Source organism: Bubalus kerabau, chromosome 2 (assembly GCF_029407905.1).
Source record: "Bubalus kerabau isolate K-KA32 ecotype Philippines breed swamp buffalo chromosome 2, PCC_UOA_SB_1v2, whole genome shotgun sequence".
Classification (NCBI taxonomy): domain Eukaryota; kingdom Metazoa; phylum Chordata; class Mammalia; order Artiodactyla; family Bovidae; genus Bubalus; species Bubalus kerabau.
In genome coordinates, this window is record NC_073625.1 from 22,641,302 (window position 1) to 23,218,017 (window position 576,716).

General features: G+C 36.7%; 1 protein-coding gene and 1 long non-coding RNA gene across 3 annotated transcripts; one reads left to right on the plus strand and one right to left on the minus strand.

The window, feature by feature from the left end:
- Window positions 1-33,367: 33,367 nt before the first annotated feature.
- On the minus strand, window positions 33,368-443,922 carry SGCZ (sarcoglycan zeta). Of its 2 annotated transcripts, XM_055567241.1 has the most exons (7): window positions 443,728-443,922; window positions 217,347-217,448; window positions 148,855-148,942; window positions 94,259-94,381; window positions 61,581-61,653; window positions 42,783-42,906; window positions 33,368-34,581 (listed from the first exon to the last, which is right to left on the minus strand). In XM_055567241.1, exons 1-7 carry the CDS (start codon window positions 443,920-443,922, stop codon window positions 34,387-34,389), a joined length of 900 nt encoding a protein of 299 aa, XP_055423216.1. In that variant the 3' UTR covers window positions 33,368-34,386. The 2 variants fall into 2 exon arrangements, with proteins under 2 accessions (XP_055423216.1, XP_055423217.1); XM_055567242.1 differs by lacking the exon at window positions 94,259-94,381.
- On the plus strand, window positions 360,509-362,254 carry LOC129643111 (uncharacterized). Its single transcript, XR_008710092.1, has 3 exons — window positions 360,509-360,586; window positions 360,718-360,993; window positions 362,116-362,254. It is a non-coding gene; the product is annotated as an uncharacterized LOC129643111 (long non-coding RNA).
- Window positions 443,923-576,716: the final 132,794 nt, after the last annotated feature.

A 576,716-nucleotide genomic window follows, 5' to 3' on the forward strand; every position in this document is an offset into this window, starting at 1 on the left:
CCAGGCCTCCCTGTCCATCACCAACTCCCGGAGTTCACTCAGACTCACGTACTTCGAGTCAGTGATGCCATCCAGCCATCTCATCCTCTGTCGTCCCCTTCTCCTCTTGCCCCCAATCCCTCCCAGCATCAGAGTCTTTTCCAATGAGTCAACTCTTTGGATGAGGTGGCCAACATACTGGAGTTTCAGCTTTAGCATCATTCCTTCCAAAGAAATCCCAGGGCTGATCTCCTTCAGAATGGACTGGTTGGATCTCCTTGCAGTCCAAGGGACTCTCAAGAGTCTTCTCCAACACCACAGTTCAAAAGCATCAATTCTTTGGCACTCAGCCTTCTTCACAGTCCAACTCTCACATCCATACATGACCACTGGAAAAACCACAGCCTTGACTAGACAGACCTTTGTTGGCAAAGTAATGTCTCTGCTTTTGAATATGCTATCTAGGTTGGTCATAACTTTCCTTCCAAGGAGTAAGCGTCTTTTAATTTCATGGCTGCAGTCACCATCTGCAGTAATTTTGGAGCCCAGAAAAATAAAGTCTGACACTGTTTCCACTGTTTCCCCATCTATTTCCCATGAAGTGATGGGACCGGATGCCGTGATCTTCATTTTCTGAATGTTGAGCTTTAAGCCAACTTTTTCATTCTCCACTTTCACTTTCATCAAGAGGCTTTTGAGTTCTTCACTTTCTGCCATAAGGGTGGTGTCATCTGCATATCTGAGGTTATTGATATTTGTCCTGGCAATCTTGATTCCAGCTTGTGCTTCTTCCAGTCCAGCGTTTCTCATGATGTACTGGGCATATAAGTTAAATAAACAGGGTGACAATATACAGCCTTGACGAACTCCTTTTCCTATTTGGAACCAGTCTGTTGTTCCATGTCTAGTTCTAACTGTTGCTTCCTGACCTGCATATAGGTTTCTCAAGAGGCAGGTCAGGTGGTCTGGTATCCCCATCTCTTTCAGAAATTTCCACATATTCTTGTGATCCACACAGTCAAAGGCTTTGGCATAGTCAATAAAGCAGAAATAGATGCTTTTCTGGAACTCTCTTGCTTTTTCCGTGATCCAGCGGATGTTGGCAATTTTATCTCTGGTTCCTCTCTGCCTTTTCTAAAACCAGCTTGAACAACAGGAAGTTCACGGTTCACATATTGCTGAAGCCTGGCCTGGAGAATTTTGAGCATTACTTTACTAGCATGTGAGATGAGTGCAATTGTGTGGTAGTTTGAGCATTCTTTGGCATTGCCTTTCTTTGGGATTGGAATGAAAACTGACCTTATCCAGGCCTGTGGCTACTGCTGAGATTTCCAAATTTGCTGGCATATTGAGTGTAGCACTTTCACAGCATCATCTTTCAGGATTTAGAATAGCTCAACTGGAATTCCATCACCTCCACTAGCTTTGTTCATAGTGATGCTTTCTAAGGCCCACTTGACTTCACATTCCAGGATGTCTGGCTCTAGGTCAGTGATCCCACCATCGTGATTATCTGGGTCGTGAAGATCTTTTTTGTACAGTTCTTCTGTGTATTCTTGCCACCTCTTCTTAGTATCTTCTGCTTCTGTTAGGTCCATACCATTTCTGTCCTTTATCAAGCCCATCTTTGCATGAAATGTTCCCTTGGTATCTCTGATTTTCTTGAAGAGATCCCTAGTCTTTCCTATTCTGTTGTTTTCCTCTATTTCTTTGCACTGATCGCTGAGGAAGGCTTTCTTATCTCTTCTTGCTATTCTTTGGAACTCTGCATTCAGATGTTTTTATCTTTCCTTTTCTCCTTTGCTTTTTGCTTCTCTTCTTTTCACAGCTATTTGTAAGGCCTCTCCAGACAGCCATTTTGCTTTTTTGCATTTCTTTTCCATGGGGATGGTCTTGATCCCTGTCTCCTGTACAATGTCACAAACCTCATTCCATAGTTCATCAGGCACTCTATCTATCAGATCTAGGCCCTTAAATCTATTCCTCACTTCCACTGTATAATCATAAGGGATTTGATTTAGGTCATACCTGAATGGCCTAGTGGTTTTCCCTACTTTCTTCAATTTCAGTCTGAATTTGGCAATAAGGAGTTCATGGTCTGAGCCACAGTCAGCTCCTGGTCTTGTTTTTGCTGACTGTATACAGCTTCTCCATCTTTGGCTGCAAAGAATATCATCAATCTGATTTCAGTGTTGACCATCTGGAGATGTCCATGTGTAGCGTCTTCTCTTGTGTTGTTGGAAGAGGGTGTTTGTTATGACCAGTGCATTGTCTTGGCAAAACTCTATTAGTCTTTGCCCTGCTTCTTTCCACATTCCAAGGCCAAATTTGCCTGTTACTCCAGGTGTTTCTTGACTTCCTACTTTTGCATTCCAGTTCCCTTTAATGAAAAGGACATCTTTTTGGGGTGTTAGTTCTGAAAGGTCTTGTAGGTCTTCATAGAACTATTCAACTTCAGCTTCTTCAGTGTTACTGGTTGGGGCATAGACTTGGATTACTGTGATACTGAATGGTTTGCCTTGGAAACGAACAGAGATCATTCTGTCGTTTTTGAGATTGCATCCAAGTACTGCATTTCGGACTCTTTTGTTGACCATGATGGCCACTCCATTTCTTCTGAGGAATTCCTGACCGCAGTAGTATATATAATGGTCATCTGAGTTAAATTCACCCATTCCAGACCATTTATGTTAGCTGATTCCTAGAATGTCAACATTCACTCTTGCCATCTCGTTTGACCACTTCCAATTTGCCTTGATTCATGGACCTGTCATTCCAGGTTCCTATGCAATATTGCTCTTTACAGCATCGGACCTTACTTCTATCACCAGTCACATCCACAGCTGAGTATTCTTTTTGCTTTGGTTCCATCCCTTCATTCTTTCTGGAGTTATTTCTCCATTGATCTCCTGTAGCATATTGGGCACCTACTGACCTGGGGAGTTTCTCTTTCAGTATCCTATCATTTTGCCTTTTCATTCTGTTCATGGGGTTCTCAAGGCAAGAATACTGAAGTGGTTTGCCATTCCCTTCTCCAGTGGACCACATTCAGTCAGATCTCTCCACCATGACCCATCGATCTTGGGTTGTCCCATGGGCATGGCTTAGTTTCATTGAGTTAGACAATGCTGTGGTCCTAGTGTGATTAGATTGATTAGTTTTCTGTGTGTATGGTTTCAGTGTGTTTGCCCTCTGATGCCCTCTTGCAACATCTACCATCTTACTTGGGTTTCTCTTACCTTGGGCGTGGGGTATCTCTTCACGGCTGCTCCAGCAAAGCGCAGCCATTGCTCCTTACTTTGGACGAGGGGTATCTCCTCACTGCCGCCCTTCCTGACCTTCAACGTGGGATAGCTCCTCTAGGCCCTCCTGCGCCCGCACAGCCACGGCTCCTTGGATGTGGGGTTGGTCCTCCCGACCGCCGCCCCAGGCCTCGGGCCTGGGGCGTAGGGTATCTCCTCCTGGCCACCGCCCCTGACCTCGGACGCAGGGTATCTCCTCTCCGCCGTTCCTGCGCTGTCCCAGTCTGGTACTCTCGGCCGCTGCCCCTGACCTCGGACGTGGGGTAACTCCTCTTGGCTGCTGCCCTTCAGGCATGGGGTCCTCCCGGCTTCTGCCCCTGATCTCGGACGTGGGCTGGCTCCTCTTGGCCGCGCTTAGCGCACCCGTCACAGCCGCCTGTGCTTTAGCGCGCCCGTCGCAGCCGTTTGTATATAATTAGAGCCAAATAAATTTCCTATAATTTTTTGATATATTTTACAAGTTGATAAAAGATACGCTGCTTTGAGTGCAGTGTGAGTTTTGCTTACACGTTTAAGTTTTGTATTATCAATAATGTCGGATTTTTAAAACATAAGTTAGCAAATGCTGTATAATTATGATTTAATCTCATAGGAGAAGTTCTGTGTGTATTTAGAAGTTGACAAGGCTGAGTCAATTTCAGGCAAAGAGTCAAAGAGTAGGCATAAGAAATACTCTTACTGTATCAAGAAATAATAAGTCCTCTGTGTAAAAATGTTAGGAAAATATGCTTGATGAATATGTAATTCAAAAATGGAAACATCCCCAGCTCACTTGAATGCAAATGCTTTTAAAGCAAAGAGAGCCCTTGAGCCTAATGTAGCACTGCCTGTTTTCATATGGCTAAAGGATACTTTTTACAAATGCATTTTTATCATAGATTTGATGGCAAGGAATACTAACTGTGAACTTCAATTACGTGGAATTTATTCTCTCCCATTGCCAATGAATTATATTCTTCTAATCAGTACATGTATATTACAAAATAGTTCTCAATTATAATATTTTGAATGTAATCAATATAAATTTGTGAATATTGCTTTATCTTTGTTATATAAGTACCTACATAATAGCCTCAATTTTGCCTCTTCAACCCCCAAATTATTTACTTTCTAGTCCTTACAGAAACGGTATGCTTACTGCTAACTTAGAACATGATGAGATTCTATACAGAGACGGAAAAGTTTGCCAAGTGGTTAAGGACATCAACTTCATATTTAAATAGGGCTTAACTGAGCACAGGAACTGTCATTTATTAAATCTGTGGGTCTAGATAAGTCACTGCACTCACTAAACTTAATTCATCTATAAATTTGAGTTATTTTGATGTTTTAACTGGTTTAATAATAATGGTACCTATTCACTGGGTTGCTACAAAAATTAAACTACTAGGCTTGCAGAAAGATCTAAACGTGTATTATAGCAAAACAAATGTTCAGACTCTCAACCTAGTTTCATAGGAAAGTTCAGCTCCTGGCAACCCCCATGACTTCTATAAACACACAAGCAAAAACATAATTGGAGAAGATGAATTTGCTCCCAAATACTTCAAGGGAAAGTTTGAAGAGTGAGCCTTCTCTGTTTAGAATTTTTGGTCTGTTTCCTTGTTTGGTTTGGTTTTGTCGTTGCCAATTTAGGGCTTGGGTTTTTAGGCCATTGTGATCAATAATATTCTGTGATAAGTTTCAAGTTTGGGTAGCTGGGAACCTACCAAGCAGAGGTTTTTTGGAAGAGATCCTACAGAGCTTTGAGACCTGTTTTCTAGCCTCTGTTCACCCCCACACACCCAGAAAGTGCCAGATGGTTTGCTCAGTAGAAGAGGTCCAAATTTTCAGTTTGATGCTTTTGAATTGTGGTGTTGGAAAAGACTCTTGAGAGTCCCTTGGACTGCAAGGAGATCAAACCAGTCAATCCTAAAGGAAATCAGTCCTAAATATTCATTGGAAGGACTGATGCTAAAGCTCTAATACTTTAGTCACCTGATACAAACAGCTGACTCATTAGAAAAGACCCTGAGGCTGGGAAAAGATTGAAGGCAGGAGGAGAAGGGGACGACAGAGGATGAGATGGTTGGATGGCATCACCAACTCAATGGACATCTGGAGCAAACTCCAGGAGTTGGTGAAGGACAGGGAAGCCTGGCTGCTGCAGTCCATGGGGTTGCAAAGAGCAACTGAGCAACTGAACAACAACAAAAAGTTCCGGTTGTCCAGTTGTAGGAAATCCCAGCCCTTCCTAGGATGCACTAGCTTTCATGAGAAATGACTGAGAACTGCTCTTCCTTACATGAAAAAGAAAGTTACCCTACACCAGGGACCCAGAGCTGACTTCCCAGCAGGATGGGCACAAAGCCAAGTGCTAAGAAATAACACCAACACAGCCATCTTTTTTCCAAAGTGCTGACAGACACTTTGTGCCCAAGGAGGACTGCTGCCCACCTTGCAGATCAGGAGGAGGAGATCCAGTGCTGACACCCCGTGGGGAAAGCACCCCTCCAAGCAGCTGTGGCTCCTGGAAATGGGTATCTTTCCTCTTTAAAAAGGCAAAAGTAAAGTTTTGTTTGTTTGTTTGTTTTTGTTTTTTTTTTTTTTTTTGCTTTCTTTCATGTTGTTACACTGTGTGTTCTGCAACCCTGAGGAAGGATTTCAAAGCAATGTACTCTTGGTCACGGAATGAGACTATAAAATAAAAGACTAATACAGTGGAGTTTGTTGAATTTTAAATGCTTGAAATGTAGGCACTCTTAACCTCAGTAGAAACACCTCTTGGAGAGAGAGGCTTCCATTTGTAATTGAGCTACATTCTGTATGGAAAATAAAATGAACCAACAGCATAGATTGCCCAAAATATCTCACATCGGCATTCTCTAACATCACAAGCACTGTATCTTCTTAATTGTAAAGAAGATTGAAGATGTGACTGATAAGCTTTATGGAAGCTGTATTTTCCTTAGATGAATAACTTGCTTTTTATGAATATTCCAAAAGCAAATGAGAGATCTATTTGCATACCTCATTAATGATCTCTTTTTAGCAGGAGCATGTTCCTAATTTTATATATCCATAAACATGTCTTTCCGTCATCTGAATGAAAAGTAATATATTTTCTGCCAGAATTTATACTTGGGTACTGGTGTTTGAAAAACATAAATTATGCTAAAGATTTTGGTATTTGAGAAGAATAAATTACAATAGTGAAATTACCTGCAGGGTGGTCATAGCTTACTGGACTCATTTCTTGTCTCTGTCCTTACAGTTTCATCTGTTCGGTCACTGTTGCCTTTCTTGCTTTGTTGTTATTCATGCTTTCTCATGTGAATATGGGAGAAATGTGAGTAGGAAATAATGCTTAATTCTCAGACACTTGATAAAATCTTATTTTCTTTATAAATGTAACAATTTACATTCATGAATAAGGGTTTCACTTATAACTGTTTGTCTTATGTCTATTTTTCTTTATGACCTAGCATGTCACAATTGAGCAAAACCGACAAAAGCTAATTTGAGCAACTAATCTTCACCCACACACTCCTAATTAGAACAGTAATTAAGTATTAGTAAACTTGCACAAAATATAATTCTTTATTTTCAAAATAAGACTAATATGAATTGCATGAAGGGAACAGATTTGACTTCATTTTTCCCCCATACATTCATTCAAAGGTTACTTACTGAATGGCCACTACGTATTAGGAACTCTATAAAGCAATAAAGATTCAGAAACAAGGCAGCTCACTCCTTATTAATCAAAATAAGCTAAATTCAATAACAATAGGAATGATAATGTATTATTACAGAAGTATACATATTGGAGTATGGGAGGACAGAAGAGGACCATGGATGTCATGATCAAGGAAGGCTTCTTAGAAGAGGAGTTTTATGAATTGAGCTTCCAAAAATAAGTAACAGTCAGAAGAGAAGAGGGGTATCACTTCCTGAGGGACATGGGTGGAAATCCAGATGACAGGACTGTTTTTAGGACTTGATATATTGATGAGCAAGAGATAAGTTTGAAGTTGTAGGCTTGGAATTGGAGGGTTTGTATTTATCTTGGAATTCAGGAGAATTTTGAAAAAGTTAAACAAGGTACTGACTACAGTGAGATTTATTTTGATTTCACATCCTTGGTATTCTTTTATTCACTCTGAATGTTTCTAGAATTTAACATGTACAAGTTCCCCCATCTCTGTTCTTTAAAATAAAGACAATTAGACACAGGAACTTGGCCAATTGATCCCTATTTCAGGTGGTTAAACGGCACCAGAAGCCAGAATTGTTCATTTTCTTAAATAAGTATTAAGAGTAATTGAACATAAGGGCCTTTTCCCAGACTATCTTTTGCTTTCCAGGATAATAGTGAATAGTTCAATAATGTACTTAAATAACCTAACACAGTTACAAACCGCACAGGTGCAAACTGAAATGATTTTAGATACTGAGTTACACATGCAGTCTATGCTCAAAAAACCCACACAAAACACACACACACACACACACAACACTATATGCCAGCTGCTCAGAAAGAGTCTGTCAACTCATTGCAGGTGATCAGTCAGATGATATGTCTCTTCCAAGTGGCAGTTCCTCCTGTCTGGAGTGCAGAAAATCACCATGAAAATGCCCTGTTGACTAGCTATCTCATTTGACCATGCTATTAGGAGACAGTTCTGAATTTTTTTTTATGAATATGTAACTTCTAGATGTTGCCCAGTAGCTACACCATTTTAATCATTATAAATACAACAGACATTTTCTATTAGAGAAATATAGCATCACTGAAGGGGTGGATACTGTATCAATTCAATTCATTCTAATATGTAAGCATACTTAGGTCCCTATCTATTTATTAATTATCCATGAAGTAGAATATTAATCTGATTCCAAAACACTCTGCTCAAAACTTAGCCCAATTAGAATGTATTACATCACACTGAAGAGCAGTCAGGACAAAAAAAAAAAAAAAAAAAAATCACAATACTAGAGCACTGGGAGGTATTTAGGGGGATAAATACAAACAATATAAATTAGGCTCTGAGTCTTAACTGGAGAAATTTAGTGACATTGAAGTGAAGGGGAGGAAGACTCCTTTTCATTTGCTCATCCCTTCAAGGTCACCCACCTCCCATCCCTTCCTGACCCCTCCTTTATTATTTTCTTCTTTCAGTGTCAGACTTCTTTTGCAAACTGAAAAAAATACCAGTATTAGTTATTCAGTCATGTCCAACTCTTTGCGACCACACAAACTGTAGCCTGCCAAGTTCCTCTGTCTATGGGATTCTCCAGGCAAGAATACTGAAGTGGGTTGCCATTTCCTTCTCCAGGGGATCTTCCCAACCCAGAGATCGAACCTGGGTCTCTTGCATTGCAGGTAGATTCTTTACAGCCTGAGCCACCAGGGAAACCCCAAACTGAAGTATTGATATTATTGATAGCACTCAAGCCCCAGCCCTTCCTCTGTTTCTCTCTTTCCCCCACTGTCTACCTAACATCCCTTATAACCCTTTGTACAGTCAGATATTCTCTTTTTGGTCTATTTGATGAACATTAAATGGTATGTTATTATTGCCATACATCTTACCTTCAGTACACTTGTGAAAATAAGACTCTGCCATGTGTATGCCCAAACTTTGGCTTGTCTTTCTCTTTTTATTGGGAATTTTCACCCCAAACAGAAGTTTTACATTTTAACCTAGACAAACCTATCAGATATTTTATTTATGGCATATTCTAATCATTTAGATGATCTGTCATAATCACTCGTTTCCTGGAGAAAGTAACAATTCTGGGGATCTGACTAGGAGTGGTATCTACCTAGAAGGTGCCTTGCTATTATAGACCCCAATTTCAACACCAGCCTCTCATTTCAACTGTACTGAGCTCATCGAGCTCTGTAGTGAAGACTATACATACATAGTTTTGGTTCAAGACGATTCCAACAATAGTGATGACATCTATCTAGCTAGATGCTTGTGGAAAAGGAAAACATACAAGAACAAAGATAAATAACAGATACGTCAAATTTCCAACATAAAATTTCAACCATGGATTCAACACCTAAATGTAAGATCAGAAACTATAAAACTCTTAGAGGAAAACATAGGCAGAACACTCTATGACATAAATCACAGCAAGATCCTCTATGACCCATCTCCTAAAGTAATATAAATAAAAACAAAAATAAACAAGTGGGACCTAATTCAACTTAAAAGCTTTTGCATAGCAAAGAAACTATAAACAAAGTGAAAAGACACCTTCAGAATGGCAGAAAAAAATAGCAAATGAAACAAGTGAAAAATGATTAATCTCTAAGATATACAAACAGCTCATACAAGTCAACACCAGAAAAAAAACAACCCAATCAAAATGTGGGAAAAAGACCTAAACAGACATCTCTCCAAAGAAGACATACAGATGGCTAATAAACACAGAAAAGATGCTCAATATCGCTCATTATTAGAGAACTGCAAATCAAAACTGCAATGAGGTATCACCTTATACCTGTCAGAATGGCCATCATCAAAAAGTCTACAAACAATAAATGCTGGAGAGCGTGTGGAGAAAAGGGAACCCTCTTGCACTGTTGATGGAAATGTAAATTATTACAGCCACTATGGAAGACAGTATGGAGATTTGTTTAAAAAAAAAAACAAAAAACAAAAAAAACACAACCACCTATGAATAAAACCACCATATGACCCAGCAATCCCACTCCTAGACATATACCCAGAGGAAACCAAAACTGAAAAAGACACATGTACCCCAATGTTCATTACAGGACTATTTAGAATAGCTGGAACATGGAAGCAACCTAGATGTCCATCAACAAATGAATGGATAAAGAAACTGTGGTATATATATAGAATGGAATATTACTCAGCCATAAAAAGGAATGTATTTGAGTCATTTCTAATGAGGTGGATGAACCTAGAGACTATTATACTAGAGACTAGAGTGAAGTAAGTCAGGGGGAAAAAAAAAAAATCATTGTATAACTGGGTTGGATCTTCCCAACCCAAGTCTCCTGCATTGTGGGCAGATTCTTTACCATTGGAGCCACAAGGGAAGCTCAAGAAAACTGGAGTGGGTAGCCTATCCCTTCTCCAGGGGATCTTTCCAAACCAGGGATTGAATCGGGGTCTTCTGCATTGCAGGCGGATTCTTTACTAGCTGAGCTACTAGGGAAGCCTTCTGAACAATGGAGGCACAGACATAGAGAACAGACTTACTGACATGGTATGGGGGAGGAAGGCGAGGGTGAGATGTATGGAGAGAGCAACATGGAAACTTACATCCCCATATGTGAAATAGATAATCAATGGGACTTTGCTGTATGACTCAGGGAACTCAAACTAGGGCTCTGCAACAACCTAGAGGAGTGGGACAGGAAGGGAGGTAGGAGGGATTTTCAAGAGGGAGGGGACATAGGTATACCTATGGCTGATTCATGGTGACATCTGGCAGAAACCAACACAATTCTGTAAAGCAATTATCCTTCAATCAAAAAATAAATTTAAAATTAAAAAAAATTTTTTTCAACCATGAAGATGATGGAAAAAATAAAGGTGAATATTATCATAATATTTGGGTTTCAGAAATATTCAGATTTTTAGGCAACTTTCAGACCATAAATTAATGTTTAAATGTGAATTCATAAATGAAAACTTTCATATTACAGGATGATAAAAAGAAAGAATAAAACTAAGGAAAAAGATGACAAATTTTTCTGAGACAAACATGCCATAAAAGGCATTAGTATTTTCACTATATAAAATTACTTACAAACTGAAAGAAAATGATTATATAGCAACAGTAATATTAACAAGGAACACAAATAAGCTAGTAGTAAAGGAAAAATACGAGTGCTTGATATTTCATTAACTAGTAGTGAAACAGAGCAGGACCCTGCAGTTCTTCCCGACCATGTCTCCTGCCTGTCTTAAGTCTGTAGAAAAACTTTACTCAAAGAATAAGTTTAATCAGAGAAGTGAGAAAATGAAGCAGCAAAAGAAAGCATGCAAACAGGACAAGATAATAGTCTAGTTATCAAAAAAAAGTCAAGGGTCTTTAGTCCCTCATCAAGGTCTAGAGAGAATATTCTAAGCCATGTCCTTCGAGCTGTTTTGTAGGTACTGAAATCCCCACTGGGTGGTAGAAGTTAACTACAGGATGACCAGACTGTAGCCATGACACAAGCTGCCACAATTCCCAGACCTAGCCTCAAAGAAATGGGAATAAGCCAACCCTGGAACCAAAGACTAACTGTACCTAAAACAACTGGGATAACACTGACCAGACCATTGCATGACCAAGTTCAAGATGACTGCCAGAGCTGACTACGCTTTTTCTACATGCAGCCCCTCTCTCTGCTTACACACCCCTGAAACTCCTGTTTAAAAGCTCTTTGATTGTCAACGAGGGAATCGGCCTTTGGACATAAATCTGCCCGCCTGCCCAGTTGCCAGCACCTGAAATAAAGCACCCTTTCCTTTCCACCAAGCTTGTCGGTTTATTGGCTTTCGAGCTGCGAGTAACCCAACCCCACTTTTGATAACAGTAGTCTTACAGAAATTTCAAATAAAAACCGAGGCGTTAATGTTTGTCTTACCAGATTGTAAAAGAGGATTAACAAGATTAATTACATAAAGTATGACAATAAAGTGGTTTTATAAAGCTCTTAATACAATTTATATTTTTTAGTGAATATTCAATTAACAGTGATTGTCTATTGAGAATGCTGGTTGAGGATATGGAGAAAATAGTACTGTATTTATGTCCAATACTATTGCTTGTATGTATGGAGGTGTAAATTGGTATAACTTATGTTTTAAAAATATACTCAGGTGGCAATATAGAATGGATTGTTAGAATTATACACAAGGCTGAGTGAATTAAGGACTTTCCTCAACCTAGTGTGTATGCCAGTGCCAAACTGGAAAGGACTCAAATGATTAACTATTGTTGCTGCTGTTCAGTCGCTAAGCCGTGTGCGATTCTTTGCAATCCCATGGACTGTGGCCCATCAGGCTCCTCTTTTCTCCATTATCTCCCAAAGTCTGCTCAGTTATGATTAGAGAAGCAATTAATTATTGTATATCCCGGCAATGGGAGGCTACAATCTATTACAAATGACACTGTATATCAAAGATCTCCTTGATAGATTTTTTTTTTAGGTGGGGAATACTACTTACAAAAGAGGACAGGATGTAAAATGTCATTTATAATATAATTTATAACTAATATTTTAAACATTAAAATTAATATTTTCTGGTGTATAAAATTTATATAATATACTTAATATTAAATATATAACATATAAATGCAAGTAAAATTATACACATACATATAGAATCTTCTTCATTGAACCGTCCTGATATAGGAAGATGCAAAAAGAAAACTGTTTTGTTTTTCTGAGGTCACTGCTTCAATCACATTCCAACAGAGATTCAGTGACTTTGGATGGTATTTTTGACAGATCTCATATGTATCAGTCTGGGTCACATTAGGAAACAGATGACATACTCAACATTGAAATAAAAGTGTAATAAGGTGCTATTACAGAGATAATGTTAAGACTAAGGAAACCAGGAAGAGATAGTGCAGCTCTCATACCAAGAGACGCTCATAGCAGCTGTATGCCTTCAGAAGTGAGGTTAGGGAACAATTACTTGAAGCAGGAAACGGCAGACATGGTATTCTACAAGAGCTGTTCACATTGGTAAAACACAGACACTAATGAGCCCAGTAAAGAAGCTTCCCTGGTGGCTCAGTGGTAAAGAACCCACGTGCCAGTGCAGGAGATGGTTCAATCCCTGGGTTGGGAAGATCCCTTGGAGAAGGAAATGGCAACCCACTCCAGTGTCCTCGCCTGGGAAATCCCACAGACAGAGGAGACTGGCAGGCTACATACAGTTCAAATCAGATCAGATCAGTCGCTCAGTCGTGTCCGACTCTTTGAGACCCCATGAATCGCAGCACGCCAGGCCTCCCGGTCCATCACCAACTCCCGGAGTTCACTCAGACTCACGTCCATCGAGTCAGTGATGCCATCCAGCCATCTCATCCTCTGTCGTCCCCTTCTCCTCCTGCCCCCAATCCCTCCCAGCATCAGAGTCTTTTCCAATGAGTCAACTCTTCGCATGAAGTGGCCAAAGTACTGGAGTTTCAGCTTTAGCATCATTCCTTCCAAAGAAATCCCAGGGCTGATCTCCTTCAGAATGGACTGGTTGGATCTCCTTGCAGTCCAAGACACTCTCAAGAGTCTTCTCCAACACCACAGTTCAAAAGCATCAATTCTTCGGTGCTCAGCCTTCTTCACAGTCCAACTCTCACATCCATACATGACCACAGGAAAAACCATAGCCTTGACTAGACGGACCTTTGTTGGCAAAGTAATGTCTCTGCTTTTGAATATGCTATCTAGGTTGGTCATAACTTTCCTTCCAAGGAGTAAGCGTCTTTTAATGTCATGGCTGCAGTCACCATCTGTAGTGATTTTGGAGCCCAGAAAAATAAAGTCTGACACTGTTTCCACTGTTTCCCCATCTATTTCCCATGAAGTGGTGGGACCAGATGCCATGATCTTCGTTTTCTGAATGTTGAGCTTTAAGCCAACTTTTTCACTCTCCACTTTCACTTTCATCAAGAGGCTTTTTAGTTCCTCTTCACTTTCTGCCCTAAGGGTGGTATCATCTGCATATATGAGGTTATTGATATTTCTCTCGACAATCTTGATTCCAGCTTGTGTTTCTTCCATGGGGTCACAAAAGAGTAGGGCATGACTTAGCGACTAAACAGCAGCAACAAAGAAGGTGTAAGTGAAATGAATACTTTAGACCCTCTTTCCTCCCTCTCCCTGAGGTCTTTCTAGTGCCTTAACTGGATGCACACAATCAGAAGCCAAAGCACATGGGAGCCAGGGAAATGCAGGGCTCTCCTGGGCAAGAAGCTGGGCAGGAAAGAGCAAGGAACCGATGAGGGGGTGCAAACCAGCACAATATAGTTTGCAGGCAAAATATTTTAGGCAATAAAATAGTCTCACTATCAAGTCTAGACCAGTCTATACAAAAACTTAAGCTTCTATTTGATTTAAAGCTCATCCCTCTCTACCCACAGGGGCCAGCAGCGGCCTCTGTATCGTGCAGCCTCTTCCCAGATCGTTCCCTACCCACTGTGAAGCCTCTTGCTTTTCCAGTGATGGGCAGGTCCTAGGAGATAGCTATGAAGTAACGACAACACAGACCTTTTTTCTCATGTTGTTCTTGCCTCTCCCTTGACTAATACATGTTCACTGTCCAGCAAGAATCCAAAATAATCATTCATTTATGGCCAATTTGTGGGATGGTTGGGCACCTTCATATCATGAAGCTTTTACATGGACCATGCACTCTTCTGCTGCTGTTCTGAGATGCCCTTCAGCTTCTGTCCTTTGTTGATAACTGAATATTTGTGGCTGTCTATATAGGTCACTTGTCTGAGTATCTTTTCCTCTATTGTACAACTATATGTTACAGAAAATTGATAGTAATGCAAATAATTTATGTCCATAGAAATGCAAATTGTGTTTAGAGGAATGCAACTGACCATTGTCCTGTGGATTGTTGCTAGTTTTGTATCTATTAAGCAAGTTAATTTTAACATTCCCAATGGGCTTATAAATTTGTCCATACTTTAGATTTGTTTTTAAACTAGTTTAAACTAGTGAACTAGTTTAAACTAGTGTGAACACTAAATGATTTCCTCATTAGGAAATAAGCTCAAATCTTTGGTATGTATTTTATATGAGAGTCCTGGTTTTACTTTCTTTCAATATTCTTTAATGGTATGATGTATTCTTCTTCAAGCATCTACTTACTCTAGCAGGAAGCTCTTTGTGGTAAGGTCCTTTCCAGATGACTGACTGAGTCACATCTGACAACCTCCTTTTGGCCCACAGCAATTCATACACCCTTGACTTACCAAAGGCTGGCGGCAGCAGGCTACCGCTCTTTGTCTTTTCATTCTGCTGTTCAGAATACCTCCAGACAGGCATGGGCCAGGGAGGGGATTTACTCTCATGCTTTTCTCGAAGTCACACAAAATTTCCTAAACTTTATTTATCCGAGTTCTTTATCTTGTGCTCTACTGGCTTGACTTAAGTGTTTTAGAAAATGATGCTTCTCACTTCTCTCGTGGAGAGGAAAACAGAAAACACGGAAGTACTGTTTATATCTTAGGAATCCCTAATACTCACATACTCAGCCCACCTGGATCCCAGGCCCCAAGTGTTGAGTATTCTCTTTGATTGGTTCTCAGGAATGGTTTGCTATCATTGCAATAAAATTCTCTGGAAAGCAGGCTTTTATGGAAATGAAGAACATATAAGTTTAAAGGGATTGATTTCGACATGTGTAATGGGGTGAAAGAAACGGGATTTGGGGCTGAGAGAGGTTTACCTATGATGCAGCCATAGATCCTGTGGAGATGTCTGAAGCTGGGAAGGCTGTATAGAGTTGTCTCAATTTGAGGTAAGAGGGCTGGTCCTTTTCAACCCATCCCCAATTAGTAGTTGGACACGGGTCACCTCTGGGAAGGAGGAAGTGACAGCTTTGTTTAGCTGAGTATAAGTTGTGGAAAGTCACTAAGGCTACCCAAATTGTAATTGGAGGAATGAATGTTTTGGTCTGGTCTTTGAGGAGGGGCTTTATCTTCTAATTAATCCTTTGCCAATACGCTTAAAATCTATTAATGTGTTACAATTAATTAATGTTACTTGTTTGCCTATATTTTCAGCATCATTGGGACTTCACCCTAAATATATAATAGGAACTATCTCATTCAACATATAGTTATGAGTAGTATGCACGTGTAGGTGAGTATGCGCATACCATTTCAATGCATAGAGAGATATTTGAAAAGATTATGATTGATATATTAACTGTGTATTTCCAACTGGTAGGATTTTAGGAGTTTTTTTTTGTCTATGTGTTTTTAAAGCATATTATTGAATTTTCTAAATACAATTTTCAGGAAATAAAGGCTATGAATTAAAAAAAACAAGCAAGCAGATGGAAAACAAATAAACCCAATTTTTTTGGAGTGGCCAAGATGATGTAGTAGAGGAGCCCTGAGTTTGCCTCCCCTCAGGAGCACACCAAAATCACAACTATCCATAGAAAACCATAAAACAAAACAAGAAACTCTGGAACCTACCAGAAAAGATCTTCAACCACTAAAGACAAGAACAATAAGGAGATGCAGGGAGAGGAGGCAGACACGCAGTACACTCAAATCCTACACCAAGGCATGGGCGACCCACAAACTGGCGGGTAATTACACCCTCCAGAAGTTCTCCCACAGGAGTGAGAATTCTGAACCCCGGCATCAGGCTCCCCAGCCCAGGGGTCCGGCACTAGGAAGACAAGGCCCCAGAACATTTGGCTTTGAGGCCTAGCAGGCCTTTACTGCAGGAGCCCCCTAGGACTGAGTAAAACAGAGGCTTCACTCTTCGAGGACACACACAAAATCTCACGCAAAGGCATTAATTTGAAAAGCGCTTGGGCCAGACCTACCTGCTGGTCTCGGAGAGTCTCCTGGAGAGCTGGTTGTGGGTGGCGGTCGCCTGCAGCTCCCTCAGGAACACAGACTCTGGCATAGCCATACCCGGGAGTGCCTTCTCGCGAGAAAGCCGAGGACGCTGGCAGTGGCGCATGCGTCCGGAGCCTCCGTCCAGCTGAATCTGGGACTCCTCAAGCCAAACAACCCCATCAGCAGTCAGGCTAATAAAAGGCTAAAGGGCCCACAGCTGTGCCCAGACAGGCTCCTGAACTGCAGTTCAACCCACTGGAGGGCCAGAACCTAGCTCCACCCACCAGTGAGCAGGCCCCGGCCCTCCCACCAGGAAGCCTCACCCGCAAGAGGACAGACACCAGAAACAAGGAAGTTATCATCCCCGGTGCAGGCCAGGCTGCGGCCTGGGACCAGCTGACCCTAGCCCAGCCCACTAGCGGGCCAGCACTACCTTTCTGACACCCTGGACCCCGTACTCAATTACGTTATGACTTGGCCTTCCCTTCAACAATCTGAAGCAAGCTCTGGGATCCCTGGCCCTGCAGCCAGACTCCAGGAATCAGCTCTGCATGCCAGCAGTCCAGACCTAGCCCCAGGATCTGGCTTCATCTGCCAGTGGGTAGGCAACTGCCCCAGCCTTCAGGACCCTGGCTCCACCCACCACTGAGCCAGCACTAATCGCAGGGGCCCCTAGGATTCCACCACCAGCCACCTAGGGACCAGGCCTCACTCAACAGCAGCCAGCAGCATCCTCACAGGCAGGGCCTGGCAGTCAGCCAGAGTAGCGGCCAACCAAGCCTATCTGGCCACCCACACAGTCAGCCTGCCACAACAGAAGGACCCACGCAGCCCTCTTGGGGGAACCCCTTAGAGCATACAGCTTGGGTGACAAGAGGGCAATGCACTGCCAGGAGGCACAGGACACAGAGGATGCCTCCTACAGTAGGAAGCCACTACTCCAAGGTCAAGAAAACCTAACTAACCTACCACATCCATGTAAATACAGTCATTTAGACAAATAAACAGAGTCTACTTCAGGCCATAAGGGCATTACTAAAGGATACTCAGTACTCAATTTATTCACTCAGCTTCAGAGTGAAGACTTGACCACCACTGCTTCCAGAAAAGGCACAAGAAAATTGCATTGCTGACAGTGGGCACAAGATGTCATGGCTTCTCTAAGAGAATGGGTGCCTTTGGTAATGCATTGGCCTGAATATGGATGCCATATGGAAGCAAACTTGGAAAGCAACTTGCATGGGTGTGTTTTACCCATGATATCTATGTCACATGCTCACACTCTAGTTTTTACATCTCCACTGTCCATAAGCAGGATTTATAAGGTACACAAGTCCCTCAGATAGAGAGTATTTAAAAGGTGCTTAGTAGCCAGAAAATGTAATGAATGACCATTACCATATATATATTCTCATATAATTAGAAAAAAAATTAAGTAATAATCTTTAATTAGAAAAGATAAAAGTTATAATGCTCATTTATAGACCTCTAACCTCCTTCTCACAAACCCGTTGTTTGTGTTTCCAAAATGGTTTTCTATACAATTTTGAACTATGATGGGATTCCCTCATAGCTCAGTTGGTAAAGAATCTGCCTGCATAGCAGGAGACCCCAGGGATAGGCTACCCACTCCAGTATTCTTGGGCTTCCCTTGTGGCTCAGCTGGTAAAGAATCTGCCTGCAATGCGGGAGACCTGGGTGCCATCCCTGGGTTGGGAAGATCCCCCGGAGAAGGGAAAGGCTACCCACTCCAGTATTCTGGCCTAGAGAATTCCATGGACTCTATAGTCCATGGAGTCGCAAAGAGTTGGACACGACTGAACGACTTTCACTTTCTTTCTTTGAAATATGATTAACTAATAAAATCAGCTTGTGTTTACAGGTCTGCTTCTTGGTCCAAGTTTCATTTTTCCTTATTTGTTAAATGGGAGCAATAATATCCATTTTGAAGTGTTGTTTGTATTCTGAAAAACGGTTATGAATGGCTGACTCATAGTAATCATTCGATAAGAAGTAATTGAGTACATTAACATTACTTTGTCATTATTATCACTGCTCTATTCATAAGAGTAGAGCAGGCATGACAAATTTTCAGGTTATTTCTCTCTCCTAAGAGTGTTGGTAATTATGCCACCTGTTTAAGGCAGAGTGTTGACTTTTCTCCTATAGATAACTAAGTAGGTTTTCTTATCCTTCAGACCCTGTGCACATATAGTATATACTTCTGTTCTCATGAGGCACTTTGTTCTTCAGCTTCTTGAGAACTCTGTCAAATGTACCCATTTTCCCTTCACTGGATATTCTGCTTCCTGTTCATGTAGTTATCCTTGCAATAACTGCCTGCATTCTTTTCCCTGAACAATATCTGTAAATCAAACTAAGTTACAATTAAAGATTCTACAATTTATGGATAGTTTTTTTTTAAAAGATAGGCTACTTTTATGTATCTTTGACTCTAGCAAAAATGGTCAGAGAGAGTCTGGTTTTGTCCTATTAAAATATTTCCTGTAGTAATAGGAAAATAATCTGACTCTAGCCATGTTGAAGGACATTGATATCTCTAGCTTTAAATCAATCCATAATATATTTCTGTCTTAGTACTATTTGTACTTGGTACTATTTTTAACTCTTTCTCATATGTATTCGGAGAAGGCAATGGCACCCGACACCAGTACTCTTGCTTGGAAAATCCCATGGACGGAGGAGCCTGGTAGGCTACAGTCCATGGGGTCGCTAAGAGTCGGACACGACTGAGCGACTTCACTTTCACTTTTCCCTTTCCTGCATTGGAGAAGGAAATGGCAACCCACTCCAGTGTTCTTGCCCGGAGAATCCCAGGGATGGGGGAGCCTGGTAGGCTACCGTCTATGCGGTCACACAGAGTTGGACATGACTGAAGTGACTTAGCATAGCATAGCATAACATAGCATATGTATTGCTCTATTTTCCTGCCAAAATATATGCTAATACCTTCACATATATTGAATATGTTTCTTAGCTCTTTCCTATATTATTGGATTGACATTTCCTCTTTTTTAAATGTAATTTGAGGTAGTACATATTTATAACAATTTATGATTCCAAAAGGAAGGAATGAGAAAGTTATTTAATATGTGTGTATTTTATGAGAGTGCTGGGCTTTTCATAGTCTGGAAAGTGCTTTTTATTTCTGCATCTTTTGCTAGAAATAGTACTTCTTGGATGTCATCATAATAATGTAAATGAATTGTTTTTTAAACTATTGGGGAGTTAAAAAAAATAAAACTGTTATTGGTATCCTTTTGCAAGGACATCAGGTATTCCAATTTATTCACTTGCTCTCAGTTGCTCAGTCATGTCCAACTCTTTGCAACCCCTGAACTATAGCCCACCAAGGTCCTCTGTCCATGGGACATCACAGGCAGGAATACTGGATGGGTTGCATTTCCTGCTCCTGGGGATCTTCCTGACTTGGGTATCGAACCTGTGTCTCCTGTGTCTCCTGCATTGGCAGGCGGAATTTTTTTTTTTTTTTTAACCATTGAGCCACCTGGGAAGCCCAAATTAATAAGTATCAGATCAGATCAGATCAGTCGCTCAGTCGTGTCCGACTCTGAGACCCCATGAATCGCAGCATGCCAGGCCTCCCTGTCCATCACCAACTCCCGGAGTTCACTCAGACTCACGTCCATCGAGTCAGTGATGCCATCCAGCCATCTCATCCGCTGTCCTCCCCTTCTCCTCCTGCCCCCAATCCCTCCTAGCATCAGAGTCTTTTCCAATGAGTCAACTCTTCGCATCAGGTGGCCAAAGTACTGGAGTTTCAGCTTCAGCATCATTCCTTCCAAAAAAATCCCAGGGCTAATCTCCTTCAGAATGGACTGGTTGGATCTCCTTGCAGTCCAAGGCACTCTCAAGCGTCTTCTCCAACACCACAGTTCAAAAGCATCAATTCTTCAGTGCTCAGCCTTCTTCACAGTCCAACTCTCACATCTATACATGACCACAGGAAAAACCATAGCCTTGACTAGATGAACCTTTGTTGGCAAAGTAATGTCTCTGCTTTTGAACATGCTATCTAGGTTGGTCATAACTTTCCTTCCAAGGAGTAAGCATCTTTTAATTTCATGGCTGCAGTCTAGAGGTAATAACAGAGAAGGCAATGGCACCCCACTCCAGTACTCTTGCCTGGAAAATCCCATGGACAGAGGAGCCTGGAAAATCCCATGGACAGAGGAGTCTGGAAAGCTGCAGTTCATGGGGTCGCTGAGGGTCGGACACAACTAAGCGACTTCACTTTCACTTTTCACTTTCATGCATTGGAGAAGGAAATGGGAACGCACTCCAGTATTCTTGCCTGGAGAATCCCAGGGATGGGGGAGCCTGGTAGGCTGACGTCTATGGGGTCGCACAGAGTCGGACACAACTGAAGTGACTTAGCAGCAGCAGCAGAGGTAGTGACCCCATGGACTGCAGCCCACCAGGCCCCTCCGTCCAATGGAATTTTCCAGGCAAGAGTACCGGAGTGGGTTGCCATTGCCTTCTCTGATTAATGCTTATAAATAATGTAAAAAGAAGACAGAGATTTGAATCAGTGAATAGGAGATTATCTGACTACTGGACTACTTGGACTGCAAGGATATCGAACCAGTCAATCTTAAAAGAAATCAGTCCTGAATATTCATTGGAAGGACTGCTGCTGAAGCTGAAGCTCTAATGCTTTGGCCACCTGATGTGAAGAACTGACTCATTGGAAAAGACCCTGATGCTTGGAAAGATTTAAGGCAGGAGAAGGGGACAACAGAGGATGAGATGGTTGGATGGCATCACTGACTTGATGGACATGAGTTTGAGCAAGCTCCAGGAGTTGGTGATTGACAGGGAAGCCTGGTGTGCTGCAGTCCATGGGGTCACAAAGAGTCAGACATGATGGAGTGAGTGAACTGAACCTCTTCACAAGAGAATATTTTTATCGAACACTATATATTTTTATTCTCATAAATCTTTAACAAAAGCATTTTAAGATCTAAATTTAAAATATAAATAAAATAAAAGGTGCTCTGGGAACAAATAATTTTTAAATATACTGTATAAAGAGACTATTACAAAATAACTGGGGAATTATAGCATTGCAAGCTCTATATGTCATTACTAAATATAAACATGTCACATTTCTCCAAATTCACAAAATCTTGACTTTAGCCAAGATGCAGTCTAACTTCTGGTAAAAGAGGAAATGATGATCCAGGTCTAAGACAAGTTTTGTGAAATATGTAATTTTATATGCTTGCCATCAATAGTCAGGCATTGAAGATTTCGTGACTATCAAAAAAGTGAGAGACAAGAGAGGATCAGAATTCAAACTGGCAGAATAAATACAACACATGGAAAATTCTTACAGTAAATTAGGATTTTTTAATTTAAAAAGTATTAAATTACCTGCATGTGCTACAGACATGTGGCTGGAGAGCATTTCTTTGCATAATAATGTGGTGACTTACGTAAGTGAAATCTCAATTAACAGCAAGGTTCACTGCTGAAAAACCTAGAGCAGCTTTTCCCAAGATATGTTATAGTATGATGTTTTCTGTAAAAACAGATTTCTGTCGTTAAATAACTGAGAGGCACTGCAAAATGTATCTCCATCTTGAGGTTATGAAATATTAATATTTAAATATACATATTAAAGGCTTTAACAAGAGATATGTTTGAATTGTCCACTCTTTCCAGTGATTTTTGTTGTTGGCACTGTGAATTTGGTTTCCTTTGTTTTTTGTCCACATGACTTTTTTTTTCACATTCTTGTTTATATTATGTGGAACTAGAATTCAATGAAACATGTTTGGAAACACTGATTCAATATAATATGTGTAGGTCCACATAAAGAGGCTTATCCTGCATTGCAGGTGGATTCTTTACCAACTGAGCTATCAGGGAAGCCCATAGCCAGCTCCACTTAAAGGTAAATATTGCCTTATTTCATAGGCTGTGGTTTAAAAAAAAAATGACTGAGGAAAGTACTTATTTGCAGAACATTCTCACTTATGAAAAATAAAAGTCATATTATAAAAAATGAAATAAAGGCTCAGCCTCTATTTTGAGTGACTATTTCAATCTGGTGTTCACCTGCTGCTGCTGCTGCTGCTAAGTCTCTCTAGTTGTGTCCGACTCTGTGCGACCCCATAGACGGCAGCTCACCAGGCTCTGCCATCCCTGGAATTCTCCAGGCAAGAACACTGGAGTGCGTTGCCATTTCCTTCTCCAATGCAGGAAAGTGGAAAGTGAAGTCGCTCAGTTGCGTCAGACTTCGCGACCCCATGGACTGCAGCCTTCCAGGCTCCTCCGTCCATGGGATTTTCCAGGCAAGAGTACTGGAGTGGGGTGCCATCGCCTTCTCCGTGTTCACCTAGGTAGATGTTTTAATGCTTTATAATATTATTTGCTTACTGCTATTTTCCCAGGGAGTTTTTTCTTCTTAAAATAAATGATGTTATTACAATGGCAAAAGCCTTACATGTAATATGAGAGACAAAGTTATCACCTCTAACTATAGGTTTTACTAAATGTTTTTATTTATATTTACTTCTAAAAATCCAATGCAATATATAAAATTTTATAGTATATTAATATATATATTCTTCTAATAATCCCAATCAAAACATATTTCTAAAAGGATGTAGTATATTATTTATAGTTTTTATTGGAATTTAAATATTTAATTATAATAATTTGGCTATAATGACATTTGAAAATTAAACTCTATATTACTTTTGAAGGAAGTGCTTATACTCCTCCATATTATATAGAGACATTAGCTCTATAGCTATAAATTATATTGTCACAGAAAGTAGAGTTATGAGGCTAAAATTTTTTTTCTTTTTATAAAAATGCATGGTTTTGTTTTTATGTATTTATTATAGATATAAAATTGTCCATCTCTCAAAAAGTGTAAATTGCACTCTACATATGGAAAATTTTAAAATTAATCATGCTTTAAAAGTATGTAAGATTTTGAAACAAAAGGTTTAAGAAAAAAATACCAAGAGAAAAAAAGCAGTATGCTTGCAGCACACTCTTAAAATAGGCAATGTTTTACTGCAAACAGAATTTCTAATGGTGAATAAGCATAGACTACCAATGAAAGTCTTGGTGAAGAGTTAGCACTCTGCTTCTACGTTTCCCAAAGGAAATAAGGGTGTATGTGTTAGATAATAAAAATATTGGGTAACCATAATTATATTCTAGTTTCCCTATACTTTTTGAATAATCACAAAGTCATTTCTGTTGAAAAGTGTATAATTGAGTTCAAGCAGCCCATTTTTCAGATAAAAGCAGAGCATGTTTCTATTAGTATAGGATGAATATGAGATATAATGAATCGAATTTTCTTTACATAAGCAATTAAGGGAATTCTATTTAAATGTTATTCCAACAACTATTTTATGGTAGGGAAATTCAATCTTTTCCTTTGGAAAGCAGCTTTATTTTATTGCAGTCCTTGGTTTTTCTTTCCAATAGGAAATTTGGGTGTTTGCAGTTAAGACCATTTTGCTGGATTATCTGGGAAGAGAAAAGTGTCCCAATTATATTTAAATCTGTTGTGCTCAGTTCTTCAGTCATGTCCAACTCTTTGCAACCCTATGGACTAGAGACCACCAGGCTCCTCTGTCCATGGGATTTTCCAGGCAAGAATACTGGAGTGGGTTGCCATTTCCTTCTCCAGGGATTTTAATCTATTATATAAATATAACTGGGGAGAAGTACAGAGGATTAAATGAAAGCTTTTAGGTACCAGATGATTATTACTTAGATATATCTTCAGAACACAATAAGGATCAGAAAAATGCAACTCATTCAAACAATGAACAATTAATGCTTTCAGTCATGTACTTTCCCTTCTGTTTACTGATTTTTGAAATGATTCATCTTTTCTGAGGTCATTAAAAACCAGGCTAATCCAGACACCTTGGACTGAGAAGCTAAGCCTGTAGAAATTGCAATACTTGAAGGATATACTTTGTCTTTTATTTTTTCAATATATATTATTGAATTTGTTGAAGCCACAATATAGATGATCATATTTATAAATAATTGCTTTGAGCTCAAAGCAAATTGTGAATTTTAGTGAGAGTTAATTGCCTTTAATCTTTGACTACTTTTTGGTTACTCGTTTGCCTTCAATTTTCAAAATATAACATGGTTCCTATAATTCATTCTCATTCTTGAACACTGTGTTTTATTGGCAATGACTGATCACTGTTATTCAGCAAATTGGCATTTGAATTCCCTTCAGCTAACCATTCCCACAGAAAGCAGAGACATGTCGGTTTGTCAAAAGCTAAAGTCATTTCTTGACAATTCAGATCAAGTCTTGCTGTTACACAAAATGGATTAAAATATATTTCCTTACCAAAGCAGAACAATTTAGCACAATGTTGCAGATATGATGTGGGGTTTTCTGTGACATTTTTAGCATATCTTAAATTTGAAACTAAACTACTTTAAAAAAACTATACATTTTAGACAAAGTAGCCACCATGTTAAAAATATTCCTCTAATTTGTCTTGCATTTAGTCATTAAGAGTTTATGCTAGGAAAATTTTAGCAGTTTTCTTTTTTGCATTTATCACATTATCACATTGATCTTACTTCAGCTCTTGCAAGTATGTAGAGAACTATACAAGCATTTGTAAACTGCAGAATAAAACTGATTATAAATTACATAGAACAAAACAAATAGAGAAAGTTGAGGCAGAATGATTTCAATTAGTTTTATTCCCACTTCTATATCTTTAATAAGGTAAATGAGCTTTCGACCTTCATAATCATGATCTGAATATGGACAGAAGATTATTCTGGGGTACTCGTAACACTTACCACTTCTTAGAAGAAATAATTATATTTTGCAGATATCTAGAGGATATTTGCATTTATCTGGTTGTACACATTCAGGGGGTGGTGAAAATATGGTAGATCAATTTTCTTTAAAGCAATGTGGGAAACTGATGAATCAGTCAGAGCTTGGAAATATATTTTTACTGTCAAACTGAAAATAATTCATCCTTGAAGGCCAGAGTTATTGCAATGAAAATGGTGGTTAACTACTAAATTGGTAATATTAGATACTGGTCCTCTGATTCAATTGTTTTTCTGTTTTAATTGTTCTAATTAACAAGTATTTATCACCATGCATTTCCCCCTAGTAACCATGCTAAGATAACCATCCAAAATCATAACAAGCTGTATGCAAAGAAATGAACTGGTCTGTGCACTCTTTAAAAAAATTAAAAAATCTAAAGTTTCTGAATTGGGAAACTATCTGGTCTAAATAGCTTTATACAATTTGTTAAATATATTGCAAGTTAAATATCAGAACTTTCAAATATCATACCACTTTTAGATCAGTCAATATGGTTGGCCAGAAAGATTCATTAGACTATATTCTGGGTCACCTTAACAATACAAAACTTTAGGATGCCCAACTTTAAAATAATAATGTATCCCAAACCCTACCCCATTAATATGATTCCACTTTCCCTTAGGGACATTTGGCCATGGTGTGAGTTTATAATTTATTATGTTCCATGATGAATATTTTAAAAATGCCTTCAGAGCAAAATTCAAGAAACTAAGATTGATAATTTACTGTTCAGTCATTATAGAATTGCAGGGATAGAAAGAATCTTGTCAAACTATAAAGAGAATCTTGCAATCCCATGTTAGAATTACCCCTAAAATATTCCAGAATGATGTAGAAATACCTGACTCAACAGCATTGTCCCAGAGAGAGACAAAACTGCCTTGTTTGGGGTATATTTTGTGATAATACTCAGATCAGTTTTACTAAGTTATTCTAACAGATACATTAAAAGGAAAAGCAATTAATAAGTCACTCAACATAAGCAATATTGAAGGGTTTAAGCATAGAACTTCTCACATTATCACATTATCTGGTTTATTAATTTTTACATTATTTGTGGTCTGCATTCTCTTACCAGCCCCAAAACTCCACAAGAGTCATGGCCTTCTCCGTCGGTTTGGTTAACCACTGTTTGTTTATCAGTGTTGAGAACATGGCAATAGTAGCTACCATTTAGCAAATAAATGAGCAAATGCATGCATTAAATATAAAACACAAAAAGGTATAACAAGTGATTTACTTGACCACTCCTAAACAGAGCTTTTATGTTTATAAAACTTGGATTAATTAAACTTAATCCCAAAATATTTGAGATTATAATTAAACAAGTAACATAAATTGTCCTAAGTGTAGAATAAAGAATATATGCTTAACCAATGTTAGTTCATGTACTTCTCTCTTTGAACAGTTGATTATCAAGTAAAATAGTTATGCAGAGTTCAGATAACTCTTATAACCCAGATAATTCTATTGTATGCTCTGAATTATGTAATAGACTGTAATTTATCAAGGGCTTGACAACTCCTCACCTCTGTTCCTTGTTTATTTCATTTCAGTACATTGCTCTATTTGTTAAACTTCCACATTAGTGTAAAAGTAAAAGTCTATATAGCACAGACTTAAACATTAATACTTTAAAGGATGTTAAAGTAACATTGATGTATTTAAAAATTATTTTGAATTTAACATCCTTAGTTTACATTTTGGGAAAGTGAGGCCCTGAACTGAGTTGAAAGACCATGAGACCATCTCACTGCTAAAACAGAGCAGAAGTACTGCCATTAATCAGTCACACCGGAACCTTTGACATGACAGACCATAATGCCACTCCTCCCTAGAGAGCTTGAATTGAGTTCTGGAAACATTCTCAGTAACATGTAGCATGTTGATAACTCCTCTCTGAAGTCTGTCCTGTGATGCAGAAGTAAGTTTCTGCTTGGTAACTAACAAGAAGCAACAGCAACACTTTGAGTTTATATAAGTTCCATCCTCAGTAGCCTTTAGCATATTCTTTTAGTAAACACTAGTATAATATTGCTTTGGAATTATCTGGCTTAATGTCCAATCTCCACTTGGCACTATTACGGTTGGTAAATGGTGTGAGAATCTGCTGGAAAGAAGTTTGTGTCTGGTTGCTTACTGGAACCACGTAAAACTTTGTTATAGATTAAATAAAATTATGATATATATATGATTCCCCAAAGTAACAGAACTCATTTAGTTTCTATTTAGATTTAACATTTGAAAGCTTTTGTAAGGAGTGTAAATGATTCTGGTTTTGTTGTGTTTATTTCTAATATTCGGACTACTGTAGATATTTGAACGGCAAAGGAAAAAAAGTAATTGTGAATGAAAATACAATTTTTCAAGGGTTCCTGTTCCTTTTTTGGAACTTAAGAGGAATAATGTCACTCTCAAAGCCTATAAGGTACTGCATTGGGAATTGCATCTCTAAAAGGTAATAACGTCCATGTTATTGTCTTGAACATGCTTGTTTTTGATATTCTGAGTGTAACAAGGAAGTGAAGAAGTTCAGCATCAAGTAGATAAATGACAATTAGTATGCTGTATATATTCAATACTGCACATGTATGTGTATTTGCGGGTGATGATTTTTGTCTGTGTGGGGGTGTATGTTTGAGCAAATAGCAATTTATCTCGTCTTATCCTCAAAATCGAATCACAGCTGTTTCAGAATGGCTAAACTATTAGCTAACCATTTCATAAAATGTAGTGACCATGATCTTTAATTCTTTAGTTTCATTGGTCATTTGTTTAAGAGGAAAGATACATTCAGCTTTTCATAAGAGAAACATCTTTAGCAAATATAAATATAGGTAAAACTAAAATTTTAAAAACATATATCTTAATAGAGTTGATATTTAAAACACATAATCAAAAAAGGCCTCTATGCAATACTCATATTCTTTCTCTTTAACTTTTTTCTTAATAAAATAAATGAAATGATAGCATATGAGTTCTGATCCTCTTTGTTTGACTATCATATTTAATCATGGTTACACAGTAGCACCAAAATTAGGACAAAATACAAGAATTACAGGAGAGATCGTAAATTATGTGAGCTCATTGCATGCTTCAAAGGTCTCATTTTCTGAGAAAAAGAAGTTTCCAACTGCCAAACTTTGCTGCATTTTCTTCCAAAAGAAATATAACCCAATCCACCCCAAACTAAACAAAAGATACAATAGACTGAGTTTTGAATAGATATGTTATCTACAATTTATGGGACAGATAGTCCATTTAAATAGAAAAAGATTGATTTTACATAAAGCAAGGATAGAGTACAAAAGCACAGCTTTTGTAATTTTGGTAATATTGCAATTTTACAAACATATTGCATAGTATGTGTAAGAAAATAGTTCCATTTTTCATATTTCTCTATATACAAGAAAACATTTACATGAAAATTACAAAACAAAATAAATGAGTCGTGGACCTGGTTTAAAGAATTGTATAAATAACGAGACACTCAAACTTGAAATTACATATTTCCATTGTTAGTAAATGTCCTTGCACATCTTTAACCCTGTTTGGCTTTTATTTATATGTATTCAAACAAATGAGATATTAAGACTGCAAAAACCAAATGAATCACAGTTCATTATACCTCATTTCCTTTCATGTTTTTCCCATTGACTTTCTCAGAATGAAACCGCTTCAATCCCCACTTAAAAAAATAGCCCTCTGGTTCTAAAAGAATTTCAAATTGATTACATTTTCCAAGGAATTTTTAGCAAGCAATGAAAGTTTAAACTCAGCTGAGTAAATCCATCCTGGGCCCATTTTATGATACAGTCTTTATATGCTGATTTTATGAATATCAAGGTGTTTACTACGCATGTATAAAAGGTACATGGACTATACTAACACAGTTTTCCTTCTAAAACAAAAGCATTAATCAATGATCTATAGCTCAGAATCCTGCAAGGAGGATGTGCACTACTTTATGTTATAATTATAAGCCCTCCTATTAATTTGAATAAATTAGTAGAAGCAGCAGTGTTTAGAGTTAAATACAATAGAAATCCCAGTCTTTGGTCTTTGACATTTAAACAACTAATGACTATGGTATAAAACAATATGAATAACGGTGTTCAATGAGGTCATTCATTAGTTTATGATTGTTTTAAATGAATAAAAATGCAATATTAGTTTTCTTTGTGATCATAACATTTGGAAATATTCATTATTATAATATACACTAGTATGCAGAGGAAAATAATTTCTCCAAGTATTTTTAAATATGGTCACATGAGCAATTCTAATTAGACCAAAGCTACTGGAAGAATAAGGTGACAAGACCTCACTCATAAAAGACTCAAAGATGAGTTTAGTTTTTATGGCTATATGGAGAATTTGGCCATTAGATATCTTCAACTATTTTAATAATTTAGTATTATGATATTGATATTACCTGCCATAAAAAGCAGCATTTAAATGCCTTAAACCCTCTCCATATCTCTACCTATTGCTGCCTCATACAGAGATACCAAGCTTGCAAGGGTATAGTTCATGAGCAGTTTTACTGTATCAAATGCCAGTTTTATAAAATGAGGCACTGTCCAACGAAGTAATTCAGATGGCAGAATATATAGGAACGGCGTAACATGTTACAAGGAATCCAGCAACTGACCTTTGTGATCAAATTACCATTTCTTCAAAAGACCAATGCCTTTTAGTTTGATGGAGATAAGTAATTCTAGAATGATTAACAGAAAATAAATATTTGGTTACTACTTCTAATAGTTTCCTAAATGATCATATGTAATAAGACCTAAATACATTTGCTTTCTCTTTAATGTTAACCATATTACTGAAGCCTGTCAACAAAGTGTGGTTTTCTGAAGGGGACATTAATGTTCCAATAATTAGAGTAAGAAAGGGAGTGTTAAAAAAGGAATAGGGATTGGCTTCTGGGTTATAAACAAGATGTTTAGGTATAGAAGGAGATAAGCTCAGAAGAGGCTACTGAACTCAAGATTGCTGAGTCTTTTCTTAAGGGAATCACTAAAATTTAGAGATGAAGGTAACCAACCATAACTTTCAGTTTGGTGTAGCTGTTCCAAAGAAGTAAATGATGATCATGATAATTAAATATATTTCTTAAGATCATATGAATAAGTGAGGGGAGAAACACAGTTGTAACTCCTGGCTCCATTTTCAGAGATCTGAGATACTGAAATCCAGGATTTCCAGGTTAATGTAAAATACAAAGCATACAATTTTTCAATAATTGGTTAAGTAGCTGAAAAGTAGTTTTATACCAGATTATTCAGTTTATGGTTCACAGTAAAATAAGAGAAAGAAAAATGGACTAAGACATACAGAATAGAAATTTTGGAAGAAATTTGGAAGTGTGTTTTTTGGGTGGGAGAAGGGCAAGTGTCTTACTGAAATATTCTAAAAGAAAAAAATAGTTTGTCCTCTTGGCTTCTCTCATTTTGACCTCAGAACCTAAAGGCAGATACTTCTCTGGGTATCAGTTCTCAGCTAAGAATTTAAATGCTAGGAATGCTATCAGTTCTCTTTCTTCTCTTTCCTTCTTTCCTGTCTGCTTACCTGCCTTCCTCCTTTCGGCCCTTACTGACTTCTCCAGTTAAACCAGTACCAAGCTTAGGGCCCATATAGTACACTTTACAGAAATCACTTTTCTGAGTTTAATTTGGGAAAGACGAAATTTGCATCTAAGTAAAGTGCACTGTATTTATAGACCTTGTAACACAAAATGGTACTGGAAAAACAGATAACGGATTTGTTTGGGTAGTCTGCAATTAAGGAAACTCTGTATCAAAAAACAAGCCAGTCTTCTTTTATGAGGAAATTAAGGACTTTTCAGAGCAAGCTTCTATGCCTTTAATAAAAGCCCAAACTCTGAGGCTGAGTGTATACTTAGATTCTTAAATTCTAAGAATCTAAAACAGCCAGTCAATTAATTTAAACCAACCACTTCGAGTTAGTTGGATAGGAAATCCACCTGTATCACTATTTTTTTTTTCTAACTACATTGAGCAGATTAAAGCATCTGCCAGTGATGCAGGAGACCCGGGTTCAATCCCTGGGTCGGGAAAATCCCCTGGAGAAGGAAATGGCAACCCACTCCAGTATTCTTGCCTGGAGAATCCCATGGACGGAGGAGTCTGGTAGGCTACAGTCCACGGGTCGCAAAGAGTCGGACATGACTTCACTTTCACTTTCATACATAGTTTAAATCTCTTATACATTTATTTTGAATTGTGTTTATAGCATTTAAACTACATGTGAATTCAAAATTTGACCGCCCTTCACTGGAATTGGTTTTTTTACATTTTTTATCTTTTCTCCTCTCATCACATATAGTTTAAAATTTTGATGGCCCCTTTCGCCTTCTATAATATTTGCTATTGGAACTAGGACATGTTAGAGCTGGAAGGAATCTCAAGAGATCATTTGATTCAACACTGTGTAAGAGTTGTAAAGTTGAGTAAACTAAAGCCTGGATATATTCCCAGACTGCCTAAATCAGCTGATTGATTAGGAGACAGAGCTGAGATTAGAAACAGGGTTAATCACTAAACAAAATAATTGTTCCCATTTGACTAAAAAACTTCTGTTTTAATTTAGGGATGTTTATAATTTGAATATGCCTCAAATTAATAAATAGTATTTTCCTAAAAGGTCCATAATACAGTGATTAGCACCCATAATTTCTCAAAAATTTTCATGTTATAATTTGAGTATTATGCAAAAACCAATGTGAAAGTTTATCACAGTAAATTCTAATGTTTTACCTTAAATAAACTCATATGTTAGGATATGACTTTTTAAGCAATTTCACTTCTTATTTTTACTCCAATATTGACTTTAAGTTTTATATAATAACACCCGACACAAGTTCTATTTTAAAAGCAATAAAATTGTACTAGCTTTCTGACTTTGCCTAGTACAAAATACATTTAGTGAAATGGAGCTTTTTCAGATATTTGATACGTTACATTGTCCAAAGAATATAATTCTGGTCAAAGGGTTCACTTTGTTGCTTGCATTACTTGAATATCTTACTTCAACTAATCAAATTATTTCTACAAGTTCCAATCTCCAACTTCATGCTGTGCCACAGAGCCCTGAACTCCAAAGTTTCTACAGTCATGGACCCCCACAATGAAACTTCCACACACCTGTAATATAGTGTGTATTGGGGAGAAAGATGGATTGACATGTTAAAATCAAAGACTTACCTTATAGTAATCAAGTCACCTTCCCATAGTAGGAACTATTTAATACAATTTTCTATTATTGGATTCTGTAAATTGCAAGGATTTGAATTAAGGAGTGTTGTGGAAAGTGAACCTACAGTATTTTGGAGTTATTCATTAGGAGTGAATTTACAAAAATAAGCACTGGAGGATGGAAGAAACTATGTTCTGATGTCAGGGTAGCTTAACAGTCTAATATAAATTACTAAATATTAACAGCTGCAAGGGAATGTGACTAAATTCCTTAAAATAAGAATCTGATGGAGTAAACACATTTTCAACATGTTTTCTAACAGTTGTATGTTTTACTGTTTAAGCAGGGATTTTTAATTTAATTTCTACCATCCTTAAGTCTTAACCTCCAATAAAAAATACATAGATATAATTCTGTAGATGATATTCCAATGGAAAGTGAATTCATTCTCAGCATTAGGCATCACAGTAGTTTTTATTTAGGATGTTTGAATTTTAGCAGTCTGAGTTAAATATAAAGTGAATGAAGCAAACAAAAATTGTACTATTAGAACCTAGTGGATATTATGTCAATTAAAAAAAAAGATGGATTCTATACCATCAGTATGTCCCTCTTAATTCTATCTTATATTGCAATAAATTAGATGTTTTGTTAAAAGCAAATACGTCACATGCAATAGCCAAGTAAATACTACATCAGGCCATTCAGATCTGACAAATGATGGTATAATGGCATTTTGTTAATTCTGTAAAGATTCTATTGCTGAGAGCTTTCAAAATTACCTAATGTACAAAATTCTAGACTTAGTAGACAAAGAGTAACAACACATTGAATTTAAAGAAACGAATAAAACTCAGGGTGGGATTCTGTCTTGTATTGTTAAAAACCATGTATTGAATTGAATTTTTAGTAAAGCAAGCATTACATAATGCTTTAAAATTTTAAAATTCGGGGATAAAAGTTTACATCCAAAAAGATGAATGGAAAATTGTGCTTTCAGACTGTAGAATTAGTTTTCTTACAGGGTTAACCATGTCATCTTGCCATTGGATACTGGGAATTTCATCTATGTAAATGTATATATGTGCAGTCCATATCCAGGTCCTGCAAAAATCTAAAACTGTGTGCTTCACTTCATGTAGCAAAGGCACCTATGTTATTCTCCCTTCTGAGCAAAGATTATGATCCAGTTTTCCTGCTGAAGATGGTTCTTCCACTGTTCTGTCACTCACACTCGCCGGGTCGAGCAGCACAGAAAATCGAGGGGGAAGGTGGCCAGACTCCCTGCTTACCCCGGAAGGAGGTGCTCTGTGGACCATTTGGAGAAACTCTGGACTGATCACGAGGGAAACGGAGCAGAACTGTGAAGCAGACGGACGGGAACAAAAGGCTATTCTGGTGTGAGGAGAGATCAGTCCTTCAGCTCCACAAGCAGATGTTGCTACTGGACTGACACGTGGACCCGACCCCGGCTGGAGACAGGTACAGTTTGCCGTTGGGGCAGACACACAGTTCATACACTGTCTGCCGAGAGTGGGAGGAACTCGGTGAAGAAGGGGAAAAGGAGCCGGTCGGCAGTTTTCCCAGCCGGATCGTATCCGCGTTCAAAAATATCTAGGGGAAAAGAAACCGCATTTTACTTCCTTTTAGCATTCTATATTCTTAAGAACTCTACAACATGGTCTAATAAGACCACAGGACAAACAATTCTGCTGGTTTAGCTGTCAAGCTTTGTGAAACCAACAAATTGTATTCCTGCGGTACAACCCGCCACCCCAGCCTTTGACACGTGGTGCGTTCAGAGAGTCTTCAGTCGGAAAAGCAAGATGGTACAATCTGCTTAGGGGGCCAATCCAGTTATTCAGACGGCCCAGAAAATGAATGATTTTGACTGTCTCTTAATTTCACTTAATCTTGCCAGTCTAAAGAATATACAGAGAAATAAGGATGGTTAAGGACATGCCATTAGTGAAGTGATGGACAATTAATTAAAAAAATTTTGACTCTCTGGTTTAATTTTTTAAAAAGTACTCATAAAATCATGTTGACTCACAGTAGACATCAAGTAGATAAAGTGCACAATAAACAACAGGTAATTAAATATAATCAGGTTTGAAGTCTCCATGAAAAAATATATTACCTGTACTTAACACCTATGCTGCTAAATCTTCTAACTTGCAAAATTACTTCACTTATTTCAAATCATGGACTCAACACTTTCTGGGCCAGCGATCATATCGTTCTGACATGCATGAGGAACCATCCAAAGAAAGGAACATTAGATCATGAATTTGAATGAGCAAAGAAACTGGACTCTTTCTAGCTATGTCTTGATTCTATTGTTATGCAGCTAATTATTGCCTACAGGCATCTCTAAATTGACAGGAAAATAAAGGAATACTCCATTTTCTACACCTTTTGCCTTCATCCTGAGTCCTAATCATTTCTTACTAGGACTCTTGCAGTAGCCCCCTAATTGGCCTCCCAGGGGCCACTCTTGTCCTCCTAGAGTCTATTATACAAAAGGCTGGAGTGAACTTCTAATAAACACCAATCAAATCATGTCATATCATGCTCACAATTCTTTAATGGCCTCCACCACACTTAAAATGAATCTTGATTACTTTTCATGGTCCACAAGTCCTATAAGGTCTGGCCTATCTTTCTAATATCATTTCCTTTAATTCTTCTTACTGGAGCTCTCACATTTTCTCAAACATACCAGAACAGCTCTGGCCTCAGGGATTTTTAATTCCTTCTGTTCCTAGCCTGAAAAATTTTTCTCCAGATATTTATGAGTGAGGATAGATATTAATGGGGTGGTTAGAAAACAGGGGTGAGGAGTTCCCTGGTGGCTCAGTGGTAAAGAATCTGCCTGCTAACATAGGAGACGTGAGTTTGATCCCTGGGTTGGGAAGATCCCATGGAGGAGGAAATGGCAACTCACTTTAGTATTCTTGCCTGGAGAATCCCATGGACAGAGGAGCCTAGTGGGCTATAGTCCATGGGGTTTCAAAAGAGTTGGTCACGACTTAGTGACTAAACAGAGAACAGGGATAGGAGGGAGATTTCCCCTGTTTGCCTCATTTTTTATATATTAAAATTTTTTTTTGAAATATAGAAATCTATGGCACATTTAGAATAAGCCAGAAAAATAATTCCTATACCATAGATGTGTATATTTAAGATAAATTTTAGATGTGAGCATATTTGTTCATGTCTCTACTAAAAAAGGTCACCTGCTAGAAGAGGACTTTCCTAACCTCCCTATTAAAGTGACACAAATCCAGTAATCTCCCCTTACCAGCTTTACTTAGCTCTATAACAACAGTCCCTTTCTAACACTATACTAAGTGTGCATTCATTCATTGTTTCCTTCTCTTATCTGCAAGTAATATCTGTTAGGGCAGGACCTGTCATTGGTTCAAGATTATAGAACAGTGAATAGAATCATGCCGGTGCCAGTTGCAGGATAGAATGCTTTCCTGCACTTGTACATGTCTCTCTCCTCTAGGCTAAAATTCTCAGCCTCCACCAAACCCCAGTTCATGTTTCATCTTCCATGGACCTTTCCCTAGTGCCCCAAGATGGAAAGACTTCTTATTTGGTTCTCACATGGCATTTTATTAATATCTTTTTGGTTCATTGCTGGATATTTTATAGTCATATTGATATATTACTTTCCCTAATAAACCATGACCTTCATGAAGTCTGATTTTTTTTTATAACTTCACAGTGTTTGACCTTGCATGTATAGCTTCCATAAATACAAATAGATTTTTAATAAATGGATAAATTATGAAGTAAAAATGATTGCCTTTACCAACAGTATTCAAAGTTAAGAAAGCATAATTAAAGGTTTTGTTTGTAGGTATCAAATGCTGACATTTTATTACATCATAATTTTTTCCAGGTTAAGTGACCAGAAAGCAAACAGAAAGAAAGGACTTCTATTTTTTTAAGAAGATTTTCTTTTCCCCTGATGCAAAAGTTAAAAGTGTACAAAACTAAGCAAAAGAAAATGACAACACATTTTGGGGGATAAATGTTGGCCTCATTTCCTTAGTAAGCATAGAAACAGGTGCTACTGCCAATCCCAGTGGCTTTCAGAGGCTTGCTGACACCCGGCCACTTCACTGAGTTTTATAGTTTGAAACTGATTGTGTTTCTCTTGGTGCAGCCTGACTGAATAAATGTGGAGAGTAGCTATTTTTACACAAGCAGGGCATTCAGGCAGCAGCTCAGAAAGCAAGCCTAGCTGTTGTGGCCTCATCAATGGAGTTAGCCTGGAACCTCCTGTGTGGCCCACTTCAGTTTAGCTCCAGCGGTGCCCTCCAGTTTGTGGGCTTCCCAGGGCGTGCTAGTGGTAAAGAACCTGCCTGCCAGTGCAGGAGATGTAAGAGATGCAGGTTCGATCCCTGGCTTGGGAAGATACCCTGGAGGAGAACATGGCAACCTACTCCGGTGTTCTTGCCTGGAGAATCCCACGGGTAGAGAAGCCTAGAGTGCTATAGTCCATAGGGTTGCACAGAGTCAGACATGATGGAAACAGCTTAGCATGCGTGCACTAGACAATATTTAGCTACATGAGAATACTTAATTCCATAAACTTCTGAGATCCACACTGTAGCCTCACCCACTTATGGGAAGTAGCTTTTATTAATAGAAAAATTAAAATTAATAGGATATTTGAAAGAGAAAAAAGAGTGGTTTACTGGTTGGTTAAAAATTTGTTCGTGTTTGTTCCATAACATCTTACAGAAAAACCTGAATGAACTTTTTAGCCAACAGGAAAGACTGAAGGCAGGAGGAGGAGACAACAGAGGATGAGATGGTTGGATAGCATGACCGACTCGATGGACATGAGCAAGCTCCGGGAGTTGGTGATGGACAGGGAAGCCTGGCATGCTGCAGTCCATGGGGTCACAAAGGATTGGACATGACTAAGCAACTCAACCGAACTAATTATATGGGAATGGATGATAACTGGCCCTTTGGTGGTGATTATTTTGTAGTGTATGAAGTGAAGTGAAAGTTGCTCAGTCATGTCTGACACATTGTGACCCCATGGACTATAGTCCATGGAATTCTCCAGGCCTGAATACTGGAGTGGGTAGCCTTATAGTGTATACAGATGTCAAATTATGATGGTGTACACCTGAAATGTATACAATGTTATATACAACTTTTACCTCAATAATAATATAAAATTACATAAGAAAAGGAACAAAGAAAAAAAGAGAAAAAGAAGAAAATGCTTATAAACAGTCTAATTCTAGTGAATTTTTATAATAAAATCCTGAATTTTGAGTTAGCCTTACAGATATAACATCCTTCCACAAAAGGGTAGATGATTGAATAAACAATGGATTTCCACATAAAAAATAGAAAAAGAAAGAAAGGAGAGGAAAAATAATGTTTTCTGGATTTGAGACAGAAGAGCAAGTTATGAAGCAAAACGGAGTGTTGTATATTCTTTTCAAACCTTCCATCTTCTCCAGGCTCCAGCAACTAGGATGGACCCGCTCACACCTCTGTCTGTTCTGCGTAAGGCAGCTATGTGACACTGCTCACTTCCCAGCTTCTAAAACTGATATTTTTATTCCATATTGCCCTATAAACTATATATTCCATTCACTCTGAAACTCTTCCAGGCAGTCAGACTAACATTCCTGAGCTTTTCAGTCAAGGCTCACTGTCTTCTCTCAACAAGAATGAGAGAAGACATTTATTTATTCCTTTCTTACCTATTGAAATCAGACCTACTGCTGTAGCAGAATATTTAATTAGTTTGGAAAGTAAAAATTGATTTCTCCTTCCTCTGTCATCTTGTAACATATATGTTATTAAGTTACTGCATTGCATATGTTTTACTACACTCAGTATTTTACATACAATTGTCATTCATGATGTTTTCAGAGCTGAATTTGAAATTCCTTGCAAAACTATGTCTGAGATGGTCAAAACTTTTGCAGTGTACAACTGTGTGTGCAGTTTTCTTCTTACTTATTTGGGCTACCTCAATATAATTTTTGTTCTGATCTTAGTGAATTTAAGTACTATCTAAGGGTAGGGGAGAAATATCAATAACCTCAGATATGCAGATGACACCACCCTTATGGCAGAAAGTGAAGAGGAACTAAAAAGCCTCTTGATGAAAGTGAAAGAGGAGAGTGAAAAAGTTGGCTTAAAACTCAACATTCAGAAAACAAAGATCATGGCATCCGGTCCCATCACTTCATGGGAAATAGATGGGGAAACAGTGGAAACAGTGTCAGACTTTATTTTTGGGCTCCAAAATCACTGCAGATGGTGACTGCAGCCATGAAATTAAAAGACGCTTACTCCTTGAAAGGAAAGTTATGACCAACCTAGATAGCATATTCAAAAGCAGAGACATTACTTTGCCAACAAAGGTCTGTCTAGTCAAGGCTATGGTTTTTCCTGTGGTCATGTATGGATGTGAGAGTTGGACTATGAAGAAAGCTGAGCGCCAAAGAACTGATGCTTTTGAACTGTGGTGTTGGAGAAGACTCTTGAGAGTCCGTTGGACTGCAAGGAGATCCAACCAGTCCATTCTAAAGGAGATCAGCCCTGGGTGTTCTTTGGAAGAAATGATGCTAAGGCTGAAACTCCAGTACTTTGGCTACCTCCTGCAAAGAGTTGACTCATTGAAAAAGACTGATGCTGGGAGGGATTGGGGGTAGGAGGAAAAGGGAACAACAGAGGATGAGATGGTTGGATGGCGTCACTGACTCGATGGATGTGAGTTTGAGTGAACTCCGGGAGTTGGTGATGGACAGGGAGGCCTGGTGTGCTGTGATTCATGGGGTCGCAGAGAGTCGGACACAACTGAGCAACTGAATTGAACTGACTGAAGGGTAAGGACTTCATATTTTTTTATATTGTTAATTGGTTGATCTGCTTTTTTTGTGACATAGTCAATGAAGCAAAGAGAAAGATATTACATAATTTCTACCTCTTCTTAGAAAAATTACATGCTATTTTATTCTAATAGAAAGTGATGTACTTTTCTGTATCTTTATTTTATTAATATAAAAAATGGCCACAGCTGAAAACCTTTGGCTATAACTTATGTATAGCAGAATACTCAATTCACAGTTAAATCTTAAAATGTAATTAAATTCAAGGATCCTGCTGATACTTTGAATATGAGAACGTAAGTAAAGTGAGCATAAATAGGAGTGGAATGGAGATTAATAATCATCAATACTTATTATGGGATGATTCATTATAAATCAGATCAGATCAGTCACTCAGTCATGTCCGACTCTTTGCAACCTCATGAATCGCAGCATGCCAGGCCTCCCTGTCCATCACCAACTCCTGGAGTTCACTGAGACTCACATCCATCGAGTCAGTGATGCCATCCAGCCATCTCATCCTCTGTCGTCCCCTTCTCCTCCTGCCCCCAATCCCTCCCAGCATCAGAGTCTTTTCCAATGAGTCAACTCTTCACATGAAGTGGCCAAAGTACTGGAGTTTCAGCTTTAGCATCATTTCTTCCAAAGAACACCCAGGGCTGATCTCCTTCAGAATGGACTGGTTGGATCTCCTTGCAGTCCAAGGGACTCTCAAGAGTCTTCTCCAACACCACAGTTCAAAAGCATCAATTCTTCGGCGCTCAGCCTTCTTCACAGTCCAACTCTCACATCCATACATGACCACAGGAAAAACCATAGCCTTGACTAGACAGACCTTTGTTGGCAAAGTAATGTCTCTGCTTTTGAATATGCTATCTAGGTTGGTCATAGCTTTCCTTTCAAGGAGTAAGCGTCTTTTAATTTCATGGCTGCAGTCACCATCTGCAGTGATTTTGGAGCCCAGAAAAATAAAGTCTGACACTGTTTCCACTGTTTCCCCATCTATTTCCCATGAAGTGGTGAGACCGGATGCCATGATCTTCGTTTTCTGAATGTTGAGCTTTAAGCCAACTTTTTCACTCTCTACTTTCACTTTCATCAAGAGGCTTTTGAGTTCCTCTTCACTTTCTGCCATAAGGGTGGTGTCATCTGCATATCTGAGGTTATTGATATTTCTCCCGGCAATCTTGATTCCAGTTTGTGTTTTTTCCAGTCCAGCGTTTCTCCCAGTCCAGTGTTTCTCATGATGTACTCTGCATGTAAGTTAAATAAACAGGGTGACAATATACAGCCTTGACAAACTCCTTTTCCTATTTGGAACCAGTCTGTTGTTCCATGTCCAGTTCTAACTGTTGCTTCCTGACCTGCATACAAATTTCTCAAGAGGCAGATCAGGTGGTCTGGTATTCCCATCTCTTTCAGAATTGTCCACAGTTTATTGTGATCCACACAGTCAAAGGCTTTGGCATAGTCAATAAAGCAGATTTGAATGAAATGATTAACATGAAAAAAACAATGCTTTAAAAAAGATGTGAGATATTTAAGAAAGATTTCTCTCTTGCTGTGGTAGATTCTATTAATGTCTGCCCTCATCTTTACATGTCAGAAGGTCTGAAATGCTCTAGAGCATCTCTCTCAAATCACCCTTCCATGCTTTTCCTTTTCAGCTTGGCCTTTATAAACTCATTAAAAAAAAAAAAAGCATATGAAGAAATAAACTATTAAGGGAAGTAACTGGTAGAAACAGCATCACAACAAATTTAGGCCTTCAAGGACTTTGGGAATTATGACAAAAATATACAGAATCTATATGCATTATGTATCAGGTTTTGAAATAATTAAGGTAGAATTAAAAGCAAATGAGAGTAACTACCAAGATGTCCAAGCAGATTTGAACAACAACAAAAACAAGAGATGAGAATCTTAGAAATGAATGACAAAATTACTAAAATTAAAAGCTTGATGGAGGGATTGAAAGAGAGATTAGATACTAAGTAGGAACTGGGGCATGTAGATCTGAATAAACACAGAGTGAGGCACAGGGTAATAGAGAAATAGAAATGAAGAGGTGAGGCTAAGGGATGTGGAAGGTTAAAAGAATGAAAAGACGTATCTTCAGAGCTTCTGAAAAAGGCCTAAAGAACTAGAGAAAAAGGGGAGAGGGAATATCTGAAGACATAATGCTGAGGAATTTCCAAAATGGATAAAAATGTGATTCTGCAGACATTATGGTCACAATGTGTACAGAAAGTAAAGTAGACAAAATAAGTATGTGCCTATCACATTCCAGTGGAAAGCAGAAGACAAAGGGGTAAATCACGCAGTGAGAGAAAGCAAGGTTCTTTAAAGGAATGAGGACAATCGACTAAACAGACTCTTGGGTGAAATAAAGTGACACGAAAGAAAACCATCACGTATCTCTTTATCTGGAAAATAACTGCGCAAAATAGCAAAATAAATTTGTGACTTTTGTTTCTCTTTTAGAAAAACATAGGTACTCTTTCTACCAAAACAAACACATGAACTTTCAAATCACTTTGTGGAAAAACTTGTTGAAGACCAACACAGAACAAAGATAGCAAAGATTGCCTTCATTCTGGGTATTATCTTGGTGTTCGTTCTGTTCATCCGTTGATTTTGAAATTGCAGGAACTTAGTGCCCAACTTGCAACCAACTTATGAATGAGTATTTTTCAGTAGAAAAAAAAAAAACAAAAAACTTTGACTTATGAAAATAATATTTGGTTTACCCAGTCTCATATTCAAGAAGTATTCATATTTTCATGATTTGAGCCCTCTTATGATCTTATTAAGTAGTTCCTTATGCTTCCCTGGGAACCATAAGCTTGTAATATGATAAGAAGCACATGCACCCCCACCCCTGTCCCCGCCCCCAGATTAAAGGGCCAGTGTCTGCTCCTCAGAACTTACCTCCCCCTCCGTGGACTGCAAATGCAGCTCCTTCCTGCAGATGGCCTTGAAGTCTCCAGCTGCAGCACTCACCTGGACCCCCCGAGGAGCTTCCATTATCAAGGACCTGGTTGGTGATTCGAGCCTAAAAAAAATTAACAGAAAACAAAATCCCAAAAACCTTAATATTGAAAATATAATGCTAGTCAACTAAAACCAACAGGCAGGCATAAATACCAATGATTGCCATTAAAAAAAAAATCTAAAATGGGTTTTACAAAGATTTTTTATTGTATTCTCTAATTTTTGGCTCTTTATGAAATTCTTTAATTGTTCACATCAATTCTTTAGTCTCATTTGTATAACGATTTAGTAACAGTTTCCTGTGTTGTTTCCCTTCACAATGCCCATGAAAAGTAGGTCGTGATAAGTTTACCAGTTTAAATCTTTTATACATTTTTGATATTAATGATGGAGTTTTAAGAACTAAATTTGTAGCAAGTTAGCATGTAAGTATCCCCCAATTGCCTTGCTAAGATGAGTTTTAACGAAAATCTTTACTATTGTGAACTTTCAAGTGTGCCCAAAGTTCTGTAAACTAAAAAATTCTCAAAGGGCTCTTTACAGTTCTAGAAATTAATTAAAATGAAGATAAGATATTTCCTACATCAACTGACCTCTATTAGCCCAAGAAAATGTCCTCAGAATGAAAGACATTAGTCTGAGAAAGAAAAATTAAATGAGGAGTGAGACACAAGTGTTTTAGATAGGCTGCAAAAAGGATAGTTGGAAGGCATTTCAAAATTATCTTCAAATATAAACCTAGAGAAAGAGCAAATGGAGGTAAAATACAGAAGCAAGAAAACAGTCATAGAAAGCACTCGGTGTGATAAGAGATCTTATCCTGGAGTGGGTCATTTTGGATAATAGCTCTGCTCTGGGGCTGTGATTGCCTGTGTTCTATTGACCACAGGACTTCAGAACAAAAGTTCCTTCAGGTTCACCTTCACCATCATCCAGACTAACTGGTCTCCTTGGAGGTTACAGACTGAGAACAGATTTGCAGAGAGAACCTCATGGAATAGTTTGAGCACTGAAGATCAGCTTGCTATCTCTCTCGATAATAAAGTTGAACTTAAAGACTTGAAAGTGATATTGAAGGACTAGAGCCGGCACTTAGAAGTGATTTTGATGCTTTAAACATTTTTCCACTCACCAGAGAAACTTTGAAACTTTGATTTCTGGGTCTTTGGGATATCTTCACAAAATCCCTGGAGGGGGCAGGTTTTGATTATATAAAAGTATTAGTCACTCAGTCATGTCCGACCCTTGGCAACCCCATGGACTATAGCCCACCAGGCTCCTCTATCCATGGGATTTCCCAGGCAAGGACACTGGAGTAGGTTGCCATTTCCTTCTCCAGGGGATCTTCCTGACCCCAGATCAAACCTGGGTCTCCTGGACTGCAGGCAGATTCTTTACCATCTGAGCCACCAGGGAAGTCCTTGATTTTATATATATATATATAAAAGAAATGTCTGTTTGGTTTTTCTTTAAACACAAATCACATGTTTTCATAGAATATTTGCAAACTTCAAAAAGAATTACTCATAAGTTTTTTGATTCATAATCCTTATATTTTGTACATAGCATCTAAATTTCAAAATCTCAATGTTTAAATGTATATTTATGTGATGTCCTATGATACACCCCCAAATATACTCCATCTTAAATGGTGCATCTGAGACCATTACTATTTCTATTTGGTAATTACCTATAACATTAAGTGTAATTACGTATGTTTAGACATGACTGAACCACTCAAACAGAAGTCAGGTAAGAATTTAACTAACATGGATTAATGTTCTGAAACAGATTATAAATCTGACAACTAATGAAACACAACTCAATGAACTTGGGGTTATTTTATCAAATAATTGATATGGTTTAGTTTACAAGGATAAGGGAGTAGGATACTGATATTTGACAGTAAAATATCTCTATTAAGTGTGAACATTTTTTGTACCATATTTCTACTAGCACATTAAAATATATTAAGTCCTTCTGGGCTTTTGAGTTTTTCCATTCTCATCCTTACTAATTCAGTTCAGTTCAGTCGCTCAGTTGTGTTGGACTCTTTGTCATGTGGTGGGCTGCAGCACGCCAGGCTTCCCTGTCCATTACCAACTTTCGGAGCTTGCTCAGTCTCATGTCCATCGAGTCGGTGATGTCATTCAACCATCTCATCCTCTGTCATCCCCTTCTCCTCCTGCCTTCAATCTTTCCCAGCATCAGGGTCTTTTCCAATGAGTCAGTTCTTCGCATCAGGTGGCCAAAGTATTGGAGTTTCAGCTTCAGCATCAGTCCTTCCAATGAATATTCAGGACTGATCTCCTTTAGGATGGACTGGTTGGATCTCCTTGCAGTCCAAGGGACTCTCAAGAGTCTTCTCCAACACCACAGTTCAAAAGCATCAATTCTTTGGCACTCAGCTTTCTTTAATGTCTAATTATTTAATTAGAATTTCTAATTTTTAATTAATTTAATTAGAATTTCAAATTATTTAATTTAAAAAAATGTTTATTGTCTTCATCTTCATTTTAGACCTAGGAACTCATTTACAGTGTTGCCTTAGAGCGTTTTGCTAGCCTTGACTTAGGGGAACTCTATTCAAAGAAGCAAAGACTCAGACAGGACTTAGTGATTCAGCAACAACAGCAATTCAAAGAAGCAGTAAAGACGTAGAGCTGGCCAGACCTGGGTTCAGGAAAGTGAGCCAGCAGCAATAAACTTCAATTTTATCTTCTCTAAATATGCCTGCTTCCTTATAGGATTGTAAGAAATTCCTTAAATTGATTCAGGGAAATAAGAATGTAATGGGATAGTATTCTGAAATATAAGGGGATTTCCTCCCTTGTCCCATTTCCTTGCACCCTAAACCATCCCCCCATTCATTAAACATCATCCTTTGCAATACATTGTGGATAACAGAGCAGATAAACTGTTAAAAATCTTGAATTTCCTAATGTTATAAACATTTTGAATTGGAAAAAAAAACAGCTATTTATTGTGTTGAAAATGATTCAGCACATAAAAACAGAGGAGAAAGCCAATACCCATGAGACCTTGTTGTTTATTTCACTAGTTGGAGAACTGTTTTCTTGTTTCACAGGCTAGAGAAGATTTGAAGAGAAATGAACAGAATTGGTCTTGAATGGCTCTCTGTATTCTGCTACCTGAGGTCATTTTCTAGGTTGTGGGACCTTCTTTAGGTGTTAGAGATCTCAGGAGAGAGGGATATTTCGGGATAACTGAGAAGAGACCATGGATCCTCAAAAGAGAAAGGACTAGTGACCTGCAGTGACTGAGGACTTGGTGATGCTAAAGAGAACATCTTGGGAATTGGCAGTTGGATCATGAGGCTACCAACGACCAAATGTCAGCCCAGATAAGCGCTTTGGTGGTGCAGGCGTCTTGGCGCAATGATGCAACCGCCACAGAGCTGAATAGACTGGGACTTAGTGTCTGATATTGAGTGCAATGGAGACCAAACATGGAAATTAAAGTTTTGGGGGAATATTTTCATTTCTTATGAAGCTAATTTTGTACCCTAAGACAATATGTGTGTGTGTGTGCTCAGTCATACCCAAAACTTTGTGACTCATGGACTATAGCCCACCAGGCTCTTCTTCCATGGAATTTTCCAGGCAAGAATACTGGAGGGGGTTGACCTGCCATATATATTAAAAACTTATCAAGGGGTCAAGGGATACAGAAAACATGCTATATGAGATATATATATATATATATATATATATATAAATATAAAAATGCATTAAAAAAACTTATCAAGGACTACATATATACCTGCTCAAACCCAGGTCTCCTGCATTGCAGGCAGACTCTTTACTGACTGAGCCACCAGGGAAGCCAATATGCCTGCTATATGATATAAGTCATACATATTGGGTTGCCATTTCCTTCTCCAATAACTTACCAAGTGGTACATAAAACATAAAAAAAATGACAATTTTACAGTATGGATAAATCCTTCAGGTTCTGAAAGTGATTAAGATTTTGAATTAGATTTCCACTGTATGCTTTGCTAAGCTTGATAAAATTAAAACTAGTGATCACTAAGAAATGATATAAATTTTTATTAAAAATGCCCTGTTTTATATAGTATCCATCATTCAGATGAGTAATATACATTAGGAACTTTAATTATGGAGAATATGTAGGTAGAGTATATATTAAAATTTTATTAGACTATTTGGAGGATTTCATAATTTTATTTTCAAAGGAATACATTGTGGTAGTCAAATATTTCTTACGAACATGAAAATAAAAGTAAGCTGCAAACTATTTTTTATGAGCTTGCCTGACTGTTTAGCATAAGCAAATAAGTTAAATTTGGGGGAGAAAAAATTTCATAGCACAACCACAATGTATAGGTAGTGTTAGTCTCTCAGTTTTGTCTGACACTTTGTGACCCCAAGGACTATAGCCTGTCAGGCTCCTCTGTCCGTGGGATTTTCCAGGCAAGAATACTGGAGTGGGTTGCCATTTCCTTCTCCAGCCACAATGTATATGGAGACCTAAAATCTTCAAATTAACAGCATTGTGAGTGGCATAGATTCACTGTGAGCATTTACAGATGTATGTATTAATCTGAATCATCCAGTGTTAATAATTACATGTCTACTTATATTTACATTTAGACCCATTACCTAACTAAACCTGCACATCATCTCTAGGTCTTTCACTTGTTGAATGGGGAAAAAAACCACATTTTTCACGAGCGGTGTATAACTGCTACTGCTAAGTCGCTTCAGTCATGTCTGACCTTGTGCGGCCCCCCATAGATGGCAGCCCACCAGGCTCCCCCATTCCTGGGATTCTCAAGGCAAGAACACTGGAGTGGGTTGCCATTTCCTTCCCCAGTGCATGAAAGTGAAAAGTGAAAGTGAAGTCGCTCAGTCATGTCTGACTCTTATCGACCCCATGGACTGCAGCCTACCAGGCTCCTCCATCCATGGGATTTTCCAGGCAAGAGTACTGGAGTGGGGTGCCATTGCCTTCTCCATATTGCCATCTAGAATGCAAGTGTTAAACTTCATGAATTCTAACAACAGAAAATGATCTTTGCATTTAAGCATGAGGCATTTTTAAAATGTTCTGAATTCAAGCAAGCATATGATCATAATATTAACTATCCAAAGGACATTATAGAACAAGTAGATGTAGATACAAAATTTTAAGTAAATAAAATGTAGTTATGATATTACCAGTTATCCCACCTTATAAAAAAGGATTTAATGATTGTGTAACAACATATTTCATTGACTATTTTATAAATAATATTTTCACAGGTCTTTACTAGAAAGTTGGGTACTTCTAGCAGCTGTATTATAAAGTGCAGTATATAGAAAAGAATTTCTTTTATTGAAAGTGTGGCTACATACTATAGTATACAGTAATATAAGTTATTTAAAGGATGAAGTATTATAAGTTATTTAAAAGTAATATAAGTTATTTCCCAGAAGCAGTATAGGAAATTCAGGTATAAACTCACGGACACAATTATTACATGCAAGAGTTGCATCAATCTAATGAAAAAATTAAACATAGGACTTTGAATAAAAATCTCACAGATTGTACTAGAAATTTTAAATCCAGTTAACCTCACTGAGGCTCAGTTACCTAATAAATAAAATTACAGAGCACCTGAAATATAAAAGATTTTATTCATGGCAAAACATCATTGAATCTGTTCTTTATTAGTTTGTTAGCCATCTATTTATAGTAATATACTAAAAGCTAGTACTGGGAACTTATTCTATACTTAAAACTTTACATGGATTATCTTTTAATCATCCCACCAGCACTGTGAAATGTACTCTAGTAAGAAATGGAAATATTTCTGAAAAACTTTAATTTACATGTTTGGTCTCCATTGCACTCAATATCAGCACTCTAATAATCTATATTTTACCTAGAAAGTCTTTGAATTTTAGTGTGATTGAGTCATTTTATCAGGATTATTTAGCTACTGCAGATACTTTAGAATATTCACAGCAATCTTTAAAAAAGAACAACAATGTTGGAGAACTTAAAAACTATTGCAAAGCTACAGTAAACAAGATAGTGCTGACCTGACATAAGGATAACAAACAGAAAATCAGAATCAAATAGAGACCCAGAAATAGTTACATGTATGAGCTTCTGAGTTTTAACAAAGTCAGTAAAATGATTCAATGAGAAAAAGCATAGTCTTTTCAACAAATGGTGCTGGAATAATTGATCTCTATATAGACAAAATAAACCTCAATTTATGCCACACAGTTATCAAAATTAAAAGCTAAAAAAGAAGGCTTTTAAAGAAAAGCATCTTTGTGACTTGGGAGTAGGCAAAACATTTTTAGGCCACAAAAAGCAGTAACTAGTATATATTTAAAATGATACATTAGATATCTTCAAGATGAAAATCTGCCTTTCAAAATTACCATCAATAAAATGCATATATGATCCCTATATTGAAGGGTAACTTCAGAGGACTAGTTCTTAGATACATAAATAATCGTCCAGCTCAGAGATAAAAATACAAAAACAAAATTAAAATACGGAGAAAAATTTGAATAAATGCTTCATTAAAGGATATACATGGTTGTTCCATATTTATATGAAAAGTGATTAATATTAATTATCAAGTAATAGCAAATTAATAATGTGAAATTCCACAGAACAGCCACCAGAATGGCTTGAATTAATAAAATTGCTAATATTAAATGTTAGTGAACTTGTGAAACATGAAATTCTCTTTCATATTTGATGGAAGATGATGAAATAAAATTTGTATTTTAAAAAAGGACAAGAAAGTTTAAAAGTAAAATTCTCTCTCTTAGCTTGGGCCTCCTCCCTCTGTTCCTAAAGTGCAGTGTACATCTGTGCCTCATGTTAACCAGAGCAGCTCAAAGGTGGAAATGCCTGCTCCATACGAAGATCTTTGTCTTTCCTTCTTCTGACACTAGCTATGTAACCTCTTAAAAGAATAACATTTTTTCCCATATCTATAGGGGGTCATAATGACTTGCTGCTCCCCATGTACTGTGCTTGTGAAAAGTGAAAGTGTTAGTTACTCAGTTGTGTCCAACTCTTTGCAACCCCATGGACTATAGCTAGCCAGTCTTCTATGTCTATGGAATTCTCCAGACAAGAAATACTGGTGAGTGAGTGAATGAGTGAAAGTCACTCAATCACATCTGACTCTTTGCGACCCCATGGGCTACATAGTCCATGGAATTCTCCAGACCAGAATACTGGATTGGATAGCCTTTCCCTTTTCCAGTGGATCTTCCCAACCCAGGGATTAAACCCAGGTCTCCACATTGCAGGTGCATTCTTTACTATCTTAGCCACAAGGGAGGCCCAAGAGTCCTGGAGTGGGTAGCCTATCCCTTCTCCAGTGGAGCTTCCCAACCCAGGAAATTGAACCGGGGTCTCCTGCATTGTAGGCAGATTCTTTACCAACTGAGATACCAGGAGTGGGTTGCCATTCCCTTCTCCAGGGGATCTTCCCGATATAGGGATTGAACCTGGGTCTCCTGCACTGCAGGCAGGTTCTTTACCATTTGAGCCACCAAGGAAGGCCCTTGTACTATACTTACTTGGACTATTAGTCTTTGGTGAACTTCATGTAAAATATCAGTATATCCTGTGTCTTGAAAATGTACATGACTGTGCCATCCCCTTCTGACAGACAGAACAGCTCTCAGGGCTTCTGAGAGTTTGTCTCCTGGATTATAATCTTTAGTATGGCTTGAATAAGATTTCCTTTCATTAATTCTTCTTAGCTTGACTGTTAACTGAAATTTCATTGACGAAGAGTTAAATGATACAACCACTTTGGAAAGTTCTGGCATTTTTATATAAAACTGAACATGGCTAGATACAGCCCATGCATCTTTCAATTAGGAAAATGCATAAATAAAATATTGTATGTTCATACAGCCAATCAGCAATAAAGCAGAAGGGATACAGACAATATCATGGATAGATCTCAAAAACACTGTGTGGAATGAAATAAATTTTACAAAGAATAGTGCATCTTCTATGATCAATTTATGTTAGTACTAAAAAAAGTGAAGTCACTCAGTCATGTCCGACTCTTTGCGACCCCATGGACTGTAGCCTATCAGGCTCCTCCATCCATGGGATTTTCCAGGCAAGAGTGCTGGAGTGGATTTCCATTTCCTTCTCCAAACCTAATATAGGGTTAAAAATAAAAGGAGAGTAGAGTTTGTTTCTGGTGGGTCATGGTAGGAATTTACCAGGAGATAAATGAGGGAACTTGCTTGAGTGATGATGTTTTTATCTGACAAAATTTTGGGTTACACAAGTGTATGCATTTTTCAAAACCCAGAAAATATGCATTTAGGCTTTGTGAATATCATTGCATAATTATTTTACAATGAAAGGAAAGAAACTGTAAGTGATCTTGAAAGCTAGTTAATGATGTACATGCTGAAGTGATAAGGAAAAGTGTACAGATTTATACAACTTATGCTTGAATGAATAAAAATAAGATATATTGGTGGGTGGATAGTTGAAATGTATACATAATGAAAGACAGAGAAAACTGATACTAGAAGAATCTAGCTGGGGTTATAGGTACTTTCTGTAAAATACTCTTAACATGTAGTATGGGCTTCCCTGGTGGCTCAGTGGTAAAGAATCCACCTGCAATGCAGGAGACCTGGGTTCAATCCCTGGGTTGGGAAGATCCCCTGGAGAAGGGCATGGCAACCCCCTCCAATATTCTTACCCACAAAATCCCCATGGACAGAGGAGCCTGGGCGGGCTACAGTCCATGAGGTTGCAAAGAATCCGACACGACTGAGTAACTAAGCACAACATGTAGAATGCTTGAGAATGTCTGTAATAAGTTGTGGGGAAAGAAGGTGTGGTCACAGATCTTATAGGATTATCCAGTTTTGGGGGGTAAAGTTTGTCAAATTGTGTGCTATGAAAATCTAAATTAAAAAAAGTTAACTGATGCTAATGTTTGATGATTATTGACTATAATACAGATATTAATGACATACAGGAATACTTGAAAAAATGTGTAATTCCTGTTGCTAAATCACAATAGTAATATAAATGTTATATTATTCAAAATCTGTATTTTACAATATTTCCAGGAAAGGAGTATCTAGAAAATACATCTGATATTAATAGTTTACCTGGCAATTCAAGAGTTTTAGGTATTTCTGGATAAAAATAAACTCATATTTACTACCATATTACGAAAATTCAAGTATGTCGAAATAATAAACATATGTAATAAAATTCCAATAAGAATCTCAGTAGAGTCTCTTGAAACTTAAAACTTTATGTCAAAATATTTTTAGAGGAAAAATATGTATGACAGTTATCAGATTTGTTAAATGAAGGTAAAGTAGGAGACTCGCCTTTTAAAATTAGAACTTAATATAAAGGTATTTTAATTAAAATGATATAAAAATTATAAAAAGAAAATTTGGTCAATGAAACACAATACAATCTAAAACAAATGGCAAGTATATATGAGAAGTTAATATTTGACAAGCTATAGCAATCATTTTGGGGTGGAAAATATGAGGTTATTTAATAAATGATGCTTAATAAATTGAATTTCCATACAGAAGAAATAAAATTAGATACTTAAACTCTGTAAGAATAATTTCTAGATTTATCTATTAAAATATGAATAAATTAGGGACTATTTTCCAATAGAAAATTGGAAGAAAATTCAGAACATAATTTCCCATTTACTCAAAATATAAAACTAAGAAATAAGCTAGTCTACAAAATAAACAATAAAATTAGAAGAAATCCACATCTAGAAAAGGGAAACCTTAAAACAAAAATAAAGCCCAGAAATCATAAGGAAAAAGAATTTAGATCATTTACAATTTTAGTCTTTGGTTGGACTGATTTTCTCTAGTTGCCCTCCACTTCTCAAACTAGCCTAGAATCCCTTTAGAATGCCCTGGGCTCAGATTAGGAGATTCAAATCAGACTAACCCTAGATATACGTAGACTTTTGACAACAGAATATCAACAGTTAAATGATGCCCTGAGTTTCTTCTCTATTGAAATTTTCAAGCTTTCACTGAAGAAAGTTTAAAACATACACTTATTCATTTTACTACAAAATACTTTATAAAAGGCCTGTTGAAAAATGAAGCCCACATATATTGGAATAACTTGTGGATTTCTATGTCATTAGTCTCTGGAATTAGTGAAGAACAATTGTGTTCATTTTTATAGCATTATAGTAATCACAGTAATGGATTGCAGAGGAGTTTTCATAGTGGGTACTCAGGGATTATAGCAGAGAGAAGCATCAATGTTGAACTGAAGTCATTCCCACACCCAAGGTCAGGGGCAGCAACGGAAAGCTCCAGGCTGCGACGGCGCAGGAGCGGCCGAGAGGGGCTACCCCATGTCCGAGGTCAGGGGCAGAGGACAAGAGGAGCAACCGCACGTCCAAGGTCAGGGGCGGCGGCCGGGAGGAGCTACCCCACGTCTGAGGTCAGGGGCTGTGGCCGAGAGGAGCAACCCCGCGTCCAAGGAGCCACAGCTGTGCAGGCACAGGAGGGCCGAGAGTAGCTACTCCATGTTCAAGGTCAGGAGGGACGGCTGTGACAAGACACCCCTCCTCCAAGGTAAGGAGCAGTGGCTGCGCTTTCACGTTCAAGGTAAGAAAACCCAAGACGGTAGGTGTTGGGAGAGGGCATCAGAGGGCAGACACACTGAAACCATAATCACAGAAAACTAGCCAATCTGATCACATGGACCACAGCCTTTTCTAACTAAATGAAACTAAGCCATGCCTTGTGGGGCCACCCAAGTCGGATGGGTCATGGTGGAGAGATCTGACAGAATGTGGTCCACTGAAGAAGGGAATGGCAAACCACTTCAGTATTCTTGCCTTGAGAACTCCATGAACAGTATGAAAAGGCAAAAAGATAGGATACTGAAAGAGAAACTCCCCAGGTCGGTAGGTGTCCAATATGCTACTGGAGATCAGTGGAGAAATAACTCCAGAAACAATGAAGGGATGGAGCCAAAGCAAAAGCAATACCCAGCTGTGGATGTGACTGGTGATAGAAGCAAGGTCTGATGCTGTAAAGAGCAATATTGCATAGGAACCTGGAATGTCAGGTCCATGAATCAAGGCAAATTGGAAGTGGTCAAACAGGAGATGGCAAGAGTGAACGTCAACATTCTAGGAATCAGGGAACTAAAATGGACTGGAATGGGTGAATTTAACTCAGATGATCATTATATCTACTACTGTGGGCAGGAATCCCTTAGAAGAAATGGAGTAGCCATCATGGTCAACAAAAGAGTCTGAAATGCAGTACTTGGATGCAATCTCAAAAATGACAGAATGATCTCTGTTCGTCTCCAAGGCAAACCATTCAATATCATGGTAATCCAAGACTATACCCCAATCAGTAACGCTGAAGAAGCTGAAGTTGAACGGTTCTATGAAGACCTACAAGACCTTTTAGAACTAACACCCCAAAAAGATGTCCTTTTCATTATAGGGGACTGGAATACAAAAGTAGGAAGTCAAGAAACACGTGGAGTAACAGGCAAATTTGGCCTTGGAATATGGAATGAAACAGGGCAAAGGCTAATAGAGTTTTGCCAAGAGAACGCACTGGTCATAACAAACACCCTCTTCCAACAACACAAGAGAAGACGCTACACATGGACATCACCAGATGGTCAACACCAAAATAGATGGATTATATTCTCTGCAGCCAAAGATAGAGAAGCTCTATACAGTCAGCAAAAACAAGACCAGGATCTGACTGTAGCTCAGATCATGAACTCCTTATTGCCAAATTCAGACTTAAATTGAAGAAAGTAGGGAAAACCACTAGACTATTCAGGTATAACCTAAATCAAACCCTATATGATTATACAGTGGAAGTGACAAATAGATTTAAGGGACTAGATCTGATTGATAGAGTGCCTGATGAACTATGGACGGAGGCTCGTGACATTGTACGGGAGACAGGGATCAAGACCATCCCCATGGAAAAGAAATGCAAAAAAGCAAAATGGCTGTCTGAGGAGGCCTTACAAATAGCTGTGAAGAGAAGAGAAGTGAAAAGCAAAGGAGAAAAGGAAAGATATAAGCATCTGAATGCAGAGTTCCAAAGAATAGCAAGGAGAGATAAGAAAGCCTTCCTCAGCAATCAATGCAAAAAATAGAGGAAAACAACAGAATGGGAAAGACTAGAGATCTCTTCAACAAAGTTAGAGATACCAAGGGAACATTTCATGCAAAGATGGGCTTGATAAAGGACAGAAATGGTATGGACCTAACAGAAGCAGAAGATATTAAGAAGAGGTGGCAACAATACACAGAAGAACTGTACAAAAAAGATCTTCATGACCCAGATAATCACAATGGTGTGATCACTCACCTAGAGCCAGACATCCTGGAATGTGAAGTCAAGTGGGCCTTAGAAAGCATGACTACGAACAAAGCTAGTGGAAGTGATGGAATTCCAGTTGAGCTATTCCAAATCCTGAAAGATGATGCTGTGAAAGTGCTGTACTCAATGTGCCAGCAAATATGGAAAACTCAGCAGTGGACTGGAAAGGTCAGTTTTCATTCCAATCCCAAAGAAAGGTAATGCCAAAGAATGCTCAAACTACCGCACAATTGCACTCATCTCACAGGCTAGCAAAGTAATGCTCAAAATTCTCCAGGCCAGGCTTCAGCAATACAGGAACCGTGAACTTCCAGATGTTGAAGCTGGATTTAGAAAAGGCAGAGGAACCAGAGATCAAATTCCGCACATCTTCTGGATCATGGAAAAAGCAAGAGAGTTCCAGAAAAACATCTATTTCTGCTTCATTGACTATGCCAAAGCCTTTGACTGTGTGGATCACAATAAACTGTGGAAAATTCTGAAAGAGATGGGAATACCAGACCACCTGACCTGCCTCTTGAGAAACCTGTATGCAGGTCAGGAAGCAACAGTTAGAACTGGACATGGAACAACAGACTGGTTCCAAATAGGAAAAGGAGTACATCAAGGCTGTATATTGTCACCCTGCTTATTTAACTTATATGCAGAGTACATCATGAGAAACGCTGGGCTGGAAGAAGCACAAGCTGGTTCAAGATTTCTGGGAGAAATATCAATAAGCTCAGATATGCAGATGACACCACCCTTATGGCAGAAATTGAAGAGGAACTAAAAAGCCTCTTGATGAAAGTGAAAGAGGAGAGTGAAAAAGTTGGCTTAACGCTCAGCATTCAGAAAACGAAGATCATGGCATCTGGTCCCATCACTTCATGCCAAATAGATGTGGAAACAGTGGAAGCAGTGTCAGAAGTTTATTTTTTTGAGCTCTAAAATCACTGCAGATGGTGATTGCAGCCATGAAATCAAAAGACGCTTACTCCTTGGAAGGAAAGTTATGACCAACCTAGTAGCATATTAAAAAGAAGAGACATTACTTTGCCAACAAAGGTCCATCTAGTTAAGGCTACGGTTTTTCCAGTGGTCATGTATGGATGTGAGATTTGGACTGTGAAGAAAGCTAAGTACCGAAGAATTGATGGTTTTGAACTGTGGTGTTGGCAAAGACTCTTAAGCGTCCCTTGGACTGCAAGGAGATCCAACCAGTCCATCCTAAAGGAAATCAGTCCTGGGTGTTCTTTGAAGGACTGATGCTGAAGCTGAAACTCCAGTACTTTGGCCACCTCATGCAAAGAGCTGACTCAATGGAAAAGACCCTGATGCTGGGAGGGATTGGGGGCAGGAGGAGAAGGGGACGACAGAGGATGAGATGGGTTGATGGCATCACCAACTCGATGGACATGAGTTTGGGTAAACCGTGGGGGTTGGTGATGGACAGGGAGGCCTGGCATGCTGCGATCCATGGGGTCGCAAAGGGTCAGACACAATTGAACGACTGAATTGAATTGAACTGAAGTCATTCCTCTGCCTATGTTTTCCAAGCAATTCAATTTTGGTGTTTAGATACCAAAAATGTAACAAGATTTTCTTTTTAAGGTGTTTTGCAATTCTCAAATTTGAAAATGAGTGGTCAAGATCTCTAGAATTCTCAACATTCTAAGAAAATGATTCAGACTTCTCTTACTCTAAGTTGTAAGATGCAATTACTAAATGCAAACAAAAGCAGAACTTGAGTATGATGTATCTTGTTCTTGCTAAATATTAAGACAGTATTCAGAGATAGAGTTGGCACTCATTATTTGCCATTTCAAGGGTGAAATAAATGGAGAACTGAACAGAAAAATGTTTTAAGAAGAAATAATACAAAGCAAACTGTGACCTGAACATATGTTCTTATACTATCTCGTCACTGTTACTGTCTTACCACTTTAGGCTACCCCGAGCTTGCTTTAGCTGCAAAGGACATGGTTTCTGTTATCACGTTTGTATTATTGCCTGCCCATTTGCACACCCTTCATAGTCTCTTTCTGAAAATTAGATCAAACAGATCCCTCTGTCAATCATTACTCCCAGTTCTCAAGTAAAGGGAAGCATCTCATGCACATTTGCTACTAACTCTAAATAAATATATAAATACATACAGAGAATGAAGGAACAAAAGGAAGGAAGGAGGAAAGAGAGGGAGGGACGAGAAAAGGGAAGAGAGGAGCAGTATGGGGAAGGGAAGGGGAGAGGAGAAAAACACTACTTCATCATCACTTTTTTTTTTCCTCATAGGTAGAAAAAATACCAGCAAAGTATTTTACCTCTTTACTGACAAATTCTCTCAGGGAAAAAACCCATACCATTTAATAACTGATGGCTTTTCCTTGAACACAAGAATGATGCAAATTAAAGCTCCATGTTTCCAGAGATTAATTAGGAGCCTGTCAACCTCACATTTTTGTTTTAAATTATATACATATGAGAATGGAAATGATGAAAAGATCCCAATTCTATCATTAAATATTAACTCATTTTACTGATTCAAAGTCTAGATTCTTGCCTTATTCTTGAACTGGGAGAATTGATGACTGAGGGGTTTGTTTGATCTAATTTTCAGGAAGAGGCCATAAAGGGTGTGCAAATGGGCAGGAAATAATACAAATGTGAAAACAGAAACCATGTGCTTTGCAGCTAGAGAAAGCTCTGCTGCTGCTGCTAAGTCACTTCAGTCGTGTCCGACTCTGCGCGACCCCATAGAGGGCAGCCCACCAGGCTCCCCAGTCCCTGGGATTCTCCAGGCAAGAACACTGGAGTGGGTTGCCATTTCCTTCTCGAATGCATGGAAGTGAAAAGTGAAGTCGCTCAGTCATGTTTGACTCTTAGCAAACCCATGGACTGCAGCCTACCAGGCTCCTGCATCCATGAGATTTGCCAGGCAAGAGTACTGGAGTGGGTGCCATTGCCTTCTCCAGGGTAGCCTAAAGTGGTAAAACAGTAACAGCGATAAGTCAATAGAATGCAGATCCCAACAATCCTTGGACAACGGGCATTACATTATACATTTTATCACTTCTGACCAAAGACTGCAGAAATTCTATTGAACTGCAATAATTTAGCTACATATTAATTAAAGAAAAAAAAAAAAGAACATTTAAACTTGGACAATTTCAGGCAAATAGGCTATGATGTCTTTAATGACTATTTGTTGTTTAGTTAACAAATATGTCCCTGCCAAAAACCAGGATCACTTGATATAAAAAAAATAAAGAAACTCCATGTATGTATGTTTAAAAGTCACATGAAGACTAATGCAGACCTTGGCACAGATTAAGCATTCATCAAACAGCTGTTGAGTAAATAAATTATAGCAACCTACTACATATCCACACCAAAATATTACCTAAACTCTATAATAAACTTTTTGAAATGTTTCTTTCTAAAGTCTTTTCTTCTTGACAGAAACAAAATCAAGGACAGCGTAACTTCTTACCCCTAAATTACACATTTACTTGGTCAACCGGTATCACCTTGTTGATTAGACTCAGGTGTCAACTAAGGGTACTTCTTATTGCCCTGAAAGGAAAATTGTCAGCAGGGCTTGTAAGGACCTTCTCAGACACTGCTTTTAATCTTCAGTACACAAATGAATAATTGAATACTGCCATCATTACTGTGCTTTGCTTCTGCTTCAGTTTTGGAATTTAGATCAGCACCACTCATCTTGAGGGCTGCCAATCTGCTTTTAGCACTAGCAGATAAGTCTAGCTTAGCTCAGTGTTTTATGAATAATTAGAAAATAAAAGCCAGAAACATGATGTACTAATTATAATTTGATTCACATCCATATTTATGAAAGTTGAGACATGTCAGCAAGGTAATTAAAATAGCAATTGGTTCTTACTCCTTTTTTGGCAATAGGCTTTTCATAATGAAATTTTTGAAATGAGTACATAATTACTAAAATGTAGAGGCAAAAAAGAAATGTTCCTTTTAGAACTTAGTAATTAAAATTTTTATTGAATGAAACTCTGGTATCTGTGGTAAAACACAGCTCAAAAAAGTAGGAATTTCAAGTAGTCATGTATGGATGTGAGAGTTGGACTATAAAGCAGGCTGAGCACTAAAGAATTGATGCTTTTGAACTGTGGTGTTGGAAAAGACTCTTGAGAGTCCCTTGACTGCAAGGAGATCCAACCAGTCAATCCTAAAGGAAATCAATTCTGAAGGAAGGACTGATGCTGAAGCTGAAACTCCAGTATTTTGGCCACCTGATGGGAAGAACTGACTCACTGGAAAAGACCCTGATGCTGGGAAAGATTGAAGGCAGGAGGAGAAGGGGACGACTGAGGATGAGATGGTTGGATGGCATCACTGACTTGATGGACATAAGTTTGAGCACGCTCAGGGAGTTGGTGATGGACAGGGAGGCCTGGCGTGCTGCAGTCCATGCGGACACAAAGAGTTGGACTGGACTGAGTATCTGAACTGAACTGAACTGAACTGAACTGAATGTTAGTCACATGTATCTTAGTAATATAATAACAAATGATACTACATTCCTTATACATAGACATTTAGTATCCTCATTATTCAGTTTTAATAATTAACAAAGTATAACCACACTACTATGTGTGAGATAGAGTGTTGGCTGTTACTGAACTAAAGATAAATAAGGAAGATGTAGTTCCTGTTCTAGTGGGAACACAACCTTGTTAAGTAGAAAAGGGAAAAATAATTTATACAAAAATGTTGAGTTGCCAACTGAGAGTAGAATCATAAATCAAGACTATAACACACTATGAGACACTGTTTTCACATATTCTTCAAACTCCTAAATCCTTGGGGTTCAGTATAAAGTAGATAATTTTCATATTTGTCTTATTAAAAATACTTTGATCACATGAAGAGGGCCACTTTCTCTGTTATTAACTAGCTGTTTAAATCTGCGCTACTCACCTAGTGAGAAACCGCATTTTTAAAGGACTTTTATCACAGAAATATAAGGGCTGCAAAATTTACTGTTGTAAAAGTGTGACTTTTTTCATTAACATTTTTCAACTTGATTTTTTAAATTTTATTTGAGTATTTTTTCCACTCATCCACATAGGAAGGGCTGAGCCTGCTCTTCATGAAATAAAATGAGTATTTTGCTCAATATTTTATTGTGTTTTCAAGACAAATACTCTCTCTCAGGTTAATATTTTAATTTAGCTTTAAAAATGATTTTAAATATGTAATTTATTTTTTAATATCAGTAAAAGGTTGTCTTTTTTTCATATCATAGGAAATGCATTTTAGTATGCTATCTGTGTTAGTCACTTAGTCGTGTCTGACTCTTTGTGACCCCATGGGCTGTAGCCCATCAGGCCCCTCTGTCCATGTGATTCTCCAGGCAAGAATACTGGAGTGGGTTGCCATTTCCCTCTCCAGGGGATCTTCCTGACCCAGGGATCGAACCCAGGTCTCCTGCATCACAGGCAGATTCTTTACCATCTGGGCTATAGGGAAGTCCAGTATGCTATTTACTTATTTGAAATTAATGATGGAATATAATATTGTATTGGTTTAAGGTATGATAATTTTAATATATGTATATATTGCAAGTATATATAATATACAATATATACCACTGCAAGTTATATATAATTTTATATACAATTTATATAATATATATTGAATATAACATTTCTTGAATTAAGAATAATAGATAAGTTGTTATCTAAACAATAGACTAGATATTAGTATTTTAACTTTTATCAGTGATTGCCATGATTATCCTGGGGAGAATACACTATAAAATTGTCCTCTCAAACTGACAGACAGAGCTTATTTCACCAAATATATAAGATTAAAGAGTCCATCATAGGGCAGTTAAGTTCTGCCTTTTACTGATGATTGTTTCCTTTGGTTTCTATATTTCCCTCTACTTAACCTTCTCTGACTGTTTATAGCTTTCTCTCATTGTCTGCCTCCCCTTTTTTTATGCCTATGCATGCCATATATTTCATTATCTACATCAGATTTTCTGAAATCCCTATTTGTATCAGTCCTCCTGTCAACATCCTCCATAACTGCCTTTTCTTTTCTTTTTCCACACTTCTCCTGTCTGATATATTTATTTTATATCCATTGTACATTTGTAGAGGAAAAGTATACAGAAGGATAGAATAGTAACTCACATGTTCTTGCCCTCTATCAAATAGCTGATTATCTATTTACCGTGTAGACAGGGAGTGTCAACTCCTTATACAGTTTTGTAGCATATTTTCTACTTCGGTTCTTTATATATCAAGGGCCATCCTCAGTGATAGAAACTAGTGTAGAGGCCAGGACTTACCTGAGGTCTTGGGAAGGTTCTGCTCTGATGTGTGGTGTCTCAACAGAGTGCCCGAACACTGCTCCTTCAGTGCCTGAGGGCAACCAGAATGCAAGAGTCAGTATAAGCAAATACACAGACACAGTAGTTTTCTTCTATTTTTATGCATTAAATATTCTTCTAAGAATGGGCAAACTTAAAATAGGACTGCTGCTGCTGCTGCTAAGTTGCTTCAGTTGCGTCCGACTCTGTACAACAAATAAGAAGAGAAAACCTGGAAAAAGAGTTCAAGGTTGTGAAGGACCAAAAGGGGCAAATCTAAGTCCCACCATTAGTTGCTGTTCAGTTGCTAAGTCGTGTCTGACTCTTTGCAGTCCCACCGTGTTGACCCCTTTTAAGATGATCTCATTCGTAAAAGTTCAGACTGAGTGAAAATTGTAACCCTCTGATCACAGAACAAATATCTCTCTCTTTCCTGTTCCTTTATTCTCAGGTAAGTGAATTTGAAGTAGGGATATGTTACAATATTCAGTTCTTGTTACAAACAGCAAAGTTGAAATGAAAATGTGGGCAGTGAGCTCTGATGTAGTATAGTATTAACTGTTTAAAGGCATGGGTTTCATGGGGGCATTTAGCATTTCACCCACAAGCAGCTCCCACCTTTAGTTAAAGTGATCATCGAACTGCAGAGAACAGGGCACCTTACTTTTACTTTTGTGAAATTAAGGCTCACTCTAAAACCATAAATGGCTAGTACTCATTAGAGTGGACTTTATGTGGGATCATAGTTGTCTCAAGTGGTCATGTGCTCAGGCAGTTGAATGATATTCTATCTAAACTTTTGTTTATTATTGCCATTCGATTTTCCCAGATGAAAAGGGTTCTAATTTAACTGAGAAAAATAAAACGATTTTCTTTTCCAAAAATCAAATGCAAAGACGTTTGTTAAAGATGATGAAAAGACACAGCCTCCTTTTTTTCTTTTGTAATTTTACATAAATGAAATCATTCCCTTGGAAATAAACTCTATTATCTTTTGGTTTAATCTTATTCAAACATCTTGGTGTAAGAATGTCATACCTTCTCCATCAATGGCTCCAATATTAGCTCGATAATACAGTGCAAATACAAATACAGACTTCATACATTTAATGTGAAGCTGCTTCTACTTATCATGAATAACAGTGTAAAGTAAATTGATTCCATAAGGAATGAAGAAAGTGCCATTAAGAAATTACAGAAAGCATTTAAATTCCTTAAAAGTAAGTGTATATATGGGGAGATATACTACAATCACCAGAGGACTCTACATAAAACAGTAATGCAGATCTTCCACCTTGAATCACGGAGGAAGAAATTATTTTCAAAATCTGTTACTTGGTTCCATCTATATTATGGTTCGAAGTGTAAATGTATAAGGTTCTGCTGCTGCTACTGCTGCTAAGTAGCTTCAGTCATGTCTGACTCTGTGCAACCCCATAGACGGCAGCCCACCAGGCTCCCCTGTCCCTGGGATTCTCCAGGCAAGAACACTGAAGTGGGTTGCCATTTCCTTCTCCAATGCATGAAAGTGAAGAGTGAAAGTGAAGTCGCTCTTAGCAACCCCATGGGCTGCAGCCTACCAGGCTCCTCTGTCCATGGGATTTTCCAGGCAAGAGTACTGGAGTTGGGTGCCATTGCCTTCTGTTCCTGTAAATTCCTAAGATTACAGATTTTAGTTTGTAAACTAAAAACCATCCACCATTGTTAACCTCTTACTGGATTTTAGTAGTTGTTGTTGGGTTTTTTTGTTTTGTTCTATTTTTTCCTAGAGAGGCTATGTAGGGCATACTGTTTATTTATTTAACTGTTTTCACACATTTAGAGCAATTATTTCTCTAAGGAGTTTTCTCTTTTGATATTTTGTAAAATATTTTATTTATGTTAGTGAACAATTCTCAGAAATAAGTCTTTGGAAGTAAGATAACATTTTTAGATAAAACTCTGATTTTGTGATTGTGGAGGGTGGCATTTGAATAAATATTTTACATAGTTCCATTTCTCAAGGAGAGATTCATTTGGCATTTTAACATAATATGTATTTTACAGATGGGATAGATATCCATGTGCAGGGTTCAAAAATTAATTTCTATTATTTTATAATTTTGAAAACTTCCCAGATAAGATGCCAGAAACATAATTAATGAATAGTAGCAAAATTTATTTTGAGACAGAATGCCACATATAGTAACTTAGTACAGAATATATTAGTGAAAGTAGAATGTTATCAAACATTTAATTTTATAGTGAGGATGAAAACCTGATAAAGGTCTCAGTTCTAAGTATCAACAGAAAAATATTGGTGATTTTGTTAAGAAAATATTCTTGAATAAAAAATGTATAATCATACCATCTAAGGGGCTAAATTGAAAACTGCATAACATAAATAATTAACTAGCTTCAGACTTCCAGATAATGAGAAAACTAATCTCATCCTCTCACTTTGTGTCCCAAAATGAGTCAAAAGGGCATCAGTAAATAAGCAATAAGGATGATCTTAAAAGGAAATCAGTGAGGAAGAATAAAAACCATCTGAGCCAGAAACAAACTCTCATAGTATAAAAAACTTAAAAATGTATAAATATAGATTTTCCATGAACAGGAAAGTTCTACAAATACCAGATTATTGGTGGGGTTGCCAGACTTAGCAATTTAAAATACTCGACACTGAATTAATTTTGAAGTTTGGTTAAACATAAAATCATATTTTAGTATAAGTACACAAACTTGCAGGGGATATACTTATTCTAAAAATCATTTGTTGTGTGTTTGAAATTCAAAATGTACTTGGCACTATATATTTTACCTGGTAAATCTAACCATTGTGTGTGTGTTAGTCGCTCAGTCGTGTCTGCCATGGACTGTAGCCCCCCAGGCTCTTCTGTCCATGGATTACTCCAAGCAAGAATACTGGAGTGGGTTGCCATTCTCTTCACCAGGGGATTTTCCCAACACAGGGATCGAACCTGCATTTACTGCATTGCAAGCAGACTCTTTACCGTCTGAACCACCAATAATATAACCATTAGTCAACATTTATTTGGGACAAAAAGTACAGATCTGCTTTACCCTCACTTCAGGAAAAGAAAAATGTGTGATGAATTCTCACATCTTAAGTTACAGAAACCATGGAAATCAAAAAGGAAGAGAGACAAAATAACAGAGAAAAAGGAACATAACTTAGACATTTATTAATACATACATTTAAACTTATTGACTAAATAAATATTTTTTGTTTATTGCTTTTGAGAAGGATTGTTCAAAAGGGCAGAGTGTCAGTTATGCTTCATTGTATAGGTGCTAAAGGATATTTCAGATAATTTAATGTGAATATTATAAGATGTAGAGAAAATAAAGACTTAGTTTTTGTAATGGACAGGAAAAATGAGGCAGGCAAACCTCATGGTCAAAAAATACTGGCTCTCATTCATATGATAATTTCTAGCCTCAAAACAAAATAATAACAATATCATATTTTTGGTAAAAAGAAGACAGAGTATATGAATTATGGTCCTACTTTATATATAAAAACAGTTTTAGATATAAGCTACTAGGGTAGGATACTATTCTTTACAAATGCCTAACATAAAATAACTCCCCCACCATTAAAAAATCAACAAAAATAAAGTTATATATCCTTCCAAATATGGCTGTCCATAAATGCAATACTAAAGCTATTCAGTATCAACTATTGGCCTCCCTATATCCTTTGGGAAGGCCAACACAGGACAAGAAAAGGAAGCCCCAAACACCTGGCACTCCCAGCTCCTCAACTTGATAGTAAGTGAAAAAAAGTTCTGTGTGATGTAGTGACTCTCCAGCCACTGTCAGCTTCATGAATTCGATTGTGGTTAATTTCAGATAATATTTTACCGAGGGTTTTGGCTTTGTGTAGAAGAATCTGTGATCAGTTATATATTATGGCAGAAAGTGAAGAGGAACTCAAAAGCCTCTTGATGAAAGTGAAAGTGGAGAGTGAAAAAGTTGGCTTAAAGCTCAACATTCAGAAAACGAAGATCATGGCATCCGGTCCCATCACTTCATGGGAAATAGATGGGGAAACAGTGGAAACAGTGTCAGACTTTATTTTTCTGGGCTCCAAAATCACTGCAGATGGTGACTGCAGCCATGAAATTAAAAGACATTTGCTCCTTGGAAGGAAAGTTATGACCAACCTAGATAGCATATTCAAAAGCAGAGACATTACTTTGCCAACAAAGGTCCGTCTAGTCAAGCCTATGGTTTTTCCTGTGGTCATGTATGGATGTGAGAGTTGGACTGTGAAGAAGGCTGAGCACCGAAGAATTGATGCTTTTGAATTGTGGTGTTGGAGAAGACTCTTGAGAGTCCCTTGGACTGCAAGGAGATCCAACTAGTCCTTTCTAAAGGAGATCAGCCCTGGGATTTCTTTGGAAGGAATGATGCTAAAGCTGAAACTCCAGTACTTTGGCCACCTCATCCAAAGAGTTGACTCATTGGAAAAGACTCTGATGCTGGGAGGGATTGGGGGCAAGAGGAGAAGGGGACGACAGTGGATGAGATGGCTGGATGGCATCACCGACTCGATGGACGTGAGTCTGAGTGAACTCCAGGAGTTGGTGATGGACAGGGAGGCCTGGCATGCTGCGATTCATGGGGTCGCAAAGAGTTGGACACAACTGAGAGACTGATCTGATCTGATCTGATATAATACAAGGCAAAGATACCTCTATGCCTTGAAACGTTAGTTTTATTTAATTTTTCTCACTGACACTTGATAACATTATGTACATCTAAAAATGAAAAGCTCTAATCAGAGATTTTAAATACCTTATGATAAGGTTAGAATCTTGGAGTTCAGGTTTTCTTATGGGTACACTATATACTTTGAAATTAGTCAATTTGGGAAGCAATCCCAGCTCCTTTATTCCATCTAAATGACCTTGAGCAAGCTATTTAATCTCTCCAAACTCCAATTTCCATAGATACAAATACATATATGGCAATGCCAACCTTACAGGTCAGGTTAAGTTTTAAATAGGATAAAATGTACCAGTTTTTATGTAAGAATTCAATATTCCTTAATTCCCTCTATCAATTTTCTTTATGAAAGTCAGACACAGAAGACATACACATTATGTCTACAGAGTTAATGTCCCAACATAAGTCCACTCATTATTATGTGAAGTCTCTATTCCCAAATGTCAGAGCTTCAAGTAATATAGTCTCATGTTGAATTTTAAAATCTGAAATTTAGACACTGAAAAGATATTCTTGAATTTAAATAGTAGGTGCATTTTATTAATCAAAACTCTCACTAAGGCAAGGAATTCCTTAATGCGGCTGCTTGTACCAGTTAAGATCAATTGATGGATAAATAAGCTTTGAGAAAGAAGTTTCTTCTTAAAAAATGTCCAGCATGATCTTACTTTTAATTGGACTTCATCATAATGTTAAAATTAAGGGAAACAAAACAAAAATGCATAGTAGACACTTTCGTAACTAAAATGGATGGATTGCTATGATCTTTTTGTGTATTTTATACTTATTAGTTCTTTGTGCAGGATATAATAGAAATGCATCATTTGAATAACTGGAATAGGTAAAACAGTCATTAACTCTATCAGGATTTTAGTTTCCATTTAAAAATCAAAGGAAAAGTTAAAAAAAAAAAGAATAGTACAAGGCATCATTCCTTAGAATATTTCTCTTCTCAAAGTGATATCTTAGTCTTGTATTGGTAACAATTCCAACCTAAAATCTTAAGGTGAATGAATCTGAGTAATATCAACCACCTCTTGTATCTAATCCATGGGATTATTAGGAGACTTAAATAATCAAAATATTTATTAACATTCAGTTCAGTTAAGTCGCTCAGTCGTGTCTGACTCTTTGCGACCCCATGAATCCCAGCATGCCAGGCCTCCCTGTCTATCACCAACTCCTGGAGTTCACTCAGACTCACGTCCATCGAGTCAGTGATGCCATCCAGCCATCTCATCCTCTGTCTTCCCCTTCTCCTCCTGCCCCCAATCCCTCCCAGCATCAGAGTCTTTTCCAATGAGTCAACTCTTCCATGAGGTGGCCAAAGTACTGGAGTTTCAGCTTTAGCATCATTTCCTCCAAAGAAATCCCAGGGCTGATCTCCTTTAGAATGGACTGGTTGGATCTCCTTGCAGTCCAAGGGACTCTCAAGAGTCTTCTCCAATACCACAGTTCAAAAGCATCAATTCTTCGGCGCTCAGCCTTCTTCACAGTCCAACTCTCACATCCATACATGACCACAGGAAAAACCATAGCCTTGACTAGATGGACCTTTGTTGGCAAAGTAATGTCTCTGCTTTTGAATATGTTATCTAGGTTGGTCATAACTTTCCTTCCAACAAGTTAGCGTCTTTTAATTTCATGGCTGTAGTCACCATCTGCAGTGATTTTGGAGCCCAGAAAAATAAAGTCTGACACTGTTTCCACTGTTTCCCCATCTATTTCCCATGAAGTGATGGGAATGGAAGCCATGATCTTTATTTTCTAAATGTTGAGCTTTAAGCCAACTTTTTCACTCTCCACTTTCACTTTCATCAAGAGGCTTTTTAGTTCCTCTTCACTTTCTGCCATAAGGGTGGTCATCTGCATATCTGAGGTTCTTGATATTTCTCCCGGCAATCTTGATTCCAGCTTGTGTGTCTTCCAGTCCAGCATTTCTCATGATGTACTCTGCATATAAGTTAAATCAGCAGGGTGACAATATACAGCCTTGATGTACTCCTTTTCCAATTTGGAACCAGTCTGTTGTTCCATGTCCAATTCTAACTGTTGCTTCCTGACCTGCATACAGATTTCTCAAGAGGCAGGTCAGGTGGTCTGGTATTCCCATCTCTTTCAGAATTTTCCACAGTTTATTGTGATCCACACAGTCAAAGGCTTTGGCATAGTCAATAAAGCAGAAATAGATGTTTTTCTGGAACTCTCTTGCTTTTTCCATGATCCAGCAGATGTTGTCAATTTGATCTCTGGTTCCTCTGCCTTTTCTAAAACCAGCTTGAACATCAGAAAGTTCACAGTTCACGTATTGCTGAAGCCTGGCTTGGAGAATTTTGAGCATTACTTTACTAGCATGTGAGATGAATGCAATTGTGTGGTAGTTTGAGCATTCTTTGGCATTGCCTTTCTTTGGGATTGGAATGAAAACTGACCTTTTCCAGTCCTGTGGCCACTGCTGAATTTTCCAAATTTGCTGGCATATTGAGTGCAGCACTTTCACAGCATCATCTTTCAGGATTTGAAATAGCTCAACTGGAATTTCATCACCTCCACTAGCTTTGTTCGTAGTGATGCTTTCTAAGGCCCACTTGACTTCACATTCCAGGATGTCTGGCTCTAGATGAGTGATCATTAGGCAGCATTTTTAATTGCTGTTCCAAAATAGGGCTGAAGTTCAGGGCAAGTTCATTTAGATTTCAGGGCCAAAAATATTCCTATTTATTCATTATCTTCAAGTTTGATCCTGTGTGCTATTAAATGCATATACATTTTTTTGTTAATTAAATTGAAAGAGACTTTCTAAATCTTTATTATTATTATTCTATTTGAGATCAGGGGCCTTTTTCAATTCTGTGGTTCCATTTTCTAACACTTCATCTGTATAATACAGACATTCATTGGTATGTCTATCTGAAGTTGTAGAATAAATAAATGTTTTCTTTGGTTTGGAAGTAAGATGAAGAACACAGCAGCAGAAAGCTGCCTAGGAAGAGACCTGTTCATGAGGGTCTCTATATGCTGGGCTTCAAAGAAGGGGGCTAGGGTCTGGCACAGAGTGCTTGCTGCTCTGGAGAACCAGAAAGAAGAGAAAAGAGAAAACGCAGAAGGATCATGAACAAAGGAACCAAGAAAGACTGGAGCACTCTGTGAAAGGAAGCTAGGAAGGAGTTCAGTTCAGTTCAGTTCAGTCGCTCAGTCGTGTCCTACTCTGCGACCCCATGAATTGCAGCATGCCAGGCCTCCCTGTCCATCACCAACTCCCGGAGTTCACTCAAACTCAGGAGGAGAAACGTGTAAATGCTATTGTTATTTGTCTAGACAGTTGCCGACAAGCTCCCTTAACTGCCTTCAGTTTTTCAATAAAATCTACCATGACCATTATATATATATATATTTTTTTTTTTTTTTGAAAGGGACAAAGAAGAGTATGAATGTCACTACCAGATCAATATGGGACAGAAGAGATAATACGAGAAATGAGGTGAAAAAGTTTAAGAGATCGGAGTATCTGTCTCCCTACCCCCTTTCCATGACAATTAATGGGAACTTAGGCAGCATTTTAAATTCCTGCAGTAGAATGGGGGTGAGGTTCAGAGCAAGTTTATATAGATCTCAAGGGCCAGAAGGATTGCTCTTATTCATTATCTTCAAATTTAAACCTATGCTTACTGGGTTTCCCTGATTGCTCAGATAATAAAGAACTCGCCTGCAATGCAGGAGACTGGGGTTTGATCCCTGGGTTGGAAAGATCCCTTGAAGAAGGGAATGGCAATCTACTCCAGTATTCCTGCCTGAAGAATTCCATGGACAGAGGAGCCTGGCAGGCTACAGTCCTTCGCATCACAGAGTCAGACATGGCTGAGTGACTAACACACACACATACTGAATATTTTGAATTCTTTGGCAGTATTCACACCTTGGTTTCTTTTCCCTTTATTTGTATCTCTTGCCACCCCTCCTCGCCCACCTTGGATCTAAATTGGTAAAGTAAAAGACTGGATAGGGAACACAGTTTCATTTTATTCCCAAATCTGCTCCTAAGTCATTCTTTGATTTCTGACAAGTATTTAAACCCTGCTCCCCAGTTGCTATTTGTAAAATGAAGCTCCAAATAAAATGATCCTCAGGTACCTTCAATTTTTAACTGTCACAGTTACATAATTTTTTCTCAGACATGTTGAAACCTGTACACTATACCTCTTTTCATTTCTCCTTAATACAAGTGGAAATAAATTTGCCCCTACAAATTGACAGAAAAGTTATTTGGGGGAAGGGGCAGAGTAATCACATTGGCAAAAGTAAATTATTAACTACCATTTCTTTTACTCCATTAAAATGAGTTTCTTGGAATTCTGAAAGCATCATTACCCTTTAAAAAGAGAAATGTCAACTCATTTTAGCATACACCATGTCTCTTACTTGTGTTACTTTAATAGTCTAAATGTTATTCCTCCTTCCAACTAACTGCATAAAATACCACCTATAACACCTAACCTATAAGAAAATGCATAATAATTTTCTCGGATACCATTTTTGCCCACCATTCAAGACTTGTGCCTGATAAAAACACAAATATCATGTATTAATTAACATTAATAACTGATGAAACTATTTACAGGTCAACAATGGAGACGCAGACATAGAGAACAGATTTGTGAACACATTCGGGGAAGGACAGTGTGGAACGAATTGAGAGAATAGTATTGAAACATATACACTACCATATGTAAACTAGATCGCTAGTGGAATTTGCTGTATGATGCCAGGTGCTCATCCCAGTGCTGTGTGACAACCAAGAAGGGTGGGATGGGCTGGGAGGTGGGAGGGAGGCCACAAGGGAGGGGACATATGTACACCTACTGCTGATTCATGCTGATGCATGGCAGAAACTAACACGACATTGAAAAGCAATTATCCCCCAATTAAAAATTGATATATTTAAAAAAAAACCCTTCTGCTTGAATTTAAAATCCATTCATTCAGACTCATTTTCCTGTACTCATTTATAAAATCATTTACTTATTTTCCCACCTTTTAAGGTAAATAAAATCTGTTCATTCTCCGAATAAATTTGGGGTTTACCACCAATTTGGAAGCTATCATAGCTATTCTGGGGGCTTCCCAGGTGACGCTAGTGGCAAAGAACCTGCCTGCCAATGCAGAAGACATAAAAGACGAGGGTTGATCCCTGGGTCAGGAAGACCCCCTGGAGTAGGAAATGGCAACTCACTCTGGTATTCATGCCTGGAGATTCCCCATGGACAGAGGAGCCTGGTGGGCTACAGTCCCCAGGGTCACACAGAGTTGGACACGACTGTAGAACTTAAGAAACATGGGTATCTATTCTGAAATTTTACATGCTAAATTATATGCTACTCCCCTTCTAGACTGAAAAAAAAATCAGACATTCCTTATATCCCACTGTATTCTTGTGTACAACATGGTATCTTACACATAAAAGGTAATTGGCAAATACTGATCATTAATTCACCACTTTCTTCTTGAAAGCTTTTTTCCTCTTTTTAACCCTTCTAGTTTGATTAATGGTACCATCATGCCCTAATAACTCAAGTCAGAAACTGGGGAACTATCCTGAGATGCCCTTTTTTGTTCAACATCCAGATTAGTTTACTTCTTCCTACAAATTGAGTATCACCTAAATTTTTTCTCAATTATTCCTTGATGCCACCACCAACTAACATTTGGAAACGCTAAGCTGACTATAATGCTTACTTAAGATGCTTCTGGAATCCAATTGTCTATGGAAGTCAAACCCAAATTCCTGAGTAGGGCTCACCTCTCAGCAGTTCTCTGTACTTTATACTCCAGTGACAATAAAACCTTTGCAGATTTTGAAATGTCTATAACTGTCAAGAGTATCACTTCTTTCTGTTGTTATTGTTTTCAGTCACTTAGTCATGGCCAACTCTTTGTGACCCCATGGACTGCAGCACACCAGGCTTCCCTGTCCTTCACTATCTCCTGGAGCTTGCCTCCATTGAGTCAGTGAGGCCATCCAACCATCTCATCCTGTGTCAACCCCTTCTCCTCTTGCCCTCAATCTTTCCCAGCATCAGGGGCTTTTCCAAAGAGTTTCTCATCCCTTTGATGGTAATCTACACATTCTTCAGGATCTGATTCTAGATGATTTTCTCCATGAAACATTTTCTGTACCCTTCATGCACTTCCTCTTTCTCTTTCTACTCAGCTTCCCCAACTCCTTATGAAAATTACTGTACATACTGTACATAGCAGTTATCATATTGCATTGAATTCATTTTAAACTCCTCCCCAGGAACTTATGAATTCCTTGAGCTCAAGGACTTTGTCCTAATATATTTTGTATGCTTAGTACTGATCTTAGATTCTGATATATAATTAAGGATCAGTAAATGAAAGAAAGAATGGGAATGAAAAAATTGATAAAAGTATGAATAACAAAAGTTATTTGTGGTATTTTATGATTGATATGTAAAACTTGCTGTTCCTGCTTCTCATTATATTTCTTTGTTTCATATTTCAATACAAATCAGGTTATTAATATCCTTAGGTGGTGGTCTGAATTTATTAACACTGTTATTGTGAGCCTACTCAGTGTTAATTTTTCTAGTAAAACAGGGAAACAATATTGTTAAATTGTCTCTTTGAAACACAAACAAACCCCTATCATGTTGTTCATTTGAGAGTAGAGAATAAGCTGCCAATATTTCTGAATATATATTATTTCAAAATCTGTTTTTACTTTTCAGTCAGCATTTTTCATAATTAAAAAGTATCTTAAGGCATTTTCTCTCAGATGGCAAATTATGTCCTTTTTTCTACTTCTGAAGGTTTTCAGAAGATAAAAAGAGATCATGGAAAAGATACTTGATGATCAGATGGAAAATACATTAGAAAAAAACTATTTCCCTCAAGATGAAATGTATTAAAAAATAAAATGGTTTGTCATTAACAAAGAAAATTAAACTTAAATATATCAAGACGTGAAATAATACAGAGACTCTTCCATTCATATTTTATAACCTTCAACTAGCTTGTATTTTTCTAGCACTTATCTCTGATTTTTAGAGAGAAACAACTCTATGTTATTTCCTTCTATTCTTTTTAATGAGGCAAAAAATAACTGAAATTTAAAAGCGTGTGTGGAGAAAACAGAAAAGAAAAATCAGTATTTTCAAATTGAATGACACTTGACGGAAATTACATCTAGGAAGAAGATGTATAAATAATACCTCTTTCAAATTTTCACCTTCAGAAAAGAATGTTAGAAGGGCAGGCAGAGCTTTCATTATTCACTCTTAGGATATATATTTTCTGAAAATAATAAGTAATTCCAAGGTCTCTAATGACTAACATTGTCATTTTGCCCTTTTTCTTAATAATCACTAAAAGGAATAAGATGCAACATATGCCTGACATCTTTAAAAGTCTTAAATGAACAAGTGTCACCAGAAGCACATCTTGAGCAACACAATCATAAGATTCTTTTATTATGGATTTATCAAAAGGCAGCTGCATGTGACAAATCAATTCAATGTACACACTCAGAGGCTGAAACATCAAAATATGAAATTACTTGATTGGAAACTATCTTATATTTGTTGTCATTTTTTTGCAAAACAGTTCATGAAAATTAATTAATGATGAGATTTGGAAAATTAATAAGACGAGCCCTCTATGTGAATTATTTATTTTACTACATTTAAATAATCTTTGCAGGCTTTTAGACACTTAATCTAGTAGTACAGTTTGTTTTGAGGTTTGGACATTTTACGTAAATGTCCAAATCTCAGATAGCATAGCTAATGCTAGGTTTGCTTCTTGAAGGTCACATTCATTTTCATGCAGGTACATTTTTCTGTATAGCGTTTTCTTTATAAACTTTCATTAATTAATCCACATGCAATTAAAGCTGTCTGATCCATGGGAAAATCATTTATCTCAAAATGTACAGTTAATTATACCATAAACTCAGGTTCTTTGGGAAAAGAAAGTGAATACTTTAAGCCTGCCTTTTCATCTTATTCTTCAGGCTCTTTATCCCTATTTAAACTATTTCCTGGAGAAAAGTAAGATGGTCTGTCTACCGCTATTAGTCATGACCAGGAAGACTGTGCTTCCGACTGGCATACCATGCTGATCATTACAGTGAAATGCACAAGAATAGGGACTCATCTCAGCAGCACTTTTACTTCCTAATGGTGTTTCCCTGATAACTTTTGACATATTGCCATTAAAGCACATTCTATGGAAAATAGAAATCCATAGAAAAGTTATCCAGAAGAGACAGTACCCAACTCTCTTTAGTGGCTTCAGATATGACACGTGTTTATGTATTTACAGATATACCTTGGAGATATTGTGGGTTTAGTTCCAAACCAGGGTAAGAAATCAAATAAAAGGAATAAAACAAGTTACACAAACGTCTTGGTTTCCCAGAGTACATAAAAGTTGTGTTTATGCTATACTATAGTGTATTAAGTGACTTAAAAAAATGTACATACCTTAATTAGAAATATTTCCTTGCTAAAAATTGCTAACCATCATCTGAGCCTCCAGAGGGTCATATATATATATTTTTTTGCTGAGGGGATCAAAATATTGCAAGAATTATCAAAATGTGACACAGAGCTATGAAGTGAGCAAATGCTGTTGGAAAAATGGTGCTCATAGAATTGCTTAATACAGGGTAGTCCCACACCTTCAGTTTGTATAAAACACTGTATCTGCAAAGTACAATAAAGCAAAACACACACACACACAAATAAGGTATGTCTGTATTTGAAACGTCTTACAATCATTTATTTCAATTTTAAAAAAACAGTGTGTTCAAAAGATGCTAATTCTATAAACGGCTTTCTGGACCTGAGTTACACAGTTAACATATACACAAATCAGCATCTGAATGCAACTAGGACTTTTAAAATGGTATCTTATTAAACATAATTTACTTAGACTTTGCTTATCTCAAGATATCTAAATGATTCTAAAACATCAGAGCATCACCAGTCCTTTTCTGAGTGTCTGTGCAGTTGTGGACAAAATTATAATTTGGAATCTTTAAACAGGCAACCTGACTTAAAACATATGTTTTCACGCTTTTAGGAATAACCAAATTTTATAAAAATTGAGGTGAAAAATTCAAGTCTCAAAAGTCTATCCTTCAATAACAGGATAGTATGGCATTCATAGATAGAGGCCAGCTGGGGAACAGTCAGAAACAAAGCACTTGCTAATGCCAAAACAAATACCCTTCATCCTGCTCTTCCTGTGAGGTTGTTTTTGTTTTTCTTTTTACCTCTTGTTGTTCCAGATTGCTCCTGTGAATTTTATGTTATCACTGGCCATGTAATTCATTGTGTGCCAAAAGGGAAACAAAGAGAGCTTCATTTACTTGTGTTTGTTTTCTTCTCACAAGAGGTTTGGTAGCACTGCTTTTAATTAATATAAAGAAGTGGCAGGTTTTCACCAGAATTAACGTCGTTATCCTCTGTAATGACGGTTCTTCAGCCAAGAAAACCCGTCACAATCCCTGTCATGATTGCCATGAACACCTTTACAAGTATCTTTAGAACAATCCCAAGCAGAGCAAGCCATTAAAACTTTACTCAAATCATAACCAGCTTAAGTATACACAGGCAAATCCGGGGATCTTCAGAATGCTAATGCTATTCTGTAACCCTGTGTTTTATGTGGGTGGGCTGTTTATGCGCCATACCAAGTATCTTTAAAGATGGTGGCCCTCTGAGCTACAAAAATTATGCTTCAGATTTTAGCATTAGATCTTCTGATACGAAGAAGTCAGTCCTGGCAAATCAAGGTTAAAGTACAACAGAAAAATAAAATCCCTATCTGTGATTTTATATTTCTGAAATCAACTGATATACTCAGCAGATATCTCACCTTTGGCTAAGCAGAGGTGCAATATTTTCAATACAAAATGTTGGTTTATATTGTAGAAAGCGTAAGGTGAGATATAAATATACATATCTGTAAGAGTGCCTGAGCGTGTGTGTGTAAGTAGACTATAACATCTTGCTAGACAGTATCAGCGGAGAAAGCAATTGCACCCCACTCCAGTACTCTTGCCTGGAAAATCCCATGGACGGAGGAGCCTGGTAGGCTGCAGTCCATGGGGTCATGAAGAGTTGGACACAACTGAGGCGTCTTAGCAGTAGCAGAGAGTATCAGACTCAGACGTTGTTTGTAAGTCCTGACAATACCTCTAAATAAAGTTCTGATCTAATAGAAACTTCTCTAGAGAATTGGGAAAAAACTGATAGATGAAGTCCAAATATATTAAGAATTTTCAGGGAAAATATGGACAAGAGCAAAATAAGATAGGAAATTTAATGGTTCATATTTATTCAAAACTACAGATACCAACATCCTAAAGACAATATTATCATGCTGAAACCAAAAACTAAGAAATACCAGGATGATTTATTTTAAATTTATCATAGGATATAAACTTGGTTTAACAGCAGGAAATTAATAAAATTCTTCATAATAATTTTTTCTGAACAACATGTACCCATATGAAAAGATATAGATAAATCATTCTAAAACTTTAGCATTCTTTTATGATTAACAACAACAGTAGTAATTACTACTTTTAAGAACAATAGGAATGTAAGTGAATGTACTACCATCAATTAGAAACATTTTCCATAAAACCTATAGCATCCTCAAATTTATTGGTGACATGTTAAAACATTTTGCTCAAGGCAGCAACTTTACAAAGGTACAATATGGTTTAACCTTTTGGCTAGATTCACCACTTCAATTCAATTCTGGTATAGTTCTTCTCTCACCACATGGTAGTAAGAGGAGAAAAAACACAGGTATATGAAATAGGGGCTGTTCGAGGGGAAAAAGAAAAAAAATTATCATCTTCATATATATAATATGGTTGTCTACATAGAAAATCTAAAAGAACCTGCAGAAAATTTAATAAGATTAATAAGAGAATTGCTTTGACTTAAAATTTAATAAATGTCTGTGCTCACTTTAGAGAATGAATTATTAAATTTAATCAAAAGGCTTTAAAGCAATTTTAAGTATAAAGAGAGCATAATGTGAACATAAATAAGATCTTAACTTAAAGTTGTTAATTTTCCCCCAAATCTTGAATAGACTTAATGCAATCTCAGATCATCAACACTATTTTCTTGGGACTTGACAAGCTAAGTCTAAAACCAAAATATATAAGCATCTTGGGCCAAGAATAATAGGAAAATTCTGAACCTCTCCTTCCCAAATCCATGTGGGCGATTTTTCCCTAACAGATAGAAACATTTATTATAAAGTTCTAGTTCCTAAGTCATTTTTACTGTGGTAGAGACAGAGAAATAGACCAAAGGGGTAGAAGAGGCTTCAGAAATAGACCAACAAATTTGCATCTATATGGAAACTTGATTTATGATAGTTACTATTGGACATAAGTGTGGAAACGAGTAACTATTCTATAAATGATGCTAGAATAATTGTTTAACCATACGGGAAAATCAAACCATATTTATTGCCACATGCAAAGATCAATTTCAGCTGTATTAAAAATCTGGGTAAAATTATAAAATGTGTAGAAGACAATACTGGAGAATATCTTTTACTTCAGATTAGAGAATTCTAATTCAGATCAGAGAATTCACATTTGCCATATAGTAAAGGAAAAAATGATGTCAGATACATTCAAATCAAGAATTTCTCTCAACAAAGGACACCGCAAGCAACTGAAGGGCAGACTTTGACCCTAAAGGAGATAATTACAACATATATAATTTAAAAAAGAGTGATTTCCAAATACACAAAAATACTCTTAAAAGTAATAAGAAAAAGATAAACCAATAGAAAATAACTAAGAACTTGAAGAGAAACCTTACAAAAGAAGTATCATGAATAGCCTATAACCAATTAAAAAATATTCATTAGTGATCAAAATAAAGCAAATTAAAACTGCATTCTGGTACCAATGTAAACCCCCTGGTCTTACAGAAACTTTAAAGTCAAAGAATATACTTTTTATGGGAAGGTGAGGATAAATTCTTAAGACAAAAAATATATGAAGCTTTAAAGTAGTTAATAAATCTGACTATTTTAACATAAAGTTTTTCTTAATAAAAGACACTGCGTGTGTGTGTGTGCTAAGTTGCTTCAGTTGTGTCTGACTCTTTGCCAAGCAAACGGCTGTATAGCCCACCAGGCTCCTCTATCCATGGGATTCTCCAGGCAAGAATACTGGAGTGGGTTGCTATGCTCTCCTTCAGGGGATCTTCCTGACCCAGGGACTGAATATAAAATACAAAAATATGGGCAATTCACACAAAAGATATAACACACAAACACACACACACACACACAGAGTCTATAAAATGTGTTACTGATAAACAACTGACATCCAGAAAATATAAGGATCTTCTACAAATCAATAAGAAAAAAGAACTAGCTCATTAAAAAAGACTAAAATATGGGTAAGTCACACAAAAAAATTAACCTGAATGAATGAGTCAATACACTAGGAAAAAAAAAATCCAAAGCAGCTCCACATTGCTGTTAATCAGAACCTTACAAATGAAAACTAAAATGAGATGGAATTTTATTAGACTCTTTTCTAGCAACCAAGAGATTAGAAATATAAATTCATGATTTAGGTTTGTAGTGTTTTCACAGCTGAATAAAGTGCTCCTTTATCTCACTGCTTTCCACTTTAGACTCATAGCAAATGGATGCCAACATGTGGCTGTTTGGAAACTGACTATTTTAAAGTATTTGTGGAACCTGTAAAAAGAGCATTTTTACACTGAAAAAAAAAAACCCTTTTAAGAAAAAGCAGTCAACTGTTTTAGACAGCTATTTTAAAATAGCATGGTACAGATACACACTAGAATAGTGAAAGACAGGGAAGCCTGGCAGGCTGCAGTCCATGGTGTTACAAAGAATCAGACATGACAGCGTCTGAACAACAACTATATATAAAATAGATAACCAACAAGGACCTACTGTATAGCATTGGGACCTATATTCAATATCTTGTAATAACTTGTAATGGAAAATAATCTGGAAAATAATATACATATATAACTGAATAATTTATATATATAAACTATATATATATACACGCATCTGAATCATTTTGCTGTATGCCAGAAAACACACAACACTGTAAATCAACTATACTTCAATTAAAATAAAATAATGTTACATATTACCAAATTTCTATGCTTGTTTCATATTATAAAGGTTTTGTTTGTATTGTTATTATAGTGACTAAAGTCCTATATGGCATAAAAAATAGAAATCAGACTCAAAATTATACAATCCAAAGTTTTCTATCCAATTAAATTATTGTATGACAATATTCATTATGTCAGTTCACTAGAAAAAGTATCAGAAAGTATATAGTTTTGCTACTTAGAGTAACATTAGAGAGAACACATGATATAATAGCTTGCATGCTAGGTCAATTTGTTGTCTCATTAGAAATAGAATAAATCATTTAATTATTTGAAACCTTAATTTTCTCACTTGCAAAAATTAAAAAAAATTTTTTTCTCCTTCTCAAAGGAGGAGATTTATATATATATAAAATATATATTACATACATACACATTATGTATTATATGTATAATATATACATTATTATATACATATAAAAAACAAACACAAATGCACCTATAAAATATAAATATGATATATATATCTTATGTATAACATATATATACTATTATATATTATATATATATTATATATTACAGTATAATGTGCACTTCACAATTGCTTAGCATTATTCGTGTGTATAGTCAGTTTAAAAGACTTAGTAATCCATAGTGGTTCAGGCATATGAGAATTATCAGGCACTGCTTGTATGAGGGCAAAATGATTAAAATCTTTATTAGTCCTTAAACACTGAACAAACAATTCAGTTTCAAAGAATTTATCCTCAAGAGATATCATGTGCACAAAGCTGCAGGTACAAGAAAGTTGATAACGACTCTGTTTAGGTTCATTGTATACAACCTAAATGTCCAAAAGTAGGAAACTAATTGATAAACTATGTAGTTTAATAAATGGACTATTTTAGTCATTTAAAATATTTTAGGACATTACTGAATAGCATCAATTAAAAATGAATATTAGATACCCATTGGAGAAGGAAATGGCAACCCACTCCAGTGTTCTTGCCTGGAGAATCCCAGTGATGGGGGAGCCTGGTGGGCTGCCGTCTATGGGGTCGCACAGAGTCGGACATGATTGAAGTGATTTAGCAGTAGCAGTAGCAGCAGTATTAGATATCCATATGATATGCATAAATATCTGATTTCTTAAAATGGCCAATAAAATTTTTACTGGTCAAAATTCCATATGGCAGCTTTATTTTCAAGTTGTACTCGCCTTCACTTCCTCCTCTTACTCTTGGGTGCTTGAGTGCTAAGTTACTTCAGTCCTGTCCGACTCTTTGCGACTCTATGGACTGTTGCCCATCAGGCTCCTTTGTCCGCGGGATTCTCAAGGCAAGGATACTGGAATAGGCTGCCATTTCCTCCTCCAGGAGATCTTTCCCACCCAGGGATTGAACCCATGTTTCTTATGTCTCCTGAATTGGCAGGTGGATTCTTTACCACTAGCACCGCCTGGAAGCCTTTTTATTTCTCCTTTGCCCCAGTTAAAAACTCAAACTTACTGCTTAATACGCAAAGAAATTCAGGAAATGTCACTTGTCTTAAAGGTTTCTACTTTAACACATAAAGGGTTGTGCAAAAGCATTTTTCTAAAAACTGAGCTAGCTAACCTCACCAAGATGTATAGAATTCTTAAATGGCAGCTGTATCTCAATTAGATGTTATCTTAAGTAGAAGTATTTTGTTATCTAATTTAGAGATAAAATGACTTTTCATCTGAAGTGTAAAGATAAATCAGACTGTCTTTGAGATGTTTTGCTATTCCTTGCTGTCATTAAGTGTTGAAACAGAGTGACCACTTTACAGAGATATAAGAGAAAAGATTCAAACTTGGTTGGAAGTTTGAAATAATGAAAAATTCAGATAATTTTGAAGGTAAGATTCCATGATGCTTTTTTCACCCACCACGCAAAAGAAAAATGATGTGTAAATAGATTGGTTGCTGAAAGCTTATTCCAATACACTTGTCTTAAAGTCCAGAAGAACCAGGATAATTATCAACAATTAACAACAAATAATTCATTTGATTTATCAGTCATAAACTTAAAAGAAGCTAAGCAATGAAACAAGTTATTCACCAATATTGCATGCGTTTTGTGCTTGTATTTGAGGAAAGAAGGGATGTTTTAACATCTGTGCGTAAATAAGAAGCTGAGTCTATAAATGAGTATTTTACTTGATACAGAAAAACTAGTAGCATTTATGGTTGTGATTAAATTGTCCTTAAACATCACCCTTTTCAATTTTTATTCATATCACATGAGATTAACAGCTCCTAAAACCTATTATGTTTTAATTTCTGATGGAAATGGGCAACTCACCTTACATGTGACTTCACCCACAGATGTGAATGAAGAGCTCCAGGGCATCTCAGATTCACTAGCACTACCTCCTACTTCCTGCAGGTGCTTCCTGTCTCTGCTTCTCAGAGCCCCAGGAAGAAGGTTTAGCACAAACAGCACAGGAGAGTCATCCCCAAGTGCCTGCCAGGGACTTAATCCTCTTGAAGTTACCTTTCAACCCAGGGAGGAAAGAGCTATTGAATTATGCAACAGCCTTGATCTTTGAGTTAGCCAATTGCCAGAGGCGGTTTGGAACTTCTTTTTCAGTTTGGCCACGTTGCAAAGAGGAAATTACTTTGCCCTAATTTCTAGTCATTTGTGTAGTGTTCCCTCACACAAAATATTATTGATCCTTAGATTTACCCTGTAGGAAATCAGAAACTAATAAATGCATCAACTGGTAACAATATAATGAAGACTATTACTACTACTAAACCAATATTAAGTCAGATAACACCCCCATTTTATAGGTGAAGAACCGAAGGCACAGACAGGCTAAATAACTGACCCAAAGGCATACAGCATTTAGAGGACCCAAAGTGAGAAAAACTAATTATGGCCTAGGCACAAATACACTAGTCCTAGTTTGGTGTGTTTATTTTGTGTTGTTTTATTATTTAGTCACTCAGTCATATCTGACTCTGTGACCCCATGGAACTGTAGCCGGTCAGACTCCTCTGTACATGAAATTCTTCAAGCAAGAATACTGGAGTGGATTGCCATTTCCTTCTCCAGGGGACCTTCCCTACCCAGGGATCAAACTCACATCTCTCTTTCATCTCCTGCCTTGCAGGCAGGTTCTTTACCACTGAGCCACTAGGGCCTGAATTCAAGACAGTAGGAAACCTATAGTTATTCCTCCTTCCAAGAAATCTCAATTTGTTGAAAAAAATTTATTGTTTGATGAAACATGTCAACTATCAGTTAGTGTGGTGGCAGAATGGTCTTCCTCACCATCCCCCCAAGGATCCAAATCCTAATCTCTGAAACCTGTGAATATGCTTCCTTAAAAGCAAAGGGGATTTTATTTAATAGATGGTAAGTGGAACTAAAATTGCTGATCTGACTACTTCAAGATAGGAAAATTATCCTGGGTTATCTAGGAGGGTCTAAAATAATCACAAGGATCATTAGAAATGAATGAGGGAGTCAGAATATGGAGAATCAGAGAGGTGGCAATGTGAGAACAGCTTGGTTTGCTATTGCTGGCTTTAAAAATAAAAGGAGGGGCCAGGGGCAGAGGACTATCAAAGGCCTCTAGAAGCTGCAAAAGGCAAGAAAATGGCTTCTCCCAAAAGGAGCACGATTTTAGCCTAGTGAGAAATGGTGCAGACTTCCAGCCCCCAGAACTGTATATAATAAATATGTGCCTCCTAAGCCACTGTTTGTGGTAATTATTATAGCAGCAACAGAAAATTAATGCATCTGGTTAGTAACTGGAAAATGACAGGAACCCATTCAAGCTTATAATATTTTTTCCTTTCTCCTTTCCTCTTTCCCTTCTAATCTTTATAGTGAAATGAAACATTGCCCTTGTTATGATTTATAGGAACATGGAAACTTTATCTACTTATGCAAAGCATACTGACACAAAACTCCACAGGTGAAATTAGGAATAAAATTCATTGTGACACACTCTAGCACGTTCCTTTTGAAGACAAAGGTCAGCCTGATTAATGACTATACAGTTGAGTTAAAACTAAAATTAGTTCTTTCTCAAATTGCAATAGACCTTTTAAATCACAGACCAAGATTATGTTACTGTTTTTCCAAGGTAATTCTAACATCAATCATTTATCTCAATCTCTTCTCATGACACTGTTTGGCTTATTCTAAGCTTTCAATTTACATAGCTATATGAAGATAGAGAGTTTATCCCAGGAATGCTCTATGATTTAGTTGAGAAAGTCAGATATGTAGTATTTAAGTATGCTCATTCCTCTTTACCGCTAACTTTTTCTAGACTACTAAATAAATCTGCTTGAAATAATGACCTGGGTACTAAATAAATCAGATCCTAGAAGCTCTCCTTCTTGTTACAGAAATTCTAATTCCGGATCTGAATGTATTATATACACATGCATATATTGACAAAGATAAAATGAAGTGGAAATGAGACTGGACTTTAGTGAGGAAAAATAGATACACTTCCTTGTCTGCTATTGATAGCTGTATGTATTTTGTGAAAGTCACTTAACTTGAGACTCAGTTTGCAAAGTGAAGATAGTAATACATATTTTCCTAAGTACTAAGGAGCAAATGAATTCGATGTAAGTGATTATATCCTGTCAATGGTAAAGTTTATACCAACATGTTACTAATTACATTTTTTTGATTTGTTGTGCTGCTTTATTTTTTATGTTCCAAAATTTAATATAAAATTCATTTCCTACATTTATTTTTCATTTTACTCCTCCTTATTGGGATCATACATAATTTTCACTTAAATGCTTCTGAAAGACCTACTAAATTACTTTTATTACACTGGATTAAACATTATTCAGTATTACATAAAATGTTCAACACTATCTTGCATATAGCTACGTGTGTGTGAGAAAGATAAATGATAAATAATAAAATTTAGGTCTTTACAGTGGGTGCTACAGTAGGAAGAATGTCATTTAATTAACTAAAGTAGTGCCTTTATGTGTTATAATAATAATAATATCTAACATTTATTGACCACTTTCAATGTGTCAGACATATGCTTTACATGGATCAGCTCACATTAATTCAATGAAAACCCAATGAGGTATAAATTGATTATGATTACTCTTCCAGAAAGCAGTGGAGCTGCAATGCCAGAGGCAGCATTCTTCATCACTGTACATGAAATCTTTCCAGCAATTACAGCCCAGCCTGTTTCTCTGAGAGCCTTTTTCCCCATCCTCCCCACCTGACACTTTAAAACAGATACACTGACATGAAACTTAACATTTGTATTCAGTGACAAGTTATCATTGTCCAGATCTTATTTTGTTGAATACATTTCTGATGGCTCGCTTTTAGTGGGCTGAAGTTAGAATTTTTCTCTTAGTGTTTTCCATCAAAACAGTAACTCAAAAATAATATATAAATAGCCAATTTTTGTCAAACTGGGGATAAAGTCTATAGCAATGAAAGAGGATTGGATATGATATATTTATTGGGCTTAGAACTTCATTTGCACATTCCCCCTATTTCTCTATTTTTTTAAAAAAACAGATTTGGCTAATGATATTTTCTTTATTTAAAGAGTGCCACTTTTCATCATGACCTCTGGAATGCACACACATGCTACCACTTTGAAACAATAATTAGTGCTTTTCTTATCTGAAATTTTGATTCACGAGGAATATAAGTAACTATAGACTAGTTATGTTCTGTGGAATGCTTATGACTTTTGAGCATTTTCAACATGCCTATTCAATCAGAAAACGAATATGATCTAAGTAATGTTAAAATTAATTACAAGAAAACAATACACATAATCGCTGTTCTTGAAACAGACTGGCCAGAACCTCATAAATCCGAGCATCTTAATATTTTTTTCAACACACTTGTTTGGCAAACATCTTCCTCCCTTGTATAATTCTTATCCAAATAGAACTGAAATTTGTAGTAACTGTAATAAGAAAAAGAAATAAATGACATATAGATTAAAAAGGAAAAGATAAAATTGTCTTTATTTGCATAAGAGATGACTATCTACATAGAAAAGTCCCTGAAGTCTGCAAAAAATTGCTATAACTACTAAGTTCACTAAAGTCACAGGATAAAAAGATACAAGATAATACATGAAAAAATCAATTAAATTTTATATGTTAAAATAAATGCATAGAATCAAAAGTGATGAATTCTGTACCAATTATAATTGCTTCAAAGAAAATTAAAACATGAAAACATGGACAGGATATGTATGCTGGAAGTGACAAAATGTTCATGAAAAAATGTCAAAGAAAGGTTAAATAAATGAAGATACATTATTTCATGAGCCAGAATAATTGATATAGCAAAGATGTCAACTCTATAATTCATGTGTTGGTTTATTCCTATCAAAATCTAAGCAAGTTTTTCTTTTTTTAAGGCATAGAAATAAATATTCTAAAATGTTTGTTTCTAAATTCTCTATCTTCTAGGGCCTCTGCCTTTACATATATATATATTTCAGAATATTTATCCTAGATAAATGAAACTTATGTTTATAACACAACATGTACACAAATGTTCATAGTAGTTCTAAAACCTAAACAACTCAGATATATGGTTAAATACACTGTAGTATATTCATACCTGGGGCTTCCCTGTGACTCAGATGGTAAAGAATCTGCCTACAATATGGGAGACCCAGGTTCAATCCCTGGGTTGGGAAGATCGCCTGGAGAAGGGAATGGCAATCCACTCCAGTATTCTTGCCTGGAGAATCCCATAAACAGAGGAGCCTGGTGGGGTACAGTCCATGGAGTCACAAAGAGTTGGACTTGACTGAGTGATTGACACTTTTACTTTCACATTCATACCATGGGATACTGCTGCTGCTAAGTCACTTCAGTTGTGTCTGACTCTGTGCGACTCCATAGACGGCAGCCCACCACGCTCCCCCATCCCTGGGATTCTCCAAGCAAGAACACTGGAGTGGGTTGCCATTTCCTTCTCCAATGCATGAAAGTGAAAAGTGAAAGTGAAGTCGTGTCTGACTCTTAGCAACCTCATGGATTGCAGCCCACCAGGCTCCTCCGTCCATGGGATTTTCCAGGCAAAAGTACTGGAGTGGGGTGCCATTGCCTTCTCCGCCATGGGATACTGCTGCTGCTGCTGCTGCTGCTAAGTCGCTTTAGTCGTGTCCGACTCTGTGTGACCCCATAGATGGCAGCCCACCAGGCTCCCCGGTCCTTGGGATTCTCCAGGCAAGAACACTGGAGTGCGTTGCATTTCCTTCTCCAATAATAAAAAGAAGAAACTATTGATATATACAATAAAACAAAAGAATCTCCAGGGAATTATACTGATTGAAAATAAAAAATCCTCAAAGGCCACTAGAGCATGATTTTATATGTAAACCATTCTTAACCTGAGAAAATTATAGAAGTGAAGAACAGATATACAATTGACAGGGGTTAAGATGAGGGTAGTTGTGGTCCCCATAGGGCAACATGGGATCCCTGCGGTGGTGGAAATGCCTGTGTCTTGACTGTATCAATGTCAATATCCTTTTTGGGATGTTATACTATAGTTTGGAATATGTCACCATGGTGAGAAACTGGGTTAATGTTGCATGGAATCTCACTGTATCATTTCTTACAAACACATGTAAACTTTTTAATTTTTTTTTTCAAAACAAAAGTTTACAGTTAGTGTTCAGTTGGGAATTTTCCTTCTATAGTCAGAATTTTGGGGTTTCTACTTGAGCGCTACCTTGACACTTAAGCCTATTCAAAAGGTGTTTCTGAGCACATTTTGATTATGTCAAAAAAAGTGATTAACTCAGAGCATGAATGGAAGGGTTAAAATAACTGGAGTTATCTAATCAGGTCAGTGAAATCAGGGTTGAGACCCTATTTCAGTGATGAAATGATGTATCATACAGTAAGTATGTATCATACAGTAAAGTAACCAGAAGTTTGACACGTCAACTGATAAAGAGAACAAAAGGATAAATGGAACGGACTCAAACTGCAGGATCCTTTTCAATCAATAATACAGAAGGCCTGTGCTTCTCTCACTCAGCAGGGGCTACAGTCTTCCACTGTTACCAATCCAACTACTTTAAAACTTACTTTGTGTTTTATCAATTTGGCAATTGATATTTAACAGGAATAGTCTAAGGGGCCACATAGTCATTGATATGTCTAGACTCTCCAAGATCTACCATTATACTAAAGCCATATCCAACCAGTAAAGCTGAAGAAGCTGAAGTTGAACGATTCTATGAAGACCTAAAAGATCTTCTAGAATTAACACCCCAAAAAGACGTCCTTTTCATTATAGGGGACTGGAATGCAAAAGTAGGAAGTTAAGAGCTACCAGGAGTAACAGGCAAATTTGGGTTTGAAGTACAACTTGAAGCAGGTCAAAGGCTAACAGAGGTTTGCCAAGAGAACACATTGGTCTAGCAAACACCCTCTTCCAACAACATAAGAGAAGACTCTACACATGGACATCACCAGATGGTCAAAACTGAAATCAGATTGATTATATTCTTTGCAGCCCAAGATGGAGAAACTATGCAGTCAGCAAAAACAAGACCAGGAGCTGACTGTGGCTCAGATTATGAACTCAGTGCAAAATTCAGACTTAAATTGAAGAGAGTAGGGAAGATCACTAGATCATTCAGATATGACCTAAATCAAATCCCTTATGATTATACAGTGGAAATGACAAATAGATTCAAGGGATTAGATCTGATAGACAGAGTCCCTGAAGAACTTTGGATGGAGTTTAGTGACATTGTACAGGAGGCAGTGATCAAGACCATCCCCAAGAAAAAGAAATGCAAAAAGGCAAAATGGTTTTCTGAGGAGGCCTTGCAAATAGCTGAGAAAATAAGTGAAAGGCAAAGGAGAAAAGGAAAGATATACCCATCTGAATGCAGCTTTCCAAAGAATAGTAAGGAGAAATAAGCCTTCCTCAGGGATTAATGCAAAGAAATAGAGGACAACAATAGAATGGGAAAGACTAGAGATCTTTTCAAGAAAATTAGAGCTACTAAGGGAACATTTCATGTTCAGACAGGCACAATAAAGGACAGAAATGGTACAGACCTAACAGAAGCAGAAGATGTTAAGAAGAGGTGGCAAGAATATGCAGAAGAACTATACAAAAAAGATCTTCATGACCCAGGTAACCACGATGGTGTGATCACCCACCTAGAGCCAGACATCCTGGAATGTGAAGTCAAGTGACCTTAGGAAGCATCACTATGAACAAAGCTATTGGAGGTGATGGAATTTCAGTTGAGCTATTTCAAATCCTAAGATGATTCTGTGAAAGTGCTGCACTCAGTATGCTAGCAAGTTTGGAAACTTTCATGAATTTCCTCATATTTCTATTATGCCAAGTGTAGGAAGTTTTAGTTTAACAAAAATAGGAAACATTTGAGTCAGGGCTCAGAGAAATAAAATAAATCATGGAGAAGATTGTTAGTAAGGTGCTCAGAGGAAGCAGCTATTTTCTTGAAAATGGCATAATTCATTTGAATATTCAGTTCTTGGAAGGCTGAATATTCATTGGAAGGACTGATGCTGAAGCTCCAATACTTTCGCCATCTGATGGGAAAAGCCAACTCATGGGAAAAAACCCTGATTCTGGGAAAGATTGAAGGCAGAAGTAGAAAAGGGTGACAGGATGAGATGATTAGATGGCATCACTGACTCAATGGACATGAGTCAAGCTCCGGGAGGTAGTGAAGGACAGGGAAGCCTGGCATGCTGCAGACTTTGTGTGGGGTCGCAAAGAGTTGGACATGACTAAGTGACTGAATAACAACATAGTTCATTATTTATACCTTTCAAAACCAATCAGTTTTCACCTGGAAATCTGGGAGTCAGAGTGGTACTCCTTTTTATCATCTCCAAAAGCTTTATCCTCACTAAGTTTAAAAAACAACTAGAGGCCATAACCATGCAGACTTGCTGCTGAAGCATTTCCTCAGCTCACTGGGCGTGGTGGGGGGATGGAGTGGTTGGTTGGGGGCTGGGGGGAGAAGAGCAAGAAGAAGAGGGGGTGGTGAAGGAGGAGGCTAATAAAAAAAAAAAACAGCTAGAAAATTGAGTGATTTTCCTCCCTCATAGCTCAGTTGGTAAGGAATTTGCCTGCAATGCAGGAGACCTGGATTCACTTCCTGGGTCGGGAAAATCCCCTGGAGAAGGAAATGGCAATCCACTCCAGTATTCTTGCCTGGAAAATCCCATGGACAGAGGAGCCTGGTGGGCTACAGTCCATGGGGTTGCAAGAGTTGGACATGACTAAGCAACTAAACTAACTACAGACTTAAAATATTACACTAAAGAAAATGAAATGACTGCACCTTAGAATCCTCAGCAGCTGATTTGATCATATTTTTTTCAGGTGCTGTTCAGACCTAGCAGCTCTATCCTGCAGGCTGCATGCCACCAGGCTCTTGGCATTTAGACAGCCCAGAGGAACAATGGTCCTATGTAAGAGAAAGGTTGATTCCAAAGCTGACCTCATCACAACCTGTCCTGAGTTAACAGACAAGAGCAAGGATGTGAAGACCAACTAATAAAAACAAACCAGAGAATATTGATTCTAGCCCAGAAACATAGTGTTTAATTTATTAATAAAAGACAGCTCTTTGGAAAATCCTTTCTTCTGTTGTCAAACAAGCATTGGGACCTTTCTATCTTTCCAATCATTCAATTAGAGTAGAGACAAGAGAATGACACTCTTGGCTTTCAAGCAAGCCTGAGGGCACAGGGTGAGTACAGGATTTGGATGCACTATTCTTTCAGATTGCCAGTTTTAATTTCTGATTAAAAAAAGAGATTCTTTCTTCTCATACATTGAGCTATTTTTCACTTTTCTCTCAAAGGCAAAATGGAGAGATCTAACTCCACCTAATGGCTTTTAATTTAACATGAAAGTATCCTATAGGGCTACAGTCTTTCACTTTATAAAGTCAAATAAGTTGCACTTTGTTTTCTAAGTTAATATACTACTTGGAATACAAATGAAAGAACAAATTACAGTTGACTGATTCTGCCTGAAAGCCCTAAATTTAAGAGTCTTCTGAGTGTAAAGGTTTATATCTTTTATTTACTGACCTGGCCTCAAAAGATAATTGCATTAAGTAATATCTTTGATCAACATTAGGGAATACAAATACAAAGGAAAATAAAATTGTTCAAGTATGCATATATGAGCCAAATGTGTGAAACGCCCATATATTCAATGATATAGAGGTGGCATGTTAAGGTCATATAAGTATATTCAAATTAAAATTTAAGCAAAGTATTATTGAGCAAGCGAAGTTATATCAAGAGTAAAAAAATTACAAGTTGAAAGCATGTGATTGATTATTGATCAAGCTGATGGGGTAATGAGGGGTGGTGGTGTTCAGGGAGCTGTTTTGCCACTTCAGTTCTACTCTCCTGCACCCTAAAAGTATTTAAATGCATCGAGTACATCCCTGCTATGTTTCAATAGAGGAAATTTAAATATCCTGAACTACACTAGATTTGCAAATATATATAGTCACAAATGATTTTGTCTCAGGAGTATAGACACACTTATTGTCTAAATAAATTCATCTACTTCTGTTGCCCTAAAAGAGAAGTCCATGTATGAAACACCATTTTTCTTAAAATGTAAATTAGAAAGGATCCATTTTAATCCCCACGGATATCACTTAAATAGAAAAATTTCTTGTCTCAAATTTAAAATTCTCGAATCAAACTCACACAGATCTCTTGCCACACACAACTTTGAAGTCTTGTCAGCACCGCTACCTAATTTATATGAAATACCCTAGAGTCATTGATTCTTTGTAGTATTATTTGTTAAATATTCAAGCACTGCTTTAAAGTACATATGAGGCTACTAATCAATCCCGGTGCCCTTAAACTGCATGCTACGCTATGCACAGTTTTCTCCTCTAAGCACGGGAAATTCTCAATCATATTTGCCTTTGATAACTTTATTTTCCTTTATTTTAGAAGTATCACAGGAAGAAAGAAAGCCATTATAAAGTTCATATGCGGTATTCTGGTAATGGAGTAAAGGACTCTGCAGGAATTTGAGAATGCACCCAAGATGTGTATGTTTGTATCTGTGTCTGTGGATGTATTTGGGCTCTTCTGTAAGAAACAGGAGTGTGGCTAGGTTCTGGGAGAGATTCTAATCATGTTAAAGTACTCCCCAACTTAGCACTTATTTTTGAATGATGTGGAGTCCCTTGCATATCTGCAATGGTTGAAAAGCCAGGGTTACTTATTATAAATGCTTTCATTCTTCCCTCCTGTGTTAAACCGCCATCCTTTACAAAAGTCTGCCTGGATTCTATAATTACGACCTCAAAATCAAATTACTTTATTATTTAACATCTTCTGGAGTCATATGATACATGAATATATTATACAACTGATTAATCAATTTTTGTGATAATACAGATCAAAAGAGAGTTATCAAAGAAAAAACTCAAAGCTGTGTGTATACATTTGAGACAGGGAAAAATGGAAAAAGAGAGCTAGAGTGAGCTACATGTATCTAACCATGTAGACATGACAGAGTGTGCCACGCCTCCATCACACACACATTCACACACATGCACACGGAGAGGAAAGAGAGAAAGTGACTAGGTCAGCAGAGATGCCTGCCAAACACAGTTAAGTAAAAAGCAGAGAAACGGAGTTTGTTCAGAAAACACTCTCTTCTGACTTAAGAGCCCAATTCACAGTTCAAAGGTGGCTGCCAGGCTACCAAGAAAAAGAGGAAATATGGTGAGTACCTACTTACCTCAAAGAAAAATTGAAAGAAAACCAGGTAATGGGTCTAATTTTGTGAAGAAAGTATTTCGCTGCAACAGTTATGAGGAAAATCAAGGTAATATAAAGATCAGAAAAAGAATTCTGTGAGCTCATAAACACTGCTAAGTGCTCTAGAATTTCCCTTTACTTATGAATACAAAGTACTCAATGTGAATACTTGAACATGGATGAAATAATCTTTGGATAAGTGTAATATCCTAAGAGCTATGAGGATTACATTGATATCAAAGCTGATAACTGGCAGGTACTACCAACATGCAAAAATTGTTAAATATTTAAATCACAAATGCCTAATCCTCCTAAGTGCATTTCTACCCTGGTTCCTGACTTGCCCGTCAACTAGCAGCTCAAATATTATCAGCAAGGGCCCTATAGTCAATGACCTTTCTGATTTGTCTATGCCCTTTGTCAACCCAAATCCTCATGCTTTTTAACTTAATAAAAAAGGTTTTTGGTTCCCTGTCAACTCAGGACTTAGGAAAGCCAGTGTTTACCTCACGTGCATGATTTCTTCTCTGACCTTCCAAGGAGTTTTTAGAAAGAGAATGAGGCTGACAGGCAGTCATGAAGACCAGTCCAAACACCAGCCCAGTCGTGCACACTCCAGCTACTCAATAAACTCACAGAAGAAAGAAAGGAGGCTCTGGGGGACAGTGAGTCTGGTGGTAGTAGATTGTGAGCCAGACCAGAGATGCCCAGTGAGGATCCCCATTTTGCGATCCTTGCTGAATTTAATTGCCATCTACTTGTGTATCTTTCTTGAAATCCACACAAGCCCTCCTTTCTGGGATATTGGCAATATTATCATTATTAATAAAAATAGAAGGCTAACCTTCACAGTGTCTTCATTATGTGTCCAAGACATTCTAAACACACACATGTATACATAGGCACGTGCACACACATGCACACACACACACACATAATTTGAGCACTAATAATCATTATCATTTCAATCATTTAGATTTAAGAAAAATAGACAGCATAGAATTTTCTCAAAATACTGAGTGGTAGAAGCAGGATTAAACCCAAACAGCCTAAGAGCTGAGGTCATTTATTTACCATGTAAACTGCTCTCCATGGCCTACAGTCTCCATTTACCTAAATAGATAATACAGGTATCCCGTGAACTGTCCCCAAACTCAAATTTGGGAAATGCTAAGCCACACATATTTCATTTTTTAAATACAGGCCTCCTTGAGTATTTTAAAAATATTTTAGCAAAATAACATGTATTGTGGTTATAACTCAGATAACTCAAAAGATATTGTTCTTAAACTGCTTAAAATAGTCTTAATAAAATTCTCCCCTATTCCCAATCCTGCTTTTCAATTTCTGCTTTCTTGTTTTTGCTTTTACTTTTTCATTTCAGCTGGTGGTTGACACTAATGGCCCTAATATTAGAATAATGACTTTAATAATGTCTCCATAATAGGTGATTAGCCCTATTTCTTGATTTATATGCTTTGGAAGACAATTATGAGCTCTAAAGAACAAGAATTTAGTTTATTTATAACCTTTCCCTCTACTTCAGTTGATATTTACATTTTAGATCTTCTTTTGCATATCTTTTACTTTTAAATAATACCTCTAGATTATATTTATCAATCACCTTGAGTCTTTGCACCCCAACTTATCTTCCACCATCCATACTCAATTTCCTCCCTCTAACCCTGCCTGAGACATGCAGCTTTGCTTTTATATCACTAAGGCTAATGTATTTATAGTCTTTTCTGCAACCTCAACCTAGGGCTTTCTGTTTGATTACTATTGGAAAATCAAATGATGTTATCCCATGATATTATGTGAGACTCAATTTCTGGCATGTGAACCACAGATATTAAAAAGTCATTTCTTGTTCAGTTGCATATTTTTTCAGGAAGTAAACAATGTTCCAAGACCTCCATCTACAGTACCTGTAACTTTCAGCTTTTCAGCCCCAATGGTAATCTCATCTTCATCTGCAGAAAACAGCACCCTGCCATCTTCACTCGCTCTCACTTCAAATCTTTTACACTGAGCTTCCACAGCATCAGCTCCTATGGTCAGAGGAAAGGTTTAAAAATGAATCCTGTATCCAAGAAACCATGAACATGTATTTTTTTTTAGAAAAAGAAGAGAAATACATACATTATTTAATCTCTACAGTATGTTTTATACCTAAATTAGTATTTTAAAATTACCATCCTTTCAGGATTCTAATTTGGTAGAATATTGCTGGGCCAGGATGGTCGGGTACATATTTGACATCTACATCCCTGACATAGGCCTGACAAAGTCTGTGGGTTTAGCCAGCTGGGAAATCTTCGCATGTACACAAGGAGAGATGATGTTTGCTCTGTCCTTCGTGGCTGCCTGCAGACTTGGCATTTTACTTGGCATGTACTAGATGCTTCATAGGGACTTGTGGACAGAAGGACTCTCATTTTTCTCTCTGCAAGTAGACAATAGTGTCTATACTTGCTATAGTGCAGGAAAATTGTGAGCCTTTAGTTATTCAACATTTCATAGATGCTAATATTGATATTTGTTTACTCTTTATTACTACCTAATCTGAAGGAGATCAGCCCTGGGATTTCTTTGGAAGGAATGATGCTAAAGCTGAAACTCCAGTACTTTGGCCACCTCATGCGAAGAGTTGACTCATTGGAAAAGACTCTGATGCTGGGAGGGATTGGGGGGAGGAGGAGAAGGGGACGACAGAGGATGAGATGGCTGGATGGCATCACTGACTTGATGGACATGAGTCTGAGTGAACTCCGGGAGTTGGTGATGGACAGGGAGGCCTGGCGTGCTGCGATTCATGGGGTTGCAAAGAGTCAGACAGGACTGAGCGACTGAACTGAACTGAATATGAATCCATTTTAGATTCAATATTGTAAATGTATGTGTGTATCACATACACACACACATATATATAGCATATATATATATTTAATGTTCTCCAATGTATCTTCTAATCAATAATTTTCATTATTAAAATGTAATATTAAATAAATATAGTTGTATCATGTAATGGAAAATCTGTTTTCAATTTATTGGACCATTTTGCATATTAATCCACCCACAATCCACAAAGCCAGCTCCCATATTTAAAAAAAAAAACCACATAATTAATTTGAGAGCATGGCTTCAGCAAGACAATCAAATTGGTCAGGGGGTAGGCAATTGCTATTTCCATAACAGTAATTTATTTCTTTTGGCATATGCATTTGGCATATGCATCTATATCTTCATCTCTTATTAAGATTTGGACCATCCCTCCTCTGCTGTCTACAGCAGAAACTCTTGTCAGATACAGTGTAGTCCACTCAGGGCCCTGGGCATAGCACACTTTGTGCCTATTTTCATTTCTCTGTACCTATGCTATGGGCTGAATGTGGATTCTCCAAATTCATATCTGGATATCCTAACTCATAATGTGATGGTGTTAGGACATGGGATCTTTGGAAGGTAATTAGGTCATGTGAATGGAGCCCTCATGTGTGAGGCTGGTGCCCTAATCAAAAGACACAAGTGAGCTTGCTTTCTCTCTGCGTGTAATCGACCACGTGAAGACACAAGGAGAAGTGGGCTGTCTGCAAGTCAGGAAGCAGCCCCTCACCAGACCCTGGGCTTGCTGTCACTTTAATCTTGGGCTTCCCTGCAGAACTGTGAGGAATAAAGTTCTGCTGTTCCAGCCCCCAGTGTATGGTCTTTTGCCACAGCAGTCTGAATGGACTAAGACGATGAACTATCGTGTTTTGTTAGCTATATGACCCCCAGGAATTCAAAACATGAGGTTATATTTGTACTTCAAACTACCCTCCAAATTTAAAATTATCTCTAGCTTCTAGTAGGCATTTAGAACTTTCTTCCCCTTTCCTTGTCCTCAACCCCACCTCAGAACTACTCTCAATACCTGTCTGGGGGCTTTAGTAACTTACACCTCCCACCATCACAGCTTCTTAGGAGCCCTTAATTAAACGAAGGCATTAATTTACATACCCTGATAACATGTGGGATAATTTCTCTGAAAACAGGAAACTTTTCTCTATTCCGAAACTACTTACATGTTTTCAGGTCTACGAAGAAAGTGTGACAAACTCCAAGCAGAACAATGCTAAGTATTTAAAAACTGTGCTAACCATGCAAGCTATCACGTTCAAAACAGCATGAACAGTATTTTAAAGTCTGTTTTTTATTTTTTTTAAGCAAATAACTTTCCTTACAGGATTTAATGGTAATATTGGAGAAACCGTGGAATACCTTTTGTTCATGTTCAAAGTCTTTGCATTTGATCTTGTAAACATTATTTCAGCAGCCTGTATTCAGTTGATTGTTTTTTTTTTTTTTTCCTAATCATGGTCTAACTTCCCTGTATTGAGCTTTTAATCTTTGAACCATAATAACTCAAATGGATGATGTTCAAAAAGTCATGCTTGAGGCCAGAAGTGCTGATAAAAGTGATTTTTGGGTTTTGAGGCTTCTGTGTTTCAATCTATCTTCTGGGCACTGAAGCATACATTAAATATGAACTGCCTAAAGATATTACAGATACTGTACACATAAAAACTTGCTTCCTGCAAATATATTTAATTACTGGGTAAATTGGTCCACAAAATATATCACTGACCTTAATGACACCGAACTATAAAGTTCCCTGTGCTTATGTATACATATATCCACATACACTACACATACATACACATGCACACACACCAGGAAGACTTTTCTTGCCATAATACTTAATATTGTTATATTGGAGATACTTTATGAGTTGGGTGTCTGGATATGGTGAAATGAGTTGATATCTTAATTCATTACATTTAAATAAGCACAAGAAAATAAGGAGATGAGCAAACATTCGTGCACCTGGAATAGAAGAGAGACATCTAGGCCATAAATAAATGGAGGCAGACTCATCCAATTGACTAATAGATATACAAATTAATACATCAGACTACACTTTATTCAGCATATTAGTATAATTACATAAGGCAAAATTACAAGCAATTAGCAATGCGTTGACAGTAAGTAAATATTTTAAGTCAGAAAATAACTTTGAATATAGGGTGCTTCTATACATTGCTTTTATTCTCTGCAAATAGAAAGCAGTTAATATATGTAATTGGACACATACTGCATAGTTGTGAATGTTTATGTTTAAAGTTAATATATTAGGCTATATGAAACTGAATTTATTATATCCTTACATGCTTTGTGTTGTCTTATTCAGATAATTCAAAAGTCAGCATCTCATATTCTCTAAGCTATGTCACCTTAGGATCCAGTTGTTCAGAGGAGCAGTGAAACCCATTTTCATCTTATCTCAATCAAAGGTGCTTTTAGAGATGCAGGAGAGCAACATACTTGAATGTCTCTGGGTAAAGAGCTCTGGTTCCTTAGCAGGTAGATCACGGGAGATGAGTTATCCAGGCAATTCTACATTTTATTAGTCATCTCAAAACAACAACTTGCTCACTAAAACCCAGGCTTCTCTGAGAAGTTCATGTCAGCAACTTCAAAATCAAACAAGGAACAATGAGGCACAGAACAAGAAAGGATGGGGGTTGGTCAAGATGGCAGAGTGAGAGGAGGTGGAGCGCCTCTCCCCCCACCAACACATCAAAAACACGTCTCCATGTGGAAAACTGCTCACTGAAAACTAACTGGAAACTGGCAGGAGGGCTGCTGTACAACCAAGCTCCAAGACAATTTACAGGTAATCAGGAAGCAAGGGAAGAAGGGTCATGTGATTTGGACCTGTGCTCCCTGGGGGTGACTTGGAGGAAAGGAAGAATACAGGGGTGGACACACTGGGGAGCGAGAGGCAAGAGCCTCTGCTTGGGCGCCTGGGTCCTGGGACCTGCTGTGGGGAAGACCAGCTGGTTAGAGGACCACTGGGGGAGAGAAGAGGGCTTTGGCAGGCCTGGACGCTGAGGGCAAGGTGTGTGCTCACTGGTTTGCCCTCAAGGCAAGTCTGAAAGGGCGGAGAGGACTGCTCTAGAGCCTCCAGGTTTCTTGTGACAGCCTTGGTTTGTGACCCAGACTGAGCCAAGAAAATGCTCTGGCAATATTGAGCATCTTTTCATGTGCCTGTTGGTAATCTGTGTTGCTTCCCAGGTGGTGCTGGAGGTAAAGAACCTGCCTGCCATTGTAGGAGAAGTGAGAGACCAGAGTTCTATTCCTGGGTTGGGAGATCCCCTGGAGGAGGGCATGGCAACTCCCTCCAGTATTCTTGCCTGGAGAATCCCATGGGCAGAGGAGCCTGTTGGGCTACGTCCATAGGGTCACAAAGAGTCGAACACAACTGAAGCAAAGCAGCATGCACGTAATCTGTACACTGTTGGTGAAAATGTAAATTGGTGTAGCCACTGTGGAAAACAGTACAGAAGTTTCTCAAAAAACTAAGAAATCGAACTGCCACATGACTAAGCATTTCCATTTTCCACTGAAAGTCTTTTAGGTTGTTCCTGGGTACATATCCCCAAATCCCCAAAATACTAATTTGAAAAGATATGTTCACACCAATATTCACAGCAACATTGTTTACAATTGTCAAGATACGGAACAACCTAAGTGTACACCAATGGATGATTGGATGAAGAAGATATGGAATATTACTCAGCCATAAAATAATGAAATTCTGCCATTTGCAACAACATGAATGGACCTAGATGAGCTTCCCTGGTGGCTCAGATGGCAAAGAATCTGCCTACAGTGCAGGAGACCTGGGTTTGATCCCTAGGTGGGAAGAATCCCCTGGAGAAGGGACTGGGTACTCATGGACCTAGAAATTATTATGCATAGTGAAATAAGACAGAAAAAGACAAATACTGTATGATATCACTTACATGTGGAATCTAAAAAATAAAACAAAGGAATGCGTGTCAGGAAAATAGAAACAGACTCATAGATATAGAAAGCAAATTAGTGGTTACCAGAGGGAAGAGAGATATGAAGGCAAGATGGAGGTATGGGATTAAGAGATACAAACTATTATGCATGAAGTAGATAAGCAACAAGGATATATTGCACAGCACAGAGAATCATACCATTATCTAGTAATAACCTTTAATGAAATATAACTTGCAAAAATACTGAAACACTACGCTGTGCACCTGAAACTAACATGATATTGTAAATTAGCTACACTTCAATTTTAAAAAGAACAAGAAAAGAAAATTGGCAGGAAAAAAAGAGGAAATACATAAGAAAAACAATAGGTGTCTTTAAAGGATTTCAATATACATCCTAATATTTTCTCTAGTCCATTTAATATTCTGTATAGGTTCTTTAAAAGCAAACAAACAAAGCAACAACAGTGTTAGTACCTTATTTCCCTCAGAGATGGCTCCACTGCCCTTTTTGGAATATTCATATTTCTGACAGTCATATTCAGTAGTCAAACGCATGTTTTGCTGACAAGTAGAGAGGCTCCATTAATTTACCTACTGACTTGGCATTTGCTATGTTAACTCAGTCAAAGACATGAATTGGAAAATTTTCAATAGAAATCTCTAATGGGGCTCAAATAATATATTTCCATGGGGCCTCTTGGTACTATTTAGTACTGATTTAGAGAAAACAAGGCAAAAATCAAAATGGATATGTCTGATTATCTCTAGTGTGTTTTCCTCAAGCATAGCAGGATGAATTCTTTCTCCCTATATAACTCTAATTTTATATGTCTGTCAATATTTTCAAGGCCTTGATGAAGAACATTATTAAAAGATTCAACATTCCCACAAGAAAAACTAAAACAAGATTCAATATAGTCAACTACATTCATTGTTCTAAAATTGCTGATTTAGAACTATCAAGGGTCAGGAAAATAACAAAATCAAGTTTGAAACAAAACAAAATAAGCTGCTTTCATGGAATCTAAACAAAAATAAGCCTGTTGTTTATTTTATATGTTTGTCATTAAAATCTTGCACATGGAAAAATGCACTCTGAGTGTGTTGGGGGGAAAAGAGGGGAAGCAGCAGCAGAAAGGAAAAGTCCTCACGGCCCAGCTGGGAAGCTTGTCTCAGAAGGGCTACTGAGCCCAGGACACCGGCAATTCTCATGTCATCTTGTCAGAGATGAGTCATTGTCTCTTTCTGCTGGCCTCCAGGAAGTGCCTCTGCTTTGTAATTGGAGGAGCAGCCATTCTTCCACTGGCAATTAGGCAGGTGTATGATCAAAGGTTATATTCACCTTTGTGTCTCTCCCTGGAACTCCCTACCATCCAGTGACTAGACTGACGCCTTGTGACAACAATGCTTCAATTGAAGTGTGTTTTTAAGTTGAAATAAATCCCACGGCTCTTCACCCTTTGTACTTCTGAGCGTTTTTTTTTTTTTTTTTTTTTTTTTATCATTTCCTTGCTAATTGATACTACCCCTATGGTCATGTACTGTTGCTTGCCATCTTCCTTTTCTAAAAAGTTACGAAAAACATACACATGTAATAATTATATACATAATGTTACTCATCAGCCTGTTGAAGAGCTATCTACTATTTCCAAAACAGGGGAGGCTTTCGCTGTAACTTTTCTTTCATCACCTGCCCTTTCACCCTCAGTGAGCACCAGACGGCAACACTGTCTGGAAAAGGGTTTTTACCACTCCTGTTTTTCAACCTTTTGTGTCCTTCAAACATTTTTTCTTAGTTTTGCATGTTTTGCACAACACACACACACACACACACACACACCCTGCTATATTATTTTATATTTTCTCAGTGACTAGGTTATTTTTTGTCTATTTAGATTCGTGAAATTCATTATTTCCACACATGCAGTACTGGTTTATTTATCTTCACCGCTATAGCTTATCATATGGATATATCACAAATTGGTGACCCATTTTCCACTGACAGTCTTTTAGGTTGTTTCTAGAATATCAGAATCAGTAACAGTGATTCTATAAACATTTTGTACATATCTCCTTTTACATGTGGGCATGAGTTTTCCAGGTTTTATATTTGGGTGTGGGATGGCTGGACAGTAGAGTGTACTTCAAATTTTACTAGAGAGTAATTTTTTCCCAAACTGTTGTACTGATTTACATTCCCTACAGAGAAAGTATGAATGTTCCAGTAGTTCCACAACATTGCAAGCTCTCAATGTTAAAAGACTCTAATTTTTACCAATCTAAGTGTTAAAAGGTATACCAATATGGTTTCAATTTACAACTCTCTGATTACTGTTGAAGTAAACATCTTTTTTTGTGCCACTGCTCCTCAATCTTCTTTACTGACAATATATTCCCCAAAGTGAGTCAATGGGTGCATGTGGGAGCCAACTCTCTCTCTAGAAGTGGTTCAGTTCTCATAGGGTATTATCCTCTCTGACCAAAGCAATTAATTCATACACATGCATGTAACTTAAATGCTCTCCTGACTTTTGCTCTAGGTTTTGAAAAAGAGGCACATTCTTCTTTTGAGATCAGACACTTAGCATGATGTAAACTTGAAGCTTTTAAGGCTAGCAATATTCTCAACATGGAGAACATCTGCCTGAGAATTCAGCCAGTCAGTGGAAAGGAGAAACATGGCAGAAAGAGAATAAAAGGGCAGAATGATACTTCTGAAATTATTGCTTAACTAGCGGGATCCAGAGATATATGGATCAAGCTCTAAACTTTCCGTTTATATAATTCAATAAATTACTCACCCACCACATCCACGTTGAAAGGTTAACAAATTTTGTATTGGGTTTTCCCTTTTACTTTTTATTTTCTTCTTTAAGTTTCTATGCATTCTCTCTCTGTCGTGTTCATCTTTATTCAACAGAAATTTAAGAATTTTCCACCATTAAGCATTGCTGCATTTCTTCACAAAAATTCATCAGTGTATAATTAAAAGGAAAAACTATGCCCTGTATCTCTAAATTAAAAAGCAATAATAACATATCCAAAGTTATTTCAATTGATTCATCATGAATACTTGGCAATTGAAATTATTATAGATATAGAAACAGGATGTCAAAACAAAGCAACATTTGACAACTCTAGAAGAAAAAAAAAACCAAATGCAGATTATTGATGGGAGATTATAAGATATTTTTCTCAATAATGTAGAAAAAAAAGTAATAATAGTAATGAGAAAATTAATATTTTTTTACCAAATTTGATGTATTAGTCATGCATTGAATCTTTAAATATTTTGCCCCACTGCAATTGAATAATTTTTCCAGTTTTATTGAAATATAATTTCATACTATATTACATAGGTATAAAGCTTTTAGCATAACATCTTGACTTACATACATTGGGGAATAATTGAATATTTAATTGATGATTTTATTTCAATCTACTCTGTCAAATACTTTAAAAAGTATATCATTACTCTTACTTAATGCAAATCTTAACAGATTACAGCATGAAAATTATAGAGATTTTTATCTGCCCACAGTACAATCTGTTTTAAACAGCAAATGCTAATTGACAATTCCTATATGTTTAGAAATTAAGAAATTTACATTAAAATGAGCAAGATGCAAATCTAATTTAAAGTAGAAAGTGTTTCAAACTAAACTATGATTATAATATTATTATTAACACTTGTAAAATGTGGTAAGTCAATACTTATAGTAAAATGTCTAGCCTCAAATGGCTACATTGGAAGAGAAGTCTAAAAATTAATGATCAGACATCTATGTTGAGAAGTTAGAAAACAAAAGATAAATCCTTAAAATGTAAATGGAAAAAATAATGAGTAGATATTAATGAAATAGAATACAAACCTAAAATATACCAGGTCAATGAGGTCAAAAGCAGGTTTAACACAACTAATAACTAATACAATTAATAACTGACTAATTAATGGTGAAATTAATTAATAAAAGATGTAAATGTAACCATATATATCAGTAATAAAAGGGACATTAATACAGATATTATAGATGTTCAAATGGTACAAATATTTTATAGCAACATTATACCCATAAATTTGCAAATTTGTTTGACTTGAAAAAATGCCTGCAAAATATTACTTACCACATTGACTTAAGAATAAACAGAAAACCTGAGCACTTCTAGTATAATAAAGTATAGCATAAAATAATACAGAAGTTACAAAATAATTTTAAACCTTTATACATATACACATACACACATAAAGACACGCACAACACACACACACACACACACACACACAGATTCTGGTCTGTACTATTCAGGAAAGAATTAATTTGAATAATGCATCTTTTAATAAGAATAGTATAATAGGAAATCAGAGAAGGCAATGGCACCCCACTCCATTACGCTTGCCTGGGAAATCCCATGGACGGAGGAGCCTGGTAGGCTGCAGTCCATGGGGTCGCTAAGAGTTGGACACGACTGAGCGACTTCACTTTCACTTTTCACTTTCATGCATTGGAGAAGGAAATGGCAACCCACTCCAGTGTTCTTGCCTGGAGAATCCCAGGGACTGGGGAGCCTGATGGGCTGCCTTCTATGGGGTCGCACAGAGTCGGACACGACTGAAGCGACTTAGCAGCAGCAGCAGCATAATAGGAAATACTCCTCAACCAATTTCATTAAGCTAGTATGATTCTGACACAAAAACTTTATAGAGATATCACATGAAATACTAGAGTATAATTTTACTTATAATCAAAAAGCTTAAGTAAAACATTAGCAGACTATGTTTACTCCAGGCATGTAAGAGTGATGTATATTGTGCATTCAGTAAATGTATTTAACTATCTTTGAAGTTTTAAACAGAAAAGACAGGATTGGTTCATATAGGTTTAAAAATTGTTTGACAAAATTCAATACTCTTCATAAGAAAAGTGTAGTCACTCAGTCATGTCTGACTCTTTGTGACCCCATGGACTGTAGCCTGCTGGGCTCCTCTGAGCATGGAATTCTCCAGGCAAGAATACTGGATTCCTATTGCCTTCTCCAGGGTATCTTTCTGACCCAGGGATCAAACCTGGGTCTCCTGCATTGCAGGCAGATTCTTTAACCTTTGCGCCACCAGGGAAGCCCCTTCATAAGAAAACCATCAACTAAACTTCGTTTCCTTTATCTGATAAAGGGATCCACAAAAAACTATTAAACACCTGACAGTTAATGAAGTTTTGAAAGCTTTCCTTACAACATAAGGAAGCAGAAAATGATACTTACTATTAACAATTATATTCATCATGGTTCTAAAGATCATAATCAGTGAAATATAACTAGAAAATGATTTGGTAATTTTTGAGAATTTCAAAGATAGAAACAAAATGAGATTGTTCATTGGTGACATGTTTTTATCTATAGAAAATCCAAAGAATCCACAAAGAAATCCTTACAATCGGGAAATCAATGTATCAAGGTCTCTGAATTCAAGGTCAATATACAAATATCAATTCTACTTTAGAAAACAAAAGCTAAATGGTATTATGTATTAGCAGAATTAGAGAAAAACTGTCATCATTTTCATATAAGAATTTATTCAAAGACTAACAAAGAATCTACGGAAAAATAATTAAATGATTAAGAATTTAACAAACTGCTTAGATAGTCAAGAATGACTCTTGATTCCAGATTTTCAATCCAAGTGTAGTTTTGTATAGTCGAAGGTCTACAATTGTGACCTTGTGCACAATACAATACAATTGTATTGTTGTGTATGCATGCATGCTCAGTTGCTTCAGTGTCTGACTCTTTGCCACCGCATGGACTGTAGCCTGCCAGGCTCCTTTGTCCACGGGATTCTTCAGGCAAGAATACTGGAGTATATTGCCATGCCCTCCCTCAGGGGATCTTCAAGACCCTTGGATCAAACACATGTCTCTTGTGTCCCTGCATTGCAGGCAGATTCTTTACCCAGTGCCACCTAGATGATAATGATTTCTTCCAATAACACTTCTATAATCTTACATATTATACACCCTTGTCCTGGACACAAGTTACACACTAAGAAGTGGTATTTAAACCATGTTTCTTTAGTCTTATATGATTCACAGTATTAATTATCAACAACTTAAAAGTATCATTAAATATTCACTATATTTCAGATATTAGGTTAAATGCTGAGTATATGAAAATAAAGAACAGAAGTGTTTTGTATCCAAGGATATGATAGTATATTCGAATTACTAAACAATTATACAAGGCTGATAAACCAAAATCTATATTGATTGTCTGATTAGGCTTATCAGTGCTACTTCCTTACTAGAGGCAACACAATCAATCTATAGATACTCACAGGTACAGTTTTAAATAGTAGCTTTAAATAGCATAGTTTGTAAAGAAAAGACAAATATTTTAAAAAGAAAATATTTTTTCTTTAAAAACATAATGTAACATAGACTTCATAGTCCCTGTGTATGCTTACACTGTTAGATTTTAGTTCCATTTACTTGATGACTGAACCTGGTTCTCCTGCATTGCAGGCAGATTTTTTACCATACGACCCACAGGGAAGCCCTTGTTCCACCAGAGCAACATGGGCTTGATAAAAGTATTTTTATAACTTGAACCTACAGGAAAATTCATTAGAGCACAATGAGATTCAGTACTTTCTAAAAGGGAGTACCCCACCCTAATGGTTGCTATGACAACAAGAGTCTATCACTGCATGCATGAACTGATACTGACTAAGAGGAAGTAATTTTCTTTTTAATTAGGCTTTATAACATTTAAGTATCTTCTCAATCTATAATATCTAATCAATAGCTTAGTTATATATCTGGACTACAAAATTTTTCCACTTCAGACGATCAATCAATTCAGGTTCTCACTACTCTAATTGGTCTTATCAAGATTTGGAATAAACATTATTTTTCAAAATTTAATAGCCCTGAACCTCATCTTACAGGATCTCTCAGTAGCAGCTGATGCATTCAATATCTTTTTCCTTAAGAGCTTTTCTCACTAGACTTGATAAACCACACTCTTGGTATTGTTACTGGCTCACAGTCATACTTTTCCAGCCTGCATCCTTGCTTTCTTCTTTCCTTCCTATTCTCTAAACATTTACATGCTTCAGAGGTCAGACTGATGACTCTTAAACTGTATTCTGGGTGGAAAGTGTACAGAGAAAAAGAAAAAGAAAAAAGAATCAAAGAAAATCCTCTCTATTTACTCCTCTCGTTTCTGCATTCATCTTGGGTTTCTCATCCAGGATCATGGCTTTAAGTAACATGCATGTGTTGAATCCAAAATTTCTAACATATGCTCTAATATTTACCTGGAAATCTAAGTTTACATAAACAACTATTTATAGATGGGGGCATTTAAATACAGTGCATCTTAATAAGAACTGATTTTTACACACTTTGCCAAATGATTTTTTCCTCCATACTCTCCGTTTCAGTGACTAGGACCACAATTTATCCCAATAGTTTAGCCCTCTACCTTTAAAGTTTATCTCAGTCCCACTTAACTTTTTTCCACTGTGCCATTTTTCCTTCTAAGCCCCTAACTGATACAGAACCCCAAAGAAAGAGGTAGATACATCGAAATATTTATTTTCATTAAGGAATGACAAAAGCACAGTTAGTGAATAAAGACTGAATTGTTTCGTTAACACAAAAAGTTCAGTTAACTCAGAAATAGCATTTCCCTAACCCATTGCTTTCTTCCAGCTTAATAAAATGGCAGTCTAATGAATTGTTTGAAAAAGGTAACAGGATTTTCAGATTAAAAAAAAAAAAGAAATAATATCTCACTAGGATCTACTTTCCCCCTACATCCATCTTTCTCATAACATTCTTACTTTGTCTCTAGAAAGTTTTCTTGGTATCCTAGATGTTTTAAAATATTCAAGAACAATTGTTAATAACTAAAACTCCCCTATGCTCAAGCTAAGTTTTTGGATATACGAGTAATGTTTAGGGGTGAGGATATGACAAAATCATTTACTTAATTAAATATTTGTGTTATTTCTGATACTTTAGGTAGTTAACTGTGTTTCAGTAAAGATCACTTGAATTTGTTAAAAATAATTTGCAAAATGGATTTCTAAGTTTCTGATTTCCTGATCTATTACTCAGTATGTATTCTTTTTTCATGCCCAGTGTCTCCCTTTCAAAATAGGTATTTAAAACAGTATGTGTTTTAGAGTCACCTAAAGTATCTTCCTACATTGTTATCATCCAAAGGAAGCATCTAATTCTTTTCAACATATTGTCATTCATTTTAATATATTTTTTAAAAAACTCCAAGGAAATTTGCCAATTCAAAGCATTCTTTGTTATCAGATTATCCAGCTAAACATGAAAAAAAAAGTTTTATAGCCACATGTGCAGCATATTTTAAATACTAGTCTGAATTTCCCTCTCCAGTATATACCCCCAATGTGTCTTTCCCTGGAAATAGCTTTTTGGTTTTCAGAGAATGTAAATAATCTGATGATGAAATTAAACAATGTTATTAGGATATCTGAAAAACTGGTATGACAAATTCTTTTGGCATCATTTATTACAGGCATATTAAAGAGTTGAAAGTACATTTCCAAAATGTTCACTCTGGATATTCCCATGTATCAGAATGCTTGTTAGGGTGTTTATTTTTCTGATACATGTTTGATTATGTGGTCCACAGTTATAATGGAGATATGACGGTCTTGGGGATACAGGCTTCTTCTACTTTTCTCTCTGCCACTCTCAAACTACACTTTCATCTTGGAAATCAACATAGGTCCTGCTGGTCATTTTCTTCTTTCCTACAAGAATGTCAGCTACATTTTATTTAGGAAAGTTGTGTTTGTATGTCTCCTCCTTGACACAGTAAATTGTATAGAATTTAAGGACCATTTTCTATCAATTCCTTCACTGTGTGGTATAATTCTAGATCATGAATGATTGAATTAATGTTATAAATTCTGTAAAGAAGCAGCTTTCTGAATAGAACCTTGATGCAAGTGGTATTTTTTTAATTATTAAAATTACTTGATTTTTGAAATTCAAACTTCATTTCAACCAACATATAATGAGTCTCATTCTAGTGAGCAGCTAGAGAGAATAGAGGGTAGATCCAATTTTTAAAAAGACAGCATTTAAAATTGTACAAATCTCCTTATTTATATCTCATTAACTAGAAATAAGGCACATTTGGTTGTAAGGGAGACAAATAGTCTTGAACTGAATAGTCATATGCCCAGCTGAGACTTGAGATTGTATTACTAAAAGAGAAGGAAAGAATAGTTATGGGCAAGAAGCAACTAACATTATCTATAACATCATCCAAGTGCTTTTCTTCAGAAATTAATCTTGATAATTTCTCAAACTTCGGAAAACTCTACAGTCAACATTTATATATCTTTTTCTTACTATTCTTTTGCTATGAATGTCTGGATTCTGTATCTTGTAGGATTTCTCATCCTAATTATAGTTGTACTTATCTAAAAGAATACTGAACCACTTGCCTATAAACAAAAAAGAGGAAGGCTAATGGAAGCAAAACCACTTAGATTTGAGTCATATGTATTTTGCAAACACAGTATTTTGTTAATACAAAATATGTATGACCTGCTGAAGAAACGCCATCAATCAATTACCCCTAAAAGCAAACCACATATGTAGGAGGTACTTGCTATATTTCTTCTGAGAATTCTAACTGGGTGGAGCTTTATAGTCAAAACAGAACATGGATAATAGTATTTTTCTTTAGCAAATTAGTAATACTATGTTTTTCAGTAAATTTTTTCATTTAAAGGAAAATAAATGGTAAGTAAAAGAACACTGCTGTGTCTTGCTAATAGCATCCTCTTTGATAATAACTACCAAATACCCTCATCCAATCTGAATTTCTTTCTTAATAACACATAATTTACATATTGCTAAACACTCTTCACTTTTTATAACTAAATATCTAATATTTCTTTTCAAAATATACACATCTAAAAAAGTAATATCACATTCAGATGTGAAATGCTTTGCTACTTCCAAGCATTATTTAATGAAAATTATCAGCAAACTACTATGAATAAACTCAATATGATATTTGAATTTTATTCCAGAATTCTAAGCATAATTTAATATTTTATTTATTTTACTTGGTTCTTTATTTCTTTTTCATCTTTACTAATTAGATCAGAATGAACTGATGTTAGTAGTTTCTCAATATTACCTTAATATCATTCTAGCATTATGTTTAGCTATGTAAGTCATACGCCACTATAAAGGAGAAAGGTAGACAGACTTCATGGAGTACACATTTGAATTTGGAATACAACTTTCAGTTTCAAAATTAAATTAGCATGTCAAGCAACCTGAAAAAATGTAATACAACATGAAGGAATTAAGGTGCATTCTGTAAAAGACTATATTCCCTACCTAGATAAAAATTATAAATACATTTTTACATATGTGTATATGTTTGCATGTACTGAAAGAAATGATAATATTTTTAAATTACCACAGTTAAATATATGATGAGATAGCTTTTTAAATACCTAATCTCCTCATGAAAAACTGTATTTTATAGGCAATCAAAAACTCTTCTCCTACATTATTGCCATAAATCAAATTTTATTTTTTGACAAGGTAGTGTATTTACATGATACAATAGTTAGAAGCATAAGATACACAAAAGAAGTCTCATTTCTACTCCTCCCCTAGAAATCATTTTTTACTATTTCCCCTAAGTGGAAAATTTCTGTGACTCCTTTTGAAACTTGCTTCTAATTTTTAGCAAATAGAAACACAGATAATTATGTCCCTCTTTCTTAAATCCCTTTTTCTTAAACAAAACACACACTTTTCATAACATTTGTGTATTCCTTTTCCTATAACAATTGTAGTCCATTTAAAAATATTTTTTCAACTCATGACAATTAAAATGAATGAGGGGATATAATAATTCAAACACTCAAACTTCTCTAGTTTTGCCTTTTTTGACAAATGTTTATTTTACATTTGCATGGGGTTATACTGATAAGTTGTGTCTGCTTAACTCTTATTCATCAACAACATATTTATCATTTTGTTGAATACATTGATGCCATATTAATTAAATTTTCACATGACACAGAAACTAGAGAAATAACTACATAACAAATCAGAATAACAAAGGATTTTGACAAGTTGTCATGATGGGATTGGATAATAGTTTTTTAAATAAATTTTGAGATAATATATTTTCTTGGGTACAAAGAGACATCCTTTGAAAAGCAACACAAAAACAGAATATGAGGAAGGAGAATTATCAACACATATGGGATAAAAGTGTTTTATCTGTTAGACAACTATACCCGATGCGTTTAAGGAGTAGCTATCATCAAAGACTGTATAAATGGAAATGCAATGTTGATGAACAAGAAAATGATCAAGCTAAACTCTGGATTGACTGAATCATATCTGTCTGGATTATTGCATTTTACTATAGGCTTTCTATGATGGATGACTGTTGATGTGAATTAAAAATGTGACCAGAGTAAGAGCACCCCTGCTAGTGAAGAGATATGAAAGTCAGTCAATATAATGAAATTACTATCAGAGGTCTAGTGGAATCTTAGTCTAACTGAATAAGAGGGTCATATAAAGAGAGGATAAATGTGTCACACATTTTGGTTATACATTCCTAGAGTATTCATTCAAATTTTGAGCTCTAAGCTTTCAGAAGGATGTTAACATAGGTTGGCATGATAAGAAATAATCAAAATGCTATATATATATATTTTTTTTTTTTTTTCATGCTTCTGACCAAGATGGAATATCTGGGATTACATTTACCCTCTCATGTGAAATGACAACACAAGAACAAAGTTCATGAAATGATGATTTTCAAGACACTGGACCTCCGAAAACGATAAACAGTGATACCTAAGAGACAGAAAAAAAGGAGATGAATCACACACAACTGCATGTTACTGCTTCAGGCAGTTCCTGAGCTGTGGGCAGAGAAGGGGAACCCAGGCAGAATCCAGTAGACTTCCTGAGCTGTGGAGATGGAACAGAGACTATGACAGGTAGTTTTTAGGACAGAGTACCAAGGAGAAAAGAGATGCAAAGAGAAAGGAACTTCAGAGATCTGCAGAGGATCCCTCTCCAATAGTCAGCAGATTACATATTAGTGCAAGTATGTGAGACAATTACCCCAGCCAGGGAAAGATAGAGGGTACAGAGTCTGGCATTCACAGAGGGCTGGGAATAGTAGCTGCCAGATTTGAAAATAACAAAATCAAAAACACACAAAACAAAAATCATAATACATGGGGCATGGGTCTTGAGTTATGATGGGAAATGATTAGCCCTACAGCTAGCAAAGTCAGAGATCTTTTAAAGAAACATCAAATACAAGACCCTGAAGGGAGAATCTGTTTTCAATTAACTTTACTACATCCAGGTTAAGGGGTTTGAGACTATTTATATGAATCAGAAAATACCCATCACCAAAAGAAAAAAAAAAAATTCACTGTGCCTCACATCAAACACTGAAAGATTACTAGGCATGAAAAGAAGCAGAAAAACACAGCCCATAATGAGGATAATAGTTAATCAAATGTGACTGAGAACTGAAGAAAGATATTTAAATTAACAGAAAGGGACAATAAAACAACTATTATGATTGTATGCTCAATTGTTAGAGACACAGATAAAAAAAGACCCAAATCAAACTTCTGGTGATGAAAGCTAAAATGAATTGAAAAATACACTAAATGGGATTAGCAGCAGATTAGATATTCTAAAAGAAAAGTGAACCTGATCCATAATTAAATAGAGAAAATGGAATTCTTGAAAAAAATGAAAATACCATCAGTACTATTTGAAACAACTTCCTGTGAGTTTATATACTTATAACTGGAGCCCCTGAGGAAGAAGAGAAGGTGTGCAGAGGACAGAAAAGTATTTGAAGATATAATAGATAGAACACCTCTCAATTTGATGGAAACTATAAACACATATCTCAACAAACCCTAAGCACAAAAATACTGAGAAAATACTGCAAAGAAAACCATAGTCAAGTTGCTCAAAACAAGTGATGGGGTGAAAATTATAAAAGTCATCATGGAAGACACTTTTTATACCCAGAGTATCAAAGATCAGAAGGGCAGCAGATTCTTACTAGGAATAATTCAAGGGATAAGATGGAAATGGACATCTTTAAGGAGTCTTTGTTTAATGCCCCCGCCAAAAAAAGAACAACTTAAAATTCTTGCCTAGTGAAAGTATTTTTCAAATAAAGGGAAAAAAGAGGTAAAAATCTGAAGACTTTATTACCAGAAATATGTCTTGTGTTGTGGTTCAGTTGCTAAGTCATGTCCATTATGTCCAACCCTTTGCTACCACATGAACTGCAGCACTCCAGTCTCCTCTGTCCTCCACTATCTCCTGGAGTTTACTCAACTTCATGTGCATGGAGTCAGTGATGCTATCTAACTATCTCATCCTCTGTTACCCCCTTCTCCTCCTGCCCTCAATCTTTCCCAGCAACAGGGTCTTTTCCAATGAGTCAGTTCTTCACATCGGGTGGCCAAAACATTGGAGCTTCAACATCAGTCCTTCCAATGAATATTCAGTTGATTTCCTCTAGGATTAGCTGAGATTTCCCAGGCAAGAATATTGCAGTGGGTTGCTTTACTTCCTTTGCCAGGGGATCTTTCTGATCCAGGGATTCCTGACCCATGTCTCCTGCATTGCCCATGAACTCTTTACCAATGATCCACCAGGGAAATCCCATCAGTATTATAGGAAATGTTATAGGAAATTCTTAGAGGGAAGGAAAATAATATCAGATGGAAATAAGGATATATGCAGAAGGAAAGGGGGTAATGATAACTATACTGGCTCAGTAAGTACACTTCTCTAATTATTTAGACTGCTTAAAAGATAATTAAATAAAGAAAAATAATGACAGTACCTTGAGGAATTTATGTTAGATACCTAAAATCTATGACTACAGTATCCTAAAATTTGGGAGGGGAGAAATGAAGGTAAACTATTCTAAGGTCCTATTGAAGAGGTATGTTATCACTTGAAGGCAGCTGTTTTAAGTTAAAGATATGTATTATAAGCACTAAAGCAACCAGAAAAATAACAAAACATAACACAATAAGGAGACCAATAGGATCAGACAAAATACGTAACTAATCTGACAGAAGACAAAAAAGGAATAAAAAGAAAACAAATAAGGCAACAAGTGGAAAACAGTGCAGTGATAGACAATGTTAATTATGTCAACTGAATAGAAATAATTTAAGCACCAGTCAAAGGTTAAGACTGGCAGATTTGATAAAAAGTAAGACCTTAACCTGTAAGGCATCCACTTTAGATAAAAAGATATAAAAAGAATACATTTGAATCAGTTCTAATGAGGTGGATGAAACTGGAGCCTATTATACAGAGTGAAGTAAGCCAGAAAGAAAAACACCAATACAGTATACTAACGCATATATATGGAATTTAGAAAGATGGTAACAATAACCCTGTGTACGAGACAGCAAAAGAGACACTGATGTATAGAACAGTCTTATGGACTCTGTGGGAGAGGGAGAGGGTGGGAAGATTTGGGAGAATGGCATTGAAACATGTAAATATCATGTATGAAATGAGTTGCCAGTCCAGGTTCGATGCACGATACTGGATGCTTGGGGCTGGTGCACTGGGACGACCCAGAGGGATGGAATGGGGAGGGAGGAGGGAGGAGGGTTCAGGATGGGGAACACATGTATACCTGTGGCGGATTCATTTTGATATTTGGCAAATCTAATACAGTTATGTAAAGTTTAAAAATAAAATAAAATTAAAAAAAAAAAAAAAAAAATAATTATCAGACCTTAGAACAATAAATATGGCACAATGTAAAAAAAAAAAAAAAAAAAAAAATAAATAAATAAATAAAAAGATATAAAGAAGTTAAAACTAAAAAAACGGGAAAAGATATGCCATGCTAACTCTAGTCAAATGAAAACAGTAGTTTCAATATCCAGTAAAATAAATTTTAAGGTAAAGTATATTACCAAGGATGAAGAAGGTCATTTTACAATGATAAAGAGGTCAGTTCACCAAGGTGGCAAAAGAAAACTAAGGGTTTATACATTATGACAGAGCTATAAAATACATAAAGGAAAAATTTATAAAACTGAAGCAAAATCAAAATTATAGTCAGAGATTTCAAGCCCCATATCAAACAATAAATATGATACGCAGTCCAAAAAATCAGCAAGGATATAGCAGAATTAAGCAACAAAATCAAACTACTGAACCTAATTGTCATTAATAGAAAGCACAACTTAAAAAAAAAAAAAAAACAGAATAAACTATTGATAGTTTCCCAAGTGTTCATGCAGTATTTTTCAAGATAGAAAATATTTTAGGCCTTAACACAGTCTCAGTTCAGCTCAGTTCAGTCACTGAGTCATGTTGACTCTTTGAGAACCCATGGACTGCAGCACACCAGGCCTCCTTGTCCATCACCAACTCCCAGAGTTTATTCAAACTCATGTAACATCATTGAGTCAGTGATGCCATCCAACCATCTCATCCTCTATCCTCCCCTTCTCCTCCCACCTTCAATCTTTCCCAGCATCAGGGTCTATTCCAACGAGTAGGTTCTTAGCATCAGGTGGCCAAAGTACTAGAGTTTCAGCTTCAGCATCAGTCCTGACAAAGAATATTCAGGACTGATCTCCTTTAGGATGGACTGGTTGGATCTCCTTGCAGTCCAAGGGACTCTCCAGAGTCTTCTCCAGCATTACAGTTCAAAAGCATCAATTCTTTGGTGCTCAGCTTTCTTTATGGTCCAACTTTCACATCCATACATGACTACTGGAAAAACCATAGCTTTGACTAAATGGACATTTGTTGGCAAAGTAATGTCTCTGCTTTTTAATATGCTGTCTAGATTGGCCATAACTTTTCTTTCAAGGAGCAAGTATCTTAATTTCATGGCTGCAGTCACCATCTGCAGTGATTTGGAGTCCCCCAAAATAAAGTCTGTCACTGTTTCCATTGCTTCCCCATCTCTTTGCCATGAAGACAGTCTCAGTAACTGAAAAAGTTTGATGTCTTCCAAATTATGTTATGATAGAAATGTAATTAAATAAGAAATATGAATTATGAAAAGAAAAAAAACTGAAAACCCCCAAATATTTTAAAATAATACAATTCTATATGAACCATCAGTCAAAGAGGAAATCAAAGCAGAATACAGAAAGTATTTAGAAATGAATGAAAATTAAAACAAATTATACATGCTGGATTAAGCCTAAAGTTGAGTTTAAGTGTAAATTTATAATACTAAGAATATGTACAAGAAAAGTGGAAAAATCTAATATCCATGACCTCAGTTTTCATCTCAAAAACTAGAAAGAGAGCAAATTAAATCTAAAGTAGCAAAAAGTAAAGCAGAGATCAAAGTAGAAATCAGTGAAATGGAAAAAGAAACACAATAGAGAATATCCATAAAACTAAATATTACTGTTTGAGAAAAGATCAATAAAAGCGATAAGCCTTTGGTTAGGAAAAATGTGAGAAACAGTGGAGTGCTGAGGCTGGAACTCCAATACTTTGGCCACCTGAGGCAGAGAACTGAATCATTGGAAAAGACCCTCATGCTGGGAAGAACTGAAGGCAGGAGGACAAGTGGACAACAGAGGATGAGACGGTTGGATGGCATCACCGACTCAATGGACATGAGTTTGAGCAAGCTCCTGGAGTTGGTGACGAACAGGAAGCCTGGTGTGCTTCAGTCCATGGGGTTGCACAGAGTCAGACACGACTGAGCAAATGAACTGAACTGAACTGAAATATTACTGTTTGAGAAAAGATTAGTAAAAGCGACAAACCTTTAGTTAGGAAAAAATGAGAAGACAGAAATTACCAGTATCAATAATGAGCAAAGTGGCATCACAATAGACTCAAAAGATATTTAAAAAGTTAATTAATACATATATTATAAATGACTTATGCCTAGAAATTTGAAAATGTGGATGAAATGGGCATATTTCTTGAAGGACACAAAGTACAAAAGCTCACTCAAAGAGAAATATATAAATTGTATGGCTCTTTATTTAGAAAAGATATGAATTTATGTTTAAAATTTTTCTGTAGAATTCTAACAAGTCAATTAGAAGACAAGTGAGTCAGTTTAGAACTGGACAACGTTTTTGAATAGACATTTCACCAAACAAAGGGAATGTCTTATGAGCCTATGAAAAGATGCTCAACAATATTAGTCAGCAAGAAAATGCAAATTAGCCACAGGAGGTGCCACTTCACATCCACTAGAGGGACTATTCCTAAAGAGAGACAATAAATGTTGGCACATTCATGGAGAAACTTGAAAAATTTTCAACCTCTTTAGAAAACAATTTGGTAGGATTTTAAATTAATACAAATTTACCAAATAACTCAGTTATCTACCTAAGAGAAATGAAAACCTGAGCACACACAGAGATCTGTACATGGCTCTTCACAACAGTGTTATTCTTGATAGCCCCAAACTTAAAATAATCACTGGATTTGTTAACTGGTGAATGAAAAAAACATAATGTGGTAAAGTTATAGAGTGGAATGTATCCAGAAATAAAAGTAATGTGCTACACATAGATAACCAGCAAAAATCACATAGTACATGATTCCATCATATAAAATATCCAAGATTTGTGTTAGAGAAGATGTGGTACATATATGGAATGGAATATCACTCAGCCAGAAAAAGAATGAAATAATGCCATTTGTAGCAACATGGATGGACCTGGAGATTATCCTACTAGGTGAAATAAGTCAGACAGAGAAAGACAAATACCATATAATATCACTTACATGTGTAATCTTTAAAAATGATACAAATGAACTTTTCTACAAAATAGACACAGATTCATTGAACTAAAGAATGAACTCGTGGTTGCCAGGGGGAAAGAGTGGGGGAAAGAGATAGTAAGGGAGATTCGGATGGACATGGACATACTGATATATTTAAAACTGATAACCAATAAGGTCCTACTGTATAGCACAGGGAACTCTGCTTAATATTCTGTCATAACCTAAATGGGAAAGGAATTTGAAAAACGATAGAATATAAAGTAAAACAAAACAAAACAAAAATATCCATGAAAGGCAAACATATATCCTACAGAGGAAGTAAATTATTGGTTGACTGGGAAGGCATATAAAAAGTGGAGATGACTGTAAATGGGGAATAGGTACATTTTGGAGGCAATAAAAATGATTTAAAATTGGATTGTGACAATAGCTGCACTCTTCTGAAAATTTACTAAAAATCATTGCAAAATACATTTAAAATGAATGTATTTAAAATTATGTAAATTATCACCAACTAAACTTTTGAGTAAATCTTCCCTATAGAAACTATCAGGTCCAGATGACTTCACTTGTATAATTTTAGCAAGAAAAAAAATACGTTTAAACAAGAAATGAAATACTGAATACTGTTCCTAGACTTACTGTTTCTGAAAATAGAAATGGAAGGAACACCTCTTAACTTATTACAAGGAAAGTATTATTCTGATACTAAAATGTGACAGGTACTACAAGAAGAAAAATCTACAGGCCAATATCCCTCTTGAATAGAGAACATCTTAAATCTTCAATATAATCATATATATGAGCAAATCAAATCAATCTGTATTTATAAAAAGAATAATACATCACAATGTTTATCTCAGGATAAACATAAAAATCAATGTTCAGCTTTTAAAAATTAATCAGTACAATTCACTATATTATGCCAGACTAAATAAGAAAAATCATATGACATCTCATTAGCTAGGAAAAAAGGCATTTGCAAAATTCAAATTTCATTTATTATAAAAACTCTTAGTAAACCTGGCAATGGAAGGGAACTTCCTCCCACTGATGAAGGGAAACTATAAACATCCTAAAGCTAACAATACATTTAGAGACTGAACAAAGAGTGCCTCCTTTCACTACTCCTAAAGTTTCTTTATATTCTTTAACTTTTAAATTATAAAAGTATGATAGCACATTTACAGGAGACTTGGAAAATGCAAAAATAAGGTTTCATATAGTTCCACTATATATTACAATTATTTTTAAATAGATAAATATTTTTAGTTGGAGTTTCAATATCAACCTAATAGAAAAATTAATACAATGAATATACAGAGAAGTAGAAGGACATAGTAGACCTGAAAAGCACTGTGAACCAATTCAACACAATTACGATTTATACAATTTTCACACAACAGGAAGATATAAATTCTACTCAAGACATTTTCTGACAAAGGATGTCTCCTTTCACTACTCCTAATGAACCCTGTACGAGAGGGCCAGACAAAACTATGAAAACAAGAAAAATTAATAAATAGCATATAGTTGGGAAAGGAAGGAATGAAGCGATTTCTATTTGTAGATGGCATGATTCTAGAAATCTAGCAAAAAGTTACTAAAAGTAATGAGATTTTTGCTAGTTTGTAGGAAATAAAGGTCAACATACAAAAAATTAAATGTACATATTTACAATAGCAATGAATTAGTGGAAATTCAAGTTAAATGTAACACTATTATAATAGCCCCAAATATGCTACTTGCAGGTAACTGAATATACCTACAAGTTCTGTATGCTTCAAATTTTGAATCATTAGGAAAGACAATCAAGGACCTAAACAAATGGTGAGAACTTACATTCTTATGGAAAAGCAAGTAATCCTAAATAGTTAAAACAATTTTTATGAAGAACAATGTTGGACAACTCAACAGTAACTAATTTAATAGCCTACTATAAAGAATCATGTAGAAAACTGCAAGAATCATGACCCTGTGGTATCTATGAAAGGACAGATCCATAGACCAATGTAACAAAATAGAGAGCCCAGGAATACAGCTGCATATATAAAATCAGTGATTTTTTGGCACAAATTCCAAAGCAATTTTAAAGAGTCCTGGGAGATAGTCTTTTCAACAAATGGTGCTGAAACATTCGTACCTTCATTAAAAAAAGGAAAGAAAATCCGTCCCTATCTCAAACATATATGAAAACTAAGTCAGAAAGACAAAATGGATTGTAAACTATAAACTTTGTAAGTAGAATATAGAAGAAAATTTTTGTGACCTTGGATTAATCAATATATTTTTAGAGATGTCATTCAAAATATGATCCATTTTATAAAATTAATGTATTCAAGTTCATCAAAATTAAAAATACCTGCTCTTCAAAATACAGTTAAGAAATGAAAAGGGAAGCCAGCCACAGGCTAGAATAAATTATTTATGAAATACACATCTGAACTTCTGTTCAACATGTGTAAAGGACCCTCAAGATTCAATACCTGGAAGACAACTCATACAGACAATGTACAAAATATTTAAACAGATATTTCATCAGAGAAGAAATGCAAATAGAAGATAAGCACACAAAAAGAAACTCAGTATCATTAGTCATTATAGAAATACAAATCAAAACCATCACATACACATTAGAATGGCTAGAATTAAAACAAAACAGAACAGAACAAGTTCTGGCCTGGATACAGAGCAAGTGGAAACGGTCATGTTGTTGGTAGAAACACAAAATGGTACTGCCACTTTGGACAACAGCTTGAAATGTTCTTATAAATTAAACCTACTCTAACCACATGGCTTTGTAATCCCTTTCCTAGGTATTTACCACATCAAATGAAAATTAATGTTTACATAAAAACCTATATGTATATGCATATGGTGGCTTTATATTCACATTCACCAAAACTCAAAAAAGATCAAAATGTCCTTTCAATGCTCGGAAGATATACAGCCTGTGTTACATCTGTGCAATGGAATACTGTCAGAGATAAAAGGAGTTGTGTACGCTAGCCTCCCTCAGTTCATTACTTACAGTTCAGGTTTTCCTACTTATGGCCGAACTTTCCCCAGTTTCACACGGAAATTCCATCAAGTTGGGATTCTCTGTATTGACTGTTTATTTTATTTATTTATTTTTTTAAACCTCATTTTGTATTTGAGTATAGCCTGTTAACAACGTGATCAGTTCAGTTCAGTTCAGTCACTCAGTTGGGTCTGACTCTTTGAGACCCTATGGTCTGCAGCATGCCAGGCCTCCCTGTCCATCACGAACTCCTGGAGATTACCCAAATTCATGTCCATTGAGTCAGTGATGCCATCCAACCATCTCATCCTCTGTTGTCCCCTTCTCCTCCTGCCCTCTGTCTTTCCCAGCATCAGGGTCTTTTCAAATGAGTTAGTTCTTCTCATCTGATGGCCAGAGTATTGGTTTTAGCTTCAGCATCAGTCCTTCCAATGAACACCCAGGACTAATCTCCTTCAGGATGGACTGGTTGGATTTCCTTGCAGTCCAAGGGACTCTCAAGAGTCTTTTCCAATACCACAGTTCAAAAGCATCAATTCTTCAGCGCTCAGCTTTTTTTTATAATCCAACACTCACATCCATACATGACTATTGGAAAAATCATAGCCTTGGCTAGATGGACCTTTGTTGGCAAAGTATTGTCTCTGCTTTTTAATATGGTGTCTAGGTTGGTCATAGTTTCTTCCAAGGAGCAAGCGTCTTTTAATTTCATGGCTGCAATCACCATCTGCCGTGATTTTGGAGCCCCCCAAAATAAAGTCAGCCACTGTTTCCCCATCTATTTCCCATGAAGTGATGGGACTGGAGGCCATGATCTTAGTTTTCTGAATGTTGAGTTAAAGGCAACTTCACTCTCCTCTTTCACTTTCATCAAGAGGCTCTTTAGTTCTTCTTTGCTTTCTGCCATAAGGGTGGTGTCAACGGCATATGTAAGGTTATTGATATTTCTCTCGGCAATCTTGATTCCAGCTTGTGCTTCATCCAGCCCAGCATTTCTCATGAGGTACTCTGCATAGAAGTTAAATAAGCAGGGTGACAATATACAGCCTTGATGTACTCCTTTTCCTATTTGGTACCAGTCTGTTGTTCCATGTCCAGTTCTAACTGTTGCTTCCTGACCTGCATACAGGTTTCTCAAGAGGCAGGTCAGATAGTCTGGCATGCCCATCTCTTTCAGAATTTTCAACAGTTTGTTGTGATCTTCACAGTCAAAGGCTTTGGCACAGTCAATAAAGCAGGAATAGATGTTTTTCTGGAACTCTCTTGCTTTTTCGATGATCCAGCAGATGTTGGCAATTTGATCTCTGGTTCCTCTGCCTTTTCTAAAACCAGCTTGAACATCTGGAAGTTCACGGTTCATGTATTTCTGAAGCCTGGCTTGTAGAATTTTGAGCGTTACTTTACTAGTGTCTGAGATGAGTGCAATTGTGCAGTAGTTTGAGCATTCTTTGGCATTGCCTTTTGGATTGGAATGAAAATTGACCTTTTCCAATCCAGGTCAGTTTTCAGGACTGGAAAACACTGCTGAGTTTTCCAAATTTGCTGGCATATTGAGAGCAGCGCTTTCACAGCATCATCTTTTAGGATTTGAAATAGCTCAACTGGAATTCCAACACCTCCACTGCCTTTGTTCGTAGTGATGCTTTCTAAGGCCCATTTGACTTCACATTCCAGGATGTCTGAGGTGAGTGATCACACCATTGTGATTATCTGGGTCAGGTGAATAGCAAAGGGACTCAGCCATACATATACATATATCCATTCTCCCCCAAACTCCTTTCCCATCCAGGCTGGCACATCACATTGAATAGAGCTCTCTGTGCTTGAACACTGGAAGTTTAGGTTTGGTTTCTGGTTTTATTTTGTTTAAGAATTCGAAACTATATTTTCTAGCACACTTTCTATGCCTAGTAGATTCTCAGTATATGGTGGTTGCTATCAATACATTTTTCCCCCTACTGTTACTTTCTGAGACTTTCCCTCTCATTTATTTTTGTGCTTCTAAATTTGCAAAAATTAAGGAATGGTCAACTCTTTTAAATTCACCAGCTAGAAGATCTAACTAAGAAAATTTAAAAGCAATGTCACTTACTAAATTTTCAGAGTGGAAATTCGGGTTAAGGACCATCTATTTGTAAGTAAATTAGTAGATGTAAGATTGAACATAACTTTGACAACTGGGCCTACAACTTACCATAATTTTATCATCCCCATTTATTAGCTAAAGGTTTCCCTATTTAAAATCTTATCTAGAAGAAGGTGTTTATATAATGCTCTTTAATTTTTTTTCCAGTGAATAAAGCTAGTTTTATACCTAAAATTCTTTTTCAATATAATTATCATCTCTATTCACTTTCTTACTGAGTTTCACAAAGAAAAAAAGAAAAAGAAATCCATAGTAGGAAAATCTTTTAATACCCTACATTGATGAAAGGCAGATTGACATAATAAGTTTTATTTTAAAACCATGTTAATGTGAGAATATATGCAAATACTTGATTAAGGATTTTCTATTTTACTTCCTTCTAAGATGTTTCATGAAAGACTTTAAGATCCCTTTGTGATTTTGTAGAATTAATCTAGTATGGAAGTTATACTGAGTTCCTTCTCTGTGTATATAAAACTCATCTTCCTTTTCCCTAGAATATAAATTTGTTCAGTGCACTACTTGGTAATTTAATAATGTCCCTTGGAACATTTTAAAATAAAATAAACATGCATTTTGCTGAATTGTAATATTTCCAAAGATATATTTATGTCTATTTGGCTTTTAAATAAAGTTCAATCAGCAAAGGTGTATTACATAGATACTATTCTACACAAAACAAATTGGTAGATGCTGTAAGACCAAAAGATAATTGAGGAGCTTTTCTTATCTAGGTTCCTAAATTTTACTGGAGCAAAGGATGAACTAGTCACTTGCTTTGGTTAACTTCGAACTTTTACAATTTAAAATACTTATTATATCTATTCTTCTTGATTTTCATACAAATAATTTATAAGAGTTGCATCACTTTACAAAAATCTCTCCCATTCATATGCACAAATTTTTGTTTTTCAAGTATCAACTTTTAAAAAAATTTGGCCATACCTGAAGCTTGTGGGATATTAGGTCTCTGACCAGGGATCAAACTCATGCCCCCAGCAGTGGAAGTTCAGAATCTGAACCACTGGATCACCAGAAAAGTCCCCCTTCTATCAATCTGATTTCCTGAATTTTATCTTTTGCATATTTTTGGCAACTATTGTGGGATAATACATTTTGATCAGAAAATTATATACCTGACTTTATTTTCAGTGATGGCAAGGTCTGAGTTGTTACCATGAAAAGTTTGGATGAAGAGGAATAGAGGTCACTAGAGGTCACTGGAGGTAAGCACCAGGAAGACAAATGGAACATTTTTCTTGTCCTTAAAGACCTTATGGCCAAGTAAGAGTTATGATGAAGAACTGGGTAATTACAGCAGAAAGCAATTAACACTATGAAAGGGTGAATTAGAGGCTACTCTAGGTGCACTTGGCTGGGCAAATAAATTAGGCAGGTATTACATGGAAGCGAAGAGTACAGGTTGTTGTAAGAGTTACCTAGGAAAAGGGTTGGAAGAAGACTGTTCTAAGAAAGAAAAAGAGTTGAAATACATGGAGGGCAGAGAGAGTCTAGTACACTGTGGAACTACAGTCATTTTTATTTTGATGGAAAATAATCCCATCTCTGGATCTAGTATTGCTATCTTTACCCATTTGCTATCAGGGCTCTAAAATCTGATAAATCCATTTTTAAAATCCTGTGTATCAGCCTTTAATCAATTACATACCAAAGTAGCATCTTAGTAATTTTTTAAAAAAGAGAATGAGTCTATAAGTAGACTACAAAATGACACTTGTCAAAGATTCACTTAAGACATCAATTGAAATAAACTCCCCCTCAACATGCTAACTAGTCATTAGGCAATGTTCTCCAGGCTTTTTTTTTCTTTTGTATATTGTCAGATGTTCAGAAAGCAATGTACCTGGATCATATTTTCTTAGCAACCTGATAAAATGCTTTCTGGAGAGTTAAAATTTAATACTATTTCTTGAATTTTATGCAAAGGTTACATAAAAAATGTTCAATTGATGAATGCTTCAGATTTTTCCTCAACAAACCATGGTCCAAAACATTGTCCATTATGTCATCTGATGTTACGTATGTAAGAATAAACCTATAGCTCAGGGCCTGAGGAGAAGGTCCTTCTCCTAGAAGAGCTAATGGCTGTTAGTGTAATGTGACCAAGAGAATTATGTAATCAAATATAAGCATTGTTTGCTTGTGGCCTTGTTTTGTTTTTAATCTGAGTGGCAGGTAGCTCAGATCCAACTTTACGGGAGTCATCCAGTGAGTCACAGCTATGCCTCTTCCACAAGTTCTTGATCTCAGTTTAGGGGGGAGGGAGCCATAGCTCTTCTTTGGATTCTATCTTAATTGTAGTTTAGCTGCTGCTCATTATATCTGCTATCTCTGCATTGTTTAGAGCTCTCTTTATGTTTTTCTTAATTATATATTTAATTTATTTTATTTTTTAATATAAATTTATTTATTTTAAGAGACACAGATATATAGAACAGTCTTTTGGACTCTGTGGGAGAGGGAAAGGGTGGGATGATTTGGTAGAATGGCATTGAAACATGTATAATATCATATATGAAACGAACCACCAGTCCAGGTTTGATGTATGATACAAGATGCTTGGGGCTGGTGCACTGGATGACCCAGAGGGATGGTACGGGGAGGGAGGTGGGGAGGTGGTTCAGGATGGGGATCACGTGTATGCCCGTAGCAGATTCATGTTGATGTAGAGCTGTCTTTAAATCAACAGTCAAATCTCTTGTTCCACCTTGCAGCAAAGGGCACTCCTGGCCCAGCATCTCCCAGCTGTTCACTTAATGGCAAAAGCAACCCAGAACTGGTGTTTCTTGATCTTCCCTCTGGAAGTAGAAGATGGCTTACATTGGCCCTTCCTTTCCCTGGAAGTACCAGCAGGATTGCATGAAAAGTCTGAGAGAAACAGGCAGCTGGACAAGAGGCCAGGGAAATCACGAGGTGTCCTGAGTGCCTGACATCTTCAACCCCTTACCTATGAACACTGAGTGACCCAGAAAAATGCTTCTGCCCTCAGGGAGGCACCCTTATGCGTCAAGCAGGAGCTTAATCCTCTTGATCCTCTTAATACTCTTGGCCTTTGCTTAATCCTCAGTAAGAGCCAAAATCCTCTCCTTCCCCCCAACCCTCAACAACAACAAAAAATAGTTGGCCACAAAAACATTGCAAGAGCTTAGAAAACCAGACTGTCATTGGAACTCAGTCCCTCTAAGTAGTCCAGAACCTACACTAAACTTAAAGCGGGTGACTGCTTGTTAAAATAGAAACTTTAAATAGGACTGACTATGTCTTAAGATTGGAGAAGGCAATGGCACCCCACCCCAGTACTCTTGCCTGGAAAATCCCATGGATAGAGGAGCCTGGTGGGCCGCAGTCCATGGGGTCGCTAAGAGTCGGACAAGACTCAGGGACTTCACTTTCACTTTTCACTTTCCATTGGAGAAGGCAATGGCAACCCACTCCAGTGTTCTTGCCTGGAGAATCCCAGGGACGGGGGAGCCTGGTGGGCTGCCGTCTATGGGGTCACACAGAGTCGGACACGACTGAAGCGACTTAGCAGCAGCATGTCTTAAGATAATATCCATAATGATCAGGATTCAATCAGAAATTATGCATTCTACTAAGAAGCAGGGAAATCACAATTTTAATGGGACAAGACAGTCAACTGAAGCCAATTATGAGATAAATTGGATGTTGGAATCAACAAACAGGATTTTAAAACAGCAATAATAAAATCACTTCTACAAGTAAATACACATTCTCCTGAAACTAATTAAAAACAGAAAATAGAAGAAAAGAAATCAGTTATGAAAAACAGTCAAGTGGAAACTGTATAACTGAATACTAGTATAATGAAAATAAAATAAAAACCTGCTAGAGAGACTAAGAGTAAAGTGGAAATGACAGAAGGTAGAATCAGCGAACTTCAGGATGGATCAATAAAATTACTTAATTAGAACAACAGAAAAATAAAAGACCAGAAATGGTAAACAGATCATCAGGGACTGTGGGATAGTAACAACAGATCTAACATGTGTATCATTAGAGTGCCAGAAAGAAAGAAGGTAGAATGAGGGGCTGAAAAATTATTCAAAGAAACAATGGATGAATTCTCCCCAAATCTAGGGAAAGAAACTATAAAGTTAAGGAGGTAAAATGGGATAGAAACAAAGAAACACAAAATACACATAATTAACCTTCTGAAAACTAAAAACGAAGAAAAAAGTCTAGAAAGCAACCAGAGAGAAAAGATGCATTCATTACCTTTAGAAATGGCACTCTAATGACAGAAAGGGAAGAGGAACTAAAGAACCTCTTGATGAAGGTTAAAAAGGAGAGTGAAAAAGCTGGCTTAAAACTCAGCATTCAAAAAAATAAGATCATAGCATCCAGTTCCATCACTTCTTGGCAAATAGATGGGGAAAATGTGGAAACAGTGACAAATTTTACTTTCCTGGGCTCCAAAATCACTGTGGATGGCAATGGTACCCATGAAATTAAAAAAACGCTTGCTCCTGGGAAGAACATCTATGACCAACCTAGACAGCATATTACAAAGCAGAGACATCACTTGTGGTCAAAGGTCCATATAGTCAAAGCTATGGTGTTTTCAGTAGTCATGTATGGATGTCAGAGTTGGATGGAGTGCCGAACAACTGATGATTCTAAACTGTGGAGAAGACTCCTGAGAGTCCCTTGGACCACAAGGAGATCAAACCAGTCAATCCTAAAGGAAATCAACCCTGAATATTCACTGGAAGGACTGATGCTGAAGGTGTAGCTGCAATACTTTGGCCACCTGATGCGAAGAGCTGACTCATTGGAAAATACCCTCATGCTGGGGAAGATTGAGGACAGGAGAAGTGGTGACAGAAGATGAGATGGTTGGATGGCATCACTGACACAATGGACATGAGCTTCAGCAAACTCCAGGAGACTGTGAAGGACAAGGAAGGCTGGTGTGCTGCAGTCCATGGGGTTGCAAAGAGTCAGATGTGACTTAGTGACTGAACAATAACAACAACCTTTAGGAAAACATCGATTCTTTTGAATTATTTCTCCTTTAAAACCACGGAGACCAGAATAGGCGGCACAGTATTGTCCAAGAGGTGAAACGAAAGAACTGTTAACTTCAAATTCTTTAACTGAACTTTAGTTTATTATATAACTTTCACGTCACATCTTTCAGAATTACTATTATCAAAAAGACCACAAAAGAAAATGTTGAAGAGGATGTGGAGAAAAGGGAACCCTGGTACACTGTTGGTGGGCATGTAAATTGGTTAAACCACTATGGAAAACAGTATGGAGAGTCCTCAAAAATTACTAGTAATAGATATACCAAATCATCCAGAATTTCCACTTCTGGGTGTTTATCCAAAGAAACAAAAACACTAATTTGAAAAGATACGTGCACCCTTATGTTCACTGTAGCTTTATTTACAATAGTCAAGATATGGAAACAATCTAAGTGTTCATCTATAGATGAATGTTACCCAGACACTGAAAATTTTGAAATGAAATTTTACCATTTGGGTCAACATGGATGGTCTTGGAGGGTATTAAGATAATTGAAATATCCAGCAGTTGTACTTCAGTCTACTGCATTACAGGCAGATTCTTTACTGTCTGAGGCACCAAGGAAGCCCCAATTGAAATGTCAGACAAAGACAAATACTGTATGATTTCGCTTATATGTGTAATCTAAAAAAATGAATAAACAAAACAGAAACAGATTTATAGATACAGAGAACAAACAAGGGTTCACCAAAGAGGAGGCAGAGTAGGATGCTGGGAAAAATAGGTTAAAGGGATTTAAAGGTATAAATGTCCAGAAAAATAAAGTCACTGAGATGTAATGTACAGTGTAATGAATACATTCAATACTATTGCAGTAATTTTGTGTGGTGATAGATGGTTACTAGACTTACTGTCGGAGAAGGCAATGGCACCCCACTCCAGCTCTCTTGCCTGGAAAATCCCATGGATGGAGGAGCCTGGTGGACCGCAGTCCGTGGGGTCGCTAAGAGTCAGACACGACTTCACTTTCACTCTTCACTTTCATGCATTGGAGAAGGAAATGGCAACCCATTCCAGTGTTCTTGCCTGGAGAATCCCAGGGACAGGGGAGGCTGGTGGGCTGCCGTCTATGGGGTCGCATAGAGTCGGACACAACTGAAGCAACTTAGCAGCAGACTTACTGTAGTGATCAAATTCAACAATGTATATAAAATGTTGAATCACAATGTTGCACACCTGAAACTAATATAGTATAGTGTGTCAACTACAATTCAATTTAAAAATGAAAAGTTATAAAAAGACAAACCATGTAATAATATAAATTGATGCAGAAAAGTATCTGTCAAAGTCTAACATCTATACATGTAAAGAATTCTCAGCAAACTAGAAGTAGAGAACTTCTTCAATTTAGACCTATTTTGCATCCCAGTGTCTATTCTCTGAGTGTGAAATATTCTTTTCCTTTGTTAAGATTCCTGAGGAGTTATATTTTTTAATAACAAAAGGAGTTGTTTTATAATAAAAACAAATCATCTATGCCCCTAAAAATAAAATAAGATCAAATCTATATCTAACATTGGAAAGGCTGAATACAGTTGACCCTTGATCAGCTGGGAGTTAGGGGCGACAACTCTCCCTGCAATAAAAAATTCAGCTATAATTTACAGTCTGCCTCCACATTGCAAAGGTTCCTTCCTAACTGAGGTCCTTATATATCTGTTCTTCTTCATCCACTAATTCAACTAATCTTGGGTCATAGTAATTACTATTGATTATCTATAGTAATTCCTATTGAAAAAATATGCTTATGAGTGGACCCTCACAGTTCAAACCCATGTTGTTCAAGGGGCAGCTGTATTTTTTTCCCAAGATCAGTAAGCAGGCAAGGATGCTGGTTTTTTTCCACTCATTCATTGTAGTTCTAAATGTTCTAGTCAGCAAAATAAGACATTAAAAAATCTGGACCTGTAAGAGCACAAGAGAACTTTAGAGTGGAAGAGTTATGTATCTTGATGTGGAGGTAATTAAATGAAGGTATTTAATACATAAGTGGTACAACTGCATAGAAGTCTACACACACACACACACACACACACAAATTAAGAGTGCATGTAGAACTGGTGAAGTCTGAATAAACTATGTATTGTACTGAGGTCCATTTCCTGGCTTTGATATTATATATATCACAGTTACACAACATAAGGCATTTCAGGAGTAGGGAGGAAAGATGTTCAGAATCTCCTTGTACACGTTTATGCAACTTCCAGTTCTATGATTATTTCAAAATAAAAGTCTAAATGAATAATGTAACTCACTTAATTGGTTGAATAAAACAGAAAGAAAGTCATGATTATTTTAATAGATGAAGAAAAAGTATTTCAGAACATTTACAATATACTAATGATTTTTAAAGGTGCAAAACAGTAAAAAAAATAAAGGGAGCTACCTTAATATGATTAAAAAAAAAGATTATAGCTACTTCCGACATCTAAAATTGTGAGAAGCACAAAAGGAAAGAAAAATTTCAAAATCTGCACAAGTTATCTTATGTTAATTGTTGAGACAGCATATTCACAGGTATTTGGCCAGGAACACAGAGGTTAAAAAACAAATTGAAGTAAAGAATTCATTTGGTCTGCAAAAATTGGAAAAGAATTAAATTTCAAGCAGAAACTAAGGAAAGGGGCATAAAATAGAGAGGCCAGGAGCTTTCGGGGAAGAAGGCAAACAAATGAAAATGCAAATCACTTCTATAGGTTCAAAATGTAGACAGTGTAACTATCAACAGCCTCTTATGTACATGTGTCATTGTGTGTGTGCATGTGTGTGCAAAACTCGGAAAAGAAGATTTGATCAACTTCTAGAAAAATGGTAGTTCTGAACTGGGAAAATTTATGTCAGAAGACAATTGATAAACTTTTAAATACTTTCTTGGGTGCTAAGTTGCTTCAGTCATGTGCAGCTCTTTGCAACCTCATGGACTTTAGCCTGCCAGGCTCCTCTGTCCATGGGGATTCTCTAGGCAAGAATACTGGAGTGGGTTGCCATACCCTTCTCCAGGGAATCTTCCCAACCCAGGGAACAAACCCGGGTCTCTTAAGTCTCTCGTATTGGCAGGCAAGTTCTTTACCACTAGCTCCAAAGCACTTACCATATATGTACATTCAGATGTGATTTTATGATTGATAGATTAACAACTATGATTCCCACTAGAGTCAACCATTGTTGCTTTTGCTCATCACTGTATCTTCAGTCCTGGCATAGTGCCTGATACATGGTGGGACTCAATAAACATTTGTTAAAAATTAAGAATATTCAACAAATCCACAGAAATAAAAATAATAACAATATTATAATAGCTAGCACAGAGTGGTTTCTACTTGGGAGGCATTATGCTTTATACACATTAGATAAATTCTCATGACAACAACAGAGATGTAATCCCAACTAGTCTATCACAGAGTGGACTCCAATCAGAAGTGGGTGTGAGGACTCAAAACCAAAAGAGAGTGGGAAAAACACGGCAGGAGCAGGAATTCTCCAAAAGACCAAGAGACCATTCGGCACCACCTACCAGAAGCCTTCATAAAGCCTCACGTGAGATGTGCTTTTGCTGCGATTTAATTCAGTTTTGTTTATGGATTATTGACTTTCAGAAGAATTTTAGCTTTCAATCAACCGGTTTTCCTGTAGCTTCTGATGTGGAGTATACTCTAGAATATTTTCTTTACACAAAATCTGCTGTCTCTTCTAATATAGTTTTTCTATTATATTTTCCCGTTATTTGTTTAAAATTTAAATTAACACTTTTACTGTATGGTCAATTTATTTTATTGTTTAAAGACATAGAGATTTAACTTTTTCCTCTAAGCTGTTAACCAATTATATCAATCTAATTTTTTAAATAAGTAATTCCTCCTCTCACTTCTTTGCTGATTTGAAAGGCTATCTTTATCTCATATTGAACTATTATACGTATCATTCTCAGGTTTATATCATGTTCTACTGTTCTTGGTATTTCTAATCCCAGACTACACTAGTTATTGTGCTTATAATGCTTGATGTACGCTTATTAAAATTCTCTAGGCTTTTCACTTAAATAATATTATTTTGGAAACATTTCATCCAGTTGTAAAATATCCATTAGTATTTTTATTAGAATTGCTTTACATTTGTAAGTTAATTTTGGAGACAGTGGATCATTTTAATGAATAAAGATGTATATTGTAGAGTTCAGATTACTTATTAATGTATATATTCAATAAATATCAATGTAAAATGATGTAATTAATAGAAGACATTAAATTCACTATTTATTTTTATGTTCATCTAAAATATTCATATCTAGAATAGTACTTTTTTGACCAGAATTAATGAGCTGTTGGAATGTCAGAAAGCTAAGAGGGAACCAATATAAAACCTTAATGTCCTGTCAGTGACTGGTTAAAGGGCCAGATGCTGCGGGTAATTTAATTGTGCTTATCGCCCAGCAGCAGCCTCATGAATGTCATGACATGTGGAAGCACCTGCCTATACTGATAAATCAAGTGATAACGCTTATTAAAATTAAGATGCTAGAATGAAATGTTACCTTGAGTGATCACCACCCAATATAAATTAGGATAATCTCAGTAAAGAGTTTCTTCTACTTGATCTCCCCTTACAAAACTAATGCTACTCCTACTACTGTATGTGGCTCAGACGGTAAAGAATCTGCCTGCAATGCAGGAAACACAGGTTCCTTTCCTGGGTTCCCCTGGAGAAGGGAATGGCTACCCACTCCAGTATTCTTGCCAGGAGAATTCCATGGCTACAGTCCCTGAGGTCAAAAGGAGTCAGACACAACTGAGCAACTTGCACTTTATTTCTTTTCACTACGGCTAATGATAGCAGGCAGACTCCTATAGTGCTTAAAATTTTCTAAGATCTTCACTTACATCAACTCAATTATCAAAGTAAGTCCACAAGTATTATCATTAAACCCATTTCACAGAAAACTCAGGCACAGAGAGGTTAACTAACTTGATCAAATCACACAGCTTACTATTAATAGGATGCATGAGATTAAAACTCATATAGTCTGGTTCCAGAGTCCACTTTCTTCACTTCCAGAAAACTGAACTGATGCTGAACTCCCAGCAGCAGTTGGTCCCTGAGATCCTCCTTGCAGGATCAGCTGAAGCCCCAATTGTAGGGTGTTAAGGACTAGCTTCTTCTCTTGCCCAGTCCTGTGTTCCTGCTTTCCACATTATATTTGCTGCTGTTCACTCGCCAAGTCGTGTCTGACTCTTTGCGACCCCATGGACTACAGCACACTAGGCGTCCCTGTCCCTCACTATCTCTTGAAGCTTGCCCAAGTTCATGTCCATTGAATTAGTGATGCCATCCAACCATCTTGCCTCTAAAAACCACTCCCCAGTATAATGTCTGCACCCAGCTGACTATCTCTGTTTTCAGGAAACCAAACAAAGACACATTAAATATACCTGCATCTTCTGGGCACATGCTACTTGTACCCAAATAATTGTCTTATTTTTAATTTACATCACAAAACATATCCTTAATATTAATGTGCCACTCTGAGCTCAAACTTGTAAAATGATTCTTTGTAACAAATAATGCTCAGTTTTTGTTTTTTTTTTTTTTACCTTGAAAATGATACAATTCTAACCCAATTTTTCAAGTTTAAGCCTAGTTCTACCATATGCAAACTACTTCTCCGGACAAACTAGATAATTATTTGTTACATCAATACATTTAGAATACATTTACTAGGATATGGGAGTGCCAAGCATAGAACAGAACCAATGGTCATACTGCAATAAGTTTAGTATTCTCCTTGTTGGCAGATAAGATAGCACTGGGTATGGAGGGATGGTGTAAAAAATGGAGGGGGTATAAGCAGTGGCAAGTGCACAGAAGATATTTCTAGCTCTGAAGGCTAGAAGCATGCAGAATTGGTGGTCAGAGAAATATTCAAACTTTCTAATTGTGCTTTCCATGACTTTGAACCAAAAATCACCATCACAACTTAGTACATGTTATGCAACTTTGTGCTTCTTGAATTAAGTCCATAGGTAAAAGCTCAATTATGCTAAAATAATGTTTCTTTATTTTGATTACTTTGCTTATGTCTGCTACACAGAAAGAAAGAAAAGTATAATTTCAGATCTATTGATGTTCTGCCATAGAAAAGCTTTTATTATGGTATCATAAAAATGATAAAATGACTAGGGGGGAGGAGGCACAATAAAAGAAAAAGTGGAAGGAGGCCAGAAAGTCCATTAGAGATCATGATCTTTATTAAATTATTTCTAATGCAACATGATATTCTTTCCTTGAAACACTTACCAGATTCTCTTTCAAAACTATTTATTCTTGATACTTACACTGTGACCCAACCAATATTTTCCTCAATCTGTTAAACATTCCACACATAAAGAAAATTCTTTGGTGTATTTTGAGAAAGTATTTTTGGTGTTTATTATTTTTTATCCTCAGCCAGTGACCTCATGAACTACTTTCTGACACAAAAGCAGCTTTGCAGTATTTCTTTCTTTTATATTATAAGTGTATTCTCCTTTGAAAATACTTATTCCTAAGAACCATGAACTATTCAACATAGTACGTGTAATTTTCAGTAGTTAACATTGTTTGCATTGCTATTAATATCATTTCAACAATCTCTATAGTATTCATAGATACTTTCTATTTTCATTGAGCTTCAAGGTTATCAAGAAGTTGAGGTATCTTATTTAGTGTCCACTCAAAAAAGTTATGGCTATTCTAAATGGTCAGTTGATTATGGGTGAGAAATTTGACATTTGCAGGAAAGCTGATTAATTTCATTAATTAAAATTTTTTCTGAGGGGCTTCCCTGGTGGCTCAGATGGTAAAGCGTCTGCCCACAATGAGGGAGACCTGGGTTCGATCCCTGAGTTGGGAAGATCCCCTGGAGAAGGAAATGGCAACCCACTCCAGTATTAATTTCATTAAAATTTTTTCTATATATGGAATATTAGTGTTGAAAGGATAATTAGCCTCCACTGTCTTTTAAAACTAAATACATAGGCAGATATAGATTATTTGTTAGCTTCTTGAAAATACCCAGTAGTTAGTTTCCTGTTGAGTTTGAGATAAGCATGACCATCAGGTGGACACACCCAAGAATGGTTGGCTTTTTGGTGATTAAATCTTTAAATCTTGTGATTAAAGAAAAATAGAAGAAAATTTAGAGGTCTATTTGGTAGCTACCCACCTATGTGTGATAAAGCAGCATATCATGTAACAATTAGAAGCATAAACATAAAAACAGGTAGAACAAAAAACAGGTAGAAGAAGCTTTAGTAATGGTAATGCTTGCTGGAAATTATTTGCAAATAATTTTAGTAACCAAGCCTGAACATGAAATGATGCTAAGCTAACTTTCAATCAATAATGAGGACTCAATGATTTCAATAGTTAATAAGGATCCCGGCCAAACACAACAAGGATCTTGGCAGCAATTGACACTTTATTATACACTTTCGATGCCTGAGAAAGAACTATGGTTAGATTTGTACTACAGTTCAGTTTATTTGTTCAGTCATGTCCAACTTCTTGCGACCCCATGAACTATAGCATGCCAGGCTTCTCTGTCCATCACCAACTCCCAGAGCTTAGTCAAACTCATGTCTATCACGTCGGTGATGCCATCCAGCCATCTCATCCTCTATTGTCCCCTTCTCCTCCTGCCCTCAATCTTTCCCAGCATCAGGGTCTTTTCCAATGAGTTGGTTTTTCACATCAAGTGGCCAAAGTATTGGACTTTCAGCTTCAGCATTAATCTTTCTAATGAATATTCAGGACTGATTTCCTTTAGGATGGACTGGTTGGATCTCCTTGCAGTCTAAGGGACTCTCAAGATTTTCTCCAACACCACAGTTCAAAAGCACCAAGTTTTCAGTGCCCAGCTTTCTTTATGGTCCAACTCTCACATCCAAACATGGCTACTGGAAAAACCATAGCTTTGATTAGATGGACCTTTGTTGGTAAAGTAATGTCTCTGCTTTTTAATATGCTCTTTAGGTTGGTCATCGGAGAAGGCAATGGCAACCCACTCCAGTACTCTTGTCTGGAAAATCCCATGGGTGGAGGAGCCTGGTAGGTTGCAGTCCATGGGGTCACGAAGAGTCAGACGCGACTGAGCGACTTCACTTTCACTTTTCACTTTCATGCATTGGAGAAGGAAATGGCAACCCACTCCAGTGTTCTTGCTTGGAGAATCCCAGGGACGGGGGAGCCTGGTGGGCTGCTGTCTATGGGGTCGCACAGAGTCCGACACAACTGAAGTGACTTAGCAGCAGCAGCAGATTGGTCATAGTTTTAATTCCAAGGTGCAAGTGCCTTTTAATTTCATGGCTGCAGTCACCATCTGAGTGATTTTGGAGCCCACCAAAATAAAATCTTTCACTGTTTCCACTGTTTCCCCGTTTATCTGCCATGAAGTGATGGGACCAGATGCCATGACCTTAGTTTTTTGAATGCCGAGTTTTAAGCCGGCTTTTTCACTCTCCTTTTTCACTTTCATCTAGAGGCTCTTTAGTTCTTTGCTGTCTGCCATAACGGTGGTGTCCCTTGCATATCTGAGGTTATTGGTATCTCTCCCAGCAATCTTGATTCCAGCTTGTGCTTCATCCAGCCTGGCATTTTGCATGATGTACTCTGAATATAAGTTAAATAAGCAGGGTGACAATCCTTTCCCGATTTGGAACCAGTCTGTTGTTCCATGTCCAGTTCTAACTGTTGCTTCTTGACCTGCATACAGATTTCTCAGGAGGCAGATAAGGTGCTCTGGTATTCCCATTTCTTGAATTTTCCACAATTTGTTGTGATACACACAGCCAAAGGCTTTGGCATAGTCAATAAAGCAAAACAGATGTTTTTCTGGAATTGTCTTGCTTTTTCGATGATCCAGCAGATGTTGGTAATTTGATCTGTGGTTCCTCTGCCTTTTCCAAAACCAGCTTGAACATCTGGAACTTCATGTTCACATACTGTTGAAGCCTGGTGAGGAGAATTTTGAGCATTACTTTGCTAGCATGTGAGATGAGTGCAATTGTGTGGTAGTTTGAGCATTCTTTGGCATTGCCTTTCTTTGGGATAGGAATGAAAACCGACCTTTTCCATTCCTGTGGCCACTGCTACATTTTCCGGATTTGCTGGCCTATTGAGTACAGCACTTTCACAGCATCATCTTTCAGGATTTGGAATAGTTCAACTGGAATTTCATCAGCTCCACTAGCTTTGTAGTGATGATTCCTAAGGCCCACTTGACTTTGCATTCCAGGATGTCTGACTGTATGTGAATGATCACACCATTGTGGTTACGTGGGTCATGAAGATCTTTTTTGTATAGTTCTTTGTGTTCTGGCCACCTCTTCTTAATATCTTCTGCTTCTGTTAGGTCCATACCATTTCTGTCCTTTATTGAGCCCATCTTTGCATGAAATGCTCCCTTGGTATCTCTAATTTTCTTGAAGTGATCTCTAGCCTTTCCCAGTCTATTGTTTTCCTCTATTTATTTGCATCGATCACTGAGGAAGGCTTTCTTATCCCTCCTTGCTCTTCTTTGGAACTCTGCATTCAAATGGGTATTTCTTTCCTTTTCTCTTTACCTTTAGCTTCTCTACTTTTCTCAGCTATTTGTAAGGTCTTGCCAGACAGCCATTTTGCCCTTTTGAATTTATTTTTCTTGGGAATGGTCTTGACCACTGTCTCCTGTACAGTGTCACAAACCTCCGTTCACAGTTCTTCAGGCACTCCGTCTATCAGATCTAATCCCTTGAATCTATTTGTGATTTACACTGTATAATTGTAAGATATTTGATTTAGGTCATACCTGAATGGCCTAGTGGTTTTCCCTACTTTCTTCAATTTAAGTCTGAATTTGGCAATAAGGAATTCATGGTCTGAGCCACAGCCTGATCCTGGTCTTGGTTTTGCTGATTATATAGAGCTTCTCCATCTTTGGCTGCAAAGAATATAATCAATCTGATTTTGGTAATGACCATCTGGTGATGTCCATGTGTAGAATCTTCTCTTCTGTTGTTGTAAGAGGGTGTTTGTACCACAGATCTTATTAAAAGTGATTGAACAAGACCCATGTGACCTTGTTAATTTGATAGGACACAGGCAATCTTTGCCTGAGTGTCTGGATCATTTTGCACTTCCAGTAGCACAGTGTAGGTATTCCAGGAGCTCTGCATCCATTCTGGCGCTTGATACCATCCATATATTTTATTTCAGTAATTGTAATTTTTGTAAATTTATAATTTTTTAAACTGTAATTTTTGATTCCTCAGAGCTTTGAATGTGAAAATACCTATGATTAAATGGGAACTTTGTTTGACTAGTCTCCTTGTAAAGAGTTGTGGATAAATTTACTGATTCCATTAAAATAGTTCACAAACTGGGTGAGAAATGAGCCTGCAGGGGAGGAGAGGAAGGAGACAGTCACGAAGACTCAAGAAGACAGAGAGCTGGGGAAAGGAAGTTTATTCCTTTAGAATCACCTGCCCCACAAATCTCTACCCTCCCCAAAAAACTGCATGACTGGCCTGTTAAGTATTTTCAGTAATATTCATAGAATGATAAAGAATGGCAAAATAATGTAAGATGAAAATGAGAGATTTTGTTCTAAATATTGTGACATGAGAGAACGTGAGGTCCAAGCAGTCTGAGTTGTCAGCATGCTTTTTTTCCTTGGGGGCGGGGGTTAAAGGAAGATGGAGTATTAAACATACATTAGACTGTAGTGTTTGTGAGCATTTAGAAAGCAAAGCAGGAGGCATATGACCTCAGAAAGGAAGATTCAAAAAAGCCATGCCAAAATCATTACATAAAAGGAGTGTATAGGAGTGGATATTATTGATTTCAGGCAAATACAAGACAAAATATCCAAAGATAATATTGTGCGAAAATATTGCAAAGCTGATTAGATACGTTAACCAACAAATGCAGATTAAAGGATTGACATTAATCTTATGGTACTTTTAAGAGATTTTGGAAATATTGTCTCCTCATTACAAGTGTATTGTCAAAAATCCACTAAAAACTTGGAAACAAGAATTGCTATGGCCTATTTTTACCCTATGCTTATACTCAATTTTCTCTTCCCATGCTATATTTTTCTGATGATGCATTATCTTACTTGGAATATCTCCAAAATTATATATAAAAATAGATACATAATATGAAATGAATCTTAAGCAAAAAGAGCTAATGTAGTTTTCAGACCTGGACCATCATAAATAATGGCCTCTGATGGCTTATCTCCCTCTATTCCATGACCTGGCAATTAGTACTGTTCTTTGGTAGACTGGGTTTGGCTGAGATGTCATGTAAGGCCCCTGATACTGAAGTAAATAATCTGTGTACACATGGACCCCTACATTTTATTTAGCTCCCTACCACCAGATGTCTGCTGATAATTAGTCTCATAACCTTACATTTGTGAACTGTAGGCCCCATTAACCAAATTTCCAAAGACAAGTTTCTTTTTAATGCCAACACAAAACTGCATGTTCTGTAAGTCAATTATACATGAAACTCAAGTACACCTGCAGTTCTGAGGTCCCACAAATGGAGCCTCATTAAAAACAAAGTTGGGCTCAGCGTATAGGCTGTAGAGTCATTAATTCCAGGTAAGTCATATAGCCATAATGCTAATTAAATGCCTAAAATATGAAAATGGAAACTGCTATTTTACTGTTTTGTGTGCATTTTCAGCCACTTAGTCGTGTCCAACTCTTTGCAATCTCATGGACTATAGCCTCTGTCCATGGGATTCTCCAGGCAAAAATACTGGAGTGGGTTTCTATGCCCTCCTCCAGGGGATCTTCACGACCCAGGGATTGAAGCCATGAATCTTGTGTCTGCTGCATTGCCACGCAGGTTCTTTACCACTAGCACCACCTGGGAAGCCCAATATTTTGTTTATTCTACTTTTATCCTACAGTCCATAGAGTCAGACAGGATGTACCATGCACACAGATCCTTTGATGAGCTCTGTAATGTATCATTTTTAAAAAAAAGTATTACAACTGCTTAATATTAAAGTTGAAATACTGAGCTATAGTCATAGCACATTCTGAATAGTTTTACATAATTATAGAATGAATAAAATGTTTATCCATCTCTTCAGTGCTTTCCTCAGTATTACGAAGTTAGAAACTGTTCACAAATATGTGCATTATATTTGTTGAAAAATATCTGTATTATCTCTGTTTATCATTATATAAAGAGATGGATTGGCCTGAGAGCGCTATGATGCAGGTGTCTGCCACTTTTATACTATTAATATGATTATAATAACCATATTTCACCTCTCATTCTCATGTCTACATACTCAAGACTAGATTTATTTCTTTGACAATTAACAGCATTATTACCAAAGACTATATGTTGAAAAACATATGTTTTGCCAGAAGGAGAGCAAGTTCAAAGCCATTTTCCTGTCAAACAAAACCTTGCGATCCAGTGACAATCCTAGCCGATGGGCAACCTTTGGTTCTGAGAAGTCTAGGCCAACACCTTGGAGGGCTGGCCTTAGTACCATAGCACAGAGCACTGCTGAGTGGAGATGGCCTGGTGGAAATGCAGTGACTGATCTCAGACTAAGGCATCAAAACCCTGGAAGAGAAGGAGGACAGAGGCAGGCACATGCTGGACAAGACTAGCCAGACCATTCTTTCAGAACTTGGTCTAGGTCCTCCAGGAAGAAATATTCTTGGTATGACTTGATGCTGCACTCCTAAATATACAGATGCTTGAGAAATTATTAAATTAAATACAAACACTAACTTTAAAAGGTAGTATAATGCTTTAGAATGTTAACACATGATATAAAATACTGTAATAAAATGTTTCAAAACATGTACATTATTGTCTTTCCTTCAGGCATTATAACTCTTTATACCTGAATTATACTGATTTGGGGTCCTAATTTCCAGGAATGCCATCTTTTCCCTCATATCAGAGGCATTTATTTCCTAAACTGATAAATTAATGTTAGTTTAATTAATGTAAATGAATGAATGAATTTTAATAATGAACAAAAAATTCAACAATGTATTTAATCATTTAAAATGTACATGCAAAGTTAATCCTAAATGTTTTGTAGATCCACTCTTCAAGGTTTGCACAACTTATTTTACATAAAATACTCATCCTTATTAAGTTGTCCCAGACTATTACAGTATTCTCTAAGTTAAAAAAATGAGTCAATGACAGAAAACATAAATTTGGTACGTGAGAATAATCTGTAACCTTCTACTTTTTACATGTCCTACACCATCTGCAGTCAATTAAGCGATTCCCAGGTGTTCACAGTAATTGCTTTAACGCAAGATTACATGTCACTTTAAGGGTCTTTAAATATTTATTATAAAACCCTCATCTACATTTTTCTCTATTCATTTAGGGACAAAACATGCTGATGTTTAGTATAGACAAAAATAAGCTGATGGCACTTATTGAATTATTTTGTGGATTAACTTTCAATAAAAAACAAACTTTTATAAGCCAAAATCTGATGAAAGAATTACAACATGCTGATTTAGTTGTGCTTATTTACATTCTCCATTTCAATGAAAAATATGTGCATATAATTTGGGGCTAAGATGTCAATAATCAAATTAGATGTCATTTTTTTGTCAGGAGTGTGGGGAAGTTAATTGACCAGAGGATTTATCAACTAATTTCTCTAAACATAAAAAAATAATTTTTCACTTTAAGACTTGGAACAGGAAAGAACCATGGAGACAATCTCAATATTCCTTTTATAGATAAGGAAAATAAAATTGAGAGGCTTGGTCAATTACACAGAATTATTTACAGGTATATGAAATAAAATTTATAGTTACTAACATATACATAATGCATACCCTGCTCCAGGAAATGTTCCAAGCACTTCACATATATTCACTGATTTCATTCTCACATCTACTGTATTAGTACTTGTGTGATTCTCACAGATGCCTGGAGAGACTGCCCAGAGTAATTTGTATATGGTCACAGAGTTAGAAATGACACGTCTCGGATTAGGTTGGCCCCTGAATCTATGTTATTAGCTATCAAAGCATAATTTCTTTCTAAAACTAGTTTACGAGAAAATTATGATTTTTCTAGGTCAACATACTCTACAATAATGTGATATATAATTCATATGATTAGATTCACAATAGTATTAGTGAAAATCCATATATTCCTATAATTTAAAGATAATTTGATCTGAAAGATAATTTTAAATTTATGGGCTGATTTTTTTGGTTTTCTAAAACATCTTAATAATTAGTCACATTAGAACGCCTTTTTAGCAAGCATATTTTGTGTCTGATATTGTGAGACCTTCAGATGTATAGCATAAGTTTGTGGAACATTAGAAACATGCTCAGCGGTTTTGACAATCTAATATGCATTCAGTTCAGTTCAGTTCAGTCGCTCAGTCGTGTCCAACTCTTTGCGACCCTATGAATCGCAGCACGCCAGACCTCCCTGTCCATCATCAACTCCCGGATTTCACTCAGACTCACGTCCATCGAGTCAGTGATGCTATCCAGCCATCTCATCCTCTGTCGTCCCCTTCTCTTCCTGCCCCCAATCCCTCCCAGCATCAGAGTCTTTTCGAATGAGTCAACTCTTCGCATGAGGTGGCCAAAGTACTGGAGTTTCAGCTTTAGCATCAGTCCTTCCAAAGAAATCCCAGGGCTGATGTCCTTTAGGATGGACTTGTTGGATCTCCTTGCATTAGTGTATATTAAATTCTTAATAGTAGCATTTCCCTTAAAATTATGTTATTTAAAGCTCGTTATACACATATTTAAGCTATTGTTCTATATAATATATGCACAATAAATTTGTATTTGAATTGCTACTGCAAAAACAAATATGTTATTTTACTCACTGCCTGTGTTACTGCATTTTTATTTTGCCATGATTTTTGGAAAAGCTTCAAGACAAATTAACCTGCGGCATAATTAATTAATTGCATGAAATAAAATGCTGCTGTGTCAACCAAGCCTGCTGTATGCAATAGTAGACTCAGGAATGATTCCCAGTACTCTCCATGTACCAGTTCTGTGGGAGGCCTGTTGCTGTTGCTGTGGCTGTGGGTGTGGGTGTGTCTCTGTCTGTCTGTCTGTCTTGGATGTACTGAGGTGGGCAGAGACATCAACATAGTTGAAACTTAGTGTTTTCAGTTTTTACCGAAGGATGTCAGCTTTATCACTGATTCACTTTATTTCTTAAATGAAAAGATCCAGTAACAATCACTGAGGATTTGGGTTCTTACTTTCTCTGATCAATAACAAACCCAGGTGTAAGTGCATGTCATTTAAGGAATATTTAAAAGACACACACATGATCTCTTGCAGATAAAGCTATATTCTTAGAACTGAATTAAGTTGAACTGGTAAACATGTTATGTTTCTTGCTCCCTATAATGCTTTTATATAACAGCATTTTGCTATTGTGAGCTCAACCTTCTTTAAAGCATTTTGCCAGAGTATTAGCACACCCAATGCTTCTTTTGACATAGATGCTAAAAATAGTCTACACTATATCATCTTGTTTTCTTTCAACTAAACAATGTATACTTTGTAATTCAGTGTATGTAAAGAAGAATATCCGGTTTCCTATAAGAAGCTTATATGTTTCTCCTTAAATATAGTGGGATCATGCCATCAGTCACATTTCCCTTTACACCTTTATTACGGGGAAGGTCGATATAGTTTAAGTAATCAGTAGGCTATAAATGGCTTTCCTATGGACAAATAATGTACTAAATGTAATTTTGTACATTAGTACATTTTTACTTGTATTCTTACACATTTAATATATTTCAAAAATATTTGTTTTGTCCTATAGACTACATTCATTTGTGTATATTTACTCAAAATGTTAAGAAAACAAATCAAATAAAAATGTTTTCCTTACAGAACCATAATTAATTTGTAAGTTTGTTTATCAAAGTTATCTTCTCTGAGGTGTGCTGAGCCTAGTTGCTCAGTTGTGTCCGGCTCTTTGCAACCCATGGACTTTAGCCTGTCAAGCTCCCCTGTCCATGGGATTCTCCAGGCAAGAATAGTGGAGTGGGTTGCTATGCCTTCCTGCAGGGGATCTTCTCAACCCAGGTCTCCTGCATTGCAGACAGATTTTTTTACTGTCTGAGCTACCAGGGAATCCCATGAATACTGGAGTGGGTAGCCGGTCTCTTCTTCAGTGTATCTTCTCTAGACATGAGTAAAACATATTTGATTTCTAAGTGCATAGCTGATTGACAGCTCCTGGAAAAGGCAAAGGATAGGTACAGACACCTCTATTTGGGCATAGAGACTGCTTATATGTCCTACTCCCTGATGGGCCCCCTCATAAATCCCCTTAAGCAATGAAGGCAAGCCCTTTCAGAAGAAATCACAGAATCAACCCTGCTGCACAAGCTATTAATAACCATTTTCATTATTATATGGTGTTTAAGCCTCAAAATTTGAAATATTAAAAGAAAACTAGCACTAAATGTAAATATTTTGTTTAACTTCTTATAAATTATATTCTATCTTATTACCATAGAGTCAGACTTAAGACAACCATGACTCTGAGCATTGAAGAAGTATAGAATAAAGAAAAAAATGAGGTGTTATATTGGTAGATTATAATTAAGGTTTTATATAATTTGGTTATGTCACTGATTTTTGATAAATGGATTTAAGAATATCAAAGATGAGTAAATGATTCGATGATAATAGCTAGCAGTTCCTAGAAGTTAATTGATTCTCTAAATGTATTGAGTGCTAAACAAGTAAAATTATGATGACATATGAGATTCCATTTGAAGCATACAGTTGTGATTTTTAGCACATTTGAAAAGTAAATTTTAGAACAATGATATTATAATTATTTAATACACAATTAGTCTTAATGCTTTACTGGGATAATGGTAGACATGGCATCATGGAACTTGTTTATGACACAGGACCCCATTAACAGCCATTCTAGGTTTCTCAAACATCATTGTTTGTGACTGAGATTTAAATAAGGGGGCTATAGAAGAAAAATAATTAAGAACAAAAACTAGTTCTATCCACTAGTATCATTCCTTGTTCAACTTTTCAGTTTATCCGTTTATTTGTATCCTCCAACTATAGACTGATGACAAAAGGTGTAAGAGATGGAAAAAATATCTTATTACTTTTAGCTATTACTTTATCAAAGATAAGCAATACCTGTAAGGGAATGTAAGAAAAAGCAATATAGAATTCCATACCTTGATCAAAATTGGCTAAGAGCTACAAAAAAAACTGAATTATTTTGCTGGAATTTACATTTATATTGCTTAAACTACTTATGAGAGTAGTTTAAATATTTTCCATTATAGATCTTTATAATGTTATTGGTAAATAAAAGATAACAAATTATCCCCATTATACTGTGGTAAAGATTATTACATTTTTAGGAAATCTAATTACTATAGCATTAATTATCACTGTTATCAGTATTATGAACAATATTTATATAAAAACTGCATGACAATATTTCATCTGCTCTGCCCTATGGAAATGGTTTTTACTTTATAGATCACATTGTAGAATTTTCCTGAGTGACTATGATAAGTCTCACAATACTGCTGCTGCCGCCAAGTCGCTTCAGTCATGTCCGACTCTGTGCGACCCCATAGACGGCAGTCCACCAGGCTCCGCCGTCCCTGGGATTCTCCAGGCAAGAACACTGGAGTGGGTTGCCATTTCCTTCTCCAATGCATGAAAGTGAAAAGGGAAAGTGAAGTCGCTCAGTCGTGTCCGACTCTTCACGACCCCATGGACTGCAGCCTACCAGGCTTCTCCATCCATGGGATTTTCCAGGCAAGAGTACTGGAGTGGGTTGCCATGATTTACATATTTTATCTACATTGTTTGAAATGTTCTGAAAAATATAAAGTATCATACTATCAACATATATGAACATGTAACACCTAAAATCAGACAGTTTTCATCTCTTGTATAAAAAAGGAATGACCTGATAACATAGGAATTTCAGATTGAAAAAACAGGAAATTTGACTTGGAGAATGATTCTGAGAATTAAGTTCTTTTTTTCTTCAAGGAGTCTGAACTTCTGGGATCCTGTATTTTCTCTACCCACTTTCCACTAATAATCTTATACCTTTCTTTCAGCTTTATTCTATGAATAGAAATCTGTAGGAAGAAATCTTGAGTTCATTGATCTTCAACTATGTTATGAAGGTCATAAAATATTGGAGTCAAACTTTGTGGGGAGATTCTGATATCAGAAATTTACGTAAAGCCTGGAACTTCAAGCACACACAAATTTCGTCTTTTTAAAAATTTATCCAAGGGTAAAATACTTAGCTTTAGCTTTTATCATGCCTGAATTGGCATATATTGTTGTTCAGTGGATAGCCGTGTTTGACTTTTTTGTGACCACATGGACTGTAGCTTGCCAGGCTTCTATGTCCATGCGATTTCCCAAGCAAGACTATGGAGTGGGTTTCCATTTCCTTCTTCAGGGAATTTCCTGACCCAGGGATTGAACTCATGTCTCCTGCACTGACAGGCAGGTTCTCTCTCTCTCTCTCTCTAGATAAATAGATAGATAGTTATATGGGCTTCTTTAGTGGCTCAGAATCTGCCTGCAATGCCAGAGACCTGGGTTCTGTCTCTGGGTTAGGAAGATCCCCTGGAGAAGGCAATGGCAACCCACTCCAGTATCTTGGCCTGGAGAATTCCATGGACTGATGAGCCTGGCAGGCTACAGTTTATTGGTTCTCAAAGACTCGGACACGAGTGAGCGACTTAACACTTTTATTTCATATATATATACACACACACACACACACGATATATATATATATATATAACCATGCCCAGGACCATGTCCCTAAATAAAAACTGAAAAATTAAGAAAAAAAAAGGAAATAAGAAAAGAGGCTTAAAATGGTTACTTTATGTCAATATGATTAAAAATGAACAGTGACTGAATAGCTTACTTAAATTTGTCTGAATATCTCTTCAAATTATACCTAAAGATAATTTTATCCTGACATGATTAAAGCATTATCCACACATCAGGCACACTTTCTGTGATGTGTTTTGTGGTATATCTTTGCAACAGTATTACAATACAACATGTATTCCCCAACTAAAATGCCAGATGTAATGGACAGAAAAGCATCATGAGATCTTTCACACTCTAACAATGTATTTGTAACTCAAGTGACACCAAAAATTACAAACACCATCATCCAAATAATAACAGATTAGCAACATAATTCCCTAAGATTTGCAGACACTGAAATTTCCCCAATTCTTACATATTGGTCTAAATAAATGTCCTTATCTCTATTTTAGAGATGAGAAAACACAGTCTCCAAGAGATAATTTTTTTCTGGAGTGCTATATGGTTTGACTCCAGATGTGAATACATTATCCCTCTCCGACTCCCCTTTATCTACTCTTCCTTTGTTTTCTGTATGGTTAATGAGAAATACCAAGTGGTGGAAAGATGGAGGTCATCAACAGTACACCCAGAGGAGCAGGATATTAAAAATTTTCAGTTTAAGCCTCATTGGAATGAGTGTGCTTCTGTGCTTCCACAGAAATATGCTGGAGCATCATTAACTTATTGATTTGCTTCAGCTGAAACTAAGCTTAATCTTTCTCCCCAACCCACCACTCCTCCTCTCTCTCTTCATTCTTCTCTCTTTTCCCATACATAACTGGCAGGTATTGATTCTATATTAAAATTAACTTAGAACAGTGGTTGAAAACATAAGTCCAATGCTACAATTCTTTATGTTTCCTGCAGGAAAGCAGGCAGTGCAATGTAAATGATATTTGATTATCCTTCATATAATCAAACAGCCACTCTGCTCCACGGGCAGTACACTAGTTATGTAGTGATCGTATTTGACAGTCGACATTGGTATGTAGTCTTTTTGTGTTTAATTTACAGGTTGGCATTTCCACTAAGGACCTTTTTCTTTTTTTAAATCTAGAAAAGAATGCAAAATAAAGTTCTATTCTACATTAAGAGTTCTCTACATTAAAAAGAAAAAAATGAGATGGAAAATCTGCCCACTTTAGGCCTGTTTCTGTAGTTCCAACATAGCAATAGTTAATTGACATGAACATTTAAATTAAGTACCTGGTGCTTTTGAATCACTTTTGTGTCCATAGATATAGCTCTTCTCTCTAATTTTTAGTCCATTAGCCTATAGTTCCCCTTTGTAATAGATGTGTATGTGTGTGTGTGTGTGTATGTGTGTGTGCATTGGAGCGCTCAGTCTGTCTGACTCTGTGACCCCGTGGACTCCAGCCAGCTAGGCTCCTCTGTTCATGGGATTTCACAGGCAAGAATATTGGGGCTGCCATTTCCTCTTCCAGGGATCTGTCTGACTCAGAGATCAAACCCATGTCTCTTGCGTCTACTGCTTTGTCAGCTGGATTCTTTACCACTAGTGCCAGCTGGGAAGCCCCTTTTAATTGATATCATACCACAAAATACTATCAAATTATAGCAAATGATAGATATCTATTGACCATATTTTATAGTGTAAAGAAAAAGCAAAATAAATTAAACAATTATAAATAAAATTTAATTATATATTTTTGGAATACAAAAATTTCACAATGTAAGTTTTACTTTTGGCTTCATTGAAGTGAATACATCACAAAAATTATTTCATATACCTAGAAATAAGTGGACAGAATTAAGCTCACGTTTATAAATCTCATATTTCATTGTCATATTCTTGGGTAATTTAATCAGAAATACTGGAAATATACATTTGCATTAAATGATAATTAATTTCTCGTCAAGGTAAAGATAACTTAGCTCCCCAAATTGCAGTTTAGTCTTTATAGTATACTATCACATACACACAATATCAGTAAGTATTAGGTAATTTTCCCACAGTAAAATACAGTATTTCAAAAATATATTAGCAATTAAACCAAAATCAAGTCTTTGTATTGTTTTACATAATTATATCTGACTCTTAATTTCCCATTTCTCTTATAGAAATTAAGTTAAAAAACAATGCCATGTACTATGAATCTCGAAATTTTTGACAATGAGAAAACATCAGTAATACTTTATCATAAACATATTTACAACTTCTAAAGCCTATAAACCTTAACTATATATAATTTAAACATCAAATTTATAATTGGTCAATGTTAAGTTTATATTCAATTATTATGCCATTTCTAATTTATACAAGCAGATAATATTTAGTAAATTATTTATTTAGAAAAAAGATAAATGATGTTACATTTCATGTTTATTTAAGCCTATTTACTATAATTTAATATAGTAGAGAGATATTTGTTAGAAAATGGTGCATTTCATAATTCAAGAGTAATAAGAGCAAAATATATGTAATTCAGTCTCACATTAACACATTGACAAGAGTAGCAATGACCTTAACTAGCTTATGACAAATCAAATCCTGTGAAAGCTAATAGGGCTGTACAGGAATGTCTGTATACAGAGAGAAATAATATATTAGAGAAAGAATATGTTTTGCTTTCCCCTATTTAAACAACCACAGAGCTTTAAATGGAGTAAGATGGTGTGAGCAATCTTTACCCCGAAGCACTCACCTACTGTCAGCTGTCCAGTTAACTGCCCCATGTGATTTCTTGCATTCACTGTTACATTCCTGTCAGACTGTAAGACCAGTGGACTATCCTGGGAAACATGTATAAAATAAAGAAATCAAATAAAAAATAGAAATATAGTCAAGATTTTATATATAAAAGTATATTGCACTTGTTTGGGTATTATCAAAATTCTATTTCTTTGTTTTATATTAAGCAGATCTTTTAACACCCCAAACACTGTTTGAAAAATACAAAATAATAAGGGTGCTTCATAATAACTATTTGACATAATAGGAATGTTTCCATTTGGATAAACAGGAATTAACTACTGGGTGCAAACATTTCCAACACTACTGATTATCGTACATCACTGCTGTAGTATCTTCTCTTTTTCTCGCCCTTCCCTTGGCATAGAGGCCTGCCTTTGGAGTTTTGTAAAACTCTATAGAAATGGGGAAGTCTCTTTTTAAGCTGAACTTGCAACTTTCAGGTCTAAGCTTAAATGTTTCCTCCTTGAAAGTGCCTCCCCTGATCACTGGAACTACAGATTCATTCAATCCTCAAACTCCTGATCTCCATTTATTTTGTTCAGAGAACTTATCCCAAGACATATTTATTTTGCTAATGTATGTGTTTACTTGTTTTTAATTTGTTTCTGTCACAAGAGGAAATGTCCATGGGACAAGAACCATTGGAGTCATGTTGACAAATTTTATTCCCACTACCTGGCATACTGCTGAAGGAAAGCATTTACTAAATGTTTATTGAATGGCAAACAAATCATCATAATAAAATTGATATTACCTTATGTATCTAGCTCAAGTAGGAATGATTTCTAAATCATAAGATGATTTAAGAAAGGAGGTATATAGAATAAGAGAATGTAAAATAGCTTATCTTTTAGCATAAATAATCTTGCTTAGATGTTTACTTTGATCACAATTTAGCACTCAACAGTAAAATAATTTATTTTAAGGACAATATCACTGTTTTAGAAATCTATGTACTAGGCTATTGCTATCGCTTCATACAAGTAACTAACAACTGACTACTCTCATATTTTTATGGTCTAAAACAAGCACGGTGATCTTTTACAAATAGTTCATTCATTTATTCATTGAACAAAAATATTTTGATAATAATGAGAATATATTAAGTACAGGCTTGGGACATTTCAGGGATCAAAATATAAAATAATACCTGTCCTCATGGAGCCTGTACCCAAGATACTGAAACTATGAACATCTCTCCCAATGTCATCCTTAACATGTAAGTGGTTTGTCATCTCTATGTTAATGTAAATAAAATGCTTTCATACATGTATCATATAAAAACTCTTTGGAGAACAGAATTTGAAATTTGTGACTTGAATATACATAAGATTTTATATATTTTTTTCTAAAGCTATTTTTGCCCCTTCTGACTAGATGCAAAGCACTAAGCAAAGATATACAAACACACACTCACGCACACAAATTTTCCTTTAAAAGTGGACTTTGTTAGTATGTCTAAACTAAGGCTTAATTTTTAAAAGTAAATTTCTACATTTTCAAGAACAGACGTGTTCCCAAAAGTGAGACATAGTTGTACAAAACAATGCCAATTTCATCCTGTCTCATCACAACTCATTTATTTTTGGCACAAATCAAAAGTGTGTTATCTGTAGTTAAAAATAAATCTAGTCCTTTTTGCATAGGTGTTTCTATGCTGCAGACATTCATTTTTGAAAATATATGAAGTATATTTAATTAATTCCATCATTCCTTTCAAGTGATATGTTCAAATTCTGTTAACAATATGATTGTGGAGTAAGGACTGTTTGCAAATAATTATGCCCAGTAAGGAAACTGCACGAAGAGGATGGCTCACTAAAGCACAAAAATATTTTATTCTAAACTGGCAGAATTAAATATATGTTGCCTATATTTTTAAAAAATGAAATTAATTTGAATGTCAGAAAAAGCAGAAGCCTATAAAGCACCTTGCAGTTCAAAACATTGTAAAAATATGTTAGCTGCATTTTCATTCATATATTTTAATATTTTTATTATATAATATATATGACTATTAGGACTTTTTTTAAATTGATGACACTATGTGCTCTTTTTGAATTACTAAACATAAATTTCTGTGATCTATAGCATAAGAACATAATCATTAGAATATACAAGGATTATGTAAGTATATTAAAATAGATATATTTTATTAAATATTTTAAGATGAGAGAAAAGTTCATTTTAAAAAGGCAATAAGCATTTAAGTTGATCTAACAGAGAAAGAGATTTGGGTTAGGATTGAAAGTTTAATCATTGCATCTCTTTGTTTACAATATATCAATCTTCTCTTACTCTAACCACCGAGATCCAATTGAGGTTCTATCCCTGGCATGCTTTCCTTTTCGTTACACGATTCCGCCAAACTTCCCCTCTGAATTAAAATTTTATATCTAGATTAAAATTTTACTATAATAAAAACAGCAATCTTTTTACTGACTATACTATAAACGTATAGCTATCAGAGGTCATGAACAATTCTCCACAGGTATTCAGGTGGATATCAGTATAATATGTTATACAGATTTATTAAAATGTGATCAGGTGAAATTAATCAAAATTGAGTAACATTTTTCACAGACAAAATGCAATGCATGTAAGAGCATTGTTTTCATTGACAAGTCACACTATCATTTCTGTGCTATATATCACCCCAATGACAACTTTTGGGATTAGAACCATGGCTTATGCCTCTTAGGTCCACACTATGACCTTTTACACAATATACACTCTCTATATTAATTACAACACAATTAATTAAAATATACACATGTGATTAAAAACATATATGATAAAACTAATAGTAACTATTTCAAGAAATCTTAATTTATAAATCTGATTACAAACACATTCTTAAATGAAAATTAGTATCAAGAAATTACTTTTTACCAAATTTAACATTTATTGTGCTCATTTTCCCAAAGATCTCCATATAAGAAAATAACTTCCACTAATAAATCATTGTTTTTCACTCTTTTAAAATAGTCCCTCTTCATGATCCTTTATAATTCTGTGCTCCAAATCTTTGAAAGCTAGTGTCTAGTTTCAGATATTAAAATATATATAGCAATTTCCCTTGGAGTTTATTCTTGCTGAGAACATGAAGGGGGGAAAATCATATGGTGGTATTAACTCTCAAATAGGCATAAGACCAACAAGTCTATAAGGATAAAAAGTTCCATAGGTGCTATATTATTCTGCATGGTACATTAATATAAATATCTCTCAGAAAGAACAATTTCTTCATTGAAGTCAACTATTTTCTACCACCTGTATCTTTGCTTTGATGCTAAGAAATATACTTTCCTTCTTTTTTAAAAATTTATTTATTTTATTATTATTATTATTTTTTATACTTTCCTTCTTATGCTTCTCTTCAGACATAGCAGGTGGGAAATCCAGGGGAAAGGCAATGGTCCCATTAAGAGGGCCTGAGAAGCCTCACTTATGATTCTTTTACATCCACATTTTTTATGACAAGGGCCTGCTTGTCACCTTGTTAATGGTCATAGAGAAATAAAGCACTATGTTCTCATTTCAATGCTTTTGTTATAATCTATGCAAGTGACTAAGGGAAAAATGATTCTATTCTTATTTCTATTGTGTTCACCTTTGTTTATCATAAATATTTCCTAAGGGCCTATGATGTGTCCAGCTCTTTGCTGCGTATAAAACAGAAACAGAGGAGACAAACTTTCTTCTCTTACGGAGTTCATTATCTAGGAAGTCAGACAAACAATAAACCCAGTATATAAAAAACAGAAAGAATGTTACTAACAACAAGCTGTTGCGATAGAGACTTCTCTAATAAAAAGTACCAGTTCTACTAATGAGAAAATGTACATGTAAGAGGTCGTGTGTACACCAGGCACTTCAGCTTCTGATATTCATTCTCTCAAGGTTTGAACTATTAAATTGTAGTAGAAAAGAGTAGTACTAGGAAAAGTGATTAACATCTGCTGGCACTTAGTCAATGCTGGACATGCATGTAAACTTCTAAATACTTTACATGTATGAGCTTACCTACTTATGAAACTTAAAATAAAATTCACCCAGGAAAGAGTCAAGAAATAAAGTGCTTGTAAGACAGTGAACCCTGACTGTTTAAATTCAAATAGTAAGACTGCCAGACTCTGGCTTCTTGACTAGGCAAGCCATTCAGCATCTCTGTATCACGACTTCCTCATCAGTAAACAGGGTAATAATACTTAATCTGTGGGCTTCTCATAAAGAATTAATTGAGACAATATATAAAAATGACTAAATCAGGGCTACTACCCTTTGCTAAGGGCACTCGGGTGTTTACTTTTATTATTTATTCCATATGGTAATTACAGTACTCAACTAATAACGGTATTATTTGTTATCATTCTTGTTTTACGGATGAAGAAACTTCAGCAAGGAGAGTACAAGTCACTTGCTTTAAATCATGCAGCTAATAAATAACAAAGTATTTGAAGCCAGTTATCTGGGTATAGAATCTCACGTGTTAACTACCATGATACTGTGTCTCTGGTGGGTGATAACAGTCTAGGCTTTCTAAAACGCAAATCTGTATCTGAAAATAAATGTTAAAATTAATGGAACAAAATATATTTTAAAATTCCTTTAAACATTTCAGTCTCTCCCGTAAATATCTGGAACATATATAGTCATAAATTGTAAGATACAACTTTACATTGCCATAGTCTATGTTTCAGTGAGTCTGGTTCATTTTTAAAATTTTGTTTTCTGAGGTTCCAGAGGAAGAGCAATAATTCCTGAACTGCCCTCTGCACACACATTTTAAAATATATCACTTATGAGAATTTCCCTACTTTCAATCCTAAAAGAGAACATAACTAACTGTCCATATTGTTCAATGTAGATGGCACAAAATTGATATCTCATTTCTTGAGTTTATACAGTTTTACCAGGTAAGTTTTCTTATCTTCTCTGATAGAAATTTTTATAATAAACCTATCTTGCCCCCAATTCTCTATCTTCTTCTTCCTCAATATCAAATCAGTGACATCAGACATGTTTCTTAAATATACATTTTTCTGTGATCTTTCTTATAGTAGACTTGCAGCTCACATCACAATAACCATTTCCTCCTTGCATTAATTCTTCATATTCAGTGTTATTTTCATAAAATATTTTAAAATTAAAAATATTGATATGCTTGAATTAAAGCAAAATAAAACATTTATTGACTCCTCGATCTCTGCTGGGAACAAAATTCACATTTATTACATATAAGGTGCTTTTTTATATGATCCAGTTCTACTTTTTTAGCTCTATTTCATATCACTTCACCATGCAAGAATTGCCCAAATTTTCATGTTTCTGAAAATATGCCACTTCTGTGCATTCTCATCTTCTGTTCCCTACATGTGAAATTCCTATCCATTGCCCCATAACTGGCAAAACTATAGATATGTTTCAAGTCCCAATTCAGTTATGTCCTCTGTGATGCTTTCCTGCTCCTGCAGAGTCAAAATTTGCCTCCCACCCTCCAGTTTCTCTGTGTTCACGTCTACACGGTAGTTGTCACAGGATTTTTGGTTTGCCTTGTTTTGATCATTCTGTCCTAAAAGCATAGTGTGTTTTCACTTTCTTTTACACATACAGATTTTTGAAAGTATATTTTGTGCCATGTTTGGCACCTCGTTCCTCTACATTAAATGTCTGTTAAGTGAATGAACCGAACTGGGCATATTTACTTCTTAGTGTACTCAGGCTATACGTGTTTACTTGATTTGAGTTCAGGTCACACAAAACTTATCAATCTCTTCCACCATTTTTTTTTTTTTTTTGGACCCAGAGCAAGTTTTCTAAAAAGCCATTTAAGTGGAACGAGTTACATTACATTTCGATTTGATTTATATTCATCATCTCTCTCTGCCCAAGGCAGCCACTTCTTCTCTAAGAATCTGACCCACTTAAGAAGATGAAAACCAGGTAGTTTTTAATTCTTTGGCTAATAAAACACTTACTTGAAATTTCATTTAATTGCTGAATGCAAATCATTTAATTGCCGAAATTTGTATTTTAAGGTACAAGAATTAATCATGAAAATATCTAGAGGTGTTAAACTACTTTCCCCAGTCCTCTGAGTTCACATTTTAACTTGAATGTGAAGTGGTACAGCAGAGAAAGAGCATTTCCTCAATGCACTTTTCTGTATTTCTATTCTGAGTTGCCAGACCACAGGTGAAGTCATAAAGAATGATGACACAGTAGTGGATGATAATAGCATAGCAGTTACCTGTTCTCTTTGGTTCCTAGTTTCATCCTTAAAAATAGATTCAATTACATTTTCTAGAAGGGTTATGGGAGTTCATATATGAAAAAAATAATCTTTATATGTGTGTCAAAGCTGATCCATTATTTTCAAAATATTTTAAAAGCACAGAGAAAAAACAAGGTGCTTTACAAAACAAGTTACTGTTAAAATTAAAAACAAATGGAGACCACCCTTGAAAATCCCCTAAGCAGACAAAATCAGTTTAGTCATACAAGGAAAGCTTACTATAGCTTACTTTGCAAGACTAGCTTGAACTGGGTCATTTCTTGCTTATGCCTCTAGAAGTCATAAGCAAAATTTACATTGTTTTCCAGGGTTGATATGAGGTAAGCACTAACCAATTCCCTATCATTTAAGACGAAATCTCTGTAAAGAACAGTTACTGTCTATTTACCTTATAAGCTGCTTTATAACAATATTCCTCTGAGCCTCACTCCATATTTTGGCTTGAATGCTCACAGTTCTCAATCTATCATTTTGGTGTGTGAATAATAAAGTTTTACTAAATACTCCTGCAGTGATTCATTGGTTTTACTTCTGTTATTTCTGATCTTTGATACAATCTATATTAAAATAGAAGAAACTGTTAGGAATTTCTTAATGCAATAATTTCACCAGTTTAATATTAGTAAATGTTGTATTTAAAGGCATTTTTGTGTTAAAACCCAGAATTAGTGATATATTGAGAAATAAGTGAACTCTTTTTTTGGTTGAAAGATTACCACAGCCTTTGAAATACTTTTAAGTGTGAAAAGTATTATAGTTTCCTTTAATTATTCTTTCTTCATGAAAAACAGAAGACAGATGCCATATGAAGAGCAAACAGAAAGAGGAGAAAAATGTAAAATATTTACGCTTTTATTAAAACAGTACTTCTTCCCAAAAGATATTGTGTTACAAACTTAACACAATATTTAATTGGGCACTAAAATCTATAAACAGAACTAAAGCCCTTTCAAACCATGAGAAATAATTGTGTTCAAACACATAGCTTGTTGCTAGAGTTGAACCCCAAATTTTACTTTGACTTTCCAGGCAGTTAAGGCAAAATAAAAATGCTATGTTATAAAATTTTCATTGCCCGATAAAAAACAAGCCAAGGAATTTATAGGAAAAGTATTTTCCCCCAATACTAGCATTTAATCTTCTCGATAAGAAGTTTAAATACTCTCATTTAAAGCATTTGTTTTCAAATTCAGGCAAATCAAATGTTGTACTGCATTCTCTGCCCTGAGGCTTGCCTGACTTATTGCTATTGGCAACCATATGTTGAATACTAAGGAAGAAGTCAGAATTTCTACTTCTGTCAGAAAATCAGTGAAATGGTAAAAATGAATGAATGAATAAACAATGTTTAAAAACATATTTTAAAAGATTCCAGCTATTACATTGTGTTTCATCTCCCATTATGTGTATGCAAGAGTAATATATTAATTATGTACCCATTAATGACTTACATTAATAACATACAAGATAAAAACATTTTCCTATTTAATTCTTCTGCTGAACATATTTAGAAGTAGAATGAATGTGTGTATTTTACCATTTTAGAAAGTGAAAGATATAATTTACCTTGTTATCTGCAGGAGGAATTTGTAACGCCTGAGATTCATTATTCTAAATATGAGTGATCAATTTAATAAAGCTGTAGAGAGTGTAAGGGACTAATTTGTATTCATATATATTCACATTCTGCACTGTAAAATTCTTCACAATTAAGTAACTATGAATTTGCAAAACGTTAAAAATAACTTCCTCATCTATGATGTGAAGAGGGAACTAGATTCAAAACAATCATATGTTGATTTGCTACTCTCTCCAACTCTAGCTGCTTTTGCTTCTTTTTTTAAAGGGCAGAGAGAGGGGAGGTGCACCCTGTCTGCACTCAGAGCTTGTTCCAGAGAATTCTTCCTTTCTCTTTCCTCTTCCCTGACCTCCGAATCTCATATCATCCTACTACATATTCTACTGTCTCTGGTTGCCCTCATTCCTGGAGGATTTTCTCTCTTAACTCATTCATTGTCATTCCAGCATCATCACAGTCATAGCTCTTAGTTGTTTGACTACATGTTTTGATTTTTTTTTTAAGCAAATACTCTTATATATCCCAAATCTTCCTTTTCTTCTTTGGAATAGTTCCTTAGAGATATCTGAGAAGCTGCCTTCCCAGCCTAGTCCTCAGTAACAATTCTGAATAATCTGCAGCTTTGAGACTGTGCGCTTTTTTTTTTTATGGTCAACAATATAGCTATCCTTTCAACTTGTTCTTTGTAGAAACTGACACTAGATTTTTCAAAAATTCTTCTGGATTGAGGTAAAAGTAAAATTAATAGCTAATGAAAAAATAATTTGCTTATAATAATACAAAATAGATTTATCAGAAATGGTTACCACAGTTAAAATTTTTTTAAAAATTTAACCAACTGCGTCCCCCAAAGCTTATGAGAAATGCATCCAAATTGTTTTTTTTAAATGATTTAGGTAATTCCACCCCCCCCTCCAATAGTTGACATAACTGTGAATGAATGTAACTTGTTGGAATTAAAAATCATTCAGGGACTTCCCTAGTTGTCCAGTGGTTAAGACTCCATGCTTCCAATGCAGGGATCCAAGGATCGTGCAGCAGGCGGTGTGGGTTTGCTCCTTGGTCAGGGAACTAAGATCCCATATGAAGCGAGTGGCCAAAAACATAAACGATTCAGCATGAGATATATTCTACTTTTCCTGAGTACCTTTACTATATAGTGTATAGATTGAGAAACCTGTTCTCATAATTAAGTAGCTAGAAAAAAATAGATTCACTATATAAATGTTACTTAATTTTTGAAAACTTTTGAAGTACATTAAAAAAAATCATATCACACTGATTTATCATCAATATTGTAACTGACAATAACTCAAAGATTTACATCTTCAATTTTGCAATAAGGAGGTGATTGGAAAGCAAGTAACTTGCAAAGTATTCTGTTTCTCAGTCATTAGAGTTGTTATCTTTCTCACTTTTTAGGAAGCATGCCTAAAAGGCTTTACTAAATGAATTAAATGATTGCTTATTTTATCTCTTATTCTCTCTCCAAGAGGTACTTTGTTTAACCAGATATTCTTTGGAATATGTTGGGTAAGTTCCGAGTAATTGAAGCCTGTGATATATAAAATACTTTTTTTTAAAATCATATGCTTCACCCACATTTTACTCTAACTTTGGAGCTGAAGATCTGCTTTATTCTATTCATGAAAAATATGCCATATAACTTAAGTCTAAGAAAGATATAAGAGGATATACAGATGAGACATGAATTTTTCCATGTTATTGTTGGCTATATTAAATAAGGTACCATAAATGTCTCCATTTGTGGCATTCTTTAAACTTTTCTATTATAGGACACCCCTCAGAAAAGACGCCCTTTGTAACACTAGTCAGGGGTTGGAAAATGTGAGATCCCTAATGGAACTTGCTAGCATGCCCACTACATCATTATGTAAGATAAATGAACTCAGAATATCTCAGATCTCAAAATAACTGAGAATTTACCATGTGGCACATGGAACTCTGCTCAGTGTTATGTGGCAGCCTGGGTGGGAGGGCAGTTGGGGGAGAATGGATACGTGTATATGTATGGCTGAGTCCCTTCGCTGTTCACCTGAAACCATCACAATATTGTTAATCAGCTATACCCCAATATAAAAGAAAAAGTGTAAAAAAAGGAATTAAAAAAAACTTGCCTTAGTTTAAGATAACTTATTTTGATAAATCCTACCATGAGTTTTTGATATACCTAGTTTGCAAATTTCTTTCTTTCTCTATCTTTGTTCTTTTTGACCCTCTGAAGGTTATTACATCCAAAGACAATGAATCTTAGGTAAAGTCCATATTTTCATATGAGAAAGATCTGGGCTTTCATCAGAAGCTATGCTATCAAACTCTCTGATATTTATTCTTATTGCAATCTGAGCTGAGAAAAAGATTTGTGTGTTTTTGTGATTTTATTACAGTTTTTGGAATGAAAGTGAAAGTCGCTCAGTTGTGTCTGACTCTGTGACCCCATGGACTGTATAGTTCATGGAACTCTTCAGGCCAGAATACTGGAGTGGGTAGCCTTTCCCTTCTCTAGGGGATCTTCCCAACATAGGGATCAAACCCAGGTCTCCTGCATTGCAGGCAGATTCTTTACAAGCTGAGCCACAGGGGGAGCCCAAGAATACTGGAGTGGGTAGCCTATCACTTCTCCAGCAGATCTTCCCGACCCAGGAGTTGAACTGGAGTTTCCTGCACTGCAGGCAGATTCTTTACCACCTGAGTTATCAGGGAAGCCTGAAAGTTTTTGAAATGAGTAATTATAAATAGAAAAGTAATGTATAACTTTATGTTACTATGCATATAACCATATTTAGCATGAAGTAATAAATATTGTGACATTTAAATTGATACTAAGCAAAGCTGAAAGTCTAGATATAAATACAGATAAATAGCTATATTACCTAACCATTCAATATCAACAAATGGATAATTTGCTTCAATGTACCTTTAAATGATGAAATGGCAGGGGAATTTGGGAATTGGTTGAAGTAAGAACCTTGCAGGCATTTTGGGTGATGCTAGGTTTTTGATTACAAAACAATCAAAGCAGTGTGGTAGTATTATGTAAAAGAAGTACTATTAATTAACTAGATAGCTTTATATTTTAAGAAAGATTACCTTATATCCTAGCAGAGAACATGGATATTAGATGATCACTTGCACGTCTTAAGATATTGAGCAAAATATTAGTTTTCTCCACATATGATAATTAAAATGGAAATAACTAAAAGATAGATGTGTCCTTTTGAGGAATCAAAGGAAACTTTTTTCTTTCAATTCAGAATTTCTCTGGACACCAAATTTATACCATTAATCAGTAGTCTGGGATGTTTCATTGAAATTTATGGAGCAGTGCATTAATCCTCTGCATGCCGAAAATGACACATGACCTAAATATCCCTAATCTTCTGGGACTCTTCTAGTTATGCATTAGGATAGTCATCAGATCAGATCAGATCAGATCAGTCACTCAGTCATGTCTGACTCTTTGCAACCCCACGAATTGCAGCATGCCAGGCCTCCCTGTCCATTACCAACTCCCGGAGTTCACTAAGACTCACGTCCATCGAGTCAGTGATGCCATCCAGCCATCTCATCCTCTGTCATCCCCTTCTCCTCCTGCCCCCAATCCCTCCCAGCATCAGAGTCTTTTCCAATGAGTCAACTCTTCGCATGAGGTGGCCAAAGTACTGGAGTTTCAGCTTTAGTATCATTCCTTCCAAAGAAATCCCAGGGCTGATCTCCTTCAGAATGGACTGGTTGGATCTCCTTGCAGTCCAAGGGACTCTCAAGAGTCTTCTCCAACACCACAGTTTGAAAGCATCAATTTTTCAGCACTCAGCCTTCTTCACAGTCCAACTGTCACATCCATACATGACCACAGGAAAAACCATAGCCTTGACTAGATGAACCTTTGTTGGCAAAGTAATGTCTCTGCTTTTGAATATGCTATCTAGATTGGTCATAACTTTCCTTCCAAGGAGTAAGCGTCTTTTAATTTCATGGCTGCAGTCACCATCTGCAGTGATTTTGGAGCCCCCAAAATAAAGTCTGACACTGTTTCCACATCTATTTCCCATGAAGTGATGGGACCGGATGCCATGATCTTCGTTTTCTGAATGTTGAGCTTTAAGCCAACTTTTTCACTCTCCACTTTCACTTTCATCAAGAGGCTTTTGAGTTCCTCTTCACTTTCTGCCATAAGGGTGGTGTCATCTGCATATCTGAGCTTATTGATATTTCTCCCGGCAATCTTGATTCCAGCTTGTGTTTCTTCCAGTCCAGCGTTTCTCATGATGTACTCTGCATATAAGTTAAATAAGCAGGGTGACAATATACAGCCTTGACAAACTCCTTTTCCTATTTGGAACCAGTCTGTTGTTCCATGTCCAGTTCTAACTGTTGCTTCCTGACTTGCATACAGGTTTCTCAAGAGGCAGGTCAGGTGGTCTGGTATTCCCATCTCTTTCAGAATTTCCCGCAGTTTATTGTGATCCACACAGTCAAAGGCTTTGGCATAGTCAATAAAGCAGAAATAGATGTTTTTCTGGAACTCTCTTGCTTTTTCCATGATCCAGCAGATGTTGGCAATTTGATCTCTGGCTCCTCTGCCTTTTCTAAAACCAGCTTGAACATCAGGAAGTTCACGGTTCACATATTGCTGAAGCCTGGCTTGGAGAATTTTGAGCATTACTTTACTAGCGTGTGAGATGAGTGCAATTGTGCAGTAGTTCGAGCATTCTTTGGCATTGCCTTTCTTTGGGATTGGAATGAAAACTGACCTTTTCCAGTCCTGTGGCCACTGCTGAGTTTTCCAAATTTTCTGTCATACTCACACTGAAAAAGATAGTTTAGAATCTTAGCCTAGCCCAAGAAATCCAATTGACATTCTGAATGACCAAGGTTAACAAGTTACAAGTTAACATTAGGTTCGTAGGTTGTAGGTACAGTAAGTTAATGGACAGGATAGATAGAAATATAACAGAAGAATTACTAACTCTTCAGATAAAATGAGTGCTCAGATTTATGTCAGCTGATAAAAAATAACATTCATATAAAAATATTGTGATAGTGAGCTCTTATTGAATGCCTTCCATAAAACATAATATAAAAATTTCACTGAATCAATATAGCATGCTTGTGATTTCCTGCAAGCACGGAAAACAGACATTAAATTAATTTCTACATCTTAGAGCATTTTAAATGAACATTTATAATCTTCATGTGTGAGAATTATGTGCATCATGATAGAAATAAATGAAATATAGAAATTATTGCAATGACATGTCCCCACCATTTTCAAGCTGGCAACCTAATTTCTAAGAATCATTAGACATTTTAACTAGTGCAGCATAATGCAAACGCAGAGAGCAGGTTTTTAACCTTACAGAATGTTCAATAAGCAGCTTAACCATCATCATGACACATACTTGGCTGCATCTTTGTGTCTGATTCCAGAGAGTGCTAAAATCCTACCTTCTATATTTTAGTCACTTAGGTTATGAAGAAACATTTTTAGTTTTATGTAACCTTCCATTATGGGTGTGTTGGTTAAATAAGTTAAATACAGTTGTTTAGAGAGGATCCCTCTTCTTTAAATATTTTACTGACTCTCATTCTACTAGTTTCAGGTACCAGCTCAGTTTTTCTTGTGTTAAACAGAAGTAAAGGAATATGATTCTGCTTGGGCAAGATCTGATGGCTCAAGAATTTAGTCAAATTTCATACTGCAAAACAGTCATTTTGTTTTCTAAAGGAGTATAAATTGCTTTTTTCTTGAACATTTTTGTGGAACTGCTTCTATTCATTAATCCTTTTAATAAAGCAGAAATATAGACCATATATGGTATAATTGGAACACCCTGTGACAAACTGAAAATTGCATTTACATTGTCATTTGGAAAACTCAGCCGTGGCCACAGGACTGGAAAAGGTCAGTTTTCATTCCAGTCCCAAAGAAAGGCAATGCCAAAGAATGTTCAAACTACAGCACAACTGCACTCATTTCACACGCTAGCAAAGTAATGCTTAAAATTCTCCAAGCCAGGCTTCAACAGACTGTGAATGGAGAACTTCCAGATGTTCAAGCTCTATTTAGAAAAGGCAGAGGAACCAGAGATCAAATTTCCAACATCAACTGGATCATAGAAAAAGCAACAGAATTTCAGAAAAATGTTTACTTCTATTTCACTGACTACGCTAAAGCCTTTGACTAAGTGAATCACAACAAACTGCGGAAAATTATTAAAGAGATGGGAATACCAGACCATCTTGCCTGCCTCCTGAGAAATCTGTATGCAGGTCAAGAAGCAACAGTTAGAACTGGACATGGAACAACAAACTGGTTCCAATTTGGGAGAGGAGTATGTTAAGGCTTTATATTGTCACCCTGCTTATTTAACTTACATGCAGAGTATACCATGTGAAATACTGGGCTGGATGAAGCACAAATTGGAGTTCAGATTGCTGGGAGAAATATCAGTAACCTCAGATATGCAGATGACACCACCCTTACTGGACTTCTCCGTTGGCTCACACAGTAAAGTGTCTACCAACAATGTGGGAGACCTGGGTTCAATCTCTGGCTCGGGAAGATCTCCTGGAAAAGGAAATGGCAACCCACTCCAGTATTCTTTCCAGAAAATTCCATGGATGGAGGAGCGTGGTAGGCTACAGTCCATGGGGTCACAAAGAGTTTGACACGACTGAGCGACTTCACTTTCACTTTTCACTTATTGCAGAGAGAGAACAGGAACTAAAGAGCTTCTTGATGAAAGTGAAAGAGGAGAGTGAAAAAGCTGGCTTAAAACTCAACATTCAGAACAAGAATATCATGTTATGTGGTTCCATCACTTAATGGTAAATAGATGAGGAAACAGTGGAAACACTGACAGACTTTGTTTTCTTGGGCTTCAAAATCACTGCAGATGGTGACTGCAGCCATGAAATTAAAAGATATTTGCTCCTTGGAAGAAAAGCTATGATAAACTTAGACAGTGTTAAAAAGTAGAGACATTACTTTGCCAACAAAGGTCTGTATAGTCAAAGCTATGGCTTTTCCATTAGTCATGTACAGATATGAGAGTTGGACCATAAAGAAGGCTGAGCACCAAAGAACTGATACTTGTTAACTGTGGTGATGGAGAAGACTCTTGAGAGCTCCTTGGACAGCAAAAAGATGAAACCAGTCAATCCTAAAGGAAATCAATCCTGAATGTTCATTGGAAGGACTGATGGTGAATGTTCAATACTTTGCTGAAGCATTGAAGCTGAAGGTCCAATACTTTGGTCACTTGATACGAAGAGCTGACTCACTGGAAAAGACCCTGATGCTGGGAAAGATCGAGGATGAGATGTCAACAGAGGATGAGATGATTGGATGGCATCATCAACTCAATCCATCAAGCAAACATTTAGATTGTTCATGCTCTTTGTATTAAAGTATAATTGTACTATAAATATTTCTTTGGAAACTGAGGTCATATAGATGACCAATTTTTTCAAAAAAATTTTTTTAAACTGAAGTTCTATAATGAATTTACTTCCTTAAAAAGTTTGACTGAACATTATATTTACCAGCCTCTGTAGAACAATGCATGGTTAATCTGCTCATTTGAATAAAGGTCAAGTATAAGTTTACTGAGCTAACTAGATGGCTTATACTTATCCATAAATTTACTTGTCAAAATATTGACCAAATGAGGAACTAATTCAAAGTTTTAATACTAGTTAATTTATAATCGAATATTCCACTTGGCTAGTAGTATTGGAAAGTATAAGAATAATTAGAACTATCTAGTCCTATCAAAATATAGTCTAGAGAGAATTTGTTCCCTCTAACTGCTATATTCAATTTGAAAAAGACATCTATTATCTTTTTAAAATTTTTAAAAATAATTCAGATTAGTGTTTGCCTTTTTACTGTATTCAAATTTTAAAACATCAGGGCCTTGGATTAATAACCCATGGGGCTTCCCTGATAGCTCAGATAGTAAAGAATCCACTTGCAATGCCAGAAACCTGGGTTCAATCCCTGGGTTGGGAAGATCCCCTGGAGAAGGGAAAGGCTACCCACTCCAGTATTCTGACCTGGAGACTTGAGTTGGACATGACTGAGTGACTTTCACTTTCACTATATTTTATTATCATCAAATATGTATCATGACACATAACAATAAAATCTAGGCAAAAGGATGCAGGGCCCAATCAAAAGGTATTTTAAACAATGCTAAAAAAAAATGCATACACAGACATACACATAGCCATCTAAATTAAGAAAATATGTCTGATATAAGAAGCATAATCCTGTACCCTAAGTACCCACTGTGTCACAAGAACAAAATCAAACAAAATTGAGAAATCCTTTATAAACTTTTTTATGCTAACACTTATCTGCATTTGTGTTTTTTACACAATTTTTTTCTGAAATTTTAAATCAAGCATTTTCTGAAAACAAAAAAAAAATCTCTTTTGGAATTGCTTCACATTAAAACAAATATTTTTTGTTTTAGTTTTGTTTTCACTGTTATGTTTGTGTTTAATGAAAATCAGGCTTTCTTTAACACTACATTGTAAACAATAACATTTTAAATTTTGCTTAAGCCAACTGTAGATTGCAAATAAAACTATAGTAGTTTATGAGAGAAAAATACAGAAGGGCACAGTACAAGTCTATGAAAAAATTGAAAGATCATTAAGAATACTATTGTAAAGTTTTGTATTTTGAGGTCTCTGTGCTATTGCTGATAGTGTCCAGCAAGACAAGAAAATGATTCTGCAGGGGATCAGTTTTCAAGCTCTAGGAATTTACAGTAAGACCAAACATTTCATCCTAACCAAAATCATCAAAATTGTCATTCAAAAAAATGTAACCTGTACTAGTGTTGATTCCATGCGGCACCTTTAAGTCAGCCCTGGCCTACAAGAATCTGCTGGAATTATGCTCGGCCACTATTTGTCTGTCTATTTAAACCTTGTCCAGAGCTACTTAATCTGACTATTTTTGAGTACCAACTCAAGTCCTCCCACTCTCCCAGGACATTCCCAGAATCTAGTTCTCATCAAATCTCCTGGTGAACTTTCTCAATACTTATAATAGCATTTAAATGTATATTTCTAATACTATCAATTAAAATGTTTATACTACCAAACTACTCCAAATCCCTGTGTTTAAAGGTTTAGAATGTTTAAATATTCTATTCTGAATTTTCAACCAAGAAAAATCCAAAAATATGTGATAGCATACATTTTAACTTATATGTGTTGGGTAAGAAGGGACTTCCCTGATAACTCAGTTGGTAAAGAATCCATCTGCAATGCAGGAGACCCTGGTTCAATTCCTGGGTTGGGAAGATCCACTGGAGAAGGGATAGGCTAACCACTCCAGTATTCTTGGACTTCCCTTGTGGCTCAGCTGGTAAAGAATCCGCCTACTATGAGGGAGATCTGGGTTTGACCCCTGGGTTGGGAAGATTTCCTGGAGAAGGGAAAGGTTGCCCACTCCAGTATTCTGACCTAGAGAATTCCATGGACTGTATAGTCCATGGGGTCACAAAGAGTCGGACATGACTGGTTGGGTAAAGGCTTCCCTGGTGGCTCAAATGGTAGAGAATCTGCCTGCAATGTGGTATATATGGTATATCTGGTGTGTATATATATATATATATAAATATATATATATGGACAAGTATTTCAGTACTTGTCCTTTACAAAGAAAAGAAACATGGGCAGTATCAAATGCAAGCTGAATACTAAGTGTATACCTCAGAGATTTTAAAGTTGTTCAATTCTTTTCGTTGTTTTACAAGAAAGATGTGATTATTTTAGCAAACATACCTGCAAATTTCTAACAAGCAAACACTCAGACAGATGGCCTTCTCTCCTGATGCTGTTTATTAGAAACAGGCTTTAGGAAAGAAGTCTTCAGGTTATCTTCCTTTTATTAAATCTTTTTTAAAATATATTTTAGAAACATATTTGCTTATTTTATTGATAGTTTATTTGTATATATTGATATAGATATATTTGTATATATTGATATATAATCTTAAGAATCAGTTCAGTTCTGTTCAGTTGCTCAGTCATATCCAACTCTTTGTGACCCCATGGACTGCAGCACTCCAGGCCTTCCTGTCCATCACCAACACCTGTCGTATACGCAAACTCATGTCCATTTAGTCAGTTGATGCCATCCAACCATCTCATCCTTTGTCTCTTCTTCTCCTCCTGCCTTCAATCTTTCCCAGCATCAGGGTCTTTTCAAATGAATCAGTTCTTCACATCAGGTGGCCAAAGTATTGGAGTTTCAGCTTCAGCATCAGTCCTTCCAATGAATATTCAGGACTGATTTCCTTTAGGATGGACTGGTTGGATCTCCTTGCTGTTCAAGGGACTCTCCAGAGTCTTCTCCAACATCACAGTTCAAAAGCGCCAATTCTTTGGCCCTCAGTTTTCTTTATAGTCCGACTCTCACATCCATTCATGACTACTGGAAAAAACCATAACTTTGACTAGATGGACCTCTGTTGGCAAAATAATGCTCCAGCGGTGATAGATGTTTAGGTTGTTTCAAAAAGTAGTAGAATTATTTCAATTCCGAGATACAGAAAGAGCATCACCACATCCAGTACTAGATTGGCTGTTGGGTATGGGAGCAGGAGACCTTTATACAGAAATATGAAGAATTCCAGCAGGAAATAGGTAGCATAATACCACCCATTCAGAAAGAACAGAATTTCCATTGGAGTGGAGGACAACTGTTTACCTCTGTAATCTCACCTTGCAGTCCCATCTCCAGTCCCCATGGAAACTAATCTTAAGAATACAATTTCTTAAACTATTGTTGCTGTTTTAAATTATAGTGAAATAAATTTTATTCTAAACATTTAAGACCACATTACCTGCATCCCAAGAAACCTGTATGCAGGACAAGAAGCCACAGTTAGAACTGGACATGGGACAATGGACTGGTTTTAAATTGGGAAAGGAGTACGTCAAGTACTGTACTGTATATTGTGACCCTGCTTATGTGACTTATCTGCAGAGTACAACACACGAAATGCTGGGCTGGATGAAGCACAAGCTGGAATCAAGATTGCTGGGAGAAATATCAACAACCTTAAATATGCAGATGACACCACCCTAATGGCAGAAAGCAAAGAGAAACTGAAGAATCTCTTGATGAAGGTAAAAGAGGAGAGTGAAAAAGCTGGCTTAAAACACAACATTCAAAAAACAAAGATCATAGCACCCAGTCCTATTATGTGTGCGTGCTCTACTCTTTGCAATCCATAGACTGTAGCCTGCCAGGCCCCAGGCTCCTCTCTCCATGGAATTCTCCAGGCAAGAATACTAGAGTGGGTATTCTAGCATTCTAGTGGGTATTCTTCTAATAATGGAAGATACCCTTCTCCAGGGAATCTTCCCAACCCAGGGATCAAACCCAGGTTTCCAACATTGCAGGCAGATTGGTTACCACCTGAGCAACCAGGGAATTCCTATTACTTCATAGGAGGAACAGTGTCAGATTTCATTTTCACTTTCTTGGGCTCCAAAATCAATGCAGACAGTGACTGCACCTGCAAAATTACAAGACAGTTGCTCCTTGGAAGAAAAGCTGTGACAAACCTAGTCAGCGTATTAAAAAGCAGAGACAGCACTTTGCCAACAAAGGTCCCTCTAGTCAAAGCTATGGTTTTTCCAGTAGTCATGTATGGATGTGAGAGTTGGACTGTAAGGAAAGCTGAGCACTGAAGAATTAATGCTTTTGAACTGTGGTGTTGGAGAAGACTCTTGAGAGTCCCTTGGACTGCAAGGAGATCCAACCAGTCAATCCAAAAGGAGATCAATTCTGAACATACATTGGAAGGACTGATGCTGAAGCTGAAGGTCCAATACTTTAGTCACCTGATGCAAAGCACCAACTCATTAGAAAAGACCCTGATGCTGGTTAAGATCGAAGGCAAGAGGAGAAGGGGACAACAGAGGATGAGATGGTTGGATTGCATCACTGATTCAATGGACATGAGTTTGAGCAGGCTCTGGGTGATAGTGAAGGATATGAAAGGCTGGCATGCTGCAGTTCATGGGGTCACAAAGAGTCAGAGAAAATTTAGTGACTGAACAACAACAAAAAAACATTTCATAGCAAAAATAGAGTATTAAAAACCATAGGAGAAGTTCAATAGAATTTTCAAGTGAATTCAATACTTGACTTCCAGCATTTTTAAAGATTATGACTGTGTGTGCATTTGTGTTAAGTGACTCAGTTGTGTTTGACTCTTTGAAACTCATGGATTGTAGCCTGTTGGGCACCAGGTTCCTCTGTCCATGGAATTCTCCAGGTAAGAATGCTGGAGTGGGTTGCCATTCTCTTCTTCAGGGGATCTTCCCAACTCAGGGATTGAACCTGGGTCTCCCACGTTGCAGGCAGATTCTTTACCATTGAGCCATCAGAGAAGTTAAAGATTATAACTAGTTCTTCCCAATAAAGGAAACAGTTGATTTTCATAAATATTCAACTTACTAAATTATGATGGACTTTAACTAGAAACGTTGGAGGAAATCAAATTGAGCTTGCTTTTAGACCACAGGTTTAAGTTATAAGCAATTTAAAATCTGTACATTGTACTTTTTTTAGTGTTGCTGCTGCCGCTGCTGCTAACTCACTTTAGTCGTGTCCAACTCTGTGCAACCCCATAGATGGCAGCCCACCGGGCTCCCCCATCCCTGGGATTGGGAGAATGGCATTGAAACATGTATAGTATCATGTATGAAACGAGTTGCCAGTCCAGGTTCGATGCACGATACTGGATGCTTGGGGCTGGTGCACTGGGACGACCCAGAAGGATGGTATGGGGAGGGAGGAGGGAGGAGGGTTTAGGATGGGGAACACATGTATACCTGTGGCGGATTCATTTCGATATTTAGCAAAACTAATACAATTTTGTAAAGTTTAAAAAAAAAAAAAAAAAAAGAATAGATCCCCTGGAGAAAGAAATGTCAATGCACTCTGGCATTCTTGCCTGGGAAATCCCATGGACAGAGGAGCCTGGTGGGCTATAGTCCATGGGGTCACAAAGAGTCAGACACAACTGAACACCACCATGCCAATGTTATATTGTCTGGATGGTCCACAATTTATTTATCTATTTACTTACTTAAAAACATCTTGATTGCTTCCAAGTTTTTTTTTTTTTCCTCCAATGTTTTAATAGTTATGAATAAAGCTGCTATAAACATCTGTGAAAAAAAAAAAAAAAAGAACACTGGAGTGGGTTGCCATTGCCTTCTCCAATGCATGAAAGTGAAAAGTGGAAGTGAAGTCACTCAGTCGTGTCCAACTCTTCGTGACCCCATGGACTGCAGCCTACCAGGCTCCTCCATCCATGGGATTTCCCAAGCAAGAGTACTGGAGTGGGTTGCCATTGCCTTCTCCCTTTTTAGTGTTACCAAAATTTAATATAGCCTTCTCTTACTTTCCTTCCATGCTATATTATATGACAATCTCCTTCAAAATGCATTCCAAATTTAGCTTTCTCTTACATGATATTCATTTGGAGACTTCATAAACATTTATTTAAACAACCTCAAATATGTCTTTTCTCTATACTTCTTTTTAAATTTTATTTTATTTTTAAACTTTACATAATTGTATTAGTTTTGCTTATACTTTTGTATTCATGATTCCCAGACATTCAAATGAGACAGACATTCAGATTTTCCCAGTCATTAATGTCTCTTATACAAGTTAAATATATCAGAGCAATATTCTTCAACTGAACTCAGAATTTTAGATTTGGATATGAGACTTCACAGAGATCACCTACTTTAACTCTGTCATGGACATAGGAGAACGCAGAGAATGTGGGGTGGACTGACCACGTGCCGACAGTTATATAGGCAAATTTCAATTAACTAACCATGGCCAAATATTCAAGCATTTGAAAACTGCAAGCTTTCTAATCATTATGGAAACCAAATGTCAACCCATAGAGGGAATTATGGTTTTCCTTTGTGGCTTATTCTAACCTGCTTAGTAGAACCACTTCTTCCCTATCCCTTTGGATGAAATTTATAGCCAAAGACCAGTGAATTTTCTGAATATTCTGAGAAAATGGGAAGTCCTTTTTTTAATAATCAATGTGCCCAATCCGGTGTACTACTCGAGAGCGTCAGACTTCGGCCCCTCTCCCTCATCTCGGGCCTCCTGACTCTAGCTTTCTTCATACTTAAAAAGAAGATGCATATATTTCCTTCCTCTCTTTGACGTCTCAGCACTTCACACGCCCTTTTTCTTCTACTGTGTATCAGACCATGTTGGGGCTGGGGGGAAAGTAAAGGAACTGAAAATGTTATTTCACTAACACTGCTCTGGGCTGGAGTTAGCACTTTACGTCCACTGAAGGTGCTTAGGGGCTTTCATCTTTTTGGAAAACTTGTTTCTTTGATTCATTGGGGACAACTCCCAACTGTAGGAGATTCATCACCTGCAGGATTCTTTATACAATGGATTGCTGCTCCCCAAGCTGGTAGTTTGAGACTGGTTTCTTACTCCTGGGAATCCTGAACTGCACCCATATACAAGCCACTTTCTCCCTGCTGACAGCCCATTTAGCTCTAAGACAGCCCAGGGCGGCTCACATCCATGTAGGACTAACAGTGTGTTCAGGGGAAACACTCAGGATTCTTAGTTTGCCAAATTTGAGCAGTGACAGTCACCCCGGTGTGCCAGCCTCTCACCTTTTAAATCTGTCAGGCTTGAGCCAAATATTGGTCCACTTTGTCTACTGAGTTCTCGGGGACATACCTGACACCTTCCACTTGGAGCCACTCCCTGTGCTAGAGGGAAACATACTTCTTTGGGGAACAGCAGAACACTGATACATGAAGAGCTCTTTAAAAATTCTCTTCTACCCAGACATAATACTGTAAAGCAGTTATCCTTCAGTTAAATATAAATAAACTAAAAGTCTCTTCTATTATACAAAACACTGTAGTGGAATATCCTCAGGTTGGTGGATATTATGAATAGCACAAATTATCTTCTGAGCTGCAAGTCCTGTATGGTGGTCTTGGACTTTGAAACGTATTGTGTGTTTTCTTGGATCTCAACTGAAACTGTGATTAAACCATTCCATTTAATCGTCTTGTCATAGATTCTTAGATAACATGTAGAATTCATTTTTGTATTCCCATTGCTTATCACAGTGATTGAAATGTAGCAGGTATTTGACAAGTCTGCTTTTTTTTAAATGATTGAAGTGATTTTGAATTTAGATACTTTACCATGTGCTCTCATAAAGAAACATATAAGTGCTTCTTGACTTATCTCTCATGAGATCATTGACAAATTTTCATCATGTCTGAATAATTTTATATATTTTCTATCACTAGAATCTTTCTAGAATCTTTGCCCCCTCTACACATATTCTGTATCTACTAACTTAATTTAGGGGCTTATCCTTTAGTTGGAAGGTTCTAAAACATTCCTATTTCCCTACAATGCTTTCTTCTTCTTCTAATTAGTATCCTATGCTGTCTTCAAGGGAATGAGTCTAAAATTTTTCTGATTATTTTATTCTATCTTCCCATCCTGCTCATGGTTTAAATCATTCCAGGTTTTGTTTCACATATTAAATAGAGTCCAATTTCCCCAGAATGATACAGCCAACATTTTCAGTGGGGCATCTGCCTAAGTCCTCATTACTGACTCCCAACATTCCCCACTTCTTATTTCTCAAAGTTCAAAAACATTTGACTGCAAAGAGATTGTGGAATGGGCTATGTTTTTTCATAATTTTCAACTTCATTGGAAGGACTGATGTTGAAGCTGAAATTCCAATACTTTGGCCACCTGACGCGAAGAGCTGACTCATTTGAAAAGACCCTGATGCTGGGAAAGATTGAAGGAGGGAGGAGAAGGGGACGACAGAGGGTGAGATGGTTGGATGGCATCACCGACTCGATGGACATGAGTTTGAGTAAACTCTGGGAGTTGGTGATGAACAGTGAGGCCTGGCGTGCTGTAGTCCATGGGGTTGCAAAGAGTTGGACATGACTGAGACTGAGCGACTGAGCTGAACTGAACTGATAAACCTGCTTCCTTTGCATGAAGTACCTTTCTCTCTTCGTTATCTACTGAGATTCAAATGCTATCACAAATGATATTTCATTACTCCAATCATAAATAGTCATTTCCTCTTCTTCTAACTCCAGCTTTTAACGAATATGTGGTTCTATATGATTTGTTCACATATCTATCTGCCTTTTCAACTTGACTGAAGGCAGTCTCATTAAAATCAATCAATAAATAAATGATTGATGAATTAAGAATTTCTAAATTGCTATTAATAGTATGTTGACTGTAGGAAAAAAGTGTCACAAGCACAGCATCTGGAACATATGTGGGAGGAACAAAGTTAAAAGACTGATTGCATAAAATGTACAATATTCATTAATTCTACTTATTTTCAAACAGTTTAATAGTCACTAGAATATAACAGGAGGCTTCCCTTGTGGCTCAGATGGTAAAGAGTCTGCTTGCAAGGCTGGAGACTTGGGTTTGATCCCTGGGTCAGGAAGGTCCCCTGGGGGTGGGGCATGGCAATCCACTCCAATATTCTTGCTTGGAGTATTCCACAGACAGAGAAGTCCATGGGGTCACATAGAGTCAGACATGACTGAGCGACTAACACACACACAGAGTATAACAACATCTAAATGATCTACTTCTCCCTGCTCAGACCTCCAAATAGTTAAATTAAGACTACAGGGAACAAAATGACCTCAATGGTAAAACTATGCCTAGAAGCAATATTGTGAGATTAGTGATTGCATTAAGATTCAGGCAAGTCATGTCAAGTTGAAAAGGTCTTAAAGGGGGATGAAAGATTGTGAGATAGGGATAGCAGGGTCTCAGAGGTTTCCATATTCTCTAGATGCTGCTTTCCAAGCAGCATATATTCTCTAGATGCTGCTTTCCAAGCAGCATATATTCTTCCAGGTATAATATTCAAGCTAAAAGCTAAATCTCCTTGCAATCATCAGGCCAAATATTTGGCTCACTAACAGCAGTAGTATCTCATTAAATTATCATAATGAAGAAGCTGATGTTCTGCTATGGTTGACCTCTATGTTGGACTTCACATTTTTGATGGGCTCAAGATATACACAAATGCCCATGAGAATTAACTCTAAGAATCTTCAAGGTGCTTTTAAATTCTCAGCACACAAAAATATGTCAGTTGCTGTCACAGATTCCTAGAAGACCACATCTCCCCCCTGATAAATGGATGTTTTAAAGAAATGGCCCTAGTTCTCAGTCTAGGCATTTAATGAGATGTCTCTTAAAAATGAAATAAAAAGACATTGCTCCACTTTTGTTTTGCTACCTAATTTAATCTTAATTACCTATCCTAAGTTTAATTCCCTAAAAATCAGTCTGAGATAAAAGTTTATGTGCTAACATTTTATTAAGGAGTGCCAGTTGTTTCTGAGGAGCAGTGATGAGGGGTGGAGGCAGTTAGACTGGGAAGAAGGAAGAACACATACAATGAGAAGGGTTACCCAGATAGCCGCTGATTGACGTTCATCATCAGAGAAGCCTTAGGAACAGAGACATCTGAGAAAACTCATCTGTCAGAGTCAATAATGATCTGGTTCCCTAACCCCTACTGATCAAAGGCTGTGCCACAGGGTCTTAACTCCCACATGCTCCTGGCTTGCATTTAAGGAATTCAGAGCTTCCGTGGAACTGGTCAGTCAACCTCACAGGCATCTTTCGTTTGTCAGTGTCAAGCATGGGGTTTCACGAACTCTTATAGGAACAGTTGCAACAGTAGAGTAACTTCATAACTGGAGTCCAAAATAAGCAGTCTCCAGGACTTCAGCCAGCAAGCCAAGTGAGTGGATGGAGCCCAAGTGAAGCAAAAACAGAACCCATTACCCTACTTCTATCTCATGGCTTTTCAAGACAACAGTATGTAAAAGCTGGTGGTACCCAAGATCTGTCTATGTTAGATGGTGGGGTTATTTACTTTTTTCTTGGTTTGCTTGCATCAGAGGAGGTCACTGTACACAATTCCTGAGTTGACCGACCCAGAATGAATAGGTGATCCACTTCCAATATTGCAACAAATAAAGAAACAAGCAAAATAAGTCAGTGGGTCTTGAGATTATACGCACACACGTCTTCTCACCATCAGAACACTGGCCTGCAGTTTTTTCCTTCCTGACTCCAGGCAGGGCTAATTACAGACTGCCAACAGCGGGTTGGTAGTAACGGCAAAAGGAGTGGTGACAATCTGATGAACCATTTCAAAAGGAGATCATATTTTCTACTGTTTATGTTATTCATCAGTCACAAGTGTCTTTTTAGTCAAAATGATAAATTTTTCTTCTTTAGTGTCAATCAGTCACTATGATTAGTTGCTTCTGGAAAAAGAATCAGTGCCAGTACTTGTAATGAATCACACACAGTGATGTTTTATAGAAAAGGGTGGTGATGTTGAAGAGATCACTTCATGGGTCACTAATAGAACTGAATCTCCTGTAGAAAAATGTACAGTACTTTGAGCTTTTAATCTAAAGAAATATTATTAGTCTAGTCTATGAACTAAATAATACCTCAAGGTGTTATTTTAGCTCCTGATCCTCAAACTGCAGCTATCTAGTTTATTTTTGAAAATGAAAAATCAAAGACCTAATTGAGTGTTTGCAGAGGTACCTTTAGAGGTTAAAACAAAGAATACAGATGTAAGCATGTCTTATCTTTGCAAAATCCATCACAGATGAACATTCTATTGCGAAACAATTTCTGACTATGGTTAATTTTGAGATATATTGATCTGAAACTTTATTGGAACACAGTAACACTCATTTTATAACTGTATATTATTGAAGTTTGTGTACTGGTTTACAAGATTCATAAAACTCTTGCTTCTGGAACCTCTCTCAGGGTAAGTTTTAAGGAACAGAATCAGTAGCCATATTAGCTCACCATTTAATGTAAAATTATACATTTTTAATTGCTAAAAATGGTTAATTATTGGTACAGAAGAAGTTCTTGTTTCTGTTTAATATTCTTTATAGGACTTTATAATGTCTATACAAAACTTCAGAGCTATAACACTGTCAATTATGCTTATTGTTGAAATAACACTGGGGTGAAGCTTTTGATAGTAGACCCACATAACTAGGAATTTATCATATTTTAATTGTATAGATTTTAGTAATCAAAGCTTTCACTAGACATTTGATACAGAATTGAAGGGCAACTTGATTCACTTGCTAATCAATTTTGTTCATTTATAAGGGGCAAAAATCAAGTTAGTCTCTCGTTTCTATATATCACTGGACAATCGTTCCTCAAATTTCAATAACTTTCAATTTCATTTCCTGAATTCAACCTCTGGGGTACTGCATAGTTATTGTAAAAATAACCGTAACTATCTGTACAACCAGTGCAATGAAATATGCAGGAACATACTGAATACAGCTGCAGACAAGGGAAAACTGCAATATGTAACATGCTCTTTTTTCTGTGGAAATGTACAAAAGCTAGTTACCTGAGCTCACCTTGTATTTTCCTTGAGACTTTAAGAATATAGAACTTTAGGAATATAGAGAGAGACTTTAGGAATATAGAACATTCCTAAAACATACATTTGCAAACTTTATGATATGCTAAATAACTTACAGTTCAGGTTCATCTGTATACTCGCTAAAAGAAACAAAACTACAACCATAGATAGCCAGGATCATAAAAGCTATAAACTACTGCAATGAGATGGATGCAAATCTTAAATTCTGTAGAGAATTAAAAAAAAATTAAAGATTACATTTTTAAAAATATTAAATCTTATTTAAGATTAAACTTTTTAAAACTCATTCTATAATAAAGAGAACAAGCCAACTGAAATAGATGAGTCCATAAATCTAATTATTTCACAATAAAAATAAATTTTGAATCTAGTTTATTAATGAAAGTGCAAAGATACATGAAGGATCCTTAACTGTGGCTCATATTATCACACCACAATATTAAATATGGTTTCGGTGCACAACTTTTGGCAGCTAAAGCTGCATGTATTATTCCACACAGATGATAGAAGGAGGCCAATCTTAACATATGCAAAAGAAATTCAATAACATTTGCTCTGATAGTTACTAACTCTGAATAAAATATTCTCTGTTTTTCTAATCTGAATCATCACGAATTGGATTCCAACTTTTCTCGTTTAGTCCTTAGAGAAAATAAATATTAACTAGCCCCTGGTGAAAACTCCTTCTTTAACTCAGTCTGTTAAATAACATCTGATCTTAGTCAAATGAACTAGCTCTAAATATAAACATTAATCAGTTTTGGGGATTTGCTCAACTCCTTTGCATTTTGTCAATGTCTTTTTTAATTGTGGAAGGCAAATAAAGACTTTGTTCAGAGCCATATGATTTGGGATTTTGTTCAAATGGAATCAGATATGAATAAGGAACAAATTAATCTAATATACTTTTATTACAGGTATAAGCAGACTACATACACAGTCTCCCATCATTGTCAATTATAATAACATAATGCTACAGATGATAACTAGGATTATCCTATTCCGAATCCATATGAATGAATGGTCTGTATGTTCTGATATGACAGAACATGGAAAATGTCTTAACAATCTTATTTTCAAAAATAGGTAGGAATATAAATCTAGTTAATGTAATATACATTATAGCAAAGTAGGAGAAAATCAAGATGATTAAATATTTCTATAACCTCAAGGTAAGATTTTATTCCTCTGCCTAACACTACTAAATTCTTCCCTTTAAAAAATAGAAATATTGTTATCACTAAATTTTCAGAGGGACTAGAATAAATGCAATGTCATCATTAATATTATGTTCATAAAAAGTGTGACTCTAAGGAGAATAATGCTTTGAGCTCCTGAACCTAAGGCTCCAAATTTCTGATGGTTTCTTAACAGCACTTAGATTTTATATACTGTCATACTCAACACTGGAAAATACCACAACCAATAATGATCATTCCTGGTGATTGTTTTGAGGTTGGAAAGAAAATTTTTGTGCAATTGACTTTGAACATCTTTCCAGCAAAGAAATCAGGTTTTTAAGGCTTTTGTTACTATTAATTCTTCATTGCACTTAGTTCATATGTTTTGGCTTTTTCACCAAGCTTATAAAAAAGATGAATTGCTTGGTCAATTATCATATATACAGTGGCAAGATTGGTAACGCAGGAGAGGGAGAAAGTATAAGAAAAGAAAATGGCATAGCATAGAGAATAAAAGTGGTACTTTTATTTTGATAATTAAACCCCTCCTTAAATGAGGTTGACATTATTACAGATAAGACAAAGTTTTCCTTTGCTATGGTATATATTTTATCACAGCTATAAGTTTTGAGACCTTATATGATTTTCATTACTAAAATGGTATAAAGGGTTTATATTCACATTCTTGGGATAGAGCCCTAGCTTTATTGCTTCATAAAATGGGTATATTCAAGACATAATTTAAAATAGAGAAGCCATGAGACTTTAGTTTTCTACTTAGTATAATCAACATAAGCATGAATACCTCATTACTGCTGCTGCTGCTAAGTCGCTTTAGTCGTGTCCGACTCTGTGCGACCCCATAGACAGCACCCCACCAGGCTCCCCCGTCCCTGGGATTCTCCAGGCAAGAACACTGGAGTGGGTTGCCATTTCCTTCTCCAATGCATGAAAGTGAAAAGTAAAAGTAAAGTCGCTCAGTCGTGTCCTACTCTTCCCAACCCCATGGACTGCAGCCTACCAGGCTTCTCCGTCCATGGGATTTTCCAGGCAAGAGTAATGGAGTGGGGTGCCATTGCCTTCTCCATCATTACTAACTATAATTAAATGAAATGATAAGTTTATATAATATTAATAAGAACTTTTTCATGAGTGCTTATGTGCCAGGCAGTATGTCAGAATTCTTTATGTATATTATTTAAAATATCTGATGTGCACTCTACCACCCCGAATTCTACTGTCTTTGGCTACTGTGAGTTTTCTATGTTATTCTTAATTTATGCAACATTTTTATCCAACAGGTAGATTTTTAACTTTTATATATTACAAATCTTTGAGAATCAGAAACAAAGTATCCTTTCACTACCCAATCAAATTGAATTTTAAAAAGTGGAGACTCAAATGTATAGACTGTGTGTGTGTGTGTGAAGTCGCTTAGTCGTGTCCGATTCTTTGCGACCCCGTGGACTGTAGCCCGCCAGGATCCTCTCTCTATGGGATTCTCCAGGCAAGAATACTGGAGTGGATTGCCATTTCCTTCTCCAGGGGATCTTCCTAACCCAGGGATCGAACCTGGGTCTCCTGCATTGCAGGCAGACGCTTTATCCTCTGAGCCACCAGGGAAGCCACAGACTATGTAGAGATCCATAAAATCTAAACACTAGGTAAACAGAAACAGGATGATCATGGTCAACTCTTTTACTAAAAATACATTAAAAATACTCTTTTTGATTTAAAAATATTTAATGTGAGAAAACAACAAAGGATCTTGGGGTCAATCCAGAACATATGGAGGAGATTGGGATATGACATCTTACTATAATACAAAAACTATGCTTTCAAGACATATGTGGACCTCTATTTGTGAGTCTTGAGACAAAAAATGACGTTATTCTTGAAACATAAAATTCTTTTGCATCTCAAATTCAGTGTGCCCAAATAAATACATATTTTCTTTGCACTGTATTCTAATGTTTTTCAATGTCATCAATCTCCTACCAACATTGACATTACTAAAGGTATTCATCTTAGTCTATATCAAACAAGTCTTCAAGCCATATTGGCTGTCGCTAAAGGCAATGAACCTAGTCTTCTTTATATTCCTTGTGTGTATGTGTGCTCAGTTGTATGCGTGTGCTCAGTATGACTCTGTGTGACCCTATGGACTGCAGCCCGCCAGGCTCCTCTGTCCATGAGATTCTCTAAGAAGGAATACTGGAGTGTGTTGCCATGCCCTCCTCCAAGGAACCTTCCCAACCCAGGGATCGAACTCATGTCTCTTACGTCTACCTGGATTGGCAGGCGGGTTCTTTACCACTAGCGCCACCTGGGAAACCCCATTTATTTCTTACATGCTATAAAAACAAGGAATTCAATAAATGTTGATTGTATATTGACTACTTGAGGAAAATTTTCGTATGTCCCAAACATTATTCAGAAAAATTTTCTCCTTCTTTGTTTTAATTGAATTCTGATTAGCCTCATGGATACTGATCTACCTACAAAACTCCCTAAAAGCTATTAATTCTCAAATACCACTGTAGCTCAGAGTCAGAGGTATATTATGTATGTTTGTTCCACATCTACATCATCATTCCTCTTTCTCCTAAATACCAAATATTTTTTGAGAATCCTGTTATCAATTTAATTCATTTCTGTTCCTGTACTCATTTACAACATTAACCATCTCCTGGTCATTCCCACTGTGACTTTTATATACACGCGCACGCACACACACACACACACACACACACATACACATTCATGAATATTATAAACCAGCTCATTCTCTTACTCTGTGGTCCTATGATCATTCTTGGTATTTTAAGTACTGAGGGTCTCATTTATTTTACCTCTCCATGTACAACCCCTTTTCCTCAACTCTTCCTCAGCCACTGATCTCTATGGCTGCTTACTGAAATCAGAAAATAGATCTTCAAAGTCACAAATAAAGCTTTCCACTCTGTTCTCTGCCACCTTCATCCTTTGATTTGCCCCAGTTACAATGTCTGGTTTCAGTTTAGAAAGACCTCTGATCCTTTGAATGGCACGCTTCTCCCTATCCCTTATTCCTTTATAACTGTGCTTTCTTTCTTTTCAAATACCATTTATCTAGTTCATCATTATAATCATTCTCTTTCAAATACTTTCCATGTACTTACTCCTTCTCCATTTTGTTCATATAGACTGAGAAATGCAAACTTTGAATGAATATCTAGGTGATAATGCTATATGCCTTTTCCCACAAAACAGAACTGCTGTAAATGATCGCACAAATAAGGGAGGTGATATCATAATGGGTTCACAATTGAAAACTCAAGTAGAACCTTAATATTACTCAGTAATCCTACTAGGTATCCTCACAAATCCATTTTTCACATTCAGTTCAGTTCAGTTCACTCGCTCAGTCGTGTCTGACTCTTTGTGACCCCATGAATCGCAGCATGCCAGGCCTCCCTGTCCATCACCAACTCCGGGAGTTCACTCAAACTCACGTCCATTGAGTCAGTGATGCCATCAACCCATCTCATCCTCTGTTGTCCCCTTCTCCTCCTGCCCGCAATCCCTCCCAGCATCAGAGTCTTTTCCTTTTTTTTTTTTTTTTCAGAGTCTTTTCCAATGAGTCAACTCTTCACATGAGGTGGCCAAAGTACTGGAGCTTCAACTTTAGCATCATTTCTTCCAAAGAAATCCCAGGGCTGATCTCCTTCAGAATGGACTGGTTGGATCTCCTTGCAGTCCAAGGGACTCTCAAGAGTCTTCTCCAACACCACAGTTCAAAAGCATCAATTCTTCGGCACTCAGCCTTCTTCACAGTCCAACTCTCACATCCATACATGACCACAGGAAAAACCATAGCCTTGACTAGACGGACCTTTGTTGGCAAAGTAATGTCTCTGCTTTTCAATATGCTCTCTAGGTTGGTCATAACTTTCCTTCCAAGGAGTAAGCAAGCGTCTTTTAATTTCATGGCTGCAGTCACCATCTACAGTGATTTTGGAGCCCCAAAAAATAAAGTCTGACAATGTTTCCACTGTTCCTCCATCTATTTCCCATGAAGTGATGGGACTGGATTCCATGATCTTCGTTTGAGCTGTAAGCCAACTTTTTCACTCTCCACTTTCACTTTCATCAAGAGGCTTTTTAGTTTCTCTTCACTTTCTGCCATAAGGGTGGTGTCATCTGCATATCTGAGGTTATTGATATTTCTCCAGGCAATCTTGATTCCAGCTTGTGCTTCTTCCAGTCCAGCATTTCTCATGATACACTCTGCATATAAGTTAAATAAGCAGGGTGACAATATACAGCCTTGATGTACTCCTTTTCCTATTTGGAACCAGTCTGTTGTTCCATGTCCAGTTCTAACTGTTGCTTCCTGACCTGCATACAGGTTTCTCAAGAGGCAGGTCAGGTGGTCTGGTATTCCCATCTCTTTCAGAATTTTCCACAGTTTATTGTACGCTCAATTAAATTGTATTTTTTTTCACTTTTCAGAAACTGTCCATCTCTTTCCCTCTGTCTTAACTCTCTCAGCTTATTACTACAAGTTCTCTTTAAGAGAATTTTTCCTATTCAGCAGATAGCCTAACTACTTTGAAAAGTGCCAAGTAATCTACATGTGCTTTGAATACTTACCCTCTTATCTTCCCAATACTTTTTCCACATGTAAATAAAAATTACTTTTCCTGCACAAGTTGGGAATATTTTGAATACATCACATTTCTTTATGCTAAATACTTAAGTGCATATTATAAAATAAGAACAACATTCTCTTATATAATCATGGTATAATTCTCAATCCTGATTTTCAACATTGCTGAGGTATAATTATTTAACACAAGAATTGGCAAACTCTTTTTTCCTTTCTTTTGCAGAAGGGCAGATAATAAATATTTTAAGATTTGTAGGCCATATGGTCTCTGTCACAACCAATCAACTTTCCTGTAGTGGCACAAATGCAGCCATAGGCAATACATAACTTGACTATGGCTGTGTCTACTACAACTTCATCTACAAAAATAGTTGGAGGTCCTGAATTAAACTACAGTTTTTATTCCAAACTTGTCAAGTAAAAACTGTGATAGAATTTTTCTAGGGTTTAGAACCTATTTTGTTGCTTGTTTGATTTTTCCTTTTATTTCTTCAACTTTTGCTTTATATATTTTGAAATTAAGGATTGTTCTATCTTCCTCTTGAATTGACCATTTTATCATTAACAGATGTCCCTCTCTATTTCTTGTGACAATATTCTTATACTCAAGTAGGTGGCTCAGACAGTAAAGTATCTGCCTGCAGGAGATGCCTGGTTTGATCCTGGATCAGGAAGATCCCCTGGAGAAGGAAATGGCAACTCAATTCCACAGACAGAGGAAATGCCATGGACAATCTTTGTCTTCTACTTGGATTTCATGCCATTTAAATTTAATATTAGTGTTGATATGGCTGAATTTAAGCCCATCATTATTTGATTTCATTTTATCCCATCTGGGATTGAGCCTGTGAGTATCTGCATCATTCCTACTAATTAAACCAAACAATGCTTTTCCATAATTTAAAATAATGACAATTTTTTCATTATAGAATTTGTATGTACTGCCAACTTTCAACAGAAAGTTTTGTATGCATCTTCTCCATTATTTTTCATTGATATTAATATAAGATTCATAATTATGCTAATAACCTTTTCTGCTTACTCCAACACCGAGTTCATCTGTATGTCTTATCCTGCTGTCTGTTTTTCTCTTGATTTTTGGTTATTCTTGCCTTTTTGCATGTCCAGTAATATTAAATTCTATGCTAAGCATTGTATCAATATATAAGGTGTATGAAAGATGTCTCCAGATGATATCTTACACCAGAAAAGAAATTCCCCTTTTCACACTAGGTAGTTAAGGTGAGGTATTTATTACATCTCCTTCATTGCAGGTGGATTCTTTACTGTTTGAGCTACCAGGGAAGTCCAAGAATACTCGAGTGGGTAGCCTATCCCTTCTCCAGGGGATCTTCTGTACCCAAGAATTGAATCAGGGTCTCCTGCATTGCAGGCAGATTCTTTACCAGCTGAGCTACCAGGGAAGCCTCAGTTAAGGTGAGGGACTTATTACATCAATCCTGTGAGAGTCTGATTTGGGTCACGGCTGAGCTTTGGGCTTTTAAATCTCAATGTTTTCTGGGTTTTGTTAGTTCCTTGATTATGATCTTTTTTAGGCTTTTATTGAGGGCTGGAAAAAATATCTTGCTCTTCCACATAGAAGATATTTGGAATTCCTTTCTTGTTTAAGGGGACTTTTGAGCTTGGTTTTAGAAAAGCACCTTCCTGGATGGAAATTCTGCCAAAGATTTTAATGAAGGAACAACCTGTATACTTGAGAGTCACCTCCTCTCTGTATTGGCACTTTGTACTCTAAGAACCCACAAATTATTGGAGAGTTTAAGATGCAATCATTCTGACATCTGAACCTTTTCAGTCTAGCTTTCTAGTTCCAGAAATCTTTAGCTCCCCTTTGGGAAATATAGTTTTATACTTAGAATCAATATACTCCCATCCAACCATATCAGGCCAGTAAGAATAACAAAATGCCAATGGATTCTTATTCCCCAGGAAATGTCCATCTGTGTGGAATAAGGCAAATCCATAGTTCACACAGGAAATTTTCAATAACTCCAAGGAAGAAAAAGTTTGGGACCATCAGTCTTCTTCATAAATCCTCCCTGCATATTTCCAGTTCATTTAGTTCTTAACTGATTACAAATATCTTTCATACCTTTAAAAAACTTTTTCAGATTAGTTTAACTTATCCACTTTATTCTATTTGTAGCAGTGAGAATTTCAGTTGACTGATCTATGTCCTCTTTAAGAGCAGATGTTAAAGTCATTTTTATCTTACTATTCAATTAATAAATTACTAGAATAAAGAAATGTTGTAAATAGATACTCAGTTCAGTTCAGTCACTCAGTCATGTACAACTCTTTGTGACTCCATGGACTGCAGCACGCCAGGCCTCCCTGTTCATCACCAACTCCCGGAACTTACTCAAACTCATGTCCATTGAGTTGGTAATGCCATCCAACCATCTGATCCTCTGTCATCCGCTTCTCCTCCTGCCTTCAATCTTTCCCAGCTTCAGCGTCTTTTCAAAACCAGTCAATTCTTCACATCAGGTGGCCAAAGTATTGGAGTTTCAGCTTTAGCATCAGTCCTGCCAATGAATATTCAGGACTGATTTCCTTTAGGATGGACTGGTTGGATCTCCTTGCAATCCAAGGGACTCGCAAGAGTCTTCTCCAACACCACAGTTCAAAATAATCAATTCTTTGGTGCTCAGCTTTATTTATAGTCCAACTCTCACATCCATACATGACTACTGGAAAAACCATAACCTTGACTAGATGGACATTTGTTGGCAAAGTAATGTCTCTGCTTTTTAATATGCTATCTAGGTTGGTCATAACTTTCCTTCCAAAGAGCAAGTGTCTTTTAATTTCATGGCTGCAGTCACCATCTGCAGTGATTTTGGAGCCCAGAAAAATAAAGTCTGACACTGTTTCCATTGTTTCTACATCTATTTCCCATGAAGTTATGGGACCAGATGCCATGATCTTAGTTTTCTGAATGTTGAGTTTTAAGCCAAGGTTTTACTCTCTTCTTTCACTTTCATCAAGAAGCTCTTTAGTTCTTCCTCACTTTCTGCCATAAGGGTGGTGTCATCTACATCTCTGAGGTTATTGATATTTCACCTGAAAATCTTGATTCCAGTTTGTGCTTCATCCAGCCCAGTGTTTCTCATGATGTACTCTGCATATAAGTTAAATAAGCAGGGTGACGTATATAGCTTTGACGTACTCCATTCCCTATTTGGAACCAGTCTGTTGTTCCATGTCCACCCCTAACTGTTGCTTCCTGACCTGCATACAGATTTCTCAAGAGGCAGGTCAGGTGGTCTGGTATACCCATCTCTTTAAGAAATAGATGCTAGTATTTGCCAAATCTTTAACTGAGTAACATGAGAATTTTTGTATGAGACAGTGAGATCTGAATAGGTTGCAGTAAAGTGTGTTCATTGTATTGACTCTTGTTACTCTATGGACTGTCGCCTGCCAGACTACTCTGTCCATGGGAATTCTCAAGCAAGAATACTGGAGTGGATTGCCATTTCCTTCTCTAGGGAGTCTTCCTGATCCAGGGACTGGACTTGGGTCTCCTGTATTGCAGGTGGATTCTTTTACTGACTGAGCTATGAGGAAAGCACTATTTCCCTCCCAAAATACAATACTAATATGGCAAGGTTAATGTTAACATGAAGGAATATTTCTCAAGGTATGCTAGAGGGTACTCTGGTTTATCCTGTTCAAATTAAAAATACATATATATGGATAAAGCCCATAAGACATTTTAATCAAATTCTTTACATCTCACAGTACAGAATGAGTAATATACCTCAAAACAAAAGTGCTCTGTTTATAAAACTAAATAAAAGTAGTTATATTTAAAGTGCTACATCACAGTGACAAAAAGGCAAAATATATATAGCAAAAGGGCAAGAATAGGCTTATCAGTACATGTGAAGAGACCCATGTGAGTAATTGCCTGCAAGTAAACAGGAAAAAAAGGGTGTTTTGGCTGTCAAAAACTAGAAAAATCACAGTCACATTAGTAGAAACATACTGTTGAGAAAAAAAGGCATTGTTTTACCTGTGGTTATATCAATATTGAAAAATCTGAAATACCAAGTGTAGCTGCAGATCCAGTTACATTTCTCCCAGAGATTGAAGTTAGCCCAGGGGAGATTAAGCCAAGTTATGTCAAAAACAAATAAATTTGTCAAATGGAGAATAACTGAATAACTTGGGTAAATTTAGCTTAAGCTCATCAGTTTTAGAATATAAATTTGATATATTCTCTTCAACTCTTAAGAGGAAAACTCAGTCAAATGAACTCAGCTATAAGAGGCAGCTATAAGAGTGGCAGAATTTCCCAATAGAGCTATAGAAGGGCCTTGCATAAGGACTGGCTCCAAGAACACTGTCCACTCCTTGAGCCTCTGACAACTGCCCCCACAGAGGAAGCCTACCTATCTCACTCTCCATGTGTATTCTAAGTCTCCCCACTATGAAGAACCAAGTCTTCAAAATCAAAGTTGAAAGGACATTAAAGAACTCTTTGCTCAAACAAAGACTTACGAGGAAAATGAAGTGAAAGAGCTAGAAAGAGATGTGGGCTTCTGTCCTTCCCTGGCAGCCCCAAGAACCACCAAGAAGCTCCTGATTTTAAAAATATGGAGGAACTGAAGCCCTAGGAGACCAAGTGATTTGCGCAGAAATCTCAGGCTCCTCTCTCCCACTGACATGTTCCCTCCTCTGACCAGTAGGGTTTGGTCTTCACAATGCTTTTCCTCCAGATTTTTCATCACACAGTTTTCAATTTCTCTAATACAGTACTTATGTTTTCTTATAAATACATAAGTAATTGTTATATATGAAGCATGTAAACATTTTTGGCCAAAAGGCACACAAACATTTTAGAAGGTACATAAAACTTATTAGCTGTTGCAAATTATTTCCCATTCACCAATTCTTTATGTTTTAATATCATCCATCTCTGTGTGTGTGTGTGTGTGTGTGTGTGTGTGTGTGTGATATAATGTTAAAATGTTTAAACTGGAAGATAAGGAAGAAGGTAGTCTTCAGGTTCTTTCAATGTCACTTTATGGCATTTATTACAAGCTTTATCTAACATTATTTAATTATTCAGGAGAATGTACCTCTACTTGACTTTGATATTTACCAGTAAATTAATGGCTTAGACCTTGTGAGAAATGTATTAAATTATAGATCTCTGCCCAGTAGAATAAAATAGCCCCAAAGGTTACAGTTTTATTACTCTCTAAGATATGAATGAGTTTGGTTTCTAAGTCAGGAAACTTATTTCAAAATATCTTCCTATCTTTGATATAGTTTCCACAATCTGAAGTATTAGCTGTTCCACTAACAAATTAGGTTTAAAAGACCACTTAAACTGTAGGATGTAAAAAAATAAACAAAGAAAAACAGCTCTTTTCTGGTTTCAGGATAATAGTTTTCTCTACTTAACATGCTATTCATAGTAATAGCTTTCTCTCTTTCAATTTATATAATTTAACCTTGTGATATCTCCCTTCTGTGGAGTTAAAAGATGACTCAATGTACAAGTTTCCCCAATTCTCTCTCTGTTATAAAATTCAAAGACAACTTGGCTATATGAGAATTCTTTAACACAGATATTTTCTTTGGGAAAAAAAAAAAAAAAGAGTCAGTCTTGTCTTTCCTGGGCTTTTCCCACATACAAAGAGTAGGAATTTTACTGCGTAATTTAGGCCCTCATTTTCTGTGTAAAAGCCCCAACTACTTTAATACATTCAGGCAGAAGAAAGATAATAGATATCCTGTCCATTACCTCAAGAGAAAAATGTATTATTTTTCTGGGCAAATCAATAAGTAGAAGAAGGATTTCAAGCTTTGAGGCTTAAGACAATGATAAATAGATTTCCCAATTTCATGTTTAATTTTATAAAACATCATAAAATAACTTGCTAAATTTACAAGCATTTTTTCAAGTGCAAAAAATAAATAAAAGAGATCGTGTGTTTTTCTTTAATGTTTCTACTCAGGAAATGGAAACATGAACAAAGAATTACAGTATATACACAAGGGTCAGGGAGGTTTGCATAAACCAACATGGAGCAGACATGATGGCAACCACCCAATTATGGATGCAAAAGCAGGTAAGGAAGAACTAATGAAAAATACAACTCTTGAGTTAATTAGTAACATGATAATGATGAGTCAGGTGAAATTTAAGAAAACATTAAGGGAAGAAGAAGCAATACATGCAAAGGCATTGATTCAAGGGACCATAGTAAACCAGGATCAACAAGGAATTCATCTTACCCTGAAGATAGAAAAACAAGGTAGCAAGTGAGAAGACTTTCTACCGGTGGTGAAATAAAAGGCTGGTTTATGTGTGTCAGCTCCTAAGTATTCTATGTTCATATATTATATACTCAGCAACGTAGCCCGGTAATTCAGCATATGTCACTAAAGACTATTAGACTTCTCTCTATCTGGGTCAAATCTCAGCTTTACTATGTATGTGGTACATGACCTTATCTAGTTACTTAACAGTTTCAAGCTTCAAGATTGTATCAAGTAGTTATAAATACATTAACATATTATGTTATACACAATAATAAGCATCAGGCATCATTATAAGGGTATTACTATTTCTATTATTTTCCAGAATTAGTATACAAATCACACATATACTAGAATGTATTAATTCATAATATCAAAACACAACTTCAAAAGCCTTTTCATGATTCTTTAGGTTTCAGGACACAGAGAAAAAATGGTCAGCTTCATATCCCTGAGGAAAAGTAAACATAATAATTTACCAAAGATATATTTACCTATTGAACTTTTCAGAAGTAATCTAAAGTATACAGCCAAAAATGGCCTTTTCAACTTATAACAGATTTAAAGAAGGACACTCTGAAAAAAAAGAAAATCCAAAGAATATGGGAGAAAGCATAATTTAGCTATATATATCTAATGCAAATGAAGGAAAATCCCTGTGGAGAATGAGTGTGAGACCTGTAAGAGTGAACGCATGCAAATTTTATCCAAACTCTATGCCTGCCATACATAAGTGCCCAAAAGTTCTTTACTTTTTTTCCCTAATCTCCATAGACAAAGAGAAAAGGATTCTAGAAAATAGTGGCATTTCAATTTTCATAAAGACAAAAGTTTAGGATAATAAAATGCTTAGGGTCAAAATTAAACATCTGATGTCTACATATAGACAATGATTTCACATTACACAGAATCTTCTTCAGTAACTTCAACTCGTAGCCCTCTCAAAATGAGTCAGTTGATATAAATACTCCAAAGATTCCTAAATAGTGTAAGGATGAGCTTCATTCTTAAAATACAAAATAATGTATTTAAACAATTCTCCAGTCTATATAAAAATCTTTAAGCTAGTAAATGCTATCTGAAGAACATCAATTATCTATTGAATTTCATGGATCTCTGAAAGTATGGTGGAATTATAGATAATTATTGATCTGAGATGGAGAAAAGTCTTTAAAGAGAATTATAATTAAGCATTCTCTAACTTTCTATGTAACTCTACCCCTTTGAGAGAATTAGAAATAGATTTGAACACCTGATTAAGCCAGACCATTAATTAAAATGCTGTGCTGCCGCATCACTAGCCCACACTGGTAACACAATGCTATAACAAGCAGAACCCAGCCTAGGTCTCCTCACTTTCATAATCATCCTTGGTTGTGGTTCACAATGTCCTTGCCTCTCAAGACTCTGGTATGAATGAGAGTTCAGTTTATTAGAACTCATTTTATTACAGCTCATTTTATTCAAGCTTAAGAACAAGAAAAATGACCTAAAATATTTTATTTTAATGTATGTTCTGAACGTTCCTTGCAATGTTTACTACCTTCTTTCTAGTAAAATCTTACTGGCATTTATATCAAAATCATTGGAGACAGCAGCTTAAAATATTCTCTGTTCTTCTTCCTACCTTGTTGCTTCTACTGCTCCTTGGAAGAGTGAACCAAATAATCTATTCCTGCCACAGCAGGTAAGGTCTGCATTAAGTGCAAAACCCAGAAGCCATACATGAGACACCAGAATAGTGACTTTTCTTAAATGCCTCTTCTGTGGCAGTGGCACTGATTACTGCAGGGTTGCATAGGGTGGGCCCTTGACTTCTCTGGGAAACAAAAAGGAAAAACAGACTTGAAAATCAGGTTTGATGCAACAGCCTATAGAGTTCTAAGTAAGAGAGTTCTCTTCAGGAAAACTAGGAGGAGGGATAGGTCACACGATCTCACCCATGGTAGACAGAGGAGGAAAAGGCCAGAAAGACATAGGTAGGAAAACAAAGCCATATAATTTGTGTGATCTGACAGCCTATCTCTGGAAATTTTCCACTACCTTCATTCAGAGACAAAGGTTGATAAGGTCATCCAATAAAATACTACTCAGCAATTAAAAGGTATGAACTACTAAATGATGAAGCCACATGGATAAATCTCAACAATAATAGGCTGAGAGATAAAAGACAAAATGGTACACACTATGATTGGCAAAACCGATCCATGACTTTCTATAGATCTGTGGCATCAGAAGAGTGCTTGCTCTGGGTGGGAGAGCAAGATTTGGGTGCATTGGGCATTAGAGAACTCTCTAGAGAGATAGAAATGTTTTTATCTTGACATTGGAGTGGGTGGCAAGGGTATATACATTGGAATTACATTTCAAAGCTATGTATTTCACTGTGAGTATATATATATATATATATATATATATATATAGTGTTAATTAAAACATTATATATATGTTAATTATATATGTGTGTATATATATATTGTTATTTAAAACATTACATAAAACACACACACACACACACACACACACACACACACACATATATATATATAATGTTATTTTAATTAATAAGAAAGTTTTACAGCCAAATACAGGAAGGAAGGAAGATGCACAGGAGGAAGAGAGGGGAGTACTCCTGGACTCTGAGATTTATAAATACAGTTCATCCCCCAAATCTGGTACTTTTACTGTAGTATGACATTAGCCATATGGTTAAGCTTATCTGATTTTTTATTTAAATAAAACTATAATGAGATACAACCTCACAATGGCCAGAAGGCCACCATTTAAAGTATATATAATAACAAATGCTAGAGATGCTGTGGAGAAAAGAGGACCCTCTGACACTGCTGATGGGAATGTAACTTGGTACAGACACTATGAGAAGATGAGCCACTGTGATGAGATATTTGGATGACATCACCAACTCAGTGGATATGAGTTTACAAAACTCCAGGAGATAGTGAAGGACAGGGAAGCCTGGCCTGGCGCAGTCCATGGGGTCTAAAGATTCGAACGTGGCTTAGTGACTGAACAACATGGAGAACTTACATGCTCACACACTGTATCTGGTTTATCCAGTTTTACCACTTACAGCTACCTTGTTGAGATCTATGTATAAAATTCCTCAAATGTACACATTACTTAAACCAAAAAAAGAGTCTGTACACATTTTCTTTAGTTTCTCCCCTCTTCAGTGGAGCTAATTCATGCTTTCTGATCAAAGTTTATAATACAATTTCTACCTGGATAGGGACTCAAGTCTCACAAAGACAACTTTGAAAAGCCTAATAACTCCTTTTCTGGAATTAACTATAAATTGTTACCTGTCTACACTTAGATTTGCTTTTTTCTGATTTTTAATATTTTATAGAGAACATGATATCAAATCTCATGGAAGCCATTTACCAAAAGAATAAAATGTAGGCCTTCTCAATTGGCTTAACATAGAATCTAGAATAGTAAAGTTACTTCTCAGTATTTCAATTTTGGTTCTTCTAAAATGAAAATAACTTTACGTGGCACCAGTTTATTTCATTGGAAACTTCTACGCAAGGCACTATCTTTGTCCTCAGATCCATTTGAATAAATGTCAGAAAAATAAAACTACACTGAGGTGAACAAGTTGAAAGTTTGGGAATGCTTTTGAAATGTGTTATATCTATTTATTTACATATACTACACACTTAGTTTTTAAGTTATAATTTCATATTGTTCATCTTTCTCCTTTAGAAAACAGATTTTTAAACTCAAAGCAGTTTCAGATGAAAATGATAATTTTGTAGCTGTTTGAACATTTTCAAAATCCTCTTTTCAAAGGCTGCATTTCCTTTAGCTCACTGATATTTTCCCCAACTTTTAGAAGTATCTGTTAATTACTTTATAAGCACTAATTAAAAGAAGTCACCGATTTATAAAGAGTGATTCTTCAGACACTATATCCATACATACTCACACAGAAAGCATCAAGGGAGTACAGAAAATGAAGTTATGCCTCTAAAAATATCTTCTTTTTCTCTAAAATTGCAATTTAAAGGCACATACATCAGTGTAATTGGGCCAAAATGTGAGAGAGGAGAGAATCTTTTACACTATTTTAATAACGCTTAAAAAAATTTTTAAACTAAATCTAGCTCTTAAAAATAGAAAGCATTTTTATATAATCTCTCCCAGAAGGAAAATAACAACATATGACATGAAATTTAAGCACTTGTGTGAAAGCACTGGATTGGTTATTTGGAATTTTCTCATGAATTGACTGAACGTATGATCTTGACAAATAAAAGCTACACTTCTAGGTGTTTAGCTTTGTTGTTTATAAAATCAGATAAATTTTACCTGCCCAATATTTATTCAGAGAAGAGTCTCTTATGTGTTTACATACATATGTATATATAGATAGATGGGGCTTCCCCAGTGGCTCAGCGATAAAGAATCTGCCTGCCATGAAGGAGACGCAGGAGATGTGGGTTCAATCCCTTGGTAGGGAAAATCCCCTGGAGGAGTGCATGCAACCCACTCCAGTGCTCTTGCCTGGAGAATCCCATGGACAGAGGAGCCTGGTGGGCTGCAAGCCATAGGATCACAAAGAGTTGGAAGCGACTGAAGTGACTGAGTATGCACGCATGCATGTTGAGGAATAAGACAGAGTGAAATTTCATATTTTTTTGTTTGTTTTCACATTTTAATTTTCTTACTTATTTACCCACTGCTCCATAGGGACATTTTTCTCCTCCAGAAAAAGCATGATTCACAAAGTCCTAACCTATACCTGGTGCCTTCTGTTGCTCCAGTTTCGCTCAATTGTGATTCACTTAGAGACTGTTGACCATTTCCTCACCTGCTGCTCCCTTGCTTGTCCTCCAGTGTTATTCTTAACTGAGATACTATCTTACAAAGACCTGCGGGTATTTCCATCAAAACATTTCTCTGCAAACTTGAGCTTCATCTGTCACAAACTAGCTATTTTTGTTAAGAAATGCACTGAAACACTGACCTTAATATTTTTCTCCCTGCCTTCAATTCATTCTGTATATAACTGACAGGATCTTATTCCTAAATAAAAGTCACTTAAATGTTCAAAAACTACTTAATGTTTCTTTAGCTTTCAGTGAGTAAAATCCAGATTCTTGACTCATATTCACAGAGACAGCTTCAGCCCTGTTTGTATTTTTACTTTGATTACGTGCTCAACTCTCCCTCTGTCTAGCATGCTTTTTAGATCTGTCACTTTAGAAGACCCTCATCAAAGGTCATTACCTCTACGAGGTATTCAAAGGCCACTTTTGTCTGAAATATAATAACTTGGGAAGTGAAAATTTTAAAATATCAAGTTAAACAAACTTATTTAAAATATCCGAGCATATTTTAGAATAAGCTTCTGCAAGGAATATTATCAGTTAGTTAAGTTCAGTCACTCAGTTGTGTATGACTCTTTGCAACATATAATGTAAGGAATATAATATAATATAATATAACACAATATATAATATAATATTATAATTATATAAATATAATAATACATAATGTAAGGCATATTATACCTTAATATTTTCTCAAATTAGCTAAAAAGCAAAGCCATGACAAGAAGTATTATATAAGGTAAACTAATTGTTGTGTGTGCCTGCTAAGGCGTGTTTGACTCTTTGAGACCCTATGGACTGTAGCCTGCTAGGCTCCTCTGTCCATGGGACTCTCCAGGCAAGGATACTGGAGGGCATGGGTGGCCATGCCCTCTTCCAGGGGATCTTCCCGACCTAGGGACTGAACCTGTGTCTCTTATGTCTCCTGCATTGGCAGGTGGGTTCTTTACCACTAGCGCTATGTGGGAAGCCCAAGGTAAACCAAACTTGCTAAAAACATATATGAGAAAAATAACTTAAATACAGAAGATAGATATATTTTAAAAATAAAATGGAATCTTTGCTTATCTCACACAAAAATAAAATATCAAGATTAGAAATTCAAAATATTAAAAAGGACATGAGTTTTTTTAAAAAACCAGTAACATACACACTTACAAGATCCTGGATACTCAACATGCTAGAAGTCCTCTATAATAAACTCTAAATACTCATATGGAAAACCAAGCATTGCTTCAATGAATAACGAGCCAGTAGATTTATACAAGTGCTAAACTAAATTCCAAAGATATATGTGTTTTTGTTAAAACTAAATCCCTCTAAAAACATTCCAGTAAAGCAGAACACATCAACAGTGACATCCTGAAACATTAGAGTTCTCTTATCAGTAAAAATAATAGGATAACCAATCACATTAAGTAGCAAAATATCAATGAATATTTCATTCTAAAGTAAAAAAGTATAGACTCATACTCAATTCAATATTGACTCAATAATTTTTAGTAATTATAAAAATATTACACTGTTATTTTTTATCACTAGAATAATAAATGGAGTTGCATTATAGCTACATTGGTGATAGAAATTATTCCCTCAGTTGGGCCAAATAGTTATAGTTATTTTTAAATAAATAAAGATATTTATAAGGCAGTAAAAATCCCATTTCTACTCTAATTATCATTTATTATTTTACAAATGTATTCTTAGTATTTTTCTGAAACACTATAATGAAAATGAAAATTCGTATAGTCTGGTATGCTTCTAACATGGTTTCACATTTGTGAAGAAAGAAATAGAAAATCATAAGGTCCCCTGTAAATGATACTGCAAATCATTTTCAAATGAAAATAATAGGTGCATTTTTATATCAGAAAAAAAAAGCCTAAAATACATGTATCTCATAATTATGTGGCTCTGCATCCCATTGCTATGGTAATGTATCATCCTTCTTGGGATTTATTTTCCTTCCTGAAAAAGTGGCTAAAGTATTTAATAAATGTTCTCTATGGCTACAATTTCAAACTTTAGAGTTATTTTAACTAGGTTAAATGAAAATTGTAGCCATCAGTTATAATTCTGGAAATAGCACACCTATTCTCACATTAATTATAGACATAATTTGGTTATATTAGAGCAGTAAGACATTGTCTGATTAAAAAAATAAAAGACAATCAAATTTCAGAGATTTGTAGTCTTAGTGAAATGATCAATTAATGGCAATTTAGGGAAGCTAAACTGTAGTGGTTACATCAAAATCTATAATATTCATTAAATCAAGTGCTGAGACAAACAGCACATACAAGACATTATAATAATCTATCCTAGCTTAGGGTGCTTTGTTGTATTAAGAGTCTAGATAAAATAGATTGGACATATATCTTATCTGCTGGTGCTTAATATAATATAAACCCAAGCTATAAATCTTCAGAGGGAAATCAACGTCAACAAATAATCCACCAATATTACTATCATAAGGACAACATAATCACATAAATTCACAGAGATGAGCAATGATTAGCAGATAGATGCCTTATAAATCATAGTAATGTCACATAAAATTACATTTGTTGATTTGATCATAGGAGCCAACATTTTAAATATTTATATTGCTTATTTTAAAATTTCAGGAAAGATTCAGTTCCCTAAAACCAAGGCTTTCTAATTAACTCAAATAAACAGGTTGTCCATATCTTCAAACGCTACTCAAAGTTCTGCCATAAAGAAAACATAACAAAAATCTAGGAATTTTACCTGATTTTAAGTGAAAAAAAAATCCACCCCCTTAGGATTGATGAACAAATTTGACCTTCTAAACAAGAGCATGAGTATACAATTTAATTATTCATAGAAAGTGCTACTGATAAACTTCAAAATAAAAACATACTAAAGTTATTAGGACTTTCCTGGTGGCTCAGAAGGTAAAGAATCTTCCTGCAATGCAGGAGACCTGGAACTGTGTTACTGGAGAAGACTGTTGAGAGTCCCTTGGACAGCAAGGAGATCAAAGCAATTAATCCTAAAGAAAAATCAACTCTGAATATTCATTGGAAGGACTGGTAATGAAGCTGAAGTTCCAATAATTTGGCCACCAGATGCAAAGAGCCAACTCACTGGAAAAGATCCTGATGCTGGGAAAGGTTGAAGGCAAAAGAAGAGGGTGGTAGAGGATGAGATGGTTGGATAGTATCATTGACATGAACTCCAGCAAACACCAGGAGATAGTGAAGGGCAGGAAGGCCTGGCCTGCTGCAATTCATGGGATCACTTAGCAACTGAACAATAACAACAATAAAGTTATTCAGACAAAAAATAATGATAGCCTTGCGTTTGTTTGCAACATGCATGCATGCTTAGTCAGACTATTTGTGATCCTGTGGACTGTGGCCCACCAGGCTCCTCTGTCCGTGGGATTCTCCAAGCATAAATACTGGATGGTTGCCCCCCTCCAGAGATCTTCCTAACCCAGGGATCAAACCCAAGTGTCTTACATCTCCTGCATTGTCAGGCAGCTTCTTTATCACTGGCACCACCTAGGAAGCCCCTACAGTGGTCACCAATTTCTCCCATTGCTGTATGCTGCTTTGTTAAGTGTCTTTACCATTCAACCAGTAGCCAGTCAACTTTCCATCCCTAGAATCTGGACTCAGATATGGCTGGTATTTGTAACTGGTATTGGCTAAGGGACATTAACAAACTCACCACAGGCAGAAGTTTAGGAAGCATCTGCACATGTCTGGGCTGCCCTCTCTTGCTGCTGGGAACCATTTGTCACCAGGAGGTCAAGCAGGGACTAACCTCCCACGGTATACCATCCTCAGCTCTCAAAGCCACCCAAGACACTCCTGTGAGGACATTCGAGATTATCCAGTCTCAGGCCGGCCAGTTAGTACAAACTAGAAAAACTGTCTAGTGTTTTGTAAGCACAATTTTGAGGGAAATAATAAAAACACAGGGTTTCCCAGGTGGTGCTAGTGGTAAAGAACCCACCTGTCATGCCAATGAAGGAGACATAAGAGACCCGGGTTCCATCCCTGGGTAAGGAAGATCCCCTGGAGGAGGGCATGGCAACCCACTACAGTATTTGCGCCTAGAGAATTCCATGGACAGAGGAGCCTGGTGGGCTACCATAGGGTTGTAAAGAGTTGGACATGACTGAAATGAGTTAGCACGCATACATGATTCTGTTCTATTATTTGTAGCAAAAGCTAGCTAGATCAGTCTTCATTATTGCTTTTACATACTTATTTTCCATATCTATCATAACAACAAAACCCCATAGCCCATAAAATATTAAAGCAAAACAGTTAAGTTAGATGTGATAACATCATAGAATTACATAAAATTCTTAATCGAAACTAATAGTTTCTATGCTTCCCCATAGCAACTCTGTACCTATCCATTCATCACATGAGTTTTGAAATAATATACAAGGTTAGATGTTTGATTGACTAGCTAATTAAACCATATTCCAAATAAAATATAAAACATTTTAACTATTAAGATCAAATTTTCTGCAAAAGTCTTTTACTATGTTGGATAATCTCTCAAGTTCTGTCTTTGATAATCTCTTTTATCCCGCATGGTCAGGAATATTTTGATTCTAAATTCCTGATTTACTCTGTGGTCAATAAGGCAGAAGTGTGGTAAGTTGAGTGAAATGCAACATACGATGTTTATTGAAAATCATAGACAGATGAAGGGAACAAGAATGGTGTGGTTACATCAGTGCTGATTTCTTCAAAAAAACAGTAAGTGAAGGCATTCAGATAAATTGTGTTAAATTCATCTTTTCCTACTTCAGGATACAATAAAAATATGGTAATTTACACTGTAAGATTGAAATGAAACTTAGAAAAAGAATAGAAGAAACAGAAACAAGCACGTATTAAATCACTTTTTTAATCTTCCACAAGTACAGAGGATAAAAGATGAAAAGATGACGCAGCTTTATAGTAGCATGTTTTAATAATTCACGTCCCAAATACTCTTTATAAAGAAATGAAATGGAAGATAGTTACTAATTACAGTAAAATAAATTGAACAGGAATATTTTCACTACCTTGCATTTAATAAAATAAGTAAAAGTTAAGAGAGAAAATTTATGAATTGAACAAATATTTTATCAGGGCAATAAAATAACAGTGCTAAAATAACTTTAAGTTTACTACTTACAACTAGAATATAAGTAGGAATGAAATAGTGACTATGGAACTCAAAAATATGGCATTTAATTTGCTATTCTTATTGTCTCTTACCTTATTTTCTATTCATTCAAATTTTATTTTATTTTCAAAGATAGGAATATTCTATTTTTTATTATTTTTTTTAATTTTTAGTGGAGTTGATTTGTTTTATAATGTTGTGTTAGTTTCAGGTGTAAAACAAAGTAAATTACCTGTATATTAGCAGTGGATATACATATATCCACTCTTTTTTATTTTTTTTAGATTCTTTTTCTCATATAGGCCACTACAGAGTATTGATTAGAGCTTCCTGTGCTTTATAGTAGGTCCTTATTATTTATCTATCTTATGTGGTAGTGTGTATATGTCAATCTCAGTCTCCCATTCCCTGGTAGCCATAAGTTTTTTTTCTACATTTGTGACTCTATTGCTGTTTTGCAAAAAAGTTCATTGGTACAATTCTTTTTTTTTTTTTTGGTTCCACGTATAAGTGATATCATACAGTGTTTGTCTTTTTATGTCTGACTTACTCAGTATGGACCTTCTAGGTCCATCTATGCTGCTGCAAATGGCATTGTTTTGTTCTGTTTTAGGGCTGAGTTAAAAAAAAAAAATCCCTTTGTGTCTATGTAGATCTTCTTTATCCATCCCTCTACACATGGACATTTAGGTTGTTTGCACGTCCTGGCTATTCTATCAAATTTTATGATGAGTATTTTTGTAACCTGGTTAATTACTAGAAGTCTTACAGGTAGTGGTAGTGGTAAAGAAACCACCTGCCAATGCAGGAGACGTAAGAGACGTGGGTTTGATTCCTGGGTTGGGAAGATCCCCTGGAAGAGGAAATGGCAATCCACTCCAGTATTCTTGCCTGGAGAATTCCATGGATGGAGGACCCTGGTAGGCTACAGTCCATGGGGTTGCAAAGATCTGGACATGACTGAAGTGGCTTACAAGCCAGCAGCAGCAGCAACAACCAGAAACATGCAATTCAGCATCAGACTGGTGTCATTGTAAAACAACAAAAAAAAACTGTCCAGCAGAACAAAGTAAATTTTAGAAGCTCAATTTATTTGTATATTTTAAAATCTATGAAAAAAATCTGAATTTTTTCTGTCCCATCCTTTTTTACAGAATCTGAAAAACATCTCTAGTCCTTCCTACATTTTCATTTTCTCTCTCTTTTTCTTATCCTTTCCTAAACTACAGAGGTTGACCTAAACTTTATTTAGAAAAAAAATACTCTTTTCACTTTAGGTTTGTAACAAAGGATAAAAGACAAAAATCACAAGATTCTCTTTGACAATGAGGAGCAGTGTTAAAACTAGAACCCTGAACTGAATTAAAATTGTTATCCTATGACATGTGCATGTTGTAATAATTTAAAAACACAAAGCTAAGTTTGAATTGTCTCCTGTCCTTATGTTTAACTCCATTATCTGATGGAAATACTCTTAACAAAATGAAGGGCATTTTTCCATCCACTTTGTTTCTTATAGAAAAATATTCTCATAGATGAAAGAATTGTTTTGTTGGTTACTTTTGAGAGGGTGGGAAAGAGAAAAGGAGGATGGACAGGAGATAAAGAAGGACTCAGCGATATAATAACATAAATCTAAATAATAGAATGTCTAATATTTCATTTAGGTTTCCCTGGTGGTTCAGTGGTAAAGAATCTGCCTGTCAATGTAGGAGACACAGTTGGATCCTTGGGTTGGGAAGATCCCCTGGAGAAGGAAATGGCAATCCCCGCCAGGATTCTTGTCTGGGAAATGCCATGGATAGAGGAGCCTGGTGTGTTACAGTCTATAGAGTCATAAGAAAGTTGGACCAACCTTTTAGTGACCAAACGACAACAAATATTTCATTTAAAATGATTTGCATACCACAAAGTATACATTCAGTCTCCTTAAGACATTAGTGAAATCTTTATGGAAGAAAAAAATGATATGTGAATGTATGTGCAAGTTATGGAGAGTTAAGAAAGTGGGAAAATCTAGGAAATGACTGAGATCCATATATGGGTAGAGGTCACATATAGGAAAAGAACTGTCATATAACATGAAAATGAAAGTCGCTCCGTCGTGTCCAACTCTTTGTGATGCCATGGACTATACAGTCCATGAAATTCTCCGTACCAGAATACTGGAGTAGGTAGCCTTTCCCTTCTCCAGGGGATGCTCCCGACCCAGGAATCAAACTGGGGTCTCCTACATTGCAAGTGGATCATTTACCAACTGTGCTGTGAGGGAAGCTGAAATAAATGGTGACAGAAACTGGAAACCAGAGGACCTAAGTTCCCTGGAAATCAACAAAAATTGTATGACTATAATTGGATCATCCATAGGATATGGAACAAGTGTTGAAGACTACACTGAAAAACCGTTGGAGCTAATCAACCAATTCAATAAAGTTGCAGGATATAAATTTCTTAAGTTTCTAAATAGCAAGGTGATCAAAGGCAACATATGGATTCATTGTAATGAAAATGTTGCTTAGCAAAGATTAAATCAGTGAAATAAAAATTACACTGAATATAATTTTTCTTTCTTTTCTTAATCCCTGGGAATTTCAGGATCTTGATATATCTTTGTAGTTTGTGACAAAGATTATATATTTTGTCACAGATATGCTTATTTAAAGCAAGTTCCGATCTACAGGAGACTGCTTATTACTTCAAAAAAGAGATTTCAAATGTTATGGAGATGGAAAATTAATGAGAAGAGATTACACCATAAGTCTTTCCATTTTTCTTATTAATGTAAATCAAAGAAAAATCAGAGAAGTGTGGTGGAAGCATGTGAAAATGCAAAATCATGACAATAATAAATTATGTTTTTACAGTGAAGAGGAAGCTTACTACATAAAATATAGACAGCAAAGTAGTTATAGTATTTGTGATTGGATTTTATTTTGATAGCTCTACAGAGACTTCAGGATGAGACTTAACATGATATTGGTCAAAACAAGGGTTGTTTGTGTTATAAGGCAAGAGTACCAAGGTTTCACAGATTCCTATCACAAATCAGCAGACTCTATGCCTGTTTGCTTTATATTGCTTTTTTTTTGGTAATATTTTATTTCATGGAACAATCTCATATCACAAATCATTTATAAACCATCAATCCAGCTAACAATAATATATAATCTGTAATAATTAAGAGTAATGAAGTTCAGTAGTGATACTGAATATTTGTTTTTATTTACTTATTATTACTTTTAGGCTCTGCTGGGTCTCTGTTGCTTCATGGGCTTTTTTCTAGTTGTGGCAAGTGGGGGCTACTTTCTAGTAGCTGTGCGCAGGCTTCTCATTGTGACTCCATGGACTGCTGCCTGCTAGGCTCAGTTGCTGGTAATGAATCTGCCTGCCAATGCAGGAGACTTGGGTTTAGTGCCTGGATCGGGAAGACCCCCTGGGGGAGGAAACAGCAACCCACTCCAATATTCTTGCCGGAAGAACATATTACAGGCTATATTACACAGGATATATCACAGGCTATATTACATGGGTTCTCAAAGACTCGACAGAGAAGGCAATGGCAACCCACTCCAGTACTCTTGCCTGGAAAATCCCATGGATGGAGGAGGCTGGTAGGCTGCAGTCCATGGGGTCGCCAAGAGTCGGACACAACTGAAGTGATTTAGCAGCAGCAGCAAAGACTCCAACATGACTGAGCGCCTGAACTCACACAGCACAGTGGTAAGTGAAGTTGGAAAAATGGGAAATAGTAGCTACAGGGTCATTCTTGGGCTGATGAAATTTAGGATCAAGGACATTGAAATCTGAGAGTCTGGACACAGATCTGCATGCATCTGTACCCCACGCGTAGTTCTGGAACACCCACAGTGGTATGCCTGCCTGCGTTTGAGACTGTTGCCTTATAGAATTCCTCAACCAAATTGTTCCGCTCAATGTTTCCTGAAAAACCTTTGTCTTCTATAAACTATTTTCTTGCTTCTAAAGTTATCTAATTTGGAATCCAAATTTCAATCATTCTTCAAAGTCCAGCTCTCCTGCTCTCATATGGAAGCATACTAGCTTGATACATGGATAGTGATTTAGTGTGGAGGACCCAACTTAAAGTAAAAATATCATCACTAAGATTGTTCCTATACATAGTTCCTAGGCCTGACCTCTAAGGACAAGGAACTACAAAGTAAAAAGTATTGTGCTTCCCTTTTTTTCAAGGTTTGCTGTCTCATGACTTCACATCTTTTCCAGGGGAAGAAGTAAGCATGGGGCAAGTGTTCCTCTGTGTGCCTGTGTTTTGGTGGAGAACAAGACGGGACACTGTAGGTAATTGGTTTGTTTGTTTATAAAAACAACTGAATTTGAAGTAATGAAAGAATCTTCATGTCCTTGGAAAGCTTCTGCAGCGTGTGAGAGAGAACACCAGTGAGAAGAAAATAGCATCATTTTTGGAAACAATATATGGTAAGTAGTACTCCTTTTAGAACCTTTCCACACTTTTTTTAAAATCCCAAACTACTGCATTTCTAGAACCAAGCTCACCTACACTTATATATTTAACAACATCAAACTGTGTCCTAGCTTAATGAGGATTTCCTACTGTGGCATTTTTTGTCTTATTTTTAAACAAGGTTTATTGTGTTCAAATTATCCATATGCTTTCTTCTGTGGGTCTAGATTAGCATGCCAAACACAGAAATAGAAATATAGATTTCCTAGTAATATGTAAAAACTTATTTTGAAGAATATTATGAATTGTTTTTAAAAATATTTTATCTTGGTAATGAAAGATAATTTTTTTCTTATTTGGACTATAAGACACATTTTAATCAGTTTAATGATTCTTCTGATACCTCAAATGTTTTACTTTTCCTTTCAAATAAAAATTTTCAGTGGTCAAATCGGACTATATATAGAGCTACCTAATAAATATTCTTTCTTTAAATCTGGAATAATTTTTACATTTATGAATTGTTTAAAATCAATGAATCAGAATGGAGAATTTAGGTTTGAGTCAGGGTATTAAGATTTTTCTTTGCACAATTTGAGACAGCTAAATTGCCATTTGCAAATGAAGACAAAATATCCTCCTATTTAGCAGTATGAAATAAGTAAGTTAATATGTATAAATATGTTCTGTGAACTGAAAAGTTTAATGCTCAGGATTATTAAACATTATTCAGTAGTTGGATGGGCAGTTTCAGTGTTTTCATCAGTTGACAAATGGTTGAGGGACATGTGAACTATGGATGGACGTTTGTGACACTGTACAGGAGATAGGAATCAAGACCATCCCCAAGAAAAAGAAATGCAAAAAAGCAAAATGGCTGTCTCAGGAGGCCTTACAAATAGCTGTGAATAGAAGGGAAGTGAAAAGCAAAGGAGAAAAGGAAAGATACACCCATTTGAATACAGAGATCCAAAGAATAGCAAGGAGAGATACGAAAGCCTTCCTCAGTGATCAATGCAAACAAATAAAGGAAAACAATAGAATGGGAACGATTAGAGATCTCTTCAAGAAAATTAGTGATACCAAGGGAACATTTCATGCAAAGATGGGCTCAATAAAGGATAGAAATGGTATGGAACTAACAGAAGCAGAAGATATTAATGAGATGGCAAGAATACACAGAAGAACTATACAAAAAAGATCTTCACTACCCAGCTAATAACGATGGTGTGATCACTCACCTAGAGCCAGACGTCCTGGAATGTGAAGTCAAGTGGGCCTTAGGAAGCATCACTATGAACAAAGCTAGTGGAGGTGATGGAATTCCAGTTGAGCTATTTCAAATCCTGAAAGATGATGATGTGAAAGTGCTGCACTCAATATGCAAGCAAATTTGGGAAACTCAGCAGTGGCCACAGAACTGGAAAAGGTCAGTTTTCATTCCAATCCCAAAGAAAGGTAATGCCAAAGAATGCTCAAACTACCGCACAATTGCACTCATCTCACACGCTAGTAAAGTAATGCTCACAATTCTCCAAGCCAGGCTTCAGCAATACATGAATTGTGAACTTCCAGATGTTCAAGCTGGTTTTAGAAAAGGCAGAGGAACCAGAGATCAAATTGCCAACATCTGCTGGATCACAGAAAAAGCAAGAGAGTTCCAGAAAAACATTTATTCCTGCTTTATTGACTATGCCAAAGCCATTGACTGTGTGGATCACAATAAACTGTGGAAAATTCTTCAAGAGATAGGAATACCAGACCACCTGACCTGCCTCTTGAGAAACCTGTATGCAGGTCAGGAAGCAACAGTTAGAACTGGACATGGAACAACAGACTGGTTCCAAGTAGGAAAAGGAGTACGTCAAGGTTGTATATTGTCACCCTGATTATTTAACTTATATGCAGAGTACATCATGAGAAATGCTGCACTGGAAGAAGCACAAGCTGGAATCAAGATTTCAGGGAGAACTATAAATAACCTCAGATATGCAGATGACACCACCCTCATGGCAGAAATTGAACAACTATAGAGCCTCTTGATGAAAGTGAAAGAGGAGAATGAAAAAGTTGGCTTAAAGCTCAACATTCAGAAAACTAAGATCATGGCATCTGGGCCCATCACTTTATAGCAAATAGATGGGGAGACAGTGGAAACAGTGGCTGACTTTATTTTTCTGGGCTCCAAAATCACTGCAGATGGTGATTGCAGCCATGAATTTAAAAGGCGCTTGCTCCTTGGAAGGTAAGTTACGACCAACCTAGATAGCACATTCAAAAGCAGAGACATTACTTTGCCAACAAATGTCCATCTAGTCAAGGCTATGGCTTTTCCAGTGGTCATGTATGGATGTGAGAGTTGGACTATAAAGAAAGCTGAGCGCTGAAGAATTGATGCTTTTGAACTGTGATGTTATAGAACACTCTTGAGAGTCCCTTGGACAGCAAGGAGATCCAACCAGTCCATCCTAAAGGAAATCAGTCCTGAATATTCATTGGAAAGACTGATGTTGAAGCTGAAACTCCAATACTTAGGCCACCTGATACAAAGAGCTGACTCATTTGAAAAGACCCAGATGCTGGGAAAGATTGAGGGCTGAAAGAGAAAGGGACGACAGAGGATGAGATGGTTGGATGGCATCACTGACTCAATGGCCATGAGTTTTGGTGGACTCCAGGAGTTGGTGATGGACAGGGAGGCCTAGTGTGTTGTGGTTCATGGGGTTGCAAAGAGTCAGACATGACTGAGCGACTGAACTGAACTCACCTGAACTGAGGGACATGTATGAACCACTTAAAAATGTATATATTTATTTTTATCCTTATATTCAGATATTTTCCTCAGGTTTTGTTTGGATTTTACAAAGATGTCTGAATTTACAAACATTAAAAAGCACTTAGTTGCACAAATGTGTTACCTTTTCTGTATTCACTACTAGTGTTCCTTATCTAGCATGTAATGTAATCTTGATAAAGAGGCTCAGATGAATTATTTGTAGATATTTGGTAAATATAACAGAAAAGGTTTAAGTTTATCAAAACTGAGGAAAGTAAATTGGTACAAACACTGTGGAGAATAGTTTGGAGATTCTTTAAAAAACTAAAAATAGAGCTACCATCAGTTCAGTTCAGTCACTCAGTCGTTTCTGACTCTTTGCGACTCCATGAATCGCAGCACGCCAGGCCTCCCTGTCCATCACCAACTCCCAGAGTTCACTCAGACTCACGTCCATCAAGTCAGTGATGCCATCCAGCCATCTCATCCTCTGTTGGCCCCTTCTCCTCCTGCCCCCAATCCCTCCCAGCATCAGAGTCTTTTCCAATGAATCAACTCTTCACATGAGGTGGCCAAAGTACTGGAGTTTCAGCTTTAGCATCATTCCTTCCAAGGAACACCCAGGGCTGATCTCCTTTAGAATGGACTGGTTGGATCTCCTTGCAGTCCAAGGGACTCTCAAGAGTCTTCTCCAACACCACAGGTCAAAAGCATCAATTCTTTGGCACTCAGCCTTCTTCATAGTCCAGCTCTCACATCCATACATGACCACAGGAAAAACCATAGCCTTGACTAGATGGACCTTTGTTGGCAAAGTAATGTCTCTGCTTTTGAATATGCTATCTAGGTTGGTCATAACTTTCCTTCCAAGGAGTAAGTGTCTTTTAATTTCATGGCTGCAGTCACCATCTGCAGTGATTTTGGAGCTACCATATGATCCAGCAGTCCTACTCCTGGGCATATATCTGGAGGAAACCATAATTTGAAAGGATATATACACCCCAGTGTTCATTGTAGCACTATTAAAAATAGCCAGGACATGGAAGCAAACTAAATGGCCATCAACAGAGGAATGGATAAAGAAGATGTTGTACACGCACGCACGCGCGCGCACACACACACACACACACATAATGGAATTTTACTTAGTCGTAAAAAGAATGAAAGAGTGTCATTTGGAGCAACATGGATGAACTTAGAGGTTGTCATACTGAATGAAGTAAGTCAGACAGAGAAAGCCAAATATCACATGATATTGCTTATATGTGGAATTTTAAAAAATGGTATTGAGGAATCTATTTACAAAACAGAAATTGAGTCACAGACATAAAAAACAAGCTTAAAGGTACCAAGGAGGAAATGGGGAGAGGGATAATTTGGGAGATAGGGACTGACATATACACACTATTATATATAAAATAGATAACTAATAAGAACCTACTGTACATCACAGGAAACTCTATTCATACCCTGTAATGACCTGTATGGTATTAAAATCTAAAAGAAGAGTGGATATATGTATATGCATAACTAACTCACTTTGCTGTTCACTTGAAACTAACACAACTTTGTAAATCAACTATACTTCAATTGAAAAAAAACCTGAGGAACTTAAAGTCCTATTATTTCTAGTGTTGTCAGACTGTAAATATTTACAGCAATTATTTATTTAGAATAGCAGGTCTACAATTTCCTGAAACATCTGTAGAAGAAACTTTTACAAAAACTAGGTGGCTAGAACAAGAAGCAGTGACTTGAGATGTGAATTCCGGCTCACTTTTGAGTCCTCAGACCTTGAATATCTCATTTAAATTCTCTAAGTCTTGAGGTAAAGTATCTGCAAAATGGGAATAAAGTTATCTGCTCTGATAACTTCACAAGGTTGTTGCTTTGACATTTATATATCTTTACATGGAATTCACTGAATATATTAATTAAGAGAAATAATAAATATTACATTGATAAATATCTTAAAATATGGGGGAAAAAAACATTGATTTCTGAACAAGTTAATAACAGGATGGATTTTCGGACTTCATGTTAATTGACCCATCAGAAAAGGTTCTGCATTCTATCAACCTCTTTTCTTTCAGGATACCATACTCTTTGGGTTTTCTTCCTACTTCACCAGTCTCCCCTTCTTAGTCTGTGGTTGGTTCTTACACTTCTTTCTAAACTCTTCAATATTGGGGTAAAGGATTATAGCGAACATAGACAGAATATCCAATATTCTATCCACACTAACTGATACTCTTGTTTGATCTCATGTATTTAAATTAGATAATAATAGCTATGGATATTAATATTGATATTAAAATGTCTCTAATTTGAGTCTCTAAGTTATACCTCAACATGAAATACACACTCAGTTATCTTGCTAACTTGAATTACCTGCTCTTCTAGTAGGCAAAATTAATAGCCCCAAAATTGTGCTCAAAATCTTCACCCACTCCCTGCTTTGCCCCACATTGGCTAATAGTGACTACTCAGAACAAAAAACCTTGATATTATACTAGGATCTCTCTTATTCTCACATCCCATTTGCAATGCGTTAGCAAATCCCTGGAGAAGAAAATGGCAACCCACTCCAGTACTCTTGCCTGGAGAATCCCATGGATGGAGGAGCCTGGTAGGCTACATACAGTTCATGGGGTCGTGAAGAGTCAGACACAACTGAGTGACTTCACTTTCACTTCTCACTCTCATGCATTGGAGAAGGAAATGGCAGCCCATTCCAGTGTTCTTGCCTGGAGAATCCCAGGGATGGGGAAGGCTGGTGGGATGCTGTCTATGGGGTCGCACAGAGTCGGACACTACTGAAGCGACTTAGCAGCAGCAGCAGCATTCCTCATGTTAGATTCTGTGGTAAATGCTTTATCTCTTATCTCTCCTAACAATAACCACAATACTCTATCTAGTCTCTAAAAATATTAGAGGCTATTATAAACTTTATTTTGCAGATGACAAAAGAAAGACCCAAAGAGGTTAAATAAGGTAACTAGTCTCAACTACTAAGTAACAGAGACAGGATTTGAAGCCAGGAACTGGACTTCAGAAATCTACTCTATGCTGAATGTTAGCTGTATTAAAATCCATTATCTGTCTGAACAGCCATAAAAATGATTTGAAATATAATAGAAATGAAAAAAAATCAAGAAAATGGCCAACTGACATTCACAACACCAAAAGGCACAGCTTTTCTCCATAAGCACAAAAGCAAAGGGAAGAAGTAATGGAAAACTCATCCCCATATGCAATATGAACCATAAAGTGATTGATAAGAAACTTGTAATGCTTATATGAAAAAGAATGTTAAAGAATGTTTCTGAGCAACACAAAGTAAGTTCTCAAAAAAGAAAATTCAGGAGAGAAGCCATATTCTTAGACAGAAAAATCTCAGAACTATAAAGACGTCAATTTTATCAAATTCAATGTAGCCATAATTAAGTTTCCAACTGGAATTTTTATGAAACTTGACAGCTGATTAATAAATTCTTTTGGAAGAGAAAATGCACACTAGTCAAAGGTTTTGAAAAAGAGCAATAACACAACTTGCTGTAACAGTTCCTTAAAGTTATAGTTTACTTTTAGTCAAAATATATTGATAGAACAGGTAGAGGGACCAGAAGTAAATCTATGCACATTTAGTAATGTAGTATATCAGGAAAGGTGTATTTAATCAGTGATGGGAAAAAATGGAGTATTCAAATTATGGTATTGGGGGTTATCGTTCATGAAGGAAATGGGCATAGGAAGGAAAGAAGGCAGGGAGGGAGAGAGAGAGAGAAAGAGAAAGGAGAACAGAGAGAGAAAGGAAAAGAGAAAATAAAAGGCAAGGAAGGAAAGAGGGATGGAGGAAGGATCCTACCTAATAGGATACATCAAAATAGAAAAGTCTCAAAAACGCTCTCACTACCAAACAAATAAAATGATAATTATTTCTTTTAAAAATAAAATTTTACTAGAACAGCCAATAATTTATTCATACAAATGTATGCTACAAACATGAAAAAGTGAAAGCCAAGGAAAGAAAAATTACTTCACAGCAGCATATAGTATGCCTTCCTGAGCTATTTTCACCCATATCCCAGAAGAAATGAAGGAATGGTGATATATTCTGAAAATATAAAGAAAAGTTTAACCCAAATCAACTAATCTGGATAGAGGAAAGAAGGTGGTAGAGTAGACAGTACTGGGAAAAAAAAAAAAAAAACAACAACATACTGAATATGTCATTGGAAGGCATCTACAGAGGCAGAAAGGGCCCCAAAGTCCCATGGAACTAATATAGTCCAAGTCTGGTTGATACAGGCATTTACTCACAGTTTGGCTGCCCCTTCCCATCAGCAATGTCTCCAGGGAAACAAAGCTGCTAGACAGTAATTCTCTACCTCATATGTGGTAGAGGCTCATTAGGGATAATGCAAACTAGGTAAGGAAAGTGCTGTCAGTTTTAGTATTTAAAACTTTTGATTTTAATAAAACCAGAGCTCAAAGACAATAAAATAACCTATAAAGATTTAAAAGACTATGGACCTAAGGCAAATTCTGAACAACACCCTTGAAAATAAAATACACGAATTAGATAGAGCAAAGGCAACATTAATATGGAGAAAAATAAACTAATGGCATAGAAGAAAGACTCTAGATAATAACTTCCTTCTATCAGAGAAAACATAGAAAGTTTAAAATAGAGAAATTATGATAGCTGCAGAGGATTAAAAAGATCATAAGAATTATTGCTTTCTCTGAAGACCTCAACAAATGGAACTGAATGATAATGAGTGATATAATATAGAAAAGGTCCCTGAAATGAAAGAAGTGAAATGGCAAAAATGCATCAGGCATCCAGGCAGAACATGCCTGGCATCAACAGGAGAAAAATGCCAGGCTTTCCTGAGACTTTTAATAGCAATATCCGGTGCTAGAATTTTATAGAGCAATGAAGTAACAGGAAAAGAAGAGAGGAATCATTAATAATATTCCAGAAAAGAATAAAGACAACAGAAACCTTTCACAGGAAATGTTTCAAGGAACAGCAAACAAACAAACAAAACTAATTAACAATGAAATACAAGGAAGGAAGAATGATTTGAATAGTAAAATCAGTCCTGGGTAATCCATAATAAAAGAAGGACTGGTGGTGAGACTGACAGCCATCTGTATGTAAAATTAAGACCAGAGTGCCAAGGCAATTAAAGTAGCAGAACAGAATGTAAATATTATGAACTCTGACAAAGTTAAGTATATAATTATTAAAAAAAAACCTGAAAATGAATAGGGGTGAAGACAAATTGGAGGAAAGCTAATCACCTCAAATTGCACGGCAGGGAGTTAATGAACACGGTCTGAAATTAAAACATGGGGCTAATGCATCCAGCTTCTTAATGGTATTCATCTTTTATTCTTAACTATAAAGGTAACTTTAGAAAAAAACCTTTCTCATGGTGAAAAAATATTTAAGGTCAGCAATTCTTTCCAATTTGTTTCTGTTTATTTCTTCTATTTAGTTATGTATAATATACTAATTATAAATAGCCAAGTATATGTCTCTCAATATATTGATCTTTTCATTTGTGCAAATCTATACATAACTGTCGTGATATTCACCAAATGTTAACTGTTTTTTTTTTTTTTTTCCTGAGTGTAAAGGTTTTGGGACAATTTGTGTATGTGTTTTAACTTGAATAAAGACACTAGACTAAAATAAACCCCATCTGCATTAAACATCTGAATGTGAAATAACAGTGATAAAAATGCTAATAACAAAAAGATTATAGAAGCTTACAGGTATCTATTTGTATGGATTGGTTTTGCAAGGGAGAAAGGAACCTGAATAGAGATTTTCCAGGGCAGCTGAGGAACACAGGGTCAGGAGATTATCATGCTGTGTAAGCAGGAGAGAGGTTTGTTGAACTTGCTTGGCCCCATGGCTTTGTGTCTGAACTCTCTAAAGAACTGAACACGGGAGGTGAAAACCTGATTGCAACCAAGAACCCAGTTAGCATCAGAGTTTCGAAGCCTCCTGGAATTTGAAGTCAAGTGGGCCTTAGAAAGCATCACTACGAACAAAGCTAGTGGAGGTGATGAAGTTCCAGTTGAGCTATTCCAAATCCTGAAAGATGATGCTGTGAAAGTGCTGCACACAATATGCCAGCAAATTTGGAAAACTCAGCAGTGGCCACAGGACTGGAAAAGGTCAGTTTTCATTCCAATCCCAAAGAAAGGCAATGCCAAAGAATGCTTAAACTACTGCACAATTGCACTCATCTCACACGCTAGTAAAGTAATGCTCACAATTCTCCAAGCCAGGCTTCAGCAATACGTGAACCGTGAACTTCCTGATGTTCAAGCTGGTTTTAGAAAAGGCAGAGGAACCAGAGATCATATTGCCAACATCCGCTGGATCATAGAAAAAGCAAGAGAGTTCCAGAAAAAACATCTATTTATGCTTTATTGACTATGCCAAAGCCTTTGACTGTGGGGATCACAATAAACTGGAAAATTCTGAAAGAGATGGGAATACCAGACCACCTGACCTGCCTCTTGAGAAATTTGTATGCAGGTCAGGAAGCAACAGTTAGAACTGGACATGGAACAACAGACTGGTTCCAAATAGGAAAAGGAGTTCGTCAAGGCTGTATATTGTCACCCTGCTTATTTACCTTATATGCAGAGTACATCATGAGAAATGCTGGACTGGAAGAAACACAAGCTGGAATCAAGATTGCCGGGAGAAATATCAATCACCTCAGATATGCAGATGACACCACCCTTATGGCAGACAGTGAAGAGGAACTCAAAAGCCTCTTGATGACAGTGAAAGTGGAGAGTGAAAAAGTTGGCTTAAAGCTCAACATTCAGAAAACAAAGATCATGGCATCTGGTCCCACCACTTCATGGGAAATAGATGGGGAAACAGTGGAAACATTGTCAGACTTTATTTTTCTGAGCTCCAAAATCACTACAGATGGTGATTGCAGCCACGAAATTAAAAGACGCTTACTCCTTGGAATTAAAGTTATGACCAACCTAGATAGCATATTCAAAAGCAGAGACATTACTTTGCCAACAAAGGTTCGTCTAGTCAAGGCTATGGTTTTTCCTGTGGTCATGTATGGATGTGAGAGTTGGACTGTGAAGAAGGCTGAGTGCCAAAGAATTGATGCTTTTGAACTGTGGTGTTGGAGAAGACTCTTGAGAGTCCCTTGGACTGCAAGGAGATCCAACCAGTCCATTCTGAAGGAGATCAGCCCTGGGATTTCTTTGGAAGGAATGATGCTAAAGCTGAAACTCCAGTACTTTGGCCACCTCATGCGAAGAGTTGACTTATTGGAAAAGACTCTGATGCTGGGAGGGATTGGGGGCAGGAGGAGAAGGGGCCGACAGAGGATGAGATGGCTGGATGGCATCACTGACTCGATGGACGTGAGTCTGAGTGAACTCTGGGAGTTGGTGATGGACAGGGAGGCCTGGTGTGCTGCGATTCATGGGGTCGCAGAGTTGGACATGATTGAGTGACTGATCTGATCTGATTTGATCTGAAAGGGAAGGTAGAACCTTGCTCATAGATCTGCTAATGCAGGAATCCTGAAAGATGCAAATTTGTTTGCTTTGCTGTGCAGTTACTGGAATTGGAATTAACTGGTAGTTGTCCGCAACACAATTATCTGCCTGTCATGCACGATGCTGGGGTGGGGGGCAGTGGTGAGGTACCAGCTTAACCGAGGATCCTTAAATAGGAAACAACAACAACAACAAAAAAACACCAAAAAACTAAGAGAGGTGTTCAGCTAAAATCAAATGAAGTTATTGTTGCTGTTGTTCAGTCATTAAGTCGTGTCTAACTCCATGAGTTGCAGCACGCCAGGCTTCTCTGTCCATCACTATCTCCCCGAGTTTGTTCAAACCGTGAAGTTGGACAATATTTAAAATTGCCCTAGAGAACTCATGATGCAATGTTTTTACAGTAGGAACTAGTGAAATGTAGATAGTTTAACCATCTCAGTACTCTGAATTTCTGAAATCTTGAGAAACATTAAATTACATTAAAAAGCTGGTGATAGAAATATTAAATTCCTGATAATTTAAATATTTAACCTAATGTTAGACTGCATGCATTAAAGTCCCATTCAGAATATTATATATAAGGTCAAATTCCATATTCTTTGAATATTTTGTACCCAAAGGAAACTATACACTTAACCTCACAAATGTTGAGTACCTACTCTATGAAAATAATGTTAATTTTGAAGATACATTGAATTCTAAGATATTTTAAACATACAAATGCTTTTCTGTGTGTGCTGATATGATTAACCACTTTAAAAGGTTGTTTTCTTAAAAGCATGAAGAAGAGAGTAAACTTCATTGGGTAATAACAGAACTTCAAACGTCTATAGAATTTTGGTGGTGAGCACAGGGCCTGTGAGCTTGTAGGGTAGAAAGAGTCCATGATTTATTAAGTTAGGAGGTTAGGTGCTTATGTCTACGGGCAACTGCACTTTCTGACCAATAGAAATGTACTATCTTTCTACAGGATTAAATAACTAACTACATAACTAGAAAATAAATTTCAGAGTGCAATACTGGCTAAATATAAAGAAAGCAGTCCATTGGCATTAGCGCAGGAAAGAACACACGCATAATCAAAACACACACACACACACAAATCAAAATTGCAGGAAAAAACTTGCACAAATCAAAATTGTAATACACTCCTATTTTTCTATTAATTGAATTTTCATAATTACATTTTGAATTTATTAGATTTTCTTATCTTACCTACAGGAACTTTGACACTTTATCACAAAAACATTTGAATATATGAAAATGTGTAGAAAGATTGAAATGTGCAGTGGAATTTAAAAAATGATGTAAAATCTCATCTCTACAAGTATTACTGAGTATTTTGTGTTCTTTTTTAACCTAAGATTTAGGCATTTTGATCAGTTTCTACCAAACTCATATTATTCATGAGAAAAATGAAGGCTCAGGAACTTTGTGGCTGACTTTTTAAAACAGTGCATAAACTTGAATCAGTTCTAATGAGGTGGATGAAACTGGAGCCTATTATACAGAGTGAAGTAAGCCAGAAAGAAAAACACCAATACAGTATACTAACGCATATATATGGAATTTAGAAAGATGGTAACAATAACCCTGTGTACGAGACAGCAAAAGAGACACTGATGTATAGAACAGTCTTATGGACTCTGTGGGAGAGGGAGAGGGTGGGAAGATTTGGGAGAATGGCATTGAAACATGTAAATATCATGTATGAAATGAGTTGCCAGTCCAGGTTCGATGCACGATACTGGATGCTTGGGGCTGGTGCACTGGGACGACCCAGAGGGATGGAATGGGGAGGGAGGAGGGAGGAGGGTTCAGGATGGGGAACACATGTATACCTGTGGCGGATTCATTTTGATATTTGGCAAATCTAATACAGTTATGTAAAGTTTAAAAATAAAATAAAATTAAAAAAAAAAAAATGAAAAAAAAAAAAAAAAAAAAAAACTTGATGGCAGAGAAAAAACAACTGCATGTGTTCAGGGTAAGAGAGTCTTAATGTGGAGCCTGCTTATAAAAGATACATTTTTCTCCTTAGTTTAAATATTTATTTTTGTGGCATATGGGTAGAGACATTTTCAAGGAGTAAATGAGTCTCTTTTTTGTTCTCAAACCAGACCTCCAGTCTGCCTGCTAATGGAACATGCTCCCTCCTGCCTGGGCGGTACCACACTTCACAGGTACTGAGAAGCAAAGCATAATGAGAGGAGAAGCGCCAGGACTGGGGATGGGAAAGGGAGCATACAGATTCCAATCAATATGGTGGGTTTTAGAGATGCTTGTGAACTTGCCCAGGGATAAAGGTTAGAAAGCCCATCTGTCACTACCTCACATTTAAATACTATCACAGTAAATTCCTTCTTATTTGGTCCACAGATGGAGTGAACATACCTCGCAGGTTCTTAGGAGAATCCTTGTTTACACCTGTTGCTATACTCTCAAAAATGTTCCTACTGAGAAGGTAAATTTTATGATCCTCCTACCAACAGGGACCTTGACAATCCTTCTCTAAACTGTACTCTAAGGAAGATACTCCAAAATGATCTAAAACGGCTTTGAAAATAAATCTTTTTTTTTTTTTTTTTGTGGCGAGGAGGGCGGTCATCCCTGAATTTATCAATAGGATATATTTTCAAAGAAGTTCCTGCCTATGATTACTCTCACCTTTGTCCTATGTTAAGTACTATTTTTATTTTCATGTATGAGTTTGCATTTCTTCAAATATGAAATTATTTACTAGTGCCAAACACAAGAAGAATCAGAAAATAACTGAGTGGTGATGACTTCCAATCAAAGGGAAGATGCTAATATGTGTTAGCATGCTATTTTTTCAGTTTTCATAAAAATAAAAAAGAACAATACCAAACTTTTAAATCTAATTGGTTTTGCTTGTTTATTCCTGTAAGGTCAGGTGTGCATACAGATCTATTGTGTAATTTATTCTCTGACCAAAATCTAGAAAATAATTTTAATAAAAAATTTCCAATATGCAGAGTAGCAGTCACTATAGTATATATAATACATTAGGAAGCATTGCAGCTCACACATAACAAAATAAAAGTTAAATGTAATATAATTATCCTATTTAGAATTTTTATAGAAAAGAATCCTTTGTTCTGTGTTCAGGAAACACAGAACATTTTTAAACATATTTAAGGGAAAAAAATAGCCTTGAAGCAAATTATAAAATTTTGGCTTACTGTGCAACTTATTTGCTAATATATTATATTGATAATATTCAAACATTATTCTAGTCTAAAATAGACTTTGATATTTATTAAATAAGGTTAATAATATTTTCATATTTAACAATCTTTCTAATTATGTTTTATTAAATTAATTTCCACACATACACACTTGTCCCAGGGGCGTGCCTGTTACATTTGAAAGAGTCTAGTGAGATTTTGATGTACCAAAGATACTACCTTCTGAGAAATAACACACTTAAGCCAAAATAAGCAACGTTAAGCTATAATGTTTTGATTTGTAGCATGCTGCCAGGTGATAAAATACACATAGCACACACACATACATTCACATTTGAAAGAGTAAATATTCTTACTGGTTTTAAATAATGTAGATCCAGAAATAAATTTAATTTCTGTACTAAGACTTTTTGTCACCTCTTTTAAAAAAATGCATGGCCATTAAAGCTGAAAAGATGTATAATATATTGAATTAGAATCATTTATTCAAGCCAAGGTTCTTAAAAATTACTCAAAATATGTTAAATGCCCCTTTTGGAATGAATATAACTGGATTTTTAATGTCAGAGGGGCATATTTTATAGACTAACAAAAGCAACACTGCAGTTTAATTCAAAAAGGCTCTCTAATTTATCAGTTTGAAACTAACCTTCTCCACAGGTTTTTCAATTGTTTCATTGTTTTGATTTCTTCACATAAGTCTTAGCATAGAGTAACTAAATGCATACTAAAGAGATAAGGGGTTTTTGTCTTCCTATTTTCAAGCTAAAACATAACCTGTAAATTATCTTTTACAGTAAGCCAAAGCCAGTATCACATACCTTTCGGGAATGAATTTCTTTCACATACAATGGAAGTAGAAACTCAGATATACCTTCAAGTCGGATTCCCTTCTTGGTGACTCTCAGATTTCCCATACCATCCTACAAGCAATGAAATATAGTTCACTTTTAGGTTAACTGGAGAATGAATAACTGGCCATAATTTTCTTAGGCCTAAATTGAGAAAACAGTAAGCTCAAATCTGTGATGATTTAAGGAAAATGAGAGGCTGAATCTACTTAATGAATGATTGCAGCAGTTGGCATGCATATAGTGGGCTCTGTGTAAAATGAACAGGAAAAAGAGGAGTATAAAGGACCTGGTAGCTTCTTTCCAGTCTAACAGAGACTAGGACTCATCTGTGAATAAATCCTATACTTTCTTCATGCACCAACACTTTTAATTATTTATTAGGCATAATTATACTTGCTTCCTGATTATTAAAAACAACTTTGTTTGCAGAGAGATCTAATGATATTTTACATGACAATTATACACATATTTCTACTATAAATGCTCACATTTGTACAAGCAATTAATGATGGACTAGTGTATGTAAGCATGGTGTCCCAGTATTTTAATCATGGGTAACGCTTATGTCCTTTTCTTTAGAAAATAATACTCCACGAGTATGATAAAACAGGGCACAGATAATATTTATGAGACAAAAAATAAAAATAGTAAGAACAGAGTAGTGATAGGAATCAAAGAAAGGAGATTTCACATCTGGTTGGAGAGTACACCATTTCTCGTGGAGGAGACTGACTGTGATAAAAGACCTTATATATGGCAAAACCAATACAATATTGTAAAGTTAAAAAAAAAAAAAAGAATATGGAGTTTCAACAAGAGATGTCCCTAGAGGGAGGAACGAACTGACCATTCTGGGCACAATCAGGAAATAGCATTCCACCCAACCTGGCTAATGGAATATCATGAGTGAAAAGAATTAGGAGCACGTTTTGAGGTCAGAGAAAGGAAAGCCATGAGTGTAGAGCTAAGGAATCTGTATGTATTGACACAACAGCCTCCAAGAGAAGGAACATAAAAAGTTCTTGAATAGCTCAATGGTTGGAAATGATCAGGGTTACACTTTAAGGAAAATCCGGTAGAAGTACTATGTGGAGCTTTCTGACAGAGTGTCAGCGATAATGCACAACTCTGTAATAAGAGAGAGGAGTGTGGTGGAAGAGCAACTTTCAAGAGCTGGTGACTAGTTTTTTCTTGAGATACTGAAAAGGGGGCCATTTACCATTGACCCAAGGATTCACAACTATGACTATATAAGGACAAGTAGTGAGTTTTACAATTGGAATAGGGAAATCTGCAAGCTCAATGGTAAAATAAGTTCAGCTTTGAACTTTCTAACTATACTTCCAGAAGCATCATAAAAAAATTCAGAATTTTATTCATCAACCAACACATCTGTAGAAAGCAGGCTGGGAAGCGACAGTTGCTTTGGTCTTGCTTGACTTTATCATGATGGGAGAACAAGTTCTACGTGGGAAAAAAATGTATACAAAAACAAAGGAGAAACTCCTAGATAATGAGTAGGTCTGTAGGTTGGAAAGACGTATTCTATATGTTCTGGGAGGCTGGGATGAGTAGAAGAGGAAAGGCAAGAGATTCAGATAGTCCTAGCCTCTACCCTCTGCTCTGATCTCAAAAGAAAGCCAGTGAATTAGTAGAACAATGGATAGAATTTTGAATAAGAACTGAAGGCCCTTTTTCTTTAACTCAGACAAAGAAAAACATTAAGAAGAGAAATGGAAATATTCTGAGGTGGAGAGATGTCAGTCTTCTCACGGAAGAAGAAAATAATTGATTCTGGTTGAATTGAACTTTGGATCAGAGGAATTCACTTCTTGAGCTTGAACTTTTTATCAGCTTGAACTTCAAGCTGACACTGAAAATGCCTAATAGGGAAATGAACTAATTTTTTTTAACATGAAAATTTCAAGCATCACTGAAGACAAATTCTGATGAGAAAACAGGCATACTTTTTTACTCTGAGACAGAACTAATTTATACCAGTTTTATAACATCCTCTTTCCCTTTTGAAACTGAAGTGTCTGATATAGATATTAGTTACAGGTCATTCATTCACTGACTCTTAAGAGTTTTGCAATAGTATGCAACAGAAACATGCAGGATTAACAGTGATAGAGTTTCAAAATTGAGGATTTATTAGACAGGAATGGCAAAAAGTCATAGGAATGTAGTGTCCTAAAGTAACAAAAGAATAATGTCCCTCAAATGGCTATTATTTTTCTTATTAAGTAGAGACACATAAAGCCAGAAAAATAGTATTAGGCTGCAAAAATAGCACAGAATAAAGAATATCAACAGGTGACAAATTAATGATCAAGTTCAATAGGGGATAAAAAATACAAGAAATGCTAAGACAGGTTTGTCATCAGATTAGAAACTCAGGTTTTGAAATCTTGAAGGTGAGAACATTTCCAGTCATGAAAAGGTCTGGAAGACATGGGAGCTACAGAAGTAGACTGGAGACAGAACCCTTTCAGTACTAAAATAGTAGTACATATAAAGTGACAAGTGGCCTTCAAATATTGTTTTGTTTCAGAGGGGTTTTCTTGAGTTAATCGCACACAGTGGCTGTCCAGGTATGTTCTCAAACACCTACTTGAAAGAAGTGTTCTGAAGTGCTTCTACAAAGTCGCTTTGCAAATGTTTAAGGCAACTGCTAGAGTATTTCAATATGCCAGTAAATTTAGAAAGCTCAGCCATGGGCACAGGACTGGAAAAGGTCAGTTTTCATTTCCATCCAAAAGAAAGGCAATGCCAAAGAATGCTCAAACTACCCCACAATTGCACTCATTTCACACGCTAGCAAAATAATGCTCAGAAACTCCAAGCCAGGCTTCAAGAGTACGTGAATCGTGAACTTCCAGATGCTCAAGCTGGATTTAGAAAAGGCAGAGGAACCAGAGATCAAATTGCCAACATACGCTGGATCATTGCAAAAGGAAGAGAGTTCCAGAAAAATATTTACCTCTGCTTTATTGACTATGCCAAAGCCTTTGACTGTGCGGACCACAACAAACTCTGGAAAATTCTTAAAGAGATGGGAATACCTGACCACTTGACCTCCCTTTGAGAAATATGTATGAAGGTCAGGAAGCAACAGTTAGAACTGGACATGGAAGAACAGACTGGTTCCAAATGGGGAAAGGAGTACATCAAGGCTGTATATTGTTACCGTGCTTATTTGACATATATACAGAGTACATCGTGAAAAATGCTGGGATGGATGAAGCACAAGCTGGAATCAAGATTGCCAGGAGAAATATCAATGACCTCAGATATGCAGATGACACCACCCTTATGGCAGAAAGCAAAGAACTGAAGAGCCTCTTGATGAAAGTGAAAGAGGAGAGTGAAAAAGTTAGCTTAAAGTGCAAAATTCAGAAGACTGATATCATGGCATCTGGTCCCATCACTTCATGGCAAATAGATATGGAAATGGTGGAAACAGTGACAGACTTTTTTGGGCTCCCAAATCACTGCAGATGGTGACTACAGCCATGAGATTAAAAGACACTTGCTCCTTGGAAGAAAAGTTATGATGAACCTAGATAGCATATTCAAAAGCAGAGAGATTACTTTGCCAAAAAGGTCCATCTGATGAAAGCTATGGTTTTTCCAGTAGTCATGGATGGATGTAAGAGTTGGACTATAATGAAAGCTGAGGCCAGAAGAATTGATGCTTTTGAACTGTGGTGTTGGAGAAGACTCTTGAGAGTCCCTTGGACTGCAAGGAGATCCAACCAGTCCATCCTAAAGGAAATCAGCCCTGAATATTCATTGGAAGGATTGATGCTGAAGCTGAAACTCCAGTACTTTGGCCACTGATGAGAAGAAATGACTCATTTAAAAAGACCCTGATGCTGGGAAAGATTGAAGGTAGGAGGAGATGGGGACGACAGAGGATGAGATGGCTGGATGACATCACTGACTCAATGGACATGAGTTTGGGTAAGCGCTGGGAGTTGGTGATGGACAGGGAAGCCTGGTGTGCTGCAGTCCATGGGGTTGCAAAGAGTTGGACACAACTGAGTGACTGAACTGAACTGAGACTATCTCAGGGCAATAGAAACAAATTCTATCATGAATATAATTCACAGTTCAATAGAATTAAAAAATGTTTTCATAAGATGTTTAAAAATAAAAGAACTGGATATCCATGTTAAGGGTGATATTATGTATATTATATGGATATTTAATTTGGGGAAGTTTTGAATCTTAAGATCAGTGTTATCTTTCTATATAACACACAATTCGGGGGAATATAGATAAATTTCATTTAAATTAGATGACATGGAACTTCCCTGGGTAAATGTAGAACTGTTACCATAGTTTAGTGTTGTGAATCTAACTTTGCTCCTTTATGTTCATGAGTCCTTTTTCTGTAAGTTTCTCTATATTATTTACATGTTGCTATAAAATACATGGAACTGTATAATATATATTCACTGTATAATTAACCTGATGTTCACATTCACACACCACGTCCGCCAATAAATTATGAGATGATGAAATAATCTGGTTTCTCTTATTTAAGAGAGGTGGAAAAGTGAATTTCTTCCTACTGTCAGTATAGCTTCTTGATTCACTGTATTCGTGGTCCCTTCCAATCTAAAGGGAGAAAATAATTTCTGCATTTGCTGTTAAGATTGACATTGCCAAAACACAAGAAAATAACAGAATCTAATGCACCTATAGTACAGGCTCCAACCTTGGCTGTGCTTCCTTCATCCTGTGTAAGCTTGAGCAATTTAGATCACCGTTTTGCACGTTAATTTTTGTTATATGTAAAAGGAATAATATTTAGCTATGAGTTTATAGCAAGGATGACATGAGGATGTAAACTGATTAAAATCATGCTTATCTTTTGAGTTCTTCTGTATATATGTAAAAGTACTCAAAAGTCTTAACCATTATTACATTTTATTTGAAATTTTATCTCACATTATTATAAAAATTCATATCATTTACTTTCAAGGGATTATGTTTGAACTTCAGCATACATTAAATACATTAATTATCATCATTATAGTTATAATCTATAGTAGGAGAGCTTGGATTTGAAACGTGACTACTATTTACTAACTGTTGACTTTGGCATATTCTTTATCTAAACCTAAATCATTTTCTGTAAGAATCAGAAAACAATAGTTTTACTTACATGGATGTTGTAGTAATTTAACAAGATAATATATGCAAATGCATTGTTCCTGGATCTAGCATATTCTTGATAGTTATTCTCTGTAGTTTATTTAAATTAATACTCTGATAATAAATATCGCCAGAACAGGTTTGATGCACGATACTGGATGCTTGGGGCTGGTGCACTGGGACGACCCAGAAGGAGGGTATGGGGAGGGAGGAGGGAGGAGGGTTCAGGATGGGGAGCACAGGTATACCTGTGGCAGATTCATTTCGATGTTTGGCAAAACTAATACAATATTGTAAAGTTTAAAAATAAAATAAAATTTAAAAAATATATATATATAATTAATCTCTTCAACCTACGTTTTATTGTCTACCTCTCCCATTTCTTCCTTTCTATTCCCAAGGGCAATCATCTTCAACCTCGTAATTGCCTTCATACTTACACTATTTGGAGTGTAAACTTAACATTGTTTACACTGTTATTTTATTGAATTACTCCTTACATTATCTAAACCCTTGGATTATAGATTTATGCCATTCCTTTTAAATATTTAATGTGCTTTCTAAATAAACCATTATAAATATTATCACTTTTGTGTTAAGGAATAATATAAAAAAATCATCTCTCCTACTGAATCTTTTTTATTTTTTTAATTGGTAGAAAATTGCTTTACAATTTTTTATTGGTTTCTGCTGTACAACAATACAATTCAGTCACAATTTTATATATATATACATTATATATATAATATATATACATTATATATTATATATATAATGTATTATTTATATCTATATCTATATATTTTATATATATATATATATATATATTCCTTCCCTTCCTCTTCTCCCTCTCCTTACCCCATCCCACCCCTGTAGGTGATGACAGGGCACCAGGCTGGCTCCCTGTTTTATTTAGCAACTTCCCACTCAGATCAGATCAGTCGCTCAGTCGTGTCCGACTCTTTGCGACCCCATGAATCGCAGCACGCCAGGCCTCCCTGTCCATCGCCAACTCCTGGAGTTCACTCAGACTCACGTCCATCGAGTCAGTGATGCCATCCAGCCATCTCATCCTCTGTCGGCCCCTTCTCCTCTTGCCCCCAATCCCTCCCAGCATCAGAGTCTTTTCCAATGAGTCAACTCTTCGCATGAGGTGGCCAAAGTACTGGAGTTTCAGCTTTAGCATCATTCCTTCCAAAGAAATCCCAGGGCTGATCTCCTTCAGAATGGACTGGTTGGATCTCCTTGCAGTCCAAGGGACTCTCAAGAGTCTTCTTCAACACCACAGTTCAAAAGCATCAGTTCTTCGGCGCTCAGCCTTCTTCACAGTCCAAATCTCACATCCATACATGACCACAGGAAAAACCATAGCCTTGACTAGACGAACCTTTGTTGGCAAAGTAATGTCTCTGCTTTTGAATATGCTATCTAGGTTGGTCATAACTTTCCTTCCAAGGAGTAAGCGTCCTTTAATTTCATGGCTGCAGTCACCAATTGTAGTGATTTTGGAGCCCAGAAAAATAAAGTCTGACACTGTTTCCCCATCTATTTCCCATGAACTGATGGGAGCGGATGCCATGATCTTCGTTTTCTGAATGTTGAGCTTTAAGTCAACTTTCACTTTCATCAAGAGGCTTTTGAGTTCCTCTTCACTTTCTGCCATAAGGGTGGTGTCATCTGCATATCTGAGGTTATTGATATTTCTCCAGGCAATCTTGATTCCAGCTTGTGCTTCTTCCAGTCCAGCGTTTCTCATGATGTACTCTGCATATAAGTTAAATAAACAGGGTGACAATATACAGCCTTGACATACTCCTTTTTCTATTTGGAACCAGTGTATTGTTCCACGTCCAGTTCTAACTGTTGCTTCCTGACCTGCATACAAATTTCTCAAGAGGCAGGTCAGGTGGTCTGGTGTTCCCATCTCTTTCAGAATTTCCCACAGTTTCTTGCGATCCACACAGTCAATGGCTTTGGCATAGTCAATAAAGCAGAAATAGATGTTTTTCTGGAACTCTCTTGCTTTTTCCATGATCCAGTGTATGTTGGCAATTTGATCTCTGGTTCCTCTGCCTTTTCTAAAACCAGCTTGAACATCAGGAAGTTCACGGTTCACATATTGCTGAAGCCTGGCTTGGAGAATTTTGAGCATTACTTTACTAGCGTGTGAGATGAGTGCAATTGTGTGGTAGTTTGAAAATTCTTTGGCATTGCCTTTCTTTGGGATTGGAATGAAAACTGACCTTTTCCAGTCCTGTGGCCACTGCTGAGTTTTCCAAATTTGCTGGCTTATTGAGTGCAGCACTTTCACAGCATCATCTTTCATGATTTGGAATAGCTCAAATGGAATTCCATCACCTCCACTAGCTTTGTTCCTAGTAACTGTCTGTTTTGCACATGATAGTGTATATACGTCAATGCTCAACTTTCTCAGTTTGCCCCACCCCCACCTTTCCCTGATGTGTCCACAAGTCAGTTCTCTACTAGGTTCATCAGGACATTTTTCTAGATTCCATATTGATGCATTTATATACGATACTTGTTTTTCCCTTTCTGACTTCACTCTCTTTTAAGTGGCTCTAGATTCATTCACCTCACTACAACTGACTCAAATTAGTTCCTCTTTACAGCTGAGTAATATTTCACTGTATAGTTACACCACAACGTCTTTATCCATTTACCTGTCAATGACATCTAAGTTGTTTCCACGTGCTGACGATTATAAATATTGCTGCAATGAACACTGGTGCATGTGTCTTTTAAAGGTGTGGTGTTCTCAACGTATATGCCCAGTAGTGGGGTTGCTGGGTCATGTGGTAGATTTATTCCTAGTTGTTTTTTTTTTTAAGGACTCTTCATATTGTTTTCCACAGTGGCTGTATCAGTTATTAGCTTCCAGTTTTCAATGGTGCAAGAAGGTTCCATTTTCTCCACACTTTCTCCAGCATTTATTGTTTGTAGACTTTTTGATGATGGCCATGCAGACTGGTATAAGGTGATACCTCATTTCTCCTGCTATATCTTAAGCTTCTTCTTTTGAGTGATTTTCAAGACCCTTGGAGTGTCTCATGTAATTCTTTGTTTTTCCGATTGTTCTTTTTCTCATCATCCACTCATTACCTCCACTAAACTATAAAGCTAATATTTTTCAAAAAGTTCTGTTTTGTCATTAAATTTCTTTTTTAAAAACTGGGTTACAAAGAACATAAAATATTATACTGATATTAGCTTCATGTGTGCAACATAATGTTTCAATATTTTTATGCATTATAAAATGATCAACATGATAAGACCAGTTGCCATCCGGTCACCATGCAAAGTTGTTATAATGTTGTTGGCTATCTTCCTTATGTCACAGCTCAGTAACTTATTTTATATCTGAAAGTCTACAGTTGCAGCATTAGTTATGCTATTCAAGATATGGAAACACCTAAGTGCTCACTGTGAGATGAATGGATAAGGAAATTGTATCTCTCTCTCTCTTGCTCTCTCTCCCCCCACCACACACACACTGAAATGTTACTCAGCCATTTAAATTTCCTGAATCAAATATTTTGTTTGAACCGATCTTCTTAATACTCTTACCCATCATTCAAGGCTAGTACTATTTGTGTTTAGAGACTGCAAAGCCATCTTTATTAAAATTTTCACACACTTGATTTTTTGGAAAAGGTAAAGGATGCTTTATTCAGAAGTATTTTTTTGGAGTTTATTATAAGAGACTGTAAAATAAATCATAGATATGAATGTTAACAAAGAGAATATTGATAGCCATGTTATGTTGAATTTAAAATCCACAATCATAACTTTGCAATCATCTGACAATAATTCACTCTGTCCTATCTCACATAGAGTTTTTAAGACCCTTGACTGTCTGGTATTAGAAGGTGTCCTTAGATGGTGGCCAGTCTCAGAATCTGAATTACTTCTAATAGGCATGTAATTGTCAAAGAAATTAGTGTGTTTACATGGAATGGAGAAAAGTTTTTAAAAATGATATGATCATTAAATAACACAGAAAATCTGGTATATGATTAATTATTTATAGTAAAAATCTTTTCAAAGAAAGGTGAAAGAATCCAGGAGACAATTACATATAGATTTTAAACATTTTTTTGGATAAGTTAAAAAATATCTTGCAAATTACTAGCATCATACATTTCAAAAATTTGATTAGGAAGGAAGATAAATACATATTTATACAGATTTGAGTATCTAATGATATTCCTCCTGTATTTCAACTTGCACGAGGAAATAACCTTTAAGGCAAATTAGAGGCAAATTGGAGCTCAGTATGGTGGGTATTTGTGAGACTTTGGGAATTAAATATCTTAAATAAAGAAATATATGGAGAAATGGAGGTATTAGATTGCTAAAATATAATTACAAATTACTTTTAAAGGTCTTTTTGTTATTTATTCTTTCTTGCATGCTAAAGGAATAAAAAAAATCTATTTAATTTCCAACTGTTATTTAAAGGTGAGAAAATTCTCTTTAAAGTATCTAAGGATTTTCTTTTTCTTACCTGTTTTGTGATATTATTTATAATTTATAATGAACTATTTTTCCCCAAGCATAAGAGAAAGGAGAAATAAAACATAAGTTTGTAGGTTACTTTATATGTGTGTTTTTACTATGCTGTTTGCTGTAGTCCTGTATTTTATTTTCATTATAATTGGACTTCCTTATTCCTGCCTATTATTAGAAAATAAACTCTACAGTAATAAAGATTGATAGACTTATAAAACTGATCTCTCATTCAGCTTATATAGAAACATCTTTAGAGATTATTTTTAATAATACAACTTTTGTTATCTAGAGCACTATTTATTCCTTTAGTTCTTAGCCACTTATTGTTTCATAATTTATACTTTACCAATTGTCAGAGCTGTAAAAAAGTTTTAAATATATGATATATTAAATAAAATAAATACTGTACTTTGTATCTCTTATTTAGTGTTCTTTTAACTATGTGAGTGGTTTTTTAAAAAGCATAATAAAATAAAATGCAATTTGTCTTCCCAGTTTTTTCCTACTTATAATACAATTCCTTGACAAATAAGTCCTTCTTTTTCTAACAATCCAAATATCACTAGTCTCATTGAACATATGTCAATAACAACAAAATAATCAGAGCTAATATATACTGGATAAAAATAAAACCCCAAACAAAAATACATTAATCTGATGTGGCATATATGATCACAGCTATACAGTTAATGGAGAAAGAATGGATGCTGCTGCTGCTAAGTCACTTCAGTCGTGTCCGACTCTGTGCGACCCCATAGACGGCAGCCCACCAGGCTCCCCCGTCCCTGGGATTCTCCAGGCAAGAACACTGGAGTGGGTTGCCATTTCCTCTTTAATGCATGAAAGTAAAAAGTCAAAGTGAAGTTGCTCAGTCGTATCTGACTCTTAGCGACCCCATGGATGGCAGCCTACCAGGCTCCTCCGCCCATGGGATTTTCCAGGCAAGAGTACTGGAGTGGGGTGCCATTTTATGTTTGATAAATTCAATGAGCCTATATATAAGGGGACCAGCAATATATATTATATATATATATATGTATATACACATATATATGCACACACATACATATAAACAGCTACTTAAAATAATGGAGAAATAGTTCATAGTTATTCAATCCAATAAGAATGTTAGAACATTAAATTATTTTATTTTTAATATTCTTGAAAAAAGTTTTCTTACAGGACATCTTTTGGAATCACAATCAGGAAAAAAAAAAATATTGGTGTGGTTTGGTCTAATGATCTAAATTTAACCATAGGATACAACCTTAACCGTGCACGGAAGCAGTGGCATTGTGCCACTTTAACATGAAGTTAAGGTTACATTCTGAGGATGCTGGAAAGGAAATGGCGACTCACTCCAGTATTCTTGCCTGGAGAATCCCATGGAAAGCGGAGTCTGGAGGGCTACAGTCCATGGGTGGCAAAGAGTCAGACACGACTGAGCAACTAATGACACTGAGGATGTGCAAGAGACAGAGACTCGCTACTGAAGAGTGCTGTAGGAAAACCAAGCATGCTATCAAAAACAAATCATATTTCTTGGTGTAGAGACAATGGCAAAGAACCTCAGGCATTTGACTCATGAAAAATAATAAATAAAAAAATTAATAATAACAATGTGTACCTTGAAGACTGTCATCTGTAAATAGGTGATTGAAAAAAAATCCATATTTTCATCTGTGTTACAAAAGTATAAAGCCTCAAGCTTCACTATTAGTGTGTCTGTCTTTCCCAAACATGTTTAATAGTATATCAGAATTATAGTAAACTCAGTGGAAAAAGAGCTCAGTTTTCAAATAAATTTAGGAAACTGCTGCAAGATATGTTCCCATTCAGAGATTCATAATGCATATTAGCATTCTCAACACTCTGAGAAGTCTAGAAGAGAGAAATACTTTACTTTGTCTAATACAAACTTCCCCAAACAATTGTCCAGAGGGACTCCCCCCCACCCCCGCCCCGCCACTCACTCATTTACCTTTTGAAATAGGTGCAGTGTGAACACACTGTGTTCACTTACATTTTATAAACTCAACCACTTGTAAAAGAATGAAACTAGAACACTTTCTAACACCATACACAAAAATAAACTCAAAATGGATTAAAGATCTAAACGTAAGACCAGAAACTATAAAACTCTTAGAGGAGAACATAGGCAAAACACTCTCCGACATAAATCACAGCAGGATCCTCTATGACCCACTTCCCAGAATATTGGAAATAAAAGCAAAAATAAACAAATGGGACCTAATTAAAATTAAAAGCTTCTGAAAAACAAAAGAAACTATAAGCAAGGTAAAAAGACAGCCTTCAGAATGGGAGAAAATAATAGCAAATGAAGCAACTGACAAACAACTAATCTCGAGAATATACAAGCAACTCCTACAGCTCAACTCCAGAAAAATAAATGACCCAATCAAAAAATGGGCCAAAGAACTAAATAGACATTTCTCCAAAAAAGACATACAGATGGCTAACAAACACATGAAAAGATGCTCAACATCACTCATTATCAGAGAAATGCAAATCAAAACCACTAAGAGGTACCATTTCACACCAGTCAGAATGGCTGCGATCCAAAAGTCTACAAGCAATAAATGCTGGAGAGGGTGTGGAGAAAAGGGGACCCTCTTACACTGTTGGTGGGAATGCAAACTAGTACAGCCACTATGGAGAACAGTGTGGAGATTCCTTAAGAAACTGGAAATAGAACTGCCATATGCCCCAGCAATCCCACTGCTGGGCACACACACCGAGGAAACCAGAATTGAAAGAGACACGTGTATCCCAAAGTTCATCGCAGCACTGTTTATAACAGCCAGGACATGGAAGCAACCTAGATGTCCATCAGCAGAAGAATGGATAAGAAAGCTGTGGTACATATACACAATGGAGTATTACTCAGCCATTAAAAATAATACATTTGAATCAGTTCTAATGAGGTGGATGAAACTGGAGCCGATTATACAGAGTGAAGTAAGCCAGAAAGAAAAACACCAATACAGTATGCTGCTGCTGCTGCTGCTAAGTTGCTTCAGCCGCGTCTGCCTCTGTGCGACCCCATAGACAGCAGCCCACCAGGCTCCCTGGTCTCTGGGATTCTCCAGGCAAGAACACTGGATTGGCTTGCCATTTGCTTCTCCAATGCATGAAAGTGAAAAGTGAAAGTGAAGTTGCTCAGCCGTGTCGGACTCCTAGCAACCCCAAGGACTGCAGCCCACCAGGCTCCTGCGTCCATGGGATTTTCCAGGTAAGAGTACTGGAGTGGGGTGCCATTGCCTTCTCCAATACAGTATACTAACCCATATATATGGAATTTATAAAGATGGTAATGATAACCCTGTATGTGAGACAGCAAAAGAGACACAGATGTAAAGAACAATCTTTTGGACTCTGTGGGAGAAGGGGTGGGGGGTGATTTGGGAGAATGGCATTGAAACATGTATAATATAAAATAAGAAATGAATCGCCAGACCAGGTTTGATGCAGGATACAGAAAGCTTGGGGCTGGTGCACTGGGATGACCCAGAGGGATGGTATGGGGAGGGAGGTAGGAGGGGGGTTCAGGATGGGGAACACGTGTACACCCGTGGCAGATTCATGTTGATGTATGGCAAAACCAATACAATATTGTAATTAGCCTCTAATTAAAATAAATAAATTTAATTAAAAAAATAAACATGAAAGTAAAAAATTAAAAAAAATTAAAAATAAATTCTGAAGGAAGACCTACTCAAAGAGGAGGTGCACTGTTTAGCATGAAAGCTTGAAAAGATGTGATTAAAGAATTAAAAGCTTCCACGTCTCCACAGACACTTACTGAAAGCCCCTATAGAGTGCCACTAAATTCTGTTGAAAAATCAGCTTCCCAGATATATTGAAAAACTGAAGAGGCTATAGTGTGCATGGCTAAGAATCTGGGCTGCTTCTGAGATATAAAACTTCTTGTCCATAAGATAGGCAGGGCTGAGGACATCTCTGGTTTTTGCATGTATATGTCTGTTACTGTAAAGATAATTTAGTTTCTAAAACAAGAATCACTTCTTTGAACACGATCACATTTCTGGACCTGTAAAATAAGAATAAGACCTTTGAGTATGGTAACTCTACATAGGCAGGCCCCAAAGTAAGGTCTTGTATAAAAATTCCTTCTAAATGCCCAAGACAACATTTTTGGTTTCTACCCTAACTATGGGGAATTCATCCTTAGAACTTAGTACAGAGAAATTTAGCAAATAGCAAATCAGCATTGTCACAACAACTCTGTAAAACAGACACATTATTGCCCTCATTTTATTTAAAACACACACACACACACACACACACAAATAAAGTAAGAGAATTGTATGCAGCTAGTAAGTTAGCCCAAAGTTTAATTCTCTCATTCTTACTCAGTCTAACAACTATAGGGATAGAGAATGTAAGCTGAATTTATTTTACTATGTAACCCCATTGAGTTCAGTTCAGTTGCCCAGTCATGTTAATATTTTTCATTATTATTTATGAACTAATGTGTACTTCTTTTTCTTAGATTGCTTGCCTTTTAATTTTTAAAATATTTCCTTCTCTCATTGACTTCATTTACCAGCACATATTTCTCATTTGACTCAGATCTGTATCTTGGTATTCTGAAAGCAAATTATTTCTGATAAAAGTCTACTTCCAAGTGATTATAAAGTTCATCTTAAAAACGAAGCCACCCAGAACAAATTATTGATATTTGTATAGTCACAGACATTTTAAAAGAGCCTCAGAACAATATTTTTGGTAAATAAAATCACTGTTTCACATTCTTCCTATTAACTGTTTTGTAATTACTCTCATTCTATAAAACAGTTGTGTGTATACATGCATGTGTGTGTGTGTGTGTGTGTGTGTGTGTGTGTGTGTATTTAGAAGAGATGTGTTGCATAGGAAGGGTAGGTAAAGTTAACTTATTGAACCCCAAATTGTAGTCATCTTACTAGCTTGAGACTAAGAGGATATTAGGTGAATGTGAAGACTGGATGAAGATCAGACTGAAGGCAGTTGCCCCAATGAACAAGCCATGATTCTTTGCCAAATTTTTGTCATGAAACAATTTTTTGACCCAGAATTCATTGACCTCTCTTGACAAATTTTTACAGTCAGTGGACAAGTGCAGCTGCCTTAGCCTGAGATTCCTCGGAAATGAGGATGTTGGTTATTGCCATCAGGTAAGCGCACTAAGTCCAGCAAAAGTCAGATCTCACTTCAATGAAGGACTTGCCCCACCTACTGGGAAAACCAATAGCAGAAGACTCTTAACTTTCAGTCTTACCAGGAAATATCTTAGCTGCAAAGAGCTGTCTTGTCCAAAATCATGTCCCCCAAGCCCCACCTGGGATGGCTTTCATGGCTTTCAATGTGGCGATATCAATATCCAGCCACCATATGCCCCTCTGGATAATCTTGGGATTGTTTTAGCTGCCAAGCTCACTGCAGGATCAGTCAAGGGTGCTATTCCTCTGCACCACATTTTGACTTCTCTCTCCTCTCATCTCAACCCTACTTTCTTGATGCAATGTTATTATCTAGTTTATTGAGAAATTTTTTAATCAAAATGCATCTAACTCCATGATATGTTTTAGATTAAAATTAAATTAAAACAGCACAAGCATAAGACTGATGCTAAAAATGTCAGTGAATTATAATCTATGTTAGAGAGATATTAATATTTCTGGCAGGTGAGAAGAAAAGCAGGATAATATGGTATTCATATTGACAACTCAAATATATGATTTTTTTTCTTCCAGAGAGCACTTTATTAATATATTATCACACCAGGAAAGCTTTTTCATCTTCAATGCCTATGCTGCAATCTTTCTCTATGGTTGTTCATTTATCACAGAATTTCTTAAAATATTTGTTTTCAATCAATGGTAATTTTCATAACAACCCAGATCCAGACAAATAATGTAGATCTGGGTTAGTTTCAACCTACCTGGATGACATAAAAAGAATATCTCTTCATCTGAATGTTAAATTAAAAATTTGCAGATGACTGCTTGGACTTGTGGTTTTTTCAAATTTTTAAACACGTTTACTTTGGAAACTTTTAAGAGGTAAATATGATTTTTTGTTGGGATATTGGTAGAAATTATTGTAGGTAATAGCTTTATTATCGATCTTGTTTCTGGCTTTTCATACACAACTTAGAGTCATGGGTAAATATTTTCTTTTCCTTCCACAGAATGAATTAGTTGTCAATGTCCTATGAAAATCTGGGGATAGCCTTGTGTACTGCCTTTTTGTGAGTGTGTGGCAGGGGCGGGGGGTGGGGGGGCAGTGTACATGCTTTGGAGGGGTGTGTTGGTACTTGGATAAAATCTGAGGATCCATCCCAGGAAAAGTGAATGAGTAAAATATAGGGTATGCCATGCAGCCATGTGCAGCAAATGAATAAATGTACGCCTACAAACAATACCTAGAAAATGTAAAAAACAGAATAATATTTATGTAAATTAAAAATACCTGCATAACAGATGATATTTGTGTCAAAACACATAGAATCCCTAAAAGGAATACAACGGTTGACTACAAAGAAGGGGCAAGAGCTGATAATGGGAGTGAAAACAGATAAATAAAAGCAATGAAAGAATAAATAAATGAATAAAAAATAGTAAACATTAAGTGAGAATTTTTATGGACAAACGATGTAATAATGACACTGTTTCATAACTTGATGGATGTAATTATCTCAATCTTCTGCATTTAAAATTCTCATTATCATTAATGTATCCAATTAAAATTCTTTTTCATATTTTTGATGGCCTTATCCTCTTATAATGCAAAATTTTATTTTATCAGCATCCAAAGATAAATTTAACCTAAAATATCTTTCATATTCCAAACTATTTTCTGGTAAATTATGATCTAATCACAACAGCAGTTTATTGTTTCACAAACATTCCCATAATGTATCATTTTCTTTGTCTCCTTAAAAGCTTCTCTTGTTTTATTCCACTGTTTTTTGCAATGCCTTATAAATCCTTGTTTACTAGAAACTCTATCCATGTGTTCTGACTTTACTAAGAGAAGATATTATACCTCTGAGTTGGAAAAAAATCTCTTGTATTTTTCCTTTAGTCACAATATTTCTGATACTAGATGTGTGGCTTTTCCACACAGTCAAGCATCCTCTCAGACACCAGGTGGGTATCCTACAATTTAACCCAGTTCTGACACTATGTACCTGGACACAGACCCATCGAGTTAAGGTTTCAGTCCCAGGAGATTTCCCCCTCCCCCCTCCCAATTCACACGCACCTTGTAAGGTCAGGTTGTTATCTGTGCTTCTGAACAAATGGCTATAAATCAGAGGTTCCCAGGAGCCCCCTCTTCAGGTTTAATTAATTTGGCAGAGGAGCTCACAGAACTCAGGGGAGCATTATTTCACTAGATTACTGGTCTATTATGAAAGGTAAAACTCAGGAAGAGCCAGATGGAAGCAACGCACAGGGGCAGGTGTAGGAGAGGCTGTGGAGCTTCCATGCACTCTCTAGTCACCAGAGTCCCAGCACCTCCACGGGTTCACCAACACAGGAGCTCACCAACCTTTGCAATTTTGGAGTTTTTACAGAGGCTTCATCACGTAAGCATAATCAATCATTAACAACCTCTAGCACCTCTATCATTCTTTGGAGAGAGGCTGGGCTGATATATTCCAAGCTTCTAATCATAGGTTTGTCTTTCTGATGACTGTCCCCATCCTGAATCTACCTAGGAGTCCAGGAAGAGCCTCCTCAATAGAACAAAAGACACTCCTTTCACCCAAGACATTCACCAGGAAATTCACCCAAAAACAGGGTTAAAGAGCAAATAGCAGAACAAAAGAATGATGTACCTATTGTTGTTCTCATAAAATTATAAGGGTTTTAGGAGCTCTGATCCGGGAACCAGGAGCAGAGATCAGTATCCACAGTTGACCCTCAAACAGCAAGCATGAGGGCTAGGGGCACAGAACTTCCTTTTGGTCAAAAATCGACCTTCCATATCCACATTTCCACATTTGCAGATTCAGCCAACGTCAGATTAGTTAGTACTATAATACAGATTTTCAGAAAAATATCCACATATAAGTGGAACACTTCAAATCAGTCTTTTTCAAGTCAATTGTATATTTTCTATTATTTCACTTCTATTTTTATCTTTAGAAATTATAATGCCAGTATAGACAAGCACAAGTACTAGTAAGTTCTTGATAAACATCAACTGAGGTTAAATTCATTTTTATAATGTCTAAGACTAATGAGAGTGCCTCATACGGCAGAGTAGCTCATAGCATAGTAAAGCACTCACTGAAAATATCTACAAAGTGTTTAACAAAATAATAAAGTGCAAACACATTGTCTTTGAAGGTAAACATACATTGCTGTTGTGGTGAAATATACATCACATAATATTTGCTGTGTTTACCATTTCTAAGTACATAGTTCAGTGACTTCAAGTACCTTTGCATTATTATTCAATCATTACTATACATCATCAGAAATTTTGACCATCTCCAACAGCAACTGGAAAAGGTCAGTTTTCATTCCAATCCCAAAGAAAGTCAATGACAAAGAGTGCTCAAACTACTGCACAATTGCACTCATCTCACACACTAGTAAGGTGATGCTCAAAATTCTCCAAGCCAGGCTTCAGCAATACGTGAACCATGAACTTCCAGATGTTCAAGCTGGTTTTAGAAAAGGCAGAGGAACCAGCGATCAAATTGCCAACATCTGATGGATCATGGAAAAAGCAAGAGAGTTCCAGAAAATCATCTATTTCTGCTTTCTTGACTATGCCAAAGCCTTTGACTGTGTGGATCACAATAAACTGTGGAAAATTCTGAAAGAGATGGGAATACCAGACCACCTGACCTCTCTCTTGAGAAATCTGTATGCAAGTCAGGAAGCAACAGTTAGAACTGGACATGGAACAACAGACTGGTTGCAAATAGGAAAAGGAGTAGGTCAAGGCTGTATATTGTCACCCTGCTTATTTAACTTCTATGCAGAGTACATCATGAGAAACGCTGGGCTGGAAGAAGCACAAGCTGGAATCAAGATTGCTGGGAGAAATATCAATAACCTCTGATATACAGATGACACCACCCTTATGGCAGAAAGTGAAGAGGAACTGAAGAGCCTTTAGATGAAAGTGAAAGAGGAGAGTGAAAAAGTTAGCTTAAAGCTCAACATTCAGAAAACGAAGATCATGGCATCCGGTCCCATCACTTCATGGCAAATAGATGGGGAAACAATGGAAACAGTGGCTGGCTTTATTTTTCTGGGCTCCAAAATCACTGCAGATGGTGATTGCAGCCATGAAATTACAAGACACTTACTCCTTGGAAGGAAAGTTATGACCAACCTGCTGCTACTGCTACTGCTAAATCACTTCAGTCGTGTCCGACTCTGTGCGACCCCATAGATGGCAGCCCACCTGGCTCCGCCATCCCCGGGACTCTCCAGGCAAGAACACTGGAGTGGGTTGCCATTTCCTTCTCCAATGCATGAAAGGGAAAAGTGAAAGTGAAGTCGCTCAGTCGTGTCCGACTTCTAGCGACCCCATGGACCACAGCCCACCAGGCTCCTCTGTCCATGGGATTTTCCAGGCAACAGTACTGGAGTGGGGTGCCATTGTCTTCTCCAACCTTTACAGCATATTAAAAAGCAGAGACATTACTTTGTCAACAAAGGTCCATCTAGTCAAGGCTATCGTTCTTCCAGTGGTCATGTATGGATGTGAGAGCTGGACTCTAGAGAGGGCTGAGTGCTGAAGAATTGATGCTTTTGAACTTTGGTTGGTTATAATTTGGTATATAGTAAATGAAACTACAACATGGCAATACTATATGACCATGAAACTACTTATACCAGAGTAGTTATACTTATACTACTTATACACTTTTTATTCTTCAGAGATTTAAAAATCACCAGGCATAGCAGGCAAGTCTAGGTCTCAGTTGGGAAAAGTATTCTGATGGGAAAGGGAAGGAAAAGAAATGAGTGTGAGAGCTTAGAAAATATTTACATAGTCTCAAAACATCTCCCTGTATGGTAGTTTTTAATTGCCATGTTGTCCTGTTGTTAGTTGCTCAGTCAGGCCCAACTCTCTGTAACCCCTTATATTGACTCCTTACTGGTCATTCCATTTGCAAATATATTCTTCCTGTCAGCAGGTTGTCTATTCTTTTTGTTGATAATTTCCTTTACTATGAAAAATCTTTTATGCTTCATTAGGTCCCATTCACTTATTTTTGCTTTTGTTTCTTTTGCCTTAGGAGACAGATTAAAAAAAATATTGCTACATATTACATCAAAGATTGTTCAACTTACATTCTTTCAGAGGAGTTGCATGGAATTGTATGGTTTCAGGTGTTACATTAAGGTCTTTAATTCATTTTTAGTATACACTCAGCAGTCCTATATGTAGGTCACAATATTTGCTTTCTTTTTTTTTCTTTCTGTAATTCTCTCACTCTCTCTGTATGTTTTATATATATATATATATATATATATATATATACACACACACACACACACACACACACATATATATATACGTGGACATATATTATATATATATGTATATTTACATGCACTTTTCATGATGCTCCTTTACTTGTAAATAGTTCCACATGATTTCTGATGAGCAGCAAAGTAATTTACATACAGCTACGAAATCAGTAAATCAGCATTAATACTAAACTGTTTTCTGATCTATAGACTTTCATTTAGATTTTGCCACTTATCCTAATGATTTTTTGACAACACCTCTTCCTTCCCAAATTTAAAATAATTAATTATAATCAGTTGCTATTTATCATTAATATATTTTCATTGGGAATAGTAAATCTTTAGTCCAATTTTCTGTTGACGGGTGGGACTGTGTTCCCTCCCTGTATTTGGCCTGAGGCCATACTGTGGTAGGGGTAATGTCAGTAATGGGAACGTCCTTGAAAAGGACTTATGCCAGCATGCCATGGTTCCCAGGACTGTTGTACTGATTGCCTCTGATCCCAATGAAGGTCACTGTCAACCCAAGCTCCTCTGGAAACTCCTGAACACTCACAGACAAGTCTGTCTCAAGAATAATTTAATTATAACCAACTGTGAAAAAAAAAAATAACCAACTGTGGTTGGTTATAATTTATTTTATAATAAATTATAAAATTATAAAATTTATAAAATAAATTATAAAAATTTATAAAATATAAAATTATAATATAATAAATTATAAATTTATAATTTATAAAATAATTATAAAATTATTAAATTTAGACTTAATTATTTTATTAATTATTATAAAATATTTTATTAATTATTATGAAAATTTTCATTTTTATTTTAATTAATTAATGATAATATTAAATTATAATAATACATTATAATATTTATAATAATAAATTATAACAAACTGTGGTGTTCAACAGTTAGTAAATAGTAGTCACATTTCAAATCCAAGCTCTCCTACTATAGATTATAACTGTAATTATTTTATTTTTATTTAATAAAAATTATTTTATTAATTATTAGAAATTATTTTATTAATTATTAGAAAATATTTACATAGTCTCAAAACATCTCCCTGCATGGTAGTTATTAATTGCCATGTTGTCATTTCATGGTCATATAGTATTGTATAACATGGTCATATAGTGTTGTATAACTACTTATACAACATGCTTCTGCTGCTGCTGCTAAGTCACTTCAGTCGTGTCCGACTCTGTGCGACCCCATGGACGGCAGCCCACTAGGCTCCCTCGTCCCTGGGATTCTTCAGGCAAGAACACTGGAGTGGGTTGCCATTTTCTTCTCCAATGCATGAAAGTGAAAAGTGAAAGTGAAGATGCTCAGTCCTGTCTGACTCTTAGCAACCCCATGGACTGCAGCCCACCAGGCTCCTCCATCCATGGCATTTTCCAGGCAAGAGTACTCGAGTTATACAACATGGCAACTACTATATGACCATGAAACTACAGAGAATAACTATCAAGAATATGCTAGATGCAGGAACTAGGCATTTGCCTATTATCTTGTTAAATTACTACGACATCCATGTAAGGAAAACTATTGTTTTCTGATTCTTATAGAAAATGATTTAGGTTTAGATAAAGAATATGCCAAAGTCAACAGTTAGTAAATAGTCACATTTCAAATCCAAGCTCTCCTACTATAGATTATAACTATAATTATTTTTATTTAATAAAATTATTTTATTAATTATTAGAAATGATTTTATTATTAGAAAATATTTAATTTAATATTATAATTAATGTCAACAAAGGTCCGTCTAGTCAAGGCTATGGTTTTTCCAGTGGTCATGTATGGATATGAGAGTTGGACTATAGAGAGGGCTGAGCGCTGAAGAATTGATGCTTTTGAACTGTGGTTGGAATTGCATCACCAACTCAATGGATATGGGTTTGGGTGGACTCTGGGATTGGTGATGGACAGAGAGGCCTGGTGTGCTGCGGTTCATGGGGTCACAAAGAGTCGGACACAACTAAGCGACTGAACTGAGCTGAATGTCAACTCTGTACCCATTAAATAATAATTTCCCAATAAGCACTCCCCCAGTTTCTGGAAGCCACTATTCTACTTATTTCTCTCAGTGCTTTACATCTTTAAACTTTACAACTCTAAGTGCTAAATGTGCGTATAATTACAAAATTTGTCATTCTGCCTCTCTCTTATTTCACTTAGAATAATGTCTTTGATATTAACCTTTGTTATCGCTTCTTGGCCTTTTGGCTAAGATCAAGTGAAATTAACTATTGTTGATAGAATTAACCTCAGAATTTCTTCCTTTTTTCAGTCTAAATAATATTTCATTGTATGTATATGCCACATCTTTTCTTTAATCCATTCATCCTTGGATGTACACTTAGGTTGCTTCCATAGTTTGGCAATTATGAATATAAACATGCATGTACAAATATCTTTGTGAGATTAAGCTTTCAATTTTGTGGCATAAATATGCAGAAGTGGATTTACTGGGACCAATAATAGATCATTTTACTTTTAAAATTCTATATTTAATTTCCTGAGTTACCTTATATATTTTTCAGAATGATAGCACCATTTTACATCCCTATCAGTAGTGCACATGGGTTCCAATTTCTCTACATCCTCACCGACTCTTGTTGTTTTGTTTTTCTTTGTGTTTCAATATCACAGCAATCCTATTCACTGTGAAGAGAGGTAACATATTTCAAGATAGACTTGCAGGGCCAAGATGCTGAAAGAAAAGGTACTTGTAGCTTAGCTTCTTGTTTACTTATTTTCCTTCTGACACACTTGTCAACTTAAACAGCTCAAGAGGCTGAGGTTAAAAAGCTAGAAGAGAATCAATAAGTTATAGAGAGGACAGCATCGCTGTCTGCAATCTGACCATCCTGAGGAGACATAAACGAAATTCCAGGCTTGTCAAAGCAGCTAGATCTTGAGGGACTAATGCACTAACAGAGAAAGGGTAGGTGAAAAAAAGTGAAACTTGGACTCTGTGCAGGGTTTTCTTCAAGTCATTTGCTATTAGGCCACTCAGGATGAGGATGAAAGGCTAAACTAAAAACATTTGAGAATTTAATGGAAACTTTTAGCAGCTGAATAATGTTGGAGAACAAAAGCACAAAGGGGACTAGATAAACACTGAAAAGTTCATTTGGGAGCCATGGAGGGTTTTACCTTACAGAGGTCATAAACCATAGTCAGAGGAGACTCAGACCACACAAATTTTATTATCAAGTAATCTTCTACCTCGATTTTATTGAGTGAAGGGGCTTAGGGTATATCTTTTCTAGACAAAGACAACATTGTCTACAGCCTCTATAACTTTTCAGACACCACGTCTGAAATTGACCTCAAATTACCAATTATACCAAGAATTAGTACCAAAAGAAGAAGAAAAAAAAAAAAAAACAGAAAAGAAAAACTAACAAGCAAGAAGTGACTGAATGGTTCTAGACTGCAGATACAGATCAAAAATAATTATGACTCATATATTAAGAAAATATATGAACAGATAAAAATGCTATCAGAGAAACCAACAAAAACACCAAGTGGAAATTCCAGAACTGAACAATTCAATAATTTATATTAAAAACTTGATGATGAGCAGGGCATTGGAAATTGCTGGGGAGAGAACCAATGAAGTGAGAAGAGGTCATTAGCAAATATGGAGATTGAAGTGAAAAAAAAAAAAAAAGGAATGAGAGGTACAGAAAAGAGCAAAACAAAAAAGTGGACCATGAGGCAAATATCAAATATATTTTAACTGAGAATATGCATAATGAATTTACCAAGCAAATATTTAATTTTTCTTAGAGATCAAATATCTAAGAAAGTCTATAAAATTCAATCAAGGAAAAATACAAATAAAGTCATACTTGGCACAAATAAAATAAATCTTCAAATCAGCAATAGAAAAAGAAAGATATTAAGTAGATAGATATTAAGATACAAAGTAAGAATATTAAGACTGACAGCTTATGTCAGAGAAAAAGATACCAGAGCAGCCTAGGCTAATCTAGTAGATATTCCAAAGTTTAATAATACTGGCTTCAGTAGAAACAAAATATTGCAACCTCAGGAACCTGAATTTGACACCAAACTACTACTGTCTAACAGTAGGACTTTTATCAAATCTTTCTGCGTCTCAAGTTCTTTGACTTATTAGCAACTAGAGGTAGACAGGCTCCTACGTCCTTTCTTACTTTAACTTGCCAGGATCTGATTTTCGGGTTGGGCAGAACAGTACTGTTATTCTTCAAATGATAATTTTATTCCCCGCTCATCTTTATCTTTTACTATCAATATCATGGCTTCATTTGATTTATATTGTTTTCATTTGGCTTTTATTTGGTTTCACTGGTATTACCTAGCAGGGTTTCTTATTTGCTTTTTGAAAACACTTCAAAAATATGCTTAGCCATTTAAAATAAATATATGTATGAGTATACAGTCTAGGTATATTTTTCTCATGTATATTAAAGTATCTGGGAAACTTTTTAAAATATACGTTTTAGGTATCTTTTATCTTAAATATTGTTGAATAATAACATAAAAATTCCATTATAGCAATAAGTGAACCTGAAAAGATTACACGCTGTATTCCAACTATATATCAGGTAAAAGGTAAAATTATGGAGACAAGGAAAAGATCAGTAGTTTCCAGGAGTTCAGGGAAGAGAGGAATGACTGAATAGATGGAACAGGAGATTTTTAGGGTAGGAAACTATTCTGTGGCTTCCCAGGGGGCTCAGCAGTAAAAACCTGCCTGCCAATGGAGGAGACAAAATTCAGGGTTTGATCCTGGGTTGGGGAGATCCCTTGAAGAAGGAAATGGCAACCCACGCTAATATTCTTGCCTGGGGAATCCCATGGTTGGAGGAGCCTGGGGGGCTACAGTCCATGGGGTTTTAAATGAGTGACTCGACTTAGCCACTAAATTACTAAATAAACAACAACAAACTATTCTATTTGATACCATAAATGGTGGATACATTTTATAAATTTGTCAATACTCATAGAACACACAGCACAAAGAGTGAAACAATGTAAACTATGAACTTTAGTTAACAATGGAACATTACTGACTCATCAATTGTTTCAAATGTATCACACTAATATAAATTTTTTATAATAAGGGATACAAGGGTAGGCAGAGAGGGGATACATGGAAACTGTAGTTCGTGCTTACTCTTCTATACACCTAAAACTCCTGAAAAATTAAACTGAAGCTTGGAAGCAAATGAGATGTCCTCCAGTAGGTGAATGATTTTTAAAAACTGTGGTACATCCAATGGAATATTATTCAGCAATAAAAAGAAATGAACTATTAAGCCATCAAAAGGCATGCTGCTGCTGCTAAGTCACTTCATTCGTGTCTGACTCTGTGCGACCCCATAGATGGCAACCCACCAGGCTCCCCCATTCCTGGGATTCTCCAGGCAAGAACACTGGAGTGGGTTGCCATTTCCTTCTCCAATGCATGAAAGTGAAAAGTGAAAGTGAAGTCGCTCAGTCGTGTCCGACTCTTAGTGACCCCATGGACTGCAGCCTACCAGGCTCCTCCATCCATGGGATTTTCCAGGCAAGAGTACCGGAGTGGGGTGCCATTGCCTTCTCTGAAAAGGCATGAGGGGAGCTGAAATGTATGTTACCAAGTGTAAGAAACCTATCTGAAAAAGCTACATACTATATAATTCAGGTTACATGGCATTCTGGAAAAGACAAAATTAAAGAGGCAGTTAAGTTGTGTTTGCAAAGGGTTGGGCGGGGGAGAAAATGAATAGGAAAAGCACAGAGACATTTTAGGGCTATGAAACTACTTTGTATGATACTATAGTGATGGTTGTTGCTGTTGTTTAGTCACTAAATCTTGTCTCTTTTGTGATCTCATGGAGTGCAGCCCACCAGGATCCTCTGTTCACATAATTTCCCATGGAGGAATACTGGAGTGGGTTGTCAATTCCTTGTCCAGGGACCCTAGCAACCCAGGGATTGAACTCGAATCTCCTGTGTTGGCAGGCAGATTCTTTACCACTGAGCCACTGGTGTTAGTCGTTCAGTCGTGTCCAACTCTTTGCGACTCCATGGACTGTGGCCTGCCAGGCTCCTCTGTCCATGGAATTCTCCAGGCAAGAATACTGGAGTGGGATGCAGTTTCCTTCTTCAAGAGATCTTCCCAACCCAGGGATTGAACCTGGGTCTCCTGCATTGCAGGCATATTATTTAATGTCTGAGCCACCAGGGAAGCCCCATAATGTTGGATGTATGTCACCACAATTTTTTCCAAATCTATAGTTTGTACAACATTGAAAGTGAACCCTAATATAAAGTATCCATAAAGAATATTGAATGTCAAAGAATTGATGCATTGGAATTTGGTATTGGAGAAGACTCTTGAGAAGACTCCCTTGGACTGCAAGGAGATCAAACCAGTCAATCCTAAAGGAAATCAACCCTGTATATTCATTGTAAGGACTGTTGCTAAAGCTAAAGCTCCAATGTTTTGGCCACCTGATGCAAAGAGTTGACTCACTGGAAAAGACTCTGATGCTGGGAAAGACTGGAGGCAAAGAAGAGGGTGGCAGAGGACAAGATGGTTGGATAGCATCACCGACTTGGTGAACATGAATTTGAGCAAGGTCTGGGAGAGACTGGAAGACAGAGGAGCCTGGTGTCCTACAGCCTATGGGGTTGCAAAGAGTGGGACATGATTTTGAGACTGAACAACAGCAACATAATGGAAACTATGGGCTTTGGGTGATAATGATGTGTCAGTGCAATTTCATTGATTGTAACAAATGTACCACTCTGGTTAAGATGTTGATAACAGGGGAGCATGCATGGACCCAGGATACATGGTAAATCTCTGGACTTCCTGCTCAATTTTGCTGTGAAACTAAAAGTGCTCTAAAAAGTAAAGTCTATTAAAACAAAATAAGTACATAGAAATCAAAAATAAATTAGATGATTAAGAAAACTGGTCAAATGAATACATTGACTATTTTAAGTCATAGAGTTATATCATTTATTTTGCATAAAATTAAAAAAAATATGTATATGTCAACTTATCTCAGCACTAAGCATTATGGAAAATGGGAGTTATACAGCTAAAGGGAAATAAAATAAGCTATTTGAATTAGAAGATAAATTAAGAGTATACCAAAGGTAAGAAGCTAAGAACACTTTAGTATGTTTTGTAATTTTTATGGGTAATGAGCTCCATATTCTTGCCTGGAAAATCCCATGGACAAAGGAGCCTGGTGGGCTGCAGTCCATGGGGTCGCAAAGAGTCGGACACAACTGAGCGACTTCACTTTCACTTTTCCCTTTCATGCATTGGAGAAGGAAATGACAACCCACTCCAGTGTTCTTGCCTGGAGAATCTCAGGGATGGGGGAGCCTGGTGGGCTGCCGTCTATAGGGTCGCACAGAGTCAGACATGACTGAAGTGACTTAGCAGTGGCAGTATGGGTAATGAGCTAGAGAATAAATGATCTTTTATCTTTCTCTATGATACATACATATATGAGTGTGTATGCCTACGTGCATTAAAAAAAAAAAACAAAGAAGAAAATACTAGCTGTTTCATTTACTTTTTATATTTTGTAAACATTCCAATCAAAAGAAATTGTCCATGGCAGAAGTTTTTGACAGTATTTTTGTAGATAAATCATTTATTAGTTTGTTTTCTTAATCCTTATAAAAATGCTTATTCTAGCACCTGCTGAAGACTAATGCATCTGCCCTTAATCAGCTCTGCTGATTATTGGCCCTAGTTACCTACCAGAAGTTGTAATTTCTTGTCAAAATTCCAGCTGAGAGAGATTACATTGCTTTAAAAAATATACTATAAAAGAAGAACTACTCATTTTTCTTAGAAGTCTACATTCTAGCATTTGATAGAGTCTGGCAGCCTGAGGACTCCACATTGGGGCAATATGAGTGTAGCCACTGGCAGAATCCTGGACTGATGTGAACCTCAATGCAGTGTATTGAATTTTATTGCAGATTTCTAAAATAAAGAGCCACATGAATTCGACTTTTCAAAACTGCCATACAACTTTTACTGGGAGTACTTTTCTTTACATCACTCATTGTTCTTCACACGAAAGAACTTCCTTAAGAATATAGTAACAGGAAAAACTAATGTGTTTCTTAGGAAATGGTATGCTTCTTTTCTCATATTTGACATCACATTTTCTTCATTTTTTAGTTTATCACATTTAGACTTTAGGTTTAGTCATAAAAATGATCAATCTCTATATTTAAATTTTAATCCTACACATTTTACTTTCTATTTTACTAATCCAATTACAAATGCTTTATAAAATAAATGTATAAAATAGAAAAATAATACATATACACATATATAAATGTCAAGATTAAATAAAGCCCTTTTTATCAACTAGGTAGAATATATTTTAAATATATTCTATATGTCATATATGAAATTAACTTCAGGGAGTCATATGAGAGAACATCAATGAAATAAATCATTATCCTCTAGAGTAGCTGACAGTTAAAACAAAACTTCAGAAAATTTGGTTGGAAAATAATTTACTCTGGTGTAGATTCCAGAAAGGAAGCCAAAAATAAAAATACATCTAGGAATTTATTTATTTATTGAAATATATGAATATATATAAAGTTTCTTTAACTTTGAAATTCTCTGGTTCTGGAGTCAATAATATTGTGTCATCTTGAATTACTATCAATGGGTTTTGTTCTGAAGAACAATAGTGAACTTAAGGATTAGTGAAATTCTGTTCAAATTACTAAACTTTTAAAAATTTTTAGATGTTCTTCAGTAATCTAATAATAATAAAATTTATCATTTTGACTTTGTTTTTATTTTTAGTTTTATATATTTCTCCCTCAACTACTTCCATTCCATTCTGGACTAGCAGACATAATATGATTAAGTTCTCATAAATACACCTTGAACCTGAAGAGTCTATTTCTTAAGAATTTTGTTCTTTAGGTTTGTTCTTTAGGCTCAGGTTCTATTACATTGGTGCAAAAGTAATTGCAGCCGTGTATTGCTGAACTTTGTTGTTTGGCACTGGAATACATCCCTAGACTGTGGAAAATTCTGAAAGAGATGGGAATACCAGAACACCTGATCTGCCTCTTGAGAAATTTGTATGCAGGTCAGGAAGCAACAGTTAGAACTGGACATGGAACAACAGACTGGTTCCAAATAGGAAAAGGAGTACGTCAAACCTGTATATTATCACCCTGTTTATTTAACTTATATGCAGAGTACATCATGAGAAACGCTGGACTGGAAGAAACACAAGCTGGAATCAAGATTGCGGGGAGAAATATCAATAACCTCAGATATGCAGATGACACCACCCTTATGGCAGAAAGTGAAGAGGAATTCAAAAGCCTCTTGATGAAAGTGAAAGAGGAGAGTGAAAAAGTTGGCTTAAAGCTCAACATTCAGAAAACGAAGATCATGGCATTCAGTCCCACCACTTCATTGGAAATAGATGGGGAAACAGTGGAAACAGTGTCAGACTTTATTTTTCTGGGCTCCAAAATCACTACAGATGGTGACTGCAGCCATGAAATTAAAAGATGCTTACTCCTTGGAAGGAAAGTTATGACCAACCTAGATAGCATATTCAAAAGCAGAGACATTACTTTGCCAACAAATGTTCGTCTAGTCAAGGCTATGGTTTTTCCTGTGGTCATGTATGGATGTGAGAGTTGGACTGTGAAGAAGGCTGAGCGCCGAAGAATTGATGCTTTTGAACTGTGGTATTGGAGAAGACTCTTGAGAGTCCCTTGGACTGCAAGGAGATCCAACCAGTCCATTGTGAAGGAGATCAGCCCTGGGATTTCATTGTAAGGAATGATGCTAAAGCTGAAACTCCAGTACTCTGGCCACCTCATGTGAAGAATTGACTCATTGGAAAAGACTGATGCTGGGAGGGATTGGGGGCAGGAGGAGAAGGGGACGACAGAGGATGAGATGGCTGGATGGCATCACTGACTCGATGGACGTGAGTCTGAGTGAACTCTGGGAGTTGGTGATGTACAGGGAGGCCTGGCGTGCTGCAATTCATGGGGTCGCAAAGAGTCGGACACGACTGAGCGACTGATCTGATCTGATCTGATGTTATCATTTTAATCATTTATGATGAGTCACTTTAATCATTTACATGATTTTAATGCACACTTTTGTTTTTGCTTTTTTGCTAATGACATTACTTGCTGTTCATTATATATTTATTTTAGACTAGGGAAATGATGTTATACAAAATGATGTTCTTCTTCAAGTTCAAAATGGTTCATAAAGCAGCAGAGACAACTCACAACATCAAGAACACATTTGGCCTAGGAACTGCTAACGAATGTGCATTGTAGTGTTGGTTCAAGAAGTTATGCAAAGGATACAAGAGCCTTGAAGATGAGGAAGGCAGTGGCCAGCCATCAGAAGTTGATAATGAACAACTGAAAGGATCAAAGAAGCTGATCCTCTTACAACACAAGAAGTTGCCAAATGAACTCAACGTGGACCATTCTAGGTTGTTAGGCATTTGAAGCAAACTGGAAAGGTGAGAAAGCTCGATATGTGAGTGCCTCATGAGCTGACTGGGAGAAGGCAATGGCACCCCACTCCAGTACTCTTGCCTGGAAAATCCCATGGATGGAGGAGCCTGATGGGCTGCAGTCCATGGGGTCACTAAGAGTCGGACACGACTGAGCAACTTCACTTTCACTTTTCCCTTTCCTGCACTGGAGAAGGAAATGGCAACCCACTCCAATGTTCTTGCCTGGAGAATCCCAGGGATGGGTGAGCCTGGTGGGCTGCTGTCTATGGGCTCACACGGAGTCGGACATTACTGAAGAGACTTAGCAGCAGCAGCACCAGCATGAGCTGACTGCAAATCAAAAACATCGTTTTGAAATGTTGTCTTCTCTTATTCTATGCACGATTTCTCGATTGTATTGTGACATGTGATGGAAAGTGGATTTTATATGACAACCAGTAATGACTAGCTCAGGGGCTGGACCGAGAAGAAGCTCTAAAACACTTACCAAAGCCGAACTTGCATGAAGAAAAGATCATGGTCACTGGTAGTCTGCTGCCAGTCTAATCCACTACAGTATACTGAATCCCAGAGAAAACATTACATCTGAGAAGTATGCTCAGCAAATTGATGAGCTGCACCAAAAACTGCAAAAACTAACCCTAACCCGATCCCTACCCCTACCCCTAACCCTAATTCTTTCGATGGCATTGGTCAACAGAAAAGGCCCAATTCTTCTCCATGATAGTCCTGACTGCACAACCAGTCCTAAGTGCACAGCCAGCGCTTCAAAAGTTGAACAAATTGGGGTGTGAAGGTTTGCCTCATCCACCATAATCACCTGACCTCTAACCAACCAACTACCATTTCTTCAAGCATCTCGAGGACAACTTTTTGCAGGGAAAATGCTTCCACAAGCAGCAGGAGACATAAAATGCTTTCCAAGTGTTCATCGAATCCTGAAGCACGGATTTTTATGTTACAGGAATAAATAAACCCATTTTTTGTTGGCAAAAAAGTGTTGATTATAATGGCTCCTATTCTGATTAATAAAGATATATTTGAGCCTAATTATAATGGTTTAAAATTCATGGTCTGAAACTGCAATTAATTTTTCACCAACCTAACTACCTGCTTTCAGGCTTAGACCCTAAGTCTTTTCTTTAATTTTAGGCAGAACAGCATTTTATATTTGCTTACAAAAGTGCATCTTTCTCACTGTAATTTAATGACCCTTTATACATTTGTTCCCACAATAAAGAATAAATCAAGCCTGTAATATTAGTGGCTTGCATAGCTCCTAGGAAAAGGAAGACAATAAATGTTTGTTGAATGACTCACTAGACAGTGTTGATTTTAAGAAAATAATCTGGAATTAATGTTATTAAACAATAAGCTTACATTTTTATTAGGAAAGTAATATATTTTATTGCACAAAATATGGGAAAAGGTAGAAAAGTATCAAAAAGAAAATAATTCCCTGTATGCGAGACAGCAAAAGAGACACAGATGTATAGAACAGTCTTTTGGACTCTGTGGGAGAGGACGAGGGTGGGATGATATGGGAGAATGGCATTGAAACATGTAAATTATCACATGTGAAATGAATCGCCAGTCCAGGTTCAAGGCATGATACAGGGTGCTCGGGGCTGGTGCACTGGGATGACCCAGGGGGATGGGATGGGGAGGGAGGTGGGAGGGGGCTTCAGGATGGGGAACACATGTACACCCATGGCAGATTCATGTCAATGTATGGCAAAACCAATATAATATTGTAAAGTAAAACTAAACAAATAAAACTGAGGGGGAACAAAAAAAGAAAATAATCCCCATAATGCTGCCATTCACATGTAAACACAGTAAGATTATTTTCTAAGGAAAATGGGGTAAAATATAACAAAAATTAGTGAGTCTTGCAAATTAAGAATAATAAGATCTTACTCTTAGGAAAGTGATAATCTTCTGACACACTAGTATTCAAATATATATAGTATGCTATCATATACACTTAAAAGACATAAATATACTATAGGAGTCAATCAGAGAAGACAAAACATAAGCTGAATGAGTAAAACATGATATTATAGTGTCTGTGCAGTATTGAATTCCTAAGCATCATTGTTAAATAAACAAATCTGTACACACATATATACATAATTTATGTATCTAGAACAATATATACAGAATATAAAATATTACCTTGATTGATTTTAAAATTTCCTATAAAACATTTGACGTGAACTTCTGAAGGTAAAACATTGAGTTCTCATATAACTTTTATTTCCTGAGCAATTCTTAACACTTATATGTTCAAATATTTTGTTATTGAAACAACTAAATGTATACAAAGTCATACTCAAATGGAAAAACTTAATTCTCCCAATAGTTGACATAATTGAAATGCAAACCTCTGGATTTATTCCCAAGCAATTTTCTGTAGTAAAGCTTTGATAACAAATGTATTTGCTGAATATTTTCAAAAATTGTAAGTGTATTTCATATTTAATTTGGCAGGCTTACATTCCAGTGCTACAAATAAGGCATTTGTCCCAACACTGTTCTTGAATCCAAATATGTTATTATTAGATCTAACTTCTGATGTCAATTTTTAAAACCTTTATTGCATATTTTACTCATTAATTTTGTGCTTTGTTGGTTTATAAGCTACAAGCAGATGTTTTACTATAACCACATCAGGAATTCAAGATGATTTCTTTATTTGATCAGCAGTAAAAAAAAAAGGACACAATTTTTATTTGCACTAAAAAACTCAGCCTATTATTCTCTTTATTCTTGATTCCAAATAAACTTGTAATTTGATTGCTAATTTTGCCAGTTAAGTAGCTAGACTGATTCTTTTTATTTGCAAGGTAAATTTCACAAACCAGATGGAACCACTTATTTTATTCTTAAGTGAAAATTGCCATATTTATTCAACTTAAATCACATTTTCTGACTCTCTAGGTCCACTATTTAAAGATCTTGGTTAAGCCACTTACTCTGAGATTTAACTTAATTAATTTACAATTTAATAGTCATGTATATCCAGTCTACTTGACAGATTTGATTAAAAGATTGAAACAGTGTAGCAAATCAAAGATGTTTGGAAACTACTGAACACGGGGATAATAATTTTGCATGTTATTGTCAAGGCTACTTTCAAGGTGACACTCTGGATAAAGGACAGACTGTGATAGAGTGTTCCTAATTGGGAGTCTAAATGCAAAAACATTCATTACCTTGCTACTTCCATAGGACTAAAGACATCTGAAAACAGCAGTGTGATTGATAGGTGACATTCTGTACCCTGAGTGTAGACAGGTTCTATAAAGACAATTTGAAATATATGAGACTTTTCGTACCATGCTGCTTTCCTCTCAGTCTTTATTCACTGATAGTCTTATGTCCAGAGTCAGGTAATAAGGGAAAAATATTAACTTTCAGCCTGAGACTGAACTCCTACAGTTACAATCTAGAGATGATATCTTTCACATCCAGAAGCTATAATACAGCGCTATTTAATTTTGGATTGGTTTCAAGCAACACTTTGGCATTTTGTTTTATACCCATAGGTAATAAGCACAAGACCTGCAGTTAGAACAGAAGGGTGTTTGTAGCCAGATGGCATCTTCCTTTACTTTTCCCATTTTTTCCCTCAAGCAACAGTTTACTTTTAACAGTAAAGATCTGAAAATGTGGTGTTTTTACCAAACTTCACCTCATCAACTGGCTAACAAAAAATAGGAAATATTCAATCCTTCCTTCATTTTTATTTAGCTAACAGTTATTGCATGACAATTTTGTGACAGAAACTGGACCAGGTATTGAGGCTGCACAAACCTTATTCAGAAATGGCACTACTTATTCTTTTCAACATCTCCTGACTGAAGACATTGACATGTGTCTGGTATTTTAATTTCATGATCTACATTTCCCTGATGTCATTCCCACTTGACAAATATATTTCCTCCTCAATTTTTGTTTATTTAGAAAATGCTTGTCCAGTTGACATATTACTATTTCCTTGTCTGCCTTATTATATTTGTGGAATTCAGTGCAGAATTGAGATAACCCCATCCCTACAGTCATGGCATATTATCATCAGCAATCCCTCTCTCCCCTTTCAGCTATAATTTCCAGTTCTTTTCCTCTCTTTCCCATAAACACTATAATTTAGTTTATAAACTTTTTCTACACGTTGTTTCAACATTTATGTAAATGTATTTTACATTTATATACATCCTATTTTCCACACTTGCTTTTACAATCACTTCATTTTGTTTTGTGCACAAATAATTCTGCACTTTTAATGTTATATAGATACTATGAATTGTATTTACATATTCCCATACTGATGGACTGAGATTGTTTCTCGCTGCCTGCTAACATAAATGATGCTGGACATTTTCATACACCCCCTTCTGTATCCCCAGTTTTCTTCTGGTTCATATAACAAAAGAGCTACTGATGGGTAACTCACACATAGTTTTTATACTTTAAGATGCATTCTAGACTTGCACTGAATTTCTCAAAAACACACATTCTCCCATACCCTTCTGTTTCATTTTGGCCATTTCACTAACCAATAATTATTTTTTTCAAATAATCTTTGAATCATATATACAACATTTTCTGTACTTTGCCTTATCCATTGAGTAATTCTTGCAATACCTCTAAGCCCTCTAAGTCAATTGACAAAGTTTTGATATATCATCATTTTTATATACTAATTGATTTAATTTGCTAGTATATAAGGTAGAATTTTTTTTTGCTTTTATGTCCATGATGCAAATTTGCCTGTAATTTCATTTATTATAATGTTTGCTGAAGATTTTGGAAGCAAGGTCATACTGGTCTCATCAAATGAATTAGGAATTCTTTTTATAGCTGATATTCTCTGGAAGAGTTTATCAACATTAGTGTTATTTCTCACTTAAAGACTTGGAGAAACATCAGGAAATCTATCTGAAAAGATTAGAAATAACTAAGACAGAAGTAAGCCAGAAAGAAAAACACCAATACAGTATACTAACGCATATATATGGAATTTAGAAAGATGGCAACAATAACCCTGTGTACGAGACAGCAAAAGAGACACTGATGTATAGAACAGTCTTATGGACTCTGTGGGAGAGGGTGAGGGTGGGAAGATTTGGGAGAATGGCATTGAAACATGTAAAATATCATGTATGAAACGAGTTGCCAGTCCAGGTTCGATACACGATACTGGATGCTTGGGGCTGGTGCACTGGGACGACCCAGAGGGATGGTATGGGGAGGGAGGAGGGAGGAGGGTTCAGGATGGGGAACACATGTATACCTGTGGCGGATTCATTTCGATATTTGGCAAAACTAATACAATTTTGTAAAGTTTAAAAATAAAATAAAATAAAGAATAGGTAATATGTTTTTCTTTCTAATAACGTTTAACTTACATTTTAATATTTTTACATTTTTGGTAGAGGATGTTTTTCAAGGAATTTGTTTACTTTATCTAAACTGTCAAATTTATTGTCATAAGGTACTTAAAATTATCCTATTATATTCTCTCTGTCTGATCATATTGATTTTCTTCATTTTGATACATGGTATTAATTACAGTATTGTATTTTCCTGTGTTTCTTGACTAATATTGAAAGTGTGCTGTCAACTTTATTAATTTTTTCAAAGACCTAACGTCTGGCCTTAATGATTTCTTTCCACTATCTGTGCCTATTTTTCTGTTATATGCCTTTCTGCCCCTTTTCACACTCACACACACCACACACACACACACTGAATGTGTTCATGCCTATATAATCACCTATTTCCCAGTTCTGTTGCTGCACAGGCTAGCTGCAATGAGCAATGAGCGTATCCAGTGCCCACACATTGTCTTAGTACCGTTTTCAACTGAAAGAAACTGGGGAAAATAGCTGTTTTCACAGCTGGGGCAGGGAAAGTACAAGATGAGTACAAAATATCTTCTTGTGCCTAAAGGCAGACAAATACAGAATGATTGGGACCTGTCAAAGAGATACAGAATCCAATTACAAGGGTCTAATCTGGCACAAGTTGAACGCCAGAATAGATAACGATATGAAAGTTGTAACTGATTTATTAAAGTAAGAATATATGAATTTGCACTCACATAAATAAATACACCCAAGGGAAGGAAATACTCCCATACTGTTAAATGCCAGCTCAGGAATACAGAATAATAATGGAATTAAGCCCACAATCTGGCGATTAAACAAAAATTATCAATGGGTATGGAAATTCACAGGTAAAAAATTCACTGGTGTGAGAGCTTAGAAAATATTTACATAGTCTCAAAACATCTCCCTGCACGGTCGTTATTAATTGCCACGTTGTCGTGCTGTTAGTCCCTCAGTCATGCCCAACTCTTTGCGACCCCATAGATTGTAGCCCGTCAGGCTTCTATGACCATGGAATTCTCCAGCCAAGATTACTGGAGTGGGTTGCCATTCCCTTCTCCAGGGGATCTTCCTGACCCAGGGATTGAACCCGGGTCTCCTTCATGGAAGGCAGATTCTTCACCATCTGAATCATGTAGGTAATAAAATAATAACAATACAGTGGCAAAAACTGACAATGTAAAATCTGAAAGTCAAAGTTGGCATTCCCAGCAAAGGGACCAACAGATGGGATGGTCAGCTGTATTTAACCTAATTCTAATCATGAAGGAAGCAGACAAACCCACATTGAGGGACAGATTATGAAATAATTATCTTGCACTCTTCAAAAATATCAATGCCATGAAACATAAAAGAGACTTTAGAAATATTCCCAATGAAAATATATTAATGATAAATAGCAACTGATTATAATTAATTACTTTAAATTTGGGAAGGAGGAGGTGTTGTCAAAAAAACATTAGGATAAGTGGCAAAATCTAAATGAAAGTCTATAGATCAGAAAACAGTTTAGTATTAATGCTGATTTACTGATTTAGTAACTTAATGTAAATTACTATGCTGTTCATCAGAAATCATGTGGAACTATTTACAAGTAAAGGAGCATCATGAAAAGTGCATGTAAATATACATATATATATATTCATATATATGTCCACACATATATATATATAACATACAGAGAGAGTGAGAGAATTACAGAAAGAAAAAAAAGAAAGCAAATATTGTGACCTACATATAGGACTCCTGGGTGTATACTAAAAATAAATTAAAGACCTTAATGTAACACCTGAAACCATACACTTCCATGTAACTCCTCTGAAAGAATATAAGTTGAACAATCTTTGATGTAATATGTAGCAATATATTTTTTTTAATCTGTCTCCTAAGGCAAAAGAAACAAAAGCAAAAATAAGTGAATGGGACCTAATGAAGCATAAAAGATTTTTCATAGTAAAGGAAATTATCAACAAAATGAATAGACAACCTACTGAAAGGGAGAATATATTTGCAAATGGAATGACCAATAAAGAGCTAATATCAGATATTAATAAATAGCTCAAAAATTCAATACCAAGAAAAATCCAAACAGCTTGATTAAATGATGTGCAGTAGGGGCTTCTCTGGTGGCTCAGTGGTAAAGAGTTCATTCAGGAGACACAGGTTTGATCTCTGTTTCATACATGTGCCGACTAACTAAGCCCCTGCTGCTGCTGCTGCTAAATCACTTCAGTTGTGTCCGACTCTGTGCGACCCCATAGCTCCCAGGCAGCCCACCAGGCTTCCCTGTCCCTGGGATTCTCCAGGCAAGAACACTGGAGTGGGTTACCATTTCCTTCTCCAATGCATGCAAGTGAAAAGTGAAAGTGAAGTCGCTCAGTCGTGTCCGACCGTCAGCGACCCCATGGAATGCAGCCTTCTAGGCTCCTCCGTCCATGGGATTTTCCAGGCAAGAGTACTCGAGGGGGGTGTCATTGCCTTCTCCAACTAAGCCCCTACGGCACAGCTATTGAGCCTGTGCTCTAGAGCCCAGGAGCTGCAACTACTAAGCCGATACGCCACAACTACCAAAGACTGAGCGCCGCCGAGCCCGTGCTTCACAACAAGAGGACCCACCACAATGAGAAGCCAGTGCACAGCCGGAGAGCAGCCCCAGCTCACCACAGCTAGAACAAGCCCACGCAGCAATGAAGACCAAGTACAGCCGAAAGTAAACAAGCAAATACATTTTTTAAAAATGTGCAGTAGACCTGAATAGACATTTTCCCAAAGAATATATACAGATGGCCAAAAGGCACATAAAAAGATACTCAACATCACTAATTATTAGTGAAATGCAAATCAAAACCACAATGAGATATAACCTTACACCTGTCAAAATGGCTATCTTCAAAAAGTCTGCAAATAACAAATGTTGGCAAGGATGTGATGAAAAGGGAATCCCCCTACTACACTGTTGACAGGAATGTAAACTGGTGCGGATGCTATATAGGTTCCTCAAAAAACTAAAAATAGAACTACCATATGGCCCAGCAATTCCAATCCTGGAATCCTTAGAAAACAAAAGCACTAGTTTGAAAAGATGCATGCCCTTTAATGTTCATAGAAGCAGTATTTATAATTGCCAATTGGGCTTCCCTGGTGGTCTAGTGGTTCAGGCTGCATCTCAGTCTAGTGGTTCAGGCTGAAGGGAAAGGGGCATGTGGGGGTCTTTGTTCTCCACCAGTGGTTGCATTCACCCACCTGCAGCAGAAGCCCACAGTCTTAACCACTGGACTGCCAGGGGAGTCTCTACGAAATATTTCTTTAGATGTAGGTTAGGTTTCAAATCTAATCTGATATATCTTTGTCTCTGTACACAATTAAGGAACAGTACAGAGTGATTCAGAGGGAGTTCAGCTATTAAAGTTGTGGGCATCTCATTTCAGAGCTCTGCTAGGGAGTTGAAAAAACCTTTAGCTCTGATGAGGTGACAAGTTTCACACAAGAACTGACACAAAGGAGAAGAATGGAGAGCTTTAAATGGCAAAGAGTTAATTGACATAGGAACACAAATTTCTCAGTCTCCTGTAAATCAAAAGGATTCTAGAGCATAATAGACAAAGACATGTTTTATCAATTGGTTATTAAATGCATGAAACTGTCAGCTCGATCATCTGAAATTCCTCAATTGAATAGCCTGTTGTATATTGCTCTAATTGTCTTCATTGATTTTTTATAAATATATTGACTCAAGTTTTCTTTTATTATTAATCCAAAATATCTATTTATATTGAAAAGTAACTGTTTATTAATACATATACAAATAATTAATAGAGAGTATTTTGGAAACTCTACTAAGCATACTGGTAATAGAGTAGGGGCTTCCCTGGTGGCTCAGCGTAAAGAATCCGCCTGTCAATGCAGGAGATGCAGGTTCAATCCCTGGGTCAGGAAGATTCCCTGGAGAAGGAAATGGCAACCTTCTCCAGTATTCTTGCCTGGGAAATTTTATAGAAAAGAGGAGCCTGGCAGGTCCACAGTGTTGCAAAGAGTCAGACATGACTTAGTGACTAAACGACAACAATACAAGTTGACATCTTGATTTTTTTCTACTTATTAAGTACCAAACTCCAAGCTCAAAGATTAGCCTACAGTATCTGCTGAATAGTGTATACATATATATGTATACACACACATATATAACTACATTAGCCAATAAAGCTCATTTATAGGTAAAAATATAAAATTTGAAATTAGTTAATACAAATTTGGCTTGCATTTTTCTTACTAGACATTAGTACAAATGTAATATGGAAGCCTCACAGAATAAGGAACTTTAGAGTGCATCTCTAAGCACTTTTGCTACTCACAGTCATGAATATATCATTTCATGGAGGTTATAAATGAAACACACAAGTGAATAAGTTAGCATTGTAAAGGATATGCTTAACTTTTATATTATGGAAGCTGATAAAATTACTCTTTTTGCTCTTTTGTTTCAAATATATGAAAAGCTTAAAATGTTCAAATAAAAAATAAGATTCCTTCCAGATGGTAGGCACCTTTAGGAAATCTCTGGCATTTATCAAATCTTTCAAAGATTCCAGATGCCCACAAAAGAATATAATTTTCTATAACAAATTCATGGAACAGTTAGTGACTAAATCCCTTGAATAAGAGATCAGAAACAAGTATCATTAGAAACACTGAAAAGTCTTTTTGTAAGCAAGTCAGTTCAGCAAAGTTATAACATTTTCTCATTTTAGAAAGTGGCCAAAAATATAAGTTCAGATAAAGAAGACTTAAGCGTAATAAACAGTAACATAATCATTAATGAGACTGCCTAGCTAGCAACTATCTATCTAGCTTTGAGGGAATCTTTACAATATTTTATGTCTTTAAAAGGCATGAGTAAATGCCATAAAGTAGAATTATTAAAATAAAATAAAACTCTGATCACTGTGTAATAAAGTTCAAAATTGGTAATCAAAAGTTAAAAGGCCTTCGCCATGGAAATAAAAGTATCTGCCTATTAAACAACATCTGGGCATCTGGATGAGAGGGGATATATAAACCAAAATTATACACTGGTGTAAAATAATAACAATAAAAACACTTCATACTCAAACATATGGAAAATATTTAAGGCAGCGACCAGAGGAAGACACATAGCCTTAAATATGTGTACTAATTAGAAAGAAAGAATAAAAATGAGTAAATTTCCAACTAAAAGCCATAAACAGAAAAATAAGCTAAAGGAAATCATAAGAGATGCAAAAATAAAGATAAAAGCAGCAATGAATAAGACAGAGAAAGAAAAACAAGAGCTTCAATTGTCATGTCTAAATCCTGGTCCTTGGAATAGCTAAGACTATATACAAACCACTACCTAATTTAATCAAGTAGAAAAAAGCACAGATAATCACAAAGATGGGCTTCCCTGGTGGCTCAGACAGTAAAGAATCCAGGTGGCAATGCAGAAGACCTGGGTTCAATCCCTGGGTTGGGAAGATTCCCCTGGAAGAGGGCATGGCAAACCACTCCAGTGTTCTTGCCTGGAGAATCCCCATGAACAGAGGAGGCTGGAGGGCTTCAGTCCATGGGGTTGCAAAGAGATGGACACGACTGAGTGACTAAGCACACAGCAATCACAAAGATGAAATATATAATGAGAGAAAATAATTATTAAGACTTAAGACACAAACAAATCTATTAAAATGAGCTTATTTTGAAGCCTTCTATGTAAATCAATTTAAAAAGTTAGCTGAAATGTATATTACCATAAGAAAGCAGAGTTTATGAAAATTAATTCCACTAGAGATAGAAAATTTAGATAAATTATCATTAAATAAATAGAGAAATGTATGTACCAGACTTAGATTGTTTTACAAGGGAATTCACTCAGTCTTCAAAAACAGATCAGGTTCTAACACTACATATATTTTTTTAGAGCATGGAAACTAAAAAAGAGTTCTGATTATTATTATAAAAAATATAATATGAATATCTAATTCTGATAGTTTCCATAAAAATGTGCACAACAAAAATTACCTGTGAATATCAAGGTAAATAGCCTAAATAAAGACTTTTTTTCAGTATCACATTAAGAACATAATAATGGTTTTTCCACTAGTTATGTATGGATGTGAGAGTTAGACTATAAAGAAAGCTGAGCATCAAAGAATCGATGCTTTTGAACTGTGGTGTTGGATAAGACTCTTGAGAATCCCTTGGACTGCAAGGAGATTCAACCAGTCCATCCTAAAGGAAATCAGTCCTCAATATGCATTGGAAGGATTGATGTTGAAGCTGAAACTCCAATACTCTGGCCATCTGATGCGAAGAACTGGCTCATTGGAACAGACCCTGATGCTGGGAAAGGTTGAGGGCAGGAGGGAGTCTGAGTAAGCTTCAGGAGTTGGTGATGGACAAGGAAGCCTGGTGTGCTGCAGTCCATGGGGTTGCAAGGTGTCGGACACAACTGAGTGACTGAACTGAACTGAACCGAATGTAAAACCAGGTAGGGTTTATTAAGGAATGCAATGTTGTTTAAATATTGGAAAATCCATTGACATAACATATCATACTAATAGATATAAAAACATACCCTTATTTTTGTAGACTTTTTTTTTTAATTTTTAAATAGATTTTTATTTATTTTTTTTTAAATTTTATTTTATTTTTAAACTTTACATAACTGTATTAGATTTGCCAAATATCAAAATGAATCCGCCACAGGTATACATGTGTTCCCCATCCTGAACCCTCCTCCCTCCTCCCTCCCCATTCCATCCCTCTGGGTCGTCCCAGTGCACCAGCCCCAAGCATCCAGCCTTTGATATATCTACTTATTTCTTTAAAGACACTTAAAAATAGGATTTGAAGGATGTTTTCCTTTTTTTTGTTTTGTTTTGGATGAATGCTTTCTTTAATGACATTTTTACCTTGGTATCTTAGTTAAATGTAGAATAACTAAAGACTTTCCACTAATATTGAGAAAAAGGTAAGTCTTCACATTATTTTCACTGCCATTTATAATTCTCCTAAAAGTTTCCACAAATGCAAACAGAAAAATTAGTTAGAATCTTAAAGAACAGGGAAGGAAATACTGAACCTACTTCTATTTGTCAAAGATATGCCATATAGCAAGAAAACCCTGAAGAATCATTGGAAACCCCCCACCATTTTAAGATAATGATAGAAGAATCTAATAAGGTAATAAGACATAAAATTAACTCACAAAAATAAGATATCTTCAAAGATTACACAAACAATAACCATACAGATGATATAATGGTAGAGAAAACCCCATCTGTAATAACATAACACAGATCAAATACATGGGGACATGCTTAAAAATTGTACAAAACTTATCAGAGGAAAAATTTTAATGTCTTCCTCTAAGTCACGAGTGTAATCTTGAGCAAATGGAAAGACATTCCCTGCTCTCAGACAGGAAAACTGAATATCATAAAATTGCCAAATTTTCTTATGATAATTTATAAAATCCAATAAAATATGAATACACTATTTTTGGACCTAATCAATTAGATGCTATGTTTATGTGTGCAAATAAGTATGTGATACTATCTTGGCAAACTCCGCAGGAAAAAAGCTCTAAGGGGAGAGGTGTTTTGCCCCAACAGATGTTAAAACATTAGAATTAGAATGTTCTAATCTTCACTTCTAATAAAGCTGAATATTTCTATTCTTATTATCCATTTGCATTTTCTCTTCCGTAAGTCTGTCAAGTTCTTTAATCAGGGCATGGGAATTTTTTTGCTTATTGATTTTTGTATGTTACATTAACATTGTACAGGTCAATTGATTGTGACTATTTTTCCGTCTATGGTTTGCAGGTATTATGTTACTGACATTGTCAAATAAATTAACTTTTGCTTTCTCCAATGCTTTGTTGTTTTGTTGAAAGGCTTTCTTCAATTGATAATCATCTATATTTTTCTATGACATTTGAATGTTATAGTTCTAGCTTTAACTCTAATCCATCTAGAATTTGTCTTGAAATAATAACATAATGAACTGTTACCAAAATACATATTTCCAAGAACCTACAAAATTTTTCCAATTGAATGTATTAAATAATGTATTAATTCTTTATTGATTTTGTTTGCATTGTACTTTAGTTGAAGACTTACAGCCATCAAAACTCAATAAGGAATTATATAATGTAAAATGTAAAACTACTATTCTCTAAATTCTAAAGAATGCTCTAAATTCTAATCCCCAGGCGTAACCATTTTAAACATTTTAGTGTGTGTTTATAATGATTATTGACATTTTCTTTACTGTACATAAATTTATTTCTTTTCATAACTAGAATAAGCTTCTGATGCAGGTTATTTTGTCATCAGACCTAGTGATGGGCAAAAGTGGTAAAAAAGAATTTTTTTTTAATTGGAGGAAAATTGTTTTACAATGTTATGTTGGTTTCTGCCATACAGCAATGCAAATTATTCATAATTAGCCTCCCTCTTGATCCTCTCTCTCTACCCTAATTCCACCCCTGTAAATTATTACAGAATGCCAGGCTGGGCTCCCTGTGTTATATAGCAACTTTCCCCTAGCTATGTATTTTATACATGATAGTGTACATATATCAATGTTACATTCCCAATTTGTCCCACCATTTCCTTACCCTGCTTGTCCAAAAGTCCATTCACTTCAACTGTGTCTCCATTCTTTCTCTGTAAATAGGTTCATCAGTACCATTTTTCTAGACTCCATATATATGTGTTAATATATGATTTTTGTTCTTTTTTACTTTCTTTACTCTGTATAACAGGCTCTAGGTTCATCCACCTCCCTAGAGATGACACAAATTTGTTTCCCTTTATGACTAATATTTCATATGACTAATGTGTATTTGTACCACATCTTTATCCATTTATCTGCCAATGGACATTTAGGTTCCTTCCATATCCTGGCTATTGTAAAGAGTGCTTCAGTGAACACTGGGGTATATGTATCTTTTAGAATTGTGGCATATACCCTGAGAAAAACACATTTTGTAATATTTGATAAAAATTTGAATTTGTTTCCCTGAGAATTCATAATGTTTACTGATTAACTTAGGATTTGTGTTAGGTGTATTAATGGTCAAATTTGGACACTAAAGTTTTGGTCAGAGGCAATTACAAAACTTTGACAAAGAAGCAAGAATGTAATTTGATCCTCAGAAAAAGCTATAAAGGTTCAGGGAGCAGAGTAAGAAAGAAGTTATGAGTATGCAAATATGTAATATTCTAAAATCAGATATTTTATAGGCATTCTGATAGCATTGATGAGGGTCACACTATGAACAATAATCCCTATTTTACCAGGTCTTGCTCTACGGTTCCCAAATGACTCCGTGTCCAACACCATTGTTCCATAAATGTATTGAAGCCCCAGAGTTTATCCACATAAATGGTTCAGTTGTCAGTCATTCTCTGAAAGTTGCTCCTAGCTTCATGCTAAGCATTCCAGGTCTATTGACACCTCACTAGTTCTCAGCACCTGGGAAGAATTGTTCTTTATTGGTCACACCTGTACAGCTGTGCCATTTCCTGAGCCTTATTGTGCTAACTTTTGGAAAAAGGTTACTGTGTGAAATTGACAAGAGAAATCAATAGTCCCCCCAGTCTTTCTTACTACACAATGATAAAATGGACCCTAGGGATGTGTTGTTTGTGTAACAGAATCTTTCTGCTGAATCAGAGCTAAACTCCTGCCAAACTGATGATGGAATTAGGATCTTTACCCCCTTGAGGCCTTGTAGTTAGAACAGAAGAGTATCTCAACCTAAGAATATGTACAGAACTTCTCTATATATGAGATTTTCTTTCTGTACCGATATCAATTGTTTTTCATGAGCACCAAGACGTCTGAGAAAACACTTAGATCCAAGAAGGGCTCAGAAATACATAGACTTGTCAGACAGTCGCCAACTAAATTGAAATATTGTATTATCATAGCACATAGGCTGTTGTTTGGTGTTACAAGGTACAAGGTGACTGTGAGATGATTGTATATGTGGGTCAACTGTTCCTTCCTTGGTACACACATCAGCCCACATAGACTCCTAGAGTGAGGATAGATAAGCATCACAAGCAGTTATCATTAGTAATGTTTAAGAATATTTGAGGAAGTCTACAAGGAAAAAAAAATCAACTTTTTGCTAGGAGAAAAGTGCATCAAGATTTCTAATTAAGATTTATAAACATGACATATGAGTACTTGTGCATGTGTGCTGAGTCACTCATCATGTCTGACTGTTTGTGATCCCATGGAGTATAGCTTGCCAGGCTCCTCTGTCCATGTGATTTTCCCAGGAAGAATACTGGAGTGGGTTGCCATTTCATACCCCAGGGGATCTTCCAGACCCAGGGATCAAACCTGTGTCTCCTGCATTGACAGGCGGATTCTTCACCATTAAGTTACCTAAGAATCCCTATATGATTATTCACCAGTAGACTGAGTGTTGAACACATAACTGAGTTGAAAGAATCAGGTTTATAATGTTTACTTATGGCCCTCTCATTTCTTCGAAAATACAGGAGTCTCCAGTGGTTTTTTCCAGAGACCAAATTCAAATTGAATAGCCAGAATGCTGTATTAAGATGCATTACTGTCCGCCAGTAACTAAGGTTTTGACACTGGCTATAACTCATCATGCCTGACTTTTCCTTCTCTCAGGATCACTTCTCTCCCATCCCCTGAGAAGAAACTTACAAGGAATCACCCAACAATTTCATGCACCTGAATCAACCCAGCAGTGATACAACTTCTCTTCATTTTCCAGAAATTTTTCTAACCTTGTGAAGAAAGATGTCTATTGGTTCTGTCCCAATCACCCACCAAATATAAACCTTGGAGTAGATAGCAGAAACCTATAAACCAAGCTTACATCTCTATTATGTATAAGCCATTTCAAAATTTGTTTCATAAAACCAATTAATGTAAATAGTTACAATGTCAAAAGTAAAAAGCTCCAATTTTGAAGAAAATTGATGTAAGGTTTTGCTAAATCAATGGAGAATATGATAGAAATGGTCCCAAGAAGTGCATAGAAGAAAACAGAAAATGACAGTAAAGTAATAACTTAAAAATAGCTTAGAATTTTTCAGAATTAAAGAAAAAATATAAATGCTTAGGTTAAAATAGCAAATCATGTTAGAGTAGATGTAACAGAAGCAAATTCAGAGTAGACATCTTGATGAAACTGTTGAACATCAAAGACAAAAAGAAAATTGTTAAATTAAACTGACAGGGGAAAAATGTATTAACAAAAGTGGTGATAGTCACACAGAAAGAGAGACTTGTGACAAGAGAGGTACAATGGAATGCAAATTTCAAAGAGCTGAAACAAGTAACTATCAATTTGGAGTTCTAATTCTATCAACCTTGAAACTCTGTCATGAGAGTAGAAAACAAAAACATTTTTAGACAAAGGCTAAGATAATTTGTTTCTGTAGATCCTTATAGAAACATAAAAAGATACACTTAAGTAAGAAGAAAAATATGCCCCCAAGAAGGGCTAGGGTGTGAGAGGGAATGGAAATCAAAGACACTGGTAAACAATTAACATGGAACATTGAACAAGTATTGAATATAAAAATTAAAAGTATGACTCATATCTGAAAATGTTTTAAATTATTATTTAGTGTCTTATTTTCCCCCAAATGTATTTGCCCACACATACTGAAAGTAATCGTGAAGCATTGTCAAAAGCATAAGAACCTACAAAGCATCAAGTAAAGAAAAGCTGATCTGGGTGACTGACATGCTGAAAGACTAACAATTTTTACAGATAATCTCAATTCTATTTTTTCTACAAAATTAAAGGAAGACTAAATTGAGATGTCTGTTTGTATAACATTAAAAATAACTTTAATAATAGGTAGATCACTATGAATGTCATTATTGTTATAACAAATTGTGATTGCTAGATAAAAATTCCATTCCCTTCTACCTATTTAGGATTTATGCAGAATTTGTATTAAAAAAAATAATGAGGAAACTATTAGCAAGGTGAAAAGACAGCCTTCAGAATGGGAGAAGATAATAGCAAATGAAGCAACTGACAAACAACTAATCTTGAGAATATACAAGCAACTCCTACAGCTCAACTCCAGAAAAATAAATGACCCAATCAAAAAATGGGCCAAAGAACTAAATAGACATTTCTCCAAAGAAGACATCCAGATGGCTAACAAACACATGAAAAGATGCTCAACATCACTCATTATCAGAGAAATGCAAATCAAAACCACTATGAGGTACCATTTCATACCAGTCAGAATGGCTGCGATCCAAAAGTCTACAAGCAATAAATGCTGGAGAGGGTGTGGAGAAAAGGGAACCCTCTTACACTGTTGGTGGGAATGCAAACTAGTACAGCCACTATGGAGAACAGTGTGGAGATTCCTTAAAAAACTGGAAATAGACCTGCCTTATGATCCAGCAATCCCACTGCTGGGCATACACACTGAGGAAACCAGAAGGGAAAGAGACACGTGTATCCCAATGTTCATCGCAGCACTGTTTATAATAGCCAGGACATGGAAGCAACCTAGATGTCCATCAGCAGATGAATGGATAAGAAAGCTATGGTACATATACACAATGGAGTATTACTCAGTCATTAAAAAGAATACATTTGAATCAGTTCTAATGAGGTGGATGAAACTGGAGCCTATTATACAGAGTGAAGTAAGCCAGAAAGAAAAACACCAATACAGTATACTAACGCATATATATGGAATTTAGAAAGATGGTAACAATAACCCTGTGTACGAGACAGCAAAAGAGACATTGAGGTATAGAACAGTCTTATGGACTCTGAGAGAGAGGGAGAGGGTGGGAAGATTTGGGAGAATGGCATTGAAACATGTAAAATATCATGTATGAAACGAGTTGCCAGTCCAGGTTCGATGCACGATACTGGATGCTTGGGGCTGGTGCACTGGGACGACCCAGAGGGATGGAATGGGGAGGGAGGAGGGAGGAGGGTTCAGGATGGGGAACACGTGTATACCTGTGGCAGATTCATTTTGATATTTGGCAAAACTAATAGAATTATGTAAAGTTTAAAAAATAAAAAAAAAAGAATATAGCTGAAATCTATTCTATTCTAGCATATATTCTTGCACATATGAGGCACTGGAAGGGCAATAATAAATTATCCCTAAAATATGTTTCTAATGAATTATTATCTTCTTTATTATTTAAAAATACATATTACTTGTAAAGTTTTCCAGCTATTCTAATTGTAACAAATAACTTGATAAGAAAACATGTTTACAGCTTTATGGTGAAAAATATGAAAAGATTTAAAATTAAATTTATATATTTTGCAGAGCTCTATGAAACTTAAGCATACATGTTAGGATAAAGTCCTATGGGAAAATAAAATTAAAATGCAAGTTCAAAAATACTATGAAAGATTAAAAAATCTGACATTTAAAAAATCTGTATTATTTAAATAAATTATGGTAAGGATTGAATTGGTATGGTGTGTAGATTCCACTATCTATATTAAAAATAGGTTTGCAGTCATTCTATGTTTATATAAGTTGCTTCATTTGAAGCTATTTAAAATTACAAAAAAAATTTTAGATGCTGACTATATATGCTGCAGACACATTTTTTTTCATATTTCTTAGCAGTACATTAGCAAAAGAATATTTCTAAAGAGTCTCTATTTCTCTAGAAGAATATAGAGCTACTCATTATCTTCAATCTTGTTAAGGATAGTTATTAAAATAACAATACTGTAGAATATAACCTCCATACTACTAGCAAGTAATCAGAGGAATAGAGCAAATACATTCAACCCAGAAGGAAGAAAAGATGGGGGAAATATGCAATGAAAATGATCGCAAATAAACTTCTGCCCTACTTCAAGATGCATAGAACCAAAAAAACTCCTCTCCTGTCTCTGACACAATCAGTAACAAGTCTCTCTAGGACTACAGAAGCCCAAGTATATATGCCCTAACTGAGGCTCCACGGGTGATCTGGGTAAGGATTGGTATGACTGGACCACAACTGGAAACAGTAAGACCGACCTAGCAAAACGATCTTATGTCCTTATTGGAAACATTTCTCCCCCAATATGATCAGTCTCCTGAAATAAGATTTTTAAAGTGTTTTCTTTTTCATTTTGTAATTTAAACTTTTTCTTTTTTCTTATAAAAACCAGCATATAATTATTGTAGATATTAAAAAAATAACAAGAAGAATAGGAACAACAACAAAAAAACAATGCATGCATCACCCTACAATGTAGAATAGCCTTGTTAAAGTTTCAGTCTATATTTTATGCATACATTCTTAAGAGATTCCATAGGTACCTGAGAAAGATTAAAAGTGTATGTATTGACTTGTATTGCAGCTATAGGAAGCTACTGATATACTTCAAGCAGGGAGTCTTTGCTCAGTGGCAGTACTGAGGAGGACAGATACTAAAAAGGCCAGTCTACTGGAGGGCACCAGTTAGGAGACCCTTTGAGTACTGCAGAGACAAGTATGCATTAGTGCAGTAAAACGTAGCATGAACAGTATTTACGATTCATTGCATATAGGACTATGGTAAAGAATGAGGGAGAGGGAGAAATTTTAAATGATTCTCAGCCTTCTGGTTTGATCTCCTAAATTTAATATTTTAGATAAATAACACAATTATCAGTTATTTTAATGCAATAATTGTTAACATTAATGCATTGTTATAATACCTATACATTAATGCACAGTTATAAGTTCTCTAATCACACATATATATGCATGCATAATTGTTCTGAATTTAGGAAATGATATTAAAAATACGTGGAAGTTAATATCATGTATAATAATCATGATTTTTTTTAAATTTTATTTTAGAACTTTACAATATTGTATTGGTTTTGCCATATATCAACATGAATCCGCCACAGATATACACGTGTTCCCCATCCTGAATCCACCTCCCTCCTCCCTCCCTGTACCATCCCTCTGGGTCATCCCAGTGCACCAGCCCCAAGCATCCAGTATCATGCATCGAACCTGGACTGGCGACTCGTTTCATATATGAAATTATACGTGTTTCAATGCCATTCTCCCAAAGCATCCCACTCTCTCCCTCTCCCACAGAGTCCAAAAGACTGTCCTGTACATCAGTGTCTCTTTGTGCTGTCTCATATACATATTTAATACCTTTAGCCTAAAAAGATTAAACTTTACTATATAAAAATATTTCAGATTTACATATGGGCTCTACTTTTGTAAATATTAATAATTTTAATGCTTTAATAATAAAAGTAAAAAGTTACTATATCTGTCCTTTAAGTTAGAAAATTTGTTATATTAATTTAATTTTATTATAGCTTATACTTTGATTTTTATTAGGAGATATACAACAGAGAGCAAAACTCAAACTCTACTTCTAACAGAAAATTATCCTTTGTATTGATTTCTGTCTGGGCCCAATGGAGAGGAGGAGTAGAAAAATACTTCAGCATTATCTTTATTTGGTTGCCTTTCTACATTTTAACATCTTCGCTTTCTATAGTTTAATATAATTGTTCCCTGTATATAAGAAATAAAGTAGTGCTTTTGTTTTTTATTTATAAACAAGAGCAGATATATCTTGGGCCTTTAGAGGCTCCCAGAATTATTCCAATAAGCCTTCTGATTTATAGATTCTAATGAACTCTGAGCATTCTACAAAGCATAAAATCTTAGAAGGAAATTTTCTGTTGTCATCTTTGTGTAAATTAACTTTCAAATCTGGTTATTTTTTATATGCATTAATTTCCTGGACTTTTCCTTTAATTAATGTGTGGGATTTAACTAGAAACACTTTTTCTTTAAGGCAGATATTAAATCTAAAATTGCTGAGTTTTATTTTAAAATATTTTATGTTTAGTACAGAAACAGAAGTAAAATATAAAAGCACACTTCTATATCCTGAGATCCTTAGCTACTTTGTGCACTTCCTTATTGCCAATATCCTCAAAACACATACTTATATTATTACTTTTTATGATGACATATACACCACCTGAGTCAAACTCAAATACTTGAGGTCATACCTGGCTTAAGTGCCTGCTCTCAGATTCTCATCCATTGATTAATGTGAATTTCTGATCCTCTCATTCAAGCAGTGATACTTGGGGATATAGAAGGGGCCAGGATCTTAGTTTGGTGATTTGATGGAGAGATTAATTTAAATAGAGAATAAAGAAGATTAAGAGAGAAAAGGATAAATAATGAACATATGGAGTCTAAGGTTCTCTTTGGGTATGTTGGAGCCATTCATATTTCCAAGGATTCTATCAAATGTATGGATGTTATTGTGCAGGTATCAAAAACAACATTGTCAGATTACTTGGCTTTTTATCCTGGTTTCATCATTTGCTAGATGGTGACATGGGCAGTTTGTTTTATCACTCAGGACCTTCATTTTCTAAACTGTAAAGTTGCCATAATAATAATTATCACCTCAGAGAATTCTGAGCCTTAAATGAAATTGAATAGGAAAAGTACTTTGAGAATATAAGAGAGAATGAATGTACTCAAAAAAGTACCTAAAATTATTCTGCCATTAGGAGCCTAGTGAGCTGCCGTCTATGGGGTCGCACAGAGTTGGACACGACTGAAGCGACTTAGCAGCAGCAGCAGTCTTTTTTTAACAGTCTGTATAATCTCTCTAGGTCATTTTATTTACTGTAATGGTTTCCACCATCATTTGATGATTCTACAATTTCTGTACACACAGATTTTTCCCTTGAAATTCAAACTCATGTAATTCAACTAGAAGTTACTGTCCAAGGAATAGCAGAGAAAGAGAAGAGTTAGGATTCTGAAAGAGAAGAGGAAGCAGTGTTTATCAGTCAAGTTAGTGGAAGGAAACAGAAGACACTCAAATTAGGATGTTTGAGAAAATTTTAAAACAAGAAATATTGAAAAGGGGGGACTTTTTACATAGAGGTGTTTCCCACATGACAAGAAATAGTGAAACACACAGTTTCTACACGTGTTCTACTTTCTACTACAGAAAGTCCCCTACATATAAACCTTCAAGTTGTGAACTTTGAAAGATGCAAAAGTGCATTTGCACATCTGATCATGTAAATTAGTTTACGTGTCTGGCATAAATTGTCACGTATGTGCATCCTCTACAGGTGGTTGTGCTTTTGTGTGCTTTACTGTATAGCACTATATCGAGTACAGCAGTACAGTACCAGGGACAAATAGAAGTATTTATTTTTTCAGTACCAGTGCAAAGCTTCTTAGAATATGTAGCTTTAAAATAAAATATTTCTTTAAAAATTATATTTCATGTCCATAAAATAATTTCATTCTGAAGAATTTTTTTCCCTTGCTCATTGTTTTTTTTTCCTTTATTTTAATTGGAGGCTAATTACTTTACAATGTTGTGGTGGTTTTTGCCATACATTCACATGAATCAGCCATGGGTGTACATGTGTTCCCCATCCTGACCCTCCCTCCCACATCCCTCCCCATCACATTCCTCAGGGTCATCCCAGTGCACCAGCCCTGAGCACCCTGTCTCATGCATTGAACCTGGACTGGTGATCTATTTCACATATGATAATATACATGTTTCAATGGTATTCTCTCCAATCATCCCACCCTCGCCTTCTCCCACAGCATCTAAAAATCTGTTCTTTACATCTGTCTCTTTTGCTGTCTCGCATATAGGGTCATTGTTACCATCTTTCTAAATTCCATATATATGCGTTAATATACTGTATTGGTGTTTTCCTTTCTGACTTACTTTGCTCTGTATAATAGGTTCCAGTTTCATCCACTTCATTAGGACTGATTCAAATGCATTCTTTTTAATAGCTGAGTAATATTCCATTATGTATATGTACCATTGCTTTCTTATCCTTCCATCTGCCAATGGACATCTAGGTTGCTTCCATGTCCTAGCTATTATAAACAGTGCTGTGATTAACATTGGGGTACACGTGTCTGAAGAATTTTGAATAGGAATGTACAGTAGATATTACATGTATCGAATTGATGGATAAAAATCAGATATCATCTTTTATATCCAATCACATCTCTGTGTGGAGAAGGAAATTGGCAACCCACTCCAGTATTCTCGCCTGGAGAATTCCATGAACAGAGGATCATAGTGGCCTACAGTCCATGGGGTTATGAAAGGGCTGGACAAGCCTGAACACACATGCGCCCCTTCACCATGATCACATTTATTAAAACTAAATTCAATAGTATGTGGGGTCTTTATGATTTCTTTGGATTCCTAGTACCTATATTTATTTCAGAGACACAATATACTTGTGTGAAAAGTATTATAAACCTATTACAGTAAAGTACTATGCAGCAGGTGGTGTTAGTTGGGTAGGCCAGCCCTGTTGGACGTAAGAATGTGCTCTCAGAGTGGAACTCATTCATATGTAGCACTCACCGTAATGGTGGAGCCCTCAAGTCCCCAGACACGTTCCCAGAGCAGGAGCTCAAGGTTTCCCTAACTCACAAGGTGAACACTTAATGGAAAGGGCAGCACAGGACAGTCAGTCAGAGGTGACGCCACAAGAAGGATGCCAAGGGAATAACTATTCAAAATATCTTGACATCACTTCCCCTACTTCCTCTGCTATCCCAACAGGGCCACCCATTGGATGAACCCACCACAAAACAGAGGGCAAGGAGCCCAAAGCAAGTATCAGAGAGAAGGGTGGAGAATATATTTGCAGGGGCAAACTTATGCTATCTGGTACATAGTGTTTAACTGAGGGACTATCAAAACAAGTAGAAACATCAAATAAGATAAATGCAAAAATAAGCATTAGCTTATCCATAAATTCTGATTTGTACTGGAGGATATTTCTAGTTGCAGAAGGATCAGGATAAGAATCAAAGTAAAATTACCCACATTTAATGAATTTTCATTTTATGTATATTGAAGATAAGGGAGAGGATAAGTACAAGAGAAAAACATTTTTTAAAAAAGCAAGACCAGGATATAGGTGTTAATTTCTTCCTCTTCCTGGCAGTTCTTCCCACCATGATTGTAGGCATCTATACCTTGCCAATACTTCCTTCACTTCTCTTGAGTTCTGGCTGGAAAGATTACCAATGTCACTGATGAACAACTTGACTCTCTGTTTCCTCTTTTATTAACATATCTTGGGCAATACGTTTTTTATTTGGGGTAAGATGAGAAGACTCTATACACTGACATCACCAGATGGTCAACCGAAATCAGATTGATTATATCCTTTGCAGCCAAAGATGGAGAAGCTCTATACAGTCAGCAAAAACAAGACCAGGAGCTGACTGTGGCTCAGATCATGAACGCCTTATTGCCAAATTCAGACTGAAATTGAAGAAAGTAGGGAAAAGCACTAGACCATTCAAATATGACCTAAATCAAATTCCTTATGATTATACAGTGGAAGTGAGAAATACATTTAAGGGACTAGATCTGATAGAGTGCCTGATGAACTATGGACAGAGGTTCGAGACATTGTACAGGAGACAGGGATCAAGACCATCCCCATGGAAAAGAAATGCAAAAAAGAAAAATGGCTGCCTGGGGAGGCCTTACAAATAGCTGTGAAAAGAAGAGAAGCAAAAAGCAAAGGAGAAAAGGAAAGATATAAGCATCTGAATGCAGAGTTCCAAAGAATAGCAAGGAGAGATAAGAAAGCCTTCCTCAGCAATCAATGCAAAGAAATAGAGGAAAACAACAGAATGGGAAAGACTAGGGATCTCTTCAAGAAAATTAGAGATACCAAGGGAACATTTCATGCAAAGATGGCTCAATAAAGGACAGAAATGGCATGGACCTAACAGAAGCAGAAGATATTAAGAAGAGGTGGCAAAAATACACAAAGACTGTACAAAAAAGATCTTCACGACCCAGATAATCATGATGTTGTGATCACTGACCTAGAGCCAGACATCCTGGAATGTGAAGTCAAGTGGGCCTCAGAAAGCATCACTATGAACAAAGCTAGTGGAGGTGATGGAATTCCAGTTGAGCTATTCCAAATCCTGAAAGATGATGCTGTGAAAGTGCTGCACTCAATATGCCAGCAAATTTGGAAAACTCAGCATTGGCCACAGGACTGGAAAAGGTCCGTTTTCATTCCAATCCCAAAGAAAGGCAATGCCAAAGAATGCTCAAACTACTGCACAGTTGCACTCATCTCACATGCTAGTAAAGTAATGCTCAAAATTCTCCAGCCGGACTTCAGCAATATGTGAACTGTGAACTTCCTGATGTTCAAGCTGGTTTTAGAAAAGGCAGAGGAACCAGAGATCAAATTGCCAACATCCCCTGGATCATGCGAAAAGCAAGAGAGTTCCAGAAAAGCATCTATTTCTGCTTTATTGACTATGCCAAAGCCTTTGACTGTGTGGATCACAAGAAACTGTGGAAAATTCTGAAAGAGATGGGAATACCAGACCACCTGATCTGCCTCTTGAGAAACCTATATGCAGGTCAGGAAGCAACAGTTAGAACTGGACATGGAAAAACAGACTGGTTCCAAATAGGAAAGGGAGTACATCAAGGCTGTATGTTGTCACCCTGCTTATTTAACTTTTATGCAGAGTACATCATGAGAAACTCTGGGCTGGACGAAGCACAAGCTGGAATCAAGATTGCCGGGAGAAATATCAATAACCTCAGATATGCAGATGACACCACCCTTAAGGCAGAAAGTGAAGAGGAACTCAAAAGCCTCTTGATGAAAGTGAAAGAGGAGAGTGAAAATGTTGGCTTAATGCCCAACATTCAGAAAACTAAGATCATGGCCTCTGGTCCCATCACTTCATGGGAAATAGATGGGGAAACAGTGAAAACAGTGTCAGACTTTATTTTTTTGGGCTCCAAAATCACTGCAGATGGTGATTGCAGCCATTAATTTAAAAGACACTTGCTCATTGGAAGGAAAGCTATGACCAACCTAGATAGCATATTCAAAAGCAGAGACATTACTTTGCCAACAAAGGTCCATCTAGTCAAGGCTGTGGTTTTTCCAGTGGTCATGTATGGATGTGACAGTTGGACTGTGAAGAAAGCTGAGCACTGAAGAATTGATGCTTTTGAACTGTGGTGTTGGAGAAGACTCTTGCGAGTCCCTTGGACTGCAAGGAGATCCAACCAGTCCATTCTAAAGGAGATCAGTCCTGGGTATTCTTTGGAAGAACTGATGCTAAATTGAAACTCCAATATTTTGGCCACTTCGTGTGAAGAGTTGACTCATTGGAAAAGTATCTGATGCTGGGAGGGATTGGAGGCAGGAGAAGAAGGGGATGACAGAGGATGAGATGGCTGGATGGCATAACCGACTCGATGGATATGAATTTGGGTGAAATCCGGGAGTTGGTGATGGACAGTGAGGCCTGGCGTGCTGTGATTCATGGGGTCACAAAGAGTCGGACACGACTGAGCGACTGAACTGAACTGAAGGTGAGGATGTCAAATAATCATACATTGTGAACAGGAAAAATAGATGTTATTGTAAGATTTCTTTTTATTGTTCTGACTCTTATTGATGTTTCTAACCTTTGAGAGCAACTAAGTAAATAGGAGTGATAGGTGGACAATTCGTTCACTGAAATCCTGTCTTTATTCATGCTCAGTCATGTCTGTCTCTTTGCAACCCCATGGATTGCACCCACCAGGCTCCTCTGTCCATGGAATTTCCCAGGTAAGAATACTAGAGTGGGTCGCCACTCCCTCCTCCAGGGGATCTACCCAACTCAAGGATCAAACCTGCATTTCTTGTGTCTCCTGCATTGGCAGGCAGATTCTTTACCAACTCTGTCACCTGTGATGGGTCGGCAATTGGTTCACTGAAATCCCTATCTGATAGCAGATTTTCATGGACAATGATGAAAAATAGACAAGTTAAGCTGGAAGAACTTAGAAATAATATCCAGCTTCTTCCCTCAGCCTATTATAGTCACATATATTCATTCATTCGATATTCAATACAAGCCTATCAAGAACTTTCTATTTACCAGGCTCTTTTCTAAGTGCTAGGTATATTGAAGTAGACAGGATAGGATGATAAATCACTTCAGTCATGTCTGAATCTATGTGACCCTACGGACTGTAGCCTGCCAGGCTCCTCTGTCCACGTGGATTCTCCAGGCAAGAATACTAGAGTGGGTTGGCATTCCCTACTCCAGGGGATGTTCCCGACCCAGGAATCAAACATGTCTCTTATGTCTTCGGCACTGGCAGGAGGGTTCTTTACTGGTAGTGCCACCTGGAAAGCTCAGACAAGACGGACAAACAAGGTCCCTATTCTCACTGGATGCTGCATCGAGACTTACTAATAGCTAAGATAATGACAGACAGATTTATCGTCTCTTCAATTCCTCAGGGTTTTTCTATGAGCATTTTTATGATAAGTGTATGTAGAGGCTTATTCTGACTCTGGTCATCCTGTGTCATCCCTTGTGTTCAAGATAAATCAAACTCCAAAAGAACACGTGGAAAGGAATTTAAGAAAAATTGGACTAATTGCAGGAAGTCAGATGAACAGACTGGTCTTTTGCAGAGAGTTCATTCTTTAACCAAGAGAAATTAGCTTATTCACTTTAAGAAGTAGTTCTTTCATTGGTAAAATGGTCATAGGCATGCTCCCTTATAAGGCAGTTAAGAGTTGATAACAATATATCAGATCAGATCAGTTGCTCAGCCGTGTCCGACTCTATGCGACACCATGAATCGCAGCACGCCAGGCCTCCCTGTCCGTCACCAACTCCCGGAGTTCACTCAGACTCACGTCCATCGAGTCAGTGATGCCATCCAGCCATCTCATCCTCTGTAGTCCCCTTCTCCTCCTGCCCCCAATCCCTCCCAGCATCAGAGTCTTTTCCAATGAGTCAACTCTTCGCATGAGGTGGCCAAAGTACTGGAGTTTCAGCTTTAGCATCAGTCCTTCCAAAGAAATCCCAGGGCTGATCTCCTTCACAATGGACTGGTTGGATCTCCTTGCAGTCCAAGGGACCCTCAAGGGTCTTCTCCAACACCACAGTTCAAAAGCATCAATTCTTCAGCGCTCAGCCTTCTTCACAGTCTTACTCTCACATCCATACATGACCACAGGAAAAACCATAGCCTTGACTAAACGAACCTTTGTTGGCAAAGTAATGTCTCTGCTTTTGAATATGCTATCTAGGTTGGTCATAACTTTCCTTCCAAGGAGCAAACATCTTTTAATTTCATGTCTGCAGTCACCATCTGTAGTGATTTTGGAGCCCAGAAAAATAAAGTCTGACACTGTTTTCACTGTTTCCCCATCTATTTCCCATGAAGTGGTGGGACCGGATGCCATGATCTTCATTTTCTGAATGTTGAGCTTTAGGCCAACTTTTTCACTCTCTGCTTTCACTTTCATCAAGAGGCTTTTGAGTTCCTCTTCACTTTCTGCCATAAGGGTGGTGTCATCTGCATATCTGAGGTGATTGATATTTCTCCTGGCAATCTTGATTCTAGTTTGTGTTTCTTCCAGTCCAGCGTTTCTCATGATGTACTCTGCATAGAAGTTAAATAAACAGGGTGACAATATACAGCCTTGATGTACTCCTTTTCCTATTTGGAATCAGTCTGTTGTTTCATGTCCAGTTCTAACTGTTGCTTCCTAACCTGCATACAAATTTCTCAAGAGGCAGATCAGGTGGTCTGGTATTCCCATCTCTTTCAGAATTTTCCACAGTTTCTTGTGATCCACACAGTCAAAGGCTTTGGCATAGTCAATAAAGCAGAAATAGATGCTTTTCTGGAACTCTCTTGCTTTTCACATGATCCAGCGGATGTTGGCAATTTGATCTCTGGTTCCTCTGCCTTTTCTAAAACCAGCTTGAACATCAGGAAGTTCACAGTTCACATATTGCTGAAGCCTGGCTTGGAGAATTTTGAGTATTACTTTACTAGCATGTGAGATGAGTGCAATTGTGTGGTAGTTTGAGCATTCTTTGGCATTGCCTTTTGTTGGGATTGGAATGAAAACTGACCTTTCCCAGTCCTGTGGCCACTGCTGAGTTTTGGGTCGTAACACTAGATGCCAGTAAATAGTAGCAAACTTCAGTTCAGTTCAATTCAGTTCAGTTTCTCAGTCATGTCCGACTCTAGGAGACCCCCATGAATTGCAGCACTCCAGGCCTCCCTGTCCATCACCAACTCCCGGAGTTCAAACAAACTCATGTCCATTGAGTCAGTGATGCCATCCAGGCATCTCATCTTCTGTTGTCCCCTTATCCTCCTGCCCCCAATCCCTCCCAGCATCAGAGTCTTTTCCAATGAGTCAACTCATCGCTTGAGGTAGCCAAAGTATTGGAGCTTCAGCTTCAGCATCAGTCCTTCCAATGAACACCCAGGACTGATCTCCTTTAGGATGGACTGGTTGGATCTCCTTGCAGTCCAAGGGACTTGCAAGAGTCTTCTCCAACACTACAGTTCAAAAGCATCATTCTTCAGCACTCAGCTTTCTTCACAGTCCAACTCTCACATCCATACATGACCACTGGAAAAACCACAGCCTTGACTAGATGGACCTTTGTTGGCAAAGTAATGATCTGCTTTTCAATATGCTATCTAGGTTGGTCATAACTTTCCTTCCAAGGAGCAAGTGTCTTTTAATTTCTTGGCTGCAATCACCATCTGCAGTGATTTTGGAGCCCCGAAAAATAAAGTCTGACACTGTTTCCACTGTTTCTCCACCTATTTCCCAGGAAGTAATGGGACCAGAGGCCAGGATCTTAGTTTTCTGAATGTTTAACTTTAAGCCAACTTTTTCAGTCTCCTCTTTCACTTTCATCAAGAGGCTTTTTAGTTCCTCTTCTTTAAGTTCCTCTTCCTTTCTGCTCTAAGGGTGGTGTCATCTGCATATCTGAGGTTATTGATATTTCTCCTGGCAATCTTGATTCCAGCTTGTTTTTCCTCCAGCCCAGCATTTCTCCTGATATACTCTGCATAGCAGTTAAATAAGCAGGGTGACAATATACAGCCTTGACATACTCCTTTCCCTTTTGCAACCAGTCTGTTTTTCCATGTCCAGTTCTAACTGTTGCTTCCTGACCTGCATACAGGTTTCTTAAAAGGCAGGTAGGGTGGTCTGGTATTCCCATCTCTTTCAGAATTTTCCACAGTTTCTTGTGATCCACACAGTCAAAGGCTTTGGCATAGTCAATAAACCAGAAATAGATGGTTTTCTGGAACTCTCTTGCTTTTTCCATGATCCAGAGGATGTTGGCAATTTGATCTCTGGTTCCTCTGCCTTTCCTAAAACCAGCTTGAACATCTGGAAGTTCACAGTTCACGTACTGCTGAAGTCTGGCTTGGAGAATTTTGAGCATTACTTTACTAGTGTATGAGATGAGTGCAACTGTGTGGTAGTTTGAGCATTCTTTGGCATTTCCTTTCTTTGGTATTGGAATGAAAACTGACCTTTTCCAGTCCTGTGGCCACTGCTGAGTTTTCTAAATTTGCTGGCAGATTGAGTACAGCCTTTCACACCATCATCTTTCAGGATTTGAAATAGCTCAACTGGTATTTCATCACCTCCACTAGCTTTGTTTGTAGGGATGCTTTTTGAGGCCCCCTTGACTTCACATTCCAGGATGTCTGGCTCTCTGTGAGTGATCATGCCATCATGATTATCTGGGTCATGAAGATCTTTTTTGTATAGTTCTTCTGTGTATTCTTGCCACCTCTTAATATCTTCTGCTTCTGTTAGGTCCCTCCATTTCTGTCCTTTATTGAGTCCATCTTTGCATGAAATGTTCCCTTGGTATCTCTAATTTTCTTGAAGAGATCTCTAGTCTTTCCCATTCTGTTGTTTTCCTCTATTTGCATTGATCACTCAGGAAGGCTTTTTTATCTCTTCTTGGTATTCTTTGGAACTCTGCATTCAGATGCTTATAACTTTCCTTTTCTCCTTTGCTTTTTGTTTCTCTTCTTTCACAGCTATTTGTAAGGCCTCCCCAGGCATTCATTTTTCTTTTTTGCATTTCTTTTCCATGGGGATGGTCTTGATCCCTGTCACAATGTCACAAACCTCCATCCATAGTTCATCAGGCACTCTGTCTATCAGATCTAGGCCCTTAAATCTATTCTCACTTCCACTGTATAATCGTAAGGGATTTGGTTTAGGTCATACCTGAATGGTCTAGTGGTCTACTTTCTTCAATTTCAGTCTGAATTTGGCAATAAGGAGTTCATGATCTGAGCCACAGTCAGCTCCTGGTCTTGTTTTTGCTGACTGCATAGAGCTTCTCCATCTTTGGTTGCAAAGGATATAATCAATCTGACTTTGGTGTTGACCATCTGGTGATTTCCATGTGTAGAGTCTTCTCTTGTGTTGTTAGGATAGGGTGTTCGCTATGACCAGTGTGTTCTCTTGGCAAAATGCTATTAGTCTTTGCCCTGCTTCATTCCGTACTCCAAGGCCAAATTTGCCGGTTATACCAGGAGTTTCTTGACTTCCTACTTTTGCATTCCAGTCCCCTATAATGAAAAGGACATCTTTTTTGGGTGTTAGCAAAGTTAACAGCTTTCAAAGACTCAATTTTCTTACATTTAAAATAAAAATAATAGTATCTATCCCTTTTTATGTTAAATTTTTGGGCTTTGATGTTTTCTACTAATGAGAGGTACAAAATTTCGATTGACTTCTCATTTTTCCTTAAGAGATGTTTGTTCTTTACTCCATATTGATAAATATTATATACATGGAAGGCTTTAAATATTTTTTAAAGTTGATAATATAAAATAGTAATATTCAACTATAACAGCATTTCTGGTGCAAGAGAAAACATGAGAACTAAAATTACACAATTTACAGTTAGGTCAAACTGCATAAATCATTTTGCATTCATTGTGCTTTTATTTGCAATTAAAATAAGCGTTACAATTCTGTTTTGAATAGGCATTCAACACTGTGAATGATGGAAGTAATTGCTCCACAGGAATTTTTTTTTTCCCTTTTCTGTTGCATTGACACTTCTACTTATAATCAAGTAGAAGTGACACATAGTACTTCTAATCAAGCTACGGTATTACCTACTTTAAATTCTACATAAAGAATAGGAATAACTCCCCATTTCAAGATATTCAACAGCCTGCAATATTATTGTACTTAATAAATATGGCAGTAACATGTTTTATTCTATCATATAAAACAAAACATCAATATCTCCAATTCAAGCAGTCAGATATGAGCATAATCACATTTTACTAAAAATGTTCATATTTTCTCCTACTGATTAAATATGGAGGACACACAAAACCATTTGCTATCCAAATCAATCCTTCAGACATCACAGAAGCTTATCAGTGACCCCATTCACCATCTGTCACTAGTATCTTTTACGGAAGTTCCAGAACATATAAGGTGTTTCACAAGGGCATTTCAACATATTTAGTGTTGTCAATCCTGAGAAGAGTCTTGGGACACTTAGATCACTTCTCTTTATCAAAACATCCTTTCCTTGTATGCAACTCCCCTGAGCCCTGTACTCTGACTACTGGCAAAGCACCGGATAAAATTTCCTTGATCTAAGAAATTGTTTTCCTCCAAGAATGTCTACGTAAGTTAATGATTCAGGCCATCAGCTCAACTGAGAGCTTTTTGTGACCCTCAGTTGACATCAAGTCATCTGGATTTTTCCTGACTGGAAAAGTCACAGAGTAAAGTTAAAGAACAAGAAAGTGAAGTCAGACAAATTGGCTTCTCTTAGCTGTGTACAGGTGTGCAAATTTTTTGAATGTTCTAAAACTCAAGGTTCTCATCTTTAATGAGAATAACCTTACCTACTCTTTAGAATTGCTTTAAAAATACCTTTAAAGAACACTATTACGATAGTTTTCTCTCATCTATCTTTTCCTGCTAGTTGCAAACTCTGTCTTCATCTCTATACATTTACCATCAAATATCTAGTTTAGGACCATATCATATATGCAAGCCTTTGACCATCAATTATGAAATTCCACTTCAATAAGTACAAATGCCTACTGAAATAAATAACAAATTTAAATAATAAATGTGAATATTCATTTCTATATAACTGAGATGTTTACTTGCGATTATTATTTACTTCTTTTTTTTTCTTTTTCCATTTTGTAAATTTGTTTGTATAATTTCCTTTTAGATTGCTCAAATATGGGATGTCATGTGATATTTTTTCTTCTCTGTCTGACTTACTTCACTCAGTATGACAGTGTCTAGGTCCAGCCATGTTGCTACAAATGGCATTATGTCATTCTTTTTAATGGATGAGTAATATTCCATTGTATATATGTACCACATTCTTCTTTATCCATTCCTCTCTGGATGGACATTTAGGTTGATTCCATGTCGTGCATGCTGTTTAGTTTTAAAAAGTTGATGATCACTGTATCTTCAAAGCTGTTGTTTATTTTTGCTGTAAGTTTCCTTCTTTGTTCTATTTAATATACTTGGTCCTAAATATTGTTCAATCTGATATTAACAATGCCATCTGCATTTTGTTGTTGTTATTAGCATTTGCCTTTTCCATCCTGTTATTTTTAGTTATTTATTTTTTTTCTCATTTTTATTTATTTATTTATTTTATTTTATTTTATTTTTAAACCTGAAACACTGTATTAGTTTTGCCAAACATCAAAACGAATCCACCACAGGTATACATGTGCTCCCCATCCTGAACCCTCATCCCTCCTCCCTCCCCACACCATCCCTCTGGGTCGTCCCAGTGCACCAGCCCCAAGCATCCAGTATTGTGCATTGAACCTGGACTCGCAACTCGTTTCATACATGATATTACACATGTTTCAATGCCATTCTCCCAAATCTTCCCACCCTCTCCCTCTCTCACAGAGTCCATAAGACTGTTATATACATCAGTGTCTCTTTTGCTGTCTCGTACACAGGGTTATTGTTACCATCTTTCTAAATTCCATATATATGCGTTAGTATACTGTATTGGTGTTTTTCTTTCTGGCTTACTTCACTCTGTATAATAGGCTCCAGTTTCATCCACCTCATTAGAACTGATTCAAATGTGTTCTTTTTAATGGCTGAGTAGTACTCCATTGTGTATATGTACCACAGCTTTCTTATCCATTCATCTGCTGATGGACATCTAGGTTGCTTCCATGTCCTGGCTATTATAAACAGTGCTGCGATGAACATTGGGGTACACATGTCTCTTTCCCTTCTGGTTTCCTCAGTGTGTATGCCCAGCAGTGGGATTGCTGGGTCATAAGGCAAGTCTATTTCCAGTTTTTTAAGGAATCTCCACACTGTTCTCCATAGTGGCTGTACTAGTTTGCATTCCCACCAACAGTGTAAGAGGGTTCCCTTTTCTCCACACCCTCTCCAGCATTTATTGCTTGTAGACTTTTGGATCGCAGCCATTCTGACTGGTATGAAATGGTATCTCATAGTGGTTTTGATTTGCATTTCTCTGATAATGAGTGATGTTGAGCATCATTTCATGTGTTTGTTAGCCATCTGTATGTCTTCTTTGGAGAAATGTCTATTTAGTTATTTGGCCCATTTTTTGACTGGGTCATTTATTTTTCTGGAGTTGAGCTGTAGGAGTTGCTTGTATATTCTCGAGATTAGTTGTTTGTCAGTTGCTTCATTTGCTATTATTTTCTCCCATTTTGAAGGCTATCTTTTCACCTTGCTAATAGTTTCCTTTGATGTGCAGAAGCTTTTAAGGTTAATTAGGTCCCATTTGTTTATTTTTGCTTTTATTTCCAATATTCTGGGAGGTGGGTCATAGAGGATCCTGCTGTGATGTATGTCAGAGAGTGTTTTGCCTATGTTCTCCTCTAGGAGTTTTATAGTTTCTGGTCTTACGTTGAGATCTTTAATCCATTTTGAGTTTATTTTTGTGTATGGTGTTAGAAAGTGTTCTAGTTTCATTCTTTTACAAGTGGTTGACCAGAGTTCCCAGCACCACTTGTTAAAGAGATTGTCTTTAATCCATTGTATATTCTTGCCTCCTTTGTCAAAGATAAGGTGTCCATATGTGCGTGGATTTATCTCTGGGCTTTCTATTTTGTTCCATTGATCTATATTTCTGTCTTTGTGCCAGTACCACACTGTCTTGATAACTGTGGCTTTGTAGTAGAGCCTGAAGTCAGGTAGCTTGATTCCTCCAGTTCCATTCTTCTTTCTCAAGATCGCTTTGGCTATTCGAGGTTTTTTGTATTTCCATACAAATTGTGAAATTATTTGTTCTAGCTCTGTGAAGAATACCGTTGGTAGCTTGATAGGGATTGCATTGAATCTATAAATTGCTTTGGGTAGTATACTCAAAGAAAAACTTTTCCTAAGCTTTCATCTCCCAAATCTGTCGGGTTTAGAAACTGGACCCTTATGCTTTTGAGATATGAGTAGAGAATGACTCTATCATTGCTTTGGGTGAGCAGCAAAATATTTCAAAATTTAAATTTTGTTGACTATACATGTTATATTATTTTTCAGTTATATATCACACTTCTTTAGATGCATTTTTGTATAGATTTCTATATAGTAGCCATTGCTTATTACAGAATAGCCTGTGATTATAATTGCTTAGATAGTTGGTAAATCAGGACTCACTTCTCAACCCATATTTTACATCACTGGTAGAATCCCATAGGACTGGAAGCCATCGGCTTTTTGATAGTGTCTACAATGCCTTTATCCAATCATGCTCTATCAAACCTGATACATCAAAAAATTTTAAGAACTTTCTCATAGGTTTCTTATTTAAGTTCTGGATGTATAGTTTCTTTCCTACTTAGATAATTCATTAATATTAAGAAATTTTTTCATAGTCTTACTAGCTAGAAGTTAAAATGACCTTTTTCTAGAGAGACATTTTGCAACATTTTTGAGTACTTTGCAAATTCACAATAATATGTATTTATTTCAACTGTAGAAGGTGTTAGTTGAATTCAAGAGCAAATCTTACTCATTGTTTTTAGTCTCTTCAGAACTCATCTGGCATTCTTTGAAATTAATCAATACTTTTCAATTAATTGATGATACATTTTACATTTCTTGGGCTTCCCTGGTGGTTCAGACGGTAAAGAATCTGCCTGCAATGTGGAAGACCCAGGTTCCATCCCTGGGTTGGTAATATCCCCTGCAGAAGGGAATGACAACCCACTCGAGTATTCTTGCCTGGAGAACTCCATGAACAGAGGAGCCTGGCAGGGTACAGTTCATAGGGTCACAAAGAGTCAGACATGACTGACCAACACTTACATTTCTTAATACAACTCTTTCAGGTACTAACAACCTAATACCTGACAATATACATCTAAAATCTAATTCTAATAGCTTTGCTGAGCTAAAATTCATATGCTATAACATTCACCTATTTAAAGTTTGCAATTCAACCATTTTTAGTATATATACAGAGTTAGGCAACCATCAGCATAATCTAGTTTTCGAAGATTACCACACAGAAACTCCATGCCCACTAGCTGTCACTTCCCCTTTCCTCTCTCTTTTCCCCCTCCATCCTTCCTGCCACCAACCAGCCCTAGACAATCATTACTCTACTTCAAGCCTGCCAATGCAGGAGACATAAGCGACCTGGGTTCAAACCCTGGGACGGGAAGATCCCCTGGAGGAGGGATGGCAACTCACTCCAGCATTCTTGCTTGGGAAATCCTGTGGACAGAGGAGCCTGGCAGGCTACAGTCCATAGGGTCGTCGTACGTGACTGAAGCAAATTAGCGCACACATATATGTCTTTTCTGGACATTTCCTATAAATGGTATAATACATGATGTAGTCTTTTATGACTAGCTTCTTTCTTAGCATACTGTTTTACAGATACTATATTCATGCAATGCATGTAACAGCACTTCATTCCTTTTTTTTACAATATTTTACAATATTATTTACAATATTATTATAAAATAATATTCCTTTGTATGGATATACAACATTTTGTTTATCCATTTATCAGTTGCTGAATATTTCAACTATTCACATTTTTCAACCATTATGAATAATGCTCCTATGAACAAGCACATGCAAATTTTTGTGTGGTTACATGTTTACATTTATTTTTGGTAGTTCCCTCCAAGTGAAATTGTTGGAACATGCTGGGTTTCCCTTTCCAAGAAAAAAATCTAAATACAATGCAACAGAAACATCATCTGAATGATCATATTCACTTGTTTTACACCATGGCTATTATATTATTATGTGACCAGAACACATACTAAATATATGAATCTTGCATGTCTTAATTAAACATGGCATGCTTATGCTATTTTGTGTTTTTTAATGGGTGCCCCCATTCTCACCTCTGTATTTTTAAAAATGCAAAAGCTACAACTTCTTAATCAATAGCTTAATTACAGAAGAGCAAAATATATAGATGGAGATGAAAAAGGGACTGCAACCATTCACACTCAACAATGAGTTAGCTTGGCAGCACAAGCAAATTCATTTGTTGATCTTCTAAGACTTCAAATTAATTTATGTAATTGAATATGTATGACAATTATATTTCTGTTTTGTTATGTTAAATATGTTTCTAAAAATGGAAGCCTAACAACACAATTGCATAATATATGAAACCCTGGCAGTCAGTGGAACATAACTTGAAAAATCAATGGTTCACTGCAAGCAGACCGATCCCATCCTATGCACTAATTTTTCTCTGTTGTTAATGGTCCTGACATAGCTTTGCTTCTATTCTACCAATCCAAGTTATTCAAGTTACAGCTAATTTTATATCTATAGTTAGTAACTTTCCTAGGTTGGTTTTGTCCATAACAATGGAAGTGCACATACTATTTAACCTTTTTTGCATTATCCATAAAATCAATAAAGCAACTAGCTCATAGTAGATAATGACCCTTATGAAAAGCACATTGATTTTTTTCTTCTCATATTGCCATTCTATTTCTTCATCTGGTTGGACACAACAGGTTTTCAGAATGAAAGTCTTACAAAAAGCTTTTCTTGTTCTTTGGGAGGTCTGAGAATTTCTACAAAACCACTGTTTAAAAAAATTCAACTAGCCTGTCATCTTAAAATATAAAACCCCATACATTTATAGTTATTAAACAACTGTCTTTGTAATAATAAAGCATAATTAGGATTTATTTATTTATATTTCCATGGGAAAATTTAGCTTAATGAGTCAATATTTCTCAAACTGGCATGCTTTTTTCCCTAAAAGAAGTCTGTTCATTGCTCAAGTTTAGGAAAAATATGCATACAATAGTGATGTAAACTATATGTCTAAAGATCGTTTTACCTGTAGCTAAAAAATCTGGTATATCTGTCAATTATACACTTTTTATTCCTCAGAGATTTAAAAATCACCAGGCATAGCAGGCGAGTCTAGGTCTCAGTTGGGAAAAGTATTCTGATGGGAAAGTGAAGGAAGAGAAATGAGTGTTCTGGCAACTGGATATGCGCCATGCATAAATCTCAGAGAGGAAGACCCAGAAGGAGACAGAGAAGATGGATGGGAGACTAATAAATGATGGACCTGACTATCATGAAGAAGAGAGAATAGATGAATGGACAATATGAGATCAGGGGAGGGATGGCACCAGAGGTGGAGATGTATTACCTGTCGTTCAACTTTAAATTTCACTCTATGTATAACCATTATATACTTAGACCAAGCTATAAATACCCCATCTATCTACATTTGTCTAGTGCAATTTTATTTTTCTAATTACATAAAACTTTTCCAGTGCACAGTGTCAAACTGCTAGAAAAATCTTTGACTTTCTACTGTAAATGCTAGAAAAAATTATCTATTTTTGTGAAGTATGAGCATCAAATCAGTACTAGCATGTCCTTTCGAAAGGAGGCTGCATTTATGAGCACAGGAAGAGGTGGAAGTGGGAGAAAGTTCAAAGGGGATTCAAATAATCTTAGGAGTTCTTTTCACACTCAGGAATAATGATAAATGATTAAAGTGACATTTAGATTTTCAAATTAGGTGAAGAAAGTCAAGCCTCAGGTTGTCATTTCAAATTAGATGTTGTACTGTTTTTCTTAAATCATTAGAAAAGGTCTTTCTGATTTGGCACCACTGAGAATTCAGGAGGATCTTTTGACTCTCATTCTGAAAGGAAGTACACGTTTTCCGGCACATTTGTTCTCTAATCTTGCATTTAAGTCTTATAATTGACATGTATGCCAGTCCTTTCCCTTTTGACTCTCAGATCCACGCCTTATTTTATTCATTTTTTCACCTTGCTCTGCTCAGAGGTCAAGGGGCTGAAACCAGAAAATGACATCATCTAAGTTTCCTTTGCCCACAATGTTTCAAGTTAATTTTGGTTAACAGAAAGCAATGATGGGAAACCAGAGGGCAAGTTAAGAGGGGTGAATTTGCTTCCTTCTCCATGATTCCCTGTGGCAATGCAGGTGGTAGCTTTAAATCCTTGGACTTCAGATCTGACCAGGTGATCTTTCCTCCATGATTTAAGGTCCAATCAGGTGGGTCCAGTTGTCTAAACCCCTCCTGTGTCCACTTTCTCCTTATTCCCTTCTGGGTTGCACTGGCCCCTGAATTCTTTAATTACCAAATCCTTTTCTTCTCCCCAGACCAAGATTGGATATGGGCTGCCGGTTAAGTGTGGACTTATCTCCCTCCTAACTTCTCTGAATTAGCTCCTCGTGTGTGTTAAATCCCCTCTGTTGAAATTGACAATGTGGATTCTGTTTTCTTTAACTGGAGGTGGACAGATAAAATATTGTTTCATTGAATATACAAGCTTTGCAACTTATATCATTATTGAAGTCCATGATGTGAGTTATTACTACTTGACATATCCTCTCCATGAAATATTATTTTTTTCTCACACATATTCCATTAAAATTTATACCAAAATGAACACATAACTTCCATCAGACTACCATTGGATAAAACAATGTCTTTGACTTGTGAATTGTTTTTATCTACCTCAATGTGCACTTCGTTGGTTATTTAAAAAATACACTATCTTCCACAGAATATCAAGTATGGCAGGGAGACTAATTTGCTTTTAATATATCCTTATGTTGAGAATCACGCTTGCCTACTTTATGGCTGCTTTGCACATTTAAAAAACAGATGAAGTATAGAATTAAATGTGATGGAAATACTAAAGTAATTCTGCTTTAAAATTCTGTGGATGTGACCATATCAAAGCCTTAAAATTACTGATTTTCAAGCTTGTGATTTCCAACCATATTGTACGGCAGAGCTATGACTTTCATCATGTTATTTGCTACTTACAATGGTTAAGTATTAATATCTGCAAATAAATTACTTTTTAAGACATTAGAACATTTCAGTATTATTTTTTAGAACAATATCACAATCCCTAGCATTTCACTAAGATTTTTATTTTCAATAAGAGCTAAGCAGATAATTTTGAATGATGGTGGAGGCAAGTTTGCATTGGGAACAGTCTAGTCAGCACACCCTCAGGATAGTTATTTACATTCATTTGAACAGCTGTTTGTTAAGTTATGCAAAGAACTTGTCAGACATTTGTATCTCCTCCCAACACTGACCCTTGCTGTCAAAGCTACGGTTGACTATCTTCCTTTTGGTCCTTGAACATAGCAAGCTTGTGTCTTCCACAGAGAAAGCTTTGCCTCAGTTCCTGTACATCCCTCTGCCCATGTGTCTTTGCAAGACTTCTTCCTTCTTCTAACAGAAGGCTCAGATCTTGGTCTCAAAGAATCTCCTGGAATAAACCATCTGGATGAGACCCTGACATACCCCGTGCTGGTCATTCTCTTATATTTTGTTTGTTTTCCATAGTACAGATAACTGAAACTATTTTCCAGATTTTTAAAATATTTAATTATTTTCTGATTTTAGGATATAAATTGCATGAGAAGAAGGACCTCGATAGTCTTGTTCACTGCTCTAAGGCTATTTCCTCAAATGAAACTTGACCTAGAGTAAAAAAGGTTGTTGAGTAAATCTGACCTATGACTTAGCACCATATAAACATAGATACAGACCAAGTCCATGTGTTGTGACAGGATTCTTAATCACTTGCCATTGCTAGTTTTAAAACTAAACTTTCTTAATCAGCTGTCATAGCTGTTTTACAGCTATTGTCTGTCATGTTTTATAGATAAGAACATTGAGATTCAGAAAGTTTATCGTGGTAGCCAAATATTATCCAAGCAGTGGTGAATTCAGGGTTAGGATAAAGATATCCATAAAACTAGTTTCATGTTTTGACCTATTATATAATGTCTTCCTTAAGTATCATAAAATGCTAATTAAAATTAGATCATAAATAATAATCAAAGAGGTACTAAAGCATCACAACATAAGCATACAATATATAAACATATGATTCACATGTATTATATGCTATTCCTACGATATATAGTTTCAATGTCAAAAACAAACAAGTTCTCATCAAAAATGAAAATATGTCTATTTGTCACTAAGAGATCATTCCAAAACTTACAGTTGAGGCATTTTTTTTTTTCTTTGCATATATTTCCCTGTATCCACAAGAGATTTTTGAAATGGTAACTTTGTTATTCTTTGCAAAGTTGTTTCCAAAGAGCCTAAATATGCTAATAGGCAGTCTTTGAGGAGAAGGCAATGGCACCCCACCCCAGTACTTTTGCCTAGAAAATCCCATGGATGGAGGAGCCTCGTAGGCTGAAGTCCACGGGGTTGCTAGAGTCGGACACGACTGAGCCACTTCACTTTCACTTTTCACTTTCATGCATTGGAGAAGGAAATGGCAACCCACTCTAGTGTTCTTGCCTGGAGAATCCCAGGGACAGGGAAGCCTGGTGGGCTGCCATCTATGGGGTCCACAGAGTAGGACACGACTGAAGCAACTTAGCAGCAGCAGCAGCAGGCAGTCTTTGAAATCTGACTGTGGGGAAAGAAGAAAGCTCTTGAATCTCATCTGTTTGTTTTTCTCTTAGTTGCATTGTCTTAAATTAAGTCATTGAAGTAGACAGGAGGTAGAAGAATAGTTATTTAAGGGCAGAAGGGTAGTATGTCTAAATAAGAGGGAAAGAAATGGAGACTGCATTTTAGAGATTGATTTTATGTACTGAAAATTTACTTCCTTTTCACATTCTTCACCTATCTTTTCTACCTTTATAACCAACTATGGAACATAGATATAATATATTATACATTAAAAGAAGTAGAAATTGAGAAAAAATGGAGGGGCTAACCAGATACCATAGAATTAGAGAGACAATGTAAGTAAATTATCGCAATTCAAGGACCCAGAGAGAATGACTAAACTTGCTCTTTTTGATTGGAAGCATCAGTTGTAAACTTTGTGACCACAATGTCTATTGAAACAAATCAACTATTCACAGATGTGCCTTAATGTCATAAGTAGCTCCTTCTAGACCCCTGGGAGTTGTATACATATCTTTCCTCCACTCCTCTCATTCCCAAAATCCAACTGTTACTAAAGAGATCTTCAGTTCTAATTCTCTCCATCTTCTCTGCCACCACATCTTCCATGTTACTACCACCTCTCCCTTGAATTTCTGGACATATCTCCTGGTTCTGTATTTCCAAATTTACTTCTCTCAAATTCATTTTCTTTCTTTTTTTTTTTTTTTCCAGCCAGACTGACGTTTACTATATAAACCAGTTTATAGCTCTCCCCTATTTAAAGCCCCTCAACAACATCCCATTGCAATTAGATGGTCAATGGACCTAAGGTTATCAGATCTACCACTGTAACCTCAGCTAGTCATACAAGGTACCTTGCTTGCCGGGCTCCAAAGTCTTTCGTTTTCCTGACTTTTCCATGTTTTTGTCTGCTTAGGGTCTTTGTTCTTCCTTTCAGTCTTTAGCTGGCTACCAATTTCAGGATTTAGATTAAATATTATTGTTTGATTGAAACTTTCCCTGACTCCTACCCTATTCAGAATTATCTTTATTATTCTACCCTTTTCTAAACATAGTTTTATATTCTTTCATAAAACATAACAAAACTTTTAATTATGCATGCATTTATTAGGTCAACGTCTGCCTCATTAAGCAGATTTTCAGCTTCAGGCTTATTTTCTGTCTTTTATACAACACAGAGCATACCGTTTAGCATGAAATGAGTTCTCAATAGTGAATAGTGATTTGTTTTTGAATCAGCTATTACAGAGATACAGTAGTAATTCATTCAAACCACCAACATGCATTTATGCAGCATTTATCTATACCAGAAATTTACATGCACATTTACAAAGCAAGACTTTAAAATAATGACTCAAATTACATTTTAATATTAAATATTCTGACATGTGGCTTTAGGAGGGGATCTCTTTAAAAGATAAATTTAAAAAATATGTGGTTTAGAAATGAATATCATCAAGTAAGTGACTATTTGTATACCTTCTATTTTGATTAGGTATCAACCTTTGGTCATTGAGGAAGTCTGACTCAGCACCTGAGATAATCAAAAGAGGATTAACTTTCATAAAAATGTTCTACATACTAACTCACCAAACTTACCAGTATCAAAGACAAGAAGCATTGTCAAACTTTTACTCTGTACAGAGATGCCAGATACAAAATTTACATTAATTATATCAGTAATGTACTTGGTAAAACACTCCTGCTATTACCTATAAGTAAAAATATTTAAAGCTAACCAGTATGTTTCTGAAAATACTAATGATCACTTGTTGAGAACTTTGATTCAATCCCTCCTTTGTCTGACATATGTGAAGTATATTGATGTGCATATATTGTGAAACAGATGTACATATACACTGATTTGCAAAATAGATTACCAGTGTGGAAATATTACTATGCCATTTCAAAATATGAACAATTACTATAGAAGTAAAAACTGTGATAATATATAGTAAAGAAAAAAAATCACTTATTTAGACAATGTGCTTAGAGTTCTCACGAGAGACAGAGTAAAAATCAATGAATTAACTAGAAGATACTTGCTTCGATACACAGGCTTGAAATACAGAGGGTTGATAACTCAAAAGGCAAAATTAACTTTTAATTGTACAAAAAAATAAGGAAAGATAAAAATGTGTTGATTTTAATGACTCAAATGGATCTCTAAGTATAACTGACTCTATATCAAAAATCTGTTTTAAAAAAAAGGACAAAACTATATTTGGGGATTGCAACATGGGTATTCTGTATAATTCTAATTTAATATAAAAAACAAACAGGATAAACCTGAAAAATGAAGTGAATGCTGACACTGGCTTCAGTATGGATGAACCTTGAGAAAAATATGCTGCTGCTGCTGCTGCTGCTACGTCGCATCATTCTTATCCGACTCTGTGCGACCCCATAGACAGCAGCCCACCAGGTTCCCCTGTCCCCGGGATTCTCCAGGCAAGAACACTGGAGTGGGTTACCATTTCCTTCTCCAATGCATGAAAGGGAAAAGTGAAAGTGAAGTCACTCAGTTGTGTCCGACGGTCAGCGACCCCATGGAGTGCAGCCTTCTAGCCTCCTCCTTCCATGGGATTTTCCAGGCAAGAGTACTGGAGTGGGGTGCCATTGCCTTCTCCTGAGAAAAATATGCTAAGTAAAATCAAATAGTCACAAAAAGAAAAAATATTGTATAATACCTTTACATGCGGTGCTTAGAGAAGTCAAATTCATAGATACAGAAAGGAGAAAAGAAACTGCTAGGGATTGAGGGGAGGGAATAGTTACAGAATTTCATACTGGATACATGAAAAAGTTCTAGAGAGAATGGTGATGGTTATACAATAATGAATGTACTTAATACCACTGAACTATAAGCTGCTTAAAATTATAAAATTTATGCTATTATACTTTCACACAATAAAAATTTAAATAAACAGGAATTGTAAGAGTTTCAAGGAAGCTTTCATTTCAAACACTTCTTTTCCAACTGAACACTGATTCTAATAGAAAAGTTAAACAGAAACCTTGAATCTGTCACTTTACATCAAATGATGGTGATGACTTTTTCTTCAATGTTTTTTCTCCTATTTATTTTTCTCCAAGAGCAGTTTTAAAGATAGTGTTAAGAAGTTCCTATGTTCTTCAAAACAACTATAATTCTTGAAAATATTTTTTAAAAAGCTAAAGAGCATTTAGAATATACTCTATTAAGCAATTAAAATAATGTGATAACTGATCTAGTCAATAGGTTGCTTTTTTTGTTGTTGTTGTTATTCTTCAGAATTACTTTTCAAATTAGAAATATTTTACTTAATAATATTTATTAGAAGAACATATGCACTTTTCCCTTAGAAACAACTCTGCAATTCTTTTTTTCTTTTTTATTAATGTATAGTTGATTTTTATGTTGTAATAATAGAGTCATCTTTTTTTCAAAAGAAGACATATTTCTTCTGAAAAAAAATTTTTTTGAATAAACATTGTCATAGAAACCATTATTTTTAGCTATAAGACAAAAAATACATTAGCATTGTGTTATTTAGTAAACTTAAGTTTATGTCTCCTTCAATTTAGAAAACTTTTGGTTCATTCCACTTACAGCCTAGTTATGCTGAAACCAAGATCAAGTCTCCAATGACATAAACAAGGGAAGATGGAGAATACAAAATTTCACTTTGCTGTGTATAGTATATAAAGTCCAAGATTGCATAAGAGTAATTATATATCTCTTACTTCCCCAGACTAAAAAGTTCCTGAGTGTATGGGCCATATCTACTATTGTAGACCATTGTAAAGTGTGAAAGTGAAAGTTGCTCAGTCATGTCCGACTCTGTGACCCCATGGTCTATACAGCCCGTGGAATTCTCCAGACCATTGAAATCCACCATCTAATAAAGAATCTAGTACACTAAACATCTGCCTCACAATTTTTTTACAATAACATCTAGAACTCCCTGATTATATATAAAGATATTCAATATTAGTCATCAATGAAATACAATTTTTCAGCAAAGTCTTAGAAATATGTTCTCTTTCCAATAAGAACACTCCCAAACATACTCAGGTGCTCTAAGGAGAAGAGAGCCAGCAAATATTTCAATCACACAGCACCTCTGAAGGAAAGCAGAAAGGCACTGACGGGATGGAGGTGATGAGTAAAAATATACTACATTCTCCTCAAAGCCAGGACATGCATCTTTTGTTTATAACTGTATGTACATCCTCATTATAAAACCAGTGCCAAGCTTAGAAGTGACATTCAAAAACTGACTTGCAAAAAAGCATGACATGTGTTTTCACAGACCCCACTCAAATCCTGACTCTTAACAGTGAAAAACCCACCCTCCTCGGTTTACTCAGTTTTTCTATGAGCTTTGAACCATAAAATTCACACAATAGTTCAGATCCCCTAATATTTGGGGAAGTGATTCAAGATAATGTATGTAAAGCATCTAGTAGATTGTCTGGCCCATCGATTGTACCTAATAAACAACAGCTATTAGAATTATGTGTTTCCCTTTGGATCAATGGATATGTGTACATATGAATGTCTCATTTATATGAATGCAAAAATGTGGTGAAATATTCAAATGAATTGCATTTCCAATTTAAATAGATAATCTCAGCATAAGTGCTGCCAGACCTTACCTTTTGCAGCTGTTCTGTGTAAATAATTCACCTAGTAGTCAGGTAAAAACACATACTCTGCATTAACTTCAAAGAAGTGCATGACAGTGAGCATCTTAATAAGTAAGCTAACCTTTTACTCAGCTTAATTTTCTTGAGCTATTTATTTTAATCAAATATTACAGCCAACCATTGTGGACATTTCTCACAGAGGCTAATGTATTCAATAAACACCTATGCTGCATATTAAAAAGCTCACTAAGAATGCACACATGACAAAACAGCAAAATATTCAGCTGCAACTACAGGATGACATAATTTTAATTAAATCAGTTGAACTTATCGAGTGTTTTCCATTTGAAAACTTGATGGATATAAAGTACAAGAAAAGAAAAAAAATATTTTTTATCACTGAATTATTAGTTGAGTAGCATTTTATCAGATGCATTATATGTAAACAGTAAAAGTATAATGGATTACAAAAGTAAAATCATAACATTTACAGTCTAGATGTCAAGCTCTTAAGTATGAGTTGGAAATTTACTTTGAATTTTAAGATAATTTTAGAATTATTATGCTTTAAATCAAATTAAGATATTAAAAATAGACCAAATTTTTATTCTTAATGATAAATTCTTACTATTAATTACTACTTTAACATTAGTATTTTTATCAACAACTTTCCACCAGTTGATAAGGAAGCATGAGAAAGTACCATAGATGAGAGCAACAAAATCATATGAAAATCTGTTTCTATAATATTGCATTGACAGGCTCTTAGATCTCATTGTGTGTGTGCTAAGTCGCTTCAGTTGTATCCAACTCTTTGTGACGCTATGGACTATTGTCCACTAGGTTCCTCTGTCCACGGGATTCTCCAAGCAAGAATACTGGAGTGGGTTGTCATTTTCTCCTACAAGGGGTCTTTCAGACCCGGGGACTGAACCTGCTGCTTCCTATGTCTCCTGCATTGGCAGGCAGGTTCTTTACCACTAATGCAGCCTGGGAAGCTGTATGTTTCAGAAGTACACAGTAAAATGTGTTAGGTCTCTCTGTGTCATTATTTTATAATGCTAGGTTAAGTATCTTTCTAATTCATGCTGGAGATGTTGATTCCTTAGGTTTCACTCTAAGTTGCTAAATGTTCTGAAAACACCCACAACACCTCTCTCTGCAATCTCCTTTATTCTGGAATATGAAAATCACATTTCCTTTGTATCTACCTGCTTAAGTGCCCTTTGTAAACTTATAAGAACACACCTATATACTAAAAACAGAATCTGTCTTATAAATCCATTCATGAACTTATCTTTTAGATAGACCATAAGCCCTAGGCACAAGAGTCTTTTCTTTGGTCGATTTTGTCCTCTGGTATATCTAGACTCCAAGAACTTTATAAATTCACAATGAAAGTGTATTAAATCAGTGAAACCATCATCTACTCTTCTCCAATAAGAGTGGTTTCTGCCCCTACTCTTATCTAGATATTTAATCTAGATGTTTTTCTCAATTTATAGCTCATGAAAATAAATGAACATGGTTTGAATGTAGGTGTTTCACAACAGTTGGGCCCCTAAGATTGTTAGTTTCAAAATCAGATAAAAGTTTGCAATCTTAGATTTTCAGTGGAACTTGCATATGAATTTTAAGAGACCAAAAAAAAAAAAAAAAAGGAAAGAAAGAAAACAAAAATATCACACACACAAAATCTTTTAAATAAAAAAAAATGAGTTTGTATTCCTAATCTATCAATTTTTTATTTTGTTGTTATTTAGTTTAAATGAATCATATATTTATGACACTCTGGTTCTAATGCCCTTCTCATATATATGAGTGCACATAAAAATTCCCTAGAGAATTCAAGTTGGGTTCTGGGGTCCCATTCTCAGGACCCATCTTGATTGTGTAGGCCTAGGGTGGGCTTCCCAGGTGGTGCTAGTGGTAAAGAACTCAAGAGATGCAGGTTCATACCCTGGACTGGAAAGATCCCCTGGAGGAGGGTACAGGATCCACTCCAGTGGAGAATCCCATGAACAGAGGAGCCTGGAGGGCTATAGTCCTTAGGGTTGTAAAGAGTCAGCCATGACTGAAGGGACTTAGCGTGCATGCAGGGGTGAAACCTGTATGAGATAAACTTAAGCAAATAAATACACATCATCATTTCATCCACTACTTGATAAACTTATATGCCACCTCAAGAGTATTCACAAGTCGTGGAATTCAAAACAGGTATAAGAGCAGGGGAAAAAAATGTGTGCTATGCCACCTCAAACCAATGAATAAGCATGGCTCATAATCAGCCCACTAGAATAGGATAACAAAAGACCGATCTTGCTCACACGTGTTGAAAAAAAGTCACATCTTAGAAATGGAGGGAGAACCTTCTAGTCAGTATGTGTGTGTATGTGTGCATTTGCTCAGTCATGTCTGAATCTTTGTGAGCCCATGGACTATGGCCTACCAGGCTCCTCTGTCTATGGAATTCTCCAGGCAAGCATATTGGCTGCTGCTGCTGCTGCTAAGTCGCTTCAGTCGTGTCCGACTCTGTGTGACCCCCATAGATGGCAGCCCACCAGGCTCCCCCATCCCTGGGGTGGGTGGCTATTTCATTCTCCAGGGGATCTTCCCAACCCAATGATTGAACCCAGGTCTCCTGCACTGCAGGCAGATTCTTTACTGTTTGAGCCCCCTGGAAAGCCCCCAGTCAGTATCTGTGTGTGTTATTTGTTCAGTTGTGTCCAACTCTTTATGACCCCAGGGACTGTAGTCTGCCAGCCTCCTCTGTCCATGGGATTCTCCAGGCAAGAATACTGGAGTGGGTTGCCATTTCCTTCTCCAGGAGTCAGCATGTGGAGGTAGATAAATAAATACATATTTTAGTATTTGAAACATTTCATAACAATTGTTACACTAAAATACATATGAAATTGTGATCATAAAATTGAAACTGGAAGGTTTAATATAATTGACAATCTACTTTAAATTACCGTTTCTAGAAATGCTGATTAAAGTAGACACAAAAAATTGGAAAAGCACTACAAGAAAATCACTGTTATTCACTTCTGATCTCATTTAATAGTATTTTAGAAAATTATGCTTAATGGGGCGCTTGAAGATATTACAAAATTATCCTACTACTTCTATCTTTTGTGTTAATAGAAGAGTGTTTTTACAATGCCCTGAAGTAGGAATTTTCTATAATTCCAGCAAATTTCAAAGAAATAACAATTGATTCATTGGATCCTCTGATATTAATGAAAAGGAGAACATTAAATAATGCTTCACAAGTGTTCATAATTCATTTAAATATTAATACAAGTTTCCAGACATAGAAGTACCAAAATTACATTATAAGGCATGTCTTTAATTAAAAATCAGTTTATCATAACACAATATGAATGTTTTCAGAAATAGCATGAATACATTATATTTTCTAACTGTAAAAATATACAAGAAAATTACTTAAAAATATGAATCAGACAATCAGGTAACTCTATTTCAAAACTGAATATTTTTGAATGATTAATGCATACTTGAGTAAAAATTTTATCGTCTCATAGCTCCTGAGAAAAGCAAAGATGAAATAAATAAAGCATTGTTGAGTTAGGAAAATATGCATGTTGTCAAAGAAAGTGTATCACTCTACTTAACAAGAAAATGTGTGTAAGTAAATTAGCTGACATTTTCCACGGAGTTTTAGTTCCTTTGACTGAGATCCAGGCTTAGCACTTTTGAATAGCTCCTCAAGAATAAAGTGGTTTTATTAAAGATATACTTTGTTTGTTTAGATTTGGCTTTGGGGTAGCAAGTGAGAAAATACCTTAAAATTTAAGAGAAGGTGCAGATAAACCACTTCCAATCTTTGACAGAAAAAAACCAGTTCATTAATTTGGTCACATTGCATTGTACATATAGTCAGTGGATTGAATGAATATAAGCTGGTCAGTATGACTCATTAGGACCTAGAACTGCCCATACTGCCAAAAACTATATCCTTCCCTGATTTGCTTTCAAAAGGCAATGGCAACCCACTCCAGTACTCTTACCTGGAAAATCTCATGGACAGAGGGGCCCGGGGGGCTGCAGTCCATGGGGTTGCTAGGAGTCAGACACAACTGAGCGACTTCACTTTCACTTTTCACTTTCATGCATTGGAGAAGGAAATGGCAATTCACTCCAGTGTTCTTGCCTGGAGAATCCCAGGGACGGGGGAGCCTGGTGGGCTGTTGTCTATGGGGTCACACAGAGTTGGACACGACTGAAGCGACTTAGCAGCAGTAGCAGCAGCTAGAAGACCTAATCATTTTAATCACTTCTTTGGAATAATGGAAACATGCTTATTTATTTTACAGTTTGCAAAGAACTTTCCAATAAGCTATTTAATTTTATCACCGGAAAAATCCTGTGAGTTGGAAAAGCCAATTTCTGTTAATATTCTGATACTACTTGAGATTATATAGTATGTTGATAGAGCAAACAGAGAATCCAGCTTTAGACCTGTTCTCATAATTAAAACACACACACACACACACAAACACACACACTTTTATACTAAACAAGGAAACAAGTTATTTCCAGAAGGTCTTTTTAAAGATGGATATTTCCTATGGGAAGTAACACATCTAGACAATGAATTAGAAATGAAAGTATTTATAAGATTGAGCAGCTGTTGTCTTACATAAAAAATTTATATTTGGTTTCCATTTAGTGTTTAATTTCAATGTAGAATTTCTATACTCTGAATAATCTTATTGTATTAGGAAAATAAAGAAAAACATAATAAAGTCATGCTCTGGAGAATGGGAAAGTACTTGAAATTATTTAGAGACCACAGTGGCACCCTTGAGTCTGAGTAGCCTGGAAGCAAGCTGAGATCCTAGATGACTCAGAGAGAGGTTGGGCTGAGAAACAAATGTTGACTCGTTTAAATTTTTGCCCAAATTTGCCAAAAGTAGTAAAATTTTAAATGGATGTTAACGACTCTCTTACTTAGACTCAAAAATAAAACTTTGTGTTTTTAATGTATCAAAATTATGCCTAATAAACTTTTGCTATTTTTACAGTAGGTAATTTTCCCCATCATTATTGAAAGAAGCATGCTGATTTTAAATAAAGAAAGTTTTACTGTGGGCAAAATGTAGCAGGACTTCCAGCAATTTACTAGCTCAGTGGCATGAAGATAGTCATTTAGTTCTGTCTGGGTCTTGATTTTCTCCTTTGGAAATTGGAGACAGCAATAAATATCTCATAGCTTATTGAAAATTCTTAAAAAAATAAATGCAAAGGTGTTTATATCCTATGTGTAAAGTATTATTATGAGAAAAAATAGCATGTAGATAATACTATTTTCATGTCACCAATGAGGTCAACATAGGTGAGGATTATGGAATGAGTCAGGTTATGTCATGCTTTTTTGGTTTATTTATTTTTTAATATTTGTTCTCAGAATCATACCAGCCAATTGAAATTCCTCAAGAAAATAATGAAGCTAAGAAAGAAATCTTACTCCAGGCTCAGTCTGTTTCTGGGCTCACATTTTAAGACCCTGTCTGAGATTTCTAAGACATGAAAATGAAAGTAGCTAGAAAAGTAGTTCTAATGTGTAAGACTGGTTCCAAATAGGGAAAGAAGTACATCAAGGCTGTATATTGTCACCCTGCTTATTTAACTTCTATGCAGAGTACATCATGAGAAATGCTGGGCTGGAGGAAGCACAAGCTGAAATCAAGAGCCAGGAGAAATATCAATAACCTCAGATATGCAGATGACACCACCCTTATGGCAGAAAGCGAAGAATTAAAGAGCCTCTTGATGAAAGTGAAAGAGGAGAGTGAAAAAGTTGGCTTAAAGCTCAACATTCAGAAAACGAAGATCATGGCATCTGGTCTCATCACTTCATGGCAAATAGATGGGGAAACAGTGACAGACTTTATTTTGCGGGGCTCCAAAATCACTGCAGATGGTGATTGCAGCCATGAAATTAAAAGACGCTTACTCCTTGGAAGAAAAGTTATGACCAACCTAGACAGAATATTAAAAGCAGAGACATTACTTCGTCAACAAAGGTCCGTCTAGTTAAAGCTAGGGTTTTTCCAGTAGTCACATATGCATGTGAGAGTTGGAGTATAAAGAAAGCTGAATGCTGAAGAATTGATGCTTTTGAACTGTGGTGTTGAAGACTCCTGAGAGTCGCTTGGACTGCAAGGAGATCCAACCAGTCCATCCTAAAGGAAATCAGTCTTGAATATTCATTGGAAGGACTGATGCTGAAGCTGAAACTCCAATACTTTGGCCACCTGATGTGAAGAAGTGACTCACTGGAAAAGACCCTGATGCTGGAAAAGATTGAAGGCAGGAGGAGAAGGGGACAAGAGAGGTTGAGATTGTTGGATGGCATCACCCACTTAATGGACAAGAGTTTGAAACTCTGGTTAGTGATGGACAGGGAGGCCTGGCGTGCTGCAGCCCATGGGGTTGCAAAGAGTCAGACACGACTGTGCGACTGCACTGAACTGAACTGAATGTGTAAGATGTTTGAATTTTGACTTAAGCCTATTTGATTCTGCTGTTAATGCAAATGGCAAGTAAGGCCCCAAATGAAACATGCAATCCATTTCTTCCTTCAGTAATTCCATGCATTGAGGCATATATTGTTTTCTTTATACAAATTTTAAATGCTTCAACTTTGTCCTCCTCTGGTGGTTATGATAGTAGACTTATAACTCAGTTTTTTATTCATCAAGTTTAGATTCCTCACTCTTATCACCACTCTTTTTCTCCTCAATTATTACTTGAGGAGAAAATAATGATTTCAGTGATCATTATTTTTGTTGATCTGTTTATTATTTTCCAACTTTGTGAAGATATACATATACACACACACACACACACATATCAGTTGTTCCATCAACTGTAATCATTATCTTTTTTCCCTTCCCTCAATTTCACTTATATATTCTGGCAGCTACATTTTTACTACATTGTCACTATCATTAATATATACATTCTTTGAACAAAATACAAAGCTGCGTGTTCTTCTTCTACAAGTTGGGAGGAAAAGTTGAAAAACAATGAAGATAAATTACATTATTAAAAATACATAAATTTTGCTTAATGTTAAGTCAAATGTGCTAGATAAATTCTTATTTATTATTTCAATGTCATTTTTCCTGGTCCACTTAAAGGAAAATGTTTCTAGCCTTAGAGGCCAATGACTTCTTTTTAAATAGTTTGTTTAAAATGATGTCCCTTTTTCTAAATGTTCAGATTTCTGCTCTAAGTTTTAGTTTCTGAATTGGGCTTTTTAGGTTTTGAGATTTTTACCACATATTCAAATTTCCCACAATGATTTGCTATCATTTGTTGAAGAAACATATTTTCCCCTCCTACTTCTTCAATGTCCTCCCTGAGCCGCATCTTTTGGTACCAGCTGTTTTGTAGGCTATGATTGCCTTGTGCTCGATTCTTTGCTAGTGGCTGTAGATACAAGGGTACATTAGGAACACATGCATGTCCTGCCTTCATTGGACTCCTACTTCAAGAGAGGAAGGAATTAACATGTTAAGAAGAGCAGCCTAAATGTCCATCAATGGATGAATGGATAAAGATGTGGTGGGATATTACTCAGCCATAAAAAAAGAATGATGTAATGCCATTTACAATGACATGGAAGAATCTAAAGATTGTCATATTGAGTGAAGTAGGTCAAACAAAAAAGACAAACATCATGTAATATCACTTATATGTGGCATCTAAAAAAAAAAAAGAAGAACTTATTTACAAAACAGAGGTAGAGTCACAGGTGTAGAAAAAAAAACTTATGGTTACCAACTGGGAAAGGAGTGTGGGAAGAATAAATTGGGAGACTGGAACTGACATATACACACTGCTATATATAAAATAGATAACTAATAAGGACCTACTGTATAACATAGGTAGCTCTACTCAGCACTCTAATGTCCTATACTAGAAAGGAATCTCAAAAAGAATGAATACATGTATAACTGATTCACTTTGCTGTATAGCAGAGACAAACACAACATTGTAAATCAACTATACTCCAATAAAAATTAATTTTAAAAAATTAATTAAAAAAAGCATTTTAAGGAAATGTATATCATGAAGACATTTTCCATCACATTGTAAGTGTTCAAACATGATTTGGTCTATAAGACATTCTTCTCAAGGTTTGGAGAATTGAGAGTTAATATTTAACAAACATGTAGAATTAAAAACTGGATGGATCTAAAGAACTGCTTGTGGAAGCATTAGTCTTAAGAAATCAAAACTCTACAAAAAAAGGGACTCCTTAGAGGTATACAGAAAACAGTCAAGTCACACTCCTGTAGTATGTTTACAGTTTAGGAGACCTTCCTCCAAAAACTGCTTTTGAGGAAAGGAAGTCATTTTTATCACTTTCTGTTTATGAAATGGTTTGTCTTAATGTATTACCTAATACTATTCACACACAGTTCAGAGAATGGCGTTGGTTTTCAAAGTCTGAGAACTATTGGTTAATGACCAACAATAAGATAGAGAAATTCAGACTGAATAGTAGCTTGAAACTTTTATGGAAGTTTGACTTTGCCACTCAAATTCATTTTTTTTAAATAAAACTATTTGTCTATTAGGAACTAGAAATAAAGAAGAACAGTGAAAAGCATCCTTCTCCACAGATAGTTTAGGAAGCAGGCCAGTGCTGCTGTATATAATCAAGAACATACTGAAATAAGACACGATTTAATCAGAAGTTTTGTGGGTTTAAAGCATTTTAATTGGAAACCTCTCAGGAAGCTATCCATTGGATGCCTCAAATGTACATTTCATAAATGCAGCTTTGGATTAAAGGCACTACATCTCATTGTTAACTATCTGCTGGCTCTTTTGATTCAACTCCATGGCATTGTCATCTATAGATTAATATTAAGTATTTACCAGGGTGTTCGCTTTCAGTCACATGACAGCTTGAGAAATTCGGAAACAGACCAAGAGCAAAAATTATACAGTCTGAGAAAAGAATAAAAACAATAGCTAAAATATATGAATCATTCTGTGCAGGGCCACCCAAGACGGATGGGTCCTGGTGGAGAGTTCTGACAAAACATGGTCCACTGAAGGAGGGAACGACAAACCACTTCAGTATTCTTGCTTTGAGAACCATGAACAGAATGAAAAAGTAAAAAAAGCAACCTAATAATACCATCTACACACATTAATTTGGAAGCTAAAAGGAAATGGAAAGCCAGAAAGTTTAGTGAGTGAGCTAAAGTGGAAAAAAAACCACATTCGTCTCAGTTCTTAGACACAGAAAAATACCCTAATAGCTGGATAATGTGAGCTATGTAACTCATTTGATTCCACTCATTGATTTGACTGCTAAGAAATAAGAAATAACTTTTGGTAAGTATTTTCTCATTCACTTTTCTCCCCACATTTTGTCAATTTTCTTTTAAATTTTTATCCCATCTGAGTGTGCATGTGTGTGTTTCATTGTACTTAGCTGTCTGTGCATTCGTTCGTGCGAGTCTCTTCAGTTGTGTCAGACTCTTGGCGACTCTATGGACTGTGGCTGGCCAGGCTCCTCTGTCCGTGGGATTCCCCAGGCAAGAGTACTGAGTGGGTTACCATGCCCTCCTCCAGGGGATCTTCAACTCAGGGGTTGAACCCAGGTCTCTTACATCTACCTGCATTGGCAAGTGGGTTCTTTACCCTGGTGCCAACTGGCAAGCCCACTTAGCTGTTAGTCTAAGTTATTTTGTCTCCTTCATGAATCATGGGAACATAAAAACATATTTTCAATTATTTATTCCTTTTCTTGCTCAAGTGACACATAAATTGCATACTTTTAATTATTTCTTAATATAATGGCAAATATAGTACTTGATGAAAATAAAATCTCAACCATCCCTCTCTCTATTACCCCAATTTAACAAACAAGGTGGACACACTTTTGGGTAATAGGGGCTTGATTTCCATTTCGGTTAAACTTCCAGATGTTCAAGCTGGACTGAAAAAAGGCAGAGGAACCCAGAGATCAAATTGCAAACGTCCACTGGATCATAGAAAAAGCAAGAGAATCCCAGAAAAACATCTACTTCAGCTTCATTGAGTGCACCAAAGCCTTTGACTGTGGATCTCAAAAAGTGTGGAAAAATTCAAGAGATGGGAAGACCAGACCACCTTACCTGCCTCCTGAGAAACCCGTATGCTGGTCAAGAAGCTACAGTTAGAACCTGCCATGGAACAATGGACTGGTTCCAAATTGGGAAAGGAGTATGTCATGGCAGTATATTGTCACCCTACTTACATGCAGAGTATATCATGTGAAATGCAAGGCTGGATGAAGTGCGAGCTGGAGTCAAGATTGCTGGGAGAAATATCAACAACCTCAGATATGCAGATCATACCACCCTAATGGCAAGAGAGTGAAGAGGAACTAAGAGCCTCCCGATGAAAGTGAAAGATGAGGGTGAAAAAACTGGCTTAAAACTTAACATTCAAATATTAGGGCATCGGTGCAATCACTTCATGGTAATTAGATGGGGAAACAATGGAATAGTGACAGACTGAATATTCCTGGGCTCCAAAATCACTGCAGGGGGTGCCTGCATCCATGAAATTAAAAGACATTTGCTCCTTGGAAAGAGAGCTATGACAACCCTAGGCAGCAGATTCAAAAGCAGAGACATTACTTTGCTGACAAAGGTCCATCTAGTCAAAGCTATGGTTTTTCCAGTAGTCATGGACTGTTGAACCAAAAAGAAGGCTGAAAGCTGATGAATTGATGCTTTTGAACTATGGTATTGAAGACTCTTGAGAGTCCCTTGGACTGCAAGGAGATAAAACCAGTCAATCCTAAATGAAATCAACTCTGAATATTCATTGGCAGGACTGATGCTGAAGATGAAGCTCCAATACTTTGGCACCTAATGTGAAGAGCTGACTCATTAGAAAAGACCCTGATTCTGGAAAAGATTGAAGGCATGAGGAGAAGGGGATGATAGAGGATGAGATGGTTGGATGGCATCACCATCTCAATGGCCATGAATTTGAGCAAGCTCTGGGAGCTGGTGATGGATAGGGAAGCCTGGTGTGTTGCATTCCATGGGGTCACAAAGAGTCAGACACGACTGAGCAACTGAATTGAAGTGAACTGAAGCGTATTTAGTACATGGTATTATAAATTTATTGGAATTAAACCTGCTAGATATTGATTTTACTGATTTCAAAGTCCAACTGTCAGGCTGAAATGACTAGCACTTGTTTCCATAGTGATAGAAAGCATGTACCTTTCTCATCCTCAATATTATTCTAGAACAATGGTCTCTTTTCTGCTTCACAATTTATATGACTGAGCAACAAATGCAATTTGTTTAAAGTATGTTTTCTTTAATTGCTGCTAAAAGTTCTTTCCACTATCACCACTTACAGGTCATATTAATCTCATTGTATTTAGTACATTCACTTGCTGTTTTATAATCCAGCCTGTAAAACTCTATTGAATGACTTATGATTTTGAACATGTAATAATTCTACCTTTTTTTCTAGAGTATCTCATGCATTTTTGACTTTAATTTCTCAATCTATTAATTTTTTTGTTTGTTTTCGGTTCCCTCAAAGATGGCTGAAATATTACAAAAGAAAATACAGATAAATCAGATAAATCACATAGTATATCTTAGCACGAAAAGGCCTAGTAACCACAGCTAACTATTACTCTTTGCTGCTATTCACAACAGCCTCAAATTGTTATTTACAGCAAAATCACTGCTTTATTCTAACATTTTTTTAATCTTAGCTTTGTGTGCTGGTGTTTATTCATTTTTAAATTTATTTTAGCCTTAATGTTTTTTAGCTCTGCTTTCAGTATTCACTATTCTTCAGGAGCTCTAATATTTTCTTTAACATTTTACCTCCTTGTATGTATTCCTTTTTACTTCTTCAACTCCCTGACAGATACCAAAAGATCGACAGCCCTGAAGTTCTGACCCTGGAAATCTATTTGCCCAACATAGAGAGGTCAGACCCCACTAAGCAGAAGAATCGTGGAAAACACATGTGATTGACGCACCAACAGTAACAAGTGCAGACTTCCTCCCAAGGCCCTGGTCGGAGTATGTTTGTGCAAGGCCAGTACCATCCCTGCTCCAGTGAATACATTTGTTCTTTTCTTTATTAAAATATTTTGAGTATTTTAACTGTATTAGAAGAAAGGGCTAGTTGCTTTATATTTATAGGCAATTCCATCTAGATTTAAGCAAATGGCCAGCAGATATTCCTGATATATTTATTTCACTTAACAAGACATTTATCGATTGCACTGTTTCAAGTGACATTTGGTTAGAACTTTAAAGATGCTTTAAAATTAATACAATAACTTTAGGTTATTCTGAATTGTGATTTTCTTTTCCATTTTCCTTCATTAAATTAATCAAAAAATACGTTTTGAAATGTGAGGGAATTTTGTTAGAACTCATTCATGTGAAGAGTGTAACATTCTCACATTTGAAACAGATTACATGCACCAGAAGTATATTGTAAAGTAATTAGCCTCTAATTAAAATAAATAAATTTAATTAAAAAATAAAATAAAAATTCAAAAAAAAAGTTTGAGATATACAGTTGTCACTTCCTTTTCTTCCCTTCTCATACAAATAGATGGGGGAACAAAATGGAAACTGTGGGAGATTTAATTTTCTTTGGCTCCAAAATCACTGCAGATGGTGATTGCAGCCATAAAATCAAAAGGTGCTTGCTTCTGGGAAGAAAAGCTATGACAAACCTAGACAGCATATTAAAAAGCAGAGAGATCACTTTGATGACAAAGTTCCATATAGTTGAAGCTATGGTTTCTCTAGTACTCATGTACGGATGTGAGAGTTGGACCATAAAGAAGAGTGATTGCCAAAGGACTGATGCTTTTTAACTGTGGTGCTTGAGAGTCCCTTGGACTACAAGGAGATCAAACCAGTTAATCCTAAAAGGAAATCAACCTGAGTATTTTTTGGAAGGACTGATGCTGAAGCTGAAGCACCAATACTTTGGCCACCTGATGTGAAGAGCTGACTCATTAGAAAAGATCCTGATGCTGGGAAAGATTTAGGCCAGGAGGAGAAGGGAATGACAGAGAGAGAGAGAGAGAGAGACAGTTGGATGGCATCACTGACTCAATGGACATGAATTTGAGCAAACTCTGGGATGTAGTGAAGGACAGGGAAGCCTGGCATGCTGCAGTCCATGGGGTCATAAAGAGTTGGATGTGACTGAGAGACTGAACAACAACAACCTAAGTTATACACATGATATCAGACAAGGACATAAAAACCTATGGTGGAATGCCCAGAGAAATATGAAGTTTAGTTAGACAGGACCACAGATTTGTTCTAATCTTTTCAACCTTCAAAGTAAGACTCCTACAGGGTGTGAATATTCAGGACAGAATATTCATTGTCCTGAATCTTCACTGGAAGAATTGATGCTGAAGGTGAAACTCCAATATTTTGGCCACCTGATGCGAAGAACTGACTCATTGTAAGAGACCCTGATGCTGGGAAAGACTGAAGGCAGGAGGAGAAGGGGAAGACACAGGATGAGATGGTTGGATGGCATCATCGACTCAATGGACATAAGTCTGAGTAAGCTCCGGGAGTTGGTGATGGACAGGGAAGCCTGGTGTGCTGCAGTCCATGGGGTCGCAAAGAGCTGGACACGATTGACAGACTGAACTGAACAGGGTGTGAACTAAGAATGTCACCTGCTGTATCAGTAAAGAAAGGATATTGCAGTCATCAAGCCACCACATTGCAGGCACTCTGAAGTTGAGCCCTGAGGTAACTCAGGATGGAAACAAATTCTGCCTACCATCTAGGAACTGCTGCAGCCACCCCTGACAATGCACAATAAGTGGATTCAAGATGAGAAAACACAGGATACTGGCCCCAGATGGCTGAGGGGCATGTCAAAGGAACGATTTCAATGAGCCCAGACTTTGTATCTTCCCATACATTGGACACGACTGAGCGACTTCCCTTTCACTTTTCACCATCATGCATTGGAGAAGGAAATGTCAACCCACTCCAGTGTTCTTGCCTGGAGAATCCCAGGGACGGGGGAGCCTGGTGGGCTGCCGTCTATGGGGTCGCACAGAGTCGGACAAGACTGAAGTGACTTAGCAGCAGCAGCAGCATACATTAAAACAAACAAACAAAATGCTAATTTCATTAACTTGAGTTATCTGAATTTCTTTAGTTAAAAATGGTCTTTTGATGTTCTGACTATCAGGCCTTTGTTGCAAACACTCCTACATATCCTGGTTCCCCGGCCTCCCTTAGAAGAGTTTGTCAGCAGTATTTGAAATGCTGTGTCCCAGGCTTGAAGTTCTCACAATGTCAGTTTAATAAAACATCTCTCTCAACTTTTAGTTTGTGTATTTTTTTCAGTTTCAGTTTTCCTGTTTTTTTCCAGTGTTCTAGTTCAGGTTGGTGATAGGGACAGCGCAAAGGGACAAAGTAGGTGATTAAATAGTCAATCCCATTAAGGCATTGTTAAGTAAAGACAAAGTTTGAGAGATCCTGTAAGTTGATGATAACTAAAGAAAGTAGGTCTGCTTGACCACAAAACCAAGCAGGCTTGCTTAGCAACAAAACCATGTAACAGAAGCATGACACATGCCCCAAAACAATAAACCAATGTTGGCATGAGACCCACATCCTGCTCAGTAAGTTAGGACATGCTCCTCTGTGTGCACTAAAAACAAAAATATAAGAAACAGGTGATATAATATAAAACTTTTATTATTTTATACTAAAACCTGAGATGGTTTTCCATGTTTAGCATATGTTACCACACTTCTGCCAATTTAGGTAGTGCCATGATAGTCCAGCTTGACCATGCAGGGACAAGCAATCTCCCTCATCTGATGTGGAGCAGCTGATGATGGAAGCTTGATGTCTACATAAGAATGAGGAAGAAGGTGATCTTCTTCCTCTCCCCACTTTTCCTTGATTATAAAACTGTAGCCCACTAAATTCTTGGGGCAGGTCACCCTCTTGCCCACCTTCCTGTAAGCCTCACAGGCATTCTAATCTGATAAATCACTTCTTACCTATCAGTATCATTTTGCCTCTTACAGAATTCTTTCTGCACTGAGACAAAAAGAACTGGAGTTCCTCAGAGTCCCTCGAGATACCTTTCTGCAGGTTCAGAGGCAACACAGGAAGCACCTAAATTCAGCTCCTTTAATAGACACATTGAATCCACAACCAACAAGGGCCAAATGCCTTTGAAAAAAATCCAGAAACTACCTGAGCAATGCTGATATGTCAGGTAGACAAGAAAATAGCCACAATGAAATAGGAAAGGCCAAGATAAACTCTCACCACACATTTCACCTGTGGCACAGAAATACACAGTGGAGAGGAAACTCTCAGTGGAGAGGAAACTCTCAGTGGAGAGGAAACTTCCAGTTCCTCCCTGAGGAGAGAAGGGTTTGAATCCAACATTTACTATCCTAACTTTTAAGACTTCTATCTTAAGAATGAACACCTAGCTCTGAAAGCCACCAGGGTTTATGCCCATGAAATCCATGTGACTATAGCAAACAAAGAAAGAGTTTTTAATGGCTCACAAGGATCAGCTCTGGCTAGTACCCCATGGCTCAGCAAAAAGGGTGCAAATAGAAATGCATAGCTCCATGTTTTTCCTTGAAAGAATATACTCCAAAAACTAATGCCCGGAGGTTAGGCTTCTAATTTTGCACACCTGTGTGGATGCCTGTGCCTGTCCCCTGAGAATGGAGAGGTGAGTGGGCACTGTGTTCACACTCTCCCTGTGCCCTGCTTCAGGTTGCCAGTGTCTCCCTGGAAGGAGACATTTGGAGCCCTGGCTTTTGCAGCAGCTGCCGCTCAGTTCAAGGAAGGACAACCTCTTCAATAAATGAAGTTGGTAATACCAAATGGCCATGTGCAAAAAGAATGAAATTGAACCCCTATCTTACACCATAAACCAAAAAACCAAGTCAAAAGAGATTAGACTTGAAAATAAGACATGAAACCATAAAACCTTTAGATGAAAATGTAGGTGGTAAGCTACTTGACATTGCTCTTGGTGAGGATTCTTTATTTTGGATTTGACACAAAAAGCAAAGGCAATAAAACAAACAAAAAAAAAAAGTGGGACATGTACCAAAGTAAAAAACTTTTGCACAGCAAAGGAAACCATAAACAAAGTGAAAAGACAATGTACAGAATGGGAGAATATATTTGTACACTACATGGCTGATAAGGTGTTAATGTTAAGAACTCAATAAAGAGTAAAGAACTCAATAATGGAAAATCAAAACGTTCTATTAAAAAATTGGCAGAAGAACAGAATAGACATTTTTCTAATGAAGGCATACAAATGGTGAACAGGTACATGAAAAAAATGCTTAATACAACTATTCATGAGAGAAATGCAAATCAAACCACAATGAGTCATCATCTCAGACCTATCAGAATGGCTATCATCAAAAAGACAACAAAAAAAGGTGTTCACAAGAATATGAAGAAAAGGGAACTCTTGTGCACTCTTGGTGGGAGTACAAGTTGGAGTAGTCACTATGGAAAACAGTATGGAGGTTTCTCAAGAATTAAAAAAAAAAAATACCATATAATCCTCCAATCCCACTTCTGAGTATAGGTCCAAAGAAAACGAAATCAGGATATCAAAAAGATATGACTTCCATGTGTATTGCATCATTATTATAATAGACAAAATATATTTGTGTGTGTGTTCAGTTGCCCAGTGGTGTCAGACTCTTTGCAACCCACCAAGCTCCTCTGTCCATGGAAATTTCCTGGCAAGAACACTGGAGTGGGTTGCCATTTCCTCTTCCAGGGGATCTTCCAAACTCAGGGATGGAATCTGCATCTCCTGCACTGCAGGTGGATTCCTTACTGCTGAGCCACCAGGGAAGCCCATACATGTATTTATGTGAATATTATTCAACCATGAGAAGGAAGGTAATTGGGCTATTTGCAATGACATGAATGGAACTTGAGGACATTATACTAAATGAGATAAGCCAGACAGAGACAGAAAATGAAAAATACTACATGGAGTCATTTTAGGTGAACCTAAAAAAAAAAAGTTAAGTTGAAACAGACTAGAAAATTTGTTGCAGGGGCTATGGGGTAGGGGAAATAGGGACAGTTTGGTAAAATGTGCAAGCTTCCAGCTGTAAAAGTAGTAAAATCTGAAGACTGAACGTTAAACAAGTCTTCTTTTGTGGCTCAGTGGTAAACAATCTGCCTGCCAATGCAGGAGACACGAGTTCTATTCCTGGGTTGGGAAGATTGCTTGGAGAAGGCAATGGCAACCCACTCCAGTATTCTTGCCTGGGAAATCCCACGGACAGAGGAGCCTGGTGGGCTACAGTCCACAGGGTTGCGAAGAGTTGGACATAGTGAGTAAACAACAACATGGTGACTACGGTTGATAGCGGTGTATGGTATAATTGAGCTTCTTTAAGAGAGTAGGCTTACACGCTCTCATTAAAATAAAAAGAAAAACAAAAATATGTGAGACAATAGATGTGCTAATTAACTAGATGGGAAATGCTTTCAGAATGTATACATATATCAAATCACCATCACACACACACATTTATATCTCAAAATTTCAAGTCTATCATACTTCAATAAATGTAAAATAATTTTTTTAAATATAGAGACTCATAGAAATTAGAGGGTAAGAATAAACCCTAAGGATAGGGATTATTGTCTATCTTTTGCCATCACATATCCAAGAGCCCAGAGTAGAGCTTGATACATAAAAAGCAGTTAACAAAATGTCTCTTAAATTTAAAAATCTAATGGAAATGTAGGTTACACAAAGTAGAAAGTTTATTTAGAACTTATACTTCTTTAATGAAATATTTTAAGAATTTTGTTTGGAAATGTATAAACTAAGACTTTTTATAACCAAGAGGACTTCAGCCTTGTTTTAATAAGGTCTCCTAATTATACAAACCATACATATTTTTAATTACTCATACTTCCTGGATATGCATTCAATTGCAAAGTCTTAAAAGCTACATGCCCTTAATAATTAGTTAATTCAAAATTTCAAAAATGAGAAAACACAATTCCATTTGAAGTCTACCATTAGGAAGATCTGAGCCCCAAAATCACTGTGGATGGTGACTGCAGCCACGAAATTAAAAGATGCTTGCTCCTTAGAAGAAAAGCAGTGACAAAACTAGATAGCATTTTAAGAAGCAGACTTGACTGCTGACAAAGATCCACATAGTCAAACATATAGTTTTTCCAGTAGTCACATATGGATGTGAGAGTTGGACCATAAAGATGACTAATTGCCGAAGAACTGATGCTTTTGAACTGTGGCCGGAGAAAACTTTTGAGAGTCCCTTGGACTGCAAAGAGATCAAAACAGGCAATCCTAAAGGAAATCAACCCTGAATATTTACTGGAAGGACTGATGCTGAAGCTGAAGCTTCAATACTTTAGCAAGCTGATGTGAAGAGCTGACTCATTGGAAAAGAGCTTGATGCTGGGAAAGACTGAAGGCAGGAGGAGAAGGGGGTGATGGAGTCTGAGATGGTTGGATGGCATCACCGACTTTAATGGACAAGAGTTTGAGCAAACTCTGAAAGATAGTGAAGGACAGGAAAGCCTGAAATGGGGTTGCAAAGAGTTGGACAAAACAGTCACTGAACAAAATTAGAACATTTTCCAAAACAGAGGAAACTGTATGAGATTTATGCTTCATTCAGAGATACTAAATTAAATAAAATGTTCATGGAATCAGTATTTAATCTCTAGTATTAAGATCCATATTTTTTTGATAATTTGGATCTGTTAGACTATTTTTATGATGATTTTATGTGCTGAATCAAAAGGTACCTATATATAACTGTGTGTATGAAATGAAAGAGGAGAGTGAAAAAGTTGGCTTAAAGCTCAACATTCAGAAAACTAAGATCATGGCATCTGGTCCCATCACTTCATGGGAAATAGATGGGGAAACAGTGGAAACAGTGTCAAGACTTTATTTGTTTGGGCTCCAAAATCACTGCAGATGGTGACTGCAGTCATGAAATTAAAAGACGCTTACTCCTTGGAAGGAAAGTTATGACCAACCTAGATAGCATATTGAAAAGCAGAGATATAACTTTGCCAACAAAGGTCCGTCTAGTCAAGGCTATGGTTTTTCCAGTGGTCATGTATGGATGTGAGAGTTGGACTGTGAAGAAAGCTGAGCACCGAAGAATTGATGCTTTTGAACTGTAGTGTTGGAGAAGACTCTTGAGAGTCCCTTGGGCTGCAAGGAGATCCAACCAGTCCATTCTGAGGGAGATCAGTCCTGGGTATTCTTTGGAAGGAATGATGCTGAAGCTGAAACTCCAGTACTTTGGCCACTGTTGGGGGGCCGGCGTGAGGTACTCCGCCCATGGCAAAGGTCATGAGGAAGGAGGCTCGACATACGCAAAGGCAGGATCGAGCCTCAGGAGTCCCCCTGGAAATCCTCGAGCATCTACCCCCATAACCAGAGCCTGCCTACTTTACTACTTTGTGCTCTCACCTACACCTCTGACTTTATGGGGGGCTGTCCCCCACCACCTCTTTCGGAGAAGGAGTTAACCTAGAGCTCCAGTTAATAATAATTCCTGGGCGTGATAGGAGTGTTTCAACCTACAAACTCCTCTGAAGGTTCTCTAGCCTGCCTGACAGGCTTGTCCGGCCACATGTGATTGCTCACAGCCTCCCAACCGTGAGAGGCACGAGATGCTTTAAACCTTCTAAAAACAGGTTCTTTAGAGAAGTTAGAAAATTATTAGTATAAGTATAATGGGCTGATTCGAAATTGTATTGGTGAAGGGTTTTTTCATTTGTTGAGCCAATGTTTGTTGCTAAGTCTCCATATCCTCTGCCCTTACACACATTAATGAATATATAGAAGAAATAAGTATTAACCTTTGATATAAATCACGTTAGACCTTAGGCTAAGTCAATTCTTTCCTTAACTAAAACCCACTACACCCTCTCCCTATAGGAGTGTAACTTTATTTGGGTGGCGTCTGTTTTAAGAATAATCACCCCTGGAGAAATATGTGTCCTGGTTGACTGACCGCTGTCACAAGGAGAGGGTCATAAATTGTCAGAAGGCCCCCCTGGCCAGAAGATGATGTAACACCCCTAAGACCTCTGTATACATTTGTATGAAGCACCTGACTTTGATAAAAGTCAGGACTGCTGACCCCACGTGACTTTTGCATAACATCTCAGTGTATAAAAGTAGACCATGGAAAATAAAGAATTGGGATCAGTTCCTCGAAAGACTGGTCTCCCCATGTCTCTCTCTCACTCTGGCTGAGTCTCCATCTGGAGTGCGGAACCCACCATGCTTACTAATTATGCCTGGGCTTCTAAGATCCGACCGGGGAGGCCTCAGAGTCTCCTCTCCTTCGGGAGAATGGAAGGACGCCTGTGGCCTACATAAGTGGTGCAAACTTCTTGTCTTGAAGTTTTATTGGTCCCCCGCGTAAACCAAGCTACTCAGCCTCTTTTCTCCACTGAATTTTCCTACTGAGCTATCCTTATTCTATAACTCTTTATATCTTTAATTAATATCTAATTGAAGCTATTGTATCCTGATCCTCGCCTACGCCGTCTCTCCTTCGAATACCCTGGATCAGCTGGGGCTGGACCCCGGCAGGCCACCTCATGTGAAGAGTTGACTTACTGGAAAAGACTCTGATGCTGGGAGGGATTGGGGGCAGGAGGGAAAGGGGATGACAGAGGATGAGATGGCTGGAAGGCATCACCGACTCGATGGATGTGAGTTTGAGTGAACTCCGGGAGTTGGTGATGGGCAGGGAGGCCTGGCGTGCTGCGATTCATGGGGTTGCAAAGAGGCGGACACGACTGAGCGACTGAACTGAACTGACCTGAACTGATATATAAATATATAGCCCCCTAGTGGCTCAGATGGTAAAGAATCTGCCTGCAAAGAGGGGAGCCTGGGTTAAAACCCTGGATTGGGAAGATTGTCTGGAGGAGGGCATGGAAACAGACTCTAGTATTCTTGCCTGGAGAATTCCTGGACAGAGGAGCCTGGTAGGCTACAGTCCACGGGGTTGCAAAGAGTCAGACATGACTGAGCAACTAAGCACATGCTATATATATATATATATATATATATATACACACACACACACACACACACATACATACATATATAAAATACATAAAATTTATATTCAGTTGATTTAATAGGCAAGACTTCACTACACTATGTTACTTTCCCTGATGGAAATTGTCTTGCAGGCAATTTCAAACTACTTAATTTAAACACTGAAAATCTCATTTTGAATTCCAGTTTCAAGTGTGTCACAGATGCCTTAGGCACTGATTGGTGCAAAGCAAAGTGAAATACTGTAATTGGAAACTATAAAGAAAACTCACATTTATCTTGAGTTATTTTTTGCATAATGTAAAAGATATCTTATATATAAAAAAGAATTTTTTTTTCTTTTAAAAAAAGAGAGTATAGACTTACTAGATTTGCTGAATAAGGACGGCCTGTGGGGAAATGCAGATGAGCTAGTGTAGTTCTCAGGACCAGCCTAGAGAAACTCAGAAGCACCCAACAATTGCTTTTGTTACCCTAGATCTTTCCTAGTTATTAACACTGCTGACTTTGATTTAGTAATCACCAGTGCCCATATTTAAACACTTTCTTGGCAGTATCATGTGTTCTACAATTTTTCTGACTACAAATTCTATCCTAAATTTTCAAAAGATGCCATTAATTAAAAAATAACATTGTTAACTAAAACACTGCTACAATTAATATTCTATTTTGATTTTCTTCCTCTTCTTCCCTGCCTACTGCCCCTCCTTCTTTCCTTCTTCTTTTCTCTCCTTTCTCCCTCCCTCCCTGCTAAACACCAGATATATTCATATTGAGGTAATTCCTGAATTATTAAACTGTAGTAAATGCAAAACAGAAAACCTATAGTGTATAATGATAAGATAGTACACACACACACACACACATATACATATATACATACGATGGAATATTAGCCATAAAATACCATTTTTTGCCATTGCAACAACATGGATGTACTTGGAGGACATTATGCTAATGCTAAAAGAAATACGACAAATACTGTATGTTATCACTTACATGTGGAATCTAAAAAATAAAACAAACTCGTGAATATAATAAAAATGATGCAGATTCACAGAGATGGAGAATAAACTAGTTGTTACCAGCGGGGAGAGGAGCAATTTAGGGGTAGGGGAGTAAGACGTACAAACTATTAGGTATAAAAATTAGTTTTAAATCCAATTAATAGTGTTTTTTTAAGAAAAGACTTTGTTTTACCATATAACAATGTGAACGTGTCCACTTTAATTAACTTTTATAAGCCTAGTTTTCTTCAAATATACAAGAATTTCTTTCTTCTTCCTATACACTGTTTTTGAATCACCAGTCTTCTGCAAAGTGAAAGTGAAAATGAAGTCACTCAGTCGTGTCTGACTCTTTGCAACCCTATGGACCGCAGCCTACCAGGTTCCTCCATCCATGGAATTTTCCAGGCAAGAATACTTGAGTGGGTTGCCATTTCAATCTCCAGGAGATCTTCCCAACCCTGGGATTGAACCTGGCTTCCCTGCATTATAGGCATATGCTTTACCGTCTGAGCCCCCAGGGAAGTTTTCTGCAAATGATCACACATTTAGGATAATCTACCCAGTGGTACTCAGAGCCTGTGCATGGACTCCTGGGATCTAACACACATGCCAGGGTTCTATGAAGTCAAAACTAGTTGGATAAAGACAGTAAGATCCTATGTGCATTTTAACTGTGTGGATATTTGCGCTAATAGTACAAACTCAGTGGTGGTAATGCTTTCAGTGAATCAAGGCAGAGGTATCAAACTGTACCAGTAGCAACTGACTTTTTCACTATTATCATATTGCATCTAAAGAGGGAATTCCTTTTAGAATGTCCTTCATGAACCAGTGAATTTATTAATTTTTTTAAATTTTGTTCTCTCTTATTCATATGCTTTTAATGACATAGGAAGTCTATAATGAGAACTTCTGCTGCAATTAAGGTGTACTGGCTGTCTAAGGGAAAAGCACTAGTTTGACTGATCTGTGAGTTCAACTTGTCATTCTTTGATGGGGAAAAAACTTATTTTAAAGAAAAACTGATCAAATAGTTATTCAGACTTGGGAACTAACGAGATATTTTCTCATGAAAAGAATGAAGTTAGCCTGTTATTTCAAAGAAAACAACTGACAGTGATTATCTATGAACATTCAAGATTTCAAGCAAAAAATAAGAATTTTGAAAATTATTTATCCATTACTAGGACCTTAACCAGGCTTTCCTGGTGGCTCAGATGGTAAAGAATCTGCCCACAAGGCAGGACACCTGGGTTCGATCCCTCAGTTGGGGAGATCCCCTGGAAGAGGGCATGGCAACCCACTCCAGTTTTCTTGCCTGGAGAATCCCCAGGGACAGAGGAGCCTGACAGGTTATAGCCCATGGGGTTTTAAAGAGTCTGACAGGACTGAGCAACAGACACAGGTCCTTATGTACAGGACCCTAACAGCCACCTAGTAAAGACATTCCATGGGGTCACTAAGAGTCGGACACGACTGAGCAACTTCACTTTCACTTTTCACTTTCATGCATTGGAGAAGGAAATGGCAACCCACTCCAGTGTTCTTGCCTGGAGAATCCCAGGGACAGGGGAGCCTGGTGGGCTGCCGTCTATTGGGTCGCACAGAGTCGGACACGACTGAGGCGACTTAGCAGCAGCAGCAGCAATAAAGACATTTTTACTGAGATTTGGAGGTGATATTAGCATGTGATATTTTTGCCATCACATGATGAAAACTGTCAACATTTGAAAGTTGTGTTTACTTACCTGGAGTGGTCTCTTCTTTCTGAAATTTTAATTCATTGAAATGAATGCTGATATCTTTTAAAATACGACTTTTTGTAATATATCCACTTTTAAAAAATTATTGCAGCAGAACATTGATCTATCCTTCCCTATATCCTATGTACAAGTGGAATTATCATTATGATTTAAAATGAATTTTCCTGATTACTAATTAAATTGACCTGTTTTCATTTAAAAAAAAAATAGATCACTTTCTGATTTGCAAAAAAAAAAAAAAAAAAAGTTGTGTTTAACTTAATAAGCTGATATTTTCAAAATGAAAATATATGAAGTTACATAATCAATTGTGCACAAAAGGTCTGTCTGGTTGAAGAACAAGATATAACAATGGATGTTAATGAAACTGATTACAAAATTTTATTGATATGATTTTCTTATACCACATTGAAAGCAACTTTTAAAAAATTACCACTTGTCATATTTTGCTGTAGTCTCTAAGTATACTCCCAATTATCTGAAAACTACTCCTTCAAAATTTCATTTACTTCAACAAAAACATATTGTAACAAAAGCAGATGTATCATCTGTTAAACCAAACATTAAGATTTGCAAACTGAAAAGCAATGACTCTCTTTTCAGTCAATGTTTTTGAAAATTCAAGTTATTTTTACATAAAAAGGTTGTTCGAGTTACTGTTTTTTATGGTTACTTTTAAATGTACTAATAAATTAATACATTTTCCTCAGTTTTAATTTCTAATTAGTATCAAGATGTGTTAACATCCCATAAACAAAAGCTCTTCAGTTTTCTCAATAACATGTTAAAATATAACAAGAAGCTTGAGACCATGTTTAGAATTGCTAAACAAATGTTATGTCTGTATATAAGATGGTATTAAAACGTTTACTGTCATTTGGTTAAAAACAACAGGATGATTCTACACTTTGTACATTATATGAAAATGAAAACACAATTTCAACATAAGGATTTGTACCTTTTGGACTTAGCAGCAGCAGCAGTATAAAGTTATATCTCAAAAGTCACAGAAGTAAACATACATGAATTTACAGATACGTGTTGTAAATATAGGCATGTGTGTTTGTTCATGCGTCCTAAGTCACTTCAGTTGTCTGACTCTTTGCAACCTTATGGACTGTAGCCCCCCAGGCTCCGCCATCCCTGGGGTTTTCCAGGCAAGAATACTAGAGTGAGTTGCCATGCCCTCCTCCAGAGGATCTTCCTGACTCAGGGATCGAACACACGTCTCTCTGTCTCCTGTGTTGGCAGATGGGTTCTTTACCACTAGTGCCACCTGGGAAGCCCAAATAGAGGAATGCTTCATTTTATTGTGCTTCTTTTTCTAATGCTTTGTGGGTATTGCATTTTTTACACATTGAAGGTTTGTGGCAACCTTTCATTGAACAATTGTATTGGTGCCATTTTTCCAATAACATTTGCTCACTTCATGCTTGTGTCATATTTTCATAATTCTCACAGTACTTTGGAAACCTGATGCAAAGAGCTGACTCACTGGAAAAGACCCTGATGCTGGGAAAGATTGAGGGCAGGAGAGAAGGGGACAACAGGGAATGAGATGGTTGGATGGCATCAGCAACTGAATGGACATGCATTTGAGCAAGCTCTGGGAGTTGGTGATAGACAGGAGTTGCTGCAGTCCATGAAGTTGCAAAGAGTTGGACATGTCTGAGTCACTGAACAATCACAAAAACACAATATTACATTCGTAATATATTAGTTCTGGTGATCTGTGACCAGTGATCTTTGATGTTACCAGTACAACTCTCTGAAGGCTCAGATGATGGTTAGCCTTTTTTTTTTTAGCAATAAAGTATTTTTAAATTAAGGTATATACATAGTTTTATAGACATAATGCTATGACACATTTAATATACTACAGTGTAAACATAATTTTTTATGCACTGGGAAAGTGAAAGTGAAAGTCACTCAGTTGTATCTGACTCTTTGCGACCCCATTGACTACACAGTCCATGGCATTCTCCAGGCCAGAATACTTTAGTGGGTAGCCTTTCCCTTCTCCAGGGGATCTTCCCAACCCAGGGATTGAAGCCACAAGGAAGCCCATGCACTGGGAAAGACCTCCCAAAAATCAAAAATACAAAAAAATTGAGAAAAAGCCATATATATACATATATATAAATATATATAATTCCATTAAATATAATGGAATGCTATTCAGCAATAAAAAGAAGGAAATCCTTCCATTTGTAATACTTTTGATACATACAAGGGTACAAGCAATATACTAGGTGAAATAAATCAGAGGAAGAAAATATGATATACATTTCTGGGTACAATGTATAACATGGTTACTATAATACTAAAATAATTAATGATTCAGTTCAGTTCAGTTCAGTTCAGTCGCTCAGTCGTGTCCAACTCTTTGCAAGCTCATGCATTGCAGCACGCCAGGCCTCCTTGGCCATCACCAACTCCCGGAGTTCACTCAGACTCATGTCCTTTGAGTCGGTGATGCCATCCAGCCATCTCATCCTCTGTTGTCCCCTTCTCCTCCTTCCCCCAATCCCTCCCAGTATCAGAATCTTTTCCAATGAGTCAACTCTTCGCATGAGGTAGCCAAAGTACTGGAGTTTCAGCTTCAGCATCATTCCTTCCAAAGAAATCCCAGGACTGGTCTCCTTCAGAATGGACTGGTTAGATCTCCTTGCAGTCCAAGGGAATCTCAAGAGTCTTCTCCAACACTACAGTTCAAAAGCATCAATTCTTCAGCGCTCAGTCTTCTTCACAGTCCAACTCTCGCATCCATATGTGACTACTGGAAAAACCATAGCCTTGACTAGACAGACCTTTGTTGGCAAAGTAATGTCTCTGCTTTTCAATATGCTATCTAGGTTGGTTATAACTTCCCTTCCAAGGAGTAAGCGTCTTTTAATTTCATGGCTGCAGTCACCATCTACAGTGATTTTGGAGCCCCCAAAAATAAAGTCTGACACTGTTTCCACTGTTTCCCCATCTATTTCCCATGAAGTGATGGGACCAGAGGCCATGATCTTCGTTTTCTCAATGTTGAGCTTTAAGCCAACTTTTTCACTCTCCTCTTTCACTTTCATCAAGAGGCTTTTTAGTTCCTCTTCTCTTTCTTCCATAAGGGTGGTGTCATCTGCATATCTGAGGTTATTGATATTTCTCCCAGCAATCTTGATTCCAGCTTTTGCTTCTTTCAGACCAGTGTTTCTCATAATTAGAAAATCATTATTGTAATTATATCAACATACATGCTGTATCACAGAACTCTAAGTCTATTATTTGGTATAAAAAATCCATTTTTTTATGACTGCAGTGGTATTACAGTGAATACAGTGACTTTGAGAAGAGATATTTTATTTCCTTTTTATAATACCTTTATAATCCAAAAAGAATTTATGTAACTCAGAGGACCAGAGATAATTAAGACAGAGGACCTTTTATAAAAGGTCCTCTGCAGAGTTTTATAGATGCCAAGGATTAACCCTGCCTAGTGGCACGGTGAGGTATTTCATGACACCAAGATTGAAGGGATTCAAATCCCCACCCCCATCCCCCACCATGGGTTCTGTCTCTAACCATTATACATTTGTTATAAGGAATGAATGATATTTTATTTATTGAGAAATTGTGTTTTAAAAATACTTATTTAAGGTTTGAAATAAATTTTATAGGAATTTCCCAGCCTGATATGATTGCTTAATCAATTGCCAATATGATTGCTTAAATCCCCTGGTTTAAGTATTATATATACTTAAATATATATGGATATAGTCAATTTGTGTTACATTATAAGTTTTAGAAAAATTGATTTGCTTTTGTTTAAGAGATTAGGTTTAGGAGTATTAAGTCTAATCAGTATATTCAAAATTGCAATGCAAATCAACAAGTATTCTGAATTCAAAGATTTAAAAAGGAAAAGCCCTCTAAATATGGAGTATTGATTAGGTACTGAAAAACAGTCATGCAATACATGGTGTCGACATCTGCTCAGTGCTGTTCAGAATTATTCAAGGCAAATTGTTAGAACCAGCTCTCAGGAAAAATTGCTGAAAATTGTAAATGCTGCTTCAAATCCTATAATAACATTTTGTAAAAGCAACACTCAAGAGATGAAGCTGACCTTTAACACTGCAAGGTGACTACTGTACTCTCTCACTGATCTGTTCTTTCAAAGCTCCTCATTTTAAAATCTAAGACACTACTTTAATATAAAATGCAATACTTTCACATATCACTGCCATGAATACTATCTTACCTCAATGTTCCTTTAATTTCTACTTCCTTAAAGAATAGTATTTCAATATTACTTTATGTTTCATATATATATATATATGCTGCTGCTGCTGCTAAGTCGCTTCAGTCGTGTCCGACTCTGTGCGACCCCATGGACTGCATCATGCCAAGCTCCTCTGTCCATGGGATTCTCCAGGCAAGAGTACTGGAGTGGGGTGCCATTGCCTTCTCCACTCATACATACATATATATATATATATATATATATATATATATATATATATATATATATGAAACTGCTGCATACAAAAAAAGCTCCCACAAAAGCTTTCTTTCTATACCTAAAGGACCGAGAAAGGAACAGCCTAGCAAGAGAGAAGGATTTAGGCATCCATTTCTCTACTCCACTCAAAATCTCAAGAAAAATAATGTAAAGCATTGTGGTGGTACTGTCAGCCAGGGCAGCAAAGACAAAGGCAGGAGCCCAGACCTTCACTCTAACCAGACTGCAATGACAAATACCGATCCTCCACTTTGGGCTGGGTGTTACTGGAGAAGGACAAAACTAGCCAGGGCTCACCCCAGGCATGAAGGAGTCCCTGCCTCCCCGTTCTTTCTCCCGCTACACAGAGATTCTGGAGAGACTACGTGGGGATCCTTGACCTCCGTCTCATCCAACAGGGTGAGGACTCCCTGCCCTTTGACTGGATAGTGTCAAAGGAAGCTAGCTAAAGAGAAAGTTTAAATAAGATCCATAGTCTCATAACACAATACCCCCAAATGTCCAATATGCTGCTGCTGCTACTAAGTCGCTTCAGTCGTGTCCGACTCTGTGCAACCCCATAGACTGCAGCCCACCAGGCTCTCCTGTCCCTGGGATTCTCCAGGCAAGAACACTGGAGTGGGTTGCCATTTCCTTCTCCAATGCGTGAAAGTGAAAAGTGAAAGTGAAGTTGCTCAGTCGTGTCTGACTCTTTGCAACCCCATGGACTGCAGCCTAGGAGGCTCCTCCGTCCATGGGGTTTTCCAGGCAAGAGTACTGGAGTAGGGTGCCATCGCCTTCTCCGCAAATGTCCTATATAGAAATAACCAATTCAATTATATCTAATATAGAAATAAACAATCCAGTTAGAAAATGTGCAAAACATATAAAAAGACATTTCATTGACTAGGATATGCCCATAGCATGTGAATACATGAAAGATGGTCAACATCATTGCCTATGATGCAAGTTAAAACAGCAATGCAATACCACATTATACCTATTTAGAAAGTCCATATACAGAATAGTGAAAGGAAGTGCTGGTAAGAATAGGGAAGAAATAAGTTCTCATATTAAAGTTGGGAATATAAAATGGTAAAGCATGCTGAAAAACAGTTTGGCAGTTTCTTATAAAACTCAGTATGCAATTGTCATATAATTAAGTAATTGCAAGTATTTATTCCGGAGAAATGAAAATTTACCTTCACATGCAAATCTGTACAGTAATGCTTTATGACATCTATGGTTATAATAGTGAAAACTGGAAACATCTCAGATAACCATCAGCTGCTAACTAGTTAAACAAGCTGTGATATGATGTATTTATGCCACCAAATATCATTCATCATTAAGAAAGAAAAAATTATTGATACACACAAAAACCTGGATGAAGCTCCAGAGGATAATGTTGAATAAAAAATGTCAATTCCAAAGATTACCTATTATATGCTTCTATTTATAAAACATTTTTGAGGTGATAAAATTATTGAAATACAGAAAAGCTCATGCATTAAGGAGGGGGTGTGTGAATAATAGAAACAGGTGCAGCTATAAAAGTGCAGTATGACTAATGCCTTTTTTAATGAAAACATTTGCATCATGATTGTGTCAACATTAATATCCTGCTGAGATTTTACAGATTTGAAAAATGCTGCCTTTGGAAGGAATAGGTAGAGGATACAAGGATTGTCTCTAAGATTATTTCTTAAAACTGCATGAGAATGTACAATTATTTTAAAATAGAATTTTAAGTTTAAAAAGCTTCAGCACTAATTTCACTGTATTAACGTTAAATGATTCTAATAAGCAGCATATTTACCCCAACAAAACTACCAAAGTAATTCATCATTTGTTATAGTCTTCCATTATAAAAAATTTTGAAGCTTGATTTATATAACATAAAATGTACAGAGATAAACCCATGCACCGACAGTCACCTAATCTATGACAAAGGAGGGTAGAATATACGATGAAGCAAAGACAGCCTCTTCAATAATAGTGCTGGGAAAACAGGACAGCTACACATGAAAGAATTAAACACTATAGACCATAAAATACTCAGAATAGACTAAAAACTTAAATGTAAGGCCAGACAGTATAAAACTCTTAGAGGAAAATATAGGCAGAATACTCTTTGACATAAATCACAGCAAGATCTTTTTTTGACCCACCTCCTAGAGTAGTGAGAATAAAAACAAAAATAAACAACCAGGACCTAATTAAACTTAAAAGCTTCTGCACAGCAAAGGAAACCATAAATAAGACAAAAGACAACCTTCAGAATGGGAGAAAATATTTGCAAATGAAGCAACTGACAAAGGATTAATCTCCAAAACATACAAATAGCTCATGGTGCTCATTATCAAAAACACAAACAACTCAATCAAAAATATAAGCAACTCAATCAAAAAATGGTCAGAAAACCTAAATAGACATCTCTCCAAAGAATATATACAGAAGGCCAACAAACTCATGAAAATATGCCCTACCTTACTAATTATTAGAGAAATGCAAATCAAAAGTACAATGAGATATCACCAAACTCCTGTCAGAATGGCCATCATCAAAAATTTATGAAACAATAAATGCTGGAGACGTTGTGTGGAGAAAAGGGACCCCTCTTACACTGTTGAGGGGAACATAAATTGATACAGCCGCTATGGAGACTAGTATGGAAGTTCCTTAAAAAACTAAATCTAGAACTACCATACGACCCAGCAATCACATATACCCTGAGAAAACCACAATTCAAAGAGACATATGCACCCCAGTGTTCACAGCAACATTATTTACAATAGGTAGGACACTAAGACAACCTAAATGCCTGTAAATAGAGGGATGGATGAAGAAGATGTGGTATATACATGTAATGGAATATTATTCAGGCATAAAAAGGAATGAAACTGGGTCATTTGTAGAGAGATGGGTGGATATAGAGATTGTCATATAGAGTGAAATAAGTCAGAAAGAGGAAAGCAAATATTGTATATTAATGCATATATGTGAAATCTGAAATAAAAATGGTATCAGTTCAGTTCAGTTCAGTCACTCAGTCATGTCCGACTCTTTGCAACCCCATGAATCTCAGCACGCCAGGCCTTCCTGTCCATGCATGACCAACTCCTGGATTTCACTCAGACTCACGTCCCTCGAGTCGGTGATGCCATCCAGCCATCTCATCCTCTGTCGTCCCCTTCTCTTCCTGCCCTCAATCCCACCCAGCATCAGAGTCTTTTCCAATGAGTCAACTCTTCGCATGAGGTGGCCAAAGTACTGGAGTTTCAGCTTTAGCATCATTCCTTACAAAGAAATCCCAGGGCTGATCTCCTTCAGAATGGACTGGTTGGATCTCCTTGCAGTCCAAGGAACTCGCAAGAGTCTTCTCCAACACCACAGTTCAAAAGCATCAATTCTTTGGCGCTCAGCCTTCTTCACAGTCCAACTCTCACATCCGTACATGACCACTGCAAAAACCATAGCCTTGACTAGATGGACCTTTGTTGGGAAAAGTAGTATCTCTGCTTTTCAATATGCTATCTAGGTTGGTTATAACTTTTCTTCCAGGAGTAAGCGTCTTTTAATTTCATGGCTGCAGTCACCATCTGCAGGGATTTTGGAGCCCCCCAAAATAAAGTCTGACACTGTTTCCACTGTTTCCCCATCTATTTCCCATGAAGTGATGGGACCAGACGCCATGATCTTCATTTTCTGAATGTTAAGTTTTAAGCCAACTTTTTCCACTCTCCTCTTTCACCTTCATCAAGAGGCTTTTTAGTTCCTCTTCACTTTCTGCCATAAGGGTGGTGTCATCTGCATATCTGAGGTTATTGACAGATCACCTTATTTACAAAGAAAAATAGAGATACAGACCTAAAGAACAGATGTGGATTCCAAGGAGGTAACAAGCGGGTAAGATGAATTGAGAGATCAGGACTGACATATACATTTGATACTAATGTACAAAATAGATAACTGAGAACCTACTGTATCAGGGAACTCTACTCAGTGCTCTATGGTGACCTAAATGGGAAGGAAATTCAAAAAAGATGGATATATGTATATATATAGCAGATTCACTTAGCTGTAGAGTAGAAACTAATAAGCGTTTTAGAGCAACTATATTTAAACAAACTTAAAAAAATTGGGGCTGGTGCACTGGGACGACCCAGAGGGATGGTATGGGGAGGGAGGAGGGAGGAGGGTTCAGGATGGGGAACACATGTATACCTGTGGTGGATTCATTTTGATATATGGCAAAACCAATACAATATTGTAAAGTTAAAAAATAAAATAAAATTAAAAAAATAAAAATTTGAAGCTTGATTTGTATAACATAAAATGTACAGATTTTAATTGTACACATTACTAAATTTTTAAATGTGTATACTCATGTAACTCTAGTCATTACTCCCACCCATAAAATTCCTCTATTTGTGTCATTTAATACATGCAAAATAAAATATTTATTTCCATTTTGGTATTCCTTAGATTAGTACACTTAACTCCTAAATCTGCATTTCATTAAGACTGATCACTTCATCTTAAATGTCAACTGAGCTTTTAGAGGGTGGGTACAAATTTGAAAATCAAAGCAACTCAGTAAGTGAAAAACACCATTTAGAACCAACCCCAAAGTATTGTAACCTTTTTCTATCATGTCTACTGATTGCATTCATGTTTAGATTCAGGATTATTTTTCTAATGCAACTTTACAATTAAAAATTACATTTATCATCTTTGTGCAATTTCTATGCAGTCAATAAAGAAGGAAATGGTTACCAACTTTATAGTTGTTTATTCATTAATTTAAGTTATTCTGAAATATAAACTTTTGCATAAGTATATAAATAATAATGTTATACATTCAGAAATTATTTGTTGTATAAATTCTTATATGGCACACACACATATTTCTTCTTCAGCATATGGTAAAAAGATGCCTACACTCTCCAGTTAAAACAATTATGGTACTGTTTAGGTAAACTATAAACTCTACTTAAGTTACTTTATCCCCAACTGGAGACACACTTCAAGTAAATCAGGTGCAGCAAACATAATATTTAGTTTTGCCATAGATATTCCAATCTCAAGTTGATAATAAATGATAAGGTAGGTATTACTCTAACGTTAAAATCTCATACAAAAATTGTTTTCCATATCTAGATGGATACTATCTCTAAAAATAGATAACAAAGAGTACAGTATAAGTACTGTAAGTACAGATAAGTACAGTGCTTATCCACTTGTGAATTATATGAACATACTACATTATTAGCAGTGATAAATTCTGATACAAATTTCAGGAACTATGTTTTCCATAACAATACAAAGCCAATTCAGAAATGCATTTCCATGTGCTAAAAAGTGTTCAATTTTTCTTCTCTGCCTACTTTATATATGAATCTATTATTAATTTATAAAAATTTAAGGATCCTTTATTTTGTATAAAATTTATATTAGATATGATAGCATGTCTCAGTTGGTAAAGAATCCTCCTACAATGCATGAGACTTGGGTCCATCCCTGAGTCGGGAAGATCCCCTGGAGGAGGGCATGGAAACCGACTCCAGTATTCTTGCCTGGAGAATCCCCATAGGCAGAGGAGCCCAGCGGGCTATAGTCTATGGGGTCACAAAGAGTCAGACAGTACTGAGCAACTTAGCACAGCACAGCACAGCACAGCATGAGTGTATGAAGAAATGAAAGGCTCTATTTTTGTTTTTTCACTTGCATTTTGCTGATGAGGCTGTCTTTGAGTCAGCCTACACATTGGTATAAATTAAGGGCTCAGACAAATTTACTGTGAAAATGAACACAAATATGGACATGATGCTATTATTTTCCCAAAAGCAAAAAAGAAATATATTTGAAAATATAACAAGAAGATTAGAACAAATCAATATTCATATTTATTACCCTAAGTGAAATATAGTTTAATGTTAGTTTCAAAGCAGTTTGTAGCCAAAATATAAAGTAATTTTTATGCAAAAGTTTTAGACCTTCAAAGTAATGGATTTGAAGATAATAATAGGAAAGATACATAATTCATTGCAGCAGTTTTCCAAGAAATAGTCTACATTTTCCAGAAAATATATACTTACAAAAAATGAACTCTCTTTAGGATATTAGAATTTAATCTTGCACAATAGGTCAAACATGATGAAAGGCCTTAGACTTATGAAGCCTCATGAAAGCAAAACTTGAGATGAAGATATTTACGTGACTTAGTTTTGTTGTTGCTGTTCAGTCATTCAGTTGTGTACAACTCTTTGCAACCCCATGCAGCAGCATGCCAGGCTTTCCTTTCCTTTCTCATCTCCTAGAGCTTGCTCAAACTTATGTCCATCGAGTCAGTGATGCCATCCAACCATCTCATCCTCTGTTGTCCCCTTCTCCTTTCGCCGTCAAACTTTCCCAGTATCAGGGTCTTTTCTAACGAGTTGGCTCTTCACATCAAGTGGCCAAACTATTGGACCTTCAGTTTCAACATGAGTCCTGACAATGAATATTCAGGGTTGATATCCTTTAAGACTGACTGGTTTGATCTCCTTGCAGTCTAAGGGAGTCTTCTCAAGAGTCTTCTCCAACACACAGTTAAGAAGCATCAATTTTTTGGCACTCAGCTTTCTTATGGTCCAACTCACATCTGTACATGACTACTAGAAAAACCATAGCTTTGACTAGATGGACCTTTGTCAGCAAAGTAACGTCTCTGCTTTTGAATACACTGCCTAGGTTTGTCATAGCTTTTCTTCCAAGGAGCAAGCATCTTTAAATTTCATGGTGGCAGTCACCCCCTGAAGTGATTTTGGAGCCCAAGAAAATAAAGTCTGTAACTGTTTCCATTGTTTCTCCATCTATTTGCCATGAAGTGAGGTTGTTGATATTTCTTGAGCAATCTTGATTCCAGCTTGTGCTTAATCCAGCACAGCATTTTGCATGATGTACTCTGCATATAAGTTAAATAAGGAGGGTGACAATATACAGCCTTGACGTACTCCTTTTCCTACTTGGAACCAGTCTGTTGTTCCATGTCCAGTTCTAACTGTTGCTTCTTGACCTGCATACAGGTTTCACAGGAGGCAGGTAAGGTGGTCTGGTATTCCTATCTCTTTAAGAATTTTCCACAGTTTGTTGTGATCCTACAGTCAAAGGCTTAGTGTAGTCAGTGAAGCAGAAGTAGATGTTTTTCTGGAACTCTCCTGCTTTTTCTATGACCCAACGGATGTTGGCAATTTGATCTCTGGTTCCTCTGCCTTTTCTCAATCCAGTTTGAACATCTGGAAGTTCTTTGTTCAAATACAGTTGAAGTCTAGCTTGGAGGATTTTGAGCATTACCTTTATAGCATGTAAAATGAGTGCAATTGTGTGGTAGTTTGAACATTCTTTGGCATTGACCTTCTTTGGAATTGGAATGAAAACTGACCTTTTCCAGTCCTATGGCCACTGCTGAGTTTTCCTAATTTGCTGGCATATGGAGTAAAGGACTTTAGCAGCATCATTTTTTAGGACTTGAAATAGCTTTAAATAGTTGGAATTCCATCACCTCCACCTCTATTAGTTTATCAGCTAATAGTTGAAGAGGCCATCAGTCAAGCCAAGATTCTGTTACTAAAATTATTGGGCTTTCTATGAGGCTTAATGAATATTTGTTTGGGGTTTATTAGGTAAAACCAGCTTCCCAGGTGGCACTATTTGTAAAGAATCCCCCTGCCAATGCAGGAGACACAAGAGACACAGCTTTGATCCCTGGGTTAGGAAGATCCCCTGGAAGAGGAAATGGCAACCCACGCCAGTATTCTTCCCTGGAGAATCACATGGACAGAGGAGCCTGACAGGATTCAATGAAACATAAATTTTGAATCATTTTAACATGTCTCTTGGGTAAAAGTGGAATTTAATATTTTTAAACATCTACTAAAATCCAGTATATAGTAGTTTATTAAAATATACAGTTAAATATTTAAGAGAAAATGATATATTTTTTCATTATTTTCAGAAAGATAAAATTCCTAATGAAATGAGTCAATTTTTCTGATAGCAACAAGCATAAGTAATTGATATATGCTATTAAATGTATCATAACCTAAATGTATTCATTCATTCTTTTATTCTCTCACATAACCCATAACGAAAGATGAGTTATAATAACCAGAGGGATTAATTAAAGAAGGACTATCCTTGATACTGCATCAACAAGAAAAAAAGATAGCCCGTGGAGTTAAAAACCTCATCATGGTTTATCTTGGCAACATTCTGAAGCATATGTAAAGAAAGCCTTTTTACTATTTCTTAATCACTGACAATCATCTCTTTGGGAATCATAATTGACAAGGCCCATCATAAAAGCTCGTGTTAGAAAAGATAAGTCAGCTTACTTGATATATATAGAAACTGTACCTCTTTGTACCATCTTCAGCTCCAAAGTACACATATGGTCATAGAAGTGAATTTTCTTTTTGATATTAGAATAGTTGCAAATGGGGTGAAAAAAAATTAAAAAGAAGGGGAGAGCCCACAAATAATAAAGTACATCACAAATGAAAGAATTGCCATGGAACTAGTAACAGTTAAATAGTAGATTGGCCAAAGATGGTATACAAATGCTAAGAAGATGTCAATAAGGAAAGCCTAAGACTCCAGATGCTCTTGTTACTAAAAAGCAGATTCAGGGATCACCATCTGCAGTACTGTGTTGCCAAGTACATCTTGTATATGGCCACTGGCACTGGCTACAATGAAGATCCATATTAAGAAAACATCAAAAGGACCACATGGCAGATACTTCCCTGATACCAGGAGACCAATTTAACTATAATTCTCTACATGATGCCAACTTCCTCTGATGTAAAACTGTAACACTGGGCCTCATACATCAGTCAGTGAATTTGAGCCATCTTTTAATTACTGTGTAATCTACCTAAAAAGACTGAACCAAGACTCTAGGTATTGCAGAAATGAGAGGAGAAACACTACAAATATTCATAAAAGAGTGATATTACCTTGGCTTATGGCGATTGTTGAGTACAATAACTAAAAAAGACCAAAAAAAATTTTTTTTGTGTGAAAACCTAAGTCCATGATTAGGTCCAGGCACAGAGGCTATTTATATGAATGAAATAATAATAAGAACAACAGTAATTTGAATTTTCTCAGCTCATCAGTGTTCTTAGAAATTTTTCTTTGTGTCTGAGGGTCAGAAACAGTATCACTGATTTTTAATATCTTTCTTATGAACTTTTTGGACGCTGCTTTTCTTATCCACTGCTACTGCTCTTACTGGTTTTCCATCAGCCTCTGCACTGGCCAGGTAAGGATTTTGGTTTCCTCTAGCCTCAAATATGGTCTTCCCAGGTGATGCTGGGAAGAACTGGCCTGCCTAGTGGTAAAGAACTGGCCTGCCAAAGCATGTTAGACACGGAACACATGGGTTTGATCCCTGGGTCAGGAAGATCCCCTGGAGGAGGGCATGGCAACCCACTGCAGTATTCTTGCCTGGAGAATCCCCATGGACAGAGGAGACTGGTGGGCTACAGTCTTTAGGGTTGCAAAGAGCTGAACACTACTGAAGGGACTTAGCACACACAGCCTTGGATAGGACTCCATGATCCTGGCTGAGGCAGTGGCAGACACCACATTCTCCTCTATTATTCTATCACCACCCTACCTGTGTGTTTGGCCTTCGCTTCTTCCCTATATCTCTGTATATGCACTTGAGTTCTAATTTGACAAAGCTAAAAGCCTGATATGTATTGATCTTCCCCTTTACACTAGGTGGGAACAAAAAGGTTAATCTGAGTTCAAAGATTAATGCCAATGACCACTTGGCTTTCATTCATGGTTGATTATATGTGCAATGCAAACAAATATATCATATCCCAGACTAATAGATACAGTGAGTGGACATATTTCCTGATGTCTTGCTAGCTTTCCATAGGGTGGAAAATAAGTTTCTGCTAGCCAGTCCCTGCAATCCATCAGAGCAAGGAGCCTGCAGGGGAGGAAGAGTGTTACATAATGGTCTGAGAAACTGTACATATTAAGCAGCCCTCAAGGGTCTGCTTAAGACCTTTAAGCAAATTCCATGTTAGGCCACAGTCATGAACTTCCTTGTTCTCTTTCTAAACAGTACATTGGATCCACATGCAGCCCTGAACAAGGTTTTCCACTTCAGTACTATTTTCTTACCCACTTTATTCTCAGAGAATACTATCTGAACGGTCTCCCAGCCAAGTATTAACCAGGCCTGACTCTGCTTAGCTCCCGAGATCAGACAAGATTGGGAGAGTGCAGGATAGAATGGCCATAGACTTCTATCTCGATAGTGTTGTACAGTAGACACAGTGGCCCTGAAACATCTCTTTTCTAAATTCAAAAGGTTTGTGTCCCAATATTTTATAGCTATTTTTGTGTGTGTGTGAAGAAACATTTTTTAATTCTTACTGCTACTACTCCCCACCACTGCATAGTCAGTTACATATTCATGTGACCACCTGAGCCTCAGAATCACGCTTCCTAGATGACATACTAAGGCTCTCCCTCTAGGTCAGATCTTGTGCTTGTGTCTCTCCACCTCCCTCACCCTCCACCATAGGAAGCATCATCATATAAAGCTTGTCAATAGCCCTACAAATAGAACCAGCTTCAGTTTTCAGAGGAAGCTACTTCTCACTCATGAAAGATTTGTTCTCCCTTTTTGGCAGTTGACCAGATGAAAAATCAATCAGCATGAAGGTAAGTGAGTTTAAGACTGGGCTTAAACTCAGATAGCTTTGGAAAGAAGGTGCTGATGTAGTGTGAGGTTCAAGAAATACAGATGTATAGAACAGTCTTTTGGACTCTGTGGGAGAGGGAGAGGGTGGGATGATTTGGGAGAATGGCATTGAAACATGTATAATATCATGTAAGAAACGAATCGCCAGTCCAGGTTCAATGCAGGATAGAGGGGCTGGTGCACTGGGACGACCCAGAGGGATGGTATGGGGAGAGATGAGGGAGGGGGGTTCAGGATGGGGAACACGTGTACACCCATGGCGGATTCATGTTGATGTATGGCAAAACCAATACAACATTGTAAAGTAATTAGATTCCAATTAAAATAAATACATTTAAATAAAAAAAAATGTTAAAATGTTCTGAATTTGGTTTTTCCAGTGATTTGTATTCAAACAGAGTTCAATTGCAAAACCAAATTTTTTTCATTATATCATAAGCCTGTTCATTACCCTAAGGAAAATAAAATGCAATCTATTAAAAAAAAAGAAATGCCAAGCTAGGAAAAGTTTAATTTGCATTCCAGGCTTGCCAATTACGAAGGCTGTTACCTTGAACACTTTTTTTTGTTTGTTTGTTTCATTTTGGAGTCTTATTTTTCAAATTTGTAAAAGGGAGACAGTAGCTATTAATATCTCACAGGCTTTATTTTGTTAAATAATTTTATCAATGTCAATGAAATACTTGGCACAATGTCAATGTCAATGTCAATGTCAATGAAATACTTGGCACAACATCTGGCCTCTTCTATATATTCAAGAATTATTGGTTGCTGCCAGAGTCACTGTTATTTCTATAACTAATTCAACTTTTAATATTTTAACACTTCTATTACATGAGTGAAATAATATTTTCACACTAGAAAGACTTTACTATTATTTGGTGTCATTTCTAGCTAAGGGTTAAATAAGTTAGAGGCCCTCATCCAAATATCAGCTTCCAAAGGGATATAAAAAAATCAGTCTTATAATGACCCAAGGGGGTTATAGAATTACAGCAGTTTTCATCCTCAGATGATAGACTAATTGTTACAGGTTACATTGTAACCTTCCAAAACAGATGTTGAAGTCCTAACCACCAGTACCTGTGACTGTGACCTTATTTGAAAATAGGGTCTTTGCACATGATCAAGTCTGATGAGATCATTAGAGTTGTCTCTAATCCAATATGACAGGTATACTTAGAAAAGGGGGAATCTGGACACAGAGATAGATACGTACAGATGGAAGATGGCATGAAGACAAAGAGAACTCTGGAAGCTAGGAAGAGGCATGGAACAGATTCTGCCTCAGAAAGAACCAACCCTGCTAACAACTTGATTCAGACTTCTAACCTCCAAAACTACTGGGACACAAGACATCTCTGTTGTTTCAATCGCTTTGTGGGTTTTTGTTAGAGCACCTTCATTAGAAAACTAACAAAATATGTGCCATGTAGAAAAAATGATTCCATGAATAATTTACTGAATGCCAGACAGACTCTCAAATATTAAATTAGGAAACTCTATTATTCTTAGTGTATCAGACTCTTATGAGTTTGAGCAGCTAGGGAAATTCCCCAGAACTCAATTCCTCCTGCAGAGACTCAGAAAGTAACTTTGATGTGCATTTAACAATTAGAATAAGATTCTGAATTTGAGGTGGAATATTACTAAATTCACCGCAAAGTCCTCTCCCTTACCATAGTAAACAGAGCAACACTGAACAATATTGTGTACAAAGGGAGCATAATAATGTGAACAACATAATGGGAGTAATGTCACATATTATACAATAGCATATATATAACACATATAATAAAATAGTCACAATGTAATCCAGAACTCCTTTAAAGCAAAGAGAAAATCAAAGGAAAATGTGAAAAATAAACTATTCAAAATGTGCACCACTGAAGCAGAAAGGAAATGAGAATCTGCCAATCATTGTGGACAAAGGTGCCGCTGTGAATGTGTGGCAAGACTACGGTTATGTGCTGAAGCAGAGATACAGAGCTCTACCCGGGACAAGGTTTTACACCAACAACCTAATTCTCCATCAACAACAGCAGATGAATGCACAAGCACCAAGATCCTCTCTACAAAGGCATCTCAAGGATGCTCCAGCACGCAAGTATGTGACATGACTGAGCGGACTGGACTGAACTGAACCGATGTGGGCTATGCTTGTTTGATTTCAATTTCCACTGTGGAATAAAAAGTGAAGTGTAGGAAGAGGCACAGAAATAAGCTTTACAGCCAGCATAGCCTAACATATAGGGTCAGGAGTGTAATGAGAAGCACGGAATTAACTTGAAAGCATAGGTGAAAATGTCTGTGTTGAAACATAATCATCTGCCTTATCAACAGTGTCCGGGTATCTTTGGTTGTAATTTGAAAGCAGCTATAATTTTAGTTAAATGTATCATCAGGAAATCACAACCTCCAGTGACCGCTGCTGTCATACAGAAGCAGACCAGTTCTTTTCACATATGAGGAAGTGCGTCAGTCAGTAGCATGCCACGGTGACCACTTAGATCTTAATTTAACCTGTTTTAAGATTCTCAGAAAGTTTAGACCTCTCATCTCTGTTATTACAATAGATTTCTGTGCCATTGCTACAGGGCAAAATGGTTCGGAGGAGAGCTCTGAAGTGCACACTAAGGGCAGAATTACCTGGGCTCCAGTTCTATTTTTCCTGGTGTATTCTTTTCAAGGATACTACAAAAGTGATATTTAAAATCCCTCCAGCAGCATCCACTGGAATCCTCTTGGGGCAGGCAGAATATGGTAGCTTTATGAATATTCATAGCAGCACACGGCACATTACGATTCAGTGTGCTGTGCAAAATACAGCTGCCTTTGCTCCAAGCCCACCAGGAGAGCAGAGGGTACTTGTTTTAAGTGGTCCCCAAGGTCAAAAACTAGTTAGCAATTTCATAGTTAGAAAATCATCTGTCTCACTATTCACGTGAAAAGCAGAGTCTCTTCTAAAGCATTCAGGGATCTATAAACTGACTTCTCTCTTTGCTACTAAAAATGAACTTTTTGAAGATTGATAAAAAACAAAAATAGACTCCATAGGAAATTTAGCTCCTTTCATGTCTTCACTTTTTTTTTCTGTCCTATATTTATTTTTGAGGAATATTTATATGATGACAGGTTCAATGATTTTAAACTAGAAAATACATAATCTGTTAGGAGTCCATTGTTAACAGAAATCCAATTATGTCAGGACATAGCATAATCAAGCAGATATATATCATTAAACAAAGAAACAGATGCTTTCCCTTATATTATAGTTTAAACTTTTGCTTATATTTGAGAAAGTTACTTTTTCACCTTTATTATAGGGGACAAGAATGCAAAAGTAGGAAGTCAGGAAACACGTGGAGTAACAGGCAAATTCGGCCTTGAAGTACAGAATGAACCAGGGCAAAGGCTAATACAGTTTTGCCAAAGGAAGGCACTGGTCATAGCAAACACCCTCTTTCAACAACACAAGAGAAGACTCTACACATGGACATCACCAGATGGCCAACACAGAAATCAGATTGATTATATTTTGCAGCCAAAGATGGAGAAGCTCTATACAGTCAGCAAAAACAAGACGGGGAGTAGACTGTGGCTCAGATCATGAACTGCTTATTGCCAAATTCACACTAAAATTGAAGAAAGTGGGGAAAACCACTAGACCATTCAGGTATGACCTAAATCAAACCCCTTATGATTATACAGTGGAAGTGACAAACAGATTTAAGGGACTAGATCTGATAGACAGAGTGCCTGATGAACTATGGAAAGAGGTTTGTAACATTGTACAGGAGACAGGGATCAAAACCATCCCCAGGAAAAAGAAATGCAAAAAAGCAAAATGGCTGTCTCAGGAGGCCCTACAAATAGCTGTGAAAAGAAGAGAAGCAAAAAGCAAAGGAGAAAAGGAAAGTTACATCCATTTGAATGCAAAGTTCCAAAGAATAGCAAGGAGAGATAAGAAAGCCTTTCTCAGCAATCAATGACAAGAAAGAGGAAAAAAATAGAATGGGAAAGACTAGAGATCTCTTCAAGAAAATTAGAGATACCGAGGGAACATTTCATGCAAAGATGGGTTCAATAAAGGACCGAAATGGTATGGACCTAACAGAAGCAGAAGATACTAAGAAGAGGTGGCAAGAATACACAGAAGAATTGTACAAAAAAGGGCTTCACGACCCAGATAATCACCATGGTGTGACCATTCACCTAGAGCCAGGCATCCTGGGATGTGAAGTCAAGTGGGCCTTAGGAAGCATCACTATGAACAAAGCTAGTGGAGGTGATGGAATCCCAGTTGAGCTACTTCAAATCCTAAAAGATGATGCTATGAAAGTGCTGCACTCAATATGCCAGCAAATTTGGAAAACTCAGCAGTGGCCACAGGACTGGAAAAGGTCCATTTTCATTCCAGTACCAAAGAAAGGAAATGCCTAAGAATGCTCAAACTACAGCACAATTGCACTCATCTCACATGTCAGTAATGCTCAAAATTCTCCAGGCCAGGCTTCAGCAATACATGAATCGTGAACTTCTAGATGTTCAAGCTGGATTTAGAAAAGGCAGAGGAACCAGGGATCAAATTGCCAACATCTGCTGGATCATCGAAAAAGCAAGAGAGTTCCAAAAAACATCTATTTCTGCATTATTGACTATGCCAAAGCCTTTGACTGTGTGGATCACAATAAACTGTGGAAAATTCTGAAAGATATGGGAATACTTGACCACCTGACCTGCCTCTTGAAAAACCTGTATGCAGGTGAGGAAGCAACAGTTAGAACTAGACATGGAACAACAGACTGGTTCCAAATAGGAAAAGGAGTACGTCAAGGCTGTATATTGTATAAATAACCCTGCTTATTTAACTTCTATGCAGAGTACATCATGAGAAACACTGGGCTGGAGGAAGCACAAGCTGGAATCAAGATTCCTGGGAGAAATATCAATAGCCTCAGATATGCAGATGATACCACCCTTAGTGCAGAAAGTGAAGAGGAACTAAAGAGCCTCTTGATGAAAGTGAAGGAGGAGAGTGAAAAAGTTGGCTTAAAGCTCAACATTCAGAAAACTAAGATCATGGCCTCTGGTCCCGTCACCTCATGGCAAATACATGTGGAAACAGTGGAAAGAGTGACTGACTTTATTTTCTTGGGCTCCAAAGTCACTGCAGATGGTGATTGCAGCTATGAAATTAAAAGACGCTTACTCCTTGGAAGGAAAGTTATGATCAACCTAGACAGCATATTCAAAAGCAGAGACATTACTTTGCCAACAAAGGTCCATCTAGTCAAGGCTATGGTTTTTCCAGTAGTCATGTATGGATGTGAGAGTTGGGCTGTGAAGAAATCTGAGCACCGAAGAATTGATGCTTTTGAACTGTGGTCCTGGAGAAGACTCTTGAGAATCCCTTGGACTGCAAGGAGATCCAACCAGTCCATTCTGAAGGAGATCAGCCCTGGAATTTCTTTGGAAGGAATGATGCTAAAGCTGAAACTCCAATACTTTGGCCACCTTAATGGGAAGAGCTAACTCATTTGAAAAGACCCTGATGCTGGGAAAGATTGAGGGCTGGAGGTGAAGGGGACGACAGAGGATGATATGGTTGGATGGCATCACCGACTTAATGGACATGAGTTTGGGTAGGGTATGGGAGTTGGTATTGGACAGGGAGGCCTCGTGTGCTGCAGTTCATCGGGTCGCCAAGAGTTGGACATGACTGAGTGACTGAACTGAACTGATTATGATATAAAAAATAATGACTTAAAGTTTAGTTAAAAAGATACAGGTTTAACAGAATGAGAAGGCAAGCACAGACTGGGAGTAAATGTAAAAGACATATCTCATATAGGACTGTTATCTAAAATATACAAAGAACTCAATTTTTAACAATAAGTACATGAAGAATCTACACAGAATTTGGAAAAGAAGCAGGTACCTCACCAAAGAAGACATGCAGATGACAAGTAAGCATAGAAAAGATACTCAACATTATATCACTAGAGAATTACAAATTAAAACAACAATGAGATACTACTACACACCTATTAAAATAACCAAAATCCAAAACACTGACCACTTGATATGCTGGGAAGGATGTGGGATAGCAGGAAGTTTCATTCATTGCATTGAAGATAGTTTGGTAGTGCCTTACAAAACTAAACAGATTCTAGCAATACAATCCAGCTTTCATGTTCCCTGTTATTTACCCAAATGAAATGAAAACTAATGCCTACATAGAAACCTGCAAACAGCTGTCTACAGCAACTTTATTCATAATTACCCAAACTTGGAAGCAACCACGATGTCCTTCAGTAGGTGAATGGATAAATAAACTGGAGTATGTCCAGACAGTGGAATATAATTAGTGTTAAAAAGAAAATGAACTATAAATTCATGGAAAGACATGGAGGAAACACTAAGTGAAAGAAGCCAATCTAAAAATGCTACGTACTATGATGCTAACTATATGACATTCTGGAAAAGGTGAAACTATGGAGACAATAAATAGAGAAACATTGGTTTCCAAGCGACGAGGGAAGGGAGCATGAACAGGTGGAACACAGGGCATTTTCCGGGCAGTGGCACTACCCTGTGTGATACTACAGCAGTAGCTGTGTACTATTACACATTTGTCAAAAACTAGAAAATGTACAGCAAAAGTAGCCCCTAATGTAAACCCTGGACTTTGGGGGATAATATGAGTCAGTGTAGGTGTGGTGGAGGATGTCCTTAGTGGAGGAGGTTGTACTTAAAGCTCTGCAGTTTGTAGCAAAGTTTTGCACAATAACAGCTGACATTTCCAAAGAGCAAGAGGATATTCACTCATTGAGAAACACTGAAAGGAAATCAGAAAGGCCTTCTAAGTATGAAGAAGTAGATTTTGTCACCCTCAGCCTTGTTTATTACATTAGGAAAGATAAAACTGTGAAAAGGTATAGAACTGAGTGTTGATATCTTGCTTAACCCTGGAGGCTAGTTAAAGTTCAGATTGCCAGATTCTTATTCAATTTAGATAATGGTTTCAAAATAGCACTGTCAATTAATTTAAAGGTCATTAAATATATTAGCAAAGTGATAATCAACACTTTTATTTGGTCCATATTGTTTTGTTAAAATCAGATATCCACCCTAACCTTCGATTCGTCTCAATTTCCCAATACAAAAATGTTACTCTCTGTATTCATTACTTAGCATATGGAAACACAGGTGTGAAAAGGGACTCATACTGGTTGGTGGATCAGAATGTTATTTTTACACAATAAAGTCCTTTCAATAGGCACGCCGACTGTGAGATTCACTGCCAACTCCCATTCACAGCACCTCTTGTGTTTCTTGTAGATGATTCTCTCATCTGATAACTTGTCTGCTGGCAGTACTGTCAACAGCTAGACCATAGGATATATCTTCTTCAATTCTAATGACTTCCATACAGAGCCATTCTGAGTTTTAGCATTTTGCCTTTTCTAGAAAGAATATAGCTTTCTCCAGCTCTCATTCTCAGCAGCATTTGATATCCTCAATAAATCTTCCCACCTTACATTTGTCTAATTCCTTGCATAGCCAGGTCTTGCTACTCACACTGTAGTCTGCAGAGCCTTTTAGAAATGCAGAATCTTGGGCCCTACCTAGAACTACTGAATCAGAAACCATACTTTAACAAGATTCACAGGTGATTGATTTGTCATTAAAGATGCCCTGATATAAGCAGTCAGTGGGGCAGTTTCAGTGCCATGTTTAAAGGCCAGTTCACGCCAGTCCCTGAGGAATTTTTGAGTGACAGCTTGCTTCAGAACTCTCCCATGACCTAATACATATAGGCTTTAGACCTGCAAAATATTCAATGTAAAGTTCTAATAAACATAGCTGAAATACATCCTGTAAGATTTTTCTTTTTAAGGATATTTTGTGAATAGACTTTTTATAAGTTATGAAAACTTGTCAAGAGTCACATCTAAAAAATTCCAGAGCAAGCAATAGTCATTTAATTCCAGCACCAACACTAATCTTTGTCTCAGTATTCTTGGAAAATCACTTTTAGAAAATCACTTCTCATCTACTTATTCTCATTATTTTCTTTCTCAGTGCATTTCTGAGCATATAATGAGGAGCAAATATATGATGGTTGGAGAAAATAAATAATCAAACTACACCATTCTGATACTGAAGAGGGGAGCACAGAAAGGTGTGGATGACAAGTGCCAGGGATACAATATTCCTCCTTGAAAGAGTGCAAGAGAAAATCATTTGGGGCAAAGTGCTAAGAAAAGACTGGTTTGCCAAAGCACTCATTGATACCAACAAAGCAGGTCCTCTGGTGTATTTAGACAGCTGCCTTAAAAAGTGGTTTTTAAGAATTCCACTTGCTTAAAAAAGCAAAATGGCTGTCTGAGGAGGCCTTACAAATAGTGGTGGAAAGAAGAGAAGTGAAAAGCAAAAGAGAAAAGGAAAGATATAAGCATCTGACGCAGAGTTCCAAAGAATAGCAAGGAGAGATAAGAAAGCCTTCCTCAGCGATCAATTCAAAGAAACAGAGGAAAACAACAGAATGGGAAAGACTAGAGATCTCTTCAAGAAAATTAGAGATACCAAGGGCACATTTCATGCAAAGATGGGTTCAATAAAGGACAGAAATGGTATGGACCTAACAGAAGCAGAAGATACTAAGAAGAGGTGGCAAGAATACACAGAAGAAATGTACAAAAAAGAGCTTCACGACCCAGATAATCACGATGGTGTGATCACTCACCTAGAGCTAGACATCCTGGAATGTGAAGTCAAGTGGGCCTTAGAAAGCATCACTATGAACAAAGCTAGTGGAGGTGATGGAATCCCAGTTGAGCTATTTCAAATCCTGAAAGATGATGCTGTGAAAGTGCTGCACTCAATATGCCCAGCACTTTGGAAAACTCAGCAGTGGGCACAGGACTGGAAAAGATGAGGTTTCATTCCAATCCCAAAGAAAGGAAATCCTAAAGAATGCTCAAACTACCAAACAATTGCACTCATCTCACACGCTAGTAAAGTAATGCTCAAAATTCTCCAAGCCAGGCTTAAGCAGTACATGAACCGTGAACTTCCAGATGTTCAAGCTGGTTTTAGGAAAGGCAGAGGAATCAGAGATCAAATTGCCAACATCTGATTAATCATCAAAAAAGCAAGAGAGTTCCAGAAAAACATCTATTTCTGCTTTATTGACTATGTCAAAGCCTTTGACTGTGTGGATCACACACAGTAAACTGTGGAACATTCTGAAAGAGATGGGAATACCTGACCACTTGACCTGCCTCTTGAAAAACCTGTATGCAGGTGAGGAAGCAACAGTTAGAACTAGACATGGAACAACAGACTGGTTCCAAATAGGAAAAGGAGTTCGTCAAGGCTGTATATTGTCACTCTGCTTATTTAACTTCTATGCAGAGTACATCATGAGAAACGCTGGGCTGGAGGAAGCACAAGCTGGAATCAAGATTGCCGGGAGAAATAACAATAACCTCAGATATGCAGATGACACCGCCCTTATGGCAGAAAGTGAAGAGGAACTAAAGAGCCTCTTGATGAAAGTGAAAGTGGAGAGTGAAAAAGTTGGCCTAAAGCTCAGCATTCAGAAAATGAAGATCATGGCCTCTGGTCCCATCACTTCATGGCAAATAGATGGGGAAACAGTGGAAAGAGTGACTGACTATTTTTGGGGGCTCCAAATTCACTGCAGATGGTGATAGGAGCCATGAAATTAAAAGACGCTTACTCCTTGGAAGGAAAGTTATGACCAAACTAGATAGCATATTGAAAAGCAGAGATATTACTTTGCCATCAAAACTCCCTCTAGTCAAGGCTGTGGTTTTTCCAATAGTAATGTATGGATGTGAAAGTTGGACTGTGAAGAAAGCTGAGCGCCAAAGAATTGATGCTTTTGAACTGTGGTGCTGGAGAAGACTCTTTCGAGTCCCTTGGACTGCAAGGAGATCCAACCAGTCCATCCTAAAGGAGATAGGTCCTGGGTGTTCATTGGAAGGACTGATGCTGAAGCTGAAACTCCAGTACTTTGGCCACCTCATGCGAAGAGTTGACTCATTGGAAAAGACTCTGATGCTGGGAGGGATTGGGGGCAGGAGAAGGGGACTACGGGGGATGAGATGGCTGCAGGCATCACTGACTTGATGGACGTGAGTTTGAGTGAACTCCGGGAGTTGGTGATGGACAGGAAGGCCTGGCGTGCTGTGATTCATGGGTCGCAAAGAGTCGGACACGACTGAGCGACTGTACTGAACTGAACTGATTAGATCTTTAATGATCTAGCCATGGGTACAATGATTACTTCACTGTTCTAGTATGAGGATTAGATTTTCTAGCTTGTCTGATGCAGAACCTTCAAAAAACCTGCTTTTATATTTTTTAATGCTTTGGGGAAAAAATGCTATCATCTCAGGCATACAGATGCATATAGATTTTAATTTTTTTCTAAACCTGCTGTAAGCAAAACCTACATCCTATTTTAATGGAATATTTATGACCTTTAATAACTCTAAAAGGCTTTTAGAACTTGTGTTTTCTTCAAAATGTAAAGCATAGCAAATTAGTGTTTCCTAAAATGGTTAAATACTTTGAAATGTAGACTATCTATGTCATGTAGAATGTCATTATCCTCTACTCATTAGTGTACTTGGTATGACAGAAGAGTCAATGGTTTACAGTGCTGATAAATACAGTAATTAGCATAAGTTCACTAATGGTACTTTTTATAAAGGGACTATATTATTAAAGATGCTGATTAAAACTCATGAGATGTATACTATTTTCTGTCAGTAACTATATATATCAGCCCAATCTAATACTAAACATATGATACGATCTTCAGTTATTTTGATGGCATATTCAACGAGGACTTAATCTCTCAATTGAGTATCTCAATGGAGGTTATTCTTCCCATAAAAATTGTCTCAAATAAAGCTCCCTTTGGCTAATAAATTATTCAGTATATCCTCTAATTATTACCAATTCAGTTGAAAAGTAATTTATCACATATGTCACATTAGTAACCTAAATTTTAAAGCCAATTCAATATTTATAAAATAATATAAATTAGCTATTAAATTAATATAAATAACTTTATTAGTTCCTGTTTAATAGTGTTGAATTAAATATATTTTTCCACATATAATTTAAATATAAAATAAAGCTCTATCAAGAAATTCTATTATAATGATTCAAAATAATGAATAATTTAATTTATTGGTAAGTAGATTTATAAAAGGTTCAAATAAATATCATATCCACATCAAAGTAATCTTTCTAAATAAGTACATCAGTGTCTAAAATAACTAGAAATGCCCATTAGCTTTTCCAAATGTAAACGAAATCTCCAAATGTGGTGATTTATTTATCTATGATACTATTACAAAATATCAATATTCTTATTTCTTCTAATATATCAGGGATTTATTTGTATTAAGAATGGATTAGTCACAGTAAGTTAAATGTATACAATCGTTACAGAATCTTATCCTGAATTTGATTATAGCTTTCACATCTCACAGTAGTTATGTAATAAAAACACTGTGAACACAATTTGTGTATATACAGACCCATTGTTCCTGGGATAACCTCAGGGTTAAGTTTCTGCAAGCTTCTGTTCACAACATTTTTGTCAATTTTTCAATGCATAACTGTTTTATGCTTGTTTCTCAATTTAACACATCATATCTAATATGTATTTTTGATTCACTGACATTCAACTTGTGAGCAGCAGCACTGTAACTCATTCTGGAAGGAAACTTATGTAAAACACATGCATTTTCTTGTAAGCTTAGGAACACTGATGGTAGAGTATGAGAGTTTCCACACCAAAGCACAGTCCCCAAGTTCCTCCTCAGCTAGGAATGTGCACCTGAGTTGATTTAAATGTTCCTGAATTCCCAAAGTACTGGGAATATTGATCTCGAAGTTACACACAATTTTTGCAGGCAAATTCACAAAACTGCCAATAATACAGATCAATTGTTTATTATTTAAAATGTGCAATTTGGGGCCTGCAATATTCAGGGTGAACTAAGGAAAGAGATTATTTATGATCAATTATTTGAGTGACTGAAGTCGCTCAGTCATGTCTACTCTTTGCAACCCCATGGACTGTAGCCTACCAGGCTCTTCTATCCATGGGATTTTCCAGACAAGGGTACTGGAGTGGGCTGTCATTTCCTTCTCCAATTATCTTTTATAGCAGTACAGAAACAAGATGGAAGGAGGGTCCCCTGGATACTGGATAAACCTTAAATTCACATATTTCAAGTAATAATTTTTACCAAAAATAATGATTTTAATTTAAAATACTTAAAAATCAAATTTCTAAATGTAAGCTTTTTGAGAAGAATTATCACATCTCTTAACAAACCAAATTAATAGCTTTGGGAGTACTCTGTATGTGTGTGTGTGCTCAGTTGCTCAGTTCTAAGACTCCATGGACTGCAGCTCGCCAAACTCCTCTGTCCATGGGATTTTTCAGAGAATACTGGAGTGGGTTGCATTTCCTCCGCCAGGGGCTCTTCCTAATCTGGGGATGGAATCCACATCTCCTGCGTTGGCGGGTGGATTCGTTACTACTGAGCCACCTGGAAAGCCTAGTGCTGTACATATATGTGTCATAACGAAAATACAGTCTAATAGTTTATGTTTGGTTTTACATGTATTATATGTTGAATATTTTACATCACTCAATCTATAATTCTAAGTATCTTCTGCTTTCCATTATATGCTTGACCTTATTGTTTATGAGTAACTACAATTGTTTTCCTTTAACTCCACCAGATTAAAAACATTAAAATGATTTATTCTTGTATAAGATTTAAAGAAATTATTGATAAGCTTCTTGATAAATATATGTTCGTTAAAGCTCTGTTTAGCCCCAAACTAAAAAAAAAAAAATTCTTATGACTAAAAAGTATTTACTATAACAAATTTGAAGTGAAAGTAGTAAAAAAGACCCATATTAAGCAATTAATAATTATATATCCTAATATGATAATAAGGATGTGTTGATTCTATAGGATCTGAGAATCAAAACTATAACATCTACATCTTCATTACAGAAGTATTTACAAATTTCTCATGTATTATCTCACAAATACACATATATTACAAGTTTTTAATCATAAACACTGATGAATATTATCAAGGTGAGAGTAAAAACTGCACAGTAAATGTAAGATTTCTTGTTACTGAAAATTGTTATAAAAAAAGATAAAATATAAATGTACAATATTAACATATTGTTTTTTAGCAGATGACTTATATCAAGTTTTGATATAAGTGATGACTATAGCAGAAAAAGACAGAAATAATAATTTATAATTGTAACAAGAAATTTTGATAAGAACAAAAAGATCAATGAGAAAATGTCATTGCAAAATATTCATATATAGGCATTAATTCAGGGTTCAGGATGGGGAACACGTGTAACCTGTGGCAGATTCATGTTGATATATGGCAAAACCAATACAATATTGTAATGTTAAAAAAAAAGAATAAAAAAATGCTAATAATAACCATTTTAAATGACTGGGCATTGTAAAAAATAATACCAAAATTATTTCCTTATTGGAATTTACTCTGAAGAATACTTTCCTGATGAACAGTTATTTATGTTAACACAATTTGAATTAAAATATTTTGGTTTTATTAATATAAACACAAATAAAAATATACGTAAAAATTCAAAATATACATCAGATCACTGTGTCAGTGTTAAAATAATACTATGCCTTCTCTGTAATATTAATTTAAAATTGCACTCTGGAAGGCTTCCCTGGTGACTCAGTCATAAATAATCCACCTTGCAATGCAAGGAACACTGAATTCGATCCTTGATCCAGGAAGATCCCACATGCCGCAGAGAAACTAAGCCCCTTGCCACGAGTTTGTGCTCTGGAGCCCAGGAGCCACGACCTACTGAGCCCACGTGTGGCAGCTACTGAAGATGGAGCACCCGAGAGCCCGTGCTCAGGAACAAGAGAAGCCACTGCAATGAGAAGCCCGTGCACTGCAACTAGAGAGTAACCCCCACTCGCAGCAACAAGAGAAAAGCCTGGGCAGCAGCAAACACCCAGCACAGACAAAAATAAGTTAATTAATAAATAAATTAAAAAAAATTACACTCTGGGTGGAAAACACCAATCAGTGTTCATGATGACACTTTTGTGATTTGTATGTAAGAGTTTGGGTCACAAAATCACTACCATTTTCATACCACCTAAAAGTAAGCTAATATAACCTGTTTCATAAAAAGAGTTGGGGAGTTTTTTGGTGGTGCAGTGGTTAAAGCTCTGTGCATCTAATGCGAGGGAGCGGGGGGCAGGTTCGATCCCTGGTCAGGGAGCTAAGAGCCCACATGCCATGTGGTGTGGCAAAAAAAATAAATAAAAAAAACAAACATTAAAAAGTGGTCATGATCTCTTCCTCTTGAGAGTCCCTGGGACAGCAAAGAGATCAAATCAGTCAAACCTAAAGGATATCAACTCTGAATATTCACTGGAAGGGCTGATGCTGAAGCTGAAACTCCAATACTTTGGCCACCTGATGTGAAGAACTGACTCATTGGAAAACACCCTGATGCTGAGAAAGATTGAAGGCGGGAGGAGAAGCGGGTGACAAAGGATGAGATGGTTGGATGGCATCACCAACTCGATGGACATGAGTTTGAGCAAGCTCCAGGAGTTAGTGATGGACAGGGAAGCCTGGGGTGCTGCAGTCCATGAGGTTGCAAGGAGTTGGACAATACTGAGCGACTGAACTGAAGATCCACTTCATTATTTTCCCCTGTTTTTGAAAGGCTTTTCCCATCAAACTACATTTCTCAAATCATAAGAAATTTGCTTTCCCAGTTTTCAGTATTCACTGTTTTTAGTGTGTTATCATAAGTAATTTTAAATGGGTCCAAATACAAGCAAACACATTGTCTTTTAAGTATTTGTGTTGGTTTGTGAAGCTTTATTATGTGTACAATTTGATTGTTGTACAGCTTTATTGTGGGTACAAGTTGGTTTGTGCAGCTTTATTGTGGATACAATTTCAATTAAACTTTTTGATATACTAGGAAAAACGATGAATCTCCACTAATGTCTTAATTTAATAAATCTGCTTGTTCATGATTTTAATTGGATTAAAAGCCAAATCAAGATATTTGCTCAATCATCATTCCTACAGTATCACTGTCTTCAACCTGTAGACATTTTGCAGAATTACTCTTGTTAATGAGTTGATGAACTCAAGATGTGACTTTCACATATCCACTGTATGATCACACTGTCAAAGTTTTAAGTGGCACATAGTATAACCCAAACCGTTCCATGATACGTATTTCTCCCACCTGCTGGGCTATCTTAAATTATAAGAAACTCAGTGATGATGTATCAGAACATGGCAATACATATTTCTCCATATTAAAAGGATTCTCCTTTCTTATGTTGATCTCACAAGGCACAGTATAATTCCTACTGAACTAGGAGTAGAAGAAGGAATATATCAATATGTAAACGTTTTTCTATACAAATAAAAATATTCTCCTTAGATAAATATGTATGTGTGCATGTGTGTATTTTGTCAGTTAAAAACTAACATTGTTTCTATAAATAATTCAATATTAACAATTTCTGGTTTTCAGTGTAAATACAAAAAAAATATGATAGCAACAATCTCTAATGTAAATTCAGCCAAACTCCCTCTCTCTAAACCCACCTTTTTATGGCTTTTCAAGAACCACAAGGCCCAGTTTGTGTTTACTGTTGGTGAAGAGGATAATCAATGTCTTTATAAAAAAATAAATAGCATTTACATTTCATGGGTTTTGCTAATTCTGAATGATATCTAAGAGAAATTAAAGTAAAACTAAATGGGTCACTGAACATTAAATGACAATTTAGAATGAACTGAAATGTGTAATAAAATTCACACCTGCTCCCATATATATTAAAATGTATTACAATGGTTTGTGAAGTACTCTCTTTATGTCTTATTACAGAACTAAAGCTCGATTTCTATGAGATAATAGCTTAAAATTATAACTATTTTCCAATTACATTATTATGTATAATATAATTAAGAATGAAAAAACTTTCTTCTACATCTGCTATTGCTATACATCAAAACTCTTTAATTTCATTATCACAATATGCATATGGGATAACCTCATTAAAAACATTGCTGATTTCTTATCCTCAACCCTGGAATACATATTAGGCAAGAAAGTATATACGACATGAACATAATTTCATTCAGTTCAGTCAGTTCAGTCGCTCAGCCATGTCCGACTCTTTGCAACCCCATGAACTGCAGCAGGCCAGGCCGCCCTGTCCATCACCAACTCCCGGAGTTCACTCAAACTCACATCCATCGAGTCGGTGATGCCATCCAGCCATCTCATCCTCTGTCATCCCTTCTCCTCCTGCCCCCAATCCCTCCCAGTATCAGAGTCTTTTCCAATGAGTCAACTCTTCGCATCAGGTGGCCAAATAAGCTACTATTTCTAGGGTCTTCCCAGGTGACTCAGTGGTAAAGAATCACCTGCCAGTGTAGGATACACAGGAGACAAGACCCCCTGAAGAAGGAAATGGCAACCCACTCCAACATTCTTCTCTGGAAAATTCCACAGACAGAGGAGCCTGGTGGGCTATAGTCCATGAGGTTGCAAAGAGTCAGACACAACTAAGCGACTGAGCGTGCATGCATGAAAGTAAATATTTCTACCAAAATAACATAAATTTCCATCAATATTTTTAATTCTACAGGAGTTAGTAAAAACATTTGATGAAAACTCATAAATAAATAGAATTAACTTTTCTTACTATTTTTCAACAAATATAAAAATAGCTTCTATAAAAATAACAACTTTAAACAATTTCCTCATTTGTAGTAGTATTTATTGACAAATTTGAGTAAGTCATTGTGTGGGGGGAAATGTACAGATGAAATAAGAAATTCCTAATTGAAAGGGATAGGAAACTTTCCATTGATGAAGGGCATTTGCCACTGGGAAGAATGATTTGCAATAACCTCATTTAACATTCTCCAAAAAGCTTATTCTGTACCCCAAACTGAAGCATTAAAAAATTTATGCAATTTGTGTAACAATGCATTAATTAGGGCTTCCCTGGTGGTCTAGTGGTTAAGAATCTGCTTGCCAACGCAGGGGAAAGAGATCAGATCCGTGGTCTCAGTGGAGACTAAGCCCGTGAGCCACAGCAGCTGAGCCTGCGCTCTGGAGCCAAGGAGTCACAAGAGATGCCACTGCAATGAGAAGCCCATGTGCTACAACTAAAGAAAGCCCTCACACAGCAACAAAGACCCAGCACAAACAAAAATAAATCTAAAAAATCCCAATAAAACATGAATTAGATAATCATATCCTTTGCAATTTGGATTATTATAAAATCTAATCTGTTTCCTAAGCATGCAAATACTCAAACTTCTACATTATTTTTCAAGTCTTTCATATTTAGGGTGTGTGGTTCAGATGCTTTTTTTGCCTGTGTACATCTCAGTTTATAGGTTTCCTTGGTAGCTTAGATCGTAAAGAACCTGTCTGCCAATGCAGAAGACAAAGGAGACACAGGTTCAGTCCCTGGGTTGGGAAGATCCTCTGGAGAAGGGAATACCCACTTCAGTATTCCAATCTGAAGAACCCCATGGACAGAGGAGACTGGAGGGCTACAGTCCATGGGGTCGCAAAGAATTGGACACGACTAAGCAACTAAACATACACGCACATACATACATGAATACACATGTAAGCTCATGTGTTCATGTAGAATGAAATGCTAAACATTAGTTCTTAAGCCTGTTTGATTAATATTCGAAATACATTTTGCAGTAAGAGTCATCATAATTCTTTCTCAATGCTTAGGCAGATTTTTACTTTATACAGAGCTCTTGGAATTAATTCCAAGAATGGAAAAGATAAATCATACAAGGTAGCCCTTCACGCAAAATTAAAATATATCTGTCCATTAGAAAGAAAAAAATACTTTTCTAAATTATATATTGCAGACATTCTGCTCTAAAGAACTTTGAAACTACTCAGAAGCTAAAATACTAAAATTTACTATTAGATTTTGATTCACACTGAAAAATCAATTACTTGCCCTTGACAAAGCCTTTTATTATTTCCAAATTATTTTAGCCACTGAAAAGAAATTGAAAAAAAAATTAAGCCAGAGACAGCTTTAATCTGCAAGTGCATCATTCCAAAATATGTCAGATAAATTTGAAAGGTCAAATTTGCTATAATGCTATAATGCAAGCCATTCTTTGGACTTCTTCACAATTGAAGTCACCAAAAATCTAGGCTGAATACGAAGAAGTTTAAATATTCAGGTTTATAGTCTTTCTTCAGCAATCTGACATCATAATGCAGACTTGTTCAATGTGTTATTATATTGCTATTTTATAAAATAAACTATTTGAAATCATATAAGGACATTGTGGTAAAGCTGTGAATCTTACATTACAAACTGAACAGATTTATATTTAATTTTGTAGTATTAAAGAACAAAAGAATCAGATTTTACTATACTATTAACAAATATATATATATAGTTTTCTTTTTTATTTCATGTCTATATCAATTTTCTAAGAGTTGTCCTCATATATAGATGGCATAGTTTCTAACTCATAATAAAAGAATTGTGGAATTAGTGCCAGAATACAATTATTTCAAGTGTAATAAAACTAAAAAATAAAGTAAAAGATATAGCAGAAAGATCATTAACTTGAGAATTTTAAATAGAAATTGCCTTCTGTTGTCATTTAAACAACTGATATGTTTGTGAATGGTCCATTTTAATAACAGCAATTGTTACTAAAACAGAAGAAAATATACCTGGTTGAAATGTACTAAAATTAAATTTTCATTTGTTTGTTTCCATTTATAAGTAAGTTATATTTTAGAATTTGTTGGAATTACACTAAAACCAAAATTCCTATTTCAATTTTCCATGATCTTATAATCAGGCTTAAATCGAGAGGATAAAATCATCAGAAATAATTCAAATTTAAGGAAGAATATGGCAAATTCCATATGGGTGACATACACACAACAAATACATTAGTTTAAATGGTTCAATATTGGATATACATGTATATGTCTAACTTATGAAAATGATACACAATTTTAAAAAACGTATTCTCTTATATAGAGTAATAATTAAAGCAAAACCCACATGATACCAAACTCTATAGCTAATCAAAATTTAATAAGAATAATATACTTCCAATTATCAAGTACTTTCTACATTGCAAACCTTTAACAAGTACCATTATAAATGTTAATGCAGATTTCTATAATAACTTGGTCAAGTAGTTACTATTATCCCCACTTTCAGATGACATGATGGAGTTGTTACAAGTTAAGCTATTTGCCAGTCTTACACAGTTAAATAGTTAAACAAGAACTAAAACCCAGTCCTGTTTGATTTCTACCTTCATGCATTTTTACCTGTGTCACGCTGTCTTGGAGAAACAGTTCCCAAACTTTTCCATGCATTTCCAAGAAGAGGCAGAAACTCATCTATTCATTAACAAACTGATACATTTCCCTAAGTGTCCTTTCCTAAATACCCTGCATGGGGTCGCTAGGAGTCGGACTCAACTGAGCGACTTCACTTTCACTTTCATGTATTGGAGAAGGAAATGGCAACCCACTCCAGTGTTCTTGCCTGGAGAATCCCAGGGACGGGGGAGCCTGGTGGGCTTCTGTCTATGGGGTCGCGCAGAGTCGGACACGACTGAAGTGACTTAGCAGCAGCAGCAGCAAGAATACAGAAAACAATACTTGGTCATCTTTGGGAAATTTCTGAAGAACTGCTCTGGTGGCAAGTGCTTCTTTCTCTAATTTATAATTTGGGTATATTCAATTTATTCTACTTTATGTAATATTTCTTACCTTTTAAATTCTTGTTTCTTTTTGCTTCTGTAAATAATTATTAATTTTTAACTCTAAAAGTGTCTCTCCATAAAATTACTTGTGTGAATTCCCACTGGCATTGCTACTATTTCATTAATAAGAAAATGTCCAACCTGCTGGCAAAAATCTTTAAAATAAACTTTGAGATACTGAACTACTTTGGTTTCAAGCATTTGATTTTATGAGTTCATTAATGAATGTTAATATTCTTCATTGAAATTTACTACCTGTATTTTTGTGCCTCTTAGCACCGTGAGTTGTGTTACAAGCTAGTGATTTTTATATCCTATTAGTATTCTAAATTGAGTTTGGTTGTAGAAATGACACAATTATCTTATTTTTATTAGATACTTCCTCATAGTAGTTTTACACTATTTTGTTTTCTTCCCATAGTTCATCAACTACTAAACCTAAGACAATATGTACAACAGACTAATGAATGGTTCTGCTTGCCTGAATATACTGTGGTTTCATAATCATGAAAATATTAGGTCTGAATTTCCTACATTTCTAAACATGATAAACAACTTTTTGAAGAGTTCTGAATTTTCAGCACAACACATAACACTCCAGACTATCTTATTTTCAAAAATGTAAAAAAGAAGGAAACATGATAAAATGCCATACCTCCTCTGCAGCTATTGGAATATATTCAGCTAATGAGGTTTCCATCATCATAAATTCAGTTTCACTGCTTTATTCTGCAATCTTTTGCTCTCTGTATGTGGTTAGGGCTTCCTTTGAGGCTCAGCTGGTAGAGAGTCCCCCCTGCAATGCGGGAGACCTGGGTTCAATCCTGGGTGGGGAAGATCCCCTGGAGAACGGTAAGGCTACCGCTCCAGAATATTGGCCTAGAGAATTCCAAAGGTGTTGCAAAGAGTTGGACACGACTGAGTGACGTAACGCATTTTTTTTTTTTTTTGCTTCATGTATTGTTTTTCCTGGAGTTGTTTTTGTTTTTTGAAGATTTCAAGGAACTCAATACTGTCCATAAAAGGAGGTAGGGGATGAGTTGAAAAAATTTATTTTAGAAATTGAATGTATTAAGAAAACAACGTAGATGAAACCTTGAAAATGAAATGCAGACAACATCAGATGCTAGTGAGAATGTGGAACAACAGAAACTAATCCATTGCCAGTGGGAATGGAAAATGGTCCAGCTGCTTTGGAAGACAGTTTAGCAGTTGTCTTACAAAACTAAATATACCCTTATCATAGGATCTAACAACTGTGCTCCTTGGTATGTATTCACAGAGTTGAAACAGTGTGTTCACAAAATAATCTGTAGACAGATGCTTCTACCAGCTTTATTTATAATTGGCAACACTTAAAAGCAAACAAGATGCCCTTCGGTAGGTGAATGAACAGTGGTACATCCAGACAACGGAATTTTATTCAGCACTGAAAATCAATGAGCTATCAAGTCATGGAAAAAAAAACTTGGAGGAACTTGTTTGGTGAAAAAAAAAAAGGCCAATCTGAAAATATTACATGATTTCACCTATTACAACATCTGGAAAAGGCAAAGCTTTTTCCTAGGACACAGTCCTTTGGATTCCAAGACCATCTGGTTGGGTCCCCACTCTTGACATCTCATAAAAAAACACTTTTTCTCCCCCTTAATTCCCAAGTCTCCTGAATTCACAGCTTAGTTTTTCAGCTGCTTCATCCAGAGGGTTGAACACCTCAACTTGAAAAGATGTATGAATGCTAGACTCACCTGACTTTCTCTGGTCTTTTCTAAGATCATAGTTCCTACTATCTCAGTTAAGTAGAAGTGCTCAGACACTCAGTCGTGTCCGACTCTTTGCAACTCCATAGACTATAGCTCGTCAGGCTCCTCTGTCCATGGAGTCTTCCAGGCAAGAATACTGGAGTGGGTTGCCATTCCCTACTCCAGGGTATCTTCCTGACCCAGGGATTGAACCAGAATCTCTTGTATCTTCTGCATTGGCAGTGGGATTCTTTATCACTAACACCACCAGGAAACATGAGTATAAGACTTTTTTCTCTATCTTTGAGTGTTTCTGTTTTGTTTTGCTGCCAGAGAGGAGAAGAATGAGTGAGTGAGTGAAAGTCGCTCAGTCATGTCTGACTCTTTGGGATCCCATGGACTATATTGTCCATGGAATTCGCCAGGCCAAAATACTGGAGTGGGTAACTGTTCCCTTCTCCAGTGGATCTTCCACATTTCAGGCAGATTCTTTACCAACTGAGCCACCAGGGAAGTCCAATAATATTGGAGTGGGTAGCCTATCCCTTCTCCAGTGGGATCTTCCTGACCTAGGAATTGAACTGGGTCTCCTGCACTGCAGGTAGATTCTTTACCAGCTGAGCTACCAGGGAAGCCGGATAGAAGCAACAAAACAGGTGAAGGGGGCTAAGCTGTCCAAACTATCAGCTATAAAATAAGTCATGGGGAATATATATAGAGAGAGGGAATTTGGTCCATAATATAGTAAATTCAATTCAAATACTGATAGAATTCAATTGTATAGAACATGTCCATTATTTCAGGCTCTTAATTTTATTAAATATGAAAAATTAGTAGCACTACTTGAAGAATTCTCATCTTATTTAAAAGTTCATTATCAGTAAATTAGGTTAACAATGCCATTTTGTAAGAGGCTATGGTTGCATTAAAAATTGAAATGAGAACAATGATCTGAAAAACTTCATTTTAAATTATTACTTAGCTTCATCACTGTGCCTATGGCTGGACAATCTGTTTCAGAGGCCACAAAATTTATGAAATGGATACAGAATAATCTCCTCAAAGAATTAAGCAAGGACTTCCCTGGTAGTCCAGTGTTTAAGAATCTACCTGCAAATGCAGGAGACACAGGTTCCATCCCTGGTCCAGGAAAATCGCACGTGCCTTGGGGCGACTAAGCCCACAGCACAACTACTAAAACCTGCTTGCCTAGGGCCCATGCTCTGCAACAAGAGAGACCCATGCGCCGCAATGAAGTGTAGCCCCTGCTCGCCGCAGCTAAGAAAGCCCACATGCAGCAACAAAGTCCCAGTGCAGCCCAAAATATAAATAAAATTAAAAATTAATCAAGATCTTTCTTATTAAAAGAATTACAAATATAATCTAACTTGCATGACACTTTTACTAATCTAAATAAACTGTTTGCCCTAAAGACTCTATTTATCCATCTGAATGAATTTTGGTCAGTGTGTGCGGATGTGTGTGTATAGATGGCAGTGAAGTGTAGAAATGGAAGGTAAGAAGAAGGCTTAAATTAGTTGCATTTTTATTATACACAAAGCATACATACTAAGAAACAATGATGTAAAAACTATTGAAAATACTTGTAATTGGCATTTTATGAGGCTTTAGTGTACACAGAATACATTTGATTACATTTCACAGATTGATTATTGACCCTGTCTAACATCTTGCTTACATGAATTTACCCATATTTTACATAAATGAAACAGCTTTCCAGTCCATATGCCTTCTGTGTATCATATTGCTATTCACTGTAGCATGAAAATATAGAATATCTTTGACCTTTCATATTATGCATTGGAAATAAAAATATTGTTTGAGCACGATGCTAAGCGCTTCAAAGTACAGGTTTCACTTGGTCCAGGAGTGGGCTCAATGACAGAGTAGAAAATATACTGCAAAGTGAAGCTGCTGATTCTCTTCTCTTAGTCTCAGTCTATCCCCTCCTCTCCACTTCTTCCTTCCTCTTCATCTCTTCCTATTCCCACCTCTTCTCCCACATCCCTCTCTGATGAGCATAAAAACTCAGTAGTTTTCATATGAAGATAAAATTCATGGACTCAATCTGTTGATTTGATCATTCATCAACCATTTATTGAATGACTATTATAGACCAGGCTGTGTTTCAAATAACTCAGGAAAGCAATGTTTTTTTTTTTACATTAATGTACATAACATATTTCATTGTTTTAAATGAAGCTCTGTTAAGATTATTTGGAAAGAGAATAAAAAAAGAAAGAAAAAGCCCTTATTTTAGCAAGTCATTTCTGAGACAGAATAATGAAAGTAGAAAATTATAAAAGTCTGTTCTATTAGCTGAGAACTTAAGTACTGTTCTTAATTAATTGACAACCTTATTATTGCTAGTTTAATATGCTCACATTCATCAGATATTAAAAAACTTTAAAAGAATTTCTGATTCACTCTACTCATCAATTTTTAAGATCTAACTCATGCCTTTGGTTATATTTCTTCATCTTTCTTGATCCTGAAGACTTCTTTCTGATTCAGGAGGAAAATCATTTAATGTCTAATTTGTTGACTTCGTTGAACTACTTTTGACCACTTTTGGTACACTTCCTACAGTGATCATGTAGGTAGGTTTACAAGCTCATGATCCTTTCTCCTCCAAATCCCTAATGGCCACTCTTTGATGAACACACAGCACAACACAAGCACATACACACAGCCACGTGGAGACACGTAGATACCTGCATACATGTACACACCACTGGATGGAAAGATAAAATCATTTAAGGGACAATACATCATACATTGGAGAAGGCAATGGCACCCCACTCCAGTACTCTTGCCTGGAAAATCCCATGGACGGAGGAGCCTGGTAGGCTGCAGTCCATGGGGTTGCTAAGAGTTGGACATGACTGAGCAACTTCACTTTCACTTTTCACTTTCATGCATTGGAGAAGGAAATGGCAACCCATTCCAGTGTTCTTGCCTGGAGAATCCCAGGGATAGGGGATCCTGGTGGACTGCCGTCTATGGGGTCACACAGAGTCGGACACGACTGAAGCGACTTAGCAACATCATACATAAATGATCTCAGTGTATTACATGCTCCTGTGAAATGTTTGTAGTATTCATCTGAGGTGAGTATACAGAGATCTTCTGAGGTTATTTGAGAGTTAAGCTTTCTTACTAGCAGCAGGACAATATTTTAGCAATACACTAAACAGTGCCCTTGGGTCCTGCAAGAATTTGTGCAGTCTCCAATGAAAAAGGAGTTATAAAATCTTGAAAATGTAATTTTATTATATGCTTTAATAATAAAGTAAAACTGATATCAATATATTCTAAATTTATATATATATTTTTGTACATTTTCCTTTTCTTGAAATACACATTTTTGAGGTTACTAGAAATGAGAAACATCTTAAGGAAAAGAAGTCAGGATATAAAGCACTCATCTTTACCCTGAGCTTTTGGTCTACTAACCTGCTGCTGCACATACAGCTTATAAATTGGTGTCTTGGAGAACTTCATTGGTATTTCATTTTAATAGCTCATCTTGGAGAATATATTTGGATCGTGTATCACTGACATTTAAATTTTGACCCATATAGAAATGAATTTTCAAAAATATGTCAGAAGCCTAGATACTATAAATCCTTTTTCACTGTAGAATAATAAAACTCTTGCCATTAGTTGCTTAGGAATTGTCCAATAAATCTAAGACAGTTTGGGCATAAATAACCATGGGTCATTACAATTCATCATTAATGTTTGTAAAAATTAGTACAATCATTTTTGGTTGAGAATAAAATCTAGACATGATCTTAATTTGATAGAGCTAGCTAGAGGTAAATACATTTTTCTTGAAGTAAATTAATAACAAGATATGTGTAAAATGTTTGTTCTGCAGATGCATTCAGATAAAACTGGGCTGAACAACATGAATTAAATAAGTTTTATGTGCTACATAAACAGTTATACTATCATAACTTTTTAAAAATTTTGCTAATTTCAAAATGTAATATCACTCAAACAATCTGATGTAATAAATTGGGTCAATGAATAAGGATTGTCCTTAGCTGAACAATAACACATTACAAAATTATACTCCCTTTTTACTAATGCAAATACTTTTTGAGAAGAAGTTCCATAAAGTGATTACTAGAAAGTGAATATCATATTACTCAAACCTGAAAGGATTCAACAACTTTTTAGTGAATTCAGTTGCGTGGAGGTAACTTAAGTGAGTTGCATTCATTTTAAACTGTTTCTACCTATTTTATGGGCTTCCCTGGTGGCTCAGTGGTAATGAATCTGCCTGCCAATTCATGACACGTGGGTTCAATCCCTGGGTCAGAAAGAATCCCTAGAGAAGGAAATTCCATGGACAGTGGAGCCTGGCAGGCTACAGTCCATGGTGTCACAAAAGAGTTGGACGTGACTTAGTGACTAAGCAACAATAACAACATCTATGTTATAGCTTATCCAAGTTTGCAGCCATGAATAAAGCTCACACATTTAATCCTTCAAATAGAATAAGACGATGGGAAGGAAAGAAAGCTCTTTCCATTCAAGTGTTCCACCCTTTGCATCAAATCAAACTAACCTTCCCAGAGACAAGCACACTTCCGAGCCACATTGCCACCATCACATCTCTTCTGTCTCAAGGTTCAACTCTCCTGGTTTTCTTGAATGGATTTGGAAAAATTCGATTGCATGATATTTTAACCAGCCAGATCCCAGATGCCTCTATCTCTAAAGCTGATATTCTTCCCATGTTCCTTATTTTTTTTTTTCAGGGAATGAAACCAACTTCTACCTACATCAATCATCAAGAAACCATCACTAACATTTCTTTCTCCCTCACATTCTAGTTTTTGATTATCAAGTTTTGTCAGATGTTACCTGTACTTCTTGATTCTATTTTTCTCTTTCTATCTTCATGATCATTATTGGATTCAAGTCCATCATCTCTCACCTGGGCTACTATGATAACTTCTCATCTGCTCTCTCTGCATTTATTCTGTTCTTTAGCTAAATCAGTTTTTGTGCTGTATCCAGGATTTACTTGAAATGTAAGTATAAGTCTTTTCTATCACAGTTGCAAAGAACTGAATTAATCATACTCCTTAGTTCAGGTGATATGATCATAGTTTTCTGCAAGTTTCTTTCTAGTCTTATTTATTTCTTTCCATTTATTCTGTATTCCTGTGCTATAGGCAGGGACATTAGTATTGCTAATATCCTAATATTGTTGATATAAGCCCATGAACCTGTAAGAATTCTTGCAAAATATGAAAAGCTGTTTTCCCAGCATGTCATGTGTATAAGCCTGAATGTACATATTCTTTCATAAATAGTATTGTGCTATAAACCTAACTGGGGGCTTCCCTTGTGACTCTGTGGTAAAGAATCTGCCTGCCAATGCAGAAAAAGCAGGTTCGATCCCTGGGTCATGAAGATCCCCTGGGGAAGGAAATGGCAACCCACTCCAGTATTCTTACTGGGAAATACCATGGACAGAGGAACGTGGTGGGCTACAGTCCATGGGGTCACAAAGAGTTAGAAATGACTGGGTGACTATACAACAATAACATAAACCTAATTCCATTTCTAACTTTATTTTTTCACACAGCATAGTGTTCTTAATATGTTACCACATTGCTTTAGATTCTTTTGGGTTCATTTTTCCTTGCCCTCTAATTGCTACACAGTTTCAAATGAAATGAATCCACTACATTTCACTTATCCAACCCTGGAGAACTGATACCAATACCCTGTTACCAAAAGATCAACGGTACATGAATGGCATCACTATAAAGACATGTTTTTGACCAAGTGTCACAATTTGAATGTATACTGAGAATGCAATATTTAGGTCACAAGATACCTATACATATTTTTAAAACAGTCCTAAATAATTCTCCAAATGTCTATTGCCATTTAATTTCTCATCCACTGTACATAACTGTGGTTTATCCTCATATCCCCATCCAATAATATCACCTATGACTCATATTTTCTAAGCATGTAGTATAAATATATATCTCATTTTATTTGTAGACACTGGCATATGTCAGATTGCTGACAATATTTTGGGATTTGGGGCGTCATTTTTCTAATGATTTTACTATTAGCTTTTGGTGTTGGTGACTTGAATTACAACTATATTTATTTTGTCTGGGCTTCCCTTGTAGCTCAGTCAGTAAAGAATCTGCCTGCAGTGCAGGAGACCTGGGTTCGATCCCTGGGTTGGGAGGATCCCCTGGAGAAGGAAATGGCAACACACTCCAGTATCCTTGGCTGGAAAATCTCATGGACAGAGGAGCCTGGTGGGCATCTCCTATAAATCTATCATATGTCTGATAACTTCATATTGCTATCATTTGCTGAAATGGATTCTCATGTTGTGTTTCTTTTAGAATTTAATTTTCTTTTTTGTTTACTTTTTAATTTAATAAATATTTGGATGTAAATATAGCATACATACAAAATTTATGTCTTGGGGCATTCATTTAGATTTAGAATATACTTTTGGTGGACAGACCCCTTTACTGTAATGAATTCTGACTATTTGTGCTAGTGTATCTAATCTCTGAAGTTAACGTTTCAATTTTATTGTAAATGTATGGATTTTCTTGATTGATGTTTATGTAGTGTGCTTTTTTTCATCCTTTTCCTTCCAACCTCTCTGTTAGTTTCTTGTTATACTTTAAAAATCTTTGCCCTTTATGATAAAAATATGGCCTATCTTGTTGAATTTGCAATTCAAAAAAGGTGTACTCCACTATTTTATGTTGAGTATATGGATTTTCTAGTCAAAACAATCACATACAAACTGGCTCCTCCCCTACCTCTTTAGAGGAGTTCCTTAGACCTTACTTAAAGGCTTTCTCCCAGGCTATAGTCTTCAGTAAGACTCTGAATAAAATGAGCTCATGGCTACTCTGTTGTATTTTTAAGTTCACATTCGTTCCCTTGTACTTATAATTTAGTAGAGATATTCCTGTCTCGGGTCCTTTGCTAATGCTCCTTCTGATGGAATGCAATTCCCTAAGTTTTTCACATGGCTCACTCTCTCAACTCTTTTAGGTCTTAATTTATACTTTGCTTTCTCAGTGATACCTGTCCTTTAAAATGCAACCCATTCTCATCTTAATTTTCCTAAGAACATATTAGTATCTAGCATACTATAGAATTTATTTATTTTTTATTATTTCTCTCCATCACTAGAATATAAGTTCCTTGAGACCAAGGATATCCAGCTCTTTTACTCACTGCTTTATTTCCATCGTGTAGAACAGTGCTTGGCATACACTAGGACCCCAAAAGATATCTGTTAAGTGAGTGAATGAATGAAACAGAAAACTTAGCAGAAACTTAAAACAAGTAATGAGTGACTAAAGGCATTAAACACTGTGTTTTTAACAGAAGTATACTTAAAGACAGAGAAGAAGAAACCTCTGCTTGCTACAACTAAAACCCTAGAGATGAAACTCATGGAGTCTTCAGCACGTTAATCTTATTTTCTATTCCACCACTTGAACTATGAATATTCATTTTTACAAGAGCTATGAATTAATTTCCCCAAATCTTTTGGGAAAATTTAAATTCCAGGGATATGCCATTGTGGGCTTATCTCCTCAGTGGAATTCTATCCAAGATCTGTTTGAGGAGCATGACTTCAAGCAAAGCACCTTTCTAGTTAAAACAGATTACATTGCAATGCCTGCCAAGTTGATTGCGAAGTTTCAGACTAAATTATTTTAGTAGATTTTACTCTTCTAGAAGTATTTATTTGAATAATATTCTTCATATACTCTGATTTAAGATAAAATGAAAATGGGTTCACTACACTATTTAAATAAATGCATTTGTGTATGCTTAAACAGAATTAGGGCTGACCCACAGAGTAAAGAGACAATTAGATATTTTAATTTGTCTTATTATTGCATAAACTTCAAATAAAATGTGTATTATTAATTGAAAACAAGAGAAGCACACTTAAATCCAAATACTAGGTTTTCTGTTGTCAACAGAGCACATTCAAAATCCTTGTGCAGTATCAACTGCTTGTTCCTGCATTGCTCCTGCATGGCAGGTGCATTCTTACTGCTGACCAACCGGGGAAACCCAAACAACTGTACTCCAAAAAAAAGAGACAAATATCAATATGCAAAATAAAATAAAATTCTAATCCCTTCCCTTTTGTTGGCAATCAAAATTAAATACAGAGAAAGAAAATTATACCCAAAAAGGACAGTCGGCTTCAAGAGTGTTTAAATGCTCTACAGGTTGGTGAAATCAATGATTCGTTTTTAGGTGAGTGAAATGTTGTTGCATTCAGAAGATGATGAATGGGGCAACTTTAATCTAGTGGAGAGAGATTAAAACATGGAGTAATACAGGATTAGAATTTTATATGTATTATATCATAAAGGTAAAACACAACAACTGCAGAGAGTTTAACCTAAGGACAGTACCAAAATAAAAGAGGCATGTCAATATTATCTAATTCTCAAAACTGATGCTTTCCATGTTTTACCAAAATTTAGACAATGTAAGATAGGCCAAATGAACGACTAAAAAAATAAAACTAAGGGATAATTATGGGTAATAACTTTAAATTTAAAGCTTAATTTAAAACTTTAAATTTAATAACTTTAAATTTACTTGCTTAGAAGATGTAAGACATATTAACTAGGTGCAATCTGTACTTCCAGCCATTAGTACTGAAAAATGACAATTTTCTTAATAATTAGAAAATCATTGCAACTTTTTAAGATATCAGAGGACATTTTAATAACTGTAACTAATTTACTATTTCTACTTCATTTATCTAGTAAAATAGTTTCCAATGCAGATAAGAATACGAAGCTAAGACCTTAAGATGTAGAAATTCCTTTTGGATCATTTAAAAAATATAATTTTATACTTACAAATACCTAATAAGTTTTGGGCTTACCATTATATATATTCTCCCTTACATAAAACCATATTTTTACAAAAGTAAAATAAAAGGGACAATGCTGTAGTAATAAAAAATTCTAATTAAAACAGTTAAGTTGTAGTTAAAGTTCTGTTAATGACTATTTCACACTAGAAAAATGAAAGATATTGGCTTTGGTGATATGTAAAGATTTTCTAATTTCAACAAATATTAATATAAAACTGATCTTTGCTCTCTGGACAATACACTAAAAAAACTTTCTACTTTATAACAGCAGATGTTTTGCATATTTAACCTAAATAATTGGCTTGTAATCTACTAACAGAAAAAAAATTAAATTTAAATTACTACTGTCTCTAGTCACTTTTACCTCATATTGTTATGCCATAATGTTCTTTTGGTTATTAAAACACAATGACAAACCACTTTGACGGGTGAAGCCTGTAGAGCAAATATATATTTAAAATAAGAAAAACAAATATTCAATCTTCTCAGGTTCAAAAAAGGAAAGCAATTCTTGTTCTTTTTTCTTAGAGTATTTAGGAAATTTAGAATTTAACTGTAGAAAACTATAAATAATAAAGTGAACACAAGTTATGAATTCTTCTCTGCTCTCTTGAGATGTATGTAAATTTTTGCACAACCTAAATGAAACTTTTTCCAGCTTTACTAGCCAGGAATGTCTTTCTTAGGGACCTGAAATCATCTTTTGGAACTCTGAAACATTTCTGGAACCACCTCTTGTAAACAAAAAGGAAGACAGTGCCTTATGATTCAGTTTCTGTGGGAAGGTGGGAGTCAGCTAGTTCCTGTTACAAATATATGAAAATTTTATTTTTCTTTTGGATAAAGGCAATTAACAAACACAGATGGCTGCCCGAATTACCAGGTGAATTTAGAAGGAACTATGTGTAATGAATGATGCTGTCTTCTTCCTTGAGGACTACTTATTGCTTACCTTGAGAAAATATACGAATGGGTTCTACCTGCTTGATTATGTAAGAGGATGTGATGGTTTTCTGTCCTTGCGATTCTTTTAGTGGATTGCCTATGATACACATCACATTCTAATGTAATGTTTATTCAGCAATAAAACTGTTAAATTTCTCTTCTACTTTGTGGAGAGGTTTTTGCTTGTTTGCTTATTTTGTTGTCAACTGTATTTCCACAATAGGCCCAAAGGTTACATTCTAAAGAGACTGCACAACAAAGAGGAATAGACTCAGTCCTTCCTAAGAGCCAAAAAAAAGCTGAGAGCAAGTTTTTTAGAGAAAGTGAAAGTGTTAGTCACTCAGTTGTGTCTGACTCTTGCGACCCCATGGACTGTAGCCCGCCAGGCTCCTTTGTCCATGGGTTTCTCCAGGCAAGAATACTGGAGTGGGTTGCCATTTCCTTCTCCAGGGGATCTTCCTGATGCAGGGACTGAACCCGCATCCCTTGCATCTCCTGCACTGCAGGTGGATTTTTTTACGAATAGCACCACCTGGGATACCCATAAAATAAAATAGGAATATTCTAATTAAATTTTAAGTTGCTTATTATTTTGCCCTAAATCTTCAAACTCTTCAGATTTTGTGCTAAATATTATATATTGGAATAAAAACAGGCCTGCACAAATTCTATGTTGGGAGTGAAAAAAAATGAGCTACAATGTAATATGAAAAACTCACAGATGAAAAGGACATTAAAAATACTATATTTAACTTAATCCAAGTTCTTAAAAAAGATGTTGGAGTCAAAGATAACATAATTCCCCACCAATAGTAATGGGATTTTAGGAGAAATGCTCAAATAGGTCCATTTCCTTTCACTCTCAAAGGACAGGGTACTCATTGATTATCTGAGAATATCAGCATAGTCTATAGATTATTAATAATAATCAAAAAATTTGAAAGGCTTCTAAATTTTGTATGATAAAAGTTGAAAACAATAGCTGAATTCTTGAGGATAAATAAAACAAGTTGTGAACCTGGGATTTCAGTCAGAAACACTCCTGGCATGAGACACATTTCAGGCTATATGCATTCATCGACATATTAATAAATCAGTTGTCATTAATAATGACAACTAAAATTTAGGCATGTTAATGAATTTTTCATGATATTTAGGTATTTCCCACGCTGTTTGGAAAAATGCTGGATCCCTAATTATTTGAGTAAATAAATGCTCAGGAAGCAGAGAGCTGGCCTTGAATAGGAGACAGTGGAAACAGACAGAAGTTGAATGATTAATTGTTCAAATATAAAAATGTGGTTTATACATCAAGCAGGTTAATCAGTTAGTTACCTATGCAAAACTTTCTAACTAAATCAAAAATTCCTTTTCACCTGCCAATACATCTATCTATTTTTTCTTTTGGTGTGTTCCCTGCTCTTTTATAGCTCCTTGTAAATAGGTAAATCATAGCTGATTCTCAAAATATAATATTTACAATGTAAGAAATTAAGAACTTTAAGAAACTTTAGAGATTGTCTAACCTCATGCTTCTCAAATTTCATTAACGACTCCTCTAGGTGCTTGTCAAACACAGATCTTCAAACGCTCCCTTCCCTGAAGATTATGTTTCTGTAAGTGAGGAATGAGTCCTGGGTATTTATATTGTTAGTAAGTATCCTCGTTAAGTCTTACCATCAGGGGTATATGAGGGAAGTTTATCGAGTTCAAATTTCCCTTTGTACACAGTGTCCTACCCAAGGGTACATAGTAAGTTTCACAGTAAAGAGTAGAACCCAGATCTGAATTGAGATTTGGTGAGATTTTCACATTCCCACTCTCTTAAGTTTTCTCAGTGATACACAAATCTGCTTGTACGATCAAAATCCAAATAGTAATAATAACCTTAGAAGAACATAAGCACTACTAGCAATTCCAACATGAAAAATTATTTCAACAAGCAGTTGTGTTGGAGGAAATTCATTTTCAAAGACTAAAGCAAAAATATGAAACCTCATAAGTTCATAGTGTTTGGTTATAAACCATTATACTACAGTTTATTTTAGACTAATTAGTTCCTAAATATGTCCCTCTTTAAAATAATCTATAATACACATCATAAAACAGCTCTATAAATCTGAAAGTTGGTCTACAGTTTTCTTTTTTTTCAATCTAGGTGATACCCAGGAATAGAATCTAGTCTTTTAGATGTATACTTGATGCATGCCATTTAAAGATTTGTCCAATTTAGATTGTGTCAGTGATTTAACAGAAAACAAATAAAACCAGTCTCCTTCAATAATGCCTTAGAAAGATGCCCTTGGATATAGGTAGTCTGCCAGAACACTTCAATTAAAATATGCAGTAACTTTGCTGTATTATAAATAATCTTCCCCTGAGTAAAAGTCAATGGCCTAAACGATTTTCACACCCTCCCAATGTATTTTTAGGGAGTAGAGAAATGGATAAAATTCATTATTCTGTTAGTGGTCACTCAAGAAACAAAATTGTTTGTTGAGAAGCTGTTGACAAGGTGCCACCTGGGACATATTTTCAATATTTTAGGAGTTTACAGCTCAAGTGTTTTGGATTTGATGGGCAATGATAACAGCATTTTAGGAGTGGTGCTGATGTGAGAGAAGCCCATGCATTTCTCTCAGAGGGTTATTTTTAGTCAGAAAATCCAGATGGTTAAGAGTGATGTTTTACTTAATAACAATGATATGCCGAACTGAAAATATTATAATGGTACCACTAGTACTCAATTATAGTACAAATTAACAACCATTAGAAATACACTATTATAGGCCATCACCTGATGCTAACAGTATCAGAGAGAGAGAGAGAAGTCACTCAGTCGTGTCCTACTTTTTGCGACCCCATGGACTGTAGCCTACCAGGCTCCTCTGTCCATGGGATTTTCCAGGAAAGAGTACTGGAGTGGGTTTCCATTTCCTTCTACAGAGGATCTTCCTGACCCAGGGATCTAATTCAGGTCTCCTGCATTGCAGGCAGACGCTTTATCGTCTGAGCCACCAGGGAAGCCACAATAGTATCAGAGATGTCATCAAATAAAGAGCCAAGCTGGCACTGTGAAAAAGACTTGAGATATAAAAGGACCTATTTTTGAAGTCTGTTTCTGCTAACTATTCCTTAGATGAAAAATTACTTAATTTCTCTTTCAATTCTTCACCTGTAGGATAGGAATGATATCTAGCCTTATAAAAGCTCAAATGAGAAGAACATGAATACTTTCAAGAATATGGTAAGAATTTGATAACTAGGAGCTGGTATGAAGTTAATTTTCTGCTTTACTTTTATCATCAGTGTAGGATTTTGCCAAGGCTTGTAAGCATATATATATGTTGTTCAGTCACCCAGCTGTGTCCGACTCTTTGCAATCCCATGGACTGCAGCATGTCAGGCCTCTCAGACCCTCACCATCTACCGAGGTTTGCCCAAGTTCATGCCCATTGCATCGGTGATACCATCCAGACATCTCATCGTCTGACACCCTCTTCTCCTCCTGCCCTCAATCTTTCCTAGCATCAGGGGCTCTTCCAATGAGTCTGGTGTTCATGTTAGATGACCAAAATACTGGAGTTTCATATACATTTTCTATACTGGAGTGTGTATATCTATCTATCTATCTATATACACATACATATATATTATTTAAAATATATAAATGAAACATATATTTATATAATAAATTTATATTTCTTTATTTTATAAGTATATGCATAAAATTTAGGTAGATTTATCTATGTGAGTAAATATATACACACATATATTAATATTTACATATATGTTTACATATATATATGGAGATAGAGAAAATATGTTGATCTAACACTTATTAAAAATAGTACTTTTGCTATATACATGCTCACAGACAGAAATTACCAAAATATAACTTCTGTTCGATTTGTTTTCTCTGTTATATTATACCCTAGGGAAATGACTTATGGACTATTTCAAATAAACAGCATACAACTCAGGTATTAAAATTTCCTTGTTTCCTGAAAACAGAAACTAGACTAAAAGAAATGTGTTTTTATGTGTCACACAACCATAAACATGACAAGTGTGAAAAGGTCAGCTTATCTCTAGGGTAAATAAGCCTCCATCCAATTATTGGTCCCAACTCTCTGCTGGGTTCTGTATGCCAATAGCCTGAGACATGTTGCCCTCTCCATTAAAACTGCTTCATGCATCCTTATTCCTCCCCCAAGAAACCTGAATTTCTAGGCCACTGGGAATGATAGATATATTCAGGACAAACTGATGGTTTCGGCACTCACTGGCTTTCTTAAGTTTGTGCTTCTGTATTCTGGCCTCAGAGGTTTTCAAACAACTTCCTATGTTATAAAAGTTTTAGTAAAACTATTTTAAAATATTTAGCATTATTAGGAAGTTTCAATAGCAAAAAGGATATCAAGAGTGTTATATTTCCTGCATAAGATTTTGTGCCCTCGTTTTGTATATTTGTTTTCAATTAACAATTTGTCATGAACAAATATTCAATAAACCTATACATATTTCCAAATGTAAAGGCGTCTCATTTCTATATATATATTCATTTTAAGGGTTTATCAAAAGAGATGTGTCTAGCCTTGGTAATGCACATTTAGTGTATATCTAATTATTGTATTATAAACCAGTATGCAATAAACATTGCTATATAAATGTCTTTGCATGTATTAGTGAGTTTATATACATATATATATATATATATATAGTGAGAAGCAAATTTTTTGGTATGCATCTTGCTTTCAAATAGTGAGAGGTATTGTCCTTTGAAATTAAAGGTGGACACATTAATTTAAATTTCCAATAATGGTATATGAGCTAGCCAGTTTTCCAGCACCTTAGCCACTATCACTTATTAAAAAATGTTTTTCTTTTGCAATTAAATAAGTGCTTTGGTAAGATTTGCTTTGAAGATGGATGATTTTGAGAATATTTTATTACATTATTTGTTCGTTTTCAATGTATTTCAATTTTCATGTTGGGAAACATATTATATTTTAAAATATATTAATATTCTGTTACAAATTATCTGTGATATTAAAGAACATTAGATGTTAGGAATCCATAAAAAACAGAACACCTCATAGCTTCCTCTACTTTTCTTCACACACTGTCATGTCTTGAAAATTCAGTATTTGCTGTCCCTGTGTTTGCAAGTATCTCTCCTTTGGGGTCTTCTACTCATTAGTCTTGACTTAGAATACATTGATTTTATTGTTGACTCTCTTTTATTGTTGACTCTTATATCGTTGAAATAATCAGTTATTTCATTATCTATGTTTACAAATGCCTTAAAAAATACCACATATGTGTGTGCGTATATGTGTATACACCATTGTGCTTATATGTACTATGTTATATATATATTTATGTGTGCATATGCATATGCTTTATTACATTCTTCAACTTTAGCTTTTTGTAAAGCAGTCATGTCTCACTAACATAAATCACAGTGTTTAAAATATTGCATTTCCTCAAGAAGTACTGGTTGTGAAAACACTGAGTGAGTTCTTCTTTAAGAAACTTTAGAATAAAACCACGATGATAAATTCATTATGAGAAAGAAATCTGTCACAACATATATTTGAATAACAATCATTCCACAATGATGTTATACACAAAGTAGTTTGTAGCACAATCTGTGAAATCCTTCAAAGGATATTAGTAAGTTGGAATTTGGTTCTTGTTATTTAATAGTGCATTTAAACTATGAAAACAAAGTTTGATTTTTGTCTTGATGACTACAGAACATTGGGGAATTGACGTATTGAAGTGCTCTCTGGCAGTCATATGGTTTCTAATGACAGCTTCCCTACAGGGATCTTCTGTTCATGCAAGTAGCTATTACTAGTCACAGTTGTTGTAGCTCATGTCAGCCCAGTGAAACTTGAGAATGTTGTAATCAATGGCAATTGAAACTGCTAATAACATTAAAATTTAATTTGGACACAGGTACCAGAGACAAGTGCTTTAGATAGATCTCTTGGCACACTGCTGGCACATATGAAACATCCAAGTATGTTAATAAGTGAATGCTTAATCAGGAAGAACAATCAAACAAGGAAAACAATATAAAACACATCAATTTTCTCCCTAGATGCAATAGTACTGAACCAAAAAGTGTTATATAACAGTCACTTAACAAAATGAATGAAGCAGGGATGAAGACATATTATGTTCCTAGGTGACAATGAAAGACAAGTGCTAAAAAACTGAAAGCAAGCAAAATATATATTAAAATGAACTATTTTCAGTCTAGCACTCAAAAGGAATTTTGTGCCAATTTTGACCTTTTATTATTGTGTTTGAAAATGTTAATTTGGAAAACTCTCTATTTCTTTCCTTGTAATAATAGCATACATTTTCAGGTTCTACTTTTCTAAAAATTATTATTGTAGATTAAGCATGTTTGCATTTGCTATAAACGTAACAACTAACTTTAGCAATAGCAAAACATAAATTCAAGAAGATATTTTCTCTAGTATATAGGCAATTTAATTAAATTTTATCTTGAAGTAATTATAGATTTACAAGCAGCTTGTAAAAAATAATACCAAAAGTTCCTGTGAACACTCTATTCTCTATTCAACTTCCCCATCAATAACATCCACCTTATAAAACTACTAAAAAGTCACAACCAGGATATTGATATTGAGCAGAAAAGATACAGAATGTTTCCATTCCCAGAAGGATCCCTCATATTGTCTGTTATGATCACATGCTTCTCTCCTGACTCCATTCCTTCATAATCCCTGCAAACACTAATTTATTTTCCATTACTATAACTGTCATTTTAAGAATATTATGCAAATGGAATCACACAAACTTCAACTTAGGGGGGATGGTTTTTACACTGAGCATTATTTTCTGGAGATTCAACCAGGATTTTGTATGTATCAGTAATTTCTTTTTATCATGGAGTAGTATTCCATAGTGTGGGTGTGTCCAAGTTTGTTTACCATCAATCTACTGAAAAACACTTGGGCCATTTCTAAATGCCGACTGCTGCAAACAAAACTACTATAAACATTTATGTACAGGTTTTCTATGAACATAAATCTTCATTTCTCTAGGATAAGTGCCCATGAGTGCAATTACTTTGGTAATTAAATGCTTAGTTTTGCACATTTATTAAAAAAAAAACCTGGCAAATGAATTTCCAGATATTTCTTACTATTTTACATTTCAACCAACAATGTATGAGTAATCCAGTTTCTCTATATTCTTGCCAGCATTTGCTAATGACATTATTATTTTTTTTAATAGTAGCCATTCTGGAAGGTATGCAATGATATACTTGTGGTTTTTAACTTGCATTTCTTTACATCTAATAACATTTAACTTCTTTCCATGTGCCAATTTTCCCTCCATATATTTCCTCCATCAAAATGTTTTTTCATGTCTTTTGTCCATTTTCTACTGTGTGTGTGTTTAGTGGTCAGTTTTGACAAAAATCTGTATATTTCAAATACTACACTTTTCTCAGGTAAGTGCTGTGAAAACATCTTCCTTCTGTCAGTAGCTTCTCTTTTGATTCATTTAATGTTCTTTTGCAGAGCAAAAGTTTTTCATTTTGATGAATTCAGCTTATAATATTTCCTTTTAAAGATCATGATTTGGTGGCAAGCCAAAAATTGCCTAGCCCTAAGGCAATGGCAACGCACTCCAGTACTCTTGCCTGGAAAATCCCATGGACGGAGGAGCCTGGTAGGCTGCAGTCCATGAGGTCGCTAAGAGTCGGAAACGACTGAGCGACTTCACTTTCACTTTATACTTTCATGCACTGGAGAAGGAAATGGCAACCCACTCCAGTGTTCTTGCCTGGAGAATCCCAGGGACGGGGGAGCCTGGTGGGCTGCCATCTATGGGGTCTCACAGAGTTGGACACGACTGAAGCGACTTAGCAGCAGCAGCAATTCCTAAATGTTTTCCCCTGTATTTTTCTAAAAGTTTTACACGGCTAAATTTTATCCTTAGACTGTGATCAATTTTAGTTCATTTTTGAGTGCTTGAAGCCTAAGTCAAGGTTGGTTTTTTGTTTGTTTATGTCTATGAATGCTCAGTTACTCCAGTGCTATTTGTTGAAAATGGTATCTATCCTCTATTGACTAGCAGAAGATACTAAGAAGAGATGGCAAGAATACACAGAAGAACTGTACAAAAAAGATCTTCACGACCCAGATAATCACGATGGTGTGATCATTGACCTAGGCCAGACATCCTGGAATGTGAAGTCAAGTGGGCCTGAGAAAGCATCACTAAGAACAAAGCTAGTGGAGGTGATGGAATTCCTGTTGAGCTATTCCAAATCCTGAAAGATGATGCTGTGAAAGTGCTGCACTCAATATGCCAGCAAATTTGGAAAACTCAGCAGTGGCCACAGGACTGGAAAGGTCAGTTTTCATTCCAATCCCAAAGAAAGGCAATGCCAAAGAATGTTCAAACTACCGCACAATTGGACTCATCTCACACGCTAATAAAGTAATGCTCAAAATTCTCCAGCTGGACTTCAGCAATATGTGAACCGTGAACTTCCTGATGTTCAAGCTGGTTTTAGAAAAGGCAGAGGAACCAGGGATCAAATTGCCAACATCCACTGGATCATGGAAAAAGCAAGAGAGTTCCAGAAAAACATCTATTTCTGTTTTATTGACTATGCCAAAGCCTTTGACTGTGTGGATCACAATAAACTGTGGGAAATTCTGAAAGAGATGGGAATACCAGACCACCTGATCTGCCTCTTGAGAAATTTGTATGCAGGTCTGGAAGCAACAGTTAGAACTGGACATGGAACAACAGACTGGTTCCAAATAGGAAAAGGAGTTCGTCAAGGCTGTATATTGTCACCCTGCTTATTTAACTTCTATGCAGAGTACATCATGAGAAATGCTGGACTGGAAGAAACACAAGCTGGAATCAAGATTGCTGGGAGAAATATCAATAACCTCAGACATGCAGATGACATCACCCTTATGGCAGAAAGTGAACAGGAACTAAAAAGCCTCTTGATGAAAGTGTAAGTGGAGAGTGAAAAAGTTGGCTTAAAGCTCAACATTCAGAAAACAAAGATCATGGCATCCGGTCCCATCACTTCATGGGAAATAGATGGGGAAACAGTGGAAACAGTGTCAGACTTTCTTTTTCTGGGCTCCAAAATCACTGCAGATGGTGACTGCAGCCATGAAATTAAAAGACGCTTACTCCTTGGGAGGAAAGTTATGACCAACCTAGATAGCATATTCAAAAGCAGAGACATTACTTTGCCAACAAAGGTTCGTCTAGTCAAGGCTATAGTTTTTCCTGTGGTCATGTATGGATGTGACAGTTGGACTGTGAAGAAGGCTGAGCGCCGAAGAATTGATGCTTTTGAACTGTGGTGTTGGAGAAGACTCTTGAGAGTCCCTTGGACTGCAAGGAGATCCAACCAGTCCATTCTGAAGGAGATCAGCCTGGGATTTCTTTGAAAGGAATGATACTAAAGCTGAAACTCCAGTATTTGGCCACCTCATGCAAAGAGTTGACTCATTGGAAAAGACTCTGATGCTGGGAGGGATTGGGGGCAAGAAGAGAAGGGGACGACAGGGGATGAGATGGCTGGATGGCATCACTGACTCGATGGACGTGAGTCTCAGTGAACTCCGGGAGTTGGTGATGGACAGGGAGGCTTGGCGTGCTGCGATTCATGGGGTCGCAAAGAGTCGGACATGACTGATCGACTGAACTGATCTGATATCTTGTTTTATTTTTTCATCAGCACTCTTTTTCAATAGAAAATGCTGTACATTTAAAAAAAAACATTTTCACCTAAGTGTCTGGTTTTTGAGTCAATATAATTATTTTACTCAATTTAAAAATAAGCCATTATATTATTAGAAGCAAGTTCACCACTAATATAGAAACAGTAACAATCTGTAATGTTTACCCTGTATCCAGCAATTTTACTGGATTCATCAGATATAGGAATTCTTTTCAAAATTCCTTAGGATTTGCTTCATAGAAAATTCACGTCATCTGAAAATGAGGACTGTTTTCTCTCTTTCTTTGCTATCTGAATGTCTTTCTTGCCTTACTGCACTGGCTGGAGTTCCAGCACTACTCGAAATGAGTGATGAGTGGGAACACCATTGTCTTGTGCCTGATCTCTGGAAGAAAGCATTAAGACTTTCATAGTAATGTTTTCCTATAGACTTTTTAAAAAATTTCTTTATTTTTATCATTTTTTCTCAATTATATGGATAGGTAGATAGTAGCACAACATAACTTCCTATTAGCAAATGACAGAATAACTTCATTTTTTGCCAGGTGAAACCTGCAAATTCAGTCCTATACTTGTCTTTGCCCTGTGCTTCTTGAGGCAGATATTAGGGTTATTTTGTGTTCATGAAATACATTAAAAAAAAAAAATGTCTTCTTCTGTCTTACTTGTAACTGATTCTAAAATTTCTGAGGTAAATCAAAATGTTTTCTTAAAAAATTGTATATCCTGTTTTGTACTTAGCTTTCATCTTCCTAGCACACACTTAATATATAACTACTAACTGAGTAGTATAAAAGTACTACCATTTACATGTAAAAGCAATTACTGTATCTTATGAAAAAGATTATGTATGTCTTTAAATTGTTTCAGATCCTTTACTTGTAATTTGATTTGCAAATACCTCCATTTATATGTTTCTGTATATGGTTAGCTGGTCGCAACATAAAGAAAAAAACACCAACAAATTAAAAAGAAAATTTAACACCAATAATCGGACCTTTGTAAGGAAGAAATATCTAGCTACGTGCTAATGTTAAATAGCTCAATCACTGTTGAATAACGATTAACTCTAAGAGAGGTAGTAAGTTGTACACACAGTTGCTGCTGCTGCTGCTGCTGCTAAGTCGCTTCAGTCGTGTCCGACTCTGTGCGACCCCATGGACTGCAGCCTACCAGGCTCCCCCGTCCCTGGGATTCTCCAGGCAAGAGTACTGGAGTGGGGTGCCATTTGCAAAATGTGAAACAATATGTGAGACTCCAGAAATCGTATACATCTAGTTTTAAGATATTATTTTGCATTGGAGGAAAATAGGGTGCAGAGTGTTTTAACAAACTCTAACTATTAATACCTTTAACAGAAATATGCCTAAGTTAGAGAAGGCAAAAAAAAAAAAGTGTACGGTTATCAAAAAAAATCTTAAAGCATTGATATTAAGTTTTTGTAATGCTTCGTTTGAAGATTTTAAGATGTTGTTTCTGACCATATTTGAACTAGTATCTTGATATTTGACAGAGAAACTCTGACAGGAGTGTGCAATGCAACAGTGCATTTTATGCTGTCTAGCTTACGTTCATTTATTGTTTTGTCACCTGCTTAGCCTAATTTCTCATGCCTGCAATTAATCCCACATAAATGCATACCATTAATATTGAGCAGTGACTTTCACAGAAATCTTAATTTTTTTCACATAATCTTGATGTGTTCTGCCTCTTCTTTATTTCTAGAGCTGTTGTTGTTGTTAAGTTGCTAAAAATGGGGCTTCCCAGGTGGTTCAGATGGTAAAGAATCTGTCTCCAATGCAGAAGACTCAGATTCAATCCCTGAGTTGGGAGGATCCTCTTGAGAAGTGAATGACTCCCCACTCCAGTGTTCTTTCCTGGGAAATCATGGACAGAGGAGCCTGGTGGGCTACAGTCCATGGGGTCACAAAGAGCAGGACATGACTGAGCAACTAGATATGTTATTATGTGGCAAAATAATTTTAGTAGTTGAGGTAAGAATAGCTGTAATTGTTTTCTCTTTGAGGAAAGGTGTCTCATTTTCAGAACTAGATTAAAGAAACTAATAAAGAAACTTCAGCACAAAGAGTTCAACTACATAGAAAAACTATAAACCTACATTTAAAAATACCATTTACTCCAGTGTGTTACCTTTGAATTACAGTATTTGCGTGATTTTTCTCTGATTATAGTTCCACATAGTTGATAAGAAATTATTTTCTTTTGAGAAAAACATGCATATCTAATTCTCAAACTGGTTAGTGCATTTCTTGACCTCCTGGGGTCCTTTGGTTTCCCACGGGATATTCAGTACAGCTGCTAACTGTTCCCAGCAGTTTCATTGTTCTGAGGGTGTGAAAGGCATCTTGCACCGATTCCTCATACGTAAACTCTTTCTTTTCAAGAGGTTTCTATCCTCTCTCCCACACTGAAACAGGAAAACTTCTCTGACAGATGTACACCACATACACAAAAACTGAGCTTCTAGCAACTTGTACTCTGTCCTCATCTTGAAAGAAGTTTGTGGTTGCAGAAACTTTTGTAAAGGTCATTGGCCAATTATTTATGAGACACAAGCACAGTCAACTGCCCACTTGCACTCATGAATATTTCTGAACTCTGTCTTATCATTTTCAAAATTCTAAGGTATTTCATCATTGCTGCTGCTGCTAAGTTGCTTCATTCGTGTCTGACTCTGTGCGACCCCATAGACGGCAGCCCACCAGGCTCCCCTGTCCCTGGGATTCTCCAGGCAAGAATACTGGAGTGGGTTGCCATTTCCTTCTCCAATGCATGAAAGTGAAAAGTGAAAGGGAAGTCGCTCAGTCGTGTCCGACTCTTAGTGACCTCATGGACTGCAGCCTACTAGGCTCCTCCATCCATGGGATTTTCCAGGCAAGAGTACTGGAGTGGGGTGCCATTGCACCTTCCTAAAATGAAAGGATTCATTTGTAGTCAGTACCATGTGCATAAATTTCATGTAAAACAAAACGTTATGAAAATTCTCAGCAGACTCTTCCAATATAATCAATGAGCTCTTCTTTTCATAGACTATGTAATGCTGGATTAGAAAAGATAGTGTAAGCATGAAGCAGGAATTTGGTAAATATGGAATTGTTTATAGATATTTTTGGGTGTATGATGAATAATTTCAGTTGTGAGTGTTTACACATCTACTTTAATTTCAATAACTCTTGATAATGATATGTCACTATCTATCACTGAGCTATTGAAAATAGTAGCCACAATTTATTCAAGGTTGTGTGCATGTGCTAAGTCACTTCAGTTGTGTCTGACTCTTTGTGACCCTATGGATTGTAGCCCACCAGGCTCCTTTATCCATGGGATTCTCCAGGCAAGAATACTGGAGTGGGTTGCCATGCCCTCCTCCAGGGGATCTTCCCAACCCAGGGATTGAACCAGTGTCTCTTATGTCTCTTGCATTGGCAGGGGGATTCTAGCACACCTGGGAGGCCATGGTTACTTTATCTTAAAAGTTTAATTAAAGTTAAAATGAAAAAAATTAAAATTCAGTATCTCCATCATGCTGGCTGTATTTCAAGTGCTTGATAGACATGCATACTAGTGAACAGAGCACAATGGAGCATTTCCTTCATTTTACCAAGTTCTTTTGGACAGCCTGTATCTACAGCATTTTTAGGTTATTAACATGCTACATTTATGCTGCTGAAAAGATCGTTGTTGAAATTCATAAAAATTCTACAAATTAATGAAACAGCAAAAAATAAAAGAGAGAGAACATTCACAATACACTGAAAGCAGCAGTACTTGTATGACTATTTATTACATGTCAACTTAAATATTTCAAAAATAACTATAAATGTAGCTGAGAGATGACTCCTCACTTATCTCATGTGTGCTTAGTCACACAGTCATGTCCATCTCTTTGTGACCCCATGGACTGTAGCCAGCCAGGCTCCTATGTTCATGGGGATTCTCCAGGGAAGAATACTAGAGTGGGTTGCCATGCCCTCCTGCAGGGGAATCTTCCCAACCCAGGGATTGAACCCAGGTCTCCGGCATTGCAGGCAGATTCTTTACCATCTGAGCCACCAGGGAAGCCCCAAAATACTGGAGTGGGTAAGCTATCCCTTCTTCAGGGAATCTTTCCCACCCAGGAATCGAACCTGTATCTCCTGCATTCCTCACAGATTCTTTATCAGTGGAGCTACCAGGGAAGCCCTTATCTTATAAATAAATCGAATTTCTCAGTCTGACAAAACAGATCAAAACCTAGACCTTATGTTGTTCATATACATGATATTCATCTTCCAAGTCCACTCTGTGGACATATTTTTGAATGTTTTATGGAGAATAGTAAGAAGAGATTGATACCACACTTGTGAACACATACCAAATGAATCACTGGAAACCCATGACTTTCTCAAGCCTTAGACAGAAGTGATGATTTTTGACAATGAATTTGTAAATGAACTACACCATCTGCACTTATTGCCTTTATTCTCAGAGGTTGCTGTCTTAGCATCAGAGAAAGCAGACAGTACAGGACTTTAGTAACAATATTATGTAGGATTATAGTTAATATGAGTGTGTGTGTGTGTGTGTGTGGACTCCTCTTCAAGCCACTTTTTCTCTTAGTTCAGGATCTCATATAGATTATGAGGTAGGGTGGTATAGAGCCACACATATCAAATAAACGTCATACATGCTAACTTTGTCTTTATCCAGCTTTGGGACTATTAGTCACTCAGGGCCTTAATTTCCTTTCAAACAAACTCTCTCAGTGATTATCAGCTTTATGCCACTGACCCCTTGCTTCAACACAAACAAAAAACTTCAGACTAGACTTCCATGGGGAACACATGTATACCTGTGGCAGATTCATTTTGATATTTGGCAAAACTAATACAGTTATGTAAAGTTTAAAAATAAAATAAAATTAAAAAAAAAAAAAAAGAACTGAGATGAGAAAACAGATATTTGTACTGGAAAGAAGCTGAGAATGACCTTCTTTCCTGGCCCGTATTCTTTTTCTGTTCCCTTCTTCCCCCAAGTTGATAAACACTGGATTAATGGCTCCCAGTCTTAAGTAACAAAGCCAAAAAAGCAACAACAAACAAACAAATAAAAATAACAAAGATAAAACTCTGAAATTCTGATATATATAAACAGACATTGGGTTTTCACACATGGAAAGGGACTCAGATATCACCCAGCCTAATATCCTAATTTTATGGATGAATAAATTAAAACCAAGAAAATCTGAACCATCTAAATCAAAAATGGCTTATAATCCTAATTGAAATCTTTGCCATCAACATATTTCTGTTTTATACTGATGTACTTTTTATGAATGATCATTATCATTTAGATTTTTAGAGAAACAACAGTCAGCTCAGCAGATGTTTAGTCCAGCATATATGTGTATTTTATATTTAATATCTATAATGTTCTAACTGTTTGCATTATTTGGATCGAATTATTGGAGCATTAGTTTTTTCCCTTATGATCCTGCAGCCATATGCTGAAGGGCAAGTAAGACACACCTGGGGAAAGCCCACTTCTAACTCATTTCAGCACACCTGCTTGGTTCTTTCTACCTCTATGCCCTGTGTTCCTGCTGACTGCAATTTTACTAATCCTCTGACCTCATAAAGACTGCCAGGGGCTGGCATGCGTGAGCAGCATGAAATCAAATGTGCCATATTGTTTAGCATCTGTTCCTAACTCCCCATGAAGTTTTCTTTGCAAACAGCACAGGGCTGTCAGCTTCAATCAGCTCCGTAGCGAACTCTACTAAGAAGCATTAGTCTTCATCCAGAATTGCTCTTTACATGACATACCTTGGTCTATGAACGCAATGGAGAGGTTTAATGCTAATGTGTCTATATTACCAAAAGAGAAATCCCTTAAATGTTGCAAATATTGCTATGTGTTTAATGAGATCTAAATGTTAAGTATTTGTCCTGGGACAAACAGCACACGTTTTAGCAACTATTGTATGTTTGTCTTTCTTGAAATGCTTCACTGAAGGCTTTGATAAACGCTTTTGACTTTAACGCCTCAAGCATTCCCTTAATCTCCTCTTCATTGTAAACAAAAGTAAAATTAAAATGTATTAGTGCCCCTTTGCAGAAACACATTTCTGAGATTTGTAATGCGTTGTGAAATTGGTTTTATTTGAGATTCCTATCAGGAATAGTAAATAAAAGAATATTATTTCATAAATTAGGAATGCACAAGAGCTTCATAATAGGCAATGCCTAATTTTAGGGTTTTCACACATAAATATATTAAAGTTTAAACATTCTTAATCTGTCAAATAGTTAATCCAAAGATAAATATCTCCACTTTTCCCAGTATACAAAACACTTATTTGCATATTACACTATTATAGATAATCATTTGAATGCTCATAAAAATTATATGCCTGTTCTTAAGATATCTAATGAAAAACATTGTGGAGATAAAGGAAAATGTATTTTATTAACCTAAAACATGGTAATGTCTTTTCTTCTTACAATCTGGCCCAAAGTACAGTAATATAAAATGTATTTTTTGTTTATAATTTATAATCTTCTCATAGATGATTCAACCGATGAACACTAATATTTTCAATTCAAAGGTTTATTTTTTCTTTTTTTGGTAAGAAAATTATCTGACTCTGATCATGTTTTTATTTATTAACGACTTATGCAAAATTGATCAAATATTTTCTGAGCATTTTATTTTTTTAATTTATTTTAATTGGAGGATAATTGCTTCACAATGTTGTGTTGGCTTCTGCCATACATCAATATGAATGAGCCACAGGTATACATACATCCCTTCCCTCTTGAACCTCCTTCTCACCTTCCTCTCTACCCCACCTCGGCAGGTTATCACAGGGCACCAGGCTGAGGTACCTGCTCTATACGGCAACTTCACATTAGCTATCTGTTTTACACATTGTAATAGACATATTTCAATGCTACTTTCTCAATTTGTCTCATCCTCTCCTTCCCTTGCTATGTCCATAAGTCTGTTCTCTATGCCTGAGTCTCTATTCCTGCCCTGCAAATAGGTTCATCAGTACCATTTTTATAGATTTCATATATATGTGTTAATATGTGATATTTGTTTTTCTCTTTCTGACTTACTTCACTCTGTATAACTGGCTCTAGGTTCATCCACCTCAATAGAACTGACTCAAATATGTTCCTTTTATGACTGAGTAATATTTCATTCCTCATTGCAAAACTCAGGCTTAAATTGAAGAAAGTAGGGAAAAAAATCTAGGCCATTCAGTTCAGTTCAGTTGCTCAGTCGTGTCCGACTCTTTGTGACCCCATGAGTCGCAGCAAGCCAGGCCTCCCTGTCCACCACCAACTCCCGGAATTCACCCAGACTCACGTCCATCGAGTCAGTGATGCCATCCAACCATCTCATCCTCTGTCGTCCCCTTCTCCTCTTGCCCCCAATCCCTCCCAGCATCAGAGTCTTTTCCAATGAGTCAACTCTTCGCATGAGGTGGCCAAAGTACTGGAGTTTCAGCTTTAGCATCATTCCTTCCAAAGAAATCCTAGGGCTGATCTCCTTCAGAATGAACTGGTTGGATCTCCTTGCAGTCCAAGGGACTCTCAAGAGTCTTCTCCAATACCACAGTTCAAAAGCATCAATTCTTCAGCATTCACCTTTCTTCACAGTCCAACTCTCAAATCCATACATGACCACTGGAAAAACCATAGCCTTGACTAGACGGACCTTTGTTGGCAAAGTAATGTCTCTGCTGTTCAATATGCTATCTAGGTTGGGCATAACTTTCCTTCCAAGGAGTAAGCGTCTTTATGGTATGACCTAAATCAAATCCCTTATGATTTTACAATGGAAGTGACAAATAATTCAAGGGATTTGATCTGGTAGAAAAATGTTTGAACAACTATGGACAGAGGTTGGTAACACTGTACAGGAGGCAGTGACCAAAATCATCCCAAAGAAAAGGAAGTGCAAGAAGGCAAGGTGTTTGTCTGAGGAGTCTTTACATATAGCTGAGGAAAAAAGAGAAGTGAAAAGCAAAGGAGAAAGGGAAAGATATACCCAACTGAATACAGAGATTCAGAGAACAGCAAGGAGAGATAAGAAGGCCTTCTCCAATGAACAATGCAAAGAACTAGAGTGAGAAAGACTAGAGATTTCCTGAAGAAAATTGGAGAAAGCAACGGAACATTTCATATAAGAATGGGCACAATAAAGGACAGAAACAGGAAGGACCTAATGGAGGCAAGAGAGATTAATAACTGTGATAAGAATACACAGAAGAATTATATATATATAAAAGGTCTTAATGACCAGGATAACCATGATGGTATAGCCACTCACCTAGAGCCTGACATCCTGGAGTGTGAAGTCAAGTGAGCCTTAGGAAGCATCACTGTAAACAAAGCTAGTGTAGGTGGTGGAATTCCAGCTGAGCTATATAAAATCCTAAAAGATGATGCTGTTAAAGTGTTACACTCAGTGAAAGAAAGAGAAAGTTGCTCAGTGTGTTTGACTCTTTGTGACCCCATGGACATACAGTGGCATGAGATTTTCAGGGTCAGAATACTGGAGTGGGTAGCCCTTCCCTTCTCCAGAGGATCTTCCCAACCCAGGGATCAAACCCAGGTCTCCTGCACTGCAGGCAGATTCTTTATCAGCTGAGCCACTGGGGAAGCACAAGAATACTGGTATGGGTAGCCTATCCTTTCTTCAGCAGATCTTCCCAACCCAGGAGTTGAACCAGGGTCTCCTGAATTGCAGGAAGATTCTTTACCAGCTGAACTACCAGGGAATCTTGCTGCACTTGATATGTCAGCAAATTTGGAACTCAGCAGTAGCCACAGGACTGAAAAAGCTAAGTTCCAGTCCCAAAGAAAGGCAGTGCCAAAAAATGGTCAAACTACCAGACAACTGTACTCATTTCACATGCTAGCAAGGTTATGCTCAAAATTCTTTAAGATAGGCTTCAGCAGTATATAAATAATAACTTCCAGATGTATAAGCTGGGTTTAGAAAAGTCAGAGAAACCAGAGATAAAATTGCCAACATTCATTGAATCATAGAGAAAGAAAATTCCAGAAAAACATCTACTTCTGCTTCATTGACTACACTAAAGCCTTTGATTGTATGCATAAAAACAAAATGGAAAATTTTAAAGAGATGGGAATATCAGACCACCTTACCTGTCTCCTGAGAGACCTGTGTCTCCTGAGAAACCTGTATATAGGGCAAGAAGCAACAGTTATAACCTTATAAGAAATGGACTGGTTCAAAATTGGAAAATAAGTATGACAAGGCTGTATATTGTCACCTGTTTACTTAACCTATATGCAGAGTACATCGTGAGAAATGCCAGCCTGGATGAATCACAAGCTGAAATCAAGATTGCTGGTAGAAATATCAACAAGTTCAGATATGCGGATGAAAGCACTCAAATGGCAGAAAGTGGTAGAGGAACTAAAGATCCTCTCGACGAGGGTGAAAGAGAAGAGTGAAAAATCTGGCTTAAAACCTAACTTTCAAAAAACTAAGATCATAGCATTCAGTCATATCACTTCATGGCAAATAGAAAGGGAAAAAGTGGAAGCAGTGAAAGATTTTCTTTTCTTGGTCTCCAAAATCACTGCAAACAGTGACTGCTGCCATGAAGTTCCAAGCTTTCCTTGGAAGGAAAGCTGTGACAAACCTAGACAGCATATTAAAAAGCAAAGACATCACCTTGCCAACAAAGGTCCATATAGTCAAAACTATTGTTTCTCCAGAAGTCATGGACAGATGTGACAGTTGAACCATAAAGAAAGCTGAGCCCTGAAGAATTGGTGCTGTGGTGTTGGAGAAGACTCTTGCGAGTCCCTTGGACTGCAAGGAGATCAAATCAGTCAATCCTAAAGGAAATCAACTCTGAATATTCATTGGAAGGACTGATGCTGAACTGAAGCTCCAATACTTTGATCATCTGATGCGAAGAGCAACTCATTTGAAAAGACCCTGATGCTATGAAAGACAGAAGGCAAAAGGAGAAGAGGGCGGCAGAGGGTAAGATGGTACAGTAGCATCACTGACACAGTGGGCATGGTTTTGAGCAAACGCTGGGAGATAGTGAAGGACAGGGAAGCCTGGAGTGTTGCATTCCAAGGGGTTGCAAAGAGTCAGACACAGCTCAGTAATTGTACAACAAAATATTTCATTGTATATATGTACCACGCTTCTTTAGCCATTCATCTTCCGGTGGATATCTGATTTCCTCCATGTCCTGGCTATTGTAGATAGTGTTTGTTTTCACATTCACGTTTCAGATCATTCTTGAAAGTCTGGCATTTAGCAGATAACATTTAAATGTATGAAGTACAGAAGTACTCTTGTGATTTCTTGAAGGGGCAATGAGGTTGGCATATTCCTGTAATAATGTAGGGGTCACTATGGAATATTTAGCAATGAAAATTAGTCATCAGAAGTAGTTAAACTACTTTGAAACTATATATAGTTTAAATGTTTTTATAAAGCATGATTTTAATAGTACTGAGTAGTGACAACAATATGAAGAAAATTAACTTATGTGGAAAATTAATAATCTTGACCATAAAGGATAAGTGAGCTTCTACTATATGTATATAGATGAGACCTAAGTGTTCATGGTAGCTGGCAGTCTAACTGGCAGACATGTAGTTGGCTACACGCCAGTTAATAGATCCTCCCTTCTTTTGCTTTCCAATCCCAAATTTTGTCTCCTTTCCTACTAATTTATTTCCTTACCAACTTAAACTCTAATCATATCCAAACTTCTAAGCAGCATAACTTATAGCTACTAGATTGTAGTTTCATTAATGCAACTAACATCATATTAGAAGAAACTAAAAGTTAAATAATATTAAAAGATATTTTGATCTCTAAGGAAGAACTTAACAGACTCTGTGAAATCAGCTTTAACTGAATAAATATCTTAATTAAAATCCCAAGTACAAAACTTGATTTAAAAGAGCAGATTTTTATCACAAAAAATATATAGAAGCAATTATTTCAATGATTTCAATAGAAAATCTTTTCCTTCTAGCAAACAGTATATGTTACAAATCTTGCCAGGTAATTGTTTTGGTTAAAAGACAAAAAAAAAGAAAAGAAAAGAAAATATTGTGAAATACCTGGATAATATTAAAAAAGGACCTTGGAGGCCCAGATATTTCTGTGTATCCAAGGCAAAGCACTAAAAATCACAGAGGTATTTGGATCATGGAGAATAAAATTATGTGTGTGCCAGAATCTGAAAAAATAAATTTCCATTGCAAGAGTATATCTACTCTCAAGGAGCAGAAGCTTGAAACCTTCAGTTAAATCTAAATGGAGTATTAGAGCTCTTCAGTAGAAAGTTAAGTGGAAAATGAAGAGTTAGTCACTTAGTTTGTCTTACTCTGTGACCCCATGGACTATATAGCCTGTCAGGCTCCTCTGTCCATGGAATTTCCCAGGCAAGAATACTGGACTGGATTACCATTTCCTTCTCCAGGGGATCTTCCCAACCCAGGGATTGAACCTCCCTTTCCTGCATTAAATCCACAGATTCTTTACTGCTGAGCCACAAGGGAAGCCCATATATTTATAATAACCACGTAAAAAATAAACCACACCTATTCTGGATTAATTAAAATATTTAAATGCATAATTTAATTAATTTACATTTTAAAAGAATTTTTTGAATAATACAGAAGCTTACTGTTTATTACTGATTCAAGCTGACCAATAGTTTTTTTTTTTAATTTTATGCTACTAAGTAATGTGAAGTAATTTAGAAATATGAAATAAGTAATTGCTTCAAAGAAATTCATGATGATATAATTTCGAATCTCTAAACGCAAAAATTAAAGGAATGCAGTGTGTGGAGAAGACCCCAATCAAGGTATCAGTCTGATTCATTTTAGGAATCTAAGTGTACTGTTTTATTGATCAATATATTTTTTTCTCTTCTTACAGTATAGCTTTGAATTCATAGCCACTGATTAGTTTTAATCACATTAATCAAAAATGCATCTTCTTTATGAATAAGAATCATGATTGAATTAATTTGAATAGCATTCAGAAATGTTCCAGAAGTCTTTCTGTGTGAGATATGGCTACCTGAACCTAGATTTTCAAGTTCTCAGGGTGACTGAATGCCACCAAAAGAATAATGTGTTAGCAGAGCTCTTGAAAACAAAAATGAGAGCAAGTACAAAGGGGAGAAGGCTGCTAAGAAGTAAGAGGTCCTGGGCCGTGTGAACAAGGCTGGCAGCCAAAGGCAGGTGTTCAGCACGAGCACGCAGTTAGTCTAAGGGCACCACAGCACACCGAATAACATGGGAAGACACGGGAGCTAAGCTCAACAGACCTACGTATAAGCCAAGAGAACCTGACGACTGAGTGGAGGGAACTGTGGTTGGAATGTTGAGACCACAGAAACTGGAAGTGTTAGATGGAAGTGGAGGTTGGATGCAGGAAACACTACGAGGGAGCAGCTAAGTCTGTTGGTAGAGAGAGTGGAGCTGGCACAGAGAGAAGCTGGGCTAACTAGAGGTTCATGAAAAAGACAGTAGAGTCACTTCATTCCTGACTGCCTAAGCACTCTTGGTTTTTCAATATTTGAAATGAGACAAGTGATTATTTTCCCCTCATACTTAAAGGTTTCGAGGGGAGACAACCACACTTTGATTTTTAAAATTGTCATTTGCATTATTTGCTTTTCTTCCATCATTCATCCAGTAACTAAGTACTTATTGATCATCTAATAATGAGGGTCACTTTGTAGGCATGGGAAGATAAATAAGAAGCTATTTTATTTTTGAGGTGTTCACCCTTCTGGTTCAGGAGGCACAGACATCCTAAATATGTTTTGCAATACTACTTAATAATCAAATTTTCTGAAAAGAAAAATGCAGTCTATTAGAATTATATAACTCACTTCATTTATTACTCTTTTTTTTCATTTATAACTATTATGATTGTTCAATGCATTCAGGATTGCTCCAGATTTTTTTAAGATGAGTCTACAGTGACAATGAAATGTCAAGATACCTCTGGAGACATTTTAGGGGATGGTCTAGGGATCTTAATAATCTTAAAATAATGCATTAGATTGGCTCGAGGGATATTAAGAATTTTAAAGTAATGAATTAGAAATGAATTAGATAATAATCTAAGGGAGAGAAAAATTTATGAACTGAGATTAAGCAGTAGTACTTATGTAAAATATTATCATGGGGTGAATCTGTGTGAAGGGTACATGGGGATTCTGTATTTGTTTTATGTATTTTTATAGTCTTAAGTTATCACAAAAAATAAAATAATTATACAATGAAGTTACAAGGCAGGGAATAATTTTGATAAATATCAGTTAAAAAAAACCCTAAAACTGGTGAAATACGTTAAATCTCAGTGTTGACTTTCAATGTCATAAAATAACAAACTGTCAAAATATTCTACTAGTTCTGTACATCATCCATAGTATTTTTCTGAAAAGTATAGTATGTATGAGTAGATCATATTTCTCCTTTTAAAACTGTACTTTAATTGAAAGGTACATTTCTACCCAAAGACCCAGCATCAAGTCACTCATAGAAATAAGCATCACTTCATCATCTATATTAATGAATATGCCCATGCAGTATGTGTAAAACAATTGCTGTTATGCTTCAAATTGCTATAAAATCAGAAAAAGTGACCTGAAAATATTGATTTTATGAAGAATTTTAGTTCATAATGTAAGCATACAGCATAATGAAGCACTAACATGATCTCAAGGTAAGGATCTGGTATTTGAAGACAAGATCTACAGCTAATTCTTCATGGCTTCTACTGAACACAACTGGTTCCCTGGCATGTAGGCATCAATAAAGTGTTTCAATTTAAAAGTGAATGGAATTTTAGAAAAATCATTTCCATAATATCAGATGTGGAAGCTTTCTGAAGAATTTGAATTGATTTTTTTATCTGAGTAAATCATTATTATGGGAAATGGAAGCATTTAAATAACATGTCTTTGATCTTTGTCTATGCCCAAAATATTGTGTGTGTGTGTGTGTGTGTGTGTACAGAAGATCATAATGCACATTCTAACAAATCAAGGACTTTCAATACTTCTCCCATTCAGGCTCAAACTCATCATCAGTTAATGACAAGATACAAGTGCTGCAAGAAAACAGGGGCAATGCTTTTTACTGTCCCTTGGTTTTCACTGCCCAGCAGAGGAGTGACCCTTATACAGCATTTCACTTATAGGAAGCTATAAAAATTATTATGTAGGTCATAAGCCAAAATTTAATAAAAGGAGATTCAGAACAACCCTTTTGAACTGTAAAAATACACAGTAACCTTCCTAAACAATAGAAGCATTTTGGGGGGGGCGGTGGGAATTATTAGTTATAATGCATATCAGTTCCTTAGGTGAAAGTGAGAAGTCAAAGAGTTAGTCCCTCAGTCATGTCCACTCTTTGTGACCCCATGCATTATAACTCATCAGGCTCCTCTGTCCATGGAATTCTCCAGGCAAGAATACTACATTTCCTTAAGTATCACTAACTAAACCTTAGTTAAACTTACTCTGTATCTGCTATTTGCCAAGCACTGGAAGAAACCCTTTCGAGCAATATTTTATTTAGCATTCATGCAATATTCACAACAATCTATTAGTTATTATCACTCAGATCAGACCAGATCAGTCGCTCAGTCGTGTCCGACTCTTTGCTACCCCATGAATCGCAGCACGCCAGGCCTCCCTGTCCATCACCAACTCCCGGAGTTCACTCAGACTCACGTCCATCGAGTCAGTGATGCCATCCAGCCATCTCATCCTCTGTCTTCCCCTTCTCCTCCTGCCCCCAATCCTTCCCAGCATCAGAGTCTTTTCCAATGAGTCAACTCTTCGCATGAGGTGGCCAAAGTACTGGAGTTTCAGCTTTAGCATCATTCCTTCCAAAGAAATCCCAGGGCTGATCTCCTTAAGAATGGACTGGTTGGATCTCCTTGCAGTCCAAGGGACTCTCAAGAGTTTTCTCCAACATCACAGTTCAAAAGCATCAATTCTTCGGCGCTCAGCCTTCTTCACAGTCCAACTCGCACATTCATACATGACCACAAGAAAAAACATAGCCTTGACTAGACGAACCTTTGTTGGCAAAGTAATGTCTCTGCTTTTGAATATGCTATCTAGGTTGGTCATAACCTTCCTTCCAAGGAGTAAGCGTTTTTTAATTTCATGGCTGCAGTCACCATCTGCAGTGATTTTGGAGCCCAGAAAAATAAAGCCTGACACTGTTTCCACATCTATTTCCCATGATGTGGTGGGACCGGATGCCATGATCTTCGTTTTCTGAATGTTGAGCTTTAAGCCAACTTTTTCTCTCCACTTTCACTTTCATCAAGAGGCCTTTGAGTTCCTCTTCACTTTCTGCCATAAGGGTGGCGTCATCTGCATATCTGAGGTTATTGATATTTCTCCCAGCAATCTTGATTCTAGTTTGTGTTTCTTCCAGTCCAGCGTTTCTCATGATGTACTCTGCATAGAAGTTAAATAAGCAGGGTGACAATATACAGCCTTGACGAACTCCTTTTCCTATTTGGAACCAGTCTGTTGTTCCATGTCCAGTTCTAACTGTTGCTTCCTGACCTGCATACAAATTTCTCAAGAGGCAGATCAGGTGGTCTGGTATTCCCATCTCTTTCAGAATTGTCCACAGTTTATTGTGATCCACACAGTCAAAGGCTTTGGCATAGTCAATAAAGCAGAAATAGATGTTTTTCTGGAACTCTCTTGCTTTTTCCATGATCCAGCGGATGTTGGCAATTTGGTCTCTGGTTCCTCTGCCTTTTCTAAAACCAGCTTGAACATCTGGAAGTTCACGGTTCACATATTGCTGAAGCCTGGCTTGGAGAATTTTGAGCATCACTTTACTAGCATGTGAGATGAGTGCAATTGTGCGGTAGTTTGAGCATTCTTTGGAATTGCCTTTCTAACATTTAACAAAAGAGACAACTGAGACTTACAGAGGTGAACTAATCTGCTTATGGTCACACTTGTCATTTGTTGTCAAAACAAAATTTGAACTCAGGTCTGTTTCTTCTAGGTCCAGACTCTAAAGCAACTACCTGCCAAAGCATTTTGAAGTAAAGAATGTCTTCAAAAAGATATCCTGGCCAAACTATTACATCAGAAGAACTATAAGTACTCATTTTTATCCTCTAAACATGATGAGAATTTATATGGTGATGAGCATGAACAATTTCAGCTCACAGGTTGTAAGGAAGACTCTTTGTCTGCCAGTCGTTAACTTTAAGGCTCTGTCTTCTTTGGCCTTTGGTTACTGGCTTTCTTTTTCAATATCCCATTTTGCAACAAAAAACTGTACCCAGAGGCTTTAATCATTGCTTACATGCTCATTAGAATTGGATAAAAGATACTCATGTAGAGAAAGCAAATAAGTGAATGAATAACTAAGAGAATATGAGCAGGAGACTGTTCAAGATTCTACTACCATCAGTCTAAATTAAATTTAGGCCACAGAAACTGGAATCCACTCTCACTGATTATTAAACACAAGTATCCTTCATTTCATACATTCTGCCAAGAACAGAATATTTATTTATACTTAACAAGGAACAAAACCTATATAATTATGGAATAAAATGATATGCAACACCCACAAAAGAACACTCCTATCTCCATAAATAGGTATGATGGCATATAAAATATTTTTGAAATGGTCTGTATATAATTCAAGGGCTGAAAACTTCTAGCTGTTTTTTTACTAACTGTAAATTAGTTTACTAAGAATAATAATATGTATCTTTTTGCTGATTCTATTTCTTAACTTTTATTGGAGTTCAGTTGCTTTACAATGTTGTATTAGTTTCTGTACAGTAAAGTGAATTGGCTATACATATAATCCCTCTTTTTTGGATTTCCTTCCCACTGAACTCACCACAGAGCACTGAGTAGAGATCCCTGTGCTATACAGAAGGTTCTCATCAGTTTTCTATTTTATACACAGTATCAATACTATATGTATTGTTTTAATTGACTTTTAGGCTGATTTTTTCAGAGTAATGTTGATAATTTGCCATCAAGATTTTCCCTCCCTGGGATGCCCTTGGATGACCAATCAAATTATAAGAAGTATAAAAATCAATATAAACTTTATCAATATTCTTGATTCCAAAATAACAAATAATGAATATATCATAAGACTTTAATATTCATTTTATATAGTCTTTATTTGATTTGTGAATCGCTAAGCATCTGATTTAATCAGTAGTCAGTTTAAACCCAGAATGTGTTAATGTTGATTAAATTAAAAATATAATAACTCTTTCCTTGTGGCTCAGCTGGTAAAGTGGAGAAGGCAATGGCACCCCACTCCAGTACTCTTGTCTGGAAAATCCCATGGACGGAGGATCCTGGTAGGTTGCAGTCCATGGGGTCGTGAAGTTGGACACGACTGAGCGACTTCCCTTTCACTTTTCACTTTCATGCACTGGAGAAGGAAATGGCAACCCACTTCAGTGTTCTTGCCTGGAGAATCCCAGGGATGGGGGAGCCTGGTGAGCTGCTGTATATGGGGTCACACAGAGTCAGACATGACTGAAGTGACTTAGCAGCAGCAGCAACAGCTGGTAAAGAATCCACCTGCAATGTGGGAGACCTGGGTTTGATCTCTGCATTGGGAAGATCCCTTGGAGAAGGGAAAAGCTACCCACTCCAGTATTCTGGCCTGGAGAATTCCATGGACAGCCCATGGGGTCGCAAAGAGTCAGACATGACTGAGCCACTTTCACTTTGACTTTTCACTTTCATAGTAACTCTAGCTTGATTATAGATTTCCATAGGACTCTAAATTGAAGAACATTATGCCAGTAAATCTTCAGTAAATATGAAGCGATGGAGCCAACGCAAAACAACACCCAGTGATAGAAGAAAGGTTCAATGCTGTAAAGAGCAATATTGCATAGGAACCTGGAATGTTAGGTCCATGAATCAAGGCAAATTGGAAGTGGTCAAACAGGAGATGGCAAGACTGAACGTCGGCATTCGAGGAATCAGCGAACTAAAATGGACTGGAATGGGTGAATTTAACTCAGATGACCATTATATCTACTACTGCGGGCAGGAATCCCTTAGAAGACATGGAGTAGCCATCATGGTCAACAAAAGAGTCCGAAATGCAGTACTTGGATGTATTCTCAAAAAGAACAAAATGATCTCTGTTCATTTCCAAGGCAAACCATTAAATATCATGGTAATCCAAGTCTATGCCCTGACAAGTGATGCTGAAGAATCTGACGTTGAACAGTTCTATGAAGACCTACAAGACCTTCTAGAACTAACACCCCAAAAAGATGTCCTTTTCATTATAGGGGACTGGACTACAAAAGTAGGAAGTCAAGAAACACCTGGAGTAACAGGAAAATTTGGCCTTGGAGTACGGAATGAAGCAGGGCAAAGGCTAATAGAGTTCTGCCAAGAGAACGCACTGGTCATAGCAAACACCCTCTTCCAACAACACAAGAGAAGACGCTACACATGGACATCACCAGAAGGTCAACACTGAAATCAGATTGATTATATTTTCTGCAGCCAAAGATGGAAAAGCTCTATACAGTCAGCAAAAACAAGACTGGGAGTGGACTGTGGCTCAGATCAGGAACTCCTTATTGCCAAATTCAGACTGAAATTGAAGAAAGTGGAGAAAACCAGTAGATCATTCAGGTATGACCTAAATCAAATCCCTTATGACTATACAGTGGAAATGAGAAATAGATTTAAGGGCCTAGATCTGATAGACAGAGTGCCTGATGAACTATGGATGGAGGTACGTGGCATTGTACAGGAGAAAGGGATAAAGACCATCCCCAAGAAAAAGAAATGCAAAAAAGCAAAATGTCTGTCTGAGGAGGCCTTACAAATAGCTGTGAAAAAGAGAGAAGCAAATAGCAAAGGAGAAAAGGAAAGATATATCCATTTGAATGCAGAGTTCCAAAGAATAGCAAGGAGAGATAAGAAAGCCTTCCTCAGCGATCAATGCAAAGAAATAGAGGAAAACAATAGAATGGGAAAGACTAGCGATCTCTTCAAGAAAATTAGAGATACCAAGGGAACATTTCATGCAAAGATGGGCTCAATAAAGGACATAAATGGTAGGGACCTATCAGAAGCAGAAGGTATTAAGAAGAGGTGGCAAGAATACACAGAACTGTACAAAAAAGATCTTCATGACCCAGATAATCACGATGGTGTGATCACTGACCTAGAGCCAGACATCCTGGAATGTGAAGTCAAATGGGGCTTAGGAAGCATCACTACAAACAAAGCTAGTGGAGGTGATAGAATTCCAGTTAAGCTATTTCAAATCCTAAAAGATGATGCTGTGAAAGTGCTGCACTCAATATGCCAGCAAATTTGGAAAACTCAGCAGTGGCCACAGGACTGGAAAAGGTCAGCTTTTATTCCAATCCCAAAGAAAGGCAGTGCCAAAGAATGCTCAAACTACCGCACAATTGCACTCATCTCACACGCTAGTAAAGTCATGCTTAAAATTCTACAAGACAGGCTTCAGCAATACATGAACCATGAACTTCCAGATGTTCAAGCTGGTTTTAGAAAAGGCAGAGGAACCAAAGATCAAATCGCCAACATCTGCTGGATCATCGGAAAAGCAAGAGAGTTCTAGAAAAACATCTATTTCTGCTTTAGTGACTATGCCAAAGCCTTAGACTGTGTGGATCACAAGAAACTGTGGAAAATTCTGAAAGAGATGGGAATACCAGACTACCTGACCTGCCTCTTGAGAAATCTGTATGGAGGTCAGGAAGCAATAGTTAGACTGGACATGGAACAACAGACTGGTTCCGAATAGGAAAAGGAGTGCTTCAAGGCTGTATATTGTCACCCTGCTTATTTAACTTATATGCAGAGTACATCATGAGAAAAGCTGGGCTGGAGGAAGCATAGGCTGGAATTAAGATTGCCAGGAGAAATATCAATAACTTCAGATATGCAGATGACACCACCCTTATGGCAGAAAATGAAGAGGAACTAAAGAGTCTCTTGAAGAAAGTGAAAGAGGAGAGTGAAAAAGTTGGCTTAAAGCTCAACATTCAGAAAACTAAGATCATGGCATCTGGTCCCATCACTTCATGGGAAATAGATGGGGAAACAGTGGAAACAGTGGCTGAGTTTATTTTTCTGGGCTGCAAAATCAGCACAGATGGTGACTGTAGCCATGAAATTAAAAGATGCTTGCACCTTGGAAGGAAAGTTATGACCAACCTAGACAACATATTAAAAAGCAGAGAGATTACTTTGTCAACAAAGGCCCATTTAGTAAAGGCTATGGTTTTTCCAGTGGTCATGTATGGATGTGAGAGTTGGACTATAAAGAAAGCTGAGCACCAAAGAATTGATACTTTTGAACTGTGGTGTTGGAGAAGACTCTTGAGAGTCCCTTGGCCTGAAGGGCGATCCAACCAGTCCATCCTAAAGGAAATAAGTCCTGAATATTCATTGGAAGGACTTATGCTGAAGCTGAAACTCCAATACTTTGGCCACCTGATGTGAAGAGCTGACTCAGTTGAAAAGACCCTGATGCTGGGAAAGATTGAGGGAGTTAGGAGAAGGGGACAACGAAGGATGAGATGGTTGGATGGCATCATCGACTCAATGGACATGGGTTTGGATGAACTCTGAGAGTTGGTAATGGACAGGGAGGCCTGGGGTGCTGCGGTTCATGGGGTCGCAAAGAGTCAGAAACGACTGAGTGAACTGAACTGAATGCCAGTAAATATAATTTTATTGTGTTGCTATTTTCTGAAATTATGAATGAGATAATTATAAGAATAGAATGAATATATATATTTGGATAAATCACTTTTAGGGGTATTACTGGTAACCAGGGCAGTATAGCTGAGAATAGCTTGTCAATTAATAGATATAATGATGAAAATTTATTTTATTCCAAATGCACAGTGAAACTGAGTGGTCAAAGAAACCAAGTGAAAGTGAAAGTCATTCGGTCGTGTCTGACTCTTCACAACCCCATGGACTATACAGTCCATGGAATTCTCCAGACCAGAATACTGGAGTGGGTAGCCATTCCCTTCTCCAGGGGATCTTCCAAACCCAGGAATCGAACCCGTGTCTCTCATATTGTAGGTGGATTCTTCACCAGTTGAGCCATCAATGAAGCCCCAAAGAAACCAAATCTACTACAATTATATAGTAACTCATAAGAAATGGGGTACAGCCCATACATATTTGTCCAATGTCATAATCCTAGGAAAAGTTTCAGTGACCAAGAAAGAGTTGATTGTAAAATCCCTTCATAAGGTAGTAGGAAAAAATAGAAATACATTTTAAAAAGTATATTAAAGTGTTTTCCAGTGTCCCAGATTATGCCCAGAACATGTAGGTGCAGCATTCAAAAAACAGCAAGAACAGTAAAAACCTAGAGTATCTGACAACCCTGACAAATATTAAGTAAGTGAAAGTTGCTCAGTCGTGTCCTACTCTTTGTGACCCCATGGACTATACAGTCCATGAAATTCTCTAGGCCAAAATACTAAGTAATGGGCCTAATTGTATATTTCAGGAGTGCTAGTTCCAAGATCTGGAATAAAATTTACATAAGAATTAGAAAATATTAACACAGAGCTAAACCAGCGTTTGTTGAATCTGAACTCATATCCTGCACTAAGGATGTTATCTTTTAATGGAGTAATGACTTTTTGCCAGGCATTGCATTATGCTGCATTGTGTCTTATAGACTGAAGCTAACGTTAGCTCTAAAATATCTCTATCTTTTGTGAATTATAACACTAGCTTCAGTCTATAAGACACAATGCAGTGTAATGCAATAAACTTGGCTTCCCAGGTGGTGCTAGTGGTAAAGAATCTGCTTGCCAGTGTGGGAGATATAAGAGACTTGGGTTCGATCCCTGGGTTGGGAAGATTCCCTAGAGGAGGGCATGGCAACCCACTCTAGTAGTATTCTTGCTTGCAGAATCTCTTAGACAGAGGAGCCTGGCAGGCCGTGGTCAGTAGGGTTGCAAAGAGTTGGCCATGACTGGAGTGACTTAGCACACAAGTACCAGATAAACTAGGCAGACAGAAGATATCACAAAAATCTTTAGCAGTCTTGGATGACTTTAGTTTTGGTCTTACCAGGTCCTGAAATTACTTCTGATCATCGATGTGCTCTCAAAACCTCCTTTGTGTCAGAACTAGTCATATTCACTTTGATAATCTTTTGACCTCACCTTGACTGAACTTGCATTGGATATTTAAGAAAAAGAAAAATCTCATCACAGAACATTTGTGATCTAATTCATTATACACTGGAGGATTAGATATATTTCAGAAGTTATTGCTATTGAGCCTGTACCTCAGACTTTTAAAAATGACATCTATCGATGGGCTGTTTTGAGACTGGTGCATTTGTGTGAACTTTAACCTAGCTTAATATGCAAAACCAAGGATATTTAATGAAAAAATTTATGCCAAATGTATTAAGCTATAAAGTTTTATATATTTTTAAGGTACATATCTAATATTATATCAATATTTTATTGGTCTTTATGGATATTTTCCCCCTGTACTGATGTATACGAGCAATATCACATTTATAAATTATGACTTCTGTAATTACTGAGAAATTAGATAGTGGGTAGAAATGTTTACTGATGTAAATGTCAAAATATCTCTATCTCTTGTGAATTATGAATATTTTAATCCAAGATGCAGCATTATTTAAAAATTATAGTTATAAATAAGTATTGATCCTCCATATAATATGTAAAGAAGGAATGATGCTAAAGCTGAAACTCCAGTACTTTGGCCACGTCATGCAAAGAGTTGACTCATTGGAAAAGACTCTGATGCTGGGAGGGACTGGGGGCAGGAGGAGAAGGGGACGACAGAGGATGAGATGGCTGGATGGCATCACTGACTCGATGGACATGAGTCTCAGTGAGCTCTGGGAGTTGGTGATGGACAGGGAGGCCTGGTGTGCTGAGATTCATGGGGTCGCAAAGAGTCGGACACAACTGAGCGATTGATCTGATCTGATCTGATCTGAAAATATGTAATAGTGTCTGGATATTCATTTTATACATACATATGAACATCAGTGTTTATGTTCAATCTTGGGAAGCATAAAAGCAATCCTCAGGAAATGGCTTCTGGCTATGGTGGTATTGATATAACCTATATGAAAAGGAAAAAGATCAGACGTCCATAAATTTTAAATAATTAGTTTGTCAGCAAGAAAATTTATTTTCCATACCCTTCAAGAAGAAATATCAATAAAGTAGCTGCACAGGTTCACAAAAACTCAGATTTTTTTAAAGGCAAAATAGTTGAGTTTATTATCAAAGAGCTCTATATCTGAAACATGCTCATTGCTAAATCCTATATGTAATAATAGTTACGTGGCTTTAGAAAGAAGTAACAGTTTTTCAGAACAGGCTTATTAACAAAGTTCTATTTTTCTTGCAGTTCTGCTTTAGAATCATAGAATATTAGTGGTACTTTATTTTCTTTGGGTAAAGAGGTGGATAGCAATTTACTGACCCCAAATTCTCTTATTGCATTTAAGTCCTTTGATAAATTCCTTCTTTTTCTGCTTCAGTATGTATTTGCCTCTAGCCACTTAATACAGCAGCCAGCTTATATGAAAGGAAACCAAGGTTCAGAAAGTTTTAGTATCATGCCAAATATCTTAAAAATGTCAAGGCCAGTAATGAATTCAGAACATCTGACTTCAGGGCTCATTCTGTTAACCAGTTGACAGAATTTTCCAAGATTTAGAGACCGAACAAATTAACTTATCTGAACGACTGAATCAGTCAGAAAGTATCATGCCCTGTTATGCACGGAAACTCAGAGAAAAGAAAGCCCAGAAGTAAACTGACAGGACCATCTCATATGGAGGAGCATTAGCCTTGGTCAGTGAATATTCTGGCATTTTCATCCTGTTGACCCTACAGAGTGAATTCATTTTACTCTACTTCTGTTCTTATGGCTATAATAGAAATTTTGGAGTATGATTCCCATATCTGCCCACTAGGAGAAATAGCAGTAGACATTGAGTCTTCTGGTATCCAAGACAGTTATATGTTTAATTTATTGATAAGTTTGCCTTCTGAGTATAAGCATCAGGGTTATAAGATAGTGCATGTGAGTTTAATATTGAGTAATGGACAACCTCTAGGTGTGATAATATAGTCAGTTTTCCAAGCTTGTGAACCTGAATGCTATAATGTAAACTGAGATAAATTCATGAAATAATAAATACTATTTCATATCATTTATATTCACCTTAGGCAAATGCAGCACACACACAAGCTATATATACATACACAAACTCTATAATATCAACGTTACAAAGGATATAAGAAATCCTGGCTTTATTTTTCACGTAACTTTTCTACAGTAGTAATCCACAAAGCATACTGCCTCACTATCTAGGTTTATAATCAATGCTAATAATCAAACATGTATTTTGTAAGCAATGTCCAGATAACAAAAGGCATACTGTTGCTACTAATGATATAAATGCTTTTTAAAATCCTCTAAATTCATGATCTTAACATTAAATATAAATATATATGAATAGCTCCTAATCTTACCTGAAAAAATCATATTACTTGGTTAAAAGTGATTTAAATATAATGCTATTGTGTTTATATGTCTGTACACTTTGCCAATAAGGCACAAAAGAAAACAATTACAATAATTTCTTATTACTATTATCACTAAGCAGCTGAAAGATTATCACTCTCAGCTCATTATTTAGACAGAAGTTATTAATCACTGAGCATTATATTTAGGGTCTATAAAATTGATTTTCTTACCAAAGTAAGAATAAAGAATTCTCTGAATTCAAGTTTAATATGATCCATTTAAATTACCTTAAAAAGAAAAAACATTTAGCAGTCATCTTCATAATTTTAGAGCATTTTTTGTAAATCTTTCTATTTCTAATTCCATTTACTATTAAGCACTAAAGTATGTTATAATGAGAAAAGTTATACATATAAATTGCCTATCCAGTTAAATATAATCATTACTAATTACTTCCCAATTACCTCCCTACTCTGCTACTCTGTTCTTTTTCAGACGTTCAGCTCCTGTTTTCCATATTGAGAGGTTTTGATTGTGTGGCACTTCATTAATTTTATTGGTTGTGCATCAAATTCAGACCATTTGCATATTTGATGTTTCTTTGATTAATTTTTCTGAATAAACTCTGTGGCTTTTTATACCTGTAAAGCTTATAAACCTAGCAAAATGTTTTTGAATATGAAGATATTGAAAGTTCAGTTTATGAAAGGGGATATATCTAAAAAAGAATTGTAGAATCTGCAGTGTTAAACACTGAGTAACTTTTCCAATTATCTAATTTGAAGCTGCATATGTTTTCCATCAACATTTTGAAATGAATATCTTTTCCCTCCTATGCACACATGGCCCTGTGTGCTTAGTCACTCAGTCATGTCTGACTCTTCGACCCCATAGACTGTAGCCCACCAGGCTCCTCTATTCACGGGATTCTCCAGGCAAGAATACTGGAGTGGATTACTGTGCCCTCCTGCAGGGGATCTTCCCAACCCAGGGATTGAATCCACCTCTCTTATGTCTCTTGCATTGGCTGGCGGGTTCTTTACCACTAGCACCACCTGAGAAGCCCTGGTCCTAGAGGTAAATAACGTCAAAAACCTTAGACACTGAATAGTTCTGAGTGTACAGTGGCTAAGCAGAACTATTCTACAGCTACTAACCTTTTCTACAGACATGGATATGTAGGCATGGTGGTACTCTTCCTATGCTTCCAAAGAGTCCATTTTGTGTCTTTTTATTTCTTAATAATGATTCAGCAAAATGTACTAGTACCTCTTTTTCTCACAACAATGTAATCACACTTCACTCAAACTTTTCCAACTCAGTTGATTAATTAGTCAGAATTTCACATGCCAGTTTGTTAAGTGAAATGTAAGTGGTTCATTAAATGCAACTTTATGTGAAGAACTATCACAAAACTCTAAACTTTTCTTGGTCTTTTTTTTTTTTTTTTTTTTGGTCTTTGAATTTCAGAAACAGCCATTTTTCTACACTGGCATTCCACACAAAGTATGTGCTGTGAGCATTAGTGTGTAAGTTGGAAAAAATGAAAAGGAGCACAGCAGGGTCTGGGGATTGGCCCATTCCTTTGTTTTCTAAAAATTACCTTTACAACAAACAGCTATCTGAAGTGGTAGACACGGACCAGCTTATATAAATACATTTCTGCAAATGCAAATTATGAACATGTATTTAAGTAAGCATTAAGATGATTGAATGGAATGAAATCAATGGATAAACGGTAAATGGAATGTGTTTAAAAAACAAAGGAAAAAAAGACAGTTTGAAAAAGATGCTTTGTTAAAGAATAGGATAGTAGATAAAAAGCCAAGCATTACAGAATAAAAGAAAAGAAAGAATTTGAAAGTTTGTAGACTATAATCTCATTTGAAGTTTAGTGGTTCAAATATTCTGGATATGCAATAAGAGAGGGAGTACTTAACTCAAAATTTCAACTTTAACTTACCTGAATCACATTCCAAAGCATTTTTTAAAAGTGTGAGGATAAAAAAAAATTGTACAGTAAGGACAAAACAAAGTATGAAAAATAAATATTCAGGTTTTCTGTACTTTACATAACTGATTAAACTTCTTTATGTGTGTCAATTTCTGTCGGTGAGGTTGAGGGTAGAAGAGTGAGGAAGGGTAATCTATACTTTTCAATTAAAGTTTTTTCAGTTTTCAGTGTCAATAGTTTCATAAGTGATCAGGACAATAGTCAACCAATTCATAGTCCAGCTGTATATCAGAGTCATTTCTTGTGATGATAGGTGAGCTTAAAGGAAGCTTAAGTGGTTATATCAAGTTGGGTATGGGGGCTTGTCACGCAAATGTGGATCTTTTTCTTATGTTTTAGAATCCTTTCTGGCTCATAACAATTATGGCCATTGCCTTGCCTTGTTTCTGGACATTCTACTGCCATCAGACCATATTTTACTCTTGGTGAATTGTATGAGTTGTGATTTTGGCAAAATTAAGGCAGTACAATTACTTTTGCTGTTGGCATAAGCCTATAATGGCTCTCACAGACTTTTTGACTCCCCAGACATATTCATGATCTACCTCCTAGCTAAAAATGTCTACTCTATATTAGAATTACCTCATTCAGGGCATCAGAATTCTAATGGAAGTCATATGTTCTCTTAACATACTAATATCCATTCCCTTGGAAGCCTACAATAACTCCTAGATTTCTTCAGCATCACATGGTTGTTGAGTGGGATTTAAGACAGTACCTATCTATCTATCTGCCTAAACATGTCAAATACATTTCCACGATGCTTTAACAACACATATTAATGTGAGGGCTCTCTGTAAGGCTCCCACCAACTCAAAGAAGTGGCAAGATATAATTGGTGGTCAACTATTTTGTTAATTTAGATGGTGCTTCAATAGTCTGTCCTTTTTCTTCCTCCAAGTGAGGATCTGGAAAGAAAACACTTTTCTTTTGTGAGTGTAAGTTCTAAATCTTACCTACCTACTGCTTAATAGTTTAAGTGTAAGTGAAAGAAAATGCAAGGGGATTTTCTTGGGCTAATAAGAGTTGGTGCAAATTGTCATGTATGTTTGCATAGGAAGGTGAGAAGACCATCTAATGAAGAGGAAGAACTTAAAAGAATATGGAATTGTGGGGGTTTTAAACTTTAAGTCATATTGTCTATTATTTTAATGGATTAAAAGTAGCTGCTTGAGGTAGACTAATGATTTTTAGCTATTAACTTCCAATTTAATATAGACAAAGAGATATCCTTTAGACTAAATTGGAAGCTTTTTCATTATTCCGTACTTACACAGCCTTTGAAATAGTAATTTCGTAGTGATTCTCAGGATGTGTGAGGTTTCCTCTTTGAAGTAACTGCTGCATTTTGTCCCCAAGTTACTGGTCCTTTGGGTAACAAGGCATAGTGAGAGGAGGTAACACTGCCCCTGTGACGGACAGTGGCCTAATGCTTACTGACCTTGTTACGTGATACAGATGAAGTCACTCCTCAGTACAAAGTTGGTCAGAACTTGACAAAATAAAGCTCAGAGTTTGAGAAAGAAAGATATATTTAAAAAATAAAAAGCTTAAGAGCCCTAGCATCTGACTTCCTCCAGGTAACTTCTTTCACCTTTTGAGTACTTCAGCAACTGGTAAAACGTTTTAATCTTCTTCTTCCTGTCCCTCACTACCCTCCTCTCTCTTACTATGCCTTATTATTGAAAGAACCAGCAAACTGGGGACAATATAGAGCAGTTACTTCAAAATATGAGAAAACAAACATGTTGATATGAAGCTAAATATTCAATTGTGTCATTGAATGTCCTCATTCACCTGGGACTTGCAGACAGAAAATAATAACACCAGAAGAAGTGTTTGTGAACTCTAAAAAGCTGTTATAGTTGCTATGGAGGAGGATAATATGGGTGGCTAAGCTATATTTCCTTATCAGGATAAAAAGGGAGTATAAAATTGAGCAGATTAAAATAGAGAAAGACCTCTATTAACAAGCACAATTGTTTTTATTTTTTTATCATAGAGGTTATGAGGTAAGTCATCAATCTGACTCCTGTACTCCTCTCCATTATAAATGGTTCATGAAAGATACTCCTAAAAAGTGGTTAGACCAACTAGATGTCTTTCACTCTGACAGAATATAATTAAAAAGTATGTCAAGATGGTCCATCTGCTATATCTTTTTAAATAAGCATTTTCTTTTGTTACAAAGTTTAATTATTTAAATATATCAGCTTTTCCTCCATCCCACATTTGTTTTTTTTTATCTTTACTTGTTTAAAGCCATGTTTCTTCTATCTGATTTCCATGTTTAATTGAGGTGATTTTTAAAAATTTATTTATTTGGCTGCACCAAATTTTAGTCAGCTCCTTTGTCCTTGGGATTTTCCAGGCAAAAATACTGGAATAGTTGCTGTTTCCTTCTCCAAGGCCTCATCAAATCATTTAAAAGTCTTCAAAGAAAAGTAGATTGACCTCTCCTGGGGAAGAGGATCTGCCAACCAACAGTCTTTGGATATGAATCACAACATCAACTCTTCCCAGGGTCTGCAACCTGCTGGGCTGTCCTGCAGATTTTGTATTTGCCCAGCCTCCACATTGTGTGAGCCAATTCCTTAAACTAAACTTCTCCCTCTTTCTCTTTACCTCTATAAACAGCCAATACATTCTGTTTCTCTGGAGACGCCAACAAAAGGTGGGACAGGACAGACAATTGTAAAGGTCTTCAAGGAAACCAGACAACTCTGAGACTGAGAGACGATTCTGCAGGCAGATGAGTGGGACTCTTCAGCTGGGAAATCACTCCTGTGATTTATTCACAAGTAGGAAAATTTTGTGTGACTGATATGCTTTTTCATTCTAGGAAAAAATTCCTGATTTTCTCTCTGCTTATGTTTTCACAATTTACTATCTCTCTCTTTAAAATTTTCTATCTTGAGTTGGATCTCTTTTTAGTACATGAGCATTAGCGTCTTTTATGAGAACTTTTTTTTTGTGACTGAATATTATCTTCCTACTATAAACCTTCATCTGTCTTTGATCTCTTTATTTCTAACTTTAAAAATTCATTATTTATGCACCAAGTGTCTATTTTATTATGTCTATATTACATTTCTCTTTACTATCTTTATGTACCTCTTCTATTTTTTCCCCATATCTGGGGGATTGTTTCCATGATTTGTCCTTTGTCTCACTGACTTTATTTTTCTATAAAAATATGCAATTTTTGTCATGTTCAATAAGAATACATTTTCAGTTTCTATTTAATTAGTTATATTGTTTAATTTTACAACATTCTGATCTTGGTGATCATTCATTTACTAGAAAATTACTTTTCATTTTTTTAAATTAATAATAGCAATAGTGAGACATTCTTCTGTTTCCTAATTGTATTATCTGTTGAAAAAAAAAATTATATCCAAATAGGTAGGAAAATGCTCTTCTCTTTTAAAATACAGTTTTTATCTGCCATATGTTGTGCTTTGGGATTTTTCTCATCCATGAACAGAGGTATCTACATAAGATGCCTGGGCTGGTCTTGGCTGCCATTTATGATTGTTTGAAAGTGAAAGTTGCTCAGTCGTGTCCGACTCTTTGTGACCCCATGGACTATCTAGTCCATGGAATTCTCCAGGCCAGAATACTGGAGTGGGTAGCCTTTCCCCTCTCCAGGGGATCTTCCCAACCCAGGAATCAAACCCAGGTCTCCCACATTGCAGGCGGATTCTTTACCAGCTGAGCCACAAGGGAAGCCCAAGAACACTGGAGTGGGTAGCCTATCTCTTCTCCAGGGGATCTTCCTGACCCAGGAATTGAACCAGGGTCTCCTGGCGGATTCTTTACCAACTGAGCTATAAGGGATTGTTTAGGTGCTATTAACTCCATCTGTCCACAGTAATATCAAAAGGTAAATAATGTCAGTGTTCTCTGGTAGATACTTAAGAGATGCTATCCAGTTTTATAACCCCCATGTATACACCTCATGTAATGCAGGGATAGATTTGCCTCTTGCATTTGGTCCTCATGAAGGGTATAGGGTACTTCTGGAAAATTCAGTAGTCTTCAATAAGGAAAAAGATGAAAACCCTTTTATGTATTGATGTATTTTTAGGATATTATGTCACAGAAACCAATGAAAATTTTATAGAGATACTTTAGCCAAAATTCTATACCCTGTACTAATATTTGGCCTTCAAAGTACAAAGGAGAGTTGTCTAGATTGTCACTGAGAGCACTGTGTCTCTTTATAGACAAGTTCTTTTTCATGTTTCTGAGTTAGAGCAATTTAGGAAGCAGATTGCGGATTCTATTAAATCTAGTTGGTGTTCCTAGCATATGATTATAAAAGCTATTTCATCATATCTCTCCATTAATTAGGACAATTAAATAAATATCTGAAGTATTTGGTTTACATGTTTTCATTTGCAATATTATGGATTATTTCTTTGGTATGTTTTATGAGTAATTTTTTGAAAATTTGAACAGCAGTCATTCTTAAATCTCTGTTAAGGCTATATTTTCTCATTTAATCATCAAAATGTCCAATAAACTAGCTATTAATACCATTATCTTAAAAACAAAAATAATGAGACTGGCCCATATACTTGTTCAAATTCATTTAACTAGAAAGAGGAAAAACCAGAGATTGAACACAGGTTTAAGTCCAAACGCTGAGGTCTTACACATTTTATTATATTGAATGGTTTTCCTTTAACATGTCCATTTTGCTTGTAGATTTTATATTAAGATATTTGCATTTCATATGTCTATGTGCATGTGTGTGTGTGTGTGTTTTGTCACTCAGAAGTATACAACTCTTTGTGAAGTATACACATGGAGTATAGCCTGTCAGGCTCCTCTGTCCATGGGGATTTTCCAGGCAAGAATACTGGAGTGGGTTGCCATGTTCTCTTCCAAGGGACCTTCCCAACTCAGGAATCAAACCCAGGTCTCCAGCATTTCAGGCAGATTCTTTGCCATTTGAGCCACCAGGGAAGCCCAAGAATACTGTAGAAGGTAGCCTATCCCTTCTTCTAGGGATCTTCCTGACCTGGGAATCAAATTGGGGTCTCCCGCTTTACAGGCAGATTCTTTAAGAGCTGAGCTACCAGGGAAGTTCTCATATGTATAAACATACCATAATCATTCTATATATAATCAAAACTAAAATTATATTAGTATTTCAGAAAGCCTTAATTTCTTGCTCCCAATCCTATACTCACTTTGATTAGATAGATTTATGTTCAGATTGTTATATTAAAATTCCTAGAAACTTGTTCAACTATTATATTATTTTTTGACTATCAAAATTGTGATACAGAATAATTGCACTTTGGACATTCTTAGTATTCTCTGTGTCTCTGCGGAATTCTTAACACCTACTTCGCCCTTCATTAAAAGAATTACTCAAAGACAGCTGTAAAAAATAGAGTGTAGGTTATTACCCTGGGTACATAATTTAAAATATACAGTTTACATACAAGTCACAGTAGCATGAAAAGTATTGTGTAATGAGACAAAATTGACTTATCTTCTTGACCTTGATGGTACTAGGTTTGATAACAGCAGATAGTCATTGGCCAAAAGTGAGAAATCACAACACATCCTTAACCATTTTAGCTAAAAATATATAGAGCTATGATGCAAAGTCTATAATAATTCAGATAAAAATACAAATGTGGCAAATATCCCTCTAATAAGTAATTTTTTCAATTTATCCTAGAAAACACTACTTAAAAACTATGCATCAATTTCTCTTTCCTGTGATTGATCCTTGTTCATATTCTTAATGTTTCTTCAAATTCTTCATTTCATAGTATTTCCTGACACACTTTTTAAAATAAATTTATTTATTTTTTAATTGAAGGATAATTGCTTTACAGAATTTTGTTGTTTTCTGTCAAACCTCAACCTGAATCAGCCATAGGTATACATATATCCCCTCCCTTTTGAACCTCCCTCCCATCTCCCTTCCCATTCCACCCCTCTAGGTTGATCTTTATGCTGCTCAAATCTTCATGATTTCTTTCCTTCTACTAATTTTGGAATTTTTTGTTGTTGTTGTTCTTTTTTTTTTCCAGTTGCTTAGGTGTAAAGTGAGGTTGTCTATTCGATATTTTTCTTGTTTCTTGAGGTAGGATTGTATTGCTATAAACTTCTCTCTTAGAACTGCTTTTGCTGCATCCCATAGGTTTTGAGTTGTTGTGTTTTCATCGTCATTTGTTTCTATAAATTTTTTGATTTCCCTTTTGATTTCTTCAGTAACCTGTTGATTATTTAGAAATTTATTGTTTAATCTCCATGTGTTTGTGTTTTATGCAGTTTTTTTTTTCTTGTAACTGATATTTAGTCTCATAGCATTGTGGTTGGAGAAGATGCTTGAGACAATTTCAACTTTCTTAAATTTACTGAAGTTTGATTTGTGACCCAAGATGTGGTCTATCCTGGAAATTGTTCCATCTGCACTTGAGGAAAAGGTGTATTCTGCATTTGGATGGAATGTCCTGAAGATATCAATGAGATCCATCTTATCTACTGTATCCTTTAAGACTTGTGTTCCCTTACTAATTTTCTGTTTTGATGATCTGTCCATTGGTGTGAGTGGGTTGTTAAAGTCTCCTACTATTATTGTGTTACTGTCAATTTCTCCTTTTATGTCTGTTAGTGTTTGTCTTATGTATTGAGGTGCTCCTATCTTGAGTGCATAGATATTTACAATTGTTATGTCTTCCTCTTGGATTGATCCCTTGATCATTATGTAGTGTCCTTCCTTATCTCTTGTAATCTTCTTTATGTTAAGGTCTATTTAGTCTGATATGAGGATTGCTATTCCAGCTTTATTTTGCTTCCCATTTGCATGGAATATGTTTTTTCATCCTCTCACTTTCACTCTATATGTGTCTTTAGGTCTGAGGTGGGTTTCTTGTAGACAGCATATATATGGGTCTTGTTTTCGTATCCATTCAGCCAGTCTGTGTCTTTTGGTTGGAGCATTTAATCTGTTTACATTTAAAGTAATTATTGACATATATGTTCCTATTGCCATTTTCTTAATTGTTTGGGGTTGATTTTGTAGCTATTTTTCTTCTCCTATATTTCTTGAGTATATAAGTCCCTTTAACATTTATTGTAAAGCTGGTTTGGTGGTACTGAATTCTCTCAACTTTTGCTTGTCTGAAAAGCTTTTTATTTCTCCACCCATTTTGAATGAGATCCTTGCCGGGTACAGTAATCTTGGTTGTAGATTTTTCCATTTCAGTTCTTTAAATATATCTTGCCATACCCTTCTGGCCTGCAGAGTTTCTGTTGAAAGGTCAGCTGTTAAACATATGGGGTTTCCCTTGTATGTTACTTGTTGCTTTTCCCTTGCTGCTTTTAATATTATTTCTTTGTGTTTAGTCTTTGTTAGTTTGATTAGTACGTGTCTTGGCATGATTTTCCTTGGGTTTATCCTGTATGGGACTCTTTGCACCTCTTGAACTTGACCGATTATTTCCTTTTCCATGTTGGGGAAACCTTCAACTATAATCTCTTCAAAATTTTTCTCATACCCTTTCTTTTTCTCTTCTTCTTCTGGGACCCCTATAATTCAAATAGGGGGTGTTTAATATTGTCCCAGAAGTGTCTGATACTATCCTCAGTTCTTTTCATTTATTTTACTTTATTCTGCTCTTCAGAAGTTATTTCTACCATTTTATCTTCCAGCTCACTGATTCATTCTTCTGCTTCAGATATTTTGCTATTGATTCCTTCTAGAGTATTTTTGATTTCAGTAATTGTGTTGCTTGTCTCTGAATGTTTATTCTTTAATTTTTCTAGGTTTTTGTTGATTGATTCTTGCATTTTCTCCATTGTGTTTTCAAGGTTTTTGATCATCTTTACTGTCATTATTCTGAATTCTTTTTCAGGTAGTTTGCCCATTTCCTCTTTATTTATTTGAACTTCTAGTGTGTCTAGTCTGTTCCTTCATTTGTGTAGTATTTTTCTGACTTTTATTTATTATTTTTTTAACTTATTGTGTTTGAGGTCTCCTTTTCCCAGGCTTCAAGGTTGAATTCTTTCTTCCTTTTGGTTGCTGCCCTCCTAAGGTTGGTCCAGTGGTTTGTGTAAGCTTCTTATAGAGTGAGATTTGTGCTAGATTTTGTTTGTTCATTTGTTTTGCTTCTGATAGGCAAGGCTGAGTGAGATGGTAATCCTGTCTGCTGATAATTGGGTTTGCATTTTCGTTTTGTTTGTTGTTTAGATGAGGCATCCTGCACAGGGTGCTACTGGTGGTTGGGGGATGCCAGGTCTTGCATTCAAGTGGTTTCCTTTGTGTGAGTTCTCGCTTTTTGATACTCCTTAGGGAGAAGGCAATGGCACCCCACTCCAGTACTCTTGCCTGGAAAATCCCATGGACAGAGGAGCCTGGAAGACTGCAGTCTATGGGGTCGTGAAGACTTGGACACGACTGAGCGACTTCCCTTTCACTTTTCACTTCCATGCATTGGAGAAGGCAATGGCAACCCACTCCAGTGTTCTTGCCTGGAGAATCCCAGGGACGGGGGAGCCTAGTGGTCTGCTGTCTATGGGGTCGCACAGAGTCAGACAAGACTGAAGCGACTTAGCAGCAGCAGCAGCAGGGTCAGTTAGTGTAGGGATTCCCTGGTGGCTCAGATGGTAAAGTGTCTGCCCTCAATGCAGGAGACCTGGGTTCGATCCCTGGGTTGGGAAGATTCCCTGGAGAAGGAAATGGCAACCCACTCCAGTACTCTTGCCTAGAAATTCCATGGATGGAGGAGCCTGGTGGTACAGTCCATGGGGTTGCAAAGAGTCAGACACAATTTAGAGACTTCACTTCACTTCAGGGTTAGTTCTGCTTGATCTCTGGTCAGGAATAAAGATTCCACAAGTGGTTTGTTACAGCATTAAGTGAGATTAAAACAAATACTCAAAAACGAGAAACCAAAGATGAACCACAGACAAACAGGAGTTACAAAATCAGGCAAATAGTAATTAAAATAATGGGATATGCATATAGACACCCATAAGCAAAATCAAAACAGTCCAAGAAAAATAAAGTACAGTAAATTGACCCAGCTAACAAAGGAAATCAAAAATTAGATTTACTATTTAAGAACAAAACTAACTAAAGCACAAAATGGAAAACAAAACTAAAGCAAGGTGCCAAGTGGGGAATAAAGCAATGAAAATAAACTAAAAAATATGTTGAGAGGAAAGGAAAGAAAGAAAGAATAGATATGCAAAGTTAAATAGAGGTAGATAAAGAAGGAATAAATGTAGAAAAAATAATAGGTTTAAAAAATTAAAATTAAAAAGAGAGAGAGAGAAAAGAAAACTCCACAGAACTGCAAAAGCCCAATGTAGAGCCACAGATTTATAGCAACAATAAAAAACGTGACTGAGGAAAAAAAAAAAAAGATCAAACACTAATTAGATTTCATAGTGCCAATAAAATTGACAACTACAACATATGGGGGGAAAGAAGAAAAGAAAAAAAAATCCAAAATAATCTACAGAACAAGTCAAAATACAAGAATAATAAATGCTTTTCTTGAGTCACTGCTGTCAGAGTCCTTTCCCTCACTGGGAGTCATAGTCCACCTCAGCTCCCTAGCATGCCCTCCAACACTGCACTGGGCTCTGGACGTGATGCCGGGGCAAAGTGAAAGTGAAGTCGCTCAGTCGTGTCCGACTCTTTGTGACCCCATGGACTGTAGTCTACCAGGCTCCTCTGTCCATGGGATTTTCCAGGCAATAGTACTGGAGTGGATTACCATTTCCTTGTCCAGGGGATCTTCCCAACCCAGGGTCGAACCCAGGTCTCCCACATTGTTAGACAGATGCTGTACCATCTGAGCCACCAGGGATACTAATCTTGTCCTACTTCTGTGTGTTCTTGCCTCCAATGTCCACAGCTATAAGAACTAGTGTGCTTTCTTTTGTGAGAGCTCTCACTGTCCTTTTATATATTCCATAGACACAGAGTCTGCCTAGTTGATGGTGTAGATTTAATCTGCAGCTTGTATAGCTGGTGGGAAGGATTTGGGTCTTCTTCCTTAGCCACACTGCCCCTGGATTTCAATTGTGGTTTTATTTCCACATGTGAGTTGTCCACTGGGGTTTGCTCCTGAGGTTGCCCTGGGAGACTTGGGTCTGTCCCAGTGAGGGCCAGGTGTGGAGGTGATGCAGCTGCTTTGGACACAGGGGTTCTGGCAGCAGCAGGTAGTCAGGGGACTTGGTGGCTAGGGCAGTAAGAAATATAGTGCTCTAGAAGGGTATGGCAACCTGTATTGGCCAATACGCTCCAGTATTCTTGCCTGGAGAAACTCCCTGACAGAAAAGCCTGGCAGGCCACAGTCCACAGGGTCACAAAGTGTTGGACATGATGACCAAAGCAACCCTGTGTAAGTAGAGGCAAAACTTTTTTTTTTTTTAAACCTGTGGCAACTGTGTCCCAGTGATGGTTGAGCATGAAGTTGGTGCAGTTGCTTGGCTTGCGGGGACCCTGGCAGTGCCAAGTGTGCAGGGACATGAACTGCCTCTGCTGCTGCAGGAGTTATGGCCCTATCAAAGTCTTTTTTTGAGCTTCTGGTAGCTGACAATCAGAAGGCCTCTTTGGCCAGTCTTTCTCCATAGCTCTGCCCATTCAGGCACTTAGAAGGCTCCTTCGCCTGGGGTCCTCCTCTGTAGATCGGTGCATCAGTCACTTAAAGGGTCACCCTGGGTGGGGTCCTACTCTGTAGTTCAGTGCATCAGGCGTTTGATGGGCCAGACTCTCTATTGTTCAGCTGCCGATGCTGGCGTGTGGGGAGAGAGAGGCTGTGGTGACGGCTGCACCCTCTATGCATGACTCAGCAGTTTTGTCTTGCTTCCATGGCTGCCTGGCTTTCCTCCACAGGCATTTCCCACCAGAATCTCCTCCCTCACATCCCTTTGATCCATCTCTCTGCAGTCAACAGCAGTTCTTACTCTGGTATTATTCCACAATCCCTAAACTCCAGCTCGCAGCTGCTGCACCTTCTAAAGGACCTGAGTCCCTGTCCAGGGTATATATGGCTGCAGCAAGGACTGTATGATTCTCATTCCATTTAGGCTGCCACAGACCAGCTGTTTCACTCAACCTTAAATGTTTCTCCTCTGACTCAGACAACTACCCCAATGTGGGGACTGGACCCCTACTTCAGTTCCCCCACTTGCTGAGGGCAGGTCCAGTCCTACTGACACTCCTGTTTTTCCCCCTAGTTCTTTTGTCCTACCAAGTTCTGTATGGTTTATATATTCTTTTCCATTGGTCAGATGCTCCTTTCTGCTCTCAGCTGGTGTTCTGTATGCACTTCTGTGTCTGAAGGTGTATTCCTGATGTATCCATGGAGACAGATGTACTCCATGGCCACCTACTCCTCTGCCATCTTGTTCTCTCCTCCCAACACACCTTTTTGAGTAATATATGATCTTTTCCAAAACCACTGGCCACAAAGTCTGTCCTGTTTTTATGTTGTTGTGTATTTCAATTCCCTCCTTTTTAGCCCATGTCTGAGAAGTGACTTTGCTTGTTCTGCAAAGCTTCTTGTTATACACATTTTGTTAAACCAGGGACTATAGGGAAATACAGAATTGTCAAAGCAAGGGCTGTCCATTTAAAGTTAGGATGATGTAGATTTCTTTGGAAGTCCAGCGATTAAGACTCCACACTTCCACTGGAGGAAATGTGGGTTGCATCCTTGGCCAAGAATCCCATATGTAAAAAAAAAAAAAAAAAACACCAAAATCTTAGGTTGGTGTAGATGAAGCATTGAACAAAAAATCATTTCCCTGTTAAAAATAAATAAATAAAGGCTGCAACATGCCATAGTAATCAATCAGTTAAAGCTATAAACTTTCAGGGTTGATATAGCTTAAGGGAAGTATGACTTAATACACATAGCAACCACTGTACATCTAATCACAAAGCTGCCAGCACTTAAATTTAAGGAAAGAGGATTTATAGATATGATTGATTGCATAAGCTTTGAGTTCTTTTATATTACATGTTTTTTTAAAAAATCAGCTAAGACTGATTTTATTTTAAAAATTGAATTCAAAAAATTTAAAGGTGCTGGGGAAAGTGTAGGAAGTATACAAAAAGCAGAAAATCAAAACCATGAGCACTATGCAGAAATAAAGGAAGGTCACTTCCCTGAGAGCAAACAGAGGTTATTCATTTAGATTTTGCAATAAAAAAGGAATCAGTCACTATCATGTATGTGTGGTGGAGCCTCAAAGTCATACAGGGGTTTTCCTGGTGGCTCAAACAGTAGAGAATCTGCCTGCAATGTGGGAGACCCTGGTTTGATTCCTGGCTCAAGAAGATCCCCTAGAGAAGAGAATGACTACCAACTCCATCATTCTTGCCTCAAAAATCCCATGGACAGAGAGCCTGGTGGGCTACAGTCCACGGGGTCTCAAAGAGTTGGACATGACTGAGCAACTAACACTTTCACCTTCTCAAAGTCATACAGCAAAGTGAGAAGTATTAGGAGTGAGAACAGAAAAGGCTTCAATATGCTCTCAATTCACGCTGTTGACTTGGGGAAACTGAATGTGGATTAACTAGACTTGAGAAATTTTATGTTATTGCTTTGATTTTCTCTTTGATTTTCAAGTTTCGAGTTCAAACTTGAGGCAAAAGATAAGGAAACTGAAAAAAAAATAGAAAAGAAAAGATAAGGAAGCAGGCAGTCATTGATTAAGTCCTGTCCCCTCTAGGATAATCACTACAGAGGTTGTGGGTCAGAATTCTGTTGTCATTGGTGATCTGATTGTTGTTCATTTGTCACTAAGTACACTTAGTCTTTTCAACTGTTAATTTTAACTGGTTTCAAATGTCCATTGAGAACCTATAAACATTTCTTAAAATCAGTTCCCTACATGATCTTAATCCAGATACATTATGAAAGTGAAAGTGAAGGTTGTTCAGTCCTGTCTGACTCTTTGGAATCCCATGGACTACACAGTCCATGGAATTCTCCAGGCCAGAATACTGGAGTGGGTAGCCTTTCCCTTCTCCAGGGAATCTTCCCAACCTAGGGATCAAAACCCAGGTCTCCCACATTGCAGGCAGGTTCTTTACCAGTTGAGCCACAAGGGAAGCCCAAGAATACTGGAGTGGCTAAGTAGCCTATCCGTTTTCCAGTGGATCTTCCTGACGGAGGAATCAAACTAGGGTCTCCTGCATTGCAGACTGATTCTTTACCAGCTGAACTATCAGGGAAACCCTGATACATTACAAAAGGTAACTTTTTCGAAAAAAAAAAAGATTATTTTCTTTAAGAACTCTGAACCATTACTACACTAGAGATATGGCACCGGTGAGGCAGGCCTTTTAAAATTATTACCCATATAAAAATAAATACATAATCTTGGATATATCTAGTAAATAACAAACAAAAACCTCAGTAGTACAGGGCTTCCCTGGTGGCTCAGTGGAAAAGAATCTCCTGTCAACCAGAAGACGAGGTTTCAATCACTGGGTTGGGAGGATCCCCTGGAGAAGGAAATGGCAGACTCCAGTATTCTTGAGGCTTACAGCAGTACACCTCTTCATGGAGCACAGCCTTGTCAAGGAGAAGGGGCTTACATAACTCAATGAAGCCAGATTCATGGTGTGTGGGGCCACCCAAGATGCACAGGTCACAGTGGAAACTTCTGACAAAACGTGGTCCAGTGGAGGAGGAAACGGCAATCTACTCCAGTATTCCTGCTGTGAGAACCCTGTGGACAGTATGAAAAGATGAAAAGATTTGACACCAGAAGATGATCTTCCTGGGTCAGAAAGTGTCTTCATGCTACTGATGAAGAGCAAAGGGCAATTACTATTAGCTTCAGAAAGTGAAGCAGCTGGGCCAAAACGGAAATTATGCTCATTTGTGGACATGTCTTGTGGTGAAAGTTAAGTCTGATGCTATAAAGAACAATATTGCATAGAAATCTGGAATTTAAGGTCCATGAATCAAGGTAAATTGTTTTTGGTCAAATAGGAGATGGCAAGATTGAACATCGACATCTAAGGAATCAGTGAACTAAAATGGTTTATCCATATATCTACTGCTGTGGGCAAGATCCCTTAAAAGCAATGGAGTAGCCATCAAAATCCAACAAAAGAGTCTGAGATGCAGTACCTGGGTGCACCCTCAAAAATAACAGAATGATCTCGGTTTATTTCCAAAGCAAACCATTCAACATTACAGTAATCCAAGTCAATGCCCCAACAACTGATGCCAGAGAAGTTGAGGTGGACCGGTTCTATGAAGATCTTCAACAACTTCTAGAACTAACACCAAAAACAGATGTCCTTTTCATCATAGGGGATTGGAATGCAACAGTCAGAAGTCAAGAGGCATCTGGCAAGACACAAGTTTGACTTTGGAGTAGAAGGGCTCCAAGGGCAAAGGCTAACAGAGTTTTGTTGAGAGAACATGCTAGTCATAGCAAACACGCTTTTCCAACCACACAAGAGAAGGCTCTACACATGGACATCACCAGATGGTCAATATGGAAATGAGATTGATTACTTTCTTTGTAGCCAAAACGAGATAAAATCTATACAGTCAGCAAAAAAAAGACCTGAAGCTGACTGTGGCTCAGATCATGAGCTCTGTATTGCAAAACTCAGGCTTAAATTGAAGCAAGTAGGGAAAACCACTAGACCATTCAGGTATGACTTAAATCAAATCCCTTATTATTATACAGTGGAGTTGATAAGTAGATTCAAGGGATTAGATCTGGTAGACAGAGTGCCTGAAGAACTAAGGACAGAGGTTAGTAACATGGTAGAGGAGGCAGTGGCCAAAACCATCCCGAAGAAAAAGAAATGTAAGAAGGCAAAGTGGTTGTCTGATGAGGCTTTACAAATAACTGAGGAAAGAAGAGAGTTGAAAAGCAAGGGAGCAAGGGAATGATATATCCAACTGAATGCAGAGTTTCAGAGAATAGCAAGGAGAGATAAGAAGTAAGAAGACCTTTTTAAATAAACAATGCAAAGAAATAGAGGAAAACAATAGAATTGGAAAGAATAGAGATCACATCAAGAAAATTCGAGATATCAATGGAACATTCCATGCCAGGAAGGTAATAACAAAGGACAGAAATGGTAAGGACCTAACAGAATCAGAAGGGATAAAGAAGAGGTGGCATGAATATACAGAATAACTATACAGAAAGGTTTTAATGAACCAAAGGACAATGATGGTGTGGTCTCTGACCTAGAGCCAGATATCCTGGAGTGTGAAGTCAAGTGGGCCTTAGAAAGCATTACTATGAACAAAGCTAATTGAGGTGCGGAATTCCAGAAGTTTTTTTTTTTTTTTTTTAAATCCTAAAAGATGATGCTGTTAAAGTGCTGTACTCAATATCATTCCCTGTTAATATAAATATATCCTTTAAAAAGAACAGTGAGCATTAATAGTTAAATCCGTTTGCTTTCAAGGAAACTTTTACTTTTTATAATGGTAGTTTTAGTTACTCTGTTTTTATTTAATCACATAGTCTCATAGATGGTCAAGATCATAGAATCCCAACCATAGTAAGTGGTAGGGATTATGTTTTTGTTTTTTTCAAGTGCTCAGTATAGTCTTCAATTTGGTGAATAACTATAATGAATAAATTACCTCATTGCAGTCATTGAGGAAACTATATTAAATAATAAAATGGGTAAAAATAAAATTATAAACAATAATTGTGCTAAGTCATTTCAGTTGTGTCTGACTCTTTGAGACACGATGGACTGTAGCTCACATGGCTCCTCTGCCCATGAGATTCTCCAGGCAAGAATACTGGAGTGAGTTGCCATGCTCTCCTCCAGGGAATCTTCCTGACCCAAGGATCAAACCACTACCCATATGTCTCCTGTATTTGCAGGAGGATTCTTTACCACTAGCACCACCTGGGAAGCTTCTCTGGTGGCTCCACTCATTAAGAATCTGCCTGCAATGTGGGGAACCCAGGTTCAATCCCTGGGTTGGGAAGATCCCCTGCAGAAGGGAATGGTGACCCACTCCATATTCTTGCCTGGAGAATCCCATGGACAATCCCATGGAACCCATGGACAGTCCATGGATTCCCAAAGAGCTGGACACAACTGAGCGAATAAATCATAATAGCTATGTATTATTCACATATTAACTCATTTCTCTATAGCAGAAGATACTATTTTTATCCTCACAGGTTAAATTAACTTGTCCAAAACATGTGTCTAGTAAGAAGTGGAGCCAGAAGTTTAACTCATTTCTAAGATGTTGTACTCAGGTTATAGTTGTTCTTCAGTCACTCAGTGCTAACAGTCTGACCGCAGGAACTGTAGCACGCCAAGCTCCTCTGTCCTTGACTATCTCCTGGAGTTTGCTGAAATATGTGCCCATTGAGTCAGTGATGTCATTTAACCATCTCATCCTCTGCCACCTCCGTCTTGTGCCTTCAGTCTTTCCAGCATCAAGGTCTCTTCTAATGAGTCAGCTCTTTGCATCAGGTTGCCAAAGTATTGGAGCCTCAGCATCAGTCCTTCCAATGAATCTTCAGGGCTGATTTCCTTTAGAATGGAGTGGTTCGGTCTTCTTGTTGTCCAAGGGACTCTCAAGAGTCTTCTCCAGCACCACAGTTCGAAAGCATCAATTCTTCAGTGCTCAGCTTTCTTTGTGGTATGGCTTTCACATCTGTATTTGACTAGTGGAAAAACAATAGCTTTGATTGTATAGGCCTTTGGCGGCAAAGTGATGTCTCTGCTTTTGAATATGCTGTCTAGGTTCATCATAGCTTTCCTTCTGAGGAGCAAGCCTGTTTTAATTTCATGCCTGCAATCATGGTTTACAGTGATTTTGGAGCCCCCAAAAAGAATATCTGTCACTGCTTCCACTTTTTCCCCTTATTTGCCATGAAGTGATGGAACTGGGTGCCATGCTCTTAGTTTACTGAATGTTGCGTTTCAAGCCAGCTATTTCACTCTTCTCTTTCACTCTCATCAAGAGACTCTTTAGTTCCTCTTCACTCTCTGCCATTAGATATCATCTGCATATCTGAAGTCATTCATATTTCTCCCCACAGTTTTCATTCCAGCTTGTGATTCATCCAGACTGCTTTCTACATGATGAACGCTGCATGTAAGCTAAGTAAGCATGGTGACAATATGTAGCCTTGACATACTCCTTTCCCAGTTTGGAACCAGTCTGTTGTTCTATGTCCGGTTCTAACTGTTGCTTCTTGACCTGCATACAGGTTTCCCAGGAGACAGGTAAAGTGGTCGTGTACTCTCATCTCTTTAAGAATTTTCCACAATTTGTTGTGATCCACACAGTCAAAGACTTTAGCTTAGTGAATGAAGCAGAAGTAGATGATTTCTAGAATTCCCTTGTATTCTCTATGATTCAATTGATGTTGGCAATTTGATCTCTGGTTCCTCTGCCTTTTCTAAATCCAGCTTGTACAACTGGAAATTCTTAGTTCAGGTACTCCTGAGGCCTAGCTTGAGGATTTTGAGCATTATCTTTCTAGCATGTGAAATGAGCACTGTGGCACAGTAGTTTCGGAGAAGGCAATGGCACCCCACTCCAGTACTCTTGCCTGGAAAACCCCATGGACGGAGGAGCCTGGTAGGCTGCAGTCCATGGGGTCACTAAGAGTCGGACACGACTGAGCGACTTTGCTTTCACTTTTCCCTTTCATGCATTGGAGAAGGAAATGGCACCCCACTCCAGTGTTCTTGCCTGGAGAATCCCAGGGACGGGGGAGCCTGTGGGCTGCCGTCTATGGGGTCGCACAGAGTCGGACACGACTGAAGTGACTTAGCAGCAGCAGCAGCAGCAGTACAGTAGTTTGAACATTCTTTGATATTGTTTTTCTATGATGAAAATTGACCTTTTTCAGTTGTGTGGACTTGAGTTTTCCAAATTTGCTGACATACTCAGTCTATGCTTAGTTGGCAAACAATTTCTTTTCATGGCTAATGGCAACTGTCCATTTTTACATATATTTAATTCCAAATTTGCTATACTCATTATTAACTTTACTAAAAAACTCAAACAAGACATATCTCTTAGACCTCTGGAGAAATAAATCTTTCGCCAATTAGGCTTCCCTGGTGGTTCTGACGGTAAAGAATCTGCCTGCAATGCAGGAGACCGTGGTTCAATCTCTGAGTGGGTTGGGAAGATCCCTGGGAGAAGGGAAAGGCTACCCACTCCAGTATTCTGGCCTGGAGAATTCCATGGACTGTATAGTCCATGGGGTGGCAAAGAGTAGGACATGACTGAGAAATTAATCCTTCAACAATCAGGATTATAAAAGTCTAATTCTTTGTATTTGTAAGTAGTGCATGTTATACTAGCTAGAGGCCAGAGAAAGTAAACACCTTAAAGTATTAAACATAAATCCAAAACAACCATCTCTAATTCCCATTCCCAATTCTGCTAATTACTGGAATGTAAATTATTGAATTTACATTAAAAACTTACCTGACCTAATTTTATTAACACACTCAGCTTTATCTGAAGGCTAATCTCTATTCTGGTTCTGATCTACCAAGAATAAGCAGAAAAAGCAATAAAACTCAAGGAAGACTTAAGGCACCTGGAGTTTAGAATATCCACATTATACGCTGCTCTTTTCCTTCCTTCCTCTCAGGCACAAACACTGGCCAATTAGTTCCTGGGCTTTATTTGAGAAACCAAAGAACAAAAGTTCAGGAGAGGTTTGTACCATTGACACTGTTACATTCAGCTTGGAGTTTCAGTAATTTAGAGTCAGGTTATTATTTGGAATATAGTGGGGTTGCCTGAAATACTTAATTTTGTAATGATTCAAAATGAAGGTTTTTATTTTCTGCTTTTTGTGTTGGTTTATGTACAAAAATGTGACTGTGAGCGTTCATTGATTGTGTACTGCCAAGAGGCTGTCAGTCATACACATACTAAGGAAAGTTGTCATCCAGGTGCCAAGTCATGTCCAGCTCTGTGACCCATGTGCCCCATGGACTGGGGCCTCACTGTCCCTCACTACCTCCTGGAGTTTGCCCAAGTGTGCCCGCTACTATACAGTACTCATACTGTGTATAAAATAGATAACTAATAAGAACCTACTGTATAGCACTACTCAGTGCTCTATGGTGATCTAAATGGGAAGGAAATTCAAGAAAGAGAAGATATATGTATACATATAGCTGATTCACTTTGCTGTATAGCAGAAGCTAACAGAACATTGTAAAGCAACTATGGTCCAATAACATTTTTTTAAAAAGAGGCTGCCAGAATTATGCTGGACTTCAAGGACAGGTGATTTGCAATTATAATCTTGCTAAACAAATACCAAATTATCAGCATTATGGAAAGTAATGTTTAATAATTAATCACCAACACCCTACCAAAGTGATGCAGAGCCATGGATTAAATTTTATACTGATAATTTCTATATTTGTTTATAAATAACATTTTCTAAAACAGAAGCTTTATGAAAGAAAATTCATAAACACAAGTTTATGAAACAAACTATCATGGTAAAATGACTTTCATCAAAGTTTTTCTTGGACAGCTAACTGAATTACAGGATTTCTTTGAGAATGTAGGTACATAATTGATCAGAAATGTCAAAGCCTTGTGCAGGTAAGGAACTACAGCTGACACTGAGAGTGTCAGTTGTCTTTGGTAGAAAGATGCTATGATAGCAGTTATATTTTTCCAAAATGAAAAAGCAAATTGAGCATCTCCATACTTGTTACAGGAGGAAAAGATGAGAACTAATATGAATCACATGTTAATTTCTTTCAACAGTCATACAATTTGAAAAATTAGGGTTGTATAATTATAGCTTATCATATCTCAAAATAAATCTCTACAGTTATAGACTTGTATCACAAAGACTTGGATTAAAGGACTAGAGAAGAATTTCAGGGACAACATTCAATATGGAGAATGAGAACAAAGACAGTTCTAAGTTTTCCATAATCTTTTCTATAAGGTAGACATACCAAAATACAAAGTATCAACAGGTCACTGAAAACATTGAAAACACATTTTAAATTAAAAATATAGAAATCAGCCAATTACAGTCTATGTTGTCTACAAGGAATAATACAAATAGTTGTATTGAATCAACCTGAACAGTATAATGCTCCTGAAAGAACTCAAAATTCATAATTTAGTGAAGAAATCAAGGGAATATATTTATTCTTTACTCTAGATATGACTACACAAGGCATTCTGCACTAGAACACCAGAGCTCTCATAAGAAAAAGAATATGGTTTTCTTTGATTTTTTAAATGTATATACATGTATATTGTATATATATATATATAACATTAATCTATTTTCTTTTTTATGGCAATTTTAGGTTCACAGTAAAATGTAATGAAAGGTACCGAGATTTTCATATACCACTGCCCCTATTATCAACTTTCCAACCAGAATGGTACATTTATCACAACCAAGGAGCCTCTGTTAACACATTATTAACCAAACTCTATAGTTGCTTGATTTCTTTGATTGGTGAAATTATATAAGGCATCAGCAATTTTTGTCTGTCTCTAATCTCAGTATTCCTCCATTTGGGAGATAGTTAAAATACTTAGGCCAAATGAGTTATAAAATTACTGAAGTATTAAGAAAATTAATAATAGGAAATTGTATAGAGCTAGAGAGAAATGATTCCCAGGGAGAATTCATATGCACAATCTTAATAAAACAGACCACTGCTATTTACTTTTTGGAAGGGAGAAAGTACAAATAAAAGTGTTTACTTAATAATTTGTTATCTTAAACCAATTTATATAAAATAAGATTACTATTGGAAAATTACTTCAGAGTACTAGCACATTGCATTGTACTTCAAACATGATTAGGAAGGTCAGATTGATGAATTGATGAATATTTATTTCCATATTTTTAATTTAAAATGTGTTTTTAATGAATATATATATTCATTGATGAATATATATTGTTTATTGGCCTCATTAAGACAGCTTTTCTTATACAATATAGATTGAATTCTAAATAGGTGTTTGGATTGGATCAGTTTAGTTCAGTCACTCAGTCATGTTTGACTCTCTGCGACCCCATGGACTGCAGCACACTAGGCTTCCCTGCCCATCACCAACTCCCGGAGTTTACTCAAACTCATGTCCATTGAGTCAGTGATGCCACCCAACCATCTCATCCTCTGTCATCCCCTTCTCCTCTGCCTTCAATCAGGGTCTTTTCCAATGAGTCAGTTCTTCCCATCAAGTGGCCAAAATATTGGAGTTTCAGTTTCAGCATCAGCCCTTCCAATGATTATTCAGGACTGATTTCCTTTAGGATGGACTGGTTAGATCTCCTTGCAGTCCAAGGGACCTTCAAGAGTTTTCTCCAACAACACAGTTCAAAAGCATCAATTCTTTGGCCCTCAGCTTTCTTTAAGGTCCAACTCTCACATCCATACATAACTACTGGAAAATGATAGCTTTGACTAGACGGACCTTTTTGGCAAATTAATGTCTCTGCTTTTTAATATGCTGTCTAGGTTGGCCATAGCTTTTCTTCCAAAGAGCAAGCATCTTTTAATTTCATGGCTGCAGTCACCATCTGCAGTGGGTTTGGAACCCCCAAAACTAGTCTCTCACTGTTTCCACTGTTTCCCCATCTATTTGCCATGAAGTGATGGGACTGGATGCCACGACCTTAGTTTCCTGAATGCTGATTTTTAAGCCAACTTTTTCAGTCTCCACTTTCACTTTCATCAAGAAGCTCTTTAGTTCTTCACTTTCTGCCATAAGGGTGGTAATCTTCTGTATATTTGAGGTTATTGATATTTCTCCTGGCAATCTTGATTCCAGCTTGGATTGGATAGAGTATATCAGAAAAATAAATGAAGGAGGTAGTGCACACAGTGTTTGTGGTAGAACTACATGAAATTTGCTATTTTAGAAGACTTACAAGTTTATTTTGAATTTGAAAGTGAAAGTCGCTATCATGTCCAACTCTTTGAGACCCCATCAACCATACAGTCCATGGACTTCTCCAGGCCAGAATACTGGAGTGTGTAGCTGTTCCCATCTCCAGGGGAATCTTTCCAACCCAGGGATTAAACCCAGATCTTCTGCATTGCAGGCAGATTTTTTACCAGCTGAGTCACAAGGGAAGCCACTTTGCATTTAAACAAAAGTAAAGAATATTTATAGCAAAATTATCAAGTCAACTGAGTGAAGCTACCAATTGAGAAAGCAATACCTTGTTTTAAAATATGCACATTTTACACTGTAGGTATAGAAATCAGACCTGGTCAGTGATAGGAAGATTTAAGTACTTTCATCATTAAGGAAACATAACTGGGGCAGTCAGGTTAGTCTTCTTCCCCTCAGGTAGGAAAAATGAGGTCAAAAGTTAGTTATACAGCTTAACCTGGTTTCCTAGGGACTAAATTCACTTTCATAAAAAAATCATTGATGAGGAAAATTAAAATATTTCTTGATCTAATATTCAATGGCTAATAACTAAAGATTAGATTTCTAAATAGGTTTCCAGGTCAATAAGATTTTTCTGATGCACTTGATATTATTTTTAGAAGATAGACATCAAAACAATTTACTGATCTAGGATCAGGTGTATCTGGTAAAATATAGATTGGGCCCATCTTGGCAGGTTTGAAAGTCTAATTTCATCCTAAAAAATAGCTTGTTGTCTCTGAAAATTGAATACTTATTTCTGTATTTTCTTAAGTAAAAGAAGACAATTGATGTAGTACTATTTTTAAGTTTCCATTAAGAATTATTTCACAAGGCCTTAAAATATTTAGATTTTCATTAATAACCCATATTGATGGATTTGATTTCAGAAAAGAAAATAAGCCATTCTATATTGAGCATAGTAAATTCACTATGATTCACATAGATTTCTTCTGATCATAAGATACATAGGCACTAAATAATGTTTACTGAAATGTGCAAAAAGAAAACTGGTAAAAGAAACTTACAAGAGCACCACTAAAAGATAACTGACATTTAATACTTTGTTTTTTTATTTAATATATGCTTCTTTGCAGTTCTTTTTAGATATGATATGATATTGCATATTAGCTCATTTGGTAAAGAATCTGCCTGCAATGCAGGAGATCCAGGTTCAATCCCTGGGTCAAGAAGATATCCTGGAGAAGGAAATGACAACCCACTCTAGTGTTCTTGCCTGGGAAGTCCTATGCACGGAGGAGCCTGAGGGCTGCAGTCCATGGAGTTGCAAAGAGTTGGACACAACTGAGCAACTAAGGCAGAACCAGTGTTGCATTTGTTAGTTTAAATGTCTTTTTCACTTGATGCTGTAGCATAAAATTTTTTTCAAAATCACTGATATGATTTGATGTGGTTAGAGAGCACCACCGACTCAATGGACATGACTTTGAGCAAATAGTGGAAGACAGAGGAGCCTGGTGGGCCACAGTCATGCAGTTGCAAAGTGTTGGACAACACTTAGTGATTGAACAACAATTTTGCACATATAAATTCATTACTATAACCTTAACTTTCTCTTTTGTTTAAATCTTTATGCTGCATTTTTACATACAGAAGGAGCTCCTATTTGGACATAAATTTTTCTCTATACTTTTATTTTTTTAGTCTACGTACCTGATTTTTTTTAATATATTTTAAAATGCAAATTAATTTATAGGCATTTTTTAAATTTAAATTTATTTATTTTAATTGGAGGCTAATTACTTTACCATATTGTATTGGTTTTGCCATACATCAACATGAATCCGACACAGGTGTACACATGTTCCCCATCCTGAACCCCCCTCCTACCTCCCTCCCCGTACCATCCCTCTGGGTCATCCCAGTGCACCAGCCCCAAGCACACTGTATTATGCATTGAACCTGGACTGGCGATTCGTTTCTTATATGATATTATACATGTTTCAATGCCATTCTCCCAAATCATCCCACCCTCTCCCTCTCCCACAGAGTCCAAAAGACTGTTCTATACATCAGTGTCTCTTTTGCTGTCTCATATACAGGGTTATCGTTACCATCTTTCTAAATTCCATATATATGCATTAGTATACTGTATTGATGTTTTTCTTTCTGGCTTACTTCAGTCTGTATAATAGGCTCCAGTTTCATCCACCTCATTAGAACTGATCAAATGTATTCTTTTTAATGGCTGAGTAATACTCCATTGTGTATATGTACCACAGCTTTCTTATCCATTCACCTGCTGATGGAAATCTAGGTTGCTTCCATGTCCTGGCTATTATAAACAGTGCTGCGATGAACATTGGGGTACACGTGCCTCTTTCAATTCTGGTTTCCTCGGTGTGTATGCCCAGCAGTGGGATTGCTGGGTCGTATGGCAGTTTTATTTCCAGTTTTTTAAGGAATCTCCACACTGTTCTCCATAGTGGCCGTACTAGTTTGCATTGCCACCAACAGTGTAAGAGGGCACCCTCTTACATACCTGATGTTATATAACTCTAAAGACCTAGAATTCTAAAGAAAATGATATAAATTTCAAATTATTATTTTTTTTATTAAGGAAAGAAAAAAATCCATTTGTCCTGTCAAGTATGGTTATTCAATAACTTTATATTGTCATTAATTTTAATAAAAGTGAAAGTGAATGTGTTAGTCACTCAGTCATGTCCAACATTTTGTGATCCCATGAACTGTAGCCCGCCAGGCTTTCCTGTTGATGGAATCCTCCAGGCAAGAGTACTAGAGTGGATTGCCATTACCTTTTTCAGGGGATCTTCCTGACCCAGGGATCAATCTTGGGTGTCCTGCATTGCAGGCAGATTCTTTACCATCCAAGCCATCAGGGAAGACCAACTGTGTCATGTATTTGTATCTAAATATACATATGCACATGCATATGTATATATATATATACACACACACATATATAATATATATATGCTGAATATGTAATATTTCTATAATTAAACTAGTACTAACAGAAAATATAAGCATATGCTAATTTGACAAGTTTGAAACTGGTAGTTAAAACATTGACAATACCAAATGCTTTTGAAGTCATGGAGCAACAGAAAATCCCATTCATTGCTGGAGGAAATGCAAAATGGTACATCCGCTTCATATAACTATTCGGCATTTCTCACAAATGAAACATTCTTTCCATGTGATAATGCAATCATGCTCTTTGATATTTAACCAAAAGTGTTGAAAGCTTATGTTCACACCAAAATCTGCACGTGGATGTTTACAGGAGCTTTATTCATGATTGCCAAAATCTTGAAGCAAGCCAGTTGTCCTTCAGTAGGTGAATGTATAAACAAACTGTGGTACAATTTAGTTATTTAGCACTAAAAATAAATAAGTTATCAAGCTATGAAACACATGGAGAAAACTTAAATGCATTTAACCAAGTTAAAGAAGCTGAAGAGGCTACATGTTGTATAATTTCAACTACATGACATTCTAGAGAAGATAACACTATGGAGGGTTGCCAGGTTTGGAGACCATGGGCCTTGTGGTGGAGGGGAGGGGAGTGAATAGGTGGAGCACAGAGGATTTTTATAGCAGTGAAACTGCTCTGTATGATACAATAATGTTGAATAAATGTCATTATATAATTGTCCAGACCCCCAGAATGTATAACATCAAGAGTGAACCCTACTATAAATGATGGATTTTGGGTGATAATGATGTATCAGGTGGCACTAGTGGTAAAGAACTCACCTACCAATGCAGGAGATGTAAAAGATGAGGGTTTGATCCCTGGGCCGGGAAGATCCTCTGGAGAAGGGCATTGCAACCAACTCCAGTATTCTGGCCTGGAGAATCCCATGGATAGAAGAGATTGGTGGGCTACAGTCCATAGTGCACAAAGAGTCGGACATGATAAGCAACTTAGGATGCACGTACAATGTGTCAAGGTAGGTTCACTAATTTTAACACATGTGCCTCTCTGGTGGGGATGTTGATGGTGTATATGTGTCGGGTCAGAGGGCATGTGGTAACTCTGTAATTGCTACGAACCTAAAAGTAGTCTAAAAAACCAAGTCTAATTGAAATTCTAAAAACAGATGTTTAGCTGTTGTTTTAATTGCATTTCTTAACATAGCAGTGAAGTGGAGCCCATGCATCATATGAATCTTGATGTACATGTGACTTTCTAATAGAAGGCTCAGACCAGAATGATGACGGTCAATGAGTTTGGGTCTTAGACATCTAGAGGTCTTGATTATGTCTATGCTCTTTCTCAGAACTTCTAACCTATCTAAAAATGGCTAGTTTATTGGAGAAAGAAAGATATGTGATCCAAGTAAAATGACTGTCAAGTATGGGATGAGTTAACCTAAACCATCCAAACTACAAGCTGACTAAGCTGACTAGGATAGTTGACTGCAGACCCATGAGGAAGCCATACCAACATTAGATGATGGAATTGTCTGGTTAATCCACAGATTTCTGAGTTAAATTAATGTTGATTGTTCCAAACTACTGGGATTTGTGTCACTACATAACATTCTTGTGGCAATGGGTCACTAATGCATTGACTGTTTAAAATGCCTATTAGTGTATAAAGACGTGAGCACGCCTATAATTCAAACAGTGCTCACATTTTTTATTTGTACAAATGGAACAGAAAAGTTACAGCAAGTACCATTACTCTATAGTTCACTACTATTAATATGTTATGAATATGATAGTGAATTAAAAATGTAGCAATGAAAGATAAACCAATATTAGCAGATATTAAATAGAAACCTCACCCATTTCATATTAAGTAGAAAATATTCAATTTCTTGCCCCTATAAGGATATATATAGATACAGGGGTTCCCAGGTGGCTCAGCAGGTAAAAAAATCTGTCTGCCAATTCATGAAACACAGGAGATGCAGATTCGATTGCTGGGTTGGGAAGATATGAACTTATAAAATTATTGTCAAATAATAGAATATTGTTTACATAGAAAAATTGTATTTTGGTTACACTGACAACAGTTAGAACTGGACATGGAACAGCAGATTGGTTCCAAATAGGAAAAGGAGTATGTCAAGGCTGTATATTGTCACCTTACTTATTTAACATATATGCAGAGTACATCATGAAAAATGCTGGGCTGGATGAAGCACAAGCTGGACTCAAGATTGCCAAGAGAAATATCAATAACCTCAGATATGCAAATGACACCACCCTTATGTCAGAAAGTGAAGAACTAAAGAGCCTCTTGATGAAAATGAAAGAGGAGAGTGAAAATTTTTGCTTAAAGCTCAACATTCAGAAAACTAAGATCATGGCATCTGGTCCCATCACTTAATGGCAAATAGATGGGGAAACAGTGGAAACCGTGGCTGACTTTATTTTTTGGGGCTCCAAAATCACTGCAGATGGTGAAGTGCAGACATGAAATTAAAAGACACTTACTCCTTGGAAAAAAAGTTATGACCAGCCTAGACAGCATGTTAAAAAGCAGAGACATTACTTTGCCAACAAAGGTCCCTCTAGTCAAGGCTATGGTTTTTCCTGTAGTCACGTATGGATGTGAGAGTTGGACTATAAATAAAGCTGAGCACCAAAGAATTGATGCTTTTGAACTGTGATGTTGGAGAAGACTCTTGATAGTCCCTCGGACTGCAAGGAGATCCAACCAGTCAGTCCTAAAGGAAATCAGTCCTGAATATTCACTGGAAGGACTGATGCTGAAGCTGAAACTCCAATACTTTGGCCACCTGATGCGAAGAGCTGACTCATTTGAAAAGACCCAGATGCTGGGAAAGATTGAAGGAGGGAGGAGATGGGGACAACAGAGGATGAGATGGTTGGATGGCATCACTGACTCAATGGACATGAGTTTGAGTGAGCTCAGGGAGTTGGTGATGGGCAGGTAGGTCTGGTGTGCTGCAGTCCATGGGGTCACAAAGAGTCAGACACGACTGAGCAACTGAACTGAAACTGATGTGTCAATAACATTGACAGTAGAATGATTCATAAGTAGGTAGAGCAAATTTGGCTTGCTGAGTTAGATAAGCAAACATTAAAATATTACTCCGTCACTTTTTAGTTACGTGAATTTGGGGAAAGTTTTTTATTTTAAAGTAGAGATAATAATATGAATCTCATAGGAGTGTCATATTATGTAAGATAAACCAAAGCACCCTAACAAACTGTGGCATGAATACTTTCCTTCTTTAGTAACACCAATTTCTGTTTCTTTAAGTACCTAGACAGCATATTGAAAAGCGGAGACATTACTTTGCCAACAAAGGTCCATCTAGTCAAAGCTATGCCTTTCCAGTAGTCATGTATGGATGTGAGAGTCGGACTATAAAGAAAGCTGAATGCCAAATAATTGATGCTTTTGAACTGTGGGGTTGGAGAAGACTCTTGAGAGTTCCTTGGACTGCAAGGAGACCAAACCAGTCAATCCTAAAAGAAATCAGTCCTGAATATTCATTGGAAGGACTGATGCTGAAGCTGAAACTCCAATACTTTGGCCATTGATGCGAAGAACTGACTCATTAGAAAAGACTCCGATGCCGGGAAAGATTGAAGGCAGGAGGAGAAGGGGATGACAGAGGGTGAGATGGACCCTCTGATGGCATCACTGAATTGATGGACATAAGTTTGAGTAAGTTTTGGAAGCTGGAGATGGACAGGGAAGCCTGGTGTGCTGCAGTGCGTGGGGTTGCAAAGAGTTGAACCTGATGAGCCACTGAACTGAAGTACCTATGTATTTACATATTTTGAATAAATTTATAAGTTTCTCTGGTGCAAATCTGAATATTTTGAGGTTTTTGCAGCTCACTAACCAGATCTCTTAGAGAAATATAAAGTGTTAATATCACTTTTAAGTCATCAATCAGGACTGAAGCGTATCAGAAAAAAACAGAAAAACAGAATTCAATTCATATAATTGCAACTCGCCAGAAGTGAGATTAAAATGCATATTATAGTGGAGATATACAGAGGTTTCAAACATCATTTAAGCAATTTGCATTGCTCCTTAGTAATCACACATTTTGGACATTAATGAACATTGAAAATAAACACTTCTTTATAATGAGTGCACATACACATACAATATGTGGGTCACGCTGATATTTAGGTTTTATACTTCCCTCCTCCAACTAAACCTAAAACTATTATCAAGAGATAATCTTGGTCAGTTTATATGAAGACTTTTAACAAATGTCCAGTGCTTTTTTAGATTAGTTTAAGTTAACCCCTAGATCAAGAAGAAAAAAGGGGATATGAAAGATAACAGAGGATTAGCCTGTTTCAAAATTTCTTAAACTCAGAAATACACAAAATTTAAAATAGCAGAAATATGTGATTTGCAAGAGAACAGATATATACAGTAATTCTCCAATGACATTATTCAGTAGAACTTATAAGAGAAGTTGAAATACAGTTGAACACTGTTGAAGCTATATTATGAACCATCATGCATGCTTTGTGAAGGAAGAAGTCAGCTAGCCCAAAGGTGACAGCCATCAGCAGATACAAACATTTTCTGAAACTGTAATTATTTGCAAAGGTGCTTTAATGATGAATTTCTGGAAATATTTAAAACTAAATATCAAATTACTTAGCAAACTAAATTGCTTATAATAAATTGTACTAGTATGCTGTATCAGTAGTATTAATTTATTACACATTGCTAACATTTTTTTGATCTGGGAATGAGTTTACAAACTAACAAGAAGGTCAATAGTGAAATTATTAATAAATTCATATGAATTCCTGCCCAAAAGATGACTTTTATTTAAACAATATATATACTTGGAAATAAGAAATATGACATTACAATTATGCTTTTGAAAATCAAATGGTTGCTTTTCTTCTTACAAAATAGCAAAATATTAACCCTTAAGATAAATAGCACTGTTTCATTTTAAAACTTAAATTTCCCCCTGAATTTCCTACTAAATTAGTCAACTTACGTAGGTCATACTATATGCTACTGTTCGTGAAAACAAGCACACATGCACTTACTACCTCAAGTTCAGTGTGGTCTAACATATTTCAGAGTCTGGCTGCAAGTGACCCACATGGGCAAGTGCTTTTATCTTTCTGAACTTCCAGCTTCTCAGTGTAAAAGAGGCACTGAATGAAAGTTCTTTCCATCTTTATATACTGTTTTACACTCTAGTGAGCTTCCCTCAGACGGTAAAGCGTCCGCCTCCAATGCAGGCGACCCGGGTTCAATCCCTTGGTCAGGAAGATCCCCTGGAGAAGGAAATGGCACCCCACTCCCATACTCTTGCCTGGAAAATCCCATGAACAGAGAAGCCTGGTAGACTACAGTCCATGGGAGCTCAAAGAGTCGGATGCGACTGAGTGACTTCAATTCACTTCACTTCACATACACTCTAATAAACATATGAACTAACAAGTCCGTTCTTTCTATAACTTTTTATTCAATGACTCGTTTTCTCAATTCTTTATTTTCTCCTGCAAAATGCCTGGCGTTCTAATGTAACTGTATTTAATTTAGCACATGCTATGCAAAGCTCACGGTTTACCTTATGTCTCTGTTGTACTTTAATTCACTAAAAGGAATGGCTGCTTGGTACTTGTTTGAACTTGGATAAAAAAAAAAAAGGCTACATTTTTCTTTATAAAGGCAAGGAAAGAAAATGTACTGCTAGGATAAGACTAAGCATGAAAGACTTCATCTGAGAGGGACAATTTGTCAGAAAATTATGAGGAGGTACAAACAGAGGGTTATAATGGAAGCAGTCTTGCAACATTAACTGTACCATTCACTCTCATAAATTCTGTAATAAATCCACACACACCACATTGAGGGGTGGAACAGACCGGATGGTTTTCCAGCAGGCGGGCTCCCACTGCTGGCACTCCCCCATGGAGTGGTCGTCATGCCACAGAAATTATGCACCCCCCTTCACCTTGGCTTGGAGTGGGCGCCTTGATTCACATATGGAGGATTTAATTGGGAAAATGGAAATGGCAGCTCAGAAAAGTGGACCAAAGCTATGATCCTAAATCACCTTCCGAATGGTCTTTCATCATGAGCAATTAGTTACTTCTCAGCAAAATACAGTTTAATGAGGGCAAAGACTAGATTGGAGTCACAGGGATAAAATAACCTTTATGAATATCATTGTCCCTTTTATAAAAGTGCCATTAATAAGCATCATCACTCTATCCAGAAATTAAAACGAACACTTGCTTTGCCAAACTCAAAAGTATAGTCATGTCTGGAACTTACAGAGGAGTTTTCACTGTTCTAATTACTGACTATGAGAGATTAGGTACATTTCCCCCCTTAAATTAAAATAGTTCTGGTGATTGAGTATCTTTTGCCTAACAAATTTTAAATGTACTTAAAAAGCAATGATGTCTTACTTATACATCTATTGGTATTGTGTGAATGCACTAAAGTAGACAGGAAAGTAAATTATTAAATGAAGAATTTGGAATTAATTTAATTTTAACTGAATTTTGTTAACATTAATGCAATGAACGGTGCCAGAAAGAGCATGAACTTTAAAACTGTAGAACCCAGCTTCTAACCTTGCTCATCAGTGTGAGCTTGGGAAATTTATCTAATTTCCCTTACCTATGGGTCTTCAACTGCCAAAGGGGATATAATATTTACTTTGCAGTGTTGTGAAATTCAATAAGGTCTCATCTATAAAGCATATAATCTGGGTGAATACAAATCAGATGCTAAATAAATACAGGCTGCAGGGCATCTCCAACATCACTCTCAGATCTAAAGATTATAGCCTAAGGGTTATAATTAAGGGTGTTACAAAAATAATTCAGAATGCAGTATCAATCAGGTAATCATTTAAAACTCTGAACATTAAAGAAACTCAGAGCGTTTAGGATAAGGAACAGAAATCTCACTCTATCATCCAGTCAGTTTTTAAGTGTTATATTTGTCCAAATAGTTCAAAATGAAATTAGCTCACTCTGGAAAATGAGCTCCCTCATTCAGACATGGCTTCCCTGGTGGCTCAGACAGTAAAGAATCTGCCTGCAATGCAGGAGACCCAGATTCTATCCCTGGGTCAAGAAGATCTCCTGGAGAAGGGAATGGCTACCCACTCCAGTATTCTTGGCTGGAAAATTCCATGGAGAAATGAACCTGGTGGGCTATAGTTCATGGGGTCACAAAGAGTTGGACACGACTGAGAGACTAACACTTCATTCAGACAGGACAGTAGGGTTTCTTTCAGGTAATGCTAGTTTTCAAACTAAACATCCTGGTGTCATCCAAATCATGATAATGTTTAACAGCTGAATTGTTCCTCTTAAAAGTTTTGGGTAAAGTTTTTATATAACAGCATGAAATTAGAATTTCAAAAGAAGTCTTTATTATCCTTCCATCATGCCAAGGAAATAAAACATTTCTTTGATAAAATGTACACTATAAAATAGCTCATTTTGAATAACTAATAAGGCATGGAAATAATGTTTGTCATTGCACATAGCTGGCACTGAGTAGTTACTCTGAGGCTCTATGGTAAGCAGTTTTGTACGAGTTCACTCACTACTTCTAATATCTCTGTGGGTTAACACTAATTGACCATTTTGCAGATGAAGAAACTGGAGTTAGAGAAGTTAAGTGACTCACACAAGACCATCCTTCTGAGCAGTAGTACTAGAGTTAGAATGGGAATCAGGCTGTCTCAAAGCTCATGCTCTTAACCTTTATGCATATCATTAGTAAAAACAAGATTATAAACACTATTTATTTGTTAATACCTGTGTTTTTGGATCCTTTTATGCTTCTAGTACTGTGTTATGCTCAATGTTAATAGAATCATTAATTCAGATAATGTATGGGATAACTGAAGTAAGAATAGCAGAAATATGAGTAATAATTATAATAATGGTGAAGTCCTTAGCTGTTAGGATATGACAGGCACTTCTGAAGAACTTCCATTATTTTCATTGTTTTGATGTTTACAACAATCTAATAAAAATAACATTGCACCCATTCTACAGGGTAGGAAACTGAGCCACATTTAAATAATTTATTGACTCTAATATAGCTAATCAGCAGCAAAATCAGAATTTGGATGCAAAGGTCTGGTCCCAAGTTCATTCTTTTAACCATTGCTTGATGGACGATGAGAGGTGTTTTTGGAAATACCAGCAATCTGAGGTACTTTGCTATTGACACCAATTTTCTATGGGAAAATATCTTACCAACGTGTGGTAGAGACTCAAGCTATTTCCCTGGTTATATAATAATTGTGATTATAGAAATGAACTCATGTTATGTTCTTAAATTGTTGCATACACAAAGCAGATGGTGATATATCTGTAGGTTTTTGAAAGGAATAAAGCTTGGCTATAAAGAGCATGAGCTTCAGAAGTTTTTAAAGTCTGATTCTGAGTCTATTTTTTATAACTATTCTGTGAGAAATGCAAATAAAAACCCACATCCCTGCTTTTGCCCTGTGGACCATTTGAATAAAATTCCTCCCCTTTTCTACTTTCTCCTGTTATTCATCCCTTTCATCTTTTTTCAGTAACTGGAGACTAGTTTATAATCACTGGGGGCTTATTTTGTGTGCTGTATCTTATATTTTTTAAATAAAAATAAATTCAGGAAATCACTAATATCCTAAATATGAGACCATGTTGGGTCAACAGATTTCTCTAGAAAAATCTCCATATGCCCTTGATTTCAACTGTTAAATGAAGAGACTGTTAAGGAAGGTGTGTTGATTGTGGTGGGCAGGCTGAGGCTTCATAGTAGCAGGTACCTTCCCAAGAGAGGCTGGAAGTCAGGAAACACAGTTCTCTTTTTCTCACACATGAGGTTCCAATTACTTTTTCTAGAGGGATTGTAATAAGTGATGACACAGAGGGTCTGCGGTTTGGTGGTAAATTACAAGTACTTGCCAGTCTTAATTACCAATAGACCTGGCCTCAAGAAAGATGAAGTAGGATAGTGCAGAAATGAGCATTTTACATAAAAAAATCCAAGCTTTTTTTTTCTTCTTCATGAAAAGAAAAAAGACTGAGATTTTACTGTAGTTATTACTGATGGAGTCAGTAAAGAGCTAGTAATTGGAACTTCAAAGGACTATCATTTCACTGAAAAACTATCTTACCTAAGTGCTTTGGGACTCTGGGAGAAAGTGTGCTCTGCATGTCTTCTTATCAGGAGAGGCTGATCAGCTTGACTGAATGACGTGAAAGGACTTGAGCCATGCCATTCTGGTAGTAAGTGAGGGTGAAATTTAGGCGGAAAACAAAAAAGGCCCGCACATGAAAATCGACACTCAGCAGCATCTGAAGCAGTTTTACCGAAAGAACTAGTGGAAAAATCAAGACGTTAAATTTGAGGCTTCCTCTACTGAAAGTGAATCTAGACCTTTAAAAATTATAAGTGGTCAACCAAAATGTATTACCTACTGTGTGCCTGGAGAAGATAAGAGGATAAATGAGATACTAAGACCTGATTCTGCTCCTTGAGGGATTCCTACATTATGGGACTTTGGGAAAGCCAGTGGAGGAGACAGTACCTATTTAGTTGAACCATAATTATATAATGAAAACAACACTACAGAGATAAGATATATGACTAAAAACACACATACGGATAAATCTGCCAGAAATGGATACCTAAATTAATAAACAAACCAACTAATAAACAGGATCTACATGAGACAGCTGGCTGTCAGATTTCTGGCTTAAGAGGCAGCAGTTTAGCTTAGCTGGCAGCTCTCTGTTATTGTTAAGGAGAACAAGAGAACCACGACATTGTTAATTGTCTATACCCCAATACAAAATTGGTGTTAAAAAATTTTAAAAAGGAGAACAAAAGAAACCCTTATAGGTTGCCAGTGGTGGTATCAACTGATCCCATAACTTTAGGGATAAAATTTGACATTAAAAGCCAATATTTCTAGACATCCACTCGAAACTCTAGAACCTAGAGAAACTCTTGTACACGTGCAATCACACTTATACAAAAATGTTCTGAGCATCACTGTTTGTGAGAGCAAATTAAACAACAAAAATACTTAGGAAACAACTCAGAAGGAAAATTGATAAATAAGTCAGTTCTATTAATAATGAAATAAATAATAAATAAATTGTAGGAATAAACATTAACAGGAATAAACCTCACAAATAGATTGTTGGCTTAAAAACAATAGTGTTTGAGGTTTACACACATACATGCACTCACATGAACTAAATAAAGTAAGAAAAAAAAAACTTGTGGTCCTATATAGATAGAGTTAGGAGATATTGGTAAAGTTTATTTTTCCAGCTAAGGGATGTGGCACAGGTGTTCATTTCAACATTTATTATTGTTATCAATATTACCATTTGTGCCTTATATACATAGTGTATATATTTTGGGGGTAAGAATATATTTTACATTAAATAAATAAAAGTGTTAATAATGGCAGCTCTCTGTACTACTGATGTAGGTAATCAAGTTTGGGCCTGCTTTCCTGGAATATGTTAGGTCTTAAGTGCAGGTGCTACCGGGAATCATTAAACTTGGTATTCAGAATACAAAACTGCTTTTTCAATGTAGAAGTAAATAAAAACCACTGCATAGATCAGGAAGCATTCCCTGTGCTTATGAGACCTTAAGCAACAGGGGTAATTGGTGGTTTTATCTCAATCTTTCCCACGTCAAGGTGGGCCTATGGAAAGGCACAAACCTTAGTGAAATGAAGAGCTAGTAGCCTTTCAGTGCAGGTAACATTAAAGATGGATATTTACCCACAAACACTTAGGAAGGGCTAATCATCTGGAGGGCATCATCCTCTGCCTTGGGAATACAGTCGGGGAAAAAGCATCAAAACCCTAGGCCTCATGGAACTTACATTCCATCTGTGGAGAGGGTAACAGACAATAAACAAGGTCATATAAAAAGAAACCATTTTGTAATAAACACACCAACGTGAGGATAAACAAGCAGTTAAGAATGAATGAAATGTGGCTATTTCACATTTAAGCTTCACATGTGCATGTGTACTAAGTCACTTCAGTCGTGTCTGATTCTTTGCAACTCTGTGGACTGCAGCAACCCACTGGGTTGCCATGCCCTCCCGCAGGGGATCTTCCCAGCCCAGCTATGGAACCCACGTCTCTTACGTCTCCTACACTGGCAGGTAGATTCTTTACCACTGGTGCCACCTGGGAAGCCCGGGCTTCATGTAAGTCTATCCATATCCATAGGTTCTGGCTAGGAAACAAAATGCATTTAGGATGAGGACACAACTTTTATAAATATAAGAACTGGCTGGATACATGGAGAAGAAAAAGTTCATCCCAAAGTAACGGTTCTATTAGAAAGTGAAATGAAGAAAACTGGGAGGAGCAAGTTTTTAGATGGACACACTAGCAAATGATGGCATGTTGCAACATACTTTAGCCATCTCAGGTAGACTGCAAATGGCTATGGATAAAATATCACTTGGTTAATGAGGAAGAAAAAGTATGAATAAATAGTCACAAGGGTGAGATGGGGTTATGTGCTGTGTCATTTACTAAAATATTAGAAGGAGCACAGGATTTAAGACTCAGAAAAAATACAGTATTTCATATTTCCCCAAAATTGACATTAAAGAAATTTAGCTTTAAAAAGTCAGTAAGTGGAAATTTAAATATAGCATTGTATGCAATGTCAACTATAGAAAGGTACAATAAAAGAAAAGAATGTATGATAAAAGATAGCGACTCCACAGCCAACAGCCATAAACAGAAAGATATAAAAAGGTCGATCATCTTCTAAATATATACTTTTAAATAGATAATAAATAAAATATTTGAAATGAAAAAAAAAGTATGTGGCAACTAAAGAAACCAAAGGGATTGCATAAGAATGTCTCTCACATATTTGCATTTTTAGATATTAAAATACAATATGATCCAGGATCTATCTATCCTTGATGTTTATATGTGTATGTGACTATATGCTCAGTCATATTTGACTCACTGCAACCCCATGGACTGTAGCCATCAGGCTCCTCTGTCCATGGGATTTCCCAGGCAAGAATACTGGAGTGGGTTGACATTTCCCTCTCTATGTGAATAAGAGTATATATGTGTAAGTGTGTATGTATATATGTATTCGTGTATATATGTGTGTGTGTGTCTATTTGTGTATTTATGTGTGTGTGTGTGTGTGTGTGTGTACTGGAACATACTGTGGTCTTGATAAATTAATTGATAAATTACTGTCAGATCCAAAGAAAGGAATTAGGATCCTGTGATTAGAGTTATAGACAGGGAGATTGCAACAAGATATCAAGATATCAAATAACAACAAAACACTGGAGAAGGAAATGGCAACCCACTCCAGTATTCTTGCCTGGAAAATCTCATGGACAGATGAGCATGGTGGGCTAGTCTACAGCATCGCAGAGTTGTACACAACTTAGCAACTGAACAACAACAACACACAATCAGGCAGATTGTGATTTGGGGAAATAGTTCTTGATGGAAATGTGACATAAAATGAAGAGTGAAGTGACCTAGCAATATGGAATACAGAGTTTTGTAAGAAATTAATGTTTGTGTATAGAATAATAATTGCAAATATTCAAACAATAAAGTCCATGGCTAAAGAAAAAAAAAAAAGCTACCCAGTCATTTAATGGGATGGTTTGTTTATCATCCCAAGGAGGGTTTGAGCAGATACCCAGTGACCAAATGGAGGGAATGGTGTAGAGAGAACGCTAGAAACATAGGGGTGATTGAACTAAAAATGTTTCAGGTTCTTTTCTGGGATTTCTGTTCATCCAACATTCATCCCACTCATCAAACAAGTCCCTAAGAATTTTTTTTTTCTAATTTATTCAACTAACTGATTGTTTCCATTATTCTCCACATCTGGGTACTCTTGACTTTTCAGTCACAACATTCATGACTTTCCTCTTCATCTTCACTCCGTAAATGGCACTTAACGTTTCCATGCTTCCTTTTGCTGGCTAGTTAATGTGTCTAATCAAATTAAATTGCAGTTGGATGCCACCAACTTTTACTCAGTACTCTCGTGACTAAAAAGGATACTTCATTATTATATTCATTTTCAACTTTCAAATATAGAGCTAATTCACTTTTGTGAACACTTAAACCAAGAAAAGACTAATGCCTGGGCAGAATGCCTGGTTTGACAGGTCTGCTGGATTAGTCCATTATATTGAATCACAAGGATAATAAGAAGCAACCAAACAGCAACAACAAAAGCATATAATTGGGTTATACTGATCTTTAGAGAATGATGTTTTAAAATCTCTCCCTTCAACTCATGCCTACACTTATCAACTCTCATAGCCAGGAAATTATGGTTTATATCACTCCTCAGTTTCTCACCCTGTAGTATAAAGTCATTTCCTTTGTCTTGATTCTCTGCAGCTGGGTATCTCAATAGCGAAGTGATATTATTTTCCACAAAATGAGAAACAGAATAAGGTCATATCAACCATAGAGATCATGTGTAATACTGGCCATAATGATGGACTCCAAGATGCATCATAAAACAGGTTGGCAGCTACATTTGCTGTGCTGAAAACACAATATTTTGATAGCAATAGCATGCCCAGTTTGCTCAAATAAAAGATGTTAACAGCCACATATTTTCATGTATTGGATGGCAACAGTTATAATGAAAGTGAAATACATTTTGTGCAGATCAATAACACTCCCCAAACAACTTACACACCATTTACTACTCCTTACTATAGTAAGGCAAGTGGTTTTTGGTATTCATGCTAGAAATAGATATAGTCCTAATGTACTAGTGAAAACACTAAATTGATTTTTTTTTACTGATCTAATGTTAGATGATTACAAATTATTTCACTTTTCAAGTACATATAACTTAATCTAATGTATAGCATTCAGGACTGCTAAAATCTGCAATTACTTTAGTAATTTGGATTTTTTCTAAACCATTATGAGTCATTGTATGAATAGAGTATGTTACTTTACAAAAATTACCTTGATACAAGAATTACAACCTTATATTTCCATTTATTTCAGATATACATAAATAGCTTACATAGCTAAAGGAAGAATGGCCTTCTGTTTAAATTATAAAAAATAAAATGTGATTTAAGAAACAAGAAAGATATGTATAAAATAAAAGCCAAGACTCCTATAGAAATAGACTCCTTTTCATTATCGCAAGGAATATGTTGACATTTACATTTTGGCCAGCTGGGGTTCAAATTAAATAGCTCCATAGGTAACAGAGACGGCCTGTGTGGATCCTGAGGATAGAGATGACTGTTTCAATTATTTTCCTTGAATGGCTTACCAGCCTTGGCCTCAGCATGTGGCAAGGTATTAGGAGGCTGATGCATGAAGCCATGTAATTACTCATTTAAGTCTATTTCCTTAATTAATTTAAACATGCTTCAGAAATGTACATCTCAAAATTCCTGTAGCTTGGTCACTGCATAGAATCAAGATTCCCTAGGGTGAGAAAGTTGATCCTATTTTTCATGAACTTTTAAAAGATGTCTTTTAATGAAGAAAAAGAATGCTTAAAACTGTAAGACTTGGAGAAAATTCTACTCTTCCTCTCTTTAAGAAAAATAAACAGTTTTAAAGAATAATGATATTGAAGAAGTTGCCATCAGCAACTGGGAGGAGAGGGTGAGATGTATGGAAAGAGTAACATTGAAACTTATATTACCATATATAAAATAGATAGCCAATGGGAATTTGCTGTATGGCCCAGGAAACTCAAACAAGGGCTCTATGTCAATATAGAGGGGTAGGATGGAGGGAGATGGGAGGGAGTTTCAAAAGGGAGGAGATATATGTATACCTATGGCTGATTCATGTTGAGGTATGACAGAAAACAACAAAATTCTGTAAAGCAATCATCCTTCAATAAAAAAATAAACTAAAAAAAAAAAGAGAGAGAGCATAAAAAAATCTGCAGGGGTGTATACATTGTCCCTACTGTGTGATATATGAATTGTAAATGAAGCCCAGACATGATTAAGTAAACGTAGGAGAAGAGCTCAGAAGAACAAAAAGACTACAGGTAGAGCTGGTGAGTGTCAAATACTCACAAGGTTTTTTTTTTTTCCCTGGAGGAGGAGGGTGGGTACGGGGATGAGCCAGCTCCTGAGGCAAAATAATGGTTCAAATGTGTTACCAGAGCCTCATAAAGCTGTCATTCTGCTAGTAGCCTCCAACTCCACTTCTAGCCCACCCACAGGCTCACAGGCCTTGATGAGCAACACTGAACTTGCATCCACATCTAAGAAGCAGTTATTTTCTCCAGTCCTAAAACACGTTGAATCCTGCCCATCTCTTTGTCTTTCATTTCTTTTCTTGGAGGCACACCTTTCAAAATGTGCACTGTATTGGAAAAAAATGGAAACCTTTGCTCAGCTCTTTTTTCTTCGTGAGCATATGCTGCTTTATCATGATTTGCACAGTTCTACTGTTTCCTCTTTGGAAGCTTAGGCCACCTGCCCCCAGGCTCCTACTGCACACAACCCCAGTGCCCTACACTGTGGACAGATGCTGAACTCATTTTCTCTTTTGAGATTCTATTTCGTTAGAATTAGGTATTAGTGAAGTCAGAAAGAAACTACTCTTGCTAAATCAATACACAGCAGAGTTTTTTTTTTTTTTTTTTTTTTTAAGGCAGCCCCACATAGGAAGATCAGTGAAGTTAAATAGCCAGCTTTACCTGCACCCCTGAGGATGCAGAGTTCTAAAGAATAATAGCAATTTGGTCAGCAAAGAAAGATACCTGCTTGGATGTGAAGATATCTGAAGTCTCCAAGCAAAAGCAGAATAGTTTAAAGGCAGAGTAGAGAAATTTAAGAATTTAGCCAGTAAACATGAAATGGGCTAAACTAGACTTTGTAGAAACAGCTAATTTTGCCTTATCTGAGAAACAGATTAGACATCCTCAGAGGTTTACTGTTCACAGTCAAGACTCAGGCAAAATTCATCTGTGGATTATACAATGGTTTGGCTAATTATTAATTTTCATAAGATAGCAATTTAATTCCTAGTTTATCTTTTATTTACCATAACAGATGGTATCTGATAAAATAAGATACCATGATATCTGATAAGGTAAGATTCCCATCTGATGATAATTACAGACATTGTTCCATGCAGCCCAGGAAAATTCCAAGGTTTAGATTTGACCATGCATTATATTATCTAAAAAGCAAATATAGAGTGGTATATAAAGTATTTCCAAGGAACTTATGATTTACAATATTAGTTTTAATGTGGAATATTGTTTCTAAAAGCAGACTCATTTCTTAGATTCCCAGGTTTAGCAAGCAATTCATGCTGATCAATTACAAGTTTTCTAATGTCCTAATAAATCAATATACTATGCTGTCTCATGCTCTACACCCTCCACACTCAAATGGCAGGTAGTAATATATGTGTATTATAATTACATATTGAATGCAGTCATAAAATATATGACAGTCTTCAAAATTCCCAGACAAACTTGTAAAGATTAAGATGAATAACTTTCAATTAAAAACTAATAAAGCTGTATCTTCCTTGAACCAAAGCAATGGTTATTAAATCATGGTGGTACTTACCACAGTGAAGTTCATCACTTTCAAAATCCAAATGGTCATGGCTAAGTTAACTATCATGGTAACCAACAGCAGAAGGACAAAGAAGTACAAGCACCTCTTTCGCCATCCATAAATTCCCACTGGGTAAAGTTGTGCATTCTCAGCCCTTGGCAGGTTATTGTGTTGTGTTGCTAGTATGTATTGTTCTCGTGTCATCTGAGAAAAAAAGAAAAGAAGCATTCCAAGATAAAGGCAATGACTTTTTTAATCAAAAGGCACAAGATATCTAAGAATAATGGGCAGTGGATCCTCTGTGAGTAATGAAAATTAATTTGTTTAACATTACAAGGTTGCAAACCCTTCAAATTCTTATCATCAGTTTTGATTTTTGGAGTTATTTAACTACCTGTTATATCTCTAAAATACAAAATTCTAAGATTTTTAACATTCTTAGATACTATATCTCTAAGATACAGTATTTTCAGTGGGGTTTGCCCAATCTTAACACTAGTTTGTCTCTCAGGAGTCTGTGAAGATTCTCAGCTCTACTTCCATTTGCCTAAAACCCAGCAACTTTATGATCAGCTGTGCTACTCTTGGAATAAGTTTCACCATTTCTAGAGTAGACAGAGGCCAACTGTATCACAATGCATTTTTTGGACTTTATGTAAAAACATAGGATATAATTAGCTCAGTGTATGTACTTTAATAAAAAGTCAGTGTGTTTGGAAAAACCTATGGAGAGAAAATCACTATTATTTAGAATTATATAGATGTGCTCAGTGCTCAGATGCTCAGTTGTGTCAAACTTTTTGTTAACCTATGGTCTGTAGCCCACCAGGCTCCTCAGTTCATGGGATTCTCCAGGCAAGAATATTGGAATGGGATGCCAACTCCTCCTCCAGGAGATCTTCCCTGGGAAGATCAAACCCACCTCTCTTATGTCTCCTGCATTGGCAAGTGGATTCTTTACCAATAATGCCATTTGGAAAGCAACTATGTAATTAAAACATATTTTTATAACTTTGTTGATTATTTATTTTGGTTGCATTTTGATAAGTTATCAGTATAAAATTGATCTCTGAAAGAACAAACTTCATATTCATTATCCTGTAACATAACATGCTGATATCAGGAAAAGTCAGTTTTGGAAAATGGGACATGATATTCTTTGGTGGTATACAAATTTAGGTGTTAAGTTAATTTTTTCAAAGAGCAAATACATTATTTACTGTCTGATACAACATAAAGAAATGGATAAGAAATGCTAATGCATATGTACTGGGTATACAATTTTCATAATAATGTATTCATCACCTGGAGGATGGAAACTTTAATTTTTATAAAATGTGATTTTCTATAGGACAATAGTTGTTCAGCTTTATTTTTTTATTTTTTAGGTTTTTATCAGATTTCTCGTGCATGCAATAAATAATGACTACATCAACAGAAATACTGCTGAATAAATCATACAATTAAAAACCACATTAATAAAGAATCAAAATTATTGGTTTAGTCCCAAAATATAATGTGAAATTATTAATTTATGATATTTATTGAACCAATCCTATACTAAATAAAATGTTGAACTGTATATTGAGAAATGCAAAAACCTCAAGTTATATGGCTTTTTCCCATTGTTTTTTATTTTAGAGCTATAATTTCAAATTGTATTAATGCACTGTTAAGTATTATCTTTCCAATTTTTTATGAGTGATATATATTAGGCTGGTGCTGCTAAATTGCTTCAGTCACGTCCAACTCTTTGTGACCCCATGGACTGTAGCCCGCTAGGCTCCTCCATTCATGGGATTCTTCAGGCAAGAATACTGGAGTGGGTTGCCATTTCCTCCTCCAGGGGATTTTCCCAACCCAGAGATCAAACCCAGGGCTCCTGGATTGCAGGCAGATTCTTTACCACTGTTCCACTCCTAAGTAATATAATAAAAATGGCTTCTTATATTAAATTATCATTTTAAATGTATTAGAAGAACTAATATGACTAAATGATTAAGAACAAACTCTTTCATAATATAAAAAATTACCTTTATATTGTCATTATTATTATTTGAGTTAATCTTTAACATTTCCTTGAAAGTACCAAAAAGCTTTAGTCCCTAATTGCAGTTAGAGGGGTGATGTCTAACTTACGGAATGCTATGAAATGTAAAGTGACGTAACAGGGGACAGCATACCACAGGAATCCACTTTGCCTAAAGATTTCGGTGGAGCTTTGATAGTTCTGATAATGGTTATGATTACAGAGCAGAAAATGTATTAATAGGAAGAGAATGAAGGGAACACTAGGGACTGCCACAGTTAAAGGGAAGAACAGGGAAGAGCCTTGTTATTGGAAAGAGGGAGTATGCACATGAGAGGGGAGCAGAAGAGTCCAGAAGAAGCCTGATTGTGTCCAGCTGACAAGGAAGAGACCATCCCCCATGAAGCTGGTCTCTGAAATCATAGTAAAATGATATGACTATTCAGACCAGCCATTGCCTTTAATCTCACAATGCAGCAGACTGCCTTTTTAGAATATTCTATTCCTACAAATTCCATTTAGACATGAAGGTGAGAATACCATTCCTTATAAAAGAAATGAGAACTTAATAAGTCTCTGAAATAAAACAAATACACATTACAAAGAAAATAGTCCTTCAGTAACAAAATTGATTTTTTGGCAAAACAACACAAATTCAGTAAATATATCAAAAGTCTCTAACAATTTGAAAAAGCAAATAGCATACAAAAGGCCAAGAGTAAAGGTTGTCAAGAAAATGAAAAATGTGTTAATTAACACTTTTATCAATTCAAGAAATTCTAACTTTACTTAAGAAAGTATCACAGTTTTGCAATTTATTTCATGCCAGATTTTCTGTCTAATAGCATTCATTAGAATCAAATAACCAAATCTTAGTTAATATCTAGGAAGTCTTCAGCCTTCTTGGATTCAGATGTTTATCAGTGTTCACATTAAGATAAATTCATTTACTTCTGTCACCTTTAATTCAGGGCTTCCCTTGTGGCTCAGATGGTAAAGAATCCTCCTGCAATGCAGGAAACCTGGGTTCAATCCCTGGGTTGGGAAGATCTCCTGGAGGAAGGGCAAGGTTAACCACTCCAGTATTCTGGCCTGGTGAATTCCATGGACTGTATAGACCATGGGGTTGCAAAGAGTCCAACTTAACTGAGCGACTTTCACTTTCCTTTAATTCCGGGGAAAGAAAGTGAAAGTGTTAGTCACTCAGTTGTGTCTGACTCTTGCGACCCCATGAACTGTGGCCTGCCAGGCGCCTCTGTCCACAGGGATTCTCCAGGTAAGAATACTGGAGTGGGTTGCCATTCCCTTATCCAGGGAATCTTCCCAACCCAGGGATCAAACCTGGGTCTCCTGCATTGCAGGCAGATTCTTTACCATCTGAGCCACCAGGAAAGCTCAGGTCAGGGAAGGAATGATTTAAATCTGGACTTTGCACTTGCTTTTACAAAGAAATATGTTTTCAAAACATGAGTACAATTTCCACCAAGATGTTATGAGGTTAGATGAAAGATGCATGGGTCAATAGAACCAGCTGCTGCTGCTGCAAAGGCGCTTCGGCCGTGTCCGACTCTGCAACCCCATCGACAGCAGCCCACCAGGCTCCTCTGTCCATGGATTCTCTAGGTAAGAATACTGGAGTGGGTTGCCATTTCCTTCTCCGCAGTAGAACTAGACCTTGTGAATTTTTCAACTCCATGGTTTTTCCCCAAAGGCATGGAAAATATGGTTTTCAGAAAGGGTTATTTTGTTTAGTATTTTTAATAACTTAATGTATAAAGACTAGAAGATAATGAATTAATCATTAATCACTAATAACTTAAACATAGTTCATCACTAATAACTCACCTCTGGAGAATTCTGGTAAAATCTTCTTAAGCTGGATGGAATGGGAGAGAATTTAGAGTTTCAGATTCCATTGGCTATTATTCCCCTGCCTCACAGAAGGGGACAACCGTCCAAAATACTAAGTCCAAGGGAATGTTATAAGTATTCTAATCTACATGACTCATTATTTAGTTGTTTTGTATATACTCAGATCAGGGCACAGAATTTGAGACTCCAGGCAGAAGTGGGCCTTTATTTGATAAAATATTTTTTTAGTGACAAATATGTGCAGGTAGAGTTCAAGTTTGCAGCACTCATGAATTTCAGATAGTTAGGGAAAATACAATAAACAAATAACATATAAATATATAAAATAGCACATCAAATAGTAATGTTCTCTGAAGATAAAAAGTACAATAGTATAATGGATTCATTATACAAGTAATAAAATAGTAAATAGTGATAGATGCTATGAAGATAATATGCATGGTGTTATAATGGACAGGAGAGGAACTACTTTAAAAGTAGTAGAAGGAGAATGCCTCACAAAGGATGTAACAGATAAGATGAAATTAAAATGATGGATATCTTCTGTGAAGAAAATTTCAAAAGATCTTTGATGATCTATTTGAAGCCCTAACTAGAAATGGGCTAAATAGAAAAAAAAAAAAAAAAAAATGAAGAAGTGGAGAGTACAGACATTTTTTGAGGAGTAAAGAAGAACAAAAGAATGGGATTTCAGATGAGAATATGAAGTCTGGTGTTGGAGTATTAAATCAGGGACCAGAAAGAGTTTATCTGCAGAATGTGAAGTTGCTCAGTCATATCCAACTCTTTATGACCCCATGGACTGTAGCCTACCAGGCTCCTCCATCCATGGGATTTTCAAGGCAAGAATACTGGAGTGGGGTGCCATTGCCTTCTCCAGGGGGTCTTCCCAACCCAGGGATCGAACCGAACCCAGGTCTCCCGCACTGCAGGCACATGCTTTACCATCTGAGCCACCAGAGAAGCAACTAAAGGATATGAGAGAGAAAATGGAAAAGCAGTGAGGGAACTTAAATTGGGACCAATAGTCGAGGTGACAAAGCTGGGATACAGAGCTGAGTTGTGCATTCTCAGAGACGTGGTGGCCAAGGGACTAGCGTCAATGACAAAAGATCAGCCAGGCAAAAGGCTTCCCTGATAGCCCAGTTGGTAAAGAATCTGCCTGCAACGCAGGAGACCCTGGTTCAATTCCTGGGTCGGGAACATCCACTGGAGAAGAATAGGCTACCCACTCCAGTATTCTTGGGCTTCCCTTGTGGCTCAGCTGGTAAAGAATCCACCTGCAATGTGGGAGACCTGTGTTCGCTCTCTGGGTTGGGAAGATCCCCTGGAGAAGGGAGAGGCTACCCACTCCAGTATTCTGGCCTGGAAAATTCCATGGGCCGTATAGTCCATGGGGTCAAAAATAGTTGGACACCATTGAGCGACTTTCATTTTCACTTTCAGGCAACTGGGGGCAACAAGGTGGGAATACATTTGTTGTTGTTTAGTTGCTAAGTCATGTCTGACTCTGTGACCCACTCACAGAAGCACGCCAGGCTTTCCTGTCCTTCACTGTCTCTTGGAGTTTGCTCAAACTCATGTCCATCGAGTTGATGATACCATCCAAACATCTCATCCTCTGTCCGTCCCTTCTCTTCTTGCCCTCGATCTTTCCCAGCAACAGAGTCTTTTCCAATGAGTCAGATCCTCACATCAGATGGTCAAAGTATTGGAGCTTCAGCTTCAACATCAGTCCTTCCAATGAATATTCAGGGTTGATTTCCTTTAAGACTGACTGCTTTGATACTCTTTCTGTCCAAGGGACTCTCAAGAGTTTTCTCCATCACCACAGTTTGAAAGCTTCACTTCTTTGGTGCTCAGCTTTCTCTACAGCCCAACTCTCACATCTGTACATCACTGCTTTGCAAGTCTCTTTTAATTTCATGGCTTAAGTCACTGTCCTTAGTGATTTTGGAGCCCAAGAAAAGAAAAACTGTCACTGCTTCCACTTTCTCCCCTTCTATGTGCCATGAAGTGATGGGACTAGATACCATGATCTTAGTTTTTTTTATGTTGGGTTTCAAGCCAACTTTTTCACTCTCCTCTTTCACCCTCATCAAGAGGCTCTTTAGTTTGTCTTCACTTTCTGCCATTTAGAATGGTATCATCTGCATATCTGAGGTTGTGTTATTTCTCCCAGAAATCTTGATTCCAGCCCAGCATTTCTATGCAGAGATGTACTCTGCATGTAATTAAATAAGCAGAGTGACAATATACAACCTTGTCACACTCTTTTCCCAATTTTGAAGCAGTCAGTTTTTCCATGTTCAGTTCTAAATGTTGCTTCTTGGTCTGCATATAGGTTTCTAAGGAGACAGATAAGGTGGTCTGGGACTCCCATCTCTTATAGACTTTCCCACAGTTTGTTGTGATCCACATAATCAAGGACTTAAGCACACTCAATGAAGTAGACAGAGATGTTTTTCTGGAACTCTCTTGCTTTCTCCATGATCCAGTGAAAGTTGGCAGTTTGATCTCTGGTTCCTCTGCCTCTTTGAAACCCAGTTTGTATATCTGGAAGTTCTTGGTTTTCACATATTGCTGAAGCCTAGCTTGAAGGTTTTAGGGCAAAACCTTACTAGCATGTGAAATGAGTGTAACTATAAGGTAGTTTTAACCTTCTTTTTGGCATTGTCCTTCTTTGAGATTGCAATGAAAACTAACATTTTCCAGTTCTGTGGCCACTGCTGAGTTTTCCAAATTTGCTGACGTATCGAGTGCAGCATTTTAACAATAATCATCTTTAAGGATCTTAAATAGCTCAGCTAGAATTCCACCACACCCACTAGCTTTATTTGTAGTAATGCTTCCTAAGATCTACTTAACTTTACACTCTAGGATGTCTGCTCTTGGTGAACGACCACACCATCTTGGTTATCTGAGTCATTAGACCTTTTTTGTATGGCTCTTTTGTATACTCTTGCCACCTCTTCTTAATCTCTTCCGCTTCTGTTAGGTCCTTGCAGTTGCTGTCCTTTACTGTGCCCATCCTTGCATGAAATACTCCCTTGAGATCTCCAATTTTCTTGATGAGATCTCAACTCTTTCTATTCTGTTGTTATTCTCTGTCTTTGTATTGTTCATTTAAGGAAGTCTTTATCTCTGCTATTCCCTGGAACTCTGCATTCAGTTGGGTATATATTTCCCTTTCTCTCTTGCCTTTCACTTTTCTTCTTTCCTTAGCTATTTGTAAAGCCTCCTCAGATAACCACTGTGCCTTCTTGCATTTCTTTTTCTTTGGGATGGTTTTGGTCACTGCCTCCTGTATAGTGTTTGTCCTTGTCCAATGTCTGTCCTTAATTCTTCAGCCAGTCTGTCTACCTGATGTAATCCCTTGAATTTATCCATCACCTCCAGTGTATATCCATAAGGGCTTTGATTTAGGGCATACCTGAATGGCCTAGTGCTGTTCCCTACTTTCTTCAATTTAAGCCTGAATTTTGCAGAAAGAGCTCATGACTGAAACCATGGTCAGCTCCAGGTCTTTTTCTGCTGATTGTTTAGGGCTTCTCCATCTTTGGCTGCTAAGAACAGAGCCAATCTGATTTCCGTATTGACCACTTGGTGATGTGCATGTGTAGAGTCATCTCTTGCGTTGTTGGAAGAGGGTGTTTTCTAAGACCAGTGTGTTTTCTAGACAAAACTCTGTTAGCCTTTGCCCTGTTTCATTCTGTACTCCAAGGCCAAACCTTCCTATTACTCCAGATATCCCTTGACTTCTACTTTTGCATTCCAATCCCTTATGATGAAAATGGTATCTTTTTTGGTGATAGTTCTTGATGGTATCGTAGGTCTTCATAAAACTTGTCAGCTTCTTTAGCATCAGTGAATGGTGCATAGACTTCGATTACTGTGATATTGAATGGTTTGCCTTGGAAAGGAACCAAGGCATCTCAGTTTTGAGATTATACCCTGGTACTCTATTTCAGACTCTTTTGTTGACTATTAGGGCAACTCCATTTCTTCTAAGGGATTCTTGCCCACAGTACTAGATATGATGGTTATCTGAATTAAATTTGCCCATTCCCATCCATTTTAGTTCACTTATTCCTAAGATATCTATGTTCGATCTTGCCATCTCCTGCTTGACCATGTCCAATTTACCTTGATTCATGGACCTAACATTCCAGGTTCCTATGCAATATTAATCTTTCCAGCATCAAACTTTACTTTCACCACCAGACACATCCACAACTGCACACTGTCTCTGCTTTGACCCAGTCCCACCATTCTTTCTCGAGCTATTAGTAATTGCCCTTCACCTTTGCCCAGTACATATTGGACAGCCTCTGATCAGGGGGGCTCATATTCCCATGTCATATCTTTTTGCCTTTTCATACTGTCCATGGGGTTCTCTATGCAAGAATACCTAGTAGGCTGCCATTCTCTTCTCCAGCAGACCATGTTCTGTTGGAAATATCTGTATGGACTGTCTGTTTTGGGTGGCCCTGCATGGCATGGCTCACAGATTGATTAAGGCAAACATCTTTTTCACAATAAGACAAGACTGTGATCCATAAGGGGTATGTGTGTGTGAAACATAGACAGGTTATAATGATCATAATCCAACAAGAATAATTCTTCGTCTTAGTTATGTACTAGTATTCTGACTCACATCGGCGTACAGAAATCAAAGAAAAACACCAATACAGTATACTAACACATATATATGGAATTTAGAAAGATGGTAACAATAACCCTGTGTACGAGACAGCAAAAGAGACACTGATGTATAGAACAGTCTTATGGACTCTGTGGGAGAGGGAGAGGGTGGGAAGATTTGGGAGAATGGCATTGAAACATGTAAAATATCATGTATGAAACAAGTTGCCAGTCCAGGTTTGATGCACGATACTGGACGCTTGGGGCTGGTGCACTGGGACAACCCAGAGGGATGGTATGGGGAGGGAGGAGGGAGGAGGGTTCAGGATGGGGAACACATGTATACCTGTGGTGGATTCATTTTGATGTTTGACAAAACTAATACAATTTTGTAAAGTTTAAAAATAAAATAAAATTTAAAAAAGAAATCTGAAATTAGCTCTGCTGTGGTTAAAGTTTGCTTTGAGATTCCCTCTTGCACAGCCTACTTAATCTGAGGCTCTGTGTCACCACAGACTTGCTTTATTTGAATTTCAGCATATAGGTATAAGTACCATCTTCTCCTTCCCAACCCCATAGTCTTTCCTCACTTTCAGTAAGGTTTTATTATTTACTTTCTAAAATTGGGAGTGGAGAAACGAGGGCATTTTTGAATAAAATTAGATATGGCATCTCCCTGAATATACAGGAAAAGCTAAAAATTATTTGACATGTCTTAATATTTGTGAGAAGAGAGAAAGAAGAGAAGAGACTGAGGGAGATTGCAATGCCTGAAATAAATGTTTGAAATTGCGATTGACTAAATTAAGGGTAAAAATAAAAGCTATAAATGAAATGCTCTGTTTTATGGAAGAAATATTGTCTGAAAGGATGATCGAGTGACCCTGCCATATGTTTGTATCCTCATAACCCTAATATCGAGAGGGTTTGAACAAGTTGAAAATGGCAGTAAGAACTGAGAAGTATGAAAGTGGATTGTAAATCATCACTTTTTAAAATTTGAATTTCATCAAGAAGAGAAAAGGCACTCTAAGACTTTACCCAAAAGCTTGAGGACAGTAGAAAGTTAGTTCAAGTCCAAGTATTGAGAACCTATTTTCTCCAGTCTAGATTATATCACTAAATTGTCAATCGGATGATAAAGTTGTAAAGAGAACCTAATTTTATATTTCAAGTCATATAATTGTTAATTGTTTTTAAAATACCACATTTTATAATACTACTAATATAATGCTTTATAATATTATTAATAAAACACTTTTATAATACTACACACATCAGTACTGGCTATAACACAGAGATGTATATAGCACATCTGGAAAGAAAAAGCACAAAGACTGGAAAGAAAGAGCAAATTATTTTTTTAACTCACTATTTCATTCCTTAAAATTAAAATATAAATTAAGAATCTCTTTTCTGCTCAGACTTGCTCCCTGTGTTTCTGTTATGGGAAATATGAATATAAAAGAGAAGCATGTGTCTTCCAGAAAATAAGCTAGATAATTTGGGAAATTGCTTTTAATTTCTGATTACAGAGCTAGCACTTGGCACATTCACGAAGCAATATGCAACATCTTTGTGACCATAAAAATTGAATCTCAGTTCCAAAACCCCTTTACTTCCTCACTGGGAGTAGCTTAGATTCCAGAAGAAACGGTAAATCATGTTGATGTCACTGCTCATTAACTGTTGATCATGTTAGATTTAACACTACAATCGTCTGTTATTTGTTCAGATGAGGAATGGGCACAGCAAGTAAAGCGCAGGCTCAGAGTTCTGTGCCAGGTTGTAATCCCAGTCTGGCCATTCTATTCTGTGCATCCTAGGGCAAGTCACTCAGCCTTCCTCTGCCCCAGTTTCCTCAGCTCTCAAATGAATATTACATTGACTTACATAAGAACAATGTGGGAGTAGAAAAGCAGGATGCTAAAGTTCTCCTTTCCTTTTAAATGGTAAAAAGACTCGTTAAAAAAAAAAGAAACCTGATCTTCTACCTCATAGCTAACGGTCCCCTCCTTCAGTGCTGTATTAAGTATTTATATTGGAATTGATTTTAAAAGACATGCTGGAAATATCATTAATAAAACAAGATGCTTGAAGTGTCCAAATGTATGGTGTAAACTTTATACCGTAGAAAGGCGTTTTGTATTCTGTTCCCAGAAAATGAGTCTCTAAACAGCTACTGATGTTGAGAGAGAGTGAAAACAATACTGTAAAGTCCACTTACCATGGCAATCGGAAATTCTCCCTATCTGTGATACTTAATTCTCAAAGGCACATTTCAACACAATGACAGTCAAAATTTGCTATTTCACAAAATGTACTTTTTTTCCAGTTAGTTTATGGAAAATGCTGTAGTCAGGTTTTAAAGCCGGGAAAAGAAGCAGCCTAGCAACTGAATTTCAAGAATGATGAAAGATATCTCAGTCAAATGGTGCTGCCTCTTGAGATAGGAAATAGAAGAGTACCCTAGCCAAGGTTGACAGTGAAAAAGAAACCCAAATAGACATTAAAAGGGTAACACATTCTCAGATGGATAAAAATTTTAGAAAAATATGGACATTTACAGAGAATGACCCAGTCGTTGTTCTGAGATTATTTTACATACTTCATGCACTCTAAAAGGAAGCACTTTTATGTAGAAAATACTTTTTCAGTAGTTAATTGGATGAAAACTTCCCATCACAGTTTTTGGCATTTATTTAGTCACAGATGTGGATTTAGGCTCCTAATATTGAAGTCACTCAATTCTCAGACCCCCTCATGTGCTATTAACAGAAAAACTTAGCCATTAAAGCAATTTTGAAGGAGCTGGAAAGTCTTTTGCCTACTCATACTTGTGTCATCATTGAGAGATAAAACAACATGGGTGGCTGTGAGCAGCATTTACCCTAAGATTGCAAGCATGAGAAGCTGGTTGGCAAGTACTGTTACACACACACAGCAGGAGAAAAGCGAAAAAATCTTTAAGGAAAAACAAATTTGCCAGAAACACAGCTGGAGAGCTTAACTGGGAAAGTGGAAAGCCCATACTATTTAAAGAAATAAGGATCAACAGGAAAACATGTAAGAAAAAGAATAGGGGGAAAAGTAAGTCTCATGGGCTTCTGTTCTAACAGCAAGCAGAAAAAATTCCGAAGAACAAGAAAGATAGCACATGGCTTCCATAGCCCTGATGATTAACCTGAAAGCACCGCTGTTTATGAAAAACCTTGCAAACACATTTCAAGGTGCTGAAGAAGACTCTTGAGAGTCCCTTAGACAGCAAGGAGATCACACCTGTCAATCCTAAAGGAAATCAACCCTGGATATTCATTGGAAGGATTGGTGCTGAAGCTGAAACTCCAAAATTTTGTTCATCTGATGCAAAGAGGTGACTCCTTGATAAAGACCCTGATGTGAAAGACTGAGGGCAGGAGGAGAAAGGGTTGACAGAAGATGAGATGGTTGGATGGCACACCTACTCAAAGGACATGAGTTTGAGCAAACTCTGGGAGATGGTGAAGGACAAGGAAGCCTGGCATGCTCCTGTCCATAGGGTTTCAAAGAGGTGGACATGACTGAGCAACTGAACAACAATCTGGATGAAGGTAAAGCCACTGGGCCAATAATTAGATTTTAGATCTCTTGGTTTGTTATAAGTGGGGGAAACGGTAAGTTCCCCTTTTCATGTAACAAGTTAGTGGCAGAAAGGAAATGCATGCCAGTTCAGCACTTGATGGCATGAAGGAAAGTACAGAAAGAAGCCTGATTAGCCATCATGAAGTGAGGCCAGTGTGGACAGATCTCTCCATCAGTGCTGGAAAGATGCCCCTGGAGGCCTGGACCCGCTCCTCTGGCTGTCTCTCTGTTGTGTCTCAGCAGGGGCCACACAGGAGAACATGGACCAGGAGAAGAGACAAATACTTCATCCATCATTACTCATACTAACCTTGGCCAGGCATACCTAGATCATGAGTATAACCTGTCTTTCCCCCAGAGGTGAAAAATGGGAAGATAAAAGGACTGGTGACACTTTAATTTTGGTTTTTATACCAGAAATCAGGCTTTTTCAGTGCTGGCATTAGAAATCTAAATAAGATTAACTGGTTATTCTTCTCAGCTGAGGAGCTTAGGCGAAGGTGTATGTGTTGTAGTCCTTTGCTAGTCCTTTGTTTTATGGTTGTTTCTTGTCTTAGCTGATGAAGAGTAGCAGAATATGCCACAACGAAACATGCCACTTTGGCACATTGATTATTTTGAGCTGTCGGCACTTGAAAAAGAGCAAATACATGGAGATAACTTCTCTGAACTCCCAGTCTCTGCCTATAGATGGATTTAGCAAAAGGAACTCAGTTGTCATAAATCCCCTCCCCAGGAGTTGCATTAACCAGGGAAAATTGACTTATGTCACAGGAGAGGAGACTAGAAATGACATTACACCCAGACCCACTTTGTCACAAACTATTCACACCTCCCATCTATTCTTCTAAGGACCCATTTGTCTTTCCTAAATGTCATTTACTCTCCTCTAAGAAACCTACAATCCCCTCTTATTTCTCTATTAAGATGATGTTTAAACTTGAATTCTAAGCCACCTCTTTGAATTACTCACTTTTCCCTAGGCATCTCTTAGGTATATGAGGGATACATTTTAATAAAATTCTGTTTGTTTTTTTCTCTTGTTAATCTGTTTTTTATTATAAGATTCTCAGCCAAGAATGCATAAGGGTAGAGGAGAAATTATTTTTCCTCCTTTACACTCACAATAAGATAATAAATCCCTTAGCTTAGAATTCTTTTATAGTCATCCAAGCACCAAACAGAATCAGATATGCTATAAATGATAAATTGAGATTAATACCCACTTTTACTCAATACCTGCTCCATGCTAGGCATTCTGCTGGTAGCTTTATTGTTGATTCAGCTGAAATTGAATTGATTTTTATATTAACTCAGAAAAGGGGGCACTTTAGGAATCATAATAGTGCCATTTAGTATATTACTGTTACATCCACCAGCATCATTATATAACTCAATAAATATTTGTTTACTGTATGGATAGATAAATATATTTAGAAAGCATATAATTCACACAATTGAAAACATATTTAGGGAGCATAGTGAGAGTGAATGGAATGTATGTGATTCAAAATAATACAATTATGGACATATTTTTCCATTTGTAAACTGGAAAAGCTGTCGGCAGCTTTTTCATGTCTTTAATGGATCAGATGATACGTCAGGGATGGTAGTGGGGGCTTCTTGTGACAATGATCCTAAAAAAACGCATCCCAAATTTGAACTTCAAATGTAAGTACTGGTTCTGAATCCATAGCACTCTAAATTAGGAATCTTCTGAATCGAATTAATATATTAGATAAAATTGAGTTATTTATTCAGCTGATTCTATTGATGATACAATATTTCAAGTCATTGTACTTAAAAAATGAAGAATTTTATTGATGCTTAGATTTTATATTTCTTTTTTGGAATGGGGAGCATGCAAGTCTATGTCTCTTTATTTTTCATATTTTCCACATATATCTATATCAGTCCACAGTGTCAGCATTCTATTTTAGGATTTATCATAGCAAGATTATGTTAAAGGTTTTCAACTTTTGACTTATTTCTTGCCCCTATTGCTCAGTCTCAAGATGTATTCCCAGGGCATAAATGTCATCATGTTTATTCATATATTAAATAAAAGTCAGTTTAGCACATTCTACTCGCAAGGCATCTTTCAGGAAGGCTAGAGATGCAGCAATGAGGAGGACAAGCAACAACTCTTTTGTCACATATCCCCTCCCTAGGAATTTCATCAACCTGGGAAGACTGATTCTTGTCACTGGAGAGGAGACTAGAAGTAGACACCACACCGAGACACACTGTCAGAACTATCACGCCTTCCATTCATTCTTCTAAGGGCTCACTCATCTTCCCTAAAACCTTTACTCGCCCCTAAAGGTCTACAACCCACTGCCCTTTCCCTATTAAGATGGTATTTACGCCTAAATTCTAAACCACTTCTTTGGGTTATTTGTTTTTCTCTGATATCTCCCAGCTATGCTTGGGGGATGTTGTTGTTTACTTGCTAAGTCATATCCGACTCTTCGTGACCACATGGTAGCCCACCAGGCTCCTCTGTCCACTGGATTCTCCAGGCAAATAATACAAATGTATTATAAATATAGGTGTATTTATATAGAGATGTAAATTATATATACATGTACATAAGCATATATTTATATGTATCAGTGTTATATTTATATGTATCTGGAGTGAGTTGCCATTTCCTTCTCCGGGTGATCTTCCCAACCCAGGGATCAAATCCTGCTTGCCTGGTGGATTCTTTACCACTGAGTCACCAGGGAAGTCCCATGCATGAGGGATACATGTTAATAATCTGCTTGGTTTTCTCTTGCTAATCAGTCCTTCATTACTAGGGTCCCAGCCAAGAACTCAGACGTGTAGACAGAAAACTATTTTTACTCCCTTACACTATGAAAACTTGGCCACAGGACAGGACACCAGCTGGCTGCACACGGCTGGTTGTGTGTATTCCCATCTGACCTCCTCTGTGCTTTCTCTGTGTGGTGACCAAAGTGCTTTCTCCAGAGCTTGCATAGAGACTGACCTCCATATTCTCCCACTTGTTTTCTGATTGCATTTTATATGTTATTTTTTCAAATTTTATAATTGCATTTTCTCCAGAGATCTGGAGAGCTGTATTTTAGGCCACAATACTTAATTTAGGCTTCTAACCTGATGATCTGAAAAGGCCATGGCTGTATTATAAATTGGTGACCTTTGTAAATTGCATTTAACTGGTTTAAAAGTACCCATCTTAACATCAAGAAACTGCACAGATTGAAAGTTTGACTAGAAGAATAAAAAAGAAAGGTTTAGAAGCATGTCAACTGCTGGTTCTAGGAATGACTGAAAATATCCGTATTCAGGGTGAACACTGATACATATAAATATACACTTATGTACATGTATATATAATTTACATCTCTATATAAATACACTTATATTTATAATACATTTGTGTTATTTACTTATTGCACATAGTAATTTGGAAAAAGTAGGTTGGAATGAATAGGAAAAGAAACAATAATAAAGTCACCTGTTTAAAATACTCAAAAATCTAATTTAAAAGATCAAAAATTCACATATTTTAATTCATTTGAATCATTATATGAGTTTAAGGATGAATTACAAAGTACTCATTCACCACATTATTTCCATGATATGGTATTAAATGGACAGCAAGAAGATAAAACAAATCAATCCTTAAGGAAACTGACCCTGAAAACTCATTGGAAGGACTGATGCTGAAGCTGAAGCTCCAATACTTTGGCCATCTGATGTGAAGAGCCAACTCATTGGAAAAGACCTTGATGCTGGGAAAGATTGAGGTGGAAGGAGAAGAGGGCAACAGAGGATGAGATGGTTGGATGGCATGACCAATTCAATGCACATGCTTGGCAAACTCCAGGAGATGTTGAGTGATAGGGAGACCTGGCTTGTTGCAGTCCATGGGGTCACAAAGAGTCGGACATGACTGACTTGGTGACTGAACAACAATAACAACAGTATTAAGGTGAAATTACACTAATGTGTGGTCCAGGACCATCTGCAGAATTTGCATTTTACAGTACTTCAGTGCTCCCTATTAGATGTATTTATGCCCAGCTTGTGTTTGGTCATATTCCTAAACTAGAAAGCTAACTGTTTCTACTTAATCTGAAAATAAAGCTAAATGAATTAGCTTATTTTCCTAGTACTTGCCCAAATTATTTTCTATTAAAAATGAAAAACAATCCTTTTCAGTGAAAAAAGAACTGCACAGTTTAACACTATTGATTCTTCATTCAAGGGGAAGAAAGGGAACTAACAAAAATAATAGCAAATGATCTCATGGAGATTGTCATGCACTAGACACTAACGTCCAAGTGTTACTCATTTAATTCTAACCACCACGCAGAACGAGAAGCTGTTATATCACCTTTTTAATAAGCGCAACGTTAAACATCTTTGATTCACATAAAGGGAAATCTATTCTCTTTTACCTTTGCTTCCAAGCTTTCTCAACACATCACATGGAAAGTCCTTACGCTAGTAAGCACATTAACTAATTTCTAACCTTTCCCCTCAGAGAAGGAGCTGTTAGAGGAGTTTTCCATCAAACAATATATCTGTAGGTAAGATATAATAACCTTGCTTTCTTTTTGTTGTATTTATCTTTTAGTATACTGTCTTTTGGCTTCCCTGGTGGCTCAGATGGTAAAGTGTCTGTCTACAATGTGGGAGACCCGGGTTCGAGCCCTGGGTTGGGAAGATCCCCTGGAGAAGGAAATGGGAATCCACTCTAGGACTATTGCCTGGAAAATCCCATGGACAGAGGAGCCTGGTAGACTACAGTCCAAGTGGTCACAAAGAGTCAGACACGATTGAGCGACTTCACTTTCATACTGTCTTTTGGCAGGTGCAATGGGTTTCCAGTTTACTATATTGGTCTGAAATTTCCTTTAAAATAGCTTTATTTACATAGAAGTATATGTGTTATATAAATATGTGGAAAGCCATGACGTTTGTAGAAAGTGACTAATGTTTGGAAAACATCAGAAATAAGAAATAGGTTTTCTCACTAGGATGAAAATTGAATGGACTATCTGTGGGAAGGTGGCTCCCCAGAAAGGCAGGAACTGGGTAGACACTGGATGCCTGTAAGGACATTTACACAGTGCTCCCCAGGCTACACCATGGGAGGACTAGAAAGGTGCTTTGGTCTCGAAGCTCTGGGGAGCTATGGTTTCTACAGCAGCAGTCCAAGCACTTCTGATAAGCTCCATGAGAGTAGTAAGTGCCTAGGAATTTGATGGGTGGAAGAATCACTCTCTGGATAGGATACAAGGTGGCTTTGGAGAAGTAGGTTTCATATAACTTTTAGAAAGTAAAGTGAAAGTGCTAGTCCCTCTGTAATGTCTGACTCTGAGGCCCCATGGACTATAACCTGCCAGGCTCCTCTGTCCATGGAATTCTCCAGACAAGAATACTGTGGGTAGCCATTCCTTTCTCCAGGGGATCTTCCCAACCCAGGAATCGAACCCAGTCTCCCAAATTGCAGGCAGATGCTTGAACATCTGAGCCACCAAGGAAGCCCCATATAACCTTCAAAGATTTAAATAAATTAAGAATAAGCCAGGGTGGTGGCATTTTGGGCAAAGAAAAAGCAAGAGAATAGGGATGCAAAACTGGTAAATTGTATTTGAAGAAACTCAGACTGTGTAGAAAATATAAAAGTAACTTCTTGAGAATCAACCTATCAAAAACATGAAAAGAAATGGAAATAGATATGATTATTTAAAAACAAGAGGATGGTTTGCAGTCATATTTATAGAAATTAATTTTGTTTCATCAGAATACTATTGCACCCTAAAATATTGAATTATGATAAACCATTTCTGCTTCTAAATGGAAATTAATTCATATTAATGAGTGAAGGGTAAAGAATAAAATTTTTGAAAGAGTAAGCACAGTGTTTACCTTACCAGATATCAAAATAATTATTATAAAGCTATATTCAACCAGGTGGTGCTGATTCAAGGATGGAAAAGTAGATTGCTGGAACATAACAGAAGTTTCAGAAATAGACATACATAAATGGTTAATTTGAAGTTTTGGGGAATATCAAATGTTGGAAAAATATGAAGAAACAGGAATTCTTAAAAACTGCTAGTGGGAAAATGCCCTGGAAATTTATTTTGGAAAGAGATTAAGAAAATACCTGTTAAGCTAAGATTGAAGGCAGGAGGAGAAGGGGATGACAGGGGATAAGATGGCTGGATGGCATCACCGACTCAATGGACATGAGTTTGAGTAAACTCCAGGAGTTGGCAATGGACAGGGAGGCCTGGCATGCTGCAGTCCATGGGGTTGCAAAGAGTCAGAGATGACTGAGCGAACTGACCTGAACTGAACTGAACCGTTAAGTTGCAATTGTGCATGCCCTATACCCCAGAATTTCCTTGTATATACAATAGAAAGTCCCAAACTTTTAAAACATGTGCAAAAGATGTTTTGCAATGCTGGAATATTGGGGGGAAAATCATATAAATGTTCATTAATATACGTGTGTGTGTGTGTGTGTGTGTGTGTGTACACACACATATATACTCCTGGAGAAAGAAATGGCAACCCACTCCAGTATTCTCACCTGTTGATTTCAAAAATCAACTGAACTAGTTCTATATGTACAAACATTCATAGATGGCAACTAATACAATGTTCAATGACAAAAACAAACAATATCAATATAATCACATATGTTTTTATACACACATTTATGCCCATATGCATAATCCATAAACATAAACATTTCAGGACAATTACTAGCTCCCTTCTCGCCACATGTGAACTTGTACATATTTGTGCTCTATGTACCTTTCCTGCAAAGTGAGAGTGATAAATCTGTCTAGTGTTTAAGTGTATACTGAAAATATATAGACAAATCTAAAATGAAACAGGATGAGGAAAAAAAAAATGGTGAGGGCTCAAATGTGTTTACTATTGCTCCAAGAAGAAAGTCTGTCCTGGGCTGAGCTTCCCAAAGGAAAAAACGAAAAAAAAAACAAAAAACAAAACTCTGAATTTTGTAATCAAGGCAAGCGAGGACCTATCTACTGCCTAACAAGTGGAGCTGTATAGTATACTGGAAAGAGGGAATATATAGTAGAGATGTTAGTCGCTCAGTCATGTCCTACTGTTTGCAACTCCATGGACTGTAGCTGGCCAGGCTTCTGCCCATGGCATTCTCCAGGCAAGAATACTGGAGTAGGTAGCCATTCCCTTGTTTGAGAGTTAACTATAAGGTGGTTAAGGTAATTCTTAGGAAGGGAACATTTATTATTCATCCATACATAATAAAAATGGCCACACTGAGCTCAAATCAAATTCTAAGAGCTTATTTTATGCCCCTGAGATGGATTCCATCAGATAGTTTACTGGAAGCAGTGACCTGAGGTGACTTGCTGAGAGCCTCACAGGCATTCTCTCATGCAGCTGTTCCTTACAATTTTTTTGTATGTAACAGATTAGAAAGCAATAGGCTACAGATCAGTGCATTACCAGGATAGAATCCAACTTCAGTGGAAGAAGTTTCATGCTCTAAACACAATATGGGCAAAGACACACATCAAGAGTATGGTAGTACTCTAGTTAATCCATCATTCCCCAAATTTCAGTTTAATGATACAAATGAAAGAGCATTGCAACTCTCTTAATGTAAAGTCGGATGTGAAAGGTGGAAAATGATGAATCATTCATATTCATTTGATTGCCCACCAGAGTGTTAATAAAAAGCTAGGAATAAAACCATAATATGACCCAGCAATCCCACTCCTAGGCATATACCCTGAGGAAATCAAAACTGAAAAAGACACATGTACCCCAATGTTCACTACAGCACTATTTATAATAGCTAGAACACGGAAGCTACCTAGATGTCCATTGACAGATGCATGGATAAAGAGGCTGTGGTACATATATACAATGGAATACTACTCAGTCATAAAAAGGAATGCATTTGAATCTGTTCTAATGAGGTGGATGAAACTAGAGCCTATTATACCGAGTGAAGTAAGTCGGCAAGAGAAATATAAATATCGTATACTGACACATATATATGGAATCTGAAGAGATGGCACTAATGAACTTATTTTCAGGGCAACAGTGGAAGAACAGACATACAGAACAGACATATGGACACTGTTGAGGAGAGTGGGGAAAAGGGGAGATGTATGGAGACAGTAACATAGAAATTTACCATACCATCTGTAAAATAGAGAGCCAAGGGGAATTTGCTGTGTGACTCAGGGAACTCAAATGGGCTCTGCGGCAGACTGAAGGATGGGGTTGGGATGGAGATGGGAGGGAGGCCTGGGAGGGAGGGGACATGGGTGTACCTATGGCTGATTCTGATGTATGACAGAAAAATACAAAATTCTGTAAAGCAATTATCCTTCAATTAAATTTTTAAAAAAAAATGTCATCACCCAGAAAGCACTCCATGACACCAATAAGGTTTAACATACTTTTAGATCAGTTCAGTTCAGTCACTCAGTCGTGTCCAACTCTCTGTGACCCCATGGACTGCAGCACCCCAGGCTTCCCTGTCCATCACGAGCTCCCAGCGCCTGCTCAAACTCATGTCCATTGAGTTGGTAATACCATCCAACCATCTCATCCTCTGTCATCCCCTCCTCTTCCTACCTTCAATCGTTCCCAGCATTAAAGTCTTTTCAAATGAGTCACTTCTTTGCATCAGGTGGCCAAAGTACTGGAGTTTCAGCTTTAGCATCAGTCCTTCCAATGAACACCCAGGACTGATCTCCTTATGGACTGGTTGGAACTCCTTGCAGCTCAAGGGACTCTCAAGAGTCTTCTCCAACACCATAGTTCAAAAGCATCAATCCTTTGGTGCTCAGCTTTCTTTAAGGTCCAACTCTCCCATCCATACATGACCACTGGAAAAACCATAGCTTTGACTAGATGGACCTTTGTCGCCAAAGTAATGCCTCTGTTTTTTAATATGCTGTCTAGGTTGGTCATAGCTTTACTTCCGAGGAGCAAGTGTCTTTTAATTTCATGGTTGCCATCACGATCTGCAGTGACTTTGGAGCCCAAGAAAATAAAGTCTGTCACTGTTTCCATTGTTTCCCCATCTATTTGCCATGAAATGATGGGACAGGATGCCATGATCCTCGTTTCTGAATGTTGAATTTTAAGCCAACTTTTTCACTCTCCTCTTTCACTTTCATCAAGAGCTCTAACCTAACATATTTTAGATTTTCTATATTAAAAATCTCTAAGTGATGCTGCAAAAAATAGTTTCAAATCTAAATGGTGCATTTATTTATTGAATATGATTTCTAATTTCCCAGAGATATTTAAATGAGGGCTGGATTACTAAATTAATACTAAAAGCCTATAAACTATGCTAAGTGCATTTGAGAAATAGTCATTAATTGAACAAATAAATCTATTGAACGATATATGAGCACAATAAAAATACACTAAAACAACTTATCATTATTTTTTCATATTCTATAGAAATATCTTAGATATTACAATTTTAATCGATTCTACTTATCTTCAATGTTATCAAATATACTTTACAACTAATTATTTTGTGTACTTTTGAACAAGAAAGAAATGAAATAAAACATTCTGAATACTAAATTAGAATGATATTCAACATTCAACCTTTAGATTTGCTCACAATAATAAACTATGTCCACATTTTATCTGAATTTCATAAATTGGGTAAAATGTTATGTGTCCTTTGTAGTTAATAGGCCATGTTATATGAATTGAACATATGCTCTTTACTTATTTATTACCAGACTGAGCCACACCTGACCCATTAAAACAATAAATAGTCACTAAAAAAATGTGGAAAAGAATAAAAGATGGTGATTTTTTAAAATTTAAGTTTTACTCATATGTAATTGATGCAAAATTGTAAGATATTTAGTGTTTGTCCTAGTGATCTATCCGCACATTGTGAAACAATTAATTGGCTACCATCTAGTTAATTAACATATCCATCACTTCATATACTTGTCTTTTGTGTGTGATAACATTTAAGACTTTTCTCTTGTACATTTCACTATACAATATAATGGGATCAATTGATACCTACCATGTTTGCATGAGCTCCTCAGACTTAATTCATCTTACAGCTGAAAATTTCTGAGACTTTAACCAGCCACTCTGTATTTCTCCTACCTTCAGCTCCTGGCAACCGTTTTTGCCCTTTCTGCTTTTAAAATTGAGTAATTTTTACTCTTCTGTTTCTATTTTAAGCATAATGACCTTGACATGCAGTGCAATGCAGTACACTGTACAGTATTCAAAGGGTCTGGGAAATTGTAAGAGACTTTCACAGTCCTTGTCCACCTTTCCCTACCCATACTCCACTTTGAATTCTGAAATCTATTTAGTTACATTTGTGTGAAATTTGGGGAATTTTGGAAATACACATGCAGTTTGGTGATAGAAGACAAAGGGCTGATGACACATAGAACTCACTTATTATTACCAGATGACTCACGGGCTTCCCTGGTGTCTAAGATGCTAAAGAACCCGCCTGCAATGTAGGAGACCTGGGTTCAATCTCTGGGCAGGCAAGATCCCCTGGAGAAGGGAATGGCTACCCACTCCAGTATTCTTGCCTGGAGAATTCCATGGAAAGAGGAGCCTGGTGGGCTACAGTCCATGGGGTCACACAGAGTTGGACACAACCCAGTGACTCACTTTTTCACTTTCAGGTGACTCACATGGGTGTCAAGTTTTCCCTCGACCCCACCTGTGTGCACCCTTTCCCAGCTCACAACTTGGCCTCCACAGCCTCTCCCAGGAAGGAAGAGGGTATTTCACACACACAAATTTTTCGCAGACCAGGCAGCTCCAGAGATGGTCTCTCCTCTGCCTCACCTTTTTCTAGTGACCTCTTGGGTTTGCTGCTGCTGCTAAGTCGCTTCAGTTGTGTCCGACTCTGTGCAACCCCATAGACAGAAGCCCACCAGGCTTCCCCGTCCCTGGGATTCTCCAGGCAAGAATACTGGAGTGGGTTGCCATTTCCTTCTCCAATGCATGAAAGGGAAAAGTGAAAGCGAAGTCGCTCAGTCATGTCCGACTCTTAGCGACCCCATGGACTACAGCCTACCAGGCTCCTCCATCCATGGGATTTTCCAGGCAAGAGTACTGGAGTGGGGTGCCATTTGGTCACTGGCTAAAGGTAATCACATTTTTTCTGCCCATGTTACTAAATAAGGAATCAGAAGTACTTTTGCAGAATTTCACTGCAACAAAGATGATATATCAGTATCATCACTCCACTCTGGGAGATTTAGAAAAAGTGAATATAATTGAATTAAGAGTTAAAATCAATAAGCATAAGTGTTTAAATGTTTGATAAATTCTAGGAGACACACTGAGGCCCATTTTAGTAAATTCAGCAATGAATGAAGAGACAAGTAACTTCCAATTTTAGCAAATTTCTTCAAAATGATTCATGAATAAAGGAATAAAATTTGGATTCATTAGCCAGTAAAAGAAAACTCCTATTCTAAAAGGGTTTGGCATATTTATTAAGATTTTCTCTCTGTGAATGCAAATAAAATATGCAAAACTTAATTCTTACTAAATAATATCCCACTTATGAATTTATCAGTTTAATAATTAATTTTATTGTTGAAAATTTGTGTTTTTTAATGGATCATTTTTAACCTTATTGTTTATTTTAGGGTCTAGAAAAGATACATACTCCACATTTTGAAAAAGTTATCTCGGTTTTTACTATCCACAATTACACACAAAATTTTTGCCATCATCCCTACCTCTAGTAATATCATTATTTGCACATAGCAAGTGTACAGAAAATGTTTAAATAATTAATTTCTGTTTGCTCTCCAGCAACAGAAAGAGCAAGGAAAGTATTTCAAACTTAGGCCAACTCCTCATTTTTTATTTATACACTATTAGCTAAAATGTCAACAACCAATGTTACCCAAGTATCTCAAGTGTGAAGAAGGGAATGTGTTAAGTATGGTTAAGCTTTTAGAAAATAAAAACTAAAATGGTACTGTAAATGAACAAATGTATAAACAGAGACCCTAATAAGAAGTATGAGTTCTCAGTCTTCCCTCCCTACCCCATTGTGAGCCAACCATACAGTCTCTCTGCCCTTAACACTTTCTATCAGGCACTATGCTAGGCCTTGCAATTTTTTTTTTTAAATCAAATGATGTAGTATAAAGATCCTGCACTGAGTATATACTGAATAAATCCACTGATTCTTTACATCATTAAGATTAGTTAAACATTTGAGATCTTGTATCAAATATGGCAATATGAGAAGACACAATTTCTTCAGAACGTTGGATTTCTAGCAATCACTTATTTGCAACCTTTATATCCTATATATTCAGTTGTGTTAAACTGTCCCAATCTGCTCTGTTTTGGAGGCAGTGTAATTGATGAAGGGCTTCCCAGGTTGGTGCAGTGGTAAAGAATTCCATTTAACAGAGGAGCCTGGCGGGCTACAATCCATGGGGTCCGCAGAGTCAGACACAACTGGGCAACTTAGCATACACACAAACACATAATTAATGAGGATTCTGAACAAAGGAAATCAGTGGAGTTAGGGAGTGGTGCATGGAAAAATAAAAAATATATAGATTTTTATGCATAAGTGCTCAGTCGTGTCTGACTCTTTGCAGCCCCATGGACTGTAGCCTGCCAGACTCTTTTGTCCATGGAATTTTTCAGGCAAGACAATTGGAGCAGGTTGCCATTTGCTACTCCAGGGGATCTTCCGGACCCAGAGATTGAACCTGCGCCTCTTGAGTCTCCTGCATTGGCAGGTGGATTCTTCGCCACTAACACCACCTGGGAAGCCCTTTCTGTGTATATGCATGCTTGTTTTTTTCTCTTGATTTTCTTTTGTATATCTAGTTTAAATACAATTCTGCATCTAGTAGACAAATAGACTAAAAAATCCATGAAAGTTCCCCTGAGTCTAAGCAGATGCTATATATGTCAGAGAGTGATGTGGTTTAAGATGAGTGCTTTTGTTCCACTGACACAGTGCTTGTCTACTGCAGTGATTTAAGGTGCAGTTAAACATGAGTGGTTCTCAAGTACTGCAGGTCTGTTGGGTTGATGACTTACTCATGCATAGCCCGTTTTACTGCTACCCAACACAAAGGCAGTGTGAAGAAAAAGTCCTGGAGCAGGATAGAGCCAATAAAAAAAAAAATCACAAATACAGAACACTCCATAAGCTGTGGAAGGGAAAGGCAAGAACAGCCAAACTCCAAAGTGGGCAAGTATTAGAAAAAGAATGTCCAGGGCCACAACTTTCAAAAATAAAACTATCATCCCATCCATCAAAATACTTCAGAATATCAGTACTAAAATAGGTCATGTAATTAAGGGCTAATTTCAATTATGATTTTTACTCATAGGAACAAATATAAAGAAAACAGTTTTGGAAGTTTAAAAAAATATTAATACTCTAATATGACAGAATCCCTGTGGGAGACCTGGTTTTGATCCCTGGGCTGGAAATATCCCTTGGAGAAGGGAAAGGCTACCCTCTGCAGTATTCTGGCCTGGAGAATTCCACGGACTGTATAGTTCATGGGGTCACAAAGAGTCAGACACAACTAAGCCACTTGAGCCAATATGACAGAAACCTTCAAAAACACTAAAAGTTAATCTATAAATAAGAGATTATAAGCCTATTCAGTGTATTATCATTATAATAATTATCTGAAGAAAAATTTAATAAGCATATATAGAGGATAAGAGTAGTACAAATAATTATATAAATAAACAGACAAAGCAATAAATAGTAGTAGAAATGAAGTGTATTTTTACAGAGAACATATTGAGAAATTAAATGGCATAAGTTGGTTTCTTAGAAATCAAAGCTTCATTTTATCAATAAATGAAATTTCCAGGTGGCGCAGTGGTAAACAATCTTCCTGCCAATGCAGGAGACACACGAGAAGCAGGTTTGATCCCTGGGTTGGGAAGATCCCCTGGACTAGGAAATGGCAACTCACTCCAATACTCATGCCTGGAAAATTATGTGGACAGAGGTGCCTGGCAGGCGACAGTCCATGGGGTTGCAAACAGTTGGCCATGACTGAGTGACTAAGCACACACACACAGATTAGAAAAAATAAAAGTTTAAAAAATTTGAAAAAAATTCTTAGTAAATAATTATCTTTATGGTTCACACAACCAAAAAAAAATGGTTTAAACAATCTGTAGGAGATATTTAACATAGGGATGGCAAATTGGTTATAGCAGGCATGCCCATTCTGATTTATCTATAGTAGCTGCTTGGAGAGACGGATGGAGAGTGTTTCTCCCAGACTCTGGGGAAAGCAGTGCAATGACTGATTTACGATCAACTTGGTATGCTAACTTGGTGCAGCACATTTGCTCATATTTACCATCCTTTCTTTTCTTCAAAGAAGAAGGAATTTCAAAAGTAAATGCATTTTTTGAGATTTATATCCACTGTATCACACAGACACACATAACCATGAGATGTTTTCCTAAAATAGTAAGATTCAAGGCTAGAAAATGAGTTGTCTCATACATTTGTTACTATATTTTTCACAGTGCTCAGTGTACGTTATTGATGGAATATATTAGAGTTCAAGTCCATAATGAACTTCCAAAGCTCACAGAATGAGGCAACAGATTCAGGGGAAGAGAGTGAACTACACTAGTTTTTCCAGGGACAAAACAGCATCACTCATGTTTTGTATAACGTAGCTTCAGAGTCTGGATAGCATCCCCAAGAGTTGCTATTCTTCATTAAGACAAAAAACAAAGCACTTCCTACAACTTTCCAAACTATCAGTTATGCCAAGATAACTCAACTCTGTGAAAAAGAGTTGAGAATATTAAGATAAGGGTAACAAATTAAGAGAAACTAGTGAACAAAAGCAAAGTGAAAGTATGCTACTGAAGAACCTTTAATTAGTCTGAATGCTTTTCACAAATATTATTATAAAACTGTGCATATATATACAAATATGCACATAGATAAATATACACATATAATAATATAATCATATATGTTGGAGTCCATTATTCAGATTAAACTCTCCTGAAATCTCCATAATCTTTAATAATTCCAGAAAGATGAGAAATCTTCTGCAATTAATTTGTCTTTAATATTTTTCAGAGAAGAAAATTTCAATTATTCATCAATAACCATGCATATCATCTATATTCAATTATCATTTCCCAATTTCTCTAGCTTTCTTTCTAAAATAATATATATGCAAAATAATTATGTAATTTATATTAAAATACTTATAAAACATGAATCATAATTTATATTAATAATAAATGATTTAGTTCTTAATTTACATAGGCATTTTCCTTCTTTTTAAAATATTTATTTATTTTTAAATTTATTTTTTAATTGGAGGAAAACTGCTTTACAATGTCGCGTTGGTTTCTGCTATACAACAACACAAGCTAGCCATAATTAGACATATATCTCATCTTTCTTGAGCCTCTGTCCCCTACCCACCCTACATTTTCATTCTTTTAAAATCTTTTATGTTCCCATTTTGAGGTACTTATCTATGTAAGATTTTCTAAATTATTTCTGTAACAAGATAGGGTATTAAATAACTTACTTGTTTTTTCTGAAGCCAATAGGGATGCAAGACTCTAAGATCTTATCCTTTTCCTCATTTACAATCTACTTGTACATTCAAATGTTAATATAGGTGTAGATTTAAGCACACAATGAGGCCTACATGATGCATGTATTTATGAGGCAGAAATAAGAATGATTATTAGGTGTTTGACTAGGAGAAAGGGATGATTTAAAATGGGCACTGAAAAATAAGTGGAATCTGAATAGATTGTCAGGAGAAAAGGTGTGATTCACCAGAGGCCAAAAGCCCAGACAACATGAGAAAGTAATGCAAGCTGGACCATGCAGATAACAGTTGTAAGGGAAGCAGGTTGACAATCATTTTTACAATGTGGACTTGGGTTAGATCATGGAAGGCTTATATTTTTAGGCAAAAAAAATTAAATTTTATGATAAAAATAAATAATATATGTAGTGAAGAACACTGGAAGAATTTGGGCTAGTGAATAGACAGATGTAATTAGTGTGTTGTGGATATTAACAAAAGGAAAGGAAATGTAAGACTGGTGAGAAATGGCCATACTTGAAAACAAGATTATTATAAAATATCAGGTTATTTTGTACACTGATTTCAAGCAAAGAAGATTCAAAGTGAAATCAGAAGAGTTATGGGTTGTTTAGGGCCAAAGACAGGCTAAATTCAATTTTATTCCCAATACTGAGAACAATGTCTAGAATGCAGCAGAATTTCCTAATATATAAAAAAGGACAGGAAAATGGCAGATAGGAAAACGGTCTAGGTAATTTCACATTCAACATTCACTATATGGTTATAATAACCTAGAAGATCATTTCTATGATGCCCATTTTCACTTAAAAGGACAGACTAAATGAGGTTATTAGAAAGCATATTCAGAATCACTTAACAGGTAAATTATGTCTTAAATTAATAACTGAAAAGGTTGCATAAATCTTGAGCCCAGATACTCTTCATTGAGCTACAGGAAACTAAGAAAATTTCTAATTTACTTGAGTTATAAGGTAAGGATGCTTAATGGTCATGAAATAAGTATGAAAGTATCCTGAAAAGGTCAATATTTAAGCATCCCCTTGAATTTAAATACTCTCTGCTAATAAGCATTAGTTTTTAGTTTCCCCACTCAAATACAAAAATCTCAAGGAGTGTTTGCATGTTTGTGTTATTTATCTTGAAGTCTCAACGGTAGCTACACAAATATTTAACAAAAACTTTGAATGAATGACACTTTATAATATCTGTTTTTCTATATTTTTAGTCCTGAAAATGATGAGTTAATATTCCTAGACTTTTTGGTATATTTTCATGGTATTATTAGAGCTACTCAACCATTTGAGTTTATGATGTGGTCATGATGGTGGAGTAGTAGGGCATGTGCTCATCTTCTCCTGCAGGAGCTCCAAAATTATAACTTGCTGCTGGGCAGCCATCAACAGGAAATGCTGGATTCCACACACACACACACACAAAAGATATCCCACGTCCAAGGATAAAGGAGAAGTCCCACCAAGATGGAAGAAGGGGCAAAACTGCGTTTACAATTAAACTCCATAGTGGCCAGAGATGCTCGGAGAGCTCAAACAAAACCCTGTGGGCACCAGGATAACACACAGAGACTGAGCCAGACCTGCTGTTGAGTGTCTGAGTGTCTCCTGCAGAGATACGGGTCAGCCATGGCCTGCTGCAGGGGCATGGACTCTGGATGCAGTAGACCTGAGTATGGCATAGTCTTCTTGGAGGAGGTCATCATTAACCCCACCATAGAGCCGCCAGAACTTACACAGGACTGGGGAAACGGACTCTTGGAGGGCACAAACAAAACCTTGTGTGCACCAGATGCAGGAGAAAGGAGCAGTGACCCCACAAGAGACTGACCCAGATTTGCCCATGGGTGTCCAGGAGTTTCTGGCAGAGGCGTGGGTCAGCAGTGGCCTGCTATGCGGTCTGGGACACTGAGTGCAGCAGTGCTTGCACTGGACCTTTTGAAGGAGGTCACCATTATCTTCATTACCTCCACCACAGTTTGGCCTCAGGTCCAACAACAGAGAGGGAACACAGCCCCACCCATCAGAAGAAAATTGGATTAAAGATTTACTGAGCATGGCCCTACCCATCAGAACAAGACCCAGTTTCCCCTTCAGTCAGTCTCTCCCATCAGGAAGCTTCCATTAGCCTCTTATCCTTATCCCTCAGAGGGCAGACAGAATGAAAACCACAATCACAGAAAACTAATCAAACTGATGACATGGATCACAGTCTTGTCTAACTCAGTGGAACTATGAGCCATGCCAAGTAGGGCCACCAAAGACAGACGGGTCATGGTGGAGAGTTCTGACAAACCATGATCCACTGGAGAAGGGAATGGCAAAGCACTTCAGTATTCTTCCCTTGAGAATCCCATGAACAGTATGAAAAGGTAAAAAGAAGATACTGAAAGATGAATTCCCCAGGTCGGTAGGTGCTCAGTATGCTCCTGGAGAACAGTGGAGATATAACTCCAGAAAGAATGAAGGGATGAAGCCAAAGCAAAAACAGCACCAAGCTGTGAATGTGATTGGTGATGGAAGTAAAGTCCAATGCTGTAAAGAAAAATATTGCATAGGAATCTGGGATGTTAGATCCATGAATCAAGGTAAATTACAAGTGGTCAAACAGAAAATGACAAGTGTGAACTTCGACATTTTAGGAATCAGTGAACTAAAATGGACTGAAATGGGGGAATTTAACTCAGATGACCATTATATCTATTACTGTGGGCAAGAATCCTTTAGAAGAAATGGAGTAGTCATCAAAGTCAACGAAACAGTCCAAAATGCAGTAGTTGGATGCAATCTCAGAATGATCTCTGTTAGTTTCCAAGGCAAACCATTCAATATCACAGTAATCCAAGTCTATGCCCCAACCAGTAATGCTGAAGAAGTTGAAGTTGAACAGTTCTATGAATACCTACAAGATCTTCTGGAACTAACACCAAAATAAGATGTCCTTTTCATCATCAGGGACTCTAATGCAAAAGTTGGAAGTCAAGAGATACTTGGAGTAACAAGCAAATTTGGCCTTGAAGTACAGAATGAAGCAGGCAAAGGCTAATAGAGTTTTGCCAAGACAATGCACTGGTCATAGCAAACACCCTCTTCCAACAACAAAAGAGAAGACTCTACACATGGACATCACCAGATGGTCAATTCAGAAGTCAGATTGATTATATTCTTTGCAGGCAAAGATGGAGAAGCTGTTTGCAGTCAGCAAAAACAAGACTGGGAGCTGACTGTGGCTCAGATCATGAATTCCTTATTGCAAAATTCAGACTTAAATTGAAGGAAGTAGGGAAAACCACTAGACCATTCAGGTATGATTAAATCAAATATCCCTTTTGATTATACAGTTTAAGTGACAAACAGATTCAAGGGATTAGATCTGATAGACAGGTTGCCTGAAGAACTATGGACAGAGATTTGTGACATTGTACAGGAGGCAATGATCAAGACTATCCCCCCAAAAAAAGAAATGCAAAAAGGCAAAATGGTTTTCTGAGGAGGCCTTACAAATAGCTGAGAAAGGAAGAGAAGCAAAAGACAAAGGAGAAAAGGAAAGATATACCCATCTGAGTGTAGAGTTCCAAAGAATAGCAAGGAAGAGATAAGATAGCCTTCCTCAGTGATCAATGCAAAAAATAGAGGAAAACAATAGAATGGGAAAGACTAGAGATCTCTTCAAGAAAATTAGAGATACCAAGGGCACATTTCATGCAAAGATGGGCTCAATAAAGGACAGAAATGGCATGGACCTAACAGAAGCAGAAGATATTAAGAAGAGGTGGCAAGAATACACAGAAGAAATGTACACAAAAGAGCTTCATGACCCAGAGAATCACGATGGTGTGATCACTAACCTAGAGCCAGACATCCTGGAATGCAAAGTCAAGTGAGCCTTAGGAAGCATCACTACGAACAAAACTAGTGGAGGCCATAGAATTCCAGTTGAGCTATTTCAAATCCTAAAAGATGATGCTGCGCAAGTGCTGCATTCAATATGCCAGATTCACCAACTCTATGGTCATGAGTTTAAATAAGCCCCAGGAATTGGTGATGGACAGAGAAGCCTGGTGTGCTGCAGTCCATGGGGTCACAAAGAGTCTGACATGACTGAGTGACTGAACTGACTCAACTATTGTAATAATTATGACTTTCATATCATGCAGATTGTATTCTCTCAAAGGTTTTAATATCTGTAATTGTTAAGAGAGTTGACATGGATCCAGGACAAAAAGAAACCTTTCAGAGTCTTTTAGTAACCTGTAAATTTTACTCTCACCCTACAAAGATCATTCATTTATAAAAAATATATACAGTGCATTCCTTGAAAATATAATTACCACTGAAATTAGTGATACAAGACTAGTTCAATACTTAACAAAGAAATGCTTACATATTCTTGATATATTTGATACACAAAGATTAATTAAATGCTTACTGTCAGAAATGGATAAGAGGATTAATTAAAAATAAAGCAAGGGTTTCATGTGATTGTCAATTCTGTATACTGGCAAACCATGAGTATTATAAGAATCACCCTTGGCTAACCATGAGATAGTGAAACTAACCACATGATTGCTTTTATTTCAAATTGCTTAGACAAAGAACAAAATCCAAATAAGTCCTCATAAATGCAAAGTAAGATGTCATTAAGCAAACCAAAGTGACTCTGAAATATCTCAGAAAGTCTAATTATTGTGATCAATAAAGCATATCCAGGGATGATTACAGTTGTATTAGAAAAACAGTTTATCATTGAAAGCTCTTTTTGAATATCTATATTTTAAATATTGTATATAATATTACTTCTAGATGATTTATTTTAAAATATCCTAGGAAATCTAATTCCTTCAAATGCTATCAAGGTAGAAGATAACAGAAAAGGCAACATTTAGATGAGACAGAAAAATGTTGTTTGAGGATGGTAATCACCTGCTTAAAGTACAGATTATACAAAGTCATGTCTTTATACTCTGTAGAACAAATTAAAATACATAATTTAGAATATCAAATATTTGCAAATTATTCCTACCTAGTTCTTAAATGAAATGAGATAAAGTTTGATTTTTATTATTAATTTTATGTTAAATTTGAGAAAATAATTTTTAAAGTTAGGCATTAGCATTAAAGACAATATATACAATCTGTAATAAACATTTCATTTTGTGTCATTTAAAACTTTCTCATTTCATAATGAGATTCACAAAATTTCTAAATGATAATTGAGTTCACAAAAATTTTTAGCAGAGAGTATAGCAAGATTTTCTTTGAAATCTCACGGCCTTTAAAAAGTAAAACTTCACCATAAGAAAAACAACAGAAAACATTAAAAAATACATGACTGGATATGATAAAATACCTATACTTGCTTCCCTAGTGGCTCAGATGGCAAAGACTCCGCCTGCAATGTGAGAGACCTGGATTCGATCCCTGGTTTGGGAAGATCCCCTGGAGAAGGGAACGGTTACCCACTCCAGTATTCTTGCTTGGAGAACAGTCCATGGGGTCACAGATTCTGACACCACTGAGTGACTTTCACATACTTGCATTGGAGTTAAAAAAGCAAAAACAAACAGTAAGGAGGGAGCCAAAGTGATCCATGTTCTGTTTATAAATCCTTCAAGGTAAAACCTTCAAACCATCAAACAGGCAATCCATCAGTTATGCTTTGACAATCACCATAAGAGTAGGTCTATTAGCTACTTGGCATTGTGACAACTCCATCTTAAGATAAGCCTGCAACGTGTTCAGAAATTTCCATTAAATTTTTAACAGAGTGAAAATCTTATAACAGTGTATCTTAGATTTTGCAGACATCAATATATAGATGTACCCAATCCAATGGGAAGCAGTTCTTATACTTCATCTCTATTTATCAATTTGGTAATGTCTTATGTCACTGATTGTTAAATGCTGCTGAATTATAAATGTAGTACATAAATTAAAAAAAATTGAATCAATAAAAAAAAATTCTTCTTTTTCACCTGCCCCAAATAACAAATATTAAAAATAATCCAGCAAGTAGATTTGCTGTTTTGGATTTAACAAAGGAGCTCTCTTATAAATAGATTTATTGACTAAGTTTGTAAGAGACTCAAAATGGTATCCACTGTTCCCTTGTCAATTTTGTAGACTAGTTCATGGATCACATCTTAGCAGCTTCAGATTTTAAACAGAGATTTTTAGAGAAGTGGGTGATAATACTGTGTATTTATATATAGGATTTAGGTTACCTATATGCGTGTGTGCTCAGCTGCTTCAGGTGTGTCTGACTCTGCGTCCCTATGAACTGTAGCCTGCTAGACTCCTCTGTCCATGGCAAGAATGCTGGAGTGGATTGCCATTCCCTTCTCCAGGGGATTTCCTGACCCAGGGATCGAACCTGGGTCTCCTGCATTATGGGCAGATTCTTTACTGTCTGAGCCACAAGAGAAGCCAATAAAGTATACTTAATACAGTATAACTAAATATTAGTAAGATTAGAGGGAAGGACAAACTTCACAGCACAGTCCATTCAACTAGAAATATGAATGGATAAAATTTTGAACTATATTATCCAATTTCTTTTTACATATATGGAAATTGAGGCCAAGAAGAAATCTTCCACAGTTTGCCCAGTTGGATTTGGTCCTGTTAGAATTTGACACCAATGTTCTACTCTGATAGTCTTTCCTGAAGCATGGAATTGCTTTCACCCAAATGTAAGACCAGTCTAGTGGGTACAGTGGTGAGTGTTCATCATTGAAGTTATTCAACTGATTCACCCTTGCCTCACTAAATCTTGTGTGTACTCTAGGAAGAACTGTCTTCCCAAGTATATGAAGAACGTACTTTGGTAAAAATGCACTGCCACTCAACAAAAATCGAGGAGTTGTGTGTTTTTATTTTATTCAATATGAATTTTATCATACCTTGAATACAAGAACGAGTATTAAATTACTATCTAGTAGGACCAAGAAGATGAATAAGTAAAAAGAATAATAAAGAGTGGGGATTAACAATGTTCTTAAAATATAAGGGGCTTCCCTGGTATCTCAACTGGTAAAGAATCCGTGGGCAATGTGGGAGACTCCGCTTGATTCCTGGGTTGGAAAGATCCCCTGGAGAAGGGATAGGCTACCCACACCAGTATTCTTTGGCCTCCCTGGTGGTTCAGATGGTAAAGAATCCGCCTCCAAAGCAGGAGACCCCCATTCGATTCCTGGATTGGGAAGGTGCCCTGGAGAAGGGCATGGCAACCCACTCCAGTATTCTTGCCTGGAAAATCCCAATGGACAGAGGAGCCTGTTGGGCTATACTCCAGGGAGTCCAAAGAGTCAGACACAAACTAGGGACTTCTATTTCACTTAAAATATAAATAGGCGATTTTAAAAAATGATAAAGGTGTTAAAGAGAGGGAGAAGTCACTACTATTTTGGAAAATCAGCAAGTGTTTCCTAAAATATGTAGAGAATAAATTTTAATTGGTCAAAATTTTTATTTTCTGTGTCCCATTATATGAACATTGTACTGTACATTATGAAGAATGATTAATAACAAGAAATTATTTCAATCAGATACATCATATTAATATTAGATCCTAATTATTTATTATTTTACTCTTTATTTTATATTATTTTCATAATTTAATTAGTGGCTCAGATTTTGGTTTAAAGCTTATTTTATAAAAATGGAACACATGGCAAAACTCCTACCGACTCCTCCTATTGAGTTGTGTGTTCTCTGTCTGTATAGATAAGTACACACACAGAGTGCTTTATTTAACATTACTTTACTTTTCACAAATATTTTGATATCATTATTTCTGAACCAAGTGAAATTCCAAGAGATTTGTTCAAATTTGTGCTATAGTATATGTAAGAAAGAAACCACAGGCCACAATCACCTGATGAATCTCACGCAGTATTCAGTGCATTAGATTATCTCCCATCATAAATAATGGCCAAATAATTCAAAATAGTATAATTATTTCAATAATATAAAATAAATTCCCAACCAGATTGGAGCTCTATGCTTTTTTTTTTTTTTAAGAGCTCGACTGTTTCTCTAATTCAGCAAACCAAGTTTCTTTACAAACTAAACTTTGTTTTACTAAGATTACTCAATTTAGTAATCCAGATCCCCTTTAAGTAGACCACTTGATTTATTATTATTCTTATGTTTAATATCATAATGCTGATTCACAATGCTTTTGTGTATTCCAGCCTAGCTATTAATTGAGGTATATAATCTTAAAAGGGCTTCCACAGTGTCTCAGCTGTAAAGAATTTACCTGCAGTGCAGGAGATGCAGGTTTGATCCCTGCATTGGGAAGATCCCCTGGATGAAGCCATGACAACCCACCCCAGGATTCTTGCCTGGAGAATCCCGTGGACAGAGGAGCCTGGTGGGCTACAGTCCATGGAATTATGAAGAGTCAGCACGACTGAAGTGACTGCACACAGAAGCATAAACTCAAAAATGCAAAGAATACAAATATATAGAAAATATATTGATGATTTACAGTATAGAAAAATTTGTTATCCTTCAAAGATAAATGATACACAAAAAGGATCAGAATCTGCAATGCAAGTATTTCAACAATTATTATTTATCCTTGAATTCATATCTTACAATTCATATATTATAAGATGTTAGCATAAATGAATGTTGATAACATCCATCAACATTGTTTCTAAATCATTTCACTCTGGGAGTACAGCAGTGAGGAATAAAATTCGAAGTTTTAACTCAAAACATTAAGTTTCCAGCATAATTTTAATGTTTGAAAACTGAATAATTTAGAAAAAGGAAAATTTAGCCATTAAAAAAAGTACTTTTGACATTCATGTCAGTGGGGCTTAAGTCAGCATGTCTGTTCTGATAGTGCAATTTGCCTGGCTTTATATTGTCAATTATAATTCCACTTTCCTGCTAAGTCGATACAATTAGATTACTACAGGGACTTCATTACAGCCACAGGGAGGACAGCAGCTGAGGTATACAATTTTCTTCCTATGATACCGGCACTACTAAACAGTTACTGGAGAATTGGTCTGCAAAGGGACAATAAAAGCTGCTGTCTTAAATATTGTCATATCATTATATCATCTGACAAAAGATCACCGAGCTTAAAAATGTTAACACGACAGAAATTTTGCTTTTACCATTAGTTGATTTGTAAAGGTTACTACAAATCAGTTGTTTCTCATTTATTCACTTAGACATAATTCAGATTGCATATTATCTCCAAGGCCTTAGATTCCGAGTGTGAAATCTGAGGTTTATGGATGTCTGAAATGCCTTCAGGTAAATGTGTAAAAATAAAGAGTAATGAAATAGTCCTCTGCATTAGACTGTTATTTGCTCATAACAATACCAATTTCATAACTGAAGTTTACATCTTATCCTGATACAGTCCAGTATTCTTGGTTATCACCATAGCTTTAAACTGTATATGCTAGGATTCATATTCAGAATTCTGCTTCTAAGTGGCATACTAATTGATGCCTTTCTTAATTATACAAGGTCTATCTCTTCTGAGTTTTATGCTCTATTTTCTGCCATCTGCCTTGGTACAACATATCTCATGCATGTTGTGTGTGATAGTTGCTCAGTTGTGTTTGATTCTTTGTGACCCCATGGACTGTAGCCTGCTAGGCTCCTCTGTCCATGGAATTCTCCAGGCAAGAGTACTGGAGTGAATTGACATTTCCTTCTCTAGGGGATCTTCCCGAACCAAGGATCATACTCAGATCTGCTGCATTGCAGGTGGATGTTTTACTGTCTGAGCCAACAGGGAACTTATTCATGAACATTATTGAGTCTTAAAAACCTGGAATATATCACTAGTTTCCTTATTCTAAAAGCAACAAAGTTTAAAAAATAAATATTGCTTTCAAACAAATAAAGATGAACAGTTATGAAATTTCTCTTACCCCAAAATTTCAAGACTATTTACTGGAAAAATTTTATTTTATGTTATGATGGTATTCAACTAAATTTTACTGAGTGCTTACTATATGACAGGCACTGACATGGGCTCAGTTCAGTTCAGTTCAGTCGCTCAGTCGTGTCTGATTCTGTGACTCCGTGAACTGCAGCACTCCAGGCATCCCTGTCCATCACCAACTCCCAGAGTTTACCCAAACTCATGTCCATCGAGTCGGTGATGCCATCCAACCATCTCATCCTCTGCCATCCCCTTGTCCTCCTGCCCTCAATCTTTCCCAGCATCAGGGTCTTTTCAAATGAGTTAGCTCTTTGCATCAGGTGGCCAAAGTTTTGGAGTTTCAGCTTCAACATCAGTCCTTCCAACGAACACCCAGGACTGATCTCCTTGGGAAATGGAGTTTTTTCTTAAACGTGCTTCAAGTTTAGCAAGACAGATAGTCCAGTAGAAAAATAATGACAGTGTAGTGTAGTAAGTGTCTTTCTGGGCTCCCTTGCCCAGTGATACAAAACCCTTTATCATTAAGCATTCCAATGATATATTTAACTCAAGCATGAATTCTATAATGTGCAAATTCACTGCATTTTTTTGCTTGTTTGTTTCTGTTGCCTTTGGCATAGTGCCTTCAGATAAGTACTGAATGATCTTTGTCAAATAAATAATAGCAACTACATCTGCCCTGGGTAAGTCAGGTTGAATAATGCCCCTTCTTCCCAAAGATGTCCATATCCCAGTCCCTCAAATCTACGAATTTATCACCTTATGTGGTAAAGAGACTTAGCAGAGGGGATTAAAGTAGGGGTCCTGAGATGGGGAGATTATTCTGGATTATCACAAAACTCTTTATATTCAAAAAGGGAAGCAGAGGGATCGGTTAGCAGTAGGATGTATGCTGTTATACGATAACAGAAATGAGTGATTGAAGTGATTTCAGGGAAAGAAATATATGCAGGGGAAAAAATATATGCTAGCCAAGAAATATACACAGAATTTAGAAGCTGAAAAAGACAAGGAAAGGGATTCCCTCCTCATCCATCCAGTAGGAATACAGTATTATGAGCATCTTGATTTTAGACATTGAACTCCCAGGATGGGAAGAGAATAAAGCTGAGTTGTTTAAGCCACTAAAGTTGTATTAATTTGTTGCAGTAGCAATTGGAAACTAATACACTCACTTTTCAAGAAACTGCCAAATGAAGTGCTTTCTTTTATCTCACATTTATATGAATTGATTTCTAAGGCAAGCATGGACACAGCAGTGAAAGGATAAGTGTTTTCAAGTATTAAGAAGACATTTACATGAATTTAAAACTGACGAAAGACTAATGATGAAAAATTAGTCATACTGTTTCTGAAAAATGATCCTATATTGAAACTTACTGCACACTGGAACATCTTATACTGGGTTGGATTTCATGCCCAGAATCACACCTGCTCCTTCAAGGGAATAGGCTGAATTTGGATTCAGGGTTAATTATTTGATGAGACAGCAGTTTTCAGACTTGAGTTTGCCAGGATCAACTGGAGAGCTTGCTAAGACACAGATGGTTGGATCCCAACCTCAGAGTTTGTGGTGAGAGTCTAAGAATTTGCATTTTAATGGTTTTTGAGGATATTGATTTTGCTGGTCTAAGATCAGACCTTAAGAACCCTTAATATGGTGGAAAAAACATGAAACAGAAACCTGGGTTCATGGATTTGCCATTTTTCAGCTATCTAATCCCTTAACTCCAGTGACTTTCAGCATCCTTTCTGCTCAAACAATCTTACAGTTCTGCTAGGATGATCAATGTATTATTTATATAATTAACAAAAATGTAAACTTATAAAAACACAATGCCTATAATTAATAAAAGGCAGGAGTTTATGCCAATGGTAATATTATTTAATATTCTTCATAACTTTCTGTGAAAGGGCATATTAAGTACTTACTTGCTATCTTCCATACTCTCTGTATGTAATTTGGTTACTTTTCAGATTAAAAAGAAAATATGTATGAATGTATATTGTGCATATGGATGTGGGTAAGGGGTATTATAATGATTGTGAAGTGAAATTTGCTCAGTCATGTCCAACTCTTGGCGACCCCATGGACTATACAGTCCATGGAATTCTCCAGGCCAGAACAATGATTATGTGAACTCTATAATTCATTGTTTCCTTATTTGAGAATCAGACACTTAAATTTCTGATTTAAGCCTTTTTAAAAATTATTTTAAAAGGCTTTCCTGGTGGGTCAGACAGTAAAGTGTCTGTCTATAATGTGGGAGACCCGGGTTCTATCCCTGGGTTGGGAAGATCCTCTGGAGAAGGAAATGGCAATCCATTCCAGTACTCTTGCCTGGAAAATCCCATGGACTGAGGAGCCTGGTAGGCTACAGTCTACGAGGTCACAAAGAGTCGGACACGACTTCACTTTCTTTCACGTTCTTAAAATTATTTTTGTGCCTCCTATTATAGAACCACCATTATGTCTGTATTGTTACAGTTCATTATTGAAAACTCAGTAGATACTTGGCATGGAGAAAAGGAGATATTCATGTATCTAGTTAGTAAAACATTTGTTTTCTTATTTTAGAATTTTTCTGTACTAAATTATAATATAATTCCTAATCTAATGTTAGTGTTTCACATCATATAAGTGGCTTTGTGTGTGCTTTGCTTCTTAATTTATTATCACCTGGAAATTGTATTAACATTGATAATTATGATGAATGAAACTGGGATTCTTTCCATGCTTTCCTGTGTCCCACTAGGCCATTCTCTCCTGGAGAACCTCTGTCATTCATTACCCTTTATTTAAAGCCCTTCAGGCAAGATTAAATACAAGTCATGTCAAAATAACAGTGATCTTTTTTTTTTTTGGAAAAATATACTAAATATTTTTTCAAAGTCAAGGTACATCTATACCTGGAAGCTATCAAAACAAGTACATAAGTATCTGTGAAAATGTGTATGTATGTGTGTACTCACACACACATTTATATTTGTAAATAGAAATATATATATAAATATAAATTTATAAATATAAATATATATCATGTGTGCAGACACACACACACACACACACACACACACACACACACACCATGAACTGATAGGCAGCTAGAAAGGGAGAAGGAATTGATGCATAGCTAGAACTATAATGACACAGCATGTCTGACACACAGAACTATGCGCTGGAAGTCTGGTGACTGCTCTAGGGTCCCACAGAGCTCCATCAGTAAGTAGCTGGCTGGCCTCGAGGAAATCTCAATCTGTTTGCAGCTTCATTTCTTTTCCATAACAACGAGGGTATCCCAACTCTCCACTTCTAAAACCCTTCTACCTTGAATATTCAGTGATTTGGCCTTGGTAGAATGCCTTCAGGAGAAAATTAATAAAGCAAAAAATCCTTTCTATAATACCTTATGGAGAAAGCAGAAGTGAAGCCTCAATGAGCAGAAAATTAAATTGTTCTTATAATGTTCCCATTTTCAAAAATGCAACTCTGCCATGTTAAGGTAGCAGATGTCCTGAACTCTGTAAGAATTTGATGGGAGAAAAAATTTTAGGTTGTCTAGTAGGTAGGAAAAATAACAAATCTCCTCAAAATGAATGGCAAATGCATGTTCAAGAAGACACCATAGAAACAGGCAGCTCTGGGCCCTCCAGCTAATCAGTTTACAGTGTTAAATAATGAGAGAGATAAAACCTGTCACCTTCAGACAGATGGACTTTGAATCCTCGAGACAGGCTGTGGTCTTTATCTCATTTAGTATCTGTCATAATGATAGGTGAAAATACACTCTGCAGTGTTTGGAAGCCTTTCATCTTAATGGATTGATAGCTCCAGATGCGACCCGTTATGACTAGCTTCCAGCAGAATATTTTTCCGAACCTCCCCAATTAGACCATGAACTTTTGGCAGAAGGGGAAAGTTTTGCATTAACCACCTTTTACCTGGCATGTGGTATATAACACTACCATAGAGAATGTTTCAGAGTGAATGTGAAAGAAGGGATAAATTCACTTGCATCTAAGCATATCTGGTGAAAGATAACTGTATAATAAACAAATAATTCAAACTTTTAACTAGGGTCATTTGCATGTGATATACAAATGTACATTTAATTTTAATTATTAATAAGTAGATATTTCTATATGGCTTAAATAATAACGGTTATGGAAAGTGCTTGGTAAAAAAAATACCTCCTTTTTTTTCTTTGAAAATTGAACCAAAATTTCATGAGACTGCAGTAACAGCAACAACTTCAGTAACATTAAGTGATAGGTCTAGAATATCTTTGATGCACTTCAGTTAAAAATTAACAGCCTCAAAAAAAAACTGTCATCAACCTTTTGGAAATGCTGAAACCTAAGTCACAGTAATAGATTAGAGAATTCAAAACAACTCATGGTTGCCTTTAAATACCTGAGGTAGCGTCGTATTTTCCAATATTACAGCATTTTCAAAAGTTCAACTGTAAGCAGCTATGAACTGCTTACACATATTCTTAGACAGTTTCAACTATTTTTAGAATGTGTTAAAAGATTTTAAATTGAACTCCCCTAACAATATTAGGCTTTATGAGAGGGTTGCTGCTTGATTTCTCCATGCAAGGCATTCAGTAAGCATTGCTTAAGGAACCTTTGGTACAGGGTCCTATAGGCCCATGGATGACATAAAAGAAGTTCAAGGATTTTAAACTGAGTTTGGGAGAGGAAAATCATTAAGCTAATATTCAGTGCTTTCAACAGTATGACAGATATGAATAACTGAATCAATAGATTACAAAGATACAATCTCTTCACAGAAAAATGGACTAGGAAAATGTGATTTACATTTTTTATCATTTCATTTTTTTCCCTCCAGGGTTGATTCAACTAGGAGCAGTGTGGTGCATAACAGTAAAACTGAACAGAATTACATTTTGCTTTTTCTAACTTAAGTGGCCTAAAGAGCATATACACAGAACAAGAATTCCTTCTGGCACAACCATCTCTGAGTATTTACATTATTTTTAATTATTCCTATTTCAAGTAATCTTTTGAAAAATATGTATGTACATAGTTTTTTGTCTGAATCACTGATTTTTAAAGAGATATTATTGGAGAAAGGAGAAAAGTTAAGAAGAGATTCAAGATTTTGCTATGAAATTGACTTTCAAAAATGGCCAGTCTCAGATAATGATGACCATTTCATTGGACTTGGAAATGATAATTATCATTTTAAGTGTTTAGTTTTATAATATAGTTTATTGTATGTGATTTCAGATGAAGTATTTTTCTCATATGTTTATTAGCAATTTGTATTCCTTCTTTGAATGACTTGTTTAAATCTGGGAATCTTACTAACTGAATTGAAAGTTTTCTTGCTATTTTGTATATGCCATCTATACACAAAGTATATCAAGGTTTTGTCACAGTTGTTTCAAGTATTTTCCTAATTGCTGGTGTCTTTTCCAATCTATTATCACTTCATTTATGTATCTTAAAAGAGATTTGGTAGGTCTCTGATTCCCCTTGTTGCAATCACCCAGGGAATTCCAGGCTACACCTCCTACCTCACACCCACCTATGACAAAGATTTAAGCATCATGGTCATATTCTCTGTCTCTCTCCACCCCTACTCTGTAGTAATTCTTGATATTTTTAATGATGTCATCTTCACATTTTCTTCAAAACCTCATCCATAGAGGATTTTCCTCACTAGTGGAAAAATGCTATTCAGTCACCAGTGATTGATTGCAAGATTGCCTTTTCACCCTTCACCTATAGTGGTAGCATGAGCACTATTCTTTGTTGGTTCTCACTCTGTTCCCTGCCTCATCTTGTCAGTATTTGTTGTTGGATTTTCTGAATTCACCCTGCCGACAATTTGTTGAGTGCCTGAGGAGTCAGGCCCGTTTGTTTCTCCATCTATTTGCTAATCACATCTATATGTACTAGTGACTCAGAAATATAAATCTCCATATATTCCTTTGGAATCTGGAATCTATAATCTTCACTGGGATAAATTGCCTACTTAATATCTTCATCGGGATCTATCCCCACAGAGATTGTTCTGTCTGGAAATGAGAAAGGTTGGAATCGTATAGCCTATGATGACTGTCAGTCATTATGGGGGCCTTCCCAACATGAGGTACTCGAAGTTCTCAGGCATTTCCTGATAGGCAGGTGCAAGTCAGCCAAGTGCACGTTTCCAAAGGAAGGTGCAAGTATAATTCAGTAGCAGTCAACATCTACACCTGGCAGATGATAAATCAGTTAGTAAAAAGTATCACAGCAAGGCAACCATAGCACCTACTCCACTCTGGAATAAAGATGTGATAACTATGTCATGAATTTAACTAAATAAATGTATTTCTATTTGAAAAGTTTTTTTTTTTAGTAAGGACTTTCCAGGTGCTCAGTGGTAAAGAATCCAACTGCCAGTGCAGGAGACACAGGTTTGATCCTTGGATTGGGAAGATCACGTGGAGAAGGAAACAGCCACCCATACTTTCCCAGGCAACAACTTGCCTGGGAAATCCCACAGACAGAAGAGCCTGACAAGCTACAGTTCTTGGGTTGCAAAGAGGTAGACACTACTTAGCCACTAAATAACAACAGCACAACATATGTGTATATATCTTTTTATAGACGGTTTTACACTATATTAAGTATAAAGTTTTTTTAAGAGTCAAATTAATTCCATAATTTTATTTAAGTATAAATTAGATCAAACATGTACAAAATAAGAGAGTAATATAACTCAGCACCCCTTCATTGATCACAGTCTTGTTGTGGCGAAGGGGCTTGCATAACTTAATGAAGCTATGAGCCATGTCTCATAGGGCAACCCAAGACAGACAGGTCATATTGAAGAGCTCTGACAAAATGTGACCCACTAGAGGGGGAAATGGCAACCACTCCAGTATTCCTGCCAAGAAAACCTCATAAACAGTATGAAAAGGCAAAAAGATATGAGTCCTCCAGGTTGGAAGATGTCCAATATGCTACCAGGGAAGAGCAGAGGGTAGTTACTAATAGCTCTAGAAAGAATGATGCACCTGGGCCAAAGCAGAAACAAAGCCCAGTTGTGGATGTGTCTGGTGGTGAAAGTAAAGTCTGACGCTATAAAGAACAGTATTGCATAGAAATTTGAAGTGATGGAATTACAGCTGTGCTATTTAAAAATCCTTAAAGTTGATGCTGTTAAAGTGCTGCACTCAATATGTCAGCAAATTTGGAAAACTCAGCAGTGGTCACAGGACTGAAAGAGTTGAATTTTCATTCCTGTCCCAAAGAAGGGCAATGCCAAAGAATGTTCAAACTACCACACAATCGTGCTCATTTCACATGCTAGGTTATGCTCAATATCCTTCAAGCTAGCCTTCAGCAGTATATGAATCAAGAACACTTAGATGTACAAGCTGGGTTTAGAAAAGGCAGAGGAACCAGAGATCAAATTGCCAACATCCACTGGATTATACAGAAAGCAAGGGAATTCCAGAAAAACATCTGCTTTGTTGACTACATTAAAGCATTTGACTTTGTGGATCACAACAAATTGTGGAAAATTCTGAAAGAAATGGGAATACCAGATCATTTGTCTCCTGAGAAATGTGTATGCAGGTCAAAAAGAGACAGTTAGAACCAAACATGGAACAACAGACTGATTCCAAATTGGGAAGGAGCATGTCAAGGCTGTATATGGTCACCCTGCTTGTTTAGCTTCTATACAGAGTACATCATGTGAAATGCTGGGCTAGATGAATCATAAGCTGGAAACAAGATTGCTGGAAGAAATATCTACAACCTCAGATACACAGATGATACCACTCTAATGGCAAAAAGTGAAGAGAAACTAATTGAAAGTGAAAGTTGCTCAGTCGATTCCAATTCTCTGCAACCCCATGGACTGTGTAGCCTGCCAGGTTCCTTCTGCCCTTGGAATTCTCCAGGCCAGAAGACTGAAATGGGTAGCCATTCCCTTCTCCAGTGGATCTACCCAACCCAGGAATTGAACCGGGGTCTCCTGCATTGCAGGTGGATTCTTTACCAGTTGAGCTCCCAGGGGTCTCCTTGATAAGGGTGAAAGAACAGAGTGAAACAGCTGCCCTGAAACTCACCATTCAAAAAACTATGATCATGGCATCTGGTTCCATCACTTCATGGCAAATAGAAGGGGAAAAAGTAGAAATAATGACAGATTTTATTTTCTTGGACTCAAAAACCCCCATAGAATGTGACTGCAGCCATGAAATTAAAAGACGCTTGCTCTTTGGAAGGAAAGCTATGACAAACCTAGATAGCATATTAAAAATGCAGAGACATCACTTTGCCAACAAAGGTCTGTACAGTCAAAGCCATGGCTTCTCTAGTAGTCAAGTATGGATGTGAGAGATGGGCCATAAAGAAAGCTTAGCACTTAAAAATTGATGCTTTTGAACTGTGGTGTTGGAGAATACTCTTGAGAGTCCCTCAGACTTCAAGGAGATGAAATCAGTCAATTCTAAACCCTGAATTTTCATTCGAGGGACTGTTGCTGAAGCTCCAATGCTTTGGCCACCGGATGCACAGAACTGACTCACTGGAAAAGATTCTGATGCTGGGAAAGATTGAAAGCAAAGGAAGAGGGCAGCAGCAGATGAGGTGATTAGGTAGCATCTCTGACTCAATGGACATGAACTTGAGTGCACTCCAAAAGATAATGGAGGACAGAGGAGCCTGGGATGCTGTAGTCCTTATGGTTGCAATGAGTCAGACACAATTTAGGGTTGGACAACAACAATAACTCAACAATTTACTTAGGAAACAAAACTTTAAAATAGAGTCAAGCCTTATGGTGACCTTTTACTAATCAGTTTAACTTCAAAGTAATTGAGACTAAGAACTGAATATGAACTTTTCAATGAACTCTTCATACTTTGACTACATATGTCTTTAGGATCAATAAAATGTATGTATTTATACTTACATATGGAGAAGGCAATGGCACCCCACTCCAGTACTCTTGCCTGGAAAATCCCATGGACAGAGGAGCCTGGAAGGCTGCAGTCCATGGGGTCGCTGAGGGTCGGACACGACTGAGCGACTTCACTTTTACTTTTCACTTTGATGCATTGGAGAAGGAGATGGCAACCCACTCCAGTGTTTTTGCCTGGAGAATCCCAGGGACAGGGGAGCCTGGTGGGCTGCCGTCTATGGGGTCGCACAGAGTCAGACACGACTGAAGTGACTTAGCAGTAGCATACTTATATAAATTAACTTATATTTTTTATAAGTATAAAATACTGTATTTCTCTAAAAAATTATCTGCTAACATTATGTGTAAGATTCATTCATGCTTTATGTGTGGCTATATTTTATTCATTTCATTGTGAATCCTATTTATGATTATATCACAATGTATATATTCAATAGTCTTTTGATGAGCATATAGATTGTTTTTATTTATTATAAAAAATAATCGATTAAACATTCCAGTCCATCCTTCTTTGTGCACATGTTTGAGGTTTTCTCTAAGATTTTTCCATAAAGAGTGTAACTTAAAGAACCATCATTTCAAATATTATTAAAATTAAATATGTAGAACTAAGCATTTAGTTTCTTGAATTTGTCTCTGTTTTGTCAAATAGAGTGAAAATAAATAGTTAAAAGAAGGTCTGTACAGGTGACTTTTTGGACAATTCATATGCCTTTTATGCATGAAGGCAAAAGCTATTATTCTTCCCTAAATCCAGTCCCATATGAGGAACATACTGAGTGGTGCCTGCTATTTGACTGTTTAGGAAAGCTGTTTCTGACCTTTCCTGGGAATAACTTTTCTCATTGACTGCAGAATTTTGTTTCAAAATGATACATCTGAAAAAATCTACAAAGATAAACTGTAGTACTGCATTAGACAAGAATGTGGGGAAAAGAGCCTTTCTTTATGTTCCAAGTCCTATGCTGAAAGATTTATATAATACTTTTAAAATTAATCATTAAAACAGAAGAATGTTAATATATACCAATTTTTCTGCCATGAAGAAATAATTGTCCCCAAGTTACATAGCTAACAAATGGGGGGAAAAATGGATTCTAACTCAAATTTATCTCATAACATAGTATGAAGTTGACTCATATGGATGACATCTTAAAAAACTTGGTTTAATTAATAATACATAAATGATTAATGCAGGTTTTGCATATTAAAATCATAGCTATGTTTTAAGTGTCCAAATTCCAATTCTTTTAGAAGATAGTCTCCATATACACTCTGAGATTTTTCTTCTTCTATTTCTACAGTATCATTTTCTACTCATGCAGTCAGTCAGTCAGTCAGTCAGTTCAGTTGCTCAGTCATGTCCAACTCTTTGTGACCCCATGGACTGCAGTACACCAGGCTTCCCTGTCCATCACCAACTCCCAGAGCTTGCTCAAACTCATGTCCATCAAGTCGGTGATGCCATCCAACCATCTCATCTTCTGTCGTCCCCTTCTCCTCCTGCCTTCAATCTTTCCCAGCATCAGGGTCTTTACCAATGAGCCAGTTCTTCACATCAGGTGGCCAAAGTATTGAGGTTTCAGCTTCAGAATCAGTGCTTCCAATGAATATAGTCTCCATACATTTTACAGCCAGAAATACTGAGCACATGATAAGTTGTATTACTTGAGTATGGTTACACATTAAATTAAAATGACAAAGAAAGTCTTTCATCTATGTAAATATTTTAGTTATGCCCTATCAAAAACAACTTTTAACTTAAATAAAAATACTAGTAAGGAAGGTTATGCAACAAAAATATAAAAGCAATGGCTTATTTCAAAGAACTTGAAATGAACAATATTTTAATATTAATTGTATTTATTAAACAAGGTCATCATAAAGGGTTTTTTTTTCAGGTAAAATTTAAATCCTCATTTAAGTTTAATATTGTGAGACAGAAAGATCCACAAATGGAATTTAGATACGATTGATTATTTTTTCTTGCCACTGACATAAACTTGAGTTTTGTTATCTGTAAGGTACACATTTACCTTATTTCCCTGATAGCAGGTTTTTGTTTGTCACAGGTTTTCAGGTTTTGAAATAAAGTGAAGTTGCTGCTTTCTCATGAGAATTTCCACTCCATTTGGTGATTAAGTTCCTTGAGGTCAGGACTCCAGACCTATCTTTATTTAGAGCTTCTCAGAATACAGTGCAATTTTTGACTGCATTTTAAGCATTCAAAAAACTATATGATGAAATGATTTCGTTGTACATGACCTGCTGATCTTGTCAATGTAAGATTGCATAGTAATGAATCTCACATTGTTACTATGGTTAAATATGGTTATATTTATGGTTACATATATTATATTTAACCATAGTTATATATATATATGTATATATATCTCCTAAAAATGATTCAATTTCTTTAACAATGCAGCCCAACTAGAGCTCAGAAATCACACTGCTTATTCTGTGAGCAACTGTCTACTATTATCATTTATTTAAAATATCCTACTCTCATTTATTACTTTTATTTTAACCTATGAAACATACATCAAAAATGTTAATGTAATGTTACAAATTCACTTTCTATATTAAGCAAGGTACACATGAACTCCCAGAAAAGAGGAATGACAAATCACCGACATTCCCTTGCCAACCTGAATCAATTGTCAGTGGCTGCCTGCAGTGTTCTTTTTCGAGAGGAATTGTGAAACCTAGTGTAGGTTCAGCAGGAAAGCATGCCAAGATCAATTATTGATGTCTGCCATGGGCATACAAGAGAGTGGATGACAATATATAAGCCATGAACTTTCTTATCTGTGCACTAAAGCTTGAAATATGTAGTCATTTTAATTATTAAGAGATAGGCATATTCTTGCCAGATGAATGTCAAGACAGGAACAATAAACTCTAAGAATGTACACTGACTTTTAGAAGCCTTGTTTACTACATGTTTCAGTGAAGTGATAATAGACCTCTAAAAGGATCATCATTCTTCCAGGGTACTATTGTCAGAGTAATAGAATGTCACAGTTCATACTATTACTTCCTTTCTAAGGATAGACTGTTATATTACTTTTCCAGATAAATTTTTAAAATTGCAGGAAGAATATTTGTAACTTTTACTTAAATGTATTCAGATATGTCTACTGATAATAAAAAGGGAAAAAAAGAAAGAAAGAAATCCAGAGAGGTAATTGTTTAACTCCACAGTCTTCTACTGTCCCTTTATTTCAGAACAAGAAGATCTGGCTTTGACCTGCAAAAACAGACCACTTGGTAGCAATGACTTTGGGGATCAAATTAAGCAGTAATAAATGTCAAAGTTCTCTCTTTGTCCCAAAAGGATATTAACTACTGTGAGTATTACTAGTTACTATCTCTTCTATCCCCAATCTTGATCTGTGATTTGAAACTAATTTCAGTTATCTGATTTCTATTCCTTTTTCTGTCTTTCCTTGTGCTTGTTTTCAATCTCCTGATTTTGGTCCAAACTCTTGCTACAATAACATCCTAAGAGGATTCAGATGAATACTCATTCCCTTACCTGTAAAAATGCTTCCCTGAAATGCAACAATCCATAAGTAACAGTAAATGGTATCTCCATTGGGTACAAAAATATTTAGGTAACTTCTGGAATTTCACTCATTCAAGTTTGGTATCAAAAGAAACAATTATAGAGGTAATATACTTAATTTCTAATTTGAAGATATTGGAAATTTTTCTCTGGGATTCTGTAATATGATCATTTTGAGGACGAGTAAGGCAAGACTAACACCCTCAAATTAAAAACATACTGAAATTTCACGTAAGGATTAGAAAAGAATCAATAAATGAAACGAGACAGTATGCTGAAACGAGGCAATGAAGAAAATGCTCCTTCCTAATTCTGGTTTATTTTACTTATACATAATGAAATAATTACAATTTCTATGTAAATTCTTATAATATGTCAGAAAACATTCATTATTTAACCTCCCTCTGCATAAGCATCACATCTAATTTATCAGCAACTCTGGCCAACTGCACGTTTAAAATATATCATTAATAAATTTATTTTTCTCTAACTTTCCTATTTATGCCAAGATGCAAACTAACATCAAGCCCTCAGTTCAGTTCAGTTGTTCAGTCATGTCTCACTCTTTGCGACCCCATGGACTGCAGCACGTCAGGCATCCCTGTCCATCACCAACTCCAGGAGTTTATCCTAACTCATGTCGCTTGAGTTGGTGATGCCATCCAACCATTTCATCCTCTGTCTTCCCCTTCTTCTCCCACCTTCAATCTTTCCCAGCATCAGGGTCTTTTTAAATGAGTCAGCCCTTCTCATCAGGTGGCCAAAGTATTGGAGTTTCAGCTTCAACTTCAGTCCTTCCAATGAACACTCAGAACTGATCTCCTTTAAGATGGACTGGTTGGATCTCCTTGAAGTCCAAGGGACTCTCAAGAGTCTTCTCCAGCACCACAGTTCAAAAGCATCAATTCTTCGGTGCTCAGCTTTCTTCATAGTTCAACTCTCACATCCATACATGATCACTGGAAAAACCATAGCCTTGACTGGACGGACCTTTGTTGGCAAAGTAATGTCTCTGCTTTTGAATACGCTATCTAGGTTGGTCATAACTTTCCTTCCAAGGAGCAAGCGTCTTTTAATTTCATGGCTGCAGTCATGATCTGCAGTGATTTTGGCGCTCAAAGATAAAGCTGGACACTGTTTCCACTGTTTCCCCATCTATTTGACATGAAGTGATGGGACCAGATGCCATGATCTTCGTTTTCTGAATGTTGAGCTTTAAGCCAACTTTTTCACTCTCCTCTTTCACTTTCATCAAGAGGCTCTTTAGTTTTTCTTCACTTTCTGCCTTAAGGGTGGTGTCATCTGCATATCTTAAGATGACATATTGAAGAAAGTAGGGAAAAACCACTAGACCTTTCAGGTATGACCTAGATCACATCACTTACGATTATACAGTGCAAGTGAGCAATAGATTTAAGGGACGAGATCTGATAGAGTGCTTGATGAACTATGGATGGACGTTTGTGACATTGTACAGGAAACAGGAATCAAGACCATCCCCAAGAAAAAGAAATGCAACAAAGCAAAATGGCTGTCTGAGGAGGCCTTACAAATAGCTGTGAAAAGAAGAGAAGCCTAAAGCAAAGGAGAAAAGGAAAGATATACCCATTTGAATGCAGAGTTCCAAAGAATAGCAAGGAGAGATAAGAAAGCCTTCCTTAGTGATCAGCACAAAGAAATAGAGGAAAGCAATAGAACGGAAAAGTCTAGATATCTCTTCCAGAAAATTAGAGATACCAAGGGAACATTTCATGCAAAGATGGGCTCAATAAAGGACAGAAATGGTAAGGACCTATCAGAAGCAGAAGATACTATGAAGAGGTGGTAAGAATACACAGAAGAACTATACAAAAAATATCTTCATGACTCAGTTAACCACAATGGTGTAATCACTCACCTAGAGCCAGACATCCTGAAATGTGAAGTCAAGTGGGCCTTAGGAAGCATCACTATGAACAAAGCTAGTGGAGGTGACAGAAGTTCAGTTGAGGTATTTCAAATCCTGAAAGATGATGCTATGAAAGTGCTGCACTCAATATGCCAGCAAATTTGGAAAACTCATCAGTGGCCACAGGACTGGAAAAGTTCAGCTTTCATTCCAATCCCAAAGAAAGGAAATGCCAAAGAATGCTCAAACTACCACACAATTTCACTCATCTCACACTCTGGTAAAGTAATGCTCAAAATTCTCCAAACCAGGTTTCAGCAATAATTTCCAGGTGTTCAAGCTGGTTTTAGAAAAGGCAGAGGAACCAGAGATCAAATTGCCAACATCTGTTGGATCATCAGAAAAGCAAGAGAGTTCCAGAAAAACATCTATTTCTGCTTTATTGACTATGCCAAAGCCTTTGACTGTGTGGATCACAATAAACTGTGGAAAATTCTGAAAAAGATGGGAATACCAGACCACCTGATCTATCTCTTGAGAAACCTGTAGGCAGGTCAGGAAGCAATAGTTAGAACTGGACATGGAACAACAGACTGGTTCCAAATAGGAAAAGGAGTACATCAAGGCTGTGTATTGTCACCCTGCTTATTTAACTTCTATGCAGAGTACCTCATGAGACATGCTGGGCTGGATGAAGCATAAGCTGGAATCAAGATTGGCGGGAGAAGTATCAATAACCTCAGATATGCAGATGACACCACCCTTATGGCAGAAAGTGAAAAACTAAAGAGCCTAAGGATGAAAGTGAAAAAGGAAAGTGTAAAAGTTGGCTTAAAGCTCAACATTCAGAAAACAAAGATCATGGCCTCTGGTCCCATCACTGCATGGCAAATAGAGAACAGTGGAAACAGTGGCAGGCTTTATTTTTGGGGCTCCAAAATTACTGCAGATGGTGACTGCAGCCTTGAAAAGATGCTTACTCTTTGGAAGAAAATTTATGACAAACCTAGACAGCTTATTAAAAAGCAGAGACATTACCTTGCTAACAAACATCCCTCTAGTAAACACTGTGGTTTTTCCTGTGGTCATGTATGGATGTGAGAGTTGGACTATGAAGAAAGCTGAGCACAGAAGAATTGATGCTTTTGAACCATGGTATTGGGGAAGACTCCTGAGAGTCCCTTGGACTGCAAGGAGATCCAACCAGTCCATCCTAAAGGAGATCAGTCCTGGATGTTCATTGGAAGGACTGAGGTTGAAGCTGAATCTCCAATACTTTGGCTACCTGATGCGAAGAGCTGACTCATTTGAAAAGACCCTGATGCTTCGAAAGATTGAAGGTGAGAAAAGAAGGGGATGACAGAGGATGAGATGGTTGGACGGCATCACTGACTCGATGGACATGAGTTTGAGTAAACTCTGGGAGTTGCTGATGGACAGAGAGGCCTGGTGTACTGTGGTCCATTGGTCGCAAAGAGTCTCACACGACTGAGCGACTGAACTGAAAGCACTAAAATACCCCGTTTCTTAGTCGCCATTTTTACATGTGGCCTCATCAACTCCAATCCATTTTTTAATCTACCAATTTAACTTGCTTTCAACATTTATATTTGATTATTTCAATTTATTGCCTCATATCTACCAGTGCTCTTCTTATTGATCCCTTATTTGGTTTACAAATTCTTAACCAATACCACCCTCATTTCTCTGCAAGTTCTAGTTGCAAAGAAGTCTTGCAGTTCCTCAACACCACAAAAAGCTTTTGTCCTGGAGGATTTAGTTTGTACTATCCACTAGCTGTTATGTTCTTGCCCTGACCTCTCAGCATTCTGGTTCCTGCTTATCCTTGTAGGTCATCAGGTATCAACTTATCTTTGCTGTGTTTTATGACCATATCAACTAAGTAACCCCCATTCTTTCTCATAGCAGTCTATTAAATGGGTCAGAGTTCTTCCAGCAACTGCAATTAAAATGTGTTGTTTTGCTTAATATTTTCCTTACTCCACTACACTTCTGATTGGAAGGGTGTAGAATATTTTATTCATTAAGAAAGATGTAGTATCTAGCAAAATGCCTCACATATAAGTGCTAGATACATATTTGTGGGAAGAATGAATAAAAAAGAATTATCTAACATGGAATTTTTGTGGTTACTGTTGTTGATGGTGATGTGACTATCATTACTGATAGTGATAGGCTGTTGGCTTATTTGTATTTTTTACAGAGACTATTTATCAGGCAAATTACCAAAGAAGTAGAGAAACTAGAATATAATTCAGTGTCTAATGCCAGTATCATTGTTTCTAATGGTACCTGATACTGTTTTCATATTCATTGTGTATTCAGGGAGCTTACTGAAATGGGAAAATTATTGGTCTAAACCTTGGCTCCTCTATGTCCTGGCTGTCTACTCTTCAGTTTCTTGTCTGTAAATTGGGCATAATAACCTCAACCTGATGGACCTTTTTTAAATATTGACCAAAATAAAAAATATACATCTACATATAAAGTAACAAGCATATAATAAGAACTAAATTGGATAAAATTTGTCTCATTTCTTTTCCAATGATCATCAGCACACATTTGGTGTCTTTTGTTTGCCAAAGTGTTAATTGTCCTTCAGACTGCAAATTTCCAGCATTGATATTTTTCACCTCTGCAACATGATAATTATTGCTTAACTGTAACTTTTATGAAATCTCATTTTCTTTCAAAGTCTATGATAAACTTCACCTGCTATACTATGAATTCATTCAATTTGATAATTCAATAATAGTTTATGTCCTGATTTAAAATAATCCATTTTCAAACAGACATCATCTTCTTCACACTGTGGTACATTGATTCTTCATAACATTTATGTAAGAAAATTTGGCAGCAGTTATGAGACACATGCACTTTTGAATGCTGCCCAAATTGACAACAATTTCAATTAACTATCCAAACTGTGAGTCCCAGAAAAATGCACAGAAATAAAGTGACAATTATCAACTAGCTGGAAAGGACTATTGATCTCCACTTGTGAGGCCTACTCAGTGAAGAAAAGAGAAATGGAAAATGGAAAGTGTCCAAAAGAATAGGCTTTTTAGGCTTATCTCAATCTTTCTGTTAACACTGACAGATAGAAGCACATACAGAAACTACACAAGTGTGCCTCGTGTATAGTATATTTCCACAACATTAGCACAAAGATTTCAGAATATTATTCCAAAACATCTTTAAAGTTGCAGTAAAAAATATGATTGGGCCACTTGCATATATGTTCATGCTGTAAGAGACAAAAGCTTTCCGAAAGTTTCCAATAGATGATAGGATAGGATATGATCCCAAGAATGAGGACTAAGACTGCAGTGTGATTGATTGTTGTCAGAAAGAAAAGCCTGTCCTCCTCTTTTATCTTTTGATTACTGTGAGCACAAGAGAAAGATAATTACAATACAAAAAAAACAAAAAAACAAAACTCTAAAGAGCTGCTTTTTTAAAAATGAAGTGTCAAAATTCCCCTCAAGCTGTAATGACAATAACCCACAAATGCCGTTTTTTAGAAATTGATTTCAACTTAGAGTTGAAATTAGAGCTTTATATGAGGCTTCTTTTAGAAGGCATCCTAAATGCAAACGTACCATTTTAAAGTTTGGGACTTTAAAAAAATATGACAAAATGAAGATCCAACTTCCCCCAAGATCATTAGTACTCCATGTTACTAACAGAATTCTTTGGACGATTTAGATGAAAATAAACTCAAGTAATTAAATAGGAGGAAAAACATTAGAACAAACAATTTCATATTGAAACTTCTTTATGAATGATGCAGGGTTTTTTACTAGTTCTGTTTCATTTGTTTTGTATAATAAAGTGATCAGATGTGTGTTTCTATTATGAACTATTTTTAAACCTTTCAATTAATTATGTATTGTTTTACTTTTAGGTAAGATAATTTGAAGAGCACAATGACTTCTTGTAGCTAAATATAGATTGTATTTGAGATTATAATGATATGGAAATGAGATCATTAATATTTAAGAGTAAACAGGATTTTTGCCTGTAGTGATACTTATTTTATTTATTTACTTATGTATTCCCTTATTTTAATATTATACAATGTCAGTGCTGGGATTATAATACAATGAATTCATTTCTAGGTTGGAAATTACTTTGGAACAGTACCAAATTACATGAACAGAAGCTTCCAAGAGGTAATATCTACCACCAGATGTTTATAAGTCACTTTGAGATCACTGGAAGGAAGAGGTTAGGTAAATAATATGATAATTTTCTTTGAAAAATTCTTAATTAAGTGTTCTGGCATAATCTGAAGTACTACACACAAAAAAGTAAAGTTTAACTGAATACACTGAGGTAAATTTTATCCATTCAAAGGCTATATAAGGTTTAGAAATAAAATAGTTGCCATGTTATTCAGCACTTTAGAAACCAGCATTCTTAATACATCAGTTTCAAATCTGGTACCCAGAACTGAAGCCTGGGCTAAATTTGTTTTTTTGGGGGGTAAGTAATGTGTGCTTTCTCAAAAACCATTGATCATATATATTTTTCACCTCTAAGTAGTACAAGAGAAGAACTAATCAGGAGGAACTAAGAAGGCAGAAATTTCTCCTTCTTCTTCCTTTATATGAAAAGGAATGAGTATGACAGCTTTTACTACCCTGATTTTTTTTTAATGAGTCAGCAAATAAACTCAAGTTAAATAAGAAAATATTGAAATGAGGATGTATTGGTGTCTATAAGTCTGCTCTTAGTGAGGATTTCAATTGCTACTATTTTTTATTCAATTGATTTATTTTGAAGATCTACTGACTTAGGGCTCACTGGATATCCACAAGGAATAAGACAAGTTTCTCACTGCAGGGTAGAGGCGAGTCTTTTAAGTGAAGTAGAGGATGCAAAGAGATGACCATGATATAAGGCAGAAAACATGCTTCAATAAAGAAAGAAGATCAGATATATCTGTTATGAGATCTCATAATAAAAATATTACTACAAGGGAGCAAAGATTCAAATGTGTAGGAATTCACAGGAGAGTTAAGCGCTCACAAGTATATACACATGAACATATAGATAGTGTCTTCAGAAACTGAACCTTCAAGCTCAATAAGAGAATGTAAGATAATCATAATCAAATATTCATATAACATTAATGGGAGTGAAAGCCAGTAGTTCTTTCAATATACACTTAAAAGTCAAATTATTTCTTTCTTTTAAAATTAAATTTACTGATTTGTTAGATATTCTCAACAACAAAAGACTTAAATGTATATTTAATAATTAAAAACATAGGCAAATTCAGGGAAGGGATCTTCTGTTTCAAAATAGTCAAATAATGATCATCAGCTTGACAGTGATCCAGGGATTAAAATCACCTAAAATGTTTATTTGGCTTCTTTAATAATTTTTCATTTTTAAGACTCTGGCTCAAAAGTGATACTTACTATGAAATATCTACATGCTGATTCTTTACCATTAAGAAGCCCATCATTTTTAATTTTGAGAAGGAATTTTCACCTTCTCAGGGGAATAGGTTAAAGGAATGTGTATGCATCTCTGTTTATTTGCAAGCATAAGATGGACTGGGAAAATCTGGAAATTTTTTTTTTAAATAGTACATTTAAAAAATTATTTTTGGAAATATAAAATATTCCAGAAATGTTTTATTAGTTTTTATTGATTTTTTTGAATTTTCATTGGTCTCTATGTCAAAATTTATACAAATTGTAATGTCATAAATTAATGAAATTTCAGGAATTAATGAATAATCATGCTTTGATTCAGGTTGATTTATTTTGTTCTTTGCTGAAAAATATCTTCAGCATAAAACTCCTTCAAATGCTAATGAGAACATTTTTTTTTTTCTCAGTAGAACCTCCAATCCAAAAAATGGCAGTGAAACTCATTAGTGCAATATCATTCACAAGAAGCATTTCAAATGTAACTAGTGTTCTAATATGACTTGTCTTACCAAAAGATTGGAAGAAGTCCTAATCAATGTTCAGTGAATGGTTTAATAAAATATGGCAACTCAACACAATAGATGATGCACAATTATGTCACTCATGAGCCAATGTGATAAATATCAATTGTATATACATTAAATAAGATATATGTAAATATGATGTGTTAGCATGTATATATCAAAGTCACTGGGATTTTTTAATAAAACAGTTGGTAATTCATTCTGCTCTACATCAAATCATCATTTCTTCAAGGGAGAAAATGAATAAGTCATTAAAACAAAAAGAAAAAATAGTGTTGAGCTTTTTCTCCAAATTAGGATTTCTGAGACTAATAGTTATGAAAATTTGTGTTTTCACATGTAAGAGCAAGTCTTTCAATTTCCTGTGGTAGATTAGGGAAATTTGCGATCTATAGCCATCAAGTTTGGATTAGGCAGAATCTAGAAATTTTTTCCTATGGCCATATAATTGGCAAAGTTCAGCATTTGTTGTTGTTGTTGTATTTTTATGACAGCAATTCTGTGATGACAGGTGGAAGATTTTCTTTTTTAAAAGGCTTTTTGATCTGGGGAGAGGAATCTGTTCATAGGATGTAGGTTCACAGGTCAAGCAGAAAGTGTCTACACACTCTCCTTCCTGGTACCCAGAGTGACTCTGCTGCCAGGGTGCCCTCTGAGTGGATGCCCTCAGCAGAGAGATTACTTATTGAGAGGTAGCAGGGGAGGTTTTAGTATACTTTAACTAGAATGTAAATATAGAATTTAATGTATATTTAGTTGCCTCTAGAGCAGTGGTCCCCAACCTTTTTGGTACCAGGACTAGTTTCAAGCAAGACAGTTTTCCACAGACCAGTAATCAGGGATGGACTGGGGATGATTCAGCATATGACAGTTATTGTGCACTTTATTTCTAATCTAACGCCACCACTGATCGGACAGGAGGTACTGGTCCATGGCTCGGACGTCGGGGACCCTGCTCTATTTCTAATCTAATGCCACCACTGATCGGACAGGAGGTGCTGGTCCATGGCTCGGACGTCAGGGACCCCTGCTCTATTTCTAATCTAACACCACCACTGATCGGACAGGAGGTGCTGGTCCATGGCTCGGACGTCAGGGACCCCTGCTCTATTTCTAATCTAACACCACCACTGATCGGACAGGAGGTGCTGGTCCATGGCTCGGACGTCAGGGACCCCTGCTCTATTTCTAATCTAACACCACCACTGATCGGAGAGGAGGTACTGGTCCATGGCTCGGACGTCGGGGACCCCTGCTCTAGAGATATTTTTATAACAATATAATATGTCATTTCTATTTTACTGAATTGCATAAAAGTAATAAGCTTATAAGTTTTGATTGGAACCATATTTAAATAGATCATTGACAGAAGAAATGTTGAAATAGCATGTTAGAGTCTCTTTGGATAAAGTTTATAAAGCCTGCTGTTTTGGGACCATGAAGTTTAGGTAGCTTAAACTGAAATGTATTGAATTTGCTTCTGTAAACAGTATTTTGCTTGTCACTTGTGTAACAGGAGCTAGTGAGTAGTTTCTTACTAACCCCAATCATTAAAAACATATCCTCACAAATCACGGTGCATGCAGAGTTAGCAACAGTATACTGTATTAGTTTTTATAAATAATATGCACACCACACTTCAAATAATTACCTTCCAAGGCAAAGATAAAGTTTGAATGGGTCACAGTAATTAAACACGTAAGAAAGCAAGAGCTTTAATAAACTTTTAAATCACACATTTAAAACCTAATTCTAATTATGAAACTTGGCTTAGGGAAAAACAAAAGTAGCCACTACCCTTAACATAAAGGAATAAAAGACCTAATATTAAACCAGCTAACAAATACATATAAAGAGTCAGCATCCTTCAAAAAGGGCAAGTACAGAGAGAGATTAGGAAGATGAGAGTACAATTTTTTACTGTGCAATTGGCTGTGAAAAAGACTAGGTATCAGGTATTGAAGATAAAGTCTGCTTGAAACATTTTGCAATTTACCAAGATTTGGGGGCTTATGCTTTAGAAGGGGCATGGGTAAGATATGAGGGTCTCATGAACTTGGCCATCCATAGATAGGGAGAAAAATCTAAATCAAAATGGCAACCAATTCACATTATTCCCATGGTATCGACTAATGCTATCAAAAGAAGTGGAAAGCAAAAGACAGAATCAAGCAATGCTCTTTTGCCACCAAACAACTGATTTGATGATATTAACAGCTTGATATCTTCAAGCTAAAATCATTGATAGTTTAAACTATGTCAGTTCACCTACTGCCTTCAGTGAGTACAGGTCCTTCACTGAACCTCATTTGAAAACATACAGTGAGTTCTGTTACTAGTAATAGGCTTGATCTTTCAATTAAAGTACAGCAAATTATGTCAAGTACAACTTCCTAACATTGCATCTAGATTAAATGTAATGTTGAGAAATTGGTAAAAATAACCTGTTTATTTTGGGTGGAGAAATGGCTCATGAGGATGGTCAGTGATGCAATCAGGCAGAGATATGGACAATCTAGAAAAAGACTGTCCATCTAGTGAACAAAGATTTTTGGAACACTGGACACATGCCTGACACTCTGCAAGGCCGGGTGATGGCGGCCCAATTCCTGCTTTTAAGGACCTCATTGTATATGAGCAAAGACAGAGAGGCAAATAATCAGAAACAAAAATGTTTCACAGCAAAGGCAAGTAGAAAGAACAAAGAGGGGAGCACGAGAACTTGCCCTTTTGCTTGAATGAAGACTTCACAAATGAGGTCACCTGTAAAGTGAGTCTTGAAGAAGTTCAAAAGGACCATCCAGAGTGAAGCAAAGGCATATAAAAGTGTGAAACGGTGAGATGCACTTGGAGACCTGTAATCAGCTTAGAGACAAGGGTTTCTATGGTGGAATTTCTCTCTTTAGTGAAGTTTCTTAATATGCTTTAGCAAACTCAGACTCTATCATGCTATTACACAAAGAAGTCCTTGAAGCAGATCCAATGTTTCGTGGTCAATGTCCGGTAAACTAACTGAGAAGAGTAAATGTCAAAAATGCAATGTAAGGTGGACTACCCAGTGAAATACATGGAGTCTTTAAAAAGAATTTCAGTATCTATGCTTTGTTTCAATAAAGTTCTCTCTCAATGCTAATTATTAAATATTTTAATTATATTTCAAGTATTTTTAGGGCATAATAAATATATTACCTTTGGTCATCCCCCAATTCTTCCACAATTCCTTGCCTCTCTCCCAAAAGCCCTGTAAAAGATTTTGCACAGACTTGGAATACTGCGAGCATGTGTTAAAATAAAGAACAAATAGGTGATGAATGAATCTATAGATGGAGATTCCTGTTATTCTTCAGGAGAAAACAATAAATACAGACACAGAAGAATTCAAGAAAAGGCCTCAATTATACAGCAGATATCCAAATGAAAGGAAAGTAGCATATAACTTATAGCTACCTAATGAATTTAAAATATTAAATGTCCTCAAACAACCTTGAAAAACTAATGAATGTTTAGGTAGCAAAAGGTGAAAAATAGAAAATAGAAAAGCACATATTTTTCTGTATAATTGGAATATTGAAAATAATATATTCTCTGTATTCACTTTCTCAGAGAATTTATAATTCTCACCCCTCTTCAATGAACACACAAGGAAAAACATGCAAAGAATGTAAACTAAAATTTATAACATGTATGAAAGTGAAGTTGCTCAGTCATGTCCGACTCTTTGCGACCCCATGGACTGTAGCCTACCAGGCTCATCTGTCCATGGGACTTTCCAGGCAAGGATACTGGAGTGGGCTGCCATTTCCTTCTCCAAGGAATCTTCCCAACCCAGGGATCGAACCCAGGCCTCCTGCATTGTAGGCAGACGCTTTACCGTCTGAGCCATCAGGGAATTTTATAACATGTATTCAGTTCAGTTCAGTCGCTTAGTCATGTCCAACTCTTTGCGACCCCGTGAACTGCAGCACGCCAGGCCTCCCTGTCCATTACCAACTCCCGGAGTTGGTGTTAGCCTAGAGTGCTGCAGTTCATGGGGTCACAAAGAGTCAGACTGAGTGACTGAACTGAACTGATCAATTTATTCAAAAAGACACCTGCGGCTTTTGTCTTTCAATATGTATTAATAAGGGATATTTGATATATCTTGTGTGTGTGTGTGTGTGTGTTTGAATGGCAGCTTGACTCAACAAAATTCAGCTTCCAAACTTACTTCAAATATTTTTTATTCTATTTCACTTTTGAGGGGTTTGTAGTTAGAAAATGCTTGAAGAAAAGAAATACTTTACTGTAGAAAGACAGCATATAGGTATAAAAGAAAAAGAGGCTATTAAGTATTTTACAAGAGAGTTGAAAAAATATGGAGTTGGGGCACATTTGAAATCTATAGCATCTAATAAAGGAATAGAAAATGAAAAGTAAGATATATGAAGAAATATAAACCATATTAATTGTATCTACTGTTGTTCATCATTACAATGTTACAAGACTGAATCAAACTTTTTATCATTTCATATGCATAAGGAATGCTTATCATAAAATTTTAATAAAGCAATTAAATTTAGCAAAAATTATAGTTAACATAATATAAAAAGTCATTTGAAATATATATCATTATGACAATAGAGGACAAGAATTGTGCCGATACACATATTTGGTCACTTTTTCCTAAGGATAGAATGAAGAAAATAGTAAGAAGAATACAATGAAAATCTTTTTTCTTTAATAAATAATGGATTCTAACATGATTTCAACATCACTTTTGAAGAGAACAGTAAAAACTCTGCTACCTGGATCTTTTCCAAACAGAAAATTTAATACATCAGATTTGGGGAACTTGTTCTTAAATAAAACAACAATTATTCCAACTGAGGTGAAAGCTTCAAATATTTTTTCACTACTTGGAGTAAGCAATGCATTTTACATCAGGACGTGTGAACATGTATTACACATGTACATATGCAGTTAAAACCACTGCTTCTGCAAGTGTCTGCTCCATTACATTTCTCTCTGTTCCACTCAACCCCCCGCCCCATTCTATCTTACTCTATTCTATCTTATCTGTTCTACTTCATTTCATTTTGTTTGAAATAATTTCTAGAAACAACCTGTTAAAACGATTACATGACTAATTGATCAGGACTGCAGTGCAGTGAAGGATCTCTTCAAGAAAATGAGAGACACCAAAGGACCATTTCATGCACAGATGGGCTTGATAAAGGACAGAAATGGTATAGTCCTAACAGAAGCAGAAGATATTAAAGGAGATGGCAAGAATACACAGAAGAACTGTACAAAAAAGATCTTCATGACCCAGATAATCAAGATGGTGTGATCACTCACCTAGAGCCAGACATCCTGGAATGTGAGGTCAAGTGGGCCTTAGAAAGCATCACTACAAACAAAGCTAGTGGAGGTGATGGAATTCCAGTGGAGCTATTTCAAATCCTGGAAGATGATGCTGTGAAAGTGCGGCACTCTATATGCCAGCAAATTTGGAAAGCTCAGAAGTGGCCACAGGACTGGAAAGGTCAGTTTTCATTCCAATCCCAAAGAAAGGCAATGCCAAAGAATGCTCAAACTACCACACAATTGCACTTATCTCACATGCTAGTTAAGTAATGCTCAAAATTCTCCAAGCCAGGCTTCAGCAATATGTGAACCGTGAGCTTCCTGATGTTCAAGCTGGTTTTAGAAAAGGCAGAAGAACCAGAGATCAAATTGCCAACATTTGCTGGATCATGGAAAAAGCAAGAGAGTTCCAGAAAAACATCTATTTCTGCTTTATTGACTATGCCAAAGCCTTTGACTGTGTGGACCACAATCAACTGTGGAAAATTCTTCAAGAGATGGGAATACCAGACCACCTGACCTGCCTCTTGAGAAATCTGTATGCAGGTCAGGAAGCAACAGTTAGAACTGGACATGGAACAACAGACTGGTTCCAAATAGGAAAAGGAGTATGTCAAGGCTGTATATTGTTGCCCTGCTTATTTAACTTATATGCAGAGTACATCATGAGAAACACTGGACTGGAAGAAACACAAGCTGGAATCAAGATTGCCGGGAGAAATTTCAATAACCTCAGATATGCAGATGACACCATCCTTATGGCAGAAAGTGAAGAGGAACTAAAAAGCCTCTTGATGAAAGTGAAAGTGGAGAGTGAAAAAGTTGGCTTAAAGCTCAACATTCAGAAAACGAAGATCATGGCATCCAGTCCCATCACTTCATGGGAAATAGATGGAAAACAGTGCCAGACTTTATTTTTTGGGGCTTCAAAATCACTGCAGATGGTGACTGCAGCCATGAAATTAAAAGACGCTTACTCCTTGGAAGGAAAGTTATGACCGACCTAGATAGCATATTGAAAAGCAGAGACATTACTTTGCCAACAAAGGTTCGTCTAGTCAAGGCTATGGTTTTTCCTGTGGTCATGTACGGATGTGACAGTTGAACTATGAAGAAAGCTGAGCGCCGAAGAATTGATGCTTTTGAAGTGTGGTGTTGGAGAAGACTCTTTAGAGTCCCTTGGATTGCAAGGAGATCCAACCAGTCCATTCTGAAGGAGATCAGCCCTGGGATTTCTTTGGAAGGAATGATGCTAAAGCTGAAACTCCAGTACTTTGGCCATCTCATGCGAAGCATTGACTCATTGGAAAAGACTCTGATGCCTGGAGGGATTGGGGGCAGGAGGAGAAGGGGATGACAGAGGATGAGATGGCTGGATGGCATTACTGATTAGATGGATGTGAGTCTCAGTGAACTCCGGGAGTTGGTGATGGACAGGGAGGCCTGGCGTGCTGCGATTCATGGGGTGGCAAAGAGTCGGACACGAATAAGCGACTGATCTGATCTGCAGTGTCAAAAACACTGTTAAATGAAAGCAAATTGATCACAATAACCATAGAGATTAAAAAAAAAAATCACAGGACAACATTATCTCTGCTCTAGTTCTCTAAAAACTAATCTTACCATATGTATGCTTCATCAGTCTATTATTATAAATTACCAAGTAGGTTTGGATAGTGAACTAATATTTATTTTTAGTCTGAAAAATCATATAAACTTAGTGTTATACAAGATGTTATTGTTTAGTTGCTAAATCATGTTGGACTCTTTTGCAATTCCATGGATTGTAGTCTGTCAGCTTCCTCTGTCCATGGGATTTCCCAGGCAAGAATACTGGAGTGGGTTGTCATTTCCTTCTCCAAGGTATCAACCTGACCCAGAGACCAAACCCATGTCTCCTTCACAGGCAGGGGGGTTCTTTATCATTGAACCAACAGCAAAGCCCTATCCAGGACACAGAAATCATCTAAGGCAAAACTTAAATTCATGAGAATGTGTAAAATATTCTTCCTTTCAAAATGGGGTCCAGCCTCTTAATAACCTAAGTAACAGGTAATCGACTACTACTTAAAGCAACTGATTGTTTTGCAGGATAACTACAATTTACTCTAAATATAACCATATCTTAATTTAGAAACTTTGGTCAGAACTGATCAATGACACTGCTGTTAAAGTCCAACAAGAGTAAAACTCAAATGGTATTGTCTGCAGGTTTAAAATGCAAAAGTTTTAAAGATTTTACAAAGACCATGGTAGGATAATTTTTAATAAGAAAGGGGTATTTTATTAATTCTCACATTCATCCAACTCTATAATTCTCTTTATTTACACATTGTCCTTCACAGACACTTATTAAAATATTTTAACCTTTTCCTTTCAGGGTGAAGACTGGGTTCTTGGAATATTGTTGGGTCTTGGGATGGTGAAAAACTGAGCCCTGTCTTTTGTCTCTAGCAAATAAAACCCCAGCAGATTGTGTTATTCTACATAATTGATAAAAAAAGGAAGTTGTACTGCTCCCTTTGACCACATAAGCCTTTTCCATAGTTATTAGGTGAGAGTTTGGGTGATCATGGTTTTACTCGTTGTCTTTATTATTCCATGGGCTTCCTTGGTGGCTCACATGGTAAAGAATTTGCCTGCAATGCAGGAGACCTGGGTTTGATCCCTGAGTTAGGAAGATGCCCTGGAGAAGGAAATGGCAACCCACTCCAGTGTTCTTGCCTGGGAAATCCCATGGACAGAAGAGCCTGGTAGGCTACAGTGCATGGGGTCACAAAGAGTCGGACAGGACTGAGCAACTTTTACTTCACTTCACTTTATTATTCCATGCTGCTGCTATGTCACTTCAGTCGTGTCCAACTCTGTGCGACCCCACAGATGGCAGCCCACTAGGCTCCTCTGTCCCTGGGATTCTCCAGGCAAGAATACTACCCATGTGTTAATTCTCTCAGCTTGGTAACCTTTGTTCCTATGATTCTATTGCAGATATCTTATCTTCATCTCCACTCTCACCACACACAGGCCTCTAGCCTCCTTCCACTCAGAGTTCCAAATAACTTTGCTGACATGGGTTTTAGCTGGAGCTGTTCTGCAACAATAGCATCCCTATACTTAGCCCTTAGGGTTTGGGCATTAATATTGAGTAGATATTTAAATTTTACTTAAACTATGTGACTATGGGAAGTTGCAATGTAATGTATTATTTTAAATATTATTTCTTCTACTGGTAAGTAATGAGCATCAAAACGGTTTATTTTTATACTGACAATGAAAAGTTATTATATAATCATTCAATAAGTAACAAGCAGAATTACCACATGCCCCACACTATATGAGGCATGGGACACTGAGAAGTAGGCAGAGATAATATAAATTAAATCAAAGAAATGGCTTCAGCTCCATCCTCAAGAACTTACAAATTTAATGAGAGGCACAGAACAATACATTTAGTTTTTTTTTTTCCTTTAATATCTCTTCTACTTTAACCAGCAATCTTTCTCTTTTTTCCCTACTTTTCACATGCCTTTAATAGACTCTCATGTACTCTCATGCTTTTTAGTAAGAAGAAAGGAGCAATGCATATATTTATGGAAAGAAATGATTCAAAACTGGAGCACAGTTCTAAAAATTACAGAGTAATTTAGGTTGGTAGAAAATAGGGAAGAAAAGAAGGTATCAATTTTAACTTCCTTTGATAGACATTTTTTAATTCCCCAAAGCCTTTCTGAATACAAAGTAAAACATATTAATTATATCTTTAAATGTTGTGTTCATATTTATCACATTATTTTTTATCAGATTTATAATTCAATAAAGTTGTTATTTGTAATTCTAAAGAACATTAGAGACCTTGGGGAAATCAATATGACACATTTTTCACCATCAAATAATATTTAGAGCATCATTTTACTGTTTTAAATTCTCATGTCTCTTTTATCTAGACTTTTATTATGTCGTTCAGTCATAGCTCTGACTTATATAAGCCATATCCTGATCGGAGAAGTCTATCTTTAGAATGTTAAGTTTTCAAATGATGAGCTTTATGATGTAGTTTCCAGAAATGTATTTTGGCAAAACGCCAGGGATGCTTCTTTTTTAAGCTTTACAGTCAGTCCTAACTATTAGGTAGTTGAAGTTTTAGAGAGCAGAAGAATAAATATGAAGTAGATTATTCAGGGAAGACTTCCAGTTAGAGAAATGGCTTTCACTGAGCCTTCAAGAAAAAGTAGTATTTAGCTAGGCTGAAAAGCAAAGGGTCATAAGACAAGAAAGAAGATATAGAGATAGAAGAATGTAAGCAGAAACAAAATAGTGTAAGCCTCTTCCCGATTGGAAAAAGGAGTTCATGTTGGAAAACGTGAGACAGGAAGTTTGTGTAATTCACTTTCCTGTGTGGAGACTTTCAAAATATAAAACTTACTTTGCCATCAGAAAACCTTAGATAGTAAGTAAAATAGATATAACTTCCCTAACAGAAGCAGAAGATATTAAGAATAGGTGGTAAGAATACACAGAAGAACTATACAAAAAATATCTTCATGACCCAGATAATCACGATGGTGTGATCACTCACCTAGAGCCAGACATCCTGGAATGTGAAGTCAAGTGGGCCTTAGGAAGCATCACTACGAACAAAGCTAGTGGAGGTGATGGAATTTCAGTTGAGCTATTCCAAATCCTGAAAGATGATGCTGTGAAAGTGCTGTACTCAATATGCCAGCAAATTTGGAAAACTCAGCAGTGGCCACAGGACTGGAAAAGGTCAGTTTTCATTCCAATCCCAAAGAAAGGCAATGCCAAAAAATGCTCAAACTACCGCACAATTGCACTCACCTCATACGCTAGTAAAGTAATGCTCAAAATTCTCCAAGCCAGGCTTCAACAGTACATGAATCGTGAATTCCCAGATGTTCAAGCTGGATTTAGAAAAGGCAGAGGAACCAGGGATCAAATTGCCAACATCTGCTGGATCATCAAAAAAGCAAGAGAGTTCCAGAAAAACATCTATTTCTGCTTTATTGACTATGCCAAAGCCTTTGACTGTGTGGACCACAATCAACTGTGGAAAATTCTTCAAGAGATGGGAATACCAGACCACCTGACCTGCCTCTTGAGAAATCTGTATGCAGGTCAGGAAGCAACAGTTAGAACTGGACATGGAACAACAGACTGGTTCCAAATTGGAAAAGGAGTACATCAAGGCTGTATATTGTCACCCTGCTTATTTAACTTATATGCAGAGTACCTCATGAGACATGCTGGACTGGATGAAGCATAAGCTGGAATCAAGATTGCCAGGAGAAATATCAATAACCTCAGATATGCAGATGACACCACCCTTATGTCAGAAAGTGAAGAGGAAGTACAAAGCCTCTTGATGAAAGTGAAAGTGGAGAGTGAAAAAGTTGGCTTAAAGCTCAACATTCAGAAAACGAAGATCATGGCATCCGGTCCCATCACTTCATGGGAAATAGATGGGGAAACAGTGGAAACAGTGGCTGACTTTATTTTTTGGGGCTCCAAAATCACTGCAGATGGTGAGTGTAGCCATGCAATTAAAAGACGCTTACTCCTTGGAAAGAAAGTTATGACCAACCTAGATAGCATATTCAAAAGCAGAGACATTACTTTGCCAACAAAGGTCCATCTAGTCAAAGCTATGGTTTTTCCAGCGGTCATATATGGATGTGAGAGTTGAACTATGAAGAAAGCTGAGCACCGAAGAATTGATGCTTTTGAAGTGTGGTGTTGGAGAAGACTCTTGAGAGTCCCTTGGACTGCAAGGAGATCCAACCAGTCCATCCTAAAGAAGATCAGTCCTGAGTGTTCATTGGAAGGACTGAGGTTGAAGCTGAAACTCCAATACTTTGGCCACCTGATGTGAAGAGCTGACTCATTTGAAAATACCCTGATGCTGGGAAAGATTGAATCGGGAGGAGACGGGGACAACAGAGGATGAGATGGCTGGATGGCATCACTGACTCGATGGACATGAGTTTGACTGAACTCTGGGAGTTGGTGATGGACAGGGAGGCCTGGCGTGCTGCAGTACCTGGGGTCTCAAAGAGTTGGACATGACTGAGCGACTGAACTGAACTTCCCTTTGAGGTTACCTGCATTCTTTTGAATGATGTCAGGACATGGAAGCAACCTGAATGTCCATCAACAGATGAATGGATAAAGAAGTTGTGGTACATATATACAGTGGAATATTACTCATGCATAAAAAGAAAGGAAACTGGTTCATTTGTAGTGATTGAATGACCTTGAGTATGTCATGCAGAGTGAGATAAGTCAGAAAGAGGAAAAAATATCATATATTAATATATTTATACAGAATCTAGAAAAATGCTACAGATGAACTTATTTGCAGGACAGGAATAGAGACATAAAGAAGAGACTTGTGGACACACAAGGGCAGGCGGAGAAGGATAGGGACGAATTGGGAGAGTAGCACTAACATATATGCACCACCATGTGTGAACCAGCTCATGGGAAGCAGCTGTAGAGCACAGGGAGCTCAGCCTGTGTGCTTTGATGACCTAGAGGGGTGGCATGGGGGGAGGTGCGGTGGTGAGGAGGTTCAAGTGGGAGGGGATAGATGTTTACATATATCTGATTCACTATGTACATAGCAGAAATGAAGACAACATTGTAAAGCAATTATACTCCAATAAAAAATATAGCTTCTCTTTAACAAATAAAAAAAAAGAAGACCTCTTTGAGACTTCACTGGTTTTTCAGTAAAATGGGAATAATTTTAACTTCATATCATTTCATATACCCAACAAATATTTACAGAGTAGCTACTACATGGTAGGCACTGTTCTGGGTACTTCAAATAATTTTACAGTAAAGCAGATTAAATATCTATCCTTGCAAAGCCTACATTTTTATTATGAAAGACAGATAAAAAGTATAATAAAAAGTAAATTGTATGATGCATTATGTAAATTCTTCAGAGGAAAGAAATGGAGCAGGAATAGGGCATCAATTTGAAAGACAGGTTGAATAGGTCACTGCATTTTTAAATAGGTTCGTCAGAGTAACCTCTTTACTGAGAGGAACCCATTCATATATCTGAAGGAAGATACTTCCAGCAGGGAGAAGGGCCAATGCAGAGGCCCTAAATTATGAATTCTCCTGGCATATTCAAAGGAAAACAAGAAGGGCAAAGTGGTTATGGTGGAAGCAAGGATAGATAATACTAGGAGGAGACCGAAGGCTAACACTGGCGGCTCAGCAGTGAAGAATCTGCCTGTCAATGCAGGAGATGTCAGTTCCACCCCTGGGTCAGAAAGGTCCTCTGGAGAAGGAAATGGCAGCCCACTCCTGGGTAATCCCATGGACAGAAGAGCCTGACAGTCTACAGTCCATGTGGCCGCACATAGCTGGACACAACTTAGTGACTAAAATACAAGAACAACGAGGAAGGGTAAGAAGGGAGGGGACGGGGCAAGCAGCTCGTGAAGTGATTTCTAGTCATTAAAAATACCTTTAATCAGTAAAAAGTGGAACTATTGCAGAACTCGGAAAGGGGAGGAGGAGCATGATCTGACAGGAAGACTCATTACGTTAAGAAGCTTAGGAAGTAATTCAGACAAAAGATGATGGAGGTTCACCCAGGATAATAACCATAGAAGTCATGAGAAGTGGACAGATTGTGATATACCATATTTTTAAGATATACCCAAAGGATGTCTTAACCTATTGAATGGGGATGATGAGGAAAAGAGACGAGTCAAGGATAATTTCAACATTTGGCACGGAAATATCAAATAATGGAGTAGGGATAAATGGAAATGGAGAAGATTGGGTCAGAACATATTTTGTGGAAAATAATACAAATCCCATTAGTCTCTTAGATGTCCATGTGGATATAAGAATCTGGAGTTCAACAGTACAATATGGTCTCTAGATATGAATTCTGAGCTACCAAATCATCACACAGACGGTGTTTAGAGATCTAAGAGTAGATAAGGTCATTGAAGGAGTCTGTATAGAAAGAGAAGTGAAATCTGGGGACTTTCAACCCATCAAAGAGAAGAGATGTGTAAGAAGACAAACTAGCAAAAGTGACTGAAATGGATTAAAAGGTGAATTTGGGAGGAAAAAAAAAGCACTGCATGTGTGGTCCTGACAAGAAAAACAGAAAATGTACCAAGGAAAGGCAGAAAGCACCATCAAATGCAGCTGATGCCTATTGACAACTGACCATAGGACTTCACACCATGACACTCTCCCATCAGTTTCTTGAGGACCGGACTATGTTCTTATGTATTAATATTTCTTTGCCCTATAATCTAGCAGAGAGCTTAGAAAAGCCCACGTGCTTTATTCTTTCCATCACAAAATCTGATTGTCTACATAAAGTGCTATCCTAATATAGAGACCACACAAATTTTACAGAGTTAGAAACAATAAACAGGCATTGCATGAACATGTGTTTCTGTTTATGGTTCTGTCTTAAAAAAAACAAAAACACAAAACAAAACAAAAAACACAGACTAAAAGCCAGAGGAAAAGTGATGGGGAAATAATTAAAGGGGCTGTCCAAAGTTGGCAAGTTCCTCGGGTGACCCTAAGGAAGACACATTGTTATGTGAAAAGAGTGTAAAAGATGTACATCAAGATACCAGAAGACCAATGGGGCCAGTGATACACTGGAATCACTTACACTTACTTATCCTATTACTGACTTCAATTATTTTTAAAAAATCTGAACAGAGTTAATTAATAAAATATTTTATTGTTTACATTAGCTATCTAAGTGGATTACTAAAATAAAAGCAGGTAATGCTTCAGTCTTCTCCTGTGTTCAGGCAAATCCCATGCATCTACTTGATCTCCCCAGTAGTAGGGGGGAAAGATTATGCCTACGCTGCAAAGGCCCTGATTTTCTGATACCTCAGAGGACAAAGTTCTCTCTGGGGTCACACCAAAACACAAACCACCTCCGTGGCCTTCCTTATTAGAACTCAATTTAGTTGCTTTGAACTTAGCAATGTCTTATCATAAAGTATTATTTTAATTTAAAAAATGCCGACACAAGAAGGCAAAATAACCAATGAACTCACCACAAAGAATGTAACACCGATGTAAAGAAAAAAGAAAGTCAAATCAAGCTTGAGAAGTGAATTAAGTTGTTGGGAAGCAACATTCAGACCACATTAGTCTGCACCAAACACAATTAATAAAGAGAAAGTACAGAATGAGTATTTGAATATTGTTGTAATTAAAAGGAACATCTTTACTTTGCATGAGGTAAAACATCCCAAGAAGCAGGCGGCCATCCCACTGTTGAGCGTGTAACAAGCCAAGATGACAGATTCCTTTGACCTCTGTCTCTCTCAAGACAATAGGAACAATGATTACACCTCATGAGGACCATAGAAGGAAAAAAAAAAAAATTACCATGTGTGTCTTTAGACAGAGATTTCAAAATTTTACCCAAAATATATGCTCCTCTTTCCTTTTCATAGAATCTCAGCTAGAGATTACACTTTTTGCCACTCCTTTGCACCTTCATGTGGCAATGAGGTTATGAATGGAAATGATGCTTACAATTTTCAGCCCATTTCCATGAAGAGGTGGACTGCCCTTTGCTCTTTCTCTGCTGGGATTGGGATGTGGTCATCTTGTTCACAGACAGATTTCATGCTGAATATGTCAATGTTTTAAAGAATGGCAGTACAAGAAGACAAGAACCTGAGTTCCGAATGGTCTTAGGAACAGAACCATTTCCCCACTGTGGACAGCATATAACATCCACTTCTGGACTTTACTATGAGTAAAAAATAAATGTTATATTTGGCCACTGCATTTGGGGTTCTTTTGCTGTTGTAATTTGGCATGCACCCTAACCAGTTTTTAGAGAAGTCCCTAGTACAGTTTCTAGCACATAAAGTATACTGTTTTCTTTTTTTTTCCCCAGTATATATTCAATAAATATTTACTACATGGCAGGTTACTGTGTGCCTCTCTGAGTCCTCAAACTTGTGAACAACTTTATATATGCATATTTAATTTCTGAAAAGGCCAATGAAGGTGCACAATATAAAATATATTGTATATAAATATATAAAAATATATTTTCTTAAATAGCTCACATTATCAGATTTCACTAGGGAAGTAAGTAAAAGTTAACTGAATGCTCACCTCTGTTGAAGCCTTAGAAATTTCCTAATGACAAATGTTTTTAAAGCCAAAGAAGTGACTTTTTTAGGGTTGTAGTATCTGTTGTGCCAAATTAGCTGCAAATTATTCGGCAGTATAGAAAATAAGATCGGTAGACTGCAAATAATATTAATAATAGAGGAGTTAACAAGAGATAAATAATAATGTTTACAGAAAACACAGAAAAATAAAGCCAGTACTGTTTCCTATGCAGGTCTATGATAAAAGAAAAATAATTATAAGAAAGCAGCAATCAAGTTCCTAACATCAATTCTTCAAAAAATGAGATTCCATAATGGGGATGCATCCTTCTTTTATATGTAAAATTCTTCCTTAGGTGTTTTCATTTAGCGTACATGTGTCTTCTACCTATCAGTCAATTTTTTAAATGTGTAAACAATTTGCTTTACACTGTCATTTAAGAAACATGAAAATTGGACCTTTTGTCACCTTATCTGACATTAAACTAATATTGTTGTTGCAGTTTTTATGCATTTCTATTTAAATCTGTTCACTTTGTTAAGTGCTCCATAATTTAAAGATAAGTTATTGTTCTCTCAGTAGAATTGAAGTGTGTTTTTAACATACTACAATATGTCTCGATTAAATTGCATATTTTGAGGGCTTTATAATTGATCACTGTTTTCTCTTCATGGATCATCCAGTGACATTAACTGGAGCAGCTTCTCCTTGATGCATGGGCATTTAGTGCAGAGGATAGGCTTCTCAGAAAGAAAGCAGACAACTTCTGCTTTTCTGAAACTTATGATCATGCCTGCAGAATACATGTAGTATGATGCTATTCTTGTTTTTACCGCATAGTTGTTTTTTTTTTTATCATCGTCTGAGCATGATATAGGCAGACTACACATGTGGGCACAAGTCTAGCTGGGGCTTATTCCCAGAATATACTTCAACTATCAATAACTGACCATTACTGGAAGGCAAATAGTCCCCTGAGTTTCAATTGTGGGGATCATAATATATAACCTCCACATTAATGATATAGATGAAACCCTAGTTGGTTCATTATATTTGAAGATGACATTAAAAGCTGCAGAATTATCCTCACCTTGAAAGGTCAAATAAGAATTCACAACATTCTGAACTACTTAGAAAAAGATACTGAGGTCCTCAAGAAATGAAGTTACCAGCAAAATTTTATCCAAGGCTAAAGTCCATTTACAACAAAAAAAGGGGTAGTAGCACAGTATTGCTGTAGTAGGTTTTTGAAAAATATTGGCTTCTATTCTAAAAGGCTAAATGTGAGTCTCCAAAATGTCAATGATTAACTTAATTCAGGAGGATTACTTCTTTACTTTCTCTTTCCCTTCCACACATCCACTAAAATTCACAAAGTTCTTCATAAAATATTCTCCTCTTGCCCCTAGCTTTAGATAGCTATGGACTTAGATTTAATATTTGTTCCCAGTTATTATGAGTTGTATTTGTCCCCTTCCCCTCAATTCATCAGTTGAAGTATTAACTCCCTTAGAATGTGAACATATTCGAAAACAGGATCATAGTAGATGTAGTTAGTTATGTTAGGATGAGGTCGTACTGGAGTAAGTTGTGAAGAAAAGCTTTACAACAATTACAGCACTTTGCAAAGAGGAAACAGAAATATGATGAATAAAGGTAAATAAAATACATCAATAAAGTACTTTAAATTATATAAAAATGACTAATATGAAAGCAAACAGTAATTCAATAGGAAGCAAAACTGTTGAGACTATAAGAAAACATTTTCTTGCATTTGCTTTATGTTGTCATTAAGTTCTTTATATATAAAACTATTTAATAAGAAATTTTGTTAAAAGAATTAGGTCCAAAAAAGGGCAAAAGATGTCAGATGGCATGGTTCCCTCATCAGACCTGTCTTGTAACCTTCCTAACAACATTTACAAAATATTTGCAACACAATAATGTTTGTTAACTCAAATTGCATTAATGTCATGAATAACCACATCCTTTAACATTTATGAACTGTATTTATATCTGGCAACATCCTATTATCTAGCTCTCCTTTTTTACATGTATTGTTTAATAGATAAGAAATTAATAATTTTTGGAATGAGAAACAATGAAGATGCGATTCTGGCTCTCTCTATATTAGCTCTGTGACCTCAGGCAAGTTACTTGCTACCCTTCCAGGCTTTACAGTTTTCTCTCAGCTAAAACAGATATAATAATCACAAGATGTTTTGACAAAATAAAATACTGCTTAACATTTATCAAACATGAAAGAAAATTTATTACAACAAAATACATTCTTAAGAACAAACGTTTTATTTATCATCATTTTTAATTTCATAACTAGAAAAAATATTGGCAAATGATTATAGGAAGTATGTTGTGTACATCTTTGTGGGTTCAGGAAAATGCATTACCCACAATACACAGCTGTTTTATCTACTTAGGGCAATCATTCCAAATCTTATGTCTTGCTCATTCACTTCTAATTTCTGGTTAACTCTGTTTTACTTTGTTGGTGTCAGCAAACAGTTTAGCCCTAGGGAAAGCAGAGATTGCATAAAGATACACCTTTGTATTTTTCAAAGAATTCTGAAGCTAAAAGTTAAATCTTAAAGCTAAATTCACATAGCCAGTTTTATTAACATTATTTTAGCCCCACAGACAATTTGCCAATGCTTTCCTTTCTGTTTATTTCACATTAAACAAAAAAATCTCTTAGGTTTTAGATAGAAGGATCAATTGTGGCAGTGCAGAAGTGAGTACTAACAGTCCTTTTGCTTTTGACTGAGATCCAAGAATATCAGCATAACTAATTCTAATAAATTTTATAGAAATTTTGACAAAAAGGACAGAATCTAAGTAAATCAAGATGACAGGTAGTTTGACTTTTTTTTTTTTAATAAAGAAAAACAGCCATTCTGAGATTTGTTTTCATTTCAGCAAGTTTTTTGAAAGCCTTAAATAAATTTTTAATCCCCACCTCTAATTTGTCAGGTTGACATACTGATATTTTATGAGTTGTAATGAATATATTTGTGTCTTTATCGAATGAAATTATGAGTTGAAGGAGAAATACATTCTCTGTTGTTTATTTAAGAGAACAAAAATTGATAGTCAATATCTATCTCATTTCTCTGTTTATTTGTTTTAGATTTTTTAAACCACCCAGACTCAATGTCACACATTTAAAATATTAAGCCAGTTACAAATAAAATTTGAAATTTCATAAATCTATAGTGAACAATTACTGCAAAAAATACTTAGAAAAAGTCCTTCTTTTAAGATGTTATTGAAAGTCTTTTGAATAAGTCAGATTGAACCCTTACGTAGCAGAGCAGAAACAGGTAATTTATACGAGAAAAGTCTGTGAAAAAGAGATGTCTTGAAGGAATTAAGCCACCGAGGTTTTCAATTTCACTGAAATCCCATGGATATTAACGGAAACCTGACAGGAATGAATGACTCTCAGATAAATGCTGAAAAAAATAAAATCCTAAACACCATTCCTGGCATTATTAAGAAAAAGAAACTAATGCCCATGTCAAAATCAAGAAAGAATTGCTAAATTTGATAGTTTAGAAATAAATTAAATGCTGATAAATGACACCCAACAAAGACTTGGTTAGGCAATGAAGGCTTGCAGAAGAAAAGATGCCTGAACTAGGCATGACGACTGAGAAATAAGTAATCAAGTGAGAAGACTGGAATATTAAGTATTTGAATTATAAATATTAATTAATACTGAAATGGCCAGTATTTGCTAAATCATGGAGAAAGCAAGGGAATTCCAGAAAAATTTCTATTTCTGCTTCATTGACTATGCTAAAGCCTTTGACTGTAAGGATCACAACAAACTGTGGAAAATTCTGAGATGGGAACCCCAGACCATCCTATCTGTCACATGAGAAACTTGTATGCAGGACAAGAAGCACCAGTTAGAACCAAACATGAAACAACAGATTGGTTCAAAATTGGGAGAGGAGTACGACAAGGCTGTATATGGTCACCCTGCTTACTTAAATTCTATGCAGAATACATCATGCAAAATGCCAGGCTGGATAATTCACAAGCCGGAATCAAGATTGCTTTGAGAAATATCAACAACCTCAGCTTTACAGATTATACCACTCTAATGGTAGAAATTGAAGAAGAACTAAACAGATGAGAGTGAAAGAGGAAAATGCAAAAGCTGGCTTAAAACTCAACAACATTAAAAAAAAATTAGATCATGGTATCCAGTCCCATCACTTCATGGCAAATAGAAAGGGAAAAGTGGAAACAGTGACAGATTTTATTTTTGTGAGCTCCAAATCACTGTGGACAGTGACTGCAACCAAGAAATTAAAAGCAAAACAAAACAAACAAACAAAAAAGAAAACACTTGATCCTTGGAAGGAAAACTATGACAGACTTAGACAGCATATTAAAAAGCAGGGACATTACTTTGCTGACAAAAGTCTGTATAGTCAAAGTTATGGTTTTTCCAGTAGTCATGTATGGATGTGATCGTTGGATCATAAAGAAGGCTGAGCATTGAAGAATTGATGCGTTTGAACTGTGTTGGAGAAGACTCTTGAGAGCCCCTTGGACTGCAAGAAGATCAAACTAGTCAACCCTAAAGGAAATCAACTCAGAATATTCATTGGAAGGATTATGAAACTCCAATACTTTGGCCACTCCAATACTGCAAAGAGCTGACTACTGGAAAAGACCCGGATGCTGGAAAAGATTGAGGACAGGAAGAGAAGGGGGTGGAATAGGATGAAATGTTTGGATACCAATACCAACTCAGTGGACATGAGTCTGAGCAAACTCTGGGAGACAGTGAAGGACAGAGAGTCTTGGAATGCTGCAGTCCATGGGGTTGCAAAGAGTCAGATATGACTTACCCTTTAAACAACAAGAAGAGGTGAATAAAAGGTCGAGATGTTTGAGGACAGGAAATAAGTTCTGCATGGTTGTAAAGTAAATGTGAAAGGAAATATCCTGACAGGTAAAACTGCAAGGAAACACAGCCCCAGGCATCAGCAGAAAATTGGATTTAAGATTTACTGAGCATGGACTTGCCCACCAGAGCAAGACCCAGTTTCCCCCACAGACAGCCCCTCCCATCAGGAAGCTTCCCAGTGTCTTATCCTAATCCATTAGAGGGCGGACAGAATGAAAACCACAATCAAAGGAAACTAATCAAGCTGATCACATGGATCACAGCCTTGTCTAACTCTATGAAAATATGAGCCATGCCATGTAGGGCCACCCAAGACAAATGAGTCATGCTGGAGAATTCTGACAAAAAGTGGTCCACTGGAGAAGGGAATGCAAACTACTTCAGCCTTCTTGCCTTGAGAACCCCATGAACAATATGAAAAGGAAAAAAGATATTCTAAAAAATGAACTCTCCAGGTCAGTAGGTGCCCAATATGCTATTGGAGAGAGTGGAGAAATAGCACCAGAAGGAATGAAAAGGCTGAGCCAAAGTGGAAACAATGCCCAGTTGTGGAAGTGTCTGGTGGTGCAAGTAAATTCTGATGCTGTAAAGGACAATATTGCGTAGAACATGGAATATTAGGTCCATGAATCAAGGTAAACAGGAAGTGGTCAAACAGGAAATGGCAAAGGTAAACACTGACATTTTAGGAATCAGTGAACTCAAATGGACCAGATGGGAGAATTTAATTCAGATGACCATTATATCTACTACCATGGGCAAGAATTGCTTAGAAGAAATGGAGTAGCCCTCATAATCAACAAAAGAGACCAAAATGCAGTACTTGGAAGCAATCTCATGAAGAACAGAATGATCTTGGTTCATTTCCAAGGCAAACCATTCAATATCATAGTAATCGAAGTCTAAGCCTCAAGCTCTAATGCTGAAGAAGCTGAAGTTAAGGAAGGCTTACAAGACCTTCTGGAACTAACACCAAAAAAAGATGTCCTTTTCATCACAGGGGACTGGAATGCAAAAATAGTAAGTTAAGAGATATCTGGAATAACAGGCAAGTTTGGCCTTGGAGTACAAAATGAAGAAAGGAAAAAGGCTAGCCGAGTTTTGCCAAGAGAACACACTGGTCATAGCAAACACCCTTTTCAAGAAACACAAGAGAAGATTCTACACATGGATATCACTAGATGGTCAATACCAAAATCAGATTGATTATATTCTTTGCAGCCAAAAGTGGAGAGGCTCTTTAGAGTCAGGAAAAACAAGACCGGGAGCTGACTGTGGTTAAGATCGCAAACACCTTATTTAAAAATTCAGACTTAAATTGAAGTAGGGAAAACCACTAGACCATTCAGCTACGACCTAAATCAAAACCCTGACAATTATACAGTAGAAGTGACAAATAGATTCAAGGGATTACATCTGATAGACAGAGTGCCTGAAGAACTATACACACAGGTCTGTAACACTGTACAGGAGGCAGTGATCAAAACTATCCCCAGGAAAAAGAAAAGCAAAAAGGTAAAATGGTTGTCTGAGGAGGGCTTACAAATACCTGAGAAAAGAAGAGAAGTGAAAGGCAAAGGAGAAAAGGAAAGATTTACCCATCTGAATGAAGAGTTCTGAAGAATAGCAAGGAGGAAAAAAAAAAAAAGTTCCTAAGTGAACAATGCAAAGAAATAGAGGAAAACAATAGAATGGGAAAGACTAGAGATCTTTTCAAGAAAATTAGAGATACCAAAGGAACATTTCATACAAAGATGGGCACAGAAAAGGACAGAAATGGTACCTACCTAATAGAAGCAGAAGATATTGAGAAGATGTAGCAAGGATATACAAAAGAACTATCCAAAAATGATCTTAATCACCTGGATAACCACGATGGTGTGATCACTCACCTAGAGCCAGACATCCTGGTGGGTAAAGTCAAGTGGGCTTTAGGAAGCATCAGTAGGAACAAAGCTAGAGGTGATGATGGAAGTCCAGCTAAGCTATTTCAGATCCTAAAAGGTGATGCTGTTAAAGTGCGGCACTCAATATGCCAGCAAATTTGGAAAACTCTGCAGTAGCCACAGGACTAGAAAAGGTCAGTTTTCATTCCAATCCCAAAGAAGGGCAATGCCAAAGAATGCTCAAACTATAGTAAAATTATACTCATTTCACATGCTAGCAAGGTCATGCTCAAAATCCTCCAAGTTAAATCTTCAATAGTATGTGAACTGATACTTTCAGAAATACAAGCCAGATTTAGAAAATCCAGAGGAACTAGATATCAAATTGCCGACATCTGCTGGATTATATAAAAAGCAATAGAATTCCAGAAAAAAATCTACTTCTGCTTCATTGACTCTGCTACAGCCTTTGATTGTGAAGATCACAACAAATTGTGGAAAATTCTTAAAGAGAAGGGAATACCAGAGCACCTACCTGCATCCTGAAAAACCTGTATTCAGGTCAAGAAATGACAATTAGAACCAGACATGGAACAATGGACTCGTTCAAAATTGGGAAAGGAGGATGTCAACACTGTATATTGTCAACCTGGTTATTTAACTCATATGCAGAGTACATCATGCAAAATGCTGGGCTGGATGACATAGAAGCTGGAAACAAGATTGCTGGGAGAAATATCAATAACCTCAGATATGCAGATGACATCACCTTTTATGGCAGAAAACAAGGAGGACTAAAGAGCCTCTTGATGAAGGTGAAAGAAGAGAGTCAAAAAGCTGTCTTAAAACTCAACATTTAAAAATAGAAGATCATGGCAATCATTCCCACCACTTCATGGCAAATAGATGGGGAAACAATAGAAACAGTGACAGACTTTATTTTCTTGGGCTCCAAAATCACAGTGTCAGTGCCTATAGCCATGGAATTAAAAGACACTTGCTCCTTGGAAGAAAAGCTATGACAAACCTGGACAGTGTATTAAAAAGTAGAGACATTACTTTGCTGACAACGGTCCATTTAACCAAAGCTATGGTTTTTCCAGTAGTCACTCATGGATGTGAGAGCTGAATGATGAAGCCTGAGCACTAAAGTATTGATGCTTTTGAACAGTGGTATTGGAGAAGACTCTTGAGAGTCCCTTGGACCTCAAGGAGTTCAAACCAGCCAATCCTAAAGGAAATCAATGCTGATTATTCATTGGAAGGACTGAGGCTGAAGCTGAAGCTTCATTATTTTGGACACCTGATGCAAAGACCTGTTTCACTGAAAAAGTCCCTGATACTGGGAAAGATTGAAGGCAGGAGGAGAAGGGGACAGCAGAGGAAAGTATGGTTGGATGGCATCACCAACTCAATGGACATGAGTTTGAACAAGTTCCAGGAGATGTTGAATGACAGGCCTGGTGTGCTGCAGTCCACGGGGCCTCAAAGAGTTGGACATGACTGAGCGACTGAACAACAGCAAAGGTGGGACATTAGTAGAACCTAATTACAGATATGACCAACCTAGATAGCATATTCAAAAGCAGAGACATTACTTTGCCAACAAAGGTCCGTCTAGTCAAGGCTATGGTTTTTCCTGTGGTCATGTATGGATGTGAGAGTTGGACTGTGAAGAAAGCTGAGCACCGAAGAATTGATGCTTTTGAACTGTGGTGTTGGAGAAGACTCTTGAGAGTCCCTTGGACTGCAAGGAGATCCAACCAGTCCATTCTGAAGGAGATCAGCCCTGGGATTTCTTTGGAGGGAATGATGCTAAAGCTGAAACTCCAGTACTTTGGCCACCTCATGCGAAGAGTTGACTCATTGGAAAAGACTCTGATGCTGGGAGGGATTGGGGGCAGGAGGAGAAGGGGACGACAGAGGATGAGATGGCTGGATGGCATCAGTGACTCGATGGACGTGAGTCTGAGTGAACTCTGGGAGTTGGTGATGGACAGGGAGGCTTGGCGTGCTGTGATTCATGGTGTCGCAAAGAGTCAGACACGACTGAGCAACTGAAGTGAACTGAATTACAGAGAACCCACTTGTGATCTTAAGAATGAACTGTATATATATATGGGCGCCTCACTTGGCTGTTCACCTGAAACTACCACATTTTCTATAGTTAATTGGCTATAACCCAATATAAAATAAAAAGTTAAAAAAAAGAGAATGAACTGTTTCTCAAGAACAACTAGGGTATCGTGAAGAGTTTTAAGTAGGAAAATGATATGATTCAATTTTCACTTTAGAAAGATTACTTTAACTACAGGATAAATAACAGAATCAAGAAATTCCAAACAGGAAAAAGGAAAACCAGGTAGAAGTTTACTGAACTCTAAGAGCAAGTGATATTGACCAGTGATCATGAGAAAGAAGAGAATAATTTCAAGATAATGTTATAAAGTGGATGTGAATGGAAGAGGGACAGGACAATTTACACTGATGCTCGATTTCTTGTCTGACAAATGGAATTTCAGCATGCAGAGTCTGTGTGTAGGGGATGGTGGATGACAGGTCAATTTTGGGTATCGTGACTCTCAGTTGTGACTTAGACACCCCTCTGGGAATGTCTACTTGACAGCTGGGGCAGGTAACAGTAGCTCAGAAGAGAAGGCATACCTGGAAACAAGTGTGAGCATCACTATCCCATGGAAAGTAACTTAAACCATGAGATTGGATGAGACTGAGTGAATGATTGAAAGAATGGATGACTATAAATTCTAAGAATGTTCCAGCTGATATAGTATAAATAGCTTTACTTATAAAAGAACAAAAAAGCAAAACCTTAGAACAAAAACAATGTCCTAATGAAAACTCAGAAGATTAAAAGACCTATGGAAATTGTTTATTACTAAATCCACTGCATCCTTTTAAACCCAGATATATCTCACATACTGTAGAATTTAACATTCTGGATAGTTTCATTTTCTGGCTTCCAAAACAATGTTTTTATTTTAGTTTTCTTTCTTGGCTTCTTGGCTTGCTTGCAGACGCCTACTTATTTGTCTATATATCCTCAGGCTTCTCTCCTTTATATTCTCCACTTACCATGTTTTGCTCTCATTCTTGAAGCATTTCTCACTTCTCTGAATGTGTGTTTCACCTATATGTGGATAATTCTAAATTTCACATCCTCTACTCTAAAACTCTTTTGAGGTAGACCTGTCTACCTAACTGCCTACTAAACCTCTCAACTAAACACTAGTTTTTCAGTTTATTATTCCCTCCAAACTGCCCTCTCTTTTCTATTTATTTTCACTCATATAATTTCTGCTTACCTAGCCAAGTTAATCAAGTATAATCCTGAGGCATAGCCTAAACTCCTCACTTTCTCCCCCTTCTCTTATTCAGTTGGCAAGGCAATCCTGATTATCCTACTATGTCACATGTCTTTAAGTCTACTACATTGTCTCATCAATTATCACAGTGCTGGGTCCACAGTAGGTGTCCAAAGATGATTTTTTTAAATGAATGATTTCTCATCCCTCTGCCCTTGATTTTGTGTTCCTTATTAATTTTTTTTTACATATTGGAATGCATTCTCAATAAATCCCCAGTATAAATAATTTTGCTTCCTCCAACTCAGCCTTTAAATTGAGTCCAAAGTGAAAGTGAAGCTTGATCAGTCGTGTTCAACTCTTTGTGACCTCAAGGACTATACAGTCCATGGAATTCTCCAGGCCAGAATACTGTAGTAGTAGCCTTTCCCTTCTCCATGGGAATCTTCCCAACCCAGAGATTGAACACAGGTCTCCTGCATTGCTGGTGGATTCTTTACCAGCTAAGCCACAAGGGAAGCCCAAGAATACTGAAGTGGGTAGCCTATCTCTTCTCCTGCAAATGTTCCTGACCCAGTAATCAAACCCAGGTCTCCTGCATTGCAGGTGAATTCTTTACCAACTGAGCTATCAGGGAAGCTCAATTGATTCCAAAGTAATTTTTATTTACCAAAAGTTATTTGGTATAAAGTTTGTAAATTTAATTTAATGGGTTCAATTACATTCTTAAAGCTAATCAATATTTTTTCTTCCTGCAATACAAATTTAAAATTTTAAGTGTATATTTAATGGGTTCAATTATGCTCTTAAAGCTAATCAATATTTCTTTCTTCCTGCAATACAAATTTAAATTTTTAAGTGTGTTTTTAGCATTACCAGCTTGGACAACCTCTTCTCCTCTTACTCTGTTGAACTCCTATTTCTCCTCAGACTCACTAACTTGTTATCTCCACTAAAACTTATGCCAGCTCTCTACTTACTCTAAAGGGGTGAGCATTGCCTCTTTCGTGTTTCTAGGGATTTTAGTGGATAGTTAATGGTGATCACTCACAAGTATATTGTGAATTTTATGCAAATATTAAAAAAAAAAACTATTTTATCTTCCTCATTTAGAAAAGTCACAAAGTCATGTGAAGCACTCCACATATTTTGGTCTAGTGAAAGAATAAATATATCACCTGTAAAAATCTCATAATGCACTTGCACCAACAATAATATACCAAAAGTAAGACAATGATATAGAATACATATAAAGCATCTTTGTAAATCTTACCTCAAAACAGTGGGACCGATTTTCTCACTGTAGAAAACAAACTACAGTAGTCAGAATTCTGTGTAAAGTGAGACAGCAATCCACCTGTATTACGGTTCCACTTGTATTATAGTTTACCATGAATATATTCTTCCTCATCTTAGAACTGTCATTAAAAATGGCTTTTCTTCAAACTTCTTCCATTAGTAATGAGCTCATAAAGACAAAGAGCAAAAGCTTTTAAGGGCCATATTCTTTAAAAAGGGAACCGCTGACTTCCTAAAGATAATAGGAATCACCTAATCTCTTATTTAATAAGGGGATAAATCAAATCACTCTTACTGTATATTTTTTTCAGGAAAATTAGTAGATTTCAAAATGTAACACAGAAAGCTAGTGACTCAGCAGTATTATTAGTTAAAGTAGTATTGGATAATATTGAAGGCCTGCTTATGAATAGATTCACCTATACACTATTTTTACATGTTTTAATACTATGTTATGTAAACTATGTTTAATTACTCATTGTCCACTGTTGAATTCAAAAGTATGAAAACTATCCTGAATACTATTTTTTAACAAAATATCTAGAAATATATCATATTAATACAGATAAGAATTTTATAATGAGATAAATTATCTTCATGCAAAAGGCTATTTTACTTCTTAGTATATAGGGAATTTTAAGAAAAGTGAATTCATATGATTTATGTGATTTTATTAGACTCGACTAGGTAAGCTATTTTCCTTAGAGCTCTAACATGAGAAATTCAGATACTCTCAAAAATGACAGGGGATACTTAACTTAGAGGAAAAAGATAAATTCCCTAGGCCTACTCAAGTCTTTATTCACATTGAGAATAAACCACACATATTCATGTATTACATCAAAAATTTCCTTTAAAAAAGCTCTTATTTAAATAGTGATATAACTTAAGCACTTACAGCCTACATTTGCTACCTAACTTGAATGGAAGATTAGATTTAAATCAAGATATTAAGAAACAGGAAATTGGGCAGAATAGTAAAAGCAATGAAAATTGCTTTACACTTAAGTTTTAACATTTACTTATAGCATTTCTTGAAGATCAAAGCCAGTTCCAATATGAAAAGTTCTCGAACAGCTCATCCTCTGCCCAGAGAAGCAGGCATATCTCATCTCTACTATTAATTAGAGACCCTGCAACTTTTGCATCCTGTGGGTGTGGTGGACTAAAGAGTTCCAACCAACTGGGACCTATGCCATATCTAGGATAAAATCTGGAGACATGTGGCAAATATTCATTAAAATATGATCCTCATTCCTGATAAATGCTAATACTGGTACGAAAACTTGCTCTATGCAGTATACATCTGAGAAGTTCTTTAGGAAATTATAAGCAGGCAAGCATAATCTGGTCCTATCTTCTGACATAGTTCAAACTGGACTGAAACTTTAAAACCATAGGTAGGAATCCATGGTGACTTCTCAAGTCCCTCTCCCCAACTTGTGTCAAATTTGGTTTAGTTGTGGTGGCAACCATGCTGTCAATTATGTTTTGGCTCCAGGCTTACACTTTTACAGCATTACTTCAAATCAGTTAACAGTAACAAATCTTCAAAACATACATGAACATATGTACAAATGTGTGTATGCACCACATATAATGTCTAAATAAAATTTTTAAATGGCTTTATTATTCAAGTTGCCTTTCATATAGATCACATTTTTAAAGTGTTTTAACATTATTCTTGTAAAGAAAACTAACAATTTGAAATAGCAGAATATAGCAAATAGTTTGAAATAACTGACGGTAATTCCCTAGAAGCAATTCTAGAACCTATATGTCTCCTAAAGGCTAACCTTATGTTTAAAGCAATATTAGAGTTTCCAAGTCAGCAGGTTTTCATTCTGCTTTGTCCTTTGATCAGAGACATAGAGAGAAACAATCCATTGTACCTGAGGTAATACCTAAACAGTACCCAGGAATCATTTAACCACAGTGTTCAAAATACAATATATCTCTGTTAAAAATACATTGTTTCCTATTCATTCTTGAAGGATGTGGAAATTATTGCTAAATTTTAAGAAACTGTAAATGTACTTTTTGGACTATGGTCTAGGGAAAATCTTGAGTTCTTTTCCCATTCCTGTAATAGTTATCACATAAGAAACAGTTTTAGTATAATTCTACTGTTTGCAAATGTTGGTAGTGAAAATAAGCAAGCTATATGAACTAAAGTGATAATGACTGGCAGAGTTATGCTGAAACAAAAGCTACCTACTTCCTAATGGTATATCTCTCAAGGGATAAAGGACCTTGGAAAATCTTACTGCCATATTGTAAATCCATTTATTAATGGTTCATGAGTACTTGCAAAATAAAAAATAATAATCACCATTATAGTTTGTCCAACTCACTTGGAAGTATTTTAATAATGGAAAAGCACCAGGAGTCTCAGAGTATGACCTTTCAGCCAATTAAATATCTGAGTCATGGCCAATGAAAAAGTGAAAATATGAATATTTCCTTGCTTTCTGTTTGTATGGGAATATATTGAAAACTTATAAGAGATAAAATCATTTACAAAGTGGATAAAATAATTGCAACAGCATCTCTCTTATTTCTATTAGTTGTATTTATATAACTAGTATCCAAGTATAAAGAAAGTTTATTGTATATTTGATAAATCAGAATAAGTTTACTTCCTCTTACCTTTCAAGGGATGTGAAATGTAAAATCATACTTATTTTTATATCTATTACATAGCACTTTCCTTGATAATTAGGAAGATTCTGTTTCAAAGTAAGAAAGTATCATGGAAATTTACTAGCTATGTCACCTATGTGCTTTATCTAATACTTTGGTATAAATCTCAACCAGATGAAAGTTCTATTTGTGACCTGTAAGCCTACGCAGCAAATATTTTTCTTCTATTTGCTATGTTTATATTCACCAATAGCTTCCTTTCTTATTTCCAATGCTATTACTATTTAAAACCAATTTAAACATTGGAGAACTGGTTATTTTTTATGTAGATTGTTAATTTCTTAGCCAGAAAATTTAAAAAGTTTAAAAATTTATGAACGATAAGGAAATATAAACAATGTAGCTAAGAAAAACACCACATATTTCAATAAAGCAAAGGAGGATTTCGACTGTCTTGAAAAATCTAGAACAATAAATTGCTTTGACATATAATTATTTAATATATACTAGAATGTAAACTTGGGCTTCCCTGAAGGTTCAGTGGTAAAGAATCTACCTGCTACACAGGAGATGGGGTTTGATCCTTGGGTCAGGAAGATACCCTTGAGGAGGAAATGGCAACCCTCTCCAGTATTCCTGCCTAGAGAATCCCATGGCAAGATGAGCCTAGTGAGCTATAGTCCATGGCATTGCAAAGAGTCAGACATGACTTAGCCGCTGAACAGCAGTAGCAGCAGCTGAATGTAAGCCTAAATAGGTAGAGATTTCTGTTTCACTAATGATGTATCTCAAGCCCCTGAAAAAGTGACCTGCACATAGGAGATGCTCAATATTTGTTAAATTGATATGTTTTTACTTGGTGCTTTTTCTTCTCTTTTCCTTCTACATTCTTTTTCAAAAAGAATAAATTTAAACATAAAATTAGTAGCAAAACATACTAAGAGAAAAAGTAAAGTAAGAAAACTGTTCCCTATTAGTATAACTGAAGGTAAAAAAAGAGCTTAGGCAGTCTGACGTCAGAGGTGGTGATTCTTGCTCAATTTTAATCAAATTACATAATTAGTTTTTACTGTGATACTCTACCTGAAATGTTGTCTAATAGAAATTTATTTCAATTCATGAATGTCTACCATAAATGCAAATAGCTCAGAAGGCTAAGGGATAATTAATAAAGAAGCTTAATTAGATTACTTGGCACTTAAAATTTATTTGCAATCATTCCAACCAAGAAGATAAAGGCTTTCTTCCAAGAAAATTATGGGTGATTTCAGAACACCCTGAAAAAAAAAAAAAAAAGAACACCCTGGTTAGGAAGTCAGTCAGAAGAATGCAAGGCAATCTGAGTTAAGTTGGATTTTGAGATTGTGGGAAACACTCCTGGAAATAGAAAAGCACAAAGGGAGAAAGGGAATCATGAACATTCAAAAATTCCCTATAACCAGCTCTGTACTCCAAAATTACTGTGGATAGGGGAGAGGCATTTTAACCCCTGCTTTGTCTCTGAAGCACAACTGGCTCTCTGCTTTCAAAGGAGCATCAAGAATGGCAGAACTGTCTCAGAACCAGGCGGTCTGAAAGGTGCATGATTTGAGCAGGTACTGCAGGCTTAGCCGCATCATAGTTGAAAAAAGGGTACATATGCAATAGAAGGACTATTTAATAAAAATTCATGCAATCTCTTTCCTCTTTTTCTCTTACACTCACACACACACACACACACACACACACACACACACACATACACACTCACACACAGGGAAACAATAGTAGAGAGATCTGTGGTTCCCTCAATCACATAGATGGTTAGTGCAGTAGTCTCTCTTTAAATCTAATTCTCTCTTTAGAATAAGTTTCTATGATGTCATATAGTTTTTACTCTTGTTTACAGGAGCATGCACTCTCACTTTCTCAACAAATAACACTGTTACATTAGGAATACTGGAATTTATGATGCAGATACAAGCACTGAAAGAGTAGTCAAATGCAATGTAATATAAAACGTGGAGCAGTAGTAAAGAATCTGCCAATGCAGGAGACACAAGAGATGTGGGTTTGATCCCTGCCTTGAGAAGATCTCCTAAAGTATGAAATGGCAACCCTCTCCAGTATTCTTGTCTGGAAAATTCCATGGATGGAGGATCCTGATAGGCTAGAGTCCATGGGATCCCAAGGAGTCAGACACAACTGAGCACGCACACGCACACACACACACACACAATTATTTTGCAATACAAACGTTAGGTGGGGCATATCACAACAAAGTACAGTAAATTATTGCAAATTTAAGACTGAGTAAAAGAGATTTAGCGGCTGAGACAATTAGATGTAGTAGAGATTTATAAATATAAATCATATAAAGTGAGCAGATGGGAAACAGGAAAGAGCAGAGAGATAGATGAAAATATTATTTGAAAAAAAAAAAAAAAAGAGCAGCTTAATCCACTGCAAGACAGCAATTGTGTGAAAATGACTCTGCCCCCAACTTTTTTCCCCATAAAGAATACTGATAGATAAATTATATTTAACAGGAACAGTATTATTATGTGTTGATGACAGAATCATTTAAAGACACTGAACAATCAAAGCATGGAAATAACTGAAAGACAAGACAAGGCTGTCTTGCATAATATATTGAGCTTTCATTTGATTTCCTTCAAACCAGTCATATCCTGAAACTGAAGGTTGCCTCTATCATGAGCCACAGAAATCTGCTATTAAGAGCAGAACCCAACAGATAAATTGGGATAGAGTTGTAAGTAACTGACAGATAAAATTTAAAAAACCAGTTTAACAAAAAATTATTAGAAGCAAGCATAATGGCCCCCAAATCAATACTTTTACAATCCTTAAAAATAGATCTGATAGCTGGTAGTTTGTACATATAAGATCTAGCAAAGATAAGTTGAAATAAAATTAAAAATACATTTTAGGAGTATTACTAATACTGTATATTAGTATTATTAATACGAATACTAACACACAGCATCATTGTCTTTGTTACTGGGATGGCTAATGCCACCTGTCAATTTGGCTAGGCTATGGCACTCAACTGTTGGGTCAAACAATAATAGTCTGGATGTTGCTGTGAAAGTTTTTGTGTTTTAGATAAGATTTAACATTTAAATTCGCTGACTGTAAGTAAAGCAACTTACCCAATCAGTCGAAAACCTTAAGAGCAAAGACTGGAGTTCCCCAAAGATAAAGAAATGTTGCATCAAGACTGCAACAGAAAAAGCTGCTGCCTGGCAGAATTCAGTCTCAGACTGCGTCATCAACTTTTACCCGTGTTTCCAGATGTGCCATGTTCACAAATATGTGAGCCAGTTAACCGACTTCTCTGTCTCCTCTCTGTCTCCCTACCTTTCTATCCTACTATTATTACAGAGTTTATTATATATTCCATGCTGCTGCTGCTGCTGCTAAGTCGCTTCAGTCATGTCCGACTCTGTGCGACCCCACAGACGGCAGCCCACCAGGCTCCCCCGTCCCTGGGATTCTCCAGGCAAGAGTACTGGAGTGGGGTGCCATTGCCTTCTCCATATTCCATGCTACATGTGGCCTTTTATTATATCCAGTATATTTATATAATATATTCAGATCAGATCAGACCAGTCGCTCAGTCGTGTCTGACTCTTTGTGACCCCATCAATCGCAGCACGCCAGTCCTCCCTGTCCATCACCAACTCCCGGAGTTCACTCAGACTCACGTCCATCGAGTCAGTGATGCCATCCAACTATCTCATCCTCTGTCGTCCCCTTCTCCACCTGCCCCCAATCCCTCCCAGCATCAGGGTCTTTTCCAATGAGTCAACTCTTCGCATGAGGTGGCCAAAGTACTGGAGCTTCCGCTTTAGCATCATTCCTTCCAAAGAAATCCCAGGGCTGATCTCCTTCAGAATGGACTGGTTGGATCTCCTTGCAGTCCAAAGGACTGTCAAGAGTCTTCTCCAACACCACAGTTCAAAAGCATCAATTCTTCAGCGCTCAGGCTTCTTCACAGTCCAACTCTCACATCCATACATGACCACAAGAAAAACCATAGCCTTGACTAGACGAACCTTTGTTGGCAAAGTAATGTCTCTGCTTTTGAATATGCTATCTAGGTTGGTCATAACTTTCCTTCCAAGGAGTAAGCGTCTTTTAATTTCATGGCTACAGGCACCATCTGCAGTGATTTTGGAGCCCAGAAAAATAAAGTCAGCCACTGTTTCCCCATCTATTTCCCATGAAGTGATGGGACCAGAGGCCATGATCTTAGTTTTCTGCATGTTGAGCTTTAAGCCAACTTTTTCACTCTCCACTTTCACCTTCATCAAGAGGCTTTTTAGATCCTCTTCACTTTCTGCCATAAGGGTGGTGTCATCTGCATATCTGAGGTTATTGATATTTCTCCCGGCAATCTTGATTCCAGCTTGTGCTTCCTCCAGCCCAGCATTTCTCATGATGTACTCTGCATAGAAGTTAAATAAGCAGGGTGACAATATACAGCCTTGATGTACTCCTTTTCCAATTTGGAACCAGTCTGTTGTTCCACGTCCAGTTCTAACTGTTGCTTCCTGACCTGCATACACATTTCTCAAGAGGCAGATCAGGTGGTCCGGTATTCCCATCTCTTTCAGAATTTTCCACAGTTTATTGTGATCCACAGTAGTTAGCAAATCAAGGAGCATTGGTTCAGGGAGGCTATGGTTCTTCAACTCTTACTTCAAATGATGCCCTAATTGGACACTTAGTCTATTCCTCTATGCTTCATAAATCCTAGTGGATTAGTCAAAAATCAAGGCAAATCTTCAGGTATTAGGGTAAATTCAAGATCAAAATTTGCTTCTTAGGTAGATAACAAGACTAGTTTTACTTCTTTAGTGAACGTGCTGATTTATTTGAATAGCTGCTTGATTTACATAAGGAAGAAATTAGTCAAATAACTGATGATCAAGAAGACCAGTCACCTCTTCCCCGTTGATTTAGATGCCAACATCATGACACATGTGTAAAGTCGCTGCATGGTTGCATAAGTAAAAGGAAAACATTGACACAGTATTTCGTAGACTACGGCCTACAGCCCAGACACAGTATCCATATCAGAGTTGCCAGAAGTGTCTATTAAAAGGCAGGTCCTTGGTACCTGAACCTTACTAAATCAAATCTTGTGGGAGGAACTTAGAAATTTATGCCTTTGTCAAGCATCCCAGGGCATTCTTATGCTACTTAAAGTTTTAAAACCACTGATTTTTTAGGTATTAAATGCTGTTGAAATTGCAATTTATTTATTTATTTTTTAAATTTATTTATTTTAGTTGGAGGCTAATTACTTTACAATATTGTAGTGGTTTTTGCAATACATTGACATGGATCAGCCATGGGTATACATGTGTTCCCCATCCTGAACCCCACTCCCACCTCCCTCCCCATCCCATCCCTCTGGGTCATCCCACTGCACCAGCCCTGAGCACCCTGTCTCATGCATTGAACCTGGACTGGTGATCTGTTTCACATATGAATATATACATGTTTCAATGCTATTCTCTCAAATCATCCCACCCTCGCTTTCTCCCACATGAACTACCAAATTTAAAAAAGTACCCTAAATGATTTTTTAACTTATATACAAAGTTTTTGGCTGTGAAAAATGTTTCTAAAATAGTCATAAGTTGTTTAAGTTTTCACAATTTTTCTAATTGTGAAAAATATCTATGCTTTAGAAATTATAATGAATTTCTTTGTAATTTAAAATATAACTAGAGACAAAATTTTCATTTATACTTGTATGGAGTTTTGATTGAAATTATGTGCATATTTCTATAGGATCATTTACAAAATTATTATTGATTATATATATTTGGATCTGTTATGAGTAAACAGATAAAAATACATTCTTGATATTTTCTAAGTTTTGCTAAGTAGTATCAGATCAAAAACGATCCCTGCTTTGGGTCTGGCCTTGCCAGGTGTTCCAATTACCTTCTTATGTCCTACTTCCCCGCCCCCCTCACCGTCACACACACATACATACACACATATACACAATCTTCTTTAATTTCAATACTGTGAACTTCTCTGCAGTAGGTCCACAAATAATACATGTTGATTAACTGATATAATGATTGAAAAGACAGGAAAATTTAGACATTTAAAACAAATTTCATTTTCTCTGCATTAAGGAAGCATTGTCTTAACTAAACTGAGATGTTCAATAAAGTACTTCTTGCAATTATCTTGCTGTCTTCCAACTGTTATCTTAGTACACATAATTCTATTACATAAAAATGAACAAAACTGGAAATTCAGAATCTCTGAATCCTGCACAAATTAAAGTGACATATCATACATAGATAGTTTACTAAACTCTATAAACTATTGTTAAAAAGCAGACATATTTTGTCTAAAAGTTACTCTTTGGAAACAAAATTTACATATTTAAAAATCATGTATTAAAATACTATTTTATTCATTCATGTATTGCGTATTAATTTATCCAATATCCATCCATTCTTCAATCCAAAACATATATTGGGCTTCCCAGGTGGCACTAGTGGTAAAGAACATGACTGCTAATGAAGGATACATAAGATACGTGGGTTCGATTCCTGGGTCAGGAAGATCCCCTGGAGAAGGGAATGGCAATCCACTACAGTATTCTTGCTTGGAGAATCCCGTGGACAGAGGAGCCTGGGGGACTATCGTCCAGACTACTGGAAAAACCATAGCTTTGACTATATGAACTTTTGTCAGTAAAGTGATATCTCTGCTTTTTAATATGCTATCTAGGTTGGTCATAACTTTCCTTCAATGAGCAAAAGCATCTTTTAATTTCATCATTGTTTTACTGATATCAAAAATTTAAAAAGGAAATAGGCACTATTATACTACATAAAAGGACATACATGTAATATAAAAAGGTACAAATGAGATATAAAGATGAACAAGTTTATTGCTGTTATTGAGACCTGGATTAATTTTATTTAGAGACCTGGGTTAATGCTATGACCAGTTACCAATCAATCTCTATGCCTATATGAAATGTAATTATGTGATGTGCATATATAGAAAATTCAGTCTTTCTCTGTGCATATATACATATACACATATATATGTATATGCACACACACACATATGTATGTCTCCAGATAAAGAAAATATAGATTCAACTCAGATAATTTTATCAGATATATGTTTAGCAAATATTTTCTCCCAATATGTAGATTGTCTTTTATCTTTTACTTTGTTGATTGTCTCTTTTGCTGTGCAGATTTTTTTTTAACTATGTTTTTGCTGCCTGTGATATGGTGTCATAACAAAAATAATTACCAAGACCAATGTCAAGGAGCCTTCCCCTGTGTTTTCTTCTAGGAATTTTAAGGGTTCAGGTCTTACATTTAAGTACTTACACTATTTTACATTGATTTTTGTGTATGGTGGTAAGACAAGGGTCCAGTATCATTTTTCTCCATGTAGATATCCAGTTTTCCCAACACCATTTATTGATTATTAATTCTTCCAGTCTGGAATGAAGACTCAACGACTGGAGCTGCAACAGCCTTGTGTGACTCTGAAGATAAAAGGAACATGCTAAATGTAAATAAATGAAAGGAATTTATATGCGAGATATCATCCTTGAGCAATAGCACCAAACTTTGGATGATATGCCTCCAGAATTATTGGACATGAGAAATACTAACCTTTAAAGTGTTCAAGCCTCAGTTCTTCAAGTACTACATAATAGTATGTTAATTTTAGATGTAAAACACAGTGATTCAACATTTAAATATTGTGACTACAATAATTCGAGTGTCACCATACAAAATTAAAAGTTATATTAACTACATTTCATATGCATATTATATTCCTGTAACATTTATTTTATAACTGGAAATTTGTACCTCTTAATCAGTTTTATCTCTTTTGCCCAACCACCCATTCCCTACCTCTCTGACAAACACCAGTATGCTTTCTCTATCTCTCTGTTTTTATTTTGTTTTGTTTTGTTTTTAGATTTCACATATATAAGTGAAATTTAGCTACATGTAAAATAATGAAATTGAACCATTTTCTTACATTACATGAAAAAATAAACTCAAAATGGATTAAAGACTTAAATGTAAGACCTAAAACCATAAAACTTCTTGAAAAAGATGATAGGCAGTACATTCTGTGATATTAGAAATATTTTTTGGATCCATCTCCTTAGACAAGGAAACCAAAGCAAAGCAAACAAACTAAAAAGCACAGAGAAGGAAACCACTAACAAAATGCAAGGCAACCTAATGAATGGGAAAAGATATTTGTAAATGATATATCTATCCTACCTGCCTCCTGTGAAATCTGTATGCACGTAAAGAAGCAACAGTTAGAACCAGACACGGGACAACAGACTGGTTCAAAACTGGAAAAGGAGCATGTCAAGGCTGTATACTGTTGCCCTGTTTTTATAAATTATATGCAGAGTACATCATGCAAAATGCTGGGTTGGATGAAGCACAAGCTAGAATCAAGATTGCTGGGAGAACAATAACCTCAGATATGTAGATGACACCACCCAGTTTCAGTGGCAGAAACTGAAGAGGAATTAAAGAGCCTCTTGGTGAAACTGAAAGGAGAGTGAAAAACTTCACTTAAAACTCAACATTCAAAAAACGAAGATCATGGCATCTGGTTCCATCACTTCATGGCAAATGGATGGAGAAACGGTGGAAACAGTGAAAGCTTGTCTCTTCTTGGGCTCCAAAATCACTGCAGATGGTGACTGCAGCCATGAAATTAAAATACGCTTGCTCTTTGGAAGGAAATCTGTGACAAACCTAATAGCATATTAAAAAGCAGAGACATTACTTTGTCGACAAAGGTCTGTCCAATCAAAGCTATAGTTTTTCCATAGCCATGTATGGATGTGAGAGTTGGACCATAAAGAAAGCTGAGTCCTGAAGAATTGATGCCTTTGAACTGTGGTGTTGGAGAAGACTCCTGAGAGTCCCTTGGACAGCAAGGAGATCAAACTAGTCAAACGTAAAGGAAATCAACTCTGCATATTCACAGGAAGGACTGATGCTGAAACTCCAAAACTTTGGCCACCTGATGCAAAGAACTGACTCATTTGAAAAGACCCTGATGCTGGAGGAGAAGAGGATGACAGAGGATGAGACAGTTGGATGGCATCGTTGACTCAATGGACATGAGTTTGAGCACACTCTGGGAGATGACGCAGCACACGGGGAGATGGGACCCCGTGTGCTGCGGTCCATTGGGTAGCGAAAAGTCGGACACAACTGAGCGATGGAACAACAACAAAATGATATATCCAACAAAGGGTTAATACACAATATATACAAAGAAATCATATATCTCAACATTAAAAGAAAAATAATTGATTAAAAAATGAGCAGACAATCTGAATAGATATTTCTCCAAAGAAGATATACAAATAGCAAACAGGTACATGAAAAGAATCTCCCCATCTCTAATCCTCAGGGAAATGCAAATAAAATGAGAATGAAATATCACCCCATACCTGTCAAAATGGTTTAGCAAAAAATATATACATATATAAATAAGTAAATAACAAGTATTGGCTAGGATGTGAAGAAAAGGGAACTCTAGTGTAATGTTATACTTACTGCTGAAAACAGTATGGGTATTGCTTAAAATTTAAAAAAAATTACCATACAATTTAGCAATTCCAATTCAGGATATTTATATACACACATACAGAAAAAAACAAAAAAAAAAACCCTAATTCTGAAATATATGCATCCCTACGTTCAGTTCAGTTCAGTTCAGTCACACAATCGTGTCTCTTTGCGACTCCATGAACTACTGCACACCAGGCCTCCCTGTCTATCACCAACTCCTGGAGCCTGTGCAAACTCATGTCCATTGAGTCGCACATCTCATCCTCTGTTGTCCCCTTCTCCACCTGCCTCAATCTTTCCCAGCTTTAGGGTCTTTTCAGATGAGTCAGGTCTTCACATCAGGTGGCTAAAGGATTGGAGTTTCAGCTTCAATATCAGTCTTTCCAATGAACACCCAGGACTTATCTCTTTTAGGATGGACTGGTTGGACCTCCTTGCAGTCCAAGGGACTCACAAGAGTCTTCTCCCACACCACAGTTAAAAATCATCAGTTCTTTGGCATTCAGCTTTCTTTATAGTCCAACTGTTACATCCATACATGACTAGTGGAAAAACCATAGCCTTGACTAGATGGACCTTTGTTGAAAAAGTAATGTCTCTGCTTTTTAATATGCTGTATAGGTTGTTCATAACTTTTCTCCCAAGGAGTAAGCTTCTTTTAATTTCATGGCTGCAATAACCATCTGCAGTGACTTTGGAGCCCAAAAAAATAAAGTCTGCCAGTGTTTCCACTGTTTCCTCATCTGTTTGCCATGAAGTGATGGGACCGGATGCCATTATCTTAGTTTTCTGAATGTTGAGTTTTAAACCAATTTTCCCCTCCTCTTTCACTTTCATCAAGAGACTCTATAGTTCTTTGCTCTCTGCCATAAGGGTGGTGTTATCTACATATCTGAGGTTATTGACATTTCTCAAGCTGGTGCTTCTTCCAGCCCAGCGTTTCTCATGATGTACTCTGCATTCAAGTTAAATAAGCAGGGTGACAACATACAGCCTTGACATACTCCTTTCCCTAATTGGAATCAGCCTATTATTCCATGTCCAGTTCTAACTGTTGCTTCCTGGCCTGCATGCAGATTTCTCAAGAGGCAGGTTAGATGGTCTGGCATTCCCATCTCTTTCAGAATTTTCCACAGTTTATTGTGATCCACACAGTCAAAGGCTTTGGCATAGTCAATAAACAAGAAGTAGATGTTTCTCTGAAATTCTCTTGCTTTTTCAATATCCAACAGATGTTAGCAATGTGATCTCTGATTCCTCTGTCTTTTCTAAATCTGGCTTGAACATCTGAAATTTCATGGTTCACGTACTGTTGAAGCCTGCCTTGGAAAATTTTGAGTATTATTTTACTAGCGTGTGAGATGAGTGCAATTCTGCAGTATTTTGAGCATTTTTTGACATTAACTTTCTTTGGGATTAGAATGAAAACTGACCTTTTCCAGTCCTGTGGCCACTGCTGAGTTTTCCAAATTTGCTGGCCTACTGAGTGCAGCACTTTCACAGCACCATCTTTTAGGATTTGAAATAGCTCAACTGGAATTTCATCACCTCCACTAGCTTTATTGGTAGTGATGCTTCCTAAGACCCTCTTGACTTCACATTCCAAGATGTCTGGCTCTAGGTGAGTGATCACCCCATCATGATTATCTGAGTCATGAAGATCTCTTTTGTACAGTTCATGACCCCATGGACTGTAACATACCAGGCTCCTCTCTTCATGGGGATTCTCCAGGCAAGAATACTGGAGTGGGTTGCCATGCCCTCTTGCAGTAGAGTTTCTCAACCCAGGCATCGAACCCAGGTATCCTGCTTTGCCTGTGAATTCTTTACCATCTGAACCACCAGCAAAGCCCATGATTTACCTTATTAAATCGTTGACTTTAAAAATTTTATATCAACTGTTGTATCATTTCAATTAATAATTTGGATTCTATGTACATAAAATACAAACATCTTCTAAGAAACATATTAAAAGGAAAGTAAAGAGCATTTGCTGCTCATTATCTTATATTGTTTCAAAGCTCTAAGGTATGGATTGTGATTAAGGAAGCTGGATGTAGCACCAGGTCACCTAGTTGCACATCCAACCTCTCTGTCATTATGTGATCTCAGCCAACTTATCTGTAAAAATCCATTGATGTTTTTAGGAGGGAGATAAAGGAGAGTTGGCATTTAAAGCTCTTAGAACTTTATCTGTCATTTGATAAAAATTAAAGTTATCGTATTACTGTTTTCAAAATAGCAATGTTTTCCTTGTAGTTTTACTCATATCATATCAAATCAATTTCCAAATCTCATTACTCATCTTTATAGTATTAATGCAATCAACCAAGGAAAAGATAATGTATTTCCTTCTTTCGTTGTCTTAATCCCAATGTACATATCTTTACCAACTGCCACTGAAAGATGATGAAAATCTTATGTTAATTCTGAAATTAACTGAAAGGAATTCATTTATGAAGTCATGTGTATAGATTATTTGAATTGAAAAAGTTAAGCTTTCCATTTTTAGTGAATGTAGGCTTCACAAATGTAAATAATTCTGCGCAAAGTGCCTTGAGAAGAAGAGGTGGAGAGCAGCCCCACCTCCTGGGCAGCATGTGGCACTTGCCACATTAGTCCCTGGGTCATAAGTTTGGACAAGAAACAGATTCTGGCAAATGAGCCATTTGTTCCCACTCAGCTTTTAAATAACATCTCTGTTTGTCTACAGTAACCACATGACTTCTGATGTTTCTGCCAAGTATCCACCTGTCTTTGAAATGTCCTAACAAATACTTCCATTGCATCCAAATCCCATGAAGCATCTCATTACTGAAATGTTTGTAGGGCATAAAAGAAATACTGGCAGCATGTGAAGTAGTAAATGCCCTCTCTGTTGTAGGTAATTTTCACAGTGCTGTTTTCATCAGTTACTCACCATCAGGGGCTTATAGGATGACAGAACTCTCATGCAAGGTCTTTAAAAAGACGTCTTGCAAATGAATTAATATATTTCATTTTATGCTCATAATTGGTAACCAGTTGCAGGGATTCGGAAAAATGTTAGTGTCCTTTCAACCTAAACAATCTTTTGTCTGCTTAACAAACAGCGGGTTGAAGGCTATAAAAGCAAATCAGAAATAATGTCAATTATATCCTATAAGCACACAGATAAATGCACAAGTATTTTGCTTGACTTTTTCCATAGATTAACCAAAACAGATTTATCAGAGTTTGGAACTGAGAAAGATAGCACAAGTTATTTTCTCAATATCCTGATAGAGAGACAAGGACATATATTTACTGTCTAAGACCTGCAAAAAAGAATTGAAATATGTTTCTAAGAAAAAAAGATAAAACTTGGGTACATTTAATCGTTTTTTTGTTTGTTTGCTTTTTTATCTCATTGAGAGAAATAACACCTGCGCCTGCATCTATGGGTTGTTGATGGTAGGGTAGTAACTCTTCAGCCTTTTTAAAAAACAGAGCTTTTCACATGGAACTATGCTCAATATTATGTGACAACCTGGATGGAAAGAGAGTCTGGGGGAGAATGCTGCTAAGTCACTTCAGTTGTGTCCAACTCTGTGTGACCCCATAGATGCAGCCCACCAGGCTCCCCCATCCCTGGGATTCTCCAGGCAAGAACACTGGAGTAGGTTGCCATTTCCTTCTCCAATGCATGAAAGTGAAAAGTGAAAGTCAAGTTGCTCAGTCATGACCAACTCCTAGCGACTCCAAGGACTGCAGCCTACCAGGCTCCTCCGTCCATGGGATTTTCCAGGCAGGAGTACTGGAGTGGGGTGCCATTGCCTTCTCCGACTGGGGGAGAATGCTACCTGCTGCTAAGTCACTTCAGTCGTGTCCGACTCTGTGTGACCCCATAGACAGCCAGCCCACCAGGCTCCCCTGTCCCTGGGATTCTCCAGGCAAGAATACTAGAGTGGGTTGCCATTTCCTTCTCCAATGTATGAAAGTGAAAAAGCGAAAGTGAAGTCGCTCAGCCGTATCCGACTCTTAGCGACCCCATGGACTGCAGCCTACCAGGCTTCTCCGTCCACGGGATTTTCCAGGTAGGAGTACTGGAGTGGGGTGCCATTGCCTTCTCTGACTGGGGGAGAATGGATGCATGTAAATGTATGGCTGAGTCCCTTCAGTGTTCACTTGAAACTGTCACAACATTGTTAATTGGATATACTCCAATACAAATTAAAAGTTAAAAAAAAACAGAGCTATTTGTATTTCCATGTAAGTAAAATACTAAGATATTTTATAAGAACAAATTCTACAAATATAGATGATAAATGGATGGATAATCAGACAGATATTAATAGATGTTACAGTATTACCTTTAATAGTCAATTTGCCTAAAAGCAGGTATGATATAAATGAAAACTTGAAAGTTTCCAACATTATTTTTAAATCATTTTAAAATGGAAAAAGTAGAAGAAGAACTGAGAGTAATATAAATGGAGGACACTAGTTCCTAAACCAACCTCATATGATCCCTCTGGTGTGTTTAATTTTGAACAGTAGAAATGTGGATTTACAAACTGCAATTGTAAGGTATTTATAGAATATACTTTTCAAAGCATCATTTCATGATGCATCATGTGACATGTTAGGAACCAAGTGTGAACAATGTGAGAGATCACAGCCCCTATGCTACCTGGGCTTATTTTGTCATAAAAGTTCTTTCAACCAGACCAGAGAAATGTTCAGAGAAATACATTTGGATTGTTATTTTAAAAACAGATATTAATAAGCTAGTCTTATTCTATTTTGAAGTATTTGTTCAAGCACTAAATCGTGTCCGACTCTTTGTGATCCCATAGACTGCAGCACCGGAGAAGGCAATGGCACCCCACTCCAGTACTCTTGCCTGGAAAATCCCATGGACGGAGGAGCCTGGAAGGCTGCAGTCCATGGGGTCGCTAGAGTCGGACACGACTGAGCGACTTCACTTTCACTTTTCACTTTCATGAATTGGAGAAGGAAATGGCAACCCACTCCAGTGTTCTTGCCTGGAGAATCCCAAGGAAGGGGGAGCCTGATGGGCTGCCGTCTATGGGGTCACACAGAGTCGGACACAACTGAAGCGACTTAGCAGCAGCAGCAGCAGCAGCAGACTGCAGCATGCCAGTCTCCCCTATGCTTCATTACCTCTCAGAGTCTGCTCAAATTCATGTGCATTGAGTCAGTGATGCTATCTATCTCATCCTCTGTCATCCCCGTCTCACTTTTCCTTCAGTCTTTCTCAGCATCATGGTCTGTTCCAAAGAGTCAGCTCTTCACATTAGGTGGCCAAAATATTAGAGCTTCAAGTTTAGCATCAGTCCTTGCAATGAATATTAATGGTTGATTTCCTTATGATTGACTGGTTTGATCTCCTCGCAGTCCAAGGGACTCTTAAGAGTCTTCTACAACACCACAGTTCTAGAGCATCAATTCTTTGGCCAAATCTCACATCTGTACATGACTAATGGAAAAACCATAGATTTGACTATACGGACCTTTGTTAGCAAAGTGATGTCTCTGCTTTTTAATAAGCTATCTAGATTTGTTAAAGCTTTCCTACCAAAGCTTTTATGGCTATATTCACCATCTGCAGTGATTTTGGGGATCAAGAAGAGAAGATCTGTCACTGTTTCCCCTTCATTTGCCATAAAGTGATGGGACCAGATGCCATGATCTTAGTTTTTTAAATGGTGAGTTTTAAACCAGCTTTCCCACTCTCCTCTTTCACCCTCATCAAGAGGCTTTTTTCATTCCTCTCCTTTTTATGCCATTAGAGTGGTATCATCTACAATCTCAGGTTGTTGATATTTTCCCCAGAAGTCTTGATTTCAGCTTGTGATTCATCCAGCCTGGCATTTTGCATGGTGTACTCTGCATAGAAGCTAAATAAGCATGGCAACAACATACAGCCACTGCTGAGTTTTTCAAATTTACTGACATACTGAGTACAGCACTTTAACAGCATCATATTTTGGTATTTTAAATAGCTCAGCTGGAATTCCATCACACTTACTAGCTTTGTTTGTAGTAATGTTTCATAAGGCCCACTTGACTTCATACTCCAGGATGTCTGGCTCTAGCTAAGTGACACACCATTGCAGTTATCTAAGTCATTAAGATCATTTTTGCACAGTTCTATTTATTCTTGCCACCTTGTCTTAATCTTTTCTGCATCTTTTAGGTCCTTAAATTTTTCTGTCCTTTATCGTGCCTATCGCTGTATGAAATTCTCCCTTGCTATCTTCTGTTTTCTTGAAGAGATCTCTAGTCTTTCCCATTTTATTGTTTTCCTCTATTTCTTTGCATTGTTCACTTAGAAGACTTTCTTATCTCTCCTTGGAATTCCCTGGAGCTCTGAATTCGGTTTGGTATATCTACCCCTTCCTCCTTTACTTTTTGCTTTTCTTCTTTCCTCAGCTGATTTAAAGCCTCCTCAGACAACCACTTGGCCTTCCTGTATTTCGTTTTCTTTGGGATGGTTTTGGTCACTGTCTCCTGTACAATGTTATGTACCTCCATTCATAGTTCTTCAGCTACTCTGTCTACCAGATCTAATCCTTTGAATCTATTCATCATCTCCACTGAATAATCATAAGGGATTTGATTTAGGTCATACCTGAATGGCCTAGTGGTTTTCTCTACTTTCTTCAAGTTAAGTCTGAATTTTGCAATAAGGAGCTGATGATCTTGAGCCACAGTCAGCTCCAGGTCTTGTATATCCTGACTCTATAGAGCTTCTCCATCTTCGGCTACAAAGAACATAATCAATCTGATTTTGGTTTTGATCATTTGGTGATGTCAATGTGTAGTCATCTCTTGTGTTGTTGGAAGAGGGTGTTTGCTTTGATCAGTGTGTTCTTTTGACAGAACTCAATGCAGAACTTTGCCCTGCTTCATTCTGTACTCCAGGCCAAACCTGCCTGTTACTCCAGTTATCTCTTGACTTCCTACTTTTGCATTCCAATCCCCTCTGATGAAAAGAACATCCTTTTTTGGTGTATGTTCAAGAATATCTTGTAGGTCTTCATAAAACCATTCACCTTCAACTTCCCAGATATTAGTGGTTGGGACATAGACTTGTATCACTGTGATGTTAAACAGTTTGCCTTGGAAATGAACCAAAATCATTCTGTCATTTTTGAGTTTGCACCAAAGTACTGCATTTCAGTCTCTTTTATAACTCTGAGGACTACTCCATTTCTTATAAATAATTCCTATTCACAGTAGTAGACATAATGATCATCTGAGTTAAATGCACCCATTTCTGTCCATTTTAGTTCACTGATTCCTAAGATGTCGATGCTCACTCTTGCCATCTCCTGCTTGACCATGTCCAATTTACCTTGATTCATGGACCTAACATTTCATGTTCTTATGCGATTTTATTCTTTATAGCATCAGACTTTACTTTCACCACCAGACACATCCACAGCTGAGCATTGTTTCCATTTTGGCTCAGCCACTTCATTCATTCTAGAGGTCTTGGTAATTGCCCTCCACTCTTCCCCGGTAGCATACTGAACACCTTCTGACCTGGAAGGCTTACTCTTCCAGTGTCATATCTTTTTGCCTTTTGATACATTCATGGGGTCTCATGGCAAGAATTGGAGTAGTTTGCCATTCCCTCCTTCAGTGGACCATATTTTGTCAGAAATCTTCACTATGACCTGTGTGTCCTGGGTGGCCATGCATGGCATGGCTTCACTGAGTTACAGAAGCCCCTTTGGCAAGACAAGTCTGTGATCCATGAAGGGGTTGGAAGTATTAGTGGCTTATGTGGTAAAGTATCTGTGCACCAATGCAGGAGCCACAGGAAATGCAGATTCAATTCCTGGGTAGGGAAGATCCCCTGGAGAAGGAAATAGCAGTCCACTCCAATATTTTTGCTTGGGAAATCCCACGGACAGAGGAGCCTGATGGGCTGCAGTCCATGGGGTTGCAAAAGAAATGGACATGACTTAGTGACTAAGCAGCAACAACACACCTTGTTTGGTATTGAACACTAGCAGAATTTAGTAACGCTCCTTTTACTGACACCGCATTGCATACTGTGCATTTACATGCAGTTCAGACCACACAAATATACAGAAATCTATGACAGAATTGTAAAATCATAATATTTTGATTCAGTTCAGTCGTTAAGTCATGTCTGACTCTTTGCGACCCCATGAACTGCAGCATGCAGGCTTCCCTGTTCATCACCAACTCCCAGAGCTTGTTCAAACTCATGTCCATTGAGTCAGTGATACCATCCAACTATCTCATCTTCTGTTGTCTCCTTCTCCTCCCGCCTTTGATCTTTCCCAGTATCAGGGTCTCTCCCAATGAGTCAGTTCTTCACATCAGGTGGCCAAAATATTGGAGTTGCAGCTAATTCAGCATTTTGAATTAATGCTATTATTGAACATTTGTTGATTTTCATTATGCTTGGAGCATTTTATTGTTATTTCAGAATAAATAAAACATAGCCTCTTGAATCAAAGCACTAGTAACTGAGACAGGTCATAAAAAAAGATTTTGAAAGATAGTGAAGAAATTATTGTTAAAATGTTTTCCTACATATAAGGAGCTCAATTCTCATAGGGTACCTAAAAACAGAGTCTGCATATACCTCTTCAAGGAAATCTGAACTGTGATCCACTAAACAGCATGGATTCATTTTCAGATAAATTCAGTTCATGCTCAGAGGCAAAAATCTTTGTTATGATCATATCCAGCACTTAAACATAAAAATTTTTTAATGCTTATTCACACCCCTGACTTTAAACCGTACTTGGTTTAGTTACTTTAAAAATAAGACCTCAGGTTGTTTCAGTCTCTGGCATTAAAAAAAAAGGGGGGGAGGAGGACATGATAAACTGAGTTATGGACTTCCTAGATAAAATTTAAAACCCAAAATTCTACACACATTTATAATCAGGAATTTACTCTTAGCTCTATTTTAAACTGCATAAGTTATTTTAAAATCTAAATTCTGACTACTCTTTCCTCAAAAATAGTCTTTGTCCAAAAGCAATAAATTCTGATATGACCCAAGGCTGAAATTGTAAGGAAATACAGATGCACTATTTTGTCACAGAACAGCAAAGAAGCTAGTGTAGAGGGATTTATATAAGGAGGTGAGTGAAAATGCCAGCATTATGTAGCCTCATTATCATTGCATTCTTTCCAATCCACATAGAAACCAAGCCAATAAAGACTAGAAGATCCAGGAATGGGGATAGATTCTTCCCCTTGTTATTCATTAAAGAACACATATTAGTTTCTTATGATATTTTGGAAGCAATAACAAAGTTTAGGTTTTCTTAGCTAAAATAGTTTGTCAAAAGAAATGATTAGTTCATCCACTCAAGAAGGAATTGTAAAAGTCATTTGCCTTCTGCTGTTGTGTTAAAGTAATAACAATATATTCTTACATCTGTAAAACTGCTCCAGTTCAGTTCAGTAGCTCAGTCGTGTCCGACTCTTTGTGACCCCATGAATTGCAGCATGCCAGGCCTCCCAGTCCATCACCAACTCCCGGAGTTCACTCAAACTCATGTCCATCAAGTCAGTGATGCCATCCAGCCATCTCATCCTCCATGGCCCCTTTTCCTCCTGACCCCAATCCTTCCCAGCATCACAGTCTTCTCCAATGAGTCAACTCTTCACATGAGGTGGCCAAAGTACTGGAGTTTCAGCTTTAGCATCATTCCTTCCAAAGAACACCCAGGACTGATCTCCTATAGAATGGACTGGTTGGATCTCCTTGTAGTCCAAGGGACTCTCAAGAGTCATCTCCAACACCACAGTTCAAAAGCATCAATTCTTCAGCCCTCAGCCTTCTTCACAGTCCAACTCTCACATCCATACATGACTACTGGAAAAATCATAGCCTTGACTAGATGGACCTTTGTTGGCAAAGTAATGTCTCTGCTTTTCAATATGCTATCTAGGTTGGCCATAACTCTCCTTCCAAGGAGTAAGTGTCTTTTAATTTCATGGCTGCAATCACCATCTGCAGTGATTTTGGAGCCCAGCAAAATAAATTCTGACACCGTTTCCCCATCTATTTCCCATGAAGTGATGGGATCAAATGCCATGATCTTCAGTTCAGTTCGGTCATTCAGGTGTGTCCAACTCTTTGTGACCCCATGAATCACAGCACGCCAGGCCTCCCTGTCCATCACCATCTCCTGGAGTTCACTCAAACTCACCTTGATCGAGTCGGTGATGCCATCCAGCCATCTCATCCTCTGTCGTCCCCTTTTCGTCCTGCCCCCAATTTCTCCCAGCATAACAGTCTTTTCCAATGAGTCAACTCTTCACATGAAGTGGCCAAAGTACTGGAGTTTCAGCTTTAGCATCATTCCTTCCAAAGGAATACCAGGGCTGATCTCCTTCAGAATGAACTGGTTGGATCTCCTTGCAGTCCAAGGGACTCGTAAGAGTCTTCTCCAACACCACAAATCAAAAGCATCAATTCTTCAGCGCTCAGCTTTTGTCACAGTCCAAACCTTGCATCCATACATGACCACTGGAAAAACCACAGCCTTGACTAGATGGACCATTGTTGGCAAAGTAATGTCTCTGCTTTTCAATATGCTATCTAGGTTGGTCATAACTTTCCTTCCAAGGAGTAAGCGTCTTTTAATTTCATGGCTGCAGTCACCATCTGCAGTGATGCTGGAGCCCAAAAAAATAAAGTCTGACACTGTTTCCACTGTTTCCCCATCTATTTCCCATGAAATGATGGGACCAGATGCTATGATCTTGGTTTTCTGAATGTTGAGCTTTAAGCCAACTTTTTCACTCCCCACGTTCACCTTAATCAAGAGGCTTTTGAGTTCCTCTTCACTTTCTGCCATAAGGGTGGTGTCATCTGCATATCTGAGGTTATTGATATTTCTCCCGGCAATCTTGATTCCAGCTTGTGCTTCTTCCAGCGCAGCATTTCTCATGAGGTACTCTGCATAGAAGTTAAATAAGCAGGGTGACAATATACAGCCTTGATGTACTCCTTTTCCTATTTGGAACCAGTCTGTTGTTCCATGTCCAGTTCTAACTGTTGCTTCCTGACCTGCATACAGGTTTCTCAAGAGGCAGGTCAGGTGGTCTGGTATTCCCATCTCTTTCAGAATTTCCCACAGTTTATTGTGATCCACACAGTCAAAGGCTTTGGCATAGTCAATTAAGCAGAAATAGATATTTTTCTGGAACTCTCTTGCTTTTTCCATGATCCAGCAGATGTTGGCAGTTTGATCTCTGGTTCCTCTGCCTTTTCTAAAACCAGCTTGAACATCTCAAAGTTCAAAGTTCCCATATTGCTGAAGCCTGGCTTGGAGAATTTTGAGCATTACTTTACTAGCGTGTGAGATGAGTGCAATTGTGCGGTAGTTTGAGCATTCTTTGGCATTGCCTTTCTTTGGGATTGGAAGGAAAACTGACCTTTTCCAGTCCTGTGGCCACTGCTGACTTTTCCAAATTTGCTGGCCTATAGAGTGCAGCACTTTCACAGCATCCTCTTTCAGGATTTGAAATAGCTCCACTGGAATTCCATCACCTCCACTAGCTTTGTTCATAGTGATGCTTTCTAAGGCCCACTTGACTTCACATTCCAGGATGTCTGGCTCTAGGTGAGCGATCATACCATTGTGATTATCTGGGTCATGAAGATCTTTTTTGTACAGTTCTTCTGTGTATTCTTGCCACCTCTTAATATCCTCTGCTTCAGTTAGGTCCATACCATTTCTGTCCTTTATCGAGCTCATCTTTGCATGAAATGTCCCCTTGGTATCTTGAATTTTCTTGAAGAGATCTCTAGTCTTTCCCATTCTGTTGTTTTCCTCTATTTCTTTGCACTGATCGCTGAGGAAGGCTTTCTTATCTCTCCTTGCTATTCTTTGGCACTCTGCATTCAGATGCTTATATATTTCCTTTTCTCCTTTGCTTTTCGCTTCTCTTCTTTTCACAGCTGTTTAAGGCCTCCCCAGACAGCCATTTTGCTTTTTTGCGTTTCTTTTCCATGGGGATGGTCTTGATCCCTGTCTCCTGTACAATGTCACGAACCTCAGTCCATAGTTCATCATGCACTCTATCAATAAGATCTAGTCCCTTAAATCTATTTCTCACTTCCACTATATAATCATAAGGGATTTGATTTAGGTCATACCTGAATGCTCTAGTGGTTTTCCCTACTTTCTTCAATTTAAGTCTGAATTTGGCAATAAGGAGCTCCTGATTTGAACCACAGTCAGCTCCTGGTGTTGTTTTTGCTGACTGTACAGAGCTTCTCCATCTTTGGCTGCAAAGAATGATATTAGTTTTCTGAATGTTGAGCGTTAAGCCAACTTTTTCACTCTCCTCTTTCACCTTCGTCAAGAGGCTTTTTAGTTCCTCTTCACTTTCTGCCATAAGGGTGGTGTCATCTGCATATCTGAGGTTATTGATATTTCTCCCTGCAATCTGGATTCCAGCTTGTGCTTCTTCCAGCCCAGCATTTCTCATGAGGTACTCTGAATAGAAGTTAAATAAGCAGGGTGACAATATACAGCCTTGACGTATTCCTTTTCCTATTTGGAAGCAGTCCATTGTTCCTTGTCAGGTTCTAACTGTTACTTCCTGACCTGCATATAGGTTTCTCAAGAGGCAGGTCAGGTGGTCTGGTATTCCCATCTCTTTCAGAATTTTCCACAGTTTATTGTGATCCACACAGTCAAAGGCTTTGGCATAGTCAATAAAGCAGAAATAGGTGTTTTTCTGGAACTCTCTTGCTTTTTCAATGATCCAGCGGATGTTGTCAATTTGATCTCTGGTTCCTCTGCCTTTTCTAAAACCAGCTTGAACATCTCGAAGTTCACAGTTCCTGTACTGCTGAAGCCTGGCTTGGAGAATTTTGAGCATTACTTTACTAGCATGTGAGATGAGTGCAATTGTGCGGTAGTTTGAGCATTCTTTGGCATTGCCTTTCTTTGGGATTGGAATGAAAACTGACCTTTTCCAGTCCTGTGGCCACTGCTGAGTTTTCCAAATTTGCTGGCATATTGAGTGCCACACTTTCACAGCATCATCTTTCAGGAATTGAAATAGCTCAACTGGAATTCCATCAGAATTGGCAGTTTAGATACAAATTAAAGTAATCTGTACTTTAATTTGTATCTAAACTGCCTTTGTTGTATGCATGCTATTATCATCAGCTTATCACTAGTTCCTCAAATTGGTATCTTTCAGTGAGCCTGGTAAAGTAAATGATAATGTGCAATAACAGAGTTAATTTTCATCTATCTTTTAGTCTTTTAATGTGCCAAGTATCTCCAATGAGGATACAAATGATCAATTAGATGAATTTGACATTAACAAAACATCAATGGATATAAACTACTAAAATTGTTCATACCTGAGGAAAATGATCCAATAAATATATGAATTGGGACATACACTATAATAAGAGCAACAATAACAAAAAAATTATGAAGGTTCCAAGCCCAATTCTAATTTTTTTGCATATTTTGAGTCATTTACTCCTTAAATAGCCACGCACAGGGTGATTTTCTTGTTGCTCATTTTAAAGAAGAGGGAACTTGCTCATTTACACAACTAGTAAGTGGCAAAGCTGATATTCAAATCCAAGCAACCTGATTGCAGAGTTCCTGCTCTTAATCTGCTTCACTAAAGAGCTAATGATAGTGCACAGGTTCCAGGCAAAGAGACCTGCTGAAGAGAAACAACTGGCTGGTCTGTACGTGTGTAAAGAAGCCCTTTTTCTAGCCCTTAGGTTTCCTCAATGCCTGGCAGGAGTTCAGTGTGCATTCCTTTATCTCTTCTTAATTCCCTTGGGTTTATACAAGTGATAGGTCCTCTGCACTGCAGATTCAGAGACATGAAGGACTAAGTCATCCATCTACAGAGCTAATTTTTTTCTGTGACTTCTCAAAATATTTAAAAATGTGTAGGTGAGGGTATCTGACAACGGTGTATCATGACATGGTATCTTGCATGTTCTCTGCTCTGGCTTTGCGTAATTGGACTTCAACTTTGGGGACCTAACTGACTTAATAAAAGCTCCTTATCATGTGTTAAAAAAAATTCCTTTTCTTAACAGAAGGGATGACATCACTTGATTTTAATTTTTACTCAGGAAGGGAAAAAGCCAACTTTGAAGGTTTTATACATTCGGTGCCACCTATTTTTACTGATAGTCTTGCAATTCTTTGGAAAGGCATAATTATAGACTAGCACAAACACAATTAAATTTCCTCAAGAAGGACTTATTGTGTAACTTTCCATTACAAAATTCACTTCAGAGTGTCCAGCTGAGATAAGGGCAAGGATTAGAAAGAATATGATTAAGAAAGTAAAAAAAGAAAACTCATAAATTAAGCATGAGTAGTTTATATCTTAATACGCAGACCCTTCATTTTCACGTCTAAGCCACATTACTACTGATGAATATTTGTAGGTAACAGTTCAATTCAGTTCAGTCACTCAGTCGCGTCCGACTCTTTGCGACCCCATGAATCGCAGCATGCCAGGCCTCCCTGTCCATCACCAACTCCCGGAGTTCACTCAAACTCAAGTACATCGAGTCAGTGATGCCATCCAGCCATCTCATCCTCTGTCGTCCCCTTCTCCTCCTGCCCCCAATCCCTCCCAGCATCAGGGTCTTTTCCAATGAATCCACTCTTCACATGAGATGATAGGGATAATAAAATGAATAATTTCAAAAACAACAGATGAGGGAAAAAATAAATTTCTTAAAATAAATGCTTTATTTTTCTTTTAATTACAATGGAAGCCATTTATCCCATACAACCAAATCCTAGAAGAGGTTTTTCCCCAGTATAAATATACTAATGTAATGAATAGTTAATTATCTTAGAATCTTTTGCCAGTTGTTCTTAGTAATTTCATAAGACAATATTTCTAAAAGCTGCAACTATGGTTGCATTGAAAACAAAGACTATTTTCCAGTTTGGGTATCGATATTACAAATTTTACATACAGACCCAGAAGTTACTTTGACTCTTTTTCTTTTGAAAATATAATAGCTCTGAAAACAGGAAATCTTGTAGGAATTTTAGAAGGCCCCAGGAGTTTTCTGTGTGTTCTAAATTCCATGAACAAGTATTGCACTAACTATACCATTTATTTATCATTAATTATAAACTCATTTTATAAGCTATTTCATTAAACTACTTAACATATGAGACAATTAAACTTTTTAGGGGGTAGGTTATTAGCAATGTGCAACTTCTAAACATCCAACACTCTATACCCTATACTTGATCAACTGGCTTCAAACTGTTGATTGTTCAGCTGCATTATTTAAAGAATAAACTTGCAATAATCTTCATAAGGCATTGAATCACAAGCCGGTGGCTAATTTTTTTTTTTTAATTTATCCATGTATGTATTCAACCATCCTCAGTGAAGAGCTACTCTATTAAAGAATGATTCCTGGGCCATGTAAAAAACCATAACAAATTTAAAAGAATAGAAACCATATAGTGTAATGTCAGTAAAATGGTAGTACAGGAATTTCTAGCACCTGTCCCCTCCCAGAAATTTGAAGAAATATTCATATACAAAAGTACTTTCACAAGAGCTAAAGATTCCAGATGAGGAATTTCAGTACCTCAGTGAAGCACATAAATAAGAATGCAATGATGAGAGTAGGAAAGATAGATTCACATTACCTGCATGATCACTCCTCAAACCATAGGCAGCCCAGCATTGAAAGAGACACCTTCCCTCTTGGAGAAGTAGAGTGAAATGAATACCCAAATTTATTGCAGACCCCAGTGCTAGCCTGCCCAGCACCAGGCTGACTCTTGCTGCCTGTAATATGGTGGTATATTAATCAAAACTCGAGTATAAAAGTTAAAGGGCCAATGTATTAAAAATAACTACAGCTACAATGTTTTGTTACTGAATATATAATATGCTGCAGCTGCTGCTAACTCAATTCAGTCGTGTTCGACCCTGTGCGACCCCATAGACAGCAGCCCACCAGGCTCCCCCATCCGGGATCCTCCAGGCAAGAACACCGGAGTGGGTTGCCACTTCCTTCTCCAGTGCATGAAAGTGAAAAGTGAAAGACAAGTTGCTCAGTCATGTCTGACTCTTAGCAACCCCATGGACTGCAGCCTACCAGGCTCCTCTGTCCATGGGAGTTTCCAGGCAAGAGTACTGGAGTGGGGTGCCATTGCCTTCTCCGGAATATATAATATAAAAAGAGATAAATTGTGACATCAAAAACATAAAATATGGGAGGTGTACAAGGGTAGGATATTTGTATGTAGTCAAAGTTACATTGTAACCAGACTGTAATATTTTTAAGATATTTTATGTAAGCCTCATGGTAAAGACAAAGCAAAAGCCTGCAGTAGATTCATAAAAGATAAAGAGAATCAAAGCATATACCTAAAGAAAATCATCATTTCACAAATAAAGAAAGGGGAAAAAAGGAAGAAAGAAGAAAACTATAAAACAACAAGAAAACAGTGAGATGGCATTAGTACTTCTGTCAATACTTAGTACTTGATAGTTAGTACTTCTCTAGTCATGTCCGACTCTTTGCGATCCCATGGACTGCAGCCCACCAGGCTCCTCCGTCCATGGAATTCTCCAGGCAAGAGTACTGGAGTGGGTTGCCATTTCCTTCTCTAGGGGATCTTTCTGACCCAGGGATCAAACCCAGGTTTCCTGCATTACAGGCAGATTGTTTACCATCCTAACTACTAGGGAAGCCCTATCAATAATTACTTTAACATAAATGAATTGAACTCTCCAATCAGAAAGTATAGAAGGGATGAATGAATTTAAAAAGAAGAGTCAACTGCATGCTGCCTACAAAAGATTAATTTCAGCTTTTAGGATACATAAGGCTCCAAATTAAGAGCTGGAAAAAGATATTCCATGCAAATGGAAACCAAAAAAGAGAAGAGGTAGCTAGGAGACATAAGAGATGTGGGTTCAATCCCTGGGTCAGGGAGATTCCCTGGAAGAGGGCAAGGCAAACCCCTCCAGTATTCTTGCCTGGAGAATCCCATGAACAGAAGAGCCTGGCAAGCTACGGTCAATACGTTCTCAAAGAGTCAGACACGACTAAAGCAACTGAGTACAGCAGCATGCAGCTATAATAATATCACAGTAAATAGAACTTAAATAAAGACTGTAATAAAGACAAAGAAAATCCTTATATAATGACAGAGAAGTCAAACCTGCAATTAGAAATAAAAGCTGTAAGTATATATGTACCCAACTTTGGGTACATATACTAATGTATACTAGTATACGAATATACTAGTATATTAGTAAAATAATAATAAAAATGAAGAAATAGAAGAAAAATTCAACACCCTACTTTCTACAATGGAAAGATCACCCAGACAGGAAACCACAAAGAAAATATTAGACTTGAACTATACTTTAGACCAAGAAGACCTAATAGACAAGAAAAATGTTAAGTGTTTATAACTAAATGAAATGATAAAACAACTCATCAAAATTTATGAAAGGTGGAGAAAGTAATGATTAGATGGAAATTTACAGAAGTGAATGCATATATTGGAAAAAATGATATATCTAAAATAATAAGATAAGCTTTTACCTTAGGAATGTAGAAAAAGAAAATTAAACCCAAAGTAAGCAGAAGAAAAAGAATAATAATAAGGCAGAAATCAGTGAAGTTGAAAGCAGGAATTAACAGAGAACATCAAGATAACTATAAGCTGGTTTTTTAAAAAAAATCAATAAAACTGATAAGACTGTAGCCAGACTAATTAGGAAAAAAGAGAGAAGACACAAATTACTAATACCAGAAGTGAAAGAGGCAACATTACTTCAGATTCTATGGATTTTAAACAAATACTCAAGACATGTTAAGAACAATTCCCACAAATTTGATAACTTAGATGAAATGGACAAATTCCTTTTAAAAAAACTAGGTGCCAAAACTCACACATGGAGAAATAGTCAACCTGAATAGGTTTGTATCTATTAAGGAAATTAAATGACAATTATTAAACTTCCCAAACAGAAAGCCTCTGGCACAGAGGGTTCACTGGTCATTTCTACCAAACATTTAAAAAAGAAATAATACTGATTTTTCTAGAGTCTCTTTCAGTATACAGCAGCAGAAGGAATACTTCCAAATTCAATTTATGAGGCCAATTACCATACTAACTGAATACTCACTGGAAGGACTGATGCTGAAGCTGAAGCTTCAGTATTTTGATCATCTGATGTGTACAGATGACTCATTTGAAAAGTCCCTGATGCTGGGAAAGATGAAGGGCAGAAGGAAAAGAGGGCATCAGAGGATGAGATGGCTGGACAGCATCACTGGTGAACATCAACTTGGGCAAACTCCGGGAGCTGGTGAGGGACAGGGAGGCCTGGCATGCTGCAGTCCATGGAGTCACAAAGTGTCGGACACAACTGGGTGTCTGAACAACAACAACAATCATACTAACAACCAAAACAGACAAAAATACTATAAGAAATGAAAAGTACAGACCAATATTTCTCATAATGCAAAAATCCTCAACAAAATATTAGAAAATAAAACCAAAAACATAGAAAAAAATTTATACCACAACCAAGTGGGATTTCTCCCAGCTATGCAAGGCTTGTTCAACATTAGAAATATTAATAATAATAATGTAATCTACTATGCATGTGTGTGTGCTAAGTCACTTCAGTTGTGTCCGACTCTTTGTGACCCTATAGGCTATAGCCCACCAGGCTCCTGTGTCCATGGGATTCTTAAGGCAAGAGAATTGGAGTGGGTTTCCATGCCCTCCTCCAGGGGATTTTCCTGAACCATGGATCAAACCCAGGTCTCTTACATCTCCTGCACTGGCAGGCAAGTTCTTTACCACTAGTGCCACTTGGGAAGCCCTAAACTATCATATCCACCACTTAAATAAGATCTATCACATAATATTAATAGATGCAGAAAAAAGTTTTTGCCTAAATCCAATATCCATCTATGATTAAAACCTCAGTAAACTAGGAATAGGGGAGAACTTCTTCAACTTGATAAAGAATCCACAAAAAACTCTATTGATACCATCATACTTAATCAGAAGAAATTAAAAATTTACCCATTAAGATAAAAAACAAAGGATAGTCCTCTCAACAGTCCTTTTCAACACTGTACTGGAAGCTCTTGTCAATGCAATGAGGAAAAGAAAGGAAACAAAAGTTATACAGATTGGAAAGGAAAAAATGAAGCTTTGTTCTCAGATTTCATGATTGTCTATAGAGAAAATTCAAAAAGTTCAACGAAAAATCTCACAGAAGTAATGACAGCAAGTTTGCAGGATACAAAATTAATATGTGGAATCAAATGCTTCTTTTTATATCAACAATGAACAAGATAAATTTGAAATTAAAACATGTAGCCATAAAATTAAAAGACACCCCTTGGAAGAATAGCTATGCCAAACCTAGACAGTGTATTAAAAGGAGAGATATCATTTTGCTGACAAAGGTCCATAGAGTCAAAACTATGGTTTTTCCAGTTGTCATGTATGGATGTGAGAGTTGGACCATAAAGAAGGCTGAGCCCTGAAGAATTGATGTCTTCAAACTGTCTGCTAGAGAAGACTCTTGAGAGTCCCTTGGACAGCAAGGAGATCCAACCAGTCAATCCTAAAGGAAATTAACCCTGAATATTCTTTGGATGGTCTGGTGCTGAAGCTTCAATACTTTTGCCACCTGATGCAGAGCGCTGACTCATGGGAAAAGACCCTGATGTTGGGAAAGATTGAGGGCAAAAGAAGGGGGGTGGCAGAGGATGAGATGGTTGGATGGCATCACTGACTCCATGGACATGAGTTTGAGCAAACTCTGGGAAATAGTGAAGGACAGGGAAGCCTGGCATGCTGCAGTTCATTGGGTCACAGAGTCAGACATGACTTAGTAATTTAACAACAAAATGAAATACTGAGTTGTAAATCTAACAAAATATTTACAAGATCTAATTAGAAAAACTATAAAATCCTGATGAATGAAAAAAAATCTAAATAAATGGAGAGATAGTTCATGGAGAGGAAGATTCAATATTGTGAAGATGTCAGTTCTTTAAAACTTGATCTTCAGAGTCAATTCAATTCCAATAAAAAGCCTAGTAAGTTACTTTATGGCTATTTGCAAAGTGATTTGAAAGTTTTCATGGAGAAGCAGAAGTCCCAGAATATCCAACACAATACTGAAGAGCAAAGTTGGAGGACTTCAAGACTTATATACAGCGACAGTAATCAAGACACCGCGTTATTGACTAAAGAATAGAAAAAAATAGGTCAATGGAGTAAAATAGAGAGCCCAGAGACAGACTCATTAATAAAATCAACTATCTCATGATCACCTATAATGGAAGAGAATCTGGAAAAGAAAAAATATGTATATCTGAATCACTTTGCTGTTCATCTGAAATGAACACAATATTATACATCAACTATACTTCAATTTAAAGAATGCTCCAGGGGTTCCTCCACACGTTGTTTTCCACAGAAAAGAAAAGATGTTGTGAAATATAAATGCCTGGTTGAGTTCTACAGTCATCTTGTTGTCAACAACTTAGCACCCATTTTCTGAGCATCTGCACCATTGTAGGCTCTGTACTGGGACGTGGGAATACAAACAACTATTTTATCTCCCCTCAAGGATTTTTCAATTTAGCTGTTTGAACATAATTTTACATACCTGACATATCTCTGCTTCCAAGAGAAATGGTGGTGGGGTTGGAAAACTGTCAGTCTCTGTCCTTACTGTAATATTAAAATTTAACTCATCTTACTCTTCTCTAACATAAGTCAACTGGCATTTGACAAAGAAGAGCAATACAACGGAGGAAAAATAATCCCTTCAATAAATGGTGCTGAAACAACTGTACATCTGCATAGAATAAAAAGGAACCTAAACACAGACCTTACACCTCTCACAAAAAGTAACACAAAATGCATTATAGACCTAAATGTAAAATGCAAAAATATAAATAGTTGACATCCTGGACTTCATTAAAATTAAAAAAACTCTGTTCTGTGAAAGACATCATCAAAAGAATTAGAAGACAAGCCACTGGCAGTAAATATTTGCAAAGATACATCTGATAAAGAAGAGTCATGCCAAATATACAAAGAACTCTTAAAACTTAACATCAAGAAATCAACCTGATTAAAACATAGGTTAAAGATATTGCCATAAACCTCACCAAAGAAGATATACACATGACAAATGAAGAAACGTTCCACATCACATGTCATCAGGGAAATGCAAATTAAAACAATGAGATAACATCCCACATCTATTAGAATGACCAAAGTCTGGAACACTGACCTCACACTGTGGAGATGAAGAGGAGAGGCAGGAACTCTCATGTACTGCTAGTGGGAAGGCAAAATGGTGCAGCCATTTCAGAAGATAGTTTCACAGTTACTTACAAAACTAAACCTATTCTTTCCATATTACTAAGAGATCGTGGTCCTTGTGGTGAAGGGAATGGCAATGCACTCCAGTATTCTTGCCTGGAGAATCCCATGAACAGAGAGAGAAGCCTGGCAAGGCTATGGTCCATACGGTTGCAAAGAGTCAGACACAACTCAAGTGACTTAGCACACACTCATGGTCCTTGATATTAACTTAAAGAAGCTGAAAACTTACGTCCACACAAAAACCTACACAGAGGGATATTTAAAACACCTTTATTCATAATTGTCAAAACCTGAAAGCTACCAGGATGTCCTTCAGTAGGTGAATGAATTAATCCTGATATATCCAGACAATTAAATATTGTTCAGGCTTAAAATGAAATAAGCTACAAAGTCATGAAAAGACAGGGGGGAAACCTAAGTGTGTATTTCCAAGTGAAATAAGATGACATGAGGAGGCCATATAATTCTAAATATATAGCATTCTAAAAAAGGCAAAACTATAGAGACACTTATATACTTACTTAACTTATATGCAGAGTACATATGTGAAATGCTGGGCTGGATGAAGCACAAGCTGGAATCAAGATTGCTGGGAGAAATATCAATAATCTCAGATATGCAGATGACACCATCCTTATGGCAAAAGCAAAGAAAAACTAAAGAGCCTCTTGATGAAAGTAAAAGAAGAGAGTGAAATAGCTGGCTTAAAACTCAACATTCAAAAAAAGAAGATCATGGCATTTAGTCCCATCACTTCATGGCAAGTCCATCTAGTCAAAGCTATGGTTTCTCCAGTAGTCATGTATGGATGTGAAAGTTGAGCCATAAAGAAAGCTAAGCACCAAAGAACTGATGCTTTTGAACTGTGGTGTTGGAAAAGATTCTTGAGAGTCCCTTGGACTGCAAGGAGATCCAACCAGTCTATCCTAAAGGAAATCAGTCCTGAATATTCACTGGATGGACTGATGCTGAAGCTGAAACTCCAATACTTTGGGCACTTGATGTGAAGAATTGACTCATTGGAAAAAACTCTGATGCTGGGAAAGATTGGAGGCAGGAGGAGAAAGGGATGACACAGGATGAGATGGTTGGATGGCATCACCGACTTGATGGATTTGAGTTTGAGCCAGCTCCGGGAGTTGGTGATGCACAGGGAAGCCTGGTGTGTTGTAGTTCATGGAGTCTCAAAGAGTCAGACAGGACTGAGTGACTGAACTGAACTGATAGATTCACTAAAAATACCAATTGTTGCCAGGAATGGCGGTGGGGGAGAGATGAATAGGCAGCGGGGGTTTTTAGGGCAGTGAAAATACTTTGATATTGTTATATGATATTATAATGATGGATCTGTATCATTAAATGTTTATCAAACTCATAGAATGAACAACACCAAGAATTAAACATGGAAAATTATTGCCTTTGAGTGATAATTATATGCCAGTGTAGGTTCACTCTTCATAAAAATGTTCCATTCTAGTGACTAATGTTGAGGATAGGGAAAGCAACACATTGAGGAGGCTAATGCTTTATGGGAAATCTTTGTAATTCCTTTTTTTTTTTTTTTTTCTTAAACTTAAAACTGCTCTGAAGAATAAAGTCTTTTAAAAAGTCAGCATAACACAGTTACATACAGAGAGTTTCAGGTTTGTTAAATCACATATCATACAACTTAAAATAATTTAACAAACATTTTGGCAGTATCCCTCACTGATGATGGCTAAATGAGCTTTGGGACCTGGTAACCGGCTGATGCTCTTGGCACTGCTGGAGTTTACTACCCAAGATTCTCAGAGCATACATTCTGCAAGCATGGGGATATTTCTGTGGTAACTTGGTTAAGTCTTCCAAGAAATACATGAGGCAATTTATTTGTTGTTGCTGTTAAACTGCTTGCAAAACCCATGTGATGAGTCTTTATTTTGGTGGTCAATCACAATTGTAAAAATTTCCTCTTTAATGAAATCTAATTTTAGGTTATAATGAAGTTTCATGGTTATCACTGTAAATGTGGAATCGACAGATACAGTTCCTAAGCAACAAAAATGCAGTTGATATCAAAATTAACCTATAGTCTTCATGGGCTTAATCAATTGAGAATGGGGTCTAGGTTGCAATTTTTTCTTGCACTGTGTTTTTTAAAAAAATCAAGTTAACAAATGACATCATGTATGAAGCTATGTAAAGAAGTATTCTCTTTAAACATAATCCAATAACTCTTCATACTCTGTTGGCAGGTGGTCCTTGTCATTTCAACAGACAGCAGTGTTCAATGAAACACATGTGTGGAGGAAAGTATTCTGTCATCTGTGCAGGCTATAATGGCTGGTCATCTGTTTAAACATGCAGTGGCATTTCCAATGTAATTAAATTTCTAATTGTACATCCAAACTTTGTCTAAGTATTGGCATGCATAATGAATTATGATTTATAATTGTCATTAATTTGAAATCTGTGGGGCAAGTCTTTAGCATCCTGACTGTACCATGAGATTCATGTATTTTAGAAACTGTTTGAACTGTGTTAATTGAAATTAAGTTTAAATATTATAAAATTGATACTGTGAGAGAAGAAAAGTTAAAGCTTGAAATATCCTGGGCTATATTGATATTCTCTGAAAAAACAGTTATTTGTACCTAGAAAAATTCATAAATGTATATGAAATAAAGGAAAGTTTCTAATTGTTATCTGGTGTTTGGGAGGACATTTCTAATGATACAGTAAGAAGGATAATAAAATATTTCTTAAATACTATTGAGAATTAGACACAGTTGAAAGTTCAGCTTGTGCTATTAAGGCATGTTTAAAGTACAACTAAAAATGAAAAGACAGTTAATTTTTTAACTTTTCATCTTTTCAGTTTCACAGCTTATGGCAGAACTCTGCTATATAAAAAGTGAGTGAAAGTGAAAGTCGCTCAGTCGTGCCTGACTCTTTGTGTCACTCTTTGTGACATATAGAGCCCATGGAATTCTCCAGGCCAGAATACTAGAGTGAGTAGACTTTTAATTCTTTTATTGGATCTTCCCAACTGAGGGATCAAACCCAGGTCTCTCTCCTGCATTGCAGGTGGATTCTTTATGAGCTGAGTCACAAGGGAAGCCCAAGAATACTGGAGTGGGTAGCCTATCCCTTCTTCAGCAGATCTTCCCAACCCAGAAATCAACCCAGGGTCTCCTGATTGCAGGCAGATTCTTTACTAATTAACAGAGCTATCAGGGAAACCCTGAACTTAGAACATACTTTGGGTAAACCCAACATCTATTTCTGCTTTATTGACTATGCCAAAGCCTTTGACTGTGTGGATCACAATAAACTATGGAAAATTCTGAAAGAGATGGGAATATCAGACCACCTGACCTGCCTCTTGAGAAACCTATATGCAGGTCAAGAAGCAAGTTAGAACTGGACATGGAACAACAGACTTGTTCCAAATTGGAAAAGGAGTACGTCAAGGCTTTATATTGTTACCCTGCTTATTTAACTTATATGCAGAGTACATCATGAGCAAGGCTGGGCTGGAAGGAGCACAAGCTGGAATCAAGATTGCTGGGAGAAATATTAATAACCTCAGATATGCAGATGACACCACCCTTACGGCAGAAAGTGAAGAGGAACTAAAAAGTCTCTTGATGAAAGTGAAAGAGGAGAGTGAAAATGTTGGCTTAAAGCTCAACATTCAGAAAACAAAGATCATGGCATCCGGTCCCATCACTTCATGGGAAATAGAGGGAGAAACAGTGTCAGACTTCATTTTTTTGGGCTCCAAAATCATTGCAGATGGTGATTGCAGTCATGACATTAAAATATCTTACTCCTTGGAAGGAAAGTTGTGACCAACCTAGATAGCATATTGAAAAGCAGAGACATTACTTTGCCAACAAAGGTCCGTCTAGTTAAGGCTATGGTTTTTCCAGTAGTCATGTATGGATGTGAGAGTTGGACTGTGAAGAAAGCTGAGTGCTGAAGAATTGATGCTTTTGAACTGTGGTGTTGGATGGAGAAGACTTTTGAGAGTCCCTTGGACTGCAAGGAGATCCACCAGTCCATTCTAAAGGAGATCAGTCTTGGTTGTTCTTTGGAAGGAAAAAATGCTAAAGCTGAAACTCCAGTACTTTGGCCACCTCATGTGGAGAGTTGACTCATTGGAAAAGACTCTGATACTGGGAGGGATTGGGGGCAGGAGGAAAAGGGGACGACAGAGGATGAGATGGCTGGATGGCATCACTGACCTGATGGACGTGAGTTTGAGTGAACTCCGGGAGTTGGTGATGGACAGGGAGGCCTGGAGTGCTGCAATTCATGGGGTCAGAAAGAGTTGGACATGCTTGAGTGACTGAACTGATACCTGTATCGAACAGAAATGCTAATCACTGTACAGCTTCAGTCAGGCCACCACCCATAATGATATTATCTGATGAAAAAAGGCATTATTTCAATTAATCACTTCCTGCATCATATGAGTTGTTGAATATTTTGAATATCACTTCTATCTATATTTATATTTATGTCCATATGGGTATCTATTGCATGTATGAGTGTATTATATACATTTAGATGAATTAATTTACCAAATCTATTTAAATATTACAGATTAGCAGAGAGGTATTTTCTAGAGACTGGCAACTGTTCAGCAAGTGGTGCTGGGAAAGTTGGACAGTGGCATGTAAATCAATGAAGTTAGAACACACCCTCACACTATGCACAAAAATAGACTCAAAATAGATTAAAGACTTAAACATAAGATATGACAGTGTAAAACTCCTAGAAAAGACAAAATCTTCTCTGACATAAATCATACCAATGTTTTCTTAGGTCAGTCTCCCAAAACAAGAGAAATAAAAACAAAAATAAACAAATGGGACCTAATCAAACTCAGAAGCTTTTGCACAGCACAGGAAACTATAAACAAAACTAAAAGACAATCTATGGAATGAGAGAAAATATTTGTAAACTATGAACCTGACAAAGGCTTCATTTCCAAAAGATGTAAACAGGTCAAAGAACTCAATAACAACAAAGACAAACAAACAAAAGAAACAACCCACTAATAAAATGGGCAGAAGACCTAAACAGACATTTCTCCAAAGAAGACACAGACAGCCAACAGGCCCATGAAAAGATGCTCAACATCACCAATTACCAGAGAAACGCATATAAAAGCTCCAATAAGGTACTACCTCACACCAATAAGAATGGCCATCATCCATCATTGAAAAGTCTACAGATAACAAATCCTGGAGAGGATGTGGAGAAATGGGAACCCTCTTACATTGTTTCTGGGAATGTAAGTTGGTGTAGCTACTGTGCAAAACAGTATACGGGTTCCTCAGAAAGCTAAAAATAAGAGTTGACATGTGATCCAGCAATGCCACTCCTGGGCATTTATCCGGTGAAAACTATAATTCTAAAAGATACATGCGTCCCTATGTTCACAGCAGCATTATTCACAATTGCCAAGACATGGAAACAACCTAAAATATCCATTGACAGATGAATGGGTAAAATAGATGTGGTATCTGTATACAGTGGAATATTTTTTAGCCATAAAATAAAGAAAGAAATAATGCCATTTTCAGCAACATGGATGCAACTAGAGATTATCATATTAAGTGACGTAAGTCAGAAAGAGAAAGACAAATACCATATGATGTCACTTATACGTAGAATCTAAAATATGGCACAAATGAACCTCTCTACAATACAGAAACACTCACATCAGAGCACAGAGAACAGACTTGTGGTTGCTACGGCGGAGGGGGAGGGAGCGACTGGGTGCTTGGGATTAGTAGATACTAACTATTACATAGAGAATGGATAGACAACAAGCTCCTACTGTAGAGCACAGGGAACTCTAGTCAACATCCTGGAATAAACCATAAGGGAAAAGCATATAAAAAAAGAATGCATATATGTGTGTAAGTCTTTTTGCTGTATGGCAGAAATTAACACAACACTGTAAATCAACTCTCCTTCAATAAAAATAATAAAAGAAACTGGCGAGTTAACAAAGTGATACTAACAATGAATATTCATTAAAATATTCATTATCAGAGCATTCATTAAAGTAAAAAGCATTACCTAGTTTACTCCCAAAATCACTGTTCTAGAATTTATGGCAGCATGCCTTGGGTTTAGTGGTTACACTAGTTAATCTGGTAGATGTTCAATCTCACTATGGTAGTCTAAAAGAGAAATTACGGAAGCCTATATTACTAATTCTATGAATTACTTCTTGTAAACTAGATATTTCTTCTCAACCAAGACTTTAACTGTGATGCTGAACTTTCATTCTTTCATTTCTCTGACCTAGAAGCTCTGTACAAAAACTCACCTGGGCAATTGATACAGAAAATAATTCTTATCCTCCAGATATTTTATTGAGTATTATTTTATATTATATATTTAGAACTGATTAAGCAGTTTCAAATTCACTCCTGCTTTAAGGCTATAGGAAGGATAAAGTAATAAATATTTACTGTATTATGTTACAAGCACTATGATAGAGATATATACAACATGTAACAGATCAACAAATAAAAGGAAAATCAACTCTGCTTGGAGCAGTAAAGAAATGTTTACAAGGAACAGGCAGAAGCTATAGGGCTCTAAAAACAGAGAACAATTAGAAGGTTATATCAAAAATTCAGTTGAGAGATAATAAATCAGAAACTCGGAGAGTACTGCTGTAATCCAGGTAGGACACATTCCATTTGTATCCAGCTATAGAGGCCAGTTATTCTGAATCAATACTGAATTGATTTCAAATGCATCTCATAAGCCCTGATACAAAATCATAAACTTTTACTACAACCTAAAGTCCCAGATGACACTTTCACCAAGGCAGTTTTGGTTCTGTAGAAGTGAATCCTGTATATTACTAGAAGGATAACTAGTGATTATCAATAGAATTTTACAAATCTAGTTAAGTACCCATTTCTTATTAAGTGTGATTTCATTTTTCTTCAGAGGTCATTTGCTCCCTGCTTCAAGAATAAAATGTATTTTTAAATACACATACACACACAAGATAAATAAAACAAAATAAAATCAGAAACTAAACCAGGAGCATTAGGGTGAGAGAGAAGAGACCTGATAGGAAAGGTGTTATTGAAGTAGAATTGAGAAAATCTGGTCACGAATAGATGTAGTCAGTAAGTCATACTACGGGAGGAGTGAGGTGCAGGGAGATGAGATGGCATCAGATTTTCAGTTTCTGAAAGTCCTGGACTATTAACTCAGAGAAGATACCCCTGGAAGACAAAGAAGATCTGGGCTGCTATAGAAAGTTGAGATTTAGGTATGTTGTGGTGCCTGAGATCATGTGCATGGTAGTGTAGACTAGAACAAGAAAGAAGTCTGGAATAGCAATATATGTTTTAAGGCATGGGTTTGGTTATTATAAACACTGCTGAATGCAAACAGATGAACAATGTCTGATGCCCAACAAGAAGACTGAGCAAAAGAGAATGAGACGATACTGCCGTGTGATTGCAGAAAGGAGAAGGCAGCATACCATTATTAACATTTCAAGCCAAGTCGATGAGTTGCAGTTGTTTCATAATGTACCTCACAAGATATTCAGTCATTATTTTTGATACAGTCACAATTATATATATGATACTTTATATAGTCACAATTACAAACATAGTAACTCCACGCCCAGCATTCTCTACTTTTAAAAAATAGGTCTACTTCCAAGATTTGTACATTTTACTTTATTTGGAAATGGTTATGAATGTAATTTTAAAATCTTAACCAAACTTTGATTATAAGACTAAGACTTGAAATATTGAGCATTTTTTCCTAAGACTTTTTTCTATTTAAATAGAAAAATCTATTTTATCAATTTATTTTTTTTTAAAAGCAAGCAGAGTCCATTTCTTTGTTGCATTTTGAAGCTATTGCAATAGTTTATTTTAATGCTAACATATAAAATGACATTTGATTACTGCTAGGAGATAATTGATAATTTTTAAGAGCAATTTTGAAATGAATACTAAAAAGCAAAAATTGTTATCTATTCGTTCTGCTACTAGCTTATTTTATTTAAATATCCACAGGGAATTTCCTGGCTAGCCAGTGGTTAGGACTCTGAACTTCCACTGCAAAGGACAATGGTTTGATGGGTCGGGGTACTAAGGTCCTACAAGCAATGTGGCACGCCAAAAATAAAAATTAAAAAAAAAACAATCCACAAGGCTATTTCTAAAAGGATGAAAATTTTTTGAAAACTTAAATTTGCAGCAGTAGTAAAGAGGCCACAATATACAAACAAACAAGATAACTAAAGAAAGAAAAGAAAAATCAAATCTTTTTTTCTATAGTCTGCAATTCTAAGAATAAACTGTGAATCTGCATAGTTAGTAATCATATCTTGTAAAGTGAAAACCATTTTTACTTAATTACAAATTTATTTTTAATCTACAATCCAACAAATTTAGAACATGAATACTGCTTTTTTAGATCTTAACATATTCTGTTCCCAACAGATACTGAAAGGTCTTAAATGTGACATTTCTCAAAATCTTCAAATGTTTTAGTTCATTTAGAAGCTTTAGTATGTTTAATTAAAGGTAGTATTAAAAAATACAAATTACATACTCAGATTAAAACAATTATTTTTAGTCTTACAAAATTAACACTAACCAATACACATGGCCCCCAAGAAATAGGATTATGAAGGATAATTTATAATTTTACTCCATAAGGAACATTTCAAATGATAATTCATTTGTTCTGTGGTAGTTATTTTGATAGAAGAGCCAACACATTTGGAAATTTTTTAGCACACTCAGGGCTTTGTTATTGCTAACATAATTAAACTCTAGATTTAGTAAATTATATACAAAAGTACACCTCCTTACCACTGGGAGTAATCTGCCCTACTGAAATCTGTTATAATATTTAAATGAAATTGTTAATCAGGGACTATTTACAGCTGCACCTGCTCATATTTGTAGCATGAAACTGTGTAATCACTGTCAGTTTTTTCAGATCTAGGCAGAAGATAACCATTAATACAACAGAAGTACAATTAAAGAGAATCCCCATCTGCTGTATTATTCTAGCTTTGTTAAACAGTGAGTGACATGGGTGCAAAAGGCACCCAAGAATAGAATGGGAGCAGACTGGATGTTTATGACAATATCACCTATCTCCTACACAGGAAACCAAAATAGTTACCCAAGACAGCTCAGTGATCAAAGAATGAAGTTAGAGAAAAAGTTTCATAAACCAGCAGTAGTGAACTCACTTACTTTTAAAGGAAGATTTTAGAATAGAAAAGCAGTATGGAAACACCCCACACACATTTCTAAGTCTATGAGTTTTCACAAAGGTTATTTTTGACCACCTAATGTGTGTGGAAGATACTGCAGTGAGTGTCTTAAATGTTATAAGAGGAAGGATTATGTTATGGTCTGATAAGTATTCATGCATCTTATCTTGAAGTAATTTCTCCTCCATGTTTGAATAGTTCTATGATTTCAAAAGTCCCTTTAGGCAATTATTCACGGAATATGGATTTGTGCATTTGTGATTATATGCATTTTACAGTCCAGACATTATGTTGCAAGGTTTACAGTCATGTACATGATGTAAACTCTAAACTCAAAGTATTTCAGATTATGAAGGCATTATGGACAATATGCTCAGGCAAACATAAGCTTGGAATTCCTACATTTTATGAGAAATATGCAAAAGAATCAAGAAGATAATGTTATATGTATCACTTTTAATATACTATACATTTACCTATCCATTATTTTTATTGTCTATCTCATCACCGAAACTTAAGTTCCTGCCTAATAGAATGTCTTTTTCTTCAGTGATGGGTAAACCCTATCTAAATAAATATACGATACTGGTTGAGATACTCAGTATTTGCTGACTGACTGAATGAGCTTCATCTGAAAAATACAGAAAAAACAAACACTCACGTAGTTGTGTGTATTTTAAATAGAATGTTGCAATATTTATCTTAGTTTAAAAACAGCTAAAAGTTTTCATGAATATATGTACGTGGCAGAGAATCTATAAAATATGTCAGTTAATAAATGGCCAAATGAGTTGCAAATAAAATAAAACAGAAAGTAAACACAGGAAGATGATTCCATTTGGAAAACTGGGAGAGTTGCTTAATTCCTATGCTTAGTGATCCAATTTGCATGATTGCAGAGGGTAGCAATTCCAAACAGAACCAAAATATTTATACATTGATAAGCACAAGTGCCTCTTGGAAAGGGTGAGCTAAATGTAAATATCACAGGTATGAATAATATCACCTAAAAGGGGAATACTTGACTCCTACAGGGAAAACAGTTCTATCATGTGGGAGATTGGGATTTATATATACACAATACTATATATAAAACAGATAACTATCAAGGACCTACTGTGTAGCACGGGGAACTCTACTCAATACTCTGTAATGATGTAAATGGTAAAAGAATTTTAAAAAGAGTAGATATATGCATTGGAGAAGGAGATGGCAACCCACTCCTGTATTCTTGCCTGGGAAATCCTGTGACAGAGGAGGCTGGCAGGCTACAGTCCATGGGGTCGCAAAGAGTCGGACACACCTGAGCGACTAGCACATACAGTAAAAGAATTTAGAAAAGAGTAGATATATGTATAACTGATTCACTTTGCTATACAGCAGATACTAACACAACATTGTAAATCAACTATACTCCAATAAAATTTAATCTATAAAAGAGCATATGGTTTATGTTGGTCAAATGAAAGAGCATTCTTAAAAATCATGCCTACAGATAGAACTAAATAGCAATAGTGGACAAATCGAAATGTGGCTGTGAATAGTTTTTATTGCAATTATAATTATAAAGGAAGTAAAACTAGAAGTTTAAATTAACATAAGAAAACAAAATAAAAATGTTATCCAAAGATAGGCCTTTAAAATTATTTTGTGAAAAAATAAACCATTAATTTAGTTTCTACACATATGCTCTTGTGTTTTGTCAAATATTTTGTTAATTACATTTCCATAAAATATATATAAAATAATAAAAAGATGTTTACTCATTATTTTACCAATTTGCTGAAAACTTAATTTCTAATCTTATTTATAAATATCCTAAGAATATCAGCAATGCATCTTATAATTCTTACTTAGGAATTTCTTATAAAAATGTACAATTAAGAACAATGAATCCTGCCTGCCTCTAATGATTTTTTTATGATACTTAAATTATATACTTAAGTTGATGTCATAGCAGAATGATTAATTTTTATGAATTTCAAAAACTTAAATCATTAAGATTAATGACATATCTTCAAATAAAACCATGGATGGGAAATGATCAAATAAGCTGGGAGGAAAGCAGAATTATAGGTATTACTTATGAAGCATCTATGAAAAATTGGGATTTATAATTAACATATTTGCTAAGATAGTCCCTTTGATATGACCACAGCTATTGTCAGGGAAATGTATTTTATGTACACACTTCACATACACATCAACAGTAGCTATATGGAAAGATCATTTTAACTTATTTTTTAATATTAAATCATTTTTCACGCATATTTTCATCTTATCTTTACCAAGTATCTTTATAGCACATATGAATAAACTAATTGCTTTTGGAAAAATATACATTACTATCTAATACAGAGAATTTGAACTTTGATTTATTATCACTTAAGACAAACTGAACAAAGCTTGTTTTAAAACTATTTTAAAACTATGCCTAAATTATCATTTTATACTTCTCTTGAAAAAAAATTACCTAAATTCCTTCTTTCAGAGTTTAAAGTTAATAAATTATGGCAAATGTTGCATTCCCTAAAGGAATATCACCTGGTACAGGAAGTCTTCAATTTTCTGATCTCACTGGATGTGAGGTCTCAGATAGAGAAACAAATAATCATCCCCAACCCTGATGGAAAGAAAATTTGCTATGATTAGTTTTCACCCAGGAGTGACTGTGGAGTGATATTTAACATATCCCCAGAACTATCTATAAAACTTTAAAACAGGGCAGTTAAGTTGCAATTGTGGTTCAAAAACTGATTTTTTCTGTTTATACAATTCAAGCACAGTCAAATGGATTATAAACAATTAAACAGATACAGGTATTGTTGTAAAGGTTACCTAACCTGGGACATTGTGATTTCCATGTTTTCTATGTAAAATATTCTTTGAATGCTAACTGGCAAAACAATTGAAACAGCCAATGACTGAATATTCTAACATGTTACAATGCCTACGATAATTTTATTCTGTAAAACTTACACTTTCATCACAAGAACAAAGATTAATTCAATATCTTAGTATTTTGAAGATATATACCACCAGCATATAGGGGTATACAAAGGATGTTTCAGACTAAACGCCTGTAGGAGGTGAGACGTGATTATTAACTGAGGAGATGAGCAGAAACACTAAACACCACCCTAATAATAACCTGTAAACAACAGACTTAAGAAAGTTGTCCATGACAGTAGTCAGCATGTGGTTGTAAGTCTGAAGTTCTTAACTTTGAGCATCTTATGAAACCTTTGACCCACCTATCTCCTCACAGGATGTATGCACATATGTATATGCAAAGTTTTACTCTCACTTTCTGAAGTTACAAGAAGTCCTTCCCTAATGAATCAGTTCAAACACCTACTGTAAGCAAAAATCCTGATTGCACAACATGTTAAGCTCTGAGGTTTACATCCAATCTCAGCCAGTACTGATTGCAACACAGGACATTATGTCTCCTCAAGAAAGCAAAAATGCAGTCAGTTGATCTCTGACACAGTGTATTCTTACTGCTTTGAATCTTTATTTTCTACTTGTTAAAAAGGCTATTTAAGGAAAATTTAGATGGATTTTTATCCTATAATGCAGCTCTATTTTTTTTCCCTTTTTGTGTACACAATATTCTGTTTGCTTTAATGTAAAATCACAGTATTCATCTTTTTGAGTCTTCATATTTTAAATAGCAATTAATTTCTAATCACATTGTGCATTAGCACACATCATGCAATTGAACAGTTATGACCAAATTTGCACGTTTGTAGGCAATGATGACTATATTGTGACTGCTGCCTGGCTGACAGCAATTATAAAATTATGAAAAAAAGCCACAGATACTAATATTTGGGAAAAGTGTCATAAAACTGAGGAAATATGATACACAGAAAAAAAAACCAACAGGCAAATGGTAGATATAACCCTTAGTGCTTATTCAGCATAGTGAGGGAAAACGAAAACTTTGGCCAGTACTGATTACTTTGATTCCAAAGGCAAGGCTATCTTGATAGACATATTTTAACCAAGAAACTTATAAAACTGTATAAGCTTTCTTTTCTTTATAATTCCAAAAATACTCTTTAAAATGTTGGCTGTCCTTTAATACATGGAGAAAATCTATTGATCTTGGTATCTCACAAATCCATGTTCTCCTTACAATTAATGTAAAAAACAAATTAATTAATTAGCATTCTAGAGTTTACTTCAGTCTTTGTTTATTATGATTGTCATGAATCAGTCCCTTAGGACTTGATCACTTTTTAATCCTAATAAGTATAGATATTTGTGTCTTCAGAATGAAAAATCTGGTTCTAGAACTCAATGAACTAGTTGAAGACTTGCTACCTCCAGTCTGCCCTGATAGGTTCTAATTTCCATGGGGACAGGACTGCGATTGACCTGTTCAATACACACCCCAGCATTTAGCAGAGTGTCAAGTCAATAAATTTTAGTTGAATAAACTTCACTGCCATTTTAATATAGAATTTCTTACAGAGGTATGTTTACCTAAATTAAAAATCTAAGGTGATTCTTATAAATTATTCTTTTTGCATCTATAAGTCACATTTAAGAAGATCGCTAGGTTAGCTGAGTATTTGTTCATATGTTCCAGAAAAAAAAAAAAATTAGTTGCCTTTCCAAAATTCATTCCAAATTTAGATTCAAAATGTAATATTTACTGTAAAGAGAAAAGAAACAAAGATTATTTCAAAAATGTTACCTTACAGGAGGGACTTAACAAACACAACATGAACCTGGGCAAGGATTTAAAAAGAAGCGACTTTAAGTGCTTTGGAAAATAAATGACTTGTCTTGCCTAAAAAAACCAAAGTTGCTAATAGCCAAGGAAAATTGATGTCCAGAGATGTTTCAAGAAAGACAACTGTCAATCAGAGCTGATTCTGGCGTAAAAATAAGGTATTAGCAAATGTCACAGATTTTTTTTTATGGTGG

Bases quoted from the DNA above. Each gene is read 5' to 3' on its own strand.
- SGCZ (XM_055567241.1), bottom strand. From the start codon at position 443,922: ATGACACGAGAACAATACATACTAGCAACACAACACAATAACCTGCCA. The intron at 217,449-443,727 runs GTAAGTACCACC...CATTGCTTGTAG, and splicing joins AAGTGATGAACTTCACTGTG to GATGGTATGGGAAATCTGAG. The intron at 94,382-148,854 runs GTGAGTGCTTCG...CTCTGACCATAG, and splicing joins AACTGGACAGCTGACAGTAG to GAGCTGATGCTGTGGAAGCT.